Here is a 520,390-nt window from a genome sequence, read left to right as displayed (position 1 = left end):
CCTTCAGGAATTCAGAAATAAAGAGTGTAGAAGTGCAATGTTAAGTGATATACATTGGCTGCAGGCAAATTACAACTGTCATTACAAGAACTATCTGATTGTGCCAGGGGATATTTTGGCACCCTTTAATTGAAAAAGACAGAAAAGGTGTCATAGTAGTTTTGCTGCTTTTGTTTCTGTGTTTTGTTGAAACAGAACAAAAGATCTGACTAGCAGTGTTTTGTCTTCAGTATGTGCAGCTGTGCTGGATTGCACTTGTGAGTAGACATTCTGGTCTCTTTTGCACCATTTATGTATGGTTAATTATTGCCATTTTTTGCTGATTTATGTTTTATATTTGTGTATTTTTTCAGATGTGTTGTATGCATTATGGAATTTAAATGGGTTTTAGGCACAGCTTAGCCTGTAGTGCTGGTGGTATTATGGTAGCAAACTTGTTAGTGACAGAACAGCAACTCTGAGCTGTTGCAAGGATGAGGAAAACATTTGACATCTTGACTGTCTTATACCATCCTTTTGGTAAAATAGACAATGGGCTGTTGTTTAATGTTACAGATGCAATTGTCTTCTGATAAATAAAGTTGATTCAGTATTCAATGAAAACACAATGCTTGTATTTTAGGGAAAAAGAAAAGAATGGTTTGTAAGCCTCATGGTGTCATTTCTGGTTTGTGTTTTTTTTCAAAAGATGTATTTGACAGTAAACTGTCTTTTTCAGTTATGTGGCAAATCAGCTTTCAGAACAACTTCTTGTATGTAAAATATATGATTACCTTCTAAAGGTGGGGTCTATTTGGGACATGTTTTGCTTTTACATTCACGTTTACATTCACAACTCCATAAAACTCCCCTCTCTTTACTGTTCGCTTCTGGCAGCAAAGAATTCTAGTGTATGTTCAGTTAACTACTCTTATTGATTGATTTCAAACTTACTTTTCAAGATTTTTTTTTTTGTTGGGAAAAAATATTGCATATTTATTTTTGGGCTCCTTTAATTACATGACATTGGACAAAAAGGTACTGCTGATATGGAATATGCCAGGTCCTACAGGTACTAATTTTTCTCACTATTCTGTAGGCATTGTTAATATCTTAAAGTCAAAAATAAGGAAAATTATATGTAAGTAAGGGCTGATTGGTTGAAAACTTTGCAGAAAATGAGTTAGGGACCCTGCTGCTACAGGCTGCACGTGAATCAGCAATGCACAAAGGCAAGCAAAACCATTCCAGGCCCGATAGGCAGAGATTTGCCAGCAGATAATGGGTAGTGATGCTACCCCTCTTCTCTGCACTGTAGTGCAGATGTGTGTGAAATGCTGGGTCTAGCTCCAGGCTTTTGCATGGGGAAGATATGGACGTACTGGAGAAAGTCCAGTCCAGAGCCACAGCTATGACTGAAGGACTGGAGCATCCAGCATGGGAAGAGATGCTGAGAGAGCTGGGGCTGTTCATCCTGGGGAAGAAAAAGTTTTGACAGGATATTAACTATTATGTGTGAATATCTGAGGGAAGGAGTGGAGAGAGCTGGACATTTCCCTGTACTGCCCTCTGAGCGGGCAAGAGTCTTATGATGACACACTAAAGACCAGAAAATGTAATCTGAAATTAGAAAGCAACTTTTTTTTTTTTTTTTTTTTTTTTTTTTTTTTTTTTTTTTGTGAGTCAGATTGAACACTGGGACTGAGTGTGTAGTTCTCATCTTTACACATACTCAGAATTCAGCTGAACACAGCTTTGGGCAACATGCTGTAGCTGACCGTGCTCTGAGCACACAAGTAAATGATCTCAAGGGGTTTCTTTCAGCATCTGTCATTATATGTACACCAGCTCAGAAGTCAGGACTGTTTATTTAAAAGAACTATCTTCATTTGGTGTTCCCTACTTTTGATACTTTATTTTAAAGCAACAGAAAGCAACAAAAGAGCCCAAAAGAGCCCTTTTTCTCTTAGTCCTGTGATCATCGTTTGAGGCAGTGCTGCTGAGTCAGACTAATGCCAACTTTCATACCACAGACATTGTCATCAAAGATCACAGGTTGCTACAGTGTACTACTACTTGAAAAGCTAGAAGCAGAGTATAAGCATGCTATACTGAAAAGAAAAAAAAGTGTTTGAAAGATATCTTAAACATTGTCAAAGATGGAAATGTTGCATTCACAGCTACTGTTAAGTTACGAGATACAGTTTTGGGTTGTTTCAACAAAATCTGGTAATAAAGTTTGTTTTACTTCCTCTGATTAGTGTTTGTAAAACAGAAATTAAAAAATGTTTGTGGGGAAGTTTTGCCTTGAGTTAGTAGCTGTGTCAGACTTACCATCACTTAAACAGTTCAGATAACTGTTAAAAGTTAGTGTGAAAACCCATTCAGCTTGAGTACCACCAGACTGAAATGTCATCATGACATGATAACATATATGCTCTCAGCTCTTGACATATTGAACTTTATAAGCAATTTGAGTTGTGAGATTATTAATTGTAAAATAGTCAGAAAAAGAAATAATTATTCCCTAATAAATTTATTATACAATAGAATGACATTGTATGTTAATAATTTCTATACTGTATCTGCTTCTCTTTTTTATTTATTTGTCATTTAAGATGTCTTCTTTCTGTGAAAGGGAATAAAATCTTTTCAAACTTCTGGTAAAATGCCAAAGAAATTGTTCAAGAAAGACGACAATGTAAAAGATATGATCTTAACAACAGATTTCTCTTGCAGTGAGGAAGGGACAACCATAAAAAATTATCTCAGCATTAACTTTTTCCCAGGGGCATTAGTATGGGGTTTTAGTTTAATAATGTTTTTCAAAATAATGAGGCAACCATGAAATGGTATTGTCACTTAGAAGAGGTTTTGTGGTTGGTAAAGAAGGCATCATACAAATGCTTGTAATTTTAATGTTTAATTTTCAAATTTTTTTGCTTAAATTGGGCAAATAGCTTTTTAAATTTCAATGAGCACTTCAGAGAAGACATGAGAGAGACGTTGATGAGACAGTCAGTATAGGTTCATATTAGACTAGAAGCTGTGTGCACCTTAAGTAGGTAATTGTGCCTTGTCTCCTAGAGCTTTGAGTGAATGTAATGTGAATGTGATCAGGCTGTCATACTGGGACATTTTTAATTTTCCAAAGCCACAGAAGTTTTTGCTATAAGTTTTTTTTCTGGAGTAAAGTAAATGCTGGATTGACTAAAATTCTAAAACTGAACTGTGCCAAAGATCCAAATAAGTTGTAAACTGGAACAGCATTTCATGTAATTTAATCAGTAACTCATCTAGTAGCTCAAGGGCACATAATGGCACTGCAACTCTTTATCCAGCATACATACCTGAAGTATTGTAAAGGTGCTTGATTGGCCGAGTCATCTGCTTTTAAAGGTCTAAGTACACTTTAAATGTAAATGTTGTACATTTATGTAAGTCATTTTAAGGAGAGCAAGGAGTGTGTGTATAAAAATCCCCAGCAGCTTTGCGAGAGCATTGATGATTTGGAGACATATGATGCATTCTGAATTTGCTCCAAATATTTCCTAAAAAAAGTTTTCTAGGTCCATGGTAGATGCTGTACACTCTTCAAAACAGAAACAGGAATATCTGGTCTCTGGTTTAAAACAGCCTCCCAGGATGGTGCTGTTTTGTTACATTCATGGCAACGCTTTAATTCATTAGAATAATGTTAACAAAAGATTTAGATGGTTAATTCAAAGTGCTGATGAGGCATTTCAGTTTTCAGACCTCTTTGCTTCTCAAGATGGTACTAGTTAAATATATAGTTTACTTCTTTATTTTGTATTTGGCCATGTGTATCATAGGTGCGCTACACAGAAAAAAAGTAATGTATACGTTACTTATCATAATTCTGTTTGTATTGTATTGGAATTCTTTTTGTGTTGTAGTATCATTTCTACTTGGCACCAAGATTTAATGTAAATTTCTTCCTGGCAGAGATTTTGTGGCCTGTGAAGTGGTGGAACACAAACCACATGCTTGGAGCCAAAACAGGAGGGTAGACAAAAAATGCAGACTTGAAAAGATGTATGAGTTCCTGTACTGCTGTATTTAAGAGCCCAGCTCAGTTTGCCCATCATAGCAGGTGCATAATAGATACTCTGTTGTTATGTTACTTAGGGTTCCAAACCAAAAAGAATTTGTGTCTTGGTTTAAGACAACTTGAAGGAGCCCACTCTGGAATGAGCTGCCTCCATTTATAGGTTTAACCAATCCCTTTCTACCAACGAGTGATGAATACAAGTAGAAGTAAGTGGAAAGGTAAGTTTACCAACAACGGAGACAGCAACAGTCAAGAAATATCAGCCAATGCCATCAGATATAAAACTGCTAAACCTCACAGACTCCACAGAACAGTCTCCCCCAAAATCCTAGGGACAGCCCCCATCCTGATGCTCCTCAGCTGAGTGCGTGGTTTGAGGGACAAAGGGAAAGGTGGAGCCAGTCTTCCCCCACCATCCCCCTATGCTCTGCTTATCTCCAGCTGGAGCTCTGGCTGGTGGTCCACGGATCAAGGGCTGGAAACTTGTGGAAGGACTCCCCATTTCTCTCGGTAGGAGCAGTAAAGGCAAGGTGTCTGGGCTGGAGTTACTCTGTAGTCTTCTCTCTGGGAGCAAGGACCAATGGATCTGGACCAGACTGCTGGAGTGGGGCCACCCCACTCGATGCAGCAGTACAGGCAACACATGTGCAGTTCTCTTACATGGAGCTCAAAACTGCCAACCGTAGACTCTTCAAGAAGAGAGAAAAAAGCCGAACGAGAATCCCAAAAGGAAACGGCTCTGCCTGGGCAAAGACCAGGAAGGCAGCGAGCCAAAACCCACATGGCAAGAGGGGATGAGCTGTTTGTGAGAGCCAACTTTAAAAGCACCTGAAAGCACTCCACACAGTAGCTGCCTGGCTGCAGGGTCAGAAAGAGACAGGAACAATTGTGGGCACAAATAGATCTGGAATACAGCAACATTTTGGGTTACCGATGACAATTTGAGTTATCTAGAAGTTAGGATGATATGATATCACTTCCAGGCAGCAAGGGATAGGAAAAGAGAAAATGGCTTCATGTTGCACAAGGGTGGGTATGGATTGGATATCAGCAAAAATATTGTCACCAAAGACAGGGGTTAGAAGAGGCTGCTCAGGGAAGTGGTTGAGTCACCTTCCTGAGGGTATTTAAAAGACAAGTAGACACACAGCGCTTGAGGACATGGGTTGTTGGGAGACCTAGGAGTGCTATGTTAGTGATTGGACTTGTTGACATTAAAGATCTTCTGCAGATGAATTTGACGAATTCTATGGGGAGTAGCTATTTTAAAAAACAATCATATGTGAACAATAGCGTTCACATGTGAACAAAGCATCATTACTTCTGATTATTGTTTTGTCAGTGCTCAGCAGCTGTTCTGAATCAAATTGTCTCTTACATGTGAGGATTTGGCCATAAGAATATGTGTGTTTAATGGTAATTTTGTTGTCTTTTTATTTATTTATTCTATCACTTGTTCTGAATTGTAACTAGTACTGTATGACTTCAGTAGACAATTGGATAAGTAACCAGGAATCAGTGTTTGTTTAAGAAATAAATGTTTTGAAATTTTCACATTTCCATGTATCATAACTCTGATACACATACAGCTATTGATTAATTGTATAGTTTCATTGTAGTCAATCATGTGATCATCAATGGCAGCCAAAAATTTGATTCATTTTATTAGTACATCATTCAGCTGGCTGCAGTGCTTTTCCATGCTTCCCTTTCATGGTTGATAGGAGTTTTTTTTCTGTTACAAAGGTCTAATTAAAAGACCAATTTGGTTATGTTAGTAGGAGCTGATCCACTGCATTGAGCTTAGGAAACATGGAGACATCTGTTTCCACATCTAAGTTTTACATTGTTGCAGCTTTCTGCACTGTGTAGAGTGCATGTTGAGCACAGGTTAAGTCTGAAATAAAGGTTTTATTTAGGTAAATGTATGAATTTCTTGTATGCCAATTTTTCTGCAATAACCATTGCCGCGCTCCCGCCCCAAATCCCTTTTCTCTCAGCCCCGGCTAGCTCTTGTGGGGCGAGGGCGGGTGATGGAGGCATCCTCCGCCGCTCCCAGCTGGGGTTTGGAGAGTGCCTTTGTGGGTCCCGGGCAATGCTGGCAAGCCTCGCGGTGGTAAATGAAGAGCGGATCCTGCTGGGGGCTAAGTCCGAGTTTATTGTAGCCCAACGGGGCCAAATATCCTAGAACGGGGCCAGCCAACAGGAACAAGCACAAGGTGCTTGCACTGGCTTATAAACTGTAAGGGAGGGGTATCCAACGACCAATGGGGATAGGGATAGGGGGTGGCTCCGGGATGGGGGGATATGGTGGGGTCCAATGGGGGAAGGATATGGGGGGAGCCCCAGGTCCTCGCCCAATCACCCGGTGCCCTGAGTAGAAGCTTCTGGATGGATGGGAAGGGGCACCGAGTGACAGACAAGGCACCTGGGAGGGGTAAAGGGAAGGACTGTGCCTCTTTCAGGGTGATGGATAGATACTGGGAAGGCGGGAAGGGCGGACAAGGCGGGAAAACTGGGGATAAACCAAGTTGCACACGGGGGTACAAAGGAATAAACCAATACATAATACAGGGATAATAAAACATCCAAATAACGCAACTCCACAAACCATGTGACCCATTATAAATGCATGATTACATATGCTTTTCTTATTATGGTTTCCAAAAATAAAAGCACAACTTACTGAAAGCAGTGGCCATGACTTTAGAAGATTCTAGTCCAGTTACAGCCAAAGTAGACCTACATCTATTTGATAAAGACATTAATAATACAATTTAGTCTTTTATATTTTCCTGTTTCTTTCAAAGTAGGATCAGAAAATTGAGTTGTGGACATCCTTTGAATTAGACCTGCAATCATGCTGTCAGTTGCGCAGATAAGATTAGATCCACTTCTTCAGGCATAACTTTATATGTTGACTGTCGGTTTTCAAATGTGTTTGACATAACACATTTGACAGTAGTGTGACGTTCAAAACTTCAATAATAAGTTATACTGGGCTTTCTTGCAAAGGCTAAGCCCATTTAAAAAAGCCTTTGTTTTGCTGTTTTCCTATGTGTTTTCCTGCGGAAATTCATATAACAAAGGTTTTGGGAAAGTAAGAGCTGTAAGTATATAAGCATAGGCTTGTATAAAGAATATTTCTTTGTATTTGTTTAACAACATTTATACTTTATATTTCTCTAATTCAATTGCTTATGTCTAGAAGCTGCAATTTGAAGCAGTAACAAAAGGCAAATGCTGATAGTGAAATTAAACTATGATAAAACCATGGGTTATTTATAGGCATTTTCAGGCTAGTTTACATTTGCATGCTTTCTGACCTTCTTTGTGCCCTCTGTATGTGCCCAAGTATGCTGATGTATACTTGAATTACCAAACAGTATTACATTTAACATCCTAGCTTAATAAATATTTGTTACCAGCAGATTATCTAATGCAGTCTGCAGTTCAGTCGAAAGGTTGGATTCAAATGCTCTAGAAATGTAGGGACTTATGCCAGTACAAAAACTAGCAAATTATATTAACCCCTTTAGTCAAATTTATACTTACATTTCAAATATGTAATTGGATTCTAGTGTCGGTGGAGAGGTTTCTGACTTTATATGTTTCCTTGTAAGAATCCATCAGTGCTATTGACCAGTGGCTATGTTAGTGGCTTAAGGAGAGATCCCAAAAAGGTGTGTTTAATCTCCCTGTGCCTGACCTTTCTGCTGGGAGTATTAGAAAAGACAGTAATGGTTACAAAATAGGCACCAGTTTGCATTGACTTGGATTGAGAAGATTGCTTGTCTTCAGTATGCTTCCCTATGGTGGCATCAGGCAATTCCTCTGTACTTTGTTTCCAACTCACTTTATAAACACAAATCCATCATTCTTTTAATCTGCTGGAGTGCTGGTTGAAGTTCATTCAAACATAAAAGGGTCTGTATCCTGCTGGGCCTCTTCTATTCTTTAAGTAGTATTTAATGACTGTACTGTTTGTGAGACAATATTGGCAGAGCTGTAGGAAGACCCTACTGTATTGTGACCTAGATAATTATCAATCAGATAAACTTCAGAAAGAAAAAGAGGCCTACAGAGCTGGTTTTTAGATTTAGTTTTAAATAGAATGCATTCTATAAAGTTTTGTACGAGATATGTTTTACAGAGGAAGTTTATGGGTATTTTCAAAAAGGGAGGGACAGTAAGCTCTTTAATATCCCAGTCTGATATATTGAAAACATACGTTGGACCACAAAAAGTCTTGAGTCTATGCATCTCCTATAACACAAGCTAACCCAAGCCTGGTCCTTTTAATTGACCTCCTGTGTTTTGAACTGTCAGTGGACATGAAAGTTGTATTTCCAAACTCCAAAACAGAAGCTAAAGTACTTTATTTTTAAAAGAAAGCTTAGATTCTGATGTAACCACATCATTCTAAAGATAATAAGAGGGTATAGAGACTGTAAGGCACATGTTATTAGACTTCAAGATAATGAAAGTGTCATGAAAGCTGTCAACACCACATAAGCTTGAGTTTCCACATTGATTTATGGTGCTGTTCCTTGCAGTACCGATTTGAAATTCTGCAAGATGGGTCTTGAGGCTGTCAAAGATAGGTTGCATGAGGTTGTAACCAGTCAGTACCTTGATATATATAACATGGGAGATCACAGCTTTGCCTTCTGAGTTTAACCCATTTGTATTTCAGAGGAGATTAAAAAGAAAAATGAAATATGTTTGTGTCAGCCAGAGATCAAATGTAGCAGTCTGCTGCTTTTGATTTACCCAGTCCATTGTGCTAAAAGTTCTGTTTCTTCTAGTTCTGTGTAAAGTCTAGGAATCATCTTTTTCAGTGCTCTCTTATTCCATAGCCATGTTCATGTCCAAGAAATCTGCATTCACCTGACAGTTCTATTCAGATCTTAAATATTTCTCTAACTTGAGTTCTAGCTCAAGACTAGTCCAAAGAAAACTACAGACCTCCTGTCAAATTTTGGGTGTCGTCAGCTGCATATGAAAAAGTCAGAATTTTATTCACAAAAAAAGAGAGAAAAAGGTTGTAATTGTATGCTGTTCTCATTGAGAAAACATTTGAAAATATGGCTAGTGAAAAGGACAGCATAGATGCCAGCATAAAAATTAAATTCTGTAAAAGAGAGGAAGAAATTCCATTCAACCGGCAAGCAATTCCAGTCAGCAAGGAAGTATGTGTTCCACTCCAGATTTGAATTGGAATATAGCATAAACCAATAGTTCTGAGGAGTTATTAGCCACACTAACATTCCTTTTTCCAATTAGTAATAAAGTGTTTACTAATATTTCCCTTTAAAATGTGGTTATTTAGTTTCAGGTTGAGCACCCATGAGACGTACAGGAGCCATTCACATCTCATGTCTTTTGTTATACCAATCAGCAATCTCTGTTATTAAGTTGATATGCATATTTTGAAACTTAATTGTAGAGCTCCAGGCATTCCAAGACAGATATTAAGATTTTTTGAATATATTTGTTCCTTGCAAGATATTTATATACTTTTTTTTTTTTTTTTTTTTTTTTTTTTTTTTTGCAAGAAGCTTAGACTCTGGATAAATACATCAAATAAAACAGGATTATTTTTTTGGGGGATGAGAGATGAATATAAATCAAAGTTTAAACTCTGAAGACCAAATAAATTTATGTACTTTAAAAAAAGCAGAGTCATTACTACTGAATTATCTTTTAGATATGTATATAGCAACAGTTTCATGATTATTTGTTACACAGCCTAGATGAGACAGGTAGTACTTCAAATTCAAAAATATTCTATGAGAAGAGGTCCTAAATAACAGCATGCAAAGATATCTGTGTCCATTTGTGTATGATTTTAATTAATTATCTGTACATTAAGTCAATACCTTGCACGGTGGAATAATTTTTAAAAATTAATGTGATTTCTGCATACTCTGGCTTTCAGAAAATTTATAATTTATTGTCACATTTCTCTGATCCAAAAAAATCTCTCAAAGATCTCTGTCTTCTTTCTCTGGTTTCACGTGAGAGACTTATGAAGCTGAGCAAAGGTACGCGGTTATCAAAAAAAGCAAAAGGAACAGAAGCCTCTTTTAAAGTCTTCCTGTTTAAATGACACAGCACAAAGATTAACTTACTATCTAATTCTGGTGGCTTGACCTTGGCTGGATGTCCAGTGTCCATCTAGCCACTCTAGCACTCCTTGACTGACACAAGTCTGTTCTAGTGCAGGCTCCCTACAGGATCACAGCATCCTTCGGGCATCACCCTGCTCCAGACTGAGTCTTCAGGAGCTACAGGTGGAGCTAAAGTGGATCTCTTCTCTCCTCTGGATCTCCATGGGCACCATGAGCTGCACCAGGGGCTCCAGAGGAATCTCTGCTCTAGCACCTGGAACACCTCCTGTCCCTCCCTCTGCAGGTCTTTTTCTCTCAGGTATTCTCACTCCTCCCCAGTGCAATAATTTACATTTATGATTTGATTTTTATCTCCTGAAGGGTGTATGATTTAAAACAGTAATGTAAAAGGTGTTAATTACATAACAATTAAAATACAATAAACTATCTATAACCATATAATAGTCCTTTTGTCACCCTGATTCTTAAGATTTTCTAAAGCCTTCTGAATTTACATTCTGTTGGAGAACTTTCCCACACCATTTCTATAAACAACATATTGTTTTGCATTCTTTTATGGGGGTGGAGAAAATTGATGTACTGGTGGTTTGTCCAATGTCTTTGGAGAGGTGGCCCATTCATTCTCCAATCCAATGTCACCTTTGGGAAAGTATAAAAGGTGGAGTCAGAGAAATAAACTTTCTTCTTTACCTTGCAAATAGCAGGTGGTTCGCATTGTGCTTTCACGTGTCCTATAGCGAATCCTTTTTACACAGCAAGAAATTTGACTTAAGGCATCTATAAATTTGGGAAATTCCTGTATCCTGCTCTTTGTCTTTTTGGTTAGAGAATGTAAATGTCTAAGAGCTTATATCCAATTGCTGATTGCTTCAAGGAGAAGACACAAATTTTCACAGTCTCATGCAGCTTTTTGTTTTGACCAGCCTGTCCATTATGAATCTGGTCCATGTACAGGTGGAGGTTTAGACCAAAGCTTGCATAAATCCACCCTTGCAGCAGGGGCTGATGAAAGCTGCTGCATTGTTTTGGCCACATATGGATTTTATTCTGAACCCATGAAAAGGTCGAATCACTGTGTAACTCAGCAGTGTTGGTAATTCCTTATGCTTGTAAAAAGTGTAAATATAGGGTGGGAAACATCAGGCTTTATGGAGAATATTGTCCATATTGTCTTTTAGACAGCTTCTATTATAAAAAAAACAGCAAGACCTTTTCTGTGCAGTCATTACCTCTGAGTTCCTAGAGGCTTGTTTGTGGTATTTTTCTTCTAGACGCCCTCCCCCAGCTCTGGCATTGTTTTTTGCTAGGAGTTGACTTCAGTTAAGTTTTTAATCTCTATAAAGTCTGTGCTCTCTCTAACTCAGAATGGAGAAAATTGCTTGACCAGATATTATACCTTCACTGTGCTCAGCTTGAAGTTTCAGTTGAAAAATCATTGTCTACGTTGTATCTTCCCTGTCAGAGTTAGTTGTACAAACATGAACAATGTTTCTACCTGTAGTCTTCTTCTTTTTTTTTTCTCACTTTTCCATGCAGCTTGTTCCATGGAATTTTGCAGAAGTAAGACTTAAGTATAAAATGTCAATTCAACATGTGCAAATGCATGGCTTAGTAAATCTGGTCCTACAGCAAAAAAAAAAAAAAAAAAAAAAAAAGGAAATAGGCTAAGGGAGTTGAACCAAAAAACAAGAAAAAACAAGAGAGAAACCTAAGATTTGTAGCAAGAGAGCTTGAAGGAAAATTAAAGTCAGCAGAAAAGAAAGAGTAGCCTTATGTGTAAAAAGAATGGCAAGCTTGCACTGAGAACATTGTCTTGTCTTCAGCACATTATAGATTTTGATAGGTATTTTTTCCTATCTTTTTTTTTTTTTCTCATTGCTTACCTAAAATCAAGTTACAGTACTTCAGAAGAAAGTAGGGAACTGATGGCCTATTTTTTCCAAAGGGCTGGTTTATGGCAAAGGTTATAATTTTTGCTTGGCTCCTATTTTGCAATTGACACAGAACAGGAACTTGCTTGTTGCTGTGTGAGACCAGCTCCAGGTGAGCACTGGCGGGACACAGCGGGAGGGGTGGAGAGGCGGCAGCCGCTTCCCCTTCGGCTCTGCGAGGCTCAGTTCTAGCGTGGGAACAGAGGAAATGACGACACGGGGCTCAGGTGCCGACACGTGTTTATTGTGGGAGCGTGTTCCCGAGACCCCGGGACACTGACCGAGGGTCGGTTATACCCCGTGCCGGGGCGGGGGGAGCCTGAGCTGCGGCCAATGCGGACAGGGAGCAGGGGACAGGGGCAGGAAAACCCCGGAGACAGCGATGGGAAAGGCGGGGGGGCAGGGACAGACCATGTGGTGAGGGGAAAGGACAAGGGAACAAAGGGTCGGGACAAGGGACCGCGGGAGGAAGGGGGAACGCACGGGAAGCGGGGAGGGGGAATGGGGGGAAGAAGAGAAAATTACAAACCCCGCAGCTCAGCCTTTTGCATTAACATAAAGGAAAGGGAGTTCCGAGGTAAAAACAAATTGGCAATGTTACAAAGAGACATCAGAAAGTGATACACCAATCATAGTTACAATGAATGGGGCAAAAATCTTTTCCACATTACAATTTAAGATAAGGGGTACAAAATTATCATAAACACATTCTGTATCAAGGACGAAAGCAGGATTCATGATGCAATGCTTGTGGTTTTTCGAATTCTAGCAGTGCGGAGGCAGGCAGCAAACAGCGATGTGGTTTCTCCAATTTGATTATTTCATTGTGAAGTTGGCATAGCATTGTGGGCAGTAATTAAAGAGGATGATCTTTCCTTCTATAAGATATAACTCAATCCAAGAAGTTATTTCCAAATTATTACAAGCAATGGGGAAAACTTGTATTGAAATAATAAGGGAACTTTGGGCAAGGTACATTTAGGAGATGGGATAAAGGGTGAACCTGGGCGCCACTGTTTCAGGGGAAAGAAAACAGTGGAGCTCTGGTCCAGGTTTCCAGCTCCATTCCCTTCGAAGGGCCCCCCCACAGCAAAGGGGAAAGCTCTCTTACAAAGGGAGGTCCTCTAATGGAGGGGCCCCTCCGGCAATCCCTCCCATCAGAGGGGGAGCCAGAAGAAGGACTGGGGGATTAATCCAACGTCACCTCCCCCCCAGTAGGGGCTGGCCAAGGGGAGGATAACAGTGTCCAGCAGGGCGCTTGGGGCAGCTCGGCCACTGCCATCCCCAAGGGAGAAGGTTTGGGGAAGTCTGTGGGGAAGTCTGTGAGACCAGCTCCAGGTGAGCACTGGCGGGACACAGCGGGAGGGGTGGAGAGACGGTGGCCGCTTTTCCCCTTCGGCTCTGCAAGGCTCAGTTCTAGCGTGGGAACAGAGGAAATGACAACACAGGGCTCGGGTGCCAACACATGTTTATTGTGGGAGCGTGTTCCCGAGACCCCGGGACACTGACCGAGGGTCGGTTATACCCCGTGCCGGGGCGGGGGGAGCCTGAGCTGCGGCCAATGCGGACAGGGAGCAGGGGACAGGGGCAGGAAAACCCCGGAGACAGCGATGGGAAAGGTGGGGAGGCAGGGACAGACCGCATGGTGAGGGGAAAGGCGGGGGGGACAGGGACCGGACTGTGTGGCAAGGGGAAATGATAAGGGAACGCAGGAATGGGACAAAGGACTGCAGGAGGGAGGGGGAGTGATAAGGGAATGGGGGAACGTGCAGGAAGGGGGGAGGGGGATGGCGGCGGGGGGAAGAAGAGAAAATTACAAACCCTGCACTTGCTGTTCAGAGCAGAACATGAACAATCTGAAATGCAGCTCTTCTTAAAAGCTTGCTGATGTGATTGTGATAACATATGGTATTTACAGGTTGTTGGGAAATCCAAAGTGAAGTTTATGTACACAATTACAGGCTCTAAAGAGTTAATGTTCAGAAATACTACTAAGAAAACATCAATGCAATATTCAATGGTGACCAAGAAAGCAAAATTATATAGATATGATTTAGAGAGAAAATACAATGAAAAGAAAGCACTTTTTTTAATCTAAGGTACCCATATTCTGGAGGATACTGCAATTCTCCTTCTGTCTTCTTTAAAAAATGGGCACCAAAATTGGCAAAAGGAAAATAAAGATGCTGAAATGCGAAAGAGTTTCCATGAAAGGAACAGAGAAATATATTCTGTTAATACATTTATTATTATCTAAAAAGAGATGGGCATGAGAGAACTTGATGGAGTGTGAAAAGGATGGAAAAGGTGAATAGGGACTAATTTTCTTTCAGCGTAAGAACTATGGGGAATCATATGAGATAAGTGGAACCTCTGAAAGAGATATTTCTTGGTACAAGATATACTTCTTGTAACTAATATGCCCCGTGTAGCTACTACAGAGCTCCTTGTCACAGGACATAATGAATGTTAGGAACTTAGATAGTTCAGAAAGCAACAGGTTCTTTAATAGAAGCTGGTAAAAAGAAGCATATCAATGGTGACACTGAGCTTCAAACCACTTGAAGAACGGGAAGTAGTCTATCAAGTTTTGATGTATGTTTACGTAACTTTTTAAAGTATATTCTTGTAATGTCTTGTCAACAGCTGTTGGAAAGAAGGTACTTTGCTAGATGAATCTCTGCTTTAGTGTAGAGTCCTATTTTAATGTTAATTTATGTTTTTTGTAAAGAAACAGATCTGCAAAACCAGTAATGATCATGGTACTTTCACCTCCGTCTCTTGTTTAAAGTACTGATTTTTAAAAGTAGAATGATTTTTAGATTATTGTATATCTCAACCTAAACCAAATGTTTTTATGTTCTTCAGGATTGCAAATGTATCTCAGAGAATCAAAGTATTCATTTCTCTTGGGCAAACAAATACTTCTTGTTTTTACATTTGGCTGTCATTCATATTAGACACTTCAGTTCCTGGGGCTTTTTTGTAAAAAAAACCCCAAAAGGTCAGGATGATATCCTATGCACGTAATACAACAGATAACTTTTCCTGTAACTGTGATTCACATTTGTATATATTCTTCCAAAAAGGAAAAAGGTTCAGTCCATCATTTGGTGACACGCTCTGTTGGCAGAAAACTGAAAATTTACTGGAAACAATCCCTTCCGACTTTACATACGCATGTTATTAATTTGTTACAAAACAAGGTAAGCATAAGTGCCTTATTCTACAATATTACTTAAACATTTGTCAAATGTGTTTCTGTTGAATTTCACAGAAGTTTTTATAAAAGAATGTCACTTTGAGTACTATGGTGTAAATGTGAATAGACAAGTTCAAAAGCTTTGTAAGAAGATTTACATAAGCAAATAATCATGTGCAAGAAATGTATCTTCTTGTGTTACATTGAGAGCTCTGTTTCTATGTGGTTTTAATGCTGTGGAAAATAATGTTATCTTAGTGTCCTAATGTTACAGTTTGCCTTTAATAATTTCAAATACACATTGCTCCTACCTACGTGTGTTTCTTCTGGGACAAAATGAGGTACTAGTGAATACAGGTTTTTAGAATTTTCCATATCTGGTTTTGGCACTAATTTAGGAGCATTATAACTTTATTGTTTTCCAAATGCTTAAATGCTTTCAAAATAAGTAATATTCCTGAGCATTTCACCTTGTGAAAATATTTATATTTCTCTTCAGTCAGACACATAATAAGTAACCATAAGAGCAGACCACTTAAAATGCATTTCTCTACAATGGAAGTCAGACTCTCTGTCTCACTGAAAAATTAAAGGAATTCAATTATGTCATGTTTCTGGCTTACTAGTATATGGATGCAAAACAGAAATCTGTGCTCTTCTTGTAAAATTCACAGGGTTTTAACCAAAATCATTCTCTGTTAAGATAAAAACAAAACAAAAAATCGAGGCCTTAAATTTATCACATAGAAACATTGTGTGAACAATCTAAAAGCAATTACACCAGGCATATGAGATGAAAAGCAAACGGTCATAGATATTTCAAATAGTCTCCACCAAAGTCTAGCAGGCAATTTGTCGGAAATTATGCACTTAACAATTTTTAGTCTGCCTTATCAATTACAGAATGCTTCATAATCATAACTTTTTGACAGATCTTAAGAGGTGCTTATCTCATGATTACAGCACTCCAAATTCAACTCCAATGGATCTGACTAGCCTAACAGTGTTTACATATTGCAAACACTGTTACATATTATTTATGTTTACATATTGTTTATGTTTATTGACCAAATAAGCAACTAGAACCAGCAGTCCTTATGGCTTATGTTTCTGGTCACTCATTTGCCAATCAGTTTCCATCAATATTTACCTTAAATGCAAGGCAAATTTACTGTTACACTTAGCTTGTAAAATTGATGTAAATGTCAACCCAATTCACATCAAAATAAATATTGAAGTGACTTGGAAGGTGGACAACTGATGTGAGAAGCTTTCCCAAGGAAAACATTTTTAAATACAAAATACAATCACAATCAAATGTTTTTAATACTGTTGAAATAAAATCCAAACACAACAAGAAAGTAGTATCTCTGTTTCTTAATGTAAATGAATGAATGGATTTGGTAGGGAATTGTGACTTCTATTCTGATGATATTTAAAATTGATGAATATGGCTTTGTTGCATTTTGTCTTTCATCAAACTGCACTTTAGAAGTGTAAAAGGCAAAATACAGCTTTCTTGTACTCGTATCAGCTTTGTGGTTTTGCTGTTTTCTTTTTTCCTTTTGTCTCAGCTATGTGCTCCCATTCATGTTTTCCATCTATGTATATCTGCTTCCTCCTCCCATTCTTATTTGTTCTTTATACTTATTTTCAACTATTCTTTTAAAACCTCAATATATTAATTCTCCTTTCCCCCTTCAGTGCAGCCTATAACATTCCATGAACACAAGTTTTTTTAAGAGTTTTGCTGATTACTATCAGCAATTGATTACTGAGGAGGAAATCTAAAAGCCACTAAAAATATATCAGATTTTGTTGTTGGTTTTCGACAGTTTTTCATCCTGATATGACCCAGAATCTTAACATTCTGACAAGTTTGTCCACTGTCAAAATTTTGGAAACATACAAAGTGGCAGAGGAGAATGACAGGTAGGATTTACCAGAACTCTGCAATAGGTCACACTGTTTTGTAAACCTGCAAAAATTAAATGAGTTGCATATGGGTTGTCTTGACATGCAGAAAAAAACCCCAAAACTTATTGGCTTTTCAGTGAGCAGGGAAAGATGATGCACTTAATCTGCTCCGACTAAATTTGGTTAAAAATTACCTCTACATTCCCCCAATATGAATTTTGTACTCTTGTCTTCTCCCTCAAACTGTTGTTACATTTTATTAACTGCTGTTACCTTTGGTTGAAGCACAATATATCAAAGTAAGATAAAGTTTTTACCAAGAGCAAACCTTCCCCCAGCCTAGGCAGTGTTTGCATTATTTTATTAATTTAACTTTTATTTTGACACAAGTTCTGAAATACCAGAGTGTTAATTAGAAATCTGTATGGTTTTTATGATAATTTAAAACATGGTTACTGTATGGAAAAGGTATTACCACAGAGTACCTGGGATATATGCCAGAAAGGCTTAAATAGGGAAAGAAACTTGCTCTCTTATCTAAATAGACCAACAGCAATATTTTCTAAGGATCTGCATGAGAATTGAGACAATAGGACATAATTTTAACTGGTAATTGCCTATACTTACTTACTCTGTTGTTTCCTAACTTGCTCCCTCCTCTCTCCTAGTACCTCTTTTTATTCAGAAGGACAAAAGCTGCTTCCTTCTTTGCTTATTTTAAAATCATTAGACAATAGTCTAATCAATCATCTCTTTCAGGTCCATCTTTTGTAATTTTTAAACTTTGGTTTATACACTTTATCAACATTTTGTCTGCTGAAACCCAAAGCAGCATGATTATACTGAATGGAGATGCAGTAAGGCTTTAGTGCACCATTTGAGTTTGATAGAGAGATTTCAAATACTCAAGAAATTTCAAAGTCCAGCATTTTGCATACTTACAGGGTTTGGGGATTGTTTTATTCAAATGTATCAATTTAAAAACATTATTTTTGTTTGCTGACAATTCCATTCTGTAAGAGATCTACAGCAACCTGAAAGGAGGTCATAGCGAGATGGCTGTCAGTCTTTTCTCCTGGGTAACAAGTGGCAGGATGAGAGGAAATAGCTTCACTTGCACCAGAGGAGTTTTAGATTCAGATTTTGGGTTTTCTTTTTTGACAGAAAGGTTTGTAAAGCTTGGTGCAGTCACTATCCATGGAAGTGTTAAAAAAAACCTGTGGATATGGGGCTTGAGGACATGGTTTAATGGTGAACATGCTTGTGGTGCTGGGTTGACAGCTGGACTTAATGATCTTAAAGGTCTTTTCAAGCCTTAATTTTTCTATGGTCTTATGATCTAGTGTTTTTATAGCTCAAGGTGTTTGTGACCTGCCTGAGACTGAAAAGAATGCATTATGTGGGTTGTCTAAAATATACATACATGTGCACTCCTACACACATACCTAATACATTATATTTTGTTTCAGACTATTTAAGTACATAGAAATGTTTTACTTTATGTCCCCATACAGTTGTACTGGCAAAAACATCTGCACTTGGGTATCACTGAAATGACCTTTTTTTCAGGCGTCTGGCTGAGAATGTTGATCAGCAGTCTGTATTTCCTCTTTCTTTAGACAAGTATATAAAAAAAGTAAATACTTTCTGTTCTTGGACTAATGTCTTTCTAGTAGATAAGCAGTGCTTACCTTCAGTTTAATTTCAGCCAAAGTAATTGGCAAATGTAAGTATTCAGTTTGTATGTGTTTGTTAAAAAGAGGCAGTTTTGTTAGAATGTTTGTGCTCCTGGCATAACAAAGAGAGAACAGAAGTAGAGACACACTGTAAAAGCCAAGATGAGATTGTCTTATTCATATACCTACAGGCTTTCCTCTCTGTGGTTTAGTGACAAAGGCAAGTTAGGAACTGTCTCAACGTGTTTTGTGTCTATACAGGCAAATCTCTGACTTGAGTCAATTACTGCTATAACTTTCAGGCCTGAAGCTCAAGCTGTGCAGCAGAGCTGCAGTCACAGTCCCCTCCTGAGCTAGTGCAGCTGCTCATTCCACTGCACTCCCTTCCTGCGCTCCCTTCCACGGGCAGCTGCTATTCAGTGGTGCGATGGTTTGTAGTAAAACTGCTCCGCACCCTGCAGCCCTGGGGTGGAACATTGCAAGCAATGGATCTGACTGTGATCTCCAAGATTTCAGAAGCTGATTTGCAGTCTAATATTTAGGCACTAGATGTCTCCGTGTGCTATAAGCACACCACACAGGCTATGCTTACTATGCTTTAAACAAGGAGGAAATCGCTAGAGGCAAAGTTAGTAGGGCTGTATTCATAGACATACAAGTGAGTTATCACTTTGACTTCATCTGTTTGAAATATTCCCAAGGAAATAACTATGCTGGGAAATGCTTGTACTTCCCGAAGCATTTCATTGAAGCATCTTGGATCAGATCAGGGCATGCTTTTTTTTTTTTTTTTTTTCCTTCTACTGGCTCATTAGTAATGAGTGTGGCCCAACCTTGCTGCGTGGAAATGGTGGGAGGTCCCAAACTTAAGAGAAGCCCCTTATCAGATTTGCATCAAAGCTGACAGCCTGAGGTGCTTTGAGGCTTGAGAGTCCCTCTTATACCCTATACCAATTGATGCTCATTGCTGTGTAACATCTTCAGGCAGGGGTTCCGTGAAATTCAAAACATTTTTGGCTTTAGTTTGATTTTACTTAAAAAACATTAGAACCCGAAACAAAATTCAAACAAAACGAAACAAACAACAACCAAACAAGAAAGTGGAATCAGATTCTCCAGTCGGCTCTTTCCCCTGGTCAGACTGCCCGGACTACAACCGCGGTAAGTAACTTGGTTCAGCCTGCACGTACCGACAGCCGCCGCGTGTCTCTGCTTCTGTTGCCTCTCCTGCGCTCCGGGCGTCCCTGCATCCCGCCCCGCTGCCTCTCCGGAGTTATAGCATTCTGTCTCTTCCCTCGCTGCCTGGCTCTCGCACCTCACGCACATTTCACACTGCCCAGGCAACACCTGCGCGTTTATGATTGTGGAATTATTATTGTTACTATTATAAGTATTATTATCATTATTAGTACTAGTACTACAACTACTGTTGTTACTTTAACACAGACATCGGCATCTAACGGTATGTCCAGTATTTGAGCTGCAAGTCAGTTCTTTTCCACTCTGCCCGCAGAGATCCGTACGTCCGGGCACGGATACAAAGTACCCCCCGCTTCCTCTTGCCCCGCGGGAGGCGGCGCCCGGGTGTTCCGGCAGCAGCGGGAGGGGCAGAGGGATGCAGTCCCGCAGGGAAGGAAAGGCCAGGCCCGGGCCGGGCAGCGCGGCGCCCGGGCAGCGCGGAGCGGAGGTGCGGCCGGGCCGGGCCGGGCCGGGCCGGGCCGGGCGAGGGGCGGGCGGGCGGTCCCGCTCCTCCCCCGGCGCGGGGGCGGTGGGAGCGCGGGAGGCGGGGCAGCGGCGCGGGGCTCGGCCGCCTCCGCTCGGGGCCCGCGATCCGGGTCGCCCCGCGGGGCTCGCGGCCGCTGCCAATTGCGTAAGGGCGGCAGCCGAGGCGGGGAGCGGCGCAGTTGGCGAGCAGCCGGCGGCCTCCCGCCGTGTCCGGGGCGGGGAGCGCTATGCCGCCGCCCTGAGCGCGCCGCCGCCGCCCCGAGCGCGCCGCCGCGCCGGGCCCAGGTGAGAGCGCGCCCGGCCTGGCCGGGGCCGGGGCCGGGCCGCACCGGCGGGGCGCGGGCCGAGCCGCCGCACTGGCCTCTTTTGTTCGCAGGGCCGGCGGGAGGGGAGCGACGGAGGGAGCGGGGGCGGCAGCCGCAGCCGGCGGCGGGGCGGCAGGGCCGGGCGGCAGCGGCGGCGGGCGCGGCCGCCCCGAGGAGCCGCCGGGCCGCGCGTGCCCGGCAGGTGTGGGCCGCGCGCGGCCGCGGCAGGTGCGGCGCCGGGGCCGCGCTCCCGGGCCGCGGCTTTGTTGGCGCGCCCGCCGGGCGCTGCCGGGATCGCGGCGGCGAGCGACCGGGCTGGGGTCCGCGCCGCGGCGTGACTGCGCTGGGACTGGTCACGGGCATCGCCGAGGGCTTGGGCTGCCGTGGAGTGCCGTCCTTGTGACTGATTACCAACAGCTGCTTCGCGGCCCCAGGGGCACGTAAGAAAGAGTGAGAGTTGGACATCATCGCAGCCCCTCTAAGAAAGGAGGGTGTGCGGCGATTAATGCGCTGCATTTTTGCTACATCACACAGCTTAGATGAGAGCTGCGTGCTGAAGATAATACCCTTGTTTGTATTTAAATGCGAATTTAGTGACATGGTTTCCTTGAAAGGGAAGAGATTTTATATTTCTGAGTAGTTCTAAAAGCAGAAAAGCAGCTGTAGCTCGACAAAGACAATGTAATAAGGCGGATAAAGTAGTACTTCAAATTTCTGGTGGCATTATTCTGTTTTCAGGAGCTGTGGTATGTGCTGTTTTGAGATGGGGATATATTTTTTCCAGTGGAACACTGCATGTTTTCTTTAATTACAAATATTAACACATTGTCCCCACAATATTTTGTGGGGAAAGGAGTATTAAGGATTGGCTGGAAGCTTTTAGCCAGTTCATCTTGTTGCTAGTTGTTAGAGACACTAACTAGTAGAAGATGTTGGCCCTTGTGTGTAAAAAACATTGTTTTCAGAAGGGCCTGTGAAATCCTCTGAAGGTTTCCTAGCTGGTACAGGTCCCATGAATGGAAGTTACCTTTTGGTGGTACAGTTCACTTTTCTTCCAAGTTTACAAACCAAGGCACCAAAAAAAGGTTGTTTTTCCTTTAAGGCATGAACATAAAAATAGGTAGAACACAAGCTGTGGGACTACTTTGGTTATTTTGCAACTTTTCTTTCTTTTTTTTTTTTTTTTAATTTGAGTTGATATATATTTGAGTAGCTTGTACTTCAAAGGAATTAGGAGGTTTATTTCCTTAAGTAATGACAGGGGGCAGTGGGATAGGTGCTTCTCAGTCTTATTTAAATACTTCAAAACAACATTCTTACCAAATCTGTGAAGAAATGTCTGCATGCCTTGGACAGTTGGGACTAGAACTGTTATTTAATTATGGTTAACTTTACATGTGCTTTAAATACAAAGCACAGTCATTAACTTCCTTCATTATATGTCCAGTGTGTTTCAGAAGTTTTATTAAACAGTTTTAGCATACTGGTTTTGTATGTTTTGAGGCAAGTCCAGGTTCTTGCTGTGGAAGTCTTGTTTGCAGAAAATAAGCAGTGACTCAGTTTTGTTTATCTTACCTGTTGAATAGAATGGAGCTGTTGGCTTCTTTACCTGTGGGAAGGCTCTGTGCTAAGATTGGAGCTCCCGTGTTCTCTTGATTCTGCCTTGTACTGGGGGGAGCCAGGGAGGAGAGGGAACCTGGTTCCCATTGTCTGCTGGAGGCTGATGCTGCAGCCTCCACAGCTGTAAGGACACACCTCTGCTACCTCCGCCCTGCAGCTGAAGGAGCTCCTTGGCTGATGGGCCACATCATGCGTGACTTCAAGGAAACTTGTCCCATAGTGCTTGCGATTAACTGTTCTTTACCTTATGTGTGCATGCACCAGAGATTTAAAAAACTTCAGACAGAAATAAGTGGGAAAATTGTCACCTAGTAAATCTTGCTTTCTGTATATTAAAAAATCATAGGAATATAATCTGGAATATATCAGTAAGGTTCATGATTTGTCTGTAAGGCTGTTGTGTAGAATCACCTATGGTATGCACCAAAACATGATTAAAGTCTGTGTTGTAAATTGCAGTTTCTTGTTTGGAGTCAAATTGTGATTAGACTTGATATGTTCTCAGCTTATTTGTGCCTAAAGGGATTTCTATTGATTTAATGGAGGTATTTTTGGCAAGACAAATGGGAATGAAATATTTGTAGAAAAGTTTTTGTGGAATAGTAATACTGAGAAAGTGGAAAAGGAGTAGAAAAGTTGAGCAAAGATGTGAGGGAGAAAAGTTATGTATTTGGCAATATGGGAAGAAAATACTGAAGTCACTAAAGAATGTATACTTTACACTTATAACTGATTTTAATGCTTTGCTGTGAAGTAGGTTAACAGAAGTGATGTGCTAGTAGCTCTTCTATCTTTTTGGCACATGGGATTAAGAAGAACATGTGAAAAAGAGTAGTGCAGTCATACAAGATGACTAGCTATACCTGGCAGGATGTTGCACTACTTGGCAGTAGGGTACAGAGTTATTGAAGTTTCCTAGAATGGAATTCACTGTAGGTAAGCCAAAATATGAGTGTAGCCAGCAGCTCAATAGAATGCATACCTAGTGGTGGATTACGGGGCTTTGTTTTGATGTTTGAAGATTGAGATTTTGCTGTTTTGAAGTATCCCAAATACGCTGTTTGTGTTTTTTACAAAAGGAAAATTATAGCATATTTTTTCTTTTACAAAATTCTATGAACTTAAGTCACTGTTCCTTTTTCACTGGGTTCTCAACTCATGTAGTTCTGTGATTTCTGAGATACTTTAGAGCCATGAATTATGTTGGCATTCAGATATACAGTCCAAGTTAATCTTCTTTAGTTCATCAGCAGAAACACTTTTCACAAGACTTTGTGCCCTCATGCAGTAGCTGGTATGTGCTGTGCCTTTCTGCTACATTGCCACAATTCCTACAGCAAAATGAAAACTACTGTATTTCAGCTGCTCTATATCACTGTGGCATATTAATGTAAGTGATCAGATAAAGGTGTCTTTTGTGTTGCTGATCACAACGAGCAGTTGCAGTGGCTGAGTTTGAGGGGGATTTGGTCGTTAGAGGAGGAGAGGTGATTTTAGAAAAGAGAAGGTGAAAGACAGGTAAACGAGGTCTTAAAGCGTAGTATGAGAGTGACCACATCATGTCAGGCCAAGTGTCCATCCAGACAACTACCTGGGGTCTGGCAGTGGTGAGTAATAGTCATCTGATGAAGCTACTGCATTGTGATGCTACTGTCTTCCAGCTTGTTTCAGGGACTTCCTAAACTCGAGGCAGTGTTATTTATCCAATAATCCTCAACTGAATTATCTTCTGCAACCTTGTTGCTCTCTGAACCTATGTAAATTCTTAATGTTGAAAGCGTGTAGTACTGAGACAGATTCAGAGACTTCTGTGTCATGAAGAGTCCATTGGAGATTCAGAGAGTCTGTTCTCACTGGATGTGATTGGATGTGATTTGCAACTCTTAATTATTTTTTAACGCAGACTCTTTTAACTTGGGTCCTACAAAGACAAGACAAAAGAATGTGGGTGTGCAGCTGCAATAATTCAGTTTTTCGAGCAGCATTTTTTTGTGGTTGATGCACAGTTAAAATCTGCCGAGACAGTCCTTCAGGTATGCAGAATGAGAGGTGACATATCATTTACTGAAGCTTGAGTTGGACTGAAGAAAAAATTCTAAGAACTTAACAGCTTTGCCAAAGAAAGAAATCTACATGCTGATGGAGAAGAGAGTGTGTTATTATGCTGTTTCATTTTTAAAATATAACTTAAACATGACAACCCTTTGATGATTAAGTGACTGTATGAGTATACTCAGGAGTGTTTTGCATATGCCAGTTTACTGAAGCTGAATATCGGATCTGATTCTTTTCCCCACTGCATGTTATAGTCTATACTTTCATATATACTTATAATCTATTTATAAGGGCTTTTCTCATTTAACAATAGATGTCTAATCTTACTGCCCTTCACTTTGGAGTAGGATTGTAGGCCCAGTGATTCAAGGTAGTGCCTTGAACTCAAGTTTACCTCTCTAAAGTATATTACCGTTACATAGAAAATATTCTATAGTCTCCTTTGAAGTCCTATTCTGCAGCTGTTAGGTTGGGATTTGTGTTAGGTTGGGATTTGTGCTTTTCTAGAGACTGCAGATATCTGTATACCACTTCTTATTGTTTGTATGACAAGTAGTTTAAATACTTTTCCCTGATTTTTATTTGGATTTTTCCTTACCAGCTTATTCTGGTTCCCTGAGGTGAATGTGGCAAATCTGTCACTTTCGTGTGAAAGTTGTTGACTTAAATGTAGCTGTTTATTTACTTAAAAGTAGGCTTGTACTCAGGTGCATTACTGAGCTGAGCCCAAAGTGTTCTCTAAACTAACCCTCACAATGTTCCTATGAGGCTGGTGGCCACTTCTTTTCCTCACATTACAGGCTTGGGGCCCAAATAATCTGTGACTCATGCAGTAAGTGAATGATAGATGGGTGACTAAAATGTAAGTTTCCACTCTTGATCTCTTACACAAATTATTAAAAGTTTAATCTCTGAAAGTGAAGCAGTAAAAATTATTACATTCATTTTGCCTATTTTAGCACATGCCGTATTTCCTAGTGTGCCCTTGGATGTGCTGTATTTAAGTTGTCTGTAATTCATGTGTTTCTGCATGGTTTTCTCCAGCAGAATATGCTATTTTTTAAACAGGGAATGAAAAACAGACTAGAACTCCACCAATTTATAATTTACAAAGATAAACAGTCATAAAGAAACAAAGGGTAGGAAAGTAGAATTCACTGGAAATGTCAGATACCATTTTAGATACACTGACTACAGTTTGCTGTGGCTTCTGGCTTATGTTTCTTTTTTTCAGTGGGCAAAATCTGAAGCTACTACAGTTCTACTTGAGTAGACTGAAAATTGCAGTGTCTACTGGTCAGTTTAGAATTCTTGAAAACTTGGTGTCTAGGAACTGGAAAAAAACATTTCCCTGCAGTTTCTGCAGTAAGATACATATCTGCAGCACTACAAATATCCCTAAGTTTTGTATGTAAACTTTCTGCAAGATAAGCAGATACTTCATCTGCTGCATCAAATGCTCTGTAAGTGGAACCAGGTGAGTGCTGCAGAGCTTGTTCACACAAACTGTGTCTGAAGGACAAAAGCCCAGTTGTCATTGCAGCAGGGAACCATTTTTATTGTACAGATACCCTCTGGTCTTCTTCTCAACCTTAATGGTGATCAGCCAAACACCTGCACAAGAGGATAGAAATGAAATTCATGGCTCTCCTGTATGTGTTAGCCTACAGGACATGAGAGTGGTTTTACTTGACTGTAGTTTTGTACTTATCCCCACAGACAAATGCTATTCCAGAGTGTCTGTTTACCTCTTTCCCTTGGAACACAGTCTTTTCACCATCCTCTCCCGATCACCTCATCATCATTTCTAATCCATAGATAATAGCTTAATTGTTTTGCATGTCACTTAAACATATGTAGTCCAACTTTCCCTACTTGTATATAAGTTTGAAATTTCATCTGAACTGGAGAGAGACTTGTGTTCTCCAAGATTTCATTAGACCAGCTGATGAAGATTATTTCTATCTATAGGCCTTCTCTTATACTGTATATATAATGCATGTTTTCACTCGTATTTCTTGATATGTGGTACTGAAGTGGTCCTGTGATTGTGTACTTTGAAAGATTTATTTTAAGACATATGGACTTTGTAATTTTACATGTTTTCTACATGCCAAGAAATTTGCTAAAGATTATTATTGCTACACAGGAAATGCTGAAAATCTAATGCAATAGAGCATGTTTCCTAAGTTTTGTAACTTTTACCATTCTTATACCTCTGTTTCTTGCTGCTTTTTGCTGTAATTTTCTTCTGAAAGTGCTGAGCATGGGAGAAAACTTGGTGGAGGCATGCAGAAAACAGCATCTATGTCTAGATGTCAGAGTTTCTTTCTAAAGTTGTTTTTTTTTTTGTAACTCAGTTGAGATTTTTTCAGGCTGTTCTAAATATTGTTATTTTGAACAGTTACTTGACTGTAGCATCTCACTGTGAACATATTCTTTCCAGCTTTTGTATATGGATGGAAAAGTAGGTTCCTTCCAGTATGCTGTCTATTATCTTAGTGAATAGGTGTAATTTCAGAATGAGGCAGGAGGAGAAAATGTGAAACTGGGAAAGAAGGCATGTGGGCACCCTGTCTGGAATTATTCTTACCAGTGAGGTTGAGATCTATTGAACTGGTGACTTCCAGGACAGTTAAAGCATTGAAATTTGTATTTCTGTTGTGGTTGACCAGCTTGAAGGTCTATAAAGGTGTGCATGTCATGCTTTAGGAGCTTGCTTGACATCACATTGTGTTCAGTAATTGTTTCTTCTTAGGAGCTTTTAAATACTGAGTTCTTGTCCCTTTCCCTTTTCATGGGTTTTTCACTATCCTTTGGTTTTATACTAGACAAGTGCCTCTACCAGGAAAGAGATGGTACAGAATCACTAGGTTGGAAGAGACCTTCAAGATCATCAGGTCCAACCCATGACCTAACACCACAACTAAGCCATGGCACTGAGTGCCACATCCAGTCTTTTTTAAACATATCCAGAGATGGTGACTCCACCACCTCCCTGGGCAGACCATTCCAGTATTTTATCACTCTTTCTGTAAAAAACTTTTTCCTAATATCCAACCTATATTTCCCTTGGTGCAGCTTAAGACTATGTCCTCTCATTCTGTCAGTTGATGCCTACTAAAAGAGACCAACCCCCACCTGACAACAACCACCTTTCAGGAAATTGTAGAGTGTCATAAGAATGACACTCTACAGTAGATAGAGATATCCTTTAGTTAGAGAGTGAGTCTTCTTTTCTCCAGGCTAAACACCCCCAGCTCCCTCAGTCATTCCTCACAGGGTTTGTGTTCCAAGCCCCTCACCAGCCTCATTGCCCTCCTCTGGATGCGCTCAAGTGTCTCAATGTCCTTCCTGAACTGAGGGGCCAGAACTGGACACAGCACTCACAGTGTGGCCTCACCAGTGCCGAGTAGAGGGAAAGAATGAGCTCCCTGCTCCTGCTGGCCACACCATTCCTGATCCAGGCCAGGAGCCATTGGCCTTCTTGGCCACCAGGACACATGTTCAGCCAGCTGTCAACCAGCACCCCCAGGTCCCTTTCTGCCTGGGCACTGTCCAGCCACACCATCCCCAGCCTGTAGCACTGCAGGGGGTTGTTGTGGCCAAAATGTAGGACATGGCACTTGGACTTACTAAACTTCATCTTACTGGACTCTGCCTATCCATCCAACCATTCCAGGTCCCTCTGCAGAGCCTTCCTACCTTCCAGCAAATTGATTCATGCTCTCAGCTTCATGTTGTCTGCAAATTTACTACTGTGTTGCATGGGGAAGTATTTTTTTGTGTATGTGTTGTTTTCCTCCATCCTTTGCTCAGTCTTTTCCTTAGCATCAATTATATACTCTTAAGACTAGACAGTGTGATAATAGGTCAGCACTAGAGCTGGTATAATTTGATGACCCAGATCAACAGAAGTGTGTAATTTTTTCTGGTTTCTTTTATTTTATTTTTAAGACCTGTGATCCTTAAAATGTGCTTAAAGAGGTGCATAAATTATGAAGTAAGCAAACATTCTGTACAACATTTTCAGATGTTGTACAGATGCAGGTGTGGGAGTTTATTAGTATGTTTGACATGTTTTATTACACTTAGCATTTGACAACACAGAAGTGTAAAATATCTTGGTTTTTTTCTCACTTTTTGGGTGGTGTCATGTGACATTTTGAATTATCTGGTAAAATAAGCCAATTTCTTCCCAGGAAACCAGCCCCAAAATGAGTAATGGATAAGCATGCTGCTTGCTTCCGAGTTCACAGTCATGTCTCAGGAGGTTCATATGTTATGCCCTGGTTGTACAGTGCATATGTTTCCAGTTTCTGACCATGTGGAACAATGTGGGCTTGTATGCGAGTGTGGTAGCAGCACAAGTTAAAATCAGTGAAGGAATACTTGAGCAGACGGGAGATGTTGCAGCCTGTTCAGCGGCTCACTGCTGTCTGTATGCTGGGGTTTGCTGTCCACATCTGTTTGCTCGGTTGGTCTGTAGATGTATCCAGGCTTGCAGGTATTCACTGTTTTCACCTGGAAGCTGTGCAAAATAAATCTTTTAAATGGGTTTTGTTTTTTTTAATTTAAGGTGGTTTAAACTGGCTTGGCTGATGTGACCAGTATGAGAAGTATTTGTTTGCTTGCTCATGCGGTAGGACGGGGTGCATGAGCAGAAACCTGGATTGCATAGAGTTGTATTACTCTTGCAAAAGAGTGATATGCAAATAGTGCTGTCATCCAGCAGATGGATGGCAATGAAATAATTGAAATACTCCAGACACATTGTGGGATGAAGTATCTGAGATCCTCCAGCTGAGTCTGTGCATTGGAAACTTCCCTCTTACTGATGAGCTGGAAGCACATGCTTAAGTGTGTCTCTGACTAAAAGCTGTGTTGAATAATGGATTTAAAATCTTGCATAATACTGTGTTGAGAGCTGATGTGCAAGAAGTTTGAGAGTAGTGAGAAAGCAGGATTCATAAATGGCATGACAAATGACACATTTGTACAGAGCTCTGTATAAATGTTATTTAATTGGTTGTATATGGTGTGAGAACTTGACTGTTATTGAAAACACTCTGAAGTAAGCTGCAAAGTAAAATACTGCACCATTCTGTGTACCACAGTACTATTGCAAAAGTGGGAGATGTTCTTGTCTGGGGCTGACCATCAGGAAGAGATGCCCAGATCATGAGTGCCTTTAGGAGACCACAGTATAGGCACAGGTCAAAGGGAAATGTGGGAAAATTCAGGTGCATAGGAATTTTCAATGTGGTATTTAAATAGTTGAACAGTTAGGGTATTTTGTCCTGCATTTCACTCTGTAAATGTATTTGCATAGTAAAATTTGTGCTGTATTTGTGGCATGCAAACTATATTTGTGCAGCCAAATAATTGCATTCTCTGGTGCATAACTGGCCATACAGACAATTAAAATACATGCTTTTATGTGGTGCTCTTTGAAGGCTTCCACAGAGTGGAAAGACACAAGCCAATAATTTGAATTAGATTATCAATCTATCTTTCAAAAAAGCTAATAGCTGCTCTACAGGATAGAAGACATCCTTTTTCAGCTAGAGAATTTCAAATAACACATGAAAAGGGAAGGAAATATTGCAATGGTTACTCCTGTTGTAATGGAAAATTGTATGGTGAGTCTTTAGAATGTACTGAGTATCTCCTTATTGGCTAAGTGTAATTATTTTTATTTTGTAATGGTTAAGACAGCAATTCTGCCATCTCTTTCCCACACATCCTTGGGGTGCCCTGTGTTTTCACTCGAGTGGGACAGTTGAAAACCTTTTACAATTGCCAAAATGAGGGTTGCAAACAAAGCAGAATGCTTTGTACAGCACAAAGTATGTTTGAAATATGACACAAGTGTTTCCAATGGCTGCTGTAATTAATGTTTTTAATTTTTTTGGTTTGTGTTTTTTTTTTTTTGTTGTTGTTGTTTTTTTTTTTTTTTTTGTTATTTCTTTAGAGGTCTGACAGTACTTTAGGAGGCCTTGATGGGAAGAATTGTGGGAAAATTATTTTGTAAAACAGTTTCAAGTTTTGCATAGCCAATCTGGATTCAGTTGCTATAGCTGAGTAGTTTCAAAACTTCTTAACTGTTGATATTACACTATAATGAACATTGTAGTAATTTTGTCAGTGTCACAGAAAAATGTCCTAACTGAAAAACTAACCAAGTTTAAGGAGCTGGGGTTTCAAGCCATAAAAAAATAAAATATTGATGCTTGATCAGATTTCTTAAAATGTTTAATTAAGAAGCTAGTCCAGCATTTGTTTAGCTAGACATAAATACTGAACTAGTTGAACTAGCTGTAAAGCTCCATCTCTACCGAACATTTAATACCACATTGAAAACACAGAACTTACTTTCACTTCTGAGAGGTGATAAGCTGAGTAAAAGCAAGTGAAGTTAAAGCAAACTGTTCCACAGTGCACATAACTGGTTGGGCACTTAAATTTGAGAGCAGAGGATTAGGTTTGCCAAAGAACAGAAAGGAGAATGCTGAAAAATTAATTTATTATAATGAACAGGTGCATTATAAGAGGAGGACTTGGAATAATTTTTGCACTCTGGGGTAGCTACTTCAGTTAATGTTTCAGTGCTTTCATTGGCATTGTGCATACATCAGGAGATTAATTGTCTCCTATGAAAGGGTAATCCAGCCTATTCAATAGTAACAGCTCTTTTTCCTGGAAACAGTGAACTATCAGATTTTGCACCATGTGGGACAAAAGGCTCCTTTGCTACTTCTCAGAATAAGAGTACAGCTGTCACATTTCTTCTTCATCAGCGTGCCTGACACTTCAGAGTATGGCTCAGACTTCCCTTTGTTAATGGAACAGAAAGAGGATCTTTATACTCTTGCATTATCAGTAGTTTTTATTTTTCCTACACTTTGCTGTTTAATGCACATGACTTATGCATAAATCCCCTTCAGGATTTAGTTTCAAAAGTTGGGTTTCAGTTAAGTGAAACTTGAGCATCCTTCTCTAAAAATTTCATCTTTAGAAATGTTAATCATAATGAGGATAAAAACAATTATGCCAACTTTGTGAATACTCTGTACAGCACTGTTGACTGGAAAACCAGAGAAAACAGTCAAATGCAGTTTTGTCTCTCAAATTATTCAAGTGTGGTGAGTTAGAGCTGCTGCTGAGGATGGGCCAGGCAGTAATGGCACTGATATGGTGGCACTGTCCTCTTGGTGTGCTTCAGAAGAAAGATTGAAACAATACTAGTAACTGAAATAAAAGCAGCACTCACTTCTGGATGATAGGTGCAGAGATCTGGAGCAGGCATATTGCTTCCAGGCTTTGTGTCCAAACCCAGGCATCTCCACAGAAAAAAAATCACAAGGTTTGCTGAATAAGGTGTAGGTGACTTTCTTATAGGACAATTCGTGATGTACCTTTACTAACAATTGAATTTTGCTGTGAGTAAATCAAGAGTTTTCTGGCTCTATGCACCTCAGTTTACTAAAAGTGTTGACTAAGTTGCATCAGCATGACTAGAAATAAAATAGTATTTGGTATTTTCATTTAAACAGCTTTTAGGGCTTCCAGTGTAGAAGGCAGGCACATCTTTTTCAGCTTCTTTTCCATAAGGGAAAGTGAGGTGTTTGTTCAGCTTCCATGTACAGAAAAAATACATTTAGACATTCTTTGCATAACTGTGGGGAAGCAGGGATTGCTAGCTTTCTCATTGTTCATCTGATTTTTTAATCTCATAATACAAGTTAACTGTGAAAATACTCAGTGAAAAATAGCCCCTGGAACTATGAAGAAATGGTCTGTGTTGTACTGGGTTCCCACACCACATGCTTTTGAGTTTAATTGTGTTGAAGATGCATGTGCTGTTGTTCTGTGCATTTATACCATGGCAAGTAACCAGTAGGAACTGAGTAACACATATTTTGTAAATAGCTTCAGTGGCTGTTCTTGACACATGTGGCTTAAATTTGCCTTTTGTTGTTCTTTTTTTTTGTTTTATGCATTTTGATCTGTATTCTGAAAGGCTGTCTCTTATTTTTTCCCTCTCTGTGTGTGTTCCAGTGACTTTATAACATGCAAGGCACTGATACCAGGGGGAGCTCCCCTGCATTCCTCCGTCCTCAGAACGGGAGCAGTCACAGGTCTTCGGGGTACGTCCCAGGGAGAATTGCCCCTCTCCGTCCCCCGCTGCCTTCACAGAACCATGCTGCAGCAGAATTTACCTCGGCGAGACAGGAGGCCCAGACAAGTCTCCCATCCTTATCAGTGGAGCAGCACCGCCGACAGGCAGAAGCCAACAGACATAAAAATACTCTTATTTGTTCTGCCATTTCTAGCCTTTCACTTTTTGTTGCACTGGGGATTTTTTTGGGAATAGCTTCAAAATATGCTCCAGATGGTAAGTTCGTTAAGAAAATCATCCTAGAAGTTTTACTGCCTGTGAATATAACTCAATAATTCAGTATCAGGATTATTGTTGAAAGATAATAGGACACTCACTGTGATTTTAAGATCACAGGAGGCAGAGACTGGGGGCAAAGATCAGCTTTGTTTTTGTTATCAGTGTTGTTTTTATTACATATGGTTTGATTGAAACAGAAAGGCATAGCAATAAAAAAAGATTAGTGGTGAGGGGAGAAAAGCATGAATGTTTTATAAACATAATTTTTTTTATCTGCAGAAGCTGTCTCATGTTCACAAATTGTAGACAAAACTAAATCCTGTCTGTTTCAGCTGTAACTAAGGAAGATAGTAAAAAAATGGTGAAGTAAAATAATCTAAAAATCTTTGAGAACCTATGCTAATAGTATGTATTTGTTTATATGCAAATTGGGCAAGGAGCTTTTTTTGTTCTATTAGCCCTGATTTTTTGTTTCCAGCTCATTTTAGAAAACTGGGCAACTTCTTTGTAATTTGAAGAATCTCTGAAATGTGTCAATGGTTGTAAGGCAGCAACAGGTCCTGTGATCACAAAGTGTACATCCTTCTAGCCAATAACTCCTAGAAGATGCTGTGAGTTGTAGTTGCTAAATATTGATGGTACAGTTGGAGTGTGGTTTGTTTTGATGACTTTGTTTGGCATTTTTTGGCTGTTTTTAGGGCAGAAGTCAGGTTTCTGGAAGCTAAACAGGATTTTGAATTGAAACTGTTGGATGCTGTAATAACAGAATTGAAACTGTTGGCTACTGTAATAACAGATTTCTTAGTGGCTTTTGACATAGGAATCAAAAAGATGCTGTTTCCAAAGTCAGTGCAATACAGGCTGAACAAATCACATAATCGACTGAAGATTTCAGATGACAGTACAAAAGAAATGGACATATCCAACTGAAGTGCTCTTGGTGGTGGCTTGCTCTTGGGTGAAGTTGCTGAGCTTTTCTAATAATTGCAAAGGAAAATAACAAAACTTTAGGGACTAGTAAATGGAGGATCATTCCTCTGTTATGATACGTATTGCTGGTAATGGGTACATTTGCAGTAAATACTTTCATTACAGACAAATTCTAGAGGAGGCGGGAGGGTGACTTGCCAGTGAACACACTGAAATACTTTGGAGTGCAGCCAGGCTCTTCTTGGCGCTGTTGTACAATAAGACAAGAGTTAATAAGAAGCTCCACCTTAATATGAGGAAGAACTTCTTTACTGTGTGAGTGACCATAGGCTGGGACAGATTACCCAGAGAGGCTGTGGAGTATCACTGGAGATATTCCACAACTGTCTGAACAGAATTCCATGCAATGTGCATGGTTGACCCTGCTTAAGCAGGGAGGCTGGACCAGATGAGCCACTGTGGTTCCTTCCAGCCATACTTATTCTATACAGCAAAACCCTGACATGAGAGAAACTTCTGACAGGCACTAAAGAAAGCCTGGCTGATGTTTTAATCTTGCAGTATGGTTGTCACAGAAACTCCCCAAAAGTTTCCCAGCAGGTTGAAATGTTAATATGCATAATAGCTCTGACCCAAACACATGTGGTACTGCAGCGATCAACACTAGTTCCAGTTTATTGTGCATTTCTTCAGGACTAGTTGGAAATCCGTATTGTCAGAAGTTTTAATGGCTGTTTAGAAGGCAGTGGAAGGAATGTGACACTTGGTAGTTAATGCGTGTAAATTCTAAACCACTGCTATGCTTTCCCCAAAGGGAAGATGCTGCTTATCAGCATTTCTGTTCCTGCTTATCAGCAGGTTTCTTTTTCCTCTTTGCTTCTGTATTCCTGACATCTACTCCTGACTCTTCTAAGGACTCCTGAACACTGGAGATCAGGGAAAGCGATAGAAATGCAATTTTCTTCCCCATTTCCCCAGGCTTTTGATGTGAAGTCAAGCTGAGGAGATAAGCTGGAAAAAGTTCTTCAGTCTTCCAGCTCTCAGCTGGACCTTACTCAGGGTAAACAGGATCCTCAGAAAATTTAGCTGCCAAAGTCTTATAAACTTCTGCTGAACATAATATAACATTGATAGTTTTTCCCAGAGGCTTTCAAAGTTCTAGACATGGTGTCTAAACTAGTAGAAAGTAACTATTTAGTTGTATCTTGAGAACTGTTCCCTGCCTTTTTCTCCTGTCACATTCCATATGCTTCCTCCAGGAAAGGGTCTAGCATTGGGTATTTTTTTTGGTCAGGATGCTTTCTGTGAGAGGGATGGTGTACTTTTCCGCCACTACTTGTAGAAATTTTTCTTCTCTCCCCAGCTCTAATAGAAGCCACTAAACCTGAGGGAATGACCCATTTTTACAGGAATGTTTTGAAGCAGAGGCTTGACTTGAAAAATGTTCAGCATGAGTGCCTAAATTTGTCAAGGTCATCACTACCTAACGGTTTCTGGTCTGCATTTCTGGTTTTTTTTAACTTTAAGGGCAGTAACTGTTATCGTAAAATCTACTTTATAATTGTGGAGATAACATATGGTGAACTTCTAAATATTTGATGTTTTCATGCAGCCCACCACAATTGCTAAAGGAGAATTTCAAAATACTTTTGCTAAACATGTTATCTGCTTGCCAAAAAGTTGACCCCCCTGTGCCCCAAGAGCGTGTTTGCATTACAGCAGTGCCTGGTTCTGATTCTGATAGCTTTCTTGCTGGATTATAATGTACAATAGATTTTAAAATCATAATATTTTTTTAGTTACTGTTTTATACATCTTCTTTCTGATTCAGCAGGAAAATATATATTCACTAGATTTCTCTTCTGTGAATCATACTAAGCAGAAGTCATCAGGTTGCTGACTCATGGTTTCCTCACACTGCCCTTCGCTACCAGCCAGGAAATAAGTGTTTCTTCACAGTGCTTATGTGTGTGGTGTCTGGGGAAAAGGGATTAGGGACTCTGCATGAGTCAGGCAGTAGGCTTGCCTTTATCCGGTGAGTGCTCAGCAGTCTTGCTGATTGCATCTCCTTGCTTTTTGGCTTTCCCTCGTGTTGAATTACATTTTCTAAAAGCTGTCTTCATAGGATCCTCCCAAAAGATATTATATTGTTTTTATTTTCATAATACTATTTGTCTGCCTTCTGCTCTTTCTGCAGTTTGCTAATTTTTCCCCACTGGTAGTCAAATCTTGGTTTATGTGGTTTTTCTGGGTTGGGAGGGATTTGAAATGTGGAGAGTTAATACCAAAGGAAGAACATTTCTCTTAGCAAAACTAAGGCTGGCTTGTATTAAACTTGTGGATAGGTTTTGGTTTCTTTAGTTATTGCAAGAATTAGCTTTTTGCTTCCGAAGTAGCACTTCAGAAGTGTGGGTGTATTTCTTGAGAAGACAGGATATGAAAAAGCTATTTTGGCTGTTAACCTCAGTTGGCCTGCTAACATGTTTATTTTGGCAACTTTTTGATTGTCTTTTGCGCAGGAAAATATTTTTAATATTTAATTTTTTTAATATTTATTTTTAATTTTGATAAGGTAATCCAAGGAATCTACTTTCCAGTTTGTATAGTGTATCTATGCTTTCACATTACTCAGATGCTTAATTTGTTGAAGAGGTGTATGGTATAAATACTACATTGCTGTAACTTTGTTAGAAGTGACATGCCTGTCACTTCTTGCTGTTGCCTCTCCTTCTCTGGCCTTGTAGCCTGCATATGCCATGACTTTCAGCAAGGACTGCATGTCTCTTGTGTAGTTTGTAGCCTGAAGTTTAGGCTGACTTCCTAAGGGATACAAATATTTAGGCTGACTTCCTAAGGGATACAAATTTTTAAGTTAGATCCAAATGTCTCATGTCCTGGTAAACTACTCTAGCTAGTTAGGTATTATACTCAGGGTATAATATGTTCAGGGTGTCTTGTCCCTCCTGCAGACTTCCACTGAGAGAATGATTTGAATGTTTAAAAGTAAGAAGGGATCAGCCTTTATGGCAGGGTTGAGACCTTGAGGAGGTGGGATCTTTAGATGCTTTACAACCATGTTAGCCTAGTTAGCTGGCCTAAGGCTTCCAGTGCTCAGTGATTGCTCTCTGACTGCATTCCACTTATCTCTTCTTATCTACTACAGGTGAAGTAGCAGATAAGAGAAAAATCAGATGTGGTTCAAAAGTATCTATGGTCAATAATGTGTGGTCAATAGTAGTTTAATTCAGTTAGAGAATGCCTTCCTACCCCTGAGACTTGCAGCTGTTTTTCCAGTGTCTTTTTGGCTATTCAAATGCAATGACTGCAGTATTGAAAGCACATAAGGATGTGGGAGTCCTTTGTGGGTGACTGACCCTTTCTTGCTTTTGTTCATCCCAATGCCACCTTGATTTATGTGATGTTTGCTTCTTAAAGTTGGATTTCACATTGCATTGCAGAGAATTGTCCTGATCAGAATCCTCGCCTTAAAAACTGGAGCCCTGGAAAAGATCCTGAAAAACGAGTTATTATCAAAAAAGGGGATTTGTTTCGTCTGAACTCAGACACTACAGTACACTCTATAGTTATACAGGATGGAGGTATGAAATAGCAAGATAAACACCTTGCTTCAGTATCCTGCATATTTTTTACTTCTGTGATTGCACAAAAATGTGTTGAAACTTTTATCTTGCAGTTTATTGACCAGTTCTCATGCTTTTTTACTTTTCAGCCTGCTGCCAGGTCAGATATATCATTCAAAAGATTAATTATTTTGATGATACTAGAGTATCATGAAACTCTAGTATCTTTCCAGTGCAGCATTGACATAGTTTTCTGTGCAATATAGGAAAACAAGGTTGTTTAGTAGCCTGTGTGGTACTCAATCTGTTTGTCCTCCAGTGGTAACTGTTGTATATTAGTAATCCTACCAAACAGGAAGAAAATGAATAAGAATAAACCAGAAAATGCTTAGAAAGATGAATCACAATTGGTAGCAGTTACTTTATCAAATATTCTTAAGTATATGTAAGCTTAATTCATGGGTGTGAAAAATAAGTCTGTAATTTTTCTGTTCTTTCTGCAAAACGTGTTTCTATGAGTCTGTCTGAATTTTGCTTTGATGTACAGAAACTTTTTTTTTTCCTTTAGGTTTACTTGTTTTTGGTGATGATAAGGAAGGTTCTAAAAATATTACCTTGAGAACTCGATTTATCCTGATAAAGGATGGTGGAATGCTTCATGTTGGAGCAGAGAAATGCCGCTATAAATCCAAAGCAACTATTATTTTGTATGGGAAGTCAAACGAAGGTGCTGATGTGCCAGAATTTGGCAAAAAATTTATTGGCGTGGGCCCTGAAGGAACGCTGGAGTTGCACGGGCACGAGAAGGTATCATGGACTCTTCTGTCAAAGAATATATATTTCTCAGGGCTGGCCTATGGTCATTATACATTTAAAAAGAATTTTTCCCGAGGACTAAATGTTAGAGTGATCAATCAGGATACAGCAGAGGTTTTGGAAGTGCTGAAGTTTGATACTCATGAATTTGCAGAGGAAAGCTTAAAGCTCCAGAACTTACTGAAAAATGGGCATCCTGGTCGCATTATTGCTATTGCTGTAGGAGATTCAGCTGCTAAAAATCTTTTGGAGGAAACCAGAGTGACTATTCAAAATCTTCTGGGAAGTAAGTTTGTCAGAGGATTAAGTTACAGGTAAGTAATTTATTTGCCCTTTTGAACTGATTAAAGATGACATGCAGATTCTGCTGTGGGTTATACTTTGACAGATCATAAAGTTTTCAGAGTTCTTGGTGTTGTACATAGTGCTGCAGTAATAGTATTCAGTTAGCAGTACAGTACAGAGACTGGTGTCTGTGTGACATACATTTTTACTTACTCGAAATTTCTTGCTTTCACTCTTCTTTATAGAAATTGAACTAAGACGTAGATAACGGTAGGTGAAGCTTTTAATTTGTATGACTTTGGAAGAGCAAGGAGTGCAACTAAAGGATCTCTAAGGTTCCTTCCAATCCAAAGGGATACTAATTTCTAAGGGATACTAATCCCAGGTATCAAACATCTTATTCATACTGCACTGTTGAAATAAAAGTACACTACCTCTCTGTTGAGTTCTTGAAGGAACTGACCTGTCAATTTCTTTTATGATTGACATGCAGTTACAAGATGTTTCTTTATCTTTTGACCATTCTTTTCAGTTGGTCAGGATTGGGATAGCGAGACAGTAAAAGAGGTATAACAGGAGTTATTAAAGCAGGAAACTTACACTGCTCCTCATTGCTCTTCATTTAGCCATTGCAAATGGCTTTTTGCAGTGCATGTTCTGGATTTGGCTTTGTGCCAAGAGGGTTGTCCACACTGCTCTGGGCAACACAAAGCAACGTGCCCAGATGACCAGGGAGGTCCTGACTAGTATCAGCAATAATGTGGTCAGCATGGCAGTGCTGAAGTGGGCACTGGTGAAGCCACACCTTGAGTCCCTTACTACAAGAAAGACCAATGTGTGAAATGTGTCCAGAGAAGGACAATAGAGTTGAGGAAGAGTCTAGAGTGTAGTAAGTCATATGAGGAGCTGCTGAGGAAGCTGAGAATGTTTAGGCTGAACTAAGGGAAGTTTAGGGGGACATTATTGCTCTCTACAAGTTGGGGGGGGACGGGGAGGAGGGTGGGCAGTGTCTTCTCCTAGGCAACCAGTGACAGAACAGGAGGATGTAACCTCAAGCTACACATCAGGGGAGGTTTACAGTTGAACACAGGAGGAATTTCTTAAGGGAAAGGTATATTAAGCATTGGAACAGACTGTCCAGGGAGATGGTGGAGTCTTCATCTCTGGAGATGTTCCAAGAAATGATTGGATGTGGTACTTGGTACCATAGTCTAGTTGACAAGGTGGCCATTGGTCAAAGGCTAGGCATGATGATCTTAGAGGTATTTTCAGACTAAATGATTCTGTGATTGTGTGTTGGCAATACAAGTAAAAAGTATACCCAGTCTGTTGTTCTTCTATTGGGATGATGTTGTATAACCTCTTCATATTGTCCAGTGTTTTCCAGGAAATTGGTCATTTGGTTTTTCCATTCTATTCTTATCCCTTGCTATCCTCTGACATCTGGATTCCAGTTAGTTTCCTCCCTGTGCTTTGGCAGAGGCAGGCTGGCGTGTCAGTCAGGATGGCATGTTCTGACCTCAGTTCCTGTCAGGATTACATTTGTGTCACTGGCTATGTAAGCACAGGGGTGTGGAATGGAATGCTCTTGCCTCTGAAGCAGTTTGGTCAAGAGTGCCAAGACCTGGATGTCCTGTAGTAGAATACCACTTACTGAAAGCAGCAAAGCCTGTGTGGCTTCACATTGCTCAGTCTGTGGTGCAGCCAGCCCAGCGTGTCCTGAGAGGTGTATGTTTCTGGGGTTTGTCTCTGCCTATGACCTCCACATCAGTTTGTCTGAAATTAGGAACTTCAGCTTATAACTGGGAAGATGCAGTCTTTTTTTCCCCTCTCTGCTGACCTGATCCTTGTCTGCTTTCCTTAGTCAGTTAAGGCTCTGTAAGCACATAAAATTGTTTTCTTCTGTGGTGGAAGATAGGCAGGAAGATGTCCCTGATGGCTTGCTCAGGGAAAGCAACATAATTTTCTTAAACCTCTAATGGTAGTGAAAAAGATGTCACTGTGGAGGTGAATACTCCATTACAGCCCTTTCCCCTTCTACTTCTTCCTGCAACACATGTGATGCAAAGCATGCATCAAAATAACTTAATTTTAAATGTTTATATGTGAAATGTTCAGCTTGTTTGCTGCTGCTATTAAAAAGCTGACCCAGTATGTACTATTTCTGTAGACATGTTAATGCTAAAGTATTGTTTGGCTTTTTGATCCCAATCAACAAAAACATCAAGAAGGGTTAAAATAAAGGCAACTGGATTGAAGGTGGCTTTAATATCTGCCTTTGAATCAATCATTAGCAACAGATGCAGTCTGACATTGCTAGCTAGCTGACACTGTTTTCACTTGGGTGAATGATTCAAGTTTAGTGATGCAAAATTGTCTGGCTTTTTTATAGAGGATCTTGACTGCGTCCTTTGCACATGTGGTAATGGCTGTACAGAGCAGTAAAGGACAGCAAAATAAACTTGTTTTTTTGAACTTGGTGACAGCTATCTGTGGCACACGGTTTGCTTTCAATTTCCAAACAGTTACACACGAGTGGGTGTATTGTACGAAGGTTGTGTAACAGCATGCATTTCCTTTTCTGGGTCTGAGCATCCTGAAATTTTCAAAAGCTATTGCGTGTCTGGCACAGGGATGAGCACCAATGGCTGTGGTGGTGCTGGCTGTGTCATCCCTCCTGGCCTGAGGAACATGTGGTCCCCTGGAGTCCTGACTGCTCCTTTGGGGTGTTGCTGGCAAATGGTAGGGGGCTATGATAGGAACATTGGTACTGACTCCTGCTCCTCCTGGGCTCTGTGAAAGCTGTTTGGGAGTAGGATCCTATGTAGCTTTTGTCACACATCTCTAGCAGTTTTGGAAAAATGTGTATCATGTTCAATGTTTAACTAAAAATATATATGAAAGCCCTCCCTGGTAAGAGCTTTTATTTGCCAATTTGTGTATACGACACCTAGTTACTTTATACTTTTTTTTTTTTTTCTCTGCTGTTATGTCTGCCCATATCCTTCTACATTTTGAAGTTGCATTTTAAAATTAATTTTTGGAAGAGCGAGCAAAAGGGTTTTTTATAACTTCTATATTCCTTGCCTTTCCTGGTTTTATAAAGAATTTTTAAAGGGCCGTTATATTTAAACATTTACTTTTGATTTTCACAGGCAAGCCTGGGCTTTAGTTGGTGTCATAGGTGGTGGAAATTCTTCCTGTAATGAATCAGTGAGAAACTATGAAAACCACAGCACTGGTGGGAAAGCTCTTGCTCAAAAAGAGTTTTTCACACTGGATGGTCAGAAGTTTGTTGTGAGAGCTTACAGCGAATGGAATGATGGTAGGAAAGTGTTTTGTGAAATTCTACATTTGAGGGAAAAAGAAAAAATACATATGCAAAATTCATATGCAAAAATTCATATGCTTTTTTTCACTAAAACTTCTGGTTGCATTTTAAATTTTTGAGTGCTGCTAAAAGTTATTTTTTCTTGCTTTGGATGAAATAGGAGGACACAGTTCTTCAGTACTACCTATTTTCTCACTCTGTATACAGGATGTGACCAGCATAATATTGAGTCTTAAATTCTAGTATATTTAGAAGAAGATAGGAATTGTATAAGTTTTGACACTTTTAAAATTTATTTTCATAATTTGGCAGTTCATGTATATTTAAATCTAGGCTTCTGAGATATTGATTATGGTACAAAAAACCAAAAGAAACAACCCCAAAGCAAACTACAGAAGCCAAAAGAAATATTTTAGTCTTGCTACAATTTTTGGTTGCTTTTAGTGGGCTGAGCTTTAGGCAGCCATTCTCATACAGAGTTGAATCTGTGGTATAAAAAGCTAGAAAACCTGCCACTTGCTTGGTTTTATCCTTTATTAATTTTTTTAAAATTTAACATATCTTTGATCTGAGTTCCTATGGGTAATAAATTTTTGTCTTTTTAGAATTACTAAATGCTACTGTGTTTTCCTAAAAAAATTTTATGGTAGTTATAAAGTTAAAATTTTTTATGGTAGTTATTTGTTAGGCAGTTGAGCTATTTTTTACTACCCCTTTACTGTTCTTGATAGCCCCATGAAAATGTAAAGACTTACATTTAAAGAATACATCTTGTACTTACTGGTGCTGTAGAGTTAGGTTCAAGAGTTAGCAAAAGCAGCTGAACTTATGCAAATTCATCATAAGCTGGTGTGTACAATTTAGTCTGCCAAACTATTCTATTAGATCTGCTTAAAAAAGGAAGTCCTCTACTTTGTTTTCCATGTCCGTGATTACATCTATACAGTTTAAAATGGCAAAAAAATGTCATTTTGTCATTTGAAACAAGCAGACGTAGCTGGACCTACAAATTACTGCCATATGATACTAGGGTTTTTTGAAGTAAAGAAAAAGTCATAGATTATTCCAGTCACCATAAGTTCTGTGTTTTCCCTTTGTTTTGTTTGAGATCCAATTAGTAAACAGGCTGTAAAGGCATCTCACATATTTGAGGTCAGAGTTGTACTTTAGGGGGCTTTGGGGCCTGCAAAATCTCATACATATTTTAATAGTATCTTCTTGGGAATTGTTTCATATAAAGGTGCCTATAATCTTTGTTTCCTTTTCTTTTTTGTTTTTTTTTTAATTAGGTGTTCCAATATCAGGCTTCCAGGTGGAAGCAGTGGGTGGAGTAATACTGAATCTTCTAGATGATGTTAGTAGCTGGGAGCCAGGAGACAGGATTGTGGTTGCAAGCACAGACTATTCGATGTATCAGACTGAGGAATTCACCCTCCTTCCCTGCACAGAGTGTACCAAGCATCAGGTTAAAGTCAAAGGTATGAGAGCAGTCACCACCTGAAGATCGGTGTGAAATATGCATTTGCTGCTGGACATGCCCTTGTAGTGTAAGCAGTAAAAAACAGCCTTTTCTCAAATCGCTGTATGGGTTTGTTGCCACATAAACGGATGCGTAATTCTCCTTGCTGTAAAATGACTGTATCAGGTCTGCCTCACAGCTCACTGTGCTAACTTTTCTTTCTCATTTCTTCCCAGGCTCATTAAATGCCTTATTTTTTTTTCCAGTAGTGTTAGGCTTGCTTTCCTTTCTTGGCTCCTTTCTGTCTTTTAATGTATAAAGTTCTCTCTATACATGCTATGTGGTCATTTCTTGTTTCTCTTGCCATTAATGTCGTTCTCATCTTTTAACTGTTATCATTATAATTTTTTTTCTTTCTTTCCTTATTAAAAAAGTGGGAATAAAAACAGGAAGGAAAAAAAATTGCAATCTTTGAACCTGTACCTTTTTTCTTTTTTTCTCTTTTCACTCAGTCTCCATTTTACCACCTCCACAACAAAATGGTTATAAAATAAGTGGCCCTTCCAAGATTCTTCTCTCACAGGATATCCCTGAGTAGTTGCAATCTGTTTTTCCTTTGGGTGTGATGCACAAGTAAATGGTCATGCATGTTGTTGACCATTTCCTTTTTATTGTCTGAGTCATTCTGCTTGACATCACAAGAGCCTCCCATGGGACTGTCTTGCCAGCTATGCTGGTGTCTGTGTTTTCCTTCTGCTGCTCCACACTTGCTCCATGGTGCTGCCCTCCCCTTTGGTGTCCTCCAGCTTCTGGTCTGGAGCTACCCCTCTCGCTCCTGGTGGGCTGCAGCATCAGCCCATAGCACAAACGAACAAGTGTTGGTTTGCAGCCACTCACGGGTGCCCTTCTCAGTCTGGTTTTGGCCCGTTAATTTCTGCACAGTGCCACTTCCTCTTCTTCAAAGTGTTCTTCGTTCTCGGAAATTCTCTGTCAACACCCTCAGATTTCCCTGTCCACCTCTGCCTTAAGGGACTGCCAGTCTGTTCCTCTGGTGTTGAAATTTGCTTCTCACACATTTGTTAGCATGGGTTAGTATGTTTTACTGCATTGAGAAATCTCAAGTATGAAGAAAGCATATCCTCATTTACATTATTACACCATCAGAGAATACCAGTTTAAGTGAAGCTGCAGAGCTAACTTAGTGCTACTGAACATGATATTTCCTGAGCTTTAAGTGTCATGTTATGTGTTTTATTTGGCACAGTGTTTTAAAGAGCAAACTAACTGAAAGGTTTAAGTATGAAGTTGAAGAAGTTTCTTGTGACCACTGAGTAGTGTGTGTGTTGACTGTATTTCATCTTGGAAATCGTGTGCTGTGAAAAAGCAACTGCTTTTAAAGATTAAAAAAAAAACCAATTTTACAAGATTTACAATATGGTGTAAAACACAAAATCATGGCGCTTTTTTTTTTTTTTTTTTTTTTTTTTCCCAAGTTAATCCTAACTAAAAAGATATTAAAGGAGGTGAACTTACAGTCAACTTTCCCAGCTGGGGCTCTTGGCCACCCTCAATGTACTTTTCTTTGTCATAGTAATAGATACAGTTTTAAAAAATCCCCATGCCACCCTACATATTTGTTCCACAAGGAATGAATTTTCTCTTTAGTGGTAAACTTGATAGTGATGAATGTATAATCTTTTGAAATTATTTCTTGCATTGTTTTACTAGGTTTTTTGCTGTAGTTCACCTTTCTGTAGTAGGAAAACTAAAAAGTATTGTGTTGTAGGAGCCATGGTTGCTCTTTCTGCACTTGATTCCTTGAGTTTCTAGTCAAATATAGGGGAAAACAGTAGGCAAGCCTTTAGGGAGAGGAGTGCAGTTCCATTTACAGATGTTGCTTGTCTTTTTAAATCCTCAGAAGCAGATACAGCGTTGATGTCACTCTTAGTTCTGCTTCGTGTGGTGGTAGTTTATGCTTATATCCCTTTTTTCAGGCTTTGAGGGATAGTGATAATCTGTATTCAAGATATCAATAAATGCATAAATGCATTTTTTAAGGTTTACAAAACCAGATAATTTTCTTACTTCCAGTGAGAAATTGATTAGTTTTTTGTAGAAGGGTGTAAAACCAGACTATCTTCTTTTCCCTAATTTCCTCTTTCTTAAGAGGCTATTCTTAAGATGCATAAAGAGGAAATTTAGTTAGGAAAGCAAGTAGTTTTTACTTTTAGGAGGAGATCAATATAGCATTTTCAAACAGTGTTTTGGCTTCACTTTCAGTTCTTAATTTATCTTTGAAACAGATTAAGCAGCCAGCATATTTTTTTATTTTAAAGCAAGTCTACATCTGTGTTTCACTAAAAGTTTGATAATTGGATTAATAAACTCTTCTTTATTTTTTTCCCATTCTGTTCACAAAATACTGGATTGAAACTATAAGATGCACTTGCAAACAAAATGTTGATATTTTGTGAGAATTGATTTCTTATTAAAATGAAAAATACATCTACCATAAGAAAAACTAAGAGAGAGCAGCATGTTAAGGAAGAGGAATGCATGGATTTTGTTGCTGTGGTTATCTTTCTTATTTATGTAAGTTGATTCTGGTTTTAATCCGTGGTGCCTTTTTCTTTTTTTTTATCTCCTGTTTCAAAACTTGTTGGACAGAAAACCCTCAGTTTCCTCATGTAGGAGAAGTAATTGATGGAGTAGACATGAGAGCAGAAGTTGGAGTTCTTACAAGAAACATCCTAATAAAGGGGGAGACAGAAAATACCTGCTATCTTGAAAAGGAGTGTCAGTTCTTCAGTTATGATACATTTGGTGGACATATCAAGGTTTGAAAAAAATTTTAAATTAACTTTATGTCATATAAAAGCATCTTAAGGACAAAAAGTTCGATGTTTATCTTCAAGGGATTTGAAAACTTAAAGAAAATCAGTTCATTCAGTTGCTTTGTGTGGAAATGACTTCGTTCTTGATTAGATTTAATCCAGATTAGATTTATCTCCTCAAGATTTAGTCTGCAGAATTGAAGGAAGGGATATAATGTTCAAACCGTTCTAGAAATGTCCAGCAGGTAGTGTAACATTGTACAGCAAGTGGCATCCATGGATGTGCATCCTATAACATTGCAGAATGAAACTTCCCTAGTATTTCTCTTCCTTCCTTTCACTGCCTTTGTACCTCTCTGGGTGATGAGCATTGAATCCTAATTCAGATTTGCCATCTGAACCTGAGCACGAGAGAGGTGTGGAGGGGGAAAAAACTAACTTGTACTATGGGGTTTTATATTTAGTTTCTTAAAAATCTGGAAGTACTAAGGTTCTATAAAGGAAACTGCTTCAAATTTCTTGTATTATAAACATAAAGCTGAGAGAATGTTCTAGAAGCTAGTATTTAAACTTGTGTTCACTTACATTTTTAGATGAAAGATTTGAGGAGCAGTGCTTCAGTGATGCAAGAGAAGTTTGGGGCCTCAAATTTCAATTGCAAATATATTTGTGCTCATTATGTGGTCATCACAGTTCAAATCTCTTTCTAATGTATTTGGGTACAGATTTTAATTTCATAGTTGGTGACCATAATAGTGGGAAAGAAAATAAGCTCTTTTCTACTATTTGGCAGCTTTTGTTTTGTGGAAGAAGGTAGGTGGACTAAAGACGTTAAGGGTTCTAGATAATGTAATGAAAGAAGATAATGACAAGCTGTGAATCTTTCTAAATGTGACCTTGATTGCCACAGAAGTGTAAATAAGCAGACCTTCAGTTTTCTGGAAGGTAGAAAAGAAAGCAAACATTTTGACTCATAAAAGTTAAATTGTTCCCAGGAGACTGAGTAGTGAGTGTCTGCTGCCAAACCTAGATTTCAGCACTGAAAGTATTTTTGGCTTATGCTAATCTTCATACACAGTAACATTTCTGTGAAGTTGTATGATTGTGAGGGTTATTTCATATATTCCTCAGTAAAGACATTTCTCTGGAGTGCAGTGTCCAGTTTTGTGTTCTCATTGCAATGAAAATGTAGATGCACTGGTCTGTGTCCTGGGAAGGTGGGGTGGCAGTGTGTGATGATGAGTGATGGGGAGAGGAGAGATCTTATTGCTGTCTTCAGGTATTGGTGAGGGTTCAGAGTGGCTACAGCAGTTCTTGGAGGTGCACAGCAAGAGGACAAGAGGCAATGTGGGACCAGGCTTAAAGAAGGCAAATAATGCTCACATACTGGGAAAGAACCAATTGACATCATGAGCATCTTTGTGACTAGAGGTATTCTCTGAGCAGCTGTCTTATGAAGCTGACCCAGCACTGAGCTCTCAACTGGGCTAGGTATCTTAACAGGTTCCATTGAATCTGCATTATTCTGTGGTTTTTATTCAGCTAAGCCTGTCCCAGATGGACTGTGCTGGTGCAGCTTCTTTACAGACACAACCAGATATGGGTGACTTCTGTTTGATTGGACAGTACTTGTAAGAATATTTAATGTGCCACCTGGTAAAGACCAAACAGTAAAGTGTTGCAATATGTCTGGTGAAAATTCCTCTGTTCTAGCCGCATGGAAATTTAAATTTTGAAGTCATATATGAAGGATACAATTTTGTAGGGCTTCTACAAGACAGTAATATTTGTTCTAACTTTTATTGTGTTGGTCTGTAGCAACTGTGTATATCTAGCTTCTGTACATTTGAGATAGATGATGTATTAACTTGAATTTTCATTGGTTAAAAAGCAAATAATTGGTTTTTCCCTCTGAACTTCATTTTTTTTTAGATTCTGAAAAATTTTACATCTGTTCACCTTTCCTATGTGGAATTGAAGCAAATGGGACAGCAGCAAATGGGAAGTTACCCTGTTCACTTTCACCTTTGTGGGGATGTAGATGAAAAAGGAGGATATACTTTTAAAACTTATCTGGAAGGTCTTTCTATTCATCACTGTTTTTCCAGATGTGTGACTGTTCATGCAACTAATGGTTTGCTGGTAGGTGTACGGGGAATAAAACATATTGTGTTGGGATAAATATTGTAAAGAGCATGTAGATGCCAAAATAATCCCACCGCTTCTGCAAATCCAGTGCTCAGCAGTGGTTTTCTTATTTCAGTGGATAAATAAATTACTGGAAACAGTAATTTAACAGTTAAACCATTCTGTTTTTTCAGATTCATACAGCAGCTAGCTGTAAGACAGCTGTGAGACAGCTAAGCTCTCAAGACATAGCAGTGTGTTTGTAAGGGATGAATAAAGCTATGTGCTTGAATCATCTGAGCTGCTGATACTGACACTTTACTCTGTAGCTGTGCCAAGATAGTAAAACTAGATGGTATTTGTCAAATCTCAGTAAATGCTTCTACTACTGACATAATGAACTTGTATTTCTACAGATAAAGGACACCATTGGCTATGACACCCTAGGTCACTGTTTCTTTATAGAAGATGGCATTGAGCAGAGGAATACTTTGTTCCACAACCTTGGGCTAGTCACAAAACCAGGGACTCTGCTACCTACGGACAGAAACAGTAGCATGTGTATTGGGATTAGGGATAAAGTATACGGAAGTTATGTCCCAGTGCCAGCCACAGATTGCATGTAAGTGTGTCATGATGAAAAAGTAAAACCCAGCTGGCTGTAGCAGTTAAACTGCGATGATCTTTTGACAAAATGCAGATGGAAACATTTTTATTTATAATTTAATTAATGTAGTTCATATAGTACTGGTATTTAAAAATAGCAATAAAAATAACATTTAGTCTTCTATTAAAGAAAAAAATGTTTTCTAGGAATATTGTTGTTTCTTGGGATACTTGGGACCTTAGAAGTCTGTTGAACATCTTCACTGCTGTGTAAATGTATGCATATTCTGAAGTTGTCACCACTATTTTTTCTGAATACTACTTGTTTCTTGTGAAAACTTCTTAAATCAGTTTACCATTGCATAGGATAACTGCATAGCATTAAATACAATACTGTGCAGTGAACTAAATAAAAGGCATTTTTGACTTCTAAATGTGGAAGGTTTTGTGATTTGTATTTTGTATGTGAAGTAGCTACTTCATCAGTTTACCTTTTTCTGATGTGCATGTTAAAAAGGGAAGATATTTCTGTTGGAGATAGAGGTTTTCTTTAGTAACTAGTTTCTGAATAATATTTCAGGGCCGTTTCAACATTCTGGATTTCTCATCCCAACAATCATCTTATAAATAATGCAGCAGCAGGCTCACAGGTAAGGCATATGGGTGTAATTAATGACAAACTACTTATGACACTGGCATTTGCAAAATCTGTAACATTTACACTGCCAGATATACATATATTTTCTTGTTTTGTATATGCATCTTTTTATGTTTGGCAGCATATTGGCATTGAAAGTTCGGAGTATGTCCAGGTGTGCATTTAAGTGTAGTGTCAATGTAGAAATGTAGTTGTCTGTTTAGAAATCCTTTTATTTTTACAGAATTGATGCATTTCATATTAAGTCTTCTGTATTTTCTGTAGGTTGTCATGAGTTTAGTGACAGCTCTGCAAGAGCTGTAGTCATTGGAATGAAGAATTACTACAAAAAGGTGTTCACTGTGTAAGAAACAGCTAAAATGCTTATTTTCTGTCAGTGGTTAGTCAATTGTTTCCAGTTAGTAACTGTTGATATGGCATTGCTTGTTCTGAACCTTGTATTAGTGCAAATACCTTGTCATAGCTGCCTATGATAAAGAGTTCTGTATATACTGTGCAGGAGGGGACTATATTGGATGAGAGGCTGAGGCATGTGAGGTTTTTAAGTGGAATGTTCTGAAGAGATCAATGGGAATGAAAAACAAGAAAGGTTATTGATTGTTGTTGCAAAGGCTCTGGAGTTGGAAGAATATGAGCCTGTATATTTATTATGGATAACATTTATCTATAAGTGATAACATTTTTAGGTAAATAATTTATTTATTAGCAGGTAACTGTTATTAATAATTAGAATGGGATTCACAATACTCAGCTGAATTAAAATATCTGGAGTATTAAAAATAATCAGAAAAATTAATTCTGTTTTTTGTGTGGACTAATTCTTGTTGCTTTTATTGTAGTGCATTTGTTTCTGTTTAGATTTTTGATTGTGGGGTCTGGATTCACTTCCAAAATTAAACCAGTTCTTTTTTGTCCAAGACAGGTCTTTCAATTTTGCCTACTTTATGTAATATACCTAGTTTAGGTTTTGCAGGCTAAGTTAAACAGCTTTTTTTGCTGCTTTACCTGGTGCTTAAGTCCTGCAAAGTCTTTTTATGCCTATGTAGCTCATCCCGGTAGGTGTTACTTGCTTTTGTTAGCAGGGTGTGCCTGACTGGAGCAAGCATTTATGTCTTACAAAGTTTAGCCGCCCTGATATACATCCCTTTCATGGATGTAAACACATTAGTATAAAGGGACCACAGCTTATTGTTTTGGAAATAGAACAATTCAACTGTGTTCATACAGGCTGCATTATGGAGCTCTTGCTGGAGCAATTCGCAGCCAAATAATTCCATTCCTCCCCAAGGTCCTTAATTATGCAGTGAAGCATATTGTAAGGCTCTATAGGCTGTAGATGTTGCTTTTGTTCTGGTGTGTATGAGAGACGAGAGAAGGGAAAAAACCCAACCTTTTTCATATTTCTGAATGCTTAACAAGCTTTTAAGTTCATCTGAGTTTATTTTCCAAGCATCAGGGGGTGTTTGGGTAAAATTTGAGTCTGCCAAACACAGAGCTGTACTTAATTATATGTGAGGTAAGATTTTTGTATGTTTATTAATGGAACTTCCATATTTGCTTTGTAATGGTTAATCACCAGAAATGTCAGTGCATCATCATTACACACTGGGATGGGAACATTACTGTAAAGTAGAATTTCCAGCACTCATTGGAAAATTAGTATATTCTTGGAGTGAAACACATAAAGTCTTTTAAGCCAGGGTGAATTGGGTTTATCCATGATTCTTGAAAAGGTTGATCACTGTTTTTCCTGAGATGGGGCACTCAATTTTTTTTAGCTACCATTTAATTCTTTAATGTGCCTTTAATGTGTGGGGTGAGGTTTTTTTTTTTTAAGGGCACGCAGCCTGCGGTCAAGAAAAAGTTTTGAAGTCTGTAGGTGTCTCCAGTGCGGATGTTGTCATGATGCCACCTCTTGCAAACACAGATGTAGTTGAAAGGGGAATTTTGTAGGATTCATTTAGCAGATAAATCCAGCTTCTTTAAGAGCAGATATATTAAAGAAGTATAGAAAATGAACAGATACTAAAATCATTACTGCATGTCATTGGCACAGTGCCCCGAACTGGCCAGACTTCTTGATGTGCTTTTTTTTTTTGTCTACTGAAAGCTCTTGAGGGTTTTTTGGCTGTGCCTTTTAAATTTTGATGGAAGCAGAGATGAACCAACCTTAACAGACTGGAAGATTAAGGATAGGAGGAATGATTTTGTGTATCTTACTGTGACTAGTATTATCTACTAGTAAAGGAAAATCTAGTGTGTGGGATGACATAACTGATATAACTGATAACAGAAGTTACATTAATTTGGACTCTTTTCTACTTTGAAATATTGGAACATGTTAAATATGTGATGTTGAATGGCTTCACTGAGAAGCGAAAGACTTTTTAGTTGATATCGACTAGAATGTAGCCTTATTTGCAAAATCACACAGTTTCACTGGTTAAATTTTTGTTTGGAGTTTTTATTTTAAAATAGATATCAGCACCAATAATAGTATCAGAATCACTTATATTATTCTCTCATTCTTGCAGGATGCTGGAATATGGTATTTGTTCCACAGAGTTGCTACAGGAGATTCTCATAGTCTAGCCATCGAAACCAAATCAGAGCTTACACCCCTAGGAATCTTCTATAACAACAGGGTTCATTCTAATTTTAAGGTAATGTAGTATGTTATTAAAAAAACAGTGAAGTTTTTATTTCTCAGTATGCTATATTGCAGCTTGTCTGTTCTCATTTTAAGCTGGGTAGGAGATTAGATTTTATGCTGTGTTTGAGCTCTACTGTAGAACAATGTATAATCAGCATGGGTGTATTTTCTGGTTGCATTTTGAATAGTCAGTGCTTCAGAGCCTTGTAAGACACAAACAGCTAAAATCAATTAATACTTCTAGAATATACTTTTTTCAGAAGTAGCATTTCAAATGCTAGTCTTCACAGCTTTGTTTCCTACTCTGAAGAAAGCTGACCCTTGAAGAACCAAAGTTTATTATAGCAGTCATTGATTCAATAGTTTGTTGCAGTAGCTACAATTTATTTTCTGAGTCTCAGGTCTTTCCACATGGTGACACAGGCTAGAGATTAGGCTTTAATATTGCCTTCAGCAGCTTACTTAGGTGCAATAGTTTTCTTATTAAGTTCTCAGTCTACAGTCATTGAGGAGCCTTCTGTTACTTTGACTTTTAAACTTTTTCCACGTCTCACCCAGCTGAAGAATCCTTAAAGTATTTCATTTGGAAATTTGGAATCTAGTTGCTGTGTGTATGTATAAATATAATGACGTTTACAAAGCCACCTATCTCTAAGTGATATACTTATTTGTGTTTGTTTGCTGCAGGAGATTCTCATAGTTTAACCATTGAAACCTCATAAATCATTATTGGATTTTTTAAATTTTTTTTTTTGCTAAGTGAAACTGATTTTGCCTTACAGTTGTCTGGGATACCAAGAAACGATGCAGTGTTTGATGAAAGTTGTGTTAGTAATGTGTTTAGTAATGTGTTTGGGACTGTAGGGCATTTTATTCAGATTGGAATTAGAACATACTGAATACAAAAATGCATTGTGAAGGAAAGATTTTCACCTGTACAGCTATTATAATCTTTAAACAAAGGTAGCAATTTGTGTGCTAAAGTTCCATGTTGAAGGAGAACTCCACTAGCAGGTCTGAGAATCTGCTTGTGCATAAGACTCAATTGTAATCTTAATTTGGATCAGAGGTGAAAGTGGTCACAGGTATTAGTATGTAATTCAGGTAAAAGAGCACAAATGCTTCCTCATGCTTTTATTTTCTCAAGTAATTTATTTTATACTGGATTATTGAGTTTCAAGCTTATTACTGCATGGATCAAAATAATCTTTTATGGTAAGGGCAGTTTAGTTTTAAAGTGAAACACAAAGGATTTTTCACAATGGGTTTTGGGGTTTCTTTTCTTTTCCATTTATGAGAATAATTTGAACTCACCACAAGATTGGCTTCTAGATTTTCCAGAACAGCATCCGGTAATAAATGCAAAACCTCAAATAGATGTTGTGAACAAAATCTGAAGTGAACTTTGATCATTTTCCATTGCATTTTTTTAGTTACAGATAATTAATATAATTTTAGCAGAGACTGGTTTATTATATTTAATTCACCGGTTTTCCCTTAGACAATATACCAATTGAAGCCAAACTGAGAAATCTAAGAATTTCTAATATGTGTATTGAATGCAATGCCTAAATTTTTAAAATTTCATTTTTACTCTATCTTTAATTTTGGATATTATGCATTTTCTTTCCTTGCTTATTTCAGGCTGGTTTGTTCATTGATAAGGGTGTTAAGACAACTAATGCTAGTGCAGATGATCCCAGAGAATATCTTTGTTTGGACAACAATGCAAGGTAAAGGATAGTTTCTTTCAAGTGGGTGAAAAATGGCAAAGTTTTGAGACTGCTCCTACATTCACATAGGGGAAAACCCTTTTAAAACAATAAAATAATTTATAAATTATAACCAAGCAGTAAGTTCATATGTGTCCTTTTCCTTCACTTATTAATCTGTTTTGGGAACAACAGAGATGGTGTCTCTGAAAGGATATGGGTTTCTTCTGAGCTTTTGGTCAGGATAGTTTCTGTCCTCTTAGAGGACATTGTTTTAAACATGCTTTACTGTCTACTGTTAAAATGTTTCCTGGAATTGCTGCTAACAGGAGAATATTCCTTTAAAGTACAATCCGCCACATTTTCTTCAGTTTACAAGTGAGAGAAGGTAGTGGAGAGTCTTGGAAAATTCCAGGTTATACTGTGCCTGATTAGTCATATCCTGAACTTCAAATAAAGTAGCCTGGGATACCAGTTAAATGAATATTGGATAACTGTATCTGTCAACATGTTATTGTGTTAACTAAGTATTAGCACTGAAAATATGGTTCGTAGATTCTTTATTGTCAGTTGAACTGTGTTTAAGATAAGGATAGTTAAATGACTGCTACAAATGCAAATAGGAAGGTTCCAAATTTGGTGATACTCAATACTTCAGCATTTGAAAATGAACCTGCTAGTTCCATGTTTTCACAGAAAATCCATATAACCCTTGTGGTTTACCTCATTCATAACAGGTAATTGAGAGGAACCTGAGAAGTGCAGGAATGCCCTCTGAGAGCCTGTAGTGTGTTGAGGATGCAAGAAACTCAGTGCATTAAATGGGCTTGTGTTTCACAGCAGAAAGAAAAGGAAGAAGGCACTGCATAACTATGTGAAGTCCCTAATCACTGTATGTGGAACCAGATTGGAAGGATTTAAATGTTAATTGAGAATAAGGGGACTATCAAAACCTAACATTTATTTATCTTCCCCTTTCTTCCTTGGATGGGGAGGGGACAGATCCAAATCTGAGCAAAAGAGTATCAGGTGATTTGGATAACAGGATAGGTGTCTTTACCTGCTCAAAATGCCTGTTTGCAGTTTTTTAAGCATATTACTTTATATCTGGGGTCCTGGGGGTAATCAAGCAAAAATGTCACCAGTTCTTAATCAGACTGTTTCTTCTTACTATTTAAACCGGATTCCAGTCATAATTTACTGTACAAGACCATCTTGGTAGCACTGCAATAAAAAGATTTCAGGCATGCCCAAAGAAGCAGTACTGCTATATGTCAGAAAAGCTTGAAGCATTTGAAAGACCAGTTAGACAAATGTCCAGACTGTTCTTACATAACTTATGTCAGCCTTGTATGTCCTTCCTAGGAGTTTATAATTCATCAAACTTTCACATTAATACTTCACTACAAGTGGGGAAGGCAGAAAGAAAAAGGGGACAAAGGGAGGCTAAAGGCAGCAAAAGAAACTTAGATTGAGCAAGAGCCTGTGAGAGTTACTGGAAAAGAAATGTTTCACATTCCTGCTTCATGATACCCCACAGATGCTTTTCTGGTACTAGTGAGTACCAGAGATGTACCTGCTTTTAGCTTCTTTCATTCCAAACATTAAGCAGAGTGAAATTTGCCCATCAGATAATTATTTGTCTTTCAGGTTTACTCAGCGCAACATGTATGGCACATGTCAAAGAAAAAGTTTTCTTGTACTGAGTGTTTATCTCTCCCAGGTTTCGACCTCATCAAGATGCAGACCCTGATAAGCCCCGAGTTGCTGCCCTGATTGACAGATTAATCTCTTTCAAAAACAATGATCATGGAGCCTGGGTCAGGGGAGGAGATATTCTCATTCAGAACTCTGGGTAGGTATTTGGAAGCAAACAGCTGCATGCTGTTTTTTTTTGAAGCTTTGTTTAGCACAGTGCATTACAACAGGGTTATAGGAGAGGATTGATGGTTAGCTGTAGGAACTTCTCAGTATGACCAGCTTTCATACCATCCCACAACTTCAAATATGCAAATTTATATGTGATTAGATGAGAACCTGCCTTAAACAGCAAAAAACCAGCTATAGTAAAAAGAAGCCTAAGAGTTGGTAGAGACAGTAAATTCAGCATGGGATTTCTGTTGTCTCCCTGAAGCTCTCAAGTGCTGTTTAAAATGTGTAGAAAATTATTTTACTTTTTAACACTTTTTAAGCACTTTTTAACAATGGTGCTTTTAGAAAAGTTAACTGTGTGGTGTTTATATGTTCAATTAATAGAAAAATTTAGGCTTTTTTCAGTGTATAGCAGGATGTGCTCTTACATTATCCTACAATTGTAGGATAATTCAGAAAAAACAACTGATGTTTTGGACTTTCTTGTAGGTTTGCAGACAATGGAATAGGTTTAACATTTGCTAGGTGAGTACTTTTTGAATAATTTCTGTGTTTCCTTGCATAGAAGTGTAGAAAATCTACATGCATCTATTAAAATTAATAGGTATGCTTTCATATAGCTGCAGTTTTTGTTTGGGGCCTGGTTGTATTTCCAGTAATGCAAGTGATGTTATAGAGGCTGTAAATTGGCATAGTTGCTAAGGTTTCCACTTTAGTTTAGCCACTCCTTGGTTTACACCAGAGTTTGTTGCCTCTTTATCAGAAAGGTTATATTTTTTCAGGTAATTTTGGTAGTGTATGATTCCTTAGGCAGTATTTTATTTTCCTCCTGAACAGCTGGAAGTGAAAGAAAGGGGTGAGCATTTAGCAGGGGTAGAGTCTCTTGCTAATGAAAAAAACCAAGTAACTTATGCAGTGAACTGAAATTACTGCTTATTTAGATTATGACAAACTGGTTCTAGGATTGGAAAAGTGAGCTGTAAATAAAAAGGTGCTCCACTACAAAGGAAGTTAGAAATTTTAATGTTTGGCTCTGGTGAACATTTCAGTAAGCTAGCCTCTATTAATGTTAATTATTAAATCCATTGTTTTCTGTATTGTCCATGAAGTCTGTAGTGTTTTACTTGAGGAGGGTTGTTAGAGAAGTAAAAGTAGTGCTATGCCTTGGTACAATCATCTGCTGGAGAGTATTTGGCTATAGACATGTCTTTGATGTGCTTTGATAGTGATGGGAGCTTCCCAAATGATGAAGGTGCCAGCCAGGAGGTATCAGAGTCGCTGTTCATAGGTGAGAGCAAGAATTATGGGTTTCAAGGTGGACAAAATAAATATGTGGGCACTGGAGGAATAGACAACAAGACACGCACTCTGCCTAGAAATCGGTAAGTATGTCATGAATGAAGGAAGTAGAAATACAAGAAAAATTTGCTGTATCAGATATAAAGACCCTTTTAATGGTTGAGCTGTCAGAGATTAAGACTCCATTGAAAGTGATGCTGTCTTTTTCTTTTTAATTCTATGTGTGCAGCTATATCACTCTCACCTTTTTGCTGAAGCAGGTTCATCTGATGCTTCCAACAGGTTACTATTCTGTAGAAATTTAAGATATCCTACTTAAATCAAACCTTATACTTAAAAACTTACAACTGATCTTTCAAGTAAGAGAATTTCAGAGGTCAATTTGGGACTGGAGACTGCAGTCTGTGACAAATCACAATCTCTGGCCATGATCCTTCTCTTTTCTCTTTGACTTGCACTGGTGCTTGTTTAACATAATACCAAGTCCTACCCTTACCACAGAATAAGAAAGAGAACTATTTTGGTTTAACTCCAGCTGGAAATTGAGCCCATATAGCCACTGCCCTTTCACCACCTCCTCAGGCGAGAAAGATAAAAGACAGATCTCAAGCTGAGACAAAAGCAGTGTACTGCAAACAATGAGATTAAGAATATTAACAGTAATAGTGACAATAACAAAAGTATATAAAACAAAGGTGATTAATGTGCAAAAAAAATGCTCACATCTCAACCTGGGACTGGGTAGCCCTCGAAATGAAGAACAAGTTGGCCAAGGGACCATCAGCACCACAGAGTATTCTCCTGGTGGACAAATCCTCTGGTCAGGACCAGTGCTACCCCACTGCTTCCCCAGAAAAAGGAGCACTTTTCCTTCAGAAAACAAAAGAGTCTGTTCCTCTGCTTCCTAGCCATGATGTAAGATGGTATCAAGTAACTCAGTGTGTTGGCCATGCCCACATGGCTCCAGGTTCTGTCCCCACACATCCTTGGCCAAGTAGGACAAAGGATGAAGTGGGCCCTGGCCACCCTCAGAGATGTTAATGTGGTGGTGATATGAGGTATTCAGTCTTGTTCAGTGGAATCACCTAACAACTGAGGCTGGAAGGGGCCTCTGGAGGTCATCTTGTCCAGCTCCCCTGCTCAAGAATGGCCATCCAGGGATCATGGTCCAGGACAACATTCGGTGTCTTTACTATATCTCCAAGGGTGGATTCATCATAATTTTCCTGGGCAACATGTGCCAGTGGTCACTCACTCTCTCTGTGAAAAGTTTCTCCTGTGGTTTAGCAGGGATGTCTTATGTTTCATCTTGTGTGTGTTCCTCCTGGTCTTGTCACTGGGAATAGCCTGGCTCCATCTTATTTGCACCCTCCCTTCAGAGGATTGAGTTTGCTACCTGAGGCTGTTCTGCTCCAGGCTGACCATGTCTCCCAGTCTTTCTTCATATGAGAGATGCTCCAGTGACTTAATCATTGTGGCCCTTTCCTACACTTTCCAGTATTTCCAATCTGCCTTGCACTGGGAACAAGTGCTCCAAATTGTCACTTCAACAGTCCTGAAAAATGGGAAGTATCACTTCCCTCAAAATGCTGATAACACTAAGCCCTGGATACTTTTTGCCTCTTTGTGGCAAAGGCACATGGTTTGGCTTAAGGTTAATTTGGCTTCCTCTAGGACCCATAGGTCCTTTTCACTGGCACAAAGTGTTGTTGCTCCCAATGTGCAGGACCTTGCATTTCCCCATGTTAAACTTCATGAGATTCCCATCCACCCATTTGTCCAGTCTGTCAGGGTCTGTCTGGGTGGCATCACAACTCTGCTGCATCAGCTGCTTTCCTGTCTGTTGTGCCCTCTGCAGGCTTGGCCTATAGCCTGTACTGGGCCTGATTATCCAGATTAATAATGATCAAGACTGGACTCGGTATTGAACCCTGGGGTACATCACCCAGTATTGGTCACCAAGTAGACTTTGTGTCATCACTTTCTGGGCCCAGCCATTTGTCCTCTCATCCTGCCCATACTTCTTAAGGATCTTGTGGGATGCAGTGTCAAAAGTCTAACTACGATTTTGGTAGACCATGTCCACTGCTCTCCCACTGCTCTACCAGGCCAGTCATTTTGTCACAGAAGTTTATCAGCTTCTCCTTGGTGAATTCATGCTGATTATTCCTGACAACTCTCCAGTCCTTCAGACATGTCAAAATGGTTTCTAGGATTAGCTGCTCCATCATCTTCCTGGGGGTCAAGCCTTACCAGCCTGCCATTCTCTGGGTCTTCCTTCCTCAAGTTAGAAGTGACATTTGCTTTCCTCCAGTCTGCAGTCACTTCCAGTTGCCATGATCAATCAAAGAGCAGGTGGTATTATTTTTCTGCTGTATTTCTTATATTGAAAGAGGGGCACATGTGCACATGGAGAGTGATAGCTCCACTAACAGGAAAATTTAAGAGTAGGGGATTTTTTGACTCATTAGAAAAGGGGAGAAACCTTATTTTCTTTGCTAAATTCTATCTTGCAAGTCATTCTGTAATTGCTGCTTTACTGGTTTCTGAGAGGAGATGCATTTGACACAGATTCAAGCGTGCCATGAATTTTGTTACAGGATGGTATAAATATTTGCTTGCATCAACAGGACATTTCCAATCAGAGGCTTTCAGATTTATGATGGACCTATTCACCTTACCAAGTGCACATTTAAAAACTTTGTACCAACTCCAGACAGATTTACCAGTGCAGTTGGATTCTTGATGAAAAATCCATGGCAGATGACTCCAAAAAATAACATTTCTTTTGTGAAGTTTGGTCCAAACGTAAGTTTACTACAAGTTTTCCTGAAGTCTTGCAAATGGTTTTCTTTTCTTGCATTTAACATACACAGACAAGAGCTGTGGGTCATCCTCTCTACGCATACCTACTTCAGAGTTTTTCTCCTGGCTGGAGGTCATACAGACCTCCTTTGTCTCCTGACCAAAAAATCCAATACCAGCAGAGATGTAGGATATGTTACACTAAATGATTCATGGCTTGTGGTAAAGCTGAAATGAAAATTTTGTAAGATTTTGTTAGGTTTGGTATATCCTTACTAACAAATTTTCTGCAGCAAATATTAACACTATTCAGAGGCAAGAGCTGGCCTGAGCCTGTTAGTAAAACCCAGCATGTCCACTTTGCAAGATTCTGCTATCCTTACTGTAAAGTTTTTAATCAGCTTTGTCAAATTCCTGTGTTTCTGCACATGTGCAAATGTTAGTCTGTGTTTCACCTCAGGAAGAGCAAAAACCTTTATTGTTGTTGTCAGGTTTCTTTGAAAGCCTTCTTTGGGAAGCCTGGTCCGTGGTTTGAAGAAGGAGATCTGGATGGTGACAAGAACTCAATATTTCATGATCTAGATGGCTCAGTGACTGACTACAGGGATACCTATGTGGGCCGAATGGATAATTACTTGATTCAACACCCCAAATGCATTAACATCACAGAATGGAGTGGAGTGGTTTGCAGTGGGAGCTATGCACAGGCTAGTACTTTTGGCTTGCTGTTTGGGACAAATCTATAATATGAACTACTTGTGGAGTTAGGTTGTGTAAGAAATACAAAATTACCTCTCTTTGGATTACAAAATTTTTTGATTTCTAAAACTACTTCTATTCATATCACACTTACCGGCCAGTTGTGTAGATATCATGTGTCCTTTCAGCAGACTGAGGGTACAGTATCAGATGCTGCAAGATAAAATAAAATTATTTTTCCCAGAATTCTATGTTGTAGCTGTGTCTGCTGAAACATTTTTATGTTGAAGGTGTCTTTTTCTAAGCAGGTTATGTCTGCTTTTTTTTTGCACAGACTGGATTTTAAGGAGTTGTAGTAGTTTATTTTCTGGAGATGTTAAATACCATCTTCTAAATACAAGTCTTACAGGTGTGATTCCCATTCTGGTTCCTGCTCTGTGTGGCCAGGTGTTATAGCTGATTTTTTTTTTTTTTTCTCCATATGCCTTTTTGCCTCTAAGATAGGAAAAGTCTGTAATAGTTCTTTAAATAGGACTTTTATTCAGGGGAGATTTGTGTATTACATGACTCAGAACATCAGATTGCAGCATTTTGGTTAATAATGTCCTGATCGTGCTTCACTATTTCATTTTCTTTTGCAAAGAGACCAGATTTTTACCCTCTTAAATATCATATAGGTTTATGTTCAAACCTGGAATGGACAGAATCTCTCCATGACTATTGTCCGAGATGAGTATCCAGCCAATCCCATGGTTCTTCGAGGTATTAATCAGAGAGCAGCTGCCTTTCAGCAGTACCAGCCAGTTGTGATGCTCCAAAAGGGCTATACAATACACTGGAATGGAAAAGCTCCAAATGTCACCTATCTGTATCTCATTAACTTCAGCAAGTATGTTTATTTGCTTTTTTTGTGGCTTTGATCCATAAGGCAATAATGAAGTTCTGTCCTGCAAAATTATTGTGCATGAGTTTGCAACCATCTGGAAGGCTAGAGCTTGGGTTTGGTTTTTATTTCATAGTTACAAATACAAAAGTATGGGATTAAACAACAGATCTGCACCTGAAGTTAAACACTTGTTCAGTACAGTGTCTTAAAGAAAAAACCTTTGGAAAATATGATGTACCAATTGTGAAATTCAGTGGAATTGCAGTTGAATAGCTTAACATACTTGATTTTGTTGGCAGCTGAACTTATTAAATATCACTGAAGTATATAATCAAATATATCCTAAGAGAATCAGAGTTACTAAAATGTTTAATGAAAGGCTGTGCAGATTTGATCATCTGGTTGAGGGTTTAGGAGCTTTTTGTGTTCCTGTTTCTGTTTTTCTGGTAGTGATCTCTTTGCTCTGTATTGGCACCTAAACTGTTCCAATGAGGACTCATACATTTTATTTTGCTTTTAGGAATGACTGGATTCGTGTAGGTCTTTGTTACCAACCAAAGACAGATTTTCTTATAGTATTGGAAACTTTTCAAAGGCGGTCATCTGCCCTGTCAAGCAAGGTGGAACGCTACATGCCTGTATCTTCAATGATGGAGCTTGAAAAGAATCGATCAGACAAGAAGTTCTACTTTGACAACAGTACTGGGTAACTCTTGTCATTTGTCTCTACTAGAAGATGTTGTTTAACCTAGAAATGTTCCGCTTGAAAGTGTTAAAAGCAAATAGTTGAGGCACCTGCAGAAAGGAAAGCAGTTGAGAAAGACCCCAAAACCTTTTGAAGAATGTTCATCTATCTTTAAATCTCCAAACTACCATGGTTGTCATGGAAATACTTGAACACCACAGTCACCAAAGATATTTCCTACCCCATGTCTGTGGAAAATATAGTATCTGGTGTGCTGCAGAGCAGTGCCTTTTAAGATTTAATTTCTTAGTCTTCAGGGAAATTATCTGTTTTCTTGTTAAACAGAAAATTCTATAAATTTCCAATAAACTTTCTGATTCAACATTTAAAAATTATATTTTTGAAAATCCTAATCTCTTTACAGCTGTCTAAAAAGAACTTAAAAGTCCTAGTCTCTCTTTCAAAAGTACTTCTCACAGAGGCCTCCATGATCCTTCTGAGAGGTTTTAGATATGGTCAACTTGCAATAAATTAAGTCCTATGTACATCAATTGTGAGTTTTGCAAATATTGATTCTAAATTTATAATTTCTTGTCTTATTTATTTTGTTCCGTTACCTGATACTATGCCTGTCTGTAATAAATACACAAATGAATGTAGTTTTTGAAAGACATTTATGTTCCTTTGTGTAAGAGCTTTACACCCTAAATTGCCTTTCCAGGCATTTGAAGTAGCACAACTATTATTGTTCAGTGTTGATGGGTGAAACTGAATATTTCTGCTGCATGTCTGCAAAGATGTATGAGCAAGGAAAAAATTCATGCTCTGCAATTCAATTTTTGTTTCATGTAAGCCACTGATCTGAAGACTTTTTTTTCTTTGCAAAGTGTCTACATATATATTGATGTCTCTTTTAACTACGTGGAATTTTAGATAAGTTGCTAGGGATTTCCTAACTCTAGTAAATACCTTGAAACCTTTGGATAGTAGTGCAGAAGGGAATATTGTAGTTTGTCTGCTTCTTAAAATCATTAAATATAGCTGTTAAGATTGAATATAAATACCTGTATTTCACTAGTTAATTTAGATTATTTTTCCCCTTTTTGTGTAGATTACTGTTTTTATTTCTTCAAGCCAAATATAATAGGGATGGTCACAGTTATTGCTCATCTCAGGGATGTGAAAGAATCAAGATTGTGACCAAAGATTCATCAAAAGGGATAAGTAATTGCATGGCAAAAGCTTACCCAAAGTACTACCAAGTACCAACCATCATAAAGCAGATGCCAGAAAAAACTACTGTACCATGTACAAAATGTGGCACAACTCAGGTAAAATAAAATAAACAAAAACTTTCATGAATTGTAGAATTGGTGATGCTGTCTACTCAATTAAGTCCAAATTTCAGTCTTTCAGCACAGAATACTGTACTTATCAAATTACAGCTTGTAAATCTCCTTGGACTCATTGAAAATTTGGAGTACTTTCTGTAGCACAAAGATTTCAGTTTTGTTTTTTTTCTTCTGTTGTGCAACTCTTGTTCCAAGTGCTACAGAAAAGGGACATCAGTGGATTGATGTCTTGCACTGCAGTGTTGTCTATGCTACATGGCAGAGACCTACATGGCAAACCTCTCTGTTTGGATGTTTGCTTATTAGCATGAACTTGAAATTGTCTCAGCTATACAAGCTGAGAAAAATACTGAAATTAAGAGATAAAATAGGTTACACTATGTATTATTATATTTATTAGGATTACTAGTACCATAAATAAGGCTGCTGACAAGTGAATACATTTACATTGGAGCATGGGCTGTCTGTTTTAAGCTGACATGAAATTATTAATAATTTCATGTCTGCTTAAAGAAACATTAATATGTGTTTTGTTTGATATCCAGATGATATTCACGAGTGACCCTCACAGAAACTACCTCCTTGTGCAGGTTAATTCATCTGATGAAAAAGAGTCTAGCAAAGGTCAGCAAGCATTTATATATGTAAGTATTCTTTATGTTTTTCTTCTTAAATATCACTATAACAGTTTGTATTATAGCAGTTGTACAGCTCTACATAATGCAGACCTCATTTTTTCTTCACTGGAATGAAGAGATTGGTTAATTGTTTAAAAAATAAACTCAAAAAGCTTATGTTTAAACATTAGAAAAGGGGGCTTCAAAGCTTCATTTAATATTTGAATCCTATTTGCTGAAGAGAAAAATGTTGCCGTTAGAGTTTAAAATGTTCAGCTTATGTTTAAATCTCTGTGGATATGCATTTATGGCTGTTTTGGAAATAAACAGAACACAAACTAACAATTTGTTAGTTATATCCATTTTGTTGAAATTGTCCTTGTGCAAGGAGATTAGCACTTAATGGGATGGGTCACATGAGCCATTAAGCTGTGCTGAAGTCCTCTAAATGGCAATTGCTAAGGAGTCAGTAGATTTCTGTATTTGTTCTGGTGTGGCCCAGATAAGCCCAGTGATGTGTAAAAAGTAGTTTAGTTTGACTTTTCCATTCAAATGCTGAAGTAGACTTGCACATGGTGAAATACCACTTAGTCCACACGTGCCTTACATTCTGCAGTGTCATTGTTGGCCTGGCTGAGCTGTCAGTTGTTTAGGTAGACAAATAGCACATGAGCAGCTTAACCTTTGCAGCTGCAAACTTCTCCAGGAATGTGTATGCCATATCCAAAGCAGTAAGAGTTCTCAGTAGGAAGAAACTGGGCTGGAGCAAACCTGCTGTAGGGATCAATTAACTGTATTCTGTACAGAAGTCCAGGGGATTCAGTATCTGAATTTAAGCTTCCTAAGACAGGTAGTAAATCACCTGGAATGTGCAATATTCCTATAGAAGCTAAAGGCTTAAGACTCCCATACAATTTCAGAAGTCACATTAAGCATCATCCTTTCAAAGGAAAAACTGAAGAGTTGCAAGGGAGAAGCAAGTATTTGTAAGGAAATTACTGTGTCTAAACTAGAGTAAGATTGATTCTACTGAGAGCAGTAGAATTGCTGTTGGAGTCATATTAACTTCCTTTTCTCTCACTTTTTCTTCCCATTCAGGTTAATGACACCATATTTTCATTCAAGGATAATGGAATACTTATTGTTGTAGTAGATGCCTGCACTGGCACAGTTTTGGGAAACAAATTATTTTCTGGAGTAGACATTAGGCGTGTAGATGGATATTTAAAATCTGGAATTCCACAAAGGTATGTGCAATGACCAGTCATTTCCAGTATGTCCTGCAAGCTGTAGCTCTGCTCTCTGACAAAGACTTAAATAATATGAATAAATAATGATACATGAGCACTGAAAGTGAACAAAACATATGTCTAAGTTCAGGCAAAAAGGGAAACAGAGGAGCCATTTACAGGACAGTGTAGCCTTACTGAAGAAAACTAAGCAGATTTTGAGCATTTCAGATTTTTCTGGTGTTGCCTTTTTCCTCAAAAATATTTTCGTTTAATGAAACATCATGTAATAACACTGCTTTGCTTAAAACAAGAATAACTTTTTGTTTAATAAGGACAGTGGCAAGGACTATGTGAAAGATGTCATACTGTTCTCTTCCTATATGGAGAAAATTCTTTATGGCTAAATAAAGATAAAAAGTTAGTGTCAGAAAATATTTTCATTTTCTAATTTTGGATCTATATCCAAACTTGATTTTTTGATACAAAATACTAAACTGTGTTTAAATTCCACTTGCCAATGATTTTGAAGTTAAATTAAAAGTCATCTTAAAACCAAGAAATTCTAAGTACTGCTTTCAGGAAGGGTTGACTATTTCCATGTCATAAGTACTCACAAGGAATTGGACATTGAGGGTAGCTAGCTGGAAAGATGTGTAGCAGAATATTTTAAAAAATGTGTTTATAATAGCTGCTGTGTTATGCTGTTCCTGTTGCAGGTCTATAATTCTCCTGAGCACAAGAGGTGATGTAGCAATTCCTAATAATTTAGCTGAAGCCTTAATGTCCCTGGGGACAGCAAAACCACCTTATCTTCAAAGCAATGGTTGGTAGAAATGTTGCACATTTCTTTGATACCACCTTGGTCTTTGTATTTGTTGGTGTGGTGGGTTTCTTATGGGGTGTGTGAAAGGGTGCAGCTGGTGGAGGGTAGTTGCCAGTTTGCACTGGTGTGGCTGCTGTGTGTCAGCTCTTGTTGAGAGAGGAGGTGGGCAGCCCTTTAGCAGATGGGACAGAAAACTCCTTTATCCCATTGTGTGAAGCTTCTTGCAAGCAGAGAAGTTAACTAGCTGTTCTTTGTGCCAGTGGATCACACAAGAGTCCCAGGCTTTTTTCCTGGAGCCTGCATTTTGTGCTTCACCCAGCAAATGTATCTTTAAGCAATCTCCTGTGCCTGCCTAGTATTTCCTGTTCTAAAATAATTTGAAACTAGAAATGAGAAGCAATTGTTATTTTGAGAGATGATGAGTTTATAGGCCACATGGGATAGCTCTCATCTGTTCAGAGTGATGCCACAAGTTGTGGTTGAGAAAATGGGTTGTATAACTGTCCAATTAGCTGCGTTTTCAAATTAAGATTTCAGGGTATTTAATACTAAGTATTGAGAGAGGAAATTGCAAATCATTATTCCTTTTAAGGTAATAATGTAAAGGTAACTCTCATGTAAAGGTGAGAGTGGATAAATGTTCTAAATAATGGCGGGGGGGGAAGGAATTTTGTGGGGGCATGCCTTTTTCTACCTAACCAGTCCTGTATCATGCTGCAGTGAGCTTGGCTGGTTTGGTAATGCTGAGCTTTTTCTGTCACAGGAAGCTTGGCCTTTCTGGGCTTCAAAGGAAACATTAAGCCATCCTGGATTAAGCTGTTTACCAGTCCTGCTGGGCATGGGCTCGTTCAGATAGAAAAGTATATCCCTCTGCAACTGGAAGAGTATGGCTGTGCCAGAGCAATTAAAAGCCGTCAGAAAGACCTCGAGCTTCTGAAGAAGGCTGCACGATCTCATTAAAGACTAAGATGTACATAAATCTGGGGGAAAAATGTGAACTAACTTATTTTTAATTTATGGCATTTTAAACTATATTGTTATCCAAGTAAATCATGTTGTTGTCTGACAGATGTTTGCCAGCATTGACTGCTTGAATGCCAATCTGTGCACCTTCTAGTTGTACAAAATATTGAAGAATTTATTAGTATTTGTATAAACAGGTTTCAGAGATTTTTCAGATGTTTGTATTTACTGTAAACAAATTCCTTCTGTTTAATACTCCTTTTGTATGCAAGAGGGTATTCATAAAAGCCTTAAGTTTTTAGTAACAGGTGTTGGAGTGCATTTTGGGTTACTTGAAAAATTAACATAAAGGCCTTCATAAACAGCTTGAACTGGTTAATATAACTTAAGCATTTTTCCCTCAGCTCTTTAGGTGTTTCCATGGGAGTTTATCTGTCAGCTCAGTTACATTCTGTCTGCTTTCCAACATGTTAAAACCCAGTTTCCTTTATGCATGCAGCTGACTCAAGGGATTTTTTACTGCAGTAAAAATTTTTGCTTTCCTGTGTGAAAGATGGAGGGAGGAATTCAAAGATCCAGCCTGAGCCTGGGTGAGGATTGTGTACCATTCTGCAGTTTTACAAGGCTTTGTGTACAAGTGTGGCATGCAGAGCAGGAAATTACTCCTGTTCTTTAGGATCACTGTTTATTATTCTCTCTAAATACAAAGGTGTGTCTGTAAGAGTTACTTTAATAAACAGTCTAGAAGTTAAGGCTGCAGTCTTGAGTACAGCTTGACTTTAGCTTAGTCTTTTAAAGCTTTTAGTAAGAAGGGCAAAGCTGAGATACTGTTACTATCAATTTGTTAGGAAATGAAGCTTCTACTCTTGCAGTGGCGGATTTTTTTGTTTTGTTTTGATTTTGTTTTTTTTTTGCTGTTTTGGGGGTTTGTTTTGTTGTGTGTTGGGTTGTTTTTGTTTGGTTGGTTTTTGGTGTTGATTTTTCTTTAATTATTTTTCAGGCTATCTCAGCTTTAACTTCTAAGTGAATGGAAAGTTCTCTCAGTTCATTAAGTCATACCTTCTGCCTTAACTTTTATTCTTTTAGTATACTCATGTTGTTAATTCCTGTTGACTTTATATTAGGTCTGTTGATTTAATCTGGTATTGTTGCAATTATTTGGCTCTGCCAGTTGTGTGAAAATTATTTATAACAGTGGCACAGCTGCCCTTTTACAGGATCCTCGTCTTTGAAATTAAATTTCAGTGACAGTAAAGATGCATTTCACAATAGGCAACAATAGGTGCCATAGGGCTAAAGTGTGACCCTAGTTCTGATAAAACTGACATATTTCCTTCTTCTTGTACATGTTCTCATTCATTTGAGTTGGTATAATGTATCTATCATTCATAGATGATTTGTGCTTTGAATTCAAAATAGAGTGGCTGTTGGAAATGAACTATATGCCTGTCTTCTCCAAAGATGTTGAAAAACTGTGGGGATTTTTTTTTGTGCTTTAAAGGAGAAGATGCACAATATCAAACATATTACTCTGTTCAATTAAAATATGCTACCTCAGTGCTACAATTAAACTGCCTGGTCTAGTGTAGTTTCCTAAGTGAGAAAGGAGGAGGTAAGGAGCAAGACACAAGAGTTGAAGTTAACAAATAGATGACCGATACTATTTTTATGGTAAAAGCAAGCCAAATGGATGATTGTGTATTTTGCAGTTCTCTTGTTATGTTTAAAAGAGAAGTAATTTTGTTAGAGGAAGCTGTGATAAATCTTTATGACTAACTGTAATGTTTGGTGTTATTAATGCAGGGCAGTCGTGTAAATGCTCTGAGTGCAGTAGTGATAGTGTTTGGGGATTAAAATGGCTTTAAGGCTTCCTCTATTCTCTGCTCAGCAGAGAAGTAGTGATGAGGTAGTGATCCTCCGGCTTGTGAAGTTGGCCATTATTTATGATATTCTGCTGTTCTAAGCGTCTTGTAAAAATTGTCCTTGGAAGTGTCAAGGGTATTCTGATGTAGGGCTTACTGATGAGCAATTGGACCTGAAGTTAAAGTGTTTGTCTTTTGTGTAAATTTAAACACTTGACAAATAGCATAAATAAATTTTTATGTCTGACAAGGCAATAAAATTATGGATGTCTTCTGTTCTTGTATCAAGTAATTTTATAATGTGTGCTGTGTCAACAATACAAACTATCTTATTTCAATACTGATTTACTTGTGAAGTTCGTGGAGTATATCCTACTCTTCATTCACAGACAGGCTAACAACACTGGAGACACTGATGGTGACCAAAGTTACGGGCCTGTCTTGGAAGCCAGATACCTCAAAGCCTATCTGAGCTGCTGAATCTACAGTCATTTCAGCAAGAAGCAGTGTTATTACTGACTCAGGGGCATCCTATCCATGTCCTTAACTACCTAGTGGGGGAGTGAAGAAGATGAAGCCAGCTGTTCTCAGTGGGGCCCAGTGGTAGAGAAAAAGAGTCTGTGAGGTCACATTTAAATGCAGGCAGTTCCACAAAAACAGAAGGAAGGTTTTTATTGAGTAGGTGGTCAAGCAGTGGAATTGATTGGCATTGCACCTGTGGAGTGTTGTTCTATATAGGAACACTTTAACTGACTCTGCTTTGGGACAGCAAGTGTCCTGGGCCCTCTCCAGAGGTGGTTGCCAGCTAGATGATGCTGTAATTTTGGGAAGTTAAGGTCACTAATGTACTTAAGCCTCTCTCTTCAAGTGCACCAGCTGTTCCAAGGGCTGAGCAAGACACTTCTCATGTCTCAAACGTGGTGAGTCCCCACACCCATTCCAAAAGGCATTGTAATTGCTTCTTCATGCTCAGGCTGTGTATACAAATAGACTGATTTCCATTCCTGGCTCAAATGATGACATCTTGCAGTAAAGAAATATAAAAAAACAAACTAAGGGACAAATTCCTTGGAGCCAGTAGCAGATTAAGTGCACTATCAATGAGGCTCTCTCTCTGGCCAAGGGCACTGCTGGAATCCAGTATATGAGAGACAAGAGACTCATGTCCAAAGAGCCAGGATAATGGCAAGGACATGCTTAGGAAAATACAGACTTTGTGTATTGTGGGACAGCAGTGACACAGCTGAGGCCCCAGATAACTTCTGACCTAGGCCATGAGTTTCCTGTTCAGGGCAAGTCCCATGATTTCCTCTGCTTCCCCTTAATTCCTTTTCACCTTATGTAGGAAGGATGTGGATCTAAGGATTGTCATCCAACTCTGAAAAGCTCAGTCAGCTGGATTCAGTGCTATCTGGATCTGTAGCTGGACTGGCCAGTGAAGGTCTTGCTTGTTTGTCATGCTTGTATTTGTTTAAGGTAATTCTGATGTCACCTTAGTGCCAGAATATCTGTGAAAAACAGTAACTTTCATGTCAAAATGTGAGTTTTACCCAGTCATTGTTTTTCTATGTCTCCTGCTAAGTTCTAGCACTTACAGGAAAGTTTTGACCCTTCCTAGAATTCACAAATGTATGTTTCTTTCCTAATGCCTTCTCTTTGCTATGTGTCTTGAGCTAGTTAAAATTCTAAAATAAGAATCAGTATTGAAGTACATAAGGACACCTCTGGCTTGAGAAAATTTATGAGCTTTTTAATTATATGGCTGGGGACTACTGCAATTTTGCAGATCAAATTTGTACTGCCAATTGTAATTTGCTAAATAGAAGAAAGGGCTTGTTTGGCCACTGATTTGAATGACTGGGAGTGATGAGACTGGAAAGTCATAGAGTTCCCCTCCTATTTTTCTTCCAGGATGAAAAAACCACTGAAGTAGTTTATGGATATAATAGGAACAGTTTTAGACAGAGAGGATACTACCACTACCTCCCAGTACCTGAAAGTACAGGATTGCTGGAGCTTACTTTTTTGTAAGTGCATGTGGTGATAGGACAAGGGGGGGAATGGCTTCAAACTGAGAGAATGTAGTTTTAGATCAGATATGGGAAAGAAACTCTTTACTGTGAAGATGGTGAGGCAAAGGAATAGGTCACCCAGAGAAGCTGTGGATGCCCCATCCCTGGCAGTGTTCAAGGCCAGGGTAGGTGGGGCTGTGCAACTAGTCTAGAGGAAGGTGTCCTTGCACATGGCAGGGGGGTTGGAACAGGACGATCATTACGTCCCTTCCAACCCAAGCCACTCTGTGAATCTGTGAATTCTGGGAGACGGCAATCTCGGTGTTGCAGCGTGGCAGAGTGATAGAAATGCTGCAACCTTCTTTGAAATGTCTCCTTCAGAAGCCACTCAGAGTAAGGCTCCAGGAACAGCCATTTCAAGTCCATGCACACACACATGCCACAGATAGCTCAGCAGAGGAAAGACAGGAAGGGTCTTTGTATGATATGTTCCAGCAAGGGTTTATTACATCCAGCATGCCAAAGGGACCAGAGACAAAAGACAAAACCATGTATGGGGTCAGTGACCAATAACCTGAGGGAAAAGGACAGCAGCCTGTAGGGGGGATGCGGGATGAATAATTGGGGTGGGCAGTGGCAACTGGCCAGTGGCGGAGGCAATCTGATGTGGATGGGCAGTGGTGTTGCACAGCACCGAGTCCTCTCAGGTGGGGAAAACTCTCTGATACCTTCTTCCAAGGCAAGGCCCTGGGCATTTCCCTGAGGGGGAGGAGTCAGAGGATTCCACATCTCGGGATCTTCTGAAATCAGCCTAGCCTTTTTGATGCATCATCTTATGCTTTCAACCCATAATGCAAAAAAAAACAGAGAAACTTTAGCTGTTCTTGAAAGGTTTGTAGCTGTCACATTTGATATATTAGTTAGAAATTGGCCTGGTCAGAAAACAGAGAAATTTCAAAGTAACCAGTCTGTATAAACTTTCTCCTTAAAAGTGAACTTTTAAACTTTTTCTATTTCTGTTGCATTTACAAGTACAAAGCAGATTTGACTGCTTTGCCTGGAGAGTGAGTTATTTGTTTCATCTTTTTCCACGTTGAATAGGTTAACAGGTGAATATTCTAATTTATTTTTTTGAGAAATTGTTCACAGAACATACAAAGGCCTGACTTTATATATAGTTTATTCTAAATGGAGAATAAAAACAAAGTGGTATTTCAGGATTATTTTAATGTATGCAATTATTTCATGTAGAAAAGTTATTTACTAGAACTGCTATAAGCAGATGGAAACACAACTGTCTCTTTCCATGTAGTATTTCCAGTGCAATGCCTTTTTTGCCTCCCTTTTTTCAACAGATACCCTAAAGTCAGTTCAGGGTGTGCTTTGTGTAATTGGTAGCTTTTCAGGATGGATCTCAGATGATATAATCTTTTTAATATCTGTGAAGTTCATGAGCATGGTTTATTCCATCTGTAGGGTGTGAACCATGATCTAATAGTTTTCCTTCAGCTCCAGTGCAAATGACTGGTGTATGTTCGTAGTAACAGCAAACAACACTATCTGTGGTCTCATTTCTACTTCAGAAAAAATATTCTATGATGAGCATCGCTCTGTAGTATATATTGTACATTTCTGCTTTTGCTTTTTTTAATAGTGTAATATAAATTTCCATATGCAGCATGTTTTGGTTACAGTCTTCTTTTTAATATTCTTTGATTGGTATCAGGTTTTTCTGTCCTTCACAACAGTGAAATACAAAGTGTTAAAAGATACCAGTATCTATAATCCCATGAATCATAGCAGCATGCACAATTGCAACTGGTTGATTCTGCTAGCCAGCAGAAAACATACAGTAAGAACTAATTGTCAGGCTTTAATAGATGAACATGGAAGAAAATTAAGATATAAGAAAAATTGTTCGCAGTCTCTATTCCCTATAACCTGTTCACACCTTTCTCTTTTTGCTTAGTAGGATCCTCACCACTTTCCTCTCAGTCCTTAAGGGCTGGGGTGCAGCTCAGGTTAAGTATCTTATTCCATTATAATTTTCCATTTCTGATCTTTCCAATGTTTTACTGCCTGCAGATTTGTCTGAGTAACTGCTAATCCTTCTTTTCCATTAAACCTATTTACAAAATTTCTTAGAGAGTGGGTTGGACCTCTACTGTTTTCCCACTCTTTTTGAGTTTCAGAATGTAACCTGTCTTTGTGATGGCACATCCTGCTGCCTCCTCAAGCTGCACTGCCTTCAGAAATGCTCATTAGGCCTTATCCTTGATGTGGAAGATTACTGTGGCTAAACCAAGTTTTCTTGCAACCCTGAAAACAGTGGTGCCAAGTGAGACCCTTTGAACTCCCCTGGGCCACTGTAGGTGTGACCAGAAATCTCTTTTGGAGCCAGTGAAGGATACTCGGGGATCTCAGCGAACACTGACCCCATCCTCAGGGCTCAGCACTTCACCCATTGAGGAGGCTGCCGCCGTGTCTGTCCCGTTAAGAAAGGCTTGCCCAGCTAAGGTGGACACTGGCCACCTTCCCAGTCCTCCGGAGGTCAGGGCAGCAGCTTTGGGTTCGGAACCCCCGAGCCCCAGAGAGACTTTGGGCGGCTAAGACAAAAGCGTGGAGTCATATCTTGCAGGGGTTGTTAATCTGACTTTATTGGGGAGCTCCGAGGAGCCACCTATGTCGAAGGGACAACTCCTGAAAGAGCCCCAAACAAGCTCTTACACAGCCTTGTAACAAGGGTGGTAACCAGGGCATGGCCCCACAATGGGACAATGGGAGTACAAGGGAGTACAAGAACCATTTTAACAAATAGGGAAATAGGAGTAAACCATTGGGGCACTAAACTTGAGGGTAATATTTCACAGGTAAATACCTTGTACATCCTCCTCTGGGTCTGTGTGCATACAGGTGTACTATGTTATAGCAAATGTGCTGTGAATGTTGCCTTGGCTTAGTTGCTTAGGTTCTTCAGATTTGTAAGTTAGACGCGTAAGTTAGCTACTGTTGTGTTTGCAGTAAATTCTATTGACTCTTCTAACAAATTATTTAAGTCAGGCCATTGATTGGGTGCTGTTGAGTGCTGTAAAGTTTAAGTGATGTTAAAACCTTTAGGCCTAAACTTTTGATCAAGTTCAAGGCTCAGTTTGGCAAAGGCATTCACTCTGAATCTTGTGATTCAAAAGGGGAGTCTCCCTTGTTAACCAAATTCTGGTCACGGGTTAAAAGACTCAAACACTCTGTATTTTAACTGTAAACATTAAGAATTCTCAGAAATGTTATGCAAAGTAATTAAGGTGTACAGAGACATGTCATTTGCTAGAATATACCTGCAAAATGAAAGTACAAAATGAGATTAAGTTTCTGACTAGGCAGAAATGTAATAATACAGGTACAGGCAAATCCTTGATCTCTAAAGACAGTAATTACTCTGGCCATCTTTGTAATTTTTTTTTAAGCTGTCATACAAACAATGCTTACCTTGTGCACAGTCCACTATGTGAGGTTCAGGTCATATGAGCAAGAGTTTGAATGGAAGTGTGGGGTTTTGTTCGTAATTGTTGCAGAAGTAATTAGGACATTTTTGTAGTCCATTAATTCTTGCAATTCGTTGGCAATTTTTGTAGTCCATTAATTCTTGCTTTAAGTTCTACTCCTTGTAAACCAAGTTGTCATGTTGGACCTGTGAACCTTCTTCATAAACAGAAGAACTCAACTGCATCCAGAGGAGCCATCAGTGAGATTTAGAGAATAAAAGCAAACAAAACCTGCCTTTCTCCATGTAGCAGTGGGTAGCAAGGTATGTGGGGGGGTTACTATGTGTGTGTATTTTCACTAACTTTTCACAGATTTCTCTGCCCTTCCTTGGTACATTTGTTGTACTACAACTTATTTTTTATGTGACAGGTGAGTTATAGGACTACAATTGTACATAATTTTTTGGAAGATAGGAAGCCAGTGATACTGATACCAAAAATATGCAGTCCATAAAATAATCCACTAGGAATGGGATATCCAGATATTCAGGTCTGGTTTAGAAATTCAGTGTAGTTATATATAGAAGTATTTTCATTTCCAGAAAAGTTCATCCCCAAAGCTTCTTTTACTGGTTGTGTAGAGACTGTCTCAGAGAAAATGTGGGGGGATCACAGGATTAAGAGAGTTGATTTATCATGGAAGAGAATTATTTTAGGAAAGAAATGTCTGTAATGGTTGGCATGATTTTTCTTTTTCAGATAAAGTATGTCACAAACAGGAATAGGTTCCTGTGCAGGAAACAGCTCTTCCGTAAAAGGGGTCAGGGAACAGAGTGTGTTAGGCCAAGACAGTGGCACAGCAAGCAAAACAAGTACAGTGGCTACTGATTTCCTTCCTATGTCATGCATAATTCATTGCAAAACTGCAGAGAAGCAAATGCTCCGGCTTTCAGCACACGTCTGATTCAGAGTACTGTATGCTCTCATCCTAACAGATACATAGATCAAAAGGTAACAAATATGGAAAAGCAAATGCGGGCAAATGAATACATTTGCCAGCAAAATAATTTTCCCAGGAATATTACCAGAAAAAGGAAAGTTCTCTTCTGAAGGAAGTTTTTCAATAAAAGATTGGCATCAAGCTGTGGACCACATAGACCAGTAGAATTTACATTTTTGTAAATTGCCTCCAGCAAGGCTTGTGAAGCAAGAAGTGCTGTGATCTGCAAAACTAAAATTTACTCCTATTGTTTTTACAAGAAGTGTCATCAGATGCAGAGAAAACCCTTCATGGGCGGTGGTCTCATACTCAGAGAAACCACAGACAAACACACAAAAGAGAAGTAGAGGTGTCACACCTGGCTGACTGGAGCCAGCAGACAGAGAGAGAAAGGATATGGTTGATCAGCTCAGAAATTCAGATTCAGAAGAATCTGTTGCCAAGTATTTCTGGAGTGAAATGTTTTGGAGTAAGGCTTCTTTGAAACACAACTTTTCTTGAGCATTTCAGGAGTGTTAGCCAGTGCATGGTATCTCAGACCCCGGGAGGCTTGTGATTGTTTGCAAAAGGGGTTTTTGGTGTGTCTCTGCTACAGCCTGTAATGGTGAGGGGTCCCTTGCTGGGGTATTGGCAGCTCCAGCGTGCTTAGAGCCAGAAGAGGCAATGCCAAATGGCAGGGTTTGTGGATTGCTTTACCACGTGGCACCTATCCAGCAGATACTGCAATTTCAGGAGATCTCCCTGCCAGGCAAAACAACAAAGAAAGACTCGCCACCGCATTAACTGGTTAAGATGGAAATTTGCAGTAATAAAAAAGGTCACTTTAATTAATGGTTTAGTGTGAGTCTCTAAATTGAAATCTTGACGGAGGGAATTAGAATAACCTTTGAGTGAACTTAGCTGGAGTTATCATTTGAGCACCACAATAAGAAACATGAAGTGCGCATTGCCATGAGTGCAGATTAAAGAGTATCTTGAATGGGACCACTGGGGAAATGAAGAAAGAATTTAAAGAGACAACACAATTTACTGAAGAAGAGATTTTTCTTGCCTGCTAGCTCCTACTCCAACCTGAGCATTAAACTGCAGATGTTACTCACAGAAAAGCTCCACATGTGTCCGTCTTCAAACACAAACCTGAGAGCAGGCTGTTGATTAAAATCTGAAGCTGACTCTCAGCATGACTGAGGATCATGGTTTAATCAAGTAGCAGAGATGTTCTCAGATATCCCTGCCATAGCTCTCATGCCATTTTAAATTGCAATTAAAAAACACAACAGCAAAACCTCAGAAGCAGTTGCCTCTTGTATAAAACAGTCAATAATCCACTGGAGACAGGAGAAATTGAACTTGGTTGGGAGGTAGGAGTCTGTTTTTCCCATCTTGGGTTTTTTTTTTCATTAAAAGCTATGCTTTCACCAAACATTAGTGTGTGGGCTCTGAAAAACAGATATGCATGGCAATAAAGATAGCTTTTGCCTTTCAGTAGCAGATTGAAAAGTACAGATGGAGATAGAGGGTAGCAACTGCATTCAGATATTTGATGCCAGCTAGTAATTGCAACAGCAGCCTGCTCCAAACATGCTTGTAGCTGAGCATGTGGAATTGTTTGTTCCTAAACTTCTTTAAATACTTCTTCTTTAAATACTGTGCACTGCCCAGCACACCGTATCAGGAAGGGCATCTAAGTTTCTCTGAAATGGGCATTTTCCTTGCCCATTACAGAGTTCCTCCTTCCAGATCAGTTTTTTTCAAGAAATGTCAAACGTGTAAAACTCATTAGTTGACATTAGTTCAGACTTATACATCTATTAGATATTTTTCTCTCTCCTGGTTTTAGTCATCATTTTTCCCCTCAAACACTAAGAAATAAGGCTCAAGAAAGTGCCAGGATACCTGGGGCTGACCCTCTGAAAATGTGTAGGAGTCAGCTGGGACCTGTCAGGTCACTGGAGTGGCCACCAAGAAGAGGCTTTGGTCCCAGCTGTGACAGCCCCTGGTGGTGGGAGTGTGACTGCCAGAGCCTTGTGAGTGGTCAGGCTGGAAAGGTCCCTTAACAAGGCTCTCTGTGGTTTTTGTTGTGAGTTATGCTTCACAATTTTCATAGCGGAGAAACAAAGTTGGAAACAAACATTGCTGTGAAGGGAAAGCCTATGATCCCAAATAGCTTGCAAAACTATTTTTATAATTCATATTTGAATAGTAATTATATTGTTCTTATGCCTGTTTGGGTTCTTAAACATTGTTTATTTTTTCATGTAGGGCTTTATATTTCAGCAGAGGGCACTGTGACCATACTTAGAATTCAATCCATTGATTGGGTCACATGAAAATGCAAAAATATTGTTCTGTTTTTCCTCAGTCCTTAAACTGCTGAACTATACATGTAGAATTTACTTATTCTCCAGTTTAATCACTGCCTCTTCATCATAGCTAAAAGACCAGAGGCAAGTGAGAAAAACAACTTATTGAATTAATATATTTAAAAATAAAATAATCTCCTCACTTTTCTGTAGGGAAAATTTACCTAAGTAAAGGCTTGGACATTTTTCCACTATGGTACCATAGTTTCCCACAGTAAAATGATGTATTGAGTAGGTATTTTAACAGTAAAATGTAGGCATTTTAACAAAGAATTAACAGCAGCTATTGTATTAGAGGGTATGAACACGAAGGGGAGAAAACCCAAAACCAGCAGTTTGTCCCTTCTGTAGCCCAAGGTACTGGCCACTGCACCTCCAGCATCTTCAGCTGCCAGGCTCTGCCTGCTCTGTCCAGGTCTGTGAGCTGAGCAGCTCCTGTGTGAATCGGAAGCAAAGGTGTTACATCAGTTGCACTCTGATCCTATTCATTCAGCTGCTATGTAGAAAGTGCCAGTGAAAGGGTAGCAATAGAGATCTTCCCTATGAGGTAGTTTAAAGACCTGATAATATTCCCTAAGAGATAAGTCAGTTAAATTTTTCAGGATTGTATGTGTATATTTCTGTGAAAAAATGAGGTCAGGATAACAAAAAGAAACTAATATGGACTAGTAAAACCATCCTTTACATTTTCTACATCGAGTCCAAAATGTAAGTTTATTTAATTCCATTTTATCCAAAGGTGGTATTTGTATTTCTCACAGACCATACATGACTTGTCAGGATTGCTTTCAGCTCTCCAGACAGAAGATCTTATTCAAGATATCTCCAGTTAGTTTTGATGGTGGCATACATCTGAGGAAAAACAATTTGTTTTTTAACAATGATCCTCTTTCCCTTCCTCTCTGGATTAAACATTATATTTTTGCAAAACAGAAACACGAGTACCTTGTGTTTTAGACATTAGGCTTTTAATCCTGGGTTCTGCAAGGTGCTATAGTGCTAGACACCTATTATTTTCTGTGGCACCGGATCCACTCTTTATGATTGTCCTGCTGGTGTTGGCTCTGATCCATTATACAGGGCTTGTAGAAAAAGACCTTGGGAGACCTTGGGAGGCTCTTTGTGGTTTACAGGTATTTAATGCCAGTACTGGAAACAGGTAATACAAAAAGGGGGCTTTTCTGTGGGCTGCCCTGATGGAGTTATGTGTCCTGAGAGTTTTGCCCAGCCCCATGGGTATGCAATACACCGGACAAACACAATAGTTAGTCACTGTTTTTAGGCAGAAGTTTATAACATACTTGCCCACCACCTTGTTGACAGGTTGCCTTAACAAAAAGCTGTCAGCAGGATCCTTCTAATGAGACAACTTTTTTTCTTCAAAATGTACTAAATGAAAAATATACCTGTTTTTTAGAGGTCAAACAATAGTGACCTCTATCTAATTATTGTTCCTATTCCACACACAAGAAGAGTTGCAGTAGTGCAATTTTTCTGAAATTGCTTGTCTTTTATCTGGGGATAAACATGACAGCTGAGGCTAACACACTCCTCAGTGACAATGTGAGAACAATGCCTGTTTTTTTTTTTACTTGTTCTTTTCATTTGACATGTTACCACCCTTGTTGCTTTCAGAGGATTGATGGGTTTTACTGTGTGACTCTGTCCCCCCACAGCCCCACATAAATAACTTCTGTGGCCATTTTTCCCTGCATGGCAAAACCAAACAATTAAAAAAATATGCTTACCCCCATTTGTTATTCTAAATGATGCCACTCCCATTGTGCTTAAAAATCACTCTCTGATGACTTCTTGTGAGCCTGTAGGTAGTGCAGGTCCCTCAGAAAGCAGTGTTGCCTTTGTACACTGACATTTACAATATAGCTGCCATTTACTATTCATTCTGTTTGTCTTATAAAATACATAAAGCGATCCTACACTGCCTTTTATTTGTCACCCCCATGCTTGCATAAAATGGGAAGCATGAAAAATAAGGTTAAATGTTTAACTTCTTCAGATTTTTTTAAATGGCTTAACATTATGTGAGAAGAAAGAGGAAAGGAGATAACACTGTGCATTTGTACTGGTCTGAAAAGAAGTAGTTGATGACCAAAGTGATGGGAATAAACTATGGCATGACTGGCATAAGCAATTCCCTTCATGTGAAGATGGGCTTTATGTTGTCATTCATATCTATGGATTTTTAAAAAAAATTAAACCGAACAAAAAAAATTGAAGTCTAGTAATTTGTGGCACATCCATTGCAGCAGAAATTAATTGGAACTCCAGTCTGCCAGTGTCAATAGCAGATTAGTCATCTAAAATAATCCCCTTGTATTTCTTGTGGATAAAACTGCAAAGTGCCCCCATGAAAGTTCATCTGTGCCCTGCAGGCTGCAGCAGACTGCAGAAAAGAATGAGTTTGCTAGAATTGCATTTCATAGAGGTGTGTCCTAGATAAAGAGGGGGTCTGAGAAGGGGCAATAATGAAGATGAGAAGCAGGTACTGGAGACATAGCAAACACGTGCAGATTTGAGTGGCCCCATCAGCCACAGGAGCAGTTGGGGGGCCATAAGCAGGAGTGGGGAAAACAACATTGCTCACAGTGGCCATGGGTAGCCATGGCTGGCAGTGGGACTGGTTGTCCCAGAGCCAGAGTGGGATGTCCAGGTGTCCCAAGAGCAGAAGTACCTTGTGGCAGAGCAGATTTCTGAGAGCCACCCTCATCCACGCATGTATGCCACACTTCTGCTGTGGCTATTGCTAGACAAAGGACACCTTGCAAGGCAGAAGAGTGGGTGAGGAGACTGATGTGGTGATGTAAGGAAAGAGAAATATGTTCTGGTTCATCATTTGTTCCCCATCCTTTCCTCTGTCCATTTCCTGAATTTCCTTACATACTTCTCTTTGCAGGGGCAGCCTCTCTCCCAGTGTCCATATCAATTGTGCTAGTTAGACTGATGTCTCTGGATAAACTGTTTAATTGAAACCATCAAGCCTATTTGAGTCTTGCCATGCAAATGGTTTAAATGGCTACATTCTGAGCTTACTGCTCTTCCCTTCAGAAATATTGCAGACTCTCTGAGCATGATTTTGATTAAGTTTTGATTTAAAAGTGAGACAAGCATGTCACTAGAGTGTAATTATTAATTTCATAGTTGATTTTACTGAATTTAGATCTGATGCCTGTAAAGATGGTTTCTTGCCTCACATTTAACATTGCCTGTGGTATCTCATTTTAATTTGTGCACAAATCCAGCAATTTTTGCTGATTTCATTCTGGTCTTCTCTATCTTCCAATCTTTATGCAGATTTTTTGTTAGCCTGCTCAGCACTGGTTTGGTTTTTTTTTGCAAATTTTTGTAACATCTACTGCTGTGCACACACACTAGTCTAGTAGTTAGAAACTCTCAGGATGACAACGTATACATTTCACTGTGTCATAAAAAGGGAGGTAGCTGAAAAGTTCATACCTTTTTTCTTTATGCTGAGCTGCTAGTAAATGTTGTCAGGTCCCAGATGTTGCGATTTAATATGACTTGGTTCTCCAAGAGGACTTCTGCTTCTCTCAGCCTAAGCTGGTTACAAGGCAATCAAGTCTTAATGAAAATTTATTGAGATGGATATTGGCTGAAGTGAAGAATTGTCTTTGCACTTAGGCTTGGAAACTTTGACCTGAAAAGAGTGGTGTGGTAAGGAGAGTAAAATCTTGAGTCAGCCCAGGAGCAGCTGCCTATAAAAGCATGTCATTCAAACCCACCAGTTCATAATCTAAGCACATGTTTAGCCCAGCAGGCAACACTGTATTATAAATGCTCTCAAACACAGCTGAGAGCCAAGAGCAGCAGACTGTGTTTACCTCAAGACCCAGCTTTGCTACCCTGCAATGCTGATGGCACAAAGATCTCCGGGCATGTTCACAGAGAATCAGAATCACGGAACATCCCAGGCTGGAAGAGACCCACAAGGCTCATTGAGTCCCACTGCCTGGACCTCAGAGAATTAAAACCATATGGCTCAGAGCATTCAAGTGCTCCTTGAACTCTGTTAGGCTTAGTGCTAGGACCACTTCCCTGGGGAGCCTGTTCCAGTGACCCTGTTTAGTACTATCAGGATCTCATGAAGTTATTACATTTTGAAAAAACCTTGTGGTAGAAAAAGCATCTATTTTGACATGTATTGCTTTGTAGCAGCTCTATTTCTCTGTTAAATGTTCTTGCTTTGTAATTGGTGTTTTCATATTCCAGAAAGAGTTTTGACGGCTACTTTTACGAGAAGAAAACTGTTAAACACCTAGGTATTACAATACAAATATTTTAGAACATGTTATTTTGTGCAGTTCAGGTACTGAGATAGGCTCTGTAAGACAGCGTAGAAATGGATGCAGACAGATACATAAAGATACAAACACGTGTCAGAATCCTGGTAGTAACTTTGGCTCTCAGCCCTCACATTCAGCATGTAGCACAGTGTCTCTTTTGGGCCTTCATTTGCTCTATTTTAAGTATCATTGGATTAATGAAATTATCTCTTGTACATGGGAGATAATTACATGGAAGGTTTTGTATCCAAACTCCAATTTCAGTCATTTGTTGTTATGCAAGGCGCTTCTCTGTTCAGCTCAATCCTCATATATCACCTATAATGTTGAGGAAAAGACTTCCTTTCCTGAAAATAAATTTTCCTGTCAAATCGCTCTGCATCAAATGAACACTTATTGAACAGACAATTTGGGGAAAAATAATTTGAAGCAAAATTTATTTTTTCATCAGCTGTATTCAAGCTAGTCAGTTAACCATGAATGTCACTGTTCATTGCCTCTGTTTAGGTTGGATTTCAAAAGTAACTGAATTTTTCTTACAGTTTATTTCTGGGGGACCTATGGAGCAAATATTTTTTTCCTTTTCTCCTCTTTTGTTTTTTATTCTTCTCTCAATTTTCCAATATTTTCCTATTCTTCCTTTCTCCTTGTTTGCAAAAGTGGCACAAAATAAACTCATACAGAAGAGCATGTTCTATACCTAAAATCCGACCTACCAACAAAATTATTGGGTTGCAAATTGTGCAGGTATTTGCAATAGACTGGTCTTGCGAAGAGCAGTATCAGCAGCTCTCATTTTTTTCCTACTCGGGTAATCTAGCCTAATCAGCTGCAGAAGGAATTGAAGCCACTCTTCTGATATTTGAATAAGAAAAGGGAAAATTGAGGCTCCAGGCAGAGGGGTTTAAAGGCTGACTGCCTTTGCTCCTCACCAGTGTCGATAGATGACAGTCAGACAGTCCCTGTGTTCAACTGGCAGCCACTCCAGAAGCATCTCTTTTCCCTCTGACATGGGTGTCACAGTGCTGCTCAGCTCCTTGGGTGCTCCACCTGCAGTCCCGTTGCTGCTTTCTGCTCACAGCTCTGTGTCCTTTGACCCAGGCTGTGGGGACAGGGTTTCCTACGGCCTCTTGTATTTTACCTATCTTATGGCCACACTGCTGTTGCTATGCTGTACGTCTCACAGCCTTTCCCAAGCCAGCCCTGTGCTGTTGTTACAGCAGATTCTCCCGAGAAGTGGTTTGCAGTGGGATGAGATTCATTCCTCTATTTTCCTACCCTGCAGCTGCTGCTCTGGCTTTCATTTGGAGACCCAGGAGATCCAGTAACACACTAGTTCAAAGCTCAACCAAGCTCTGCCAAATGTTCTTGTAGCTGTAAATTCTGCATTCTTTTTGTCTGATATGGTTGACACATCCTTCTTCCTAAGCCTTGTTAACTCCCACCTAGGTCTGAGGTCATTAAAGTATGTCAAGCCCTAAACTTTAACAAAGTTATTCTACCAAAAAGCAATTTATCTTTCAAACACTTGGACATCAAAAGCACCACCAGCCAGCAGAGATTTCAAACAGGCCCTCATGAAAACCTGTTGTGTTAGTATAGGAAAGAGCTTTGAGGTAAATCACCTGGTGCATGAGGGAGGAAGGACATGCACACCTGGGAGGATGTTCCTCTGAGGAAAACACAGCACTTCTGCTACCTGCACCCTGCCTCCTCCCTTTTTTGCATGATTTTCCTCTGAAAGTAACGTAGAATCATTAGATGTCACCAGTTACAAACACTGCCAACATGTTTTTAGCATGGAAATCTGTCTGGAGATATTCCATGTAGCAAATATTTCCCTTTTTTGTGAATTGTTGTGAAGAGATTTTTCTTGACCACTTTGTGAGAGATTTTACTTTAATTTTATAAGAATTATAAGCATACTATAATCGTATGGCTTTTGCTGTGCCTGCAAAAGAAATACAGATTTTTGAAGCAAAATAAGGTGCATCCATTAGAAATCTGTCACATTCAAACCTGTTAGCTAGTTAAATTACTTGCTGGGCTGCTGCCTCAACTAGCTAGATTTAGCAGGTTTTTGCTTTTTAGCAATGCTTCTGCTCTTTGTCCTATCAGGTCCAGCTATTTTATCCATTCCTATGTGTTCCTTCATATATATTAGAATACTTTAATAATTAGTACTGTAATCTGTGCTAATGAAACCTTTTGCCATTCAATAATAAAAAGAGTAATTCTGTTTAAATGTTGGTAGGTTAATCTTAATTGGTTGCAGTATAGCAACCTGTTTTTGCATAAATGAAAAGTTACACACAGAAGATACATATGTGTCTGACCTTTCAGATAGTTTTTCCTCAAGTTCATGTCTTAAAAATTTCACAGTGCACCTAGAGAAACCCTTTGAAAATTTGGCACCTTGGCAGAAATTATTGAACTCTCATTCTAGAGAACCTGAAGATGTTTATATTGCAGAATGCTTAAACTATACAGCTCATTGCAATCTTCTGGCTCAGTCTGAGACATATATTGAAAATAAGAATGAAATTCGAGGTTTTGGGTGAAGACAGAATTGTAACAGACACATAATAGTCTCTATTTGGTCTGATTGGAAGGTAGATTTAAAACTTTACCCCAGGAAGGACATCAGGCAGCAGAAACATGGATGGTTTCAAAGATGGAAGCATAAATCAAAATTTCCCAATTTTTTTTTTTCTATAGTTTTAAATGTCAGGAATTGCTACCTTGGACATGGCTTTTAGAACTTTTCACTCTAATTAAAGTCATGAGGTTTTTAGATATCACTAATTTTTGTGTTGTCTCAAGCCTTGAGTATGCAGTGAAAGATCCATTCATAAGTGTTTCATGCCTAAGCATTAAATCAGTCATATTGTCAGTCCAGTCCCTCCATGGATAACATTTCTTTGCTTTGGATTGTTTTTCTCTCTCTTTAAAAGTAATTTAACAACCCTTGGAAAGCTGCATGTACTGTTTCACAGCCAGCATCTACTGCCTTGTTCTAATCTTACCATAGTACACTGATAACTACAGCTGCATCTTATGCACAAGAAAGTTTTAGTTTCCTGAAGATATCAACCACTAGAAAGAAGATAGTGGAAATGAAGCAGCCATAATAGTCTAGGTACAGGAGTGAGGCAAAGTTTGTGGAGAATGGCGAGAATGTTTTTGGGGGAGGGAGAACAAAAACTATGAAGAACATAGCCCCCTTGGGAGTCAAGGTGAGAGCAAAAACTGTTTGCTGTCTTTCAGGAAATCTTTGGTTACCTGGAGATGGAAATTTCTCTTCCTCCAGAGGTGCTCTTCGAATAGAAAAGCATGTGCTGCAAGTCTCCCTGGGAGGGGATGAGAGGCCTTGTGGTGCAGTCTGCACATCTTTACACTGCACCACTGCCATCACTTTGCTCACTCTAATGATAGTTTGTTTTCTACAGAGCTCCAGAGGTTTGATCTGATTTCCTGACTTCCTAGTCTTTTCTACATAGCACACTTATTTCAATTTTTTATCTGTGTTTGGATGCTTCACTAGCTATCCTAAGAATTCTTATGGATGGCAGAAGAAGGGATCACAGTTGTGAGAAAAAAAAAAAGACATTTTGAAAATAAATGAAGTATAAAATAGAAACATCTGAAGACAAATGTCTGATATATTTCTGTATGCAATCAAACATTTCCAGATTGATGGCAACTTTATATAGAACACTCTCTTAGGGGCCCTTACTGTGGATCCAACTCTTTGTCTTCTTCTGTCAGCTTATTGCTGATTCAAATTAACTGTATTTTCAATTGCATGATCTAGTTTTCTCTTTTGGGTTTTTATTCTATGTTATCTGCAATGCCAGAAGCACCCTCTATCCTGTGACTAGATGCCGGAGAAGGCAAAGCAATTTCCAATCTGTAATTACTCTTCATTTCTCTTTGATCATTTATTCAGCAGAACTCACAAATGCAAAAGAAACTATGTAAATATGTAAACATTGACCATGTATAGCATGGTCAGGACATAGTGGATCTCTTATCACACTAGTAAAGTACAAGTAGAGGGAAAAAAATGAAAAAGATTCCTCATGGATCTCACAGAAGCCACACATGCATGCTGTTAAATAGAAGAGTGATCTTAGTGACTTTTATTACATATATGCAGGGTGATTCAGATACCTTCTGGTCAATGACTGACTTTTCCAAGTCCTCCATAGTTATAAAGTAGTGCCAGGGAAGATTCTTAAAAATATACACAATTGATTGACTCTTTACATAACTATGCAAGTACCTGTAGTTAGTGTACTAAATGATGTTGAAATGTTTTTAAATAATTTTTTAAAAAGTCATTCTGGTCTTGCTAAATGACAAACTGAGTAGTAGCCTAATTTTTTAATGAATATATTTTCAGGTAAATTGTTCCATCAATCTCCAGCTATTAATTGGAAGCTTAAATGAAAAACCCTATTAACATTTTGTCCCTGTCCTCTCACTTCTGATATTGAGAAACATTGTTCTGAGAACAGGTGAGCAGTAAGACATGTTCAGTCTGGGATTCCTTGAGGGAAGCATCCCCAATAATGTCAGCCCCTCTTGAAGATTTCCTGCACAGTGGTGGTGGGTTAGGACAGCTGATTTTCTTGTCTCAGCTATGGGCAGAATTCTCCTTTTGCCACCTGATGGTAAACCATAGGTTTTCAAAACGCTATGGTATCTTTCTGGAGGTCTGGACGTAAGAGTGTGTGTGTGAGTGCCATTAAAATCCAACATGCCATCAAGCTGGTTCCTTAAATCTTGGTCCAGACTCTGTTTAAAAGTTAAATTCTATACATGCTAAAACAAAATGAGATGAGCTTTGCAAATGAATTTTTGATTTTAAAAGAATGGGAAAAAGTGAAAGATCATGAATGACACATATTGCCTCTCCAAGGGACTGTATTTCCTACTCATAATGTAGTTGGAAAAATGAAATATTTGACCAATAAAATGCTCTGGTTTTGTTCAGAAGTGAAAACAGAATTTAATTTTCCAGGGTCAAAGGAGGGATTAGCCCAGATAGGTTTTTTTGGATGACACAAACTACTTTGGTTTTGCTCTTTTAATATCCACATTTTATTTGACGGATTTAAAACTACTTTTTAAAGCAAAACTACTTCCATGCCAGTGCTGGGAAAAAAAATCCTTTCCTGTAGTCACAAAATACATCAGAAGTAGAGTCTGTAGCATTGGCTAGTCCTTTTGCATCTCATCATCTCCACCTGAAAGCACTGAGAATCTACAGAGGTCCTGTCATTAAGAAAAATATTAGCAAAAGTAAAATACAAAACTGCATTGAGCAATTTATATTTTTTGATTATTTGAAAATATGTTTTTTCCTTTATAATAAGATCAAAATAAATCAAAGACAAAATCCCAGTAAAAAGGGAGGCACACAGCTTTCCTCACTATTGAAACAGCTCAAGACACCTAACACCTTCATTTTGAAAGGGTTTTGTTTTACAGACCATCCACAAGAATATTACATTGATAACAGTATTAATAAGTTTATGACTTTGATTATTTTGATTTCTTACTCTGATCATATTAAAATCAACAACTGTCCAGGCAACTCTTGATGACAAGGAAGTGGAATTAATAAATGGTGTTGAGATACAGGTTACAAAGGAAGGCATATAGTATAAATAATTGGTTCAGATCTCTTATTTCTATGGGGAAGTTTTTCAATAGAGTTTGTTCAATAATTGCTCTTTAATGTTTCAATACTTGAAGTGCAATTGAAGTATACTGAGTGGCTGAGTTTCTTCAGTATGTGTGCTCTGTCTTGCATGTTTATAAATAGACCAAGCATAGCAATCTTTAGTGCATATCTTATGCATAATTTTGTATACAAATAACTAATTCTTAATCCACCCTTTGTAAATTTATAATTTTTTTGCCCTTCACTTTGCTGATGGAGAACTGGAAGCAGAGAAGTGTGTGATGATTTCCTCCATAAAATACATGAGTGTGTGCTGGTCCCTGGAGATGGGACCCTGGGCTCTTCAGCAGCACAACCTGCCCTGAGCCTCCAGAGAAGTTATGCAGCAACAACAGAGACTCATGGAGTAGAATAATATTCTGAGAAGAGCACTAGAAGTTTCTGAAATGTCACCATAGCCTCTGTGGGACACAAAATGTGCATGGATGGCATTCTGTTCTGATATGGCAGAATGAATGTATTGTTGGAGAAATGGTTCAGCTGTCATTAACTATAGAAGAAGCCAAAGCCTCTGGCTGAGGAGGGTGGCTTATGCCTTGCTGCAGTGAACCCCAGCTCTGCTCTGATCTTTCACACTCACCCGTGGCTCTGAGCACAACCAGCCTTGGGCAAGGCTCCTAGGAAAATAGAGGGAACGCCTGTCGGCTGGTCTACACGCAGATTTGGGGATATGTTTATGTTGATTTAGAAAGGTCTGTAGCTCTTTGGTTTGCATCAGTGAATTTATTTTATCATCATGTGGCTTTCTAACACAATGGGTGATTGTTAAGATTCTCTGTTGGAAAATAAAATATGGAACATTGGCTAGCTAAAGAATTCCTCTTGCCTGCTGTTCTTCTGTTTGCCTAAGATTGCTGCATTTTCTTGTGAAAAAGGACACACCTTTAAAATAAATCCCAGCTGGAATATTTTCACTAACCTTAAAGAAAGGAAGGGACAAGGTAGCAGCTTGGAGTTTTCACTGAAATTAATAAAAGTGCAAGCTTACGTTGAGGGAAAGGAAGTAAAGGAAATGTGAGGAAGAGGCACTTGCCATTTAATGGATCTATCCGTTTCTCCCACAAAGGTCAGAAAAAGACTCAAAATTGCATTTCTCTCTGCCATACTTACATATTTTTGAAAAAGGAGAGCTTGCAAGCTAGAACAAACGTCAAGGGTTTTTTGTTTAAATAGCTAAGAAAATTGGTGTAGCTTCTGATGATACAGGAAGCATTCCTCAGATTTCAGCACAGCCAAACAACAAGAATGCAATGCTGGTTTTAAAAACTGTAATAAATACCTGATCTTTCAGTATACTTGTTGGCATCTTCTTCATGTAATTTTAAAGTGTTCAGAGTAAGTTGGAGAGCTCTTTCTCTCCTGGTGTAGAGTGAACCCTAGGCAGGGGTTCTGCAATGGCATGGTGAAATGGCTTGACAGCCTCAAGCCAAAGATGAAGGAATGGGGAAAGGCATATGTCAATATTGATATGATTTTCTTTGAACTTAAGAAATCAAACTGTCAAGCTGAGACAATCTAAGTGCAAAAAACCTTCAAAAATCCTTCTCATTTTTCTGTCAACAACATCACCACCTTTGCAATCCCGAGGAAGACTGGTGTCATAGCTTTTATAAAACTGTATTACTGTTCAACAACAAACTCACACCAAAATGTGGTTTTTTTTTCTTTTTAATCTCTCAAGATTAATCATGAAGATGTCCCTGTTTAATTTTGAACCTCTCCAAACCTTATGGCAATCTTAGGTCTCGGCTCTCTACTCAGCTTCTTCTCCATAAAAGATTGGCTAGTACTTTCCTTTCTTTTTAAAATAGCAAGTCTTGCCTCATCTTCAGAGTGCAACTACAGTACCTTATCTAAACAATCAGCCCTGGTTTTTTCTGCATAGCTATATTGAGCAGGCAGCTGGAAATACTGTAATATGTTTAACTTAGGAAATAAAATAGATTTCAGCTTAATTAATTTATATTTACTTTTCTTGTCAAGTTTTAAATGTCAAAAGATAGAATCACTCGGCCTAGAGCCTGGCCAAGCCTTGCCTTCAAGACCTACCTGCTTCTAGAATATCAAATATAAAAGAAGAGAGAAGGATATTCATCACATCTAAATTAATTTCTGCTTCAATGGCATATAATTTAAATGTGCACTCCTGTTACAGGAATTTTGCTTTTTGATTTTCATTATAGATATGAGCTGTATGCTAGTTGTAGGGTTTTAGCTCTGTGTGTCTGATGGAAACAGAGATTTGATATGAAAATAGATGTTTCTGGATAGAAACGTCTATGTTTTAGCTTTCTGGCTCTGTCAGAACACCATATTCAAAAGTATCACTAAATGAAAGGTATTTACTCTGCTTAACCTACAACATTGTGTGAGTCAACACATACAAGTAACCAAAGGCAACATCAAATCACAGCCAAAATGGTGAGTAGATTTATATCAGTACCTCACTAACAATGCTGGATAGGGACACAGGATCTCATTCCCTGGGAATACAGTCTCTGTGCTCTCTAGGACACAGGCTCCTGTTCCCTGGGGACATAGGCTCCCTGCAGGTAGAAGATGAACAACATTAGGCATAATAGATGGTGTTTTTTCATATTGACATTTTTAGCATTCTCAGCTGCAAGGTCACTTTGAGTGAAACTTTTCCCTCCTCCTCCCCAAGTCCTCCAGGTTTAGTTCTTTTCTCCCAATAAATATTAGAGCCTTTCCCTAAGTATAATAGTGCATTCATGCGGCATCAAAATAATTTTGCCTGCATTAGGTTAATTTTAATTATTGTGCCTTTTTTTAACATTTATGAGTGTTTCTAGATCAGTATCTGTCATGTGGAAATTCCTGCCAAATTTTAGGCTTGCTAAACAAAATTGTTTTGACAAAATTAATTCTTGACAAGATTTCAATATATAGTATTTTGCAAGATGCTACATCTGATACATTTTAGAACCCGGTTGTATGGTGGAGAAAATGAAATGTATATGTTGAATCTTTACAAGAGCAACAGGCAAAGCCAAAAGCCCGTGTCTTTAGTATCTCTTGAGGCCTGAAGGAAAAACTGTCTTTAGAATTGGCAAGACAAGTCACCATGTGGGCAGGGAAATGCAGTATGAACAAACAGGTTACAACAGTTTTTATTTGTTTCCCTTTACTCACATTTATCTTCCAGCAAGCTCAAAGATTCTACAGAAATTCTCCTTGTGGCATATATAGCAGTGGGTTCAGCTCCCGCTTTACCATGGTCCAGGAGCTTGCAAACACTCAAGCATCTGCAGAAACTTTGGTCTTTTTGTATTATTGCATCCATTGAAACCATTATTGCATCCTCATTTATTTTTCTCATATGGAAAAAATCCTGGTCTTAAGTTTTTCCCTTGTTCCTTTTTCTTTTCAAATGTGTTGAAAGTTGATGAAATTGGTTATAATTGAATTAATCAGAGCTTCAAATCACACCCAAGGTTGGATTAAACACAGCTTTTTCCATGTGTCACAGCTTCCAGAAGCTTTCTTACCAGAAGCTGGATTCTGATACTCAGCAGAAGCAGCCACAAGAGATTCCAATGTGCAAGCTGTTTACTCAAGGAACCACAGTGCGTTAAATATTAAACAAAGAAGTTAGGCAAAAAAATACAGATTCAAGGGGAGCTATTGATAAAAATAGCCAAATTGTATACAAGATACAGTGCTACAGCAGAATAAAATCTGAGGGAGCTGGTGGGGTTGTGATAATCTCAGAGCTCTGGGAATGCTTGAATTTCATCTGTAAGCTGCAGCATGGCTGTTTGGTAACTATTGCCAATAGTGTGATACCAATGAATTTGTATTTGAATTTGAATATTGCAATCCCAAACAGGCCCAGTGGGTTAGGGTTGCAAAGTACAGCAGAGTGTAGCTGGCTCCCCTCCCACAGTTGCTGTGCTGTGCTCTGTTGAATCTTTTGGGAAGAGAAGATACCTACAGAATCTCTCTTTTTGGAATCCAGAAGTGTGATCTCTTTAACAGCTACACAGGAAATCTCATTACTTTCAGCACTTTCCTCCAGCTAATGAATATGCACACAGAGAACAAACAAACAAACAAACAAACAAACAAACAAACAAACAAAAAATACATAAAAAAAACAGGCCTGTCAAATGCTGTATTTGCAACAAATAAGAAAGCCTGCACAATTTTGTTTTAGTATCATGATAAACAGAAAAATATGTGTGAACTATTGCTCTGGTTTGAGATGAGAAGAAAGAGCTCAAAATTTTTAAGATTGCTTGTTTCAGAAACTAGGCAGAATGAAACAAGTTTCCACTTGTGTCTACAGGTGCTGCTCAGAGTCAGTTAAAATAATAGGTGCCATTTTCAAATTGAAGTTCTATTTAGTAGAAAATGTTTTCTGACTTCCCCTCTTCTCTTGACAATTCTTTTTTTTTTGTAATAAAAATACCTCTCTTGAACGTCCCTTTCCTCATCTCTTTATGTTCCTACTAGAGTTTGAGGGAAAGAAGGTAATTTTCACATAAAAGTGGCTCCCAGATTTTTCTGCCATCTAGAAGGTAATATATTTGCATTCCAATAAAGACAAAAAATGCCAACAAATATGAAGACTGATTTTTATTTTAATCAAATCAGGAAAAGTCTGATAGTACACTTGCTTTACAAGGGCAATGTGGGTCCTTGTATCCAGTAGGTCCTTCCCTTTGAAAAGGTTCACTGGAGGCTCTGGGCTTGGCAGAACTTAATCTGGAGGCATAAATCCTTCTTTGAGTCCCACTCTCTCATGTGAGAATGCAAGTTCAACAATTTAGATAGCTCCAGCTGTGAAGCTGTATATTTCATAATCACAGAATCACAGAATGATCAGGGCTAGAAAGCACCTTAAAGATCCGAACTGCTGCCTTGAGAGCTTCAGGTAGCAACCTCTTTGCAGATATTTGCTGACTCTTTTGGTTATCCCTGTTCACACCTAAACTTACTTCCTCTGTGAAGCTGATATCTATGTCCTGAAACCTGCTTTTCTGCCCTCTTCCCTTGTGACTCCCACAAGTCCTCACTCACACTGGCCTCTTGCCTTTGATTATGTCCCATCTGTCAGGCTGTGGTAACTGCAAATGTTCCTGTAACTGGTCAGTCCTGCACAGTCCTACCAGCACTGAGGCAAAAAGAAGGAGGTTAGTCTGTCCTGCAGCAACAAATTCATGGAACTATTTCCTTGGAAGCTAGGGGACAGGAAGCAAGGAAGGAGGATGGGCTAGTGTTGGCAGGTTAAGCTCGTAGGGGGCAACTCACAGATTTGCATTTTATTTCTGAGGTTCCAGTGATTCCTTCTTCATATAAACTCTCAGACAGGATTAAAAAGAGAGAGGATAAATAATGCATGGTGTTATTCACTGAAAAAATATTGCTGAAATTCACTTCAAACAGCATACTCTATTATATAGTCAGATTTTTCAAGCCCTTCCATTAGAGCCCATTTAAACATGTAATATTTTCCAATTAAATGTGTTGGTAGGAATTATTCATTTTAATAATTAAAGCATTTCCAGAGCTCCCTGAAGTGCGTTACCATGGAGGACTGGACCCTCTGCTGGGAACACTCACAGCATGTTAGTGTACACTGGAGGCCAGCTGCTTAATGTCAGTCATGCAGGAGCATGAAATCCAGTCCTGAGGAACATTAGCATTGGTTGCATATAGCTGTTCTTTCTGTGGTGGTGCAAAATTAGATTTTTGAGGCAGTTTTTGAATTCTGGAGCTTTTGAAGCACCTTAGTGTAGGCTGAAAATCTGACTATTTCCTGCTGTACCTTATGGTGGTGGCTTCCTCAGATGTTTGGTTCTCTTAGATTGTTAATCAAGGACAAAGTGAAGGCTCCAATCATTTACCTTCCCTCACTTCTGGAAGACTGCTAGCCCAGACTATTGACAAGTTGGTCTTGCCTCTCCTTCCACTAAGTCATGTTCTTGGCATAGTCTTCTTCTTTAATGATCACAAATTAAGACACCTGCTCCTCACAGATATTGAAAACCTTGTGGGATACCCTTATAAGGGGGGTTTGATGTGGCATCCCTGGCCAATATTCCCATTTGCAATTGCCATGCAGTGCATTGGTTGGCTACCAGTGGGCTTGTGTGGCTGTCACCCTCCCACTGGAGATGGCTGATGCTCTGTGTTTGTGGGGGTGCATGAAATGAGACAGACAGACTGCAAAGTAATTTACAAACAAGACATATGATACAAAATTAAGTTTTGTACCATTAGAAGGCTTCTAGTTCATACTGAAAGACTTAAGTTAAAAAGAAACCTGACAAACAGCTGAAGATGAGAATCACAAGGTCCATGTGTCTTTCAAATTTAATAAATCTGCTTCTGGTTTTGTTTTGTATAAATAAAGAAGAATGAGGATCAGAGAACTGGTTAAAATATCATGTTGTTTCAGGGAAGCATAGAAGCCTGAAGGGAGGTTTTTTTTTAGCTAAACTTAACAACCAGCAAATAAAAAAAAAAAAAAAGGGCAAAGTGTCACAGAAAAGCTGTCAATAAAATAATTTAATTGTTATTACAGATCTCTTTGCACTATTTCCTTACCTACTGATAGAAAAATCAGATTAGTTAGAAATACTAATACCTCTTAAAAATGTGCCAACAATCCAGACTGCCTACGTTGTCCTAGGGAATCAATAATGCTGTGAAATATTTAAATGTTTTCATGGTCTGATTATTATGCTTATTTCATACACTTATATCCTTGGAATGCTTACAAATAAAATTCACAGTTTGTGTTCTTCTGGCTGTGATTTGGAGATGCATGAAAGTTTATCAACAGTGGGGAAAATATCGGTGGTCAAAGATAAAATATTCTGAATAATTTGGCATTGAAAGAATCCTTAAAAAAAGTTCTGAAACCAGCAGAATCCACTGGTAAGATCTGAGAGAATTTTTCATCTTGAAAATATCAGCCTAATTACATAAAACATGCTGAAATCTAGACCAAGCAATCAGGGCAATTGTTTAGTCATTCCATTAACAAAAAGAAACCAAACTCTCATCTGAAATTGGGAGAGACTCCATTAAAAGGTTTGAAGGTTCACAACAGACAGGAAGATAATTTTCTACCTATGTACCATATATTTTAATTCACTGGAGGATAAATGTAATTATAAAAAAAATCCTTCTGCTAGAAAGACCTTTTTTTGCAAGGACTCATAAATTTAATTGGTTCTTCTTTTCTGATGGCTCTTTTCCCATGAAAGTAAAAATTTGGAATTGGATTAACTGTTTACTGGTGGGATTTGGAATGCTTAAACTTCTACTGTACTGTAACAGATGGCTAATGTGCATACAGTATATAAGTGGAAGTGTGCTTGTATACTTTTGTGTCCAAGAGCCATTCCACAGTCAGTACTGACATCAAACCTTGCCCTATTTATTGCCTCGGTGTTGGCTGACTGTGCACTACTGCAGCAACCACGGTAAATCAAATCCTGGGCTGCACTCCCTGGGACATTGCTGGAGACAGAGACAGGATCATCCCAATCTTCTCAGTGCTTATCTGGCTGTACCTGGACTATTGCATGCATTTCTGGGCCCCACAGATCAAGAAAGATGCAGAAAGACTGGAAAAAGTCAAAGAAAGCTACGAAGGTGATCAAAGGGCTGAGGACTCTTTCCTGAGGAAAGCTGAAGGAGTTTTGTCTCTTCTTCCTGGAGAAGAGACTGCTCATGGATACCACATCACAGTATTTCAATACTTAAAGGATGGATACAAAGAAAATGGAAATTTTCTTTGTAAGTAGACACAGGGAAACCATATGAGGCAATGGTATTTTCACTGGGAGAGATTTCAGATCGACATAACAAAGAAATTGTTCACCATGAGGACAACCCATCACTGGAACAACTTCCCCAAATATGTGGTGGAGTCCCTGTTGCTGGAGGTTTTCATGATGCCTTTAGACAGGGCACTCATATAGCTTCCTTTTCCCACAAATATTGGACCAGATGTTCCTTTGAGGTCCTTACCAATCTGGACTGTTCTGTGATTCCGTGATCCTGTGAAGCCAGAGGAGTATTAAACAGCCAGAAGATTTTGTTTAGATAAATCCACTCATATTTTGTTTATTTTGTATGTATCAACCCCACAGCTTCCTCTAGAATGTTCTTTTTCTTCATGTAATTGCAAAATTACTTGAGTGTGAGAACCCCAGCCTTGCTCTGGGGTCTCATATGGTGGTGAAATTTCTCCTCCAACCTGTGCTTCCAAAGAAAAACTCCGCAGGCTTTAGCTGTTTGGTCTCAAGGCAGTTTATTGCTAGTTATCTAACAGATTATGTTCTTGGACTGTGGCTATTTGATCAGCGGCCTGGGTAGAGGCACACACACACCCTGACATCCTCTCTATCTGCTGTCTTCTTCGTCTCTCCCCCCGCCCAGGGCTGCTGCTATCTTTTATAAGATATATTACGTATAACATGTTTACAATTATTCCCCAATACCTACTACCTACATTGCCAAGTGTTTTTCTACTCTAAACCAATCTGTGAGTGCCAACATCACCAAGAACATGGAGGTAAGGAAAAAGAAGGAGGAAGAATAGGATCAGCCCACTTTCCTCCATCTTAGAACTTCTGACCCCCATGTACAAAGTGAAAACCCTCCTGTACATGTGTTAAAACCCGCCTGTACAATACTAAAAAACTTTCCCCTCTACTTTGGAATTATTTATACTATACTATCTAACCTTTTGTGACTGCTTGTTCCACCTCCAAAGTTGGTAATTCATTCCATGGCTCAAACTCAAAATCACAGCTGTTTTTCAGCTGTCTGCCAGGGTCTAGAATGCTTCTGACCAAGGCCTGGAACCTCTAAAAATGTCTGAGAGACATTTTGAGTTCCCACACTTGAGTGTGCAGAAATAACAATATTTTTTATACTCAGCTTGGTGTCTGTGATATACAAGACAGAGCTAGAATTATTTAACAAACATATTCACTAAGGATAGCCAGGATTTAGCTCTGGATCTGCTCTTCTGTAGCCTGAATAAGTGCATTGTGTTTCTGATCCTTTCATCAATATTTCTTTGCCAAAGAAGTGGCAGTCCATAACTTCGCGTAAAAACTGTGTTTACCTACATTTCAATATCACTTGGTAACTCTAATGAAACTAAGTCTGGAAAGTGCTGGCACATAATTCTTCATGTTTTTTGTGTTCTTTAACTTATAACTTACATTATCTGGTGAAAACAGACTGAGCTTAGTAGTACTGAATGAAGTAACAGACAGTAAAGCTGACTTAAAGAAATTCTCATTTACAATTATCTGTATTGCTCAAATAACACTGCAAGCAATTAATGTCATTTATATATCTCAGTTTTAGCCTTGAGCACTGATTTGCATGATCAATCTCCATCTTCTCAATGATTTGCCTAGTTGTGAAGCTTGAAGTTTCATTTAATATGCATTAGTTAAATTGTGATGGAACTGGAAGAAGTGAATCAAACTAGGGACAAAAAGAAGCAATTGATTTAAAACATTTATAAAATATAATCCATAAAACTGTCTTACTTCTTTTTTTCTCCTCTGCTTTTATTTTATGAATGCTGCAGCTTACTTTAGAGTTGCATCTTATGACAGTACTCACTGGTGCCTCTGAGCTGTGGATGCTTGGTCTTCTCTTTTCTAGGGGAGGAGCTTGAAAGTGGGCCCCATGACAGAGGAGTCTAGACTGAGATAACTTAGGCAGACACACATAGCTACTAGGTATGGTACAGGAGTACCAGCCACTGGGTACTCAGAGCTGATCAAGAATAACAGAGCAATGTTCTGCCACCCACCTCTGGAAAACACAACAGGACAATCAACTTCTTGCCTTCTTCAGAGTCTAGGGGTACACATCCAAGACTAAGATGGCTTAATCTAAAATCAGATCCTTGTCTCTCCAGTACTAGGAGCCCCTGCTGCTATTGCCCTAGCTGTCAGCATTCAGTCTTTTGGCACCACATCCTCTCCCTGTGCCTGTCATGACTACAATCAACTTTTTTCCCTGTTCCACATGCTCTAAGTTGTCCTCGCAGCCAAGAAAATATGGATTTCAGTGTCTCTTGGCTCAGACATGAGCAGGAAAGGTTCATTGGAAAGGCTGACAAGGTTAGTAAACCTCCAGCCTGTACCTGAGAAAATCTTAACTGGTTGCAAAACTGTTCTCAAACCTCTGAAGTTAAAGGCAGACCAGCACTCATTTCACTACCTCTGCCTTAATCTATCATAGCATGAACAGCCAATAAGGAATGAATTTCCAAAAAGTTAGGTCCACAGTACCAGTTCTGATTTTATAGGAACTCCCTGTATCTAGTGCTCCTTTTGTAAGCCCAAAGCTTGCAAATGCTCTTGGTTTATAATTAGATCCTTTAGACACATGAAGGTGAATCAACTGTGACTTGGCTGAAACACAGCTTAGTTGACTGATAACAAATTAAAATATTTGGCAAAACTATGTATGTCTCCATAAATATTTTGCTTATCTTATGTTCTCCACAACTCTTGGCCTTGGGTTCCTTAAGGAGACCAGGACCCCCAAGCCTACAAGGAGTTTCCTTGCCAATGTGTAGTCTCAGTTTCTCTTCTTGCCCTCTCATTTTCCAATATTTTTCCTTTGACAGCCAGTCACACTATTAAACAAGAGCTCTGTACCAGGAAAACACCTTTATTTCTCACTGCATTATCACCTCCTGGCTTGTAAGACTAGTAGTCATATCTTGAGCTTTGTCTAACTTAAAAAGACCTCAAACGTTATTTTGGACATCACTTTTTCTTGAAACTCCACCTGTCCTGTTTACAAAAGCTTCACCTCAGTGGGAGATTTTCAAGAAAAGTGTGAGTCTGCACTGTCACAGCTTGCATGAATGCCATTGTGTGGGAGAAGTTAAAGATAAAAAGTTTGTGTTCTGACAGAATCAAACTTAAGGACCAACTGCATCAAAAAGAATTGTATAGCAGTCCAGAAGTCCTCAATGCTAGTGCACACTTTATTCTCTTTCTTTCACAATCAGAAAGTTGCCAGTGGCCCCACTTGCTGGCCAGTAAGGGCAACAAATACAGGAAGTGTTTGTGGGGGAAAATGGGGAAAAGGGAGACAATCAAGGAAACTTGCCCTGCTTGTCATCTCCTTGTCTCAAGAAAAAATTCTCTGATGTGAAGTTTGGCTGCGAAGGCTTTGAACCAGGTTGTCAGGTGCTACCAGAGCTGGTTCAAGCAAGAGGCTGGAGAGCTGAAACATGCATCTCTAATGCTCCTCTTGGTATCTTCCCTAACAGCTAATGAGTTAATTAGAATACATGTATATATAGTCATTACTTACACCTTCCCCCAACTTTGTGGTATGGATCTGACCTGTTTCTTCTCCACTCATCTCCCACTCCACCCACCTCCAAATGGCTACCAATCTGTGACATTTTTGCTCATTTGTTAACAGCTGTGCAAGCTGGCCTTCCTCTGTGCATGGAAAAACAAAGTGGTTCATTTCCTCTCTGCATTTCTACCCCATATAAACAACATCAACACAGGATTCTCTTGAAAAATATTACTATAGCAACTGATCTCAGGTGTCTCCCAGCAAAAGCACTCAAAACTGTGTAAAAGATATTCAGCTCAACATATTAATCCATTTGACCTCATTGCTGGTTTTGCTCCTGAGAAGAAAAAGTTTGAAATTAGAGAATTAATAAAATTGCAAAGTGCCTGATAACAAATAGTAAGACAATATATATGAATAAGCAATCAAATAAGAATTAGTATATTTTGCTTTTAAAGTTTTACTTCAGGTGAAGCATTCTACTTCACTTTTCAGTGTTCAGTAAGTCATATTATAACAATATTTTTCAAGGCTGCTTTTCACTGGCAGTAATTGTACAAGCTATGACAAGGTAGACTGGGCTTTATGAATTCGTGAGGGTGTTTTTCATTCTAAGTCAACTACTTAGTCTATCTCATGGTATTTAGTTACATGATTGCAATGAATATTTCTTTGAGTACATAAGGATGAAAAAGACATGTATTTTCAGTTTCAAATATAATATATACTTTGACAGGAAAAAGCTTTCTTAGTGTCATTATTGTAAAGCAAATACTTTTAACTGTAGTTGAGTATCTAATAAGATTATTTCAAGTTTTGTACTAATTACACTGGTGCATCAAAAGCTTTTTTAGCAGGTGAAGGACTAAAAAAAATTTGCATCAGACTTAACATGTGTGTGCACATTTACAGACCAAGCATAAATTAAAAAACAACATTGAACAACACAAGAAAAGGAGAGGTTTATAAAATGGTAGTATAAAGAAGATTGTAACTTACTCCTATATGCCCAAGCTGCCAGTGATCATTTCAACAAATCTGGGAACAGTAGCAAAGTCCAGAAATAAATAAAGTGCATGCCAATGTCTGCTTGAAAACAGAATTGCTTTTTATGTGACCAAAAATGTAATGGAGTGAGTTATATTACATGTTGTCTCCTTGTCATGTGTTACTTCTGCTGTGTTATGCTGCCTCTGCATGTCACTCACAATAGCAGTGAGATTTTAGCAAGGTTTGTGAAAGTTGTGGTGGGATTACCTTGGTGCTTGCAGGGAAAAGATGCACCCTAATTTAAAAGCAAATATAAATTTGACTTCTACACAAGAGTAATTATTCATAGCATTATACTATTGTAATTTAAATCCAGAGAACAGCTAGTGGCAGTCTGTGCTTTGCTTCCAAGTTTACCATGTCATTTTCTTTTGTATTATAATTCCAGTGGCTACACTATATATACTATAAGCATTCTCATTATTATCTTGTAGTCTATATTCCAAACAACTTAGAAGTCAATCCACAAAAAAATTGAAGTTTGAAAACAAGTTTTTAAACACCCTAAAATGCTTTAATTTTTTTCACTCTGCACTATAAATATATAAGTATATATAAAATTCAAAACTATTTATCAAATAGTAATATGTTTGTAACTCATACATTGCTGCATAACTGAAAGAGAACATCATAAATCATACAATTATTTTCTTCCATTGCTACAAGTTAGAAACTAAGTTGTAAAGAGCACACATTTTGTCTGGACGAATTCTTAGCATTGATTGAATTCAGACATATTTGAGGCGGGAGAAGTAAAGTATATTTTTATAATGTAAAATATTGTCATTTGTACTGTAGCCTTACATATTAATAAAACAATATATAAAGCTTCATTATGTAATTTTTCTTACCAATACTCCTATCTTTTGTTTTAAGATAAACTAGATTGTACTTGTTATTCTCTCCAGGATGAAATTTGGAGTAAGGTCTGACTCACACCTGCTGTTTTATCCACATGTTATCTTAGCTGTCAAAACCTTTATTGGAATAAAATAGTATGAGTGAGATGAAAAGGATAAAGAACCTTGTATGTCATCAAGATAATGTCTTTCCCTGCTTTCCATTTTCTTCAGTAATGTGTTTTAGAAATTTTACTTTTTGCTGTAAAAAAATACAAGTTTTTACACACAGACAAAAAATTAAGGCTTTGACTTTCATCAGTCTTTGATGAAAAAAGGGAAGGAGGAGAGGAGAGGAGAGGAGAGGAGAGGAGAGGAGAGGAGAGGAGAGGAGAGGAGAGGAGAGGAGAGGAGAGGAGAGGAGAGGAGAGGAGAGGAGAGGAGAGGAGAGGAGAGGAGAGGAGAGGAGAGGAGAGGAGAGGAGAGGAGAGGAGAGGAGAGGAGAGGAGAGGAGAGGAGAGGAGAGGAGAGGAGAGGAGAGGAGAGGAGAGGAGAGGAGAGGAGAGGAGAGGAGAGGAGAGGAGAGGAGAGGAGAGGAGAGGAGAGGAGAGGAGAGGAGAGGAGAGGAGAGGAGAGGAGAGGAGAGGAGAGGAGAGGAGAGGAGAGGAGAGGAGAGGAGAGGAGAGGAGAGGAGAGGAGAGGAGAGGAGATGTAATGCAGAAAGGGTCTGGATCTTCTGTATCTGAAAGATTTTTTTTCTTACCTGAAATCAAATTTTGCATGAAAATTCTATCTGTATGGTACATCTTAGACAGAGTTTAAATTCAGTTCACATAGAACAGTGAACTAGCCCAGAAGAGCAAACTAACCAAGAAGAACAAACTAACCTTGGACAGCAAACTGACCCAGAACAGCACACCAGCCCAAAACAGCACTGCCCTAAGTTAGTCAGGAAGAAAATGCCGATATGAACAGGGACTTTCATTAGACCTTTCAAATGCTACATTTAAAACTTCACAGAGGTGTATATATGTGCTCCAGAATAAGTTCTTGGATGGACCTGGTCCTGGTATTCTGATTTTTCAAGGCAAAACTGGCAGACTAACTTACAGATGTAGAAAGTAGTGTTTGGGTCTAACTGTGTCTAGTAGTATCTAGAATTGCCTTAAAAATAAGGAGCGCTGGTTCATCATCTTTCTGTGCTGTGGAGATGCACACATAGATATCCAAATGTGTATGAATGTATGTTGCCTGCTGTGGGGTGCAAATCAGTGGTAGGTACCTGTGACAACCCAGGGACATCCCAGTGGGAACAGGCTGAGAAAACATTCAAGCTCTGCTGGGACAGGGGGATAGTTTACAAGAACAAGTGTTATGTGAGCTGAAAATTCTACTCCCTTTTTCCAGGATGCCTAACATTTCTGGTGATTAAGGTAGCCACTGGATGTTATGGCATATGTAATAAGACTCCACATGGGAGTGAGAATCTGTGCATGCTCCACGACACCTGAGCTCACTGCTGCACTGAAGCACTGTCCTTGGTTTCTCTCAGATCTGCATCAGTCTTGGCTCATGCACTGCAGTGAAGTGGTTAGGGTAAAAGCTGTGTGATGGGAGAGAAGTTTTACATATGTAGAAGCAGAGAGAAGGAAGGAATTTGGTTTTGTTATATAACAGGTGGTCCAGCTTACTGATGGAAATGTTTTCCTCCTTGAAAGTTCTCAGTGAATATTTTAAATGAGGGCAGTTTAACAGTGTGCTCTGAACAGAAGTTCTTGGTAAAAGGTATTTATACACAGTCTGAAGAGTTGGTTGTCTAACAGAGGGCATTTTTATGGAAGCAGAGATTGGAGTGCTTCTGGCTGAATGTCACAGTCAGACCAATGGTACAAAACCTGTACCCAAGGTTCTTAGAGCTTCCTAATATCTAGAAGGTTCTAAAGGTATCTAGAAAGTTAAAATAAAACTTGAAGCATTTAAGGAACTTTGTCAAGTTTTAGAGAGTGACAGAGAAAAAATCACAAGTCTGGGTTTATTGAGTCACTGAACTTTTTCATATTTGATAAAGTAAAATTCAATAAAGTCACATAAAATGCATGGGGGGGGTTGCATTCTTATTACTTATTATTTTTTGCTCAGGGTATTATTTTTTTGTACTTGTACTTTTTACAAGTACATGCTTCACTATTCTGATACCTGTCCAAAGGCACTGTCAGACAAATTTCAGATTGAGCAAATGCTTTTGTTCTTCCTTAAAAGTTACTTAGAATTTCTCACTGCTCCTTCACCTGCTTAGAAAAAGGTGAAATGATTTCATGAGTTTGTTGATTTTGAGGTCAATGAGCAATGCCTGAAAGCAGAGCTCAGGCTGCAGGGGTGCTTTGTCTGGTAGCTTGTGCCCCTCAACCTCTTAGGAAACTGCATCTTCTCCTTCTCTCTGTGACACTGGCAAAGCTGATTCAAGCCTTTATTTATACAGCCATAAATAAATAAAGCAAATTGTTAAGCAAACAGCAACTGTTTTATTGTAGTTTGCAATTAGTAGTAAAGGTTTGCCAATTTATGCATCTAGCAAGTAATGATATCAACTAGGAAAAGAGGAATCTCTTCTCACAGGGGAAAACTTCTATCCCTCCCTGTATTCAACATGAACATAAAGAGAGGAAAATTAATCTATAAATAAACCAAATGAACTCATATGCCACAATGCCTTTCACACCAGTTTTAATAATCATGATCAGTGTCACTCAGAAGCTGTTTTAAGAACCAGCTGGGATAAATACCACTTAGCTTTGAATCCAACATTAGTACTAGAATTAGGAAATTGATAATTTTATTCCAGGTGCCAGGTGGCAAAATTTCTTTTCTCCCAGGTATTGATAAATCCCCAGGGCTTACTGCAGGAGACAGCCTGACGTGCACAGTGATTAGCCTTCCTTTGCACTCCCCAGCTCTACAGGCAGCAATGTCAGAGGAGGGGAGATCAGCTAAAGCCAGTCATAGCAATCTGTGGCAATAACAACATGCCAGAACTCTTAAACTGCTGTGAGGGCTGATTTTTCTCCTTCCACCTCTGCTTTTTCTGTCTCTCTGCTGTAGAAATGCACCAGCATTGCACTCTGCTGATAGACTTGAACCTTTCACATCTCCTACACCTCCTAGAATGAGGGAAAGGCAGCTGGATTCATAGCACCTCATCTGCAGAGCATTGGCTGCCCAAATGAAGAATAAACAGGTGAATTTGGTGAGTTTCTTGTTCTATTTAAGTGTGTTGAAAAGAAGTAAAAGGATTTTTAAAAAGTTAATTTCAGATGTTGTGATTGCTCTTTCCTAAGTCTCCAGAGTGGCATGGCTAGGAAACTCTGAAAATTTACTTTAATAGCTCTCTGATCCTCTGAGATCAGTTGCAGGCTGGAGTAGAATGACTGCAAAGCTACAAATGCCTGAAAATATCAGTCTTCTTGATTGAAGCAGCATCAGCGTACTAGAGACCTCGTATCATACAACAATTAGCTGTTTATAGATTTGTTGCTCCAGAATGGGCAAACAAAGTGATGAATATAGAAAGGTTTCAAATGTCTTAAATAAATTAGCACTGTCATGGAAGGGAAAAGATGAGATTCAAAACTACCACCCAGTTTAATGTATTACAACTGCATTAATTAATTCATGATGTTTTTAAATTATAGGGACAAAATAAACAAAAGTTACTTTTTTCAGATATGAAAGTCCTGACTTTTCTGTTCTGATTATTCAGTGCCTAATTCTTGTACACAGAGTGTATACACAGAGTGCCATTGTTTTGGTCTTTGTTACCTATAGAATTTGTCTACTTTTTCAGCAGCATTTTTTATATAGGGTAGGAAGTTGATTAAATGACAGTTGGTTTCTGCAACCTGTTCTGGTACCAGTATGCAAATGCATTTCAAGGGATGATACTTAAATCTGTTGAGAATTTTGACCAACCGGAATTGGTTTTGGATGAGTGAGATGTTTTCATCTGGGGTTTTGATTGTTATTGCTTTGGACCTCACAGTTTATTAGACTAAACGGACAAGTGTTTTTAGGTTCAGTAAACCTTTTTATATTATTTGGGTGATAAGAACGTAGAATTTTCTTGCTTTGTAAAATGAATTTTACACAGAACATGTCTTTCTTTGACTAAAACTGTACAAATAAAAGAAATTTTCCCAAAGAAGGCAAATTTGGAAAGGTGCTCTGACTATGGTAAGTGATCTTACTGCTTCCTGAAAGATTAATAGTGAAGTGAAAGGGCTTGCTTCCTCTAATTTCCATATTATGACTTTGGATTAGAGACATTGTAAGTGAGGTAGGTGCTGAGAGATGATGTCTGACAGCAGTGTTATGGATGGGGGCAGAAAGAACTTCTTTGGACAGAGTAGGATTTGAGCAGGTTTAAAAAAAAACATATGGAACAGCCATCACAGCCCTCTGACATAGAACAGTGGGGATCAGCATTTTAGTTTTGTGGCTCTTCGTAAACATACAAGTTGATTTATTGACAGCATTAAGACCTGTCTATCAATGGCTGGAAATGATAGCATTACTTGGAGAAGGGACAGATGAAATGTAAACTGGATTCTCTGGGTCTTTTCCACTACTATTTCTGCTTTAAGAGCAGAAATATTTTGAGTTGCAAAATATGCAGGTCTGTCTTGCTTGTGTGCAGCCTCAGAGGCAGAGATGCAGAGGCTGTCATATTTTAAAGCATAGCAAAGGAGATGAAGACATCCAGGAGTATTTCCCCAGCAAGTGGATAGCCTGATCAAAGGATTTCAGTGTTTCTGAAGAATTCTTAAAAATACATGCTCTTTATGTTGTTAGATATGCTAACTAAACTTGTATGAGGAAGAGAGCTTGGAGAGAGAGATTAGGACTGACATTTTGATTTGTGGTTACTGGATACCAATCATGGTATGTTAAATTTATATATAAAATTATTTTAGAGATCTTATTTTTTAAGCCAGTGATGGAAAAATATTTTTCTAATTCCATGTGCTTCATGCAATTATAAATGTAAAAATACCCTTTGAAATTCACTAGCTTTTCATGAAGTTGTCTTGTGAAGCTCTGATATGCTTTCTGTATATTTTTATATTTCCTCTTTTAATGTGAAAAATTGCACATACTTAAGGCATCTTAATACCTACTGATCTCATTGTACTCTGCAGCAATCCTGTGACTGTTTTGTCACAAATGGTGAAGGGAATACATACATGGAGTACAGTATTGCTAAAAAAATAAACATAAGTTCTCTTGAGAACAAAATAATATTAAAAAAGAAGAAAAGTAGAACCCAAGATTGTCAAATAGCAGGAGTTCTTCTGAATGATTAGACTACTTTCAGAAAGACAACAATATATTTTATAATGTCTAGGAATGTAATTTGGAAGATATAATTTATAGAGAGATTAAAGGATTTGCAGGTTTTGTTTATAGACATTGAAAATGATAGTTCAGCTGTGCAACGGCATTCTTCCCAGCTTAAATGTTTTTATTACAAAAAGAAGAAGTGCAGTTCCTGCCTGTACCTCCTGTATTTTTGACTTTTAGTGGTACTTTATGTTATTTGTGTGAACTATGAAAATAGTCATGTAGTGACCCTATCTTCACATACACCCTAAAACATATTGAAAATTGTTATTGTTGTTTAAAGGAAGCCCTCGAAAAAAAAGCCCTCCTGATGGCTGAGCATATGATTGTAAAACTCCTGTTGTTGAATGACATCTCTTCTCCAAGAAGTTGAAGTGCCAATGTTGGCCAGGGAAGATCAAATTGACTAGGATGGCTCTAGTAAAGCTTTCCTGTGACTAGCACAAAAAAGAAAATGACAGGCTTTTCACTGTCATGTATCTCTAAAGTAGATTTCTGTTGCTTTGGTTTTTTGGAGTCTGTTTCTGTTGGTGTCCTCCAGCTTCAGCCCTGACCAGGACTCACCAGCTCACAGGAGGTCCTTCAGAAAATCCCCTATCAGGGTACTTAAAGGAACACATTTTCAGTGAAGTCAGGCCCAAAAGCATGTATGAACTAGACATCACAACATTTTCCATCCACAGATTTTAAAAGGATGGGTGCATCCCTCAGCAGTACCAGGTGGATTATTTTCTGGACGGTGGGCATAGCAGCCAATTTTCTTGCAGTGATTGTTAATGCTGGCACTTTCCACACATCTGGGTATCGATCTGCTCCACTGTCTGACACTCTGCTCTGCTGGATGAAGGATTGCCTTTCTGCCTTTGGAGTGTTCATTGCTGCTGAGGTATGTTTCATGGATCTTCAGTCCATATGAGATCATATCTCACTGGAAAATAAGTACTCTACCAACAAGCTGACTCACTCTCTCAGCTGGAGAGGTGATGTGCCAGTGTCTGGGTCAGTAGAAGTTTGTTATGACTGAAAACCAGGTGTAGTGATGGGTATGTGAGTATGGTGTGGAGTTGCTAGTTCTTTTGAGAAGCAGATGTGAAGTTTTCATGGCATGCAGCACCCTCTCCTCGCTTTGCTATGGCTAGTTACTGGAGATATTGCTGCCTGAGAAACACTGTACTCACAAAATTACACCTAGAGGTACATTGACTGTGCTGATCATTAATTGTTTTTTATGGATCACCAATCTTCTTCAGTATGAATAACACAGAGTCTTAGGGGAAAATGTAAAATCTTTGGAAGATGCTGATCTGAAAGAGAGAAGGGAAGCAGATTTTATGTGAAGCACCTGGATAGGTGTTTTGTCTGAAGTACAGTGAGATGCAGGAGAATTTGTGTTTTCTTTAAGTGAGACCTGTTCTTAAAAGACCAGTTGCATAAATGGTTTGAAATACATTTTGGGGACTGAATACTTTCTATGGAATAAATACATATTTGCTAGGTTTTCTCACCAGCATCAAGTAAAAGGCATCCTCTAATCATCATTTTAAATAGGATGGGTTTTCTTGTGATAGCTGGCTACCCTCTCATGATTTTAAATGTGCCCTATGAATAGAATGACAGTATCTTGTTGAAATGGAGACTGCATCCTGGCTTGAGGGTCACTCCAATACAGAGCCAATGCTTCCAGAGATGAGTTGCAATGCTTTTTCTCTATATATAAATTTCTAGATCAGAGTATCTTTTAATTAGTTCAAAACTAAGGGTTGAAGTATCTAACATGAATTATTCCTTTAGTTCTTCTCATATTGTTCTCTTTATTTTCTTATAGCAAAATTTTGGGGATCCCCACAAATACCAAAAATGGTTATCACAAGGTAATGAAGCTGATGTTTAATTATGCTGTCAGGCCTTTAATTTAATATCCTGAAGATGCTGAGACCGTCCTGAAGACAGGGATTTTTAGCTGGTGATTGCAATTAGTTGCAATTAGTGTGTGAACTGTGAGTGGCTAGTCCTGAAGCCCCATCACACTCCGGGCTGTGGGACAGGAGTGACTCTGGTGTTCCTGATCCGGCTTTGCCCTCTGGTGGTACCCGCTTGAAAGATTCTCTGAGCTCGAGAGAGATAAATCCTCTAAAGACCCTGAAAAGAGCTAGAAAAAAAACACAGGTGTGTGTGATGGATGTAAAAGTACACTAAAAGAAGGAAAGGTCTCGCAGACATCAGTGCTGTGGATGCCAAAGATGATGCTAAGGAAGTCAGAGGCAGAAAGGTTCAGTGCTCCTTCATCAAGGTAAGCCTGACAAGAAGGAGTTTTTCTGACACACAGTTCCTCGCTGCTCTGACCAACCCTTTGACATGAAGCACTTGAGAAATATCATAAGTATTGTCTTATTGAAGCTCAGTCCTTTTCCTGATTGTGAGGACACACCCTGAAGAGACTGTCCTATATCTTGGTAATAGAGAATTGTGGATGAGGAAAATGGTTTATGACCAACACTTGAGCAGATGTGGGCAGGACGGTGAGGAGAGAAAATCAAGACAAATACTGAGACCTGCAAGACCCAGACAAACACTTTGGCAATTGGGATTTGGTTTGGAAAGCCAAGCTAATTCTTTCCACTGCAAATACCTATACCCCTCTATCTGTAAAACCCCTTGCCATTTTCTTTAGCCTCGTTCTTTCAGTTCTGCAGGTTACTGTATAAAATAGTGTAGGAACAGTAAATTCCCTAGTAGGATCACTTAAGCTTAGTGATCATTTCCACATCATAGTTTAAGACATCATCCTGCATATTTTACCAAAATATCTAAACAAAGAATTCTCACAGTTCCCTGCTGTTGAAAAACAGAAGACTTGAGAAGAATCTTATAGCTCAGCTGTTTAATCTACTTACAAACAATTATAAGTAGATTATGGTTGGCATTTATATAGCATGTAAGGGAAATCTTCCTTCTCAGAGAATCTGATTTAAACTGTTGTCAGTTTCTTAAATGTCCTAATAGGTGTAAATCTTTTTGTCCTCATATGGTTCTTATTTTGTGCAGCCTTCCAGTTTATACCCTTCCTCTTATAAAGGGTATTAGAAAATCTCATCTTTGAAGGATTATCAATGAACCCTTGTCTTCAGGATACTTTTGGTGATTTGAAATTTTAGTAATTCAAAATAGTCATGTAAGCAACCTGAAAAAGCCTTAGGCCTGTCATAACCAATTGATAGCAATAGTTTAGCTGTATTCCAGTTGGAGACAGCTTCAATCCTATATAAGACTGGGATAAAGTGTCTTCTTTTTTTCCTATACAGAAAAAGCTGACAAAACTCAGCACCACTAACTAACTTAAATACGGTAAACTATTCCTATTTTTGAATTTTTAAATTTTTTTAAAATTTAACTTTTCATGTCATTATTATGCTCTTAAAACCAACACTTTCTATTTGAAACCAAAGAGGAGTAGAAAAGACTACATTTTTTTTTTTTTTTGTCACTTTGGAGTAAGGACAAAATTATAACTGAGGAATATTTCACCAAGGAATGGATAAATAAATCTAGAGGTTTGTGAAGCTGCTTGCCTGACTGTTTTGGCTACATTGCCAAAATACTTCCTGGTCCGTTCAGATCTGAATCTCTCCAAGTTCACTTTCGTGCCAAAGCAGATTAAGAGTTGTGTTACAGACGCCCAGGTATCTGTCAGGTCTCATTTAGTTATTCTTCACAGTTGTTCTCACACAGACTTACATGGTTAGATCCTTCCCAAAATACACAATTGTTGATCAAAATTCCTTAAGGAACTAGAGAAGGGGTTGATCTGCTCAATACCACCAGTCATGTTTGGAGTATTTACTCTGCTCAGGCTAACAAGTTTTGAATACCTCCTGTAACCCCTGGGGGAGCTCAGCTTGATGATCAGGGGACAAGTCCTTCACCTTCTTTCAGAGTGTCTACAGTTGGCTTTATAGGATGTAGGATGTCCACAAGTGGCTTACTTCCTACTTGAGTGTTTTTTTGTAAAGATCCCTGTGCTCTCCTGGATGATGCTTTATCCACAATTCCATTGTTCTCTGACTCGTTATAGAGGTGCACATTGTTTTTTTCATGCTTTCTTTAATACTCTGGTACAAACTTACCGTACAATGCGGTGTCTGACTGGTGGGAAGAATGATGTGCAGGACTCTAACGATTTCAGGAGGCTAATTAATTACTTTATTAAATTCTATTATACTATAACTGTATTACACTAACAAGAACTATCACTAACTAACTAGCAAAGCCATGACTGGCTCCTGACAGTCCTGACACATACGTAGATCCAATTGGTCAATGAATCTAAACAACTATCACCAGAATCCAATCAAACAATCACCTTGGGTGAACAATCTCCATACTATATTCCACATGGGCACAAACACAGCACAGAAGGAAATAAGAATTGCTTTGATCCTCTTTTCTCTGCTTCTCTCACAGCTTCTCTCGGGAGAAATCTTGAGAAAGCTAGGTCTCTCTCTGTTCAGAGCTATGTGAATGCCACAAAACTGTTTTAGAATTAGGGAATGGAATTTGCCTCTAAAGCAGAGCAGGTTCAGTGAAGCAAAGCTGGCTCTTTCAAATACATGTGCCATGAGGTATCTTCCTCTTATTTGTTTTAAACTAAAAACCTATTAGACACAATATTGCTCTTAGCTTCATAAAATCCTTGTCTGGCAGAGGGTCTGGCATATATTCTGATTTAGATGCTAAAACTGATTTTGAAGCATTAAGCCTTTTGTTAGAAAAATCCCAGATGCAATAGAACAACTTTTAAAAAGCTAAACTATTTCCTCTTCCGATACAATAAAAATCTAAAACTAATAATTTTTTAAGTTTGTAAATTTTGGGAAAATGTAATTGTCTTTATTAATGTTAAAGATTCTGTAAGTACGTCAAATTGTGATGTGATATTAATGCATAATGATGTGAGCATAGCTGTTTGCCTACAAAGTAAGCAGATGCTGGAATAACACTTGAATCTCCTTGGAATGAGCTAAAATCTAGTAATCAAAACAGAAGATGAAAAATAAGCATATGGAGAGGCAACACATGATCCACTACTCTATGCTTTAATTAGAGCTAACTATTCAGAGTGGGACTTTTCAGCTGTGGTGTCATAACTCTACATCATAATAATAATAAATGTGGAAATAATAATTACTTGTAAGTAAGTAAGACACAATAAAATGCAGTAAAATGCTGCTAATAAGAAACTTTTTATTTCAATGGACTAGGATTTTGTCTTAGAGCTTCTACTGTGATTGCAATTGTAAATAATGGCAAGAGGGCTTATTTAACTCTGTCTTTGAAATATAAGAGAGAGAGACTTCAGATCTTCATGTAATTTTCTGTGGAATTTGGATAATATTTTTAAAATTTTAGTCAAAAGTGTGCAGTCTCCCTGCTTGCAGATAGAGGGTTTTCCAAGTTGTGTTACTGAATAAAGTCTGGCTAAAAGAAGGTGCATATAAGCTCAATTTTTCTTGGCTGATGCAACAAAATGTACTTGGCCAATTTTCTAGCATGGCTGGGTTTTGGGTTGGTTTTTTTCCAACCCAGAAATTTAGACATTTTAAAAACTGAGCATCTGGGGATGAAGTTTTCTTATAAATTGACACAGGGCATGTAATTTCAGGCTTTCTGCCCTCCTGCTGATGAATAACAAAGAGAATGTAGTTGAACTTTCTTTTAGCTTTAGAACAAATGTGCCCTTCAAAAGTATTTACACATCTTTCATTCTATCTGTTAAGCTTGCCTGCAACTTTTGCATTTGGGTGGGGTTTTTTCTTCCCCTTTTCTCCTTTTTGTCTTCCAACAGACAGCAGTAAGTTTGTCAGTGATGGTTAATCATGTAGACCAATGTTACTGCAGCTTTTTGAGAGCCCAGGTGGGACCAACAATGTTGCAACAGTAATAAAATTTTCCTATTTATGACATCTTAGTAGTAGAAGGAAGAAGCAGGTGATTCTTTCACATCAGAAATGGAGGAAAAAAGTGGAAATGTTTGTCCCAATTTTGACACTTGAAATGGTAGACGCAATGTTAAGGGGAAAGGTCTTGTCTCCCATCTTTCTCCCTTCTCACACCTGAATACAAGGAGGTCTTCAGCCCCCAACCCAAAGCATGTGGTATTTTACATGGGTTGTTGAATCAGGGTTAGTGCATGGGCAAGGCTTGCTGATTGATTCCTAGGAGGAGAGGGGATGTGAGTATGATGGAAACAGCAAACTGATAGAGATGGGAGGGAGGTCAGAGCAGCAGTGGATTAATCTACAGGTATATACAGCTATAGAACTTACTGCAGATAAGGGTTTATGCAGAGGCATCTCTTTCATTAGTTACTATGATAATCAGTACTGGTTTAATATTACATGGCTGTGGTCTGTTTTGAAATCACAAAAAACTCTTATATCATTATATGTCATCTTTAAGATTATTAAATGTACTACAAAAATATTATTTTCTAGGTGGTACCTGTTGGAGGTTAGTAATACTAATTGTTAGCATTGAGGCCGAGGTAGAAATTAAGTCAAAGTCCACTTTCCTAACTGAGCTGCATGCCGTTACTGGGAGAAGTTTTCAGTCTGGAAGTGCTCATTCCCCACCCTCAGTGAGAGCCACCTCATCCTGTTGCAGCAGGTCCAGAGGAGGGTCACAAAGATGAATAAAAGAATGTAGCATCTCTCCTGTGAGAAGCTGAGGGACTTGGGATTGTTCAGCTGGCAGAAAAGAAAGTGCAAGGGAGACCTTATTGTGGCCTTCCAGTATTTTTTAGGGGGCCTTTAAGAAGGATGGGAACAAATGTTTCAGCAGGGCCCATTGGACTGGGACAAGGGGAAATGTTTTTTAGCTAAAAAGAGAGTTAATTTGGACCATTATAAGGAGGAAGTTTTCTACAGTGAAGGTGGTGAAACACTGGCATATGTTGCCTAGAGAGGTGGCAAGTGCCATATCCCTGGAAACTCTCAAGATCATGTTAAACAAGGCTCTGAACAACCTGATCTACTTAAAAATGTTCCTACTAATTGGAGGGGCCTCGGACTAGAGGGCTTTTGAAGACCCCTTCCAACCCAACTATTCTATGATTCTGTGGCCCACTAGCTAAGAGTGCTGGAGTAGCAGAGCATTACCTGGTCACCCTTCACCTTGGTGGAGACAGCAGGGCTGGGCCGGAAAGTCATAACAGACAGCTTCACACTTTCAGATAATAGACCTGGTTGTATAATTTTCTCCCTGGGGGAGACAAACCTTTGAGGTACCTACAAGTAAGGGAAGCTTGGTTCTGCCTTGCTGCAATTTCATACACTCAGAATTGGAAATGAGAAGGCAAAAGGCTGTGGGGGCTCTGCCTGTCTTCTTCTCCCCTCCCTTCTTTGCTCTTTAGAGGCCAAACTTCATAGAAGTGGGGAACAGCAAACTGCTGATGAAATAGTTGCCACATGCTTTTCTGTAAATTCTGGGTATTCTCAGGAACCTCTTGCTAAAAAAAATGTATTAAATGAGTTCATTATAATCACAGGATCATGTAGGCCAAGTTCTAAAAAGTGTCCAGTAGCTAATGATCCTTCTGTCAAATATGTCGTGTTGTTTACTTCTGTCATACATAGGTTGTAGAGGCTCCCTTCTCCTGGAGTTCTTAGGATGACATATCACTAATGTAACTCCTTTTATGCTTCTATTTCTTTCTTCTGAATACTGACCATTTGCCACTGATTGGAAGTAACAGGGAGACAAATTTACATTTCCACTGATACATATTTCATGCATTATTATTCTATTTGCTAGCAACAGTTCTTTTTTGCTTTTTAATGATATGACTCATTGTTTATTTTCCATGCACCTTTGTTTAGGAAAAAGCTTTTTAGGTCTTCCTTACATAGGAATAAACATTGTGGTCTTAGGAAGAAACATATGCTGTAGCATTTCTTAGATCCAATATTTCTTGTAACTTCCCACGCAGAGTTTAACCTTCTCATCAAAATAGTGAATTACTAGAGTTCCGTCTACTTTTTCCAAAAGAGATGAGGAAAGAGTGAAAGAATGTCCCCTGGCATGGATAAAGGGAAGAACTTATGTCTGTGAAGCAGATCTCAGGTTGACAGAGGTTTCCATTACTATAATTCTTTAGGAATCACAGAGAGAAAGAAAATCAGGGCTATAACATAAATAGCTTATCTGAGCCCACATATGTTGGTGTGGCCCTCTAGGATAACCTGTCCTGCTGACACTATAACTCAGCACTGAAGCTCAAAATACCTGTCTACATACACCATACATCATGGCCTTCCAGTGTTTCAAGTCAGAGAGCTGATCCTGTCATTTGTCTGCTGTCAGGTGTCTGAGCTGCGTTAATTACCAGCAAGTCTGTGCTTACAGGCAGTAGGATATGTCCTTTGCTGGCATAGTCTACATTAAGAAGGTAAAGATCAATCAAATTGATGTACACTTACCATGCCCTGTAGCTGAAAATACAGGCACTCAGGACAAGCCAGCTTCATGAGCCATGGATAGGAGACCACATGCTGAAATTCAGCCTAAGAATGGATGCAAACTGGGACCTGTTTTCTTGGTTTCCTTCCAGAGTGAATTCTGGTTGCTGCTGCTGCAGTCACTTTAAAGGATATGGAATCACTAAAGTCCTGTGGGGAAAAAAAAAAAAAAAAAAAAAAAAAAAAGCAGTAAGCAGTGGACTTCTCCCATGTAAAGATATCGGCATATTGCATCCTTCTGATCTCCTATCTGAACGGCCATATAAGTAATGCTTTGCTTGTTCACTGAAGTAGCTAGTACATAAAATAATAATCTTGCCTTTTTTGCCCAAAGTCACTAGCCATGACTCCCCTTCTTTATGTACTGTTAATGCCCAGTTAACTGTATCCTCCTCTTGTTCTCTGTGTTCTGAGTGAAAGGAAATGACAGCTCTGGAGTGGGTGTATGTCATAATGTACTAGACTCTTATTTCCACTGCCATTTAAATCTCATGCCTTTCTAATGCTCTTTTAAGTTAGCTGTTGCATATGATTCACCTACAACTGCAATTTTTACCCTGTTACAAGAAAAACCTTTTAAACTCTTTGTTACATTCTTTTGCTCCTACACTAATCGTTAAAGTAATCACATTTGACTTACATGTAGGGTTAAGTGACCAGCTGTAAAATTTTCTTTTTAGTCTTTCAAGAGTTTTAAGATAGGCCTGACTTACTGGGTGCCTGAGATTAATCTGTGCTGTAGGTCAAGAAAATATGATTGTATGTAGTTACTATAATAAAGACCTTACTAATGAAAAGGTACTGGGGAGGGTGGGGAGGAGAGATCATACCAACTCGTATGTTTGGATGAACGGACTCTTCAGGTTTGGATTTGCTCAGATACTTCAATTATCTTAGTTCTTTGTATTCTAATCAATTTAATATCATGAGACAACATAACATATATTTTGCAATATCCCTTTTTTTTAATGCCTATGAGGGAGAATTATCTTTGTAAATTCAGAACAGCTGCTGCTCTGCTGGCCCAGATACATATTTTTCAGCCTTTTATTTTTTTTTATGAAACCTACTTGCTGGTGAGTCTTATGCACAAACATGAGGAAAAAAGTTTACCAAAAGGCCATTAAATACTTGATGTCTTTAACATGGAAAGATAAACTTTAAAAGCAACTGGTTTGGAAAGGGACCAGCCTGAAAGAGATTCATTCATATGAATGCTGATCCAGGTGTAAACGTCCCCTATAGGATGTGACCCAAAGAATGCAGGCAACAATCTGGAACCTCTGTGAGAAAATTTTCTCTCAAACAGGAGGTATCAAAGCAGACAGAGTGGATATTTTTCTTTAAAAGTGGACTGGGGCAATTTGCACTTAAGCCTGGCCTAAACAGTTCTCCATTTGAGGCCCATTCTCACCATCCTAGTGAATGCCCCTTGCTGATGTCAGTCAGACTCTGTCATTAGAGGTTTTAACTTCACCCACGTCCTGGCCCTGACCTCTTGCAGCAGAGAAACAAGAGGAGAGCTGAGGCAAAGAAGTGCCACGAGTTGTTCTTGTGGACAGTGTGTTATATGCCATTTCACAGTAAGACCCAGAGCTTTAAAGCAATGAATATATCTCTGTAATGACTTACTTTCCAGGGATACGAATTAGAGTGAGAGGGGATGTCCTTCTCTTTGCTTCAGCAGGAGATTGCAGGAACCATCCCTTTTAGTAAACTTGCTGAACTTACTGAAAACAGTATCTGTAAGTTACTCCAACTAAAAGCCACAATATGGTCCCCTCTACTGAGGCATTTCACCTCTGAAGAATTTGGGAAAGCTGTGGGAAATTTTCACATTTACCAGGGCTAGCTGTTTTCACATTTACCAGCAGTTACACTACTTCATTTTGTACCAGTTAATAGGCTCAGCAGAAGAAACACAGTCATCACTAGTCATCAGAGCCAGATTATTTTCACCACTTGATTTTCAGCCGTGAGCCTAAAAATGCCAATATCTATGCAATTTTTTTTGCATTAAGTTCTTTTAATGAGTCATTCCTTTCTCCTTCAACAGTTGTAGGAAGGATAATCTCAGTTAGAAACATTAAAAATAAGCAGGTGGGACTCTAACAGGAATTGATCTGTAAACATAAAGGAAAACCATAATGTATTAATTCTGTGAGTCTCTGCATGATTGATTTTTCTATACAGACCAATCTCATCTCCTATTTTATTTTTGTGTGTCTATTTCTTTTTTCCTTTTTGGATTGAAGCCAGTAAACTGTCTTCCTCACGCTTTATTGCCAAAGTTAATTTTCTTCTAAATGAATAAATACCAATAAAAAGGGTATACTTGTTGTAGAAGAAGGAAGAATGCAACCATCTTGAAATTATTAAAAAAGCTCTTGAATCCAATCTTTAAACTCCTGTGAGTGGCTGGTGCTTCACACCCACATACCTCCTGCACACTGAACATCTGTATGAGACATCTGGACATTTGTCAGTTTTGAAATATCATTGCCTTCACATCAAGCATGGACTCAGATGTGTTCTGGTATGTATCAAGTTCTCCAGTACTATCAGTAACAGAGAAACCTCCCATAACATCTAATTATACAAGGCTTAAATTTCTAATATTTTTTGCATGTCTTTCAATTCTAACCAGATTTTTTTGAAAATGTTCTGTATTACTAAGTCACCCTCAACTACTACCAGAAAAAATGCTGAGTACAGAGATTTTGCATTACTCTTTCAGCATTATAGAGTATGGCAGAAGTATTGCCTCTCCTCTCCTCTCCTCTCCTCTCCTCTCCTCTCCTCTCCTCTCCTCTCCTCTCCTCTCCTCTCCTCTCCTCAGGTTTCTAAGAAAACCTCTTAAAAACTCTTTCCTTCTTCAAAACATGATCGTAAATGAGAATTTTGTTGTAAACAGTTCAGATTTTTTTCTTTTACTTACAAGATGTAGTGGGAGACATTAAGTTAAGAAAATACTGCCAAACTGTAGTTTTTACAGTAAGCAAGTTTTCAAATAAATTTTCCTGAACTTTAGTCTAGAAAAATGTCAAAAGTTGTTGATGTATTACTATAATGTCTAAATTAGATTTTAAAATTATTATTTCTGGAAGTCGCATATGAAACCTGTTTTGTGCTTATTCTTTAAACAGCTTAACATTTCTGAAAACTGTTGCAACAACAGAACTAGTAGGCAGAAAATCAATATATTTGAATGACTTCATTTTTCTTTAGTATATAGAAAAAATGTGTTCACAATACGTAGCTTACATTTTTGTAGTTTCGGTGGCTTTTTTACCTTCTGAGGGCTTCAGCGGGTTCTCAGATCAACATACTAATTTTTTATATGCAGACTGATGGGGATCAGAAAAGGTCTGACTAAATTATTTGCTTTGCATTCTAGCATAACTTCCCAAAACTGCTCAGTTACAGAGTCATAAATAGATGTTATTCATAACAAGAGCAGGTGGCTAATTAAAAAAATATTGTAGAAGGTGTTAGGGAGTTATGCAAATCAGTGTTAATTTTTTTGCCTAGTTTCAAATAAAAGCATAATTGTATCTGTAAATTTTTAATCGTATTGGGCAGAATCATTCAGTAAAACTAAATGCAGCTTTATCACCTCTGATTAATGGATTTTCCGAAATAACTTCTGCTATACGGATTCCAGCATCAGTGCAATCTGGCATGGCTTAATCATGGTTTAACCAAAAGCTCTCCTCTGTACTTTGGCAGGAGATTGCAAGAATCAATCCCAGTATTTCCCCCCAGTGCCATGCTCTGGACATTGAGGACAATTACACTACCAGCAATGCAGAGTTAATCATCAGTTCCTCTGATTTTCACTTTTATCTGTTTAGGAGTCTGTATACAATCATTTTGGTCATGAATAATTTCAGAAACAACAAAGGACCCTTAAAGAACAAATACCCATTTCACTTCCATTTTTTTATAGGATGGAAATTCTGGGGTGTGCAAGACCCGTTGAAACCTGAAAAACATCTCTTTCCTCACTCCCCTGCATCATGTATTTATGACAGGTCCTCCCTGGCATACCATTCTTCTTCTTGCCTCATGTAAAATTTTTTTGGCTTGTCTTCTCTTTTCATGTAGTTTATCTTCCTTTCTTTCATCCCCCCATCTTCTCCCTCCTGGCCCCAAGTTCACTATTTTCTTAATAAGCTAAGCAAAAATAGTATTGTCTCTCCAAATTGTGTCACACACTCTCTACCACCTTCCTTCCTTATTAATTTAGTAGATATAATACAAGATTAGACCTAAAAGAAGTCAGCCTCAGTGCAGTCCCTTTAAATGATCAGTACTGTTTATAACATCTGAATGTTTAAAATAACTTCTTCTAAGATGCTAGTGGTGCTGGGATATTTTCTTTTTAAAGAATAACCTAACTAATGAATTTAGTATTCTGCTTTTTGTATTCTGGCAGTCTCTGGAAGAAAACTCTCACACGATACATTTAAAGCTCCATAAGTGTAAAACAATGAATTGCTGTCTCTACCAGAAACTCTTGTTCCAGCTCCATTTTATGTACATTGTAGCAGATCCTTACACTCATACAAACTGCTCATTTTAAACACTAAAATTCCTCAGCTGAGTGTGGTAAGTTTTAGCAAAAAATAAGGATTACCATATTCGTAGACTTAAAGGGGAGGACTGTGGCACAGATTCTGTCTTCTCTATCTTTTTTCTTCCAGTCCAGGTCACCAAGTGGGTACAGGGAATTTTAGACTCCAAAGCTCTTTCTTCTCGCTTTCAATCAATCTCCAGTATCTATGCATACACGTTGCAGGAAAAGTAGTACAAGATAACACAGCATGAAATATTTTGGACAGAAATGTGATACTTGTTTATGAAATCTTTAGTCAAGCTGGTTTAATGTCTTCACACTTGTTGTCTCATGGTCTTCATGCACTCACTGTTTTACATGCACACACACACACAGACACATGCATGTACTTGAAAGCGCCAAGATGTGTCTGGTCCAAGGGGACATGCAGGTGTTTCTATTCATATTTACTACATTCATATACCAACTGTAACATTTCTGTTAAAAATTTACAGTGTCAAATAGCAAGATATTTGGGGGAAAACTGTACATACTATGTCATAAGGAGAGATAAAAAGGTGATTCACCTGTTCTAAAATCACACTGGCTGTCACTTCAGTAAAAAAGAAGGCCAGGTGATAGCAAAAAATTCACCTCATAATGAAATTCATCAGAGTTTTTGAGTATGTGATCATATTAAAAGACAGAGAAGTCCCAAATATGGGGGAGAATTAAGCTGCTAAAAGAACATGAGTAATTATTATTTCCAGGATTCACAAATTATAATTGGAGTTAAAAAGAAATGTCACTAATTATGGAAGATACCTTGCATAGGCTAATGAAATAAAGTCCAATAAATAATTTTTAAAAGTTTTTAATCCAGTCATGAAAAAAATCAGTCTTATGCTTAAGACTAAAAAAGCCTTTCCATTTTTAACTGCATTGAAAGACCAAAAAATTTTTCTTGTAGTGTAACATTTACTAGTTTAAGGCTTATAGATAGATCATTAACTAGAAACAGCCCAAATAGGTTCTTTTTGGCTTTGAAGAGTCTATAAAACAATGTTTTCTTCTACTCATTATTTAAATTTCCCCAAAGTCTTATAATCAAAGGAATGAATACAATGAATGAATAAAGTTAGTAGGTTCATTTTGCAAAAGTTTGCAAAGGTTCAAGTGCTAATCTGCTTAAATATGTATAAAGCTACAGAGGTAAACTTACTCATGCAGAGCTCATGCAGAGCAAGTAATTATTGTATTCAGGGTAATAACACTAATAACACTTTTACTGAATGCAATGTATAGGATCAGACATCTCATCTAAAACACTAGTGATAAGAAAATCTAACCTTTAATAGCTGGCACATTAGTATTCCATGTAGCAGTACTTACACATTCAGCAGTACTTCATGAAGCTTCAATAAAAATCACAAGCAGCTCTACTGACTTTGTAGTTCAGTATAAGTCCCAATGCTTTTTTGGGCTAAGATCTTAATTTTATTTGAAAGAAAATGTTACGACGAACAACTCAATAAAAGTTAAAATCTTTATGTATGTGAATAATAATTGAACTGCTAAATTCCCATCTGCCAGGTGTCAGAACTAAAAATTACATTAAAAGATTGTGAAATTCCTCTTCTATAGATTTAATAGATAATGGTGGCTGTATCATTTCAATATTGATTCCATTCAGGGTTTCTGTTCTGCAAAGAATGGTGCTTGGTATCCAGATGAATCAGTTCTGAGGACACTGCCATTCCAGCTTGGCAGTAAGTCTGGCAGAATGTCTAGGAGAATGAAGGCAAACCTCCAGTGATGGATAAAGATTATGATGTAGTTAACTACAAAGGGGAATTAATAACTTTCCTGGGCGGGATAAACCAGTTCTATCTATCAGAAAAAAACACCTAATTCAATCTTGGGGACTCTCAATATTGGAAGGTTTTCTGTGGACAAGGGCATTGGGGTGGTCCTCACTAGAAATTCTCTTTTAGACACAAAGAAAAGTGAGGAAAAAAATTGTTTAGGTTTACCTTCAAGATTTCCAGAATTTTTGAACTGAACATTTCTACTTCTTCCTTAAAAATTTTAAAGAGCTTTACAGGGGACAGAGAACTTCTGTACTCTGTGCAGGAAAATCTGAAAAAATAATCAAAATATTCTGTCCCTCTCTCTTTACCTAGAAGCTTTACTTCCTTACTTGCAGATATTTGTATGAATTGCATAGTGCTCTGCTATTCAAGTGTTTGTATGACAGATTTCTACAGAGGGAACAGAGCAGTGAACTACTTATGATTTGGGGCATTAATAGTCTAAAAGGGAAAAGGAAATGCAAAATCAGAGAAAGGACCCAGCATTGAACAGTCTAACCTAGCACCCCTTCTCTTCCCCTTGGCATTTAGTGTTTTATACCTGGCAGCCAACTACATAGACATCAAAGATCTCTTACTCACAATTTCAGTCACAATAATTCAGCAATCCAAAATTATCACATAGTGGAGTCCAGCATTACCACTCGTTTAAGGCTAGTGTGTCCAAAAGCTTTACACATATTAACAAAAATAGAATTACAAGAGTGGAGTGCAAAAGCAAAAGAGATAAATTTGCACAGGTACACCTTAGTTTGCTATATTTCTTTTCTTAATTGAGAGGAATTAATTCAAAGATAGAGTGTAAGAATGAAAACTACTCCTCACAGTTGCAGATGTTTTTTCGCATGTTGGTCATAGGGAAAACTAATATACCTGGGGTTTTTAGGCTACAATATGGGGTGACTAATTTATATGCTGAGGAAACCTACTCAGTTTTCAAATACTGACCTGAGTTTTCAAAGCCAAGGAATTGTACTAAGATTAATTTCAGCATTGTGCCTTACTTGGTGACTGAAAGATTAAATATCATGGGCTCGTATTCACACAAACTTGTTTAAGGCTAGGATCATCATTCAGCTGGCTGATGAAAGCATGATTTATGATAATGACAGTATAAAGATAAATTGTAGTTCTTAAACCAAGTGTCATTTTTAAAACTATAACTCTCCTTATTCTCTTGACATTTTATATTGGTGAAGAAAAGCTACTGACATTTGTATCTAATAATTTGGCCCAACCTATGATGCAGACCAGTGTGATCTTTAAGGTGCCTTCCAACTCAAATCATTCTGTGATTCAATGACTTGCTATATTGACTTCTTTACTTGTCTCCATTAATTGACAGTTGCATATTTTAAACAAAACCACAAATATTGTGAAGATGCCAGGCTGTACCTTGATAATTTGTCTTAGGCATGAGGCCTAAGAGTAACACTGCTTCCAAACATACCTGAACTCTAAAGGCCCTTCACCTGAAGGCAGAATGAGCATCTGTAATGGCAAAAAAATTTTTCACTTCTTGGGTTGCAAGCAAGTTTCATGGTCTAAGCATAAATATGTTGTGTCATCAAATGCTGTATTACCAAGTGCCAAATCTGTCTTGAAATGAAAATTAAATGTAATGATTATGTAAAAATAGGCTAAAATCCAAGCTGAGCAATTCTTTGTTTTGTTCTGAATTTGTTGCCTGTTTTTTTGCATAATGAACAAAAAAAATACTGTGGAGTATTTATTCATGATGTCTGCTCACTTTCTAAGGTATTGCAAATGTTTCTGACAATGTTGTAGTGGAGGCTGTGAACTTTTGATGTGAACAGATGGGAGAAAGAAAAACTGAGTGTAATTAAAACTTAAATGTCGAAAGTTTGATCTTGCAGTATCTACTCAAAATGACTTCCCTGTGTAGAGAGAGTTCAGCTTGAATAAACACCATACTAAAGGCTTCTAAGAAACCATAAAAATTTTCCCATTGTTTGTCCTTTCATGCTTCAATTAGGTGAACAGGCATAATTTAGAAAAAGAGGTTATTAATCACCAATGTTCTATACTGCTTCTTCCAGTGGTGACCCAGAAAACAATCTATCTGCTTCTAGTGTCAAGGGTGCCTAAACACTGCAAGGCAAGAATGATCAAGTGGCTAAGGCATTAGATGCAATTTAAAAAATAGACGTTATTAATACCTGATTCAGTTTTAAAATTACTGTGACACACCAGAGGTCACTTCAACATTATTTTCCGGGCATAAGTTGGTGACAGAGCTTTTCTATTATCCTATGATGATAACTCAGATAAACATAAAAATACAAGGTTCATTTTCTAGTGATCTGGTAGCATAAAGCTCTACCTCCACATCTTCCACATTGAGTGGAAAAAAACCAACTCAAAAAAACCAACTATTTTCATCCAATGTTTGGTCTGTTTACAAGAAACCTTTTCCTATTTTGTTATAATTTTGTTTTCTGTGAATTATACAAACAATACTTAATTTAAAGAGTTTCACTTATAACCTTCAATACCCAGAGACTGCTGCTGATTTGTTCTTTAGAAAATAAATTGTACTGTGGCAATTTCAAAGAATTTCAATAGAAATAGCTTTATGACCTAAAATCTGGAATTTGGGATATTTTCATGGCACATAGGTGAGTTTCAATGATGACTTTATTGTCTGACTTTCAGAAAAGTGTATGATCACCTTCACTCTTTGTGCAAACAGGTTATGACTGGTTACTCCTTTCAAAATCAAAATTGTATTTTGTTGGAGTCTTGCCACTCTCACAACATGCTTTGGTTGAACAAAACTAGTTTTATTAGTATCCACCAAATTCTATTAGTATAGGATTACTCTGTCTACAAAATTGCAAGGTATAAAAAAAGAAGAAAAGCACTTGTGCTAGTTAGAAAATAAGAACAGTATGTAGCAACTCTAGTACAGAACTTCTAAGTACAATTCTTGTCAGCTTTTGATTTCAGTGTATTTAACTTCCTTATTTAAAATTCTGTAAACTGGAGAATAGAAAACAGATCTTCCACAGTGCAGGTTATAAAAAGCAGACATGTATGACCTACTCCTAACAGTAGATACATGAAAGAAACTACAACATTTTTCCAATTTTAAGGGAAATTAATAATTTACATCAGCTTTTGGGGTTTTTCCTGTACTACTAGAAAATTTTGAGAAGAATTTGTTTATTAAAAAGAAAAAAAAGTTTGGTAGAGTACTTGGCTTTTGAAAAACCTATATTTTATATTATGACCCACACTTTGAAAAGAAATCTCATGACTTTGAGGCTAGGGCAGAAGTACCTTCAAGCCCAAAAATCAGTTGTCTGTGCCTTACAACATCACAGCAATGGCAAATTTACAAAGATGACAGTCCCACAGAAGAGTCTCAGTAACAACTCTGGCAGCACCATGCTGCTGTGATAGCAATCTGAGTACATGTAAAGCAGATATGCACACAAATAAATTCTTCACTAACAGGAAGAGGCTATCAAAAACTGTTCTCAGAAATATGGCAAGGAATAGTGCATATTTACATGGTGCTTATGATTGCTTTTCTGTTTCTTATACCATAATTATGAAATATCCACAGGGCTTTTGTTCACAGGTCTTTCCTCAGAGAGACATCCTTGCCAGACCCAGCAGCAGTTGGGCATCAGCTTTCCTCATGTCACTCCTTTGTGCTAGGAGATGCTTGGATCTCTATATTCCTCCCAGGTATCCTGTCACTACCTTTACCTTCTGTACACTTTTCTTTACATCTGTGTTTTGCCCCAGTCTTCTTGCCCCAGTCTCCATGCAGGCCTCCTGGTGTTTTCATCTGAATTCCTTGCTCATCAGGATGGATTGCTCTGGACCCTGAGGGAGGCAATCTTTTCCTTGCTTCCTTGAGTAACAACCAACTCTCTTGCGCCCCTTTAACTTCAGGTGCTTGTCCTGTGGAACTCTCTCAAGCAGATTCACAAGGAGGCCACTGTCTGCTCATTCCTGGATGTAGTGTGCCTCCAGCAGACATTGGTGAGGCTGAACCTCCCCCATGAGCACCAGGACTGAAAAACATGAGGTTACTTCCAGCCCTTTGTAGAGAATCTCATCCTTATGGCTGATGAGACTGGGAGCATAAAGTTGTCCAGTCCTAAGGACAGAGACTACAGGGAAACTGAATTGCTGCCCCTGACTGCGGAATGGGAAGGTGTAGAGAAGACAAAGCCAGACTGTCCACGAAATTGTGTGGGGAAGGATCAAATGGAAATACACAAATGTGGGAACATGAGAAATCATTGTTGGGTGTAATGGAAAGCTTTTTGACTGATACAATGCTTAAGCACTGAAACATTGTCTAGAGGAGCAATGAAATCTTCAGTTGGGTTTTTTCAAAACCTGACTGGACAAAGTCCTGAGCAAACTGATGTACACAGACCTGCTTTAGGGAGAGGCTTGGACTAGGTGACCTTCAGTGGTCCCTTCCAGCATAAATTATCCTATAATTTCTGTCTTGTTAATGGAAAGTGAAAAGAAAGCTTTTCATTCAGCCTTGAATGACTTCTCCCAAGCCTTTCAGTAGTTCCAAACACTTCGGTGGTTCTTGGACTCTGCTCAGTTAGAAGATCTAAATCAGGCAAATGTGACCACCCTGTCACCACCTATTGACATGCCTTCATGTAGTTCTTGATAAATATTTGAACATACTAATGAATGACTGTGAAGAATAACTTTGTAGGTGGAATGAGAAGGGCTGAAATGACAATGTCAGGCAACTATACTCATAACACGCAGTTGTGTCCTCCTCTGCCAGGAATGAAAATTCTTTCTTGCCAGGCATACTGTATATTGATAAAGACCACAACAGCAGCATTTAGAAGCACGTGTTGAACAGCCTTGTGGTGTGTATAATACCTATGTGTGTATAAATATGTGTGCAGGTGTTGGAAAACAATCCTATGAAGTGGTCATTAAGCAAACACATTGCACTAAAAATTGTCAGATCATGTAACAAGTTGAAACTTTTGACAGTTTATACAAAAGCAACCTGGCACTTAGATTGTCAGATTCAGTCTAGCCATGGACAGAAGTAAAAAGAAAGAAGCTGGTATCTGTGCTAAATTTTAATCCTAACATCAAAGAAACAAAATTATTGTCTATTGATGTGTGAATTGTTTTTCACAAAATTTGTGTTTCTGATGTTATTCAAATGACTTGTGTTGTATATTAGACTTACTGAAGTTTAATTGCTTTTGGCTATGATTTTATTCTATTTTAGTTTGAAGTTTGTATCTTATTTAAAATAGTCTTGCTATTTTTACTAAGCTTGCTATATTTGTTTTAAATAGGAACATTTTTGGTTTTCTTACATCTTAGATGGTATTGTGAACTGAATAAGTAGTATAGTGTTGTCTGTGTCTAAAGAGATGAAGGCAGCATATTTCATATTTCATATTCCAGCTGACGAAGTGTTAAACAAGACTAGTGACAAATCAGTAACACAAATATGTTTTGATCCTGTCCTTTGATTCTTTTGATTTCTTGAGATTCTTGTTCCCCATTCTCCCAACAAAAATCCATAAGAGCATGAATTCTGAGTTTTATGTAATTTGACTTTTTAACTTGCTTACAGATTTTCATGGGGTTTGAATGTCACTAGATTTCTCTGAAGAATAGTATAAGGAAAACATGGGATTTGGGAAATTTAATTGTTACTACTAAGAGATAGAGGAGACATCAGAGAAATTAATCTATAGATTAATCCATTAATCTGTTATTTAAAATCACCATTAAAATGATACAGCTAATTAACACAATCAGCAAAGCTGACCAAATGCTGATGTACCTCAGAGAGGAATAAATGAAGATAAAAGCATTCATGACAATAATTCACCCAAATGAAGTAACTTGCTATTATAGTCACAGGTATTGGAAAACCAGATCTTCCCAATAATGCCTGTCTCCACTGAATGGAAGTCTGGAGTACGACTAGGAGTTTGCAGAATATTAGACTACCTGAAGTCACAACAAAATCCTTAATAGTTTTCTTCCAACATGTATTTAATGAAGAGTTTAACATGTTCTTTGGTAACTCTGATCCACCTTTCTTGTTTAATATTATGACATTAAATACACTGTGAGGAAAATATATGCTTTCATAAATCACTTAAGCTATAACTAGAATAATATAATTCATTATAATGTCATAAAATCTTTTTAGAATAGAAAGTTAAGCTACTTAAGAAAGGAGTAGGGATATGTCTGACTTTGTCAGTAAAGTGGTCTTTCAATAAATCTTTGAAAGAAGGGTTAAATCATAAATGCAAATCATTGGTTTAATACCTGCAAAACAGTCACTGTGTTTTTAATCTTGCTTGGAAAACAGAGATTAGCTGCCTTGTTATTTCAGCTGTGGGGACTTGAGCATCCTCTCCCTTTGGTAAGAAAAATCAGCAGTGAGCTCGGAGAGCAGAGATGAGGCAGATTTCCTCCATGGCACTGCAGCAGTGTCCTGTGCTCAGCACACACAGATGATTAACCCCTTTGCTTGTTCTTAAGTACCTGAAAGGGCAGAATGAACCAAGAAGCCTGACCAACACTGCAGGAAACCCTTTTGGTATTAATGAAGAGACTAAATTTCAGAGGTGGACCTTCGTGATCTTAAGAAAGAAATCAGGCCACACGGGCCCCAAAGGTGTATCACAGTACAAGAGGTACTTTGCCATCTTTCCTTGACTTAGTGTTTTCATCCTCTGAAGTGTAAACAGTAGGGGAAAACGCTGCTTGGCTTAGAGTGGAGGCTGCGCACATGTGACTGTTGCTAGACATTAAGAATGAACATATTTTATTATGGGGAAACAACTAATTTATTTCCCTGGAACTTTTAACGTAGTGTACTTAGAAAAAGCCTCCTAGCACGATTTTGGCACGATCTAGACAGGAGATGAACAGGTGTCATAACTTGTCAGCACACCTACCTGTCCCTTTCTCTTTCCGTGCCTGTTTCCTAAATCACGCTGCGGACTAAAACTTGGTTTTGCTGCGGGAGCCCCCCGGCCCCTCGGGGCGGTGCGGAGCCCGGGCGGTGCCGCCCCGCCGCGCCCCGCCCCGCTCCTCCGCCGCGCCGGGCAGCGCCGATAAAGCGCCCGGGGCGGGCGCGGGGCGGGCGCGGGGCTCAGCCGTGCCGCGGGCATGGAGCAGCGGCGGCTGAGCCCCGGCAGGGCCGAGGGGGGCAGCGCCGCCGAGGGCGCGGCTCCCGGCGGCCGGGGGCGCCTGGCCGAGTCCTGGCGGCGGCTGAGCTCCCGGCGCGGCTCCCGGCGCGCCGGACCCGCCTCGCCCGCGCTGGCGGTGAGTGAGCGCGGCCGCGCCGCCGCGTCCTGCGCGCTCCGGGGCCGGGCGGGGGTGGTCAGGAGCAACCTGTTGCTCTTCGGGAAGAGGAATCGCCTTTCCGGTGCGCTGAGCCCGACTCTGGAGTTGTTAACAGGTGCGGGCCTCCGGTTCGGCTCTCTCCTGGTGCTCCCGGCGGAGCGGCAGTTCGACTCGCTCCGCTCGGCCTGGAGCGCAGCTGGCGGGGTGGAAAGTACCTGCCTGCCACTCGTGCTCTCGTTGTGCAGCTGAGGGCAACAGTGGGAACAAAGCGGGGAACAAGCATAAGCGAAGGCATGTAGGCAAAAAGCAGGTTGTTGGGTTTTCCTCTTCCTACCTCCAGGTAGGTGTCCCCCTGTTGGTGTATCTGCCTTCAGCCAGATCGATGGGATGTGCCGGGAATCTCTGGGGTGGGTAGACAAACATTTTAATGGAGATGCATGCTACATGTAGCATAGACTGCAAGTTAGGAAAACGAACATATTGACCGTAAAGGGAAATTGAGAGAACAAACTGACCATTCAAACAGGAGTGACATTTATTAGAGTGCTTGATGTCCTGTCTCCTTGGGATCAGAATCCTGTAGGTAAGTGCTGAACAAACACACATAAACACAGATTTTGGAAGAACTTCTAGCTGTCCAAGGACAATCTCAGTTCTCGTATGCTTAGAAACAGCATTGTGTATTCCTCCTTAAAGCAGACTGTCTGAAGTCTGAAGTGATACACCTTATCCAATAGATCAAATGTATAATTTGGAAAATAAACACATATTTATAAGCTTTTGACCTGAGGGGTGAAATGACCACGGATTTAATTTCAGTAGGGAAAAAAAATGTAAGGGTAGAGACCTACAATATAAAGGATGTCATGGCAACAAGAAAGCATCATACAAAGTAACAATATTATCTTGTGGACGGGGAACAGGAGTAGCATTGCACTGATCTGTACCATGCTGTAGATTAAAATACTGTAATTTAGGGTGGGGGTTTTGAGTGGTTTTTTTTTAAATAATACACAAATTTTTAATAGATGGCTTAAACTCAGGTAAGGATTATATGGCTGGAACTCATCAGAAAAATGCACACTGCAGTTGAGGGCTGGTGTTAGTTGGTTGAGTTGTGGGTTTTTGGTTTTTGTTTGTTTGTGTGGTTTTTTTTTTTTGAGGGCTTGTTGAGTTTCTCTTGTTCTAAACAAAGTTGTTGTTCTTGTGGCTTACAGCTGAGATGCATTCTTACTCCAGCCAGAGCCCTGAATGAGATTCAAGTTGCAAGTGTTTTGCCAGAATTGAAAGGTTGTATTAATCTTTGCTTAATCGTTGCTTTTCTAGAATCTTTGTGAAAGGATGAGCAACTTTTTCCTTTTTTCTTCTCTAAAGTAGTACTATATTGGTGGTTTTTTATGTTAATGAATTTTCATTGCATTAAGCCCACTAAACTTCATAAAGTGCAGGACAGATGGGAATGACAGATTCTGAATTTTTTAGTTTGGTAATTTGTTAGGGTTTTTTAAAAAATTTTGTCAGGCTTTTTGAAAAACGTGGGGTTTTTTTATTGAGAATGGGTAACTATTAGCTTGTCTTCTTCATTTATGCCTTTTTTTTTTTTTTTTTATGAGGGAAGAGGGTTTCTGAAATCACATTTCAACACTAAGAATAAATCACTTGGAACCATTTTCCAAAGCAGTGGCAGAACATAGTAATTCTTAAGACGTTTTCCACCAGGACCTTTTTTATTCCCCCCTTCCCACATGCACCCACACTATCCCAGGGCAGGAGTGGGGAAGGGAAATATAGTATTTAAGTCCTTTTAATATCAGTGTTTCGATGTCATCCCCTCAGCCTTGCCCTTGAATTTTTTTTCCTGTGTCAGCTTCTGTTTACTTTTTAAAGGTTGTCACTTTTCTGAGAAGAATTTTTGAGGTGCAGTGCTGAAGCAGGAGTTTAGTACAAGCGATGCTATGCATCTGTACTTTTGGTTGTTTTTTTATTTCCCCAAAATCTATATTTTCCGGCCTTCCTTTTTTTTACAGACTTGTAGAAATTGCTGATACTGATGTCTCACTTTTATTCATTCCTTGTTAAATTTTTACAGTTGGCTGCCTTTTTATTACTTCGTTAATTCCTGAGGAGGAATTGGTAAACTTATTTCTTTACCAAAATGATCAGGAAGGGGTTTGGGCGGGGGTGGTGGTGGAATGGAGGGGTGTTGAATTATATTTACCTTGTTTCGACATTAGTGTTTGGGGGATAGAGAAGAAATTGCTACATTGACAGGAGCTGAAGAGTGAAGAATATTTGAGATAGAAAAAGTTTGCAAGAGCCAACGCAGCCACACGTGGCTGACTCCAAACAATATCTACCTGTGATCTTTGTTTAGAATAACCCTGGTTTCATTTTGAGTGAAGGCATTACATATTGAAGGAGTGAAGTATGGTTATACCTTTAGAAATTAAGCCTTTTCTGCATCTTTCCTCTCCCCATCACCTCTGTGTGTAACTTTGGAAAGGGAAAAGAGCATGGAGCCCCCTACTCAAACTGATAAAAAATTTGCCATGCAAACCAACAGATCACATTTTGGAGAATGAATTTCTGCCCATAAAGGGAATTGTTTGGACAATTTCTGCCAAGATCTTGAGAGTCATTTGTACTTACAATCTCTGGATTATGTTAGTTTTCCAACCCATTTTAAGCAGATGTTGCACAGTGTTTTGGTTCAATAAAAATTGAGATAACTGACTGCTCTGCTCTACAGCTTCTGATCACAGCAGAATTTTTTTCCCATTTGTTCAAAGATTAAATTGCTTTTGAATTGAAATTTCCCCCAGGATATTTATAGTAGCTAAGATACAAAATGACAAGTAAGAAACAAAAGAACACATGACCTAAAACTTTACTTTGCTGTGGCACCGGTGAAATTATTGGTGTGAGCCAGGTCATTGGTCCTGTCTTGGATGCTGAAAATCAGATAGGCTGAGTACAAATGACTGATGAGATGTAATCAGCCCCCTTTACATCACAACAGAACTATGTTTATGTGGGTGAGGAACATTATATATACAGGTGTAATCCACTGAGTGAAGAGCTGAAATTCATATTTGTTATGGAGCAGATTGAACAAAATTTATCTTGACCTCTGAGTTTCATATTTGTGAATTTGAGGACTCAGATGTCATTTTCCCTTTCTCAATTGTAGCAAAAGCACCTTTGCTGTGAGGCTGGTCAGTCTGGTGCGGAGACTGTTAAACTAGCAGTGATGTGGGAGACACATTACAGCCCTGAGTTGTAGGATAAAATGATGGAGCAAGGACAGAAAGCAAAAGTACAGGGTGTGGGGGGAACAAGGCAAAGCTTGGGCATTCAGGGTGCAGGGTGGCTGCACACTGCTTGGGATTTGAGCAGCAGAGACAAGAGCTCAGCCTGTGGCCAGAGCTGCAGCATGGCTGCACTACCACCCATGATGTGGTAGTGCTGTGGTTGATGGAGCCCTTAGGAGAGGCAGGCAGGGAACAGGAGGTGTAGGGCTGCCCTTCATATGGAGGAGCAGCTCAGAGGTGTAGGGCTCAGGTCTGCATAGACTTTGTGGGTCAGAGTCAGAGGAGGGTTTGTTGAGTGTTCTGGGATGTGTTAGAGATCATTGACCAGGGTAAGGAAGCAGATGGAGCTTTCTCCATCTTTCTTTGGGAAATGTTATTATGTCAGAGCATCAGCCATCCAGGAGATTGCTGGAGCCTAAGGAATGCATCTTGTTACAGAGTGGTGCTAGAACAGCACACTGTGATCCTGTCCATACAAGGCTGACTTGTTTTCCCATTTTAGCTATTGTATGATTTTTTTCCCAAACAGTAGCTCAAATATATTTTTATTTTCTGCTGGCAAGCAGAAACAATGTTCTTACAAGGATTTATTGCTGCAGTTCTTGATAAGGGCATGGTGGTGCAGGTGCTGTAATTGCTGGTGATGAGGGTCCCTGTCCTACAATGAGTTTGTTCTGCAGCCAAAGAATTTGTGTGGCACAGTGCAGCTTGAAGGCAAAGACATGTGTGCAGTCCAGCACAGCACAGACCAAGGTGTACTCAGATTACCTGATGTGTGGATCACTGACTCCTTTATGTGCAATGGTCTTCCTATCAGGATCCCTGTAGGTGAAGGTGATGCAGTGACACCAGGCATGGATAAGGCAGGTCCTCACCACCCATGTCTGCTAGGCCTCTGCATTCAGTGATTTGGTCATCAGCCTGAGGTAAAACCAAGGAAGGAGCCCTCCTGGAACCCACATCTGGGCACATGAAGGAGATGCCAGTGACAGGAAACAGTGAGTAAGGATTTACCAAGGGTCAGTCATGCTGGATCCAGCCTTCATGCCTTCTGTGATGTAGTTGGAATGAGAGGAGAGCAGTGGATGCCAACTGCCTTTGCTCTAGCCAGGCTTCTGTAGCTGGGCTGTGACATTATAATCTGGGAGAGATGATGTGCTGGTGGGAGAGGAGCAGTAGTGGGGGCAGGGCCTGGGGAAAGTGGGCTTTTTCAAGACTTGGGTTTTCAAATCCCAGCTGGGTGAAGCCCTGAGCTACCTGTTCTGTCCCTCTCAGCAGCAGCTGGGACTAAAAATGTCCCCAAATCCCTGCTAGCCTGGGTTACCTTGGGATCGTGTACATCTACATCAGAAAGTCCTTTGAGAATTAATTTACAAGATGCACACTAACACATCTAGTAACTGGTGTCTACACTTAGTCTGCTTGAAAATCTTAGAAGCATGACTACCCTGGTAATCAGGGTACAGTGTTTACCTGGTATCCTGGTAAACACTTCTTAGGAAAAATAAAAATGGTAGTTCTTACCCAGGGCAAGGACTGGTAGAATTTCTTAATGTTGTAAGATGGAAGATAACGCACTGTCTCTGAAGGAAATATTTCTTTCTGTTGTTAATTTTTTTAAGTTCTTGGTAGTAGAAGGGAGCCTAACTAATCCTGTGCTTGTCTATCTTTTATTTTAGGCAGATGCTCCTTTCTTCTTAATTTCTGCATTAATTTCACTGTTAAAGTGTTTTTTAAAATTTGTGTATAATGAGCATGGATGGGCAACAATTTTCCTGACTGCTTATTTGGATGCTTTACTAATAAAGCTAGAAATGATGACTATTTAAGTTTCAATTTAAATAAGATTTCCTGAACCTGTAGATGAGGTTGCCATTTTTTAGAATCTCTCCTGAATATATTGCTTAGTGTCTCCCTGCAGCTGGCCTCCAGTGAGAAAACCTGTCAAGAAACTTCCTACAATAGACCAGTCCTAAATACTTGTCTGAATAATTGATCTTGTGTTTGTTCATTTAGTGATGGTAGGAAAAAAGTTATATTCTATGCATTACTTCTTTGTTGCATGTGTGATCTAGTCTGTTAAGTAATGTGATTTTTAAAGGTTGGCAATTCATTATAATTTTAGGGATCAGTTTTTTATCAGAAAGAAAAATGTTTTTGCTTTCCTATTACTATTTTTGTGAAGGTGTTCTCTAAAACATGGACCTACTACTTTCTGATGCTGGACAAACATTCATAAACTTCTATTATTAGTATGAAGTGACTTTGAAATAGCTAAATTTTGTTCTGAAGGAAAAATTTCAGATTTTGGATTTAAATTCTGAAAAATGCTTATATAAGACAGTCCTCAGAAGTCCCATCCATGCTAATTTTTTCTATGACTTTACCTTTCAAGAGTAGCATTCTGTACCTGATAGAGAAGAGTGTAATATTGCTGACTGCATTCATAAGCAATGGATGTCATTGCAGAGCTATAATGTGATTTTTAGCTCTAAAGATAAGAAAAACAGGAAAAAAAAAATCAAAAACCAAATGAAGAGGGGAAATGAATTCTCATTAAAATAATAAAACCAAACAGCAGTTCAATTTCCACAATTCTCATCATCTTCTCTTCCCTGAAAAGACATACGGGATTATTATGTTGAAGGCATAGCATGTAAGAAAATCCCAAAGGCTGAAATTATTTTGCTCTTTTTCTTCCTTTCTTATGGAGATAATTAATTATTAACGTATAGGCTATTCTGTACCTGAAATGAAAGTACATGTATTTCAAAAGAAGGTGGTTGTTTAATATTTAGAATGATAGAGTAAAACTCCATGGGCAGAATTTAAAAATTATAATTTTCTGGCTTTATCTCATTTACTTATTTGGGGCCTGATGATTTTTAAGTGGTGACTGACCTCCTTTTTATTAAGAGATTTATTTCCAGAATATCCAGAGTCAAAAGACATCTTTTAAATCTTGAGAAGTTGCAGTGGTATGCTGGATGTGGATAAACTTGTGAGTCTGAGAGGTGCTGGTGTAGATGTGCTGTTGTCTGTGACTAATCCACAAAAAACAAAAAAGGTTTCTGAAAGCTTACTTTCCTGTAGGATGCTTTATCTGTTATCTTTCTGTTCACTGGCTTAGGTGCTTGAAAATGATGACATTAATTAAAAGAGAAATATCTTAATTACAAACAACACTTAGGAGCAAGGAAAAAAAAAGGAAAAAAAAAAACAGTATAAAGGGATGAGAAAGCGCTAGACATGTGACAAGGAGCATGAAAACTTCTGCCTAGATCAGGGGACAATTTTACTTTTCACAACATTTTTTTTTTCTCTATGGTTTTGTTTTTGCCATAGGATGCAGCTATCGTAGGGCATGTATGTAGGGTTTTGGAATTTATCTGAGGCTTATGAGATGTTTTATTCATCACAATATAATACAGAGATGTACTTCTTAACCTATTAGAGATGGTAATATTGGTTATGAAAACAGGAGCACATTTTAACTTGCACAACTTAGTCTAACACTGGCTGGGCAGTGATAGATGTGGCCTGCTATAACTTCTTTTCTGTGTAGCTGAAAGCAACTCTTTCCAGACATAATTTATTTCTTCTGATGAAGCAGCATTTCAACAATCCTTTGACATTTCAAAATGAATGTGGAAAGAAGAGTCTTATTATTTCCTGGTACATGTATTTTTTTCCTAGTATTGTTATGTTCTTTTTGCTTTTAGATAACATAATTGCTTTAATGACATAATGGAAGTGTTTTGTGGAGAGTATTCAAAATAGGTAATCTCCTGCTGCAATTTTTTTTAAGTTTACTGTGAATTGCAGAGAAACTGACATGTCATGAAACCCTGTGAATCACAGTGACTGCAGAGGTGAAAGGACAAAAAAAAATAGAATGTTTTAGCTAAATAAACAAGCAAATGAAAAGTTTATGCTTATTATTGCCAGATTATAAGTACTTGCTCTCTAGAAATACTATAATAAGAAAAAGCATATGATGATAATATGCTAATTAATTACAGCTATTTATTCTCTCTTAATTTCTAAATATTTCCCCTGAGTGATTAATAGAGCATATTAAGTTGAAAGGGACCCATCAGGATCATTGAGTTCAATTCCTGGCCCTGTGCAGGACACGCCAAGAATCACAGCATGTGCTTGAGAGTATTGTCCAAAATCTTCCAGAGCTCAGTCTTGGTGCCGTGACCACTTACCTGGGGGAGCCTGTTCCGGTGCTCAGCAGCCCTCTGGATGAAAAGCCATTTCCTGATATCCAGCCTAAACTTCCCCTGACCCAGTTCCATGCTGTTTTGAGTCCTCTCACTGGTCACAAGAGTGCAGAAATCAGTGCCTGCGCTTCTGCTTCCCCTCGTGAGGATGCTGAAGACCACTATGAGGTCTCCCTTCAGTCTCCTCTGCCCCAGACAAGAGACTGAGGCACCTCAGCCACTCCTTACACAGTTTCCCTTCCAGACCCTTCACCATTCTCACTGCCCTCCTTTGGATACTCTCCAGCTGCTCAATGTCTGTTTTATGCTGTGGTGCCCAAAACTGCCCTCAGCACTTGAGGTGAGGCCACCCCAGGCTGGACATGCTGTGCCTGATGCCCCCAGGACACGCTTGGCCCTCCTGGCTGCCAGGGCACTGCTGGTTCATGTCAGTGACCAGGACTCCAGGTCCCTTTCTGCAGCACTGGTCTCCAGCCTCTCACTCCCCAGTCTCTGTGTACAGCCAGCATTGCCTTTCCCAGGTGCAGAATCCAGCATTTGTTAAACTTCATTTGGCTGATGATTGCTCAGCTCACTAATTTCTTGAGGTCTCTCTGCAGAGCCTCTCTATCCTTAAGGGAATCAATACCACCTTCCAGCTTATTGTCATTGACAAACTTAGTATGCCTCTGAATCCCAAGTCCAAGATGTTAAAGAGAAGTGGGCAGAGGATGGAGCCCTGTGGAACCCCACTAATGAGCCGACTCCAGTCTGATGTCACCTCGTTCACCACAACCCTTTGTGCCCAACACTTGAGCCAATGGCTCACCCATCAGATAATGTTCAGCTGTCTGCTAGACATTTTGTCTAGAAGGAGAGACAGTTTCCAAGGCTTTGCTGAAGTCCAGAAAAATTGCCTCTATGGGTTTTCCTAGATCAACTAAGCAGGTTACCCTTAGTTGTAGAAGGAAGTCAGTTTTGATAAGTGGGAGCTCCCTCTCATGAAGATGTGCTGGCTGTGACTGATGACTGTGTTGTCCTCCCTGTGTTTTTTCAATACCTCCCAGAATAATATTTTCCATGGTTTTACGAGGCACTGAAATGAGACTGACAGCCTGTAGTTTCCAGAGGCCTCCTTCTTGATCTTTTTGGAAATCAGAACAAAGTTTTCAGCTTCCAGTCAGCTGAGAGCCCTCTGGGTTCCCAAGACCACTCCACAATCATCAAGGAAGGTTTTGTGATGGCATCAGCCAGCTCTTTGAGTATTGTCAGATGAATCTCATCAGGCCCCATACATTTGTAGCAATACAGCCAAATAGTTTAAAAGTAGAACTAAGGTGACTCTAACCTGGAATACTGAAATTGCTTTCTCATTGGAAAAGCTGATTGGTTAGAATAAATTTCACTATTTGCTCTTTTTATTTTTAAGATAGTTATCATGGAGAGTCCAAATCTTTAGTAACTTTACTTACTCAGATTTCTCTGCTTCTGTAGTGTAAGCCAACTTTTGCTTTTAAAGCTTTCCCAGACACCAGAAGTTCTTAACAGTCATATGTGCTTCTGTATAAATTTGCTAGTGGTCTCTCAAGAGAATAGAATACAAGAAAAGGAAATGCATGTGACTGGATGACTTAGAATTTCAAAGGGCCTGGTAGGAAGCTCTTTGCCTCAAGAAGTTGTCATAGGAAGTGAGTAAGACTAGAGTATCAGAAGTTGTGAATGAAGTTTGGAGACAAGTAAAAAGCTATTGAGGCAACAAGGCAGGCAAGTGAGACTTTAATGAGCTCAGCAGTGAGGATGGATGCAGTGAGATTCACCTCACAGCATGAGCTTACTTGTTCTCCCATTCAGTTATCAAAATTGTGACAGGGCAGCATTTGATTCAATAGAACTGTTCTGAAGATGGCAATCTTTGGTTTTAGATATGCTTTTTTGTTTCACGTAAGTATTTTCCTAATGTTTGTGTATTAGAGATATTTTGAAAGTTATTATTAAAATTTATCTGTCAATCTCTTACATGGACAGTGGAAGAACACAGATGCTGAGTTGTAAGAAAACACAACCAGAATTCATTATTTCAGCCTATGTGGACAAGAGCTAAAAATTCTCAAATTCATTTTTGACAAAATGTTTGAAGTTGGTGGGATATGCTCTCATGCTGAGCATATAAAACCTTTAAATATAAGAATGTGAAAGTCTAAGGATACCATAAACCTTTTATGGGTTCATAAAATTAGTTCACATAGGCCATTAAGAAGTCAGGCTCCTTAGTTATCTCTGTAAGTAGATTTGACAACCTTACTAAAAGTTAAGGTAGTTATTTCTCTGGAATACTGGGAAGACATTTGAGATGTCTTGTTGCACTTTGTTGTATCAGACACATCTTGATGCATATACATAATGCATATATGTGATAATGATTTATTCTTCTGTCAGTGTTAGAGTGTGACAGTATAGGAGCCATTTCACATTCCAGCTAGAGTGACATTACGAAGACTACAAACAGTTACACTGCCTACAGTTGCTGAAGATCTAAGTTGAGTAATTAGGAAAATGCAGAATACAAGAGGTGGATTGCAATACACAACAGTCTTAATGGTGCAGAAGAAAGTGTTTCATTAACTGAGACACAGTGCTGTTAAAAATGTGAGTTTTCTGCAGTGCTTTACAGAGGGTGCAACTAGCAACATTGCAAAAAGGTCATAGAAGGATATTATTCAAAACCTAACCAAAGAATATCCTTCCATTAGTAGATTATCAAATAAGTATTGAATCTTAATTCAGTGAAGAAACATGTGTGATTTTGGTTTATCAGGGTTTGGCTTATCAAGGTATTTTTTCATTGTTATGAACAAGATGCTTCTAGGCTACAGAGATGCTGGTTTGGATGTTTTTTTTCCTTACAGACACACGGTAATTACTGTATGCCAAACAAACAATGACTATGAGATATAAGCACAAGTTACTGCTTGCATCTCTGTAACCCACTGAGTGCAGCATTGCCCGCTCCTCAATGCGAGAGTGGTAGCAAAGTAGCAGCTTTTTACAAAAATGTCTGTTAAAGCAGAAGTTTGCCTTAACAGTTTAATCTGTTTTTTTGGAAAGAGGGTGAGGATAAAACCCAGCACCCTCACTGCTGCATAGTTTTGGAGGGATTTCTAATTCAAAGAGGAAATCAGATTCCTATGCATGATGACTTAATTTGGCTTAAGGAAAAATGCAGCTCATCCAGCTTCTGTAGATTGCTTTTTGCACTCACCAAAATATTCTTGTTCTTCTCTTTTCTCACCATAATCACTTGTTTTCCCACATTTTAAATTTTATCACTTGCAGGACTGTTTGAAACTCCCACAGTTCAGTCTCCCTTTTAAAGAATTAATTGTATTTTAAAAATGCCAGGTTTTTCTTGGAAGTCAGTGGTTTATCTCTGTGTGCCTTTCCTGGACTGTTCTCTTTGCATGACTTAGCTGTCCTATTCTTTCCTTCAGGCATTCTGCAGCACTGAGACTACCATCTCTGTGCATATTTTTCTCTTCCCACTCCAATTTTCATATATATATATATATATATATATATATATGTATGAATGTGTGTATATAGATACTCATACAAAGTATTTTTGAAAGATGAATCATATGGATGTATTTATATTGGGCTATTTTTGAGGAATAAGCAGAAGTGCTATTGAACTGAAAAGCAATGATGGGCTCATCCCACTTCTTAATTTGGTTTCTTATCTGTAGGTAAGTACAGGATGCCTGAAGCAATGTCTTTTTTCCACAATATCTCCTACCCACTAATTTTTTTTTTCCTCACAGCCTTTCCTCCTTTGTTTCATTTTCTTAGAAATAGCAGTATATTTAATATGATGCTCAAACTGGTACCTGGCTCTTTCTGAGTCAGGCAAGTTGAGGCGTGGGCTGGAACTTAGAATTGTTTCAGATTCCACCTGCCAGAACAGAAAGGGCTAGTGAAATATCTGGTACTTCTATGCCTAGTTGGGGGTCTTATGACATAAAATAAGCCATTTAAAGTTGAAACTGGAGGCAAGGCTTTAAAAAGGTGACTGTCCAAATATGTGTTCTGCCTGGATATTTCCTCTTTTGGTTATTTATTTTTTAACTTCAGAAAAATGTTTAAAGACTGTAATTACAAATTTGTATAAGGACATTTCCAGCTGTTCATTTGGCATTGTAACAGGATAGTAAGTGATTCTCATTTCTGGGCAGAAAGTGAGATGGTCTATGATAGAACTAGTCTCATAGTTAATATCATTTAGTCATGATTTTGTGGGTAATCTTCAGTAATAAGATATTATTCAGTAATATAATACTAAGATATTATATATTATATATAATTATAATTATAATATATATAATATATATATTATATATTGTAATATAATAATAAGATATTATTCAGTAATAAGATAAGTAAATAAAAGGTGTATTCCATTTGCATAAAAGTTAAAATAGTTTTAATTTCCTATTGGCAGCAAATAAAAAAAAATTTGAATCCTACCATCTCACAAGTGTGTTTTGCTTACTTAATAATGTAGCATTAAAATGCTATAGCTGATCGTGCCTCCTCTGCTAATGACCCTGCTGCATATGATGCTGGTGCTACAGGCAGAGAGGGAGATGATGGTTTATTTCTAAGTTGTTTATTGGGATGGGTGTTCTACTAACAGCTGCTTATCTCAGTAGAGTGGATGTTAAAGGAACACAAGTTAAATTGAGGAAACTGAGTATCTTTCATTGTTCCAGTAATCTGAGTAGATGAGTTGCCCATACCATCATAATCAGATCTAACCACTGAGAGTATGGTATCAGGTTCATTCTGTTAAAATCCTTAAGTGTTTTCTTAATTTGTTTTATTAATGGCTGAACTGCAGGTGCTGTAATTGCCAGGCCTCTAAATCTTGATGTTCCCCTTAAAGAGAAATCAATGCTCTGCTGCCAGATAGGGAGGAGATAATAAATCTCAAATTTTATAAGGTAAATCAGCTGTTAAAATGTTGACTCTGCTGGAGACATACTGTTAGTGTAATAGCTGTGTATTTATTCACATAACACTTAAAATTCATATTAAGGGCTGGTAATAGACAAACAGCTCATCCAGTGCATAATGAAGTGGATATGAGAAGTAGCTAACAGGTGTTACCTGGGAAGTATTCTACTTGCCTCCACCTCTCCTTGTTCAGTGGAATTTTTTTATGGTACTTTCTAGATATCCCACAGTTATTTTTCCATTCAGAGATCCAGTGTATCTGGGGTACACATGCAGATAAGGAATCTAGCACATACATGATAAATCTGCTAGAAAACAAATGTTTTCAAAGTGGCTTGTGTATAAGTGGTACATCTAATGCACTTAGACTGCTCTCGGCTTTCATATATGTGAAACAGAGTGTTTCACAAATGTCAACAGCATGTAAACTGTTTTATTCTTGAAAAAGTCACAGGTCAGGGCAATTATAGTTCTCACTGACAAAAGAATCTTTTGTTCATTCCTAAATTCTAAGCAGTGAGTTGGTATATTAGGAATGCATCCTGTTGGTTATTCTAAAACTCCTGGAGAGGTGATATAATATGGAAGAAATAGGATATTTGAAAAGTCTCTTACAAATTTCTTTGATGCTAAGTTACAGTAATGTGGGCAATCTGCTCTTTTGATTTCTTAAAGATGGCTCTGAGATATAATAGTCTTAATTTCAGTTAGTTTAAAGTTCAAGGCAAGCACCATTATTTTCACATTGCTTTTAGGAATGTTTTTGTGCAGATGACCATATTTCCTTGTATACTTCAGCATGGTAAAAGGAATGTGAGAGGCCAGAAATTCTGGCCTAATAATTTCCTTATTTCATTGCAAGAGAGGTCACAAGTGAACTGCTGAATTGTTTCCCCCACAGTGGTAAAATGAAATTAGGAAAGAAAGTATTTTAAGACATAATTCAAAGATTATTTTTGTGGATTTCAAAGTCACTAAATTTAAAGTGTGTAAATGTTATAGAAATATATGCAACTTATAACTTATTTTAAAATAAGTGCTTGAAGAGAAAGTTACTCTTATTAGTTTTTCATTTGTAACCTTAGAAATATTTATGACTGAACGCTCAACTGAATTTGGAACCTGTCAGCAGATGTCAACAAGAGAAGAAAAATAAATTCCAATTAATCTGTTCTCAACATATAGCTAGGTCTGCCCTTTCAAAAAGCTTTTGGGAGAGAAGGGAAAGAGAGAAGGGAAACAAAAAAAAATATATATTTGAAGGGCATGTCTCGTGGCTGTTTTCTCTCCACAAAGAACTGGAATTTTTGTTGAACACAGTCATCAATTCGCCAGACATTGTGGGATGTGTCTGGAGAACATTGGCAAAAAAAATTTGAGATCTTTCGTTACAGTTGTAGAAAAAACACACAGTTAAGACAGGCATAAATTGTACAGGCTACCTATTGCAGCAAATGGACTTAGAAACAAAAATTTTTATAATTAAAAAAGAGCTCAATGTCAAGTCAAATGTTTAGGCTATTCAATTCTGAATCAGAGTTCTTTCTGTTGGAATGAAGCTTACATGAGTGTGTGCAGTATAAAGTGTATATCTAATTTTTGTATATAGCATAAAATTTTCCATTGAAATGTAATTCCACTTGACAACATCACATGAGAACTGATTCACACATGTAGATATACAAGATTAGATTGCAGGCCATAGTAATAAATAATTTTGTTTCAGCCTTGTTGGAAAACAGCTCCTGGCTTGCAAATAAGTCTTGAACGGAGTCCTCAGAAAGAGAGCAGAAATAGTCTAAGCAGCGTGGGAGAATAAAAATTAGTCTTCTGGGTTTCAAGGAACCTATGTGCAGAATGTGATTTCAAAGTCTCTTGCCTATCATTTCTTCCGAGTCTTCTGCTATTAAAAGCACTCTATATCACTACAGGTGCTGGACTTCTCAGAGCTTCATTGTGTTTTCTTTTGTGATGGAGATTATTTTCTCAAATGGAAATTATCTATTTCATGAAGTTCTGCGTATGACTACAGCAACTCCTGATTTACCCTGAGTAATGTGTGCTACCATCTCCACAAAATCTCCTCCATGATACTTGGAGAATTTTGATTCCTCTTTAGCTACATTCTCAGTGTGTTACTATGAGCCTATTAGGCAGTTCTTGCTTAGCCAGGATAGTACCTGAAAGTGAAGCATAAGACTGGTTCATCAAGTAAATAGTAGTAGGATCTAAACACTCAGAAGAGAGAAATCCAGAAATTATTTGCCATTTCTGAATTTGTCCATACTTTGTGTTTTTATAGTTATACTCTGTGACTCTACAGTCTACATTGTGTAAAATTTACCTTTGTCAAAAATACTTATCCTGGCATTGTGTTAAGCATGTGTATCCTTGACTACATGAAGCTGTCCTAGATATACAAAGAGAAAAAGGGTTGATGCATGAGAGAAATGCAGTCTCAAACTCTCATTTGTTCTTTGATGCATCCAGTAACAATCTGGAGGAAACTTAGAAATTTCCTTATCAGTTTCCAGATGACAGATAACTGTGCAATCACGCTTTAGCAAAGTTTTGGCTGTTAGTAATTTTAACATCTAGGCTCAGGAGCTTACTTGCACAAGCTTGTTTTCACCTCTTTGGAGGACTTTTTAGGAAATGACTGTTGTGATTAGAGATGTCCTTTAGAGACCTGCTGGAGGACATCACCTGCCTAGAGCTTGTTCAATGTGGACAAAACTTAGCTATTTCCAGTTTCTTGCTCTGAAATCAAAAGGGGCCAAAATTCATTGAGATTGTGGAAGGTGTCTCTGCATTGCTTTGTCTATTTCTTCATTCTTCAGGCATCATTCCAACTCAAGAGCCCTTCTTTGTGCTTGCTCTAAAAGAAGCAAATCCCCTCTCCTCCCTTCACCCCATTTTCTTTTCATAAATGATTAGATAGTACAGTTTACTGATACAGAATTTCAAAATTTCTCTCTCCCTTGCATATATTTCTTAATGCCTCCTAGGACTTGGTGGCATATAGTCTTATTATATAATCTCCATTGTGTCACTTAACAGTTGTGGAGAAAACCAAAGTTGTTTGTACTACCAAATGATCTTTCTTCTGCTGGCTAATATGGGTAGTCATCCAGGTGCTTCTGTGTGACTGGTACATTCCAAAATTTTGACTTTATAAGATGTGACTGGCACTGCTGAGACAGTTTTTTTACATGAAGGCAACTTACAAAGCTGAGGAATAAGACTGTGCTTTAGAAATGTTACATGAGGAAACCTGCTTGTAATCTCTCTCTTGTGTAATACGTTTTTATTCATAACTATCCTTCCACGTAGTTTTGACTTTTTTTAGCAATTTAATCTCCTGTAGTTTATCGAAGGTCTTGCTACGTGTCATATCAAATGTTTTATTACAGTCAGAAGAGTAAAAAGATATTTGTGCTGGATTTCCTCAAATTATTGTCCTAAACATTATGGAAACAGCTACCTCCTTTTTTATGCACAACTGTATGAAAAAGTCGGGGGTTTTTTTTGGTTTTTTTTTTTTTAGTTTAGTTTTGGGGAGGATGATTTGGGAGTCTCAGGACTACTCAGGTAGTCCTGAGACTCCCAAGGCACTACTGATAAAGCACTACTGATAAAGTTTAGTCCTGTCCTTAACTGTATAAGAAGTTTAATTTTATTGAAGAACCAGAGAGACCACAACAAGGATATGGTGTGGTATTTGTACTCCTCAAGCAGCCTTTTGATTGTCATTTGCATTAAAATGTCAGAAACACCCACATAATGTGTATCTTTTCTCTTGAGTATTCTGCTTACAGTGGAATAACTTGTAATTAAAAAGTAGTCCTGAAACCTGACATATATTTGGCTTGACATTGCTGTTACATAAATTTCTAGACTTTGTAAATGCAGGCACTGTCGTTTGTCATCCAAGCTTGACAACTTAGTTGAATCTTCCTACTGAAACAAAGGTTTTAAGTACTGAATGCATTTGACAACATTTCTGCTAGCAGAGGATGGCTCCCATCCTTTCTTCTTGTGAGATTTGCCTTCTATTTTCCTTTTTGTGTATGTGATGGCTCCTGGGAAGAGACCAGAGTCATTCTAGTCAGGGAGACAGAAGAATTTTGTAAGTGAAGCATATAAAGGACCTGAAATTAGAAGATATGAACAGTTCAAGTGGCAAAGGAGGCTTGTGTGCACAACACAAGCAGAGTAGCATTATGACAACATGTGATTATACCAAACATAAGTATGTGGGCAAAGCCTTGATCCACCTTGAGCAACATGAATCCACCTTGAAATCAATTGTATGCTGTACTTTAGGTGCTACAGGGGATATGCTGTGATACCTGGGAGGAGCCACTGCAAATTCCTAAAGCCATTTTCACAGACCAGCCACTCATGCCTAACAGTAATTGTTTTTTTTAAGTTTTAGTGCTAAGCAGGAACCACAGTTACCAGCACTGTGTAGCCAGATATAATCTGTTTAGCCATAGTGCCTCTTCCTTGTTAGATAACCATTGGAATGTGTCTTATATTCTATTTTTATGCAGTGTTTCACTGTCTCCATGAAGGGGCAAGGCATGTACAAATGGCAGAGAACTCAGTCTTTTTATACTACAAATACACATCAGTCAGTATGACTTACAGGTTTTACCCTCATAGGAACTACCTTATTTTTATAGCCAGAGGGAAGAAAGCAACATGTGTCCCTTGTGGCTAGTGGCAGAACCTAGCGTTTCAGAAAGTTGCCTCCACAGCATGATGAAGTTAAACTTTATTCCAGGTTCTACTCCCTGTTGTGTTCTAAATGAAATACAATTTTTACATCTTTGGTTTGCTCTGGTTACCTCAGTCGTATCAATAATGCTCCTAGATTCCATTATTTCCCCATTTGTTCATGGCAAATGTTTGCTGTCATGCGACTTACTGCCATAGATTTCCTCATCAGGGTTCAGGTTAACCAATGGTTCAGCAATAATTTTAACCACTGTGTAGAAATGCTTCTACATGAGGATTTTTAAGCTAAGCAGGCTTTAATAGCAAAACCGGCTGTTGTCAGAGGTGAAGAGCATCCCTGGGTGCCTTTATTGCTGCATGGGTATCACTGTATGATTTGTGAAATATTGGTGAGGAGAATCCTCTCAGAAATCCTGGAGGGCTGTGCTGAAGGTTAAATTACATGATCTCCCAGTGGTCTCTTCCAATACTGAACATTCTGTGAAAATATCAAACCAAAACTATTTCTCTTGCAACATTTCTCCCTCTTAAATATTTTTCTTAGTCTTGTGCTCCAAAGGGAATTTTCAATGTTTAAAGAAATGTCAGATAGCATTGCATTAATTGAATTAATGGAATGGGCAAAGGACAGAAACAGTATAAATTAGTGCATGAAACTATAATCTAATTGAGCAAGAAAAATTTAAGATTCTTGCTTCAAAAGCTGTACAGGAGCCTTTAGAATTTCTATTACTATTTTATTTTTGATGTGTATGTTCTGTTTTGTTATATTCATAAAGCTACTGTATAATTTGCAATAAAAATTTCAAATGGGAGGGCATCCTAATTTTCCCAACTTTCTTCTCTTGATCTACTTGTGATCATAAAATGTAAATCAGTTAAAAATTCCTATGTTAACAAGTGTTTTTTATATACTTGGCTTTAATATTTTTGCTTAAATACATTGCATAGTGTTTTATGTAAGAGTGTTTAGGAGCACTGTTGCTGAACTGCTTACAAATATTAATCTAATAACACTTCTCCAGTGTAGAGGATCCCTACTAGAGGGATAATTGCAAAGAAAAAACTCATCACTGCATTATGTAGTTTAACTTAACCCTTTGAATTGCCTTTGGATTACAAGAAATATCTACCTATGATTTTAGAGTCAACTTAAAGAAGCTCAGCTGCCAAGATGCAACTTTTAAAGAAATCACATAGTAAAAAGACAAAACATTCCAGTATACAAGGAAGGTTAGAGGCCAGGCTGCATGGGGTTCTGAGCACTCTGATCTAGTGTGAGGTGTCCTGCCCACAGCAGGGGGCTTGGAAGGAGATGACCTTTAATAGGTCCCAAACCCAAACCATTCTGTGATTCTATGAATGGAGTCCAAAGTTCTTTCAGCCCAGTCACAGAACAAAGTTGATGTTCAAATACTGTAAAAAAATGAACATTTTTTTACAAAAATATAAAAATGTAAAATATTATAAAAACATAGATTTTGTCTTTAAATCATCAAGTTATGCCAACTACACAATCCTTTGAAAATAAATTATGAATTTGTTGCACGTATCTTTCTAGAAAAAAGAAACGAAAAGCAATGAAGAAAACAATGCCTGAACATTAAAGCTATAATATAGAAACAAGATAGACTAAGTCAGATTGCATAGGTGGTTTCACCAAGCAAAGAGTGCTGTGGTTAAAACAGTATTACAATAATATAGTAATATTGTATTTATTTTCAAGAATATCAGGGATGAGGTGGACTTTTAAGATATTTTTATATTTTTCTGTTTTGTTTTGGGGTTTTTTGTTGTTTTTTGTTTGTTTGTGGGTTTGTTTTTTTGTTTTTTGTTTTTTGTCTCGCTACAAATGATTAAATACCAACTTTTGCTTTCTGGAGTATGAGAACATGCATTATTTATGTTACAGAGAGGACAAAAATTTAGAAGAAGATTTATAATACTGGAACCCTTCAAGGAAGATACTAAAATCTAAACATGGAGCAGGTGCCTTGTGTAATTTGTAGGTTTATTCTTTTCCAGGGCTTAATCATCATATCTATAAAGGGATATCAATAATTCAAACATATCTGTTTATAAAAAAATCAGCAACAAATTTGTAGTCTGTATATATTATAAAGATTACTGAACCATATCAAAACTAAGGGGAAGAGGCTTAGTTTATGCATATTCTGCATTCTTCCTGATGATTTCCTCATCTGGAATGGGATCTGCCAGAGTCCTTGGGATCATTAGAACTCCACTTAGCACATGGCAAGAGGGGTGTGATAGCATGATTTTCAGCACAATCTCTCACAATCACAGATGTGTTTAGACAGTCCTGTCTGTCATTCATACAATATCTGAACAGATTGGGCCCCTGAAAAAGTTTCTGCATTTCATTCTGCAAGCTGGCATGCCAAAACCCAAACTCCCTGTTGTAAATTTATGTGCTGTTGCTGTTTTCCCCATGAAAGACTCATGGAAGTGTTACTTTGAACTGTGCTGCAGTGATGTGTGCTCAAGCATGGGCTTCCTCTGCTGACCACCCAAGGGTCTCTGGGTTGAAGGATCTTATTAAGGGAGATAATAGGTCCCTTTGTGCTTTTTAAAATAAACTCATTCTACTTAGAGCATAGTGAGATTCTCTTCCTAATATTTTCTGCTGTGTCTTGATTTAAACCACAAGACTCACAGTAAGGTCAGAGGAAGATAGGTGTTTCAGGCTGACATAATCAGATTAGAGCTGTTTCCTCTCCTGAAAAAGAGGACTTTTTTTATAGCTATTACATAATGTAATTTGAATTTTGAACACATTTCCTAAATATGGTATAAAAAATAATGTCATTATTGAGACAGAGTTTTTGATTTTGTGGAATCAAGATAAAATCCTTGAATAAATTGGGCTGTTGTTGTGGTCCCAGTCAACTTTACCTTGGCCTAACTTTTCATTACACTTTTTTCAATATGTTTTCTAATTAAGAGTTTTTGAAAGGACCCTCAAAAGACTCACCTAGAAACAATTTTTGCTCCTATTCATCAAAAAATGGCACAAAATTCATCATGAGAAATCCCACAGTGGTATTGAGCTAGCTGTTCTTCTAACCCTCAGGTCAGAAGAGGGTCAGCTGCAGTAGGTTGCCTAGAAATGTGTCCACTTGTTTCTGAAAATTTCCAAGGACAGACACACTGCAGGGATTCTTTGGACAAGCTGTGCCCATCCATAACCATTAATCACCATTGAAAAGGCTCCTCCTTCTTTTCAGGTGGGATTTCCTGTATCTCAGTGTGTGCCCATTGCCTCTTGTCCTGTCACTGTGAACCACTGAGGAAAGCCTTGACCCATGCTTTTTTCTTTCCTCATCAGGTATCTGGATATATGTGGATAAAATCACTGAGCTTTCTCTTTTCCAGTCCATCCCTCTTAGCACCTCCTCATATGACAACAGTTGCTTCAAGCCTTTCACCATCTTCATGACCCTTTGCTGGTCTGTTCTGGTTTGAAAGCAAAACAAGTAAGAGACTCCAAGTCAGAAATACAATTTATTAGGAAAATAAAACAACAAAAAAAAAATACATGCAATAATTCAGAAGAAAAAACACTGACAGAGTCAGATTACAACCTGACACCCTTTTGGGTCAGGGTTTGGAATTGGAATGGCTGCAGCATTCCTGGAGTGGCCGATGTGGTTCTGTTGGAACACTGATCCTGTAAAAGGGTGTAGTCTCCTTCTGAAGGTCTAGTTGAAAGACCCAGCTATTTCTCTGGGAATCCAGTGGAAAGGCTGAGTCTGGTGTGCCAAAACCTCAGATTATATCCAATTAAGAATATCCTCTGGGCAGAGCATCTCACAATGGGATGCTGTGGCTTTTGTCAGTCATGCAGTGACATTCAATAGCCCATTATCAGCAGATGTCTCCCTGTTGGGGGAGGATCAGTTTGTGGAGGAGCTAAAGAAAACTGCCCAATTAACAAAAGATAGCTGCCATACCTCCAACAGATAGCAAATAGAATACATCTTGCCTTGCAATCTAGGACATGGTCTGTCTCCATGGTGGTTCCATGTATCTCTTTAGTGGGGAGTCCAGGGATGAATGCAGCACTCCAGATGCAGCCTCACCAGTGCTGAGTAGAGGCAAAAGACCATGTCCCTTCACTTGCTCACAGTGGTCTTCCTAATGCACTCAGGGTGACCTTGGTCTTTGCTTTGTTGTCTGCCAGAAACTCCACAGCATTTTCTGAAAAGACACATTCCAGTCAGCCTATGCTGGAGCCTGAAGTTGTTCCTCTTCTGTGACAGGACTTCGTACTTTCTTTTGTTGAGGGCTACCAATTGAGGCTACTGTCAGCCTGTTTCTCCAGCTTGGTAGGGTCCCTCATGTTTGAAGCACAACCATCTGCTTGCAGCTCCTCATCCCACATTTGTGGCATCTGTGGGTCTAATGACAAATAGGTATGAGCAGAAAAATCTAGTTGCCATGATGTAAATTGCTACATGAAAATGACTTTGTTTCCTTTCTCAAAATGTTTCAAAATTGTTTAAATGTTTCATTCTATTCATTCTGGGATGTTCCTAATGTGTTTCTGTGAATTAATTTTGTCAATATCTTCAGCTCTGTCTTCCATGCTGAGGACAAATCCTACATCCACTGTCAGCTCACAAGTCTTTGAATATGTAATTGAAATGGTCAAGCACTGAAATTCTTCATGGTGTTCAGAGGTTCCAGGAGATTGATCATCTGATCAGATGTCCTTGTTTTCAGATCTGCCCAATTTCTGAGCTCTCAGAAATTGGTTACAGCCTAGAAAGCAGGTTTGGTCCTCTCTGGTCAGTAGCATGCCAGAAGTGCATTCTTTTTGAAATTTGATTGCTTTTTAAACTACATCAGGCTATATAAAACAGCTAGGCTTTTTCTTCTTTATTTTCCTCTAAACAGGCCACCATTCATAAATATATGGTATGAAAACTACATGTCAATGTGATTTGAAGTGTCATTTAATTTTTTTTTTTTTAATCAACAGTGGAACAACTTTTTTGTGGTATATCCTTAAATATAATCAAATATGTGTGTTTTGATGAGGGATATTCAGGGTTTTTTGTATTGCTTATGCAGAGGGAAATGAAAATATATCTAGCAGTAATTTATGCTGAAAAGTATGTTGTAATTCAGTTTGAGAGGTATTTAATAGAAACTTTTCTTGGCAGCCTTTGTTTTTCTTTCTGCTTAGAAGTAAATCTACTCCTCTTAATTTCAAATAAGCACTTCTAAACCAATTCAAATAAAATTCAAATAAATTGCAGTGAAAGATTCATTGCAAATTCTTGGGATATGCTCCAGGGAAGTCTTTAGGTTACATCCTTCCTTTCTTCTCAAGATGGGAGATACTGTATTATGAATTATCACTCTTTAAAATAAAAGTGATTCTTACCACTGGTAAAGAAAATACTTTACTGCATTGAATAGCATTGATTTGCACAAGTATCTGAAATTAGACTAGGCAGTTTTAAATAAATCCTGTCATTTAAATTATCTTCTTCTTGTACTGATCTTTGATTGTGGGATTATTTTGAAGCTAAATGAAATTGCCTGAAAATCTCTGGCTACTTTTATACTCAGTGTTTGCCTGTGCACTGCATGGCATTTTGCTTACAAAAAAGACACACTGAAAATTCAGTATACCATGAAGTAAGATTTTACAGCCAGTCTTGCAGAACTGGTGTTGGCTTTCCTGAAAAGCAGAGCAGTTTGTGTCCATTGGCCGCAGCAGCCAGCCTGCAGTGGGGGTCGCCACTGAAATTCCACTCCTGGTCCAGCTCCAGATGGGTGTAGGTCTCATGGATTACACCATGGCCCACCACTCCAACCCCCAGGGGAGTCCTGCAGCCCCACCCCTTGCTTTAGGCAGCTCTGAGGAAACATCTTGAGTGTGTAGGGAGCTGCTCCGTGCAACTCCTGAGGAGTCTGGAGCCTACCTACATTTGCAGACTGAGAGCTGTGCCCTGGGCGTGATATTTAACCAACACATCTTTCAGCTTCTTCAAGGGCCTTTGCATACACAAAAAAATGTAACTTCACAGGCTTTATTCAGATAAAGTACTGGAACCTGCTGACTGGAGAACTGCAGGAGAATCATGGGGAAAAAGAAACCTATTCAGTCAGGGGCTTCTGATGGCTGTGATGAGAGTGGTATGTTGACAGCTAATGCAGAAACAGAAAAAAAAAAAAAATACCCAGAAAGTCAGTTTGAATTGTAAAAAAGTGGAGCGAAAATAGTATGTCCCATGTTAATCTATAGACTAGTGAGCAAAGAAAGGATAAAATGTCTTAATGAACCCAAACAAAATATATTAAAGTGCAAGTATTTCTTGAAGCTTTCTGTGTATCAGCAGGTATTGGTAACTTCATTCACAATGTATTTAAGTATTGTTGTTTGACTTTGTTAACAGGTCTTTTATATGCTGGTTAAAAATGTTGAAACTTCCAGTGGTAATATTGGAAAAAAGGAGAAGGTGGAAATGTCAGTGCCAGCAGGAAAAAGATTTGATACTGTAACAGGCAGGGACTTGTAGCCCAGCTGTGTCCCTGTGCTACAAGTAGAGAGGAGAAATTAGGGGAAAATAAAATTGTGGCTGTATTAAATTCAGATAAAAATTAGTGAATGAAAGAATGTTTCCCAAATATAAAAATTACATTTGTAGATTTATTTTTTTTTCCTACATTTTTGTGTTTACTTTTGCAAAAGTTTTTTTCAGTGGGATGTTCCAAAATGTGCATGGACTCAAAGGTCATGTATGATCTGAACTTGAAATAAGTTAGAATTGCAAATGTGACCCCAAAATAATGCAGTGCTCTTTCTATCAAGCAAAAAGATGAAGATATTTCAGTAATAATCCCACAAAGGAATATTATTGTCATTACTAAAGTAATGACATTCCATCCCTGGTTTAGAAGCAACAATCAGAATTATGAGAAATTTACTGCAATGTGTGGAGAAAATAATATCTTTTAAATTCATTGATGTTTTATACAGCATATTTTCCATAAAGACAAAACAAATGTTTTTCTAATAGTGTTATGGTTGTATTATGATGTTTAAGATAATTAGTTTTTATAATTTCAAAAAAAATAGACAGGCTTCTAGGAGATACCTGGTTTATTCTGTTTTCATAATGACATTTTTGAAAGAAAAAATTATCTCAATTTAATTCAACTGACTCAATGTCAATTGAGATATTATACATTTTAGTAATATAAGTCCAATGCTGCAAAAGAAGTAAATCATTACAAAGCAGATGTAAGTTGGGAAAACCATTTGCAGCCTACTTTGTTTCTTCAAAAGCAAATAAGACTGAAAATGACAAGTTTTGTGTGCATTAATGAAGACAATAGTAAGTGAAAATATATTCTTTTGAAATATAATAAAGGTGGCTAGTGCCATCTTCTGGAGATGACAGTGATGATTCAGACCACCTAGGTTTTCCAATGCTGATTTCCCTGTTTTTGAAAGCCCTGAATTGAGACAGCTAAAAGCATTCGTCTCTATCTCACAGAAAATGATCTTGTGTAAGTTATCTAACATTTAACACTAAATGACTGGGGTTGTTTTGTTTTGTGGTTTATTTGTTTGTTCTTTGGTCTGGTTTTGGTTTTGTGTTTGTTTTGGGGGCTTTTGAGTACTTTGGTGTCAGAGTTGTAGGGTAGCTTTCCCAGGAGCAGCCTAAGCCTGGAGCTGTGGGTGTGTACATGTGGATATATGTCAAGCCAAGTAGGACCAAAATATGATATGATATCCAATATCACTTTTGTACATTTTGTCTCTCCTTATGCTCCTCTACTTAGGTGATACAATATCTATTAAGAAAATCATGTTCTGTCTGTGTTTAAATGCAGCAGTTTATTCTTCTTTCTTCCATTCTTTCATTTCACTGACGGTTGATGGGGGGGCTTGTCTTCATAGCACAGCTGTGAGCCTCCTGTAACAGGGTTATATAGTTTCTGTAATTCAGGCCTGCTACTTGATATAAAAGGGCTTTTAAAACAAAACAAACAGTACAAAACACCAGAGGAAGACTGTGAAGGATGTAGCTCTGTGTCTTGGGTATTTTTACAATCAGAGTGGAAGATTAGTCATTTTCTAATCTTATTTCAGGCTTCACTTCAATTGAGCCTATTTTTTTTATAGTTACTGCTTTCATAGAATATATTGATTCTATCTTTACTTCTCACTGTGTTTTTAAGAGACACGCAGTAGCATCTTGATGAGGAAGCTGCTGTATTTGGCTTTTATAGCAGGCACAGGGTGACTGAAGCCAACTGAAGTTCAGAACTGCCAGAAAATATTTGCTTTGGTTTATGTGCAAATGCTAGCAAAAGATGCACCCAACAGTTAATATTGAAGTAAAATACTGGATGCTTTTTTTTCTTTTCTAAAGAACATAGTTCTCTAGACACTTGTGTAGGATGGGTTTTTAAAATTTCTATTTCAAATGCGTATGTAGCAAAGAAAATGAGTTGTCTTCTTGCTGTCTTCCCTTCAGTATTGCTGTGATAGGATACTGCTGTGCTTGGTTGGTTACTGGAAAGCTGCTGAAACAGGGAAGGAGTATCTTATGTAAGTCACAGTAGGGAGCCCACAATTGCTTTTTATTTTTGTACTATACAAGTATCTGACTGGTAATGAGAAGATAGTTGTTGCTAATCACCTTTCTAAGCAGACTGATGTATTCTCCCTCTCCCCCTAGAATATTGTTTATACCCTGTCCTTAATCTCTGCATAGAGCTCCAAACCTCCATGCTCCTCTTTGATAAAAGCAGGAAAGTCCCAGTAACACAGCCCATCTGTGTATAGATGCACTCCTGTCCTGCAGGCTGGTTTTGTGGTAAGATGCCAAATGAAAGTTAAATGCAATATTATTTAATTAAAAATGGGTTCTTATTTACCTGTTCGTTTCTCAAAAGGTATTTTTCTTCCTTCAGTTGTCCTTGTTATTCTTGGAAGATTGTATTATGCAGTGATGTGGACATTGAGTAAGGCATTGGGTAAAACCACTTCCAATTTAAATACATGGGGAAAAAATGTTCTAATTTGAAACATGGAGAAGTAGAAAATAAAAATTATTGCTGATATGTTGAATACAGAGAAAAAGCTCAGATGTCATCTATAGTTGAGCAAAATTCAATGAAACTAGTAAGTAAAATTATTCCAACCAACCTTCAGTTATAATGTAATATCCTCAAGAGAACAGCAGGATGGTTAATATAACTTTTAAAATAGAATTCTTTCACTTTGCAGAGGAAACATATCCTTACCACTGAAACATGACTCAGTCTTGGAAAGGAAAGGAATGGTATTTCCTGATGTTTGCTTAGTATCAGTTTCAGCAGGGGATGACACTGTGTATATGTATACATTTCAACATATATGTCACTTTTGCAGTGTAAAGCCCTTATGAAAATTAATAAGTGACATTAACATAGGCTGAGGAATGTGGAAGAAATATCCTCTTGAGAAGTGCTGGGTGTGTTCAACCCCTCTTGTGGGTGGATTTTGTAAAACTGGATTGCACTGTAATGTTTAATGCTACAGGTGAATATTGAGATGATTGAAAACAGCATGTCCTTTTAGAAATTTGAGCAATTTTTCCTTTGTATTTTAAGGGAGGAATGGAACTCCAAAGTGCTTGTTAACTATAATGTTGATGTGTGCTCATGTAGTGATGATTTTGCTAATTAATTTGTATGAGATTATAGTATAATCAGAAATATAATCACATATTATTCAATTAACATTATCTAAATGAAAATCGCTGAAAACAGTGTATGTGGAAAATATGAAAAACTACTCTGCTTAATGATTGTTTTGACAGCTGCTACAAATGGTACTTTCAGGTCAGATGACAAGTTGAATTACTTCATTCCAATTGAATAAGCATATATATATATAGAGGAGTGTCACCTCTGTGACAGCTACATCAGGAATTTTTTCTAATTTTCCATTAAAAAACTTTGTTAATTTTTTAGGTAGAATATAATATAGTATTTGTCTGGCAAAAATTGCTTGTGTTATACAGGGCAATTATATTAAAACATGAACACACACTCTACATATTTATTAAAAAATACACTTTCCTGCATATTTAAAATGCTTTGCTAGGTTTTTTTTTATTTGCATCTTCAGGGAAAAATGTCACATTCTTCTGAAAATATATATCAGTTCAATTATAAATCTAGTAGTTACAGTGTTTCCTTTTCAGTAGTGTTTGGCATTTTATTTAAGAATAACTGGGAATATTTAACTAACTGGGAATTTGACTCATCTTACTTATCAGTGAAAACTGTTCATTCTATTTGTTTGCCCCAGTGCAGTCTGCTTAGGTTAAAAGAAAAAGTTGATTCTTTATTTTGACAATTTGACATACTGGGGAACCTTTGTGAATAATGTCATCATGTTGTTTCTCAGGACTCTAATACAAAAGATTTACCTTATTGCACAAGTAATCCCACTCTTCCCAGAAGTATTGCCAAAGTTTTGGCATATTGGTTGATTTCAGAACTTTCTATTCTATGTTTCGTTATCCTGGCACCTTCTGAATCACTCAGATTTCACATAATTCCTGCTTTTCAGTTCAAATGTAGTCCAGCTGCTTAAATGGGAGGGTTGATATTATTTGTCACTTCTTTGTGCTTAAATGAACCACCTTCAAGTTTATGCACAAATTTTTCTAACTTTCTATTTCACCTGCTTACTTTTTATCATTCTTGCCTCTTCACATCATGAGTTAGGATTTAACAAGCAGTTTCTCCTACAGATGTTGCCCTGCCTCTATGAGCACAGTATCTTATACATTCTTCCTAGTTTAGTAGAATAGTCCTCAGACATTCAGATTCAAGTGTGGTTAACTACACGTGGTTCTCCATCTGGATCTTTGCAGACAGATAGACAGATCAATGCCTACACTTATTTATTTAAATAATCTAACTCTTTGTTTCCTACTATTTGTTGGATTTCCCTCTGAGCATATGTTCTGTGGGGAAGAGCAAATTAGCCCTCTAGTATCTGGTATTCTGGGGTTTCAAAAATAAATATGTGCTTTGCAGTGCCTGCGCATAAGAGAGAAATCTGGTGCCAAGCACCTACAGTTTAGCTAAATCCATTTTCTATTTTGTTCCAAAGCATTCAGGGACAAGAGACAGTTAAATAGTGAAGCAATATTTAAGTTGTATGATGTAATTCTGACATCAATAAGGTTGCAATGCTGCCCTCAAAGAAGTGTTGGAGTATACATGTTATATGTTTAAATGCATATTTTTACAGGCCAAAAGAGTTTCTCATCATACAGTTCTGATTGAAAATCTGGAATAAATCCATTAAAACCATGGGAGTGGTCCATGGTTCTGTCTATCAGAGATCCCTTTTGAATCAAAAAAGATTAATTAGATTAATTTTTGTTTTAGCTTTCGTGAGTTCATTTTCAAACTTTGGGCATGTAGGAATAGGTATTTTAATAGAAATGCTATATTAGTTCTACTTCAGGAAGATATTTAGGCGTGGGAAAAATAGACAGTGCAGAGGATGGCATTTTAAGTTGATTTCCAGCACCTATGGAAACTAAAAAATCAGGAACTCCTTTGTAGGAGAGGAAATCCCTGCTCTGTCAGAGGATACCATTCACATTCTTGCATCAATCAAAGTAGCATGCTGGTTGGCAGGTCTCAAGACCAAGAGAAAAGGCAGATGCTGCCTTGGATTGGCCAAGATTCATGAAGTTATGTATTTAACTCCAGCTGACATTGGGCCAAAATCAGAAAAGCTAAGATCAAGTAGGCTTTATTTACAGAGAAGGAAATTGCATTTTTCAAAGACCACACTCTGGACTATTCAAAAATTAATTATTTCTCAAAGAATAAAATATGTAATTTCAGATTTATTGTTTTCTTTTAATGTTCTTTTATTCTTAGCAGAAATAGTGTGTTTGAATTCCATAGGAAGTTTTCATTCTGGTGGATTATGTATTTTCAATTGAAAATACTGACACAGCAAATATTCACAACTGGAAAACAGTGAAAGCAAAAATACCTATTAAGTATCTTGAAGATTGATAGTGATTTTCATTCCTATTTATCATGAGCTGCCACATCTCAATGAAGCTGATAGAAAGAGTTCTTTTGTTCTGTACCAAAAAGCATCTTGCTTGTCTCAGGTCACATTTTCATTTTCCTGTCTTTTTCTTTACCTGCTGGTCCTGTACCTCCTCCTGATCTTCTTACCACTCTCTTCAATGCACAAGCAACTGCTCCTGTAGTCAGAATCTTTCAGAGAATTAACATTTAAGGCACTGCCCCTTACTACTGCCTGTTCTCTTTGTCACTCTTTGTGGTGACTCTGTCCTGCCCATTCTGCCAGTCTTTCAGGCTTTTCAGCTGTTGGGTAGGCATACAAGTAGCTCGCTGCTCTTGGTTGTGGCTCACCCCCAGATCTGTTGCCCCATCCAGTTTTAACATGCCTTATTCAAGAATCACCTTTTCTTTCTCTGCCTTTTCTTCATAAAATTCAAAGGCCTCCTAATACTTTTAATCTCTTTTGATTATGCTGTTTTATACTTTATCCTGGGCCGTGACTGACATTTGTATCCACCCACTTCCCTCCTGTTGTCTGAGAAGCTACCTCCACAAGTGTGTAAGTGCAAACATTTAGCCATCTTGACTTTTTGTTCCTTATGTTATTTTCCTCCTCTTCCCTCCCTCCTTCATAGACAGCTAGGTATGTGTCTCAACATGTTGTGTATATACTTAATATTATGTTTAGATGTGCTTGTTATTCCCTTTAAACAAGTCTAAATAGAATAATAAGTATAGCTCTTACTCATCAGTTTCACAGTCTGTCTGGGTGGATAAATAACTTAATTCCCAAAATGTTTCACAATCAAATCTTCCATAGATATATACTGAAATATCTTGGGATTTTGGAAATTCTGTATCAATTTATGCTGTTTTCAAAACAAGTGATTACATTTGAAATGTGGAATGTACATGCATGTATACCAAACCCTGACCCTTCAGTATTTGAATATATTGTCTATGGTCTACTCAATTTTCCTCACTGAATTAGAAAACATAGTTTTTAACATGTATAAACAAATTCTCTTGAAAATTTGAAGTTATGTTTTAGAATAACAATTCCATAAGAATTGTTTGAAAATGAAGACATGCACCTGGAACACTTTCCCACTCTGACTAGAGTTTCTGGAAGGCCCTTTGTAGTTCACTGCAGATGGTGACATCTCTGGGAGGAAGACAAGCCAAATTATTATGTTTTACTACAGCAAAGGTATTCCTTGTCTGCAAAGGGACAGTGAGGCCAAAGTTTCTTTTGTATATCTGGCACACTGAAGTTATTACTTTTTTCCTTTGTCTTTTTTTTTTTTTTTTTTTGGTTGTGTAGTGCAATGATTTCTTTTAAGTCCTAAATGTTTTGTTTTGTGACTGACACCTATTTCTGTAGAAGCTGGTAGTGATATTGTAAATATTTTGGGCGACTTTTTCTAATGAAGGTTCTGACACATATGTATTAATAAGCCCCTCACCCCCTGTGATCCCCTCGTCAGAAATTTTTGTTTATGCATATGTGCCTACCCTGAACTCTTTTTGTCCTGGGAACATCCCTTTAGACTGAATTTGAGGAAAATAAAAACCTACAGGAGTATAGCTTGTTTCCAATATAGAACAAAAACAAAAGAAAAAATCTGTTTACACAGAGATTGCTTGTTTGGTTTTTTGTTTTCTTTTTATTTAATATCAGTCAGAATTTTATGTAAATCAACATGCTTTGAATGGATGAATTTTGAGGTGATGTTTTAATTATAGATGTATATATTCTCTGAACATCTGTTGTGTCATTAACATCTGGGATATATATTGACGTCTCCCATCTCCCACGAAGTCTGGTTCAAATTAAATTAATAATTTCATAATCTTAAATTCTAGAAACAGTCATGACAGCTTCATTACATTTTTTGTTTGTTTCTATATAGCTTAAAAAAACCCCACATAATCCCCCAAATTCTCTGTTAAATAAGAAATTTCTGGAAGTACTTCACCACTCAGCTGTCATGCAACTTAGTGGTCTATGACAGACATGGTAAATGTATTAGCTTCACTATATTTTGTCTCATACTTTTTTCTAAGGCAGCTATCCATTACTTTATTCACTTCTTGCTGAGTTCCTTTCCTTCTTTTCATTATTTTAAGAAAATATCTAGTCCCATGACATGCAAGTTAATTCTGAGAAAAATATTGAATTTGTCTTTATTTAAAGTCAATAAGAATAACAATAAAGTCAATAAGTATTGTTGTATGGTAGAAAATAATTTGGTGAAGAGATAGATACATGCATAGCTAGATTAGTGTTCTGAATTCTTTCTCCAGAATCTGTTTTTTGAGACATAGGACTAATTAGAACTATGTGAAAGACACATCAGGACACTGCCAAATCAATTAGTATTTCAGTAATATGTTTTAGGACATAAAATGCTAAAAATGGCTGCTTTTGACGCTTCTGAAGTGCCACAGAATACTGAATACTGAAGACTAATAGTTCAAAAGTGGGTCAAAGTGGTGTAACAGTTAATCGGCTCACATAATATAAACTCATAACACATGGGTGAGCCTTGAGGATATTCAGTGTTATGACAGTAAGTATTCTAAAACAACCTCCTCTTCCCTCTGTGTATTTCAGGTCTGGTTTGGGGTTTTTTTTAGTGCAAAATATCTAATCTACTATATGAGTTAAAATCAACAACAGTATATTTTACAGTGAATTTTTATTATTCATGTCACAATTATGAAGGAACATTAACTCCAGGATAAGAATTTCCTGTAATTTGAGTCTCCAATCTTTGTAAATAAGCAAATTGATCTTTCTCAAGAAACCTAATTTCTTTATCATCTATGAAAATTTTATATGCAAATACCTGGAAGGGAAGAGCAGCTGGAAAATTATGTTTTTAATCTCATACTTAAACGCTTGGTGTTGTATCACAGATGGTGTGTTTGTTGCCTGGTGTACACATGCCAGTATGATTAGGGTCTTAAGAACTTTAGAGAACTTCTGTTTTGTGGTGAGTGTGCAACAAAACTGTTAAGTGCTCTTTCTAGCTTTAATTTATGTCAAGTCTCAAGCAGATGCCACTACATTGCTATGTTCTGCAAGGCTGGTAAAGTGAAGTAAGAGTCATGAGGCCATGGTGCCATGACACACTGCATGCTCCATCTTAGAGCTGCAAAAAATGTGACCCTTGCTGCACTTGTTGCAATGCTAAGGATAAACCAGGGTCTGAAAATTAAATTATCCTCATCCAATGTATTATTGACCAGGGTCATAGACTGGAAAGATGACTGACCCCACTGTTGTGGATTAACTACAGCAACTCAGTATCACACAGCCACTCATTCACTTTCCCCTCATGCCAAAGGGATGGGGAAGGGAATTAAAAAAAAAATTGCAGAACTTGTGGATTGACATAAGAACAGTTTAATAATTTAAATAAAGTAAATTACTATGCTGGAGTGTGATTTTATTAGTAATGCTGCTGAAAATGATAATAAAAATAGGGACAGAGAGAGAGGAAAAGAGAGAGAAACTCTCTGATGAAAATAATAATGCAAAGAAGTGATGCATAGCTGCTACTCTCTGAGTGATGACAGGTCAGTCCCAACTATAATTATAGCCCTTCTGGTTAACTCCTCCAGTACATATACTGGGTATGATATTGTTTGGTGTGGGGTAACTCTTTGGCCACTTTAGATCACCTTCCCTGGCAATGCTCCCTTCCAACTTTTGTGAAGCTCCTCATTAGTAGAATATGAAACTTGAAAAACTTCTTGTTTTAGAATAAACACATCTTAGCAACAACCAAAACATCATGTTTTCAATATTATTCTCATACTGAATCCAAAGCACAGCACTGTACCAGCTATTGAGAAAAAACTAGCTCTATCCCAGCCAAAACCAGGGCACCAGCCTGTTTTACCTTTATTTAATTGTAACTGGTGAGTTAGTCCTAAACTGAGAATAGTGTTTTCTGATGAGGTAGCTTCTAAAGTTTAAAATAAATATTTACATATTTTTCCTGTATTTCATATAGTGTTAAATACAGTTCTTCTGTTCTACCTGGAATAATAGTCCAGTTTTTTTTCCCTTTTCAGCTTTTGGTTTTGTGTTTTCCTTGCACTGCAGCAAAGACATGATATCATGATCAGATTCATGTCATCAAGTTAGACAAAAGAGCAACAGCTTCAATATTAATTCTATACATGGATTGTATGAAAGCAAAATTTTGGAGTATGTGTTTCAAATTATTTTTCTAGAACTTAGAAAATTTTAATTGTAGAACTCCATTAATTTGATAAAATTTCTGATTTAATATAACATTGATTCAGGTACCAAGTCTTTTCACTCTGTTTTGAATTGGCTTCAAAGTTTTTCTTTCTTAGTGTTTACTCTGATGGCTTTTTTCTCATAGTTTTTTTAGGGAATTCAGTATTTTCAGAGGAAGAAAGTGATTCTCGTAGTATTTTATATTTTTAAGGTCACCCTTGACTCCAAATTGCACAATTCATATAATTCCAGAAAAAAAGAAAAATTCTTCCTCTAAATATGAATTTCTCATATTTGAATAATTCATTGATACAGATTCCAAACTTAGTATTACATTGTGAAATGTGCAAATGTGTGTGTCTTTTTGGTAAATAGCTATAAAATTTTGATTTGCAGAATTTTAATTTCTACAAATACAACTGAGATGTGCCTTCATTACTTTCACTGCCATTCTTGTGGAGTGACATACCAAATAATTAGGCTTTGAATCAGAAAGTGCTGATGTGATAGTACTTTTTACAGGAACATTTTTAAATTGACTTATCTGAAAACTTTCAGCAGGAGTTCCTTTAGATCAAATAGTTTTGCTATAAAGCATCTTTTAGATAAAACATTCTCCCTCTTAATCTTTTTGGTGATATATTCCTTACTTAGCCTCTCATAGAACACTTTGACTTCATACATATATTCCATGGATGTCTGCCTGCCTGTAGAGTTGTAGACTCCTATAATCCATAAATAAGTGACACATGGCATGGGTGAATGTGTTGGTTTTGCATGGCCTGGTTTTTAGTAGCACAGGGGGTCCACAGAAGTGGCTTCTGTGAGAAGCTGCTGGAAGCTTTCACCATGTCCAGCAGTGTCATTTTTGAGGCAGGATGGGAATGAAAAAACTCCAGTTCAGAGGGCAAGAAGAGAATGATTTATTTCAAATACATCACTCTTTTATAGAGCACATTGTAAGGACCAATTTCACTGGTCTTAAAGTAAAAACATCTCAACCATTGGTGCACTATGAATAGCACATGGTGGTAGAACATATCTATAAACAATTTGAACAACAACAGAGATAATAGATTGTTTACATTAATTTTGGACTCTTTCCCAGGCTTAGCCTGGTAGAAATCTCTCCTTTTCTCTCTGGCTGAACTGAGAATATCCACAGAGCAGTGTCAATCCCGGACGCCTCTGACAATGCTGCTGGCCAAAACTGGGCCAATGAGAGAGGTTGGTAACTCCTCTGTGATAAAATATTTAAGAAGAAAATCAAAACAAATTGTGCACAGTTTTCCTCCTAGTCAGAGAAGAGGAGGAGTGAGAACATGTGAGGGAAACAACATGGAGACACCAAGGTCAGTGTAGAAGGAGGGGCAGCAGATGCTCCAGAGCTGAGATTCCTCTGCAGGCTGTGGTGAGACCATGGTGAAGCAGCTGTGCCCCTGCAGCTCCTGGGGATCCATGGGGGATCCAGAGATCCACCCACAGCTCGTGGTGATCCACGGGGGATCCAGAGATTCACCTGCAGCTTGTGGGATGGTGCCCAAGCCAGAACAAGTGGATGCCTGGAGGAGGCTGTGATCCAGTGGGAGACCTGGTGGAGGGAGGGGCCCCTTGTTCTATGCTGGAGCAGCCTGTCCTTGGAGGACTGCACCCTGTGGAAGAGTAACCAGGTCACAGCTGTTTTGGTAGGACTGCTGCTCATGAGAGCAGATCCATGCTGGAGCAGTTCATGGAGAGCTGTATCCCATGGGAGGGACCACACGGCCTCACGGGGAAGGACTGCTCTCCCGGAGCAGCAGAAGAAAACCTCAGGTGATACTGACCAAACTCCCTCTCCCTTGTCCCTCTGCAGTGTTGGTAGGAAAAAGAGAGAGGGGTTGGGGGAAAAAGGGTGGTTTTAGGCCTTAATTTTCTTATCATAATCCTCATCTGACTTTGTTAGCAATTCACTTTGTACTTCTAAGATGAGCTAGTTTTGCCCCTGGAATCTTTTCTCCCAGTCCTTATCTCAACTCATGAACCTTTATTTGTTTTTTGGATTTTTTTTTTTTCCTCTCCTCTGCCCAGCTGTGGTAGGAGAAGGGTGAGTGAGCAGCTTTCTTTGGTGCCTGGCATTGGGCCAGCGTCAAACCACGACAGTGAAAAAACACCCCAACCCTCCTACCATCAGAACAGCCTTTCCTGGCAGGCAGTCTGCCCCTTCATAAGTGGACTCAAGCCATAGCCAGCACCAGGCTGGTGTTGAGGGTATATTTTTTTGTGTGTGCTGCTTCGTGACCATCAAAAAGAAGTGTCCTTCAGTATCAATTTTCATTATTACTTTTCTTTATGATTTTGACACTCAGGGTAGGTTTGTAGATCATGCTCTTAGGCTCCCAACAGGATTTTAGCTGCCTGCTAAGTGTTTTAACTGAGGGAGCTGGATTTGTATGGCACACAGTTGTTAAATTTTGCAGTGAGTTGAAATCCTGCCTCTTTCTTTGGGTACCTCATCCCTGCTGAGTCAATCAGAATTAGCCACACAATAGTTCCCCTGCCGCCAGTTGCACAGAGAGTGCAATAACCCATGAAATAACTATGTTGTGTTGAAGTTAGGTATTTAAGAGCAAAACCATATCCTAATGATGTAGATTTGCTCTCTCTTTATCCTGTGCAATAAACATTTAATAGCTCACATACATATTGGCATGAAAATGAAGGATTTAAATAAATTCTGTCTAGAATCGCTCAGCATCTTTGAGAACTTATAAAGATTTTCAGACCAGAACAGGGGATTTAGATTCTAAAAAACAAATGCTTTTTTTGTAATGTAAAATATATTTGTTCCCTAAATAGATTTTACTAAGGAAATATAAGTTTTTTGTTTGGGTTTTGTTTTTATTGTTGTTTTTTTTTTTTACCATGATTAAAAGAAAAGAATCCTCTTATATTGCACTTCCAGTCTAAGGAAGGATATTTCTTTGCTGATATAGTGCAATTATTTTTCATTAATTTCATGCTTCTGTGGGTTCTCCTAGGACTGAGGCTCATCTGTATCTATGCCTCGGCCAGTAATTGCTGTTGTTGCTCTGGAAACATCCAGCTATGGCTTTAAGGAGTGTAACACTCTTCCTTCTTGCCTCTTCAGCTAGCAAATTTAAGGCTTTTTGGTGAGGATGGAATGGTGTGTTTTGGTTCTTGAGTTGTCAGATGAAGTTCCATTTTGATGACAGCTGGGTATTATTAACTGAAGAGGAATTAGGGAAGGCAGGTTATAAAAATGCAGGAGAGACATTGAAGGAGCAGAAAAGCATCTTGTTTCAAAAAGTTTGTTCAGCTTCCTGGATGGGTTCTGTTGTTTTATGTATCATCCATAAAATCTTAAGCTGGTGGAGCAGAGGAATTATGGGGATATTGAAAGTGCACAAGTACTAAATGAAAAGCAAATCCAAACACTCTTACCAAAATGTAATAGAAATAAACATTGTGGAGTGTATGCTGGGGTGTAATTTTTTCTTTCTCCATACGTTATGAAGTCTGTAGAAACCCTTTATGAAACATGAAAAAAGAGTTTGAGCTGATTTCTGTCTCATATTGAATAGCTGAAGGAAATAAAGCCTGGAAATAGTTTGTAAAATCAGAATAATTTTATGTATTTAATGTAGATTTCTGTAAATATATGGTAGATTCTTGTGATATATTAGTATAGCAAGAGTTATCCTCAATGTAGGGATGTTTTCATTTGGGACCTTCAAAGCATATAAATAATGAAGCCCTATTTGAGGCAGAGAATTCATTAGTTTCATATGGGCTAATAATTAATAGGGAGGAAAAGGCTATGTAGAAACAAACATCAAAAACTTTACAGTATTTATAGTATTAAAACCATGTTATAAATATAAATAGACAAAATATATTTCTGAGCTTACAGAGAGCCTAACAGAATAGCTCAGAGAATGAGAGATAACAGAGAAATTATTTCATTTAGCTTTTGAGACACGGATATCACTATTTAAGGAAAAGTTTCTTTTACAGCTAGAGAGAACATTTTAGTGCACAAATTAAGCTTGTTAAATATTAAATAGCAAGTCTTTGAGTAATTATTATGTGATCACCATTTAAGCAGATGCAGCTTTCCACCATTACATAAAAGAGTTAAGAATTTTTTGGACAAAATAGTCAAGTTCATGCAAATATATTTTGGTAGAAATACCAGTACCCTGCTGCCCAATCAGGAGTTTAGAGAACTGTGCTCATGCTTGCTGTCTTCAAATAAAGCCATTCTTTGTATATAAGCAAAAGTAAGAGTCTGCGGATCAAAACAACTTACCTGTTCATATTTCTTGAAGTTAATTCCGTTATCATTCTTATTTTCTCTGTATTTTTGCTTTCCTTATGACAAATTCTGCAGTGTGGACAATGTAATCCACTTCAAAGATTTTTGGCAGATTTAGATAAATTTAGGTAATCATTTAGCAAATTAATTTGTTTAAGCTAATACATTTGAACTAACCACAATTCAGCAGCTTTCATAATATGGCTGCATCTAGTATATTTAATTAAAATTGGATCTTGAGAGCTACATCTGCAGTGTTCTATATATTAATTAAAATTATGAGAACTAATTAACAGGAAAATGTGCACAGGTGAAAAATTATATAAAAACAGAGCTTCTCCTCCTCCAGGAATAGCATTCCACAAACACTTTAATTTTTTAAAAGAATTTTCAACATTCCAGTCTAGATCATAATGTTAGTTCTAGTTTTGTGTTGGTTTTGGTTTTGTGTACTTTTGTGGCATTTTTCATGCTTTTCTTTTTGGTTTGGGGGGGATTTAGTTGGGGTTTTTTGGTTTTTTTTGGGGGGGGTGTTTTTTTGGGGTTTTTTTTGGGGGGTTTTTTGAGGTAGCATTAAAAGAGGTAATAAAAAAGAAAGAAATTTTACAAAAAAAAGTTACTATTTGAAGAGAAAACAGAGATGTTGCTGTATCTCAAAGAGCTTTTTTTTTTGTTAAAATTACCAAACATCAAACAAATAAGTTGAAGGTGCTGCTTTACTATGTTTTTTACTATGTTTACATTGTCTTGGCAATGTGCTAGCCTTAAGTGTGACTCACAGCTATTTGCATTAACCTAAGTCATTTACACAGTCACATGCACCATCTCTGATTTGGTGAGGCATCTGGCACTCCCTGGGCTGCAGGAAATTTCACAGGAAAGTAAGATTTTTCGTGTTTCAGTGCAATGACTGTCTTTAAGCAACCAGAAGGCACAGCAGTCTAAATATGCCTAATACCTGTCTCAAGCTCTCTGAGACCTGGATACTTGTATACCTTAAAAGTATTTATTCCCTGTTATTTCTGACTTGTAAATGGTGTTACTTTGTATTCCTGTGACCCAAATGTGTTTCCTTCCTTTCTGGATTTCAAACAACATAGTCCTAGCCTGGTGTTAGTACTGTCTATCATAGTTCTAACCAGATATGAAAACGAGAGTTAAATTACATTAACAGTTTCCACTGAAAACCATACATTGAAACTATGCAAAGGTGAGTTTAAACATCTACAGAGCAACTGTGGGATTGAGTGGCCTGGCTGAATTTGCACAGAGAAGAAAAAGGATTGACAAAAGTAGTCAAATTAGAGCCTATTGGTTGTTAGACAAATTAGTTTAACTGGTTATACAACCAAATCATTTGCATTTCCTGCTACCAATATCAGATGAACACCCCAGAATAACATAAATTTCACTGAGATGGGTTTAAGTTTAGAGCCCTGGACTTCTGCAGTTGTCTGGTTCTTTCAAAACTGGAGTATGACAGATTCAGAGAAACTGTATGGGGAACTGATAGGTCTTACCTAAGAGAGAAATGTGCCTCAGTAAATGTGAGCAATTCATGGAAGAGCAATCCGAGACTTTTTAACGCAAGTAAAAAGTGTAGAGGGGAATCCTTATGAGGAGTAGCTGAGGTCACTTGCTCAACTTGGAGAAGAGGAGGCTGAGGAGAGGTCCCATCACAGTCTATAGCTGCATCAAGAGGGGAAGAGGAAAGATAGACACTGATCTCTTCTCTGTGGTGATCAGTGATAGGAGTAGTGGGAATGGCTGAAGCTGTGTCTGTGGGGTTAGGTTGGACATTAGAAAAAGGTTCTTCAATCAAACAGTCTCCCCGGGGAAGTGGTCACAGCATCAAGCCTGAGAGAGCTCAAGTGTTTGGACAACACTGTCAGGCACATGGTGTGACTTGGGGGTAGTCCTGTGCAGGGCCAGGAGTCAGACATTGGTGGAAAGGGTCGCTTCCAACTCAGAGTATTTTATGACTCAAAGATTCTATGATTTAATGGAGATTAGGTTGCTGTCTTGGTTAGGAATTGATCCAAATCTTTTAGTAACAGTTCTGTCTTCAACAGACAAGTTAATGAATATGATTCTTATTTTGTCTACATTGTACCTTTCCCTTCCATTCTAGATTGTTGTAAAAGCTGCTGATAAACTAAATTAGGAAAATAAAAACTCTCCGATTAAAATATCTGGAGAAGCTTGCATTTTAAAGCTGAATTTTATCTCAAAAAAAGTGTCTGTAGCAAATTTAATCCAAAATACATGTAGTCAAAAACTATAAACATCTTGCAGTTTTATTTAATTGCTATGCAACAGATTCAACTTGCTTCTCTGAAAGATGCTGATTTGCCTTAAATCCTAATAGGCTATCAATGCCCTCAGTAACTACAGTAGTAGAAAACAGCAAAAGAATATTTCACTTCGACTGAAAAGACTTTATTTCTGGAATATCTGGATCCCAGGTGCCCACCAAAGCTGCTCTATTGCTCTTGCTTCTCAGCTGGGCAGGGGAAGCAAAATATAATGAAAGGTTCAAGGGGAAAGACAAGAACCAGGAGAGATCTGTCACCAGTTACTGTCATGGGCAAAACAGATTAGAATTGGAGAAATTACTTTAATTTATTACCAATCAAATCAGAGTAGGATAATGAGAAATAAAAAAAAAAAATCTTAAAAATACCTTTCCCTCACCTGTTCCTTCTTGGGCTGAACTTTACTCCTGATCTCCTCTATCTCCTATCTACTGGGGGACATGGAATGGGGGTTGTGGCCAGTTCATTCCTCCTTGGGGTGGGGGGGACTCCTCACACTTTCCCCTACTCCAGAGCAGGAGCCCTCCCACAGCAGACAGTCCATAATTAATTTCTCCAGTATTAGTCCTTCCCACAAACTGCAGTTCTTCAAAAACTGCTCCAGTGTGGGGCCCTCCCATGAGACAATCTCTCTGGAATGGGCTACTCTAGTGTGGGTCCCCTGCAAGGTCACATGTCCTGCCAACAAAGCTAGTCCAGGGTGAGCTCTTGTTCGTTCCCATGAGGTCACCAGAATCCTGCTCCAGCATGTGCTTCCCATGGGGTCACAGCTTCCTTTGGGCATCCACTTTCTCCTGCAGGACTCAGTCCAGTCCACATCTGTTGTCCTGTGGTCCTCCATGGGCTGCAGAAGCACCACCATGGTCTTCATTATGGACTGTGGGGGAATTTCAGCTCTGGCATCTCAAGCACCTCCTTCCCCTACCTCTGCACCAACCTGCAGAGTTATTCTCTCATTTTCTCACTGTTTGTACATAGCAGCATTACCCACTTCTTAAATATATTACCACATAGGTGCTGCATTCATCACTGGTCGTCTTAGCCATGGCCAGTGGTGAGTCTGCCTTGGAGTTACTAGTTCTGCTGCCAGAGCTTTGCACACAGACTTAATACAGCTAATACAGCCCATCTTGAAGGCTAAGAACAGTGGCTTAGTGTGGTGGTTCTATTTCATATTCAAGCATAAGGAACCTGGGCATGTAATTTAGGACTGAAAATTTGGTGGGATGTGCGAATCTTTCACTGTGCTCCAGCAAGTCTCACAGGTACTCAGACTTCTGGCTCTGCTGCTTTTTACGGGAAAATGTAATTAAAAAATGGGAAAAGTCAGCTCTGTACTTGCACAGCTATGTGGGTCATACAGGTGACCCTCTAGGTGGCCTAGAGAGTGGTGAATGCACAATGATTTGAATGTTATTCTACCTGTTGGTACTGGGGGTGTTGACAATTTGTCTTGTTGCCTGGATTTGGAAATTTGGCAGCCTATGTAATTCAAATTTTACATCTTCAAGTATTAAAGCAGAGCAAGTCCGAAATCTGTTGTTTTTTGACTCCATATGCAGATGTGCTTTAGACATGCATGACTTGGTAAAATTAAATTCATCATGTTGTAGGTGTACTGATTTTGTCATAAAGGATGTTAATTGTTTGGGAAGGTCTCAATGAAGTAGCACTATTTTTAATGGGATTGTTTCCTCCAAGTGGGAAAAACTGTAGTGATGTATATTACAGTGAGGGAGAAAATGTACCATAATGTGTGGACTAGGCCAGATGCCTAGAAGTATATGAATGTATTTGCCTTTAATTTCTTTGCTTAAGTATTACTTTGAAAACTTGCATAAGTATTTACTGTCACTGTGACTGAAAGACATTTATTTTCTTATTTTTTTTCATTTTATTTCTTCACGCATTTCACAGAACAGCATAGTATAACAGCCACATTTCTTACTTTTCACTTGTCCAAGAGCATCTACTCTGAAAAGCAGATGTAAAAACAAAGCAGAAATAAAACCAAGACACTGCAGGAATCGATGTGTACTGAAAGGAAGGTAAGGGCAAAAAGTATTATGCAATTGGTTTAAGTTGCATTCCTCTACTAAAGCCCTTGTAGCTAGTAAGGGATAACCAAAGCATCGTGAATGTGTCCAACATTAGCCTTACCCTTTGTCCTTATCCATAAGCAATTAATTGGAAATACAGTCTAAGACAGCAGTTTTGAAAGTGGCACCTTTGAAGAGACTGGGGTCTGTGTGTGTTAATATGTTAGAGCAGAGAAGCATGATTGAAGTTGATTGAAGTCAACATGATTGACTTTAAATGTGGGTTGAGTGGCTTGGTCTGTGTTTATAGCACAGACCAAATAAGCCTTAGAATTTAATTGTGGATATTAGTGCAAAGAATTTATCTTCAGCCATTTCATGAAGTCTTGTTGTAATGGAAATAAGGAAAAACTTTGTTCTGGGGATATCTCAAGATAAACAGAAACAGTTAGCTGGACTTCAAATCCCAAGGAATTAATTATCTCACCACAGTGTGGAACCCTGTTGCCCCTTCTTACTTAATCTCACTGGATATTTAGAACTGAAACTTTCCTTACACTGTTTTTAGCTTTTTTATTCCTCACTTGTCATTTGCTAGTTCAATTTACAGTGTACAACAATTCTATTATTGTCAAAGAACTCTTGTTCCTTTGGTTGCTGAAGTAAATTAGTTAGAGTTAAAGCTAGAGCATGACACCCAATCTCACTTAAAATCTTAGCTGAAATGAAGAGAAATTTTATTTAAATCTTTAGATTAAAATATATATGTGGTGCAAAGTCTATTTAATATACAGCCATCACATGGGAGATTTTGTTTTTAATGACACAATAGAGTTTTTATGTGCTGTGAGATTTGTTCAAAGATATGTAAGAGGTACTCACTGACTAGAAGCTTGTCAGTCATCTATATTTATATAATATTTATATAATCAACTGAATTTGTTATCTGTTATTATAGCTTATGTGCAGGCATTTCCTGTGCTTCTGTTTCTTTCCTGATGAAAACACAATTATGTGTTTTGAAGTAAATATCTAGAGTATAAGAAAAGATATTAAAATTTCAGGTTAAATCTAGTCAGTGATCTGAGCTCTTACATGACTAGAAGAGAAATAACATAGAGTACTTGATTTTTCAAGCTCTTCAGGCTCATTTGCATTATGAATGTTTAATTGCAGTATACTTTTCTCAAGAGTATTCTCCAAGTATTAGGTATCTATCAACAAATTTTCTGTCACTGTAACTGTTGCTTCTATCTAACTAGAACTTTCTGTTAGAGTAGGGACATAAGAGTTTTCTGTATTTCAGATCTAAAGGTAATACTGATTTCTAGATAGACAGTAGAATATTGCATAGTCACTGACATTTATTTGATTTATTCTCCTGCATGTGGAGTTAAAGGGCTGCTGATGATTCATGTAAGCTCTGTGTTGTAATTAGAACCATTAAATGCTTTGAATTGGAAGGGAGCCTTGAAGACCATGGAGTCTCACCCCCATGACAGGCAGGGGAGCTTTCTACTAGACCAGGATGTTCAGAGCCTCTTCCAATCTGGTCTTGAACATTTGCAAGGATGGGGCATTCTGCAGCTGTTCTGGGCAACCTGTGCCAGTGCCTCACCACCCTTGTAAAAAAAGGTCTTCCTCATATCTAATCCAAACCTGTCCTTTTTCAGTTTGAAGCCATTCCCCATTATCCTGTCACTGCAGGACTTGGTAAATGTCTTTCTCTGTCCTTCTTTTATGCTCCATCTTACATGCTTAAAGGCCACATTAAGGTCTCCCTGGAGCCTTCTCTTCCCAGGCTGAATTACCCCTACTCTTTCTTTGTGGGGGAATGGCAGAAATCTTTTATTCCAAGAGTCAGATCCTAACTAACAGATGGGTTTTTTTTGTATTGAGAAGTCCAGAGGTGGATTCAGTACTCCACATGAGGTATCATGACTGCACAGTAGAGGAGCAGATTCACCTTTCTCAACCTGTTAGCCACATTTCCCTTTTCATGCAGCCCAGGATAAGATTTGTTTTCCAGGCTGCAAGAGCACACTGCTTGCTTGTATCTAACTTTTCATCTGCCAGTATTTCTGAGTTCTTCTCTGCCAGGCTGCTGTCAATCTGTTCATTCCCTAGTTTTTATTAAAACTGGTGATTACTCTGACCCAGGTACCAGGCATTGCACTTGGCCTTGATTAACTTCTCAAGGGTCACATGATTTCTCTTTTCAGGCCTGCCAAGATCCATCTAATGTTGTCCCTCTGCTCAAACTTATTAACTGTGATAAAACTGAAACTCAAAACCTCAAATTCAAGCTTTGTGTCATCTGCATCCTTGCTGAGGCTGCAGCTCAGTCCCGCTGTCCATGTCAATAAAGAAGATTTTAAAAAGCATTGGTGTCAGTATGGACCCTTGAGGAGCACCACTTGTTACCAGTTTCCATTTGGACAATGAACCATTTACTGCAACTCGTTGGATGTGGCCATTCAGCCAGTTCCTTATGCGTCTAATAATTCACCCATCAAGTCCATAACTTTCTAATTTATCAGCAAGAAAGTTGTGTGGGGCCATGCCAGAAGGACTTTCAGAAGTCCAGGTAGATGATAGATTCCCTTTCATTGTCCATTGATGCAGTCAAACCAGTGTTGAGTGCAGTCACTTAGTCAGATGTCATTCGCCAGTGGTGAAGCCACGTAGGCTTTCTTTAGTCACCTTCCTGTCTTCCCTATGTTTCAAATATCTTCCAGGAAGATCTGTTCCATGATTTAATTGGTCTCTGAGGTTGCCAGTAGTCCCTAGGGTCCTCTTTTTACTCTTTTAAAAATGCACACAACTTTCCCATTTCTCCAAATATTTGGGACTTTGTCCGACTGCTGTGACTTGTCATAGATGTCTGTGAAGACATCCATCAAGTAGGGGTAGCTTTGCATGCTGTTACTCTTAAAAATTGCTGGGCAAGACGTTTTCTGACAGTTTCAGAGTGATAGCTATGTTTCAAAACACAGCAAGAGAATACTCATGCTCTGTGTTGAAGGAATTCTCAGATATGCCTTCAGGACAGACTTTCCTTTCATTAGCAGATGACATTGTTAAATGCTTTAGATATTTTTTCTGGTTCTTCATCTTTTCTACAAGCATGTAAATATACATTGGATCTGTGAAACTTGCTTCTGCAATAGTGGTCTTCACCCCACTGTGATCTGTGAGCAGTCCGTACTTTTACATTTTAATGCTGCTTTTAAATGGCCATGATATGTAACACACAGAGGGAATTTACTGCCTTTGAGGACATCTTATTTGTTCTGCAGTGTCATGCCTGCCAGAAGTGAATCATCCTCAAGCTGAATGCTCAGCAACTAATTTTATATAAGAAAATATTTGCAGAAGTCTTGTGGGATGGGGTGTTATTATGTTAACAACACTGATGTGCTTTAAAATGTTATTTGCGATGCACTGCATTTTATTGTACATTGCTCTCTGACATGATCATTCAGTAGCACCGTAATTAAATAAAAGGTTTAAGATTGGAAAGACTTTTCCTGTTGTGAAGGTTTTTGGGTGGTTTGGGGGTTTGTGCAATCTTACATAAAGATAATCATGAACTGAATTTGATTTCTTTTGTTTTTCCTTGAATTAGTTTGTTTTTTTTTTTTTTTTTTTTGTATAGTTATCCAAATTAATATTTAGTATTTTGGTACTAAAAGTAAGTAAACATTAGTGATGGACAAATTAAAAACAGAGATTAAGTACTTTGATTAAGTACTGATGATAAGGTAGTACTGATGATGGTAAGATAAATTTTTAGCAAGCTAATAGTATGAATTATTCACTAGTGCACTAGAATAATTCCCTTCATTTAGCTGATGAGGCATTAGCATTAAGTGATTAATTTGAGAAATATTGTTCTATTTATTGTTAAAGCAAAACTTTTAATTCCAAAAGAAATTATCCATTTTCTTCTGCATAATATTACCTACTAGAGATGCATGAGCTAATTTTATTCTCTGGTCTTTAAAATGACGTCTGAATATGTTATAGTAAAATTCAGTCCATTGGTAGAACACCATTGTTTCTAGAAAGTGCAAACCTGGGTTGAACTGTAGGAAGCATGAAGATGTTTCCCAAAGTCTTTATAAATTTTGTGTTGTTTTTCTCTTTATAGCATAACTTCAGTACTGTGTATAATTGATTATTGTTTCTTCATAATTATTACAAAAATGTGCAAAATGTACAAAAAATTTTTGTTTTAATTACCTTTGCACACACTTGTAGATCAAAATGTCACTGCAGAAGGGAAATAATTTATTTTGGAACTGAAAAAGTTCAAAACCAAAACACACTTAATGATATGACAAACCTGCAGCTATTGGATCCAGGATTAATAATATGCTTTTCTCCATCCTCATGCTGTGTTATAAAGTAGCACCATTAAGTGAGACAAGTTCTGTTCCAAACCAAGGATAGAGAATGAAATATTTTGAGGTGGTTAAGGGGAATTTTCTGAGTATCTAGTCTGTTCACTTTGGTGTTGTCTTAATTCTTCTCCGAAGTATTAAAATTATAGAGAGAGTTGTATGCAAATGCACTGAAAGTTCCTACCTCAACTGCCGACTGAATAAAGGGAAGGACAAGACAATTTTGAGAGTCAAACTTTGGTTTATTTTTTTTAATTTGGGATTTTTTAGTTTGGTTTTAAGTTTGGGATTTTTTAGGGGGGCTTTGGCTTAAATTTTTATTTTTTAATGAAGGTTTTGTAATACTTTTTGTCTACTACTACATGATCCCTTTACTCAGCTTATATTTTATTTTTGATTGTCTTGTACTAACAGTTAAGTAAGATTTTTATCTGTTGCCTCCAAATTTCTTTTTTCTCTTGAGAAAGTCCTCCTTTCAGGTTTATCAGATTAATGACATGGAGTTTTGTGTGTATATCTAACAATTAAGTTGAATGTCCTGTTTGGAATAAATATTCTATATAGGGGAACTATCACGCTATTTGTAACTTAAATATAATTCTGAGCTCCTCCAATGTTTAATGCTTCACGTTTTAGATAGGAGGGTGACTATGGTAGCTGATGAAAACCTAAATGGCAATGTTCATGTTTCATATATTTTGGAAGCACACAATAATTTGGTTTGGAAATGATGTGATCTAGACTCCCATTCATATCATGACTAGATTTGAAAGCTGAATGGAATTACTCATGGGCCCAGAGTTTTTGCTCAGTTTGCAGGACATACTTGTTCTAACTTTTTACTAGTGGCTAAGAATTATTCTGCAGTCAGAGTATTTTAAATTTCCTTTTCTTATTTTGAAACAACAGGATAGTACCTTTCACAGAGAACATTGACTTTCTAGTGGAGTCAGAGCAAGAAACTTGTGGGATTCTGCTTTGACAGCTCGAGTGTTTTCAAGCAGATTTACATGATAATTTGCCTTAATCATGAATACAGCTAGAGACATCTAGTGGTTAAAAAGAAAAAAAAAAAAAACACTCAGCGAATGGATAATTATAGCATGCTGAAACTCACATTAGCTATTATCAAAGTAGCACTACAAGGAGCATATGCAAAATGTCATAATAACAAAATTAACACTGATATATAATTAGAACTTTTCACTTTTGTTTTGAATGAATGGATTTAGTCCAATTGCTTATTTATTTTGAAAATATTGAAAAGTTACAAATTTTTTGACTCACCTTTCAAAGTAACTAGAATTGTAAATTTGTTCATAGATTAGTTCTGATTTTTTGCATACCTTTGGCACAGTACTGCTTCATTCCTAAGAATCTTATCACATTAAAGGCTAATTTGTGAGGTTGATGATAGATCTTTATTCAAATATTGCAGTAAAATATGAATGACAGCCTTCAGGTGCTGGCATCTAATTTTGTGAGTGTGGTTAACTTTAACTGTCATCTGGAAATTGTTTCAGTTTTACACCAGTACAAAATATTTGGCTTCCTGAGGAGAGCTGAGATAACTCTCTGGTGTTGATGCAGAGAAACAGAGTATACTTCTTTGTTTTGCTAGGATGAAAAATGGTCAGTTAAATACTGCCCTTCTTATTTTTCTCTTCCCACTTTTTGGTCCAAAATAATACTAAACTTACCCTTCATAGATAAATAATACTAAATATTAATACTAAAATTATACTTAAATACTAAAATACTCTTAAATTCCTTACCAGTCTATTTTGGAAAAAAAGCCCTAACAAACAAACCCAGCAAAATTAGGGCCCCCTTTGTGAATTCAGAGGTACTGTCAGCTTCTTTACCTGTATCTACTACTTGTGCAAGCAAAATGAAATGTAAGAGATACAATTTCTCTTTTGCAACTCACATGCTTGTTACATCACAACTTTCCACTAACAGGAAATGTAAGACTTCCTTCCACTAAAGGAAATATTTCAGAGATGAATAGCAATTTTATGCTTGCATTAATTTCTTGATCATAACCTTAATCAGTTCTGTTCAGTAACGGTCCTTCATTAACAATCTTATTGTATTACTGAAGATTCTTGAAACTTCATCAACTTCATCACTATCAACAGTCTTTTGTAATTTTTTTTTTAGGAACTGGTGACTCATAGATCATTGCTTGCCAGCTCAAAAGCAGGTCTGTCATGAAGACTGCTGACAAGACCAGGTGCTGAAGCTGGATCTAATACCTTTGCTTTTATAACAACACAGAGAAGCCACCAGGAATTAAAAAAAACCTGCTTGGTAGCTCTGCATCGGCAGGCACATTTCTTTATCTGATTTGGTATGATTTTTGATGGGCAACAATACATAAAACTTTGTTGGTTTGGTTGGGTATGGTTGGAGCTTTTTTGTTTGGTTTAGGTTTTTATGAGACCAAAAAAGGTGTGGGTTTATCTGCAGTTTGGTGGTGTCTATGGCAACACAGTGGTCTGCACACTCTAAATGATCTGTTGTTGTCTGCTGTGTTTTCTAGCTGAACAGTTTTGTTCTATCCAATTATAAACTGGATGTGGGAGCTGCCAGGAACTTATAAATAGGATTTTGTCTGATGTTCACTTTGGTAACCAAAGCTTTATCTGTTTCCTTGCACATCAGTTGCACCAATGCCATACAAACTTAAAAGATGTTTACTAGCATTTAATGATGAGTTTTAGTTGACTCTTTAATGAATTCTCTTGGGTTATTCTGTTTCCTCCTTTCCTTGGAAAGCTTCCCTGTGCCTAGAAGAGTGAAACAGTTTTTGTCTTGCAACTGTAATGAATAGCTGCTTGAGTGGAATTAGCTTGAGTGGACAAGCTATTGATGAACTCAATGTATTTCCTTCATTTAGCTTGTCCATAGCTGATGATACAGCCTTTCCTCAAGCCATTGATTTTATAGATTCTTCTTGTTTTCAGTATTTTTTGTAAAATATCTGATTTGTTTCAGCACAACAAACATTAATTTTAATTCCAGCTTTTGCTATTTTGATTTTGCTCACCTTTCTGGTTGTTGTTTTCTGAGAACTTTAGTTCCTTCCTGATACTCCAAGGATTTCCACAGGGAGGCTGCAGATGACAATACAGAAAGAAAAATCATGTTTTAGGAAACTGCTGCAATCTACTTTTTTATTTCTTATTTTGTTTCTGCTTCTAGCTATTATATTGTGGTTAACTTTAGTAGAATCTATAGTCAGAAAGTGTTCTCACATCAATGCTACTACAGTCTATTCCAACTGCTTCTTCGCCCATTAAAATGTTCTTTTAACAATAGGATTAAAATTATATTATTTTATGTTGAGCTGTAATTATCACTGACTAAGATTTAAGTGATTTACAAGGCCTAAAAGGAAAGATAAATGCTCTGCCTCAGAAAGGTGGATTTATAGCTTCAATTTTTGTCCAGATGGTACAACAGATGTCTCCTGCCAATCCTGCCAATAGCTTCTAATTTCTGTTTGTAATTCTGCTTTGAAGTTTTCTACATATGTAGATAAATATGGAAGCACTTTTGTGTTGTTTTTTTTTTTTGTTTTTGTTTCTTTGGCACAACTTGTTTGGGGGAAAGACACTGATCTATACAGGCAAGGTGAAAGTTGCTTTATGTTTATAAATTATTTTTGCTGCTACTTTACATCTTACTGACTAACTTAGCAGAAATAGAGACAGCTTGCCTAAAACATCAGTGGAGGATTAAATATTCCAGGAACACTTTAAAAACAATCTGTCAAAGCTTTCTCTTCTTCAGAGACTGGTAAAGCAGACTGTTTTCGATTCACTGAACAGGTTTCCCACAATGTGATTTTTCCACCTGATATGATGATAAGAGTTCAGACTAGAGTCCAAAATTCCAAATATGTTTCAGTTTGTTCTCTTTCATAAATGACTAATTCAGCTAAATATAGTTCAATTCTCCACATCTTGTAGTTTGCATAAAACTTATTTAGTAGACCAGGGTGGTTCACTGTAGGCGTTATGGTACCTGTGTTGGCAGGTAGGACTTCCCACATGTATTCTCTGTGCTGGGGGAAGTAGCACCCATCAGCAATCCAGTAGAGACCCATCTGCTGTCTATGCCCGGCCCCCCCGGCCCAGACTGACCCTGCCACAGTCTCCAAACCATATGCACAAATACATGCATTTAAAAAATTCTTCACTGAATTAAAATTACAACTGTTCACCTTGCCAAAACAGAGGTTGCACCACTGAACTTGAAGATTGCTTAGACACTTAAAGTGTTTGTATTTATGTATTTGTGTAAGTTCAGAACTAGCGCTTTTTTCTTTTTTTTTTTTTTGCTAATCCATTTTTTCTTTTAGTTTCATTTTTGTATTTTGTTAGATTGTTATTGCCAGAGTGTGACTCTTCACTGTAGAATTTACTCTCTATATGTAGAGCAAACTCAACAACTAGGTGTACAGAAAAATGTGCAGAAGGTCTCAGAATCCTGTGAGAACATCACTGGTTGGGTACAAGGGTCCTTCTTTGATACTTTATGAGAAAATATTGATGGGAATCATGAGAGATTACAGTACAAAGAACACAGTTGTGAAGGAATTTGTGGTGAATGACTGAAAATGGACATAAGCCTGTAGCAAATGGGAACAGAGAGAGTAGTCATAGGGTGAAAGCTAATGGTTAAAAAAATCACAAACAAACAAAAGAAAAAAAACCCTGTATTTCAAACATTAAGAAGCCAACAAGCCAGCCATGAAGTAAATCTGTTTTCTTCTCTTGCTGAAGCTTTGGTAAATTGTCCAATGTTACTTGTTAGGCCTTCTTACACAGATGTGTAAAACCTATGGAAATTTTCATTATTAACAGATCATTTCTGACTTGACTACACAATAAACCAGAACTGTGCAGAGGACAACAGTTTTCTTTTTATTACGCTCAAGTAAGGAACTCCAAAGTATGAAATGTTAATAAAAGTATTTTTCACTTAGATTATATCTTTAGACTTTGTATCACTCCTTGCCCTTACGTATTGATAAAGAAGAACATTTTCAAAAAATAGAGATTAAATTATTTTTCTGATTTTTCCCTTTTCTTTTTTCTTTATTTTTTTTCTTTTGTTTGGTTTTTGTGTTTGTTTTCATGTGTTTTGTTTTGTTGAGGGATTTTTTGGATGTTGTTTTTTGTTTTGGTTTAATTTCTTTTCTTTTCCCAGTGTTGTCTCCAACATAATGCTTTGGAAATGTTGCAGTTGTATTAAGTTTTGAAAAGTAAGTAATCTCATTTGAAGAGAATAAACTTATTTGTAACTACAGAAATGTGTATATGTTTCAGATGTTGGCACAAGTTTGCATATGAAGCTGTATGCAACTATGACTAGAATAGCTGAGAAATGCATTGGCCTAACGGCTTTAGACTTTTAAGTGTTGTGTGCAAGCATTCATACACCTAGATTTCTAGCTGGAAAACTAATTTTTGTTTCTCTTTGTTAGTTCAGATTTGAAGTTATGTAGACAAAAGCTGTAATGTTATGCTAAAGAAAAAATAAATTACAATTTAAAAATCTTAACTTGTCAGAGAAAGCTGTTTGTGTTGCAAAGAATGAATTCTGTCCTGCATTGGCATTATATTATGTACTGAAAGAATTTATTTCTTCACATTTTTCCATTAAAAATTATTGAAGTAAATTGAGTACTTTCATAGGCTATGGTGATATGTATACTACTTGTCTGTACAGCTGTTTTTGGAAAATTTGTTTTGAAAAAATATCTATCTGTCTCTATACAGAGTCATTTTCATTCTTTAAAAAGGTAATAATGCCTGGACTACTATACCTTCTTGTTAACATCAAACTAAGAGCATTTTGTACCAGAGATGCTACCCAAATGCCAAGCTGCTCTATGAGATCCATCTATCTACCTGGATATAGACATATGTGAAAACCATGAATTCTAGTTGGGTTTGGGATGCTGCCACCTGGGCACATAATTTGTTCTTAGTATTTTAAAGTATATTTGTGATCTTCACATTGCTGCCTGGTTACATTCTAAGTGCAGGTATTAGTAAATATAATTTTTCTTGAAGAATACTTACCATCTGCCTGTTAAGTCTTTTGAAAACTGTGTATACTTGCAAATTAGTTTCAAGCCAAAAAACTCACAGTGCATGATTTTATTTCTTGGTGTTCTGCCATGCTCCTACCTGTGCCTAAGCTTTCCTCTTAGAATATCAGGCAGGATGATTGACTAAAGGACAAGACAGAGAGATATGATTTTCAGGTCTCTAACAACCTTGCTAAATCTGGGCCGTAAGAGAAAGGTTGAGACATTTTTAAAAGATGTATAAATTAAAAGGTGGAAAAAAAGAAAACTAGGAGCACTTTCTAGAGGAGATGCTTGCAACATACTCATCTCTTCACTGCTGAGTTAGGGAGCCCACAATTAGTCAATAAATTGAACTTTTCATCTTACAATGTGCATGAGCCCAGTATTTGTATTTTTTCTCGTAAATATGCAGGAAGCTATATTCAAAGTTAAATTCAGGTGCTCTTGAGAGAGGATCTGTCTGTCAGCAGGAGAACTCCTTTTGAAGCTGTGTAAATGATGCTTTCCCTCCCTGTAGTCAGGAGATGTGATATAGTAGGAGACTCCTGGAATAGTTCCTAGAAAGGCTCCTCCAGAAATTATATTTTTCCTCCCCAGAAATGGCTTAAAATGTTTCTGGATTTTAAAATGAAACTTTTAATTTACCATACTATTTCAGTATTTCTGTGACATACTACAACACCTTTAGTTATCTCTCCTTAAAAACCTGCAGTATTAGAAATTGCAGTGCATTGTCCTTTTCAAATGGCAGATAAACTTTTCTGTAACTTCCTCATGTAATATCATACAACCTATTTCCAGAAATTAGATGTCCATGTTTAGGGAAGAGAATGGTATTCTTAGAAGTTTCTTGTGCTAAAAGACATGGCTATAATTTTTCATTTTCTTCAGAACATATTTAAAGTAGATCTTACATATATAGCTTTCAGTCAACACTAACTTTTACAAGCAGATATACTTTTTAAAATCTGTACTATGGCTAGTTTAATGACATGCAAGCTGGATTTTTAAAAATTTTGCTTTCTATTTTTTCTTCCATTTTTATTGATAAAGGAGATAAATATTCAGAAATCTTCTCACCTGTGTTTTGTGCCGATTTCTTGAGTGAAGCATTTTTGGAAACATTAGTTTTGATAAGCTGATATTGAAAAATCTCTTTTCTAATAGAAACCCACTCGCAGTATGTGTGTGTCTGGTTGACTTGGAAACAGTATTTCAGAAACAGTCTTAACATAGTCACACTTCACTGAATGTTCTGGCATCAGTGCCTGTGTCATTTTCATTTTATTGACTTAGGACCTGTCTCAGCAGCAGAGTAAAACCCTAAATCCCTAGAAGATTCCTTGGAAGTGAAAAATCTCGTGGAGAATTTCTTGTCAGCCACTAAGTCTTTTGGCTGAGGTTTCTTCCTGGTGTGTTTGCAGTGGTGGCTCTGAGGATACTTCGATGAACTAATTGTCAAAACACTTAATGACGTTTGCATCAGCAGAGAATATCAGGGTTGTCCTGCTGGCCTCTCCTGCTACTCTCTCCCCTCCTTATCCCATTTAGATGATATCCATTCTCCCCACTTGCAGTGCTGTTGCAAGTAAGGATACAAAAGAAAACCTTATGACAGTGATATGTTCAGCCTGTTCTAAAACATTTTCAGAGCTGTGGCTAAGAAAGACAAAGTAAAACCCCTCTCATTGGTACACTGAAGATGCTGGTTCCCAATTCTTATTCTTACAGTAACTAACCCTGATCTTTTCTCCTTTCTCTGCATCATTCCCACTGGTCATAGGTCAGTATACTCATCACAGTTACTATATATTAGTAATATGTAAAATTCCACATAATGCCCAAATCAACAACTACCTTCAGGAAGAACTTGTTGAAAAAGTAGTTTATACAGATAGGCTGCTTAAAAAAAAAGAGAAGGAGCTTTTCCCATGTGACTGCCAACAAAAGAGTGATGGAAGTGATCTATTTCCTAGAGGCTTTAGGTATTTGTCACTGAGTTTATAGAGATGTTGAACAGGCAGTGCAGTTGAATCCATCACAAATGTGCCCATCCATGGATGAGGCAACCCTGCAACCTGACATCAAAGAACTAAAGTCCCCATCACAGCATTGCTATTTCTGTTTCTCAATGCACATGTATTTGATGGCCTGTGTTCATTTTAAATCCAGTAATTTTCTGATTTTCTCCAGAAGGAATACATTTTAAATTGAGAATTGTGCTTATAACAAAAAACAATCTAGTGTAAGATTGATAGACTATCCTTGGGAACATCTGTTAGCATCAAATGTTAAATGAAAAGTTAAAAACTTTCAAATGCTGCATTTATTTCCTGTTACATTTCTAACAGAGTGTAAAGCAGGTGAGAGGAGGAGCCATTTGAAATAAAACAAAGCACTGAAATGTTTTTAAAGTGTTTCTGAATGGAATAAATTGTCAGAATAAAAAGATGTAAAATTAATAACTGCTTTTAACCACAAATATTAGATATACAAATCTACAAAGGAACATGTAACATGTTGTTTCAACAAATAAACAAAATCTAATGTTTCATACCAACATATTTTAGTTTCATTAGCTTCTGCAAAGTGAACCTAAATTAATTTTAAGGGTGCATATGATTACTTAAAATGTGGAACTAACAATAACCAACAAGGTATTGGACAATTCAGGTATCAACACACTCAAAATCTATGAAGTGAACTGAATGTTGTAGCGAATATATCTAGCTTTGCTGTAAAGATGAAACCAAAACTTTTGATATAAAAACACAACAGTAATACAACAAAAACTTCCAAGAATGTTAAAAATTTAACCATGTTCGAATATAGATCACCAGTAATTAAAGTGGAATTTTTAGGGTGCAATTCTTGACATTTTTGCAACATAATTTTAAGTTATTTAATTTTAAAATTATTTTTTCAATCAAGTAATTAATGATATTTGACTTTTTGAAAGTGTAAGATAATTTACCATTATGAACTCTACATAATGCCACTGAAATAATGAACAGAGCCATTTAATTTTTTGCACTGTGCAGAGCAGTTAATAGCAGACAAACAGTATCAGACAAATCACACAAAATATGTAGATCTAATGCAGAGTACCATTCATAAAAATATAAGGTCATATGTTTCTACTGAGAATGTCAATATCTTTCCACACACCTACTTTGCTAAGTCATAGGATGAAAACAGCAGCAACTGTTTTCACTCATTTAAAATATCAGTGATAGAAGTAGTCACCCAAATACCTAGGGAAAATATATTTTATGTCTGGGAAGACTAGCTACAGAGCATAATCTTTATTTCTGGCCAGCACTACTTTTTAATCACTGAATAAAAAGCCTTTATGCCAAGAGAAGCAGAAATTGAAAATATTACCTTACCTATTGCTAAAAATGAGTTGCACATCTATCTTATCAAGGAGGCCTAAACATCTTTATTATGAGGTTTTATGATCTCAGACCTGTTATTTTAAGTTTTTGGTTTTTATTATTATTTCTATCAGAAGTTATTTGAAGAGATATATGAAAGGACATACACAGAGTCTTCACTGATAATCATGCAACAAATCTATGTGATTGTAGGGTAAGATCATAGGGTAATTAACATTGGCAGTGACTTCAGGAGGTCTTCTAGTCCAACTACCTGCTCAAACCATGTGAGGCAAACTCATTTTAAGGTGTGTTCTAAGAACAAGCAAAGGCTTCAAAGCTTTTCTTCCTCCCCTTATTTTCCAGAAGACTCTCATTAGGTTTAGTAAATGTTTCAGAGGCATAAATCAGAACTTTACTTTTAATAGGTATTCTGAACATTATTAAAAATTCTCACTTGTGAATAGCAAGAAATATAATTAGGGCCTAAGAATGAAGTGTATGTTACTAAATGGCTGTACCAAAGATCTCATTTGCTTGCTGTTACAGTTTTAGGTGTTGAACATTTTCTGAAATGATAGTGCTACTATACTCAAAATTTTAAAAAAGACATTGTTGAATCAGTCTTCTCACACAATGCTTGGATTGTTTCCCCTCTGTCTTATTCTTTTTATGTTACACAAAAAACACTGAAAACAGAATAACCACTGGATTGAAATTAAAAGAAGGAAAAGTTTCTCAACTGCTTCTGTACAGATTTCTTTCTTTATAGCAGGAAGAATTTTTTGAAGAATTTTCCAGGGGTGGAAATGCAAGAACCAGCAATACTTTATTCTGAAGAGAAAAAGTTACTATTTTCTTTTTGTCATCTGCACTGTTTATTAGTTTTAGTACTATCCATCCAAACAGTAATAACTGAATCACAAAACCATATGCTGTTACAGATGAAGAATTTTATTTTTAGAATTAGATTAAGTCCTTTCATTCTCTGTTAAATCCAGTAACTGTATTTCTTGGGATATTTCTACATATCTGAGAATCACAGAAATTTTTGAAAATGGACACTTCTGCTTTAAACATTGATTTTTTTCATCCCTAATTTAGTCCAACTAATTCAATAATTTGCTATATTCTTTTTTCCTCCTTTCTAGTACTTCTCACAATCTTCCACAAAGATATTTTCATTTGTGCAATTTCCTCTGTAGATTTTGCAAATCTTATGGTAAGAAACCAGCAAAGTTATTGTGGAAAACATATGATAAATCCAAACAACCAAAAAACACTTGCTGCTGGTCATACTGAATTTCTGTCTGATTGGTAGTGGGCTTTTGGAGAAGTGGAAATTAGGGAGAGATTGTGTGAGGTTTTGCTTCTCAATCCCTCTTTTCCTCCTGTTTCTCCACCCAATTCAAGCTATGGTCCCTGATGATTTTCCATTTTATTTTGGCTGGTAAAAAAGCTGTATATTGTTGGCAAAGTGCATTATTTGTCTGCTATTCTATTTTATTTCCTTACCTTTTTCCTTTTTGTATCTCGTTCTGTGGAAGGGAGGAGATGACATATTTAATTTCTGTTGTCCTAAATATTTACAGTGAGGTTGAATTTTTGCTTATCTGGAAGAATTAGTACTGGAAAACAGATATTGGTTTCCTCAAAATTTGGCAAGCTCTGAAACCCTGGACTCCGAATAGTATGACTATTCCAAAAATAATATTTCTCTGTGTACAATACAATTTTTTAATGCACCACCATCTTTTAAGGTGGTGTTTCTAATGTTGATCTTTTTTCCATGCTTCTGTCGCATGTGACTCTGTTGTTCTTGGACTGAGGTTGGCAGATGCTTCAGACTGCTTAGGGATCACTAGCTCATTTTTACAATTGGCAGAGGCCATGATCAAGGAAATAGACCTATTGAGATGAGATAACTGAATATAGAAAATTTTAAAAAATTTCTGAATAAATAGGACAAAGGAGTGCTGAAAGTACAGAAAAGGAAAACAGGAATACCCAAGTCATCGAAGAAATCGTGACTGACTCAACACAGCATGGTCTTGGTTCAGAAACCAATTTTGCATTAAATATATGGGTTTAGCATTTTTCTCACTGGAAAATCTTTTAAGTGCTAGTTCTGTTGACATCTATTAACTTTGCTACAGATTCAAATTTGAAATATTCAAATTTTTATTTGATAATTTCAGAATACTGACATTAGCAATTGAATTTTTTATAAAACAAAAACTGTACAAGGATCCCTTCAGCAGCATTTAAAACAGTATTACCAGAGAAGTAGCTATTTAACAACAATGCACTCTATCTTGAGAAATGTAGAAGAAAATGCGACTAAGGCTATTAAAAATACTGATTCTTCCTTTAAAACTGGAATTCACTGGTCACAGTTTCATGGATTACTGTATTGAATGCAACACAGGCACATTACTGTATTCCATGGAAATCAGTTTTGTTAAACAGTTGCTCCTACTTATAAAATTAAACATTTAGATCTTCAATGAATTTGCATCTCTGTATGAGATCTTATGTTCATATGATAGAAGTCATGCTTCAGTGGATTCTGAAAAATGTATCTAAATGTGATCTTTCAAAATCCTTTTCTTCTGTGTACTGCAAATGTGTTTGTTTTGATGCCTAAACTTTTTAAACACTTTCTCCTAATACACTGATAAAATAGCATTCATTGTTATGAATATACAAATATCTGGTGCAAGTTAATTACTTTTTTTTTTTTTTGTTTTGGCCCCCATATAAAAATTTAAGCAAAATTCAGCAGCATCTGGTTCTGCTAGTTTAAAAAGCTGAAGTTCTTCTCAGAAGATGTCTATGAAGCTCCTTTCCCATGTTACTCACTCATAGGATTTTTTTTGGGCTTTTGTCCTAGAGGTTTTTAGTTCTATTGTTACTTTTAGGACATTTTGGCAACATAATTACCAACTACCAACTCTTTTGAACACTCAAGGCTTTTTTCCCAAAGAAACCTTAAAGTAAGTAATTGGTGTGACTAGTATTTTGCAGAAAAAAATCAGTCATACTGAATGAAAAAAAAAAACCAGTGAAATTGGGACATAGCTGTTTCCAGCTTCTACATAAAGAAAATTCAAAGTCAGCTTTTTCTGAATAAATACTGAAGTAAAATATGAAATCAATTTCCCTATGAGAGACTTGGGTAGGTGTTAAAATATTAGGCAGAAGGAACAAATTTTTCCATTGTCATGCAAATAGATTTTTGGTTTTTGACAAAATGCTTCACAACCAGATTTTATCTTCCTATTCTAAGCTTCTGTCAGAAAATAATACACCCACTCTCTGCTATACTTTTCCAAAGATTTTTATGATATTTGCCCCCTCATATTGTCTGTGTGTTGCACTTTGTGGCAAAAATATCTTTGTATGGTAATGAATTGTAGATCACTTGATAACATTTTGTAGGGAAAGATTTTAGGACACACCTAATATTTGATTATGGAAAATTATACAGCTATGACAATTTAATATACTGAAATATATCTAGAACTATTAGTAGTGCTAAATTATTCTTACTATATAAATTTTCTCAGTATTTTAATTTCCAAATTCACAACTACAGGAATGAAATTAAGCTTTTCTGTCAGGGAAAGATGTGTAATGTTCTTTGGCTCCATTCCTGAACTCCAGTTCATGAGTTAGTGTGAATAAATTTGGAAGTAGGTTGCTAGTTGCAATGAGCAGGGACCTGCCCAAACCTGCAGACTGGCCTTGAACACTCCCAGGGATGACCCCATATACACACCCCATGTACAGAAGCTGTGTATACAGCTTCTCTGTGGATGTGCCAGTGCCCCATCAGTAAAGAGCTGTGTGTGTCCACCCTCACAGTAAAGTTTCTTCCTAGTATTTAATACCAATCTACCCTGCTTCAGTTTAAAGCCATTCTCCCCTTGTCCTAGCTCTATCTGCCCTTTAAAAAGTCCCCCTCCAGCTCTGTTGTAGCCCCGTTAGGTACTGGCAGGTGCTCTAAGGTCTCTCAGAGCCTTCTCCAGGTTGAAGAACTCCAGCTGTCAGCCTGACTTGGTAGGAGAGGTGCTGCAGCCCTGTTAGCATCTTTCTTACCCTACTCTGGACTCACTCAAGCAGGTCCACATCCTTCTGATGTTGGGGTCCCCCAAACTGGACATGAACTCCAGCAGGGTCTCACAAGGGCAGACTAGGGAGGCAGAGTCATCCTCCCTTACCCTGCTGGACGCCCTGCTCATACTGCAGCCCCAGGTACAGTTGGCATTATGAGCTGTAAGTGTGCATTGCTGAGACTTGTCAGGCCTTTTGGCCATAAAACTATCAAAATTCTTCTCCTTAGGACTACTTTACATCCATTCTCTACCTCACCTATTCTTGCTCTTGGAATTGCCTTGACCTAGGTGCAGGACCTTGTGCTTGGTCTTGTTAAGCATCGTGAGGTTCACACAGACCTGCCTCTCAAGCCTGTCCAGGTCCCTCTGAATGGCATCCCTTCTCTCCTTCCCTATTGTGTGGATCACACTGCAGAGTGTGTTCTGTCCATGCTGCCAAAAAAGATATTAAACAGCAGTTCCACCCCCTGAGGAACACTGCTCATGGCGACCCTCCATCCAGATACTGAGCAATTACTACAACTCTCTAAGCACAACTATCCAACCCAGTCCTTATTCACTGGGTGGTCCATCCATAAACCCATGCCTCTCCAGTTTTGGGGTAAGGGTATCATGCAGGACAGTGTCGAATGCTTTGCACAAGGCCAGCAATTGCTCTTGTATTATCTTCTCTTTGTTTCTTTAAATGAATACTAATTAGTCTCAAACATTTATTTAAATAAGTAAGATTAATAGTTTATTATAAAGACCCTCTGCTGTCTTTTCTTTCAAGAAAGTTGACACAGCTAATGTTCAGGTAGCCATCTTATTATATACTTTGACCTTTCATTAAGAAATGTTTCTCTGACAGGTGGGAACATCTGCAACAATCAAAGACTGGTCCATAGAAATGCTTTTAGATGATGGAAAGAGTCTAGCATCAAGTTCCTTTGGCAGCCTTTTATCCTTTTAACCTCTTTATTACAGCTAAGCTTTCTTTACCTGTTAAATCATGCTGTGGAGAGCACTTCAGTTAGATGTACAGAGTCTCAAGTTCTATAATTAGGCATTTGTATTAAAAGTAAGCCCCTTACAAAAGGACCACATTTTTATGGATTGTTTTTCTACAATGGTGATTCATTCATTTGAATAAGACAGCTTCAAAGTTCCTAAAATATTAGCTGTGTAGAGCTCTGTGTGTGTGAGCTAGAAAAAGCTTAGGTAAACAAGCTAGAAAAAGCTTAGCTAAACAAACTCCTGTTTACTATAATGGAACTGTTGTTTGACACCCATGGTACTCCATTGTTCTTATGTTGATCTTTTCCCCCATTTTTTTTGTGTGTTTTTGATGGTTTGTTGGGTATTTTCCTGCATTTATTATATATATAGTTTGTTCTAAACTGAATCCAAAGGGGGAAAAACCTATGCATGTATATGAATATTATTCTTTCAGAGTGGACATCAAGTGACTGGCTATCTATTATTCTTCAGATGGCTTACTTCTTTTTTTTTTAACAAGGTTAAGTTCTTACTCCTATGCTTTTACAAACTTGACACTTAAGGCTGAAACTGTAGGACTCCTACAGGACTTGGTTCATAAATTGTTTGCTGTTACTTCCATCTTCTGTAATACAAAGTGAAAATCTGCATTCCACTGCACCTCTGGAATTGGTCTGTCTTTGGGGACAGTGATGCCAGATCTCTGGCAAGAAAGTATAGACTTCATCATCACAGTTTCTTTCTTTACACAGGATTTCAGCTGTGTAATGTGTTGAACTGGAATTTTTATTGATAACAAACCAGATCTTCAGTTCAGAGACACATAGTGCTTAATAAAATGTAGATGTAATTTGTACAAAATGTAAAGTCTATAAGCAAAGAGAAAGCCTAGCACTGTCTTCTTCAGTTAATATTTATCTCTAAAAATGATTTTCAGTGTGCTTTGCAACTTGTCTAATAGGTTTTTCAAAATACAAGCCCTTATTCATTTTGTTCCTCTAGGATCAGTATCTATCAGGTTTCTTTTGTGCTGCTGTAAAATATAATCAGTATTGATATTTCATACTTGAAGGAAGTAGGATCTAAGCCTTGTGTCATAATGAAGCTTTGTAAAGGTTTTTTTTTCATTCTTTCCCTCTTGCACAAATTATGAACTTTAATTGAGCATGATATTCTCAGAATCTGGAATACTTGCATGGCATAAACTCAGCGTCTTCTCTTCTAAGGCTTTTATTAGAAACCAGAATAAAAGTTACACAATGGAAGAAATAATATCAAAGAAACAATATAAAAATTCAAGAAATATGAACCTGTAGGAACGTAATTTATGAATATACCAATCCTTCAGAGTATTTTTAAAGGGATTCTAAAGCCTCCTATAACTTGCGTTCTACAAAGGAAGCTTCTGGGTGAGACTCCAGGGCATTCATGAGCAAAGTAATTTAGCTTTAACTGGCTTACATGATACATAGCTTTACAAGCAATTCTAATTCTAATATGGGTATATTTTTTATATAATTATTGCTTTATTTTTAAGTAATAGTCAGAATTGCTAATAATTCTGGATGACCTGCTATGCCATGTTTTTTAATGAAAAAAAAACAAGATACAACAGAATTAGAAGAGTGTATCATCTTCAGTCATACAGTAGAATGACCTCTACTTGAATTTAAAAGTAAGTATTATTGAAACATCATTTTTTTGACTTCCGTTTTTGAAACTTATTCAACCAGTTTGATATCTTACCACTAGATGTCCTTGTAGTTGAACGCTCCCGCCGGTTTTGTGCTAGTTCTGTGTTGCCTTCAGCCACTGGATGGCATCTTACCATTGATCTCAGGTGAAAGGATTTTAAAGAGCAGATTCACACAAAGCCGATTATTTTAATACTCCATTTAAGGCCACAGTGTCTTTAAAAGCCTGTGTTCTGTTTGCAGACAGCAAAAACAAATAAGAATGTTTGAATTTGAGATTTTTAATGAGGTCAGGAAAGTTAATGTTCAGAAAAGAGCAGAGAAGATGTACATTTCAGTATCTATAGAGTAGTCTTGCTTGAGATGAGGTTTCTTCTGTTTCTTTTATTGCAGTTTCTGCGAGGGTCAGGGACATTGTGTCTGAAGAATTCTCAGGGCCTAGCTGAGAAATTTCATGCTTATGTAAAGAGCATGCAGTGTACTATGCTTACTGTGGTGTGAAAAGCACCTGTGTACTTGCTTATTTGTCATCTACCTTGAACAGACTATTTTAGTACTAGGACAGATAAGAAGGCAAAGGCTCTTTTACAGGTGTAGCCTTCCAGCAACAGAAATATTTGAAAAAGCATTTAGGTATGGTTTTGTTGAAGGATCTAACATTTTTCAAAGGTCCCTTTTCAAGGGTTTTTCAAGCATCCCTTCACATTTATTTCCTTCACTTCTCACTGTCCTCACTTTCCTGATTTCCTGCAAGCTCATGTGGTACTAACAAGCAGACCAGTGCAGTAAGACCCCAAAACCTCCCTGCTGCAGCACAAAGTGATGAGATCTCCTGCCTGCAGCTCTGGGTGGAACACCTTGCTCTAGCTGTGTGGGCAGGTGAGCTAATGACAGTCACCTACACTTGAGAGATGATTGGTGCCCAAAGCCCATCTGTACTGATATTAGAGAGAGGTTATGTTGTCTCCTTCCTCTCTTGAGAGGTAGCAAGGAATTCTCTTCCCTTGCCTTGGCTTCCCTGTTAATCTATACTGCTCACTTACTATGTTTGACTGTAGGTTAACCCTATGGATAACTGAGTGAAGTTTTGCCACATTGCACACAGTATCTTTCTTGGGCATATTGCTCTACAGCAGCAGCTTTGCAAGTACCTCTGCTTCCCTAAAACTGGAGGCCGGAGGACACTGTGGCTCTTCTTGCACACCTGTGAGCACAAGCTATTTACACTGACAGGCAAAGGTGCACAAGAGGGGTGTGCACTGCTTTTATCTCCAAGTCCAGCTCTGCTTATGGAGTTATTTCTGTAATACTCTAATGTAAAATAATAATTTTATTCATTGTATAATATTATATCAGAGCAACTTTAAAGCACATTGAGATAAGGGAAGATGATGCTTAGGTCTTCACACAGATTTTAACAAGGCCCATGGACTACAGTGATAAATTCAGCTTGGCTTTTTAAAATTAAAAGTCATAGAATCTATTAGTTACACATCAGTATTTCCTTCATTTACCTGCAGGGAATGTAAAACCACCTTCCTCCAAAGATAAAATTCCACTTATCACTTGCCTTCACATATGTATTGCTTTATGTGTACTTCTAAAATGTCTCTAAAATTTCCAGTGTGAAATTAATCTTAAAAATATCATGTTGATAACTACTCAGGATAGGTATTCTAAGTAAATGAATGTGTTAAAAATATCATATGCAATTTGCTTTTGGGGACTTCTCCTTTCACAAAAAAAAAATAATAATAATTGAAGCAGAATTAAGACTTACAGCTTGCTGTAAATTGGCATAGGTCTGTAGTCTGTTGACTTCGTTACATTTGAACAAAGCCAAAACACTTGATGTTTTCTAGCTCACACTGTTGTGTCAAGTGTCTCCAGGTCCACCTGTATGTAAAGTATATTTAGCTAGCCAGGGGTTTAGAATACAAAAATAATTGGTAAAAAAAACCCTCTATGCTTTCGTGGTCTGTAAGGTTAATGTAATTTGTAAGTCTAGTCTGATTGCCTGCCTTTAAAAAACAGAGCAGAGGAACTCCTTTCAGCCACTAAATAAAGCTTTAACCTACAAGCACACCCCTCTTTCTGGAAATTAGATTTTTTTTTTCTTAATAGAATATTCAGGTCTATGACTTCCTTTCCCTAAGAGTTAAAGTATGGTCTATTCTGCAATGATTTGTGTGTTACACCTAGAAGCAGAGGAATGCAGTTAACCTTAATTATTAACAAGAGTACATCAGCCTGCTTAATGGGAGAGGCATAAACCTGTCAAGTGCATCTCTTTGTGTCTGAACAGACAACATAATTGAGAATACCTGAAGAAATCAGGGGAACATGAAGCCTCAGTGGAATACTTTCAAGCAAAAAGTTTTAATAAATTGAGTGCATTAATTAATGAAAAGTTAAACAAGCAGACTGAACCAGCAGTTCAGTCACTGATCATTTTATTCATAAGATTGGAGTAATTTAATCCATTAATATATGGATTGTAGTGTAGTATCTGTAGTTTTCAAACAATTGAGCAAGATTTGGTTAATCCAGTCTTTTGTTAAATCTTAAGTGATTTACTTTATTTTAGGCTGGTTACTTTCTCCATTGTGGAACACTTTGTGCCATAACCTGGCAATTTCCTTTGTGACAAGAAAGACTCCTTAACTTCTTTTTCTGTGTTCAGCTTTTCCATGCCCACTACCTGCCACCCCAGCCCCAGCTATGGCTCCACGCAGTAGCAGGCAGAACTGGTGTTGCACTGGGCAGTCTCCAGGAATTACACTGCTGGAGCTTTCAGTCCTCCTTCTGCTCCTTCTGGCTGGATTGCTGCAGCACTCAAGGGCACCATTTCCTTTGTGGCAGCTTTTTGGACTGAAGGCCAGAGTCTTCCTGTGACATTCCTGAGGTGTCTTGGGAGTGGTGTGAGCTCTCTGTGACAAACTTTTTGTACTGCTGCTGGCTCTTCAGCACAGGTAAATGAAATCTGCTATTAGTCTTTCCCCCACCCCCCCCATATTTCTAAAATTTTTTTGTGCCAAATAAAATTCTATGTATTTTTTTTTCACTGCCACTTTTATATGGTAGTTTTCTTTTTCTGGAAATTGAATAAAGATTACAAGGATAAATGCTGACTTTCCAAGTAAATTCAGAAAAGACCAGAATTTCATTTGTTTTGCTTTATTTTTACTAGGTAATAAGCAGTTAATACAATAGAAAAATAACATTTCTGTTGAAGCAGAGATATCAGTCAGTGAATTGAACTTAATAACTCAATTCTCTGTGAAAGTCTATAGTCTACTCTATGTCTATTCCATGCTTTTTTGCAGCTTTTTGTATTCTTGCAGTTGTTCTGCAACTGCTTTACTGTTTTGCCATAAAGAGAAACACAAAAGTAATATTTGAGAGTAAAAGAGCTTTATTTAAAAATCTGAGATTTTTATAAGACGGTCTTAGCCTTTCTGAACTCTCCTACTTCATAAGATTTTTTAAGGAAAGCTCAAGGATTTAAACCATATTCTAATGTCTTAAGAAACTTTTATGTATACTGAATTCCCATCCACTGTGCACAGCTAAAAAGCATAATAAGTATTTAAAATGCAATCTTTCAATGCAAAAGTATGAATCATAGAGAGTTTATAAATAAAAATAAACATCTCAGTTTTCTTTAAGAGGAATCAGTTGAGAACTCCCTGTGAAAAAGGGACATAGAAATCTGGATCAACCCATTGTGTAAGGCATGATGTTTAAAAGTCAGAAAAATATCTTTACTCTAGCAACTGCCTTATGCTTAGTCAATGGTTTCATTTATTATCATGCTGTTTGATGTACCCCATACAGGACTGCAGCACTTCAGTGTCTGCATGACCCCAGTGTGTTGCCATACTGAATTATACTCTGGAAAGCAGCAGAACTAAGGAGCTTTCAGGCAGCTTTTACTATTCTGCCATGTTTTCATACATTAATTCATAGCAAGATGCCCTGAATATATTCCATCAAATTTGATTTTGTCATGTGCAAACATGCTTGCTGTTATAACCTTGAAACATTTCTTCATGTTCCTTGTAAAGTCCCTTTTGGGTGTTGTAACTGCAAGTGCCATCATTTAAAAACAGAATAAAAAATGCTTTTGCTAAACAAACACACAAATAAAACACAAAACCAGTTTTATCGTATTTTTTGACACAATTTGTGATTTAAAGAGATCCAACAATTGCTGTAATGTAATTTGTGTGAGAATTATTACTTACTGTTTTCTGGTGCCTTTTCAAGGAAGAAACCCATGATCCTTATCTGCTAGCTAATAATTGAGAAACAAGGGAATTAAAAATTTCTTTAAAATATGCAGAGAAGAAAATGTGTCTTTTGCATTAGTCTTTCATGTTTCATATGACTTATATAGTAAGTGATAATATGATAATAAAGAACCAAACCAAGACACAGTCAGAAATGGATTGCAGTTTATTTATTCAAGTAGGCTCTATTCCAAATATCAGAAGGTGTTATTACAGAGGACATTGAAACACTATCCTCAGATGAATATCTTACTAGGTTGCTATCTGTTACATTAGTAGCAGATTAGTAAGCTACATTTGTAATTTTTTCTTTGTTCAGTGTCTTACTCCATTTTAAAGTGACTGAACACACCTTTTTACAAAATCTGCATAAGTAACACTGTAGGAGACTTAAATTTGCTGGCCACCAAAATTGTCTATTTGCAGAAGGCTGTTTCCTTTCTGAAATTAAAAGGCTTTCTTATGTATGCAAGAAAGCCTTCTTTCTTATGACACTGTATACATATACATTGTCTGAATGCTTTTGGGGCAGCCTGAGATAGCATTGTTACTATAAAGTAACTGGGACTTATTGAAGGGCTTTGTGTGACTGTGCTTAGAGTAAGAAGAGGATAAACCCTGTCCCAAAGATCTTTTCTTTTCATATGTGAGGCTTGACTTTAATGCACTTTACATTTCTGTAGTAAATCTTAAGGTGCCTAGGGCTGCTTGGTTTTCTATGTGGTTATTTTGCAAGTATTGCCTGCTTACTTTTTAGGAATTTCATATATTCAATGCATTCCTGACATTATAGACTTTTTTCCCATATAAATGCATTTTGTTGCAATTCTGAAATGGCAGTGTTTGTGTGATGATTCAAGTATGTGTGGTGAAGCTTAGCTTCAGTATTGGCAGCTGTCAGGATTTGTGGGTAAATGCTTTCAAAACCAGTGACAAAATTTACTTTGTACAGACTGTTTTGAGTAGCTGCTCTCATGAGGTTTGGGAAGTGTCTGTTTTGATTGAGACTTAGCTTTCTGGTTCCATAATTTAACTGCAGTGCAGGTTTTATGCACTTATGGTGCAGTTAAAAATAGAGGAGCAAAATCTAATGTTGTAAGAGTGATATACACAAGCAAACACTGTACCAACCCAACCAAGATCTAAAATACCTTGTCAAAAATAGCTATTTTTTCTTGTAGAGGATTTTTCCAGAATGTAGAGTGACATTAAAGACTGTGAATACACTATGTTATGCAGGCATTTCACAAAGCTCAATCCATCAGCTCCTCAAAGAGAAAAGTTAGGAGATGATTTGACAAGCATCAGGAAAGGCTTGGTAAGATGTTATGTTCTAACAGGCAAGTACACCAGGAGTTGTGGTTGAAAGACGGCCAGTTTGCATCTATTGCGTTTAGAGACCACATCTTCTGTGGGGTCGGTGGTCAGAGACAGGGACAACACACACAGCTCAAAGGTCCATGTGACAAACAGCATGTTTTATTGTTGAGAGCCTTCTTACCTAGGGAATTCAAAACTCCTGGCTCTAGACAGCTCATTGGTCTGCCCTCGCACAGCCCAGCTCCTGACCAGTGAGACGTCTGCAGCCCAGGATGGGATGTGTGAGCTGAAGTCCCTGTGTAGGTTTAAATCCAACCTATCCTTGTCCACTCAGGGACTCCAATGCTATATACAACTAATAAAAACACATCTTTGGAACAATCAGAGATCAGAGCACTGCCCATTGCAAAATATGAGTTTCCAGAAGCTACTCTGCTGATGATTTTAAAATCAGAAATAGATAGTGTCATATATGCATTTCCAAGAAGCAGTGATTCATTCAAGAAAGGGCTGCCATTCATATACATAGAGGAAATTGAACTCAATATCCTTTTCGGACATTTCTAAGTGCAGCATGAATCTATCTGAAAAGCAAAGCACTGGTGCAATTCTGGTTGATTTCAATAATTGCACATAAAATTACTGTCATGACCCACTTTTCCTTCCTCTGCTAGGAGTAGCACATTCACAGTCAGTGCTGAGATGATAAATTGTAGTCAGGTGTCCAAGTTGTATCTGTCCTTGCATCAATCCACAGGGCAGAGGAGTGGTGGAACAGTTTGTAGAGCAAAAGTGAAGCAAATGTAAACTAAAATATGCAATCTAAAAGTATGTTTACACTTTTAGATGGAACAATTACCTTCTACAGAGCTATTATTATTTTGTTATTCAACAGACATTTTGCTTTCATGGATAGAAAATGTGATTTTATGAGGCAGTAAAAATACTCAGTTTTTTTTGAAAGGCAGCTTAAATGCATTTTTAAAACATGAGATGGAGGGAAATGCTAAACTAAAGAAAAGGATAATCCTTAGAAAAGTCAGCACCATTTGTTTAAAAGAAACTATATGGTTAGTGTAAGAATTTCAGTTGGAGTGGATGTAACTTAATGCAAGATACTTTCAACTGCTCAGAAATTCCCTTTTTGTTAGTATCTATAGCATTAGGACTGCACAGGACATTTATTTTAATAATGAATATATTGTGCACCGCTGTCACATTGTTTGTAAATATTTGTGAACAACTTTTTGTTGCAGTGTAGATCCAAAACTGTTCAAATTTGCAGGTGTCAAATTTTGGGAGACGGCTCAATTTCTGAAAGATTTTAAGTGTACATTTTAATATTTGATTAATGACACTTTTGGTCCTGATTTTATTTTCAGGAAGGTTCTGAATTTATTTAAAATTCTATTTTCTGAACCTTAAATAATATCAAGGCTGAATAAAGCTACAATAGATAACTTATGGGAAATCTAAAATTATAGTGGATGTTCCCAAGTTGCATGTAACTATTTGTTAAATATACTATGACATTTGTTGAGATAATTGTATTTTCCTGGCCCTTTTCAGGGGCTAAAGTAATATATTTGCATTATTTATTTATGCACAAGGATGGCAGAATCATCCCATTAGCAATTACAAGCTACAGGAAAAGTTTTTTTTGAAAAACAAACTGAGTCTTTTCCTGAAGTTTCATAAATACTTAAGGGTTGTGGCTAGTTTAATGAACTCATTATCTGTTTTGGCTTATGGCTTTCACTTTTCATTTTTTAAAGAATGTTTACTGCAATTTTTACTCTGAAGATATGAGAAACTATTTATTTTAAAAGGAAAAAGAAAGAACAAAAAAAAACCAAACTAAACAAAACATATTCCATCTGTTCCCAAGTAGTCTGCATTTTTAAATTTGTCTTCTCATGGATAATGTGTTGTCCTGAGCTAAGGAGGATTTACCTAAATTTTCTGAAAAGCTGAACTCAATGTATACCTCAAACCCCTTGCAATGAGGTGGATTTATCTAGGCATCTACATGTCAGCCATGTTTCCCTAGATACTGAAATGTTTTAATTGCATTTCAGTTGCCACTAAGATTTTATTTTTGGAATACAAGGATGAGTCAACTGTAATAAACTGACACAGTGTGAGATCTTAAACTTACTGATGCAAACAACTGGTAGCTGAAATGCTGAGTGAATGCTGTTTCTGTGTAGGATGTATGTTTAATAAGTACTTATTGTTCTCAGTTTGACAATTTTTAATGACCTGGGGTTTAGAGTGTTTCTAGTAGCAAATTATTGCCAAGGCTACTTCAAGTACAATATGATACCAGGATTCATCTGTTGGTGAGGATCAGGAAAGCAGAAACAGATTGGAACATTCATTATGTTCTATGAAATACAGAATTTCATGTCTTTGTTATTGATATACTTCTTACCAGCATCAACTGCTATAAAACACTTTGTTAAAGAAACAGAAAAATTTTATTAACATGTGGCTTACATATGAAAAAAATGGGCATTTGTTACTATGTATGTTGTTGGGGCCAGGTAAGGAAAGTAGTTTGAGCTCTTCATTAACAGTGACTGTGCATGATAAAATTTGTCCTTTTTTTTTCTCCTTCTTATTGCATTAGCATATTTGATGCTTGCATTTATTGTGGGATGACACTGAGCAGGATATTAATGGTTTAAAAATTACTGTTAAAAATGTAATAGTCATGCTTTTTCAGTACTCCACATCCCTCTCATGGCATTTTGTTTTTTGCTTTTACTGGACAGTTTTACACTGAACTAGTGAAATAGAGTAAGTGATAAAAATTCTGTGAAATTAAAAATGGAAAAGAAAAACCCAAAGCATTCTCTTTATATCACATAAATTAAATTAATCTTTTTGTATATTTCTGCTGGTCATTATAAAATCACTTTTATTCTATGGCTACAGCACCAGGGCACTGTTATATGTCTAAGAGAAATTGAGAAACTATAGTACGCAACATACTTACTATAGTAAGCTCTTGTATAATTGAAATAATTTCATCCCAGTCTTTAGGTGGCATATGACAATAAAGCCTAATTTCCCCAGCATGATTTCTGATGCTTAATCATGTTTCTTTCTCAATTCCCAAAACAGTATAGGTCTAGTGTGTTCCGTGTCCCTGTCCACAGAACATATTTGCAGCTATTAAGGTTCTGATTTAATGGTACTTTGCAGATTAAAATGATGTTACATGAAATGTACATCTTTCTCAGTGGAAGGGGGTAAGTGATACAGTGCAGAGATGGATCCCTTCCGCAGCTGTTGCAGAAACCTAGACTCTGAACTTTGCTCTACAGAATTTCTCTTGTGAATCAAGAAACACTGTTTGGATCTCAGTGTGTGGGTACATCCTTTAGCATATTTTCAGCTGAATGACATAAGTACCCTATTTTGCAACCAACCTATGAAATAATTTGTTTCTCCTTTTAAGTGAATTACTGGAAACAAATTTTGTTTTCATAGCCAAGCATGAACTTGATAAAATAGATTTTATGCCAGCAGAATGCCTGCTGCACTCTACAGATAAATTTTGAATGATGAACCACCAAGTTACGAAACATGGTAGTCTCCAAAAAAGTGATGCATTGTTTCAGGGAAAGCTGGAGCATGGCATGCATATGATGTGTCTGTATCTATTGCACAGGTATATCTATTATCAAGATAACAAGAAAATTTCACTTTTACATGCTGTTTGAAATGTAAATAAAAGTTGAAATAAATACTACAAGTTTAATAGAGTAAGTCTATGTTAGTGCAGAGGAGCTGAGAACTTCCTAGGCAAGAATTAGAATAATGTTCTTGTCTCCCTGTGATTTGGACTGTACAATTCGACTCTTCATCCATTTTTTTCCTGAAGTAAAATAATACTTGGAGCTAGTAAATATGTTAAAGATACTATCAATAATAGGCAGAAATAAAAAAAGTCATGATGTGGCCAGATTCCTTCTTCAGCTCATTAAAGATGAGGAGGAGGAGTTATTTAGTGGATAAATGTCCTCATTGTAAACTTAGGATGTACTTTGTTATCCTTTCCATCCATGTACTTGAGAGTAAATAAGAAAATAGAGATCTGTAAGCTGCAGTTGTGCCATTAGAGCTGCTTTTGTTCATCCTTTTGTCTTAAAGGAAGCAATATTAAATCTCATTGGCTTTTATGCTGAAAGAAAAATACAGTTTGTTTCTCTGTTAATTTCTTCAGAGGAAAGTTAACAATATATGGGAGAAGGAGCTTTGATATTATGTCTTGTTTCTTTCTAGCATATGCTGAATTTCTTCCCCAGTTTCTTTGATTTTTGTCCTATTTCTTTTTTTGCTGATTTGTATCAATACTGTCCTTCCCATTTTCCAGCTCTTACTTGGTTGCATTTTTTATTGAGTTGTTGCTTAAAATCTCCATTCACAGATCTTGGTATTAGCTATTCAAATAAATGCCAGCACATTGTTTTATCCCCATACCCAGCCCAAACCCCACAAAACTGAAGTGAAAGTTATTAAAACTATAATGAGTGAATGAGTGAAATAGTAAAATGAAAATAACTAAATTTATTATTTAAAAAATTAAAAAGGGACTCCTAGAATATTAATGGAATAAATGCAGTTAGGTTAGGCTCAGGAGACATGGAAGGACTTATTTAAATAATCCAATAAAGAAGCTTTAGAGTAGGGAGCAGGTTTGATTTTTTTAGGGAGAAGGTACATCTATGTTTGCAAAGCCACAAAAAATGGAAAATTGTCTGAAGAGTTATTCTGTGGAGAGAGAAGTCTATCACTGCGAGGCAGATCAAGAGACCAAAGTCTGTTAAGTTTATGCAGTAGGCAGTGAATGCCTGTGAATGGACCAGCACACCAGAAGCACAAGTGTTTAATGTGGTAGAGATAATCTACTAGCTTCTCCCTAGGCATACAAAGTACGAGTACCTCCTCTTCAGTTTCTTACAAGATGCAGAAATCCAGGCACTTTGTTGTTTTTCAAGACTGAGTGTTTGTCTGAAGAGGTTAATCATAACATTGAATCCCATTTTTACTAAATAAGTTTTGCTGTGGATACTGACAATAATGTGTATTATGTAGTCTATATTTTTATGTCAAGTAAAATATCTTTAAACTACTGAGTATAGAGTGCTCCATTCATATTCTAAGTTTTCAGGCCTGGCACTGCTAACAAGTAAATGAATAGTATTGATTTCTTCTGCTCCACTCATTATTGTATAAAATTTCAGTTTCTGAAGAGCTGAGAAGTGATATTTTGAGTATAGAAATGGAGAAAAATTTACTACTTTAAACAGACCAAATAAGTGGTTTTTTAAAAAAGGAAAAGTAAGAAAAAAATAAAGATAATAAGTTAAATATTGCAGACTATTTTCTTAAAAAATCATTCTGAATGAAATGAGCAGATTCGGACTTTTGAGCCTTAAGGCTTGGAGCATGGATGAAAGTGTTTGACCACCCTAAATATGAAAAAGTTGGTCCAATCATGAGCACAGCAATGTTATGCTGTGATGGGAGACTGCCAGGATCTGAAAGGTTTATTAGTGTGAGAAAGTCAGTTTGTCTTGAGCTGGAAGCAAATGGATCGCATGAAATAGTGAAAACCAAACTGCAAGCTCATAGGTTTCAGGAATGATGGACAGTGGGTGTGGTGATGTCTTTCCCTAAGAGCAGAGTGGAATTGAACATTTGAAGAGAACATTTTAAGTTATCTCCAGCTCAGAACACTGTTGAACTTTACAGTAGATAGAGGATTGAAAGATCTTTAGGGGAAACCTGTAAATGCCAACACTTCCTAAGGTCTTCATATCTCCTGGCAAGAAAGGATGTTGGGTTAAGTAGTGCAGGTCAGCGTTGCTCTGTTTAGGGAGGGGTGTAAAAGTTGAGGGAGGTAGAAGTCTGAAACTCTCACCCTCTTTGCTCTATAAGTTTGTCTTATATGCAAAAGACATCCCAGTCCCAAATTCTTTATCCTTTTTTAAAGATCATATGCAATGCTACACTTCTGATTATTGCTGTCTGTTATTTAAAGCTTCCCCATGATGCTGTGAAGGCTTCCATGTTTCTTTTGCTCCATGCTAAGACTTGTTGCATTCCATGTTTCCTACTTTAAAATCTGCTACCTGGATTGCAGTGCAGTGTCTGAAGGTACTTGAGTCTTTTGGTGCAAAGGACGGGGAGAAAGTGATAGGGACTTAAGTGCTCACTGCACTGGAAACAGTAAGGAAGCCAGGAAAAAATACTGACACATCTTGAAATTGTTTGCCTATTGCTGTTCTATTAGGACTCTACAAATTTGCCAGAAAAACCTACAAATTGGTTAGACATTCCAAATGAAAATGGTAAAAAATTAAAATTGGTTAAAAAGAAGAAGAGAGTAACAGGGAATAAAGGTGTTGAAAATATGAATTTGACTGTTCACTTTATTATTCTTGTTTGTGGTAGTGTTCTGCAATTTTTTTTTTTTTTAATTCAAGGAAGTCCTTCAGGCAAGACCCTTCTGACAGTAATTATCAAGGGTGCCAGCCCTTCACTACTGTAAAATGTGAAATTCCTTAGGTAGCTTTTTCTTATTTGTATGTTTCATTTTCTCATACATGCTCAACTTCTCCAAGAAACAGAAGGGGAAAATTGACTTAATGGAGGATTATCTGATTACCAGTGATTCTGTTATAGGGGAGGCACTTTGTAAAATACCTGTTTGATAGAGATTCAAATTTGGCAGTTCTCCATATTAGTGTGTTATTGATAGTGCAGTAAGCAATAGGTATTTTTACTGTCTTGACAAGTATTTTGTACACTAAAAGATTTTTTTTTCTAATGAAAGCTCTATGTTTTAATCTTCTCCTGTATTTCTGGCCATTATAGCTCACTTCTTTCTGATTCTTGAGTAGTAATAGTCACTGCATTACAACAAAGTTATCCCGCATTTACAGTCTTCCTGGGATAGTTTATGAAGTTTCCTAATTTTAAGGTTTGAAAAATATAAGGTAATATTTGAGTATTCTTGTTTTCATTTTACCTCATGGCAGACGTATGAGACAGCTGTGTTTACAAATCCAAATTGCAGTTTAAAGTCTAAGACATGATAATCCTTCTCATCTAATCAGATACTAATTTCAACAAGAATTAAAACCGTAGAACTATTTACTCCCTATCATTATTATTTCTTTAGATGCCTGTGCAGCAATAAAGTAGGTTAAGAATTTTTTGATGAAATATCTTTTAGTTAGACTGATATTTTCAGTAAATTTAAACCAAGTTTGATATTTGTTTTCCTGTCAGGAGGTTCAGGAAAATGTTGAGCCTTTCTTGATACAGATTTTGAGTTGCAGTGTTGGTGGAATTTCTTTTTTTAATCTTGCTCCTGGTAACCTCTAGTACAAGTTTTAGTTTTGGTAAACATTGAAATACAATGTTAATGGGTATAATTAGTGGGGTACAGACCTAAGATATTCCACAGTGTCCATGCTGAATGAATTATGCTTTTATGGTGATGATTGTTACTGCTACTTTCAGCTTCTTAAAATAAATCTCAGTGCTGTTATACAAGTTTATTAGATTGTAGTGGCCCTCTTAGAGAGCTATAACATTTTGAATAGTAAATGCCTTGTCTTGTGACTCTTATGTTGAATTAGAAGTAGAGTGATAATGAGTAGTAAGTAGCTAAATTATAAATGCAGGATTTGGAATTAATATTTTGACATGCCATACATAAGTTCCTTAATATCTTTCTATGTCAAAGGTATGGATTAAAAAAAGGTGGAAATAATTAATGTCTTAATATGCAAAACCATTTTGTTTAACATGTTGCACTTCAATAACCTGATTTTTTTCAAATGATACTAAAATAAAATGCATTGATATTTGTAAGTAGTTTTCACTACTGAGAAACTACTAGTCAACAGATGTTTCAGAATTGAGCATGTTTTGGTTTTACTTTTTAAAGTACATCTCTCCCCTCTCCTCTTGTTACTTCTCTGACATGAGATTTTAATTATGTTTGCGCCTGCACCTATTAGTGACAGCCCACAACCTCTCACCCCTAGAGGAGGTAAATACTAGAAAATATTTTCTGCATATGAAAAGTTTAGCTGGTGATTTTTGGTCTTGACAAAAAACAGATAATCAGATAATATAGCAAAAATGTAATAATAGTTGTTGTTTTGCCTCAAACCATTTTTTAACTATGTAATATTTTGAATAATATAACTCACAAAAAATAAAAATAAAAAAAAAAACCAACCAAAAAAACAAAAACAAAACCTATGAGGTATTTCAGCCTAAAACAAGACCCTCAAACAGGAAAACAGCAGTTAAACATGCACTGGTTAGGAATTCTGAGGGACCTTTCCAGGAATTTAATGTCAAAATTGCTCTTAAGCTCAATTATTAAACTCATCCAAGAAATACATTTTTAATGGATTTCTAGAGATTTGTCTTTAAAATGCACTCATTCAAATAAGTAAAAAGAGCAGCAGGCCCAGATTTGAGAGTAAATAAACAGAGCACCAGGAAGGTGCTGGCAGCCTTACTTTCAAGTATGCTGAATGCAGAGCTGCAGCTCTCAACGCTTGTGAGCTGCACATGAGGTCGCAGCTGATAATCAGGCTGTAAATGAGCTCCAGAAAAAAAAGGGGAAATGGTGTTCACAAACTCTTGTTTTCTCTTTTAGTAGGCGTTGATATTGTGCCACTAATTTTTTTAACATACTGCTTTAATTAACACTATTTCTTGAAGCCTCCTGTTCAAGTACTTATTTTTTGATGCTTTTACATAGACAGAAGGTAATATTTTTCTCAAGATGAATTTGAAAAGACTACTGTGCAAAGGCAGCAAATTACTTTCTCAAGTGTCAAAACCAAACCCCCAAGTGCTAGGAATGTGTGAAAGATGTTTGGTTTTAACAGCTCAGACTAAGCACATCACTCATTTATTGGTGAACCAGGGCACTGTGGAAAATAATGCACTTCTAGTAGATGTGAAGTCAGATGGAAGCTTTCAGTAATTACAAACTGTATCATTTTGAGCTCATAGCAAACCTTGGAGATGTCACTGATGCATGCAGGTTAAGTGGACATGTTAAATAAATATAAATTACCTATTTTCCAAAAAACACATCTGATCTGATGCTATATTGACATAAGTTAGATTCAAAGTGTTTTCAAAATGCTTGGATAAAACCACCATCAGAAGGAATTATGTTTCATTTTATAAGATCCCAGCTAAGATGTAAAGATGGTTTTACAAAAATAACTAATTATTTCCAATTAAGATACACTAATATTTTTTAGTATGACAAACCAAATCCTAATTACATGGAGCATCCCATATGTAAACCTATTTGGAATTGGTTTACACTATATAGGATAAATAACTTCTCCCTCACCTAACAATAATTTATTATTCAGAGTGCTGTTGCAAAAGAAGTTAGCTTTTAAGGTTAAGGTTTCTTTAGGATGATGCTAGTTTAATTTATTAATTTACACTTGCATAAAAGTCATTGAACAACTGAGGGCACTAATGGGTGTCTATGTGCATTTCTTGAATGCAATGAAGTTGGTGTCATGCTTTTGAAATTGTGCATGCAAATGTCACCAAAGTTGATGAGAATTATGAGACTTGCTTAATTTAGAGTAGTGATAGAATTGATCAAATAATACAGTATGACCCAAGCCAGACAAATTCATTGATAGATAAATTACAACAGAGCAATCTTGCACTGGATGGTCTTTTGAAAGTGGAAAGCACTGCCAACATTTAGAAGGAAATTCCTTTTTGATTTATATGGTAGAGAGAATAATTTCAAATTTTCAGTGCATAAAATGAAGCAGCAGAAAACTCTCCAAATTATCCTTGCTAGTATTAAATAAATGATTTAATTTCATGGTAAATTACAATGAAATTTGAATAGTAATCCAGGTTTATGATTTATCAAGAAATTACAGGTACACAGTGCTCTGCAGGTAACTGAAAAATTCTAGTTTTCTGTGACATTGGTAGGTCATGTGATTAGTCCTGTTTTCCTAAAGATTGCCAAAACCACCATTTTTCAGAGGATTCCCTTTCTGAGTTCTCACTAGAGTTTTGTGATGGTGGAAGGAAGATCTCAACCAATTTGTAAGGTGGATGAGGGTTAGAAAAAATTGTGATCATGAGATTCCAAACCACACTGCCTGCTTCCCCTTCCCCTTCTCTTTGCCCACCTCCCATGGGTAGCTGGAGGCACAAAAGGGGACGATCACAGAATTGAGATAGGAACAATTCACTGGTAACACCAATGAGATAAGGAAGTGAACAATAACACCATTGATATTAGTAACTAAAGTGTTCAAAAAAGAGGGCAATTGACATGGAAAATGTCACTGAGCCCAGCCTGGCTCAGCTTGCAGCCAGCAGCAACCCACCCTGACTGCTTCATCCCCCACGCTTGCTTCAGGCTCTGCCCACTCATGGCTTTTGCAAGAAAATGACCCTGTCCTTGGCCAAAACCATGACACTATGGCAGTAGCGGTGATGGGAGAACGGCACACGTTATGAAGCACCCTGAAATACAGAAAATCCAAGCTGCACTATGAAGTGAAACATAAACAATATGTCAAAGTGTTTCTAGAGGAGCCTGGGGAAAGTATAGTCTAAGCCTTGTGAACAGCATAGATTGGTTTTAAGCAGCAGCAATGCTTATGACCATTTTAAAGTATAGAAAAGTGAATTAATTTAAAGGATTCTGTTTCTAAATTTTCAATGAGTATCTTGATTTTTATGCCAGTCATAATTAACATCTTATAATCTCTGAAACAATTCAGGATTTAGGAATGAATATAAATTGATGCAAAGTTGATGATTGAATTAGGAAAGTGGAACTTGCTAACTGAAGATTTCAAAATTCACCTCCATTTGCTGTGAAATCCCTAAAGGAAAAAGATGTGTTCATAGATGTATCACATGCAAAAACAATCATTTGGGATCAACAAGAAATCATGAGGGAAATATCTGGAGTTTTTTGAGAGCTGCTCAGAATTCATTTTTTGCATCACCATTTCAGTGGTGGTGTTGTATCAAGCACTTAAAAAAGAATACAAGAAATGGATGATGTTTCCTAGGTCTCTCAAAGGAAAAGAGTTCAGCCTATCATTGCAGGCTTTAGAAGCAGAAGAAAAGATACAGCACGAGGTCATCCAGGCTAACCATGTTTCTATAAACTTTCTAATGAGACCACTCATACTTTGGTAATTCACAGTCTGGTAGTGTTCACTTGATGATTACTGAGTTTTCATATTTTAAAACCTTATCACATTTCTCATAATTTGATTTTATTTCTAAGTGGAAAGTCTTGCTTATGTTTTATGCCATTTTCAAAAAAATACCCCAACATAAACAACACCATAATCCAAGAACAAAATAGTCTTTTCTAGCTACACATACATACTGAAATGTTAATGTTATCATTGAATAAGGAGATATTTAAAAAGTTTACCAGAAGAGATTGAAGGACTTTATACAGAACAGTGTGTGGACTTGTGTTAACCACATTGGAGCTCAACCTCTTAGAGTTGCTGAATGTTATGTGAAATACAAGACCAAAATAAAACAGTGATAGCTGTCCTGGAATACACAACACCTTGAAGGCAGTAATTATGCAGACACACAGAAACTTTGTCTAGTGGAAATACTGATTTTCTCTTAGGATCCACACATGTTTGATCATATGATTAGAATTAATTTTCCTGTCGAACCCAAATAACATTAGCTTATGGCTGTCATCTAGCTGCTTTCCATGCTGCTGAAGCATCTCTCAGCTGCCAATCTCTTTCCAAACCAGAGAGGGGGCAGAAAAAAACTCTCAAAAGCTGGAGGCTCTTTGCATATTGTATATAATCCAGGACAGACTGGTCAGGCTTTGAATTAGAGCACACACATGGGAAAACTACCCACAGGAAATTACTATTCTTCCATAGAGTAGTAGGAGTAGTAGTAGTAGTAGTACCAAGGGAAGCTAATTAGGAATCTGGGTTAGTTGTCATAGAAACAGTATGCGTAATCATTTTTAAAATATAGAAAACACTCTAAGTTATATGAGAAGCAGAACTGGTGGTGTGAAGGCTACTTTATAACCTTAATTCCTGTTTTCAGGTTCTAATTTGTGATTATTGTATTTTCAAGGTGAATTTAGGAAGTATCCTTTCCTCTACTCTTCCAGAGAAAGTACGGGTAACAAGTGCAGGCATAGAGTAGGGAAGTACAGAGAAGATTTCTGTGTGAGAGCCACACATCTCTGGATTGTGGAATGGAAATATGCTTGATTCTTTATTCACTGAGGCACTGAGGCTACTTCAGCACCTGTTTAGCATAGTTCCATGTTCATCCTTTTTACTGGTCTACCTGTTAGATTTAGAAATCCATCTGTCTGGTTTTCAAAGGTCTGAATAATATAAGCTGCAAAGACCAAAATGAAATGGAAAAATGTTCAGTGAAAGATGAGTGCAATTTAAGAATTTAATCTAATTTGAAATGTCCCTGGAATGCCATGGCACTGGAAGTTGCAGTCCTTTAGTCTGCAAGAAAATAAATTAGCAGTAATAGTTCCAATGCTATTGGTACTACATGGGTGTTCAGTTCAAACTAAGAAGAAAAAGTTAAACAACATTATGAATACTTGAGGGATTTTCCCTAAAAAGCATATTGGTATAAAAATATAAGCAATAAGCTTTTGAATTTAACTGAGGTTAAAAAATGGAGACAGAGTGTATCAAAGTACTTATGTCTAAGAGGGAAGTTAAAGATTTATCAAGACAAAGATGAATGTCCCATGAAAGTATAATTCTGGTTCAAATGCTGGGATAAAACATGCAGTGAGAGGAGCCTTTTGGGGAAAAAATAAAAACCACAGCATTTCACCAAGCAGGTCCTTTGACAGGCTTCAAAGCACAGGCTGTTTACCTCTGCATAGTGTAAAAGGAGCACAGTATGGTTAAAGACACCACTACCATCATCATCATCATCATCATCATCATCATCATCATCATCATCATCTCTTCCATCTTTCTGGTATAGGAAGAGAATGATGATATATGCAAGGAGACTTGTGCTGAAATCAACCATCATCTCAGGCTGCTGCTCATAAAAAAATTACAGTGGTGGGTGATCCTGATGGATGGGGTTTGAGAATTGGAAAAAAAAATCATTAGGCAAACTATGTCAAAAGGGATTAATTTTTTTGTTGTTGTTGTTAAAATACTATCTCAGATAATAAGGTTTTGTGGGCGTTTTTTTTTTTTTTTTAATATTTAAATACAGGCTTAGTATTTAGAATAAAATGACCATAAGGCATTTATATACAGCAAGCTGAAAATCAGAATGTTGTTAGCAATTGCTGTTATATTTTGAGGGATGTCTTAACATCAGCCAATAGCCTCAATAGTCCAGGATGCATCATTAAAAAAAGATACGACACATTTTACCACAATCTCTGAAAAACTTGAGTCTCAGGTCTTTTTTGTTTCTAATGATCTTTATACCCAGAAGAGCTGACTTCTGAAAGCATTTTATTACAATATGACAGGTAGATACATAGTGTTGCAGATTTTCAAAAATTGCAGACACATTATCAATACTGTATAGACTAAGAGTTTACACAACTAGACTACTGTTGAATAATTGGAAAGTATCTAATGCACATGTGGGGTAATCCTCCAAAATCTTATTTTTCCTTTGTGCTAGAAAACACACCTCTTTTCTTACTGACTGCAGAGAGCCAAGGTGATCTGCTGGGATGTGGCTCATGATATTGCTAATGTACCACTCTTCCTTTCTTAATTTAACATAAGCTGCTGCTTTGTTGCTTTGCTATCTATCCCTTTAAAGAACATGTTCCAGAGGGCAGCATTAGGGATAAATAAAGTGTACTTTTGTTCTGTTGCTGCTCCCATTGCTGCTAGTTGTGCTGTTAACAGAAATATTCACATGAAACAATACAAGAACTGCTATAGACCATCACCAAAAAATGACCTTGCCTACTGAATTTGCTTTCTGTATAATTTTTAACATTTGGCATTTTCCAGCTTTTGTTTGGTTTTTTTTTTTTTTTTGAACTGGGAATTCTGTACTCATCTAGTTTTTAAATAGCTACCATAGATGAATTTTCAAACACTTAAATATATTTGGCAGTCATTAATTATTTATGCGGAGCAACCTTGATGAGAAAATGAATCTTTGTTAGTGGTATATTTTCTGACATCATTATTTTTCCTTCAATTTATAGTTGTAATTTAGATTGCTTTTGGTGTAAGCACTTTGCTATAGTCCCTTGGAGTGTTTAGCCAGTGCCACCATGACTGTTATATGCAACGTTTATATGTTTTAGCAAAACTTCCTAGCAAAATAGTTGCAAGGAGGTTTTTTAACTACATGGCCTTCATTTTCTCAAATATTTTCAAAACTTTTCAGATTATTTCTCTATCTGGGTTAGGGAAATACGTATTTATTCAACAATAACATTGTTATGATTGTAAAGTTTCACATTTGACTTTGCGATGTTCTGAGATATTATTTATCTCTGTCAATGTATGTAACCAGTATTAAGGATCTTTCTGCATCTCTCTTAAGATCTTTAGAAGATATACCTCAGTTTTAACTTGTTGGGTTTTTTTGTTTGTTTGGTTTGATTTTTGTACTTGGCAGGACATTATCAAATTCATTGTCTTCTGTATTAATTTACTTCTTACTGGGCTGATTTTTACAGCAATAAAGAAAAACTGACAGCAAAACATTTTTAAGTATAGCAAGTGTAATTAATCAGTAAAGAACCAAAAACTCACAAACATCTACAATTTCTGTCTGCATATAATCAGAGGAACTAAGATTTTCGAATAACCAGCTTTAACCAACTACAACTTGTAGCTGATATTACTGTTTTTGTAAAAATCTTATCCTACAGATTTTCCAATGGCTAACTAGACTAGGCTGAGTCAAGCAGGAGAGAAAAGCATGTAAGTTGTAGAGAGCCAGTGCTGATTCACTGCTTTTAATGATCCCAGCTGAACCTCCTACCCATTCCATATCACATTTCCTAACCAGACATAAATTTTCCACTCCTAAATGAGCCATATTGATTGTAATTTGTTTATGAGAAAGGGAGCTTGGTAGCTTTCCCAAATATTTATTTTGATTTTGTGGTAAGTATATTTGGTTTTAACTGTGACAGCAAATATTAGTTTTCAGTGTCTCGGAAACATTGAGGTGTTTATGCCCTTTTCTGATATTTTTAAAAAATAATTTCCTTGTTTTTGCTACCTAGGTACACAGTCTGAATAATTTTGATGCAAATCATAGAAACATAGAAGGGTTTAAATTGGAAGGGACCTCAAAGATTAGTTCTTTCAAATCCCCACATCATGAACAGGAATGCAACACACTGGACCAGAGCCCCATCCAACCTGTCCTTAAACACTTCCAGGGATGGAGCTTCTCTGGGCAATCTGTACCAGTGCCTTACTACCCACACAGAAAATAATTTCTTTCCAAAATTTGATATAAATTTCTCTTCTTCTAATTTAAAATATTCCCCTTATCCCATCACTGTCTTCTGCATAAGAAGGTCGCTCTCCTTTTATAAGTTCATTTAAGTCATGAACTAAGCTGCATCTCACCTTGGCTATAGGATTGGCCTTTTCCTCTCCTCTAAAATTGTCAGCTTAGATCTCATTATTTTCTGAAAAACACTCTAGACATTCCAGGAAACAGAACACAAACACTGAATGGCAGATTTAAAGAACAGCCCTGTGGGTACATGTTCTGGTGAAATGTTAATTCGGGAAAAAATACCTCACCCCAGAAGCCTATCTCTGTGCAGTTTTCAAAACAAAAGCTTTTGTGAGAAGTAACAACCTCTAATGAGTATGGCAACATCGACGTGAAAAAATGACAAGTCCTTTGGGTACATTTTTGTATACCATGGTCACCTGTATCCTTTTTGACATGCAACTGGTCTAAGAAATCTTCTAAAGGAAATTGCTTTAAGATAGATGGAAATCCTCTGATCAGAGGGCCATGTGTACCAGTACACTTACTGTACTGTCAGTTATCCTCTTCTGGAGCACAAAACAATTGCAGAGCTTAGTACAGACAGTTCTGCTAGAGTGGCAACATTGCTAGTCTCTGTTCTCAGGGTTGGTATATCAAATTGTATTACACACTCCACCCAGCCATAAACATGTCCTCTGGTATGTGCTCCTGGTGAAGCTTCTGTTGCTGCACCAGAAGGAACAGGGCCATTAGTGTTTTCATGTTTGGCTGTTACTTTAGCTGCCTGTCAAAACTTTTTGAAAGAACACTTGCAAGAAATTGGATAAATGGACTTCTAAGCTCAGGAAGTTGAAGTGCTAGTTCATGATATAAAGCTGTAACTGTAGTCTTGGTCGTTCTGGTACTGCATTTAAAAGGGTTACCTTAGATGATGGAGAATTTCAGAATATCATAGGAGTTCAGCTGCCTGTAAAGTTAGAGGGAATATAAACAAAATCACTGTTTATTCTAGAGTTGTGTATGGAAAAAATGTGGGTGTATTATATAGAGCAAGAAGAGTTCTAATTAAAAAGGCTTGGGGGATCTACTGTTGCTTAAATTTGCATAATTTATAGACAAATACTTCAGACTTGAATTCTGCTACCTCAGTGGGTTAGTTTTGTTTATTTTTTTTTTAAGTAATAATGAACACAGATACAGGGTTGGCAGAACAGCTGGACATATTGTTAGGTAATTCTTGCAAGAGTATTTCAACAGCATGCTAAAATATTTCATGAAATGGGAGAAAAACCCATTTGTATTAACACCTTATGTCATGATACTGTGCAGTGTTAATTGTTAATCTGTTTCACAGCTCTGTGAATTGCTCTATCTGGAAAGCCAGTTGAGCATGGTCAGGGACTCAGGCTTTTGCTATTCAAACCATACTGACACAGGGTTCAGTGACTGGACACTACTGAGCTTCCCACCGAACAATCCAGTGGGATTACTACCCTTCTTGCACAGCTTGTGTACAACAGTGGAGAGGGAGTTTTTATCTGCACCTCAACATACTTCAGCATTCAGATCATTATAATTTAAATTTAATTAATTTAATTAACATTCACCTTAAGTACTGAAGAGAAATCTATGAAGATAAAGTTATTTCTCTTGTTGAGACATGAATGCTGTAGCCAAGTCACTGTCCCTCAGGGAGGAAATGTTGAGGGTTGATTCGTTTATTTTTTGTTTGTTTTAACAATAAGCGATCACAAAATGTTTTTTATTGTTTTAAGTATTATCATAATTCTGTTTTTAAGGTCCTCTCATGCTGTCTTCACTGTCCGTTTCCATATCATTCACCAGTTTGTCAAAAAGTGATCTTTGAAATGTAAAAAATTCAACAATACCCTGAAGTTCAATATTCATGGGCATTTCTGCATATCCTTTCCCTAGGACATTCAAAGCTAATGTAATCCTTCTACAGTGTTCAAGAAACTGCCAAATAAGATATTCATGAAATAGATCAGTAAGACCTCTTATTAGACCTAAATCCTTCTCAGGGAATGAGGTTCTGCATGGGATGACAGTATGGCTTGATTGTAGCAGAAACTGAATTCCCAAACCATAGGACTGAAATAGTAATTTATTCTTCAGAATTGGAAAAAAGATATGTTTTCTTTTATTTTCCTTGAAAAAGAAATAACAAAACCTATATTCTTTCAGAAATCATTATTATTGATTCATTATTGATTTAATTTCCAATTTAATAATTGTTTTTATATTCATATTTTAGTTGTTCTAATTTTTGATTATTTTATTTTAGTTTGACAGTACACCAGTGAAAGTAAAAATATTTCCACTTTTAATTTTTTTTTTTCAGGAGATTGTGCATTAAATAATGCAACACAGGAAAAAATATGTTAAGGGGAGACAAAGGTTGATTTTTGAATTTAAATTCTGTGATGGGTTTATAATGCATACTACCAAAAAAGAGAAAGGTTTTCAAAGTATAAAGGGTCTGCAGTTTGTATAAAAGTGTCATGCTTCCCCAAAGAGGCAGTTATTAAATTGGTGTCTAGGTTTCCCTTTCTGCCATTTTTTGTTTGTTGTGAAGCAGTTTATGTTACTAATATAGCATAAGCTTTAGTATGCTTAGTAGTACATTTTTTTTGCTATTTATATTTTAGGATTTCTTGGTGTATTTTTTAGATGAAGTAAAGCTATAGAGCAGCCCTCCCTAAAGCTGCTAAGTGCAGTCTTAAAACATCTGCTTCACTATGAAATAATATTGGTGTTTGTGCAGCATGAGCTCTCATAATATAAGTTTTGATTAACTAAGGTTTTTGTATAGAAGGACATCACACTGGGAAGGTTGATCCTGGGAAGGATCAAAGAACCACAGTGATGACAGATACGTTGAGTGTAATGCAGCTGATGCCAGAAGCAATAGGCAGGACATTCTGCTTTTGAGTGCTGCAAGTGTGCTCTGAAGTGCCTTGCAAGAGTGGGTAACTATTAAAGCACAGTGGTTAGAAGTTAACGGGAGCACATTTACTTCTATTTTCCCTTCGTTAATGAAGAACAGAAAGAAACGCAGGATTTTGAGGGGAGCTAGAGGGGATGCAGTCTCTGTAATGAGAAATTTCAGAACGTGAGAGTGATGAGGCTTGCAGAACAGACATTGTTGACGTGGCTAACAGGAGTGGAAGTTCAGATATGACCTCCCTGAGTCTGTCCCTTGCTACATTAAGCCAGTATTTCAATATCCCCATAAAATTTGTTGCTTTCCTCTGCCCTCTTATGCCTCCTGTCTACTGCTCCAGCTTCTGCCATTTTCTAAACCTGCTAATAAAATGCAAAAAACAAAAACCATAGATAAAGATTTTTAGCATTTGCATGATATGTTTTCTTCCTTTCCTACCTCATCTTACATGTAAAGGCATGACTCTGAAAGAACTGATGGTGGGGAAGAAAGAAAGAAAGATAGAGAAATGCTGGCACATGAGTAAAGCTATTGTGAATATTGGGTAAATCTCTTTTGGTCATGGTTGGTCACAAGATGCTGTTTACTAGGAACTTGAGAGGCAGGACCAGAGAGAAGGGATTTCTTTCAAGCCCAGAGAATGGCAGTAGCAGAAAAGGTCTCCTATGGAAGCTCCCTGTGAAGATTTACCCTTAGAATACTAAAGAGATTTTATTAGGAAAAAAAATAATTTGCAGAAGTTCCTTGGTGTTTGTTTGTATTGTGTCATTAATGCAAATTATATTAAGACAAATAGCAGCTAAAATTACCTAATGAAGTCATGGGATGACAAAAATATCTGTTTTCAAATGTCACTGTATTTTTTCTGCATCCTTCTTCAATCTGCTTTAGATATAAAATTTAATTTTAGAATTTGTTCTTTTAATATCTTGGGTGAGCATTTCTATAATAAAACTCTGACATGTTTGGTTGTTGGGTGGTCTTGCCTTCTTGAAACATTTAACATCAGTGAGGTATTCATTTTTGCTAGCACTTTCTTGAAATAAATCTTCTGAAGCAGCTATTTGCACTTGTAGCTATTTGCTTTGTCATGTACAACACTAAATTCAGCTTTGTGTGTAATCCAGTTTAACAGCGCCTCTAATAGACTAACACAGTGGCAGATGGGAATAGGTATCTGTCCATTACTTTCTTCAGTTCCTGGCCAGAATAAAATTCTGGGTAGAATTCAAACCACATGTGATTCAAAGCCCTTCATCTTACATGTATTTTTGGTTAAACTGAAACATATTTATAAAGAAAGAGCAATATGATGTGTTTGCAATTACATGCTATTAAAAATGCTAAGAAAATTATTTTGGTTCAATTTTCCATGTGCTAGAGATGCTGTAGTCTAAATGGTCTAAGAAATTAAGCTCTGTACAAAAATAACCCCAATGGATTTCATTAGATCACTAGGGTGTTTTTTTCTCTGAAGGAATAGAGTTCTCTGATGAAATGAAAGGATTCTACATATGAAGATTTTTTTATCTCACTTTTCTCAAGCAGTGTACACTTGAGTGAAGATAGCATCTTTTCTATATCCTTCCTCAGTTTTTCTTTTGTTTGTGTTCTTCTCATTTGCCAATCTATTTTGATCTATAGCTACCACACAGAGTTAATTTAGAGTTAATTATTTAGAAAATTCAGAATTCATTCATTTAAAGATCAATAACTGGTTTTTAGCAAAAGGCAAAATGACAATATTCTGGGGGCAGGTTTTAGGGGGGTAATGCAGATTGTCAATCTGCATTGATTGTCAGTCAGTGTAATAATACCTCATGTTGAGTGTCTACTCTAAAAATAAGTATGAAAACCTAGATAGTTACACATCTGATTTTAACAAAAAACTGAACAGAGGACTGGTCACATGATGTACAGTCCAAAGCATTTTTTTGTTTGATTTATGATAATTCTGACTAAAAGTCTCTGCCTAAAGGGCGATTTCAATATATTACTGAGGAGATGGCTTAGGAATATCACATTTTTAATTTTAGTTTAGTAATGAAATACTGTTTAATAGGTGTAGCCATAACTGTTCAGAAGCATTTGCAAAGCAAAAGGTAGTGACTTAGTATTTGAGATACATTTGATGCTTGTCATTCAATGAAGAACGGTGTCCCTGATGAATATTAAGTTTCACTGCTCAGTGGCCATTTCTTAACTAGGCAGTCAGACTGTCTCATACTGTTAGTCATGGGAATTCAGTGAGGTTATATAAAACTGTTGAAGCATTGACAATAATACTCCTTAATTTCAGTGTTCAGAGAGAAAATACCGCTACATCAGAGCTGTTAGTAAATAGGGATAACAATAGATTCACGTCTAATTATGCATGGAAAACTGAGGGCATCTGACAAATTATATTTAGCATCAGAACCATACTGTAATCTCCAAAAAAAAGGGTAGAAGATAATGTTTAAATCCCCACATCCAATATCATCTTCTGTTCATAAATAAAAGATGTCAGAATAATAATTTCAATAAATACTGAATTCTAACACTATCAGGAAATGATAGCAAATGGTTTATATTCTTAAAAATTGTATGCAAAGCTGCTTATTTACTGACTCAGAATTTTCAGTGTTTCCTTCTGCAGAGATTCCAGCTTTCTCCTTTCAAATCAGGAGGGGCTTTTTGTAGATATCTGTGTGGAGGAGCAAAGTAAGAAAACTTCCCAGAGATTAGGGCATTATTACAGGAATACAAACAATATCAAAATGTTTTATTAACACTTCAAAATATCACTGATGATCTTCATTAGGAAATTATAACAGAAACCTGTGTTTATCCTTTGTAAATCCAGCATAATCTGCAATGTGTCGTGCATGTTGCAAACCATGAAAATACCACTGAATATTTCCTGATGTCGATTCCAATGTATCTCCACAGAAAGAAGAGTAGGACAACCTCAGGCCTATAAGTTAGGAACTAACACAGGGAAGCAGAAAGAGGCTTAGAGGAGGCAAGAAAATCAGATGGTATGGGTAAGGATTCATTATGGATGGATGAATGTGCTAAATAAATTCAGCTGTGGAAAGATTTCAGTGACATCAGAGTTAATAGTTTTTCCTCTAAATAAAAAACGTGGACGTGCATTTACTTCTAGCTCCAGCAGATGAAATTACTGCAGATAGGTTGATCCTGAACTGCTTGAAGTAATTTTTTTTTTCTAACACAGTATGTTATGTAGCTTTAAAGACTATTTTCCCCTGCAGAAAAAACTACTGCATTATTACTCTTCATGCTTTAAAAATGAATGCATCACATTTTGTTTATAGCAGAGCATTAGCAATTTTTTTTATGTTATTTCTAGTAGAATTTCTTCAGTGTATGCTGATATATAGTGTATATAGACATATGTTTCAAGAAAATGTGGGACATAGTAACTCACAGAAACTCTATGATTTCATAAAAAGACCAGAGGGGAGAAATTAATTCCCCTTCTTAAAGGAATGGAGAGAGACCTTCTAAAAGTTGTATAAAATGTATTCTCATCCTGCATCCAGATCGGTTCAAAATGTAAACCAATTGTTACAACATGAGTGGAATTTTTTTTGTAAATATTGATAGAAGTAGGTTTTTTTGAGAAGAAGAATGTCAGCTATAGAATATGAACCAGTCAAATAATTTATCCTCCACATATAACTGAAATACTGCAATTTTCCATGAAGCTTAAAAAAATCTATCCACCAAAAAAGAAAAAAAAAAAGGAAAATAAAGCTCAAGCTCCAACTTTAGCCTAAAGGAGTAAATTGTATTCCTCACTGCCATTTGCTGTCAACCACCAGTATAAGTTACATGGCTGCTTTTGGTGGAAGAAAATTCTGTATCTTGAGTTGCTGTACACTACAGCTTTTCATTTTGGAATTGTACTATAATTCAGTGAAGCTTACTTACGTTACTTCCTCATTTACTCTTTTTCTTACTTTTGTACAATGGGCTGTCCAATACTTTTTGCTTGTCTAGTAGTGGTGATGAAATGCTGGGCTTTGAGTTCTGTTTTTGGTGGGGAAAGTAGAGAGTAGAGCCTTCTTTGCAGCCAACTTCATATCAGATATTCCACAATAATTTGAACATTAAGTCTTATAACTTCATAAAACGCATATAAAGCAGAGTAAGTGTACAGAAGGAATAGAAAGTATAACTGCAAAGAACTCTGGAGATGGTCAGAGAGCTTTGTATGCCTTTTACTTACTATTTTGTAAGTAGTACATAGTAATAAGTAGTACCTACATCTTTCACTGAAAAGAGTTTGAAAACCACATTATAATGATTTTCCGAACAGAGAGGAAAATGTTATTTCTAGCTGGAATGAAACAGAAATGCTCACAGTTGCAGAAGTAAACTCATTTTGGGTTATTGGCCTATCGTTCATTTTTTCCTCTTGCAAATTCAGATGTAATTTATAAGAGAAGACAGAGAAGAAGACATCTTTAAAAATCTAATTGTAGAAATTACAATCTTCTCATATTATTACAAGGCAATCTATGTATAATGTTTAAGTGTAAGCAGCTTATTGTAAAAGTTATATTCACAACGCATAAAGGAAAACCACAAAACAGCTAAATGCACTTGTCCTTATAAACAGAGGCATGGATTTCTCTAGAACACTTACTATTATTCCAGGCTCCACTACAGCACTCTTCCCTAACCTTCAGGGAATACATGCAATGCTTGAGATGCATTGGAGCTGCCTTGCTGAGGTCGGTAGAGAGCTGGCAAAATGCTGCACAGTGCCCTGAGGGAAAGCACTTGTACACAGACTCTGGTCATATTTCTACCCCACCACTCTGATGCAGACAGTGTCCAATGCATGAAAATTGCAGTGGGGTATTTTTGTTGTGCTTATGTGGGACACATGCACATACATAATATGGTAACCCTGATTTCTGCCCACTGTACCATTAAAAGCTGAAACAGTTACTTGTACTTAGAGGTAAGCACAGTCTTGACAAAACACCGAGTGTCTTTCCAGGATGGCTGAAAAAATCCTTCAGTGACCGCCTTTTTGTTCACTGATGTCAACTGGTAAATCTTTTGTTGCATAAGGAAATCTCTTTTTCTTTTATGTAGACTTCATCCACAGAATGTGTGGGCAGTGCAGTGCTCCCTAACTTCTCAAGTTAATATTTGGGTTCTAGTTTGAGCCAGCATCGGTGATGTGTCACTAATTAAAGTAAAAAGTTAAACTTCTCAAAGACTGTAGAGAAAAATCATGATTTCTGGTTCAGGCTTATTTCTCTTATGTAACCTGCTTATGTCTAATGAAAGTTCTTACTCCTTTTAGGAATATGCCTTCCCACATATTATCTGGGAACAAAGGCAGCAATAAGCTACTTTGTACTGATTTTATTTTAAACAATAAAACTAATGAGGTCCTACCTTGCTGTGGGGGCAAAAGCCAGAAGTTATTACAGTGGGACTCTTGCTTTTTTGTCAGATTCTCCTTTTCATTAAGGAATTAAAAGGTGATTAATGTGTATCTTGAGGATTTTTTTCTTCAGAAAATAAAATAACCCTTTTTATAACAGACTTTGTGCCAAAAAAAAGTCTTCTATCAATCATTTTAGTCATCCATATATTCTAGAAGCTCATGAACAGTTTTTGTAATTAGGGCACAGATATTGTTCCATAGGACTCAGCAACTGAAAGACCCTAAGTAAATACCTGGCTATACCCTGAGAACTGAATGCTCTTGTGTATGGGTATTTGCAATAAGTTTTTACATATCTTTTATTTTTCACAGTAGTTTGGGTGTTTCAAGAGCCATAAGAGTGGCAGTGTGGAAATCCATCTCCAAAGGAAAGGAAGTTAAACATATTAATTACTAACTGCTTTCAGCTAGCTTCTTCTTTAAAAATTTAAAGGAAATATAGACCATCTAGACCTGACAAAAGAAGAAATGGCCTCCAAACAAAATGCTAGCTGAACTAGAAACAGATTAGAGATAGAAAGAATATTTTCCTTACAGGGAGGAAGTTCAGAGTTGCTTTCTTCACACCTCTCTGGAACAAATTGTGTTTCTGTATAGCTGCAGATAATCCACAGGGACAAAGTCTACAATAGATGTCTGTCAAAGACATCTGTTAGACAAATTAAGTAAACCAATATTTTAGAATAAAATGGTATTTTATATTATCTTCAGAAATTCTCTCAGACTTGTTTATTATAAAAATTGAGATAATAAAAATCAAGTGGTTTTTCCTTCTAATTCTGAGTTTTCTGTACATTTCCTTGTCTGTGTTATTATATATACTGTTTGCCATCTAAGGTCCAGTGATTAAGAGAGAAAGCCAAGACGAGTACTCTGAAATTTCAGTTCAACTTTGGTGTTCCTAAGTTATTTTGTTCCCTTCAATTTAGGCACCTGTCATGGTTCAACACAGGCCAGCCCCTCACTCAGTCTTCCCCAGTGGGACGTGGAAGACAGTCAGAATTGTGAAAGTGGGAAAACTCATGTCTTGAGATAAAAGGCAGTTTAATAGGCAAAGATGAAGCTGCGCATGCAAGCAAAGCAAAATAAGGAATTCATTAACCACCTTCCATGGGCAAACACGTGTTCAGCCATCCCTAGGAAGGCAGTTCCATCATGCATAGCAGTGGCCTGGGAAGACAAATGCCAACTTTGTAAACATCTCCTCCTTCTTCCCTCACTTTTATACACTGTGCATGATGCCATATGTTCTGGAAGATCCCTGTGGTCAGTGCAGGTCAGCTGTCCCAGAAGTGTCCCCTACAAACTTCCTGTGCACAGCCAGTCCACCACAAGTGTGGAAGTGAAGGGCATAAAAGGCCTTGGCTCTGTGCAAGCACTGTTCAGCTGTAACTAAAACATCCTTCTCTTATCAATACTGTCTCCAGCACAAATCTCAAACACAGATACATATGTTAGCTGCTGTGGAGAGGAAAAAAAAAAAGCCACTGAACAACAACAACAACAACAACAACAAAAACAACAACAAAAACAACAAAAAACAAACTCCAAAAGAATTTTATTGCATTAAAATGCAAATATATTTTCGTTAATAATCAGAAATTAAAATTAAAAAGGGATGAATCTACAAGCATTTGTTTATGCTTTTTATGCTTCATTTTTGTGTAATATGCCTGAAGTAGGATAGGTTTTTAACAAAGAATAAGAAAAAATTTTTGTTATTGGTTTCAGATGACCAGCATAAAGGAAATGATGGAGTGGTGAGGCTTACATGCAACTTACTGCTTTCCTTTTTTAAAAATATTCTTGTGATCCACTTACTTTGATAAGTCTTCTTGTGAGCAAGGCTATAAATGCACAGAAGAGAGCAAAAGTGGCTTGCTAATTACAGATTTAGAGCAGAAATATGATACAGTATGGATTCAAGATAATGTAGATCCAAAGTGGTAGATTCTCAGTAATATGATTTTCTCGAATACAATTTCTCTTGTATACATTTTCATTGTCTGAAACCTTTCAGACGTTAGTCTAGTATAATCTGCTTAGTTTCCCTCTTACCTGTACTGTATTTATATTCATAACTTTCCTGTGCATTTTTGGTAAACAAGAATATTTTTCTATAAAAATAATGCATGTAAATAGAAGAATACAATGAAGCTTTTATCATTTTTGCATATGAAAATGCTAATTAATACTTTATAAGTCATATCTGGTGTATGCTAGTCTCTCCAGTGGGTTAGAAAATTCTGCCACTCACTGCTGCTCAACTCTCCTGCTTCCGTGTTTGGGAGCAGAGTATTGTAATGGGGGTAATCCTATTAGCAAGGTTGCAGACACAGTGTCCAACTGCTCCTTCAAGGATCAAAGGGATCAGTTTCTATGGTCTTCTTATGGAGGTGTTAACTGCCATAAAATCTGTGCACTATTTTTTCTTTTTTCTATTTTAAAAGCCAGCCTAGAAAATTAAGACTATGCTCTCTTTTCAAAAGTGTTAGTGCACTTTAAAATATCTTCCATTAATTTTATTTGCATGCCTCCTTGAAACAATTGCTACAGAAAAAATACAGTCTTTTATGTGAGTGTACAGAATGTTGAAAATACTACTCTTGAACAGTGAAATGTTTAAAACTGACAAGTATTTCTGCAGTTCTTGTACTTGTCCATAACACTGATTAGCATGAATCAGTGAAACATGATTGGCACACATGCATGTTTCAAAAAATCAAATTTCCTAATGTCATTTGTTTTGTTTTAATGGATATAATGCATATATACATATATACATATAGTACCATTTATCTCAAAATACATACAGAGTCAATAAACTCGCTCTCAATCTTTCTAGTTTTTGCTCTTGTAAAACTTGTATGACATATACACAAGAAGTTTCTTCCATCGTGGAGGGTTATACTTATGTGAATAAAGCTAGTTTTGTGCTAGTGCAAATCCATTTTTTCTGTAATAAATACCAATCTAATAGAAACAGTGAATTAGGAATCTCCTGCATTATGTTACTCATACGGTTTAGATTTAAGTAGTCCTATAAGTAATGGAGAGTTTTACTTAATGAATCTTACAAGTCCTTTCCAACTTGAGATATTCTGTGGCTCTGTAATTCTGTAGAAACACCAGTGTGAGGTAAAGAATTATGCAGGAGAATATTTTTCTGGGTTCACTCATGTTTGTTATAGACCAAAGGTGACTGCCCTTTCTTTTCACCCCATCCATGCTGAGCTAGGAGAAAGGAGATGAAGAGAAACTGTAGACTAGTGCAACAGTTTGGGGTTGTCCTATGGTATCCCTTTCACTCAGTGCTGTATAATGTATTTATTGTCATGTAGCTTAGTCAATCTGTGCACACACATACACACACACACACGTGCACACAAGCATACAAGTAAATACCATCAACATCGGTCTCGGCACCATGAAGTTTTTACCAAAAAAATTTTCTTCCTGAAGTAGTTTGCTTGTTACGTTACCACAGGTCAGGTAATGAATAACCTGGAGACTTAATGTTTCAAGTCCTTTAATTCAGGTTTACAAGGCATCTTCAAGTGCTTTATTCATCTGAGCATTAATGCAACTTCAGAACATTTGGATGGCCAATGACAGAGATACTCAGGAAGGCGAAATACTCCATAAACTAAATGAGCCTCTTATAGCTCAGGAAGAGACTCAGTGAGCCAAAAGTTCCAGTCTGTTTTGGTGAAGTATGTTCCTGTTTTCTAGGCAAAGAGTGCTTTGTATTGTACAATGCCAGCAGCTCTCTTCATGAAGTGGGAGAAAAATACAAAGAGAAATACAAAAGGTCCTGCAAACTGAATGTCATGGAGGAGGAAGCAGTCTCCTAAGTAATGATGTATACAGCAATTCTGTTTTATGCATCACCCTCTTAAAATCCACCCAGACAGCACCAGAACACTTCTGCATCCTTTTCCTGTATGAGAAGTATTCCCGTTTTCTGCACTTTTAAAAATTTCTTCATGATGCAATCTGAATTCCACCCCCTGATCTTAAGAGGCTTTAAAAGCCATTATTTTACTATTAAGATTGGATATGAATATTCACATGTTAGCAGGCTTCTTTCAGACACTTCCATACAAATTCTCATTTATGATCTGTTAATAATGAGAGATTTTTTAGTATATTTTGAACAAGTCAGTGCTATGATAATTTTCTAAGTGTTTGACCTAGGAGAGTAAAGCCTTACACATAGAAATGGTGTTATGTTGTTGGATATGATATCTGTAAATCGTAACTCCCAAAATAAATGGGGCACAAACATTAGAAAGCTAATTATTATCCTGTTCACTCATCAAAATAAGTTGCTGAAGGGGACCTGGCCAAACTGAAAATTTGGTTTACATCCAAACTGCAACTATAGAGGGATATGTAATTACAGATGCTCTGAGCTGTGTTGCTCCTCCTAAGTATTTTCTAATGCCTATTGAAATTGAAGGGAGTAATCATCCAGTTCCAATAAGCTTTAGTGTTGGCCTTTGGTTATCATCTTTTTGTTGTTGTTCTGAAATCATGTAATCAGCAGCAGGATGAAGGGTAAGCTGCTGTAAACTCTTCTTATTTGTATTTAAAGAAAGAATGAAGTTTCTTTTGAAGAATTTCCTTTTCCCTAGAATTTCATACTTAGTATTTTGAAGTGTTTTATTCCAGGTTTAGTTTAAAATAAACTTTAAAAATGTTAGTGCTACTGGAAGTTAATATATATATGCTGTACAGTATTTAATGTAGAGGTCTATCTGTCTATAAGTATAAAAAAAAAAAATTATCATTTCCCCTTCTTTGCCAGTTTTCCCATTTTTCACAAAATTCTAAGTTATTCATTGAAACTTATTAAGCATCACAAAAAGGGTTTTTAAATACCTTCACATAACTGATCCCTGGCCCTTTGGGATTGTATATGTATTTTCAGGAATCTGTTCTGAAGGGTGCTGCTGATACAGAAAGGCTAAATGAGTTTAGTTGTAGACTGGATAATGTTCACAGAACAGAAGCCAGCTTCAGGGTTGCTAAGAACTTAGGCGCTATCTCAAATCCAAGAAGCTGTAAATGTAAGGGTTCTGGGACACCATCACCCTTCACCATTGTAAGTGTATTTGCCCTATTACACTCTTCAATAGGAACTTCCTTTAGCACATGTAGGATACTTTGGTCTGACTGTCTTTCTGTTCTTATGCTACTCATATCTGTGTGCACATCAAAGTGGCGCCCACGCAGTCTGTAACGCCCATCTGTGATTTCATAGAAAATTCCCATTGTCAGTTGTTGTCCTTTAAATTTGATGTGTTCTCTGTCACAGTAATCTCAGTGTTGTAGAGCTTGTAGAGTAAGTGTTCACACTGGTATTACTCAAAGATGTCTGTTTAAGATACAGAGCTGGAAAAGAGTGCAGAGTCAAGCTGATTATTCAGCAGAAACATATTATTTTGATCATTTAAATAGCTTGTGTCAATGAATATAGTGCAACATTAATTAATTGGACAGTTTGTCTTAGATATATGGCAGGTGATTGGAGTTATTGGAAAAATATTTTATTTCAGAAAAACTGGGAGAAAAAATTTTAAAAAACATTTCTTTTTAAAGTGTTTAAATAAGTTTGTTTGTTTATTTATTTTATTTATACTCTCTGCAAGTGCTTCTCAGATTCTCTTTTTGCTGCCTCATGTTTTTAATCTGTCAGAGTTTATAATCTTACCTATTAGCCTTCCTCAAACATGAGTTTGGCTTTTCAAAGCCTTCTTTTTTTTTGGCTTTTTATACCGTCTTATTTCTTATATCCACTTTCATCCCTCGGTGCCATACAGCCTTCTCTCAGCTTTACTCTAATGAAGTTTTTTGCTTTTTTTTTCCTCATCAAGGAAATCAAAGTACACTTTGCTGCCCTTTGAAAGCTTTACAGTATCAACTGTTTTAAATAATGTCTTGTGTTCTACTGAGGATAGCTCTTTGTCTCTTAAGTTTCCTGTATCATTCTGCTTCAGTCATAGACTTTGTTTTCATAAGGACTGGATCTAATTGGAGGTAGACCCACTCATCTTCTGTTATCACATTTCTTGACCTCCTAAACACAGTGATTGCCCAAAAAAAAGTCACAATCACTTTTCCTATCTTGGTAAGTTAACAATAAGATTGTAGATTTTTTTAAAAAATTGTTACTTTGCTTAACTTTAGAGAAGGAATTAATGTTACAACTATATTTTTTCTCACTCCTAATAATTTAAATTCTAAATTTTAAAAAAATATATTTCAGGAGACAATTTCATCTATCTAGATACCATCAACCCACTAAGCCAAATAGGTAGTATTTGGGGAAATTTAAGTTAACTCAGAATTCTGCTTTTAGCACATGCCTAATTTCCTTATTCAAAAAACATGAAATACATGTTTCTGTTGGTTCTGTGATTTTTTTCTGAACAGCAGGCTGACACTGGAATCTGACTTTGCTCCATGTGTTCCCATCCTTGTGCACTGCAATGAAGCAAAGCTAGCTCATCCATGGACACTGATTTTCCAACCTGTGTGCTGCTACTGGTGATCACTTCTCATTAATGTAAGCCTCATACTCTTCCTCACACCTATGAGTTTCAGCGATTAAGTCCTTACTTGTAAAATAAAATCCAGACCTAAAATGGAGTTTTGAATCAAGCCTGCAAGATTATAGTGGGTGAAGCATCTTGTGAGCAGGCAGAGTGCTCACTTTGTTCCTTGAAAGTACATGGTCTGGCAGCTGTGCCAGACAGGCTGTACTGGCACAGGCAATGGTGTGGGAATGACATTTACAGATTAGAGGCACAGTTTATACACCAGAACCAGTCTGTAACTCCCAAGAAGCTGCAGAGCCCAATGATAATTCCATAACTGGTTAGTTCTTAGGTAGCTCTTTCAGTATGAATAACTTTTACTTCTTTGAAAACATTAAATACAGATATATATATATATATATATATAATATATAAGGCAAACCACCACTTTTTTGAAAGCACCCTTAGTGACTACTTGACAATTACAAACTGAAGAAGTTCTACAATTATAAAAACTTAGCTAGTGCCCTGATGAGAATAAAATTGTCAATATTATTTTTCACCACATATTTATTAAACTAGTGCTTAATTTTATTGGTAATCTTACAGGCTTCCACTTAGATTTATTTTCCTGATTCCTCTCCTCAAAAAAGTCAAAGCCCATATAATCCTCCTGGCCTTTATTATATGATTGCTATTTAATAAACAACAGCAGTCTCTGATATTGAAACCTATGGAAGCTCTTAGCATGGCTGCAATGATCTTTTTTTAATCAAGGTATTCCAGAAGAAGGTTTATGGACCTCAGGTGTGAGGCCTAAGTAGAAGTTCTGCCCTATGGTTACTTGTACATTTCACAGCAATCTCTTGTGTTTCTACTGTCACCATTCCTGTCTTGAGTGAATCTTTGCATGCTGTTTACCTTCCAAGTATAAGGATTATGGAAAAGAATTTATTTAGTGGATTAATTTCCTTTTCCTATCTGTGGCATGCACAGATATGTGAGGCAGTCATTCATATCCTAAGTACAAGTCCATAGTTTAAAGAGGGAGGACATTAGGTCATTAGGGCATTTAAAAATTTTAAATTTGAAATTTCTTAACTTTGTTAATTTTCAGGATGAAAAGCTTGTATGAATATAAGTTTACAGTCAGTAAAGTGCCACTGTTAAAAAATTGACCATTCTTCTTTTTCTAAAAACACTCTTTAAATGCCTAGAGTTGCTGAAATCCAAACAAAATCAAGCCAAACCCAAAAATTTTCCTATGCAAAACACTTCAAGAGTTGAAATTGACTTTTTGTAATGTCTACCAGTTGCAAAACTTGGGTTTAGTTTGCCAAAGAACAACCAGGCCTTCATTTGTGTGAATGCACCTGACTCTATCTCAGAGCTTATGGTGCTGCAATGGCAAGAGGCAGGAGGTAGGAGGCAAATTACTCCAGGACACAGATACTATTTCTGTGAGCCAGAATATCTTCAAGTATTTAGTCTTATCTAAATCTACCTTCATTTAGTTTAAAACCATTTGCCCTTATCCTATCACAACATGCCCTCTATAAAAAGGCAAAAAAAATTGAAGTCCTTCTTTATTATTATTGACTGGGAAAATTGTCAAAAAACTTGACCTGTTGATCAGACATATGAATTTTTCTTTAAGAATTTAAGCTATCGCATTTAAGGTTTTATGTTTGTCAAGCCTGTCTATATGTATTAGTTTTATATTATTCCCCATATATTGAAATACATGCTTATTGATCCTTCAAAATTAGTTCTATGTTTTAGCAATATTCTATGTTATTTCTTGAAAGTCATCCTTGATGCTAAAAAGTAAAAGTTAATATATGCAGTGCTACTGTCACATGTAAAGGAGAGATTTGCCCAAGCCCTCAGGATGTGATCAGCTGTCAGGGCCCCAGGAAAGCCTCAGCCCTGGTGCCTGGCCAGTCTGTCAGCATCCTGCTGCAGGGACCCTGCCCTGGGCATTCGGGGGCTCAGGACGTGGCTCAGGGTCGCTCCTGCTCCTGCAGCCGCGCATCCTCACCCGCTGCTGGCTGGCAGAAGCTGAGTGAGGGCGGCTGTACCCTGAGGCGGGCGGCCAGGGCAGCCCCTGAGATAACCTGGGGCTGGGCACCTGTGTCAGTGACTTTCCCCACAGCTGCTGACACGGGGGCAGGACAGCTCCCCTTCTCTCTCCTGGTTTTAAGCTGCTGGGAGGGTTATCAGCTGGGCAGGACACTGACTTCCCACTTCTCAAGTTGACAGAGCCCAACATGGCACTCCACCTTGCATTTAGACCCAGAGATTGTGGTGTGTCTGAAAGGTCAGGTATGCTGATTGCATTCCACCTGGGAGTAGCAACTGTATTTTCTCCCATAACTTCCAAATCCCCAATCATTTTCCCACAGTGTTGTTTGAATAAGGTATTCTTCCTTCTTTAATTGGAGTTGATTAGTGGTAATTATTTCAAGTACAGCCAGATGTAACTTTACTAAGTTGTCTTTCTGACTGAGATGAACTGGGAAAAGCAGCACCAAAGCAGAAAATTGGGCTCTGAAATTTGTACTAATAGCACTTCTATTTTACATTTCATTGTGACCAACTCTTATCATGTGGCATTGTTCAAGGCTGCTTTATAAAAACCATTAGACAGGGATAATATTTCAAAGTGGTCTTTGAAAAACTGTAACTATCAAAGTAATTTTTTGTTATCATTGAAACAGTGCAAAGTGTAAAGGACAACTATAGAAAAAAGATATAGCTGTAACTTCTTAGTATTTTGATATTGGTACAAAATACTGATTTTCCAGTTCTTAATGTATAATTGCTTGACACTCTTTTAATCAACACCAGAGGAAGCACATTAAATGATCTAGCTTGAGAATTTCAGTTAATGCATTTAAATTGCACAGAATTTTATGTAGCATCACACTTGTATACATGGCATCTGTTCTTGCTTTTAACTCTCATAAGTATTTTTACATGATGGCCCTTGAGTCATTGCTGTTTGCATAAAAACCTTATACATCGATTGTGCTAGTTGATGTGCATGTGTTAATACATTTAATGGGCCACAAATTAATTTCCATGGAAAACTACTGGCTATCAGAGAAATAGATTGTTTAATCAGTTATGATAAACCTACCATTAAGAATAGGAAGAAAGGAAGTTGAATTACAGTGTTCTAAAACTGCCATACATACAGCAATATGTAACCTTTTTACCACTGTAAATTTATTTACTACTTGACTGTAGCTGACTAATAACAAATTCAAATACATTCATGTTCAAATATGGCCTTTGTGATGCCTCTGAATATATTTTTTTACAGTCTTTTTAGAAAGGATGAACTTCTTTATAAGCACAGGTGTCTGCTTCAGTCGTGGTGGGGCAGAACTGGACATCAGACTTGAGGTCATCTTGTACATATATAATGTAGCTGCATTCCCAAGATTTCTAGTCAAAATACAATGTCACTTTCTGGTAAATCAATCACTCAAGTACCTTCTGTTATGTATCATGGGATCTTACTTATTGGCACATTATTGTAAAAAAATTTCCAAAGATATTATTCATGTTGGTGGTTCTTGATTAAGGCATTCATTTTACTGCACATTTTCTGCTTTTCATGGAGAACTAAAACAAACTGAAGGCAGACTCAAATTATTACTGTATTAGTTAGGTTGAAAGGTTTTGGTTGGAAGGTTTTTGGTATAAGTATTTCAGTACATAAAACATAATACTACACTCTAGAGAACAATGTTTTGTAATATGAAAGAAAAGGAATTTGAATGAAATGTTTATATGTTTACTATGATGTTTTGTTATGAAATCCTTCCCATAAAATTATTATCTTTGACTACCTAAGTCTCTCGTGGTATTTCTAAATTGCATGAACTCTGGCCAAAAATATTTATACAAATGACTAAAACTAGATTTGGCTTATGCAGAAAATTAGCCCTAAAGTTGCCCTAAAACAGTTAAGAAAAAAGAGCAAAAGTTCTGACCGTCAGGACTATTATGTTGCACATACAGGCCATTGTTCCAGGCAAGAAAATGGAGTCATAATCATTCCCATCTTTCAGGAAATTAGGGGGAGACAACAGGCCAGAGAAGACCACAACTGACCAGCTGGGATAAATGCACTGTAAACATCCTTCTCACTTGCTGGCTCTCCTTCAGGAACATCTGCTGCAAAACTCGTGCCATGTCCATATCAACTTAATTTCTGTTATTTTTCTGTCACAGAATTGCAGAATATTCCGAGTTGGAAGGCACCCACAAGGTTCCTCAAGTCTACCTCTTATGAATGGCCTGTAGAGGGATTAACCTTGGTAGTTTTAGCATCACGCTTTAACCAACAGAGCTAATCTCAGGGTGTATCACCATAAAAATTCACAAGATGCAAATAATGGCTGGATTGCAGTCATGGGCTTTCAGAAGAAACTTGAGCTGCTGCATTTTATGGAGGTGTTGAATTTCACTTTAATCTTGTTGGGTAGCCCTCAGCTAGATACCTCCCTACTGGAGTTCCCCCATAACCAGAGCTCCCAAGGTGCTGGTTTGGGTATAGAAATAAGGAATTCACACAGTGCCATGCTGCCTGGTGGTGTGTCACCCAACGATTACGTCTCTGAGGTCAATAAATTCTTTCCTTAGCAGATAGATCATGGAAGGGCTCTATTACAAACTTGACTGCTTTTTTTTGGCTTGACATCTAAAGCAGTAGGCTCTGCACAGAAAAAAAGGTTATAGAGGCTGTAGTTGTTAACACCACTTGAATTCTTTGCAATGTACTGAGCAGTTGTTGAAGTGACTGTATCTCTCTTCCTCAAAGTCTCTTTCCAAAGTAGGTAATGCATTTATTTGACAGCAAAATGCTAGGTAAGTCACTGATGTTTTGGAAAAAATTCATGAAATATATTCCTATTGTTTCCATTCTGTACTTTGGAATTTTCTACTGTGGTAATCTATTATATAAATAATATACTATGACTCTCAAGTCAAATGCAAAAAAAAATGTGTAGCAGAAATGCAATTTTAGTAGTGCTTAGTCTAGTGAAAGCAGGCTCCTTTCCCAAGGTAAAAGAGAGAGAGAAAAAAGGCTTTGTATGCCCAAAGCAGCCAGATGGAACCACAGTAGGAGGCATACTAGTGTAAATACAAGTTTTGTTTATTTCAGGCAATGTACGCTTCACAATTCTGTTATCTTTCTTTACTTTGCTAATTATGACACCCTAATATTAAATTACTAAGTTTTCAGTGACTTTTTTTCTGTTTTCAGTGTTTTTTTTCATAAAGTGCTTATACCTTTTCCTTGTATTAAAAATAGGTTTACTTTATGGCAAGACTGGCTTTAAACCACTACGTAATAATTTTGTTTTCCTTTATGCTTCAGTATAGTCAAAATATTATATATTATGCCATATAAAACACCTCAGGTAGCAAACCATCTTATCTTGCTGCATTCTTCAAAGTAATTTATGTGAGCTGTGCTGTAACAACTTTCTAGAGCTCAAAATATAAATCTAGGTTGTCATGGATACACTCATAAGAAGACTTTCTTTATAAATATGTTACAAGTCTGACAATTTATTTTTAGTATAATTTTCAAAAAAGAAAAAAAGACATAGTATATAACCAGGGCCATTATTGGTTATTCTGATTGCTCTTGAATACATTTCTGTTTCTTCCTCTTCATTATCTCAAAATACCTTTTAATAAGAAGGTTTTTGTGGATGTCAAAATGGCTGATAAAGGGCTTTTTCTCACCTGTGTTACCCCTGCTCTGTACCTAGTATGCCTGAAATGGAATTCATATATTGCTTACCAGCAGTTAGAAAATTTGAGTTTTTAATCTAGCACAACGTTAAGTAGCACTTTCAAGACTGAACAACATTCAGCTGCCATTTTTCTCTCGTATTAGTTAAAATACATACAATAATTATGACATATGGCTGGATAACCTAAATAATGAATGGAACTTTCAAGTCAGGAGATACCTTCTGGTATTACATTTTCCATTTTGCTTCCTCTTCTCTGCTGCATCACTAGTGCAAGGGGCAATGCACTCATAAATAATTTTCTGTTACTGGTAATTTTAAAAGACAAATGTATAAGCCTGTGATAAAAAAAAATGAGAAAAGAAAACAATAATTTATAAGGAAAAATAGATTGATATTCATAGCATAGCAATTCATAGTCATAAAAGTGTACTAAACAAATTATTATTTTAACACATTTTGTCTAGAGTTTGATAAATAGAAAATAGAGGTAATGCTAGTTCAGAGGTCTGAAACTTTATGTGTATTAATATAAAGTAAAACACTCCCACTGAAATAAAAAGCCAAAAAAACCAAAACAAAACAATACTAAAAAACCACCAATCCCAAAAAGACCACAAGCCATTAAAGGGGATAAATTGAGGATTTCCATAGAATAAACAGAAAATCTTATGAATTATCTAAAGTATCACATTTTTTTCCAAGAGTGCATAAATGTTCATATCTCTGGCTTGTTGCATGAATTTTGGTAGAAAACCAGATTGTATTTAGCATTTGTGCAGTACTTTTCACAGAAATACCCTTAACTAAAAATTTCCTAAAAATTCCACATATGAAAATATAATCCCAAGTGCTGACTTCTTGGAAGATTATACTAGACATCAAGTAATTTTGAAAAATGGTTATCAAAGACATTAAAAACATGTGTTTATTATTATTTTCCAGGTAGTTTTTCTCCTAAGAACTTGTGTATGTCTGTCCAGTTTCAACAGTGTTCAGATTCTTCTCTTCTAAACCACCTTAACTACTGTATTGAAATGATATTTAAATCATAGCCACAGATGAATCAGAAAGTCTTTGTTATAATTCTGAAAAATTACTTATGTCCTCAGTATAACAGATACTTTATATGTAACATAGTAGAGGCATCAAGCTTAGTGCCAACAGCACAGGAAGAATCTGTTTGCCTTCTGGGACTAAACCATAAATCACACAGCTGAAATTTCTTACCTAGTATATTAAGAAAGTGCTAAAAACATGAAAGAGCAGGTGAAATCCCACAGTACTGAAGAGAATCTGTTATGAGTTAAGGTTGTCAGGATAACCATTGTTTGATAAAACAGACTATGGCATTACTACATTAGGAAATTGCTGTTTCTCAACATATATTTTTTAGCTTCTAGTACTGAAGAGCCTAAAATACAATATGCATGTGTTATCTTGGCATGTGATTTGAAAATGTTATTAATAAGGATGTGTAAGTATCAGTAGAATTAGTGAAGTACAAATTATGGGACTCAAGCAACAGGGCGCTTTAAAAATAATAAACACGTTGTGCCTATTGAATATTACATAACAGTCTACAAGGGGGACATTGACTTGACAAAGTCTTGCTAGGTAAGCCAAAAAACTCCTCCAGAAAAGCCTTCAGCAGCTTTATATCGCCAGTGGAATCTGTCCATTAAGTATTGGTGTAAGTGTCTAGAATGTTATAGTAGTGATAGGGGAGCCATGAACACAATGCAGTGTTAGACAATGCTCATTTAAAGGCTATTGCAAAGACCAGTTGCATAACTGAGTGACACTTATAAAAAATAATCATCTTCCATTTTCTTTTGCTTTTTTTCCTGTTTCCATGGAATCTGCTTGTCTGTCCTAATAGTTACATATATTTTCTTTGGAGAAGTGAAGAAGTATGGGCAACTTGTCTCCTTACATAAACTGATAGGTAGTCTGTCATGAGTAGTACTATAGTTGTGCTGTACCAAAAAAAACCCCAAAAAAACCCCAACCCCAAAAAAAAGATTCTTCTGCAGAGCAGTTTTATGTTCCACTTTGATGCTGCTGTGTGGTTTAAGAGTTTAGAAGTGCATGAAAAAAGGATTGTTGTTGCTATTCGGTTAGTATGGGGTTTCACAACCAACCTAAAAATTGACATTAAAATTAACAAATTTTGGGCAGATTTTTGGTCTATGAGTGATGGCTTTTCATATAGACTAATTTAATTTTGCTATAAACTGTGAAACAAGTGTTATTCAGTGTAAAGGTAGCAATGAAGATCTAGTTTCTGGTGTTTTAAGTGTCTGTTGTTTCTTTTGAGGATGGAACTACCTATACATTACATCTAAGCAGGAAAAGGGTCCAAATCCTATAACAACAAAAGGGATTTAAAACTAAAATCAGCCTCAGGAAATTGTTAGACGAATGCAAGCTGAGACTACAGCTTATTTGATACAACTGATGTGTTTTTTACTGTTGCTCTCATCTGGCACTCTTTGTGTCACCCATCTATTGCTTCTGACTAGTTAACTAGATTACTGTCTCTAGAGGCATTGACTACTCTTCCTACAGCTTTGATCAGTGACCAGTCCAAAAGCCCCCAAGCTTTGGTTTCTTCCCAACATTGACACTGTATACAAATATATAATAATTGCAACAGACTACATGGAAAACACCATCCAAAGTCTGTTGCTGTCCAGATGTGCCTATAATTGTTCCAGGGGAAATGTAAGTGTCAAATTGCAGGTGTTCGTGAGTCCAAGATATAGAAAGAATATATGTAGACTTGGTATGTCACTTTAGAAATAAATCAAAACAAAATCTACAAAGTGCTGACAATAGACCAAATTAAAGTTATCAGCTTGAAAGTGTATTTTAAAGTAGACCACTGGAGTAATTTGTATCTATTTGAGAAGATAAGTGTGGTTTTGAATAATAGTGCTTGTTGTAGTATTTTTGTCCAGATTTTGTCATTCCTCATTTGTTTAATTTCATTAGGAGCTCAGTGTTACACAATTCCTTGTGTTATTCTGTGCAAGAAAATCACAAATTTCTCAGGAGATGCAAAGGATCACTAGCTCTATAAATTGTCCTCCCATTGCCTAGTAGAAGACATTGCTGCTCAAAATGTGTATGGAAAAATTATTTAAAACTCTAGTCAAGTTTTATTTTTCCATTGAGGCTTAAGTTTCTGTGAAGGATTTCCTAGTGAAAGTTCAAGTATACAGTCAGTTAATTCATAGTACCTGTGTAATAAGCAGAATTTTAGCTCTTTAGCAAGTCCTTTTGCTGTTGTAGGGCTATACATGTTTGTGTTACACTGCTTTGGCAATCCTCCTTGAAGCTGCTTCTGTGGTGCTGCTTGCTGTGTCTTTTCTGGGCTACCAGCCACTGGTGTGCTTCCTCACAAGTGTGAGGGTGCCCCTCTGTGGTATTTTCAGTTTTGGTGACTGAACAGCTTACAGAGAGAGACCCTTCACCATAAGGGCTTGGTGGCCAGTTTCTCAAACCAGTATGAGTAGTGGTACACAGCTAAATGAATAGATGGGGAAAGTACTGAAGGCAATGTAGGATTAGCTGTCTGCACTGATGCATGTTGAAAATCATAAAAATATAGTGAAAGGGAATGTTCAGGAAAGAAGATGGGTCAGTTATGAAATACTAAATGTGCTCAAAGCATCTAAACCAGGTAGCTGCAGGAGGTTTGATCATTGGATGTGGTGTCTGCACTAGGATTCTTCACCTTTGGGAGGAAGACAGAAGTTGTGGGGTTGAGGTAGGCAGAAATGCAGTACCTGTGGAAAATATAATTTGGTTATCTTGGGGTTTTTTATAACCCCATAGCAGAAGGCATTAGAGATTTTTTTGTAATTAATTGCCTCTTTCAAAGGGTAGTAAACTGTTTGCCAGTTCAGCCGTACCCTGTGCTGAAGTGAGGAAATTGCCCTTGCTGCATACTGCATCTGTCTGAGACAAATGAAGAGAAGTACAGAAGTACAAATGAGTTGTTCTGTAGGGTCTTCATTGAAAGGCATAACAGGGTGAATTGCTCTCATGAAGTATCATATTTTTTCTGCATTTTCTGTACCAAAATAATCAAGAGAAAAAAACACAACACCAAAAATAACTTAGTAAATTTGATATCTGAAGGGGAAATTATAAAGATTATGTTATAGATCAAAATTGAGAAAGTATTTACACAAAGTTAAACAACGCAAATAAGAACATGATGGTTAAGATGGAAAGAAGCTTTTAGCATAAGCTAAATCTAAGTGTTTGAGCATCCTTATTTCTGTCATATGCTGCAGAGGTTAAAGAAAAACTTTTCTACATTTAAATTCTATTTGAACTAAGATAGATTGCAATTTTGCATTTTAAAATGTGGCATTTGTACCTAAATAACAATCGACCATTGACATTTCTAGTCCCAAAATATAAGTGTTACATGCCTATGTGTATTACTCTCCTTCAAAGATGAACTCTAAAAGGCTTCAGCCTGTAGCTAAAGCAGAATTTCTGGTTTAATACACCATTCAAAGGTACGGCATTAATATTTAACGGTAGGTAGATTTACAGATACTTAGAGAGCAGCTGAAGATAAACTGGTGCAAATTATCAGTAGCTGTAGAAACCACAAACCACAAAAAATGGTGAAGGCTCCTTGTGACCTATCTGTACATAATTACATTTTCAGTCCATAGTGTGACTTGGAGGCTCCTCCACTTGTGTATTTTGGAACTAGGAACAATCAAACAGGGTGTCTAGAAAAATACTTCTGACAGGGGCACAGTGGGTGTGCTGCGCTGCCCAGTTCATCTGCACTCTCACAAGTCTGCTTCCCCTGGTTCTCTGCAGTACTGTGTGCTGTGATACCTCTGAGATCTCTTGTTGTAGCCCAGCTAGGTGTTTTTCCAGGCAAAAGCCAGATGCAGATCAGTTAGAGAAAATCTCAAGGTGGTAGGCATATAAAATAATCATATTCAATATTCATCACATCCCTATAAAACTTGGGATAAAAGAAAGAAAATAATACCCTTTAATTTGGCTTTTCAGTGAGTTGCCAGAAGACAAGATTTATAGCTACATACAATAATGTTCATATATATGCTTGAAACTATCTATGGAATTGTCTTCATCTACAGCAAGTTATTTAATTAATATTTAATAAGTAGACAGACAACACATTGGTATGTGTATTTCCATGTGGGGAAGAGGGAATTATGAGCATGTGGCAAAAGACCTGTGAAATATCTTGGCAGAGACAAAAGCAGAAAAAATATCTCAGGCATGCAATGACAAAAGATGTGGGAGCAGTGGATTAATTTTATAATTTAATTATCAGTCAAGTTATGAATCAATAAAATTCATGTCCCCTAAGAAGTTATGGCAGACACAAAATTAAGTATATTTTACCCAAACCTTATAACATAAACTTACCTTTCTACCCTCTGATTTTTGTGAGAAATCACATGAAATAGACACAGATAAATTGGAATATGACTATGGTGAAAAATACCTTATTGTTGAATAGAATGCTTTATGTTAATTGATGTACTTTACAATTTTTTAACTTACAGCCCTGCAAAGCGCCTGAATACCAAGGTGAATTTTGATTCTTTATTATACCAATGGAAGGATTTGATAACATTAACTTTGGAACAAGAGCTTCTGAATTATTTCTATTTCTATTGCCATTCTACCATTACCTCCACAAACCTAGGAGGTAGCCAAAATGAAGAACTAGCACCTCCACATCAGCATGTTTGTGCAGTGGACCCATGGTGGCCACTGCAAGCAAAGGTAGCTCTATTTCTAAATGCAATTATAGCTCTATTTTTTTCTGGTATTTGCTATCCCACTGGGAAGTGCAAGCCCTTTGGTCCAAGAGCAAGGAAGCCTTGGCAAAGTGGCTCTCTAGCTACACTCTGAAGATGTTTTTCTTCTTACATAAATTGTATTAAGGGCTTTGACAAAATCCCCACATAATCCTTCTCTCTAAATTTGAGAGATATGGATTTGATAGGTGAACTGTTCAGTGGTTGGGGAGTTGGCTGGATGGTCACATTTAGAGGGTCATAGTCAATTTTTTGACCAACATCTGTACAAGAATTGTTCTCCAGGGGTCTGTGGTGGCAGCAGGATTGTTTTATGTCTTCATCAATGACATGGACAGCAGGATCAAGTGCACTCTCAGTGAGTTTGCAAATGACACCGAGCTGAATGGTGCAGTGGACACACTTGAAGGACAGGGTTCCATCCAGAGGGACCTGGCCAAGTTTGAGAAGTAGGGCCATGGGAATCTCAGGAGGTTTAGCAAGGCTAAGCACAAGGCCTTACACAGGGGTCAGAGAAAGCCTCAGAATCAAAGCAGGCTGGGTGATGAGCAAATCAAGAGCAGCCCTGCAAAAAAAGGACTTGGTAGTGCTGGTGGATGAGAGGCTGCCCTGGGCAGTCACAGCCCAGAAAAACAGTGGTGTCCTGGGCTGCATCCTAAGCAGCATGGCCAGGAGAGCTGGGGAGGGGATTCTGCCCATCTGCTCTGCTCTCTTGAGACCACACCTGAAGTCTTACGTCCAGCTCTGGGGGTCACCAGGACAGAGGAGGGCCACAAAGATGATCACTAGGCTGGAGCACCTCTCCTGTGAAAAAAGGTGGGAAGAGTTGCTGTTATTCAGCCTGAAAAAGAGAAAGCTCTGGAGAGACCCTCAACAGTCTCCCATAGCTGACAGTGCCTATAGGAAAGATGGGGACAGACATTTTGTCATGACCTCTTGTGATGGGAAAAGGGGCAGTGGTTTTTAAGCTGAAGGAGATTGATCTATACAAGATATAAGGAAGAAGTTTTTTAGAATGAGGGGATGTAAAATACTGGCAGAGGTTGCCAGAGAGATGGTTTAATTCTAAGCTTAGGAAACACTCAAAGTCAGGTTGATCAGGACTCTGACCAAATATACTTTAAGTTGTCCCTCTTATTGCAGGGATGTTACACTAGATGACTTTTAAAAGTCCCTTTCAAACCAAACTATTCTATGATTTTATGATTCTGCTCCATGACTTACATGGGAAATCAGGTGTGATATCATGGGAAAACTCTTCTGCCTGATGTTTCTCCACAGGTAGGCAGTGGCCACATAGAAGAGATTTTCTACCATGCTGACCAATACATCTCTCTCATTTACTGGTCCTGCCCTTTCATTTGCACAGCATCTCTTATTTCATAAAGGAATTGTTACTTGGGCTGGATAGGAGATTAGTGTTGGGGTTTGCTTTTGTTTAATACCTTTTTGTTTAATTTTGCTCTCAGGTTGAAAGTGCTGGACATTGCTGATGTTCTAAGAGTGGTCTGGATGCTGATGTGTTTCTCAGAAACTTCATTTTGTAGCATTTCCAGAGATATTAAATTTTACAGTATCTACGTGTAGAATTGTTGTCTTGTTAGATTGCAAGAATCCAAAAAGAGCAGGTCATAAAATGCTTTCCATGAACAATAGGTTTAAGAAGAAGTCTTTTTGTGTTGCAGGAAGCAATGGAATCTGTCTTCTATTTGCTTGTGTCTCCTGTGGTACCAAAGGTGCTCCTTCACAAGAGACAAAGAACTAGATGTGAATACTGATGGTGTAGGGAACATGCTTCAAGGAAAAAATGTTTTAATATGACAATGGCAGCTCTGTCTCTTATATCTAACAGGTCTTAAATGCTAGTGGGATTGCTACATCTTTGCATCTTCTAATAGACCTCAGATTGTAGGAGCTGATCTGATCTGAGAACTTGCTTTATCAAACAAAATATGAGATTCAAACTCTGACTTTTTTACTGTAGTGATAAAATGTCCCCAAACTACATAGCCTCCCCACCAATCATATTCCTAATGTTTCACTACTATTTTTAATAATTGTTGTAAGAATCTGGGGGGAGAAAGTGAACCTTTTAAAAATTTCATTCTGTACTTTACAAATCTTCACCGTCTATACTTACCAAAAATGGGGGTAGAGAAGTGGGGCATGTTAGGAATGCAAAGAAATCTCCTTGCTTCCGTTTCCTTGTATTTACACTTAATAGCCTCAAAATCATTCCAGTATTGCTTATAGGCAAGAGACATACATTAAAAATAAAACTAATTAATGCTTGGCCTTAAGGACAAGCAGTTTAAATGGTCTGCCCAAAGACAACCAAGGATTTTGTGATGGAAGGCAAGCTCCTATCTCATGATAATATCCTGTACATCAGAGCTTCCTCACTGCCACTGACAGAAGTTCATATTCCTGCACTCTGTGCAAGTACAAATGATTAGGCAAGGTACAAAGCCAGACAGTGAATAAGGGTTGGTGTATATTAAACACTGCAGCATATAACAGCTATCATCCCTAAAGTACTGTTTGCAGAAGAAGGCAATGATAGAATTCATCTCAAAGACAGGAAGCTCTTTGGAAGCTAGAAGATACATTGGGATCACTATTATTAGTTTATTAAAGCAATCTGTTATGTTTCTTCATTGTGCTTAGTTCTCTAGCATCTTCAGAGAGTTATTACTCTACTCATTGAAAAGAAGAGCAGTATGCTATGACTCCTTTGTCTTCTTTATGCCAAGCACACAGGTTGAACATTTTCTTTAATCACAGATGCCTAATGCAAAGTGGATGTGAAAGGGAAAAGCTAATGATGAGTATGGTACCTTCCCAGGAAACTGTTTCCTGGACTTCAAAGGTAGAAAAAATTCTCAGCATTACTTGAGGGGGTATGGGATAGGGGGAAGCCATGGTCTTGAGTTCTTGTTTCTGATTTGAGTTCTTTTCTTTCTTTGAACTATGAAACCCTAAAGCTTAATCATTGGATATGATTACCTTTATAGCTGAACAAAGTTACCATGCTATACATCTTCCATGGTGCATGTTATTTTAAGTCAGGATTAATTTTTTTCTACCGGTTTAATTTTATCTCCTTTATATAGCCTTGGAAAAGAAGTTGCAGATACTCATATTTACTTACTCAAGTTTAATTTCACTAACAGTGAAAGGGTTTTTTTTCCTTCTTTCCTAAAAGAAATGCATTCAGAACTCAAGCAAGAGGCATTTAAATAGACATAATTTTAACTAGCTGCTCAGTCACAACTAGAAATACATCTGCACAAGTTTTGTCACTAAGTCATGTCTCCTGGTGTCCTACGCACTCCATTCTACAGACAACTCATGGTCTAGTCCCTGTACATTTGAGGGTCTAGAACTTTGCCATGTAAGAGGGGTGGAACAAGTGTGACCTCTTCTGGTGCATAGTTGGTCTTGCACTTTGTTCTTGGACTATATTCTGGACAGAATAATTTTGAATCCAACATTGAATAAGATCCTTTATACAATTCCTGAGAGGCTACAGCGAAGAGGAGCTGATTGGTATGCCAATGTTCAAAAGAAACAGTAGTCTTCATCTCTTTGCACCTCATTGGACAATTATTCAGCTTTACTGATGAATGTAGATGCAATATTAAGAATAAATTATAAATACAGGTGAAATATATGTGCTTTATGGGGATTAAAAAGATGTGTGAAAATGGCAGATTGATGAATCCTAGCTAAGTAAATTGAATGTGCATTTCCTAAACTCAGTTATGAGAAATTTGAACTTTACTGAGAAGAAGTAAACTTTAAGAAGGTGTTTTCATCCATAATCTGAGTAAAAACTGGTTATTACTGGCAACATGAAAAATTACCATTGCTTTATAGATTGTTTCTTTTACAGTTCCTAACTCTTCCTTCATGTAATCTTCATGGCCTTCCAAAAAAAAATAAAAAAAAAAAAAGAGAGAGAGAGAGAGAGAGAGGAAAGAAGAAATGGGGGGGGGGGGGAGGCGGGGGGGAAGGGAAAAGGTATTCCTACGTTGGTTGGAGAGCTGCCTGCCGTTAAGAACATCTCCATCATAACATATTTTGCCGTATTTGAATTAACCGAGCAATATTACTTCATGTATGTGTTTTCATGTCTTTGATAGAATTATTTAGTGCGCATATTTAATATTCAAAGGGCTGAACTGGTTTGGCTTTGTCTGGATGCGTATGTTAGCACTCGTGACTTTATAGTACTGCTTCTAACCACTGCCACTTGCCACTAGCACACCGATACTGTGCCAGATCAATTAAACGCTTCCCAGGGCCATTGTATCAGTAAATGAAGAGCGAATTTATTTCACCCCCGTCTGAGTCGCTCTCTTGTCTGAGCCTTGGCCCCACCTCCCCTCATGTCGGTTTCCCTCTCCTCGCAATGCTCTGGGAAAGAAAGTGCAGGTACCCCTCCCTTGCTTTATTTAAATTCGCTTCCTTCTGCCCTGCTTCTGGCCCAGGGCGGCGCACGAGTGAGGCAGGTGGCTCAGCGGCGAGCGCGGCCAGCCCTGCTGCTCCCGGCGGCGGGCGGGAGCGGCCGCTCGCGCTGCATCCCGGTACTCCTGCCGAGCGCGCCCCTCCGCCCGGAGCCGCCTGCCCCGCGCGGGCGGATCGCCTCCCTCGCTCGGGCCGCGTTGGGCTGCGCGGGCACTGCCGGCCCCGCGCGGGAGGCTGCAGCCCAGCCCAGCCCAGCCCAGCCCAGCCCAGCCCAGCCTCTGCCCTGCGGCACCGAGCGGGGGATGCCCGCGCCCCGGAGGGCGGCTTCCGCGGTAGGCGCTGTCAGGTCTGCGGCTGATCTCCCGCTGGGATTTGTGGACAGTCATGAACCAGACCGAGGCACCCCGGCCACTCAACTGGACCATCCGGAAGCTGTGCCATGCCGCCTTCCTCCCCTCTGTCAGACTCCTTAAGGTACGCTGAGAGCCCGCTTTGCGTTCGAGAACCGGTGCCTGCCGCTGAGCACCTGCCTGGAGGGCTGCGGTCGCTGTTGTTGGAAAGTTGATTTAGAAATAGTCCCAACTTTACTATTAATTACCTTGCATGCTGCCTTTAAAATCCCTGTGAGTACCTGAGGGTACCAATATTGTGCATCTGTATTCTATTCAGGGTGTGTGTTTGCCCATAAAGGTCTGTGAAAGAGGTAAAAAAGGAAGAGAAGGTGGATATTATCTGTGCTTCAATTTGCTTTGTCTACCAAGCTTTGAACTTCCAGGGATGAAGAAGGTGTCTGTTTCTAAGGCGTGTTCCTTTGTGAGCAGCCCTCTGCTATCTGTTCTTTGGGTTACCTAGCCCTAGGCAGTACCTGAAGATCCAATACTACTCTGACCAACTTGCAACTGGAACAATATGTGGGTGGACAAAAATTATCTTGCTTTGCTAAAAGCTGTACAGGGCAATAGGATCAGTTAAAAGACTGGCAGTGCAGACAGCATCAGTGGAACTTTCAGATTTTTAAAAATAATTTGTTCAAACTAAGTCTCACGGTTTTGAAGGTGCTTTTAAAAGTGTTTTAAAATGTGCTTTCCTAAGAAATAATTATTTTCTGTTTGAAAAAATTATTTGGGATTATATAATGTGGAGGGCTTTTATTCTCAGCAGGCGAAGTACCATTACTGTCATATGCCCCACTGGAGCTGTTTTAGAGGTATTTGTAGATGGAAAACAAAATCCCTTGAATAAACTTTTTGGTGAAAAATAGGTTACATTAAATTAAAAAAAACAGGTTACATTAACCTGAAAAGTCTTCTTTGTTCTTGGAACATCTTAACTCGATTGTACAATGAAATTTTAAACAATATACTATTTTCCCTGTAGACTTCGTTTTATAAAATGTTTTATTCATTATAATATTTATCTCATTTCATCATAGTGTTTGATAGTTTGGCTTTGAAATTAACATGTAGCCAGGTAAAGCATGGCTAGTATGGCAGTGCATTAGATGGTAATGGCTTGATATAACCATTTGATTTTGTGTGAGTAGCTTGGAAATTAGGTCAGTTCTTACTACTGCAACATGCTTGAGCAGTAGTGTAGTGTATGACATTGCACTTAGCAGACATATGTTGTATGTATAATTCTTGTATATATGATTCAAGTGACCATGCTGTGTATCCTAGCAGTTGTTTTTCACATGCTCACAGGAAGGGGCTACGGTTGAAAAATATTTATATTTCCAAACCAGATGTATGGCTGCTGGGGGAATAAATTGTGAGCATCTCCAAAGAACAAAAGAAAGATAGAAGTTAGATTTCTAAAAAAAACAAAAAAAAAAAATAAAATTGAACAAATCAGAAAGTGGTGTTGATTGTTTTGTAAAGGCTTCCCCCCCAGCCCCAGAAGCACTCGTGAGATTATGCAAACTCCACAAGTCCCATGCTTTTAGAACAACATAATTTTTGTGAGGTGTGAGGACTCAGATGTGAGGAGTTTTACTGTCATTCTTAATACCAGTGGATCAGGGGCTGATGGGGCGTAGTCTGCAGTATTTCTTCTTCAGTAGATGAATGTTGCCCCATGTGAATTGTTTCTCTTCATTGCTTATTAAAGATGAACATTGTGATTCATTATTAAAAGAGCTGACTAAAAAGGATTTTCTGAAGCTACAGCTATAACCCTTTAGGGAAAGATAGTGACTGGACTCTGCAGAGTTAAAAAGAGCAGGGAAAATAACCAGAGATAAGCAAGCTCTGCACAGAGGGTGTGCAAGGTGTGGGATAGACCACAGCAAAGACGGTGGAACTCCGGCTCCTCTCTCAGCTCATAAGCAGTGCTTGTTGACTGGAGAGGGAAATGCATGCATCAGCATCTTCAAGGCTCCCCCCAAAAAAGCTTTAATTTTTGCTCCTTCGCTTTGTCTTTTATTATTTAATGTGTTTAAAGAAAATGACTGACATATCAGGGGCTCATTGTCTGAATTCCAACAGCCAATCTGAGGAAATTCTTCTGTCATCAAGGAAAGAGTGTAATAACAGCAGCATTAAATTACCAGAGGAGTAGTATAAATATTTTTCTGCATACAAAATATTCTTTCCTATTGCATGTTTTTCTTCCCAAAATAAAGAAGAAACTTTAAAGAAGACACCTTTTTCTAAATGAAAGGTGCTCCTCTAAATCCAAAAACATCGGAAAGGCAAGTGCAATAATCTAAGCTCATTTTTTTAATTGCTCAGTTTCCAATTGGATTAAATGGTGTTAAGGGCTAATGCAATATTTTTACTAAGTAGACATTCAGTAGACCCTTTCCTATACAGCTTTTCTCTGCAGACAATATTCTCAATAACAAAATAAATTTTGCAAAGCCTCATATGTTATGACACATTTTTATTATTTTATTATTATTTTATTATTGCCTTGTCCATCATTGTCAAACTACTTCAATGAATACTGCAAATTTGGTTAGAGTAAAAGAAAATGTAAAATACTATTTTGTCTTTTTAATTTCTATATTTATTTTAGTCTACCAGAACAAAACTAAATGACCATTAAATTCCAAGATAAGCTTTTCCTAAACTTGTAAGAATGAGAGATAGCAGAGATTTCCTCTTGCACACACAAAAATTCACTGTGACATTACCTGGACTTTCTTAATAAAGAGAATGAACTTTTCAATTATTTCCATGTTTTTTCAATGAACAGTTTAAAGTTCTTATCCTGTGGATACAATTTTAAATGTAGCATCACTGCTTTCATAGTGGTGGATTTAAATAAACGCTGAAATCTAGAACTTCATGGAGGCAAGGTTTTTTGTGTTGTTTTGCAATTGCTGTTTTTTTTTAAATAGGTACTGAAAGGAGTTATTCAGCAGGTAGGTTAAGCTCCTGTTCCACCCTGTTGAAATAGATGAGCAGTGCTTAGTTGCATCAACTGATATTGCATAGAACTCTGGCCACAGTGGTCTCATTTAATTTAGATAAACTAGATTTGTAGATGCATCCAGTTTAGCTCCCTTTGCTTTTCTTCCAGGCATGTATTCTGTTATAACCCACTTCACTAATACCCTCATTTTTAGGTGTAGTTGTGTAATTCTGTTTTCTCAGGTTTTCTGGCAGGCATATAGAGTTCTAGGATGTGTACTTGCAATACAGCACGAGGATCTTGGGATTGAAACAATTTATTGTTTCCAATTGGTGGGATTGAAACAATTTATTGAGTTTTTTACTGCTTGTGTTATCAGCTCGTTCTTCACTGCTCCCATTTTTTTTCCTCTAATGAGTTACTTCCTGTAGCACATTCCATGCTGGTATTTTTTTGTAGTTGTTTCGATATGCTTAAAACATGCTAACACACTGCCTAATGCTTTCCTGTCTGAAGTAGGGACTAAGAAGTGCTTTGAGCACATAGCAGAGAGGGTGGCCTTGTGTGAAACTGTCATTCTCTTTAGATGATCAGATTAGTTTTTTAAAATCTGGACATTTTAGAATAATGTTTTGGGTTCTTAAAAATGAATTAATGAATTAAATAATTAATTAATAGCATAATGCTAAAGACTTCACTCAGAGGGCACTATGCCCTAGGAGAGGCTGCAGATGTACTTCTGCTTGAAACAGATATGCCTGCCATGAGATTAAGAAATGGGCAATATGCTCAAGAAAAATAAATAAATAAATAAGCTGAGAGTAGAAGAGGTCTGAATGAAAAAACATCAGCAATGTGCAATAAGCTTTAACAGCATAGATTTTTAGATGTGCAAGAGTAGAAATACTGTATGAAATATTTTAAAACAACAGATTACCCACCTTTTTTTTCTTAATAAGAACAGTACATTTTTCATAATGTATCTGGCTTGCATGTCAATAACTAGGCTTGTAAGGCAGGAACTTCGGAAGGACCAGAAGAAAGGAAACAGAGTCAATCAGAAGAAACACTGGGGGAAATGTTTTGGTTATTCTTCTCCAACATACAGGTTGGCAAAAATGGCACCTTAGCCTACAAATAAATAAGATGATTTACCTGACCTGGGCAGTAGTCTATCCTAGCTCCTGAACTGGTGGAAGATTAAAGAGATCAGACACTAAATTTCTTACCAAATGAAAAACTAGGTCTTCTTTTTGTTAATTGTTTTATTTAATTGCCCTACCAAGAATGCACAAGTTAACCCAAGAGAAAATTAAAACGATGAAAAATAGCTCATTGGAATGAGACATAGTGTCTTTTGATTGTGAGAGTACATATGAAATTATGAATTCTTGACTGAACAGACAGATGTGAATAAAAAGGATGGACAATATTTCTTCTGCTACTGCTAGTTTGGTTATGTCCATAAAGAAAGTGTCTACAAGAATAAAGACTGGGAAATACGAGGCAGACTTTATGAAGGTACATGGTGAAATACCACTGTTCAATGGCTTCCATCAACTAAGATTACACTGATATTTGATTACCAAAAATAATTTTATTTCAGGATAATTTAAAAAAAAACAGATTTGGCAAATTGGGTGAAGAATATTGCTTTTCCAGAATGGTGGAAGAATGAAGTTTGTTCTTAAAGTTGCACCTTATGGAGGTAATTTTATTTCCAAAATGGATTGAGGAAATTAAAGAAAAGTTATTGGACTGATAGAACAGTCCTGTATTACAAGAGAGGAAACTTTGATAAAGATTTTTAAAAATTCTTGAAAGGTGGATTTTTGTGCCATAATCATGAGAGGGTAATGTTAGATTGTGTGGTCTTCAAAAGCAGAATCATACGTTTTTTATGTTACTTTACTGACTATCAGTGAGAAAATAGGCAAACATTTAAACACAAAGGCATTCAAAATGCTAAAATGTTTTTGCTCTTTGCTACTCTTTTGATGTCCAGTTTGCAGTGACGTCTTCTACCTCATGCTTAATAAATAAGAATTCTGATTATTATTTTATTTAATTTACAATATCCACCCTTCAAAATGCAAAAAAAAAAAAAAAAAAAAAAAAGATAGGACAGGTTTACTAAGTCTTTATTGAAAAACTGAAATTATTGAAACAGAGGTAGTATACCAAACGATTTTGAAAGTAGTATGTGCAATACCACCAGTAAAATTAGGGTAGTAGTTTACCTGTGTCTGCACTCAGCTTACTGAGTTAAATTGTAATAATGAATGAGCCAACACTATGCATCGATGCCTCAGGAGGATTTGATGCATTTGGGGAAGCCCATAAAATCAGACTGACACACAGGCGTGGAGAAAGTATCAGTCAGTGTGACAATCTTTTTATCACAGAATTACAGAATCACAGAATAATGAGGTTGAAAGAGACCTTTAAGATCATCAAGTCCAGCCTGTGCCCTAACACTTCAAGTAGACTCTAGCACCAAGTGCCACATCCAGTCTTTTTTAAATACATCCAGAGATGGTGACTCTACCACCTCTCTGGGAAGGAAATTCCAATACTTTATTATTCTTTTGGTGAAAATATTTTCCTAATATCCAACCTGTACCTTCCCTGATGTAGCTTGAGACTGTGTCCTCTTGTTCTGTCAGTTGCTGCCCAGTGGAAGAGACCGACCCCCACCTGTCTGCAACCTCCCTTCAGGAAGCTGTAGAGAGCAATAATGTCACCTCTAAGCCTCCTCTTCTCCAGGCTAAACAACCCCAACTCCCTGAAACATTCCTCACAGGGTTTGTGTTCCAAGCCCCTCACCAGCCTTGTTGCCCTCCTCTGGGTGTGCTCAAGCATCTCAATGTCCTTCCTGAACTGAGGGGCCAGAACGGGACACAGCACTCGAGATGTGGTCTCACCAGTGCTGAGTACAGGGAAAGAATGAGCTCCCTGCTCCTGCTGGTCACACAATTCCTGATGCAGGCCAGGAGCCATTGGCCTTCTTGGCCACCAGGGCACACTGCTGGCTCATATCCAACTGGCTGTCAACCAGCACCCCCAGGTCCCTTTCCACCTGAACACTGTCCAGCCATACTGTCCCCAGCCTGTAATGCTGTAGGGGATTTTTGTGTCCAAAATGCAGAACTTGGCACTTAGATTTATTAAACTTCATGCTGTTGGACTCTGCCCATCCATCCAACCAATCTAAGTCTCTCTGCAGAGCCCTCCTTCCTTCCAATAGATCAGCACAAGCTCCCAGCTTAGTGTGGTCTGCAAATTTACTATTGAAGGACTCGATGCACTCATCCTTGTCTTCTATAAAAATATTAAATAGAACTGGTCCCAGCACAGACCCCTGAGGGACACCACTGGTGACTGGTCCCAGCTGGATGCAGCAGTGTTCACCATCACTCTCTGGGCCCAGCCAGTTCCTAGCCCAGCACAGAGTGCTCCTTCCAAGCCGTGGGCTGCAGCTTCTCCAGGAGTGTGCTGTGGGAGACAGTATCAAAGGCCTTGCTGAAGTCTAAATAGACAACATCCACAGCCTTTCCTGCATCCTCCAGATGGGCCACCTGGTCATAGAAGGAGACCAGCTTGGTCAGACATGACCTACCCTTCGTAAACCCCTGCTGGCATCCTGTAAGTCCTGTGTGATAGCACTCAGTATGAATTGTTCCATTATCTTACCTGGTACTGAGGTCAGGCTAACTGGCCTGTAATTACCAGGATAAATTCACTAATAGCAAATCTGTGTATTATGGTGTGAAATACAGATGAGTTTCATGCATGTATGTAGGTTTTATTCAGAAATAAATTATTTTATAAATTTCTGTTTGACTGTCAGAAAGAAAATAGTTGTATTTATCACCTTTGTAATACATGTTGCATGTTTCTGATTCTGATTCACAGGTTTTCTGGGGTGTATTATTTGTCTTTAGAATCACAAAAGCCATGTTTCCAGCAAAGAGAAAGCTTCAGCATTTTGTTCTGTGTTCTGCTCCCTATGCCATCAGTTCCACCATTTAAGGATGGCAGGAAAAAGACCGAGGGCATTGCTGATCTGTGCAGTCTCACTCTTTAATGTAAAAGATTAATTTTACACCCCAAATCAGGGGAGCAATGGTTGTTGCAATGTAGCTTCACAAGGCCTTTGCACAGGTGTGCGTGCATTACTCTGCTCAGCTGTCAGCTGTGCCTCTACTACTTCTCATTCTATAACCAAGTAATGGCAGAATGCTGGTTGACATTTCACAGCTGATGTTGAAGATAATACGCCTTTGGAAGTTGCACATTCTCAAAAACTGCTTATTTCTTGAAGTTGTGCTTCTCATCAGCAGTAAGTTGAGCTGATTCCTTTAGTGTGGTAACTGGGCATGTTCATGTGTAAGGATTTTCTGACAGATTATGCCAGTTCATTTCTTTTGAAAGGAAATAAAATGTGAAAGTTGATAAATTTTTTTCCATTTTATACCAAGTACTCTGTGGTTAATTCTTTGGTGCAGAGTACATTTTCTATATGACGTGGGGCGAATCAGAGCTTGTTCACTGTTTGCCTTGTTGACTGAATCTTTTCCTTGAGCGTGACTTGGGTTGATGGCCACTGACTTGGAAGAGATGTAGCATTAAATTACTTTCCACAACAAGGGATATATTCCAAATTAAGAAAAAATAGAGTGAGGGATAAAAACAAAGAGTGTAGTGGTGGAAGTTATGTTTCCATGGAAAAACCTACATGTAAGAGGTAGACTCATCAGTACCATTTTGATAGCAGAGACTGTGGTCTACTAATGTCCTGTAAAGGGAAAAAATAGCTTTGATTTTCAAGTTGGAAAGAGCTCTGAAAATGCAAAGTTTCTTGTTTCAAACAAAAAAAATTTAGGAGCTAAAACAAAAATATTTTTATTTCTAGGTATGTCACTACCATGTGAGTGCTTATTTTTTTTTTTTTTTAAAGAAGTGATAGAAAAGACAATGTTAAATTTTCAGTCTTGATAAAGCAGCTGTGGTAGAAAAATACTTAGCTATTTAAAATAAGGAATCTGAACTGTTACAGGTTTTTATTCTCTTGCACCTCAATTTCATGAATGTCTCTACCTTCATCTTAAATACCACAGTGAGGTTTTGCCTTCCTCTGTGCACATGGCCAATGGGTTACAGTGACAAAGATAGGATATCAGAGAGGTACTCTAGGATATTACCTTTTTTTCCCCTGCGTACAGAAGGTTTTGGTTTGATCTCTGCTTCTCATGAGGTTCAGACTTTTCAGATTTGGGTACTTACAAGAGGTGGCAAATGGCACTGCTTCCCACTGGCCTTTAATTGATAATATGTGAAACATTACATTTAACTTGCTTATCAGAATGTAGATGCAAGATTCCTAATTTTTGACTGTGTAAGAGATTATTTAAAATAATTTCCAGAGAAATTAAAAAAAATAAAATAAGTATTTTTTTATGTATATTAATAGAATAGAAGAAAAAAGAGACCTTGTTTCTGAGCAGACTATTGTTTTTAAATAATTTGAAAATGATTCTAAGTGTAGAAATCATGCAGTTGAGGGATTAGAGGTACAATGTGTTGGAAAAATCTTGTTCTAAGATCATAAGACTTTAATGTTGTTCTGCTATACTGCCCCTTATATTTGGGAGGTTGCCATGTGAAAAATTCAGGGCACAAGACCATAAAGTGGAGCTGAGTGGTTTTATTCCACCTGAGCTGCTAACAAGACTATGCTACAGTGTAAAAAGAAATGCCCTTGGGTCTCACTGAAAATTTATGTCAAAGCTGGTAACAAGTATGAAATAAAATCACTTCATCAAAAATATCTTTGATCTCCCAAATAATATAATGACATAAAACAGTTTGACAAAGTGCTTTTAATAGTGTCAAGGAAGTTACTAAGAAAATATCAAGACTCTATTATGTAATTAGAATAATCACCAGGCTGACTTTTCATTAGTGAGAAGGTGACTGAGTGAAACACTTTTTTTCATTTAACTTTTTCTTCACCTGTTGCTTGTAAACACAGACAGGAGAGACAGCAAATTACTGAGCCATCATAATTAAGAATTTAGAGAGGATCCATTATTTTGTTTCCGAAGGATGCCCTATTTTTAACTTCCTGGTGTATTGAATTGGTGTGGCATGTTGCCACTGGGTCTGTTGTAATGAAATATCACAGCTATTTTGTAGTGCAATGGCTGGATGTTCATCGTTGCATATAGCTAAAAAAGAGACCCAAACAACTGAATAAATGTATTGCAGGATAAATTGAGGACCATTCAAACTGACTTTCCCATGATTGTATGTAGTGTTTTCTTAGTGTTCTGAATAGCAGAAGGGATTTTCCAAATACCTTCCCTACCTCCCTATTCAACTTTTGTGCTTAGTACTTCAAATTATTAGGTAGTGTCTTATTCAGGAGATTAACAGGTTTGATGAACAGTGTTTTTTCTGGTTGAAAATTGTGCATTCTTACTATAAAACTGTCACTATCTGCACAACCCAGACATAATACTACATCTTTTCTCAGTTTTTTCTCCCTACATTTCTGCCCACCTCTCTGCTGGCCCTTTTCCTGAACTGCATTACTCAAAGAAGTTTTCAGATATTTATCTTCTTAGCCTGTGCTCACAGAAGCAGTAGTGGTGCCAGGTTATGATGCCAATAATTATGACAACAAAATTGCTACATGCAATACAGCTTGACTGAGCCAGCCAAGGAAGAGGTCAGCTCTCTCTGGCTGAAGGATGGATAAATCAGATATCAATATTGTCCAAAATGCTTGTTAGACAAACAGAGCAGTAGTTAAAGATATCCCTTTGTGTTTGGATGTGACAGCTTTAATTTTGTACTGTTCTTGATACTGTTGCCTGAAAAGTGATACTTCTTGGAAGCCATGTACTTTATAAAATTACTCAGTTCAAATACAAACTTGTCTTAAATAAGAATATGGTGCCAATTTTTTAGAGATTCTACACTTAATTTCTTCTGTGAGACCAGGATAAATTGAGATATGCCGTGAAAAGAGACATGATTATTCTACTCTGCCACTAGAACTACTTCAACACACAACAATGATTTCTTACAGGTGATTTTCTAAATTCCTAAAGCCATTACCCCCACAGGCAATCTTTTCAGTGACCATATCTATGTTTCTGAGGCATCTGCCTGGATCTTTCTTGCTGCACTTAAAATCTATGATTTCTTAGTTTGTCCACTATGAGCAGAAGGGACAGATGTGGCAGCTTTTCCTGCTGAAAAATTCTTCTGCAGTGTTTGGAAGTTGGCTAGTTTAATAGATCCATGATATATGGTTTTTTGTTATCTTCCAATAGAGATTATTAGATTATTTATTCCACTACATCCTCCACAGAAGTTAGACTGAGAGTCCCTTGCTGCTCATCTTTTTCTCTCTTCCTCTAGATGTCAAGTATCTTACTGAAAAGACCAGCATGGGTATGTGAGACTCCTGCTCAGCCTTCCATTGTAATCCTAGTTCTATAAACTAGGGAAGGGTTAATAAGGAAACATAAGGTATCACAAAACTCCTTCATTTCAGTGTCCTGAGGAGACTGAATAATACTTGTGTTGAATTGTCTTCAACATTTTTCTAATTTAATTGACTTTACAAGAATGTGAGTTGACTAGTATCTATGACTTCAGGGAGATTTTTGCGAAAGCTCAGTCCCTTTCTATTTGCATGGCAGAAATACTCCTGATACTTTGTGTAGCAATAAAACCAATGCTTCCTAATGCCCACATTAGCAAAGAAATTTTAAAACTCAATGTGGAGGACAATCAGCAGCACAATACTTATTAAGACACTGAATTTCAAGCATGTGTGCAATCTTTATTATATACAAATGAGGAAATTTAACTTTTGTGTGCATTTCTCTGGAATAAAAAGGTGATTTTGAGCCTTCTAACATAATTGGAGGGGAGTGGGAGCAGAATAAAAAAAATGTTTACAGAGCTATCCTACTGGGAAATTAAATGTGATCAGCTTTTTTAATCTTGATATGTGCTGTCACTTAAAAATAATTTAAAGATAAAAATCTGATCTATCAAGACAAAAATACCCTGTGCAAGCCCTTATTAATGGTAACTGCGGGAGCTTTAGCTTATTCAGGATGGGAATAGTAAATTGCTCAAAGGGGCTTTTTCCTTTTAGAATCTGATAACTGCTATTACTAACATAATCTGATGATGAGGTTTTTTCTTTTTGTAACTTTTATTTCCCAAGTAGTGCAAATTTTCTGTCTTATTTAACATTCAAAAATTCTTTACTAAGACATACCATGATAAAATTGATGTCTGTGGAGCTAGAGCAAGTGGCAAGAACTATTTTTCACTCAATATTTTAGTCTGCCACAGATGTGAATGCAATAGGAAGTCTTTAAGCAAGTACTGAAATAAGAAAATAGTTCAACTAAATTACCTGAAAAATTTAGTGTCTTGGCACTATGAGATATGTTAACACAGTTAATTTCCATTAATTTATTTCCAACTCATCTGAAATCCAGTTGTATCAATGGAGACACACCCATTTTTTGGTGGTGTGACCTGAACTTGCTAGATAGCAGAGCTTGAAGCTAAAAGGGGAAACAGTTCAATAGTCCAGGATATGTATGAAGCACATTTTGTTATTTTGGTTCATGACTGAGTTTGTGGCAGGTTTTCTCTGCTGCAAATCCTTGTGTGGACAACCAATGCTGCAATTTTTTTCCATATCAAATCTCACACACACTTCTCTAAGAATAAATAAGGAGGGCAAACAGCTGAACCAAACTACTTAATATTATTAACTAAGTATGAGTATCTGCAAAGAAGTGTGTGGGAATTAATAACTAAATTGATTAGAAGCAAAACATAGAAAAAAATTGCTTTTAAATTTTCTTTGAGCAAAAAGTAGATGTTCACAATCCATGACAATTCCAGCCCTTGGTTGCATTGGTGCAATCAGAAAATGAGATTTTATCATATTAAAACCACATTAATGGTGGAATGTTGGCTCCTGGTGCTCTGGAAATGCATAGGGGAGCATACTCCTTTAGCTTGTTTTGTGGAATGCAATTTATCAGTGGGATCATTTTATGTGATGTTGCTTCAAGCATTGATAAGTAGATTCTTGTGACAATCATCCCAAGCCTAATTCTCTTAGCACATGACATTAAATGCTCTTTTGAAACTCAGAGATCATTTCATGTCAGGAAGGATTTCTCTCCAGTGGTGGTTTACACTTGGCTGATGTGGTGGCCCTAGATACTTTCTTCCTTGGCCTTGGATGAAACAGGGTTAATACTGCAACACAATCTGAACTCAGATGGTATGTGTCTCTTCTTCTCTAGCATTTCTACCATCATGTTGTTGAACACAATGAATGTGTATGAATAGTCTAGAAAAGATGCCAATGAAAAAATCCCAGTTTGGAAGTATGTATTTTGTATCATCATGAGTAAGGCTACTATTAATATTCTCAAAGTTGCCTTATTTTTGTGTGCCTTATAGTGCCTTATTTTTGTGTGCTTGGAATTAATATCCCTTGAATGTAGACTGATTTTTACAAAAACTGCTCAGTCAACCTACTCTGGAAGTAACAGTTCCAATGTGCAATGACACCCTGTTACTTTGTTTCCTAAGCTGAAGAAATTGAAATTGATAAAATGAGGAATTTACAAAGGGTCTGTATCAAAACTGTTCCACTAAATTTTCAGCTCTTTCTGGGTTTCCTGTTGTGTGCTTCCACGATGCAATAGGCTGTGCATCTGAATTTTTCCTTTGATATATTTCTCAGAAACTCAAACGAACTGTCATTAAAACACTTGTTTCCTGCTGTGACGACTTTCAGCTTTTCACTGGGAGACCACAGGCAACAAAATATAACACACTTGTTTCAGTGTTAATTAGAAAAAAAACCAAACAAGAAAACCCAAGTAAGTTTTTCAAGAAGGGATGAGTTATGGAGAACTCATTTGTGTAGCTGATATGTGATCTGAATACTCTGTAAATACATAAATGCTAAAACACATTATGCTTAAAGCAGGGATAATTAATATATCCCACCTCTTTGGATAACATACATATTAAGAGATCTCTGTTAATACTACCTAGGTTTTTTGAATTCCATTCATAGAAGTGGGTTATTTAAAAATAAAAATTAAGTAGGTTGACAAGAAATATTGACAAGACTTTATAAATAAAATAAAGCAGATGAAAATAGAAAAGTTAAAATTAAAGAAATTTCTTTGGATTTCATGTAAAAAATAAAATCCAAATACATTTTAGAATGCTGTATTACTAATATCAGTTTGTTGCAGAAAGTTTATCTAATCAAGTTAATCCTTTCACTAGTTGCTGTTTGCTGCCTGCTTCCTGATCTCATTCTGGGGAGAGCAGATTAATACTTCCTGATTTGAGCTAAAATTAGTTAGCTCATCCATAAATCATAAAATTACAGAATATCTGGGATTGGAAGGGATGTATATAGATCATAGGACCAACTCCAAAACTCTTGGTCCTCACAGAACTTTAAATGGTACGACTTAATCAATTGAACTTTGACAGGCTTGGTGGCCTGATCACTTCCCTGTGGAGCATGATCCAGTGAGCAGCCACCCTCTGGCTGAAGAACCTTTTCCTGATGTCCAATCTGTACTTCCTCTGTGGAAGCTTCAGTCCCTTTCCTTGTGTCCTGTCACTGTTTACCAGAGAGAAGAGATCAACCATCTTCCTCTGTTGCCCTCTTTGAGGTATCTGTAGGCTGTAACGGGGTCACTCCTCAGCCCCTTTTCTTCAAACTGAACAAAACAAGTAACCTTAACTATTCTATCTCAGCCTTGTTTTGAGGGATCTTGGCAGATCTCTTGCTGTGGGGGTGCTCTCCACCTTCTCATCCCCAATTTGTTCATACAACTTGGATAATCATTTCTCAGATGCAGAATCCAGCACTTGCTCTTGTTCAATTTAACAATTGCCCAGCTCTCTGGTCTGTCCAGAAGCTGTGAGAAGCTGAGAGGAAGCTCAGAGAAAGAATTTAAACAATTATTACCTCTCTTTTTGCACAGGTTGTTTATAGATATGATTTTCCAGAGTGTCCTATTCTTAGTTCATCAATAGTGTGAGAGGTTTTTGCTTTAGGACCAATCAAGTCTCAGCTTAGCAAGTTGGGTTATAAAAGATGCACTAATTTCTATTAAGTGCCTTCTGTTCATCTTCTGAAGACTGGAGTCTTTGTTCCTGTTCCTGACTCAACAGCAACACAAAGGAGTTTGTAGTTCCTCCTACTTTAGTATGGTAGGCAAAATGACTGAATTTACATTCGGCTGCTGCATCTAGATCCTTTATACAAACATTAAAACATTACTTGACTTCCCATTTGCTATTTGACTTTCAATATTTGAAATAGTGGTGAAAAGGAGTTCATGGTGAACAGCAAAATTGAAGAGCAGGCAACAGCAGCCTGTTTCAGCAAAGAGGACCAGTTGTATCCTGCACTCTGTTAGGGCTGTGGGCAGCAGGATCAAGGGAAGTGATGGAATATAAAAGATTCTATTACTCTAGGATATATAAAGCAATCCCATCTCTCTGTTTGTGACAACGTAGCTGAAGTGCTGTGTCCAATTCTGGGGGCCCCAGAACACGAGGATATGGACTTTGCGAAGTTGAGTCTGATGAAGACCACTAAACTTGTCAGGGAGTTTCATACAAGACATGCAAAAAAGCATTTGGTTTGTTCAGCTATATGAAAGGAAGGTAGAGGGGAAATTATATTTCTGCCTTCATATAACTAGAATAAGGGACCAGAGGACATGAAGCCAAATTTTCTACTGGGATGCTGAGGGTCAGGACAAGAGTAACAGAAACGAGTTGCTATCAAAAGCATGGGTAAGCACTAAAACAGGTTTTCTGGAACTGAGCAGTCTGATCTAACTGGAGAAATCTTCTGATTTTTGCCTTCCTGATTTGATTTTTCACTCAAACTTTTTTTGAGCTTTCAAAATGGAGCAAAGGCTGTTAATCTTCAAAGAAAATGTCCTGGTGTCTGTTCAGTCTTAAAATGTGCACAAAGATATATTTTTAAATACTTAAGTAGTGCAGAACAGTACTGCAACTCTGAGGCTGTTATCATAGAAGCTTCTTGAATTCAGGAGGTGCCAGAAGAATCTTCTGAAGTTACCCTCAGTGCTTGGTGGCAGCAGATACATCAAGGGGTAAAGGTGACAAACTTTGTATGTATTCTGTAGATGTGAAGCAGAGTAGTTTCTAGGTACACATTACATTGCAGTTATGTTCTAGAATTGTTTTTACAGAAATGGCTTTGCAACTGAATTTCACAGATTTTTTGGATGGCTGATTGTATCACCATTGAAGAAACTGATTTGCAGCAACCAGCAGCTTTCACAAAGTTCAGACAGCTGCTGTGTCTGTGAATCTTACACATGCTAGCAGTTGAGCTAGCAATCTTTATCAGCTTCATGCTGTCAAGCTGTTTGTTTTCTGTGACCTACTTAATTTAAATTTGAATATTTACTAATTTTGCACAGCAATGCACAGTGAGGCTATCCATCATTTCTTTGGCAGGACTTCTTTAGATTCTTTATGAGTGAGTACTAGACACAGCTATGGTAGAAGAAGCATCCCTGAGGATCCTGAGGCATGGTTTTGTCTTCAGGCTCCATCTATCTCCTTCCCAGAGAGAAACACGAGGATCCTTATTGTCAGTTAACCACAAGCTTTTGCTGCTGCAATTGTGGCTGCAAGGGTGCTAGGAAAATGGTATGCGGATGACAAAGATCAAAGGCTCTGGGACTTCATGTGTTTCAGATCTCCTTTGAATGTTTCTTCTGCCTGGTGCAGAGGCAGTGGTTGATGTTGGTTGATGTGGAACACAACTGGGTGGAAACTGAAAGGCTGCAAAGCTGAGAGGCAGCCCTGGCAGAGGCCTAAGGCTCTGAGCCAGATTGTCCCCAGTCATCTCAATATAAATGGTCTCATTCCAGCTCTAAGCTGTGGTGGGCTTGCTACCCCACTGTTTACACAGTCAACTTCATGATCTGATTGGGGCAATCAGAGCTTAAAGGCTTGGATAAATCCTTGCATGACAATGCAAAAGTGATCTGATATATTTATTCTTTATTTGGAGGAGGGAGGAACAGAGCACCAAATGGAGCTGTGGAAGACCTTCTAGTCTCACTTAAATCATTCTGGGTGGTAAAAGAACTGTAAGCAGTTGAGGAATGTAAATGATACGTTAGTTCCCTGCAATCTTTTCCATTTCTTTAGATAGACAAATTAATCACGTTTATTTCTACATGTTTGTACATATTGTACATTTACACTCAGTTAAAGTATACTTTGGGGAATAAAACAATTTTAAAACCTGAGCTCTATTTTCCTTAATCTTTAATGAAGAAAAATAAATAGGAGAAATATTTTTATGGCTAAATAGTCCCCCTTGCAGAGTGCACTGTATGACCAAATTTTCAGGGTAAACTACTAAGCAGTCAATAGACTCTTTCCTTCTTAAAAATCTGCACAGTGTTTGAAGCATTAATCAACGTATTAATATGGAAAATAGAAGCAAAAGTGTTTCTAGTGAAATTAGGTGTGAAATTAGGAATTCAGTATTATTCTTCACTTTCAACCTCACTATTGCTTTTTCAAAGGAAAACATGAATGATACCTCTCTGAAAAGCTCAGGAATTATTTCTTCATCATTGGCACTGAGAATCATACCCATTAATTGCTGTTTGTAGTGCAGGCTTTATTTTTTATTTCCCAGTGTTACACATTCATCATCTTTATTTTAAGCTTACTATGAATTAGTAAACCAGTGCTGTGGAAGATTCACTCAGCTCCAACTGAGTTGAATGTATGCCCATTATACATCTCCTTGTAGATTGTGCCTCATGGCATGATTATGGGTACAATCTGAAAGAAGGCATACAGTGTAGGAGATCACAAGTGTAGTTATCAATCCTGTCCTATAAGAATATGTGAAGTACAATCTGTGTCCACCAAAGGTCTCTTTGTTCAGTGCAGGGAACAAAAAGTCTTCATAAATCTCCAACTTGCTAATAGCTCTGTACTGAGATACTGAAACTCAGAACTCCTCACCCGAGGTGGTGTTAAATACTCTGGAAGTATTATCTTCCTTCCATTTTCCCACCAACTGGTCAAAGACTGCTTTCTCTTTCTTCTTCTCTCCTTGAAAGATGTACTAGTGCCTAAGTGAAAGCAAAGTATCAACTCAAGTTGCCCTTAGAGTGTTTCTTCCCAATCCTCATGAGCCATTTGGATTTTCAAATGTCTCAACTCATGAACAATTTGGATTTTCTTTTCCCTTCTTCTGCTTCACTGTAGCAGAGGAGAATGAGTGAAAGGTTTATTGTCGGTGCCTGGCTTTTAGCCAATGTCAAGCAACAACAAGATTGGAAATGTTTTAATCAAAAGTAATTGAGCAAAACATGGATATCTACAATCTACTGAAGGTCAGATCATGTGATTTTGGAATGGCTTTGAATTATTATATAGTATTATATTTTACTACTATTATAGTATTTTTATATTTAAATATAATAGAAAGAGATCTCATTTTTCTTTTTAAAATATTTTCTCAACAGGAGCTGAAAACAAAAACTCATTGCATTGAATTAGTTTTACTCTGTATTTGGATGAAAAGAGAAACAAATATTGTCTTTCTTAGTAAATATATGGTCTGTCATTGATAAAATATAGCAGTTCTGATAGAATTCAAACTAAAAAAGGGTCTTGGATTATTAATTAATTTAATGTTTGGATCATTCATCATGGATAAATATTATGTACTCTGTCAGTATTCCAATTTCCAATTGTTGCTTACGAAATACCATACTCATCTCAATATTTTATAAACTCATGTTTAGATTTGTACTCAGGAAAACTGGTGGGAACCTAGGGGAGTGTCTTCTCAGTTTGTGATGCTGAGAGCCACCAAATTTGAGACTGATCAATTGACTGAGACAGAATTCAGGGGAGGAAGGTAGGTAGCATTAAGGATTCAAATGTAATTCTAAAAGTTGTGAGCCAGTGAGCTGAACCAGTACTTCAATACAGAAGTACTCCCATGTCTTCAATATAGAGTTAGATGGACTGTGTAGGTTTTCCTGATGGAACATAAAAATATAAGGTTCAGCTGATTCATGTAATCACTAAGATCCCACAGTTGTGTCTCAGGCAAATACACTTAGGCATATTACCTATCTAATTTGGAGTGAGTAAATATTTCTCGGCTTTGAAGTATCTGTTTTTCATTGATAAGAAAGTTTACCTAATCATCTGCATATTTCAGAGTCCTCTAGCCCAGACCTAATGCTTTGTTGTGACAAAATACATGGTTCACACAAATACAAATAATTTTTCTTTTTTCAGATTGTTATTAATTTTTTTGAATGTTAATACGGAAGGGTGATAAATATAAGTTATTCTTTCCAAGGCCATGCAGACTGAAGATATAAATAAAACATTACATAAGTATATCTAAGTATTAGTATATTAATACTAATAATATTAGTCTCTAGCTAAAAAAAATAATTTTTGGATACAGCTACTTTAGATTTTTTTTAATGAAAATTACCTACATAATTATGACTTCTTGATTAAACTAAAATTTTTACCAGAATGCAAGAGCTATATGACCACAAATAATAATCTGCCTCTTCTTAATCCTTGCAGCAATCACATAAGAATACATATATCTGAGATTAATAAAAAAACATGCCATGTTTATCACACTCAGTATCTGTGCAGAAGTAAACATAAAGTGAGTTTAAGATAAACACTAATTTTGTTTTAATCATGTAGTTGTTGCAATCAGATGCCTAATAAAGGAAAAACAATTAAGAAAAAACATTGTCACCCTCTCCAGAATGACTTTTTATTAGGAAATGGTTGTATCTTACCAAGAAATGTGATAATAACCTGCTATTGAAAATTTGCCCCTTCAACCGTCCTCCAGCTCCTGAGTCCTGAGTCCTGATCTCACTGAGGTATATGTACAGCCAGCAGAGAGGCCTAGTTCATTTGAAAACAAGCATTGTTTGCAGTTGCAGTCTTGGCTGATTTTGATGCTTCTGGTACAATGTCATGTTATTGTAATTTACAGTCTTTAGCGTTTTCCTGACTGGAACCATATAATGGCAAAAAAGAAATTAGGAGAAATTAGGCCCATAATTCTGCCTCTATCCTTTCATAGAATTTTGATTACCTCTACCTATGGCAAAAACTTTTGCTGTTGTGCTTGGATATGAACACATAAAATGAATTAGGTTGTAGAAAAATGAATGGTTATTTAAAAATAAAGCCCCTGGGCAGTTTCAGGGCTAACACCATAAAAAGTTAGGGTTTTTGGCTTGTAGGGCTTTTTTTTTTTTTTTTTTTTTTCTTTAATAGATTATGTACTCCATAACTTGATATATTGATTGCTTTTCTTTGGGCCTTGCACATAACAGAAGTTGTAAAATACTCAGTTGTCTGGATTTTTGTAAGGTAAAGTAATGCAAATGTGTTTTTTTCCTTTAATTTGTTCTTAATATATTGTTGTGGAGATAAAACTGTCTTTTTTCAGAATGGTATTTCTAGTCTGATGCATTTGTGTGGTATCTTTAGATGTGGATGGATCTGGAAATATTTCAGATTCTGTGGAATTCTACTCCAAATCCTACAGACATGATCAGAGAAGGTTCTTATATAGACTACACTGAGATCACACTCAAATAGTGCTAGTATTTCAGTCTCTATGTCTGGATTAGACAGGGATAATTAGCTGTAGTCTTATTTTGTAGAATTTATTTGATCTATTTTTTGTGTACTTATCTGCAAATAATTTATGACCAACAAAAAAAAATAGTTTGAGACGCTAATGAAAATATTTTCTCTCACAAGTCTGCTATGTGTTATTTTACAGGAAACTGTGATAGAAATGTGATATTGTAGTGGACTTACAAACATTCTTATCCTTTTGTTGCTTTAAAGTATATTTAACAACGAGTTCACTTCAGTTGTGATTGTTACTTGGGTGAAACTAGTGAAGATAAGGCAGCTTCCATTTTTTTTTTTATGACAAGAGACTCTGGTTTTGAGAGTAATGCAATCTTTTCACATCCCTTTTCATAGAATCATAGAATTGTTAAGGTTGGAAAAGACCTTTAAGATCATCAAGTCTGACTACCAACCCAGCACCATCACAATGTTCAACACTAGATCATGTCCTCAAGTGCCATATCCCCAAAGTTTTTGAACACTTCCAGGATGATGACTCCATCACTTCCCTGGCAGCCCATTCTAATGTTTTATATTCCTTTGGGTGATTTTTTTTTTTTCACCCCCAAATATATAACATAAACCTCACCTGGTTTGAGAAGTTGAGGCAATTTCTTCTTGTCCTGTCACTTGAGCCTGGGAGAAGAGACCTAAACTCACAGCAAAGTCCTTTCAGGTAGTTGTAGAGAGTGACAAGTCCCTTCCTTCCATCCCTCCTCTTTTCTCCAGGCTAAATACCCCAATTTCCCTCAGCCACTTCTCACAGGACTTGTGCTCCAGACCCTTCACCAGCTCTGTTGCCCTTGTCTGGACTTGGTCCTGCACCTCGGTGTCTTTCTTGCTGTGAGGGACCCAAAACTGAGCACTGGACTCGAGGTGTGGCCTCACCAGTGCTGGGCACAGGGGGCTGATCACTGTCCTGGTCCTGTTGGTCACACTATTGCTGATATAGGCCAGGATAAAGCCACTGCCTTTCTGGTCACCTGGACACAGCTGGCTCATGTTCAGCTGCTGTTGACCAGCACCCCCAGGTCCTTTCCCACTGGGCACATTTCCAGCCACTCTGCCCCAGTTCTGTAGCACTGCATGGGGTTGTTGTGTCCCGAGGACAGGACTCAGCACTTCACCTTATTGAAACTCATACAATTGGCCTCAGCCCATTGATCCAGCCTGCCCAGATACCTCTGTAGAGCCTTTCAGCCCTCTAGCAGATGAACACGAGGACTCAATTTTCTGTCATCTGCAAGCTTGCCTCACAAGGGTGCACTTGGTGCCCTTCCCCAGGAACCTTGTCAACAAGGATGTTAAATAAAGCTAGCCCTGATCCTGAGCCCTGGGAAACACCAACCTGGAGAATATTTGAAAACATCTATTACTGACCTCAACTGGCATGGTTTATAGGCCTTTGGTTACTCTTGCACTTTATTGTGGGGATCCGTGCTTCTGCTCAGATCAGCTGGCTGATTGCTGTTCTGGAGGCTGACAATTATTCCAGTTCATTGGGTTGCATACAACTAATGAAGATACAGTTGACTTCTTTGTTACCACCTTATGGAGTATCATGAGACATTTTCTGAAAAAACGCATTTTTGTTTGATTATCTTACCTAAAACCCTACAATATGAGGATTTATAACATCCATTGACAGTTGACTTCTGCCTTCATTATTAGAATGCAAGTCTCTGCAAATACATAAATTTCCTTTATATAGAACATTTGCTTTTGTGTGGAATGGTTTACTCTTATAGAGCATCTTTTCCAGCTGAGTGGTTTGTCTCTTCAGCTTACATGCACTTTGTTGCACATTCCTAGTTTGCATTTTTTTCCTGTAAGCCCTGTAAATTAAGCATTCCTGCTTGTCTACTTTGCAACATGAGATTTATAAAGCTGATTTTTGTCTTTGCCATGACATCATGCTTTATTTACAATATAAATGTAGAAAGTTATTGCTTCGGATCATATTTTTTTTTCTCTGAAACTTACTGTTTTTTACTTTGATTTTCATATATTCACATTTGATTATGAAGCCAACATTAGGCTGTTTTATGGACATACATTGTATGATGAGCCTCCATATTTAAATAGAAAATATTTGTTTTCTTCTTCTACACATACAGTTTATGTTCTGTTTATATTTTATGGCTTTTCTTTTGTGTTAATATTTTTCTAAAAAATAATATTTAATTTTTTTTTGTTGTTAGAGTCCTAGTAGGCCTGAACAGAAAGTCTTTTCCTTATCCTGATGTTTCTACTTCAGAACACACCTGCGTTCATCTCTTCACATGATGGCACCTAAGAAACCTCAGTTCAAAGGCTCCTCTAGTCAATTTTAAATTATTATATCAACTTTCCTTATGTGTTCCAATACGTACATGATGGTAAATTCCTGCAGGTTATTCAGGTGAGATCTTAGTATATTTTCTTGACATTTGATTACTTTTTAAAACAATTAAAATATAATGAGTTTATAGGATACATTTTCTTTTTCATTAAAAAATGATTCTTTTATGTATCACTGAGTAATTGAATCCTCAATCAGGGAAAAAATCTCACCATAAATTATTAAATATTCTGAATGTAGTTTTTGGGGTTTTTTTTTCCATTTGAGATGAATATTTCAAGAACTACTTCCCTTGTAGTGTATCTTTAACATTTCCAAAAAACTAAATTAAATTTTAGTTTATTAAATGGGAATTAAGAACTGGTGAATGATGGTAAATCAGTACTTTAGGACCAGTTCAGCTTAGACAGAGCAGGTCACAGGAGTTTGTGGTTGTATCACACAAACCTTGTACATGATGTAGCCTGCTTCTTTTTCTGCCACTCAAATTCTCTGCTCAGTCTCATCTTGAGACTCATCACTTTTTCCTGTTCAATAAAGAGCAAAGGAACCAGAGAGTTAATAGTCCCTAAAATGGCTTTAGTCTATTCATTCAGACCAGAGAACTGTATTTCTCTGCATCCACTGAGAAGCATCTTTTAAATTAGAGATTGTTTAATGTTATTTTTTTCTTTTAAGTTATTTAAAGGAGTGCTTTACAGCTAGTCCTACCTGCTCTTCTGTTTTGAAACTGGTGTCTGAGAAAGGAGTGTGTGACACTTTCTTTAATAGTACTAAGCCAGCAGTTTCAGCCTCTTCAAAGGAAAAATAATTTTATTTGCATGTCTCTGGAACAGTTCAACAGGATGTTTTCTGCAAGAATAAAAGGGGAAATAACAGGAGTAGATTTTGGAAAGTGGCAGGATTTAGTTCAAAGCCCAATGCTTTGAGCTGGGCTTTGGACCTCCCTCCAAATCCAATACTCAGCACTGAAATACTCTAGGAATTACTGCATTTCTTGAGCCTTTAAATTCTTCTGGTTGTACACAATACCCATTAGATTACCAGCAGCAGCAATAATATTCAGCCAGATACATTCTTTACATGTCTGGTTATGTAAATGAAGTATATTCCAATGTCTGTGTACATAATTGACTAAGAAAATATTTTGTGATCCTTGCCTGAAAATGTCTGTGTTTTAATGATGTATTTTGATCTGGGGCTTTTGCACTCCTTAGCTTTCTCCCTGTGCAGAAGTAGTCAAAAATTATTTTGATGGAGTCAGTAAACACATTTCTATTATTACATTTATTATTTCATTGTGTCAGTACAACTCATCAGTCTTTGCTTAAGTTTTGATCTGAAAACACAAACCCTGGAAAGGCCATGCTGTTCAATGTCCCACATCAGTTTTACACAGCTAGCAAGTCAAAACCACTTGATGTTGCTGTTTGTATACAGTGCAGCTTCATAATAAATATGTGTAATCAACTTAAAACCAGGGAACTTTTCTTCCTTCATCTGTTTTTATTAATTTTGCATACAAAAGGTGGACACACACCTCTGTATACAAATCAATTGTGCATTTTACCTATATGTAAGTTCAATATTTAAATGCAGTTCATCTTCTACATGTTTATCAGTAGTGATAGTGTCATTACAAAGACTGGATAAGCAATCAAGTCCAGATGCTTCTCTCTCTCTTTAAATCATCCTAAATTGTGGCCAGCAGAAGGCTAAACAGCAGTGCTCATATAGACAAGCCAGCATATGGCAGAAATTAAGATGTTAAGACATCAATGTCTTAAAACCTCATGGACACAAATAATTGTTTCAAAGGGAGAGGAGTAGAATGACGGGTATATCTACAACAATTCCTTTATTTCCATACGGCTTGCAGTGATGATTGTTTTCTTTTGGATAGGAGTTTTTGCTTTTGAAACTGTTCCCTTCTTTCTCTTCTATTCTCGGTAAATATTTTTGTTTAAAAAAACCTGAAAAGACTGTTCATTAAATCCATGTGAATTTGCACGAGCCATTTACGTATACAGATCAATGTTTCTTCACTGTGTTGGTGTAATACATGGCTTTTTATCTTCCTGTGCCCCTTTTGAAAAAATGTAGCCTAAAGGCCTTAGACCTCCTAAAGAAACAGGAAGATGATCAAAGTGTTGTTTTTATCCTCACAGGGTGGAGAAATTACACCATAGCTCAGTGCTAGGAAATATGGACAAGGAGATCAGTTCCTCTCCTATGTCCATGAGTGAACTACATAACTGGTAAGGAAGTATGAGAATGCAGGCACAGTTTTCTGCCTAGGAAGATTTCTGGAAATCTTGATTACCTGGTAGGGAATATACTGGCCACTGGTAAATGCTGCATCTTTCTTTTATTTGCCCCCAGTCTCCCCCCACCATCCCTAGAAAGGAGCATTTGGAGCCTTCCTTCCTTCATTTCTGTCCTTGAAGAGTGAGGGGAGGCATCCGTCTAAAAACCCAGGAAGTGCTGGGAAGAGAAGGAGTGACTAAGGGCACTCTTGAAGCGCATACCCAGGGGTTCCAGAAACCTGAATACTTTGGGAATTCTGTAAGTTTTGAAGGCTGAGGTTTGTAGGCAGGCATCCAAATGCATTTTGGCATGCTAGGTGATTTTTACAAACATTGACATTGTAAAAATGCATGAAAACTAAACTCAGCAGGATGTTATGATGGGCATTGTATAAACATAATATATGAATGAGTCCAAAATTATTGCAGTGAGAGTGCCAAGAAAGAAAGAGATGCAGAAATTGGGTGTTTGTATAACCCATACTCCAAGCTGTAACACACAGAGCATCATAGCTGAAACCCGGCTGCTTTCCTTACTTATTTAAAGAGCTGGTGATTTCTGGTTCTCCAGGGGAGCTTTAAACTGTGCGTAGTTACTGTGAAACTTGGTACTCTCTACAGAAATTATTCACTTGAAAGTACCATTGCAGGGGTTGATCTCAAAATAATGACATTGCGCATTCATTTTAATATAATACAATACTTAAACTATATTTCATGCTCACTGTATTTTACTGGTCCAACTTTAACAGTTGTTGCTGTTATTATGCTGCTACATTTTCTTTAAATATTTATTAAAATATTAATTAAAACATATTGTTTATTATCTCATCTGTCCAGTGATGCTATCCTTCTGTATTTCAAATCCTCCAAGTATGAACTTACAAAGAAGCTCTTAATCATGGTGGTGTGGAAGTGAATTTGTCCTCATCCTCATAATAACAATTTAAGGATCTTTGCCACATGATTTGACTGACTTCTTTTCAGAATATAGATTTTTAAATAGATTTTACAAGCTTTGTTGTAACTATGGTGTATATAAGGATTGTAGAAAAAAAAGACAAATGTTTTCAGAACAGTCTGCTGTTTTAACTTGTTTGGTCTCTGCCCCTCCAGTCTTGCCTGGTGAAAGCTTCTTTGAATCCTGTCAAACTTCCATTCATATTAGTGCTTATGGGAGTTAGGCATCATGTGAATATTCTTTCTTAAATGAAAGTGTAAGGTCTTTTCTATTGTCATCTTTCAAAAGTAGCTACTCTTGTAAGTGAATGAAGAAGTTACAGAAATGCTGGTTGCCAGAAGAAAGACTCATGTCTCAGAGAGATATCATCTGGAAGTAAAATAGTGGTGGTTTTCACCTGCTGAAAGATAGGATATTATTATGTGTCTTTTCTGAGGAGGAAAAAAAGATTTATTTTGCAATATCTTCAAGTCTTTATGAATTTGTAGCAATGACTTTGAAAAATAACTACGGTGATAGAGTGGAGAGGTGTAATTCCTGAGTTTCATTGTGTTACTTCATGAGAACATTCATACACACACACACACACACACATATATACATACATACATACATACATATATATATATATATATATATATATATAAAATATTTGAATATCATCAGATAACTAGAAATTAAGATTTCAAGATTACTTGTTTTATGTGTGCAGAATGTGTAGAACAGGATTTAAAATACAATAAAATAATTGAGGGATACTTAAAGTGTACTGAAATTATGATTGATTTTTTTCACTCAGTAGGTAGTTAATGGCTCCATTTGAGATCAAATATAGGCTAGAACAGTTTTCCTATCTCTCAGATAAGGAAAACTCTGCAAAACATCTATACTTGTAGAACCAATATCTCCTTAAAAATTCATCAGTGTCTTTCTGAATTTACAGTAGTCCTTAACCAAAAATCATCTGTTGCTCCCCACAAAATTTGCCAGTACTTCTTTACATCGATTGAGTTGCTTAGATCTCATTTACATTTATAATAAACAAGACAGGAAATAGTTATCCTTCACGTGTGTGCACTATGCAGAAACAAAGGAGCATAAAAATATCATAATGTGCCCATATCAAATTCAAACACAGCAAGTAATTATGCTTCAAGCATGGCTTCAAATACACCAAGTGCCAAAGCCCTCAGAATATCTGCATTGTCCCCAAAAGACATTGTGAGTTAAAATCACTGGGAATCTCTGCTGCAGACTGTAGAGGTTCTTCCGATTTGTTAGAACCCTAATTTTTGCTTGCCTACACTGGAAGGCTGCTGACTTCACCAGATACATGAAGCAAGATAAAACAAACTGAAAGCACTTTCATCCTTCTGATGGTTTTTTTCTCTTTTGTCATTGCTCTAGTTAAATAATAAAACAATAAAAAACTCTATTCTCAGAGTGGAAAAGTCTGGGTCATTGAGACACATTTCTGCTACTACAACTGTTTACTGCCCTTCACATCATACCTGTATGTGGGGAGGTTTTATCACTGCTGCACATACCTGGAGCTCTGTTTACAGGTTTTGTGAAGCAGCCTCCTTTTTAACATAGGCCTTCTTAGAAGTGAACTGTGACTTCCTCTAGGGAGATATCATCGTGAAGGATGTCCTTGCTTTCTAGTTTCATGGTACAAAATGAAGGTTTCTCAGAACTACATTAAATTTAGAAAGTGATGAAATGGATAGAAATACACTGCTTTTGTTAAAAACTAGCATATTATTACATATTTTTGACACCTACAGCTCACCTATGAAAGTTTATTAAATCTCTGACAACAATAATGCAATGTCAAGAATTTGAGGCAAATTTTCTGCAAATACAAGAGGCGAGTCTATGATTGTATGATTTTTATTCTAGAAGTCAGCTAAATATTTTACTGTTCATATACACGCAGGTCCATGAAGAAGAGCCCTTTTAATATATGCCCTCTCATTTTGAGCAGTGCTGAGTTTTCAGCAATATTAAATTTGGGTTTCATTCAAATTTTCAAACAGTCTGTTTGGTAATACTTTGGCTTGAAGACAAAGCAAAATGTCTTCCTGAGAGCAAAAGGGCTTCCTGAGAATACAGGTTCTATTATCCACATTGCTTTATTTCTTAATTTCAACAAATGATGAAGCTGATTATTTGTTTTCAGGTAACAGATGTGAATAGCTATGTTTTGAGCTACTTTAGTTAGTTTAAAAGATAAATTTCAATTTAAGTGTATGAACTTCAATACTGACTGTCTACCAGATTATTTATTTTTGTGGAAATGAAAAAATAATTAAAAAATAATTTAAAGCACACAACTAGACTTCGGGATACAAGGGATTGTTTTTCATTTTCTACTGCAAGAAGAATACATTTTTAAGATAAATCACAAGCCTTCAGATTATTTTTTAAATTAGTGTATCAGAAGGGAGAAAGAATAAAAAGAAGTAATTTATACTATATTACATAGCTGAACAAAAACTTTACATGGTATTAAGCTAACAGGAAGAGGAAGGTGTTTTGGTTCAAAGCAAATGGTTGAACAGATTATTCAAAGGTTCCACATTGCATAGAATAAGTCATTATTGAACCAGGACTTAGACCTCCTACTTGTAAATGTGAATTACTGCCATAGCCATCTGTGGATATGTCAGAAGCAGAGCTGATAGCAGAGAGAAAGGCAGACGGTTTTCATAAAAGCCATGTACAATCTCATACTGTGGCAATGACAATTTTGCATCAACTGTAAATTCCTGCTTCCCTACTGGGTCTTATTTTCTCTAACTCATGTATAAACCACCATATATTTTCTTACCCATGTATAAACCACTGACACTATAGTAGGGAAGAATGCTGATTGCTGAAGTTGTTTGAATAGGATAAAAGGAAAACATCCATTCATTATATGCCACGAATGATTCCTTCTATATGCACAAATCTTTCTGTTTCCATCTGTCTGAAGAAACTGTATTTTATTCACTTGTATCCTGTATTAAACACCTCTCTGTTCATTGAACTCAGGCAGAATTACAGTGGACATTATTACAGTAATACCTATTAATAATCCTCACCATTTAGTTAATTTATACAAACTTATAACTAGTGTTACCCCAACTAATGTCAACCAGACAGAATAATGATATTTTTGCAACACTAAAAAATTGTAAAACATTCTCTCAATGTTATTCAGGCTAAAAACTTCATTTTCAAAATATCTAGTCTTTCCATTTCTGCTCTGCTCAATGTGTGTTCACATCTTCCATGAAAGTGGGAAGGAGGATAGGATTTTGCAAGCAAGCCAGAAACAGTGTGCAGTACTATGAGCAGCTGTATTGAATCCAGGAGATCTTGAGATTTAGTGGAACCAGAAAGACTACAGCTGTTAAGACCATAAATAATCAAATTCCTTACTGGAACTGTTCCAATTTGTACAGTTATTCATTTGCTGTGCTATATTAGAGTAGCAGGAAAAGTGTTTCAGTCAGGATTTTAAAATGTTATACCTGACCTCTCTTTGTGACTTAAGTGGGAAGTATCTTTGTTCTTCTGAAAGATTCTTAGGTGTATAGAAAAATGAATTAGCTATGAAATCTGGGTTCATAAAAATAAGGCAACATGCCATTGACAAGGAAAAAAAAGGGCAAAATAATTTCAAAAAGGAATTGAGGGAAGGTTTGGGACAGACAAAATTTTGGAAGCCAAATGAAAGCTCTAAGGAGCCTTTTTGTCTCTATCATGAGTACCAAGAAGAAAAATTAGATGTGCAAATCATTAGTGTGAGTAGAGTCTATTGAGCATTAGCTCTCTTTCATCTCTAAAAGAAGTTCCAAGGAAAAAAAGGCTATTAGATGCTTTTCAAGCCTTTTTGCTGAGATTCATTTGTCCTTTATTCTGGAATTCTTGCTTCCTCCACTGTCCCTTTTCTTTTACCCAAAACCCAGTAATGATTTAATTTTCCACAGAAATTCTTACATCTAAATCCATAAACTGTTTTAGAGAAGATTATGTCACTTAAAAAAAAAAAAATCACAGAATTCTTAATGATTTTGTTCCTAATGAAAAAGAACCCAAACAGATATTTTAAAGACACATAGAAACAGGAAAACTACTTTAACTGTTTATTTCATGGGTGAAAATTAAATGCAAAACCAGATGGAATTAGAAGTGAGCTGCTAAAGTGATCTTCATGTGAGAGAAAAGTGTATGCATTTTTTATGGCCTCTCATAGCATGTAAAGAATATACTAGCCAGCAATACTGGAATACATCCCTCAGTCAGCCCACCTGGTTTCTGCTGATCTTAATCATATCTTGGGGCTTTCTGTGTTTTGTTCAGTTTTGAGGTTTTTGGGATTTTTTGGCAAGAAAAGTTGTGCTACATATATATTTACATGTTTCACTCTCATTCTTTCATAGCATTTTTAATAACATAAAGAAAGATACTGGGCATCTTATAAAATTTTTCCTTTTCTCTCTCTGTAAAGGTCTTTCTTATAGAGCCTTTCACAACGTCTTGAAAGACATTCTCATAAGTGCTTAGGCATTTGAAATATTGTTTGAAATACCAGTTTTCATTTAATAAATGGAGTCCTAAACACTGATTAACCTATGGGCCAGACCATATCTGGAAGGCTGCAGATTTTGGATGTAAATGTATGTGAGATGGCTTGATACCTTATTGCTGACCGGTGTCCTTAGAGGACTTAGAAGTAGTATTCTTTCCCTCTCACCAAATGCACATGCATCTCCTTCTTAAGTTGTTTGGGCAGGTAAAGAACATCATCCTAGTTTTAAACTCTCTTTTTTCATATTTGAAGAAACTTTTTAATTTTTGAAGACATTTTTTTGGTACTTTATCCAGTGAAACACCGGTGTAGGTTATAGCACAGTGTTTATTCACACAGGAGTACAGGCTGAATATCCCTTGCACAGGATTTGAGGAGAGTGAAAGTACTGTGCATATAAACTCCTTTTGTGCATCCACAAGAGCTAGGCTCAGGTGGATTACAACATCTCCGGGTGTAGAGTATCCAGAGGATTGCTAAAGCTGCAGGTAGCTGCTCATCAACAGCACTTCCACACATTTCTAGGAATGACTGTTCAGTGTGTAAAGGGTTGTTCATAAAAGTCCTACATTTTCCTTTCTTTAATTATCTAAACATTGTGGCACAGCTCTTTGTGAAGTGAGTCATGCTACAGGTTTGGAGCAGACAGTGAATATGTAGTATAGATGTCGTAAACAGACTTGAGCATAAAGAGGCTTGAGACCTCTTAACCTGATGATGTTAATCCTACATGTTTGGTAAAGCTAATGTATAGCTTGTCTGCTTGTGAGTACAGCTTTTGTTTATGAATTTTTTCCTAAATATTGAAATGTAAGTCTGAATACAGAAAGTGAGGTGCTAATTATTATGTGTTAAGGTATGTAAGTGTCAGAAAGCAAAGACATGTTCCAAATAACATCCTGTCTCTGATTAATGCTTCTACCTTTGTACAACTCTTGAAAATATCTTTCAGAAGATATAAATGGAAAAGTTTCAGCTTTACCCTGCATGGTAAATATCTGGCATATTGCAAAGGCATAATCATATGCAAATATAGCCATCATGTCTAACAGAAGAGTGAATGTTAAAATTATTGTGAATTGTATCTAATCCTAATTCTTTCCATATTATAAGTAAAAAAATCCTCTTGGTTAATTACAGTTACTTTTTGCTGGATTTAAGTTTCATTTAATATCAGTGGTTTTTTTCAGTTTTCACTTATGATTTGTGATGTACTAACTTAATCTCTTCTTCAAACCAAGTAGTTCAGGTGTTCACTCTCATACACAATATGTCTTTTCCATACTTCCTTTGGCTGTATCACAACTAGGGGTTTTGGCATACAGTAAAAACTTTAAATGAAACTGAGTGAGCCACCTATGTTTAATCTGCCTCCTTAAACTAGGCCTTCACTATCCATCCAACATAACTTATTTTCTTTATAGATTTGACTATTCTTCTCATGCATGTTTGTCTGAGTAATTAGGATTTCTTATAAAAGTAGTTAGCTGTGTTTTCACTGTTTTTTTTTTTTTTTTTTTTTTGAAAGGGGGGAGCTTTTTTCTTTAGTTGCAGCTATGTTTTGGTTATAATGCAAATTTGTTTCAAACATAGTTAAATTATTTTACTGTCTAACTGAAGGTAGGACTCAAGTCATTCCTTGCTAAGGTGAACAGGTTAAGTTTGAATATATGTTGTATATAAAAGTTTTCTCTATACATTATCACTTCTGCATGGGAGGTTTTTGAGTCAGATCGCAAAGTTTTTGCAACAGTGTTAGGAAAAGCAGTGGAAAAAAAATAGGATATATCATTGCTTCTTCTTGCACATAGACTTACATGATTGAAATTTGTTACATATAAATTATTTCTTCATATTTAATTGTAAAATGGGAGCTCGTCTTTTCTTTCCCCTAGCTTGAGTCATCATCAGAAGTAGTGGTGAGGGATTTTCTGTCTTGGAAGCAAGTGTTTTCCTGTTTCCTCTTCCTACCAGGGCAGCAGCATCTGCATGATTTCCCTGAGCTCCCTACCAGCAGCTCATAGTCTAATTTCATATTGCAGTCAACAGTCCCTGCTCCTCAGGGAGTGTAGCCCTGGCAGTGGAGGCTGCTCAGAAGAGATGTGCCCATGTCTCTGCGGCCCTGGGAGCCCCACTGCTGGCTGCCAGAGCAACAGGCAGCTAGAAGCTGCCAGCACAGCTGCTCTCTGCTCCCAGGAGACCCCCTTATTCTGGGACTCCCCAGTGAATGTATTGCCTACACTATTAATCAGGACCCAACTTTTTCATAACCTTCTCTCTCCCCTGCTTTAAAGAAACCCAAAAAAATCCAACTGTGCATGTGCAACACTGCAGATGTTGTTGTTTGGGCTTGATGTTCAGATAACGTCAGTGTTTCTGTTTTGTTTATCTTCTGCCAGGGTAGCCCATGAGGACATTAGCAGAGACGGTGCTGGAGACACAACTCCTAAGCCTGTCACTTTCTGTGTCAGTGGAAGCTGCACTGAAGGGACTTGTCAGAATAGAGCTAGCTCTGTGAATTAGTTTGTAACTGTTGGCTGCTTCAGAAAAAGGGAATTTTCCTCATTGCGAAATCCCACCTCATCAATATTGTATTGCTTTCACTCTCCCTGAAAAGCCAGAGTAGGCATAGTACATCTCTACCCATTTGCACAGTACATCAGAGAGTTTTAATGTCATTATACTGCCTAGAATGGAAGTTGCATTAAAAATGCTTTAGGAATTGGGCCTCCTGCATCTTTTTAATGTTATTGCACTGGAAGGAATGATTGCAATTAGTAACAGATAGCATTAGGGGAAAAGCAAGAACTAATTTTCTTCTTTCACCAGAAGTAAATTAAAGAGGTCTTATGTCTGAAAGAAGTGTCATATGCAATGGAAAAGCTTACAAAACTTAAGTGGTTCTCAATTATATTTGAATACTTGGGATTAGTTAAATTATATTTCCTATATGAATAAAGGAATAGTGTCTTACCCCTAACTTAGATATATGTTTTGTTTGCTATGTCTGGTAATCTATTTTTATGTCAAGATAGAGCACATATTTAATATCTTGTTTCACATCTGTACCAGGGCAGAGAGCAGATCTGGTGCCTCCTTGGATTACTCATTTTTGTGACAGGAGAAATGGAGATAATGAATTTGGAGGATCCGGATTTCTTTTATAATTTGCTGTAATGGCCCCTTACAAAACTGCTGTGCTGCATTGCAGGAGGTAGGAAGCAATGATCTCTAGAAGTAGAAAGAAAATCAAAGCTGATGATTCCCCTAAGAGATTATTCAGATTCTCTGTCTTTACTAACTAAGCAGTAGTTCGTGTAATCTATCTGAAATATTGCTCTGTTAAATAGTACACTAGGGACTGGAAAAGTGGATGTTCTTTGAATATTACTCTTTAATCCTACCACAGACTATGGACAAAGAGGAGGAAAAAAATCACTCTTTCTCTGTCCACATACACTTCTGGGTTTGGGGTTTTTTGTTTTTGCTTTCTTGTTTGATTTGGTTTCTGTGCTTATCTTTGTGTTTGGTTTCTTTGTTTGGTTAGGTTTTTTGGGTTTTTTTTACTACAATATATTTCCTTATGTTTATATATAGGGGGCTATTTCTGTCATGGCAAACCTGGAAATTATGTTGGATTCATCTTGCACTTCCCTTGTGATTACTTCAAAGCATGATGTTCTCCCTCTAGACAGGCTACAATATAGTGTTCTTGGCTGCTTCCTGATTCTTTACAACACTTAGTGTTGTTATCAAGACAAGGAATGTATTTGTTAGTCCTTAGAAATATGTAAAAGAAAACATATACTCAGATAAATACAGCTACAACTCTAAAAATGCAATTAAGTACAATTAGGAAATACAGTTAACAATTCAAACCAAACTCATATTGGCGACATACCTTACACAAGGAAACGAACTGATTTTGCAGTTACAGGTTATGCTTATTCTAAAATGTGAATCAAGTCTTTCCCCTTAAAGACAAAGGAAACTACTGAACCCTCAGAGTCTAATGTATTTTTTGCACAACAGTCTCCACATTTATTGCTTTCATGTGCTGATCTAGCCAATTGTATTAGTTATCTCTACAGATTTTTGCCTTTCACGATTTCGGTTTTACCCCCAGGAAGTAAAAACTCATATTTCTTATGGCTAGTGTTAGTCTGAAACCATCTGGTAGGCTGAGCCAGACTCATAGAAGATTAACTATGCACTACCCCAGCCCTACTGGTGTTACTGTGTCCATGCTGGCTTGTGCCATGCGTGGATTTCAAACTATCTAGTGATAAAAAATCCTGAATGTCAGACATGTAGAATGTCTTTTCCCTTATCAGTTACCAGTGGTATTTGGAGAAGTGAACTGATATTTCAATTGCTGCCTTCTTCCAGGGCCACAGACATTTTTCTTTTCCTCTGTCTGGATGCATGTGTATGAAGAACTTAGTGTCTTGACTAAGACACTAAGAGAAAGAAGTTCTTCACTGTTGTAGACATCTGGGGCTCATCTGGTCCAGCCCCTTGGTAAGCAAAACAAATTTCAAAATGAGGTCAGATTGCTCCACTGAGCTGTGAGAACCTTCAAGGAGGTACATCTTAGGCAGTCTTTCCTCATGTTGACGACCCCAACAGGATATTTTACCTTTGTACATTAGGAATTGTGCTTATTGCTACTTGCAACCACTGTTTCTTGTCCTTTCACTGTGCTTCTGAGCAAACTCTGACAGTTTTGTTTGGGAGGTTTTTTGGTTGTTTTGTTTGTTTGTTTGTTTGTTTGTTTTTGGTTTTGTGGTTTTTGGGTTTTTGGGGGTTTTTTTGGAGCACATCAATTACCTCCCACCTTTAACCTTCTTTAGTCTGCATAAACCAATCCCCTTATCTGCTCCTCATATGTCATATGCTCTTGTACTAAGCTTTTCATGTTCTTCCTAATACTGAAGTTAACTTCCACAGAGCAGATTAATGTGACTATTGCAAATCTGGATCCCTTTTTACTACTGATATAGCTAACAAAACCAAATTGTCACAAAGAAATAACATTTATGTAATATTTAGTAATTACAATTCAGGTTCTAAAATGAAAACAAACTGGCCCTTCTGTTTTCTTAATTTTCCTTATGATTTTCAACTTGTTTCCTCTTTATTATACATAGAGGTAATTGCCATGTCTGACCACCCAGCTTCGTCAAGTCTATGACCATACCATTCAGTCTTGTTCTGCCTATGATACCTGTGTCACCTAAATTCCCCCCAGAGACAGGCTGAGTGGCTGAACTAGGCAAAGGACTTGAGTAGATTTTGAGGACCAGCATCCCCTAAGGCTACTTCTTTTGAGCACAGAAGTTTGGGTGTTGGCAGAGTATTCTGTATCACTTTATTTGTACAACTGCCATTAGGTCACAACATTCCGTGTGGTTTTCATAATGAGCAGTGGCCAATCTGCCTAAAACAATAACCTTGGAATTACACATGCAGTCTCTCAGGGAAGTGTAATTAGAGCAGATCCTAAGTGTACCATGCAGAATTCTACAAGACCTTATATGCAATTTTATTGAATTAAAATTGAATTTGTACAGAGGAAATCAGGCCAAAAGTACCATCCTGAGTTTTAAATTTGCATCAGTTTGTAAAATATATGGTAGGAAAAATCATCTTTCCTCTGTGGATTTCATCATTTTCCTAGGTCACAGGCACTCTTATAAGGTAGCCACCAATAAAACATTTTATTGTTAGATTGTAATTTTTAGCAGTGAGAAGAACAAAAACAGAAATGCCAACAGTAGTAATTAGTCTCAAAATCAGTAATTTGTCTCAAATTACAGAACTATCATCAATATACAGGTTCTTGTCAGCTACTTCCTATTTGGTTTCCTCTTTTATAGTATTTCTAGATTAGTTTAAAAACAAGTTAATAGTATTTAAATGTGGTGTGGGTGTATGTAAGTTGTATGATATAGAAAATATGATATTTCTGTCTATGTATGTATTAAATATATATATATATAAAATTGTAACAAGCTGACTTGCATTAGTTGCCAGAGTAGAACATAGCAAAGTACTAAACACAAGTTTATTGTTTTCCTTATCATTCCTTACCTCCCATTACCAACAGAACTAGAGAAATCACTTATGACAGTGTGTACCATCACAAGACATCATGGTTTGGCTGTTTGTCTAATTTGTCCTTAACCAGCATTGAATAAAATGCTTTCACCCCCAAGCCAAATTCAGTAGCTCTCTCACGTTTGTGCGTACACAGATCACTTTGGTCATAATCAGAGTCCCAGCAAGAACTGTTGAATTTATTATTATACCCATAAAGGAAAATCCCAAGCTTTTGGAGTTTGATGATTTCTCCCACTAGATTAAATTCTCAAGGGTGATTTAAGTGCTTATACAAAATTCATGACAACAGAAATTAAATTCCATGTCTGTACCTAATAGTGATCCTATTCCTTCTTGTGTTTGTAAAACATACAAGAAAAAGAAAGGAAGATTTTTTTCACATTGGCTGGCCAGTTGGAATTAATCTGATTTTTTTTCATTCTTAGAGACAGTGGTTTTATGACAAAGAAATGGTGGAGCAGAAAGGGTTGAGCTGTGCCTAAGTTGATGAGTTTTGAGCTTTTAAGTTGGTCTAGCTCAGCAGACTGAATGCAGCTGAAAATGTTCTAAGCAAGAGCTTAAATATGAACTGAAAATATCGCAATAAAGAAATGAAAGTTTTTCTTCTAATAAACATTACAGCTAAATACGGCTTCCTTCTATTATGCCATTTAAAACCAGAGTGAAAAAAATATTCTTTTAATAGATGATAGCTTTTTTACAATAGTGGACCTGCAAAACATATATTGTTTATTTGTTAAGCATGAAGAATGTTTCATAAGGCATAAAAGCAGTCTGTGCCTCAAAGAACATTTTAATCTAACAACACAGATGTTGAGTAGGCAAAACATACCAGAGTCCCCAGCAGTAGATAATTGGTATTTTTAATGAAATTTCTAATTAATATAATTTATTTTCTGTTTCTGAGCTGAGTTGAAAAGGTCTTGACTGAATACTCACTGAGACAAGAGTCCATTTACTACGCTGTATGAAAATATACTTAATATGAGGAGTGTTTAGTAGGGTTTCATCTGGCATCATCAGATTAATGAGTGACTGAACTACTTTGAAATTACATTACTGAAGATACTAGATAATTTATTGTACATGAAGAGGGAATGTTATTATGTATTATAAATTTCAACAGTCCCTTCTTGCTATGATTTTTTCTTTCATATCTGCACTGTATAGGACTAAGAATACTATTTGAAGTCAAGAAGACTATCTGTTGGCTTCCTGTAGGTACAGATGTTTGGGATACTAATCCAAAACAGAATCCATCTAACTGCCTTGAAAGTATAGGATTTGTTAGACAGAGATGTAAAACCCTTGCAACTGCTGTCAAGGGAAAGATGCATTTTAAATAGCAAAGCACTCTCTGTGACGTCAAGTGCTCTAAAAACAAAATAAAAAACAAACCCGATAGTGTTTGCTCTTTTGGATGCCCAAAATAAAATGTATGTTGGCATGAATCTGTCTCTGGAAGACAGATCATGCAACTGCTGATTTCACAAGTCTTGTGAAAATTGATTATCTGTGAAGCTCTCAGACACCAGCAAAGATAGTTGCAAAACATCATTAGCATAGACTATTTCTCATTTATATTCTTATGCAAGGGAGAAGAAAATGGGTATCTACTTCTTTCCATAAACAGTTCTTGTACATATAACTGAGAAATAGCTGTGTGCAAAAGGGCTGAATTTTCATGTAACTGGAATTTGCCAATAGTTATTTTTAAAGTTTCATTACAATTTCATGATGAAAAGTTTTCCATTGTATTTTCCTATTCATGTATGAAAAACTATCCTTGGCTGCAGGTGTAGAACTGTCTTCTGATTTTTCTCTTGAAAAATTTTAGAACTTCAAGGATTAGGAGTAGGAGAACTAGCTTCAAATGGATACTGAAAACTAACAGCAAGTGGTTGATGGCAGAGATGGGGCAGACTCTCTTCATGCATTAGGGAGATACTGTCAGTGCAGCTTCCCCATGCTTCCATGCTTTTAAAAAATTAAATTATTTTTAAAAACACCAAAATAAACCACCCCCCCCCAAAAAAAAACCCCACCAAACAAACAAGAAAAAAACAAAACAAAACAACAAAACAAAATCAACAAAAAAAGCCCAGTAGTACCAGGAAGTTGGATTGAGTTGTATCCACCCCAACAAGACTAAGAAAATATTTTTTCATATATATGTGAGTGATCTTCTGTATTCTCACCTTGCTCTCCTAGTCAGGATTCATGCCACAGTGAAACTGCTGCGATAGTGGGAAAGGTTTAATTCATTCAGCATGAAAGCAGCAGCACTGTGGCAGCACATCAGGAGTGACTAGCATTGAAGGGGATGACAAACACATGCATAAGGCTTGTTCTTAATGCACGAGACTTGATAGATCTGGTATTCGCCAGTGGATTTTTAATATAATACAGGAATTCCCTACAGGACAAATAAATTCTTTAGTTTAAGTAGTGGAAATATAGTTTCCTTAGGCCATGGCAGAATACTTGCCTTCTCAGTGTGGGAAAGGGTAAAACACTGAATATGCTAATGATGTATACTCCTTTTCTGCTTTTCTTATTTTGTTATTTTTTTCTTTTTGTGGCACCTTCATCATCATATGATGAAGGTGATGTTGCTTATCAGTTTTTCCTTTGAGAAAATTCCACTTTTTGGGGCTGATTATTTGGTATTTTTAATCAAGAGAAGTAGTTATAGAAAACAATACATGATTTTTTTTTTTCCTTCCTGAAAATATAAGATACTAGCCTTCAGAAATAAAAAAAAAAATCTTCTTAAACTTACTTCTTGAATGGGAAATATATTGAGCTTAAACATTATGTAGTCAGCTCAAAAGGAGTTAAAAGTACTTTGCTTTATGTAAAGCCATTCTTTATTACATTCTTGGTAGGATTAAAACCAGCTATAAGCAACAGTAATTTAATTAAACTTTATTTAAGCACAATGTTAAGCTAGTGTTTGTGAATCAAAATCTTTATTCACGCTCTGATCCTGCTTCTTTTCCAGTTCTGTTTTCATGCCTCCTTCTAGTATCAAATAAAGAAGCTCCAAATCAATATAGCCTATTTAGAGGCTGGCAGTGAAATATTACTTACTAAATACAAGGGCATTCATGTTTAGAAACAGAAAATATATTTATATCTCCTTCCATAGCCTATGCATTCATTTCTGAATTCAATGTAGCAGTTTAGTTCATGTCATATCTCAGTTTCTTGCTTAGATTTTTAGCACACTGAGGAGCTTTCTGATGATCTGCTTAAGACTTTCTCCTTTCCTCAGTTGGTAGATGTATAATATTTTTATTAAATTAAACTTCATGGTACCAGCCATGAACTTTAAGTGCTCAAAGTGAAACACAATCTTGTGTTCAGCCAGGAGATGGGGCATAAGACTGTTAGCAAATAGCAGATAGCACATATGCAGGTAATTTTTTTTATGATAGACAGTTATCAAACGGAAAATTAGATTTCATTTAGAGTCACACAAGGGGTATTTAGCACTGAGATTCCCTTTATTTCAATGAAGTAGTGTTTTTACGTGAAGAAGATGAGATGTCTTCAAGCTGACACATAAGTTTAACATAAAAGGTGTAAACCAGCACACAGTGAACATAAAGTTTGGGGCTGATACTTCAGTACACCACCCTTGTGTGAGCAGATTGCTTGACACCACAACACATACATAAACAAACAGTTTTACAGCCAGATTGAAATAATTCTAATCTTTTCTGTAGGTACATTTGTGTCAAGATATCTCTTGCATAGATCTGTAAGGACACAGAAATGGTGTGCATGCCTTGGAATGCTTGATTTGACTGGTGGTAGTGGCTTTTCATGTTGTCCACTTGTTGGAATCGTGTAGAAGCTAGGAAACAGAGAAGAAGGCAGTAACCACACTATATATAGCAGTACTATTCAGCTTCTACTGTTTCTTCTTTATAGATGATATGGGATTTATCCTACTTTTTCTTTGGTTAACTTTTTTTTTTGGTTGGTCATTTTTGTTTTGTTTTGGTTTTTTTTTGTTTTTTTTTTTTTTTTTTGAGGTTTCTTTTTTTTGTCTGTTTTGGTTTTGGTTTGGGGTGTTGTTGTTGTTTGTTGTTGTTGTTGTTGTTGTTGTTGTTGTTGCTTCTGGTGTTGATTTAGCAAGCAAATCTCTTTGCCCAGGAGCTTGAAAATTCAAACTCACAAAATTTACATATGTTTTCCATGGAAACTTGCCATTATAGGAAATCTCTGCTGTTCCATGAGAAAGAAAAGCAATGCTTTGGCTGGTTTTGGGAAAAACAAGCTGGTCAAACAGATAGCAATAAACAGATCATTCAACCAAGTTGGAATTTTGTGTATATATGGTTGTATAGGTAAGGTAATTATTTGTATGTATGAAGTGCAATGGCTGTACCAGGGCAGATAATATCAGCCACAAGACTGCTTATTAATGCTGCATAGGAAATTATAATTTTAGATGCATAACAGGATTTCTGTACTTTGAAAGAAGAGAAAGTGAATGAACAGGAAATGGAGAAGTTTAAACTATGGAGTCTTTCATTCACAGAAGACTAGTGTGAATAGGATATATTAATACTTTCATTTCAGAGCCGACTTTGAGAAGTTGCTGTCAGAAAAAATAGCATTGGTAGTATTTTAGAAAGACATTTAAATAGAATTTTTTGTGGAAATGAGAAACAGGCTTATGTGTTTGTTATTTCAGTATGTTAGTTCCATAACAAAAAGAATAGCCAGTTCTACCTGTTTTTCTTAACCTCTGGCTTCCTGCCCATTTTTCTTGGTTCTAGTTCCAATGAGTTTGGTCAATTACCCTGCACAATATTTCTCAGTAACTGGGGTGTTTAACCCTGTTGTCATCACTACCACTGAATAATACCTGCTTGCTAGGAAAGGCTTGATCATATTTTAAGCCACGGTTAACTGCTTAAGGCAAACATGCTGTTCAGTGTTTTTGCTGTAAGCAGGAAGTAGGAGAAGACACCAGCTGAAGGACAAAGCTGGCTATTTGGGACCATCATTAGAGTTTTGCCTTTATATGTGGTACCTCTCCTAATAGTCCTAAATTAACTATGAGCTTTTGAATACAAAAATACTATGGAGTTGTGGGTTCAAATGCCTTTGTTTTGCTCATTGATGATAAGTTTGTTCTTGCATGCAGGAAGCAGTATGTAATTCTAACAGACTAACACTGTTGAAGTCAGTTTTCCTGTAAATGGCTGCAGTACTCTCAAAAGCCTCTTCCATTTTAAAATACTGGGGGAAAGCAAGAGGAAAGTGTTGTCTTCATGTACATTTTCCAAAGACACATCAGGCCCCCTGATCAGTAGTTTCCATGTCAGCTGCTTGTTATGTAGATTTGCCATGCCCAGACACATGCAGAATAGGGTCCTGTGACCAAGGGAAGAGTTAGAAATGAAAAGACAAAGCACACCACAATGATAAGGCACAGTCCACATCAGATAAGTGTCCTGACCATGCCTGTTGGCACTTGAATGGTCCCTTTCACTGCCAGCTTTTTTTCGATGGTACAGCATGCTCTTTTGGCTCTCCTCCATGCTTATTTCCCCTCATCCAACCAGGTGTCTCCAGGTTCTTCTGCTGAACATCCCATAATAAATCTTCTACAAGCCCAAAACATTATTCCCAACATGAAGTCCCATGGCTCTGTTGACCACAGCCCCACAGCCTCCCACTGTGAGGGTGCAGTGAAAATGGATCTCAGGACTGTTGGTAGGGCAGGCTGTTCTGCTGCTCTCACTTGAGGAGCCCAGTCAGGAGGGGTCACCATGGATCCCCACTTGATTTTCCTTTGTCTTCTTTGTTTGTGGAGAACACTTACAGAAACAAAGCCTGGATTCTTTAGAAAAAATCCATTTCATTGAAAACCCAGGTAAATAATTGACTACTAGCATGGGAGAAGCTCTAAAAATATGTGAGAACTAGGACTTGAGGCAGAATGGGATGTACTTTTTGATACTGTAAGGTCTGACTCCTGCTTAGGGACAACCTGCAGCTGATTTGCCATCCAAGACTCTCCTTGAGGGCCCTCCAAGAGGGCCCCAGTCTAATGGGAAATCATTCTGAGAAACTTTTTCAGAGTAGTTCGCCAGGTCCAGTAAGTATTGGCAAATCTCACAAAAATTCTACACTGGCATTGGGACCATTATGTTTTCAGTGCAATTTTGTGAAATGACTGAATTGAACATGACAGAGATATTGATTTTCAATTGTCAAATTAATATTTTGTTTGATAACCATCAGATCTTAAAAAAAAAAAACTCTATTAGCATTTTTTTGTAAAACATTATATTTCTAGTTTTATATATTTACCCTGACTGAAAGTGGGACTCTATGCTGCCCAAAAATGTGTGTTACTTATAGGAAAGTATTGTAGTAGTCATAATACCAACAAGAGTACATAAAGAGTTCTGTAAAGTATTTCTGCAGTAATAGAATAGTGTAGTTTTAGGTTAGATATAAGCAGGGCATTATTGTGTGGATGTGGAGGCATTGGCACAGGTTTCTCATGGAAGTTGTGGATGCCCATCCCTGAAGAAGTGTTAAAAGCCAGGTTGGATGGGGCTTTGAGAAGCCTGATCTTAGAGGAAGGTATGTCTGCACTTGACAGGGAGGTAGAACTAGAGGATCTCCAAGGTTCCTTACAACCCAAAGTCTTCTGTAATTCTATACTATAAAACAATATGCTACCATAGCATTGTAAAAATTACACTTCCTAGATTATGTATGTATTGGTGACAGTATTTTCACAGTGCTTCTCAGAGACAGTTCTTATGTTTTATTAGTTCTTAATCTTAATCCTTTATCTCTTAGAGATAAAAAAAATGTGGTTTAATTTTACTAATGATTTGAAGATTGTAAAACTGAGGCAAAATGCAGGAAGATCTAGGTAAGATTACTCAGGAATTTGTTGGCAGAGCAGCAGTTTCAACCTTTAGTCATCCTCTGAGGGTTCAGCCACGCAATTAGACACAATGCAATTTAGACACAATGACATAAAAATCGAGAATTTTCTTTTGCCAGAAACAGAGTTAATGTAACAAGAATTAAGTCCAGAGTGACATCCAGTGGTCAGACCCATTTTATTTCTGACTTTTCAATCCTCTGGGCAAGAAGCAGTAATCCAAATGTGGACTAGATTAATTTAACCCTTTTTTTTTTCCCCTCAGCATCTTCTGTGGAAAAACAGGTCTTGAAAAATGCCAGTTGCTCAAAAACTGTTCAGTGTCTATGAAACCATTTTGGCATCAGGATTGCTTTGAAATTCCTTGGTTCCAATTCTTGCTTTATGTCTCTGCTGATTATAATTTACAGATTGTATTTTGGATTGATGACCAAAGCCTCAGAGGACTAAGATTCCTTTACTGGCTGATTCAGACCTCCTGAAAGCTTGCAGAATGAGATCTGTAACTGTGTCTGTGCACATCTTTATGTGCATATTCTAGTAGTGGTCTTTGATGCTTTGTTCTTTCCATTTTATTACACACCTTAGGAGAGAAATTCCCCTAAGGGATACTGAAACATGTGACCACATCTGTCCACAAAAAATCCACTCTGCTGTGAGTATAATGTCTAAATTCTGTGAGGAGTGTCTCATGGAATGGTAATCCATAGAGTAGAAACACAGTTCTGTCAAACAGGCCATTTATTCCTTTAAATGTCATTAAATACTACTTTCTTCTAATCAGATCTAGTCATTGCCATGTGTATCTCCTAATATCACAGTGGTTTTACCTGTATCAAAAGAAGCTAGTCTTCACAGATCACATACATAGCAAAACCTGCTTATCAGTTAATGTTAAAGTCGGGCAAAGTGGTGACAACAGGGGAATACAGGGGAGACAAGATTATAATAAATGCTGTGTTATACATGGATAATAATCTTGTATCTCTTAGGAGTAAACTGATGAATGAAAATGTACATGGTAAGAGAGGAAACTGTTATAGAAATAAAAAGTAGGAACTCTGGTGTATTTAAAACAAGAGAAAAGCTGATGCTATCTCTCTCAAAGAAACATCATCAACCTGTGTATTCGCAATATGACAGTTACATTTCATGCCTTTGTATTCTTTTTCTCACAGCTGCTAATTAATATATAAATTACTGTCTGGCACCAGGCTGATGCTACAAACTCACCTGATATATATTCCTGTTAAAAAAAAAATTGTCAATTTTATAACTCATTTTATGTCTAGTCAATTAATATGGGGTCATTCAATTAAGTAGGTCTCGACTAAAAGATAACTGAGCCAAATTATTTAAATAAGCTATTTGATTTTAGCAACTGCTCTGAAATGAAATTACATTTTAGAGATGTGACAAATTAATTGAAAAACAAGGGATATATCTGTTTGAGATATTACTTTCCTAAAAAAGTACTGGTTTAAGTAGGTATATAGAAAAGCATTCTTCTAGGCAAGACTAGCAGATAAATATAATAAATGTAATTTTTACTGTAGTGGTGAAATCAAAGTTCATATAAACAGAATTCTAATCTTGGACACCCATGTTACTAATGTAACTACATTCCTATTCAGAGTATGCAGTTAAGGTATTTGTTTATTTTGGTTTTGTTTCTTATAGTTCTATGGAGATTGTCACGCCTTTTTTTTCCACCTCAGTTTAAAGGAACTTATTTTTGATTATCTTCAGAACAGTTGGAGGGTCAATTTTCTTTTCCTGTTTTGGGTAAGCTGCCTTTTTGGCAGGGCAATAAGTGACTATTGCAAATTAATTTTTAATATTAAATTTGTGTGTCTGTTGTTTTGTTATGTTTTGGACTGGTAAAATGGTCTACAATGGTTATAACAAAAATTATTGTCTTGTGTATGGTGCACTAAAATAATAGATCCATACTTCTGGGCATGCTTTACCAATTATTTCCTATTACATGTATGCCTAGAAAAATAATGCCCTCAGGAAAGTATAAAGAACAATTTTAGTCTGCTGTTTTTGTTATACAAAAAATTGAAACACATCACATGGTAAGCACTGATTATTATTTCTGACTGCAAGCCAAATCTAATCTTCCAGACTAAAATTTTTTCTCATTGCATTTTGTGGCAAAATAGTCATGTTTCATTTAAGGCAGTAATAATGTAAGCCTAATAATTGCCATGACATAAATGTAGTGCTGCATGCGATACTCTGAGTTCACAGAGAATCTTTTATCCTGAAAAATGTCAGTGCGTTTTTTGAACTAAGTTTGTACTAAGGCTATATTTATCACTGGAAGGGGAAAATACCCATCATCTGTCATTACTAGCACAAATCAAAAGTCAACTCACTACAGTTGTGCAAAACACGCAGGGTCTTACCACTGAGGGTGATGACACAAAATTACCTTGTATGGCATGTTGCATAGCCGAGGAAGTGATGTTTGATTTAGGAGTGCTAATTAAATAAAATGTGAATAAATAAAAATATAATTGAACATTTTTAATGCTTAGCATGAGTAGACATAGGATTTAATGGTGAGATTCATAATTGTATTACTAATGTAAGTGAAGATATTAGTTATGCACAATGTGAACTCAGGATTTTTTGGGCTGAATGTTATGCACTGAAAATCACTGAGGTATATTCAAAGCCTTCCTTTATAAAAGGATGTCCTTCACCATCAATTAAAGAGGCTTAAAATTTCCAACTGAAACACAGGTAAATAATTGCACTCCTTGGTGAGCAAGCTGTTTTGGCGTTGTTTCCAATGCCAAAAATAGCAATTCAGGCAAAGCTTGAATCCCTTACTTCACTTGGTATGTGCAAAGTCAAGTGGAGAAGGCAAAGTGTAACTGCATGGACATGCAATGTTTCCCTTCTTTGAGCTGAAATTTTTCAGGTTCAACATGCCTGTTTTTCCTTTAAACCTCAAAAGCATAAAACAGCCCCCTCCATTTTAGCTTATTCTCTCCCTCTTTAGGTCAGTCTTTGCTTGCCTGAAGTCCTCATGTAACAGTCTCCTCCAGTACATTTCTAGTACAGTTAACTTTATAGTTGGTAGTACTTCTCCAGTGATTTTCTAATCTCGCTTCAGCTTCCATAGCCACACTCCAGTGGCTTCACAGAGATAGCTGTGATACTGTTTCCTGTTCTTCATTATTCGTCTGAAGTGGTTTGGGTTGTGTTTTTGTGAGTGTAGAGTATGGAGCTGCTGGTTTCTTAAGGCTCAAATCGTTTAAGTCATGAGCTTATATAAAATTTGAGGACTAGTAAAGGGACAATTGTGTCTTGGGTAAGCTTTAATTGTACAGCCAGTAGTCTCCTGCTAATATATAGGAACTGTCAGGGTGGGATCCTTCAGTGGACTCTATGGTAACTGGGAGTCTGTTCTATACATTCATATTTGCATGCATTGAATGGTGCAGTAGGGATTTAAGATGGAGAGATAAAGTATTCACTCAATTATTAGGACCATAATGAAATAGTGTTATCATCTACCTATATTAGGTTTGCATGGCAAGATTTTTGGTAGCAGGGCAGCCAGTAGGGTGGCTGCTGTGAGAGGAGGCTAGAAGCTTTCCCCATGTGCTCTAGAGTGAGTGCCATCTGGCTCCAAGACAGACCCATCGCTGGCCAAGTGTCTTGGTTCGACAAGACAGGAGTCTGTGGAAGAGGGCAAAGCCTCCTGTGCAATGGAGAACGGCAAACCCCCCTCCCTCTGAATTACCAGGATCTTTAAATTAAAAGGCTCTCAGGCAAAGATATGGGAATGGGAGTAACAATTCTTTACTAGGAGAAAACTAGACAACAATTTAAAAAGGCAAATGCAATTGGTACAAACAAAACCAGTGAAAAAGTCCACAACCTGAGGATTCGGGGTGCCAGTAGCAGTCCTGCTGGGACGATTGATCCCCTTGCAGTGGTTGATGAATTGCAGCTGCAGTGGTGATCTTTAGAAGGGTATAGTTTTCCTCTGAAGATCTGGTGGCAGTGGGGCCGGTCTTCCTCTGCGCCGGGGTTGCCTCTGAGCTCCGCCGCTGCCGCCTCAGCGCGCGCCGGCTGCTTCGCTGCGAGAGCCGCCGAAGAGAGCTGCTTCCCTGGGAATCCCGCGAAGAGAGAGAGAGCCAGCTGCCTCTTTCCCCAAAAGCTACCCCTTTAAACCATAATAGAGTGCTTGGCTTCCCCCTCTGGGTGGAACCCCTCACAATGGGAGGTGTTACATTTACCAGCCCGGCAGTGAGTCAGTCAATAGTGTATAAACAAACCATTGCCTCTACGGGGCAAAACATTGTCTTTCGGAGAGATAACAAAACCTGCCCAACCTTTTGACAGATGGCAAATAGAATACAAGCTTATCTTACAACCTAGGACACCAAGGCAGAGCCCATCAGTGACAGCAGCAACACCTCTGGGGTAATGCATTTAAGAAGAAAAACATGGCAGTGCAACAGCAGCCAGAGGCGAGGATTGAGGATATGGGAGGGAAAGAACTCTGCAGACACCCAGGTCAGTGGAGAAGGACAGGCAGAGATTCCCCTGCAGACCATGGCGAGGCAGCTGTGCCTCTGCAGCCATGGAGGTCCATGTTGAAGTCCATATCCAACTGCAGCCATGGAAGATCTCACACTGGAGCAGCAGGGTGCCTCAAGAAGGCTGTGATCCTGTGGGAGGCCCATGCTGGAGCAGGCTACTGTCAGGACCTGTGGTCCTACAGAGGAGCCCATGCTGGAGCAGGTTCCCTGGTAGGACTTGTGTCCCCATGGGGGGCCCATGCTGGAGCAGGCTGCGCCTGAAGGACTGACCCCATGGGAGTTGACCCATACTGGGGCAGCTTGGGAAAAACTGCAGCCTGTGGGAAGGACACCATTTGAGCAGTTCATGGAGGACTGTCTCCTGTGGGAGAAGTCCCATGCTGGAGCAGGGGAGGAGGGGGAGCTGTGTGAGGAGTCCTCCCCCTGAGGAGGAAGGAGCAGCAGACACAATGTGATGAGGTGACCACAGTCCTTTTGGTGTCTATTTGTGGCATTGGGGGCAGGAGGTGGAAAAAAACTGGGAGTGACATTTAGCCTGGGACAAAAGGAAGGGTGAAGGGAAGGTTTTTGAAGTTTTATTTTTAATTCTAATTATCCTACTCTGGTTTGAGAAAATATAGATTAATTTCCCCATGCTGAGTCACCAGCAGTAATTGGTGACTGATCTCTCCTGGTCCTTGTCTTGCCCCATGAGTTTTTTGTTACGTGTTTCCTTTCCTGTCCAGCTGAGGAGGGGAGTGATAGAGTGGCTTTGGTGGACACTTGGCTTCCAGCCAGGGCCAAACCATCATATTAGCAAAAAAAAAAAAAGAAAACAGAGCATCTGTTTCTGACACATTCTTTGTATAATATTGCTGAAGGCCCTGGTTAGATGCCTACTCTTCTCCCAAGGAGGAGTCGTTTATGTCTGAGCTTATATTAGACAGCTGAAGAAAAGAAAGCAAATCACTGCATTTGCTAACTATTTCCTTCATACAAATAAAGAATAATTAAATATTAATAGTTAAATTAACAGAGATAGTTAAATACACAGAGATAGTTCAATTCTGAAATAGTTAATCAGGGTTAATATTAGCTTTCAAAAAATCAGAAGTGTGGTCTAGAGTCCTCTTAATTACCCCATCTCTCAAATATTCTTATGCTAGTGACAAGAAACCTTACATTTTATTCTAGTAATCTTATGTCAGAGTAACAATGAAGGCAAAGAGGCATGATCAAAGACTGTAATTCTTGTGACCTAGAGAATGGATGAGAGACAGGGCATAGCTTTTGTTCCACTCATTGATTTAATGTTATCAGTTACTACAAATTAAAAAAGAAATCACTACAATAGCATCTTACAGCTAAAATGAGTTATTCAATGTGGGGAGTGTGCAGCCACATTTTAAAAACTTACCAAATTTCAAGGGGAGTCTTACCATAATTGTCAAAATACTTCCAGCACTTTTGCTGTAAAATTTTTTCTTCTCATCAATAGTATTTTTGCTGAAAATCTCTGAGTAACATCAAGAGGCTAAGCAGTGCTGAGTAAAAATGAAAATTTAGAGAAATTATTTGTACTGAAAGAAGATTTCTCTGGTGATATTGCATATGTTTGAAGTATTGCAATGCATATACAGATAAAAAATTACCCCTTGTCCTTTTGGTTTAATAATTTTAGATCCCTCTGAAATAACAGCATGTTATTTTTTTTGGTGTTATTACACTGATTTCATCACAATTATTATTATTTACCAGTTTTATTTTGGCTCTGGAGGAAGTAATGGGCATTAGCATAGAAAATGCTTTCTCTGGACATAGATATCTCAACAGTTGATACAGGTGTGAGTTCTTGGAAGTAGATCTGATCCTGCTTTAGAATTTTCAGAATCAGTTTTACCCTTCTTTATGACCATGCGTAGGCAGCCTTGGGAGCTCCCGGTAACCTGGTGAACTCTGTGATACGACACTGTAAAAGTGAGAACACACCCTGTAGTGATTACACCACTGCTGGCTGCTGCTTTACACCTTTGTGGTCAGGCTCACCTCATTTCTTTATGAAAACACAAGACATCTTTAATGTATCTCTTACCATATTTGTTGTCCATCAGTGCACAAATGTGCAACTACTGAAGCTAAATGCAAATGAGTAATGAGATGTCTGTTGGAGCCAGAGCAAAAACAAAATACTGAAAACAAAAGTAGAGAATACACAGTGAAATTAAATAGATTATTTTGATCATGGAGAAATACACATTGCATATCAAAGACAGATTTTGTCTTTCTTTTTAAATAGTTATTAAGATATTTGTAGAGCAAATTTGAGAAAAGTAAGTTGGGATTTTGTATCTATTATTAAAAAAAAAATTCACTCAAGCTTGCAGATAGTGATCAGGTTTTAATAAGGGAATTATTTCATATTTCCTTCATCCTATTTTCTTCATATTTTCTTCCCTCCCTTCCTCCCTCTCTCCCTTCGTTCCTTCCACCCTCCCTCCCTTCTTCTTTCCTTCCTTTCTTTCCATCTTTCTCTCTCTCCCCCTCCCTCTTTTTTCTCCTTTCTTCCTCCCTCCCTCCCTCCCTCCCTCCCTCCCTCCCTCCCTCCCTCCCTCCCTCCCTATTTTAGAGCTCAGAATTAATTATTGTTAGATGATAAGTCTTTTAGGAGTAATACAAGTCCAAGCCTCTCTTACATTTCCATTAAGTATTTTGCTATGAATGCATTCCTGTTAAAGGTCCAATCACTGTGGTCAGTCCCAGAGTTTACAAGATGTTGTGACAACTGCTCAGATGAAATAGGGAAAAACTCCAAGCAATAAGCTTATATGAAAAAACTACATTAGAGCTAAAAAAATCACAGATCAGCAATCACAGTAAATTGAAGAAGAAAATGAGATCTTTGTATAGAGACCCCTTGGGCAGAGTCAGAACCAGCATCAAGATTTCTTGATTTCTACAGCACTGTGCTAATTGGTTGAGGTATAAAACCTTTGAATGTCTACAAGAAGAATATTCTGTGTGAGAATGATAAGCAGCAGCAGTTACAAAAGGAAATTATATTTAAAGTAGGACAACTATAAAATTATTTTTCCTTATGGGTCCCTCAAGCTTGTGATAGACAACAGTTTAATGGGTCAGTCATGAGCATCTTCTGGAGCAGTGTGATTTAGATTATTTTGCTTAGAGACATTCATGGTCTCATTCATTAAATTATAATTTTATTAATCTTTTAACTCATCCATCTTTAATTATTTCCTTTAAGGAACAGTATCAAAGTGGTTTACAGTTTAAATAATATTTTCTGGAGGAGGTTTTTTGTTTTTACACTTGCAATGAAATTATTAATTCTTAATTTCTTTTATGAGAAATAGGGAATTACCATCTCAGGGCCTTCTCAGCAATGTTCACAATAATGTTTGAGGGTTTATATTTTCTTCCCTCTCCCCCTTCATTTGGGGGAACTGTCTTGTCTCTTCTACTAGGTAGTACTATGAAAATATTTCATACCTGTAGTCATCTTTGTTGTCATTTATTGTTGTAATCTTTACTTTTATTATTATACTATATATTTCTAGAAATTTACTAACTATCGCTATATAACTTTTTATGTTTTGCACTCAGATTCTTTCCCAGTGACATGTAAAATTCCATTTGACTTGTTGATGATACTTGTTTTCTGGAAAGACTGAGTCAGAGGCCATACTTGTTCTTTCCATCTTACTACGGATTTATTCAGCGTTGCAGGAAGTCTGTATTCCCAAAATGCCTTTTAGGAACTCTGTGTGTTCAAAGAAATTCTGTGTTTTGTAGTATCCCATTTCCAGGTCATTTCACAGTAGGTTTCACAGCACCTGTAACCTTTCCCACATTGTGGAGTCTGCTTAATACCTCAGCACAGGATGTGGAGACTCCCTACTGCTAGGTGATGGCTTCACAGCAGACTTCCCACTATATTCCTAGACACTATCTGCTTACCCACATGCTCATTGAATCTGTCACAGAACTCTACTATATTTTTTAGTTATTTTTATCTGCAGAGCTGTATTGATTATTCTCAACAGAGTGTCTTCATCCTTTTACTTTGTCTATTTCATCATTATACTTCACACAAGTTGCCTTGGTATAGATCACAAATGCACCAGTCTTGACTTTTCATGTAATTGCCAGGCATGATTTCGTAATCTTCTGTTAGCACTGGGCCAGGATTTTCTTCTCTGATCACTCTGTCAGAGAGGCTGAGGGTACCAGTTCATAATATGTACAAATACAATCAGATATGATATATGCAAGGTGGTTTTTTTACTAGAGTAGTACTTGGTGATTTATTTCCTTTGTCTGTCTTAGTTTCAGTGTTGTTTCATGATATTGTTATATCAAATGCCATAGTAGCCAACAACTCACAATCTACACCTCCCTCTCAAAATGGATGTTTGATATTAAAAAAAGTGAGAATAATAAACGAAAATTATAATTTCTCTGTTTATTTGGTATCAGCAGTGTTGTGCATCAAAAACTTTGATTTATAAACAGACAGGAGATAAAGATAAGAGTATTTCCAGAAGGCTGGTATGCAACTTGTTAATGAAAGAAGCAGCAGTATTCATGTTACGTGAGACTGTATTTAAATATTGCCATAACAAAGTTCAAAGGCCTTGCAGAGATTCAATTAATCTTTCTTAAATAACTTTGCAACTCTAGGTGTTTGATAACACCTATGGCATGTCAAATGCTCACTGTAAACACACAATCATTTTTTCAGCTGTAGATACTGCAGATTTTAATTACATTTAGGAAAGTTGTCAAGTACATTTCTTCAAAACTCTGATTAATATTTTATTTTAATGGATTTTTTTTCTACATTTGTGTATTTGGCACATACTCATAGCTAATAGTACAAATTGAGTGACTGCATCTGCTACAGCTAATTTTATCAGGAGTAAAGCCAGGTTCTGAAATTGCAAGGTAGCATCTCTGATTCTAGGTAAAACTTGAAAGTTTTATTCCTTATGGTTGTGGTCACAAGACTCTCAAGAATTCTTGCCAAAAGATTATAATCTTCTTAGTATTAGGACTCAGGTTTTTCTCAGAAAAAACTATGAACTTTCAACCTGCTGAGGTCAATATTTATAAATTACACTGTGGCCCGCTTAATTTGGTTGGTTAACAGGGGAATTTGAATTGTTTCCATGAAGTTTGACAGTTAATTCTGGAGAATCTTTTTCTTTAAATGGGAAGAGGACTTGCAGAGGAGGAATTTACATGTCATAGGAGAGGACTGTTCAGTGGTTGTCCTGATCTTTGTATATAACTCCTGTTATGACATCTTGCAGAATTAGCATAAATTTCTACATACAAAATAGAATTTTACAAAGATCCACAATAACTATAAATATAGAAGCCAATTATTTATCTAGTTACCTTTATTTTAAGGCACACTTGCTAAACTTTCTAATTTCAAATTTATTTTGTAATATCTTGTTTTACATTTTTGTAATGATCTTTAAGCAATCTTGTCCTTACATCTCTGCCCATTTAAGATACAGTACTCCTTTGTTTCTTTGCACTCTTCCTCTCAAGAATCACCTACTGTAGTATACTTTACACAAATCGTTTTTATCCATAAATACAAAATTAAATATGTGTAGCACTGTTACAGCTTATGCAGTCACTGGAATATGGTGGTGTTTCTTCTGTGCTGGCTTCTAAATGCTTTAATAATAGATAATGTAGAAACACCTAACTGTTTTCAAACCCTGAGTCATAAAACAAAGGTCTCTCTGCATGGGACACGAGTGCATTTTCAGTCAGTATAGAGACTGACAATTCCACTTTTATTTTAGAGAAAAGAATAGAAGATCAGTGCCTCTGAGATCTCTGAACTTCAAGGGGATTTCAGATACAAAAATGGTGGAAGCAGTTGAGCAAAAATTATCCTTTCTCCCTTACTGGTGCAAGAGTAATTTGAGGTGGTTCAGTTGAGTCTGATGATTAATTGGTATCATTTTATCCTCTTCTTAGCTCAAGCCCTTACAAGGCTAACTCAGATCACTCAGGCCACATCATCTACAGTTCACAGATAGGGAAGGTGGATTTTGTGCTCTGGCTCGAAGGCTGGTCAATTTGGGCATGAAGGGTCTAAACTGTGTTAGATAAGACAGAACTGGGAGATGGAGCTTACATCTAGAAAGCTGCCGTTTTTGGTGTTTATAGGATCTTTTTGTTTTGTTTTGGTTTTTTTTTTCATGTTTTTGGTTGGGTGGGTTTTTTTTGTTTGTTTGCTTTTTTGTTTGGTTTGTTTTCTACTGGTGGTGGTTTCTTGAGCTTTTTTTGTGCTCTTTTGGGGGAGAGTAACTGGGGGGACACAGCAAAACAATATCAGTAAATGTTCAGGATTTCTTTAAAATTATGGAGTACCATATCTGATTTTCTGAGTCAATACATGTTTGTAACACATACTGACTAACTCTTTGAAAGTACATTTTTCAAAAACTAATTTTTAAGTTTTAAACTTTGGTCTTCAGAAAATAACATGCTAATTCAGTATTAAAGCCCGAAAAAAACACTTTAACACCTCAGAATTGCAAAACACACACACAAATACACTCACACACATATAGGTGTAGTGCCTTGAATTTTGTGTTCTATTTCCCTTTTTTTTCCCTTCCCTACCCCACCCGTAACGCCATGGCATCTTCATCCTGATACATTTTGCTCACTATATCTCTGTTCACTGAGTGTATAAATTCACCTTTCTCTCTCTCTTTCCTTTGCAAACAAAGTAATCTGCCTCCTTGACCCTGACCCCACATGCAAATACAGCTCATTCATTTAAGTCTTCCTCTTGAGGTGTGGAGGGTAGGCCTTTAGAGCAGTGGAGTAATTCCTGTTTATTCTTTTTCCTCTGATCAAACTGTAGACCTTAAGCTCTGCTGAAGAGTCCCCAGATCTTCCAGCCTATTGAGACACAAGACTTTCCCTTGAAGTGTGCAAATAACTCATTGTATACACCTAGGAAATTCATTTAGGCGTTTCACAATGACATGTTAACATCCACACTGCAAAATTCACACATTCAATCCTACAGTTCACAGAATGCTTCCCAGCAAAAGACATGTGGTTGAACAATTATAGTTTTCTGGACTTTTCCCTTACATTTTAAGAGATTGGTATTTAATAGAAGCACAGCTTGTAGTTACACAAGGTGTTTGTGTTTCCATATTTCATCTAAGATTGATTTCTAATCCAGACTGTTGAACAAAATTAATGTAGAGAGTATTCCATTATTTTTAGTTAATTGCAAGGTTTGAGTGTTTGATAGTATTTGAAGAGGTACTCAGTGCAGGTTTAGTTATTTAGATCATTCACTCACTTCTTTGAAGGACTGAGGATGTAATAAGAACGGTTGTGCCCTTTCAATACTCACTTATGTCACAAAACCAATAGAGAGCAGTAAATAAATCTGAGTTCTAACAACATTTCCTGAAAAACAAATTTAGATTGGTACCAGAAATTGCAATACATGTGAACTGGCAACCTTTTGTAAACTTATATGGCATCCATTTGTACTGCTTTTCATTTCTGAAATCATTGACTTTTCTCTCACTTACATGAACAATGCATGAACTCTTTTAGAGAAAACATGTGAATTTCAGATTTCTGCCCAAATAAATTCTAGAGTTCTAATGGTTTTATGCACTCTTATTCACCTTATGTGAATAAGGACTGAAATAATCAGGGGTATAATCTGTGTTGTTACAAAAAAAAAAAAAAAAGAGAAAGAAACAAAAAACAACTACAATTGGAACAACACACCTCATACATCTCTGTTTTTAATAGAGCTTATTGAAGTGCAGAGCTGTGCCAAACGTTAGTTTTTTGGAACCTGTCTCATCTGCTAAACCTTTTATTTTTTACTTGTCTCTGCCTAAATTATTTTTGCAATTATTATTTTGTTCAAATTTTCTCCAGACCTAGGATGAAGATTTTGAAATTCATGTTTGGTACAGAAACTAACATAGCCATATTTCATTATTTTTGTCTTTACTGTTCAGCATATATTAACACCTTATATAAGTGTTATTTTACATTTTTCTCTGTTGACAGAGACAACACATTTGCTTTATCATAAAAGTTCGTGAGGTTTTATTGTTTAATCTCCAGCTGTGACAGACATTCACTAAATACAATTCACATATGAGCATTTCCTCATCATTATTAGTCCTCTTTTATTTTTAATATGTTCGTTTACAGAAATACTGATAATGAACTGATCTTGCTGATGAAAAGTCTGAAGACAAATGAACAGAAAAGATGCATTTTACTGTCAGAGACAGTGAAACTGCTATCAACCAATGAATTTGAAAGGTGGTAAACCCAAAGAAAATAGGAATATATTCCCAGATATCCATACTATGGCAAGTAGGCTGGCTGCTTACATGACACTGCTGCCAAATACTATACTTTGAGCTGTAAATAAATTAATTGTATTTTGACCTTTGATATAGTATGCGGACTCACTGTCCTAGTTTACAATACTTAAAACTTTACAAACTGTCTATTGCCAGTTTCCAAAAATTTCATCTGACTTTTTTTTGTTTTACTGTCTTCAATGACCTTGACAGAAAAGAATACTCTAGAATTACTTTTTTTTGAAGTTCATTTGGTATGTATAGGTAAAACCAGAAGATATCAGGAAATAAAACATTGAAGAGTTCTGAAAATTACTAAGTTTAAAAGCCATAGAATATTTAAAGACAACCAGGAATTTCAGCCCAAACCCTATTAGGTTTTCCTTGTGTAGCTGTAAGACAGTAAATGCTATTTTTCTTTATTAGTTCTTGCATGCCTTTAAAGCACTTGGATTACTTCCCTGGGGAGAAAGAGTGGAGAACTCAATTGGGTTTCTTTAAAGAATTTGCACAAATGTAAATGTAGGATGAGTATTCTGTAGACATTTAAACACAGTGCACATCATGAGTGAGATACTTTCTGGGTAAACCAGAACCTCTTTTCCTTACATTTTCTGAGGACTAAAAGCTATATAGATCAACATTTAATACTGCAACATTGACCTATGCCAGAAGATTCCTAAAATCTGGTGGTGTGAACAAGTATTGTGACAACCTATTTGTCAAACAAAGGTAAATATGATTATTTAATCATATAATCATTCAAGTGAATGCATATTCACTGAACTAAATGAGACTTAATTGCATAAATAACAGTACTTATGTACACATATTTCTAAATTGGAAACAAAGAGTATTGATATGATGGAAGCTTTAAACTAGCACTTCTAACCACTTTCTAAGTAAAAATGTCATCTCTCCTGCATTCACCAAGAAGACTTCCATACTAATCACAACAGATCTTTCCCTCAGTAATGAAAATTGACAGCTTCCAGAAAATAACTTACCTTCTTAAAATAGGTAATATTTAAATTTTTGTAAAACATGATATTTTCTTAGTTTCTCCATGTCTCTGTTTGAATCCACTAAATATACTAAAGTTTCTCTCTTCTTTTTACCTAGAACTGAAATAATTCTGATATGAAGTTAGACAGGCATTACCTTTACAATTAATTCAGATCTGGAGTTCTGTTTTAAGGTATACTAGAAGTTTAAATTTTCTGGATGATACAAGCAGTGTTCAGATATTATATAAAGTCATGTGAACAAAGTATTTTTAATCCAAAATACATTGTGGAAGAAAGCCTGGAATATTGTTTTTTAGATCTTATTCTCTATCCTACCTTCCAATCTTACTAAATTTGCTGACTTTTCTTACAGTATGCCATCTACACAGTATTTGTCCTATGCTAACTGTAATTTACTTATGTGATTTCCCTGCTGTCCAAATGAAATTGAAAATCAAGATCAGAGCTCTTGGAAGTACATTTCTGCCCCTGAATAACATAATGTGATTTGTTCAAGTTTCTCCTGAAGTCAGCATTGATAAATAGCATATAAACCATTGCCTTAGATTTCCATATCCCATGAATTGAGTTAAAAATCTTCTGAAAAATTGACAGAGTTAATTGAAAGGCACTCATTTTGTTTCTCTTTTGCATTCAAGGGATTTCTTTTCTGATTCTGTGTTAATGAGGTCTGCTGTGTGCATATGAAATACTGAAAGCCCAGCAAATACCTTTCCAAATTGTCACTAGAATCTGTCCAAAGAGTATGGTAAACGTCAAGTATCAATCAAAAAATAAAAGGCTCTGTCAGTTAGAGACAGATACTGAGATGACGGATTATATGTCACATTCAGACAGGCTCAGGGGGTCAATAGCTATTGTGGATACTTATATGGCCAGAAATTCTGGTTATTTACTCTTCCAGTTGTAATCTACCTGTCACATTTATTTTTAAGGATAGAGAGTAGAGTAGAATTTCAATCTTTGTATCTAAATTTTATATAGTTAAGAGTTGGCCTGGAAGAGCACAGTAGCTCTTTAATTCTGCCTTGGACATGCTCATATTCTTTTAGCTAAGGGTCTGCCCTTTCTCTTCACTTGCAAGTTTTATTTTTTTCTTCACTTGGAGTGAATTCCAGCATCAGTCTCTCTTATTTCCCCTGTAAAACTGTCATGTCTGACAACTGAATATACACCTCCAAACAAATTTCACACATTGTAGGTAGAGCTTGCTGGCCTTGTAAGACCTGTAGTTCAGGAGACAGATTTTGGTGGTGATCTATCTGAACAGAGTAGGACTGAGAAATTGAGAAGTCAGGCTTCTTTACATTATTTATAACTTTCCTGCCTACCACCAGTCATGACTAAAGGACCTTTGCAGATCAAATTTTTAGGTAGATTGGTTGTCTTGCAAACTGAAGTGTTGTCTTCTAGAAGTTACTGTTCTCAGAAAGACTGCCTGCAAGGTGTTCATATTGAGCTAATAGAAGTTGCAAAGAGGATATATGTTACTTGTGTAGTGTCCAGAGAAGCACTGAATGGCTTGGATTGGAAAGAACCTTTAAAGATCACCCAGTCTAACTCCCTTGCTATGGACAAATAGATCAAAAATATGAGGAATAACTCTTTTTCTCTGCCCATACTAAGGTATCTGTAATTATATCTGTAAATTCTGGTTATTCCAAATTTTAAAAAATATAAAAAAATATAAATATAAGACTATTATGAAGAGAGATTGCCCTATAAAATATTCCTTATTATGTATAGAATTAAAATTCATATAGATTCTGTGATACTTTAAAAAGCTAGATCCACAGATTTCTTTTCCAGCCGCTCGAACTAAACTCCCCTCCATGGAGGATCATTCCCAGGGCAGTGTTTATCCAAGTGTGGAGCTAAATGTCTGCACTGAGCACTCTTGTATGCTTCCCTGTGCAGTTTTTAGGGTGTTCTCTAAAAATCTTGTTTTTTGTTGCTAAGTTTGACCTTATTTTGACTGGTGTGGAAGAAAGCCCTTTGCTTTGAGCTTTCTCTGCCATGTTGGCATTGTTTGCATGTACTCTGATTCCCTCCAAGCTGTCAGACTATCACTTGTTTGATGTTTTCAGGTAGTGGTCATGCCAAAATACTTTTTTACTATGAAAATAGGAATGGTTTGACTTTTGATAAGAAAAAAACATATGTGTTTTGATAACAATGAAAAATTTTAGATTGTATTTTATTTTCCATGTTTGCTTCTGAGACAGAATTGAGTATGTTTTACTTGGATAAACTTGGAAACAAAATGACTGCCACTTTGAGTAAACAAAAGAGGGGAATTTAATTTTTTTATGTTCAGAAAATAAATAATATCAAGCTACAAATGCAAAAATACTCTGAAAGCAATATGTTTGTCATTGCTTCTTTCTTAGAGTGACATCTGGAAAGCATTCCTAAAAACTTGATATATCTTTAGTTAACTATTTTTTTCCCCCTTTCATATTTCTCAGGAAAACAAAGAGAAAGAAAAAAAAATTCTGATTTCCTTTGTGACCCCTAATTATGCCTCCCCAGAAATAGACTTGAATCTCTTGAAGGAAGCTGCTGATCATAGAAGCATAGAATATTAGAATAGTTTCTGTTGGAAAGGTCCTTGAAAAGCCTCCTACTGCAAGCCTCCTGCAATGAGCAGGAACATCTTAAACTATATCAGGTGCTTAGAGCCCCATCCAACTTGACCTTGAATGTTTCCAGGGATGGACCTACCACCACTCTACACAACCTGTTCCAGTGTTTTATCAGCTTCCTTGAAAAATCATTCTTCCTTATATCTAATGTAATACACAATCTGTTACTCAGTTGGGGCTGGTTCAACAGTTAGTGAGTTTGCTTTCCTTCTGACCCATAGATTCTGCATTTTTTGTGTCTGTTACCAGTGACATATTCTTCTCGCCCAACTGTGTTAGTCGTTCCCTGGGTCTAAGATAACACCCAAACAACAGTACCACCTTTATTGTGTCTCAAGTTCCTGTAATGCCAGCTTAACTTGCAGTCCACGTTTCAGGTATCTTTGGAGGCATACTTGGGGGTGGGCACATTTGGGGTTCTGTCCCATAACTTCAGGTGCTCTTTGTTTGACCAGTAATATTCATGTAAGCAGCTGCTTTTTTTACTGTTTGTCAGGAGGGGAATTTTTGTCTGGCTGCATTAGCCACTAATCAAATCTTGCCTCCATCAGGCCTGGAGTTAGTGCCATCTTGTCATTCTGTTCTGTGCTTATGGCAAAGTCATTCTGTGGCCTTAACAGTGTTTGAAACAGGTATCTGTGCTCCTTAAGTCCTTACACCTTCTTCTACTGGTGACCCAGAGCTGGACACGGTACTGCCAGGTAAGTTCTCATGAGAACAGAGCAGAGAGACAGAATCCCTTCCCTCACCCTGCTGCCCATCCTGCTTTTGGTGCCTTTTCTTATAGAAATGTGGTGTCACTGGAAATAATAAAAACTTAGACTAAAAATAAACATTGTTTACAAATGCTGTTTAAAGAAAAGTTGATTCCATCCTATTCTTCCTTCTGATTTTGCTCATTCATAGGTCTCTGTAGGTTCTTCCAGGATAGAGATTATCAGCTTTCAGACTATGCAGAAGAGCAATGTAGATTTCTGGACGCATTGAGATTACAAAGAAGAATGGGACATTTTCAGCTCTGTCACAACAATTCATTGTGCCCATCTACAATTAAAACCTGAAGATTCTGACCCAGCAAACATAAGACTAGTAACTTTTTGATATTCTAATGATTACAGAATTTAATGTCCTTATTTATTTTATGATGAAATATGGCATGCTCTGTAATTACTCTCCATGAAAAGGGTAAAAGTTTAAAGTGTATATCCAACAGCAACAATCCTGCCCAGTCATCTTATATTACTCCTATTCTGGAAGAAATCAAGAGCTGTCTTGACAAGAGCTTCAATAAATCACCCTCCAGTCTCCAGCAGTGCAGTAGAGATGCTTATGCTTCTGTTGCATGTATTTCACTCCTGGCAGCTGGGGTTAGAGATCACTCTTAAAAGTTGTCATTCTCTTTCCTTCCAGGGAAAACAAAAACTTACTCAAGGTCTGTCTTCCTTTTTCCTCTCTTTGTTGCAATACATGGTGTCAGTCTATTTTTAGAATTACCTGTTTAACTTTGTCCTTTGAGATATCTGACTGAAAAGAAAACAGCAATGGGAGAATAACTCCTTTTGATAAACAGTACATGGATCATTTTGCCACTCAGTCATTGATTTTCAAATCTTTAATACTTTGAAGATTACTGGGATCCCCTCTGTAACACTTCCCACCACAGTGTATTTCTTGAGGGTGGGAAATGGACTACTGTTAAAAGAGCTGTCATTTTGATAGAGGGGATCTAACATTGTATATGTAATGAAGATACAAAGTGTTTTGGCACAAAATTATAGCACTTCAAAATATTCTATACTTTTTTCTTTAGCCTATAAGGAGTGGTTTTTATATGCTTTGTCGATGTTAGATAACTCTGAATTGCTTTGAAATAGGGATATCTGAATTTTGTGGCAACTATTTTGTTTCTATATTTTTTCCCTTGTTACGGACATTTGTTCTGTTTTTCTAACAGCGTAATTTCAAAAAGTGTTTCTGTAAACCTTTAAGTGAGTTTCCCAGATTTACCTTTCAGTGGTTGCTGACTTTAGTCTTAAAGATAAAGAAAATTTTAATTCAAACTTTTTCTCATTTGAGGGTGTTTCCCTGTCCTTTTTTCTTCTTCTTCTTCTTCTTCATGTCAAGTAGAGCATATGCCGGTTCTGCATTCTTCCTACCATTGCCAAAACCTAGGGGGTCACTTCCTCCTCCTCTTCAGGCTATTTTGGGACCTCAGTTCTCTGTGGCTTCTTTAAAGTTGACCAGTGTAGGTAAATTCAGCCACTTGGCTCAGAAGTCTTGGATATAGGGAACAGAAAACCTGACTACATAAGTCTAAGGAACCAAGCTAAAACTAGGAAGAATGCTCACCTGACTTGTTTTACTTTCCAGTCTCTGGAAGGCCTGGTTCTGAAATAAATGGAAATTTTATAATAAGACAGTTCAAGAGTTTTCTAGAATATCTAGCAATGTCATATACCAGCTCCAGATCTATTCAGACACTTTGTCCTACATTTTCGTTAAGAACTTTATAATTTTTTTTTGTATTTGTGGTCTTGGAGACAAGAAGGAAACAGAGAAATAGTAAATTTCCCAGAAGGAATGCAAAACATCTTACATGTGAATTGGTTTAGACAAAATTAATTTAGGTCCATATCCACACTGGAGACCATTGTAAAATTCACATTTATTGACTTCACATTTTGTGAGCCTGAATTTTACTTATCTTATGATAGTGAATCCTATACCTCATGCTGAGCTTAGAAACTGGTTTCAGAGTCAACAGGATCTGAGGATTTGACAATAAATAGATAAGTATAAGGGAAAGTCACTCTGATGACAGATTCTTGGACGAAGAGTTCCTGTGAAATTGAGTTAGATCAAGTCAACAGACAGTCACACAACCAACTGAAATTGTTGTCTCAAACAAATACTTACACAGCTTTATTGTCTTTAGGGAATAGAAAAAGAAAATTGATAATTAAGGGAGTTTATAAGCTCCTGGAATAGGGAAATCAGTAGTACTGATATTTGGGGTGAATAGTTGAAGTCCAGACAACACCCTAGCAACTGAAATAATAACTTAAAATAAAGTACTTGACTGAGTTACTTGTGAGCCTCCTGAAACAGAGATATTGGAGTTTGCAGAGTGGAAGAATGGCAGACGCTGAATTATATTTGTGTTTGGCAACGCATGTGAATGGTGTTTCCTACAATCTTGGGTCTAAAATGTTTGTTCAGGTGACAGTAATGCATTCAGGGGTTCTCTTTTCTTCCTTCATCAACTGGGCCAGCAATTATCCTGTTTGTACTTGTTCTTGTATGTATTTGACCCAAAAGTGAGTATAAGTGAACAACCTCAGTGCTTGCAGTGCAGACACCTAGGAGATAAGTGTCAGACTGCAGTGAACACCTGTGTCTGAGAGTACAAAGTTAAAAAGAACCTAGAGTACCTGATTCCATAGCTTCCTGGAACCAATAAATTTAGATTCAAATTCCCTAAGGCTGAGGTGGGTATTGAAGTTGAATTATTCATTTAGAGAAGTGGCTGTATTGCCATAACTCTTTATGAATATTTTTTCATCTGATTGAATTTGACAAAGTCTGGCCCAAAATCACCTTTACACTCTTTTGAACAACTTAGGGTGGGGGAGTGGGGGTGGGGAAGAGGGGGTTGTTCTGTTGTTTCTTTAATGCAGGGTTTTGTTTGTTTGCTTTAATAGCTAAATTTATTACTCTTTTTTAAGACTGGCTGTTAATGATTGATATATTTCAGTCTTCCCAATACCTAGATTAACAGACTAGCTTCCTTGAAAGCCCATATGTATTTTTGATTTGCAAATAAAAATCTCTTAATGTGGTTGATCTCAAAGGTTGAGCATCTTCCTCTTTCCAGATATTTTGTACCATAATCAAAGCATTGAAGAAAGTTTCTGCTGAATTCCACAGACAGATTGTGAAAATTTGTGCAGATATAGTCAAAGGCTTGTAAAATTTGGCTACTTCATATTGACATCTACAAATATCCTATGTCTCGAAAGGCAAATTTAAAGCATAAACTTGGAACAGGAAAGAAATGAGACAACTGAGCAAAGGAAGTAGTAAAATGAAAAGCTAGATGGGAAAACCAATGTTATGACAGGAGATTCTACAGAGAGGTATTAATAAGAGACATAAAAAAGAAAACCTGCAGAAAAATTTCTCAATTTTTTTTTCTTTTTCTAATTGAGAAGTTGAGTGACATATAAGTGAAAAGAGAAACAATGATGTGACAAAGCAGTGGTCATCATAATGACTCTCTAGCCTATTCACTACTTCTCTCAAGTTGGAATAACTCAAGGAAAGGATTGTGTGGTCATGTACAAGTGATCATGAAAAAAATTAAAGAAAAACACAAAAGGTAAAAGCAATTTTTTTCAGATAGCTTTTTGTTTATTTGGTTAGTTTTAATTTTTAAGACACTGTGGTTCCAGATTTTTCTTTATACTTTTTAGAAGATATTAAAAAAATCATTTTATCCTATGATTCATTATCACCAGATGATTCAACTGCTTACTTTTACATCTATCACCTCCTCCTCTACTATTTGAATAAAAGACTCAGTGTAGACTTTGATAAAACAGAGTAAGACAGTAAAATTTAGACATTTCCTAGCTAGCTCCATGGATGCTCCTAAGAGCTATTGCATGTGGAGCAGCAGCTGGATGTTCATTGTGCTGAATCAAGTTTAATGAGGATGGAAACTGTATGTACTGCTCTAGAAATTGCACTGGGAGCAATCTTCAGACGTTTTCAGCCCCGTAATATCTTGCAGAAGGAATTAAATTAAATCTGTCAGTTCTGCTTACACAGATACGAAAAGAGGCTTTAATTGTTGCTTGATTAGATTAACATTTTACTTACAGTCCTTAAATGTACAACATTTTAGTCTATCTGTACTCTAAGAGAAAAATTCTTACTTCCCCCCAGTAAAAGACTGCAGTCTTTTACTATTAATTTGGTGAACATAATCTAGTGAAGTATTTCATGGTACAACACCTTGTGAAGGGCTACATTGTACTTGGTTCACATGATACAGTTGTTAAATGACTATAATTTCCTGGAATTCCTTCTGTAATATTTGGTGTTAATTTCTTGAAGTAATGCTTATGATAAAATTGATGGTGTGAGATACTGCTGGTTAAATTGAAACCAAATCTGTTCTGCCTGTAGTGGAGCTGTTAATTACAGAGTTTCAAGCCCCACAGATGATATTACAATCACAAAAGCTCTTCTAAATCATCTTCTCTGAACCCATTTAAAATTGATTTCTAAAGAATTTATCTCTAGGTGGGTACTTGAGGCAATAGCAGATTTTTTTTCCTTCCAGTGCATCAAGTGTGGTGTTATAAAGGCATGGCTGTGGCAGGATTATTTTTTTTTCAGAGGCTTTTAATTCTTTTATGAAAAATGTGCTTGGGTGGTAGATGGGCCAGATCAGTTCTACTACTAAGGATTTTCTCTATGAAACAGAACTAGGATAATCCATGATGTGTCTAAGATAAAGGATCAGTGTTCAAAACTCAGTAAAATATCAACAGATCTTCACGTTGCCATACAAGACCCTTGTGTCCTGTACTGGAAGTTTTACAAATATTTGCAATTTAGTTGAAACATCTAAGAGAGACACTTATGCACACTCCTGCTTTGAAAAGTTGGTGTTCTGTGCTTATACTTTTAATTTTAGAAAATGAACAATAAAAATAAAATGGATTGAACAATTTCACTACAAGAAAGTAATTAATTTAGTTCTAGGCAAAAAGCATTTCAACAGAAAAAAATGTTTTAAGTAAATGTTATATTAAATTCATAGCTATGGTTGTGTTCATAAGTCTCAGTTTCCTTTCCCTGACAAGAGTTTAAATTAATAATGACTTGATTGAAATACACTGAATTTCACAGACATGATTAAAAGAAGACTCCAATTGAATAATGATTATTCATAAGAAGTAAGTTCAAAGTATTTGGGGAATACAGATTTACAGGGAGTAAATCTTGAGTTTTAAAACATAAGCAGGGATTACTACTGATGTTTTAGGTATCCTAAAGATAAATCTATAAAACTTCACAAACATTAACTACAAATATAAAATAAGTGCATACTATTTAGCTAAATATTTGTGATAGGAAGGAATCATTATGATGAAGAATCTGTGTAGGAGGGTCATCAGGAGAAATGTGTGGTTTGGATAGTATCCCTCACTTTTCTGTTTGTGTCTTTTGTAACAGTGCTGTGAGGCAATAGTAATGGAATTTTATTTGCTATTGTCTTGTACCTGGGTCTCTTCTTTTGGGTACAAAAGTGGCAACAAAAACTTAACTAAATCAGATCACTAGCATGTTTAGCTAGCTTCCACTTGCAAAGTAACTACATTAAAAGTGAGACAACTGAAGAATTCTCTCTTAGTTTTTGAAAGAACATATTGTTGGTCTGGCCAGGAGAATGAGGAGAAGAGGGAATTGTTTGTTTTGGACAAGGATCCCTTCCTAAAGGCATGCCCATGTTCTACTTAAATGCAGAATCTGGAAAAGAAGTAATTCACCATTCTTATCTTTGGAGTATTCCTTTTATTTTGATGAAGCCTTTTGCAGTGGGCTAGAGGGGAAAAAAATATCAGTGGGATGACTTTTCCAAGTTTGGCAAGTGGCAGGAACATTGTGGCATTTGTTCCTTAACACTGAAAAAAGTCCTTTGCTCCTCTTCCTGTGTGGGAAGCAACTGTATTACTAGCAGTGTATTTTTTAAAAGCTAGTAAGAAAAACTGCAGTTTCTTACAGAGAAGGGAACACAGTGTGATGTGCTGTCACATTTCTGTGCCACATTTTCCCAGAACTGCCCTGCCTTGCCAGCAGGACAAGAGGTTCTCTTTATTTAAGGATGCTGTGGGTAGGAATGAGAGCAAGATCTGTCTACATGCTTATCTTTATAATGCTCTTCAGAAAGTATATCTTGGAAAAACAGAAAACCAGGGAGGATGGATGCAGACTCTAAAGTTTTCTGTAGCTGATCAACTAAAAGGACATCAGGTGTTTATTATTCATTCTGAAAATTGACTTTCTATGTTTCCCTTTGGAGATTTGATTTCAATTTTGCTATAAGAGATTTATCTACTTAATTAGATGGCAGAAGGAAGATTTGCCAGACTTATGTTACATATACACATACAAAGGAAATGATAAAATGTTGAATTCAAGACTTCTGCTTTTCATAAATGCTGCAGTGTAAGCCCAGTGATTTTTTTTTTAAATCTATAATGCTGTAAAAATTTTAAAAATTTTGTTAAAATTGGAAAATATCAAATTACTCTTTATAAGAAAGGTACAGTAAATTTTGGTAATTACTGATATGACATAAGCTCACTATGTGTAATTTTTAATTTTTCCTATCCATATTAATTTGCTTGTTGTGGAGCATACAAAAGCCACTAGTGTCTTGAACTCTTAGCTATCCAAATTTGAACAAAAAAAATCTAAGCAAAAACAAAACAAAACAAAAAAACCCAAACCAAACTAAATCAACAAAAAAAAAAAAACCAAAACCAATCAAATAAATCAAAACCCAAGTGACATCTATTTGAGATAACACAACACCCTAAAAACTTTTTTAAAGTTTATAAATCACTTTGTAAAGAAATAGTAAATTGTGATTTCCTCTGAAAAGTATTTTCTAAGCTCAGCAGTGGCACCAGCCTCTCTAGCTTTCCTACTCACTGATTTGCATAGAGAAGCTTTACTTATTGCCTCTGACATCCCATGCTGTATTCAGTTACATCTGGGCTTTGCCTTTTCTAACCTCATCTCCAGATGCTCAAATAATGTTTCTGCTTTCCTCATGGACTCTCTCCATATACTTCAAATGCCTATTCAAGAGCAAACATGACAAAGGCACAGTCTCTCTGTGCCATGAATGCTGATTCAGTAGTGAGTGGAAGATTCCCTTCTTTGTGTTGTAAATTTTCTGTTACAATTCAATATATTTACATATTCTTGCAGAATAATGTATTCTGCAAGAATATGTAAAACATATTTAAAAAGTGGTTAACTGGTTCCTTTTAATTTCCTTATTTTGGACATTTTGTATAGATTTCCAAGGAAGCAAACTGTGATTTTGGTAGGTATTTGAGCTTATTTGAACTTTCACACAGGTGAAAGGTATTGCACAGTTTTTATAAAGCAATTTTTATAAGGAAGGTCATAACTATCACAGTAGTTGTGCTCAATTTAATATCCGAACAGGTCTAGAAGCAGAAGGTACCTTTAATTTAAAAAAATATGTGCTTGGACCATGTGCATCAGTTCAGGCATCTGGTCATAGTTACATGGGAAATTTTTTACAGAAAGCCAGAAGCAATTCTAGGCTATTAACAATCAGGTTCCACTAAAACTTAAATGCATGTATATCACACACTGTCTTTACACAGTTCTGGAGAGTCATTTACAGCTTTACAGGAGTTCCTGTTATGTCCAGGTGTAGTCATAGCAGAGGACTGATTGTGTTTAGATGAGGTCTGATTTCCTCATCCTGAAATGTGATCTCCATTTACTCAAAAATTTCAGGCAGCCTCTCTAATGACTCTCCCCATGTGCAGCTCTTTCTGGCTCACTTATTAAGAAAAACTTGTGGCCTGCAACAGGCATTTTTCTTCAAGACTCTTTATTGGCTGGCCTTCACTAGGATGGAAGCTGCAGAAAGAAAATGTTATTAGAGATGTGTATTTTGAGAGGCTTGGGAGTGGGAGTGTTTTTCATCAATTTCTAAGAGGATAACTAGGACTTTTCTGATCTTGTAGCCAGACCTTAAATAAGACCTTAGGTTCAGCTGCTTGCTGGTTCATGTTCCACCACTGAACCTATTGTCTCTTGTCCTGGTTGCCTTCATTAATATTATACTTTATTTATAATTTTCTAATTCAGTTTTCAATAAAGAATCAAAAATTTAAAGATAGGTGTGGTACAATAAGATTGAAGTTTTCCTGTTGCTCTGAATTCTAGTGCTCAGCCTGCAGTTACCTGCCCTATGCCACTGTCTTACCTGAGGTAAGTCAGTGTCATCTTCATGGAGGCAGCAGTAATGTGAATATGTATATTGTTGGGTGTGAACAAGAAATGCTGATATTAAATATTCATTTGTGGCAGTCTGGTATCTGGAAAAGGAGAAGCATACATCAAAAATTAAAAATATCTTGTCTTTGTCAGTAGTTCAGACTGCAGATTTCAGGCTCTATCAGGGAAATGTATCAAGGACATATGTGGACAGCTCTACCTGCTGCTGAAGAACTATGATGCTCTGAAATTAAGTGTGTCCATATGTGCTTTTGTCTGCAGGTCTGACCAGAAAAAACTATTTATAAACAATAAGCCGATTATTGACTTTTTACAAATTATCAAGCTGGCAGTAAATGGGTAATTCCAAGCTCTCAGATGTCTGTATGTTTGCATCTTTTTTCAGTGCTGGAGCATGCTGCTTCCTGCTTCTTTAGTTGCCCTGTAGCAAACATAACTCTCACTGAGGTACTGTTTCACCTGTGGTGGTATCTCCCCCTGCTCTTTTGGGGAAGATGAGAGAGACTCCACCATTACCCTACTACCAATTTCTAGATCAAAAGGACCAAATTAACTTCCTGAAATCTCATCTATGGTAATTTGCCTCCTCAGAAAGATTGGGGACATACTTTATCTTTTATAATTTTCACTCAGGTTACTGGAGATAGCTCTCTTCTCACTGTTGCAATTGAGATTATCAGTCTCAGACCATTTTGAACTTTCCATCCTAGCTTTGTGATGCACTGAATGCTTGATCTTAAACAACAACTAGATTTGAGGTCTGCTTGCTTTATTTCCTTACAAGTTGTTGAAAAATCATTAGCCTTTGGGTACACAGAGCAATGACTCTTTTTTCTGTCCTGCTTGTGTAGTTATCTGTAACTATACCAAATTATAGGAGTGATTTTAGAGGAAGTATATGAAAAAAATCTTCCTTTTCTGCCATGCTCAGCATGTATGTGACCTGCTACACTCATTGGCACTGTGCTGTTTGTCTTATTTGCATATTACATATTTCAAGTCCCAGGAAGCACTAGTCAAGAAAAGAAAAATCTACATGGTGAATTTACTCCTAATGGTGGATTATCTTGTTTTTCCAGCATTGGATGAGATAGTAGAACTAGCTCTAGAGTGTATGCCACAGCTTCTACAATACTTCTCTGCTTGTTTTGCTGTTTTCTATTTTAAGTTCCCAGTGGCCCTTACTTTCCAACTCCCCCAACCTATGTCTCACATGGGCGTAAATGTGGACGTAAAGCTACTGAATTGCAAATCTTTATAAGATCCTTCTTAATCAACAAAAAAAGTTGGGACAAAGTGACTAATATCTAAAAGAAGTTCATGGGTTCTGTTGTGTCTTTTTTTTTTTTCTTTTGTATGAGTCAGAAGCAATTTAGTGAGAGATCAGAATATCCCAGAATGCAAAATCCCTGAGGTAAGTATGAGCAATTTTTAATGAATGTTTCCAGGTAAACTTCTGTTTTTCTTTCTTAAACATCTGAAAATTCTTTTAATCAATCTACACTTAATTTTTCTTTATAAAGAATGCAATACTATAAGGGAGAAATGGGTATGGTGGTAGGGGCAAAACTCCAGCCTGTGCTTACTGAGTGTAACTTTTAGAAAAATGACAGTTAGAATAGTTGATGGTGGATTGTTTGCTTTGTTTTTGAGGCTTTTTTAATGGGGGAGCCTGGTTTAGTTTTTGTTGGTTTGTTTTATTTTACAAATCAGTATAGTAGGTTGAGTTGCCAAAGTTGGAAGGCATTTAGGAGAAGGAAGTTTGATGATCTGTGACAGTTAAAGGATGTTTTTAAAATATATTTATGGCAACTGATGAAGAAACAGATGGTAAAAAAGCAGAGCATTATTAAATGCAGAATATTATGTATGTTAGGAGCATGGAAAAAGCACTGTTTCTTTATCAACAGTAATATCATGAAATGGCCTTACAATGAGAGCTGTAGATGAGAAGGCTATGCTTCTCTAAGGAGGCATCCCATTATTCAGTCAGGGGGTTATGGGATGCAATGTCTGTGATAGGTACACAGGGCCTGGGAACAACCTGATGGCTGCCCTTACCAAGCCCTGTTCCCTCTCATGTCAGCATTAATCCTAGAGAAAATCAGAGCTAACCAGATGTGCAGATTTGAAAGGAATCTGCTAACTACACTCTGACTTCTTCAACCACCAGATGGTCTGTGAAGTCAGCCATCAGTTTTCTAAATCACTATTTCCCAAGGTAGTCACAAAAGGTTAGTTTTGGAGTAGCTGTTGTTAGATCTTTTTATGGGAGTTAGGGACAAGACAGATTTTATTTGTTCCTACTTTGTGATCAATGAGTTTATACAGAAATAGCAGGAATTCAGAATTTCTAAATAGTTTTTTCTGAATGACTTTAGATTGGTGTTCTTCAATCCCTTGGGAACAATTTGTTTATTTTAATTGAAGTCGACACCAAATGTCTACAGCTTCTTTCATGCTGTAGTCAAGAGTCCTTATTACTCAATTACATGCTTTTAGGTTCATTTGACATTAATTCTTTTCCATCTCACCACATATTTGCCTCTCCTTATTTATGTTGGTTTGGGTTTTTTTTCCAAGAGCTTCTGCTTGGAGTTGCTTTTGCAAATCTGTTTTCTCTTGCAAAATCCATTTATTTCATAGTTCATTTTCTTCAGTTCATTTGTGTGTTTTCATGGAAGGTCACCATTTTAGCTGTACAAACTAAGGTGGATTGTTTAATCAAGTTTCATTCTTAAAACCAAGATATCTTCAGCCATGAGGGTTGTACTTATACTACCAACAGACTATCTCCCACTGCAGGGTCTGATGAAAGGACTAATAGAAGCCTGATAAGTACTATAAGTACTAACTTTTCTTGGCTTGAAGGTTTTGGGTCTTGGCTTGATTCCAGCTGCTGGCTACGAATTTTAATGTTCTCAGTTATGGTTAATTACATTCTTTTTCAACCCCCCCACCCCCTTAAGGAGTAAGTATTTGTCATTGCAAACTGCATAAATTTGGACTGAAAACAGTAAGTCCGGTAAGTTTTCCATATGTATCTGTAAAAATTTTGTATTGCAGTCATGTGTCTTCTCTCTCTCTCTTTTTTTTTTTTTTTTAAGAACCTGGACATAAAAACCACCCCATCTGACAAAGCACACTCTGGAAAAATGGTTGGGAAAATGATCTAGAAGAACTACCCCTTTCATTGATTCTTTGTGATCCAGGCTTTCCAATTATACTGTAATAAGAGATACTTCAAGTCTTTCATAAACCAGCAAAGAGTACTCATGTATGGTTTTTTTTAACATCTTTTTCTTGAAGGTGCACATTTCCTGAGGCTTTTCTTGCCATTTTTGAGGCTTTCCCTGACATACCATTCTTCATGTAGCAAATGTCATCAGACTAGTCACGGATCTAAATAATCTGTGACATTACTAGTATATTATACAATCCTATTCTGTTGTTACTTTTCATTCCTGTCCTCTCCTAATTCTTATATGTGTGCATGTGCTATTTGTATTCTCAGAGTGCAGTGAGAATACATCTTCCTTATTCATAAGGCTTCTTGTGTTTCGCTGATGCTATGTAAACTTTACATAGTTCAACATCTAGCTATAATAAAAATTTGCTGGAGTAAATATGAAAAATAATTTCAGGAAGAACCAATTAAACTTCTTTTTCTGACAGTAAATTCTGCTTTTATTCCACTTTACCTATTTAACAAAGATAACATTATCCTATTATCCCTAAAGGATATAATCCCTAAAGGAATATTCTAGGGCTTTGCATGAATAAATGTACATCTTAAAAAGGCTCATTTACAGAAATTCATAACTATACACTAAAGGTCATTCTTTGAATAAATTCAAAGAAATTATCAGCTATATGGATCCTAAAATTTAATCTAAATTGATCAAAACAGAGTGGCAGTAACCTGTGCTTGTATCTAATGCAGTCTAGCCAGGACGTTTTAAAGGATGTGTCCTATCTCACTGTTCTGATTTTGGCTCAGATAGAGTTAATTTTCTTCCTAGTAGCTGGTTTAGTTCTGTGTTTTGGATTTACTGTGAGAATACTGTTGACAACACACTGATGTTCTGGTTGCTGCTAAGCAGTGCCTACCCTCAATCAAGGAGTTTCAGTTTTCCGTGCTCTGACAGTGAGTACGTGAACAAAAAATGGGGAGAAAGTAGGTCCAGCACAACTGACCTGTGCAGACCAAAGAGGTGTTCTATGCCATAGAAAGTCATGCCCAGTTTATAAACTGGAGGATTAGGCTGGGAGCTGCAGGTCACTGCTGGGGGCTGGGCCAGACATCAATCACCAAATGGTGATGGGGTGTAGTGTGCATCGCCTGTGGGGTTTGGGGGTTTCTTCCCCTCTCTCTCTTTTATTACTGTTAATATTACTTTGGTCATTGTATTTTATTTTTTTACATTATTATTTATTTCAATTATTAAACTATTCTTCCCTTAACTCAAGTGTTTTATCTTTTTCTTCCTCTCCTCCCCATCTCACTGCAGACAGGGAAGAGCAAGGGTAGTTAGTGAGTGACTCCATGGCACTTTTTTGTCAGCTGTGGTTAAACAACGTAAGTTTTGTCTATTTATGGAATATTTTAATTTTTTTGTCCTGCTAGTTATGATCTACAGATAATCTTGTTCCTCTCTCTTACTCCATAATATGTGATTCTTTTATTTCTTTCCTTAAGCAAAATGTCGTCTTTTGAAGACCAGCCCAAAAGGTGACAACTTACTTGACTTAATCTGAGCTTGCATCTATGAATAACCTTCTAGTCACATTCAGATCTCTCCATTCCCATAACTCTGCTGTCCTTAAGCAAAAAATTTAAAGTAGGCAGTGAAAATTCTGTCAAACTTCCTCACACATTTTTCCAAGTCTTTTATCTAAATAATTTATATGCAAGCATCCAGTAGACAAATTAGATACCTTTGTAAAATATTAATCTTTGGTTGACCTTGTGTAATACACACTTATTCCTCCTAACATGAACATAACATTTTCACTTGGAATCCATCTATCAATCTATCTATCTATCCTTATAAAATTCCATATTAGGCACTTTCATGTATTCCCTGAGAAGTGGCTTCAGGTGATCCCCTTTCTAATGCATACTTGCCTTTGCATTTCATTTTTTGCAGCCTCAGTTTGAGGTCCAATATTCAAAAATCTTTACTTTAGCTGTAGGTCTCACAGGTTGTCCTTGTTTTACCTCTGAGCCATTAAAAGCAACTAAATTATTTACATGCACTATAAGACATTCCTCTGTAGGGAGGACTTATTTAAATATTGGACAATTAGCTACTTTCTGGTCTTATTTAATGAAATTATCCATTGCCTCCTAATAATTCTTGTATCAGAGGTAGGAGAAAAGTTTGCATTTTAGATTATTTTGAAGGCCAGATTTCCACTGTGTTGAAGCTAGAATCCAAAATCTTAATTTTGTTTGAATTCATTTTCATAAAAGGCTGTACCCAATAAGAATTTGTTTCACCCTCTGTTTCTACACTGTATTTCTAGGGCAATATTGATTATTATTTAGATATAATTGAAAATCTGATAGGCAAGAAATTAAGAGTTTATGCAGTTTCTTTTTCAATTGTGCTATTACTGAGCTAATAGCATTGCAATTAAATGTAATTTGAAGAGTTCATCGCATTGGATACTTTGACCAAGGCCTTAAGGGATTTGTGACAAATTGTTTCTTGTTCAAGCTATTACATTTTTAACCAGACATTCTTGTGTCAGGATGTCTGTTCTGTTCTGTTCTGTTAGTTTATGAAAAAAATAGCAATGTATAGAGTTGGCAAATATTAGGAAAGAAGGAAAATTCCTTTCACTTTTTTAAAATCTATCTGGTATCTGCTAGCAGACCTGTCTTTCCCATCCCAGCCACTGCATATTTCTTGTAGCTTAATGCCAGGGTGAGATGCAGTGATCTCAGGAAGCTTACAATGTTTGAATGGCACTTTGGCCTTGCTGAAGCAGGAGCCCTTACTATGCACCAGCTTGCTGGAAGCAGACACATAGCTGGAGACCTGTATGTGCATTTTGCATGAGGCTTTTGAGGAGGCAGCGAAGTTTGAGGGGGCATGACCCCACAGGAGGCCTGCAGGAGATAGCAGATGTTGCCCAGCAGTGGCACCCCGACTGTAAGCCTGGGAGCTGCTGTGCCTGCAGGCAGCTGCCATGAGGCCACCGGCCCTGTGAGCACATCCTTATCTGGGTAGCAACTGCTGCAGCAGCTTCTGCTTTCTTCTGGCTGGTCCTGTTGTTAACAGGGGAAAGTACATGTTGCCAGAACATCTCTGGATCGTGTAAGAGCTGAATGTAGAGGTTCTAGAGAGCATCTGTGTGTCAGAGGGTGCAGAGTGGTCCCCTGCTTCTGTCCTGGCAGCTGCATTGAATGCTCATCCTAAAAATCAGGCCAGCACTTCTTGTTTAAGATGAGGAATGATTATGTGCAAGACAAAGCATACAGCTGTGAACTACTCCCAGAAGTATTTCTGTCAAGAATCATCAAATTTCTATATTTTACAAATGCTGTTTTTCTTGTCAGCCTTAAGCAGTATAAAGCTTTTAAATGCAAAGAATAAAATGGTGGTGAATATTTTACAGACTTTGTACACCATTTACTTAGAGAATCCTGCTTGTAGTTTTGGGTTTTTTTCTTCCAGGATTTTTGATTAACATAGCATAGTCATGATGTATCTCTTGGTGTCTATTCTTGAGTACTTGGTAACATTTCTCTATTTGTGTTATGTATTATGTTGAAAATTGGTCTTTTGCATTTCTCTTGTATTCTTTATTAATTTTGAATTCCAGATAAATGTGGCAGCTCTAATATGCATCAGGATAATGAATTTTCCATGACATTTTGATGAGATGTCAAATTTAGCTGTAAGTTTGAGTCTTTGGGCTCTAATTAATGTGTCCAACCCAGCATAAACAAACAAAGGTGTTGTGGCTTTTCCTTACTGTGTTAACTGAGAGGGAGCATGAGGTAGAAAATAAGAGGGCAGGCACACTGACAAATTTTAAACGAATGTGAAAGAATAGAAATCCCTGTTTGGAGTTAATCAATGGTATTAATCCAACTTAATGTCTCTGAGATGCTTGGGTACATAGAAGTGAAATCATAAAGCTAAAGACGTTTCAGAGAGGGAAATAGAAGAAGCTCACAGAGCCAAACCCAACAGTTATTTGAGAAAAGAAGCAAACAGGAAAGTGTTCTGTTCTTTATCAGAGTTTGAATTTCTCATGGTGTATTGAGATCACCATTACTTTGAGTAAGTAGGTATCTCCTTTTCATGGTCTAGTAAGAGATCACAGAACTCTAGAACAGTTTGGATTGTGAGGGGCCTTAGAGATCTCCTAGTTCCAGCCCCCCTGCCATTTTCAGGGACATGTTCCACAAGACCAGGGTGCTCACAGCCATATCCAGATGGGCTTAAAACATTTCCAGGGATGGGGTATCCACAGCTTCTCTGGGTAACCTGTTTCAGTGTCTCACCACTCTCAGAGTAAAGAATTTCTTCCTAATATCTAATCTAAACATGCTTTCTTTCAGTTTAAATCTGCTCCCCCTTCTCGTATTAATCAAAAAAAGTCCCTCTTCACCTCACTTTTGGGGCCCCTTTAGAGAGAAGAAGGTGCTCCTTGACCTCCCTGAAGCCTTCTCTTTTCCAGGCTCAGTAGAACCCCAAGTCCCTTAGGATGACTAGGACTGGTGTTTCAACAATCTGATCATCACTGTTGCCCTCCTGTGCACTAGTTCCACCCGCTCCACGTGCTTCTTATGTTGGGTGTCCCAGAGCTGGGTGCAGCACTGCAGATGGGGGCTCAGCAGAGCAAAGGAGATGAGCAGAACCTCTTCCCTTGCCCTGCTGGCCACACTGGTTTTGGAGCAGCCCAGGGCATGGTTGGCTTTCTGAGCTGCCAGTTCTAGGTCATGTCTGCCTTCTGGTGCACCAGCACATCCAAGTCCTTTTCCACAGGGCTGCTCTCAGTCCATTTCTTACCCAGAATGTTCTTGTGCTTGGGGTGGGTATAAGTTTGTGTCCTTCCCCTCAACCCGCTCAGGTTAGCATATTATAGACCCATTTGTCTTTCGAGTTACATTTTCTCTCAAAGAGCATATCTACAATATTTTTTATTATTTTCAGCTGTTACAGGTATGACACATCACCAGAAAAAATTGAAGTGTATTCTTAACTAATGCTGATATCAAAAGTAAGGAAATTTTGATTTTTTTCATGGGAAATAACTACCACAAATACTCTAAAGGGATGGATATGAATCTAAGTATGGATTTTTTGATTAATTTTCCAGGGCAGTTTTAGCAAAACAACACTTCAGAAAACTGTAATCTGTGGTATACAAAATAGTTCAAATTATTATTTTTTAAGGGTGTGTGAACTATAAATTTTTAAAGATTATCAAACCTCCAGACAACTGCCAAATAAGCCAATATGAACAAGTACTTACAGTCATTTAGAATGTCTTTATTATTCATGAACATATTTAACAATACCTATGTAACTCATATCCAGGAAAAATCAATGCATCAGAGTTTAAAGAGAGCTGCTTTTACAGTCATTTATTGAATTAGTATGTCTGTAAGTGGAACGTACTCAGAAACAAATGGAATAGACCATACCACACTGAATATAAGAAGTTTTTACTGCTTTTACAGCAGGGCTCTAATCTTAATCCAAAGATCTTTTATTTAGATTATTTGTGACAGCTGGTAATGAAGAAAATTTAATATGAAATTTTAAATGAAGTCTTTTGTGCGTAGAAATTAAAAACAATTTTTCGCATCCCCAAACACTGTGGAAAGAATATGGTATGTACAATATACATAAAAAGGAGCATTTAAGATTTACATTTCCTGATGATAAACATACTTCTTAGAAAAACTGGGGGAAGTGGCATATTTCATTAAAATAGATTACTTTCTATAAAAGCAAAATAGGAAATGTACGAACATAAAAAAATGTAGTGATAAATAGAAGCAAAGGAAAAAGATCAGTTCAATGAAGATCTTTAGCAGAAATAGGAGTTTCACAGGATCAGAGAATGGGTCAAGGTGGGGCCACAGTGAATCATCTAGTCTGACTCCTCTGCTCAAGCAGCATGATCCCAGAGCATGTTGTACACGATTTTGTCCAGATGGTTCTTGAGTATCTCCAGTGAGGGACACTCCACAGCCTCTCTGGGCAATCTGTTCCAGTGCACAGTCACCTGCAGCTTGAAGTTCTTCCTTATATCTAGGTGGAACATACTGTGCATCAGTTGCTGTTCATTGCCTCTTGTCTTATTACACGACCAAGAAGAGCCTACTTGGAAGCCTTTCTGCAGATACTTATAGACCCTCTTTCAGTGATTTCTTTGCAAAATTACTGTTTTCTCTGAAATTTAGAAGTGCTTGTCTAACAGTTCTTCAGTAATTAAATGTTTAATTTTTTTTCATAACAAACACTTCCTAGTGTAAGATCTTTCACAGAATAAGCAAGTATTAAAAAAGCTGACATTTAAAAGCATACTGCATTGTGCATAGTATATTGCATGACATTGGTGAGATTTAATTAGCATGAAATGAAACATAGTCAATTTAATTAAAAATATTTTGGAAAATATATATTTTTTAGATGTCTTTCGGAGCAGAATTTTTTAAAATTGCTTCCTTTTTATTCTGTTAGACTTGCTGTTGCTGACAATAGAAAATGTTCCATTATCATCCCCCTTGCAAACTGTCCAAAGTCTCAGTAAATCAATTCTGATGACGATTATGATAATGATGGTGTGGTTGTTGTTGTTGCTATTATCAGTTTCATCAAATCACTTTTTTTACTGGAGAAATACATGCTCCTCAACATAGTTGATTCAAGGGCTAGAGGTGAGGGAACTTTTTTCCCAGATTTTTAGGCCCACCTTACATCAATAGCTGGCAAAGAAAAGATACTGAGGATAAGAGAAGACTACTAGACTGCTGATAAAAGTGATCTTTGGACAACAGCATATGAAAAATGAAATTCACTACACACACCACCAAACTATATTTCCACTCAGTCTCAAAAGTTTGGGAAAAAAACACTTTTACTGTAGAAGACTGTTAGTAATTCCTCAATATCTCTTTTTTTTCTATTTCTATCAACACTTTATGTTTTTTTTGGTTTTGGGAAGGCTTTTTTTAAGCATTTCATCCCTTTGTTCCGTTAAGAATGTGACAATCATTAATTATTTTAAGCATCATTTGTATTGTATCAGGGTTTTAAGTCTATGTTAGTATATATTTTCTTGAAATATACAAAAATCACCACAGGGACATATATACAGTGAATTGAAAATTTTCTTAATTACTGAACTAGTTTATAATAGGTTAATTCAAAATTATTGTAGCACTAATTTAGGCAGGCAAATAGTTAAATTGTTAATAAATTATTAATTTACACTGAAAATCACAGATTACTAGAGATCCATACAATGTAATGCTATGTGAGGTTCCCCCTCACACCAAAAGAGTAAGGTGATTTAAATGTCTTACACCAAAATATACTGCTTGATGAGACTTCACTTTAGTAAAAATTCAAAGAAGGAAAACTCAAACCTGAAATTTATCATTCTTCAGATCCTGTATTTTAAATATTTTAATAGAAGTATTCTATTTGTATTTCTTTTTAAATAGAAACTCTTGGTACTATAATATAAAGAAATATAGAAACCTGTCTACTGCAATTGGTTTTGCAATCTTGCCTAAGGCTCGTTAGCAGCTTAGCAGGGTTTTAGATTCCAAAGTCTGTATTTCTTCTTTCCAGCCACAATCACAATGATATAAGTTGCATATATCTACAAAGTGCAAGAGCAGTTGGTAATGTTAACTCACTAGCAATTCTTTTTGTCACAAAATATGTCTTTATAGGATTATTCTGTCTTGTCAGGAGAATTTCCACTTTGTCTTGTAGAAGTTTTATTGAAGTTAGTCTTGTTCTAAAATTATCTGAAAAATATCGTTAATAATGTGAATCCTTTAGATAATTTTATTTCTGTAATCTTTTTTGTCTAGGAAAAAAAAAGCCACAAACATTTCCTCTCAATTTATTTAAGGTTTTCACAGACTCCACACACTTTTGACAAATCATTATTACAACAGTCTATGCTTTTTTCCAGAAATACAGCTCTTCTTATTTCTTCTGCACTATTCCTTCAGGTGGGAAAGGTTCCATGGTACAGCTTTCACATACATGTTCATTTCTCTAAGGAATTTCATATGCATTTTACTTTTTCTGTGTAATTCTTTACCATGTTCAGTGGAAGCAGTGACATGGAGTGTGCAAAGGAGCAACTGCTATAGTTACTATTTTAATGGAGTCATCTTCCAATTGGTGTGATTCTTGGGGATGATCCTGTACGGGGCCGGAAGATGGACTTGATCCTTGTTGGTCTCATCCATCTTGGCATATTTTGTGATACTTCTGGCAAAACTGGTGGTTCCCTTTCTTAAACTAGGCTTGAGCTTCTTAAAATTTAAAACCTTACATTTGGACAGCAGTGTGGAGGATCATCTTTGATTCTTGATGGGCTGGTTGAATGAAGTACTGTGGGCCTTTATCTCTCAGCCACTGTGAGTGCATTCTGGTAAAGAAGAGTTTTTTCTCTGATAGAGGAAATCTTTTTTCCTCTTTTTGGACAAAGATATTTGTTGCTATAATAGTATTTTCATATATCATTATAATTCCATAAGAATCTAAGTAAATTCTGAAATACCTTTTCCTATTAAATATATATAAATAAAAATAAATATGTACTATGTATATATATGTGTGTGTGTGTGTGTGTGTGTGTGTGTGTGTGTACACACATGTACACACACACACACACACACATATTTGCTTGTGCATTTGTGCTGGCTTGACCCTGGCTGGATGTAAGGTGCCCTTGCAAGCTGTTCTATTGCTCCCCTCCTCAGCTGAGTGGAGGAGAAAAAATTAACCAATGGCTCATTACAGTTGAGATAAGGACAAGGAGACATCACTCAGTAATTACTTACAGGCAAAAGAGGCTCAGCTTATGGACATTATTTAATTTCTTGCCAGTCAAAGAGATTAGATTCCATTAACCCCTCCCTTATTCCTGGACTCAATGTAATTTCTAAATTCTCTGTCTCCTTCCCCTGGGCAGCGCAGGTAAATGGGGAACAGGATCTGAAGTCAACTCATAACACCTTATCTCTGCCACTCCTTCCTACCCAAGGAAGACTCCTCACCCTCTTTGCCTACCGCAGTGTGCGGCCTTCCCAAGGGAAACAGTCCTCCACAAACTGCAACAACTCAGGTCTTTCCCACTGAGTGCAGTTCTACACAAGCTACACCATTGTGGGTCCCTCCCATGGGGTCAGTCCCTCAGGAATAGGCTGCCCCAGTGTGGGGAACTTGTGGGGTCATAAGTCCCACCAGCCTACTCCTGCGTCCGCTCCATTCTCCACAGGTCCTTCCAGGACCCTGCTCTAGTGCAGGCTTCCCATGGGATCACAGTCTGCTTTGAGCATCCTCCCAGTCTGGTATGGAGTCCTGCACAGTCTGCAGGTGGATCTCAGGTCCTGTTGGGGCTGCAGGGACACAACTGCCTCACCATGGGCTTCACAGGATTCTCTACTGCAGCATGGATCACTTCCTGGCTCTCTTTTTCCACTGACCTTGGTGTCTGCAGAGTTCTTTCTGTCACATATTCTCACTTTTATGGCTGCTGTAGTGCAGCCATTTTTTTCCTCCTTAAATATATTATCACGTCATTGTCACTGATGGTCTCAGCCTTTCTGTTAGGGAGAGAACACTGAATGAAAGGAAGAGTTGTATTGGTTTGTATGAGTAGATAACAGAATCTTTTTCTTTTCCTCCAACACTTCTCAAGTGCTGAGTCTGCCACAGTAACAGACCAACTACACAAGATGTTAAATCTGAGACAACAGTGGACATAGCCCGAGAGAGATGTATCAGATGTATCATACACTAACTTGTACCATAGAATTGTCCTAGAAACAAACTTATTCTATTCCTACAAGTTCAGGAAGCAAGTCTCTACTGCAGCTATCATAAGCAGGTCCATGCAATATCCCACAATGCTATAAAATTTTGTCCATCCTACTGTCATACTTGCAGAGTGTAACAGTTTTGATGCTTTCTGAGAAAAATTCAGTTTGTTGTCTGAAATGAAGCATCAAAGGAGAGATCACAAAGAAATAAGACCTGGGCAATTGCTCTTACTTATCTCTCATATGTGACAAGGTGAATATTATTTTTGAAGTGTAGGACTTGCAAAATGATGGTTGCCTCTTCTCAAAAGCTTTGAAAAGAGCAGACTGTGATTAGGTAAAAAAATTAAAGTCTTTCTGTTCTGAGTATGCAGAAATATTTACTGGTTACAGACTATCTTTAAATTAGTGTAAGTAGTTTTACCATAGCCCTGTTTAGCTTGGCCAAAGTCCAGGGTTTTGTCCAGAAGTAAGGGTGTGGCACAAACTAATTTCTACTTGTCAAGTGTATTGCTTTATTTCTTGGTTTTCTTTTTATTTTCATTTTGTTTTGTTGTGTTTTGTTTTCCTGGTTCAGTATACACGTAACGTGCCCAGGTGGCCTGTGTGTAGAACAGCATGGCCAGCAGGACGAGGGCAGTGATCGTGGATAGTATAAAAGAATTGTCACTGTTAGGGTGGTCATACTTTGGAATTGGCTGCCCAGGGAAGTAGTGGAGTCACCGTCCCTGGAGGTGTTCAAGAGGCAACTGGGTCTGTCATTGGGTGATGTCATTTAGGAGTTTAGGGCAGTGATGGGTTGGTGATTGGTCTGGATGATCTTAAACATCTCTTCCAAACTTGATGATCCTATGAGCCTATGAGCCTATAATTGTTTTATTTCACTCAGAGGTTTTGGGCATACTAACTGCTTTAATTACCAGATAACAACCATAAAGGTATAAATATTTAAATACAAGTATACATACCATATAAATATATAAAGGAGCTCTTGTATGTGTCATGCAGTTTCAATGGCTTTCTATGTCTTGTACCAAATAGTTGATTTATAAATTATCTCTCTAATCATTTGCATAAAAATATTTCTAACTTAAAAAATAAGCAAGTTTTTTAAGGAATATTATAACCATGAATACATGGACCACCTGACCTACAGATATTTTAGCAGTAAGTACTAGAATATTAATACCTTAATCAGTGATCACTCACCCTTCAACAAAGTATTCATGTTTTTGGAGGATTAATATTTGTGCTGAAATCTGTGCTGCCATAACTGTAAACATTCTTTTGATTATTTAGGAGAATGTACTGGGAGCAGGGCAGATGCTGAATATATTCAGCTCATAAAAAACTTACATAATTCTTCAGGTACCTCTGAACACAGACACAGCCAAGCTTATGTAACTCAAAGCCAACTCTGTTAGCAAAAAGTCATAAAATAATTTAATATATATCAACATGTAAACCACTATTTTCCTTTTTACACTATTTCATGGCAAGACCATTTCCTATTTTTAGGCCCTTAATGTAGTTTTTGGGAGTGTGTTTTTTGGAATAGCTGTTCTCTGTAAAAGGTGAATTTCCTTTCAGGTCAAATACAGCCTAAACTGGAATATGTTTATCAAAATGTGCCCACAGAAAATCTACTAAATGTCATCAATATGTACTGGGACATTTTTGAATGTGTGGCAGAATGCCAAAAAGTTACATCTTCTAGGCTTGGTACTGGGTCAGCTCCACATATGTGACTGAAGTGAGAGCTCAATGCAGTAAACGCCTTACCAGATCCTTCTATTGCTTGCCCTCTAATATAGGTAGTGAATCAGTTAGTAAAAAGCCAACAAAGTTTTCTCAGGCAACATGTAATAAAATATTGCCTGAGCTGTCATATAAACAGACATGAATCAATAAATGTTGTTATTTCCAGGGCAATAGGCAAAAAGCACTAAAGATAAAAAATTGTAAGTATTTTGCAGTATGAGAATGGATATGAAGGAAATATATTAGGTAATATGAATTGCATATTTCAGAATGAGAGCTCACTAGGCAAATCATAGTATCAAATGGTCTCAGCTTTATTTTTAGCTAGTTTTGAGCTAAGAAAATTTGTATTTATCTAGCTGGGTGATAGAATGTGGAAAAAAAGTTTGATTACCTGGAACTAAAATACAGCCTTAAGCTAATCCAAGGTAAGGCAGCTCTTCATGACAGAGAAGAGAATTTTTCCTATTGAGCTTTATCTTCTGCCGTGCTTCCTTAGTAAGGAAAAACAATGCCCAAGTTGAATCTTAAGAAATACCCACTACTATTCAAATTTGATGTGCTCTGAGGAATTCATCTGAGCAAAGGAAATTAAATGCTTTCACTTCTCATTCTTTAGTTGAAGTCTGTTGAAATCCAAAAAATAATCACATTGTCTTGCATTGCTTTAGTTCCTGCTTTTATTGTTCAGAACACAGAATCACAAATAAGCTAAGTTGGAAGGGAGTCACAAGGATCATCAAGTCAAGTTCCTGGCCCTACACAGCACCATTCCCAACAGTCACACCATGTGCCTGAGAGTATTGTCCAAATGTTTCTTGAACCCAGACAGGCTTGGTGCTGTGACTGCTTCCCTGGGGAGCTTGCACCAATGCCCAAGCACCCTTTGGGTAGAGAGTCTTTTTCTAATAACCACTCTAACCCTCCCCTAACAAAACTTCATTCCATTCCCATGGGCCCTGTTACTGGTCACTGTTGCCCTCCCTGATTTTTAAAGGGCTATCTTATCTTTTATAGTTCTTCTAAAAGTTTTAAAGTTCTCATAAAACTTCTTTAGCCTTCTAATAATGCTTACATATTTGTGAGCCAGAGTTCCCACACCATTTTATGTATAAATAGAATAGTTTACATATATCTCTGTGAGCAGAAAGAAATGATTGATTGAGCTTTAGACCAGTGTAGTTAGAGAGGTAGTAATTCCATCCTCCAATCCACAGTCACCTTTAGAATTCTATAAATACCAGATATTTTAATAAAACTAGGTCTTTTTCTCTTTTGAACTTACCAAGCTTCTGTGTACTCATTTTGTGTCCAATAACAACAGAGAAGCGATAACAGAGAAGAGTTTCTGCTCGTTCTCTTACCCTCATGAGAAAGTTGTAACTGCAGTGAGGTCTTCTCCAGGCTGAACAAACCAAGTGCCCTCAACTACTGCTTGTAAGGCTTATCCTCATGGCCCTCATTTGGACAGACACTCTCTAATAGTTTATATCCTTCTTGCATTGTGGCACCCAAAACTGCCCCCAGCACTGGAGGCGAGGCTGCCCCAGTGCAGAGCAGATCAGGACAATCCCCTCTCTTTTCCTATAGCAATGCTGTGCCCGATGCCCCCAGGATATGCTTGGCTCTTCTGGCTGCCAGGGCACTGCTGGCTCATGCTCAACTCACCATCAGCCACGATCCCAAGGTCCTTTCCATGGCACTGCTCTTCAGCCTCTCATTCCCCAGTGTGTCCATGCATCCAGGATTGACCCAGCCCAGGTGCAAAATCCAGAACTTTCCCTTGTGAAATTTCATATAGTTGTTGATTGTCCAGCCCTGTAGTTTGTTGAGTACTCTCTGCAGATTATGATCTGGTATATACAGAAAATCAACAGCACTTAGCCTGGATTCTGAGTAGTCTCCCTGTAGAAAGCTAATCAAAGAAATCCTGCTGAGAAGAGAGTTTTAGTAACAAATAACACATCAGAGGGTGCTGGACCATGAAATGCAGTAAACAGCTTTGGAATATAAGGAGGTATCTTAACATGATCTGGTGCTAAGCATTTCATGTGGTTCAGCCATGGCCTCATACAAACTGCTTGGTAAAATCTGAAAACCAGATTAAAATTTAAATGAATGCTGGAGAAAAATTTACCTGTCCTGCTTTCTGTGTAAACAGAAGCATCTCTGGTTTAACTTGATTAGCAGACTTTTATGAAATGCATTTGCTGTGCTTCAGTCATGTTAAAATACTAAGGCATCTTTTATCAGAGTGTAAATGTAGGGCATATTCTATGCTGCTATTATTAGGACTTTCAACTGATTCTGACATACACATTTTTATATATTTTCTTTGATCATCTATGGTATTTTGGAAACTGCCCCAGTGTACCATTTTTTTCCCTTTTTTAAAGAAAACTTTTTTGCTAGAGATTTTCCTTCTCTCATCTAGTGTAACTTTTTCTGCTTGACATCATGGCTGGAGCTGGGGAAAAATTTGGAATTTTCATTTTCTGAAATCTTTACTGCTTCAACATTTTAGAGAGTCTGGTCTCTATAGAAACAAGAAAACCATGAAAGTCTCAGGAGAAAAAGAAGGTGAAAAAAGTTTCGTTTAGATTCATGTGAAATAAAAATAAACTGAACCAATTGTAGGTTTTTTTGACTGTCACATTCTTACTTCCTTGTAGGCGATTCAAATAAGGATTTTGTGTTTTCTAGAAAGGAATGTCGATGCACCTAGAGTATGTATTGGAGTTTAGGCATCCAGTGCAATCCCAAGCAGCTGAAGAACTAAACTGGGAGTGAGAAGAATGATCTAAAATGAACCACTGTGCACATTTTCTGTGTAGTATCAAATGGTCTTGGTTATGTGGCATTCTAGACTATTATTTTAATCATTGCTGAACCCCCTAGAGGTTTGAAGTTTTTGAAATTGGGTTTTTATTCAGCTGAACTAATTTTCTTTGAATAGTAGCATCTATCTCAAGAAGCAAGGTTTTTAAAAAAAATGAAAATGTGTTTATAATATGCATGGAGAGCCTGCCTCATGTAATCAAAAGGAATTGCTTGAAATTTCCTGTCATAATCATTGAAAGATGTATCATGTTCTTGCTCTAAATAAGGGTGATTTTTTTCTTCCATTGTAATGCCTATTGTTCTCCGCAGGAAAAATGCTTCTTTGCATTTGCTCTTTGCTCAGTAGACTATGTTATTTTCTTTTTAAAGTGTCTTTCCCTTGTAAGACCCTAATAGAATCTATGCAATTTGCATTTGCTTTTTGGTCTTAATAGGTGTACACACCAAAAAAGATTTTATTTTCTCCAGAGCTTTTACATTGTTTGACAGCTCACAAATAATATTCTAGTAAATAACTAATGTTATCTGACACTGATATTTTCACAATGTGTTTCTAAAATAGAACATAGATTACATTTGCAAAATAATTGGTAATTTGTTTATGGCTGTAAATATTTGCTGACTTTTACAATTTAAGAACAATTTGCATTCATAGGGGGAATTAGCTCTGCTTGGCCAATGTTTCTCAAACAATTACAAACTGTGAAGTCCCTTTTTGAAGCCACATGTGTAAACGGGGAGGCAGTCCTGTTCTGGGAGTCCGAGTGACTTGCACATATAAAGTCCAACACTAGCACTGTAGTGCCATCTGCTGAAAAGTAGTGTGGACCCACTGGTACCTAAGCAGAAGTTTCCAAATAGCCTTTTCTTTTTTTCAAATTCTCACTTATGCTTCTCTGCTTGTCAACAGTTACCCCTCTCTTACTGACTTATCATCTTTCTTTTCTTCATATACTGAATCTCATCAGGGATCTCAATCATCAAACCATTTCTGCTGTGGTGTTCAATGGTGTTTAAGCGGCAAACTCAGGAAAGACAGGACACAGGCTGAAAATGTTTCATGTTAATCTGTCAGAAAAGCTTCTTTTGTTACTTCATTGTGCTCTGAGATACCAAACACAGATTTAGAAGAAAACAGGCAATGTAAATTAAGAGTGGTTTCTGTTTTCAACAGAAAACTTGGTTTTGTAGTTTTTGTAGTTACCACCACTGTGGATTTTTTGTCTGAGATGGTATGCTTATATTTTGAGGGGTGGTTTGTTCTGTGCTCCATGTAAGCACTATAATTTTGTTATAATCTTTGCACTCAGTTCTTGCCACTTTTTTATTTTTCAGCGGGCCACAGGTACCTTGCCCCCAAAAAGCATAGCTACAGTCCAGCATGGAACCCCACAGTGCAATGCCAGGGGTGGGGGAGTAAGTCTGGGTGTGGGCACTGGCCTCCTGACACAGCAGGGGCTGAACCCTCCCTATATAACAGCCTCTGTCAGGAATGAGACGACAACCACTACCAGTGCATGGTGTGTGGCACAGTTCTAAAGGTGTCTCTAAGGCATGATTTTTAGTGATGACTCTCTAAACCTAAGGACAATGACAATGTCAGTCCTGTGAGAGCAGCTCAGGGTCTCTTTTACTCAGACTTTCAAAAGATGTTATAGCAAAGGGATTCCCCGGCATTGCTCTCACCTACCATGACACCTGTCAAAATATTTTTAATTATCAAGAAGATAACCTCCTCTTAATCAGTAGCTAGAAAAGAGCTGACAGAGGGCTTTAGATTGATGAATAGACTTTTTAGATGCTACAAGGAAACAGAGTGGAGAGAAGTATGGGCTTATAACAAATTGCTGGGTGATATATTTAAATGTTTATAAGGGAAATTGGTGGTCTTAAAAATATGAAGGACAGTGCTTTTGCTATTCATGATCTGACAATATTAATCCCCAGTTAGTAATAATGATTTATTTCTGCCTGTATAATTTCAAATGGAAATATGCAAGGAATACTTTTCAAGTCTCTGTCAAATAGAAACACAAGACTGTAAGGCTCAATTTATTCGAAAAAATATATTTGTGCCAGTTTGGTAGCAGAAATCAGTCATTTTCAAGACTTATGCATCCATAAACATTTTTGTTTAAGTGTAATATTTCCAAATCAGAGGATAAATTGTAATGACAACAATGGCATAGAAAGTAATATAATATAAAAGGCATTCAAAAGGACAGGCAACATTAGCAGTCTTGTAGCCAAATACACATATCCTAAGACAAGGAAAAAATGTTCTATGTGTTTTGTTGTAATAATAATACTGATGTAAAATTTTCTTTCAATATATAGGCAAAGAGCACTACATTGTTAAAATATACCAGTGTCTTTTAAGGGTCTGAATGATAACTAGAGACATAGGGGTGTAGAAAGTCACAAACAGCAGAAAATATTTATAGAGGTAGATCGATAACCATAGTGGAAATTGATCCCTTGGGTAGCTTCTGATCATGCTGATACCTTTGGAAGGGCATATTTCACATGAAATAAACTCAGCCTCTTTGTTAAAGATGTCTTTATGGCTTAACGTGACCAGAGACTCATGTTCTGATTTCATAGTAGTTTACAAGTTTCAGATGTTGATTTTAATCTTTTCCTTATGGAAAGAAATATATTTTCTTTCCATAAAGATAATAAGCATGTGCTTGCATCAACCCTACTCACAAAGGTCCTGTTTTCTGTGGTAAGCAATACAGGTTCACCTCCTTCGCCCTCTCATTTGAGAAACATGAGGTAATGAAGGCAAAGGAAGCTGTTTCACTTCCTAATCCTTCCCTTCATGCTTTAACATTAGGTCAGCCAGATTCCATGTCACCTTTTTGTACCATTACCCGTAAAACCATAGATTTCGTCTCACTCTTTGCCAGCAAAAGTTAGCAAAATATATCCATGAACTATTATGGCATTATCATAAATATTTTGCTGGAAGGAGATGGTTAGTTTTAATGGCTGTGTCAGCAGATGGTCACTGTCATTTTGTTTTCAGAGCCTTGTATTTTTGTGGTGCTGGTTAAAATTGTTTGTTCAGTTGTTTGCATTTAAATACTACTTCGTTTGGCTGCTCAAAGATCCATAAAAATGGATCACTTGGAAAAATGAGTGTCACATCAATTGACTTCTTATCTAAACTCCCAAAGTTTTTCTAACTCAGCCTTCTCAGGCTAGTGCTAAGCCTAGCTTAGAAACTTTATCAGAAGTATCTTCATAAACAAGTAAGAAAAAGAACAATCCAAACTTGATATGCTCTATATCCCATACAGCTGGAGTCAATAAAGTAAACAACTTATTCTAATTAATTTACTATCCAATTAATAAGAGGAAAAAATGTTTCACTGAGAAGACTGTCTATTTTAACTTCAGGTCTTAATACTAGAGTGGCCAACTAAGTTTACAAAATGTCCTCCAGTTTTCAAAAGCTGTCATTTTAATAGCAGTGGAAAAAGGCTTTGGTGAGTGTTGTGGTACTTGATGGGTCAAAATGATTATTTGTATAAAAATGTCACTTGATCAGTTTTGGTAAAATATATTAAGAAACCTAACTAGATATGCTACTTATTTTTCATTCTTGTTTACTTTATGTGCATATATGTATACTTTGCTGAGTAAACTTACTGAGTCTATTTTCTGATCCTTCAGCTACTGGAGAGTTTTCTATTATCAGATTTTCTTAATGAGAAAAGTTCTTGCTCATAACTGGTAAATTATATGATCTCTTTTTAGAAGCAAGCCATCTACAGAGTTACTCTTTCTGTATTTTTTCAGTTGTCATCCTTACTTCTCAGACACAATATACTTCTGACTTTAAAACCCAAACTGTCCTATGTGGTCAGGAAGGGTCCTGCTATGAGTGAGGACAACTTCAAAATAAAGGGAAACAAGTGTTAACTTCAATTTCACGGATGTATTTTAATTTTGGCTTCTAGTTTCTTTTCAAGATGAGATCTCCTCTAGACTCTCCAGTGCAATAAGCCTGAATCTGCAGTTCTGGGTACACAGGCAGGTACCTGTCATCAGCAGGATCTGTGGTGAGGTTTTGCCAAGAGGTCTGTCCAACACAGCCACTGCAGGGGCACATCTAAAGAGTGTGTCTATTGGCACAGATCACATGTTCTGTGCTTTTATGTTCTTGACATTTTTTAAATCTTTTCTCAATGTTTGTTAGATGTCTTATTGAATTTTGTTAGATCTTTTCTTGTTCAGGTTAATTGTTAATTTATCAACCTTTTTTTCATACATTGCCAAGTATCAAATTACCTAGTATCAGAGAAGACTTTGACCTCCCCTTCACAACAGTTTATGAACTTTTCTGTTTGCCTGGGGCCACAGACTGCATCAATCTGTATCTTTTAGGAGTCCAGTTTGATTGACTTTGCCATTAGAAAACTATCAGAAAAAAGAAAGAAGAAAAACAATGGGTTTTCAATTGAGATGGCAAGAGAAAGCAGAGTGTGTACACAAAGCAGGAGAATTGCCATATTTGTGTATTAATGAGATTTGGGCCTTATGAGGGACATGGGATGCTATAGATGAGTGTATAAGAACATGAAATTACCAGTGCAGTTTGGCTTGTTTTGCATATGCTAAGCACAGTCATGTGTTTATTGTGGCAGTGGAAGTTTTGAAGATGTGTGCTAGCACACATAATGTGCTTTGTGTCCCAGAGAACTTCGCACTCATACACTCCACTCACCAGCCTTGTGTCCCACTGGGGGCTTGCACATATTTGGAAACCACAAAAAACAGGCCTTTCCATTTCCACTGGTTTTCAAAAGGAATATAATTCATACCCACTGAAACTGGTTTATATCCCAGATTAGTAAGGGAATTAATATGGGCATTCACTTCAGAAACTCACTGCAGGTCTAAGTGCTAATGTTGTTACATAATAGTGGCAAAATAGAGAAACATTTTCTATCTTTTAGTTAGTGCCTTTTGAGAAAACAGTGTTTTCTGAGGGTTTTGTTTGTGAAGCTAACCTTGAATAATGCAAATTTCTAGAAAAAATCAACAGTGTGTTTTAAAGTTTAACAATCAGACAGGTATTAAAGCTATTGTCCACACTAAAAGGGCATGGAAGCTTGCTGTTTCTCAGAGAAAGCTAAAATAAAATATGACATTGGTAGGATTTCAAATGAATTGAAGAGGGTACTGTTCAATTGGTATCATGAGGCCCCAAAGGCTGTTTCTGTTGAAATTGCTAACAGCATGGCAGTAAAGTTATTTTCTTGCTTAAGTACTCAAAAATACAATATTGTTATTCATCCATCAGCAATGTACTGAAAGCATGTTATTTAATGTTTGTAGTTTGCTTTTCATCTCCAGAAGGACACTGTTTTGCAATCTCAAAAAGGAAGTAGAAGAGAGCTATTGTGAAGGAAAAATTGCACTTCTCTTGTCTGCCCTGGGAGATATGGCTTTTTTAGTAGGTGGACAAAGGAACAACAGGGTTGGTATGACTTGGAATTGATCCATGCTTAAATGCATCAATGTAAACTTATGCAAAAATGTGTGGTACTTAGCACAGTGCATCTCCACTGCCCAGTCACAAATATTTTTTTATAAAAATAGTAATGCAACCATTCAGTAGTGTGTAAGGTGCTGAGAAATAATAGGAAGAAATTCAGAATCTAAATTAAGCTTTATCACAGTTTTTCCCTTTTTGCTTAAATGCATATAATTATTAATGACCTACATTTCTTCAAAACTGAATTTTACAAATTTCTAGTACATCTTTTTGGCAGTGAGATAAAAGTTATACCTATTAGCAAAATAAAGGCTACAGATTAACACCTTCATGATTTTTGCAGAACATTTGATGGGGTTCTTTTTTGCCTGATGCAGTCTCTAAATTCTAATTTTACTTTTGAAAAGTGAGTACAAATAATTTGGTTCAAGCCCCAATATATTGTGAAAATTCAGGAACCATGATTTTCAATAACCAAGAGTAAAATGAGATCCTACAGAGACTATCAGTGAGTAGAGTAGTCATCAGAACCAAGTTCTCATTTAGGATCTAGGCTATCCTTCTCCAGCCTCTCTTTTTTCCTTTCTTATGAGTGGTCTTAATTTGTCGCCTACATATAGCAACTGTAATTCCCACAACCAAACTTGTCAGTCATCCTCCAACATAATAATCTGCTGAGGTTTTTAAAAATCTAGTGAGGAGTAGGATCCCATTCATTATTAAATTATCTGATAATTTTCAGATATTATTAAATTATCTGACAATTATCTGATAATTGTTTCATGTGCAGAGCTCTGCTACACTGCAGACTATATGCAAGTCCTCCACATCATCCAGGGTCAGTGACCAAGAAACAAGAGCTCCAGTGCTAACAGAAGGACTTGAAATGTCAGGAGTTTCAATATAGAGAATGCATCAAAGTCATAACATGGAGCTTTTTGCATATAGCTTGATGCTTACATATTGCTTCTTTTTTCTTTTTTTTTTTTCCATAGGGAAAACTGAGAGAAGGTATTAAAAACTTCTTTTAGGCAGTTCAAATAGGCAGTTTTGAAGTTTCTTATGTAATGATATGTATTTACATGTTTCCAAACCCCAGACTTACAGCTGGCCTTTATTCCTGGTAAGCATTAGAAGAGAAAGATTATGAATAAATTACTGACCTGTGATTCAGATATCTTGACACTACATGCATGTATACTCTAATAAAAAGGTTGATTCAACTCATGCTGATGCATTCAAGCAAACATTCTGCTAGCTAATATGAGTGCTAAGGTTAAACCAGCCCAAAGATTGGCATGGCTCACTGCTTGAGTGTTTGGTCAAGATCAGTATTACAACCCATACTTTGATTTCAGTGATTACATGACTGTCAATACCTGAGTTCACAGACTTAAATGATGCCTTGTACTTCTGCCTGCTGTCAGACTTTTGGCTGTACTAACAACATACACCTGAACGGATTCATGGTGGAGTAACATTACACTCCTGACAGCCACTGCCTGTGTGTCAGTCAGACTTGGCCCTGTATTGCTTCTTCCACCACAATCCTCCAGCAAACATTTCTTCCTTGTGAAGATCCTCCATGGATAAATTTACTATACAATTAATGCCACAGTCTCAGGCTACTCTTTATTCTGAGACACTTAATTTTGCAAAGCTTTCTCTGTTATATCAGGATGCTTTCTTGATTTATCCAAAGAGGTGATAGCATACACCCAGTAACTTCTGGAAAAGGATACAGTGAGGCATGTTGTGCATACTCAGCACATCCCCAAAAGTATTTGTGAAATCAAAGAAAAAAAAAAAAAAACCAAAGCAGTTACTTGGCCTGAAGTCTTTAAATTATAGCTGTTCTCACTGTGCTACACAGTTTTCTTCATATCAACAGATGAGAAGTTCTGTTTACTAGACAAACCACTTCCTGTGATAGCGCAGATGAGCTGCTATCACCCTGCAAATTATATCACACTCTTATCACATCATGATTTACATCTCTGCAGATCAGTGACAGTCACTCCAAAGCCTCCACACATCCTGTGCAACTGAGCCAGGATGCTGAAATGTTGATACTTTGCAAAGTAAAAATCAATGAACAGAAGTCAAGGGAAGATACTATCTTTTTTATTGAATTACAGGACATATTCAAAAGGATGTTTGGAGATCATCCAGTTGATTTCTCCTGCTCAAGCATGGTGAGAAAGCAGGTTTCTTAGCTCTGGTTCTAATCAGGAGCTGAGTATCTCCAAGGATGGATGTGATACAGCCTTTCTGAACAAGCTGTTCCATTGTTCAAATGCTCCAATATTTTTTGCTATGTTTAAGTAGCATATATATGTCAGTGAGGGCTCATTGCCTCTGTCTCTGTCTATAAGCACCACTGAAAAGAGCCTGGCTCCATCTTCTTGTCACCCTCCCTTTGAATATTTATATACATTGACAGGACACTCTGGGTCTTCTCTTCTAGAAGCAAATAGTCACAGCTCTCTTACACTTTTCTTGTAGGAGGGATGCTTCAGTCCTTTCATTTTTTTTTATTTTTGCCTTTGAATATACTCTCTCCAATATGTCCATGTCTTTCTCAAACTGGACAGACCAGAACTGAACTTTGCACTCCAAGTGTGGCATCAGAAGTGCAGAGGACAGAGACAGGATTACCTCCCTCCCGCTGCTGGCAACACTGCCCCTTCATTGTTGAAGAGTGATGAATTTTACTTTGCATTGCAAATGTGAGATACAATTCAGCTTCCTTAAGCAAAGACTCTTTTTGCCAAATGGGGAAAGAAGGTGTCTGAGGGCAATATAATACATCCATGTTAACTTAAAATAAACAGTACAGAGTACCTGATGGCTCTGTGCTATATGATGTTTGTAAACATATTCTGATTGAATTGAGTGTCTTGTTTCAGTATTACATTATAATGGTATATGAATGTAGATGAATTTTTGGCCATTGAGAAAAAATACTCTGCATTTGTCCTTGAAAGAAGGAAGGCTGAAGAAAACATTTGATTGAAGTATCCAGAAAACAACTTTTTCAGACTACACCATTCAATCACAATTCTACTTATCAGGACATACATGTAATAGGTGAAAAGGGGAGTTTCTTTTAGCTAGAAGCACAGAAAAATAACTAGATGCTTAAAATAGTCAGTAAGCTATGTACAGTCCTCTTTCTTGGACTCATGCTAGGTTTTATTTGTTGCTACAATGGCATATGGGATCCATATAATGCTTGTATAGGAAGATATCTTTTGTCACAGAAACTGCCCTTGGCTAATGAGTGCAAGGTATATGAGATCCAGTCATGATCTGGATTCCATGTTCTTTTCAGGATAATATGACAAATAAACTCAGAACGTGGGTAGGTCATTAGGTTACTTTCATCTGGAGCAATTCAAAAGACTACATATTTTAATCTCTTTATTCAAATGGAACCAATGATGTGTCTAGATTTCTATGAGTTTTAATATCTCTTTCTTGGAGTACATGTACACTATATACATATGCATAATACATAATATATTATATTTGCCTCTTTCTTATGACATATCCACTCCTAGAGTGGCAGATGAACAGATTTCTACATGACCAAGTTGCCTAGTATTGAAGAAACTTTTTTCAAAATCCATATTGTGCATATTTATGATGTTTGATGTAAGTATGTTTCATGACGTGTCTTCCATGATGTAGAACCTGGCAGTGTCATAGATGTATCCCTGTGAAACATTTGCTTCTTCCTATGGGATTCCTATTGTTGGCCAAGCTCTTACTTTGTGACTTGTGACTTGTTAAAATAAAAAAGATATTATTATAATTTTTTATGCATGCCCATGGCATAAACATTAAAAATACACAAGTATCAAACTAGAAGTCCCTGAAAACTGGCTGTAACTCCAGGCCTTTGTCTAACTTACGATCTTCTACAGCATAAGAGTGCTGAGATAATAGGAATACTTCTATAGCATGAAAGAGCTGAGCTAATAGAAATTCAAGGTCAGAGAACAGGATAAATGTGGCCCAATTAGCAATAAACTATGTGGATGGATGTGACTGTGTGTTTGTTAAGGCAAGGCATGCCTGTAACAACAAACAACTGTTGTATATACAGGGACCAGCAAGAAGAAAGCAAGGTGTAACCAAAAGTAATTGAGTGAAACAGATATATCCAAGAGAGCTTTTGGGAGACAGATTTGTGGCTCAAAACTGGCTGTGGCTGTTAACAAAGATATCAGATTTCAAGACAACATTTTATGATATTTCATCAGTGGAAAGAGATGAAAATCAAGTTCAGACCTTTGTTTTGGTGATGTCAGTGCAGTCTTCTGTTCCTACTCTCTACATCTGCTTGTCTTTCTATTTACTGCCTAGACTAGGCTGAGCTCTGAGTCCCTGTACTTATGGGTAAAGTACCTGCAACAACTAGATTCTGTTTTCAGACAGTGGTCCTCTGAGTTAGTGCAATCTAAATTATTAATAATCTAATTAATATTGCATAACTAAATTAATATACTTTAGACACAATGCTTCCTGTCTATAAGGCTTTCAAGAAATAGTATCACCAGCTCACTGAGGAGCAAATGTGGTACAAGCTGGTTTGCTAAGTGTAGCATAAGAAATCAACCAGAGAAACTGGCTCCCAGCATTGTTTTTTGAGTGGCAAGAGGCACAGATGTGCTTTTCAGATGATACTGCTTCTTGTATGTTCCTTCCTAGACAAGACTGCTTTAGTTTTGATACAGTCTAAAAAGATCTAGTAAGTTTCTACCTTATTCCATTCTTCAAGTAATGGAAATAGTACGTGTTGGACTAAATATTGCCAACCATCTTCCGCTTTTACTACCATGTTGCAGATGATCACAATGACTAGAGAATTATGTATTTTTACATATTTTTGGATAAGGAAATGCTTGTAGGATTTTTAAATCACCTGAGAAAATTGATATTATAAGGTTCAGGAAAATAAAACAGCTTTCATGGGTTTCTTTCTTTCAGAAACACTCGTATTTGGATATCACTTTCAGGAGAAAAGGGAAAGTACTGTAGATGGTATAGGCTGTAATTGTTATTATTTTTATCACCCCAAATTCCAAATTCTATTTGTAAACTCTTATATCTATTTGGTGCTTATCATTGGAGAGAACAATTAAATAAGACCCTGAATAATTTCAAGCTACTAGGGTTTGCTTGATGGTTTCCTAAATTATTTTCTATAATGCATGCATGTTTTCCTGTCATCAGTTGATGGGTATATAAATTAAACCTGCAAATGGAAAATGCAAAGAAAGAAAGGCAAATCATTCTCAGCTCAACAAGCACATTGACAGGGGAGAAGGCATAAGAATAAAGTATTCAGATTTTAATATACAATTTTCAGTGCTTTTTTGGGTTTTTTGATATTTTCAGTGCTTTTTTGGGTTTTTTGATAAAGTATTATATTGATTAGGCAACAAAAGTAGTACTATTTTATAGGCAATGAGAAGGACAGGATGCTACTTTTCTCCAGTGCTTTGGCCATAGTCTTCAGAATGCTGTTAATTAGTGAGATTTAATTTCTCGCAATTTTCAGCTAATAAACCAAAAAGTTTTGTATTTGCTTGGCATAGGAATTCCATTGATTCAATAGCAACTAATGATAAACTTTTTTGATTAGAAAGAATAAATAGTTAAAGTGAACAATTTAATTATTTTTCCAGAGAAAGATGATAAAGGACTTAATACCACAAAGTAGATATAGAAAAACATGTGCAATGTGTTTGTATTACACACCCTGACTTCAGATAGTGAAAATCTCATAAAGGCAACTTCAGCTTAAAACTTGATTACTCTGTCTACATTTTATATAATTACTCTTATGTGGCATTTTTTCAGAAAATGATTTGTTTTGTCTGGGGTTCTGGTCTCCTTTTCTGTACCAGAATGGTACAGAAAACAGAAAGACTAGGTAGGGGAAATCCTTCTGTGGTTTCCACTTCCTTCTCTATTCTTGCATACTTCTGGCAGATAGAAGAGGGCAGGAGGGCACTCAGATGGTGAAAATAAGGGAGGTTACAGGTGAGGGTGAAAACATTTGCAGACCTGCCAGTGTTCGTAAAAAGTCTCAGTGATACTCTGCTCTTGGAGAGCTTCCTGTGAATGGAAAAATCTGGAAGCAGATGCAGAAATTGTTACCTGAAAATTATTGGAGGAAGTTACTGGAATTTTTTTTAAAGAAAGCTTAAGTATTGCTTCAGTATCATAAATTCTAGGTCCTATATCTCTTTGCCAAAAGAAATCCTGAGGCAATGCTTGTGTCTGAAAGCAGTCCTCCAAACCAGTTATATTTTGATAGCTTCTGGGAATTAACTGAGGTTAGAGAAAGAGTTTGCTTTAATTGATAATTATTATTTGTAAAAGGTGACATCTATATTATTGCATATATTTATCTAAGGATGAAAAGTAGGTCATGGTAAACAGAAGAATTCGAAACCTCAGTTAACCACAGAAGTGTGTGTGAAGTGGGACTTGAAAAAGACCCACCCCATTCAGAATGTGTTTCTGTTGTTGTAGCCATTAAATCCTGTGTTTCAAGTGAGAAATTTTAAAGCATATGGCAGTAGCTGTTTAACTCCTAGAAGACTCAAACCTCTGGCCATTTCAGTCACTCAGACTGCTAGAATTGCAAAGATTTTTGTCCTTGCTAAGGATGAGCAAAAGTGTCTTAAGTGGTTCCAAGTAAGTAAGAAACTAATTTTGCAGTTAAAGGAGCATGAAAAATCTTTTATATGCTTTGGATCAGAAACTCACAGCAAAGAAGAATGTAATAAGAAACATCCTTTAGTCAGTGTAAAGAGTGGCCAAAGGCTTTACTACTGAGATTCCTGACTGTAGATGAAACTACCGGTGAAACTTCTGGATGCAGTTCTGGCAGACCAATATTGACCAGGTCAGAGCTAAAGACAAGATGTTCCTAACCTGGAAGAAGAAAGTAAAGATCTGTAGAGACCATCCAAGTTAGGATGGGAAGCTGCTGCTGAGCCAAGATAACTTAGTTTCCCAGCTAGGATACAGTAGCAGTGGGACAAGATCTACCTGAGGGTTGTTTTAATCACCTGTATTTGCCAAATGGAACTAACTTGCCACAAGCACAGCAGGATAGCAACCTAATTATATCAGAGCCTATTCTTAATTTTGAGTGATAGATGCAGTCTAATAGAGTATGCTAGTGATTCAACAAAGCAATATAAAGATGGTGATGCCACAGTTTTTGTTAACTAAGGTGTCTTCTAGTTAAAAATTAAAAGAATGAAATATAAATTACAGAGAACTTTAAAGTTACACTCTCTTATTGTAATCTTATTTCTTCAGGTAATGTGTTCTACAAGATACTCTCAAAAGTAAAATGGCTTACAAGTGTCTCTCCTTTTTACTCTGTATATATGTACTTAATGTTGGCGTGTGTCTGCTGCATTGCATCAAAAAGAAGAGCTCCCTTTGTACACAGCTCTTCAGAGACCAAGGACTACTTGTCCATGGAAATCCTGCTTAAAACACAAGTGACAGCTGCCTCTGGAATTTGAAGACTTTTCTTTGCAGCTGGTAATCTTTGTTAACACAGTACTCCTCTCCTTTAGTGTTATGGAAACTCTCACTCATATTGCTCTGCCCTGGGCCTAAATGAGAGTCTGCCTGCCCAGCTGTTATTTGGCAGACAAGAAGGTGTATCTGCACCATCACAGAAAGGCTGGAGAAAAAAGTCATCAGAAGTGGATTATCCACTATCCTCTGCACAGCAAAAAGCATTATTTTTGCATCTAAGTGAACATCAACTGTGTATTGCCATAACTGTGCCTGCTGTGTTCACTTAGTGGTAGAATATATCACAATCCACAAAGCAGAGCAGCACAGCTATGACAATCCATTGTGATTGTTGTTCATATAAAAGTTATTTAATTTTTACTTAATCCCTCCCGTGTGCTCACCTCATCTTTGTCTGTGAACCTAACCATAACAACACTTAAAATCCCAGATTTGTTTGGAGATTTTTTTTATTTTGCATTCTAATCAGTTAATTGGGTTGAAGACTAAACTGTTTTTCTAAAGGGGATTAATTTAGCTGAGCTCCTCCAACTCTACCTAAGCTGGTGAAAGCTGGTGAAAAATCTGCATCACTGTAATTTTCCCATGAAAATACACTGTTCAATTTCTATCTGCACAGTGGAACAGTCAAATACAGCAGACTGAAAAGATTACCTTGCCAGCAAAAGCAGGGCAAGCCTATGGTTTGAGTGACTGTAAGCAAGTTAGAAATTAAAGAAAAAATGGGATACATAAGGAATATTACATTATTTCATCAAATAAAACTAACAAAATGGAAGCTCCTCCTGTTACCAAATAAACACGGAGACTGAAATAGTGATTCAGTAAATATAATCAGAGCATTTTGTTTTATTATAAAGCAGACAAATTATCAGAAATAGAAAAGGTTGAATGTAAATATCCAGTGGACATTTCTAATTACAAACGAACATTTATGTTATAAATCTTAATGGAACAGACAGCACCTTAAATTATTTAAGTTTTATGGAACAGAAAGAGGAAAAAAGACAGGGCAAATTTTATGTAAAACTTGAGGAAAAAAATCAGCTAAATACCATTAAACATAAATTTTCTTTAAGAATGCTTTTAAATATGTCCTTTCTCTGCTTAAAGATAAGCTACAAAATAGTTTTAAAAGTAACTAATATTTTAGTCATGAAGAGCATGAGAAAATTATTTGCCTGATTTAGAAATGCCCTCACCTAGAGAGACTTTTCTTTGATGCAGGAGAATTATATTGACCTAATAAGAGTATCAAAAGATTGTTTATAAATCTTGGCTTCTGACTGATATGCTAAGCAAAAGCTCTTATGTGCCAAGCTACTCAAGCCATGGATTTTAAATTTATTTGACATACAACTCTCTTACCAACAGAATGTAAAAGAAAAACAACCAAACCACAAGTTGCATTCAGTCCGTTAACTTTTTGCAGAATAAAACAGACCATTGGTTTGCTCTTTCTTTTCAGTATGAAAAGTTAAAACATGTAATATGACCTAGGGAGGCCAGGAAAGGCATTTAGGAGCCCATTCTCTGAAGAAGCATTGATAATGCAGCATACTTAAAATTTTTCTTTGATGTTTTGTAGAAGTAACATTGTGATTCCTGCAATATGCTTTAAGTAGTTGATTCTATTTGCTGCCCAGTCACCAATCCCTGGTTCATATTTAACTGCACAGACTCACAGTGATAGTCTTGCCTCTGTCATGACTGAAGGTTACAGTTACCAAGATCTAGATTTATTACCATAGGATATAACTACTGTTCAAAACTAGAAGTTATTAACATCACACCATAACCACCAATCTGCCTCAGGCAAGCTACGTTGTCCTCTACACAGATATACACAGGTAAACACCCAGCTTTCACTGTCATGCACAAACACTGTTCTCTTTGGTTTGGCTGTCCTGTCATTTCATATTACCAACTTTGGTTTGCTGTTGTGTGAGCTACCAACCCAGGCCTGCACAGCTGCACCTGTGTGTGTGCTTGTTTTCCATGGAGTATGTTGGAAGCTGCTGATAGCTGAGGCAGCATCTCTGGCAGAAAACATTTATTCCTTATAGCCTTTCACACATGATAGAATCACAGCAAATTTACATGCCTCTGGCTTAATGGCTTCAACATGAAATAGCTTAAAATGAAAGAGCTTAAAATGAAAGTTGACAATCCTGAAAAGAAGCTCAGAGACAGAACAACCTCCATGCGTGTTAGGGAGAATACAGTGCTGGCATTCTGCTCACATTGTAGTCTGCCATCCTCGGTGGCACTCATTAGCAAAAGCTTTGCTTTGTGGACTATTAGGTATTCAGTGGAGGCTGCTAAGCCATCAGGAAATGATGCAAGGTGTGAAGAGGGACTGCTGAGTAGAGGCAGTGTTTAGCCAGCTGTGGGCTGCCCATGTTGCCAGCTCAGAGGCTGATAGAATAAGCTAGAAAAGAACAGAACAAATACAGTGCGAGATAACTGAGAAAAGGAGGTAGATGGCTTAACTAGTAAAACCAGTAAGGGGAAAGCAGGAGATGCTGAAAATGTTCTAGGGAAAGATGAGGCATAATCTGTTACAGGGAAAGGAATGAATGAAAACCAGGATGAGGGGGAAATGCTAACAAAAAGTGCATTAAAAAGAAGTCTAACTTGATACAGTTGCTTTGCTATAGAGTGTATGAAGTAGTATCCAATTAAACTTAATTTAAGCTGCAGAAACATAGTCAATGGAAAATAAATCATCAAATTAAAGCTATTTATATTCAAACAAGTTTTTTCAAATTTGTGAGGCAAGCTGGTTTTGGTGCAGATTAAGACTTGTAGCAATTCTTTGACAGGTTTGTTCTGAAAAAGCTTGAATACTCCAAGTAAGAGCTCTTATTGTTTCCATGTGTGCCTTATATGTTTCATTACAATTTAATGGATAATTAAATAACAAATAATAATCCATGGCAATAAATGCATGCTGCTTAGGGAAAGTACTTGTTTCCCTCCTTTCAAATGATGCATTTGTCACCTGCTAATATTTATTGGTATGTTTTAAAAATTGAAAGAAATTGTGAAATCCAAGATTGTATTTATGATATTGCTTAATCACTCTAGCAGACTGAGGACTTCAGGAAAGCACGTCTATTAGGAAAAGTATTTAGAGAAAATTAATGCTATTTTGAGGCCAAGATTTTAGAAGACAGCACTATTGAATTTGAGTATGCATCAAGCACTGTCAAATCAAAAACCCAACAAACTCTCTTGGAGAGTTGTTTTTGACTCAACAGAATTTTATTTCTTTTGCTCTTAAGGAAAAGCTGCAAGCCCATGTGTTGTGCCAATGATGTGATGAGAGATTAAACTGTGTGTCTGATGTGTAGAATAGCACCCTTCCACATGTCCTTGGAATTTTCACTGGAGGTGGGAACTTGTCTCAGTGAGGAGATTCCAACCCAATGTTTGCATGATGTGTTACAGTGGGAGAAGTCAGAGCTGAAATACCAGTTCCATAGGGCATGGAGTGGCTACCACCCATACATTTCAATGGGTATTGAGATCATTCAGGATTTTCCGGACCAGAAACTCTAGGATAACAAAAGCAGTGACCTTCCAACTAATATCCAGTATTATTTAGTGCTCACATCAACAGTACATAATGCACAAAGTTGACTCTTACGTTGTATAAGAATCATAATTACTGTTATTGAACCAGAGCAAAATTCATTTAAAACTCTCACTTTTGACTACATAGAGCTTTCTGAAGTCTGTGCCAGAGATAATTAAAGAATGGTTCAAAGATAAGATTCTAAGGCCTTGGAAGTATCTGGAAAATAAGCCTCTCAGTTTTTCTTTACTGACATAATTTATTAGAAGTGACACTACTAAAAGTGGGTTCATCTTTCTGGTCCAGTAGTCCAATTGAGATATTCATGTTTTGCAACCCCTGATTGCATAATTATTGGCATCACTCCTTCACTTACAGTTGCTTTGCAAAAAGCCATATGATATTATGTGGAGGCATTTAATATCTCTGTTTCATATGGAAAGTGCCTGTGAAGATATGAATGAGAAGGATAAGCTATGGACTTAAGACATAGAAAAAGAAGCAATTTTCATGAACTGCTTTATGTAACCAAATTGAAGAGAAAATTTAAGATGCTGAAAAAGAAATCAGCAGTAAAAATAAAATCACTGACTTCCAGTGGTCTTGATTTGAATTTGACTTAATGGTTTTTATTTTCAAGTCTAAAACTGGTCTTCTTCAATGATTGTTAATTTATATTTTGCTGCTTAAGACCTGATCCTTTGATTAGCTGTAGTTTTGAAGGTATTTTTTTAATTAAACAAACAAAAAAAAAGGGAAGAGTTTGCTGATTCACTAAGATGCTTAAGCATTTGCAATAGACCCATGCTCAGATTTTGCATGTTCCTTTTTAGCTGTCACTGTTCAAATTTTTTTAAAAAAGGACACAGGCACCCTATTTCTATGTGTGCATTATGCAAGGCTAGTTATAAATCTGTTTGACCATTACCAATCTTTGATCATGGAATTAGGTTTTCTAGAAGTACACTCAATAGTCTCCATTAATTATTGTATTTTAAAGCTTTTAAAAGCCCAGTTGGGTTTTAAAAATCTAATATTTTCATCTAGGTTTTATTCAGTTGCTGGACTATTTTTCTTCCATTTAGTCTTAATTTTTCTTCAATTCTAACATAATGTCCATCTCTCACAATAACATACTTCCTTTATAATGGAGTTTATTTTAAATAGTCTTGTGACACATAGAGAGAAAAGTGAATGTGAAAGATAAAAGTGCTTACAGCACATCATCACTTCTTTTTACTAACTTATGTAACTCAGGGTGGAGGCTCCTGTTCACAGTCTGGACATTCACATTAGTTATTTTGTCAGTGGTAAACTGTAGCTCAGATCTCCATCAAAGCCAGAAAAGCAGCAAACATGAGTTTTTGCTTGTGACAATTTATTTTACAAGCCTGAAGCTGGTACTGGATGGTTCAGATACATATCCTGCTGACTCTGCATTGGAAGCAAAATTGCTAATATTATTTCTTAGCTTCTTCACTTGAGGCCAGCACTCCCACCTATAATAGACTACATTTTATGGTGAAAATCTGAGCTGTCAGCAGAGTAGTCTGAAGAGAAGGACATGACTTTTTTTCAATGTGTGAGATTGTTAAAAAAATAGGACTGTGTATATGAGCAGCAGTAAGGTCATGAGGCACTTATGATAAACTAGAGATTGGTAAATTGCAATAAATTGCTGAAATTTTTCTATACATAACTCTTTAAAGGCACCACTAAAATATGATGCCTTTGTTATGAAAGAAATGCCTTTTTTATGATTTCAGATCTTAAAGCAGCTGATCACGTACCTGTTACTGCATTAGTGTCAGTTTTTCAGAAAGTTATTTGAAGTAGAGTTCATTTGCAGCAAAACAAATTGATGTGTCCTTTAGCTTGTTATACTGCTGTAGGTTGGAGGATGCTGGTGGAGGAAAATAAAGGGAAATGGGAAGGACTTGGTATCCATTAAAGTCTCACGTGCTGTTGAGTTAACATTAATGCACAGTGTAAGACAATAGAACCCGTTTATTTAAATATGCATAGCTGGGTAGAATATCAGACAGGGGCTAAGCATTGTGATTTCACCAAATTTGCTGGGTAGAGATAGACTGTATGAGGTCTGATTAGATTACTTCATTTCCACAAAAGCATCAGATACGTTCCTTTTCAGCATGTGAGGCAGCCTCCTTCAGCTTGGCTTCTCTGACCGGCAGCTGCAAGAGCACAAGGGTCTGTCATGCAGCTGTACACAACATGAAATTGAGTAGAAACCATCCCATACAACTGGAAAAAATTTTTCTTCACTGGCAATGTTGTGAGTTAGCTGTAACAGCTCTAAAATACCTACTGCAGTATACTGTATTTCCACAAATATTCCGTGTTAATTCTGTAGCTTTCTAAAGGGCCACCTTAGAAAGATAGCTTTGGACTTGTTTGTTTGTATGTTTGCTTCTCTTGGTGTTGTCTGCTTATTATATGTTGCTTTTAAAATGTTAAGGGAGCGAAACCTAATTTTAAGAATGTTTCTATGATTTCTGGAAAACTTCTTGATAGCTAATTTGGAACATTTTGATTTTATTAGTAACATAGGTGTTAATAATAAGCTGAACTAAAACTTCTAAACTAAAGCATCCCAAATGTGTTGCTGCTTTAAATATTGAAGCAGGTTTGATAAAGGATTTGTGTTTATTTTTCATAATTCTAAGCTAAAAGAGTTGATTTCTGTTCCAAAAATAGTTACAGACACATGGAGTTCAAGTTGTCCTCTTGCAAGGTTCGTCACTTTTCCCTTTGGATGTTTCTGGCAGTATGTTGAAAGTGTGATGATGTGTTTACTGCTCATCCTGGAAGTGAGAGCCCAGAAATCATGGAATACAGGGACAGCCCTGACACATGTAGAGTCCATGGGGAAAAAGACATTTATCCCATCATTAAATAAGCACTGAAGGTGTAAAAATAACCTTCAGTTTTTCCCCTTGACACAAATATAAAAGTTTATTTCTGGCTGCAGTTAGAATAAATGCATACAGCCTCTTTTTTCTTTCTTTTTTTTTTTTTCCCAAGCAGATTACCTGAAAGGCCCTGCACAAAGGCTGTGTAAATCATTCATTTTGTAGCTCAGGCCTGGAAGATTTAATACAGCAGGAAGAACATTGTATATTTGGTTGCAGAAAAATTAATTTTTCAAGATATTAAGCTTGTCTAGATAAATAGTTGTGTTTTGTATATTATGGATCAAATTCACTTTTCATGTAAGCACACAAATCTCACTTCAGTCAAGAGAGATTGAAACTGATTTTGATTTACTATGTTTAGATCCACGTGCCAATCATTTAGATATTTAATCACAAAAGAAAACCTGTGATTGAACACTTAGGATAACTTTTCAGTCTTTTGATTTAATATTAATTACAAAGATGTGTTTGCATTGAAAACTAGAGTAGTACCAGTTTCTACGTGTTTTCTAATTCTTAGTGAATTATCTAAGGTTTTTAAACTTTTCATGTTGTGCTTAGATTCAAATCATTCTATGGAACATTTTAACATGCAGTGAAATGGATAACTAGCATTGCAGAACAAATAGCTATAGAATATGGCTGAAACCTATAGTCTGAAGCTATCCTGATTAATGGTTAAGTATGAAGTTAATGTTTTAAAAAAACTGAAATATGTCAGACATCAAGAAGTAGTATAATCTTGGCTGCCTTGTGCATTGAAATCTATGACACCTAATGTTTTTGGAATACACAGTTGGATCATCTATGGTTAAATATCAATGCATACATAAGTATGTAAAAACCCTCAAATTCTATTATGTTCATTTACACTCTATGTGTTGCCATTTGGTAGTACTCTGGCAATTATTTGCTACTAGGAAATTCCTTCTCAGTCTTTTAAGTAAACATTTGTGTGTGGGGATGAGTCAGTGATAGATTTTTCTATGTTTGGAGATGCTACATGCCTTGAAGAATTTATACTAAAGATAGTCACCTCACTGCTTTCCATGGCACTTGTACCTGTACTGTTGCATTTTACAGTCCTTCAGAATGTCACAACCATAGATACTTACTTGAAATAGTAATTTTCAAGCTGGGTTATAGTCACTGGAGACTTCTGTGAAGGTCATGTCAGTTTAAGTCTTAAAAAAAGCCCTCTAAAAATTTTTTTTACGTTGACTAATTGCTAACAGTAGTTGAGCTCCTTCAAATGAAATTATAAAAATCTACATGATTGCCTGCAAATGCCTGAGATAGATATGGAATTGATAGCTACCTTTAATTTCTGACAGCAACTCAACTGTGTAGCATAGGATTGTGTGTAGCATCCACAGATAGTAATCACAGCCTTGGTCTTCCTCCTCTTTGTTCCATGAACACCCCATATAAAATTTAATCACAGATTCTGAGCCTGGTGATGTCCATAACAAGATGGTCTTCCTGGTAACACAAACAATTACACGAAACAGCAGCAGCCCTTACACAGGAATGGAAAATGGGCCTTCGGAATACTGACAAAATATTTCAGGATGAAACAATGTACTTTGTATTGTCAAGTCCTGCTAATCAACATTTTTCAACTTACATCAGATTCAAGGTTCTTCATTTTGGACAGCGTTTAGTGAGGGAATGATAGGGAGTGGAGGGGTGTTCTCTCTTTACTTTTTAATAGCATTTAACAGGGCTTTTTTCCTAACAGAATAAACCTATAGGTGTCCAAACACTGATAAAATCATACTAAGTTATAACAAAGCTAAATATGTATAAGTAGGGACATTCTTTTTAAAATCTGTCATATTTGCTTTTTTTCATGGTTTGCTTTTTGCATTCATTTATCTAAGGATAATAAGTGGTCTGTGCTTAATTTTAAGACTCAGGCATTGGTAGATGTTCATATCTGTACAGAGAAGGGTTAAGTTACATAAACCATTTAAAAATCTGCAAGTTACTGGATTTAAGTGTAACTACAGATAGAAGTGGTAAATGTTAAATTAATGATAGCAGAGTAGACTTATAATTATGGAGGGAGGATAAGTACATTTAATCATTTCTTGTCTATGAAAAAGTTCCAATTAAAAATTAAACAAAAATCCATCACACTGTTCGGGGAATTGTTCTTTCTCCATTGTTGCTATAAAAAAGAAGTTTAATTCATGGGTAGTAGTAAGAGAGAACTCTGCATAAACTTGCTTGAAAGTATACCATGGGACAGAGTTTGCTTTTAAAAGACTTATAGACAATCTTATTTTTCTATGATACTGACAGAGGAAAAATATTGAAGAAAAAACATAAGTGAAATTTCCAAATTGCCACTCAAAAATCTACTCTGACTCAGTTTGGAAAGCTCATAACATTGGCAAGACACTGCCAGTATTAGGCAGCCTTTTGGTTGCAGCTGAGAAGAGACTTCAGGAAGTATTTAGGAAAGAGAATCACTTCTAAATGCAGTTGTTAAAGGGAAGGGTAGAAGTAGGTTTTATCACTGTGTTCACTGTGTTCTGCGGAATAGAATTAGACCTCTGAAAAAGCAGCTATGGACTGCATGGGAAATGGTAACCCAGTATTTTGGTTATTTTGAAAGAAAGTATAGAATTATTTTGCTTTGCTTTCCATCAATGGGCTCCATTTAATCATTCATTTAATCATTTAATCATTGCATAAAAGTATTCCAGGCAATGGTCTGCTTTGGTGCTTTTGAGCCAAAAAATATTTACCCTGGAAGATCCCTCTGTTGTTAGAGGGAAAGTCTGCTTGATGGTGGTCTCCAAAAATGCTTGGTTTGGTGTCTTCAGCTCTGTTATCTAAAGTGTTAATATTACAATATGTGCTTTGTGGAAAAAATGTCAAGATACCATCAAAAATCTAAATTGAGAACAAATTGTTTTCATTGCCAATGTACATTATAAAATAGCAAGTCTGTTGGGCATATATCTTTGTAAAATATCCTCTTGTCTTTGTTCTCTATATTTTCCCGCAATATTTGAGGCCTAATACATTTATGAGGAAGCTCTAGGGGAAATGAAGTAATAACAGTCTGAATAAAATATTCAAAAACTTGAGATATATTGTGTTAGTTTTCAACTCCTGTGACATCCTTTCATTTTTTATTCTGTATTGTTACCTCTTGTGAGTTTTTTCCCCATTGAAAAAAAAAAAATCACATGTTTTAGCTAGCTAGCTGTCTAAAATGAATGTAATATAGCAAGCCAGGTGATCTAGATCCCATTAGCATTGCCTTATAGAATAAGGCAATAGTCTTATTCTTCATTAAGTTGTGAAAAAGAGACATTTAAAGCAAAGGGAAGCTCAGCTCTGAGGTTTTAGCTTCCAGGTTTTAGACATTTCCTTTGGCCATGAAGTTTTTAGAGGTATCTTAACTTTTTATTTTGTTTGATAGAGACAAAAGAAGTACAACTTCTGTTGTAGAATGCAGCTATCTGTGCTGAAAAGAAAGCCTAAGCCAAAGAATACTGTGAAGTACTTTTTAGTATCATATCTGGAATTTTAAATATAGTTTATTTGGACAAGCAAATTGTCCAGCAGCATTCAGACTCTTAAAAACCTGCATTTTAGTGCAAACAGACACATCAAATTCCTGTGTTGACTAAGCAATTTCATGAGAAAATAACACAAAGATGAGCACTTTTCACAAGCAGACCTTGTGCTTCTGAGGCTTGCAGTGTGATTTTCCTTCCTTTACTTGAGCATTTTGCAAGTATGGACAACCACAAAATACTGACACCTGGGAGAATCCATGGGAAACTTTCATGGGGAACCATTTAGATTTCTTCCTTCTGATGAAGGATCCAACTTTCAGAGGGTGACTTTAAATGTCTGCTTCAAAACATGCTACACCTAGAGCCATAATGATGAATTACTGGTTCACTGATAGTAAATTACTGAGTTTAATCTTGCACATTTCCTTTGCTATGAAATCTTTGAAAATTACAACATGCAGATCAGTAATTAAAGAATGGGAGGCTTGCAAGATGTTGCATAGTGCAGATGCTTACTGCAGATGAGTGATTTTCCCTCTAGTAATATTCTAGTAACATCTAGTTAACACAGAGAATAGGAGATCTATATCAGATCTCTGTCAGATTTGTAGTTGTAATGAGAAATTTCCAATTCATGGAAACGGAAATTGGCCACCTTCACAAGCATCATCCCCACAACCAGCTTTGAATGTCTCCAAGAGGAGCAGAGAAAACCCAGACCAGTTATGCTCTTTCCTCAGATCTCTTTCCTTCACAGTCACTGTTGATTTGGGGTTGCTGACCTGATTTACCTGTTCTAATGCAGAGATCTATGCCCTTGGAGCTGCAACGTTCCCGAACCATCAATGAGTTCTTGTGTTTTCTCTTTGAATAATTATGCAAGTGCATTATACAAGTGCACTTTAAATCCTCAGAAATGAAGGATTTGTATTTTTTTTTCTTTTGAAAAGGTGTAAAATTGCTGCAGAAATATAAAAGAGAAAAAGAGAATAATATTCCTGGTAGTGTTACAGTGTAGTTCTTTGGATTGCTAAAAATTCAGTCTTCCCTACACATCAGTAGCCTCTCTGACTTGACCTGTCACATCTGGCTGCAGACTTTTCAAGATGTGACTGATTTGGGCCTCATTCCTGCTATGAATCTGTAAATGCTGCAGGCTGAATAGGATGAACTCATTTTTAGTGGTCATATCTCCTGTTGCAGACCCTCTTTTGGAGATGAAGTAGAGACAGATTAATGCTATCAATTCCAATTTAATCAACAAATGTTTCCTGGCAAGGTCCAAGGGAGTGACACTAGAAAGCATTAAATGCAATAAATGAAGTCTGATATATAATTTATTTCCAGCATTGACATAAAAGCAGAGAAGTTCAGGGCCAAACTCTGCATTTCAGTGAGGCTATACCACTGATTACCATGGCTTTACTTATCAGAAGCAATAGTAAAGTTTGGCCAAATGCAATCCTCATGTAATTCTTTTCAAAAGATGAAACTAAAATTTGGGTCCTCCTGCATCTCCTTGTGAAATCCACTTAAGTCATCTCTACTACATTATTTTTTCCCATATCTGTCTAAAAATGGTGTAAACGATCACTAAATATTGCTGCAACCCTTTTGTTACCACTTCCAGGGTTACTTTTTGTGTGGAGCATCTTGTTTATTAAATTATAAACTGTTCTTAGAATATGAACTTCTAAACTTGGAAACCTATCTTGCCATAACAACCTTATTTTTTGTAATTATTTTGAAGATGGTAAGCATAGCAGAGGTTGACAACAGCGATAATAGCTAGTTAAGCACATTTAATTTTTTTTTCTTTGAAGCTGGTACTGAGCATCTTTCACACTTAGCAGCTCCTCGGGGTGCTGCAGCCAGGGTCGTGTTGCAAACTCTACCTGTGGAACAGAGACACCACAGCAGCCTCTTACCTCCCTGCACTCCTGGCCATGGCTCTGTGCTAAACAGCAATCAGAGGAATCCCTGCGTAACTCTGAACTGAGCCTTGGAGCTCAGCAGGAATTATTCTGCTTGGCAGAAAAATAGGAGCTGATTTATTATCTCTCCTCTCATAGAAGCAGATGTTTTTCCAGGTGTTTTGATACAGTTGCTTTTGGTGAGTTATTTTCTTTTATTTTGTCCTCTTTTCCAAATCTTAATAAAAATTAGGTTTTTTTTCTTTAAGCAAAGAATTTCCAGTGTACAGACAGTGCAGTAAAATTAATATGATCTATTACATTTAATTAAATTTTAAGTTATCATTAATTGAGAAGTCAACAGGTAAAATTAATGAATCAGATATCTTCATTTAGAATCTAGAATTTTCTAATCTTTAAATAAATTGGTCTTGAGTGAGCCACCAATATTCTTTAATGAGCTACTGACAGTCTATAAGTTTTTACAATTCCTCTTAATATTTCTGCTCAACTGAAAATAATATTGTCACATTAAAAAGCTCCTCACAAGAAAACCTAAAGAAACAATTGAACTTGAAATAAAAGTTCCAAATGTTCCATAACTTTTTTTTCCCTGTTTTTTTTTTCCTTTTTGTATCAGAAAGAGGAAACAGTGATGGATTTTGGTCATATATTTAGTACGGTACTCTTGATGATGGTCTTAATTTATTTTTTCTAAAAATTAAAGCAATCCAAGATAGGGTTTTTAGGATCAATATAGTTTGTAAGTTTACTGAACCTGAGGTTACCTCTGTAAATTAGAAAACTTCCAGCTTAAAATACATAAGATAAAAGCACTAGAATAATGTCACCCTTAGTAGGCCCATGGAAAAGGTATTTATTTAACTTAATGTTATTTTCTTGTGTGAGAGAACAAAAATTAAAGCAGCTAATCCACTTCACTGAACAACATTTAGCAGAACTAGGAGGCTTCAATTAACCACTGTTTAATAAAAGTACTAATCTCTATTAAATTAAATCCTTCAAGGGTTCACTTTGAAACAATGCATATGCAGTAATAAGAAAGTCCTGATACTGGGGCCTGCTGGGGCAGGTAACTGGAATGTGCTGTGTAATCAAATGCTAGAAGATTTAAAAAACAAAATTCAACAAAAAAGGAGAAATTTCTTAAGCCTTTTTAAAGTAAAAAGGTGTTGCATTATTTTCTTCCTAGTTGCTAGATTTTAATATTCAGCATAGTAAAAACAAAAAGTATTTCATTAAAGTCTTTATTTCAGTCAAGTCAAAACAAGAAACTAATTAAAAACTACTTATATGCCCTCCTTGTGAATGACCACCCATCATAAAACTTTGCAAATAATAAGACCTGCTTCTTAACTGTTTTTTCTCCTTATCTGTACTATGAGAATTCATTAAAATCAGAAACTCTAATTAATCACAAATTTCATGTTTTGTTCCTTCCAGAATTCTCTAGAACACTGCAAGCTGCATGCAACATAGGGCATTGGAGAGCAACGGGGATTTTTTGTCCCCTCAGTTACCTGAATTTGAGTGTATAGCATTGAATAACCTTGTAGAGTTCAAGTCAATTACTATAAGCACTGCACTGTCTTTAACAGAAAATATTTGATTGGTATTAATTTAAAGAAAGGCCCATACCACCTTCCTTTCCTAAGTGGAATATGATCTCAAGGAATATGATTCTTCAGACATGCTTGTGTTCTGATTTCTGTCCCTGCAAATCTCAGAGTAAGTCTCACAGAATGGAAAAGTAAAAAAAAAAAAAAACAAAAAAAAACCCCACAAACTAAAACCGAACCAATCCCCCAAAAAACAAACAAACAAACAAACAAAAAAAAACCCAGTGAAATAACTCCTAAATAATACCCAAATAAATCACCTATTATAAGATTTCATATCAGTCACTTTGTGTCTAGGAATTTCAGTTCTAATTCTGTTACCAGTGGATGAGCATAATGGCAATTTTGGCAATCTTGTCTAACCCTTCAGCAGCCCCTACCAACTTTAATGGGGTGACAGGGTGGAAGTTGCACTGCCATGCCAGTGGTAACATTTAACACTACATCATCTAAACCATCCTAGATCATCTAAGCTCTTTTTCTCTTGTATACCTTTCCATGTAGGAAAGGTCAACTCTGACAACCTAGACTGAACAGCTTAATTAGAAGCCACACCAATGCATGTTTACTTAGGGCTATAGCTTGCAGTGAGGTCAAAAATGGTTTAAGGAAGTAATTTGGCTTTTCTGAGAGAGATGGAAGATGGACTGACTAGCCTGCAGAAAATATTTCAATACTTCATAAAAAGTTGTTCCACAAAATGTGTCTGTTCACATAAAAATATTTTACTGCATTTTGGAGGAAAAAACAACGATCTACCAAAAAGTAGAGACAGTTGTCTTCTTCCTGTCTTCATGCTCAAATGCTTTCACAGTGGTTTTCCAAGATGTCTTCTGTGATGGTACAAAAGTAATCTTAATTCTCTGTAGTTTGTATCATCAATCAATAGCCTTTATCATGACTATTAATTTCAAAATTTTATGTCAAAATATAAAATGATGCTCAGTCTCAAAGAATGGGGATATTAGAGGATGAATGTTCACAACTTTTCTGCCTTTGAATCTGAGTCCTTTTCCAAGCCTTCAGCATGATTATTCATGCTTGCTCTTTACTTCTATATTGGTGTAGTGGGGATCCTCCAATCCAATTGTGTTTTGTGCTTATGCATATGTAGATACAATTGCAAGAGTTATTGCATGTCGGAATATTAAATGCCAAAGAATAATTTTTTTGTTGTTGTTGTTGTTGATATCATTTCTGGCATCTAGTTAACAAAACTAGGACAAAATATTACCTGTTGTGGCTAAAAGCGCAGGAAATTCTTGTAGCAATGTGACAGCTTGGGGCTTGTTTTCCTCATTGTTAGACTCCAGTCCTTCAAATTTTCCAAAGTCATGAAAGTGTGGGTTGCCCAAAAGGAAGAATTTGCAGAATTTGAGATTTAATGATGCCCACCCATGTTCACTATAAAATTCTAATCCTAATATTAATTCAAGGATTAAAAATGAAATTTTTAAGACAATAGGACTGTCTTAATAGTCTTTTTAAATCTAAGTGAGAACAGGCTGAAAGAAGGACTTTCAGTAAACCTTTCAAACATCAAACAAGGCTCATTCTATAAATTAAAACAGAATGTAAAATCTACTGAAATATTTTCTGTTATCTATAACATAGGTCATAATTATGTGCTGATACACAGCATGGTTAATATGATTAAATTTTGATATCGATGACCTTCAAAGTAATTTCTTACACAAGAATTTAAAATTCAAATCCTGCTTGAGATTTTATATCATGTCTTTTCTATATAAAATTCTGCAGATTTAACCAAGTTTCAAACTTACTGAAACAGAAATATTAGCTGATCCTTTTTGCAACATTCCTTTTAAGGTAAGACCCTCTGTTCAGATCAAACAAGAAACATGAAATGTACCTATATAATTTATATTTCCAATGACTTTCCTCTTTTCTTGGTCTGTGATTTAATAAGAATTTATGTCTCAAGGCTATTATTTTTCTTATAATTTGACCCTGGAGAAAAGTCATGAAACCTTATAAATTCTTATTTGGTGGTTGCCAGTTTATTATTAAAAAATACTATATGTTTACTTTTGCTTAAGCTACATGGCTAGGAATAAACATCAGAAGAAAACAGGAATAATGGATTTATGTGTGCAGAAAGAAAAAATATGGTAAGACTTATGCATCTTAGAAAAATGGGTGTGCTTTTACAGTCATACTTGAGTCATAGAACATTGGAATAATGTGCATTGAATGCAACTTATATGATTTTATTTCTTTTTCCAATTAAGGAAGTGCATGCTGAGGAAACACTTTGAAATTGCACAGTCCACAGGGAAAACCACAAATTATTATTGTACACATGGATGTATATGGCAAAAATATACCTTGCCTCTTGTGCTTATGTAAAATTGGGCTCAAAATGTGATAGATTTAGGTACTTTTTAATTTTATCTCTCAGCAATATTTCTGTTTACAGAATATTATAGGGCTCTTGGATCAGGTAGTCAGGCTTTCATCTGAGAAGGAGAAGAGTTGTCAGTGGTAGTCACAGCAGTCTTTGTTTTAATTTGAAGTTGAATCAGACTGATGATGAAGAGAAAGAGAAAACAAAGTTGCATTGCCAAGGGGAGTGAAGGAGCAATGATCAGCACTAGAGCATCAACCTAACCTGGATGAAAAATATTGTACTGTAGTAGACAAAGGCCTGTGAGTTATCTCATGTAGTAATTCTAACTGAGAAATACTAGAAAGACCGGGAAAATTTCTTGACATGAAAAAAAAATTCTTTGTCTCTTGACCCTGAGAGGTGTGTGCATGATATAGAATTCTTATGGGCTGAATATAATCAACAAACAATAAATATGTCACTAGTTTTTGCATGATTCATTTTTACATGGACATAGGTTACAAAATAATATCTAAACTAAGACCTTTTTTGAAAAAACTACTGACTTAATGCTATAAACATTTGGTCAGAAGTATAGAATCTTTCTAGTTCTAAAATGGTCTGCCTAAGTGTTTCAGATATGCTGAATTATGACATTTTAAATATGCTGCTTGCATTATCACACAATTGCACACTCTTCCCTCACAACAGCATTGTAGGTTTAAAGCAGAAACAAAATGCATAAAAACAATTTATCATACTGTTCACAACAGCTGAACCGGGCTTTATCTGATAGTGTTTCAAACTGATTGTTCAGTCCCGTTGCTTCAGAAATGCTTGTATTCTCTAGGTATTTTGAACTTCATATTCACAGCTATGTAAATTTGCAGTAGACAATACAATGCAACCATCTTTTTGTAAGAAAGAGGTATCTATATGTTATTACTATACTCCTGATTAATTCAGGAATTTAATCATTGGATAATAATTTAGCTGTGTTTTTCTTATTTACTTGTTTACTCCTGAACTAAAACATTGCATTAGGCAAACCATTGAAACTTGTATGATATTTTTCAGTAAAATCAAATATTAACAGTGTCTGGGATTTAACAGGAGAAAAAATGCTAACTATACAGCTAAGCCTAGATTATAATAATTCTGAAATATTACAATGCCAAAATCACTAGGAAATAAAATACAATAATGCCAAACTTCATGGGAGTTTTTCTAAAATAAAATTAACATACTGCAGAGAAAAAGGGTCCTTTCTCAAAAACAGATTTATGATATATTTGCTATGTGTTTGCTAATGCAACTGGCAACAAGGTATTTTTAATGAATACGTATTTTCTTTTGGTTTCTGCCTTATCCCTGCCCAAAATCAAAGGTCACTAAGGGTTGCATGGCAGCAGTTCTATCTAGCAGCTCCAGAAATTCTCTGATATTTTCCTCCACATTGTGTCAGACAAAGCAGAGAAGGCAGGTCTGCAGTGGAAGGAGAGGAACAGCTGTTCAAGCAGCTGTGTAGATGGATCCATACCTTCCAGAAGGAGGTTTGGGGGAAAAAGCTGTTGTGTGCCTGGCTGCAGGAGCTATTGCAGATGCTGGAGGGCTGTTCCCTCATTCCCTGTTCAGTGATGCTTTTGCCTTCTTCCTGAGGTGCATCTGCTCTTTTTGTTCTGACCATATATGTGAACAGGTACAGACAACAAACTGAAAGTAAACCATTTACTTCTTGTTAAATATCATATTTCTGAATGCTTTTCTATTCATGCTTTGTACTAATGTCAGATGTGACTGGAATATAAAATCTCAAACCTAAAAACTTGTCTATACTCCTTCCATTCAACATCCTCTTTGGTGAAAGACAGTTGTTTGAGTCAGTCAAAATATCCATTTTGTTAATGTGCTAGAAATGTTTTCCTTAGATCTGATGATGGTATCAAGATTTGCTAAGGTTTTACTTAGTTTTGTTTCAAGTGATAAATTACTGGCATCTTTTGCCCTATAATATTTAAGAGTTAGATAAAGTAGTGCATTTAATTTCAGTTCAAATGTCCCTGAAATCAAAGGCCACAATGGATCATATAACAAAAATGACATCTGAAGCAAATTTTGAAGCTGTAATTTAAAATCTAATTTGAATTGCAAATGAGGGAGAAATGTTGTAACTTAATTCAGAATATGTCCACCATCTCTTACAGGAATAGCTTACATATATGGTTGAAATTTTACCACAGTCAGGGGACACCTAACATGATGTGCCTAGGAAGGCTGGAGATGGTGAAACCATGTCTTAACCAAAGCTTTATCACAGAGGATGCCTGTGAGACTGCATTATTCAGGAGGCTCAAGAGGGACTTGGGAGTAAACACAGGCATGTTAGTTAAAATGAAATCTGAACGGGGACATAAAATTGTTCCAGCTGAATGTTTAGGCTTGGGGAACATCTGGAATCCTCATTTGTTCAGGCCCTTTCATGCAGCTACGTATAATTTAGTTCTAATTCCCTCATCAGCTCACCACCCACACAGCGGCTAACAAAACCACCTCAATCTAATGAAGAAGCAGACACTGTTATAGCTGTCATACATTTATGAGGTAGAATGCCTAGTTCAGTACAGAATTAGATTCAGTGCATAACTCCTACATGTGCATTTTAACCTCGTGATTTTTATTAGACAGCATGAGACTTTGCTTAATGTAAAAGGTATTCTTTCCTTAGTTTGAAGAGTTAGGAATAATGTACTCTTTTAGAAGCCAGAAACAAGATTAGTAATTAAAACATAAATACTCTACCAGCACTGAGTGGCAGAACAATATTTCCTATGTATTTTGCTTTCTAGCCATGTATTTGCAGCTACAGACTTGTATGATATAATTTTTTATTCTGATTTTTAAGATGCATTTGACATAAATTAAAACTTCATATAGTTTTATTACTGCTCTGTAATAAATATTTGTTTAAAACAGCTTGATTTTTATATCTGTTCTTCACCATTAATATTATAAATACTACACTTAAGGGAAGTATTGGAGTTTAGATGGATACTTCTGTGAAAGTATACCACAGTGCTCAGTTGTGATGCATTTTTATGGGAGTTACTAGGCAAGAGATAGATACCAAACTACTAAATATCCACTTGTCACAATACCGATCTGTAGTCAGTCCAACATTGGTGCATACTTCTGATTCCTGCCAGAAGAAGAATCAAGTTGATAAAGGTTTGGAGAGGGGCAGCAAGATGATAATAGGTAATAAATTGTTTCTGTGTGAGGAGATACTTGAAAAATAATTAGTCTGGGGAAAAAATACTTCAGAAGGTATCTTGAAAATCATGATGTTATATAATTGTTATGAAGAGGATGGATGGGAACTGAGTGTTCACTACCTCTCCCAGCAATGGGAAAGTATGAGGAGTCACATTCAAAACAAACAGAATGGTTTCCCTCTGCAGCAAGGAGAAAGACTGTGAAGATGCTGAAAGCTGGTAAGAAATCAGCAGGCAGGTTGGTAGGAGAAATCCCATGAAGGGTTACAGAGTGTGTAGAAATCACGACTATGCAGGAAGTCCATGAGCAGAAAATAATTATTAGCTGAGAAATGCCTAGAGGAAAGCATTATACACATTTCATATGTTTTCCCTTTTTTATAGTCCCTATTTATGACACTGGTAAAGATCAAACAGAGGTCCAGATAAACCTATCATCTGATCAAGTAAGGCTTTCATATTAGAAAGGGTTTATTTACTTATTTAAATAACTTCAAAATCACAACAATTTTGGTGAAATTATAAATACACATCTGAAGAAACCTCATGAATGAAGTAGATAGGCTTCATTCTTCCTTTCATATGCTAAAACTCATGAGGAAAAGACCTTTTGAAAGTGTTCTTTAGACTATATCCTTCATTTTAATGACATTTTCTTTAAAATTTTCCCCTTATACATCTACGGATCTTAAGAAAGCCTCTAGGAACCTGAAACTCTATACCAATTTTGGATCTAATAGTTCTCCCTAGTTGTTTGTTTTTTTGAGTTTTTTTTTAATATCTGTTAAGCTTTCAGTCAATTCATCAGTAGCATGGATAATAATGACATATGCTCGTCCATATAATGTCTATATATAGCATAAATGCACATTTCCACTGTAGCATTAGCAGAAATGTAACATTTTCATTTCTGTGTCTTGTAGTAATAAAAATATGAGATATAATTACTAAAATAATTCACCATTGAATGAAAAACACCTAATTATTTTAAAATTACTCTATTTCTTCTAAGTAAGTATAAAAATTACATGTGGTAAACAATGCTAGGAGATAATTTCTGCAATATAGTGTAACAATATATGACTGTATTCTGTGCATTTCTATTCTTTTCTGCATTCAACTTGATTTTCAAGACAATTCAGCATTGTTTTTGTAATAAATCTGATGATAAAGTACTTGAGAAGCCTGTTAGAAAAAGAACAAAGCATACATAAGAACAGCTCTAGTGGGTAAAGTTTAGATTGCCAGCCTCTAAGAGGATACTAGGAATACATTTCAGTGAGAAAATGAAATAGTTTGGGACAAGACAATGATTCCTGAGTTAATGTTCAGACAGGTAAATTCCTAATGATTCAAGAATAACATAAAAGTGCTTATAGTGCTTATAATCACACAGTGAAATGAGGCTTAGAAATTTGTCCCGAGCACACCTTGTAATAAGGTTAAACTGAAACATTGCCCTCCTTTGCACTAGTATAGCCATAGAAATTTACAGGTACAGGGTTGTTATTCAAAGACAGTGGATTTTTCCCATTTGGTTAAGGAATGCTAATCACATCAGTTTGCAATAGCATTGATGCCGCACCATCACCATCCTCTAATCCTCTTTGTAATTTGCTTCAGTAATACTCTGTTTCTTGTCTAGCTTCTCTGTCCCCCTGCAAGGTAGAGAAAGGCTTCAAACACCTCTCTTTCCCCAATGAAATCTGTCTTTAACTATTTCTCCTAATGCCCCATGAGCAATCAGTACTAAGTTCATTGCTAACTTTTAATACTTTGTTTCATAAACAGTGAGGTGGGTGGAAGATTTAAAGAATATGTATGGTTTTGTCATTAAATGGACAGCGTCCACCTCCAAAAGCTCTATTTTGCAATTGTACCATATTGAAACACATACCTGTCTCTATATACTGGCTCTTTCTTTATTACTCCTCAAAAAATATAAATATGTATGGCGCTGGTAGTTTCATTGCCACACAGTCCTAAGTTAAGACAACTTTAAATGAGCAAAAACAGTTGTAATTACCTTAGCATGAGTTATATATGCCAACTCTGAAGTCCCCATCTATAAAATGTCCTAGTGCCACTAGGTGCCATATGGGAATTAATATAACCATTGTTTCTTTTATTGATGTCTTAAGACAGAAGATACAGCTTTTTCCACTTCAAAGTCACTTGAGGTTTTTAACCAGTTATCTCAGTCATGAGGTCTTTCCTTTCTGTGCCTCACTTTTTATCCACCCTCTCAACCAAACCAAATTCCCTAGTGATAAAAAGCAAGCTGTCTTTACTTGCTGACTCCCCACCATATTCTTTACCTCACTGAAATGTTTACTAGCTGCTTTCCTGGCTCCAGCTTCGCCTTTGTCATTCCCCACAGACCATCTTTGGTCTGATCCTGTGTTTAAGAGATCTGACAAGATAAGCATACAATCTCTGGTTCAGAAACCTCACAGATCTTTTCCAGTTTGCTGGAAAAGAATGTGTGTTTGTTTGTGTGTGTGTGTGTGTGTGTTTGTGTGTGTGTGTACACACAGAGAGTATGTGTATGTACATTCTTAATATATACATTAATATTCACAAAATACATGTATGTATTTTACACAAAAACTTAGGGAACCAAGAGACAAAAGCAATCTCATGGATTAGCCAGCCTAGCAGAAGCTTCTCCACTTGTGTGACGGTTTAAAAGTTGCAATTTTCAGTCTTGCCCAGTCTGGCCCATCAGAGCTAATGCACATACAAAACAGTTTAGTGCTTGTATATTCATCAGTACCAAGGGTGGACAGAATATTGTTTATGCAATAGGTACACTCTTAAGGAAAGGAAGGGATATAGGCCTATGTAGGAGTAGATAGGGGCTAATGCAAACATGGTGGTGGGGACTGAGTCAAAATAATTTATGTGTTGAAAACTTTTGAAGTAAGTAACTAAAGCTATTTTATTCCTAGGTACTAAAATAAAAATTGAGGTGTTGTTCATATGAAAACATTCTTCATCTATGTTATTATCGAGAAGGCCGAGTATAGAAGTAGTCCCCAAATTTGTAAATATTCTGCTTTTGTTCAAAATTACCAACTTTTAATTATGATGAAAACAATGCAGCTGCTTGTTTCTGAAGCACAAAGGTTTTCATTTATGAAAAGTTATATGCACTACAGTACAGCAATTTTGGTGGGAAACAGTGACAAAACCCCAGTTACTTTGGAAAAATGCTATTGTTGATTATTTGCAATATATTTCAGCTGTGTATAGGTTTCTCACAGTTGCCCAATAAACACACTGCGTTCATTCTTTGGAGCTTAACAGTTTCTGCTGTGTTCTCAAGCTCTTTCCAGCTTATTACAGTGTTTCTTTTGATGGATTGGTTTTCCTGAGTCAAACTTAAGAACTCAGAGCATCTTATCACACTTTAACGAGCTCACTTTCTCAGGGGCAAAAAAGAGAGGAGACAAAAAGCCCATCAAGGCTTGTGCCAGTTAAATCCAAGCTCTCAAGGGATTTGTTTTTCTTTTGGCGTCAGATTAGATGTTCAAACCAAGCGGTGCTGTGGGGCCATGGGTGAGTGCCCACTGAACCCTTAACAAGGCTAATCCCACAGCAGCACATTCCAAGCAGCTAATGGGTGCAAGGGCTCTGCTGTCTCCCACGTCTGAGCGCCTCGGGCGGCGAGAGCGCCTTGCGCAGGGCCCGGGCACGAACGTGCCGCTAGCAAAGGCGAGCCGCAGCGAAACGCGGGCAGCAGGGCTGGCTCCGGGACAGCCTTAAACGCCAAATCCCATGCTCAGGTAAGGGAAAGAGAGAAAGAAAACTTTCTTGGTGGGATTTTGCAGTGAGGTTCATAAAGAGAGAGGCTTACCCAGATTGTTAAACTATCAATAAACTGAATTCAAGTATGACACGTACTTTATGAATTCACTGTTGACTTAAATTGTCTGATTAGCCATTACTGAAGGAGTATTTTAAACGAAAGAGAAGATAAGCTTCCTGCTCTACTAGTCTTAAAAATACTTTGATAGTCTTCTAAACTTTTTATTACTTCACTAATTTGCCTTATAAGTTAGACTTTAATGCAGACAGCTTAGTTATGAATTTGTTGATTTCCTGAAGGTATTCTGTTATGAAAACTCTACAGGAAGTAGCATAATTTATTATATATTTATTTATTGTATATTAATATAATATCTTATGATATTCTAGCTTTTTCGTTCATTGCAAATTGTATCTGATGCAGAAAGATAATTGGCATGGGGCAGTGCAACCAGATGCTTTCTTTTAAATTTGGAAGGACAAGGAATTACGACATTAGTAAATCACATATTTTGCCATCACAACTCTGCCGGGTAGGAGAGTACATTGTTTGCAGTCTAAAAGCTGGAAAGTATCTTCTCCTAATATGAATATAGATTTTAAACCTGACTACTATTTATACAATATTACCTTTGAAGAAGTGTGATGAAAATTAAAATATAAACTATGATTTTTGTTATTAATTTTTCTTTAATATAGCTCTTTTACTTTTCCACTTGCAAAAACGATATGGGAAAGAGTAGGAAAACAAATTTTAAATGCCAGTTTTGTGGGTTTTAAAGCTTGTTTTTATATCTAGTGAAAAAATTTCAGCGAAGTACCTGTTATGGCACCTTTTTGTACTGGAACTTAAGATAAATTTAACTTAATTGTTTGCAGAAAAGGATGGAAATAGCAATATATTTAATAAAGGATATTTCGAAGTTATATAAATTAAATCTCAAGGAAATCTTTCTTAGGTGAAATATAAATATTTTAGCATTCAGAATTTCTGTTTAACTATACTTTGTTTAAACAAAACATATCTTGCCCATCCTTCTATGATACATTAACCTTCTGTTTGCTACCATGAGAAAAAGCAGTCAAATACAGTTTTATTTAATAGTTTAAATAGGGTTTTCTGTTTTTGTTTTGGTTGTTTTGTTTTGTTGTTTTTTTGGTTTTTTTTTAATGTAAAAGTGCAAAAATGATGCTAGGTATCTGCTATTCCTACAAAATATGAATTGTAGCAGATTTTTCAAATAAAAATGCAAGGACACCTAAGATAAAATACTGCTAAATAGCACCAGTAGCTACTAGATCCAGCAAGGAATTATGTTCTCTATAAAAAGCAAAGGACTGAATTCTATATACTGGTACTGGTAAATTGTAGATGTAGCTAGAAATTCTTGTGATGTTGTTTTATAGTTTGTGCTAGTGACATTTACAGACTCCAAGAAATTTCTTTAGTTCGCAGTAATTTTCACATATTTCAGAAGCAGAGGACTCTGGTTTTAAACATAGAAAACAGGATACAGATAGAGTTGACAAGAAGGTAACATTAGTGATGTAACGTTAGTTAGTGAAAGTAATACGTAGGTATTACTTTTATATCTTTGCATAGTAAAAAGTAACATCAGTTAGCTACAAAGGCAATTTCAAAAGCTCTCCTTTCACAGACGCAAAATACTCATATTTCCTTTAAATTGTTCGTTTACTTAATGCTTACTTAATTCTCAGACAATTTTGTCATAGTTCATAGTTTATAGTTCTGTTTATGCTGTGCAGTTAAGTTGGTAATTTTATTATTTAAACGTCTTAAGTTGATCTGTTTTAAATGAATGTTCAAAGGAAATCTTCAACTCCTCTCCTTATTAAGTGAAATAATAGAGCTCAAGCTTTAGAGAGCTTGCCAGAACTCATATTATATGGAGTGAGGATTCCCTAGATAATTAAAAATTATTACATTTTATTTAAATTTTATTCCCTAGTTAATTATAAATTAATAAATAATTTAAAATACTTAATAACTCTGAAATTCTCTCCTTTCCTGTTTTGTGTTTGTTCTTCTATTTTCACGTTTTCTTTCCTACTCATCCCTATGTTTGAAAAGACTTTTTGTGTATCTGACAATTAAGACTATGTTGCAGGAAATTTCCTGCTTTTATGTGAATATGTGATAGATGATCTTGAGTGTTAGGAACAACCATAGCTACTATTTTAGAGGCTACTTGCCAATCATCTGACTCAATGTATTAAATTTTTTTGTGTCTTGTTTCAGAAACAGATCTTCCTTTTTTTTATTTATTTCCTTTCTTTTTTTCTCTTTAATCAATGTGACCACATAGAAACTGTAGTTTCTGCCTCTGTGTTAAACACGACTCTCAGTGTTTGTGTAAAAATGTTTCAGTAATTTTGTTGTTTGGTTATAGGTTTTTTTTAGTTAGAGCTGGCTTATTTGTAGCACTGATGTGGAAACAGAGGTGTTTTTAGTGAATAAGTGTAGGGGCTTTTCTACCATGCAGAAAGGTTTGGAGTTTGAGTTAATAATTCTCCAGAGTTCTACCTCTGTTGTGAGAATATGGTAACAGCATCAAGGTCATCTGGCTAGTGAATAAGAAAAAAATATTAAAATCTTGTATTGGGTGCTTAACTCTAGAACAGAACCATAGTTCTAATGGAATATTTGCCCTCTGTAAAATATGCACTGCGTATCTGATGAGTAAGTGAAATTCCCTCTTCTGTTTAAAGCTTCTCTACAGTTGTATTATAAGTTGTATATAATAAGAAAACAGAACTCAAGGCATTTCCTTTCTCTTTTTCAGGCACAGAAATCATGGATAGAAAGAGCATTTTACAAGAGAGAATGTGTTCATATCATACCCAGCACCAAAGACCCTCATAGGTAATTGCATGTTATGTATATGAAAAATGAAGGTTGGCTAAAAAAGAAGTCTCAATATATGTATACTTAGAATGGATCCAAATATAAATATTTTGTAAACTTATTTGTTTGGAAGGTGGTTGAATTACATCTGGAGTGATGGATTCCTATTGGAACTATTTGTTTACATTTCAAAACTTATTTCAGAAGAAAAAAGATGGGTCACCATCCATGTTTAATTTCCTTATCTTCTTAGCTCAATGTTCAGCACACTGAATATTTACCTAAATTGGATGCATGACACACAACACTGTCAAAAGCAAATAGATGCATTAAACTAGCAATTTAAAATTTGTGCTAATCCATGCAAAAGCTAAATACTTGTCTTGATGTTACTTGAAGAAAAGAGATGTTCTTTGACTTCATTTTGTACATATTTAGAAGCATGATTTTTTGAAATACAGGAGAAATGAAAGTAAACAAGACACAAGGAAAAAAGGTAATATATATACTTTGTTGTTTCCATACATAAAGGCTTCAGGAAAGGAATCAGCAGAGTTGAAAATGGGTTGGGTTCTTTTTGTAGCTTGTTTCCTTGTCCAGCTTATACATGCACGTGACTCAGGTTTTGTGTTTGTTTAATGTCATAGGTGTTGCTGTGGGCGTCTGACAGGTCAACACATTGGACAGCCTCCAAGCACCTCCATTACTCAGAATGAGAAAAATGAAACCAGGCTTGCTCGCAATGACATCCAGTCAGAGAAGTGGTCCATCAGCAAGCACACACAGCTCAGCCCGACGGACGCTTTTGGAACCATTGAGTTCCAAGGAGGAGGCCATTCCAATAAAGCCATGGTAACCATGTTTTTATCTTAAATAATGCTGCTAGCTAAAAGTAAGCGTTCACAAAGAATGGACAATGTTCTTTCTTAACTTCATGTTAAAGTATTATTGAGTATACAACCAGGATGTATGTTTTTATGTATCACATGCCAAAGAATGTCTGAACAAAGTAATTGTAAAAGCTGGAGCACAGTGTAAGAGGAGCTACCTTTATGAAGGCTGAAGGCACATTAATGTGCTGCTGTCTTAATTTTATTCCAATGGCTACTCATTGGTCTTTTTCTGATTAATTTTAGAATTTAACTATGATTTCCCATTGCTGGATGCGTCTGCAAAGCTGACAGATTTTACACAGACCAAATTCCCATTAATATTCATCCAGACATTTATAGGAATGTAGACCAGTTAGACTTATGGTTCATATTTCAATGAAATAAGAGGCCCCAGGAAGTGTCTAATCTAGAAACTACAAAATCCCTTCATCAACGAGTTACTCCTTCCCTGTGGAGTGCTACCAAAGTGCATTGATCTGAAGGTTTGCTCCACTAACTTGGAGAAATGTTAACCCATGCCTGCATTTCTTCTGGGTAATATTACATGAAAGGAACAATCTCTCTGACTCTATCTAAAGTGCAGAACGTGGATCTTTGGGAATGGCAGAGCAGTATGTGCCTAGTACTTCATGTCCAATACACTGCCTTGGCAGTGAGAGCAGAAGCTGAACTGCTGGGCACTCTGCAGAATAACCTGCCCAGCAATCCAGTAATGTTTTATGTGTATGAATTCTTCCCAACAGGTGACTCAGATCTGTCATAAAAAACAGATTAGAGACAGTGAAACTGGAGTTGAAGTGACTACTCAAGTGGATGGTTCTCCTTGTGCAGATAGATGGCTTCTTTTTATAGAAACTAGAAAGCACTGCTGCACCAAGAAACAGAAGATTAGGAAGTTTCTCTGAGAGTATCACAGACATCATATGCTCAGTTGATAACCGATCACCTAAAAATCTGCAAGGCCAGAGGTCCAAAGATACAGTAATGAATGTTATTAACCATATATGGATTCTTTGCATTGGATCAATTTTATGAGAAGGGATAAGAGGGATCAGTTTTATGAGAAGGGATAAGAGCTTTTTCAGTTATGTCCTTAAAGATAGCTATAAAGCAATAAACAGCCCTGCCCAGACAAAAGTAGTCTTGGGGAGCCAAGAAATTATTAAGGTTTTAGGGAAGCAGTTGACACCAATTCTCTTAGAGGATTTCTCATCTTTGCTGAAATTCTGATGTTCTGCATAGTGCTGGAAGAGACAGGACACACTCTAAGATTCATGCTGTGTGCTCAAAGAAGTACAACTGAAGTGCAACTGTAGACATAAAAGTGAAAGTCAGTATAAAGGAAAGAAAAATATTTTCACAAAGTGCAGTAGGAGTGAAACCATGAACAATTTAGAAAAAACTAAAAAAGAGAATGGGAAAAGCGACTTAAACTCTCAGAAAACTAAATAACAAGTTAAAGCTTAGGGATAAATAAAGACAATGCATTTATTGCTGGAAACTCTCCAGATTTGTTCTGTCAGACTCAGAATCAAGAATCAAGAAGTTGCACGTGCCATCTATTTGTAACCATTAAACCCCACCCAAAACGAGAATAAAACAAATCATTCACTAAAAAAAAAACAAACTATAAAATCTCCAGAAATTGGATTATTTCACTGGTGGGAAAAGTGCTTCAAATTAAAAAATCCAGTAAATATCTCTCAAATGGGTTTTGTGGTTGTTTACCACCAGTGAGAAAAATACCTTTCATAAGACCAAAACACAAATAAGGAGGCTTGCATAACAATTTGAATGGAAACAGATAAAATATTTTTTTTAGGTGTTTGCCACAGAAACAGCATGAAGATGTCATTGTGTTCATATTTCCATACCCAAACATTTTTTAGGGTAGACTATGGTCAAAAAGTTGTCTAAATAGTTCTTGCAGTTTTATTAATAGAAAATTAACTCCTATCTTTGCATTTACTGGGTACTGGGATTTTCCCATAATAAACAAAATTTAACAACTCCAAAGGTTTCTGTGCAAGCCACGAATTTGCTCAATCAAAGGAACGCAAAAAGTTCAGCAGAGGAAGGAAAAAGGAAATTTATTGATAAAATAAGTCTTGAAAAAAAAAGGAGCAAGTACACAGCAGCTCTTGGAAATTTTTTTGTTCTGGAACTGTACATTTTCAGAGATGCAGATAATCTGATCAGTGTGGAAAAGGGAAGAAGGATAAAAGGGAGAAAATGTGATAAATATATTCCTTTCTAAAAATGTGTTAGTAATTTTTGCAGTACTGGCTACCAGATAATGCTATAGCATGCAAGCTGGTTTTTGCTGGCAGCCATGGTAGGCTTATATTGTACCTATTGTAAAATAACCTTACAAAGCAGCAAGATTTGGCAAGCTGACCAAATCAAGGAAAACTCAGGGAAAAATATTGGCATTAAATTTTCCACCTAGCCCCTATTTTATTTCCTGAAATGGATGCCCACACATGAAAATTATTAAGCAAGGGAAACACTGAACTGAGCAGTATTTTCTTGATCTCTGTTAACAGCAAAACTGTTAAATTTTTCTGAATTGGACTTCAAAGAATTAGGTGGGGTTTGTTAATAGGAACCATAACCTTAGGTTTATAATTGGGAAACCAGGAGTCAGTTAATGGAACAGACTAATTCATGTAACACTAACAGATAATTATTTTCTCAATTTGAATTAACAGAATTAGATTTTAGTAAAAAAATATATAGTAAGTGTAATTACACTTTCCATGATACAGTATTATATCAATTGCCACCAGACAACAACAAATAGATCTTTAGCCATGGAAATGAAAATTATGCTGAAATTCTAACAGAACACATGGATTTGGAACAAAACAGCAAAGACATAGGTTTACATATTGTAAATAGAATTGACTGGGCCATTAATTTCATTTCCACAGCCACATGGAAGAAAAATTCCCAAATGGCATGACTTTTGCTAATGCCATAGAATTGTTAAAGTATCTTCAATGCAATTGCACTATCCTCCTTAAAACAATCATGCAAATAGTTCAATTATTTGTGTAGGAAATTACATAGAAACACATAGCTGAGATTAGGTAACACTGGTTTACAAGACCAGTTACTAAAAAGGCCCTTTCATCAATTTCATGCAACTACAGATGATCCTGCAACAAGACTGTATTTAGATCTCTGTCAATCTAATATTTTCTTTACAAGTGAATCATCCCATTAATATGTAAGAAATGCAATTAACTATTTTGCTTGTCTGCATTTATTTTGGTTTTATAGCAGATTTTCAAATTTAACAACTGTAAAAAGATGTGAGAGGTCTGTGGATGTACATCAAATTTATTAATACGTTTTGCAAATAAAATTGATAAAATTACCGGAAAACTAATAAAACGCGATCTACTTACACTAGTTGACTTTTTGCAGTTTAAGTAACACATTTATCTAACTTTAAACTAGCATTTTATTAAATCACAATGTAATTATCATGTGAGCGATTCCATTCCAATTAAGAGAAATATTCTGAAAAATTTGTAAATGTATTTTGTTCATCAGTGTACCAGTTAAGACTATCTCGCTGAGATACATTGTGCACTGTATTTTTGAGCAATCTAAGCCTGTATTTTTTAATACACTTTCTACCTTTAGACACCCACACACCCACCCAACTACACACACATACACACTTAATATTTTCTCATTATCTGGTGGGCCAGGATTGCCTATAAACTTTTTAAAATAATTGCTCTTTGCAGAACTAAAATTTCTTTCATCATGGTTTTTCAGGGTTAAATGGAAGATGGCTGTTTGAAAAGCCTTTGGTGAGTTAAATAGATTCCTCCTCGCTGAATGCATTTCAATGATACATTTCATATGCAGAGTAAAATTCTAAAATAAGTTTGCAGCTGCAAGAGAAAGGAAGTTTACTTCAGTGTTATCTGCTTAAATTTTCTTGGTGCATGGAAACATGAAAGAACATCAGTAGAATTCCAATGAACATTAACCGTTACTTAGACAAAGTTGCTAATATTCAGGTCCTTACAACTTTATTATTTGGAAGTCAGTCAGAAAAAAGTATTTTTATTGGATTAAAATATATTGAGTTTTAACAAAATTGTGTAAAAAAGATACCAAAAGCCATCAAGGCTTTTGAGAGGAAAAAAAAGATAACCAGATAACTTGCATAAACCATGAAAAGGCAGCAAATATTTTTCTGTTATAGTAAATTAATTATTAAAAAATATTTACAGAAGTTAAAAGATGGTGTTCTACATGGAGGAAACGTGGAAATAACATAGAAAAACCTTTATCCAAAGCCCATTTAAATCAATGAGGGTCCTTTCACTGATTGTTCAGTGGAACTTGAGTTAGGTCTTAAGGGGCTAAGAAGAAATAACTTATACAGAACCAATCTGGTTTTAGTCTAAGTAGCAGTTTTTTTGTGGGGGGTTTTTTTGGTTTTTTGTTGTTGTTTTTTTTTTTTAATTCTGTGATAATTAAATGTAATTTAATTTTGTTTTAATTGAGGATCACACTTAGGGGCAACCAGTCCTGTAGTGATAGATACTTAAATAAGTTACCAAAAAGAAACAGAGGAGCAATGTTAGAATGCAGATCACAAAACATTGTCTGAATAGATTTATTTTCAGAAATACAACAAATTTCTGAGTCTCTTTAATTTATGCACTGACACTCTCATCTGCAATCTTTCACCAAGTTCTTTAATGAGGCAGCTGTGCTTAAGTAACAGAGTAGTAATTATATTTCTCAGCAATTTTGACTTTTGCCCTAGGGTACTGTAGTCAGACTTGGAAGTATCTGGCTGTTTGACTGATGGTGGGAATAGGATTGTTTTAGAGAACATTTGACGAAAAAAGTAAAACAACTGTTGGTAACAAATGCACTTTTGCTGTGTACCACTGTGCTGGTCTAGGGATGAAATGGGCATTGCAGCTTGCGCTTGATGCTTTGTCCTTTCTGTGTTGGTGCCAGTCAGGTCAGTCTGTAAGTTTTGTGATTCAGAACTGTACTTTTGCTTCCTAACTTGCCCTGCTTTGATGATACATAAAAGCTGAATTCTTGCATCCTATCCATATACTTCTCTCATACAAGAAGGGCTAAATAATTTCCCATTAGAACTGATAATTTCTACAGCTGACAGATACACCAGGCATGGAATTTCATAGAACAGCAACAGAGTGGGTTGGCTTTGATTCAAATTTTCTATCTGCCTCCAGAGGCTATAGCGAGAGAATTCAGAAGCAAAAGAAATACTCATTAACATTTTAAGCAAAAACTGATAGGGCTAAATATACTATTACAAGATTGGAAGACATAAATTTTTGTTACAGGCTAAAGTAGCCTTAAAGGTGTTATTTATAACTTAATGTATACTTTTTAAAATGGGACAAAATAATTCTCTTTTAGTTATTAGCTAACATATTAAGTAATGGCAAAAGAGTAAATTCAAGTATGGCAAACTAAAAATTGCTTCTGTAAGAGCAAAAATTATGGAAATAATCATAAAAATTGAATGGTATGCACAAAAGAAAATTCATGTTTGGCATCCTTGCCAAAAATTTCTAAACCACTTAATCTTATCTTACTTGATTTAAATTTTAATTTACATGAAAGAAACTTTGATATTTATTTTTCCTTAAATTTCCATTTTGTAAAATAGAATTATACTAAGTATAAAGGTGGTTTTCCTGCAGTATAAAAAAGAAGCAATTATTTCCAATAAAATTGTCTATATTTTAAATAAACGCAAGAGAATACTTCTCTCTTAATCACTTAATAGTTTTATATTTATTGGAATTCAGAGGTCCATGTGTATAAGAAGAGAAATACATAGACTTAAGAAGGTAGGGACAGTGGAATCACACATTCTGAGATATTTTTTTAAAAATCTAAAGAATAGAAAATAAAGAAAAAAGAAGTCACTGTCCAGATTAGGTAATACACATCTGATGCCATTTGTGCCTTCATCTTAGGATCATCCCAGATGATGCAATGGCATGTTTTCAACATATTTGTATGGTCATTATGTTGCCTTCAGATGAGAAGGCAAGGCAACCTGGTTTCAAGGGACAGCACGGCAGCCTGGCCTCGTCCGGGCCACTCGGACCACAGACGTACACGGACATCAACGTGGTGGATGGTCAAATGGCATTTATTACCTTATCTCGTGAGGTTAAATAGTCAAGGGGGACTTTGCTACATCAAAGGAAGAAGGTAGGGTTTCTAGGTTAGTAAGGAGTGGAAAACTACTGGGTTAGGAGGGGTTACATGTCTTGGGGGTAATGGATCACATATCACAGGATGAGGGGGAAGGGTCTTGCTTTCTGTCACATCCTGAAATCTTCTGTTCACCTGTCCCTATCTACCACATCATTGTCAGTATGAATTCACCTTAATTATGAAATAATTATTTCAGTATGAATTCACCTTAATTATCAGTATGAATTCAGTATGAATTCATCTTAATTATCTTCTGAAGACTTGCAGTCTGTCTTCACCAAAAAGCAAAGTAAGGTACCAGTGATTCCAAACCAAAGACTCCATAGTTTCACAGCAGAGTTTTCATGTAGGCCCTATGAAGAATGTTGTCTGTGAATGCCTCCAGGTGCTCTTTGCAGCCTCAGATCTCCCTTAAGACATGAGAAAGGGAAAAATTATCATTCTTTTTATATCCCTCTGATGTCCTAAAAATTTGACAACCCTCAAATCCCAATTTAAAAACTTTTAATGTCTCAATCTAGTCAGTGGGATCAGGTGCTATACAAGACTTTAACTCACACTGAAAATTGACTGAGTAGCTACTGAGGAGACAATTCATCTATATTAATAAGCTTGACAGGCATGAAAACTGTGTTATTTATGTCCAGTAGCTGTTGTGAATTTGCCTGGTTGCTTCAGAGAGAATTACTGATGCACTGGGGTGAACATGCATTCCCAAGTTCTTGCTCAGCTTTTGGTTTGGTTGTGCCCCACTCAACTGATTGTGCAAACAGTCTTCTGCTTCCAGAAATGTTAACAGTAGATGTTTACTGCAACAACCCATTCTTGCACAAAAAATTCTGTTTATTAGCAGTTTCCTCTGGAAAATGTCATGTCCTTATTTTTTATTCAACTAGAAATTAATCCACTTTATTATCATATGGTATTGGTAAAAAATAGCAAACTTTTGGCAAGAAATACTGGTTAGGCATGTCAAAAAGTGGCAAAAGGATTACATAATATGTATGGATATTATACTACTTGGCATGTTACAGTAAACACATTAGGACTAGTTATTCCTCAGGTTGAAGGCAAAGGTATACACCTGATGTCTGTGCTGACAACCCATCAAGAGAAAGGCTGCTGGAGCAGCTCTACAGATACTGATTCAATCAGAAGTTTGACGGACAAGTGCTTTCTGCAACCTATTTTATTTTATTAAGAGGATCCTTCCAGATCTTAGCAGCAATAAAAATAATTTTTTCCTGTTTCTGCCATGAAATATAAAAATTATTACATGCACTGTCACAGGTTTTTTCAAACAGCAACAGAAAGAGCAGGAGAAAGACTTGTAACGGAGAGAGAGAGGTATTCTTGTGACATGGTAATGCTGTAAAAATTTTGAATACAGTGATTATCTTTGAGCACACACAGATGTCTATGATCTCCCCTGGCACAAATTGCTGCATGTGTAGCACAGAATGGCCAGCAACTGGAAATGCATGAATTTGTTTCACAGCCCTTTTAGAATCTAGAGTTTTCTAAGGCGAGATCATCAACCTGTACAAATTCTTTAGTACTCTTTCATCTGGAAAGTATCTGTTTAGTTGTTTTGCTCAGTTTAAACCTATGTATGCTTGAAGAACTGAGTTTTTATCTGCTATTTCTTACATTTTGAGAGTTTGACTTAGATAATTTGAAAATGAGGTACAAGTAAATACACAGTTGTGACCCTGACTACCTAGGTCAACTTTGGCAGACCTCTTACATTTTTGGTCCAGTTTTTGCATTTATAAATTGTAGACATTAATCTCTTAAGCATTGCTTATGATTTTGAAACAATTCATTTCTTAATTTCCTAAATAAAGAAAACTGTCCAGCCTGTGAAGTGCAAGAGTTCCATTATTCCTAGTTTCTCAACTAGGAAACTAATCATCTGGTTAGCAAATAGTTACTGGTTTTGTCATTAAAAAAGTGATCTATTGGGCACAGATAATATACATTAGAAACCAGTAGGCATAAACAATGTTTTTTTCTCTACTCTCTCCTATTGCCCTTGTTTCTGCAGTATGTACGTGTGTCTTTTGACACAAAGCCTGACCTTCTTCTGCATCTGATGACCAAAGAGTGGCAACTTGAGCTCCCCAAACTTCTCATCTCTGTGCACGGGGGCCTCCAGAATTTTGAACTTCAGCCAAAACTCAAACAAGTCTTTGGAAAAGGACTTATTAAGGCTGCAATGACAACTGGAGCATGGATATTCACTGGAGGAGTAAACACAGGTAAGAGCAACATTGAAATAAAATCCAGTAGCATCTAGGAGACTTCATCACAAAAAAAGGGGGAAAAAGTAGGAATTATGAGATTAGAAAGCTATTCCATGTTTTGTTTTATTAGTCATTTCTGTACTATGTGAAAGCAAGAAAATGTGAAGTTCACACCAACCTGGCCGCTGGTATAAAATGGAATAAAAGGTTTGCTGAAGTATGAAAAGCACACTTTGGAGCTGAAAATAAAACCTCCTGCAAGGCAATTGTATTACTATATCACTAAGGAAAACTTTACAAGATCAGCTGTAAGCTGCAGGGATGGTCTACTAGTCAAAGAAGTCCAACTTTTATTACACAAAACTGAAAACCCTTTCATCCAGCAAGGACATTTATTTAATTAAGTCACGCAAAGTATTAAAGGGAAAAAGTTCTCAGTTTTGGATGTGGTGGCAAACTTCTTCCTTGCTTATAGACAGCTCAACCTAATTTTTTGCTATTACATTTTCATCTAGAGCAACTTCTGCCATTTCTAGTCAAAGGGCATCTGTGATACACCAAAAGGTGTCCTAGGGACCCAAGACAGCATCTGGCCCAGCTCTGCTAGCAGACAGCATATACACTTCAGGAATAAGCTGCAAAATGTAGGTCCCTAGATAGAAAATTTTGACATTGACATCTCAGTTACCATCTCTGAAGGAGGCAGAAAGGGGGAGAGATTCAGGGGAAAATCAAAAAAGTTCTTCTACAGAGAATTGCAAAAGTTTTGATCTAGGCCATGAACTTGTAAATTCTTATGTCATTCTCATTTGCTGAAGTAACAAAGCTATAATTTTTTACCTTACTGTCTCTGGAAAACAATGTAATCATTCTATCATGTGTTAATTTTAGTGCATGGTGGATCAACTCCTACATGTTTGAATAGAAATGCTTAATAGGAGTCTTGGACTTCGTTTTCAAAGCACATCAAATTTAAAACAGTACTCAGTTTTATCACAACAGTGATACAAGTAGCACAGAATCATAGGATATGTTGAGTTGGAAGCAACTCAAAGGGATCAAGGAGTCCAGCTCCTGGCCCTGCACAGGATAGCCCCAGGAATCACAATACGTGTCTGTGAGGGTTGTCCAAAGACTTTTTGAACTCTGGCAGCATTGGTGCCTGAAGAAAGCAAAGAGGCATAGCTTTTGGAGTGTTAGATAATAGACACAAATGTAATATGACTCACATCTCTTCAAAATAAGGAATAAAATCAGGTTAATGTTGATCTGTGCACTATGGTGGTAATAATATTAGTTGTCAGATACTCTTGTCATGATGATGGCAAAGACAGATATAAGTTTTAAGTTAAAATTAGATCAGAACAATGAACATATTGTACACTTAATGCAGTGGATTACCAGAGCAACTATAGAAATCAAAATACACATTTTTTTTAAAAAAGGACAGAAGATAACACTTGTACTTGGCAAATGCACAACTGTTTCCTACCATTTTTCAAATCCTCATTTTTGCAAATGCCAAAACAATACAAACAAACCCAGAAAGTCATCATAAATGCTATTGAAATGGACTGTTTTTCCTAGACAGTGCAGTGTAGTTCAAGTGGCTTTCTGCTCTTTTAAATACAAACAATTTGAAAAGCAATTTTGCAATATCAGTAATCTCTCATTTCAATCTTTAATTTCTGGAGAAAAGCAGTTGATTGCTCAAGGACTAGGTTCTCAAACTTCATAGTTGAAAATTATTCGTGTATCATAAAAGTTGAGAATTTCTTAGTACAGTCTCTTTTGTTGAAAATAAATTTTAAAATTGGGTTTTTCTTAAGGAAAATTATAACTGAAATGTCCTGAAATATTGCTGTTGGACTGAGAATCAGTGATGTGGGAGAGACAGAGCATACCTGACTATTAACATGACTGTTTTTCTGAATATTCTTTCATGCTGAAAGCTGATTATTCTAAACAAGAAATTTTTTTGCAGTCTGGACAGATTTTCTGCTTTAAATCCTTTAGGCTGTTCCAACAGCCTAAAACTAGGCCCAACAGTTTATTTCATAGCTGGTGGTAGGTACAGGGTTGGGGTTTTTTACCTTCCACCACAGGAAGAATACTAGACTCAAGGACATAGAGGATCTGTTAGCTTGCGGGGAGTTTTCTTACCCTGCGTCATTTACAGTTCAGAAAGCTAAAATCAAAATCCTAACAATTGCATGACTGTGATTTCTATCCAGTCATCTTGAAATCGTGAAATTTGAACAATATGGAAATTTAGAATCAGATAACATCTGCAGAAAACCAGTCTGTTCCAGTGCAGCCACATCTTAAAAGTAGTTATTAATAGACAGATTTTAAAAGATTATTTTATTAAAAGAAGGAGAAATTACACTTTTCCTTTGCACAGAGTTACCACTGAAACACTGCCTAAGCTGGTCTAGGGCAAGCAAGCAGCCATTGGAAGAATGCTGGGAAGCAGCCATCTTTTCTGTACTAGTTTCTGTTCTCTCACTGATTCCCAGAGCAGGTACTAATACTCTGCAAGAAGCTATCTCAGGTGACTGAGTTTGCTTGGAAAGAGTGGCAAAATAGCTTCATCAAAGAGTAGCATAATGATGTTTTCACATTTCCATCCTTGATTGGGAGCATTTGTGTACGAGCTGCATTTCTGAGCAAGCTGGGAGGTGGGGGGCGGGGAGCAAAATTAATTCCTATGCTTCTTTCTGTGCTTGGAAATACACAAATTCTTGCATGCACATGTGAGCACAAGTGCAGATAAATAAGCGACAGTCAGCTGTCAGCATTTCCATTCTTTCTAAAGCTGTGTATTTTTTCCTTATTACTTCATTTAGTAATTTTTGGATTCAATAAAATGGATTCACAGAAATTAATAATAGGAAATAAGAACGTATTCATAGCTTTATTAATTGTAAGAATAGGAACAGGTATTCTCTAAAAAGACAAGTCTATACTAAATCCATATGATAATGAACAAAAAAGACACAATTATGAATTTCTGTTTTATGCTCTTTCTTTGCTAGGGGTCATTCAGCATGTTGGAGATGCCCTGAAAGATCATGCCTCAAAATCTCGAGGGAAGATCTGCACCATTGGTATAGCGCCCTGGGGGATTGTGGAAAATCAAGAGGACCTGATTGGCAAAGATGTAAGACCTATATAGACATAGATTACCTTCAGTGTCTATAAATATTCCAGTTATTTTTCCTGTTGTCTCCATCCACTTAGCAATTCCTCTTAGAATTGTCTGCAGCTAAACTCAATATATACACAGGTTTTCCATTAGGGTTGATAGCAGGTTTTGACACATCAGTAATAAAAATTCCTGCACTGTATATTATTTCAAAATAAATTATAATGGCAATTCATTAAAAGCTATTCTTGAAAATATATCAAAGCTTCATCCTTAGAACTCTATGAACCCAGAAAGGTGCTTAATAAAATACTGATTGCAAAACTTGAAATCTGATTTATTTTCAAGCGAGACTATAATGCCTTGGTTAAATTCTAAATTTCAGGCTATCTTCCTTAGAATATATTCCCTCCCATAAATTTTTATTGATGCCATTTTGAAAGGTCTTATTGGGTACTGTAGATAAGAGTGAGCTCAAGTAATTCACCTTCAGTCACCTTCTGAAGGATAGGGCTGGTGTTTCTCATATTCTTTCACACCATACCTCTCTTTTACAACTCTAATACAGTAAGATTAATTCCTTAATTTTAAACACATGAATAGTTTGTCTGCACTGGTTATTTTTTACCTTAAGGTTTTTTGAACCCTTTTTTCCTCACTTCTGGTTCATTCCTAAGAAATCTGTCTGAGAAGCAGTGACTAATTATGAGTGGAAGAATACAGTTTTCAATCTGCATAAAGAACTTCTTCCTTCCTTATCATCATTAGCCTAACCCATTCTTCTCTGTATGTTCTGTATCCATAATCAATTTGTGAAGGGGAAAAGGATTCAAGTATTTCTTATGTCAGAGAAGTTACAATGATTATAAAGAAAATTATCTGACTGGAGTTTATTGCAATTCACTATGAAAGTACAGCTGTTAGGGGGAACTGTATTAACATGGAGTCTTGTACTCATACCACACAAACAAGCATGATCAGACTTAGCCACAGTAATTCTGAGACACCAATGAAGTCTTCTGAGGTGCTGTGAAGAAGGTAATTAGCAGAAAAAGCTAAGCACAAGGATGTGTTGCATGTTCTTAAAGTGTAATGTACACATCATTTTTAAATATATAGTCTGTAGTGATTAGTCATGGGGTTCTGGAAACATAGAAGGAACAAAGTTAAGAAAACCATAAAATTAGCCATGAATTTTGAAACATTCCTATTCCTTTATTACTTTTTTCCTCCTGTTGCAAAGCTACCTCAGTTCTGAGTCACTGCCTGTTTAAGGGGATCTGAAGCCTTCTTTTTAAGAAAAAGCTAAAAAATTTCTTGATTTCCCAGGTGTTCCAACCAAGTGGAGTTTCTCCCCTGACTTCTGATTTCTTTTAGCAATACTTTCCTCTAAATATCCTTACAATTTAACAGGAAACCAAGAAGTTTACAATAATTTTATTTTAAAATAAACTATTAGGAAAAAAACACCTTTCTGATTAAATCATAAAAGACTTAATACTTACTCTGATCATCAGATACAAAATGAAAAACATTTAATATAAAGTTGCAACTAACTTGGGTAGGGTCTTTTATTAAGGCAGACACAATTATGTCAGTAGGGTTACAATTACAGAGTCATCACTAAGGACAAAAATATTTAAAAATACACCTTTGATAGTCAACATAAAATTTATCCTCTCAACCTCCTGGCCCCAAATAATTTTATAAAATTATTGATCAATGGCATGATGTAATGCTGAAGCACTTCTGGTTTTATCCATCTCTGATGTACATCTAATGATACTGCTTTATGCTTACTTATATCAAATTTCATCTTCCATTTAACTACCTCATCAGGCTGTTTTATGAAACTTTAGTCCACTAAAATATTTGGAAGATTTTTACCCTCTAATTAATCACAAATCCTTTACACCTATGTTGAACGGAGTGTAACACAGCTTGAGGTAGGCCACTTATGTCATTAAATCTTCTTAGTAAGAGCCTTCACAAAATTACTTTTTCCTTCTCACTATTTTCCCACACTTCCCCCCAGCTTTCCTCAGTTACTCATGCCTCAAAGGACTTTCTCTCTTATTCAATGCATGCAGTTTCTTTAGAAGCATTTGGTGAGGAAGCTGTTTTGGAAGCTTTTTAAAAATCAAAGTGTTCTATATTGACTGACTTATTAGAGGTGAATGCTGTGAAATGAACCGAGAAGGGGAAATGTAAATAGTACCATAAGCATGTAAAAGGAATCATCATTAAGCAAGAAACAAAGGCCACAAAGAATTATACAAGGGGAGGAAAAAGTCAACCAGTAGTAAAAGATTTGGTAAACTCTAGCATCTATGTGGGTTTATGCCTATATGCACTATGTCTAGTTAAATTATTATCAGAACTGAAAAGTTATAAAAACATACCCTTTCAGCATCAGAGAGAGGCAGAAGACTGTTGTAGTCATGGGTGTCGGAGGGGCAGGGGGTGTAGAGAGGGAGCTGTGGTCATTGCATGTGCCCCAGTGCATGTGGCCTCCCTGTGCCTCATGGCAAGGGAGGCATGCTCAGCAGAGGTGTTTTTCTGCTAATGCCTCAGCCTTATGGATCCAGAAGCCATAGCTAAGGGCTTTTTTATTTACCAGACCTTCCAATTCAGTCAGCCTTTGGGAATCCTGTGGGACTTCATCAGAGCCATAAAGAAAACTGACCAAGTTAAAGGAAATATTACTACTCTTTGCTATTTGTTATATTGTGACGATTAAAGATCCCTAAAGACTTACTCCAGTTCTGTAAAAGCAATATAGCAGAAAATAGTGCAATTCCTAACACTCTCAGATTCTAATTTAGAAATAAAGGACACAAGGGAGTTAGTTGCCTTATTTCCCCATATTTTCTGATAGAACTGAGAAAGTAAAGTGGCTTGCTCAGTCTTGTAGAAAACTGTGATTATAAACAAGTTTCTTCCTACAGACAGAACCATTCTCTCTTCTAAAAGAGCACACTTTGTAAGTCATTGTAGCATGCATGTCTTTACTTTCAGGGTCTGTTCAGTCCTCATTTTGGTTTAATTCCAAGTCACCTCAATAGGAGACTGGGGCAAAGATATGGACTGACATATTTGTAGCATATGTGGATAATTTGGACCATGAACCAAAAGGTCCAGGAGCCTCTGAATTAAATCAGGATCTACTCTGTTCCCTGGTATGCTCCAGAGAAACAAGGCTGCAGAAATGGCTTGAACAACAGCTGCTACTCCTTGAGAAGCAAAGCATGCATCTCTTTCTTTTTCCATCACTACTTTGAGCTCACTGTTTATCACAAACTCTTTGCCTCCGCATAGACTGCTCAGATTCACGCACTGGTTCACATGGCACTTGCAGGCTTGTTGTCATGGTGAGTTATCCTGAGAGATTTTTCAGGTCTCTATGTTGAGTGTCATGTGCCTACAGCAAATCTAAGGAGAGCAACAATGCTTCTCATTCAAGCTCACTGCCACCTCAGGGTGCAAAGGCAAGGGCTGGGGTCAGCCCAGCCACTCACCTATTGACAGAATTCCTTCAGCTCATGCAGCATGAGTACTGCTTCACAGCATAGTTGCTGTTGCATTCATTAAACTGTATTTGGAGGGACTGTCTTGAGCACAGATTATTCCTTTCAGCTCTGCAGAGGAAGATGTCAAGGGACATTATTCCCTAGTCTCTCTATTCTCCCTGTTCTCATTGCAAGGTTGGATGGGACTTTAAGCAATCTAGTCTAGGGAAAGTGTCCCTGTCCATGGTGAGCAGTCTTTAAGGTCATCTGAGTAATCTTTAAGGTCACTTCCAGCCCAAACTGTCATGTGATTGTATATCTGTAAAAGGAGGATGAGAAGACAGTTTAAAGTCATTGTATTTTTCCAACCATTTAACTTGCTTGTAAAATGCAAGGTGTTGAAAAGAACAGAGGAATGGAAACTACAAGAGTCAGAAAGGACAAATCTGCTGAGTGTTGTCAAAGAGCAGGTAACCTCAAGGAAGTAGCCTCAAAGCCTAGTATGTTCTTACCTTCCTGAAGATTTTGGTTATCCTTTTCTCAGGAAGAGTCTTCACAGTGTGGTTTGAGAAATTTTATTGTCAAAAAAAAGAATTCAGACATTGAATTGTGCATGCTGTGAACATTTCAATTGAAAATAATTGTAGTCTCATTTTCACATCCATTAAATTTCTTAATACTGTAATTCTGTAGCTAAACACAGAACAGAAGCATAGTTTTTTAATCTGTCCTGCAGCAGCATTACTGAGTCAAAATATGAAGGCTTCAGTACTGCAACTCATTAGAGCTGCAGATCAAGCTGTCGCAGTTAGAAGGTTTTGAGCTGTGGCTCTCAGGAACAAACCACAATCTGTCAGTAGAATTGTCTGCACAGTGGCCTGTACTCACACAATCAACGGGTAACTCAAGGAATTCCTCTTCTGTAAGGCCTTGCCGGTGCCATGGGCTACATGGTTTCTGTATCTGTAGAAGATAGCTATTAAATACATTCCAGCAGTGTACTGATATTTGTTAAGTCATATGCAGCTGTAGAATAAATTGCTATGAATGAGGCACTAAAAGAAACAGCATTGAAAAAATCTAAGCCAGAGCTATCACCTGTTCTCACAGAGTGTAGTGCACTTCCCTTGCTGTTGGCCAGCTGCCCTCTAGGTCTTCTCAGACCTATTCCCTTCTTTTACAGGATAAAGAGCTTACAGAGTACCCTTTGCATGGCAGTTTACAACAGCAAAAGAAGTTTGTGTATTTCTCTTTGCTGGCTAAGAATTGACCAAAGTTAGGCAGACACGCACAAGTGAAAATAATGTATATAGAGACATCTCTGGCTAAAAAATTGATAACACATATTATCTCTAAAGAATTATGTCTCAATTAGAGACCTCTTTAGAATTACAGAGGGAGAAAAGCTTAGGAATAAATCAATAAATTATTATATTTCTGTCTGCAAGCATCTATGTCAAATTTTGAGTATACATATTTGTGCATCAAAAGTACAAGACCTGAAAAATTAATGATGTCAAAACACCGAAGAAAATTCTTTGCAAATGAAGGATAGCCCAGCTGAGTTTTCAAACAAGTCATTGCAGCATTTCTTCAGCTAGGACTTAATTTTACAGATTTTCTGGTTTTTGTCTCCAAAAAGACAAGACGTATGTAAGAAAAGCAAGGAATAGTATTGCTAGAAAACCTTTGAAGTATCAGTCAGGATGCCTTGACACAACAACAATTCTTTTGCTGTGTTAGTACAGTCTTACTTATGTCAGTAGACACCCACCAAAGCAGCTGACAGCATGGCCTCATGCTATTATTTGGTCTGTCTGGTTGTTGTGAGTGGGGTAATTCTGTGGCATTTTACAGTCTGCTGCACAATTTCTCCTGATGAAATAAAATCAAAGGAAGTGAAGAAAACTCCCCATTGTACAAAAAATTTCTAAAGTTGTGAACATAGCTGCCCTTTTACTGATCCGAGGAGTGGGCCAATTGTTTTTCCAAGAAAATTGAAAATGTGGTGTAATATCATGTGTACACCTCTCCAAGAGTGGAACTCACCTGTACTTGTGTATCTCCAGTGCTGGTGTTTCTGCGTGAGCCAACACTGGAGGCATGATGCTGGGTGGGTCTGAAAAGAGCCCACCCAGCATCAAATTAAATCAAACCAAAGAGTTTGGTCAGATGAAGTTGAGATTTTATACCAACCATCTAGATAGTCAGCTCCAGGCAGGGTATACAGTTGTGTGTGTGTGTGGTCACCCAGATCTTTGGAGCACTGACCATTAGCCAGATTTTAAAAGAAGCAGTGAACTGTCACTGTTGAGCCAGTGAACATTGATACTATTGAAACAGATTAACATGGAAAACCCTTCAAGCCATGTCTGCATCTGAAAAGGCAGTATTAAGGTAATTTTCTACTTTAAACATAATAGACAATAATACTCAAGTGCAGTATTTAATTTTGATTTTTTTATTTTGTTTCATCTTGTCAGCTCATAATCTTGTAATTGATTTAGTTCAGAGGCTTTTTCTGTTAAGTGTGCCTTCTTTTTCCTCTGTGTCTAAAATGCAGGTGGTTCGACCATACCAGACAATGTCTAATCCCATGAGCAAGCTGACTGTGCTCAACAGCATGCATTCTCATTTTATTTTGGCTGACAATGGTACTACTGGCAAATATGGAGCAGAGGTAAAGCTTCGTAGACACCTGGAAAAGCACATTTCACTTCAGAAGATAAATACAAGTGAGTAACGTTGCTTGTACTGCTTTATAATTGCAAAACCACTTAGTATAAAGAAGCAATAATTCTGCACATTTAGCGGATTGTTTATACTGTCTATGGTGACCATGGTCTAAGGAAAGCAAATAACGAAAAAAGACAAAATTTTATTTTAGAGTGCAATGGGTTTTAGAGTGCACAACACAAATAACTGGATTTCTTTCTGCTAAGTTTCATGCAGTATTTGCTAAGTTTCAGATTCCACTCAGGTCTTTGGTAGCCTGTCTTCCTTTGAACTTTGTACAATTAGGTTCTCCATCATTTAGTAAAGAATAAGGTGAAATTAGTACAGTTAAAGAAAAGGGTGACACTACATAAGGAAGAGTTTTTTATTAAAAAGGTTTTGCAGGTTGAAGAGACACTGATATTTATAGGCAGTGAGAGGGTTCAATAAAAATGCTGCTATACCTTTATACTGTGTTTATTAGTTTCTCCTAAGCAGCTGTAATTAGCCAAAGCCAGAAGCTGAGATATGAACTTAGGTGCTCCTTCCACTTCATCTTTTGCAACCCTGATGATATCACATCACCAGACTGAAACTCCAGTTTTTCCCTCAAAGTTATATTTTTCTTTTCATGTACCACTTTCTTACCTAAAAGAAAAAAATAGTTGCCTAAGTAAGCATTTCTGCATGAATAAAATAAAATATGATATCTCAATACTAGTATTAATATTTTTGTAATATACCCCCCTTGATGCTTGATGTAGTGTACAGATGCTTTGAGATGGGGACTCAATTTCAGTTCTATTTTTGGTCTCACAAACAAACGTCAATGCTGTACCTCCATAAGATTTCTTTAGGAATGAAAACAGATTTAGTTTTTCAAAAGTGATCATACGCAGCCTTTCTGCTAATAACTCTCTTTAAACATGCAATTTTGAGGAAAGGTGAAAATTTTGATGACATAGGCATGTGAAACTGGAATGAGACTAGGAAAAGCATTTAGCTCTCAGACATCAGATAACAAGGAATTACAGGCAGGCCTAGTTGGATCAACATACACTAGCACGTTCCTCATGCTTGATATAGTTTTCTGTATGATGAATATAATCTGTGCTTAAATTAAAATGTTGTGTCACTTGCAGCCTTCAACAGCACCGCGTGAACTCCAGTCACTACAGGTTTATTGCTTTAAGGACATCACAGTTACATTGTTTTGTCTCAGAGAGCATTATGTAGACATGCACTAAATGTGTGCATCATAAGCAGTGGCTGTATGCCTGGGACCTTCCTTAGCAGATGTAGATAGTGTAATCTAATCCTAGTTTGACCAGCAGCAAAAAGGCACATTTGAAAATGGCATGTGAAAATACATAAAATTGTGGCATAAACAATAATTTTGAAGGCCTTTAAAAGAAAAGTGGGAGCTTTTACAGCTTACAGCACAACATTTTGGTGGGAAAATCTTATCTTAAAAAAGAAATCTCTTGAGAGAGATTTAACTAAATTCAGATTTGGTCAAGAGGCTTATCTTTTAAAAAGTGACTGATGGATGAAATTACAGACTTAGGTGGTTCAAGTCAAATACTTACCTGACTTCTTCAAACATATAAAAAAATGAAGAATATTTCTTCTCTGGTTTCTTTCTGCAGTACACCCCACACACAAAAATAAGTATCCCCCTTTTCACTTTCCTCTATGACAAAGACTCTTCACCATTTAACCACTTGCTCCCTCTCTCTCTTATAAACACAAAGATACTTGGATATCACAACATTTCCTCAAAATAGAAATGTGAAAAAATTGTTCAAAAAGAAGTCTGCCAATAAGATTTGTACATCTTGGTTCGGTGGCATCCAGAATGTTTCTCCAATATTTTGTTTTTCTTTGCTTTAAAAGAGGGTGACTGAGTCTTGCCCACACTCTAGTTATTAGGAAGTTGACCATATGGATGAGAAAGACCACCTGCTTTGTTGGGTCAGCCAAACAGATGGCCAATTTCTGATGCTTTTCTTTACCCTTATTTATAGCAGAGCAATGTAGATCCTTCATCCTGTGCATGACAGGGCACTGCTGCCAAGGGATTTTTATCCAAATGGGAGTCTGTGCAGCCTTGCATGTATGTCTTTATTTACCATACTGCTTGCAAGCATATGGAGTGGGGGAAAACACTGACAGCATCACCATTTTCTTTGTAAGAGAACCAGGAAAAGGTGCAATTTTTTATTAATCACTAAAAAAAAAGAGTCTGCTCTAGCAAACAGAAAGATTTAGGAACTTGTAAACAATTGATAACTTTTTCTTTCATAGACTGCCCCTCAACAATAGTGCTGAAAGTAGATTTTATTCTTATTTTTAAGCCTTCCTGAGTTTTACATGCTAGCCTTGTCAGTTCTTCTTATCTAATTTCCTTTGCTTTAATTTTGTTTTTATCCAGTGCAGTGATAGCTCTACTGGATATTTAGGGTCACATACAGTTCATAAAGGGAAGCTTTAAACTTGTTCTCACATATTAAAGACACAGAAAATCGTATCCCCTTCAAATAGGCTAGAACAGTGGCAGTCTCTTTTATAAAATTTAAGACTTAGTTGGGTCCTTAAATATGTCAGATAATTCTGAAAGTCTCAGCTTTTTTTATTCCTAATATGGCATCATTATCAGTCATTCAGCAGTAACCAATTTCTTGAATCGGTGTACTATAAAATAAGAATAAAAACAGGAATAATAATAGGAAGAACAAAAAGAAGAAGAATCTCCAATTATGTCCCTTAAGAACACTAGGGAAAATATTTTATCAATTATTCTGTTTTCCATTACCTTTTTAGGTTTTACCACTTGTATTGCTCTTATTTTGTTCTCAGCAAATACTCCGGAACTAAGAAATGCTTTTCAGAAAAGCAGAGGGTGACATTTGAGGCCCTGAACTTGCAGGTTCAGCACAGAGTCACTCTGTTGTGCAATTACCTAGAGGTTAATTTGATACTGTGCTCAGCACAGGTTTCTCTTATTTTCACAAAGGAAGACAATTTTAACACAGCCCAACAACCATCTCTTGAAGTGAGCCTCAAGTTGTCTCAAAGTCCTGGAGTTTCAAAGTGCATCATTTTGTAGCATGACATGTTGAAAGTAAAAACTTTTCTGAAAGTGTTTCAAGATCAAAAGGAAATATTCAAAGTAATTTGATCATAAATGTTTCTGGTTTCCTATTCAAACAAATATTTGGGTCCTGGATCTTTTGCAGAATTTTCAAGGCACAGAGATCACTTGAAGACACACACTGGAAGGAAGGAAAGATATCTTTGTAACTATCTCTGCCATAGAGTTTATTTGTATAGCATTACATGGTTAACTCAATGGTTCATGTAAAAGTTTTTACATTGAAATATGGAGTCCATACTATTCAAAAATATTGCATTAATGAGCAGAAGATTCTCAGGATAAGGGTATAGATATTTTTAATGTAATAAAATGCCCCAGCTTGAAAGGGAGATTGAAAAATTGGAGGGCAATCATGTTTCCATCTCTGATGCTTTCCTTACATTGTTCCATGGCAGGAAGGAACCTATGGCATGTCAGGCTGATGTAATCCACCACTCTCAGTTTACTGATTTCTGATTCACTCCTTCTGGAACTGCTCAAGGGATTAAACTCTGTGTCATTGCCTTGGACACAAGACAGTTCACAGCTGCCTGTAGAATAACATTACCCATAGACTGGAACCTCTGAAGGTCCCCATTGTGAATCTCCTCTCAAAGAGGAGTATTTGCAATGCTGAATAAGTTTATCTATAGCTTCATCTAGCCAATAACCCCCAATAATTAATATTCAACCATCTATAAGGACTATTCAACCATCTATAAGGACTCCAGCAAAAGGTTTACAAACTTTCTCCACCCCCATCACAGTGTGTTATCTGAAGCCCACAAACTGCTATGTTTAGACATTTTCCCTTCAGAAAACTTCACCCTATCAAGAAAAATATGCCTCTGACACCTTTTTACTATCACTGCAGGTTGTACAACAGGTATAGGATAATGCCTTAAACTCCTTTTCAAAAGCTTAAACCATCAGCTTAAACAATCCCTGGTGTCTCAAATTCTCTTCCTTAGGCATATGCTCTAGGCATCTTTCCTCTGGATGTTTGCCAGTTTCTCCTTATCTTTCACGGACAACCCAAACCTGCATCCAGTGCTTCAGCTACAGCCCTGCTAGTGATGAACAGAGTGAGCATGGGACAAAACCCCACACTTGACACACTGGTGTAATATAGCCCAAGTACCTGGCATGCTTCATGTGCACCAAGAGCATGCTGGTGCCTCACACTCATGTGGGCAACCACTGTAACCCTGAGTCCATGACTAAGGATATGGTTATCTGATTAGAACAAAAAAATCTGGTTTATTCTGAACAGCCAAAATTTACATTGAAATTATTTTTTAAGAATGAACACAGAAAAATTGCAATTTATACGGCATTTTTCAAGTTTAGACTTAATTTTTGTAAATATCATACAAGTCCTTACTGTCTTTGAGACCTAAAATCCATTTAAAGCAATATAGTCTAATTAATTATAACAATAACTAGCAGTCATTAGGCATCCGTCCTCAGAACATAGTCTGCTGTGATATTGTAGGCCTAAGATTTAATTATTCTTTTTCTAAAGTTTGTGTGCGTCCCTCAGTCTCATCTCATATAGAATATTCTTTGCTTTGAGTCATTCTAAAATGCTATGTTTCAATACTAAATTTTATTTGGAAGGAATAGAATTTCTTTTTTTCTTTTTCTCCTTTCCCTGATGCCTGGGAAGTCTTCAGTATATTATAAATTTTTTGTGCCCTTTACAACTGCTTTTTCCAAAATGTTGTATACTTAGACCTTCTTTCCAATGGGTCAAAATGGTGCAAAGAAATGTTTCCAAAGAAGCTGTTTTGGAAAAAAAAAAAAAAAAAAAAAAAGGCGGAAAAATTTTCACCAGTATTGCCACTGGTTTCAAAATCAATGGATATTTTGTGATCACTCAAGATGTGAAAGTGTAGCTACTCTATTTTTTCCCCTTCTTGTAGGAATACTAGTGGTCAATACAGAACAAGAACTTGATGTGTCACTGAACAGATGATGTAATCTATAAACAGAGAAAGGAAGTAAATGAAGCATCTAATTACTAGAGATTACCTATTGCAAATTCTGCAATTATAACATTTCTGGACACTAGCAAACTATTTTTCCAAAGTGCTGTAGAATGGCCTGGTCATTTGCTAAGATGAACTTCATTACCATTTCTGCAGAACGTTGCTGAGTAATGCAATTGGTCATGGTTTGAACCAGAAATATAGAAGAAATCTGTCGACAAAATGTGTGTTGGGAGTTACAAATCATAAAATATTAATTCATGCTACTCCACATGGTTAGATTAAATTTTAGCAACTTGGCTAATACGTTTGATTTGAGGACTGTTAATAATTTTCAGACAAAGTCACTCCAATAAGTTGACATGCAATGGGTCTCACTCATTTTGTGATTACACAGAACAATGCCTTCTCATTAACAAGTATGGTCTAGAACTACTACATGTTACATATAAAGGGCCTTTACCAGCACTTCCAGAAAAAAATCCTACCTGAAGCTTCTCCCTTTTGGCTCCGCACTCATGTTTACATTTTTATGATATGCAGTTCATTCCTTCTGTTTGGACTAAGGCCTTCCTTTCACATGAGATTGTTGCTATTAACTGATTTTTTATTGACTGAAATATTCTCAAGCCCCTAAAGAACATGGTTGCCAAGCAGTTGCATCACAAAAGCTTACTTTCCTTCACATGAGTGCTCTTACTGGGGGAGAGGAGCAAAACAAGGACGTAGATTATTTATATATATAATGATCATTGCACATTGCACGTTGCACTCTTTTAATTTGAATGAAAGGTGTTGCGAATTAATAAGATTGTTGTACGTTGTATGTATAATTTTGTCACCAGAATCAGAATTTGACATAACACAGGATAGCACAGCACAGCATAGCATGTACTCATAGCATGTTCTTGTGTATACATAACCATTTGGCAAAACATACAATAATTTTCTGTCCTTCATGTACATTTCATGTCTTATACCACGTATATGTAAGTAATAAAATTTGTGTTTAGTGTGTTAGGAAGGAATGTGTCAGGAAATGGTAATGTAGTGGGTCAAAGAGCAGAGTAAATAAGCTCTGTGTGATATTTGTATACCTGACAAGTGGTCTTGAAAATATAGTCACCACATGCTAATGGCATTTGGTTTTTAGATTCAGATATTTTACTTATATTGAAGTCTTCATACATCAAAATATTAAAATCTTCATCAGAAGACTGCTAGAATTTTCTGTTCTCTGTAACTGTCTCACAGAGGTTTTACATTCTTAAAATTTGGTTTGGAAACAGATGGAGTCCAGTCAGTGAAGCAGTGATGTTCAAATTGGAGTTAACAGCTACCATCATAGATTAAACTGTAAAAAAGATCTCATGTTTCCTCTAATGATTTAAAACATTATCTCATAGTTATTAGATTTCTGACATTTTATAGTGTTAGACACAGCCTCAGAGAAGGAAAGAGGCAGGTGAAAAGAACAAAATGAGGCAAAAGGACTTCACTAAAATGAGGACTGAGTATAACAAGCATAAGTAATGTCATCTAGCCAGCAGAAGTCCAGCCTGTGCTGATGAGGAGGGAAGACTTTTTTCTGCCATTGAAAACTCTTTTCTCTTCATAAAATTAACTACCACCTTCTTCTTCAGAAAGAGTTATCTGAAAAAAAAAAAAAAAAGTCAAAGAAAAAAAGGCTCTTTTCTTAGATTTTTAACAATTTCATTTCCAGGAGAGCCAGAAATAATGTAAAAATATAGATATGGTACAAAAAATATATTTTAAACAAGAATGTTGAGCCAGAGGGTGTAATGGCAGAGTATGTTTAATTGGAAATAGACCCCTTCAAAAAAAAATCAGGTTGTTTGAAGTAGTTTGAAGTAGTTTGAAGTTTGCTTTATTTTGTATCTTTCATAAACTTTTTGACTTTTTATAAATCTTTTAACCTATATACTCTATAGCTATTTTGAAGCTTACAAGAGTCACTTTATACTGCTATGTCCATTCCTACACATTGAAGCATATTGATGCTTCTGAAGAAGATGACCACACCAAATCCTTAGGGTGTGTAGATATACCTTGTGAAACTAACACTCTTCTTTTGAACAGTGCATTTTTGGAGGAATTATCACCCAGACCACAGAGGACTAAATGCAGAATTTTACTGTTCATTATCATGCTGCAGTTATTCTAATTTTAAACATGACATTTGGTGTCATTAATTTTAAACATGCCAAGATTTGCTCTACCTCCACTATATGCTGTTGGAAAAACAGACACACATAGGCATTGGAACCTGCAACCTTGTATTTAATCTTTCTTCTTTATAGAGTTGGTTTATATAGTTGAGTTTTGGTAGGCCTTTGAGAAAAATTACCTCTGAGTAAGGAATTGATAGATAAAGCTGAGTGATTTGATTAGGTAGAGAAAGCAGTTTAGACAGTATCATATGTCAACAGTATCTGTTCATGTGACCCGTGGACTTCCCTTTGTCATCCTATGCCTGAGAATATATGAAGGGGGCTGGGGAGGCAAAGGGACGTTCAACTGTCATCACTGGCACCTTCTCTGACCATTACATCATCATCAAATGCATTGGAATTCTCATTTGATTCAGATTTTTCCTTCATGTTCTGTGCAGTCCTAGATGTATTTTCATAACTACATAGCTAGGAAGATCTAGGTACAGACTACTTTCTAGGAGAGGAAGTCTGCTGCAAGATTGAAAACTTGACTCCTGTGAAATTTCAGTAAAACCCAGAACTGCTTGAAGTTTTGACTCATTTCAGATTTTGCTAGAGATCAGAAACTTGAGGTTTTTTTCATGAAAAGCATCATGATGTTGATCAGGCTGAATCAACAAACTGAAGGCAAACATACCTCAGAAAGATCTGAGAAAGCACCAGGTTAAAAATCATTCTTGAAGCACACAATAGACCCATGAAAGTGGATTTATAAATTGTTTTAATGAACTTGATTTTAAGCAGATGAGTTTGTTTTAAGCACATGTTTTCATATGATTCATATAAAAGAAAAAGAGTACAGTGGATTTCAGCTCCCTAATTTTTGAATGGTTTAGATTTATTGAATATATAAAGCTGCAAAACTAATAAATATTATTTTAGGATGAATCCACTTCAGCCAAATTTCTGCTGTTCTGTATCTCACTTGTTGTAGTTTTCTAAAACAGGTAAGAATACGTGATAATTTTCTGAGATTACATAGATTCAAATATGTTGAAAACTAAGTAAAATATGACAAGGAAAAACACCTCAATATGTAATATGAAGTAGTGTAGAATTTTGTTACATTACAATGCAATAACTTTCTAAAGTGCTGCATACAATATTGTGGTAGTGCTTACATCCAAAGGGAGCCAGGGAAGGCACCAGGGAAAATAAATAGAATGTGAGAATTTCTGAAACTGTAGTTGCTCCTGTGTGTCTTAGGCCATTGCCTATGGGTGATGAGCTCCAAGAAGAGTGAAACCAGTTAGGTCCTCTGGTGCTGCCCTAATGAGCAGTTGACTGCAAGGACAGATAGGGTAAGTTTTGACTGAAATCCACAAAGGCTCTTGTGTGTGTTTGTGTGTCTTTGATCTTGAAGTGCCACCTTTGAACTATGTATTGCCATTTTATAGAAGGCAACCAAGTGGTTGCTTGGAAGCTTGTGAGGCTCACAAATCCCAGGATTTAGTCTTACACAGGCCCTTCCCATGTCACGTTTCTTCTGAGGACTCTCTAAACTTTATGCTTCAGCAAATATGAGTAAAAAAAATCAAAAGAAGATACCACAAATCTTTTCTACTATGCTGGATTTCCTTCTGAGAAGTTTTTAGGATCAGTAAATAAATAAATGAAGATATGGTTCCAGGTGTCAAGTCCAGAGATTTGTCTGTCAATGTCATGTCGGCCAGGATGGCAGATACATCAGTAGATAGATTTAGAGAGGTGAGGAAGGAGCACTGAAAAAAAATAGAAATTAGAATTAAAGTATCAAGGTAGAGCAGAAGAGAAAGACAGACTGGGACAAATATAATACAATCATACTCCTAGAAAAGATGAGATAAAAGAGGATTATGGATTAAGCAGAAGGAGACAGAAATTAAGTGAAAATATGATTGGGCTACCAAAAGGGAAATAATAAAGATAAGAATGCAGAATGTATGTTAGCTTAAAAAGGAGAATAAGCAGAATGAATGAAAACTACAAAGGCAAAAAGCAAAGATTAACAAAATAAAATTCATAGTAGTGATTTTAAATTCTGTTTGGGAAACAGGAAAAGAAAATGGAAATTGTAGGAAATTATATTCAACAAGCCTACACTAGAAATGTCAAAAAATAAGCTGAAAAGAAAAAACTAGTCAAATTGTTGTGAGCTTCCCTTTATTACTGGTATTCCTTTTATTAGTGGTTGTGTATCATTCAATCACACATAATCTTCTAGTTCGGTGAATTTCAGGAACACAGCAAGTATTATTAATTGGTTTTTTTTTTGTATTGGCTTACCAGATTAGTTTGATTTCCTTAGGCATGGATCACCATGAGTCTCCAAACAAATGGACATTCCCCTTAATTTCTGAATATAGAAAACTATTAAAGATGCTCAGAAAAGAGTAGAATGAGTTTGATCTCTTTATTCTCTCTTTCTTTTTTGTTTTGTTGGTTTTTTGGGGTTTTTTTTTTTAATCTCTAGGCTTCTCTCCTTTTGTTATGGAATAGTTCTTGAAGGATTAAAAGAAATACTCATCTTATCTTTGCCATACCTGGGATAAGCAGTTCTGCTCTAGTGAAGATGCTTGAGACAAGGGATGTGGAAAAGGAAAAGCTGACTGTAAAAAGTGCAGCTATGTGAAATTAGGTTTGAACTAGATGTGACATTTGGGGAGTGTTCCTGTACTTCTGGGCAATAAAACCCAGCATTCTTTTCCATCATCCTGCTAAAGCAAGATCCATTCCTTTTCTTCCAGTTATGATCACTTAGTAATGTAATTGTTCTAGTGGCAAACATTTTGCAGCTGTGATTTAGAGAGCTGGAGCTTGCAAATACATTGTATGTGCCGGTGATCTTATATCTTTGCCTTTTGTTATTGATATTTTAGCCAAAAAGGTGTCATACACACCAGAAGGTGTTTCCAAAAAGTTTCCTGAAGACAAATACTTAGAAAAAGACCCAAGTTACAATGTTATTTCAGTGTAACCTAATATGAAGGTTCTGGATTATTTTAGGATGTTCTGTTATCACTTAGCCTATCTGAGGTAGTTGGGACCATAGGGAGTACTAGATAGATGTCACCACAGAGGTGAAGCAGACACATTTGTGTGGTCAAACTTTTGACGACTGTTGTGAATTCAATATAATTTTAAATATATTTAAACATCACTTACCCTGCAGTTACACATGCTGTATTAACAGCCAAAGAGCAATTTTAGTTGACTCTGCATTACTGTAAGGCAAATATTGGTTAAGAAATTAAAAATTATTTTCCTCAATCTTTTAAGGTTGCACCAGGTCTTCTGCTTATTAAGATTCCAGGTCATGTTTAATTGTTTACCCATTCTGTATAGGTAGCTTGCACTAGGATATCCAAGTTATATGTAAACACTTGGACTAAAATGTTTCTGGAAGCTATAGGTTTTATGTAGAGTTTCTTTCAGCTGTTGTTAATACATCACACTGCTGCATACTCTGCTTGTCCCATGAAGCATAGCAATAGCCTAGAAAGTGAACTTCTAAGTCAGATTACTGAGATAAGGACTTACTTTATTTTTCTTTAACTTACTAGAACCTCTAAACTCTAATATGATTTGCCAGACCTGTTAAGACTCTCAAAAAAATTGTAAGAAAATGCTATTTTGCAGTTTCAAATACAAACAAATAAGGCTGATTTGTCAACTTACCCTTAAAAATCATAGTTCATCATATATATTTAGGTTAAAACTAAGGTCAGATTTTATCAAAATATAGTTTAAAACTGTCAAAGTTCTTGTGAGTGCATCAGTATTGTTATTGAACTTCACAATTGTTTTATCAATCATCCACTGACAATTAAATGAGATTTTCTACTAAATAACCTCAAGTAAACAATCCTTAGATTAAAAGGCCCTGGAGTATATAACCTCATCTGTTAAATTAATAGCCTGTATCTGGCAACATGTCACCTGTTTGATGCAATTAAAGCTTTTTTTACACTATATGGAACATTTGTGCAAAATGGCCTGTGTGCCTTTCTATGCACGGTGCACTGACAAACACTTGTAGGAACTCTAACATGGCTAAACCTGTTGATTTGTATTTTTAAATTTGTTTGTCAGTCAGTAAGACAGCATTGAGTTTACCACTCACAGAAGCCATTATCCTAGGAGAATTTTGCAGTTAGAACGGTAACTCTTGCCCACAGGCAGCAGATCCTTTGCAGGATGTACACAAGGTAGTGGTGCAAATCAGTTCTAAAGCCTGTCATAGGAATCGTCTGCTGCTAAGAGTCTATTGTCTCATTATCTGAGATAGGCACAAGCCAAACTGGAGTGTGATGGCCAGTGGAGAAACCTGCTAATTTATGTACCCCACCATCTGCAGTACGTCTGGGTCCAGGAGATTTAGCAATCTGTGGACCTGGAGGGTAGGCCTGTGCAAAACTGTAGAGGCTCCTTGATCATACAAATATGCCTGCTGTCCTGAAGACCTGTCAAACTCTTCCAGTTCAGTGATGCCTCCCACAACCCTGTGCATGTCTAGAGTAGGCTCAGGTTTTCTTGGAAGGCTGAGTCCTGTTTCTACACTGCACTGATGAGCAGTGTGTGCCTTGTTAGGAAAAGACGTTTTGCTGTCAGGTTGACTGCTCAAGCACTGTGTGAAGGTTTGTACAGGTTTACTCTGCCCCTCCTCTGGGACAGTATGGGCTCTCTCAGTATGTCCACAGTTTTATGTGTAACCTTAAACCTGATGTTCTTCCATGGCATCCAGCCTCTGGAGATCTTGCTCTCCAGCTGCACATTGTGCATAAGGTGTGACACACATTTCCAGCTGTTCATCACTGCTATGCTGGCTGGTGTGCAGTAACTTCTCCAGCAGGACAGACACAGGCCCCAACTTCCCAAACAAATCCAAATAACTGCCAAGCTCTGCAGTCAAAATTTCCAGGCAGGAAAAGGAAATTAGCTTAGGACAACTTACACCAAATTGTCTGACCTGATGAAGGCGCAAAGGTGGCCAGTAGGAAATCAACTCAGATGTGTCTTCCACCACACAGTGTTATGATACTGCAATTAGACACATTTCCACCAGGATAGTCTATTAGAGAATCTTTTTTTTTTATTTGACTGGACTCAGGGCTGAACTTAGGGATAATATACAACATAGTGATATATCCCAGTTACTCTTAAAACCATGCTTTAAAATATGAGTAGTAAATGCATTTTGTAGTAAATGAAGCATTTTATTCACTTGTTGGTCTATAAAAATGTGGGTAACTCATGCTTAGCTCTTCACTAAAAGAAGTACTAATAATTTATAAGACAGTTATACATTATTTATAAATATACTCACAATATAAAATATTCATGTTTTTCCAAGAACTGGGAAAACAAAATAGGGCTTCTGCAAAGCATAGTAGATATTTTTTAGTCCCTTTTCACACAACAAAGACATTTATGCAGCTTTTCCTTCCTTCTATTTCCAAATACATTCATTTTTTATAGTTTATTATTTTAATTTACATATTACAGCATTACACCTGTGTCAAGGGGAAAATTATGAGGGTTTTTGTATATTAACAGGAAGACCTATTTGGTTCACATTGGGAAAAAATGTTCTGATGTGTATATACTTTCCTGGAATCCCAATTGTCAGAAAATCTCACTGGCTCTGCTGCTGACCACAAAGTCAATAGCACAGTAACAAACCTTTAAGTTGACTACATAAATTTTTTGCAAAATATTGCAGGTCTAATTTCACCAGCAGTATCCACCATACCTGACACTGTGAAACACTAAGCAGTTTAGTCTACCCTGCAAAAATCCATACTTACTGAAATTCTCAAAGTGAGAGTTATTGTTTTAGAAATCAGTATAATGATGAGCCTCAGGTCTTTGATACTTTCTTCTTTTTGCATGAAAATAATGACTTCTTTTTCTGTATTCTATTAATGAAGTCATGAGAGGCTACCTGTACTTTTGGATTTATAGCAAAAAATATTAAGGTTTTAATGTGTGAATTGAAGAGCTTATTAAACAGTAATATGCCAGTTAGTACAAGATGTTTCCCACATACCTGCTATTGCATACAAACTTAGTATTTCTTTTGAAAATTTGAGAGAAAAAAAATCTACTGTCTGTCTAACAAACAACTTTTAATAACACAGAATAAAAATGCAGAGACCATTCTTAAGTTGGAAAACTTTTGATTTTGCAACCAGATATTTTTCATTTTGAACTATTATTTAACTAAGTCATAAGCATCACTGTGATAACACATTAGTCAGCATTCACAGCCAATTTCAAGTCCACTTCTGCTAGACAAGAAGTTTCCTCCTTCTGAAAGGAGAAGGAAAAAAGACTTTTTGAAACCAAAGCTCATCCTAGAAATGCTTTAAAAAGTGAACTAATTAAATTTAAAAGTAAATCCTCCAGGTAATTATCAGATGACCAAAATTTTTCAGATATTTAAAAATAATTCACCCAAACCTAAAAGGTTTCTCTTTAAATAAAAACCTGATTAACATATAATTTAGTGCCTTCTAGAAAACAGAAAAAAGTACTCAGATATGTAAAAATGAATTGTACTTTCTTCTGTGTTTGGATGACAACACCAAGTCTTTCCTGATAATAATGCATTCCCCTGTACCAATAAAGGTTCTCTGCAGTTTCAGATTGTGTGATATTTCAGTGTATATTTCATTAATGCTACACTCACCTGGGCAATTTTTTGGTAAATTCCACAAAAACACATGAAGGGAAAACTTCCTTGTTGATTCATTGGACTGTCCATTATAGTGCTTGGCATAAAGTTCCCACCTTCTGGATGTGCGCTAGGAGGCAGCAGCTCCAGTAGTGTAGTCCAGTTTTATGTTAGCAAGGTTTCATTTTGGCACTGCCTCCTTTCTGAGAATCTCAACTCATGCAAGAAACTCTTCTTGTAAAGGTGTCCTTGACATTGTAAGGAATGTATAACCTCTGCATTTAGCATTGCACCTCACAGCCTGCCATTGTCTTTCCAAATGAAGTGTCTGAAACCAAAGGCTCCCTGCGGATCTGTGAGGCACTGCCAGCCCCTTTGCAGACTATTGTATACTGTGCATGCACAACCTGAAGTAGAGCTATTACAAAGAATTTCTAATTATTTTATTTCTGAGGTGATTTAGAAGGAAGCAGAATTTGATTTAGCAGTTAAAGAGAGGTCTATCAGCTACCCGTTTCACAAAGTCAGAGGTTCTTGCTGGTATCACATGCCAACATTCTCCAAATTCCCCAAGTGCTACATTAAGGCAAGCACAGTCAGGTCCCAATTTCATATCATCATACTTATAAATGCAGTGTTAGTATAGTCAGTCAGCATCTTCAGATGCACTGACATTTTTCTGTGGACCCTTTGCATTCGTTTCCAAATTCCTAATATTTAGCAGCAGGGAAGCATCGAGAAATTTTTAGTGTCAGGATATCTGAAATTTTAATTCAAATATACTCTGCATTTGGGCTGAAAGTTATTGAGCTGCAGACATCTTGGTATAAGTGGCTATGTTTTTATTCTGAAATGACTATAATGTCATTACTAATTTAAATATGATTGGGAGCATCATGGAAAGCTGAGGATGTGGTAATTCGCATTTACTCATTTTTTGAAATTCTGAGGTACTCAAGCAGGCATGATCTTTTGTTATTTCACCATGTCTATTGACTTTCTTTCATGCCGTGGATACCATTACTGCTCAGAAATTAATTATCAGAAATCCATGGAGGTTCATAACCTTAGGCTTCAGACACTGCTAGTCAAAAGAACTTTCCTGAAAGCCAGAAGTTGTTATACTTTGAAGAAATATCAACATAGTATTATTAACTGATTAAAAATATTATTTCTAATTCCAAAAATTAACTAGAATAATTTACCCACCAAAATAAAGAAGGAGTAGATTTTTCCAAACCAAAATTATTTATGGAGAACAATGAAATTTGAAATAAAAAATCATCTTTCTGATGATTTTAGAGAAGAATTTCTGATGAAATTAGAGAGAATTTCCCAAATGAAAATGAGATATAGAAATCAAGTTTGTGTTTACTTTTTTTTTTTGTCTCACAAAGAAATGTACCAGAATGATAAAAGAGTTACAGTTCAAACTGAAACTTAATTGTATATGATAAACCATGACTTTGGGTAGTTTTTAAACTTCAAGCTCCAAAGTTTCATTGAAGTCTAAATTGGAGAAAAGTTGTTTTATTTTACTAGACTAAAACTTGAGGCTAGTTTTCATGCTAAATGTATTTCTAAAGAACTAGAGTGCAGAAAAACTGCCATCTGATTAACTACAATGAAACACAACTGGAACAACAGCAGACAGCTTTTATATGCCAGGCAACTCTTGTGACTATGAAGGCTTAAATTTTATATATATATATATATATACACATACATATATATATATATATATATATATATATATATATATATATATATATATATGTTAAAAAATATTTAAAAGGAAAATCAAAGGTTGCAGGAGAAATTTTAAACATGTTTTCAAATGGCTCAAGATAATAATAAGGCAAAAGGCAAAAATAGTTCAGCTACTTAGATTAACCATAATTATTTATATTATGGGAATTATTTATCTGTTAGAAAGCACTGGGAATGAACAGACTTCCAGCAGAAGAACAGAATCTGCCTCAGGAACAGTTTGAGATACACAACACAATTGCAATGATGATGATTGGTGAGCAGCAGACCATCATTTCAATACAAAAAGTTTTCCCTTTTAGTCTTACAAAAAGACTGTAAAGACTTCATTCGTCTAATAACCAGAAATCTTCTGATCTCCATCTAAAACTGCTCATTTCTAATGTGCTGTACGTTATGGCAGCATTCAGTCTTTCCACCTCTAATTTGCTAAAGAAGATGAGTCAAACTCATTGAATCTTGTCTTATAAGATTATATCTTTATTCCCCACACACTCCTTTTGGCTTTTTCCTCTATTCATTCCAGTTTGTTCTTTCTGAACAAGCCTGAGCACAGGTACAGATAGTTTGTGGATGGAATTTCCAGAGTGGCTTGCACAATGGCACTGAATTGCCCATTTCCTCCTGAAAATGTTTTGCTGTGTGTATTCCAGGATCATTACTTTTCCTAGTAGTCTTGCTATACCAAAGACAGTTCTCTTTTCATTAGCTTTTCTAGTATTTCCTCCTAATGAGTTCCCAGTTTACAGAAGAATTTTTTAAACACCACATAAATGGCTTTGCATCTTAAATTGTGAACTTTCTCAATTTCTATTAATCCTCAATGTCATCCAGACCCAATATGTCACATTACTAAGAATATTTCTTAATATTACCTTATTAGCAGGTTTCTAGATTGGGTAGAACATCAGTTCAGGGAAGTCCTTAATATTATTAGAAGAAATTAACCCTTGATCTCTGTGCAAATCATTCTGTTAATCACCTTGTTATACTCCATCCTTTGTATGCTCATTTATTAGCCTACATTTTATAATTCAGCATGTAGTTTTCTCAACATAAAAAAGCACCACACACTTTACTTAAGTTATATGATAAAAAAGACACAGACAAACAGTAGAGATGAACATAACAAGGCATGCTGAGAATCACTTCAGGAAACATACCATTTCCCTCAAAATGGTTCAAGAAATACTGAGAATATTTTCCTGTTATATATACAAATTAGGTTTTTTCCATTCTTTTATCTAATTTTTGACAGTAATTCAAGTCCTTAAAATTATTGAAAATCATTTGACCTGTGAGTATTTCTAGATGGTCTAATCAGATTTAATGCTCCACCCTCACAGGCTTTGGAGAATTGTACTCTCTCTAAATGAAAACTTCATCAGACATATTAACAGTTGTCACATGGTTTTGTGCAACATTTTCAAACACATATATTAATAGTGCAGGACATTCTTTTTTGGTTTTTTTTTTTCTTCCAGTGAAATGTCAGAATTTTGTGCAGAATGCATATAGGTTTTCTTAGGAAAAGCTACTTGAAAAAGAAAATAAACTTCTGTCAGGAAAAAATTACAAATAGAAAATGTTCAACTTCTTCTGTTGCCTGAGTCCTTTTGAATGTCCCAATCTAAGCTGGTCAAGAAGTGACTACCATAAAAGCTTTTTCAGCTATGTTAACACCAGCCTGGCATCAAATTGCCTTTCTCTAAGTCACACAACTTTCCTGGCAGTCTGTGTTGCAACTTTTGCAGAGGACTCCCGTGTAATTACACCAAAGGTGCATAAAATAAAGATGCCACTCCTTTGGTTAAGCACTAGTTCAGCTCTCTTTGGAGCAATGTACCTGGTGTGGGGTCTACAAATAAAGGAATATGCTGCAAAATTGGACAGAATTCAGAGAAAAACTATGAGACTGACTAGAGTTGAAAAACAAGTATAGAACTGACTTGCAAGAGAATATCTTTAGTTTGTTGAAGAGAAGGTTAAAGGGCTGCCCAGTTGCAACCTCAAAGTGGATCCCTCACACCAGGAAAAATATCATGGAGGTAATTTTGAAACACCAAGCAAAATTATTGGAAGATCAATGATGGGAAGATTACATCATGCAAAAGCTAGACTACAAGCAAGATTCCAGTCTTGATTATGAATACGTGAGGAAAACATGTAGTAGGTTTCTTTATGATTTCAAAACAATTTTGATATTTTTGAAGAGAAATTGTCATTTATTTAAACCTAAATATTGTATTTGAAATAGAAGAAAATGCCAGAATATACCAGTTTTTGCAGTGGAACTGAGGAGATGGCTACACTGGTTCCATCTGTCCTTAAAACACCTCATTTACTAAATGCGTTTTCTCACATAATACTGTGCAGTCATAATGCAGTTATTTCAGTCTGATTTCTTTTTTCTTCTGTCTTCTGTTATGTCTTGTTTGCCTTGCTGACTTTGCTTTTATTTTGTTTCTTTTTTGTGGCATTTATTTATTTATTTATTTGGTTTGGTTTTGTGGTTTTTTTAATTGGTTGATTGGCTTTTTTGTGTTGTTTTTGTTTTGTTTGGTTTGTTTCTTTCTTTTTTTTATTCCAGGAATTGGCCAAGGGGTTCCAGTTGTGGCCCTTATTGTGGAAGGAGGTCCCAATGTCATCTCCATTGTCCTGGAGTACCTGCGAGACACTCCTCCTGTTCCTGTTGTGATATGCGATGGCAGTGGCCGAGCATCTGACATCCTAGCCTTTGGTCACAAATATTCTGAAGAAGGAGGGTAAGTCATTTCATAGCATATGTTCTTTCTCTATCCACAGGTTCAATTCAGTGGTAAAGCAGAGCACAGGAAATTATTAACAATATTGTACAGAAGCAACACCTACCTCACATAGCCATTTCCATCTTTGATATGGATGAAATATTGAAGGTGTTCAGAACATAACAAAACAAGCCTTAAAACAAGTGCCATCTCTGAACCTGCTCTGCTACAGGCTGGAGAGTCCCAGCTCCCTCAATCTTTCCTCACAAATGAGGTGATCCAGTCCCTTCATCATCTTAGTTGCCCTGCTCTGATAGGGGCAGCTACTCTTGCCCTGGAGAAAATTACTCTGTAGTGTGTCACCACCATATGTGAGATTGTTTATGATGGAAAAAATTAATCTGAAGATCTCTTCTTTGCATCCTCTTGCGGAAGTTCGGCTGTACTTTTGGTCTGTTTCTTGCATAGGTCTTTCTCAGGCACCAGTTAAAAAGGACCTGGCCCTGCCTTGTAAGAGATCAGATGCAAGTAAGGCTACAGGCATCCCAGATCAAGACTTACAGCATATCCATTAGAAAATGCTGACGTTTTCTTGGTCCACAGCCTTGTTCCTTACCTGATTGCCACAAGCACTCTCAGAGGTTTTCCAGGTGTTCAGCAACGATCATGGACTTCGTCCTCTCAGAAGTTCCCAAAGCAGAACTCAGTCTGATGCCCAGAGTAGAAAATAACAAATAAAGAGAAGATTTAACAACTTAAAAATATAAATCTGTAACACTGAGCTCTAGACCAAGCAGTATTATATGTTTTAGAAGTAAATGTGATCATGAACTCACTCAACCTAAAACTCCTACTGAAAAACAGATAGTTTCCTGCAAATACTTAAATCCATTTTATATTCAGGTTCATGCTTAGTACAGAATTGCATCTGTGATATATATGAATGTGCCAGGTTTGGTATTTGTTTGAGAAGTTGTTTCTTTGTTTTCAGTGAACTTGCTGATAGCGCTTCACATAACCTTACTCAAATATGCTTTATCCTTGTATTTGCTGTGTACATCTACCTTGTCTGTGTTCTGATGTCACCATAAAAAAAAAAAAAAAAGGAGGAGACTTAATTAATTTATTTGAATATATAAATAGGGCTTGTATGAAAGGCTTTTTACAAGGACCTGTAGTGACAGGACAAAGGGCAATGATTTTAAACTGAAAGACTTAAGACTGGGTGTAAGTAAGATATTCTTTATGTGCGTTGACTTACTGGCGCAGGCTGCCCAGAGAAGCTGTAGATGCCCCATCCCTGGAATTGTTCCTGGCTGTGTTGGATGGAGCACTGAGGGACTTGTTTCAGTGAAATGTGTCCCTGTCCATGGCAGGGACGTTGAAATTGGATGATCCTTAAGGATCCCCTCCAACCCAGACTATTCTATGATTCTGTGAATTTATGATGCTGTGCTATTTCATCATCACAAACTCCTGCCTGTAGAAAAAGCAAGTTATAGTATCAATAGAAGCAGACCAAGTCATTTCTTACCTGAGACTCTCATATCTGGCTTTGTGAAAGGTATTAGTCTATCTTAATGTGAGGGTCCCATTCCATATTGTTTCCTGCAACCTTACCAACCAACAAAATTACTCTTTTATTCTCTTCACTTTTCACTAAAGAGAATGCACGAACTATGAAATTTGCTAAACTAGCTAGTGGAAATTTCTGTGTGTTCATACTAGTTCAGAAAACATCAGTCTGGCATTCCATGATATTTTTAATACCAGAAGTAAAACACCAATATCATTATATTTATAAAAATATTTTGTCTAAATACATTAGACTTCAGCTACAAATTGGATTCTTTTTTCCTCTCTCTAAGCTATGTTTGACTAGTGCTTAGTACTATGAGACAAATACCAAATAATTGCCATGTTAACTGAATTCAGATAGTAGCTTTTTCTTTTGGAAATAATCTAGGTAGGTTATAAAAAACTGTATTTATTAAACTCTAAATCAAGGTAATGCATCTAAGTTGCATGCAATGTTTAATTCTGCAGTCACCATGCAATCAGATGATCAAGTCAAAAACCTATTTTAATTCTGGCTGCCTGTCAGAAGCAAGGTGTTCTCTGAGACACAGCATATCTTTCAGCCACTAAGGACTGGGTACCTGATTTAAATAATTCAATACTTAGATTTTTAATGGCAGAAACAAACTCACTTGCAGGTTTATATATTATGCTGATTTTGCACAATCTTAAATTCTAAATTACAGCAGCCCAACAGGGATTAATTTTCTACACATAAAAATGTGTGCGTGTGTCTTCTAAGCACTGCTGTGAATTCTGTGAGCTTTTAAGCTAGTTTGAAAGTTTGTTTCTGTGAGGAGAATAATTATGTCTGGAAATGACAGAGAACAAATACATCTCTCTGCTTGAGTTTTGATTAGTATTGTGACAATCCATCCATTTAAATAAATCCTTTAGTGTGTAAAGCAATTACCTATGTGCCCAACAGGTCCTTTTGCACTGGGTTTCAAAGAATTGTGTTGTGCCAGCCTTGTCTTCTTGTTATTTATTCTTCCTAGAACATTCCACATAGCAAAAAATATAATGATTTCTTATATTAATGAAGGTGCAGTATAATGCCAATGTTCGTGCATCTTTGAAAGTACAAAGATTGAGACAAGTTTCAATCTGTTTTTTTAAGGCCTAATTGTAGGCTTTTCTCATGATAAGGCAGACATTTCACTCCCACAGAAGAGTCTTGGAGTAGGAATTTTCACTGTGAGTGCAGACTCAGTGCAGGAGGCTGCCAGCACGACCCAGAACTGCGCCACACTGCCTTGCAGGAGGTGTCGCCTGCCGCTCTGCAGGGCACCCTGACCACGGCAGAAGGAACGGTGTAGCACACCCTGAAGGAAAGGTGTCTCTGGGGAAAAATCATTTTGGCAGTCTCATTGTCTCATCTCTCTCATTGAAGTTTCAGGGGGAGGTAAGACACATGTGCAGTAGACCACTGAGCTGAGGTTTTAGCATTACGAGTGTCAGATATATAGAACTAACACAGGGGGAGGATTTAACTTTATTAGCACTTTAATGTCAGAAACTAAATTTTGGTTCCTTGGTCTGGAAAAAGTCTGTAACAGAGTTTTAAGAATTCAGAAGGTGGCTACATTTCAGTAGAAGTAAATAAAATTCTCAGAAGTAATTTAGTAGAGCTGAGTAAATTCCTGGTACCTTTTACATTTTAATGACAAATAATCTATGTCTACAAGACAACTTAAATAAGAAGGCATCTTAAATGCAACATTCCCTATGTGGTAAATTGGAAGAATTATTTGGCTGCTTTTCACTATTGGCCTTGATTTAAAGGTCAGGTTTTTCAGGCCCTGAAGCACTTATTTTTCCTTTTACTTGAAAATATGATGAAAAACATTGAGGGGTGAGAACATAAGATCAGTCATAAAAATGTAAATTTAGTCTCTACTAAGTCCTAATTGAATATCTTTGTTGGTAATAAATTTCCTTCATGAACACCTGGAGTATTTTGGATTGTATAGTCTAGGATGGATGCCTTTTCATTTTATTTATTTGCATAAAAGCAAAAGCTGAAAGTAAAACAAATGCAAAGTGCAACTGTATAGGAATGTTTTGAAGCTTTTAATTCTCAGAGATATTTTTTCTTTATTAGATACTGACTTTAAAATCAGAGAAACTAAATACTAGGTTACAATTATGTCACTTCTTAGAAAAATACTTCCTTACTGAATGAGAAATCACTTGCAGTATTTGTATGCAATCTCCAAGCTGAATTTATAGGTACTCTATCATTTCAACTCCTGCAAGCATGAGACTCTTAAGAGTTCAATTTAATGCCATAAAAATGTACTTCTTGCCGAATGTTCACTTTACTTCTCTGCACTTTAAATGAGCATCCTCATATGACAATCATTAAAGATTGTCTTTGGACTGATCCTTCTCTGGATCCACTGTGTCATAGGTTTTAGGCTTCAAACCTGAAGAATATTATTTAAATCCCTTTTTCCTAATAGGGAAAATACAGGAATTTTTCAATTGGAGCAAAAGGGAACATAGTATGATATGATTCTTCAGTATCCCCCATGGTCTGTACCACATCACAGGGAATCATGGGTCCAAATCAAGTCTGAATTAATTTATAAAATTATTTTCACATTTCATATTTTTATAACATTACTTTTCTCTTGTAACAAAGTACTTTGCAGATCAAAACCAGGACACAAGAAGGTTAATTTGTTGACTTTGGGAGGGTCAATATATTCATCTCTCTTTTGGTGAAGAAACAACCATTCAATAAACTGTGGTCAGGGAAGAATTATGTACAAAAAGTACCAGTGAAGCTGATTCCTCATAAAAGCACACAGAAATCATCCCTGTTTGAATAACATGAAGGCATAGTTACATATAATTTATTTTATTACAAATAATAATAATTATTATTTATATATTACAAATTATTTCTTTTGTGTCTTTTCACAAAACAATGAAATACAAAATGTGTGGATTTGAAAATGTGTAAGACATTCAGCCAGTCTTGCAAAGTTACACAACTGTATCTTATTTGTAATCCAGTGATAAAAAATATAAGCAGAGCCTTTGGTCATGTTTCTTACATAAGGTGTGAGAGTCTAGAGTGCAAATCATAATTAGAACAAAAAATCCCCTAAGCTTCCTATAAAGAAGGGCAGGGAATAGTTTTCATATCCCACTGATATTTTATGGATATATTCAGCTTACCTTGGAAAAAATACTTCAAAAATGAAAAGTTAGATTATGTGCAATTCATTTAGTGAAGTATATTTTTCAAAAACATTTCAAAGCATTTTTAGAACAATACATTTTTAGAACTCTATGATGGAACTGCATTTTGAAAGTGGGCTAGTGCATGATCTTTTTAACTTTCTAGTACATTGTATGATTTCTGTAGTAAAAATCTTTGAAGAAAAAGAAAGTTAAACAAATTAGGTGGTGGGTTATATGCCAGGTCTTTCTCCAATGATCACTACAAATTTATATGCCATGAGTTTGAAAGATTAAGTGAAATGTCTCTTATCTCCTCAAATATTAAGCATAGCTTTAAAAAATTCTTTCTGAGGAGAGAGTAGGCCAAAATGTTGCCATCTATCTTCTGCATCAGCCAAAGCAATGAAGAAAGTTTTGCTTTACTCTTTAATCGTCCAGTATATCTTGGACAGAAACTGGGATTGCCTTTTTTCTTTGTCAGTTCAGGTTTTTGAAGTGGCCTCTCCTGATTGATCCTAAACAGTGAACCATAGTAACATAGAGAAGTTTTGACTGGTAGTCATCTTTAGAGGTCATCAAATCTGATTCCCCTGCCCTGGGCATATTAATTTTCAAATAGATTAGGTTGTTCAGAGCCCTCTCTGATCTGACCCCAAATGTTGCCAGTGATGGGGCACCTACCAGCTCTCTGGGACACCTTTTTCACCATTTTATCATCCACATTGTAAACATCTTTATATTTATACCTCATCTAAATCAACACTCTTTTAGTTTTAAAAACATTGTTCTTGTTCTCTTACAACAGGCCCTGCTCCTATGTCTGTCCCCATCTTTCTTACAGGCACCCTACAAGCGCTCAAAGGCTTGTAGGTTTCCTTAGATGCTTCTTTTCTCCACACTGAACATCCCCAACTCTTTCAGCCTTTCCTCACAGGAGAGGTCCTCCAGTCCTCTGATCAACAACAAGGCCTCCTCTGGACCTGCTCGAGCAGGTCCGTGTCCTTCCTCTGCTGGGGACCCCAGAGCTGAATGCAGCATTGCCGTGGGGTCTCACCAGAGCAGAGGGACAGAATCCTCTTCCCTGCCCTGCTGCCCATGGGACTTTGGATGCAGCTCAGGACACAGTTGGTTTTCTGGGCTGTGAGTGCACACTGCTGGCTCTTGTCCAGCCCTTCGCACAGCAGACCCCCAAGTCCTTCTCCAGAGGGCTGTTTCTGATCTGTTCATCCTCCAGCCTGTCTGCTCTTGGGGGTTGCTCCAGACCAAGTGCAGGCCTTTGCACTTGTCCTTGGTGAGTTGTCGAATACCTCAGCCTTTTCTTTGTACATCACTGTGTGTAGTAGTGCGGCATGCGCTCCCCTCGCCGCGATACCCCGAGCGGTGGCGTGCTGGGCGGCGAGAGGGAAGAGAACGGGCGGCCGCTCCCCCTGCGAAGCTCTTCTGTCCCAGTCGGTGGCGCGGGAACAGACGGAGGCGACACGGGACTTGGGGGTGAACAGGATGGTTTTATTCAGTGAGCCCCAAGACCCCCTCGGGAGGGGGAGCAGAGGATTTATACAAGAATTCAGGGAGATGGGTGTAGGAACAGCAACCAATGAGGGAACAGCAGGGGAGGAGTTTAGGGCAGAATTAACACATCACAAACCTATCGGGGAATCAGGGAAGTGAAATAACACAAAATAAGCAATAGGGTTTTGAGTCTCACGAAATAGACAGGGAATGCTCTGGAAGCAGAGGAGGGGGCTAGGAGGAATGACAGGGAAGGTTCCAGGGAAAGGGGCAGGGAAAGGGAGGATTGACAACTTGGAGATGAGGGGGTTAGGGGAGAGCTAGGGAAGACTGACACTGGGGAGAGGAGGAGATTAGGGATGGGGGGGGGGGGGGAAACAGATATTGAACAAATATCAAATTAAAGACACACCACCACAATTGTGAGTTTCCAAGCCTTGCTTACCAGATGGGGCAAATTATTTCTTCAACCTTCCTTTTCTCACTGGCATACCTGTAGAAACCCATCCTGTTATTCCATGTATCCCTTGCCAAGTTCAGCTTCCTTTGTCTTGGCTTTCCTCGCCACATCCTGCATAATTGGGCTGTGTTCCTAAACTCTGCCCAGGTTAACCTTTTGCATTGATGATACATTTTCTGGCGCTTTGTTTTGTTTTGTTTTGTTTTGTTTTGTTTTGTTTAACCAGCAGGCATCCACTCCTGTGTGGTGGTCTTTTGCCGTCCTTGCCCTGTTTCTTTCACCTGCGGCTGAAAGGACTTCCTTGCCTTTCTTTCACCTCATTTGTGCTGTACAGAAAGTGTCCTTAGAGATCTGCAGCTCTGTTCCACTCTTTGAGGGCAATTTTCCAGGGCAGCTCTGCTGCCCAGAGAGCCACTTCCTAAGTGGTCCTATTGACTAACTCCTTGAGCCTATTCAAAGGTTTTTTCTTAAAATTTAAGATCTTGACTTTTCTGGAAAGTCATACAGTTCAGTTCTGATAATCTGATACGTCAAAACTAAAGTTGAAAACAAACAAGCAAACAAATAAAATATACGCAAACACTCTTAGGCAACAATTATGAGTAAATTTTTTTCTGAAAATAAATGTAAATAACTCTACTTTAGATGACAGATTTTTGACATTAGCTACCTAAATTCCATCAGCAAACCAGAATCTCTGGGAAAGAAAAAAAACTGAATAGACCTGGACTGGTGAATTATAAGCATGTCTTAAATATTTAGAGAATGAAAGAACAGTTTCAAACTATATGAGGAAGAAAAAAAAACAGGTTACACAATTGTTCTGTGGTACACTTTGTTTAGGAAGGAGCAGTATTCTTTCCATGTCAAGGAAGTGGAATTGAGAGAATTATGCTATCAAAATGCCCCAAAAAGGATTTTTTTACCATGTTGCAAAATATTTTTAGGATTGAAACCTACTAGAAAGATGACAAAAATACTGTCTTCTTCTGACAATATTCAGTCTGTGCTGACTTTGATGGAAGTTGTAAGTGTAGTGTTTCAGTCTTGTAAAGTGGGCCCATCTCTTTTCCTGAATCTAAAACTAAGCATCCATGATTTTTAAAAGCATGGATTTAAGGCATGTGTGTAAGAAATATAGTGCTGTTTGTAAAGGAGATAAGTCATCCCCCCACTTGCAAGTCTCAGTTGTTTTGCTCACACTACTCTGTGAAATTACTTGTTTAACACAATTTAGATTTGGTGTCTGCCTTGTAGATTTAGCCTTTAATAGCACGGAACAGTTTCTGTTTGTCCCAGCTGGGCTACAAAATTGGGAAATTTGATTTCAGATCTAACATTTTTAGACTCCTAAGGAATAAAAGTGACACATTCTTGATAGAACTGATTTCAGTGCACACAAATCTATGATTACTTTACTGGAAAGATTGCTGTTTTGTTTATGTTGCTGATTATAATCTCTTCAAGTTTTTGATCTCACAAAGACATTGAATAGGCTTGATGTAGATTTGCAGACCAAGGAGATGTTAAAGAAAAACATCTAGTGAGGGTAGAAAACTGCAAAAATCAAATTATGACTACAGGAAGTTTCTGAGCAGCAGTACTTCAAAAGATGTTTTACCCAGTAGTTGAGGAAGCACTTCTTGATTTTTTGGGTTTTTAAAATTCTGTATCTTTCACCTGAAATTTGCTTTTCCTGCTGCTTGAACTAATGCTATTACAGAGTCTTTGAGAACTTTAATTCAAGAAAGAAAAGTAATGATTGCTCAGGACACAATTCTGCTTTCACTCAATGCAACTTTCTCTTACTTTCTGTGTGTGTTGGCCTGAAAGAAAGGTAATTTTTGAAATGAAATTTCAGATTTGGATTCTACATATTTTTTTAAGGAAAATTAAATTATTACAAGAAAATGGGATGGTTTATATCCCAGAAACTTTGGAAATGTTTTCTGAGATTTTAAATTTGAGAATCTTCCTAGTCCATGTATTTTTTCATATAATTTTCCTGCTCTTTCCTATATTTCACTTTCATTATAGTTTCCAAAGAAATTAGATATTTATATTAATCTCTTTAGCTTCTCCAGGTTATGTTTTTAGGAAACTTGTTCATTGTGAATAACATCTTTTTTCTTTCTTCATTTAAAGGATGGAAAATTGCATAGTTCTGATCCACTTATAAATAAATTGATAGGTCCATTTTGTTTAAATTTGATTAAAGCAAATTTCCAACACCTTTTTCCAAGAGCCTAAAATCAGAATAATCAGAATTTATATTTATATTACCTACTAGCCTGCAACTCAAAGTATATTAGTGCTTGTCCGGGTATCAGTCTTTTCAAGCTGTTTCTCTTTAGTCCTACATTTCTACCTGTATCCTTGACATCTTGTTTCACGTCCCCATGTGCTTGCAACATCTTTGCTCCTCTACAGGAGGTCAGATTATCTCTCTTATAATTCCCATACAGCGAGTCCTCTGCTGCCAGCTCCAGTGTTGTCCAAGAGGGCTGGAAGTTTTAGCCCATCATGTATTGCCTTTTTGTGAAGGAGGTGGGTCATGCTGCAGGGAAGGAGTATGCTTACATGCTACCTAATGTATGACTAGTAGATGCAGGGTTGCTGCCTCTCCAGTATCCCAGGAAATAGCACATCCAGGGGCCAAACTTCTCCTAGATAAAAACCAGAAGTGCAGAGGTAGACTTACCACTTAGAGGGAGTTTGTGATAAAGTAGAAGACAACAGAAGAAGCCAGGAATATAAAGAGCAGCAATCCATCCACACAGCATGGTTGAAAATCCCATGTAAACTCATTTTAATCAGAACACATTGACATATGTCTTCCAGGCTTCTTTTTGAAGTCAAAGTTCTATTCAACAGGAATATTTACTGCCAAAATCAAATTAACGTGGAAGAGAAGACATGCATTCCGTATACCAGATCTTCTACATACTTCCATGCACCTCTTTCCCATTCCTATTTGTTGTCTCTTCTAACATATTTGCTGCAGGTATAAAGACTAAATAATGAAATCAGATTTGAAATTCAGTGGTGTAGCAAGTATCCTGCAGTCTCATTTGTGCCTCTTCACTGTGGAGTAGTGCAGGCGCCTTTAGCCAATAGTATGCAAAAATGAAGGATTCAGTCAAGTGTTTCTCCCAGAGCAGCTGCCCTTAAGCTAACAATAGCTTTTAGATACCTGCTGCTCCTGATATTTCTCTGCAGTTGCTACAGGGCTAAATTTTTTTTTAATCTTCTGGCCTAAAGTATGAGACATGAAGATTCTCTGATTTTCACTCCACTGGATGACTTATCCCATAAAATATTCCAACTTAGCTAATTTGAAACACTGAGATATAATTTTTAGGTGAGAAAACTAGTCTAGTATAGAAGCATCAAAGGATACATGTTCTAATTTAAAGCCCACTATTTTGTAATTTTGACATTGAGAACTGAAATGTTTCCCCCAGAAAAGTCCTGAGAAATAGGGGTTTTGTTATGAAGATGTAGGTAGCAGTTGTATTTCATATACTATTACTATTTGTTTCTGCTGTTGGGCCACTTTTTGCAAGTGCTGACCTTAGCACTGAGAAGGAATATTAAATGGGTTCTCTTGAGCTTCAGGAAGATCAACATAGCCAAAATCAAAATGTTTTCTTTGAGTGGAGTGAGGAACAGAGAAATTTGTTTGTTTGCTTGTGAAGTCCTGTATAGCATCAGTAGGGTGAGTTGACATATTCAAACTAAAACCAAATTCACTGACAACATAAACGTTCCCAGTTTCATAAAAGTAACTATGAGTTAAAGTTTTCTAATTCACTGATAGGAAGAAGTCTTCAGTTCACTTAAAAGTGTTGGTCTCCCTCAAATTCAGACTGTTAGTGTGGTTCTTGTTAGGAAATCCCACTGAGCTGATAGTTTGAATGACCTTCTGTCATGCAATATGTGGGAACTGATATGAAAACTTTATGGATGAGGAACCTCAGCACAATCAACATTTTCTCCTAGAACAGTATTTTACAATTTAGTGGTTATGGTTTCAGCAATTCTTGATCTTGAAACCTGCCCAAAACAACCTTCAGTGATCTGTTGACTCTTATTTTTTTATCTTTGTCACCAAAAACATTTGAAATGAAGTTAAAGTGTTCACTCATGTCTATTTTTTTACATAATCTTTTCATTTTGGATTTCAGACTGATCAACGAGTCTTTGAGGGACCAGTTGCTAGTTACCATCCAGAAGACTTTCACATACACCCGAACCCAGGCACAGCACCTCTTCATTATCCTCATGGAGTGCATGAAAAAGAAGGAGCTGGTATGTTGAGTTCAATACACTGTTTTGATCAAGTCTTTTATGTGCCTGTTGAAAGGTGTAATAAATCTGATCTCTGTTATCCAGACTCAAAAGTGATATCATTCTGACTTTTTTTTTGCTTTACTCAATATTTTTGCATTTAAAGTGATTAATGAAAGTGTTAATTAATTTAAGTGATTAATGTTGTTCCCATTTGTAAATTCCTCTACATTTCCTCTGACAGCATAGAATCCAGCTAGTAGGATATGGATATTACTATTTTTCAATCATCATTAGGCATATCATGACAGCAATTCTTCTTCATGCAACTACAGAAAGGAGAAGAAGGCATAATTATGCAACTATCCCTGGGATTGTGTTTTAAAGACGCTGTAGAGTTGCAAAAGTATCATGAGGGCTATTGTCTTACTGTGGAGATACATGACATGAAAGGAAAGCAGCTTGTCTCTGAGGCTCATGTTCTGCAGTAGCAAGGCTATCCCTTGAACATATGTTTGTATTCTCTTGAAGAGCACAACAGTTTCTTGGAGATCAATGAGGCTGCTTTTGCAGAAGCATTTTTGAAGAAAAAGTGAAGCGATATGCAGAATAAATAGACTCCACAGTTTGAGGTAGTTATGAAGTGAGTATGTATTGCCAGCACCCGACACAAGTGAGATTGCTCTCCAAGACTTGTGCCCTGAGCCTTAGTCTAACCCAAACTTTTATTCCCAAAGGTGTTCCATGTGCAGTACATTGCACAACTTCTCCATGCATATTCAACCCCTGGCCCTGTCTGTCTTGTCCTCTCATGCTAAAGAGGTCCACGCCCTTCTAGGCACGCGTGGTTTTCTGTGGTGGTCCTGCAGGGGTCTCTGGTGGTCTCTTAGGTTGAAGATCATGGTCTTCCTCATGGTTGAACTTTTGAACTCTTCCTCTCTGTGTGTGTGCTTTTGGTCCTTTGGCGCTTATCTGAGTACCGTCTGTCAGTCTTGGTAGGCCTGGAGACAGAGGAGCTTCTTTATCTGGGTTCTTTGTATTTTCCATCCTTTTTTGGTATTGTTCTTTATGCAAGAAGCTTTAGTAATTTGCATTTTCTTATGCCCTTTTGTACTTTGGCAGAGGTTTCTTAAGTAAAAGGTTAAAATTCAACACATAACTCTACAAGCTAGAAAATAAATGCTTAATTCATTTTGCTAATTTAAGTGAATTCCAAAAATCTCTGTTCCAAAAGCAAATTGAAAAAAACTGTGATTAATTTCTGGAGGATTTTGTCACAAATTGACTGGGCAGACATGCTTCAATTTTATAACTTAATCTTTCTTATAAACGATTGGAGTTGGTTCACATCACCTTTTCTAGGAACTCCAGGTAGATGATAGTGCCCTAAAGTGAATTGCTATAACAGTTCTGATCAGTGACTAGCAGAGTGAATTTTTTTGGCTTACAGCATTAATTTTTTGGTGGCCATTTCAGTGGTAGTAATAATAGTAGTAGTAGTAATAGTAGTAGTAGTAGTAGTAGTAGTAGTAGTAGTAGTAGTAGTAGTAGTAGTTGTAGCAATAATAATAATTATGATAATAATAGCACTTCCTTGTATACCAGTTTTCTGCTTATAGACATAAAAAGCATACTTACAGATAGAAGATAAAAGAAAAGAATAAGGAAGAGAGGGAGGAAGAAAGAGAGGAGCACAAGGGCAGGAACAAAAAAGGAAATGACAGATAGAAAACAGAGGCAGATGTTGAATTATCTAGACTAGAAAAATATAATTCTTGATTATTCCTGACATCAAAATCCAGAACAGGTTGTCAGGCTTTGAACAAACCCTGCTACTGAGAAATAACTGTGAAGATTCTGTCTGCAGTATTCACATTAAGACTTTTAGTCCACTCAAGGTTGCGTATTTGTTACAGGTTTCTTTGCAGATATGCAGCATATGTAACCACTGACATTCTCCACTTACTAATCCTGTGAAGAGCTATTAGGAGATGGTGTGCCCAAAATTAAGTATTCTGAATTTGAATTTGTAACACTAGCTTAACTATATATAAAGATAATACCTTAGAACTGTTGTTTCTGTCTAGTACCTAAGTTATACTGGGCTAATTGTAGCATTGTTATGCTAGAAAGATTTTATGTCTGAGGTATGGTTGCTAGGCTAATGGTGTCCTGTAAAACTCACAGCCTCTTATATGTATGTAAAAGAAAGGTGGTGCACGTGGTGCTGAAGGCAGCATAACCAGAGGAAATGGATGACCTTGGGGTTGTGAAGTACTCCCAGGGGTGAGTGGTGACTTCACTGTTCCTACAAAGCCAGATGCTTCGCATTGCCACATCTGTCCCAGCTTTTATCCTTCCTCGAGCTCGACCCTCTGATTTGGTTACTGACTTAAGGAAAAACATTGCTTGATTAACTGACCATCATTAGTCTGATCAACCCCTCAAAAAACAGAAGGAAGATGCAACAGATTGTCTCAGAGAGCTCAGCAGCAGCTAAATTAATCATGGCTATTTTCTCTGTGTTTGTGGTCAGTGTGCCTGCCTATCTAATTTTGCAGCTGCTGGATTGATAGACAACAAAGTAGACAGTGCAGGAGAGGCTTGTCTTATTTCTGTGTGCCACTAAATAATTGAGTGCAAACTGGGTACAGCCAGGAAGATGCTCATAAAGTACATCAATATAGCTGAATCACAGATGAGGAGAAAAAAAATAAAATGCAAGCAACAAATGCAAGGAACAAAAAGCTTTCTTGGAAATAATTGTTCCTTCTCTACCTGCTTAAAATGTGTGAAAAGTCTGGCATCAATTATATACATCTGATGTAAGTGTTGTAGCCAGTGAAAAAGCATAATCATAGCAAAAAATTACCCCTTTTCCCAGATCATGAGATTTTTCAAGTTCTGACATTTTGGACTTCACTCTTAAATAATTAATTGTATGCCCAGGAAGTATCATCATCATCATCATCATCATCATCATCATCATCATCATAGATAAAAATTAGTCCAGCTAAATAAAAATGAAAAATAAAAATTTTATTTAGTATCTAATTCTATCTAGCCAGCCACAAGGGAAAAGGACAGTGCTGAGCCCAGAATCGGCATTGTGTGTGGATGGGAAGGACGCCTCTCGGCAGAGGTTCCCCTGGACACCCACACCACCCTCCTGGACCCTGCCGTTCTTATAGGAAATTTTCTGTCCGAGGACAGGATTTCAGCCATTCACATTTTCTTTCCATTCAAAATCCCACAAATTCGTAAAGTTCTTTCCTTGGAGCTGAGGTTGAAAAATCCAAGTCCAGGCATGGACAATCCTCCCTGACGGAGTTATGGGAACCAGGAACTGTGGCATTCAGATGTATCAGCCCGGAGGACTCCAGCAAACCCAAATCATCATTAACAGGATGATTAGCTCCCAGGCATTCCAATATCATCACCTTTTGGAATAGCCCATCTCCCGGCAAGCCACATGTATTAAATTGCAAATGAGGCTTTGTCAAAGAAAACCAGTTTTGGTGCAACCAATATGTGGAGGGGGCAGCTCACAATGCTGGTAAGTGTGCTTTGCAATAACAAAATATTATACATGTCAAATCATATTTCCTTTAACCAAATATAACAATATTACATTGGTGCAAATTATAACCAACATACATATAAATTATTTTTATTATTAATATTAATATTGATATTAATATGTGTGATGTTCCATTACTTGATTAAGTTTCAATTTTTTGTTGAATAAAAGCTGAATTACACATAATGAATGATAAGGTGAGGGCCTAGAAGGGCCTTAGTTGTGCAAGACAGAGGAATTTTTGCTTCTCAATTCAATGGATAATTTTTATGAAATTACATACTTATCTGAGTTGACATTGCAAGCATCAGAGTTTTGTTCAGAAATGTATTTGGACCAAGGAGCTTAATGCGGGCTAGGGTATAAAAATCTATTTAAAATGAAGTAGACTACACATGTCAGTGTACATATAGCTTGTTATAGGTAAAAGTGATTGAGCCAAATTGATAATTATTAAAAATAGTTTTTATTCAGGTATCAAAATTCAGTCTAAGACAGCCACAATAAAAAGGACAGTGCCAAGCCCAGGGTCCTATTCAAGCAGTTTTTATACAGTTTATTCCACCTGAGGCAGAGTTCCCGGCAATTAGGCTTTTCTTTCCTTTCATCGACCCACATATTCATGGAGATTCTTTTCTCTACGTTGAGTTGAACAAAACCATGTCCAGAGAGCAATGTATATGTTCACGATTGAGTTATTGGAACTTGGCATTGAAATGTATCTTTCCAGTAGCTCCAGCTATCTCAATTTTAGATAGTTATCAAGACAATCATCACTTGGGAGTTCCTTGGATCACCTTGGGGAATGACCCAATGAGCCACGTTTATTTGTTTGCCAATGAAGTCCTCCTCCCTCTTGTCAGCGGTGGTTTCGACATGTGTGAGACAATCCCCTGGCTTTGATTCGCTTGCTTAAAACTTTATGCAAATATTTCGTGGCAGTATGACATATTATATCTATATATATATCTTTATAGGCACGAATTATCCATATCACACATAACAAGCTGTAGATTACAAGGGCAGGATAGTATTTTATAGCTTATTTATGGAGATTCTCTACTGACACATTTACATAGACTTCTTTTAAAAAGTTTATGCCAAGACCTATTTTATGCTAAAATAGGAGCATGAGGGCTCACCAGAGCTAAGCAGTCAGGAAGCAGGCTAGGAGACTTCACTTCAGACCATCCCTGAAGAGCACATTATGTTGGGTAATAGCTCAGAAGTCTGTTTTCAGCTTTTAAAGGAGTATTTACTTCTGTCTCAATAAACAAATTAGTCTTAGTATTTTCCCTTAAAGACAGTAAATCTGGTATCTGAGTTTTCTGGCAAATACAGGCTGCTCTACTCTTTTGGGAGCACTTCATTTTGAAGCTTGGACTGGCATGTTGCTGGATTGATTTTTTCACAAATCATGATGTGAATTGCTCAGAAGCCAGAATGTGTTTTTCAGCAAGCTGCATGGGTCTGTCTGCGGAGCTTCATTGTACAACCACTGGGAAAGGCCACTTTGGCAAGTCAGAAAGGTCTGTGTCCTCTCACCTATGGCAGTGAGAGATGTTTGTCATAAAACTATTTTTTTTAATGCCAAAATAGAGTTTTAAGAGTGAATACACCTAATCTTTTATTCATTGAATAGAAAATGGAAATTGTGAATCAGGATAGGTCCAGTCTAATCACCCTAGTAAGCACCTTAGAAATGGCACATTAACTTCAGCAGTAAACTGCATGCCACCTGCTGGTCAAGTTTGTTTTCTTATAACTACCATGGCCATTTTCCACTTAATTTGCTTCCTTGGATAGTTGATGTTTCAGTGACTACATTAAGCAAACTGATAGCGTCACTGCCTGCTACTGCATTACAAGAAGGAATTGCACAACGAGGAGAGTGTGGTCAGTGGGCATAGGTTTGTGTGCATCCATTAATTCATGGAACATATTTCCACAATGAGGCAAGAGATACAATTTGATTTGTTTCCCACTAAAAGACAGAAAATCTCTAGCTCGTGGAAGCAAGTAATATATATTTTCCTCTTGCCTCTACTGTTCCCTGTTGCTCCTGTACCACAGTGTATGGTTACTGTGGCAGTCATGATGGCTGCTCAGAGACAGTGCAAACCTCACTTCAGCTTTGTGCTGCGGATGGGTATGGCAGTAGGGAGTTCCAGATGACTTAACAAATGACTTGCAGTTCTGGTGCTGTCAGATTGAAACAAAGGAGGTGTCATGCTATAGTAACTGAGTGCATTGCACTGAGAGCAAGACAACCTGTGTCATGCAGGTGCTTGCTATTTATCCTGCTTTTATGTCAGAGGTGGATCCCCTTTTCCCCAAAATATACAGTGCGTGAGAAGGCTGCCTTGCAAGGCTAGTATTCAAATGCCAATATTGCCACACTTATCTAGGGCTTTGAACACTTAAAAATGTATAAAGGAAAAGAAAGAAAGAGAGGATAAGATTAGAAAAGTGCATATTCACTGCCTGTGAATCCAGAGATGAGACCTAATTATTGCAATTTCTCTATCTGTTGGTTGAAGTGATGATTGCAGTCTTGATCCATTGGGGCTGGGGAAAACCCATGCAGCACAAAGTGCAGTGAGTTAATACTACACTCAGGCTCAGTGGGAATGCATAGTTACCTCTGCTGGAGCAGGGAGTTTTATACAGAAAATGTAATACCGTGGGTCATGGGGCACAACGTTACAGCTGCCTCTTATGAGTCAATTATCAGAAAGGATGAGTACCCTCAGGCTATGTGGGAAGCTGAGCCACTCATGTAAGGACATTGGCATGATAAAAAGCACTATCCCACCTTGCAGGATTTGCCTCCTTTCAGCTTCTTCCCTTATCTTGTTCACCACCCAGCTGTAGTGTCCAGAGATGTCTCTGTAGTGGACAGAGATGGGTGTGTACCCGCTTTGCAGTTACTTGGAGCATCATTAGATAAAAATCCTCAGGTTTTGCAAATGGCCAGTTGTTTGAGTCATCAGCATTCCAGCATCTCACAGTGATTTAGCAGTTTCTTGTCTATATGGACTACATATAGTAGTCCTTGATGGACTGACTGATCCTTGATGGGATCCTATCTGTGTTACAGAAAAGGCTACTGTAGCAAACCTGTCCATGTTTCTGGAAGAGTTTTTACAAGAGCTTGACTATATATATACTAGTGCAAAAAATGTTGTGCTTTTCAGCTGGATATGCAGGCTCAGTGAATCCATATGTTAATTAAATATTGGCTGCAACTGTTTGTTAGCATACACTTTGACCTGAATTAAATATTAGCTAAATCAGATGGACTTTTAAGAATTTACCAGTATATTGTCACTTGATTTCTCTGGCCCTTCCCAGACGTTAGAAGTTCATTTAGGTATGGTTTCTTCAAGAAATTTTTCTTCAGAAACAATAAAATCATCTCAGCTAATGTTTTTTAGTGCTGATGCCATTTTTTCTCTTAGAGAGGAACCTGAAGAGGGCTTGGTGTCTTCTCAAACAGTAAAAGAGTCAACTGTAGCTCTTGTAGCATAGCTGCTGTGAACATATAATTTAGCAACAGGCATTTGGAGCTGGAAAGCATAATGTAACTGCTGGCCTGCTGGTTGCTAAAAAGCTTTGATTTCTCCCACGGAAACGCTCTGTGAGATTTACAACATAAAGTGGAATACAATTTGTCCTCTTGTGTCCAAACTGATGTGCCAATCCACTTCAGGAATGACTATGAAACTCTAGTAATTTTGGAAAAGGTTAAACCTCCTATCCAGCCCATACAAATCAATAGGATTAACCTAGTACTTAGGTTCTACCTCTGTAAGTGTTAAGATAATGAGTAGTGGGTTTTAATTCTGCAAACCCCACCCAATTTCTTTTCTGGTAAAGAACTAAGACCATATTTTGTGTTTTCATCTGCCAAGAAGCCAGATAAAGTTACCTGAAGTTAGTCAGTGACTCCACAGAGAACAAAAATCTAATGCAAGTAGTTTTTTTCATTTCAGTAATTCAGAGAACAACTTTCACAAGAAAAATAAAACAAACAAACAAACAAACAAAAAACCCCATCAACCAAACAGACAAAAAAAAACCCCACCACAAAGACAGCTGTTATATTACTCAACTGAACCCTGGATAAGCTTTTGATCATACCATCTGCTTTTCAGCTACTGTCAGATGAGGGAAGGCATCTGCTAATAGAAAGTAAAAAAATGTCAGACATACCACAGAAGCAGAAGTGTACAATTTAGTTATTGGGTCCATCCTGAACTTCTGCTGTGCCATCCTCACATCTGGAATATATCTGCAAAGACAATATTCCTTTTATAGCTTATATTCAGTAAACAAACATTTTCTGTTTTATCCGGTGCATACAGTGAAGTCATCTGATAGATACCAAAGCAACTTACTACCAATCTTTTTACTTCCTATCTTCCTACATATTTTGTGGTTACAATTGCAGCTACAGAAATAAAATTTAGAATGTTTCTTTTCCCTCTAAAAATGTTAGTTTGTGAAAATATCCATTACCCCATTTACACTATTAATTGCCATATTGGGAAATACACACTGAATTGTTATACAGCTCTGTAAATTTTCTAGATAAGGAAATTGAAGGCAAAACAGCACTTAGTGGCAAAGCAAAATTCCACATTAGATAATATAATTTTTGCAATCAGGGAATTGGAAGGGTCAATGCAGTTTATATACTCCATGATAATGTTCAGAAACCTTTATTACTGTCAGGCTCTGTTGTGTCTGGGAAATCATAGTTTCTTTTATCTTTCTTAGAAAATAAAATTATCCTTTCTGTGGCTTCACATGGGGCACAGAGACCCATTCATTAGTGCTGTAATATCTCAGCCAGAGATGAGATCACTGTATGAGATGCAGGGTTTCTTGTAGATAAAGCAGGAACTGCAATATTACCGTCCTACAGGAATATCTCACACTATGTAAACTGCCTTTTCCAAGTATTGCCTATTTAGTCTCATCAGCAAACCAGCTAAGAAACTAATGGCTTGTGGCTATTTTTGTTGCTTGGTCTCTGCATGTTGTCATGACACTGTCAGCCTCAATACAGAGCAACCATATTGTCTGCATCATCTATAGCAAAGCAATCTGGGCATCCCTGCCTCACCAGACTGTTTGAAAACTGTTGCAAAGGAAAACTAGAAATTTAAGTTTAACATGGAGCAACAGTCCCCAGCATCAATACTGTTGCCACCCAATCAACTCACAAAACTTCCTTCTAAGGTCATAATTTTCAGTTCAGAATATGTGTGCATGTTAAGACTTGCAGACAATATTTTTATGGCCATGACTTGCATGACACAATTCTTCATGATATACAGCAATGGGAATGACCAAACTGAATTCTTGTTTTCTTAGAGTAACACAAAATCCATCTCAGTGATGAACTATCTATCTCCATAACTTGTGACTTTTATGTTTCAGAAGAATATCTATTATGTCAGTGCCTTGCCAATACCTCCAAGAACTCTCTCTGTAGTAGAAGAGTTGCAGAAACTAAATTACATTAGACTTCCTCTACATTTCTGGTCTGGATCCCTGATGAAAGACCTTGGATTATACCAATGTGTGAATGAAAATGTCTATCTCAAATTACTCTCTTTTGGCTGATCTTAACATGTTTCTGCTAAGTCTACATGAAATCACATCCCTGCTTAAGTTCACAGTCTGTGATGTGCACAGCCCAGAGTTTTAAAGGATAGTATCTGCCTTGTATTACCCTGCTTATATGCTTTGCAAACCTATGATTTATATATACTCATCAATCTACAACTTTAACCACAGGGACTGTTAATTCAGGCAGTGAAATGTCCTAATGTGCCAGTATGAAACCTGTTGTGTAGGGGAATAGAAATGGGTTTACTACCAAAAAAATTTTGGTTATTCATTCCACTGGAAAATATACATATTATATTCCAAAATCTTCATAGTACTGTAAGATTTAAACAGTACATGCACATTTTCTTTTTCTTTTTTAAAGGAAACAGAGTAGTGAGATTAACATAACCTGTTGTCTCAGTCATTAAGGCTATCTCAGATGTCCAGTCTGGAAGGAAAGGTACCAAGTACAGGGAAAGCCAAACATTTACAGTACTTACATCAATTGATGGTTCAATTGCAGAATTTCTGCCTTTCTTATAAGCACTGATTGTTTTGCTTGTTTCCTGCTTTTTACTAGACATTGAGTCTATGAAAAATCAAATTAAAACATGAACTATTGAAGTGCTGGCACAATGAAGGAGAGGTAAAATTTTTGAAATTTTGCAACCAACATTTAAATTTCTGCCCTCATATTTCCTCATTTGGAATTCTCTTTTGTACTCCTCAAAATAGCAAACTACTTAATTTATGTTTTCCCTAAACACAATTCCTTCTAATCTTTCCTGAATTTTCTCTTAGCCATCCCTCTTCTTCTGCAGTATGACCCACTGACTCACGCACTCACTTTGATCTTTGTTACGTCTCCATTTCAATCAGTTTTTCCTCTGTGCTAAATAGTATTATTCCTTCCAAGAAAAAGGGAAATGCTTTCCTCTCTTATCTGAACCATTTTGACAATTTGCATAACTAAGCTCCCTTAATGTTTTGCTTTATCAAACTATCATTTTTATTTTCAGAGTAATTTTCCACTGAAATATTTAAGTAGGCCTAGCTAAATTATGAATGTACTCTGGAAGCAATTGCCTATTTAGCCAAACCAAACTGTGTTCTTAAACAGGAGATTTTAAGGTTGCACTCACAATTGCATCTGTGGGTTTTTTTTAGAAAAGGGAGAGATTTTATTCTTACTTGTGTAACTGAGATGCATAAGAAAAGTGTATATGTCAAAGGTGACATTATTATTTCAGAGGTGAAATTTAAAGGCACTAAAAGATTTTCTGGAGGTAACTAAAAAGAAATCTCTTAAAATATATTTTAATCACCTAATAATTTCTCCTGATGTCATAATGAAATGATGATGAGAAAAAATTACATCTCTAAAAGCATGAATAATTTGCAGCATTCTTAGAATGCTAAATTCGTAAAGTGAGCACACTTGGTGCTGTTATAAATGAAAATTGACCCAGCCAAATTAAAAATAAAAATAAAAGAATTTTATTTTGCAATCAGATTCTATCTAGCCAACCACAAGGAAGACAGCACCGAGCCTGGGGTAGGTGCTGGGTGTGCAACAGAGAAGACAGCCTCAGGGGAGGTTTTCCTCTATGCCCACCCCACCATTCTGGTACAAGAAAATTCTGCCTAAGGCCCGGGATTTCAGCAGTCAGTCCTTTCTTCTACTCAGAGTCCCATAGTTTGATGAGATTTCTTTTCTTGGTGAGAGATAGAACAATTTGATGTCTGGAGTTGGTGAATCTCTTGATGAAGTTTACTGGAACGCTGCATTCACATGTATCTTCAGAGGATTTCCATGATATCCATCTCAGGTCGTTCACACGATGATCAACGCCTGGGCTTCCTGTATAGCTTCAGATATGGCCCATCTCTAGATATCTACATCCTTTTACTTGTAAATCTGGTTTCAACATAAACTAGGTTTCACCTGTGAGGGTGGGGGGGACTCCTAATACAAACGTGTATACTCTAACAAATATTCAATATCACATATATCATACTAGAAATGGCATGAATTATGTCTACTATGCATAACAGTGCTTTCTTTGCTCTCATCACTGCTGTCCTGTTTTTTCCTTTATCTTCAGCTATCCATTGTCTAGTCAGCAGTTACAGTGAATTTGAAATTTGTGATTTAAAGAATTATTTTTCTCCCTCTCTTGTCTCTTTCATGACACAGGGCAAAACATCTTTCAGTACAATCGTACATGTCAGTCTCCCTCGCCAAACAAATACATGCTAAAAATCTGCCCATATTTCAGCTCTATCTGTTTGTACTCTGAAGTGGTCAAAGTTTACCATAATATAAAAAAATAAATTTTCACATATTACAGAATAAATACAAGTACAGCCTTGTGCTACATAGCTATTCAAATTTAATTCCATCTCTGTGGAGTTTTCAGAATAAATCCTCAGGGGGAAAAAAGTGCTGTGCTAGGTCAGAAAGACTCACTTTTTGGCCAGTAAAGTCATGAAAAGAGGAACTGAATATGCTGGTAGTTCAAAAGAATACTTATTATCTGTCATTCATTTTACCAAACGTTAGCTTTAGACTATTTCAGAACAGTTTTTAGATTCATCACCATCCTATGGCCTGGGAAATTTACAGTTGTTAATTATTATCTGTTGCTCTTGCTTCTCATTCTAGGGGTAAAATCAACTTTGCCCATGTGGAATACAAACTTGTACATACTGTCCAATGCATAGCAGCTCATACTGATGAAAGTTAATCATTTATATATCCACCTAGGCTTGAATATGGCAAGCTGTGATACAGTTATGATGGCTAAGGGAGCATTCTTTAAAGCATCTTGCTAATCTGGACACCGGTTTTCCAGACACAGTCTGGAAAATCTGTTTGATATTCACTGCTCTCAAGTAAAATACTGTCACCTGACTTTGCCTTTAGGAGCTCAATACAATAGCAGCATGAAGCCAGAAAAAAATAAAAGAATTAATGAAACACAAAAGGCTAAACTGACCCTGCTGAGCGAGAAACTGTGTACAAGAAAAGGAAAGAAAAAATAATCTGTCAAACAAGGATGGAACAGATTATAAACAGAGACCAAAGCAGTTTTAAAATAGGCACTTTTGTTAGAGTCCAAGGTCAGATAATACTTTCCTTTTGCTTTCCCCCAGCACCTCTCCAGCCTCCTCCCACCTTGCTTTCTATCCTGCTGCTCTTCTTTACTCCATCTTCTTGGTTTTTACTTGCTTTCTACCTGCCCTGCCTGAAAATTTGGGTTCTGCCCTGCTGGATTATAGTGATTGCTGGCAACTATCACAGTGTGCTATAATCCTGCTTACAAAGGCTCTGTTTCAGCTCAGTGATTTCCTACCACATTTTCCTAGGCAGAATGAGGATGCAGTTAGTTTATTTTCCTGGAAATTAATCCTATTCACATTAAGATACTTCAGTAAAATCTGCAGTGAGGTGGAACCTTCCCAATATTTTGTTGCTGGGTTAGTTTTTGGGGTTTTTTGGTGGTTTTTTTTGGGTTTTTTTTGTTTTTTTTTTTTTTTTTTTTTTTTTGTTTTTTTGTTTTTTGGGTTTTTTTTGGGTTTTTTTTTTGTGGTTTGTTTGTTTGTTGATTTGTGTTTTGTGGTGGGAGACTTAGTGGGGGGCAGGAGAGCATTGTCTCTTCCTTCTTTTAAGGGCAAACCTCATGCATTTTAATTAGGCAGGTTGTGTGGAGGGAAATGAGAGGTAGTTTGTTATAGCAAAAGTTTGACTGTCAGGTTCCAAGCACCTCCACCTGGATGGAGTCCAGCTGCCCCAGTTTTGAAAGTACCTGCTACTGTATTTTGCAAGAAGATCACTATGGACACACCAAAATTCAAGACATTTAGCAAGAATCCTGTTGCCTATAAATTGCTTTGCAGCCTTTTGGGAAACCTCCACTGATGAGTCATTTGCCTGTTTCAGGTATGCCTTTCTGAAGATCTGTCTCTTCAGAGCAGTGCAATACAATTTTGTGTTTGTCATGAATGGTAACCCCAGTTTCTATTGTATTTGCAAAGAAGAAAAGAAAAATGCTTTTTTTAAAGTGTTTTCTGTTGTAAATCATGGTTGCTCACTGAGGTGACTCAGAAAATTACCTGAAAAAGCTGTTTCAAATATATAAATAGTGAACACTGAGGAAATAAAGGAGGAAACAGGAAAAAGACCATCCCAAAATACCCAATACCAATACAGTGGCAGAGAAACAGAAAAAAAACCCTGTTATTTTAAAATAAGTGAGTTTAACACCAACAATTGAAAATATCAGCTACACAGAGGTAATATTGTGGGCCCAAATCCCTATGGAAAAAAATAAGAGTACTTGATTTTGATGTTTCTTTTTTCCTTTGGATATAAATTGTTTTTTGGCTCAAAAGAAATAGCAGGGTAGGGTAAATGGTAGTTCTACTCTCTAACACACACGTTCATTATGCTCCTATGAAAAATAGGAGATATTTTCATAGATACAATGTGAAACAGAGCAGAACAGAAAAAATTTCTTTTTAAACTAATCTTCTCTTTTTCACAGCAATACAGAAGAATGTCTAGTGATAGCTTGATTAAAACTGCAACTCTTACCTGCTTATTTCCTTTTGGTACATAAGCAAGTCCTTAGCATGTATTACTTTTAAATACAGGCTTCTTCGGATTTATTACTTTGTAATGAAATTATCCTGGATTCCATATGCACACCTTGCTATGTTCTTTCTTCTGTATTTTTTTCTTCTAAAGTTGTCCAGAGGGTACAACTCAACAACAGGCTTAAAGGGTCTGCAGTAGGCAGCTGAAAAGCTCTTAGGCACTTTCTCTTCACTGAAAGAAGAAAGTATTTTTCTTTTGCTTAGCAATGAGTTATTAAATGAGTTTCTAAGTCCTTAATTTTCTGTTATTTTTGCATCTACCAAGATGGAAGTCACTCATCCAGAAAGAGGTAGCTGGGAATAGAGTTTACTGACCCAGATATTTTTCTTTAGCATGTTTTTAGTGCAGTAGCATCTGTATCCCATTTTAACAGGGTCCAGTCAATGTCCTCAGTGTGTTCCTTATCAGTTCTTTGCAGAGATTCACCCACCAATGTACTTGTAAGTTGCACTGGCAGGTTGTGAGATACAGTAATGACTCTTGGAGTTAGGTGACTACACTGGAAACAGAAAATTCTTTCCTGTTAACTCAGGGGAAAGAAAACACCAGAACAAGAGGTCTCCAGTGAAGCAGGTTTTTTAAGACCTAAAGGTATTGGACATTTCTAAGTGTAAATTCTGCATAAGTACTTTAGGACATGTCTGCATTTCCTCTTGCCTCTGACTACAGAAATTAAAGATTGCTATATGTATTTTAAACCCTCCATGTTTGCAGAAAAATGTCTTTTATCAATCCATCAATATTTGGTACCAGGTAAAAAATCTCTCAGTGTCAAGGAATAACAGTGAAAGGCATCTAGGCTGATGGAGAGGTGGATGCCACCCAGCCAGCTGCTATGGATGGATGGATAGCTCAAACAGCCCCTGTGTCTGCAGATATCTATAGTGTAAAGTGGTTGATATGTTCTCAGATTTTCTGCTGTGTTCTGCTATTCTGCCCAGGCTCCAGCCAGAATGTTTATTTGGGGTTGGTTCTGTGTTTTCACTGATATCCTCACACAATAGGATTACTCTCAGTTACTCCCTACTTACTGAATATCTGCCTGGCCAAAAGTTCAGTTGCCTTAAGCAGGAGGAGTGCCTCTGCCACAGCAAGCAAGCAGCTATGGATAGTAGCAGTAAATCTAAATCATAAGAAGAGGGTGGACATATTTGTTTACTGCCTCTGTGAATGCAGAAAATATAGAAGTCCACAGTGCCAGCTGAGTCTTTGAGGTCCTAAACTCAGAGAATTTTGAAATTAAGTTAGTATTTGGTTGAGAGCCAGCGGAACATGAGCCAGCAGTTTGTCCAGGTGGCCAATAAGGCCAATGACATCCTGGCTTATAGCAACAGTGTGGCCAGCAGGACCAGGGCAGTGACTGTCCCCCTGTGCTCAGCCTGAGGTGAGAGTCACTCCCTGAGGCCTCACCTTGAGTACTGTGTTTGGTTTTAGATCAGAAGTTGTGTTAGGGGAGGTTCAGACTGAGTATGAGAAGAAGGTTCTTCACTGAGTGGGTGTTTGGGCATTGGAACAGGCTCCCCAGGGAAGTGGTCCCAGCACTAAACCTGAAGGAGTTCAAGCAATGTTTGGACAATACCCTCAGGTACATGCTGTAACTCTTGGGATATGCTGTGCAGTGCCAGGAGTTGTACACGATGATCTTTGTGGGTCCCTTCAAACTCAGGATATTCTGTGATTCTGTGATAATGTGAGGTGCTGAGTCATGTCCAGAAAAAGGCAGCAGAGCTGGGGAAAGATCTAGAGCACAAATCTGATCAGGATCATCTGGCGGAGCTGGAGGTGTTTAGCCTGGTGCAAAGGAGCCTTATCACTCTGAAGAACTGCCTGAAAGGTGGTTGTGGTGACCAGGGGTCGCTTTCTTCTCCCAGGTAAGGGGTGACAGGACAGGAGGAAACAGCCTGAGATTGCACCAGATGAAGGGTTGGATTGGATATTAGGAAACAATTCTTCACTGAAAGACTTGTCAAGCACTGGACCAGGCTGTTTATTCCTCCTCCAAACTCTGTTGTCCATCATACTCAGTCCCCAATGTGCAGACTGCCTCTCCTGACACCTAAAGACAGAGAAGGACATCTTGCCATTTTGTGCTACCTCTAAGTGTGTCATCTTTGGCATGGGGAGCACATCATGACCATGTACAGCAGAGGGTCTGATCTCATTAGCTCACATACTGATTGTGTTTTGAGATGAAACATGTGAGAACCCCGGGTTTGGTCTGGGTTCTCGTGTGGTGGTAAAGCTTCTCCTCCAACCCGTGTTCCCAAAGAAAAACTCCGCAGCCTCTTCTTGTTCGGTCTCAAGACAATTTATTGCTAGTTATCTAACAGATTAGGTTCTCGGGCTGCAGCCCTTTGGTCAGTGGCCCAGGCAGAGACACACACACTCCTGACACCCTCACTGTCCAGTGTCTTCTTCTTCTCTCTCCCCCACCCAGGGCTGCTGCTATCTTTTATAAGATATATTACGTATAACATGTTTACAATTATTCCCCAATACCTACTACCAATATTACCAAGTGTTTTTCTATTCTAAACCAATCTGTGAGTGCCAACATCACCAAGAACATGGAGGTAAGGAAGAAGAAGGAAGAAGGATGGGTTCAGCCCACTTTCCTCCATCTTAGAACTTCTGACCCCCATGTACAAAGTAAAAACCCCCCTGTACATGCACTAAAACCCCCCTGTACACTACCAAAAAATATTTCCCTCTACTTTGTGACTACATTTACTATACTATCTAGCACTTTGTGACTGCTTGTTCCACCTTCAAAGTTGGAAATTCATTCCATGGTTCAAACTCTAAATCACAGCTAAATCCAGCTGCCTGCTGGGGTCCAGACTGCATCTGACCACGGCCTGGAACCTCCAAAAATGTCTGAGAGACATTTTGAGTTCCCACAGAAACATACATAGAAATGTGTGTTTTTATTCACATTATCTGTGGGCAGACTGCCTGCATTGCAAGGAAACCTTCATTGCCAGTCATCAAGAAAATAGAAAAAAAATGGAAAATTATAATGAAACATTTCTTTTTGAGAATGTGATCAAATCCTGGAACAGGCTTCTAGAGAGATGGTTGATGTTCCATGCTTGTCAGTGTTTAAGAGGCATTTGGACAATGCCTTTAGTATGGTGCTTTAACTTTTGGCCAGCCTTCATCAGGCAGTTGGACTAGATCATTGTTGAGGGTCCTCCCTTCCAACTGAAATAATCTATTCTGTTACTATTCTGTTCCTATTCTAATTCTATCCTGTTCTATTCTGTTCTGAAGTTGTGGTATGGAGATAGACATGAAGTAGTTTACTGGAAACATCTGTATATTCCAGGGAGAGAGAGAGAACACTTCAATAAAGTATCATTTATGCTTTGTATCAAGAACACTGTAAAGGATCAAATCAAGTGTAACTTGGAAATAGTGTACTTTAGCTGGGGAGGTTGCCTAACATAAGTAATGTCTTACATCACCTAACTCAACTGACTAATTGAGCTAAGCCAGTATTACTTTACCAAGTTTGCTTTTTAGCCTCTAAGACGCTGTTCTACTGTCATTGATACCAAAGCCTAAAACTCCTGGAGCTCTATGATCAAATGAAGGTAGAATAGGAGATAAAGGAGGGCTGCACTGGATTTTCTGGGATACTCTCTACAGCACTTTTCAGCTCTCAGATTGAAGCGTATCCCTGAAGTTTTGCCTTGTCCTTCAGACCTTGTATGTCTCCTTCTTCGGTGATGGTAGACAGTTTTTGGTGCCCTGATGTTTGTTCAATATCAGATGCTGCTGCAGTTCAGTGCTGTATGAGTAGGAATCTAGGAACATGGAAACAACAGATGTTGCTCAATATGAATACAAAAAATGCTTATGTAATTTCTAATTAAGATGTCACTTATTCTAAAAACAAAGGAATTGAGGCAGTCCATACTGACAAAAGAAAAAACGGACAACAAGTGCTCAGATCAAAATGATGGCATAATTTTCATGAGTAAAGGAAAGGCACAAGTAAAAATCTGCAATCTATGTTGCTTGATAAGAAGCAGAGGTTCAAATAAAGCTATTGCTATGGCAACAAAAGGAGCAAGGGGATTTACACTTCTGTATGTATCAGTGCAGTCTTAACCAAGAGTGACTCTGGCTAGAAAGAGCAGCTGCATATTAATTCTTATAATTTATGAATTGTGTATCTCACCTCACTGCCTCAGACCTATAACCTAGAGTGATAGATCATTGACCATACATGGTTGAAGATGTTCCTGGACCTGTTAGAACCATAATTCTTAGATTATTTATCAAAGTCACTCCTATATAGAATCTCAAGGTTGAATAGATTTCTACTATCACTTAAAAATATTTATTCTATGCTATATGGCATCAATTAGGTCCACACTCATAATACACCTAAATCTTTCTCGTAATCGGTTGAGAACATTAAGTCTAATGTCACTCCAATACAGGAATGTGTCTTCATCTCTAGTTTCACCCTGTGTCACTGAACACCTATTTTCCATATGAAGATTAATACAATTTCTATATTACCAAATTTTATGTGACAAAATATACTTTATGTTAATCCTATTTAATAAGCTTCTCATAAAGCAAATTATGGAGGATTATCTCATAGACATCAGTAAATTTTAAGATTCAAGTCACACTGCCCTGATTTAAGTTGTTTGGTATTTTTTAATTACCCTCCTTTTAATAATGGTATTGTCTATTAATATTGCAGATCACAGTTTTTCGAATGGGATCAGAAGGACACCAGGATATTGATTTAGCTATCCTGACAGCACTACTAAAAGGTAAAGAGCTGAGTGAGTCTATATCAATCCATTTAGTGTCTCTTATGTGCTGAAACCCGCATTTATTGACATATCTATCAAGATGATAAATCTATACTGTGAAACTGAAGTATGCTTCTTGCTCTAACTGCTTTCTACAAATACAGATCTTTTTTTAATGTTTAAATAGCTACTGTTTTTCCTTTCTGAATTTTTGTTCGCCACAATCACTGATGTGTCACAAGAAATATCATGGTGACCCCCATGCCAGTTACTTGAGAAGCTTAGTAATCAAGAGAAGACAGCCAAAGAACTCTTCCAACATAGATTGCCTTGGTAGCTAGAACATCCATTTAGATAAAGCTGGCTCCATTTTCAAAGTTAGATGTTATGTGTAGTCATCCCTAGGAAAGTCTGGAAGGAGTGCGAGGTTCCCTTCAGCCTCCATTTGTACAGATAAGAACGTAGCTATTGGGATGGTTGGGCTTTTAATCTTAAACTTGGCTGGGTGTTACATCTTTCTGAGCCATTACATGTTACACTTCTGCTCTTAAAACATTGACTTGCAATAAATTTGCTGTTGCTACAGTTCACAACAGACCCTCATCTATATTAATTAATAAATTAATTCAAAACGAGAATCAAGAATTTCATCCATTGCCATATTTCTCCTTTTTTTCCCTTGGAAATAATATAATTGCAGGTTTCATTTTTGTCTTAAATGTAACCGAATCCTTCATTATCTTCAGTATGAAGGTATTCTCTTCACATTTGTTCTTAAGACAGTCCCTGAAAGTACTGCTCTTGTTTTCTATTAATAAGGCAAAGAATGTCTTAAGAGTCATGATTCCACTTTTTGTAAATGTGTTTTCAAGGTCCGTATCCCAACATAGATCCCTGGAGTCTTGTGAAAACTGACTCTTGGAAGCTGAAGAAAATAAGTCACATGCCTGTGAGGAATTGTTTTCTATTTGAAATGTTCTTTTTCAGTATTTACAGAAGAAACTGTTTTAGAGGTTGCAGTCTCAGTATATGAGAATTCCTCCCTGCTCTGGAATATCTATTTTACAAGTACTTAATTGGTGCTGTTGGTCCCTTGGTGAAATAAAATTTCCTTTCCTCTTCATGTTAAGGGTACAAGTCATCATAAGAAACTTTTATTAGCTCAGGAGGTGCTTGGATCTGTGTAAGTACTTTCAACATCTCCTTTCATGCTTGTCTGAGAGTCTTGATTTGAAAATCTGCTGATGGCAGCAACATTTGTTTCTTGCTCTAAAGACCCAGAGGAACTGGGTCACCTCATCTTCCCTGCTCCTCATCTTCCCTGCTCCTCAGGACTTTGTGATTATGCAGATATTCAATGAAGATCAGATTCATCAGGTGCCTCTGGTTCATATTAGCCTCCTGATCACAAGGTATTTAATCAATATATGCAAAAATGAGATCTCTTGTCTCAGCCAAGTCAGTTGTCCTTATTTACATCATATCTTTGTACAAGTTTTCTGGCCCACCTGAAAAGAAATACTGACTTTCTGTAAATATACCTGACTATCTTGATGGACACTTGGGTTTTTCATCAAAGTCTTAAGGCAGCAATGCTGAACCACTTGTCTATTGATTTTTAAGTAATTTATTTGCAATAGGTAAAATTAATTGGTAAATTGTTTTTTCATGCTGTTGGAGTTTTCATGGCATTGGAAACTTACTTCTCATTGTTTCTAAAATTAAAGAAAAATAATAATTGTAATAAGTAAAATAAGATATTTGAAGACTGGGTCTGAGTTATCTTGACATTCATAAATTTAAATTTAAAAATTCATCTCTTCCTACTTTCCAGTACTGTGTAAAAAATGAAGAGTAATGTCTGAAACTGATGAGTGATTACAGTAACTTTTTTCAGTCTTCTTAATGAGGAATTTGCAGCTTTTGGTAGTGCATATTAGCATATCAGCTAATGACCCATCCCACCTTTGTGTGAGTGATTTTGTCATGGGGGAGTGGGAAAAGGGTTTGGAAACACAAAGTATCATTTCCAATTTGCTATGTAAAATCTCCCTTTTGAACCCACACCAGACATGCTGCTAATTCAGGAGCTGTCCTGGACAGCATAATCCACAAGCCCCAAACCCAGCATCACAAATTCTTTGTTTGTTTTCACAAACTGCTTGTTTAATCTTGTCAGCAAGATCTATCTTTCTTGGAAGTGATCTTCAATAAACTACAGAGTGGCATCCAAACTGGTTATCAATTTACATTACATGGATGTCATAACAGCATATGGTTCACAAATTCTTTTTTTTTTTTTTAATGTTGAGCAACACGAATGTGGGAAGTAAGTTTCCAAAGGCATGAGTTTATAGAAGTCAGGTTTATCAATACAGTTTAACTGTTTGTGCTCTCTTAACTTGAATACTTGGAACTCACACCATAATGGATTTTGTCCTTTTGCAGATGCTAGCAAAGCAGAAGGCATGTGACAGGGAAGTTAAAGACAGCATATGGAAATGGTCTAAAAAAATGCTTGTTTTGAAGTGGCTTCAGAGATCCTAGTTCACCAAGCTGTTGCAATGTCTGGAGCAGACTAGTGCCAGCCATGTTTCAGATGGTACTCCAGAAGCCTTCCCAGTGCAATTGTCAGCACTGGGAAAGAGGTGCTCTGTGGTACGTGCATATGGTGATATTGCTGCCATGTACCTGCTGGGGTAAACCATGTTAGGCTGAAGCAGAACTGAAGTTCTGCATACTTTCCAGCCTGTGAGTAAGTCATGATTCATGCTCGCTGAATAGCCATCATGTAGTATCAGATGGTCAAGGATAGTCTGCCAGCCATGAAATCACAGAAACAAAAAGGTTTCAGAGTTACTGCACTTGTAGCTGGTTTTGCTGTCTGCTTTTATATTGTCAATTGGTTTCCTAATTGCCAGGATGATTCTGTAGTAAATGCTGTGGAAATGCAGCCTTTGCACTAAAGAGCTTCTGAAACAGGAGACAGCATTGGACCCGCAAAAAGTTAATTTGGTTTTTTTTTTTCCCTAATCTAGTTGTTTTCTTTAGATGTTGATTCAAAGTGGACACTGACATGCTTAGGTGCACTGTGGAAATGGATATCCCACAACAATTTCTGTCTAGGTAGATGTTTCATATAATTTCATCTTTCCAGAGACCTGAGCACCAAGATCATAGCTATTCCAGGAGAATCCTTTAGGGGTTTATGTTGGTCACAGTAAGCTTTAGCCAGTTCATAAAAGCCTGTAGTAATAAGTATATAAAAGCCCTTCAGTAATCCTGCAAGTGTACAACACTCATTGTTTGATGTGTACCCTGGCTCCCTGAGGAGACAGCATTGAGTTTATAGTCCCAGGCTGTATCATCAAGGAGTATTACATTTCCAGTCCAAAATATTGAGTAGACAACGTGACTTTTTACCAAAAGAGTCTATGCAAGCACTGCTGGATGGCAGCCTAAGAACATAAAATTAACATCTGCAGGAACTAACAGTTGTCCCAGCAGTCTGTCTATATCCAGTGGTATGTATATCAAGATAAAATACTGCCAAAACAATGTATTGCATCCCAACTGCAAATTTTCTTCTAGAAGAAGATGAAAGGAAGGGTCACGCTGCAGAGGCTGTCGTAGTCTCAAAACATTCTTTTGAGGAGCATATCTTACAATCAGTCAGACACCAGAATACTGAGTAAATATTACAGAGAAATTAGTCATATTACCCAAAACATTATTTAATGCAATAAGTATGATATGGTAAATAAAATAATACAATACAAGAGGTTATTAACTCTACCTTATTTATTTTCCAAATATCCTTTGGCTTTGATTTGAGCACCAGTGACACTCATGAGTGACAGGCATCCCCAGAAAGATCACTTTTTGAATTCTTCCTACTGACTCATTCCATGCCCTGTGGCACTGAATGCAGTCAAGGAAATGACTGAAAGGAGACTGTATCTTAAGAAGGCCATCTCATGTTTTTTCTGGGGAGCTTTTCTTATATGAGTGGAATCAGTCATGTTTCTTGATCTTAGGTAGAATTCCACCTAAAATAGCCTGAATACTTCCTTTTTCATTTGAGACAAAGGTCATCAGTTCTATCCTAGAATAAAATCAATTAAAAGACATCCACAGCTCATATGCTACTCCGTACAAACATTTATAGCTTTGATTTTCCTTCTCCTCTTAAGTAACATCATTGCCATTCACGTTCATCTGAAAACCCCTCAGGGATGACAGCAAGGAGGAGAAGGAAGCAAGGGCTTTCCATCAAGAAACTGTACTGTGGAAGCACCCATCCAACCAAATGCAGCAGAGCCCCAGGATACACATCCATAATCTACACCCTAGCTGATAGACTGCTTCAGACCTGGAGTACAATATCCCCTTGAGAAGCCACACATTTCCTTCGACTGCCAGATACCTGCAGTGCTCTGTGAAATCAAACATTATGACCACAAGCACTGAGAAGAGCATCAACTCTGGGACTACACATGTATCAGCTGGAAAACTTGGCCACTGCTTGCAGCCTTAAGCATAATGAAGGGAGATGGGAAGGATATGGCTGGGCCATGACTTGCTTTCTCTTTTGCTCAGTATTTGGAGCAATGAGCATGCTCAAAGAAAACAATTTTGGTGAATGGATGAACAGGCACCACCTCATGCCCCATGCCAGCAGTTCCTTCCTGTGATCAAATGTACCAGAAGATCCTCTATTCATCTGCAAGCTGAGTCTTTTCTAAAGCATGTAAAGGCCCAGGACTGCTAGGGTCAGTTGATACAAACTGGAGAACACTCCCTGCTAGGGCTCAAAAATTATTTATCGGGAGCCTTAGTGATTTAGCTTAACTTCTTCCTGAAGTGGGGGCTGTGTAAACAGACCACTTCCCTCCCCAAGTTCTAACTAGATGGCACCCCTGGCTACCCTGGCTGTAGTAGGAAAATCAAGAATTGGATCTCCCTCATCACACGTGTGAATTGTTGTCAAGCTGTGGGATCACCATCACTGCCCCCAGGTTTTAGAGTTCACCTATATGCCTCCTCCATGCCTCACCAGAAACCTTGACTAAGCACTGCTAAAGCTCTCACTTCTCCTTCAGGCACATGATTGGGAAGGAGGAGATCTGATGAGAGCATCTCTTGTTTGCTTCAAAATGGGGGAGAACATTATTTGCACTCTGTGTTTAACTTACACTATCATACTCACCGCAGGTATTTTTTTCCTGTTTTTATAAATAAATCTTGGGATATTTAAATGTAGAGACATTTTTGCCTTTCCAAAAGGTAAATATTTTATGTTCTTGGATGCTGTATATTGCTTGTGTAAGAAACTCCAAAAGTTTCAGATGTTGTTGTCATCCCCCCTGAGATCTCTTGTGTTGCAGTGAGAAGTTGTGTCTTATGCAAAGGGGCATTCCTGATACTTCTTAGCCACAGAAGTCACAAAAGTATTTTCACTTTTTTTTTTCTTCTTCTTCATTTGTTTCAATTCTGTTCTGTTCCTGCATTGTCTACCTTTTTATCAGAGCTCATGTATGAATGTGATTTGGATGATACACAATTCACCATCTCCCAAACAAGTCCTGCAGATATTGACAATTATTTGGCAATATCAGCAGTAAACTGACTTCACATTGAGAGTTATGAAATTAAACTATAGGCTAAGCTCCACGAAGTTTTTTATTAAGGTCTTCACAGAGAATTTCAACAGCCAGTTTTATGTTTTCCTTGCCTCAAATTTCAGAGTCCACTTTCAACTGGAGCAGTGTGTGTGTTTGAATAATACTTAAATGGGGACACAAATGCTTTGAAGTAATGAAAAGCTTTTATTTATCCTCACTCCATGATATCAGTATGAGAATTAATAAAGACAAAATAAGAGTAGAGGTATGAGGTCTTAAAAAATAAGCCCTTATACAATCACCTAACCACTGCAAGCAGATATGTAGTTAAAAGTCAAAGGGCTCTTTATTTATTTGGTTCATCAGTTCATTCAGGCCAGTTCTCCCTTTGACACTGAAGCACAAGTGCTGCTTTATTATTACAAATCAGCTGAGAACCATGAAATATTAAAAAAGCACAGCAGGACAGGAATGTCCCACAGTGTCCATTAAAACTGCAGGGAAAATCATACCCTCCCTTCCAAAAACAAACAGCTCCAAATCCATCTTATCATCTGCATAGTTTCTCATTTAATTTAGATATATTATACCTTGACACAAGCTTTATAGAATGCTTTCTTACATAGTTATTTCATATGTGAAGGGAAATCTGTCCCACCAAGTCACCTCAGTACAAAGAGGGGAGAAATTCCTATGCTTCTTATCAAGCTGGAATGTGTAAGATGCCAAAAATTGCAGAACTACGGAAATCAGTGGTGTCTGTGAGTTGAATCTACTTGTAATTGCTAGAGGCACATGTCTCTCTCTCTCTCTCTCTCTGTGTGTGTGTGTGTGTGTGTGTGTGTGTGTGTGTGTGTGTGTGCTCATGGGATACGTGTGGGTGTGTGTATATTCTTGCAGCTCCATCTGTATCCTGGCTTGTTCTCTTGCTTCCCATCCAGTAGGAGAGAAACCACTTAAGTCCACCAAAAAATGCCTTCTGATATCACCTGTATCTGCTGTAATTTGAAGGGAAATATGAGGAAATAATTAATGCTTGTAATACAATCTGAGAACTAGAGATGCAGATTTGAGAATGGATTTTTTTTTTGACAGTTGCAGTGGAAGGTTTGGTTTTGTTTTGATATGAGATCAGTTGCAGAAATGACATAGATGTCAGTGAGACTTCACAAAGAGGAGTTACCAGGATATACTGAGCCTAATGTCTTGTTTCTTCTTTTCCTGCTGTCCTCCCTGCACCCCTGTCTGTATACACAGGAGCTAATGCATCTGCTCCCGACCAGCTGAGCCTAGCACTAGCCTGGAACAGAGTAGACATCGCCCGCAGTCAGATCTTTATTTATGGGCAGCAGTGGCCGGTACAGTATATATATAATGTATATATACACAACATCTTCTATCAGAAACACCTTGAACCCTACAGAGTATAAATACATTCTGTTTGCAATGGTGGTTTTAGTGTGGTTTAAAATACACTGGGTCCTGCCAAACACATGGTTCCCAATCACACTTGCTGAAGGCAGGCACAATTGCAGACAGGCTAATGTGTTCTATTGTCCAAGGAAATGGTGACATCTAGCGATGCCTTAAGAGTAGGAAACTACACCTCTGAAAAAACGGGAAGTACCAGATTTATCCTACTAAGCATGATTCTGCAAGCTGACGAAAACAAGTGTATACCCGCTATAAATTCAAGGAAATTCAACATTTCTTTTTTCTCTTAAAGCAGCATGCTTTTATATGCAAATCCTGAATTTGAGGTGATGATTTTACATGAAAAATACACCATACAAATGCTGGAGATCATGTAGACTGCAGAAGTTGATCAGCAGTGTCACCACAAATGGGCTATGGCTCCAGATCTCAGGTGATGTTAATTCTGTTCCCATTGCTGCTGTGCATCAATCTGCCTGCTCTACATCTGCACCATCTCATGCTCCAGGTGCAGAAGTCACAAAGACAGAAAAAAAAAAAAAAGTAAGGTCTCCATGTCTACCTGGTCTACCTGTATCTCCTTAAAGCTCAACTTATTCACTCAGGAGTTTGAACTGGACAGTATTAGTCACTACTGTGACACTTGTTTCATCACTGTCATTAAAATTTCTCATGCTGTTATTACATGAGCATTTACAATTCCCCATGGAAAAACTATAACAATGGGAAAAGGTTTTGTTTAAGTATCCTCGATTTAAATGTAGCTTTCTACAGCTTGCTACCTCTAAAAGCTAGTACAAAAATCCTTGCCTTTTCAATTATTTTGTCTTTGATATTGGGCATAAGTATGTGTTAAAACATAGGTATTTTAATGGCATTGAACTGTCTTCATTGTTATCTCTTCGTCACACATCACAGCAAAAATTTGATAAATTCTGCAATCTGCAATAATTTTGGAAGCTAAAAGCTGGAAGGATGAGATAATTTCTCATCCTTCTAATTCTGCCTGACCTCCAAGAGTTAAGAAGAAGAGGTTTTGTGTAAGAAGACCTCTTGCATTTGGGCCTTCAAAGGAATGCAAATTATGAAGCAGTTTCTGTTTCCTCAGTGTTCAAATTTCCCTGAGGTTCCACACCACAAACAGAAGAAAACTTCAGAAAAGTCAGAATTAAAGTTATTTGATGTGCACAAAACAAATATATCCAATATAAATAAAATTATTGACAGGAAAAAAATAATGATAATAATAAATCCTGAATAAGGTAGAGATGTGGTCTCCAGTTTACTGGATTGCAGTTCTTTGTCCTAAACTGTTTTTTCTAGATCATTTTAACTAGCACTCCAATGTTCCTTTTTGAAATGCAACCCTGAATTAGAAAAATTGTTACAGATTAAAATCATGATTATCCCATTTTAAGCTTAGAAGAGCAATGCTTAGGATTTTGTCAGTCCCTCTGCTTGTGCTGGAATGACTGAACCAGCTGGATGTAGCCTGCCACGCCAAGGAACAGATTCAATTAATCACTTACTTTGCAGGTGGGCTCCCTTGAGCAAGCAATGCTGGATGCACTGGTGTTGGACAGAGTGGATTTTGTGAAATTACTCATAGAAAATGGAGTAAGCATGCATCGTTTTCTCACCATCTCCCGGCTAGAGGAATTGTACAATACGGTAGGGCCAGCCTAAGGCAAATTTTCTGTCTCTATATTCACTGTTCTAGCTCCCACTTGTATAGTAATGGCATGATGATGATGCACCAGGCAGTCAACACCTGCTGCAGAAATTTTTCATTAGCCCATATTGTCTCTCTTGCTTGTGTCTCATATAATGTAACATGCTGTGCCTTGCCCACGTAATCTGTTGTATGGATTTTGTAAAGACACAAAATAAGCCTCACACAATGGCAGACATTTTCTTGTCACTGTAATTCCAATATGACAAACCTAAGATTTAGGCAGGTGCCTCTGTCTGGAAGACAGTAACTGGCAAGTTAGGACCCATATAGTGGTGTTGTATGACTCCTGATAATATGGCTTCAGAAAAATCTTCTAACTCTTAATCAGCCTCTGTTACAATGAAGGGCTTCCCCATGCCCCCACTGAGTTCCAAAAATTAGACCTTTGACTTTTAAAAAACTGTTTGCAAGTTTTTAATCCTCACCATTAAAGTGAATATAAAACTGGACAAATAAGTCTGCTTCTGAATTCTCAAATGCAAAATACATTCCAGCATTCACAATATTATTGCCTACTTAGGTAGTAGTTCAGAAAGTTCAAACTTCTTATGTGTAATGAAAATAAAATCTTAAAACACTGTCTAGTTCTTAGAATTCCCAGTGTTGTGTATTGCAGAAGGGCTGTGATATGGGCATAAAAAACTTTCAATAAGTTATTTTTTCTGCCAGTACTTTTCAAAGCCTTTGCTGTCACACTGAGCTGTTATCTGGAGGTATTTCACACTGATGCTGACCAGTAGTCAGTCTTGCAAAATATCAAATATGAATAGGATTCATTAAACTTCATCAAAATATGGAGGAACAGGTGTATATATATATATATGTGTGTGTGTGTGTGTGTGTGTGTGTGTGTGTACGTGTATATGCATGTATATATATATATATGTATGTGTATATATATATGTATGTATGTATATATTGGGTACATATATGCCACCCTAGAGACAAAATCCCATCTGATCTTTGGTCAGTTTACATTTTGCCTATTGACTGGCATCTGTATATTAAGAATTCCGGTGAGCTCCCTCATAGCAGGGATAAGCATGGTAGTTCTTGTACCAAAGCCACTTTTTATAGGGAATAAGTTTGACAGAAGTCTTCAGTTCAACAGCTAAAAGAAGGGCTTTTTGAACAAATTTATTGCTATAGAAATCAGTGTACATTTTTTCATGCACAAGTTCCAAAAGACCCAGGCTCTGAAATGCCTGAATTACCAATTATACTATATGACTAAATGCATCCATAGTATCCTTAGCACCAAAAAAATTACCATATTTCAGCATAAGACTTAAAAATTACCTGTGAAGATACAAACCAGTGAATCCTGCCTCTGCTATGGCAAATTTGTAAAAATATAAGAAAGTATAGAACTATAGACAAGGGAATCAATTTTATGTCAACAACAACTTTACCAAGCTTCTGTAGGAAAATGTTAAGCCTTAGAAATCTATTTCTATTTCTGCAATCAGCATGCAGGAGAATAAGGATGTTGAACTTGGTCCCCCCACTTTTTTTTTTTTTTTTTTTTTTTTTTTTTTTTTTTTTTTTGTGGAACATCAAAAGTATTTTAAAATTTCAAAGGTTATTAAAGAAATGTAGCTTAGAATGGCTTAGAATATCAGGGACAATTTTGGTTTAAAACCTACTTGAATGTTAAAAAACAAGGAGAAGGAATACATGGTCCATATTTACCACAAAAGGACCAGGGTCATGGAAGACCTTGTGCAAGGACCACAGCTGTTCAGCTTGTTTATGTAAGATGTGAAAAATGTGGTACCTACAGAAGAGACAATAATAATTGCAGGTGTTTTAGAAAATCTGAAGCAGCATATGAAGAATCACAGGTAAGTCTCATCATGCTCAGAGATGGGGTTACGTAAAATTAAGTGTTGGGAAGTGCAGAGCAATGCATACAAGGAAACATTGACTCTACACACGTGTAGTGGTCTCATCCATCAACAGCTACAACTAAGGAGACCTCTCATAAAAGTCTCTTAAAATATCAGCAACAGTCAAAAACTAAGCAGAAAATAAAGTAAGATATAATAATAATAATAATAATAATAATAATAGTAGTAGTAGTAGTAGTATAATCAAAATTGCAGAACTTCTCTGCAGCATATTTTTGAAATGACAGCTGGAGTCAAAAGATTGGAAAAATTCACAGACTCTGCATTCTGCATTCACATGCATATGCATTCACAGACAGTGACTTTCAGAGACAACCTCAAAGCAATGCCAGGCTCAGAGTGTCTCTGACTCACCAGCAGTGGAATTGGAATTCCTGAGTGCAGGAAGGCTAAAATTAAAGCAGCTGGTTTTGCTTCCACTCTTTCCCAGAGGCTGTGCTGTGCTTCTGGCTTTTCTGAGCCAGGAGGCTAAACTGATACACAAGATTTCCATTTTCATCCAATGTAGCAGTTCATAGGGTTTTCCTATGGAAGGGGTTTATACAAAAGAGGAAAACAGGTGAAATAATGCTCTTGTGATTGATTAGGGATTTTTAATTGGTTGTAACAGTTGTACAAGTGTCCTCAGCTGCCTGATTTCTAAACTACCAAGGTAAGGAAGTTATCTCAACATTTATATTTTGTGCAAACTATTTTGTTCTTCTTCTTAATTTGTCCTTTGCAGAGACATGGACCATCCAACACTCTGCATCATCTAGTGAGGGATGTGAAAAAGGTAAGAGTCCAATAGACGGTAGGTTGAAAATAATGTTATTTTTTTTGTAGCTAGATACAATCTCTGTTTTGCATGAGCTTCCAGTCAGAGCTTTCTCCTTCCTGCCAGTACAAAATGTCCTGTTTGTGTGCTCCAAATATGAACTTTTTGCATACAAAGCACAATTAGCAAGTTATTTGGCTTGCTTTCTCTGTGGTTTCGAGACGCTTGAGTAATAATAGTGTGTCTGCTGCCATAATTGTAGGCTCTTACATACTCTGTGGATTTATGCTATTACTTGTATTTTTCCATACCTGCAACTGTTGTCTAAGTTACTTTCTGTGTTGCTAGTTTACTTCCAAGCCTATAAAATAGCTGTAACCCTTGTGCTAGATCTTGGCTTTTTGAAACAGTTCCTCATTCTGCATTGTGTAGTACATTATAGACATCTTCCTCAGCAGAAAAATAAAAATGAGTAGTGCAACTTTCCCCTGACCCTTATCATGTGCATTTCAAGAATCTTGAATTATAAAAATCTATTAGAAGAGCTGGACAGAAATACTGAGAGGTAGAGTGGCAGGAAGGAGATTCCAAATACCTTTACCAATGTACTCAGGATTAAATGAGTTACAGCGACTGCAAGGAATGAAAATCCCTTATCCTTTAGATATATGGATCAAGTAAGGAGATTGAGTCTACAAATGACCTCATCAGCTTGAGTATTCTCCCAAAGTATGTAAGGATTACAACCTTGTATGTTATGTAAGTCAAACCTCTAGGGTAGCATACTTGAGAAAGGATATTTCTGTACATGGGACTAGATAGAAAAAATTAAAAGGAGAGGATATTTTTTCTATGAGCACAGGTTTTAGTGGTTTCTTCTGACAGTGACACAATCGAAGTCACTAAGGAGAGTAGTGTTGTGTCATAGAGCACCTTTTTATTAAGTAATTCTACAGAATAATCAGTAGCATGTTAGAAAGGTTCTGGTGGTATTCTTTGGTTAGCATGTTAAATGGCATCATCATTGTCCAATTATGTATAGTGTATTAAGTGACTGTTAAAAAGTGTGAAATTATTACAAAAAGAAACTATGCACAAATCCCCTTGGACTGAGCAGAGTGAAGCTAGAATTTATTTAGAATGGATACTGCTCTTGAAGCTGAAGTTCCCAGAATATTTTATTATTCAATATGCAGTTATTTATGGCCTTTAAGAATTTCAAAGAATCTCTTCTACTTTTTTCCAAACCCCTTCTCTCCCCCAGAATGACCTTTCCAAGTCCTTCTTCAAAGGCATAGTAAATTGTATGTTGAGTAACTAAATAGTATGTATCTCTTTTTATTAAGGTCCTATTAAATATGTATTTTTAAAGCAACTCTTGAAAGCAAAGGCATCAGTGTAGTCAAAGATGATCTGTACTCATGGATGTATGTGGATACACACTAAATAAACTTACACTATATTTGATTACATTATTTGTTTCACAGTGACTTCTAACTATAGGTGATAGTTATCTTTCCACAAATTTATCTTTCTTTCCTCTGTTAGTATCTAAAATCTTCAGTAATTCCAACTACTTTGAATCAGTCTTATGAGAATAGGTGAGGGCTTTGAAAACAGACTGCCTGAAGCAGCTCTTTAGCACCTTCCTGAGGAAAACTGGACCTCTGGGGCTGTATTTCTCATTTTGTCCAGGATGAGAAAAGTCAGGCTTCATAAGGAGAAGTGACAGCTCACTGTAGCCCAAACAACTGAGCAGATCTCTTAGCAGTCAACCAAACCATAAATCAGTCTGCAGATCTGACAACAGTTTAAATGAAAACACCTCCTTGGAAAAAACTTCTTAATAGACAAATCACCATTTGACAGTTCAATGACCCATCATGCATGCAAGACAGACCACACTGCTGATGTTAGTTTTTTGAGTTCAAGTATATTTTGATGCCATACACCTAGCCTGTCAGATTTAATTACAGCATCACAGAATATAAATACCAAAGTATGTAACACACCACCTTGAGACAATACCTAATTGATATGAAATACACTGAGCATTTACATGTACCCCTCAATTTTAAAACCTGCACTATTGCATTCTTTAAAAGGGTGCATGCTAAAAAAATTGCATCTTGATCATTGTGGATTCTCAGATAGAAAATGGGTATTTAAAAATGATAGAAGCAGTAATTTACTACTGTTGTACCATATAGCTGTATAAATCAGTAGGAGAGTGTTTTTTGTTTTGTTTTGCTTTGTTTTGTTTTGTTTTATTTTAAAGACAATCTTGCCTTCTTATAAAGCAAATAATGAGAACAACAGAAGTCACATTATTCGATTCTGTTTGTGGCAGCCTATAGACACACATGTGTGCATACACACACAGGCACACAAACATATAATACAACAATATATTTTCCCTTTGGATTTCCAAATACTGCTGTGAAGACTAATAGCCTAGGCAGCATACTGTAAAGGCCTGGAGACACAATCTTAAGGAATTTACAATAATCTAAATGTGCATAAATTTTGCATGTATTAACAAGACAAATTATGTCATAATGACTGTGCCTCAGATCACCTTTCAGTCCTCTCAATTCCATAGCTACATAGCAGGGCCAACCTGCCTTGCCTGCATTTTTGGCCTCATGGCCATTTTGACATCTCCTGTCAAGGGTCCAGGATTTCACATTCAAGTTTGGCTTCCTTCCATAGACCATGTATCAGTGTACTCAAGCTAAGCAGAAAGAATCAGACAGTGGCTGTGCTGGACACCCTGTCTGCAAGTGGAGGTTGCCCTCTACAAATTAAAAAAAAAATTATTTCCCTGCCTCAACTAGATGATGAAGATCAATAGAAATTAACAGATGGATTTTTTTTTTCATTTATCCAAAATATTGTGTATAATTAACAGATCTCAATTCCACTTCAGGATTATTTTCATTTCCAAAGTTGACGGTTTTTTGGAGTGCTACAGTATATCTGCATTTCCAAACAACAAACTAGCAATATATCAAATTTTGGCAGTATTATTATTTCCCCAGCATGCAAACTCAGAGGTTTGATACATAGTGACACAAAAATGCACTCCAGGTGAAAAAAGTGCTATAACTGGCTAGCTACATTTTAAGCCTGAAATTTCTTCAGGAGAATAGTGCATTAACACTGAATAGTTTGTCCTAGCGTTAAAAGATTTGTTGATTATTGACCAGGACAACTATCCTACCTAAAAATCAAACTTTCTCCTTAGTCATTCTTGACAACCTAGACTGCACTAGAATTAGTTCATCCAAATTTTTCTTGTTCTTGGGGCCGTTCTGTCCTGCTTGCACCACTGTGCTTCCTGTACAAGCATTCTTAGCACTACCAGGGTTGTTCAAGCTGTCTGCTGACAGAGCAAATGCTTTAGTATGTCTGCATGTATATATGTATGTATTTGGTACATAACTCCTTTCACAAGGATGGTCCAGTTTTCTTTACTAGGGCTTCTCACTTTGAAAAAGTAATGTTTATGAAATGTGTATTTTTCCTGTGGATTTGGGAGTTTTCTTTAGTGAAGTGTTTCAGTATTATCTGGGTGGTTTAGATGTGTCTTTTTTCAAAGTTATTTTACTGGATATTTTTATCTAAATCTTTTATTAAACTTTAGAAATCAGAACTATATTAAAAAACTCACGCTTTTTAACACGTGTAGCACCCTGATGCCTGTTTTTCTTTCTTAACTGCTCGAATGTTTTTGCTACTTAATAATATTAAAGCATTCTGTTTGAGTGAAGACCTTAAGTTAGAAGGAGTCCTACCTTGGCGCTGCAACTCCCATTTCTGCTAGTGCTTTCATCCTTGTTCTGGTAGAATTATCATTTTACACATTCTGGAGAGATAAGAACATCTTAGGGGAAAAACCAAACAAACCTAGCAGAATTTACTTTTTAAATTTAATTTTTTAGGTTTATTTTTAATTAAATTTTTAGGCATTATTTTTCTTTAAACTGTTCAGCATAAATGTTACTATGTCCAAATTATCTAAACTAATACACATTCCTGCAAACCATAGTAATTCCCCCACCCATCAAATTAGACAAGATTAGGAAGCTTGCAAAAGGATATGCTAGAGGACATTACTTAAAAATTGTTGGCAGCTCAATTTTCTTCCACTAAATTCGGTTGATTTTTTGTCCCTTTGAATGCCAGCCAATTACTGGACATGGTATTCTAAGAAAGTACAACCTCCCTCTCTCCTTCCTCAGCCTTTTCAGCATGCTGTTTGTACCATGGTAGCAAGGCAGGAAATAAGCCTTGTTCTTCATAGCTGAAGTATAAAAGGAAGGAGGATCTTTGCATCCATTTTTTCTCTTCTGCAGAACCAGTTGCCATCTGCTCTCCGTTAGTGATTCTCTGCTCTGATCTATTAAGGACATCTCCAGAGAAGCCAGGCAGATATCTCCAGACATGTAGATTTTTCAAGCAAGACATGATAGTCTTTGCTCCATGTGAATTACTAACCTTCTTCTAATGAACACATTAAAAAAAAGCTACAGGCTCACTGTAATCTGTACTTGTATATCATTACAGTACATTAAATTATTATAGTGCACTGAAAAATTTTGAAGCTAAGAGTTACATTTTCTGGTCCTTCTGCAATATTGACTATATGAGACAATTTTTTATTCGAGTAATATTCCTTTTTTTCAAGGATACTCTTCACAGTACACAGAAGGATATTTTGTCTCTCCACCTTTATTTTGTAGTCTTTTCTTTTGTGCAGTGACACATAGAACAGAGAAGATTCTCTAAATCTGAAGAGTTTCTTAGTGAGGTGTCATGGTTTGACACTGGCACAATGCCAGTGCCCCCATGAAAATGTAATCTCTCAATTGAATGCTGTGAAATGGAATCGAGAACAGAGCAAAGCAGGCCCAAGCTTAATAACAGAAAAAAACTTTATTAAGCTACTACTACAAAAGAAAGAAACAAAGGAAAAAGGAAAAAAAAAGCACACAAAGATCAAAATGAAAACCTTGCAAAGCATTCCTCCTCCCACCACCTAACTCCAACAAACCAGAGTGAGACACAATCTGGACCCCAATCAGATTTCCACCCTCCAGACAATCGATACTCAGCCCATCGAGGGAACAGAGTCTCTCCTGTGCCACAGACCCCCCAAGAAAACACAGCTCCACATCCTGCGTTTCCATGTCACACATGGAACCGCCCGGAGAAAAAAGTTTGCCATAGTGACCCTTCTTTCCATGCACAGTGCTCTCACCACCAATGCCTGGATGAACCGACTGCTTTTAGAATTTTTCTTTTCAAGGATGTCCTGCCAAGAGGGGAGAAAGCAACAGTTCAGTTTTTCATTTTTTGGGACCACAGTCCCCCCTATTTTCCCATTTCCCCTGGGGCCGAGGGTCCAAGAACAGAGATCTTCTTCTCTTCTCCTTTTTTTGAGGACAGGGGGCACCACCACAAACCCCCTAACTTTTTCTCTGTTCACTCCACTTCTGTCTTTTCCCAGCTGAAGCAGGTCTCTTGACTTTGCTCTGGCATCCTCCTAAAATACAGTCTCTCTTGAAGGAGAAGATTGGTTCAGTTTGTGGCTAACATGGAAAAGTCCAGCCAAAAGCCACTCTTTGTCCCCCTCCCATCTAGAATTCCTCCTTCTAACATCCCAGGGTCCAAGGTGTCCCTCTTCCTCTCTTTCAAACCGAGGAGGGGAAAGAAAAATTCACAAAGCTTTCATTTCTCAAGGAAGGGTTAAAAGTCCAGCCTCCCAGGATAGCTCGATGCCCAGACTCTGGCGGCTCCACGCGACTGGGCACCTTGCAACTCCCCCCACTCCTCCCTCCCCGCATTGAACTGCTGATGAAACTGTTGCTGCTGTCTCTTTTTTTCTCTCTCTCTCTCTCTCTCCCTCTCAGGAGAGAAACTCTGGGGGGAAAACAGAGACATCCCAGATTTCTCCACCCTTCTACCTGCAGGGGCCAGCCCAGTACCAGTCCCTCCACCCCTGGGCCCACCTCAGTCAGGCCATGGGCCTCCCCCTCCCCACCCAGCCACAGCCGGGCAGGGGAGAGTCCTGCACTGCACGCTGACCAGAACCAAAGAGAGCCAGTTCTCCTGGGAATTCTGATTTTAACCCCTCTGTGTTCTCAGAGGCGTGTCCACCTTCAATTGGTCAATATCCAAATTGACCTCTGCCTTCCGAGAAAATTCTTTTTCCATGTCATGAGGTCTCTAGAGCTAGGTGATCTTTGCAGAATCATGTCTTCTTTTCTGGTAGGGAATGCTTACTGAAACGTGAACTGTCATCCAGTCAACTCAGAAGCAAAGAGTTAGAGAAGGAAGCAAACTTTCATTTGGGTTCATTCCCTTCCCATTAGTCCTTTCCTCCTGTAAAGGGATCAGAGTTTACCTTGTGTAGTTTTTCTGGAGGGAATAGAAGAGCAGGTGTGCCCACACTGGGGTTTTGTTCCTTCATTGCCAGACACCCCCAAGAGACTTGACTGGCACATCTGTGAACGCAGCTCAGCCTAAAATTGTTCAGCACACAAGATGTCCCATTGGGTTTACTGCAGCTGGAGAAGCAAAATGCCCCATTAACTTGAAGCAAATTCATATGCAGTGAGAGACAATCTGTTACTGAAATCTTTCTTCATAGTTTTGCAACCCAGAACTATTGGAAAACTCATAACCTTAGTGATGCCATTTTTGGATTTGAAAGTGAAGGGAAGGAAGACATGTGCAAGGGAATTCCCATAAAAAGGACAGTAGGATGTGGACGTATTTTTCATTCTGTTTCCTTTCCAGTTAAAAGGTACATACTGAAGACATCATATACATATGCATATACAAATAGGCATATACATAGGCATATACATATCCATACATATATGTATATGTATTGTATCTGTTTAAATACAGATATATAGAAATATCTAACAGAGGGTAAGAAAGGAAAAGAAATGGAAGGAGAAGCATGTAGGCATCTTTTCCAGGATCCTGCTAATGACCCTTGCAACAAACTCAGTTCATTTCTTGTGAGACAATCTTCATGGCTCTGCTGGAAATTACATAACTAGATAATGTGTTTAAAGGGTCTTCTAGTAAAATATGTAAAGAATGCAGGTAGGAAATAGGTAAAAAATTGCTAGGCCTGTAGTTTTCTTCAAAAAAAAAAAACCCAAAATAATTAGTCAAAAATACTTTGTTTATTACAGCTCTTATACATGCAAATGCTTTCCTCATTCTTGGAATGAAACTTAAGTAAGGGTGTGTATTCCTTGAACATAACTCCAAGACTGAATGCTGCTAGACTCTTCTTGCCCCTGACAACTAGTAATAATGATAACTCATATACTATGTAAGTCCTCTAGAATTGAAACACCAATCTTACCTCCTGCTCATCCTTTCCTGAAACATGGGAAGGAAACACTGCAGGATGGGAAGGAGATGACCCCATGCAAGCAAAAGATTTTGTGTGATTTTGCTTCACCATGCCTTGATGTAGAATTCTGCCTCGCGAGATCTCTTAGTAGCAGAGAATTCGGGTAGCAGCTCTTCTGCGATGGTGGATAAATGAGGCTCGTACCAGGCGGGATGACTCCTTCAAGCTGCTTTATTTCGCTGAGGGCTGGGTGTCAGCTGGGATCTGCGACCCGACCACACAGCAAGGGAGCAGGCTTGAAGAGAGCCCCCAGCAAGGGGCGGGGTAGGGTTTATAACCAGGTGCAGAGTAGGAGGGGCAGGATACAAGAGATCCAATAGGAACAGGATTAGGGGGAGGAGTTAGGATGGGGTGATAGGGATACAACAAATGAGGATGAGGGAAGGGGGTGGTAACTGGGGAAGAACCAATTACAGTCAGAGAACTTAAGAACCTTCCAGAACATGGGGTAAATACAAAGGGGTGATTGACATAACCAAAAGGTGGGAATAATTGATAATTACATAATTTGGGGTGAGTGGTAGGTTTGATGGACATCCTGGGAGGTGGGCATCTATACCACAGCCCCCTCCCATGGCGTGTCCAGGGGAACTTCTCTTAAGTCCCCTACCACACCTTGACAGTTCAGATGAGGCAGTCCAGAGAGATGCCAGCAGAGATGTGAGATGCCAGGACGAGTTGTGGGTGAGAGCTGGTGCAGAAAAAGTGCCATCTTGCAGAACAAGAGTCCAGAAACTGTGCCTGACTTTTCAAGTGTATCGATCCTCATGCTTTTGTTTCTGCAGTCATGTTCCTTGTTTCCCAGCTGAAGAATATGAGTACTGTTTATTGACATTATCTTCTGTTACTTCCAACAAGTTCTTCACCTTCTTATTTAACTTATGTCTTCTTTCCAAGCGAGAATATCCAGGTTTCGGTTGGATCTATTTTAAGGTGAATTAATTAACCAGCATATTAATACATTCTTGCTTTTACCTATTTAATTTGTTTTATTCTAACATAATTTTAAAGTACATTTAACAATGTCAGTAATAAGCATTTCTTCTCCCACCATCCTTTTTGTCACTGCAGGGAAACTTACCTCCTGATTATCGAATAAGTCTGATTGATATTGGATTGGTGATAGAGTACCTGATGGGAGGAGCGTATCGCTGCAATTACACCCGAAAGCGGTTCAGAACACTGTACCACAATTTGTTCGGGCCCAAGAGGGTAAGAAACAAGTTGTTTGCCATCCTCATGACTGCACCAGCTGGCAGGGATTATTACCATATCTTCTTACATGGTTCCAGATTGGTGGGGTCCAGATTCATTTCCATTATGTGCATTGCAGTTATCTCACCATAATGCATGACAAGCCAGACACAGATACAAGCTATGGTTTTTATTAAATTAATGAAAAAATTATTGCATTCTGCTGCCCTCCTGAAACCAGCACATAAAACAGTCTCCTCTGACTCTAAAACCTGTAATTATGAGTATTCACAGCTTTTAAAAGAAAAGTCTTTTGACCTGCACCAATAATACTGTAATTCTAACTCCTGAGTTAAATTTGAAAACTTCTGCATTGTTAGATGCATTTCCTATCTCATGATTCATCTTCTGAATGTGATCTGAAGGTTTCAGGGCGAAAAAACCCATAACTCAAAAGTTGTTTTATTTTTTGGATGTGGCTCCAGCAGTCATTGGATTCATGGCAGCACCACTGTTAAGTATTTTTTTGGGTTCCATGTTTGATAAGTTATGCCACTGTGAATAAAAAGTAAAATATTTCTAAAACACAAAAGTTTTTTATTGTCATCTGTATTGCCATTGACCCAATCCAACATGAACAGGAGTCTGTTCAGCCACTCCCAGTACAAGCTGCAGTTCCTTCTTTGTCCATTTTTGCCTCACATTTCAGATTTTAGCAATACATAGCACTGAAAGTATTAATAAGTGGTTATCAATAGCCACAGCTCTGTGAAACGCTTGGAGACAACTACCTAAAATGGGTTTATTTTTTTTCATATGCTTTTCCTTATGATTCTTCACATTTGAAAGGAAAGACAGTGATTGTAGCTGGTGGGAGAGAATTCCTACCCAAAATCACTCCATTGAGAAAAGCATTTAAGCAGTGATTTCAGTTGCATACTGAACCAACACACAGAGCAGCTCAACAACAGTCAATAATGTTTTCTAGGGCAGTGGCCAAAATGCTGATGTACTCCAGAGAAATCCATTAATGCCTTATCAGTGGTCCCTATCACTTTCTTGCTAGAACAGCCCTAAACAGCTGTAATTTGTACCTGAATCCAAATATATGTCTTCTGATGTAGTTTTGGTGACATAATGTCAAACTCAAGTTTTAAATAACTACATATATGTAAAAATTTGATTGGTGTGTATGTGTATATATATGCTATTGCACCACATTATATTATATTATATTATATTATATTATATTATATTATATTATATTATATTATATTATATTATATTATATTATATTACATTATATTACATTATATTACATTACATTACATTACATTACATTACATTACATTACATTACATTACATTTATTATATTAATTTTCTATTGTATATTCTACATCATTCTACATGCACATGTACAGATGCATATATGCGTATATACACAAATAGCTGTAGTTTTTCATCACTATTCTGTGAGAAATAACATTTTTCTAACTTTCATTTCATACAGCCAAAAGCCCTGAAGCTGTTGGGAATGGAGGTAGGCAACCTGTGACAAATCTTAATGTCTTTTCCTTATTTGATAAATATAAACTATATCCAGATAATGTTCAAATTCACTGTAATGAAAGCATGAATGGTATTTTTCATCCAGATAGCTTGTTTATATGGGGGCACATTAAGAAAGCTTCCTAGTAAAATTCCAGGAGATAGATAAGGAAAAAGAGGGCTCTGCCCCAACTATGGATTTTCTTGGCTTTTTTGTTAATATGAATTAAACAAAATGTTTCAGTCTGGCCAGGCAAGCAGAATTTCTGTCAGATAGCAACATCTATCATCAAAACATGATCAGAGAAATGAAACACTTGCAGCAGAGAATGATGCAGAAATCTTTGTACAAAGATATTCAAAATTATCTCATTTTTATTGACGCTTTTGGCTACCCAGATGCTTCAAGGGGATAGTACTATTTTCATGGTTTTTTATTTTATACAACCACTTTCATTTTTCCACCCGTAGACACACAGGACAGAATAGGTCAGTTCACCTGATAAAAGCAAAAGGCTAAAATGGGAAAGTAACTAAAGGCAACTGAAACAAAGGATGGATGGAGAAAGAAGGAATAAACACACAGAATAGGAATAAAGAAGGAAGGTCACTACTTTTATAAAGAGATAAAGGGAGAAAACACAAAAATAAGCACAGAAGGAATCTTCAGCAGATTAGAAAATCCCCTGGCTATGTACTTTATGGAGGTGGAAAGAGACAGATGCATTACAGCAGATGTTACATTTACAGTGAGCTCTTAGCTTTATTTTAGTGGTGACTTTCCCAAAATGGTTCTGGATATTGTGTGCTTGTACTCTCTGTTATTATTTTCAGAGTGATAGTGTTATTAATTCAGAGTGATATTCCAAGGCTCTGTTCCCTCTATTCCCCTGTCTTCTTAATTATAGTGTATGCACCAATACCTTTTTTACTGTTTACCTATGTTAAATATTTTGTCCAAAAATGATGAATGGGCTGGCTTGCAGAATACATGTTAGGCACTGATTTAAATTAATTGTATTAATTTATTTAGTTCCTTCACTGATGAAAAAATTTCTCTACAATTCCCACAGGATGATGTCCCTTTGCGTCGAGGGAGAAAACCAACAAAGAAAAAAGAAGAAGAAGTTGACATTGATATGGATGACCCTGAGATCAATCATTTTCCCTTCCCATTCCATGAGTTGATGGTGTGGGCTGTGCTGATGAAACGTCAGAAGATGGCCCTTTTCTTTTGGCAACATGGGGAAGAGGCTATGGCTAAAGCACTGGTGGCCTGCAAACTCTGCAAAGCCATGGCCCATGAAGCATCAGAAAATGATATGGTGGATGACATATCCCAAGAGCTGAACCACAATTCCAGGTGAATTTCCTTTCATGTTCACTTTCCTGAGGGGGAAAAGGAAAAAAAGAGAAAAGGAAAGAAAGGACTGAAAAAATAAAAAAATATTTCTGAACCTGCCTAAATTTTCTTACTTTCACCTTGCTTTCACTTCTAACTTGTAGGGGAAATGCAATCCCTTTAGAGAAAATCCAAATGGCCTTTAAATAATGTCTGCCAGAGTAGCAAAGTTGTTAGCAATATAACTTCTGAAATGAGAACATGTCAAGAAGACAGTGAAATATCTATATTGTTTATGTGCTCTCCCTGAGGCCTCGAGAGTCAGAGTGCAACATTTCTCTGTGCTTTTTCAGGATACTCTGTACATACCCAGCAGAACACTTACTGAAATCCTTATGAGCACAGTATTCAGGCAGAAGTGTTAATGAACTCAGTCATGCTTAGATGAGCAAGGCAAGATACTAGATTCCATAAAATGTTAAAATTTCAGAAATGTAGCATTTTAGAAAGCATATTGGATACTCCTTCTTCCAGGAGGCTTGACCATGAAGCCATGGGCAAACAGCAGAGAAGCAATCCCTTAAGCTACATATAACCAGAGGATTTCAGTTAGAAAATGTCAGGGAGGTGGGCAGGGAGGTGGGAGCAGACAGCTGGTAGGTGTGGGTGGTCATCACTGCTAAGTTAGGGCACTTATTTATATGCCTAACTTTAGCCACTCACATTTGAAAATGTGAGTTTCCATGTGTAGAGTCAACATCACAATTTGCATGCTGGAAGGTGATGTGCCCCTTGCAGAGGCTGGCAGCTGCATAGATTCTGAGTACAAGGCTGTGCATGATCACAGGAGTGAACGGATGTCCCTCTGTTGCAGGGACTTCGGCCAGCTGGCGGTCGAGCTGTTGGACCAGTCATACAAACAGGACGAGCAGCTGGCAATGAAACTGCTGACTTACGAGCTGAAGAACTGGAGCAATGCCACGTGCCTGCAGCTTGCAGTGGCAGCCAAGCACAGGGACTTCATTGCTCACACTTGCAGCCAGATGCTGCTCACTGACATGTGGATGGGTCGTCTCCGGATGCGAAAAAATTCTGGCTTAAAGGTCATTCCTGTTTTAAAATAAAAGTAACATTCAGAGGATTATAATAGATGGTGACACAGTTCACAAAAAATCAGTAATAACTGTCTAAAGTAACTGTATTTCAGATATTTATTGCAATGGCATTAAGCAGGTATATTCTTCCTGTGTTCAGTTTTTCAGATGAGGCTTATCATAAGCCTAAGTTCAAAGCACACAGTTAAATTTTTTCTTTCCCTTTCTTAAAGTCCCCTTTGGCATATTTTATCAGAATAAGAACAGAGCTAGGAGGTTATTGTGTCACCCTGCCTGTATACTTGAGGAGTTAGTCAAGAGTTTTAAAGATAAAGAAAGGAAAAGGAAGTGTAAGTGAATTAACCATTAGTGAAAGGTGCTGATCTGACAACCTTTCCCAGAATAGGCAAAATAAACAGCACAAATTTCCTTGCAAGCCTTTGCAAATCTTCCTGGTGGCACCTGAAGGGACTCCTTTAGAGGGTTTAAAGGATAATTCCATTTTCAAAGCTGTTACAGCTTTACTTCTACAGTTGACAAAACTGCTAACAGTGCAAAGTGAATTCTGAGATGAATTTGAGTCTCTGGCATTTTTCACCAAAGTAGTCCCCAGTCAGAACATACCCAGGAATTGCTCCTTCCTCCCAGATCACTGACAAATATTTTTGGTGAAGGGATTCTATCTTCTGCATTAATTGCCTGTGTGAAAATTGGTAATTACTCATCTGTGTTGCCATGTGAAAAGATGTTCAGTAATGGCAAAAATGCTTAAGAGTACATGCATTGCTTCCAAAATGGCTCTTAATCCAGTGATAGTGATGAATGAAAACAAGTGGCTGATAGCATTTCTATGCAGGACCTGTGCATACCTGTGCATACATGCTACAACAAAAATCTTACTCACTTTTGGAGACATTCCTACTACCTATTTCCTGAATTCACAGGCCTGTTATCCTTCAGAGGGACAGCTGCTTTGTTCACTGCTTAGCTCTGTAGTAATTCAGTCTAGGAATATGCAGGACAGTGCAGCAACTAATTTCCTACTACATGCATTCCACCTTTCAGCACATTTCTTAAGCCCTAAAATAGATGTTTCTTTCATAATGCATAACTGAAGGTAACAGGCTCTGTTTCCTTCTAACACCAGGGCTTCACAAAGATCCTATTTTACTCAGTTTCTAGTCTGTATTTTATTTCATTGAAGCTCATTAGCAGAACTTGTTTAAAGCTAGAGCAGGCTACAAGCTACATGAGGCAGCATGACAAAGAAATAAATTTGCAAGCATGAGTCATGGTTTATTTCCCAAGAATAGTTTTTTCCCTTTGAAACTGACAAACAGTAGGAAGATTGAATATAATTCTTTAGATTCTTGCTGGGGATGTATGGCACCAATGGAACGACTAGGGACAGCTGTTACTCCTACCTGCTCTTAAAAATAGCCTTTCTGTGAAGCCAGGTCTGCCTGTAACCCAATCTCCCTGGACCCATCATTTTTTAACCACAGCACCAGTGAAGGAAGATTTTCCAAGGCTGGGTACAGCATTTGCATACACTACCTGGTCCTCATTGTGTACTTTGAATGGTTTCAACAGCACACAAATTGTCTGCTGATATGATGAGCACAAGCAGCCTCCCTAACCTGCCAAGAAGTTAACTATCTGGTTTCACTCTCATTCAAAGTGACATTTATCAGAAAATCATCCTCCATCAAATAACCAGGAAAAGTTATTGTGCTAGTGAATACAGACTTTCCTTTTTATTACTGTAATGTCTATTCAGTTGTACAAATGTTTTAACTCAAGCATTGTTCATTACTTATAAATCCCAACAAGGAAATTTTAGTGGTTTCTACACTCCAGCATCTAAGAGAGGGAAAGCAGAAAAGAAAGAACTGGCATTAACATGACATTACACAGCTGCCTGGTTACTGATACAAAATCTAGGGAGACTGCATATCTATGCACATCAGAATTTGCTTTTGTTTGCTTTACCTTATCTCCTCAGATCAACACAGTTGCACATCTTTGACTGCCAGTGTACATTAAGCATGGACACAAAGAGCTATTAACCCTCTCTGTAGAAATAAATACTCTCTGTGTGTCATTTATACTGTTATTTTGTCTTATGTAAAATGCAGATATTTGCAGGTCTGTACACCCACATGGTCCCACCTACTCTTGACCTTATATAATAGTTTGTAAATATATTCTAGTATGTAGCACTATGCATCTGGTGATGAGCAAGTAGATAGAACATTCAAGAGCATTCACAGCAGCACTAGTAGAAGTTATATGCTTTGATTCAGTGTTCTGGTAATATTACTCCCAATGACAAATACTTTATTTTCATAGAAACTCACATGCATATGGTATCTTTCTTTTCGTAAATCTCCTGAGGCAGTTGTTCCGTTTGATGCAAAGTAATCATTATTACCATAATCTGTTTTCTGTGATGATTATTGTTATCATTATTATTGCTTTAGGTAATTCTAGGAATTCTACTTCCTCCTTCAATCCTCAGCTTGGAGTTCAAGAACAAAGATGATATGCCCTACATGACCCAGGCCAACGAGATCCATCTTCAAGAAAAGGATCCAGAGGAACCAGAGAAGCCAGTGAAAGAAAAAGATGAGGAAGACATGGAACTCACTGTAAGTGCTCACAATAAATGATCAGACTCAGTGCTGTCAATTTGTAGTTTCTATCTCTGTAGGCATTGCAGAACATCTGATGGCTAAATATAGCACATAATAGGATACCACTCTTGGCACAGTCCTCAATGGGACTCAAGCTGCACAATTTTTCATTATTTGGTCCCCGTGCTGCAGCAGTGTATGGAGATGCTGTGTTGTAATATCCTCATATTTTGACTCAGTTTGATGCCACATTGTCTGAACTAAGATAATTAGATTTTAGAAGAACTCAGTCATGATACATGACCTCTCTGGTGTGAAAAGGGCTTACTTCTAGTTGGAAATGCCCAAAGATTCATGGAAGCCAGAGAATTTTTTTTTCTTTTAGTTGACTTCACTAGAAAGTAAGCAAGTGTGCAAACAGGCCAGAAAAAATATGAAAAATTATTCTAAAATTATTTTTGTATTTGTGGTCATTGCCTTTCACACAAACACACATCCAGTCTTTAGTCCACTGAAAACACTAGCGAGCAGCAAGACAGCTCCACTTCTAAAACTCAACAGAATTCTGTAAGGAGGGACTTGTCAGTATTAGTACCATAGCCTTTGAGGAATAATTTACATCATGAAGAATCAGATAACTAATGTTCTAAAAACTACAAAAGTCATCTACTTTCTGTCTCTTGTTCTGACAGTTTTTCATTAGAGCAGTTATCATCCAGGCTATTACATCTGCCTTAGTCTTGATTTGGATTTGTTTGGGTTTGATTGTGGTGTCTTTAAAAGGCTTAAAACTCAGCCCAAGGTGGTCAGGATAGAGGCATAGACATAAAAGGGATTTGCCTGATTAAGTTAAAAAAACAAAAAACAAAAAAACCCAGACTGTTTCCCACAGGCAAACAGCAGGAGCTGCCCACAGGACCCCGACTGCAGGCAGGCAGAAGGACCTGCCTACAGGACCCAATATGCAGGCAAGCCGAAGGACCAGCCCACAAGACCCACCTACAGGACCCGTTTGCAGGCAAGAACCTGGCTGTTGGGAAGGGCCAGAAGCCAGAATAGCAGCAATGGGGCATTCTCTGCTCATTAGCTATTGATTACAATTTACTAACCCTTGGCTTCTGATCCCTTTATGAAGTGCCTATTCAAATCAAATAAGCACTGTGCAAGCTGCCTTTTACCTGGCAATGGGGAGAAATTTGGGGAAGATGTGTTTTCTGTCCCAAGGTAGTTATCCTAGCTCCTGCTTTCTTGTCTACAATACTGTTTTTATTTTCCCTTCTCAATCCTCCTGCAAATAAATGATATGTGCAGTGAATCTGCTATTCCAGATGAACCTTAGATGTTCCCCCTCTTCTCCCTTCCATGTGCTGACAGTCCTATTGCTCTGTTCTGTCATTGACTCTTCCCTTAATCCCTTCAAACTCAGTGTATCACTCTAGTGAAGTTTAAGGCACTTGAAACCTTTTCTATAAAATAATATTTCTTCCTGTGGAGTCCAGCAAGTTTAGAAACAATATCTTTGGTCAGCGCTGCTCACTTAGTATTTCTGCATATAATCTATACCATACTGTAGAATTTCTAACACAGCTGTTTCCCTCAGGTGCCCCTCAGTGGTGAGGAGAGACAAATTGGTAGTAGAGTGATCTTTGCATGTCTATGGTTAGATGCCACAGGCAATTACATTAAGTCATCTGACATATTTTAAATATAAGAAAATACTTTAGACTGAAGTTTCGTATTGTTCCAGCTCTAGTCAAATAATCTGGCATAATGGTCAGGTTTCTTTTCCACTGATCAGAGGATGCCTGAAAGATGTTTTTGGAAGTCCTTTTGTGAAGCTTCCCCTTAACCATGGTATCCTTTAGTATATTAAGGATACCTTATAAATACTTCAATAAGATTAATAATTTATTGTGCTGGGATATCATAAATGTTTAATTCACTGCTGAACTTTGAATCAATAGATCAGTCACTCACCTAACCTGAGCTTTGTTCAGCATAAAGATTAACAAAAAAAAGTGATGTTAAAAAAAATCATTTTTCTCTCAATGTTTCTTTTCTAGCAAATAATATATAATAGAAATAATCGTCCTGATTCTCCTTTTAACCATTCCCTATGAATACTTCTCAAGTCTCTGTATTCATCATATTACACCCATATTGTCTCTGCTAAAACGAAGGTAAAGAGGTCTCATCTAGGCAAGATCTGTTATTTGATTTCCTGTGCATCTTGCACTAAGCCCAAATGACTAAAGACAGGCCAAGGACTTAGTTTCTTCTTTTGTACTGCACTTCTGCAGAGTGCATGAGCTACAGGGCCACAGTGATCTTTTCCCTATTTTACACCTCATTTGCACAGAATAATGTGATCATCAGACTACAGCAACAGTGAAGTTAAGTCTACACATGGGTGCATCTGCATGCAAGTATGTATCTGCTTTATGCTCCTCTTAAAGTGCCTGGTGGGTAACTGAACATATGGATATATACTATGAAGATACATTTATTTACTTTAAACTACTTGTTATTCACACCTGCTTTTAACTTTATAATAGATACATGATAGTGATAGGCCCACATTTCTTTAACACCTAGATGCTAAGAAACAGGCTTATAGCAACTACTCACAAAAACACATTTGAATACACATTTGAATCAGTGCTCCTTAGCAGCAAGAAATTTACCACAATTTCTGTATGGAGCTGACAGTCATTAATCCTGAATATTAAACAGAGAGCAGTAGAAGGGCATTAAATTCTAAAGGCCAGGGATATTTTCTATTTATACAGGATCCTAATCAAGGCCTTAATTGCTGAAATTCAGATCAGTCAGAAACCTCAGAAGTCTCCCCTCCTCCCAGAATAACCCTAATTCTGGAAGCCATAACCAGAAGCATCCTTAACCCTATTCAGTACATTATTGTTTGTGTATTACAGCTCCCAAGTAAATGGTTTTATTTCAGAACACAGAATAACTCATCTAAGTCCTTTAGAAGGTATTTCTGTTGTTGTTTTTTTCATTTTGCTCTGATTTTCCATTAATAGGAAGTTTGGACTTCCATGAGCATTACTGAGTTAGTCTGACAACTTTCCAGCAGCAGCAAAGCTAGTTCTGTTGGCCTCTGGGATCACATTAATTCATTTCTCCATAAGAAGAGGTTCTCTCTTCCTCCAAGGAGTTTGGAAACCCTCCATACCACCACCACCACCACTACCACACATGTGCTCTGGCATGGTCTGTGTTCTTTGCCCTGCTCAGCAGGGATTCTGAGCTCTTGGCACTTTAGTCCTGTTCTTCTGTGCTCACTGTAAACAGCAAGCATGTGTAAAATCTAATTTTACATGTCTGTAAATAAAAGACTTTAAAACATTTTTCTACCAGTGTTTCAGGGAAGAGAACAGTAATCCTAGAACAACTATCATGGGGGCAGCATTTTCACACAGTGTAGGATACAGTGGGGTGTGCTGAGGGAGGTGTTTCTGCACAGCTATGTATCATTTCCACACCAGTTCTCTATGAACTGCTGTGAGTCTCTATACAGCATGTATATTTCACTCAGGATGAAATTGTAAGAGCCTGTATTCATTACTGAAAAACTGAAATTCCTGTTACTTAATTATGAAACATATAAACAGAGTATAGGATTGTTAACATATATTAATGCAAAAATGTACAACCCAAAACTCTCCCCTGATAGTTCATTATCAGCAAACAGTTCTCATCACATAAAACAAAATCTGGCCTAAGAATAACAAAAAAAAAACAGATTAATAAAATCTCCATGTAAAAACTATGAAAACATCAATCCCTTCAGGCTAAGATGATGCAGTTGTACTGTACTTCACAATGAGGTTGAGCTGCTGTTGAGCTTACCTTGCATGACTCATGGTGAATCATGGACAAAAGCATGTATTAGAGAAAGAGATGCCGCCCACACAGAGCCGTGTGTTGAATTTTTCCCACCCTACTGCATCCCCATTCCAAGGAAAACATTCGTTCACATTTGGCACTGCAATTATTCTGTTAACACAGTTACATAGGTTATTTCTGAATGTTTCCAATGGGGAGGATTTTCAATTTGTTAATACTGAGGTATAATTGACAGTCAGGAACATGAGGTCAAACCTAATCCCTAGTCATCTCAGAGAAATTCCCCATCTGTAGTGTGGGGGATGGGAGAAGGTAGTATTATATGATAGAATTAATTAAAAATAATTATAAGAGAAAAATACAGCATCTATGAAGAACAAAACAGTAGCAAACAGGAAATCATATTCTTAAGCTAAAGCATAAATCCAGATACTGGAAGAGCATTATTATATAAACATCCAAACTCACTGATTTCATTGTCTCAGAATTTGTAATTTTGTAAAATTGTGAAGGATTTGAACTCTGTAAAATAATCCTTTTCATTAAAGCATGTCATTGCTCATTTGTTAAAGTAGGCAGCATTAATTTTCATTCTGCTGCAAAATTCCTGAGCACCAGGGGACAGCAGAGACAAAGCCTTGGGAAAACCTAGAGAAAACTGTAACTCCAGATGATAGTTTTCCCTGAACAGTGTCAGTAAGTAGAGAGAAGCAAATAAATTACTACCTTCTTGGGCTATAGTGTTTGCAAAGAATTCAGATAATATTAATTTTTTTTTCTCACAAAACAAACCCAAACAATGATACAGATCAAAGGATCAGTTTGATTTTGTGGAGTTCAGGTAATGATATCTTCTGTGGAGGTTGTGTGTAATTTCTGCTACTGTGGTTATATTCAGTAAGTCTCATAACCGTAAAAGCCCTTCTCCTCTGCTTAATTGCCACTTTATCTTTTTCCCTTTTTACAAAAGACTTGATGGACTTTCAAGGTGTTTTATGGGCTCTGTGAGAGACAACAGGAGGTACATTTAATATTTTAATAGGTAATGTTTTATCTGTATTTATGGAAATTAAATTAACAGTCTTCAGCCATTAAAGCTAAAGGAAATAGGTTAACTTGGTCAAAGCAGGCTTTAGTTTTTGAGACAGTCCCAGCAGGTTATTTTCAGTGCAGTATATTTCTGTTCTGAATCTTTGTTATATTTTAATGAAAATGTGCATGGCAAAATCTGTATGTTGTCAGATTCAAGAATATAAGAGTCCACAAGGAAAGTAATAATACTAGAGGAAAAACTAATTGCATAGATGAAATTAAAGAGAAGGAGCCATATGGGACCAAGCACAGTCCTAATAATGTTACAAATATCTACACTGATGGAAAAAAGTTACCATTACAAATTACTATTTCACAGGGAAAAGACCTACATGAATAGCTCCACATGAGGCTGGAAAAAGGAAGAAAAAGGTTAGATTGTGATTCTTAGTTTTAAATATATGAGAAGTGTATCACCAGTTCCTGTAGGCCTCTAGAAACTGATCAGATAGCTCACCTGACGCCAAATAGTAAAGTATGTGCTATGCATCTGGTTGAATCCGAGAGCACAGATACGGAGACAAGAAGGACCTTTTTATAGAAAGACCCTATGTCTGGCATCTAATTGTTCCCTTAGTTTTCCACCATTTAAGTTGCTGATGAGGATAATGCTATCTTCACGGATGGTGAAAGTTTGCTTCCGTTAACACAAAAGCACAAGGATACCTTCATCTACTTGTAGAAAAGCCTTATAGAAGCATTGAAACAAATGCATCATTATGCAGTCCCTGCATACTTAGATTTGTCTCAATTCTTGAAAATATTTCCTGTGCAAGGTGCTGCATTCCAGAGGTGCATCCACAAACTAAATAGTAAGAACATGCAAAGGACACAATGAGCTAAAATCCAGTCTTAGTCTACTGTTCACTAAATAATTGCTTCAGAATGAACAGTCAATTGGTTACATTATGCTTCAAATACAAAGGAACTTCTTTTAATCACTAACTGCAGTGGTTGTAGTTTAGTCCTTCCATTTATCTGCAGCTGATAATGAAAATTAAGGGTAAGCAAACAAAATATTACCTTCTTTTGACTGTTAGGTTTGCACTCACAGCTGAGGACTGAGCTCAGTGTAGATTCTCTGTGGGTCTGAATTGCAATAACTATGAGATCAAGCCAAGCATGAGCAGTCTGGAACTTCACTGTGGAAGAAGCTACAATCATGTACATGAATATTTAAATTCAAGGCCTTTCTGCTGCAGTGAGCTACTAGTAAGTCCTCTTGCATCCATGTAAGCTTCACTGTGGGATCATGGCCTGGAACAGGTCCAGTGATTAAATTATAAAGTGCCACTGTCTTCTTTGCTTCTAGTTCAGTGACTATCAACTCATCTTTTCCCTTGTTCTCCCTCAGCCTCAGCTTTATGAACTTCTCTTTATTTAAAATCAAAATTTATCTGTTTTCTGTCTGCATCTCTTTATTGTATAGAAGTATACTACATAAAGCTGTTGTCAGGTAAAAATCTTTCTGTCCATACACGAAAGGAAAAATATCGTCCACATTTGTTTTTTGTCAGGAATTACCCTCTCAAGCTAAGGGCTAAACCTATAGCTTTCCATTTTCAAATATTAAACAGAAGCCTCCCTGCAAAAAGATAATTTGAAAACAAAGCATTTTAAGCCTAGCTGTAGTCAACTGGTTTTATCTAGAGATCAAGAACACCTTCCTATTGATAGTTCAAAACATTGTGTAATTTTTCTTTCACAAGAAAGAAACATAAATATGTCATTTCTTGTAGGCAATGCTTGGACGGGGGAATGGAGAGTCCTCAAGAAAGAAAGAGGATGAGGAAGTTCAGAGCAGGCACAGAATGATCCCCATTGGAAGAAAGATTTATGAGTTCTACAATGCTCCTATCGTGAAGTTTTGGTTTTATACCGTAAGAAATCTTTCCTGTTATATTAATAATGTTTGTACAAATACTGAAATTGGACTAAGGTCATCTTTTGTGTTTCATTGATGTCTACATTTATATGTATTGGAGGGTTTACACATAAATAGTTTAATAAAAATATTTGGTGGAAGCCCGCTTGTTGCCCTGATTTTTAAAAGTGTTAAGTTTTCTTTTATAGATCTTTTGAAAGTTTTAAAGTTCTCATAAAACTTCTTTAGCCTTCTAATAATGTTTACATGTTTGAGAGTCAGAGTTCCCACACAATTTCATGTATAAATAAAATAGTTTATATATTTTTCTGTAGGTAAAGAAAAACTATTAATTAATCTTTAGACCAGTGTGGTTGGAGAAGTAGTAATTCCATCCTCCAATCTATGGTCACCTTTAGAATTCTATAAATACCAGATGTTTGAAAAAAACTAAGTCTTTTTCTCTTTTGAATATAGCAAACTTCTGTGTACTCATTTTGTGTCCAATAGCAATACCCACTAGCATTGCAAACCTTTCCATGACTTTTAAAGATTACCATTTTGTTCAGGACGTTAATGGCTAAAATTTGAATGGTTGTATATGTTTTTCTTTAAAGAAATGGCAAGGGGCAGTTTGCTGCAGTGTTCCTAAGGAATTCCCTATGGGAAAATTCAAAATAGGATTCCTTCCAATAGTAAGCCCAGTGGGTGGTTGGTCTGAGTCAGAACATGAATTATCTAATAATTGATGAAAAAAAGAGGTAGAGCACATCTTTCCTTGGAACAGTTTTTTTCGGTTTTGACCAGCCTGTGAAGTACCTCTCAGAAAAAATGTCAAAGACGTTATTGACAGCCAATGTACATTTTTCAGGGACAAATTAGTTTAAGTCAGTATATTCCCTGTGTTAGAAAGAAATGAAGCTTCCAGAAGGAGTAGAAAATTGATGTTTTGTATATCAATTACAGAAAAACAATACCAAAAACTTCACAGGGTTTTCTCACAGCTAAATTAATAAAGTTATATTAATGTTACTATGTGGATAAAAAGCTTTTTGACAATTAGTCCTCAAGAGTAGATATTAATTATTCATTATTCATATTAATTATTCAAGCTGGAAGCAGGGATTCAAGTTCTCTTCTCTATCAGGTGCTATGTGATATTTTTGTTCAAAACTTTGATGATGGAGTAGAGATTGGTTATTATTTTAGCTATTATTTAGTTATTATTAGTTATTTTGCAAATTACACTAGAATGTAGAAAGATAAGACTAAAAAGATCACAGAAGGGAATCCTTTCAGTCTTCTTAGCTGAAATATTCCATCCCAGTTCATCTTCTGCATCATATGACAAGTGTGGACTGGTTTGAAAGACCCTAAAAAAGAAGAATGTTTCAAGAAGTTTGTAAAGTTTAACTTAAGGGGAGAGATTGAGGAAGTGAGAATGTTTTCTCTGTTAAAAAAAAAAAAAGATCTGCAGAAGGAATGTAACAGTTTCCAAATATGTGTAAGCACTTCAAAATCCTTGCTGAATAGGATGAAAAATAACACCCAGATAGTTCTAAGTAAGTTAGGAAATAGTTTCTAACTGCTCCAAGAAGTACTGTCATGAACTGTGTGAGAACATGCTAGATTTTCCATTATTAGTGATTTTTAAACTATCTTATCAAGACATATGTTCACTATGGTACCCTGGAATTAATCCTGCCACAGACCAATGGAATTGTCTAGATGGTTTCAGGTGGTTTTCCTCAGTCATATTTTCCAATATTCTGCTGAAAGCACAGCAAATCACAAAGAATTGATCCCTCTGCAAGTGATTTCTTTAAGGAAAAATTGTCTTGCAGATGTTGGGAACAACTCACATCAATCAAGTCTTAACTGTGGTGGACCCTGTTGACTAGCAGAGTTTAACATATTGTAGTAATTTATTGTTCAACTCAGAGGTCACTGAGCATTAATAAAGCCCACAAGTCCAGAAACTACTCATCTGTAGCCGAGTATCATTATCAACAGCAGTGTGTATTATGCACAAACAGAAAAGCCTTTACACTACAAATGGAAAGAAGCATCTTGGCTTTTCCTGTTAGTTCAATTTTTAAATGGGAGAGAGAAATCAATACTGGATTTCTATTTAGGCTTGTTCCTGCAGTTTTATGTCCTGAGGCTGGTCTCATTCAAGGTCATTTATTAAAACTGGATCTTGGGTACACTGAACCCAAGAGAGCAAGTTAAGGTGGATTCTGGCTGCCATGCTTGACCTGTTGTGTATATTGAGAACTGCTGGAGACTCAAAGCAAAACAAGTTCCAGAGAAGGACTAAAATTGCACAGCCTTTCACGTTTTGTAAATACACAGGCACAAATATTATTCATGGATTTCAATATAAATTGTTCAAATTTTACATTCCACAGTCCAAAATGCATGCAAAAGGTCCTGTGGCTATTGTATACCACTTAAAACAATTTGAATATTCTGCAATTAACTATCTCTATTACTATATAGCTGTATTCACCTTCATTCTTCAAATACACAAGAGTGAGTTAAATTAGATATTTAAATAAATATCTCATTTAACTAGTGTCTGCTCAGCAAACACTAGACAACTTTTTCTCAAAAAAAAATCCCAAAAAACAGAAACAAATTAACAAACAGCTCCCCACCCATCTTTCTCTCTAGACACACAGCAATTTCTAAATTCAACTACTTTGTTCTGTTTTGTGGCTGTTGCATTGGAAACCATGATGCAAATGTTCATCCACATATTGCTTGAGCAGAAGAGCATGATCTTCTCCTACTCCTACTGACTACTCCCATTGTCCTAATATCAAAAAACTCTTACGGCAGTGTTAAAGTACTAAAACAAAAAGTAGAGCTTTATTGGAAGCTTCCAAGTATCCTGGTGGTGATGTGCATTGGATTTCTACAATTTTTATTAGTTTAACAAATTAGCATAATGAACAAATATTGTCCAATTAGAAGAGTAGGTCGTTAGGTTATTTTCTCTGGGTACTGCCCCACTGGAGTCAGTCTAGGCCTTCTTTGCCCCATTTCATATTGTGTCTCCTCAAATTCTGATTGGAAAACAGAAGCCTGCTCCTTGTCAGATTTCTTATTCTTAAGAATAAGACTAAAACAGTATTTCAGGAATGTGTCATAAGGTTAACTTACTCTACTCTAAGAGAAAGGGAACTATGTAACTAGGAACTATGTAACTATTTCATAGTAGTCTAAAAAGCTAAAAAGGTATGAAAAATACATAAAAAGCAAAGTCTTTAGACATCACTACTACTAGCATTACCTGAGATACTAGCAGGAAATAGGAGGTCATGTTTCTACCTCTTCTGAAGAGGAAAGCTGCAGAGGAATTGAGCCCCAAGTAAAAGTCACCTTCTAAACATCAAAAGAGTTTTGCCATAAGTTTTGAATTTTGGGACCACTTCAATTTATAAACATTTAATTATTGCGATCAATCAGAAATTAGGAGGATGATCTCCTTCTTGAAACATTAACCTGTTGGTACAATTTCCAGGTGTGTCCTCTACCACAACAAGTATTGCAGTATTTTCTATGGAATGGGACTGCATCCACAAAAGGGCTGGGTGAAATCCACCCTTGAAACTTCTTAGTAGGCACTTCTTTCCTGGTTTCTTCAGCCCTCAATGGTGACAATGGCAGCTCCTAGCTCTTTGTCAAGCTAGGCAAAAGCAAGAAAAAATAGGGTTCAGCTACTTCTGTAGTAGCACTTTTAAAGAATCTTGAGTACTAGCACAAACAGCTACACTGGAGTTTGACCACGGTGCTGTTATCAGTGTCACCTCCTGGAAGGTGAGAGCAAGTTAGAAGTGGAGGGAGAGAGGAGACTCTCATTCACCCTGTCACTAAAGGGCTAATTTCTTGGGTCAAAATGAAGACATTTCAGTGTAAGTTTACTCACAAATCAAAATTTTTTCCTCTTTTGTCAAGTAAAAACATTTTGCAATTTTGACTAAGTTTGAATTGACACAAAGAAACCTGACAAAACCAAAACCAAAAAAACCCATCATTTCAAAAGAAAACCAGAAAGAAGCAAAACCTCCTAGTTACAGTTAGATTCTTGCAGTTTCTGTCACTTTTGTAACTTCAGTGTCCTCATTCTTTGGTCATACTGACTGCAAGTGCTCACCAAAGGGTACTGAAGCAGATCAAAGCAGATTTCCTAACAATTAGTAATCAATAAGGTCTAAGAGGAGTGTTAAGTAACAGTATCACCTGGCTTTTTGCCCCATATTAGAAGGCTCTATTTCCACTAGGGTGGTGTATATCCAGTTCTGCCTGCCCAGATAGAGGTTCTCCTGACTCCAGTTTAACCCACAGTAATGTCTGCATCAACATTACCCTCCAGACATCAGCATTGCAATACATGATCCCTCACAAACTGAAAGACAAATGAGATAATTTCCCCCTCTGTTTTATGCAGACAAGAAGTAGTGCTTCAGCTGTCTGCTTCCTTTATACTGATAGTTATGACCAATAGAATGAATTCTCTTGAGTGTCCTCAGCCAGCAACTGGAACAAAAGCCAGAATCCTGTAGCTTTTACAAAGAGTGGAAGTCACATTCTCTAACAAGTACGATAGAGCTATAAATTATATTCTGTGATATGCAGAACATTGAAATAATCCTACCCAAAAGTCTCAAGACTTTCTGTGGCTGTTTCATCTTGCATGTGAGTCCATGTATGCAATAGTGAGTAACAAACAGTTGAGAGATAAAAACTGAATTCAAATATACATGTATGTATTGCAGCTTTCTGTCACAATGATTTGATGTTCATGCACAGAACTGAGTCATCTTTTCTGTAACTTATATTTAGCCTTAAGATGCATTTTTTATAGGGCTGTTGTTTGAAAGGAAAAGTAGACAGGTGGTTGGACTCTTGCCTCCATGAACCAGCGTGGAATCCTTGCCACAGCCCATGCTCCAGAATGACACTTGGATTTCTCTGAACTTTATGAGCTTGATGAAGCAGTTTGCCAAACATGTCTTTTTTTGTTTTGACAGATCATTTAATTACATTCAACATGCTGAAAAACAAAGAAAAAGAAACTAAAAACTTTCCTCTGGATCAAAAATTAATGTAGAATGTAAATGTATTAGGAAGGAAAAGAAAAACATTCACACTTAAAAATTTGCAAAAAAATAAGGCAAATGAATGAATGGCTATGCCCAGCTCCTTGCTGCAGCAGTGTGAGTAGGAGTAGCAGTGTTTTGTAGTACTGACCTAACCCATTCTATAGGCTAGGTCAGTACTACAGTGGGTAAGAAGACCTCTAATAATGCCTAAAATCTGGATTCAAAATGCCAGACTCAGCCCAGATCATGTGATAGGGAGGAAAAACACAAAGAAGGGTTGTTAGAGGACTAAAGACTCTTTGAAGCAGATGAGGGAAAAATCTTTACATAGTTTACTTAATTGGGTAGTTGACACTTAATTGGGTAGTTGACACTTAATTGGGTAGTGGTATTAGGTTTGCCATCTCTGTGGGATGATCCAAGGGAACTGCATTAAGGAAGTCTTTTTGAGGAGGGACATATGTGCATATTCCATACAGTATGTGACTTAATGTGAGCTTTCTCAGACAGCTCAGGACAGTCTTATTATTCTTTCGTCTGTGAAATCCTGGTTACAGGAGAATCAGGAATATTAACCCATATCCAAGAGACTAGGTCAGTTGTATAGATAGTGACAATTGATTAAAAAAAATTGATCTATTTTTTTTCTTTACAGCTGGCATACATAGGCTACTTGATGTTGTTCAACTACATTGTGTTGGTGAAGATGGATCGCTGGCCATCTATTCAGGAGTGGATTGTCATCTCATACATTTTCACTCTAGGAATAGAGAAAATGAGAGAGGTAAAGTCTCCCCAATTAAGAAATAATAAAAAAGGAATAAGCATGGGTTTTGAGGGTTTTTTTTCATTTTAATATATTTTTTTCTTATTTTTCTCAGGGTATGTTTTTATAAATGAGCTTATCATAAAATTATCTCTTTTTTTCAGAAAGGCAGATGGATTGCTAAAAGACAAGCAGGAAAAAAATCTATCTCCTTTAATTTTTAAATTAAAGTAGTTTATTTTTCTTCTTCTTCTCTTTCTTTCTTTCTTTCTTTCTTTCTTTCTTTCTTTCTTTCTTTCTTTCTCTCTTTCTTTCTTTCTTTCTTTCTTTCTTTCTTTCTTTCTTTCTTTCTTTCTTTCCTTCTTTCTTTCTTTCTTTCCTTCTTTCTTTCTTTCTTTCTTTCTTTCTTTCTTTCTTTCTTTCTTTCTTTCTTTCTTTTTCTTTTTCTCTCTTTCTCTCCTTCTCTTTCTCTCTATCTTTCTCTCTTTCATTCTTCTTCTCCCACAAAATTTTTGCATTCAAATTTCAGTGTGATGCTCATTTAATAATACATTTACAAGTATGGGGTGATCTTGTGACAAGTCTTAAAGGTCAGCTAAATTCCTTAAAATATGACTATTGAAAATTTTGTTGATATGTCAAGCAATAGTGTGTGTCTCCCTAAGGATGCAGAAGAAGACAGACCATTTAAAGTAGTACTTAGTATATATAGTGAGTGAAGTGGCTCCGTTAACCCTGCCCCTTGTGGTCTCTCCCCACTTTCACTGAGTCAAAGGTCCATTTATTCCACAGTGACACCAGAGGCCCAATTTAGCCCTAATGTGAGTGAATGCAAGTCCCATTGACCTGAGCTGAAATAGCACATTTGTACTCCTGGGCTAATCTGTTACCTGTTATGTTTGTACATTCTGAATCCAGTGCTCTGGAGGACTAGACTAAAAATGGGCTTGCAACACTTGGGTTTCAAAGATGGGCTTCTTACACTGTATGGTAAATGCTACATTATAAATAAAAAGAACAGCGGAAAAGACACTACTTGAGTGGCCCATGAGTACATGTCATTAAGCAGAAGAGAAAGGAAAGCAGTGGCAGTAACCACACAAGGACTCTGCAACACTGATGGAGCCAAGGCACTGCTGGCTCTGCAGGTGGGAGGCTGCACTCAGGAGTTGTATGAGCAGGTTTTTCTCTAATCATTCACCCCAAACTAACATTGCCACAAAAGTTTACCAAGAACATTTGTCACAATTGATTTCTAAGCAGATGTTGGAATTGTTCACAGATGAGCCTAAAATTCATTCCAAAAACAAATTATAAGAATGACTTTCATCTTTTTTGAGGAACTGTATGAATTTGAGCAAATGTTCTTGGGCTAAATATAGAAAATTAACACCAACAGCTTGTTAACTCACTAAAAGGTAGGACATTCATGGAGATCAATTGAATAATAGTTTTAAGAGTAGTTTGGGAAAACAATCAAGTTACACAAATGATCTTGCAAGGAGAATGACAATAAATTCATAAGGTAATATTGTTTATTTTGTGATGTTTATTCTTGGCTGTAGAACTTAATTTCCAAAACCAGGCCCAAGTAGTATCTAGTATCTCTCTGCATTCAATTTCTGATGCAGGGCTTTATGGTTATTAATTATTTCTTGGTCAATTGATACGTACTTTAATATAACTTCCTGTAAATCTATAGCTTCTTTAAATGTGAATTTTCTGATTGAAAAATCTTTCTGTATTTTATCCTCTGTTCCAAGACCTTAAGCACGGTTAATACATTTGAAAAACAGAAATACAAACACGTATTTCTACTTTTTTGGTGAGGATTTTAGACTGAGTCCTTTGTCCACTTTGTCCTTCAAAGTATCTTGCACAGAGATACATGTTAAGAATGGTTGAAGATTTCGGGGGAAAAAATAACAGAGATATTTGGATGGTAAGCATCTATCAGCTTTGCTTTTGGGCTGTGTGGCATATATCTATCTGCTTACTACAGATTTCTTCATCTTTATGTTAAAACAGCTCAGCTCCTCTCCTCTGCATTTCCTCTGTCCTTCAGATCCTAATGTCAGAGCCTGGGAAACTGCTGCAAAAAGTCAAAGTTTGGCTCCAGGAGTACTGGAATGTTACCGACCTCATAGCCATCCTCCTGTTCTCTGTTGGGATGGTTCTCCGTCTGCAAGACCTGCCTCTCCGGAGCGATGGACGCGTCATCTACTGCGTCAACATCATCTACTGGTACATCCGGCTGCTGGACATCTTCGGCGTGAACAAGTACCTGGGGCCCTATGTCATGATGATCGGGAAAATGGTAAGAGCAGTTGGCAAACCTCTTCTGTTTGGCAGCATGTTCATGGCTCGGTGTCTTGGCCAATGGCATTGCTGCAGGCCTACCTACATGTTTTTTAAATTAATGTTTTCATGCAGACTAGAAATCAAATTTTCTAAAATTTTCTAAAAAAATTTACTCAAAACCACCAGAATCGAGGATTAGATATTTCCTGTTCTGTTAGATGATGTATCATTTTTCTTTCTCTGACATTACTCTTCAACAGCAATGCCACCCCACACCTCTCTGTGCCTCATTTGCAGAAATTGCAAAGGAGATTTGGTGATTATAAAGGAAGGTGTTTTGTTAAGGTAAAGAAAAAATTGTTCAGTTGTATAGTACCTTGAGACTCTCAATGTGTTGTAATAGTCATGGCGTGTTCAAAAACTATAATGGTTACAGTTAAGACTGACCCCTCTACAGTTTGATCCATATCCACATGCTCTTCCATCATTGAAGTTCAGGTGTGTTCTTGTGACATGAGAAATCCATTTGCATAAGTGCAACCTCTGTGCCTTGGCCACATCAATTGTACACACCATAGCAGGAATATTAACAGCTTGTGTAATAGTAAATGTATGCACAAGGAATCAAGAGGAATTTGCTTCCACGTGCTTGACTTTTGACTTTTCAATTTTTAATTTTCATGTTTCAATTGAAGTCTTGCAATTAAGCAGAATTTTGCTTGTTTCAGTTAAAGAAAATGGCTAGATTTACAGATGCACATGCACATATCCCTGATATTTGGATACCTGCACACATAGCTGATACACGTTTAAGTTTCACATACAGTATCCAGTTTTTCTTGTGTAAATTATGTCTGTTTCATGCATTTTGAGATTTAAGATTTGGGATTTTCTAAATAGATTAAAGCTCACTTTAAGTAAAAAGAGCAAACTGAATATTAACCCCTCTATATGAAATACTGCTGTCTGTTTGGTATGTGACAATAATCAGCAAGCCCAACCAGGCTGTCTGTTGTATTTATCTTACAATGGTCCTTAAAGAAAAGCTTCATCTGTCCTCACCATCATAAGAAAAGGGGACATGTATGAGTGCATGGACTACACATCTCCTTGATATTACATTAGTCACAACAGGCTCAGTAAGCAGGTATAAAACTGAAATGCAAAATACACATCCATGCCCTGCCCAGCAGGGAACCATTGTCTTATCCCCTCAATTTACCAGCTTTTTACTGCAAGCCCCCAGTGCTGGGTTTGACAAAGAAAGAAGAGCTTAGTGGGGAAAAAAGCCAGGGAGGGAGATTGAGGGCAAACATGAAAGTGATAGTTGTTATGTCTTGGAAAATGGATTTTGAAGTGTCCTTCCTTCAAGAAAGCCTATAGGAGGTTGACATGAGGTTTTGCAGAGCTCCAGAGTGAAAATACTCACCAGTTCTTGTTAGAGGTTATGTAAAAAGACAGCAGGACCAGAGAAAGGAATACAGATCAAAGAGAAAACACTACCTTAGCAAGTTTCTTTCCTGCCACATTTGGGCTATCTTTCTGCTAGTGGATCTGGTGGTCACTGGAGCTTACACAATACACAGTGTATAAAACTTCTGAAAAAACAGCTACACCTCTGCTCTGCTTTATGTTTTACAGCTTAAAGTTTCAGAACAGTGATGCTGACAGTGTGAGCAACAGTTCAATAATAGAGGGGCCATGTGTAACAAACTTCTAGTAGTCAGTGTTATAGGTGGCTGATAGGAGCCCAAATCCACCAGCAGTATAAAGAGTGTTTTTTTTCCTTCTAGGTCACACAGAAAGGAAGTGATTGAAATTAATAGCATTTTCATTCTTTTGTCACTTTCACATGTGTACACAAATCAAACCTCACTCCACTTTCTGTGGAAAACAAATGCAGGAAAATCTCTAGCTTCTGTGTGTTCAGTATCTACATTAGCGGGTGTTAAATTTAGCAGCCAAATTGTTAGTAAGCTCTGAGCAGCTGCTAAAGGAGGTAAATTCTTCTTTTTTGTGCCTTCCTGTTGCTTGGTTTTCGTCTTTTGTCCAACTTTCCTTTCATCTTCAGCCATGCTGACACATCCCCTTTGCCCACACATACAATACACAACCAGTTTGAATCAGCCTCTCACATCTATTTTCTGACCAGTTTACTCTCTTGTGCAACTCATGTCCAACTCACACACTCCCTGGGAGCTGCTCCTACTGACTCTCAGCTGCTCCATGGGCTCTCTTGTGTATTTTTGTTTAAATTGTGTGTTTCTCTGCCTCCTTGCATTCTGTCTTCCAAACGGTGTTGAAAGTTCAGTTCAGCACTATGAAGAACATCAAGTTGGTTATATATATTTTTACAGAGTAAGCACATCACAAATACTGAGGTCCTCAACAGACCATATTTAGTGTCTGAGACTTTTTCTTGAGCTTATATTCTAAGTTTTAGACTCAGGAGGAAAAGGATGGCTTTTTCTACCTTTCCAGTATTGAGGAGCTTTCTCTTCACCTGCCTCTACACTGCAGTCAACGAAATAGCTGTAATAAATTTTACCTCTGGCCACTCTGAACAAACATGCAAGGGAAATTGAGCAAGAAGCAGGAATGGGCTTGAGTGGTTTAAAAGCGATAGGTTAAAGCAAAGATGAAGAATGGCCAAGCTTATTACTATGTACTGATTTCAGTAACAGAATATGCTTCTGCTTTTCTGATTTCTGCACAGTGGTAGATCTAATTTCCTTTAGGAAATTTCAGGAATGAAATTAAATGACTGTGGAATGTCAAGAGAGTCAGAGGTATATCAGTTCCTCTAATGTGTGGAAATATCTGCATTTTTCTAGCATTTCTGCAAATACAGAATTTGAAATACAGCCAACTTCTTTATGAAATTGTACACTAAAAAAATGTGTTTTAACACTTTTTTAAACAGGTAACTGATGAGTTCTTTAGAATGATTGAAAGAGCCATTGCCTTGCTAAAACAGCAATTGTAATTTGACACCACAGGCCAAAGGACCTGATACAATGCTATTTAAAGTCTAAAGTGGAAATTTGTCCATATATTTTATTGTATTTCAGACAAGTTACTGAGAGTTTAGAAGGTACCCAACTGAAGGAGGAGAAAAGTAATGTGCATCTTGAATAGACAACAGCACTAAAAAATTTATTTCTTGCAACATAATGTCACACATACTCCTGATCAAAATCACTTTAAACATTTAAGATAATGTCTTAAATTGCCTCAAAATACTGATTTTGTTTACTTGTTTCATGACATTTTTAAATAGTTATTACATTACATCATATCAAATTATATATTGCCATCTGAAACAAAGTTTGATCAGACAAGAAAGGAGGAATCAGGTTTCACCTCTAGGTTTGTTCCCTAAAAGTAGTGAGAACTAAATATCATTATTCAGCTTTCCCATTTTAGGATGCTTTCTGACATTCAATGATCTGGAATTTCTCTTCTTAAAGGAATTTTTTTTTTGAGAGAGAGATTAATGCCCTGAGTTAAATAGGAATGTTGATGGTTTACTTCTCTGGCGTTTAATTATTTAAAGCATTTATTTTCCTCTCTCATGTCCCCAAGGTTTCTTTCTTTCTTTCTTTCCTTCTTTTTTTATGAACTTAAAGACTTTTGTTTTTCCCTGTTTTTTTTTTCACGGTCCTTGGTTCCTTCTTTCCATCTTCCTGATTCTCTCTCATCTGACCCCTGCTCCACTGGTGCCTTTCTCCTAGAGGGTCTCTCTCTAAACATGAGCATATCTTTTTCTCTTTGCTGCCCTGTAACCCTCTTTTCTCTAGTATACTTTCCCAGTGTTGCTTTGACCTCAGGTTGCTTTAAAATTGAGGAACCCATGCAGCAGTATCAGATCCATCTGCTGCAAGCAGGTGCCTCTTCCAGCAGCTCCTGTCGTGAGCATCCCTGCCCTTGGGCTGCAGCAGGTGCTCCCTGGAGCCATGAGGCCACCAGCTGAGGTGCAGGTTGGTTTCATGCCTCTCTTGCCAGAAGGGCTGAATTCAGCTGAGCCAGAAAATGTAGACACTGGAGGGAATAAAACTCATAAAGTTTAGAGAATTCATAACTTGAGTTTTGGCTAGAGACAAAAGTTACGTCCAGAACTGTGAAAAAAAGCTCAGTTGAAACAATTCTAAGGACCTGGCAAGTCTGTAAGTTTTAAAGGAATCTTACCAGGGACTTTACAGGACTCCCATTTTTTTTCACAATCACTTTGGGTAGTGTCTCTAGTACCTGCCTGATGCCCATTGTTTTGCTCCCTTGAGGGCGTTTTCTAGAACAGTGCTTTTTCTAATCTTCAGATCTTTTCAGCATCTTGTAGGATTGCTGTCCCATGTTTTTCAGGAACATTATTTCGAATGGGTGGGCACTGTTTGCAAACACTAGTTAATCTTGGGCATATGCGAATGAGGTCCTCAACAGTGGAGAAGAAGGGAGTTCACTGTCTGTTATCTGATTAGGTTTTTTTAATACAGCATTTGTCAGGCTCCCCCACCAAGTGGATTTTTAGCCCAGCCAGTATCACAGCTTTCCTTTCTCACTGGTTACCACCGTGATATCCCTTATGTTGCAGTAACAGGCTGTTCTGCCACCCGTTCCTCCGTATGTTAACTGCAGCTCCCTTTGCTCCAAAATAATGACTACCAATGAATGAAATTATCCATGTTAGTCCTTTTGCTTAGGTGCAGTTGCCACTTGGTGCCTATAAACATCATCGCACAACCCTTACCCAGACCAAACTGCTGATTCCAATGACCCACATATTCTTGTTGAGGCAACTGGTGTGACCAGATGGTACTTTGTATTTTCAAGCCTATTCATAACATTTGAATTGTTCTTGGAAGTAATACTAGGTAAAACCAAGGATACAATAATACCACTTCACTTCTTTGAAAAACAAAAAAAAATTTAATGTGTAAATGAGAACAACTTTTCAAAATTTTTTTCTGACAATTCTGCTTCTAAGATTCACAGACTTTTTCTTTTTTTGCAGCTCATAATAATAGGAATATGGACAAATAAGTTCCTCTAATTCTTGTCCTTTTTCTTTTTTTTTCTCCTTTTCTCTGTCATTACATTCAGATGATAGACATGATGTATTTTGTCATCATCATGTTGGTGGTTCTGATGAGCTTTGGTGTGGCAAGACAGGCAATTCTCTTCCCCAATGAGGAGCCTTCATGGAAGCTGGCGAAAAACATTTTCTACATGCCTTACTGGATGATCTATGGGGAAGTGTTCGCAGACCAGATAGACCGTAAGCAAGTTTATGATTCTCATACTCCAAAGTCAGGTATCCAGCTTTGATCAGATGATGTCCTATTAGACCATGTGTGTTTGCTCAATAAATGGCTCTGGATAGAGGAACTTCTTCAACACAGAGAATGGTCACAAAAGTTTTTTTCATCTAGTATTGGGCTGTCAGTTTCAGAATATGCTTCTGGCATCAGTTTGCAATTATTTAACTGGAAATCTGTAATGTTGAATTGTCATACATGTAGAGAAGGTCATAAATATGTCCTTTTTACCAGCTTGGTGACAAAAATTCCCTTCCAGATATCCAAGATGAATTTGGTGGTATACTTGGGACACCAAAGGTCATTTTTTTTTCATCCCTTGGTTTATTTTTAGATATGAATACATTTTATCTAACTTCATATTGATTATCATGTCTAATAATTAGGGGTTAGACATTTCTGCTCCTGTATTTCATGGGGATCTAATACAATGAGTTTTCTTTTCTCTGTTATCATTTCAGTGCCACATTTAATCTAAACCCTGTGATGCAATTCTTTGGGTCTAATAATTAGATCCATTTTTAGAATACTGCTGCATTTATTTTTAGAAGGCAAGACTGTGTTCACACCAATGCAAACAGGAAAAGAGCCAGTATTAAATATATTATCTCCTCAAGATTCATCAGATAGGTGATCAGGAAAACGCTGATTTTCTGTTTAGATTAAATCTTGTGGTCCCACTCATTGCATTACCACCAAATGAGAGAGCTGGTCATGAGAAATTATATAGTAGATGAACAAACTAAGAATCACAAACAATGTCATATTGTGCAACCACTGTCATGTAACTGATGTTCATCATTCCTATTTAACTATGTGTAAGTCTTGGCAGCATTTGGAAATCAGTACCTTTTCCAGTGTCAGATGGCTTCCATTAAAGCTCTGTTTAGGATATTTCATTTTATTCTATGTACCATCTTAGGAAATGACAGTATTTTCAAAATTTATTTGCTGTTTGTTCAGTATTGACTAAGTTTGAATGAAAAGAAATTATTTCTCCTGAGCTGGTTAAAACTAGTAATTGTATCTATAACACAAATAATGCCCCCAGTTGAATATAGTTTCAGTATTCGTATCCCATGGCAGATATTTCAGCAGTTTCATGTTAACTTCCTCTTCCTGGCTAGCACAGAATCATTATTCTAGATACAGATGAAACCTCCTTTTTATAATTTCTTCCCTACTTGGTTTTCAGAGGCAGCATGGCATGCAAGGAAGTAAGCATATACCTATAATCACTAAATTTCTCACTATGTTTCACCTTTTACCCAATTCCTTCATTTTTATCCTTTTCCCTTTTCTTTTCTTTTAAAAATTCATTCATTCCAAAGGTTTAATAGTTGGGGATATAAAACTTTGTCTTGCTCTGAAAGCATATTTTAGAGTGATAAAGGTTTGTATCATTAAAATAATACTTCCTTCTACAAGCATAATAATGTTTGTCCCTCTACAAGTGGCCATTTATTGATATTGTACTAAGTAGCTACCATAGTGCAACAAATGTGGCAATTGGCTGAATAAAATGTTCTTGTTGTTTGTTTTTTTTTTTTTAATAAAAGGCTGATTACAGTTTAGAACATGTAAATGTAAGAAACTAAAGGGTGTTTTAAGTATGAAAACAGGGTGGCAGGCTGAACACCCTTGCATGAGGATTTGTGTTATTCAGATGCACAACATTTAAATAATGCAAAAAGATGCAGAGTAATTATTTCTGAAGCTTAAGGAAAGCAAAATTTCTGGTGGCCTAAACTCCAGCTTTAGATGTAGACATACTGTTTTTCTGCCTGTGTCAAGGAAACTTGGAGTTGCAGCAAAAGTGATGATGTCAAAATGAAAAGCAGCACCTATTTCCTCCCTGAGAGGCAGATGATGCAGGGAATTAGAATCTGACACTCTTCCAGCACAAATTATGTACAGTATGTCATGTCTGTATGATGCTCAGTTGTCTCAAAAATGTTATCTGTGGAATAGACTGGCAGCATGAGCAATAGTTGGTGATGATGTTATACAATCAAAATGGCCCAATGGACACACATAAGGTTTTACTAGTATAATCATCACTATTTAAACATTTGCTGTTATTTATATTTTCCACATTGTTCTAAGCTAAATCAGCCACTGTACTCATGTTAAAGTGCTACAGTGTTTGTACTTTCTGAAATAAGCATGTTCAAAAATTGTTATGCTACATCTAAACTCCAATTTAACTTCATGGTTTAGAGCACATTATTTTTTTAATCAGTATTGTTTTAACAAAAAAAAAAAAAGGATTTCTTTGTGATTTTGCTTAAATTTTGTCATTTAATATTGCTACTTTATTAGCAAACTTGAGTTTTAGTAAAAGTATTGATCATGGAAAAGCATTTCATTTAAGCCACTCTCCTGGAAATCATCCTGGTATCTGAGAAATGTACAAAAAAGTAGGCTACTCTAACATTTCTAATTTGCTTTTTTTAAGAAAAAATATTTTATCTATTTAATTAATTATTTTTATTTGATTTGTGAAGAATGCCATTAAGACTGACCAGATACAATGTTTGGATCCACCTCATCAGCTGGCAGCCTTTTCATCCAGTGGGTCTACTCTGACTTTTATTTCAACACACTGCTAAATTCCTTGCTCTAAAACAGTACACATTTACATTTTTTACCCATTGTTTCTGTATTCATATAATTTTTTAAGGAAAAACATATAAGCTGGAGTATGTGTCAGTGTCCTCTTGGTATGTGATCTCATCTTCAACTCAAAAGTGAGGACAGATTATATCCTCACTTCTGGGATTATGAACACATTATTCAGTGGTGGTGTTTATTATCAGCAATGTCCAAAACTGCTAAAAAGCTACAAATTTATTACTAAAAATCAGTTGTAATGCGAGGCAGAAGGAAAGTAAATCTTTTAGCTCTGTGTTCAAATTTTCAGGTTAAGTCGACAAAACCAGCAAAATCACTATCTAAGTAATTCCTCTTGGATTGACAGTTCATCATAATATGACCACTAAAAAATCTAAAACCTTGTCATATTAAACAGATCCATATAAATATCTGTTGAACTAGAATGGCCAGCTTCAGTAATTCTTGTATGAAGAGAGTGTGAGGAGTGAGAACACCTGAATATGCCAAAAACATGCTGAGGAAGGAACAACAGACAGCAACACATGTGGAAATGTGGCCACTGCTAGCAGTGGGAGCATCCTGGGTTCCTGGTGCTCTTTCAGTTCCAGCTACCCATTAAGTCCACAGCCCAGCTCCATATGGGCATGGGTAATGGGGAACTAGAAAAGACAGACTTTACTATCACAGTGTAATCATAATGGTCTTCCTCTAAGTCTTCGAGCAGGAAATGAGTAGAATATGATCTATAAATGGAGGTTCAATTCCAATTAATTAGACTATACTTTTCCCACAACTATATCCAGATGTTCAACTCATTCTGTGTAGCTGACCTGGCACAGACAGAAGGTTACGCATACCATGTTGTCTACTCAGGAAGTTTTAGCAATTACATGAAACAGTCTTTGGAAGCATGTAAAGATCAAGGAATAGTCAAGCTACTATAGTATACTATAATAGTAAAGCTATTTCATGGAAAAGTCCAACCAGTTCAAGTGAAACATCAATAATGACTGAAACCACCTTGATCTATTGAGTTTTGACTTGGGCCTAGAAAACCTCAATTACCAGCTATTGGGATTCAGATAAAGGCTTAGACCTTAGAATTGAAAGCAGGCAGTAAGCTAATCAAATCTGTGAATTATTTAAATGTCAGGAAATGAAAAATTAATATATTTCAGGAAAGGAATAATAAGAAGAGCTTGATAAGTTGAAAAAAAAATAGACTGATCTCAATTATGTAGTTGAGTAAAGATATTATCCACTGATAGCTGGGGGAGGAAGGAGAATCTCAATCTGAGAGCTGGTGATGGCATGTGCAACTGTCTCACTTTGAGGCTGTTTTTCCTAATCCATCTGTGCCTTGTGCTGCCCCATGGGATCCATGTAGTTACTTCACCCATGTAGTTACTTCAGTGAATGCCTGTCCAGAAGTGGATTTCCCACAAACACCTGTAAAATATCTCCCTCAGTTCACCACACTTGTGTTGGCAGTTTTAGCCAGGAACATTGATAAGACAGTTCTCACTTGTGAAGAACTTTGTTTTCACCTTACAAAATGATCCTCCCCTCCAGAATACTATAGCTACAGAAGGATACAAGAAATACTGAAGATGGAAATGTGAGTTTGTAGATAGAGGAAATAAGTGCCAGCTTGGGAAATGGCAGTCATCTGTTAAAAATAAACATCAGAGCTCACATCTTCCTGTATTCCAAAGGCTAAGCTGAACCTGCTGTTAGTCAACATGGTTTCTGGGAAGTTTTTCAGATTTTCCTGGTGTCTCACAGGTTGGATTTCCATCTGGACTTTCTTAACAGATGACAGTACTTCACGAGCCATCTAGAATCTGAAGATCAGTCTGAATTGTGTTTGTTTCTTGTGTCTATATCTGTTTTGAAAAACCTACCTAGTTTAAGGGAAAAAGATGGGACCTCTTTCTCTTTCAATTTTATTAAATAACCAGAATGCAATCGTTTCAGAAGATGAGAGATCCTTATACACAGATTTTAACTATTCAACAATCTTCAGAGGAAACTATAATTACTACAAAAAACTTTTTAAAAATTATTTAAACTTAGGATATTTCTACTGATAAACAGTAATTCTGTGAAATTTGGAGTTTGCAGATTTTAGTATTTTATCCGTCACTGGAGAACAACTTTAGGAAGGCCACTTAATATTTTTGGGGTTGGTGGGAGGGCAGCAGATTTCAATATTTACCTGACTGGTAAACTGGTGAAGCTGCTTAGATATTTGATTCAGAAATTATAAAACACTTTCACATCTTTTGGGTTCATTGTGGGTCAAAATTTGAAGGTGCCTACATACTCATAAATAGGATTATGAAAGTGCATTAAAAATAATCAGACTTGATTTTTTAATTGTTTTTTGTTATTTGGTTGCACTTATTTATTTCCGCTTTATTTAGAATTGTGAACATAGGAAAGCATCCCTGAGTTTATTGTGATTTCAAACAAATCAGTTTGTATTGTAAAAGCAGTATCCATTTTTATAGAAGAAGTTTTCATCAAAGGAAAATGGCTATTCAGTGGCAGGGCTGTTCAGTTGTACACTTTTGTCTCTTCATTATTTCCCACACATGCTTTTGAAAGGTGCAGCTGGGGGAAGAGTCATGATGCAGAAACTCACAAGCATCCTTTGCCAAGCCCTCCACCCAACATACAGTAAAAGTGAACAGTGCCCTTGTCATGACAGTAATTACAGCAGGGAAACTAATTTTTCCTGAGCTCTGCCTCCACATTAGGTCTGAAATCCACAACAGCTTGAATTACTTTTGGGTTTTTTGCAACTATTTTCTGAACAGAAAAGAGGAAGGATTAGGTACGTAGCAAGAAAGGCCTAGCAGGAAACTGTAAGTGGAAGTCAGGAAGGAAAAATAAGCACGGAAAAAGATTGTAAAAAAGGAAACTAGGGATGTGAAAAGTATGTACATCTACAGGTGTCAAGATGCAATGTTTGAAAGCTTTGTGAATTTATAGAATTGAAATTAAAACTCCAAGCATTTACTGTTTCATAAAGCCTAAGTTCAGGACATAGTGTCTGAACTTTATCCAATCGCCTGTAGGTATCTGAACTGTTGGCTTTTTCAGTTACCTAAGATTAGCATATCATTATGCTACCAGAATTTGCTTCTTCAGTAAAGCATTTAGCTAGAATTAGGTATTCTGTGGTTTGTGTTAGAGCAAGGCTATAAGTCAAACAGATGAGTCAAGTTTGCATACATGTAAATATTGTGCTTTGAAATATATTTCAATATATTAATGCACATATTACCAAAATTACTTAATTTCTCCAAAAATAATTAAAATTTTTGAATGATGTTACAAATGAAGGGTGGCACAGATCCCTCAGGGGTGAGGCTGAGTGCACATCTTTAGTTAATAGTGGCGGGAAGAAAATCTTTTAAAATAAATGTCATAGTTTAAATATGAAAGAAGATGTTCAATGACTTGCCATGGAACACAGATTTCTGCATTTTTGGACACACGTCATGCGTTTTCTCCTGCAGCTGAAAATGTGACAATTAAGAGGTGGCATAGCTCTCCATTAGTAAGGCAAGGAATTAGTATTCCTGTGTTATTTAAAAACTGCACCCACAACAAAACATGTAAAAGAGAAAAACTTCTACAAAGCTTCAGGACAAGCTGAACCACAACAGGTAAGAGAATAGACTGTGGGAAAGCATCTGCATAGGAAATCTAATTTGGCATCACTGAGTGTCAAAAACCAACAGAGATTTCCCACTTGTATGCAAGTAGAGCTGGAGAAATATTTTTTTTGCCTTCTTAACTGTTTTGGTTTTTTTTCCTAGACTAAATTCTATGTTTTCTAGGGGAAAAAAAGGGATAATAACTTTAGAACCAGAGTTGGAGTTGAGCTTTTGATCTTAGTTATCTGTAGTTTGAAAAATGCTTTTCAGAATTTTTCTCATTACTTGGAAAGATATTATTTGTTCTGTTTTCAGTACAAAAAAAGAACAACAGGTTTCAAATACTGTGAGTGTTCCATCACTGGTGAAATCATGATGGGTTTTGGTACTTTGTTGTATTGGACTTTGTACATCTGACTCAATATATGAGCAAGTAATGTTTCCACACAGAGACGTAAGTTTCACATTGAGTGCTGCTAGTAAGAGATATTGAATGGTGCATTTTCTGCTGGGTGAAGGCCAAGAGCAGAGAGGCCCACACTCCCAGCACCTCACAGACAGTATTTTGAATGTCTAAATGAAACCACTGCTTGGAGCAGTGTGGAAATAGGCCTGCAAATGATCTGCAAAGTGATGTTTACGGAGAAATGAAGAATTGCATAGTCTCAGCTTGCTCCAGTAATAAAATGTGTTTTTGCAAACAGGAAGGACTGGTAACATAACAAACACAATGGAGCTGCTGGTAAAAAGCAATGTTGCTTGTATTTGACTCTCTGATTTCTTTTTCAGTGAGTTGAGTATTTTTGGAGAGGTCATGTAGTCTTTCTTGTGTCACATATGGCTACAATCGTTCTGTGTGTAATAGCTAGTGTCTATGTGTAGTGCCCAAAACAAAGTACCTAAAATCACACATAACATAATATGATTGCCAGTACAGACATCCACAAGTGAATGCCAAGCTCAGTGCACCAAGTTCAGAAGAATGTTTTTGGGAAGATGCAAAGAAGGTTGGTACTGGGAATGTGGATTTGTTGCCATACAAAGAAATTCTACATATGGCATCATCTAACATTTTTCATTAAACGAGTACAAAACCCCCACTGATATGACTAGGAAGTGAGCCAGTGCTGAGCAGTTTGGAAATTCCTCACTTAAACTTTTTTTTTGGTGGAGATGAGGGGAAGCTTGCTGTAGTGTTGTGCAAAATTTACTAAGATGGCTTGAATATGTAAGCTGCTGCGTCCATTATTTTCTTGAAAAGCTGATTCTGGACATACATAGAACCATCAGGAATGAAGCTACAGAGACATAAACTGAACCCATGCTTGCAAATGTAGATTAACCATCACTGCACATGAAGGCGTATTAAAACACAAGCAGGGAAAACTATTTAGTCATGTTTTCTCTCCCCTTGCTTCAGTTCTACAGCATTAATACTGAGAATATTTTGATTCCAATGTATTTGCAGAAGAAGCAGGTGGCATCTCTGCTGCATACATGTCCCTGTACCTGGTACAGTAAAGACTTGATAATCTCCCCACTGTTTCTAGGCATGCAGTCAAGAGTCCTTAATAGCAGAAAGTCATTATGAGTATGTCCTAGTGGGGATTGCGACAGTGCAGTGCACAGCAATAAATTTTAATTTTAAATTTTCATTTACTTTTATGGACTTCCTTTTCCTCATTTATCACATCTCTCTCAATCAATAAAAAAAGACAAGGTTTTCACTGTTAAAGAAATCATATGCAAGCTTTTTTTTAGGATTAAACAATTCAATAATTTCATTTTCATAGCCACTAATTACCACCAGACTACCATATTATTTTGCATTATATATGCAAACAGGCAGCTTACTCACACCAGGCATGTGTCCTGAGAGAAATATCTTGATACCCATGTCACATAACACAATAAGAACTGCAAACTCTAAAATCTGTGATACCAAGCATAAACTTCTGAGGGAGAATGTCAATGCCATTGTTATTTGGAAGATGTTGCCGTGGCAAGCAGACCATGATAAATATGTAAATATTTCTGCAAAAACTACAGAAAACTTAAGATTCATTCCCATTTTGCATTTTTTTTTGTTGTTGTTTCTAAATTTTGTTACCAGCACCTTGTGGTCAGAATGAAACCAGAGAAGATGGCAAAATAATCCAGCTACCTCCCTGCAAGACAGGAGCATGGATCGTTCCTGCCATCATGGCCTGCTACCTCTTGGTAGCAAACATCCTTTTGGTGAATCTTCTCATTGCGGTTTTCAAGTGAGTGACTCATTGCAAAGTATAGACTTGGGAGAATGTATATTGTTCACCGCCTAAAAAGACTGCTGAATTTTGGCTTTGGCTGAGAGACATTTTCCAAACATGTAAGGGGGAGAGGGAAAGAGGCTTGTCTCCAGGAAACAAGGGAAATGCCAAGTTTTTCACATTGTGCTCATTTCCAAGGACAGACACCTAGTGGGAACCAGGGCAAAGAAGCCAAATAAGGTTCAGTTCATTTCCAATAGGGAAAACAAGAATAAAAATACTTCCCCATCGCAATGGGATGTTATAAGACTCAGGGATTGTACAGTGCAGACATTTGAAGTGCCTTACAGTTGTAAGGTACTTCAAAAAGGCTGATTGTCACCATGCTTTGCCTAGGCAAAAACTTTCTATTTCGTCCTGCTTCCTGCTTTTGTGACAAGAAAACCTTTGCCAGTGTTATTGCAATATATCTAGTTATGACGCTGTCATATCATCTTTGGCAAATCCCCCAAAACCATTTTCAGTCTGATGTAATTTTCCCCTCCTTGCCTTCTAGCAACACCTTTTTTGAAGTCAAATCTATATCAAACCAAGTTTGGAAGTTTCAAAGGTACCAGCTCATCATGACATTCCATGAAAGGCCTGTTCTCCCACCACCTCTGATCATTTTCAGCCACATGACAATGATATTTCAACACCTCTGCTGCAGATGGAGGAAGCATGAAAGTGACCCGGATGAGAGAGACTATGGACTAAGTAAGACTCAGATAATGGACAAAGGGGACTTTCAAATGCCTTTTGTAATGTCTAGTGTTTGATATGCATGAAGTCAAAGCCCAGCACCTTGATAGCCTTCCCAATATAGTAACAGCTCTCACCTGCAAAAACCTTACCTGAATAAGTTAGTTTTACCTGATTTGCCCAACTCTTCATTTTCTTTGCAATGTTGAGGAGGCTTTTCTGTAACTATCTGGGGTTGTTGCCTATTTGTTCCTTCAAAGCAAAGAGGTTTCTTTTGCTGTATACTTTTGCTGTTAGAGGTCTGTTATTGCTGGAATTCTTCCCACTTCATCACAGTTCCAGCTTATTTTTGAAAATACAGAGCAAACAATACATACTTCCCCTAAGTGCACTTTTTGCCTAGATAAGCTTAGAGATGGTAACAAGTAATTTTGTTTACATAGTCTCTCCTTGACTCTGACTCAGACTGGAGGAGTGGTTCCTCAACAGGCTTTAAATGGTCATAACCGTGATGGAAAACGTTTGATTATTTTGATAATTCTTTCCTCTTCTCTATCTAATTCTTCAAGGCAGAATATCTCCACCTTGCCCAGTATACATGCCAGAGGCAGGGAGCTAAGGGTGTGTATCTCTTCCCAGCATTAGCCCATGCCACAGCCCATTTCTCTGTGAGGAGGGAGCAGGAGTCACATGTGGCACTGGAGATGCAACCAGATGGCTCTCCTCCCACTCCCACCACACTGCTGCCTGCAGATGTCAGTTCTTGCCACGTCAGACAGACCCTTGTATTCTCAGACTCTTTCCTAGTAGTCTGATAATCTCATTATATATCTGTTAGGTTACAGGTGGTCTTTGGCTTTCACCATCTGTCCAGGACCTGACCAGCAGCTGTGTTTAGATCTCATGCAATCAAAACACATTCACATTTGCTCAGCATTTGCCTGCTTAAGTGCTTCTGTCTACGGAATCATATATAACTAAAGCTACTAATTCAGTAATTAACAGCAATTAATTAGTAATAGGTAGTAATTAATCCATCTGCTTTCATATCAAAATGCTACATACTGGCTTATGAAAGTTTAGTCAATGAGTTTCAGAGTTTCACAAATAAGAATGTGGTTAGTTTCACATGTTAATATTTGCCAAATTCTTATTTCTCAATTTTTTTCCACAGAACTTTTCATAACTGAAGATGAATTGAAAAAGGTTCATGATTTTGAAGAGCAGTGCATAGAAGAGTATTTCAGAGAAAAGGATGACAGATTCAACTCCTCCAATGATGAAAGAATCCGTGTCACTTCAGAAAGGTGCACTTTTTTGTTCTCATAAATTGGTCTGAAAATGTGTTTCTGTCACCAGTCTCACTCTTTCTTTTTTTTTCTTTTAAAAGGAAATGAAGTAATTTTGCTAAGTCTTAACTAAAAAATAAAGTGATAAAATGTGATGAGTTTATTTTCTCTTTTTCTGGTTTGTTTTTTGTTTTGTTTTGTTTTGTTTTGTTTTTTTGTTTGGTTGGTTGGTTTGTTTTTGGGTTTTTTTGGATTTTTGGGGGGTTTTTTGGGGTTTTTTTTGGGTTTTTTTGTGGGGTTTTTTTTGTTGTTCTTTTTTTGTTGTTGTTGTTTTTTGGGGATTTTTTTGGTTGGTTGGTTGGTTTGGTTTTGTTTTTTGGTTTGGTTTTTTTTTTTGCTAAAGCAAATGCGTTCAAGGCCAGGCTAGATGTGGCTCTGAGGAACCTGGTCCAGGGGTAGGTGTCCTTGCCATAGCAGGAGGGTTGTAACTGAATGATCTTTAAGGTCCCTTGCAACCCACAGGATTGTATGAAAAATTTGTATAAGGGATCTTTTATCCAGTTGTATTAAAGTAGAACTGATGCAGTGAGAGGCACCAATCATGCTTGCATTTCAGTTCTTAAAGCAGAATTTCAGGGCAGAAGTAGTCACAAAAAAAACTGGGAGAGAAAATTAGAGTTCCTCAATGAAAAACATGACTTTAGAGTTTATCTATGATTGATTCAGATAAGAAATAAGCCTTGTTTCAGGACAGTCTGTCTACTAAGCTAGTCTCATTGGAAACAATAACAACATGGATTTTAAATGCAACAAGACATTTCAACTACAGCAATGCACAGAGGAAAAAAGCAATACAATAATTTAGTAGAAGTTGCTAGTCTTCAAATTCACCAGTCCTAAAAATTTCTAGGTCTGTTGATCTGCTGTGGTGCTCTTATGCTTTCATGGAACACTGCTGAGCTCAGCTTTAGAGGACAAGACTTTGTCCTGCATTTGTCATAGCACTTTTGCCAATATATTTTAGGGTAATATCCTGTTAGATATTCATAAAGCTTACAAACCAGTGAACACTCCACTCCTGGAAAACTCCATTTTAATTTGAATAACAGAGAACAGGTGAGTTGTCATTTTTGTCAGTTGCACTCTTCTCCTTCTACATAATCTTCCAGCACTGCCCCCAATTCAGCTATGCCTAAACTATGTTTTCTGTAGGCAAGGAAACATGCTGTTAATTTAGTTTTGAAATAAATATATCCTAGAGCAGGAGTAGAAGATATAATTTAATCATCTGCATTACTGAAAATGAAAGCAGTCCTAAAACATATATTTTAGAAAAGGATATTAAAAGGGAAGTTGGTAAGGCATGGAATGGCTACCTTGTAAAGGATGGCCAAGTAATCCAGCATTCCTGAGCCTGGAAAAGACAAATGAGGGATGAAATTATAAAGGTCTATATAAGTGTGAGTGTAAGGAAAGTGTGATTTCTGACCTGAGCAGAAATCAATTGCTTGCTGTCACACTCAGAACAAGATACAGGGGGGTAACAGAATAATTTAGCAGGATTCTGGGTTCAAGATAAACAGAAAATAGGTTGTCTTTTTTTTTTTTTTTCCTTGCAGTAAGTAGTGCAACAGAAGAAATTTTTGAAAGATGGTGAGGTCTAAAGGAAGCTGATGATGTCAGCTAAAAGGCTACATGCATTCAAACAAGACTGGACAAGTTTATGAAGGAGAAATCCAGTAAGGACTTCTAAATACATAGGGATCATGTTGAACCTGAAAGTTCCTAATATTCAAAAAAATATTAAAGACTGAAGAATATACAGGAGGAATAACTATATAAACTTCAAAGTAAGATAGTAGGTAAATCTTACTATGAAAAATCATAGATAGGAGGCTCAAATCTCTGAGTATAGCTTTTCTTTTAGTAGCCAAGGAAGGAAGAGGTATGTGTGAAGACCTGTAAATAAGAAGTAATCTAGCTAGGTCCTCTCTACATCATGCGAATGCTATAAGTTCTTGACAATGAAAACATAATAATCTGCCTTTTCATTCTGTGCTGGCTCTATTTTATAGGAAAAGAGCCCTTATTGCTAATTTAAATGAAAAGCTTAAAGCACCTTGTTCCAGAATCAAGTTCATTAATATGAATCCTAAATTAAGACAAACACCTGAGTGTCACAGGGAAATAGCTCTTTAAAAATCCATTTACCTTAGCCAATAGTTTAATTTGGCCCAGTTTAGTGTGTGCTCCAGCTCTGTAAGAGAGATCCAGGCAGTGACCCTCTGGGATGCAGAGGTCATTCCCAGGCCAAATCAATGACATCCCAGATGAATGCAGTTCTTATTTCATAATAGATCTGAGGAATATTTAAAAGATGCTTGAGGAATCAGGGCTATCTGAGTATCATACATAACACAGTTTAGAAACAGGATGCCTTGGTCTTTTATTTTGCCTGCAGTCATGACCAGGTCCTCTTAAATCTAAAATGCTTGTTTTGGTTCTAGACCAGGCAGGGTTAATTTTTGCAGTAGCCAGGAGGGAGTAGGAGGACCCTGAGGTTTTTGATACCACCTTATGTCATTGCCAGGGGCAGGGGAAAGGGACTCTGGCTTCTTAGGAGGAGGGATTCCTTCTAGTCAAGAAAACATGATGGATGGAACAGTCTGGTATTATTTATTATCAGGGCCTTTTCACTGTAAATAATTTCTCCTTCTTCACCTTCTCTTTCTCCTTCTCCTTCTTCCACCTTTTTTTTTTTTGTAATTCTATTGCTGTTACTGTTTATTTTCTTCCTTATTGCTGTTTCCAGTAAGTTGTCCTTATCTCAAATTTCACCTTTTGTGCCTCCAATTGGAGCAGGGGAGGGGAAGTGGCAGCATGGTTTCTAAATTGGAGAATACCATTCCTAAACCATGGCAGCACTAGAATTATTTTTTGTAACCTGTGGAACATTCAGATTTGCACTTTAAAGTTTCTTTATAGAGTTATCATTGCACAAGTAACAAGATGCAGAGCAAGGAAAGCAAAGAAGATACAAAACTATGCAAAACTCTTCCAACACCCAGTCACTAGCCTGTAGTAGTAGACCAAGTATAATACCCATGTTAGAGCCATGAGATACCAGTTTAGTCATATGTCCAATTAAGTCAGCTTTATATGGTGCAACATTGAACCAGATAACCCTGGAAATGTGAGTGAAGTTCTTCCCAAAGACCTTTCATTTACAAGAAGCTGAGCATGCTGTTAGGCTTAAGAAGGGAAGGGCTGGGACAGGCCCTGTGTGACATAACTGCACCTGGACCTGGACCTGGACCTGCCTTCCCTCCCCTCTGTGCATATGTGATAATGCCCCCCTTTGCTTGAGCAGCTCCTACTTGCAGCTGCTTCATCCAAGTGCTCCAGGTCCTGCTAGGAAGAGGAATGGCTGCACACCCAGCATACAAAGCCCAGTGTACGTGGAAGCGGGAGTAGGAGGCTAGCACTGGAATTAAACTGTAAGATGGGAACAGAGTCTTGCTTCACGCCTTAATGGGTCACATACAGGTTAGGGGCTCAGGAAATCAAAACACAAAGAGATCAATGTATTGACGCATTGACCTGGGTGTCAATTAATGATTTTAGCTATGCAGTCAGGAGCTGTGGTGGGGCAGGACCACAGTGTCTTGCCTGACCTGCAACAAGCTTCCATTCATACTCTTACCTTGGAATAGTCCACCCTGGCATCCTGTAGGCCTGCCTCAGTTCAGGAATCTCCTTACTTCTCTTGTAACAACAGACACCACAGAAGTCTCCATATGTGATGTCACCAGAAAGAATCCCCCCTTTACCTGATCACTTCACATTCAGAAATTAAAAGCATAGAACAACATGATGTTTGTCTGTCTTTGACCTCAGTACTAAGCAACTGAGAGGAGCAGCTGTTTCTGGGAGAGTGGGAACTACAGAGAAAATTTATTAAAGAAGCCCTGCTTCTTCTGTCTTCTAACTCTGATGGGAAGAAAGAATTCCACTGTGTATTTAAACTCCTTTTCAGATAGGGGTCTAAATGAAGATCAGTCCTTCCTTAGCCTCAGATTTTGGGAAACAGTTTAAATTTAAGGAATCACTTTGTCTGGCAAGCTCTAGTGACGGCAAATCAAATATATTTATTTTTAAATTAATTATTTATTAAACAGACTAAAGATACCAGATTAAAAACCTTAATCAGAATTAGTTACTCCACAGTATATAACTAAAATAACTACTAGTAGATTACAGCATGAAACAATGCACTATGACAAGGTACCTATATTAAAGCTAGTAAAAGAAAGAATATTGATTAGGAGTCAAATGCAATTTATCACTGAAATGATCATAATGGACACAAATGCCTTTACTTAACCCCTGAGGAATAACCACAAAGTAGGTTAATATTAACAGGAGAAACTTCACACATTTCCAGGAACACGTATACAAGATTTCTGCTCTGTGAAGGTTTTGTGTAGTTTTAATAGTTGTAGAGTGGTTGTCACCCAGAAATGCAGTCTGTCTTGCCAGATCTCACTTCAACACTAAGATTTTTATTGACATTTGGGAAATGCTAGAGCAGTGATCATGGCACCAGAATCACTCAGTGATTATTCAAGATTACACCCCCTGAAAGACAAGACAGCTTGTCCTGTTTGAGTTATCTAATTGGCTAGAAAACAACAGATGTGAAGGGTAAGATGCTCTGCTACAGAAGCCCACTATCTGGGATTTTACTCAAGCACATGGGAGTAGCATCAGGTTACTGATACATATCAGATGAAGTTATGGACTAAGTGGAAAAATATAAAGCAGTACAAGGCTGCAAGGTGTTTTCCTTGAATGCATTTATCAAAGCATGCATGGTGAATCTCCTGAAGACCTATGAGGAAAGCTTAGCTGGACAAATTCACCTCATTGCAGTGGAAGAATCATGACCTTTTGTGGAGAATCTTCTTTTCTAATCACTGTAACACATCTTGACCAGAACAAAGACATATGTAATATTATCAAAAAAGACTGCAGTGTTTTTCTTGATCTGGCATAAGTCATTGAAACAATCACTTCAGTAAGCATTTGTTCCATGTGAACAGGTCTCAACTCTTTCATACCTGTGCAAAACCTCATGTTGCTTTCAAAAGGAGCAGGGTCACATTATAACAGTATTTAAAAAGCAGATAAGCTGGTTACAGCAGATATTATTACATCATTTTTGGTACTTTGTGATATCCATTAGTACAGCACTTTATAATTTGCAGTGCAATTACACATACAGCATCTGTGCACTGATGACATAGCTATTATCTTGATTTCAGAGCTGGCAGGCTAAAGTGCACAGAAATAGCTTTGTGTTGGTAAAAAGGACTGACCCTACCAGGCCCACCCAGACATGAAAAATGACAGCAGGGAAGGTCTGTGACTCTGGTGGCATTTCTCTGCAGTCATAGTTAAGTGGCCTTAGGCACCAGTGGGAATGCAGCCATGACAACCCAACTTCCTTAGTCACAAAAAACCACTGCACCCAAGAAAACTGGCTGGCTGCTTACATCAGCACTGCTTTACCAAAAGATGTCAGGCAAAGTACCCTGTTACAGGCTTGAGAACTGCTGTCTATGTTTTATTTAAATACAACCATTCTACAATCACCTATATCAAGCTCAGTGGTATCTCTGTAAGTGACTTTCATGTCAAAGGTCTCTGTGGCATTTAAAAAAGGTTTTGAAATATGACTGATGTCTTAGAAATGGACCTAGGTCAACAAAGAGACTTGTGAATCTAATTCTAGCATTGAATTAAGAGGTCTACCTCTGAAAAGAGTGCCTTACTCCCATTAAAGAATTATTTTTAAATAAATTATTGATGAACTAATGTGCAAAGTTTAAAACTAAAGAAACCAAAATGAATGCCATCAAAAGTCATCATCTCCCAAACCATAATTAAAAAGTCTTACTGCAAGTAATATAAAATCTTGGTCAGGTTCTGAGTTCTCACCTCATTTTTTAATATTGTCCTGGTAAAGTACATGTTTGTTTCACTATTAGAAAATTTTGCACTTCAGCAGCACACCTTGATGCATGTTTTACATGTAGCATCCTCTGTTTCTCTTCTCATTCTGGTAGTATGGCTTGGCACTTTCTAATACATTGAATAATACACTTTCTAAGACATTGAATCTTGCTGCAAGGAAAAATACAGGTGTGAAGGAGGCATCATGGATGGATATTGAGATATTTGCCAAAAGGTTCTTACTTGCTCCTGAATAGGCATGGAGAAAACAAACAAACAAACAAACAAACAAAACAAAACAAAACAAAACAAAAAAAAAAGGCAAAACTTGGGCATTCTTATTTTGAAACTGTTTTAATTCAAAACTATTCCTAAAGGAAATACAGGTCAGGCTGTCTATTCACTGAATGCAAGAATATTTTCCTAAGAATATAGGAAAATAGAAAAATTCACTTATTAAAACATTTTAAGGACCAGATTTAGGATGTATTTCTCCAGACCACATCTTCCTATGTCCACAGTGTTTGGGTGATGTGATTTTATCATGTTTCTCATAGGTTCATGCCCAGAACATATTGCTGTTTTGTAGGATGAATGATTACAGAAATGAACATCAAATTAATACAAGAGAATATCACTAATAGAATAATTATTTTTTAAACATTCTGGAGTAGCCATTTTTATATTTATATATATATTATATATAACAATATTATATACATATATTATATATATATATTATATATCATGTATAACTAAGGATGACTAAGTTAATGTCTTTGGGGGTTGGAGGTGACCATCATCTTCCAAGCTTTCTTTTTATGAATAAAATTCTATAATCAGGGCTCATGAGGTGTAAACACATCTATTAATTTTTCAGTTACCTGTGCACATCTCTAGTTACCCATGGTTTCCAAACCCACACTGCTCTGTTCTCATCTTGTTACATTTCTCTATAAATTTTCCACACTATCAATGCAAACACATTTGTCACCAGATCCATGGCAACCAACAGACCACGCAATTCAAAAGTCTGTCTTTGCCTTGTCTGATGTTCTGTGCCACTGACCATAGCTGCTAGAGCACATTCAGGGAAGGCAGAACAAATACATGAACACCTTCCAGCAAGGTATTATTCCATGTTCTTCTTGGGCTCATTACTTGTGTTTAGTAGCATCGCACAGCCCACACATGAATGCAAGACACAAAACTTACCTCGCTATGGACAGTTGCACTGATAGACCAACTGGCTATGTTTGTATTAAAAAGTATTTCACTTGTGTACAACTCTCAAAGCAGGAAAGAAAAAGTAAATCAAACCTAAACAATGGCAACAACAACAAAACAGCAAAACCAGATTATCCAGTTAGCTTTAAATAATGTTATAAATTCACCCTAATTCTTGGCAACTGTTGCTGGGTTGAAAGGTTTTTTTGTGGGATGTAATCTGAGCTGTAATTGTCCAGTAAAATCCAGTAAAATTTTTCCTTATGTCTGACAGCCCTACAATTACAATGTTTTATCTGTTCATCATCTTGAAGCATTTCTTATAGGATCTGAATGTGGGGTGAAGGACTCAATTATTGGCTAATAAATATTTCAAAATTATAATTGCTTTTATAAAATAGCAGTTCATATAAGTAATAACATGACTGAAAATTCAACTGCTTCCCATGTAAACTGCCTTCACTGTGGAATTGTATCCTATATTTAATAACATTAATCTGTTTTGTTGGAGAAGGTGGTAGAACTGTAAAACAGACTGGTTCCCAACTGATAATGAGTAGAATTAGGTTCCTTCAAGCTTCCTCCAGTTCATTCCTCAACAGTGATTACTCGATCATTTGTCTACTGAAGACTGATAATAGCAATACAGCTGCTGCTGCACGTTTAATTTGTTGTGCTTGTGCCTTCAAAACTCAGAGACTTCACAGAAAAAGCATGTATTTCCCAGGAATGTTAGACTTGCTGTAGGGAGCTTAGTCATACTCCCTGTCCTCTCCTCTCCTCGGTGGGCAGGTTCTGTTGCTCATCACCACAAGGTAGTCAGACTTGAGTGTTTTACCAGAAAAAGTTCTGAGCATTAGGCAACAGGGCATTAATGCATATTCTATTCTTTGCTACAATCTTCCCCTCTGTGCAAATAAGAGTAGTTATGGTGTTGTCAGTTCCAAATCACTTGTCCTATTGAAAAAATAACTAGCAGTAGTAGAAGATGATATTTACCTCATCAGAAATCCTGGCAATGGCTTATGTGCCTATTAACTATGGCAGTGTGACTAGTAATATTTGAGCATGAATTCCACTAACTAGAAGAGAGTAAGAGACCTGTGATGAAAAATAGTGTGGAAATATTGCCATTTGTTATCTTTTGCCTCTCTGATAATTTTTCAATGTCTACAGCAGTGGGGAAAAACAGAATCTATCAGACACAGAGGACTACATAAACTCATTGCTTTTAGTACTTCTTTAATAGAAATTGGAAGTCCCAGCCTGTCATAGGGATTACAAACAGAGAAAATAATTATAGAAGTTTCTTATGTGCTACAGGCAATTTCATAATGTAAAATTTTCAGACTCAATAAATCCTTCAGAAGACACATTTTGGAAGTCAGAAAATTGAAATGGTTAGAAGCCACTGCCATAAATCTGTACACAATTCCCTAAAAATTGAAAATATTTTCAAATGTGACAGATCAATGGTCTAGTAAAGACATACTAAAGTTTAAATTAAATTAAAAATAATGACTCTTACATTTAATTATTACCCATTTTATAATCTAACTTTTTATTTATATATTATGATACCAGCTGAAAACTAAATTTAAAATCCATCATTTCAATCCTTAAACTAGGAATACAGACTACCCAAGGCACAATCACAGTAATGGAGCAATCTTAGTGCATGTATCCTGTTACAGGCTGTATTTGTCTTGATCAGTGTTTCTCCTCCTTGCAGTATTCTTGAATATTTAACTCAATATTATATATATTCAACAAAATAGCTGATATTTCTTTTTTCTACAAATCTGAGCTAAATATTAATCAGATAACAAAGAAACTATCTCCTTAGATCGACATAGAGCTAGGCAGTGTAAATCTGGGGCAAACATAAGTTAAAAATACAGCAGTGCCTCTCTTCTGTGGTACATTGCTTTTTTTCTTTACTTCATTTAGCTACCTGTGATGGTCCTGACTGTGGCACAACTGGGGACAACATAATGCGGCATCTACTTTAAGTGTTACTCATTCATAATAACCTAATTAGAAGCTTTGAAAGCAAAGAGGCAGTAATTCATACTAACATTTATGAAATAAGTCTCCAGTCCCTGGAATGAGGCACACTCAAACCCCCTCTGCACTACACAGCTGATGTCCTTGGTTTAATCCACTGGAGCAGTTCCCTGAGGGTGTAGTATTTTTTTTTTTTTTTAAACCTACCTCTTTTAGCAGGATTTTGAAGCAGATGAGGTGGTGTACATTGCCTTTGGGGTTTGAGACTGGTTATTTCCAACTGGTTTGGTGACTTATTAGCTGAACATTACTGCTTTGTAGAAATTTACCTGTTTAATTCTTCCCTTTCTAAAGGGTGGAGAACATGGCCATGCGACTGGAAGAAGTAAATGAGAGAGAGCACTGCATGAAGGCCTCTCTGCAGACAGTTGACATCAGGCTTGCTCAGCTGGAAGACATGATGGGGCGAATGGTGACTGCCTTAGAAAAGATGGCTGGCATTGAGAGAGGCGAGACAGCTAAGATCCGATCCAGGACCTCATCTGACTGTACTGATGCAGCCTACATTGTACGGCAGAGTAGCTTCAACAGCCAGGAAGGAAATGCCTACAAGCTTCAAGAGAGCATTGATCCCACGGGAGAGGAGTCCATGTCCCCAACGTCACCTACGATCACATCCCGCTTGCGAAGCCACTCCTTCTATGCAACAAATATTAAGGACAAGTGTGGGTTGGAAAAGTTGGAAAGCATTTTTAAAGAAAGATCTCCAAGCCTGCATCGGGCAATCAGTTCCCACTCAATAGCAAAAGAAGGAAAGGCTCCTTTACCCCCTACCAGCACTTTGTCAATTGCCCCAGACTCCAGAAGACCTTCGTCTTGTATAGACATCTATGTTTCTGCCATGGATGAGATGCATTCTGACACAGAACCTCTTGAGAGCTCCATAAATATTCTTGGTCCTGAAGATGCAGCTCTCCCGGTTCACATAGCCTCTTCACTTTTAACTAATAGTGCATACATCAGCAGTACAGCTGGTGAAAAGATCTCTGGCAGGAGTCTTGATTATGAGGAAACTTCTGGAATAGAAGCAAGAGCATTTTCTTCAGACTATTCACAAATCACAGAATGCCAAATCCCATGGGATTCAGACCCTCCCTTGTATCATACTTTAGAGCGATCTAAAAGCAGTCGTTACCTGGCTACTACTCCATTTATTCTGGAGGAAACACCAATTGTGAAATCTCACAGCTTCATGTTCTCTCCTTCTCGAAGCTACTTCAGCAGCCTTGGCATCCCAGTTAAAACAGCAGAGTACACAAGTATTACAGATTGCATAGACACAAGGTGTGTGAGTGCTCCCCAGGCCATTGCAGAGAGGGCCAGTTTCCCTGGAAGTCTCAGGGGCAAAGTGGAAGACTTGGGATGCTGCCACCCAGAGAGAGAAGCTGAACTAACCCACCCAAGCTCCGATCATGAGGATATTGAGGTCAAAGACAAGAAGGGAATCCCCTTATCTCCTCAAGACAGCAGTGCTACAACAACTCTACCCAACAGCATCCCACTTCCAAAAATAGAGCGAGCCAACAGCTACTCTGCTGAGGAGTCCAACGTGTTGTATGCACAGCACACACGAAAGAGCTATTCCATCAGTGACAAACTTGACAGGCAGCGAAACACAGCAAGCCTGAGGAGCCCCTTAGAGAGGAGTAAGTCCTCGAGGCCAGACAGCAGAGGAGACAACCTGTCCATGAGGAGACTGTCAAGAACTGGAGCCTTCTGCAGCTTTGAAAGCAAGCACACTTAGGCTTATACAAAGCTCACCAGCAGTCTAAGGGTCATCTGCTCTTCAGTCTGTTTTTCTTAGCAGACTTTTAAAAAGCTCTCACATCACCCCATGTTGAGTACAATTGGCATTAGCCATGGATCAAGGGAGCACATTTTCAACCTCAGCATCACCACTGACATACTCAACCTTGACCCACTTTACATTTGCATTGAAGAAAAAAGGGAGGAATGAAAGCTTTACAAAACCTTCTGTAAACAAGAGGAATACTAAGCCCCCTTAATGAAGTCAGAAGACATAGATTAATAGCTCCAGATATCTGCATTTCATTACAGGGTATCCTAAGACCTTTTATCATTATTCAAGTTTTTAAGATGCAGGAATTAACTGGCAAAAAAGAAATATACAAATTATATGTTACAAACTTCATTACAACTTCTTTTTCATCTATGTCACCATTATGATGACTGGTGAAAAGCATTTGTTACTTCTGTAGGAACTGGCAGCAAAAACACCTAAAGTCTCCCAAGTCCCTTGCATCCCACACTTATGGAAATGAAGAAAGATGAACATAACAACAACTATAAATGTTCATTTGTCTCCTTTTGTATCAACTTCTAGTGCCACAGAAAGTTTATATTTTCAAGAGCAGAAAGGGAAATGAAATGCCTTTTTTACTGCAACTTAAATGGAAGAAGAATTTATGTTAAAATGTCAGGTGATTTCCTGTGTACAACAGGCATTCTAGATTCTAGCACAGGTGAGCAAGCTCAGGATGAATGTAATTAAGTGGAATAGTATATATTTATTTTTTTACCACATTTGTCATCAGTATGTTGTCTCACTAAGTCAAAGGATATGATGAAACAGTAAGAATAGGATGAGCAGAGCAGAGCATAGTAATAGTGTCCAGTTCTCACTGCTCAGTTTAATTATATATAAATTGGGGAGATTTATCCACCATGCTGCTACCAGGTTCTTCTTGCGGTTTCATTTCAGCTGCTTATTCTTCATATCATTCCCCCACCTAAAAATATACACATTTTTTTTCTTTTTTTTAATGTGAACATAGCCCTATTTAGACTTTTTAAATTATACAGGATCTATCATGAAGTGTGAATCCAGATTCATGTAATTAGACTGAAGCTGCTTAAAGGAAAGCATTTTTGGCAGAGGACTGAAAAACACTAGAATTTCTATATGCTTCTAAGGTAAGTAAAAGAACCAAAGTGAAACTGCAAGTGTCTGTAAACAGCAAAAGCCTTAGTTCTGAGTAGGCATCCACCGTTCATCAGCATATCACACAGTGAGAACTTTTAGTAGGAGAAAGTGTGTCTGAACGGTAGTGCTGTTTCAGGTTTGGTTGAAGATGGGTGTAACTCCATTGCCTCCACCCACATTCCAAGGGCCACATTGTCAACCAGAGTTTCAAACTTCTCATGAGACAATGTCCAGTGGTCACAGGTGGAAGGGTATACAGAAGACTAAAGAAGGGTGGAGAAGCATAAGCTGCAACTGGAAAAACAAATCACATTCCTTTATGATGGCACAACTTTTAAGCTTTTAAAAAGTTGACATTAGTATTATCAGATGTTAAAATATCTCAACAGTTACCAATACCTATGTAGAACCAGCTCTTTTTTGTTATTAAAAATGAACATTTGTGAGTGGGGTACATATTTCACATTATTTAAATTGAATTATCTTTCAAAGGCAGCTTTGAGAATACAAGTTGATATTTTCTCACTGAGTCCTCACCCTGGGAGACTCTGAGCACCATCTGAGAGTTAAGTCCTAAAGGCAACTAATCCAGACAGAAAAATAATCATCATCCTCAAGAAAGGGGGCCAAGAAGATAAAAACATTTAGGTAACAAGTCACTGCGTTGGAAGTTCAGGAAACAAGGAAATGCAGCAAGGGGATGTTAAGAACAATGTGTTTCACACTTCCTGCACCAACGTGTTCTTTGCTTTCTTCTGTTTGATCAGGCTTTCAGTGAACTAAACTCCACCAAGACACCATGCTTATGCAATTGCCTTGCAGGCCACGTGCAGCATTACAGTCACATGGCGATACCAAGAAAGGTCGGAAACCTTTCTGTGCATTATGAAGCATGCTTGTGGCAGGCTGATTGTTGAACAACAGCAAAATGCCGAGGGGCAAAGGAACTTGTGTTTAACAATATGCTTCAAATGTGCCAACCTTCTGTTAGCAGCCTTTTCCTAAGGCTTCTCCAAACCTATCTATCTATGGAGAGTAGAGGGGGATATTCTTACTTTGTTTTCTTTGTTACTTTTATGAATGTCTGCTAAAACTGTTGTGGACTCTTTCATCGTCATTGCATTATTGGTCTACTCAAGAGGACTTTCAGATTCATTAGAAATTCCTCAACAGTGCTTAGTGAATTAGGCACAGGGCTCTCCTCTGGGGTAGATTCCATTGGTTAGTTTGTTAGTGTAAAGAAGTTTGCCAAGCCTAGAAGCTGTATAAATATTTAGGATACAGCACCTTACTGATCTGGAGCACAGGTTCCAGGTAAAATGAAACAGAACACTTTATTTACCTCTTAAAATTTGCCATTATATATAAAATGTAAATTCAGATGTTAAAAGTGTGATTGCAGGAGGTCAGAACACTACTTTTCCTGAATGTTTCCCATTTATTCTACAATGTGGTGTCTATAGAAAATATTATGATGGATGTTAGATTATTTGATTTTCACCTGGTTTTTACACATTGCATCAAACAGCTCCTTTTTGAATGATAAAACATTCCCATTTCTTGCAATGGGACGAGACTTCCCACTCTTGATATTATGACCATTTAGTGAGATAGAAGTCTCATCATCCATCATCATGTAGCTATAGCATGTGCCATATGATGTATTCTGTATCAAAGAATAGTTTATGAAATAGACACATATATAGTTGTGACATGTGATAATATTAGTGAACGTTACAGGGCAGGTTTAATATCTCATTACATGGTCTTGTTTGTAAATCTGTAACATTCAATAAAATAGCACATGTTGCATCAAACATTAAGTTCCACTATCCAATTATTAGCTTATGTATGGAATATGCATTTCTGGTCACAGTGTGTAAGTTTGGTATGTTTCGCACAATTCTTTGTATAGCTCCACTTAAACGTCTGTATGAGCTGATGTATAAACCTCTAATGAGCCACTGTGGGCTGTGACAGATGAGTTGTGATGGTGTGAAAGACAAACTGGCATGTTATGCAAAAGATTATAAGACATATGAACTTTAGTAATATTTTAAAACTCAACTGAACTTAGCTGTTTGTTTACATATGCTGGAAGAAGCAGTGTGCAGTATTTTATAAATATTTTCCTATAGTAATCCATTCTGTTGTTTCCAGTTTAAGTGATTCTATTCTACAGTTGGGGTATACACTTGTCCTAGGTATTGTATTATAGCACATTATTCTTTCACAATAACAGTGTGATATGACTGAAGTAGTTTCTCTTCCTTAAAGTCCAGTCTTTTTTTGTGTCAAAGAAAATGCATGCATTGTTCCATGAGTTTCTTTGGACTGTTAGGAGACCTAACATTTTGCTATTGCCTGTCTGTAAAGATGAATCCAGTTAGGAATTAATTCAAACTTTTGGATGTTTACATTATTTCCATTATTTTTGATCTTTAGCAAAGTAAGTGATTTTTTTATTATTTTTAAAAGACAATTGTATTTTATGAAATTTGAATACTCAACACAAAATGCGAACCTACAGCAGTGCTCAGACATTTGGCTCTCTCTTTTTTTTGGAAGAGATCAGGTGCTACACTATTTTCTTAGCACAAGTGCCAGTTAACAAATGGCAGTGAGGGGATAATTTGAAAATATAATGTAAAACCAAAACATCCATTCATCTACACATGGAAATCCCTCTGGGTTCCAGACATAGATTACTTTTTTTTTTTTTTTTAATTTTCCATTTATAGATTTCTTGGTAAAAAAAAAAAACAAAAAAACAACCAAACTGATTTGTACCTTTTGTGGAAGGGATAGCCTTTTGTCAGGGGATAAATATCTTAGTTAGGTATATTTTTTGTATGAGAAGAAAACGATTTGTTTCTTAGGAACTGTCAATGCATGGAAAATGCAACTACATGAATAACTGCTCAAAAAAAAGTGCTGGTAGCAGCACACGGCCTTAGTCCAATGACTGCAGTGCGTGCAAGCCAGTGTCTGTCCTGAGAGCAGAAGTCATCAAAGGTATTAGAGCGAGCCAGTGAAACAAAATTCTCAGAAAATGTGTGGTGCGGGTTTTAAAACAAGCATAAATGTCTTATTATATTGCTCAGGTTAAACACTGATAATCACCCAAAGGGAAGGTGTGAGATGTTTTTTCCTGGACTTCCCTTGGAACCCTTTCCCTTGGAAGTAGTTGTGATGTCTTCCCCTGCTTTAAAATGAGAATATATTTGCATTTTTTGCACAAATATGCATATTTGGTTCAATAAAGGCCACATTTTCAGTTCTGTTGAGAGACACTAGGTATAGATCATCTTCTTAAAAAAAAAAAATAGGTAAGATTCCTAGCATGAATTTTCCCTTCAACCATCTTAGATAAAATCACAGTCCAAACTGGGATAAGAAGTGAAACAGTGGGGGTGTCTGCTTACCTAGTGAAACCCTTCACTACTCTAGATGGAATTCATTGTCCTTGCCACACACTGGCATATGAGCAGTAGTACTGGATGCAAAGGGACTTTGTTTCTGCACCCTGCTTTATAGCCAGTCATACAGCTCACACAGAACACTACAGGTCACACAGGCTTTTCTTCTCCATGACTGACTACAATTACAGTCTTACCGATGCTGGTGCAAATCTGCAGAAAATCCACTGATTTCAGTGGCATACTCTGATTTCTGTCAGGAAATTAATTTATTCTACATTTCTAAATCAATATTAGTTTGAGTCATGGCATGGATTACACTATATCATCTTCAAGTTGGAGGTCAAATGATGGAGCCATTGAGACAGTCTGGTTGTGAAACAGTCTCTGACTTTTTAATTTTGCAGTATGCTTTCAGATCATTCACAGAGCCACACGACATTTATTTCAAAAGACTGTTAGGGAAAAACATTTGATTATTAAATAGCTGCTGTTTCTGCTGCAGGGAAGTGATAACTCTTGTTTATTTTAATATCTGGGAGGGAGGGGGAAGGGACAGAAGAGGGAATTGGAGGTGAAATATAGTTCTATGCCTGCACAAGAGTAAATGGTATTAAAGTTATATCTTTTTTCCACCACTGCAGTTGTTGTACATGATGAGAGTCTATTTGCTGCTACTGCTGTCTGGAACAGTGTTTGCAATATTCTGTACTAATAGCTATTTAATCATTTATTATTTGGGCTATCATTTGTAAGTGTATAACAATCATTTATAAAGGGATAAAAATTACTAAAATGTTATTTTAAACAAATTCCTACTAATACAAAGCTTTTCAAATATGATTTGTCTAAATGTACATAACTAGGGAAAATGGTCCTTTCCAAAGGTCTACTGGATTCACAATGCACTTTTAGACTGTGTTTAGATGCATAATAAAAAGCAGAAGTTGGCAATTAATACAGTAGAACTTTCTGAAATTTCTGTAACAATTGTTTTGCAATAAAAAAAAAAAGAAAAAAAAAGAGATGTAGATCAAAACATCTGTTTTTGCTGGAGCATTTATTCATGTTCATTCACTTTCAAGGAAGTAAAGCAGTGATGCAATTGTAGCTGCCTTTCTCCGAGATCTCTCACTGTTCTAACTTTACAGATTTAAAGGTAACCAAAACATTTACTATGTTGCACACAGACCTTTTGAATGTTGCAATTTATTTCTGCCTCTGAGATCAGATTTCATTCGGGGTCCCTTATTCTGCCCAATATCAGAACCAGGAAAGAAGTATCTCTCAGTGGGTTTATTTAAAAGGAGGGAATAATTTCTTTGCTTTGTCGCTACCATTCCAGCAAAGGGGGAGCAAATTGCAGAGCCTCTCTACATTGCATCCACATAGCCTGGTGGGAGCATGCTCCTTTGTATGGCAACTTGGTGGTATTGCTTTTGTAGCCAGAGAAGCTCCATGAAAAACAAAGTACACCAAGTAATCCATTAGCACCTATGGATGACTCTGAACTGGCATCTCACCTTGCTCACAAAAGAAATCACTGTTTCCCTCTTCATGCAGCTACAGCCAGCTCTGATACATCCTCACAAAACTGCTGAAAAACTCTACTGGCACAAAATCTTCACAAATAAACCTTCACTGAGATAATAACATGTTTTAGCCAAAGGAAGAAGAAGCACAGGAAAAAGATCATTCAATTGAATCAGAAAGATATCAGATACTCAAAACAGTTCTGCATATATCAGTTGCACTTCAGGAGAGGAATGGTTTGGAGAACTGCTCTTTATTTCAGGTATCTAAGAAGGAGATGTGTAGAAAATAGCAGGCTCCAGCACGATGAATGGAGGCGGAGATCTCTGAAGTTTGCTCTTGAGGAAAGAGGTTTATTGGGGGTGCAGAAGGTTCTGCCTCGTGCTCCCAGGCGCACACGTGGCCGGGCATGAGAGGGTGGGGCAGGGGAGAGACAAAGGGATGCTCTTAAGAGAGAGGAAGCTGCAATAGGAGGGAGGAAGTTCCAAGAGGGGAGGAAGTTCCAAGAGACCGCATGGCCCCTCGAAGCCTCCTTATAAAGGGGCTTCAAGGTGGGTTGGAACAAGGCATGGCCAATGGGGTTACAGACACTGATGTTTTAGGGGAGGGATAGAGGTGCTGGGTGAACCACACATCTTTTGGGGGGTGGGATGAAACAGTCCATTTCACCTCAGGACTCATCCAAAGGCAGGGGTGTCATCCGGCTAGCTGGGAGAACTGTTCTCATCCTGGATATATTATTTATGAATAATCATATTTGTCCATCCTTCCCAACAGAGATGCTAAACTTTTTAATCAGATTTAATTTCATCCTTTCTCAGGGACTGCCTTTCAATGAAGACTGGGAGCTTTGAAGTTTTCCAAAACAAAAACTAAACCTATGCCAAAGAGTTGTCATTATGCTTCTCTCCAGGTAATACTACATCTCTAGTCTCCCTGGCATTTTTCACACTAACACACTTCACCTAAAGTCAGCTAATTAGTAAGAAACAACAACAACAACAATAAAAAGTAACATTCCCATGAGCTGTTATCTTATAGACTTTAGGACAGAGATCTAGTCTCTTAATGTCATTAATACACCATGGAAAAGAACTACATTAACTTACACCATTGTGCAGCACAAACTTACACTAGCCCTCACTGGTTTTGCATAGAGAGCTCAAATTTACCCTGTTACACTTCTGGAACAACAAAAAAAGTAAGCTCATGTGATTCCATTTTGAAATTTTCAAATAACTGATTGCAGTCATAAATACAGTATATTTGGATTATGCTTTTGAGAGGCAGTAATGACAAGCATTATCTCAGAGAGAGTTGTTTATGTGAAATAACAATAGCAGTTCATGGACAGTTAGAGACATCACAACTCAGATGATACAAGCTGCTGTTGTAGAGAACTGTGGGTGAAACTGCCTTCACCTTTGCTAGTATGGATTCCAAACCAAGAAGTTTGACAGCTCTGACAAGACTGCTCTGCTTCTACTACCTTCTAAAACTTAAAAGCTTTCCCCAATCAAACATATAGCCAAAGGTTCAACAGCCACATGGACGCCACAGAATCAGTCTCTGGGGGTGATAGTTGCCCTCACAAAACACTCCAGTGATTTTTTTTGTTCATAGCATGCAAGATCAGAATTTTCTTAAGAAGCTTGGGAAAATAACATATCAAAGTTTTAAGGACATTATAGAAAATGTTAACACACAATCTTTTTATTTATTTGAAAGACAACAAAAAAATCAACTATCAATGTAGCATTTTGCTACTCACTATTTAAAATCTTGAAACTAAAACCACATCTTTAGCAATTAATAAATCTTCTGAAAGTAACAGTAAAAACACTAAATCTGATTGAAGAATTATATTCTGAAAAGCTCTTTAGAAATATTAGTCACAAATCTGAATTATAACCCACAAGTGCTGAACCACAGTAACTGCACTGTAATTTGTGGAGGAGGGGAGCAGATGAGGAATGTGTGCACAAGATGAACAGGGAAAAAAGTTCGTCTCAAAGGAATATACAGAAAATGAACTTTAAAATTCACATCACTCTCATACTATATGTCCAAGTCCCACCTTTCTTTCCCTGAGTGGACATTTGTGTAGCAAACTTGTCAATTTGGATAGTGTAAGTTTACAATTAATCCATTTTAACCGTGCTATTTATTTTGCTAAGACTGTAGCATTCTCTCAGAGAATCATAATTTAGACAAACAACTTGCAGCAGCAAAGGCTAATCTGTGCTTCATGTAGAATAAATAGTCCACATCTCAAAGGTTCTGATGAGTAGTTTTTGGTGAATGTCTAAAAGAACATTCTGTGTCTTTGCTCCAGTCTTATCTGAGGGGTGCCCTGTTACAAGCAAGGACCAAAGTTTCAGAAAACATAGCCTGGTCCTCAGCTCTCCATGGATTGTTTTCTCCCTGAAACATTTTAGCTTTCTAACCAGAGCAGATTGCCTGCATTCCCACCCCAGTTCAGCTAAGTCAGAGAGGAACTGCAGCCACAGGGGGAAGTACACAGCAATGCAGGGACATTCCCTCTCATCCCTGTGCAGTAACACCTAGGGACTACATTACTGCAGTAATTTAAATATTTATCTGAAATTTTGTGTACTTATTTAGATTTTTAAGTCTATAAAATAAACTAGCCCTACCTTAGGATTATGTTAGGTGAGTCATAGTTCATCTCTTCTAAAAGGTCTGACTATTTTCAGACAATACAGCACCATAGATATTTATAGGAAAACAAGTTCCCTTAACAGTAGCTGATCCTACTCATCTTACAGCAACTCAAAGTCTCAGAGTGCAGTCCTAGTCATAGCATAAATTAAGCTGTCTTATGCAACTGTATCATGTATGCTTCTGTTTCCCTGCACCAGCATCAGGGATGGGTGCAAGCCATCCCCCTGGGGTATGGGTCGATCCACCAGGTCTATTAGCTTCAGCATGGTGTTGCCAGGAGAAAATGTCACAGCAGATCAAGAATTTTTTAGCCTCAGAAGAAGGTGCACAAAATAAATATATATTAAAATATGTTAATCAAGACAGTATGAATCCTAACACAAGTTGCTATTCTGTGGAAGTTTAACACTGGAATTCAATTCAGCATTTTCCAAATTGTATACTACAATGAAATACAAAATAATGCACAGTATGCATTATTTCTTAAAACTGCTCTGAAATGTACAAGAAAGGGTCAAGAATTTCATCTTGCCTCTACTAAGAGAGAAGCATTTAAAAATTGTTCTGTTCTGTTCTGAACAGATCAGATGTAAAATATTTTAATATTTTAAAATGTTTTAATACAAGAAATTGTTGTAAAATGATAACATGTTTTAATAGAAGTTATGATCCAAGGTATGTGGGAGAAACCACTCATTTTTTGCCCTGGATGCTCAGTACAGGAAGTAAGCAACGTACTTGATCCAGGGAAGTTTGGCCAAATGTGGTGCCATATACACTCTGGTTCACACACCTCTATGTCTTTGGGGCTCCCCTCCCCAAAGGGAATATTCAGAGCTGATTGCTGTGCCTCCAAACCTGAAAGAATAGTGCACAGGAACCAGAATGTTTCTATCATACTGACTAGATCATAGGGTCCCAGTTCCATTTTTGTAGTGCGGCACATTAAATACTTCCATCTCTGAATTTCAGTACCTGCCAGACAGACTTGACAGGGGTGTGTCAGTGAGCCGTAGCCAAACTCAAAGATATTTAAGAAGAAAGACAGAGCCTGTCGAAAGCTGGTTGGACTGATACTGGAAAATGTGTCTACATAGGTAAAGAAACACTTGGTTTCAAACATTTTTCCACAGTTATCTGACCTCCCTCAGAGGCAAGTGAGAGGCTCAGCCCCTCCGGCAGTAGTGCAGGGGCCACGCTCCGCGCTGAGCGCTCTGCCGCACCCGAGCCGCTCCGCGCTGCCCGCACGCTCCGGCTGTCCCCGCACATCCTCACACCGCTCTGCTGACACGGGTTTGCCATTTTTAGCAAAGGGAGTGGCCGCTGGATGTCACTGTTTGGTCTGCGAGAGACAGACACGCGGACATTTTTGTCTGTCCCGAAATACAGGAGCTGGCGCCCTTATGGACACAACCGGAGAAACAAGCCCAGTCGAGCCAGCAGAAAGCCCGAGCTCACCGGCGCACCCCGGGACAGCCGTCCGCGGCGTTCCCTCCTTCTCGGAGGCGCAGGGGATCCCGGAGCGCCGGGGACAAGCGGGGCGCCTGCTAAAGGAGAGGGGACGCTGCAAGGCTGGGATTGCCGGCTGAACCGCGGGGAACCTCCCTCGGCCGAGGTGCTCGATCGGTTTCACATCTGTGAACTCTGTACGCTTCGCACACTTCGAGAAGCAAAGAGGACTTTTTCACATATGCAGCGCTGGGAGATGGGAGGTCATTCTGGCACCGGCCGTGCAAGGTAGAAGCACGACACTGCTCCCTTCCAGTCCTTTCTCAATTATCTCCTCTAACAGAAGTCTGTGCAGCAGATACTCAGGTTTCCAATTTGCTGGTCATTCTGCTGCTTGAAAGCTGCAGTTGCAGAGCGCTCAAAGTCTGCAAGTGCTGGATTGAAGCAGGTCCTGCAACCTGGATTTGTTGCTCTGGCCTGTGAGGTGTAAACATTTCACACAACCCTACACGACTCAAGCCACAGCACCTTCCTTCCCTTGCAAAGGCCTGCCCTGGCTTTAAACCAGGCCTGGACACAGAAAGGCTGACTAGTGAAAGCTTGTCTCTATGAACACTTTTTTTCCCTCAAGGGACTTCCAGACATCTGTTGAGACAGGGAGCCACAGAAAAGGCTGTACTGACCATGTGCTGAGCACCTGGTATCTCTCCTGCACTGGGGACTGCTGAGGAACCCTGTCCCTGGGAGTCGTTATTCAGAAGAAAACATCCTTGAAAGACAGGGAGATACGATACCTGCGTCCTTCTCGCTTTCGGAACTTCTGACACCATTTTCTTGTGTGCCGTAAGGCTGAGCACTCGACATGGATGGAAGTCAGTGGGAGTTGCCTTCTGAGCCACTCAGCAGGACTACAAAGATCTCATGAGCTCGTGCAAAGAGAACATTAGAAGAGACAAATCCCAACTAGAACTGGATGCGCGGGGAAAAGTGGGGACAAAGGATGAGGGAAAGGCTGAAGTATGTAATTCCTCCTTTGCCTCAGTCTTGAAACATGACCAAGTTGTTCTTTGGGTAGCAAGGACCCAGTGCTGGAAGACAGGAACAGGGAGCAGAACAAAGGTCCCAAACTCCAAGGTGAAATGATCAGAGCCACACCACTTAGACCCACACAAGCCTGTGGGGCCAGAGGACATTCACACAAAGGTGCTGTGGCAAATGGCAGAAGCGTTCACCAAGTCACCTGCTGTCATTCCCCAGCAGTCCTGGCTAACTGCAGAGATGCCAGGCGAGTGGACCTTGGCAAAAGCAATGCCCATGCCTAAGGCTGACCTGGGCACTGGGGAGGTCAGGGAGCAGATTCTTTTCAGGGCCATGGCATGGCACATGCAGAACAAGCAGGGGATCAGGGCCAGCCTGCACGGCTTCCTGAAGGGCAGGGTGCTGCTTGACCAGCCTGATCTTTTAGGAGCAGGTGACCTCATCCAGTGGATGAGGAGCAGACTGTGCGTGCTGACCACCCAGACTTTAGTAAAGTTTCTGACACTGTTTCTTACAGGATATTCTGGGAGAAAGTGGCTTGGAGGGGTGCACTGCTCACCGAGTTAAAAACTGGTTGGTTGGCCAGGAGCTCCATCCAGCTGGCAGCCAGTGTCCAGTGGTGTTCCCAGGGCTCAGGCCTGGGGCCAGTCCTGCCTAACAGCTGTGTCGATGGTCTGGACAAGGGGATGGAGTGGCCCTCGGTGAGTTTTCAGTGACACCAAGCTGGGCAGGAGTGCTGATCTGCTGGATGGCAGAAAGGATCTACAGAAATCCCTGGACAAGCTGGATATATGGGAGGAGGTCGGTGGTGTGAGGTTCAGCAAGGCCAGGTGCTGTGTCCTGCCCTTGGGTCACAACAGTCTGCTGCAGCATTCCATGGGCTGGGGCAGAGTGGCTGGAAAGCTGCCCGGTAGGAAAGGGCCTGGGGGTGCTGGCCCACAAGTGGCTGGATGTGAGCCAGTGTGTGTCCAGGAGGGCAAAAAGGCTACTGGCATCCTGCCTTGGATCAGCAGTGGTGTGGCCAGCAGGTCCACGACAGGGACTTGTCCTCCTGTACCCGGCACTGGTGAGGCAGTGCCAGGAATCCTGCCTTTAGCTTTTGGGGCCCTCAGCACAAGACATTGGGGGTGGGAGCAAGTCCAGAGAGGGGCCACAAAGCTAGGGAAGGGTCTGGAGCACAGGATTTATGAGGAATGGCTGAGGGAGCTGTGGGTATTTAGCCTGGAGCAAAGGAGGCTCAGAGGGGCCTTATCACTCTCTGGAGCTGCCTTAGGGGAGGTTGTAGTGAGGTGGGGGCTGGTCTCTTCCTCCAGGGAAGAGGTGACAGGACAAGAGCAAAAGGCCTCAGATTGTGCTGGGGGAGCTTCATTTTGTCTGTGAAGAAAGGGTTTTCACTGAGTGGTTTGTCAAGCCTTGGAACAGGCTGTGCATGGAACACCAGAGTCACCATGCCTGGAAGCCCAGTACACAAAAGCTGTTTGGATGTGGCATTTGGGGACATGTTTACTGATGCACATGGGAGAGTTAGTTCATGGTTGGACTCCATGGTCTTTGTGGTTATTTCCAACCAAAACAATTCCATGATTCTAAAGCAGTGTTCAGAAGCACACTACTTCAGGAAACTACTTGGGCTTTTGTGCCTCTTGTCCCTTGAACCTGGCCAGCATCTTGGGCATCCTGAGTAAGCAAGAGCTTTGTTCTCCATCCTCTGAACCTGCAGCCAGTTCAGATCAAGCATCCGTGCAGCTGATTTGGACAAGGGAGTTGATCTTCCCAAAAATGGTGTTTTCTGGGCTGCTGTTCTACTGGATGGGGCAGTGATGTGACTGAGCTCAGAGAACACAGGGTGTGGGGTAGTGAGGAACAGGATGTATGGTGAACAGACTTTTAATAATAAAACTTTTATTTACTATCTTTTGCAGTCATTTCAACTTGGAAGCGGCTGCCCACATAAGTAGGCTGGCTTAAAATAAGTAACCCTGGAGGTATTTAGGCGACATGATGCTGTGATTTTTAGGAACAGGATTTAGTGTTGATATTGGTTTATATTTCAGCGTAAGGATTTTAAATATCTTTTACAACTGAAGCAACACTATGACTTTGCATGCACTGCCATAATGCTAAAACTCCATTTGTCCTCCTGCTCCCATATACAAGAGCTAAGGATCTTTTCACAACATTTATCCAGGACATAGAAAAGTGTAGTGTGATCCCCCCCTCTACATCTTAGATTTGTCTAAGAACATCCCCCTCTCACATCTCCCCAGAATTCATCTCTTCAGTTTCCCATCTGTGAGTGTTCTCGGGCTAAGCATTCTCAGTCAGGAAACTATTAGAAGCTATTCCTTGAGGCAGAGTCGAAAGTTACCTTAAGGCTTTCTCAGAGTGTAGTTTGAAGGGTCTCAAGCAGAGACGATAGTGCAATACGTTGGAAATCTTTCTAAGTTCAGAGTGTATTTTATATGATGCATAAAAAAGGAACACCAGTGATATACCAGCTGCTTTTCCTGCTCCCTGTTTTATGGCATATTTTTTGAGCCTCCTCATCTTGGAATTCAAAAGAAAAAATAGAGGGGGAAAAAAGCTGTTTAATGATTCCTTAAAGGACTCTATATATATTAGCCAAGCTCCTGGTTACCTGACAAAATAATGTGTAAAAGTTAATGGGTATGTCTTGCCCAAAAAATTTTGGGAATACAAAGTCACTTATGAACTAATGCATTAGGCAACTACTAGGCAGATTTACCAACCTAACTTTTGTAACATAGTTGTTTCAGACAGCCATTATGATAAGTTCTTATGGAGGTCCAGCGCTAAATCACACTCTCCTTCAGTTTCATGTTTGCCACATGAACCACTGTAAAAGAAAAAGGACTGATGATGGTCAAAGCTGGTGTCAACAGCATCTCTTCAGTCAGTCTAACAGTCTGGAATTTGGGTGGGTTATTACTACTAGCTGTTTAATGCAGGTCAAAAGCTTGACTTCAAGGGAACTTGACTACTGCATCCACCCAAGCAGTTGAGTAATGACAAGATTCACAGATTTATTTCTCTCTCTGAGCCACATAGGACCAACTGTAATATATCCACTTCTGTATATAAATAATAAATGAAAATAATAATATAAAGGGAGACTATCCAGGATTGTAAAGGAATGCAGAGAATCCCTGGTTGTTAGTCTGAAATCCCAATACTCAGGTCTAAGCAAACTTCATCTAATTTTACAATAGGAAGTTGGGTAGTCTCAAAGTTATAAGTTTCTCTGCTTTGCACTTCCAGCTGTTCTCAAATATAAATTAGCTGAAGCAGGAAGCCAAGTGACAAAACTCTATCACTGAATACTCTTCACACCTCATGTCTTCCTCCTTTTGCTATCAAAATATCAAAAATAGTACTAAATTAACATTCAGAAATATTAAGTAAGCTACACCTCTTATGCTCCTGTGTACCAGTTTATGTTTCCACTATGACTACAAGAATAGGCACAGATTAATTGAAATGGGATCCAAAGGTACATGTCCAGGCTAGGAGCCAAATAGCAGTGTGGATATACAAAG

General features: G+C 37.3%; 2 protein-coding genes and 2 long non-coding RNA genes across 18 annotated transcripts; 2 read left to right on the top strand and 2 right to left on the bottom strand.

Moving 5' to 3' along the window:
• Positions 1-1,959: 1,959 nt before the first annotated feature.
• On the bottom strand, positions 1,960-20,499 carry LOC146763666 (uncharacterized). The gene is made up of 2 exons (XR_014951241.1): positions 20,360-20,499; positions 1,960-20,258 (listed from the first exon to the last, which is right to left on the bottom strand). It is a non-coding gene; the product is annotated as an uncharacterized LOC146763666 (long non-coding RNA).
• On the top strand, positions 19,777-69,396 carry CEMIP2 (cell migration inducing hyaluronidase 2). Of its 7 annotated transcripts, none has more exons than XM_085566551.1 (24): positions 19,777-20,072; positions 32,678-33,014; positions 37,406-37,546; positions 38,097-38,658; positions 41,785-41,954; positions 43,250-43,438; positions 46,087-46,256; positions 48,186-48,395; positions 48,797-49,002; positions 49,567-49,636; positions 52,179-52,307; positions 53,942-54,030; positions 55,733-55,864; positions 56,371-56,406; positions 57,108-57,263; positions 59,811-59,988; positions 60,477-60,692; positions 61,362-61,573; positions 62,091-62,276; positions 63,367-63,586; positions 64,153-64,251; positions 65,323-65,471; positions 66,173-66,279; positions 67,043-69,396. In XM_085566551.1, exons 2-24 carry the CDS (start codon positions 32,690-32,692, stop codon positions 67,237-67,239), a joined length of 4,149 nt encoding a protein of 1,382 aa, XP_085422677.1. In that variant the 5' UTR covers positions 19,777-20,072; positions 32,678-32,689; the 3' UTR covers positions 67,240-69,396. The 7 variants fall into 7 exon arrangements, with proteins under 7 accessions (XP_085422677.1, XP_085422678.1, XP_085422676.1 ...); XM_085566552.1 differs by lacking the exon at positions 19,777-20,072 and adding an exon at positions 20,478-20,598; XM_085566550.1 differs by lacking the exon at positions 19,777-20,072 and adding an exon at positions 20,766-20,921.
• Positions 69,397-104,222: 34,826 nt separating this feature from the next.
• On the top strand, positions 104,223-511,096 carry TRPM3 (transient receptor potential cation channel subfamily M member 3). Of its 9 annotated transcripts, none has more exons than XM_077790276.2 (26): positions 104,223-104,499; positions 369,838-369,917; positions 370,547-370,751; positions 379,086-379,299; positions 382,323-382,447; positions 388,505-388,676; positions 407,033-407,207; positions 418,119-418,242; positions 436,807-436,879; positions 443,743-443,843; positions 445,456-445,590; positions 448,289-448,339; positions 456,834-456,974; positions 458,468-458,497; positions 459,579-459,868; positions 460,722-460,950; positions 463,425-463,592; positions 464,470-464,595; positions 470,279-470,419; positions 476,170-476,298; positions 478,346-478,597; positions 483,679-483,889; positions 492,291-492,441; positions 492,983-493,182; positions 494,342-494,474; positions 504,060-511,096. In XM_077790276.2, the coding sequence occupies exons 1-26, from the start codon at positions 104,476-104,478 to the stop codon at positions 505,507-505,509; spliced, it is 5,130 nt and encodes a 1,709-aa protein (XP_077646402.1). In that variant the 5' UTR covers positions 104,223-104,475; the 3' UTR covers positions 505,510-511,096. The 9 variants fall into 9 exon arrangements, with proteins under 9 accessions (XP_077646402.1, XP_077646403.1, XP_021397170.2 ...); XM_077790277.2 differs by lacking the exon at positions 104,223-104,499 and adding an exon at positions 170,079-171,251; XM_021541495.4 differs by lacking the exon at positions 104,223-104,499 and adding an exon at positions 244,355-244,623.
• On the bottom strand, positions 149,365-183,342 carry LOC146763665 (uncharacterized). The gene is made up of 3 exons (XR_014951191.1): positions 182,838-183,342; positions 178,701-178,767; positions 149,365-154,171 (listed from the first exon to the last, which is right to left on the bottom strand). It is a non-coding gene; the product is annotated as an uncharacterized LOC146763665 (long non-coding RNA).
• Positions 511,097-520,390: the final 9,294 nt, after the last annotated feature.

The sequence above is a fragment of the Lonchura striata genome, chromosome Z, assembly GCF_050655825.1.
Source record: "Lonchura striata isolate lonStrDom1 chromosome Z, ASM5065582v1, whole genome shotgun sequence".
In the NCBI taxonomy this organism is placed as follows: domain Eukaryota; kingdom Metazoa; phylum Chordata; class Aves; order Passeriformes; family Estrildidae; genus Lonchura; species Lonchura striata.
The sequence above is the reverse complement of the archived record's forward strand: the minus strand, read 5'-3'. Positions and strand labels throughout refer to the sequence as shown.

What these genes read in the sequence shown, in the direction of transcription:
- CEMIP2 (XM_085566551.1), top strand. Translation starts at nt 32,690, where the DNA reads ATGCAAGGCACTGATACCAGGGGGAGCTCCCCTGCATTCCTCCGTCCT. An exon ending in GTGCCAGCCACAGATTGCAT is followed by an intron (nt 49,003 to 49,566) that starts GTAAGTGTGTCA and finishes ATAATATTTCAG; the next exon opens with GGCCGTTTCAACATTCTGGA. An exon ending in TATCTCATTAACTTCAGCAA is followed by an intron (nt 61,574 to 62,090) that starts GTATGTTTATTT and finishes TTTTGCTTTTAG; the next exon opens with GAATGACTGGATTCGTGTAG.
- TRPM3 (XM_021541495.4), top strand. Translation starts at nt 244,534, where the DNA reads ATGAACCAGACCGAGGCACCCCGGCCACTCAACTGGACCATCCGGAAG. An exon ending in GCCATTCCAATAAAGCCATG is followed by an intron (nt 370,752 to 379,085) that starts GTAACCATGTTT and finishes TTGTTTCTGCAG; the next exon opens with TATGTACGTGTGTCTTTTGA. An exon ending in GAAAAAATTCTGGCTTAAAG is followed by an intron (nt 460,951 to 463,424) that starts GTCATTCCTGTT and finishes TTATTGCTTTAG; the next exon opens with GTAATTCTAGGAATTCTACT.